The sequence below is a fragment of the Gopherus evgoodei genome, chromosome 17 (assembly GCF_007399415.2).
Source record: "Gopherus evgoodei ecotype Sinaloan lineage chromosome 17, rGopEvg1_v1.p, whole genome shotgun sequence".
Taxonomy (NCBI): Eukaryota; Metazoa; Chordata; order Testudines; family Testudinidae; genus Gopherus; species Gopherus evgoodei.
In genome coordinates, this window is record NC_044338.1 from 19,776,200 (window position 1) to 20,348,514 (window position 572,315).

General features: G+C 46.4%; 13 protein-coding genes and 1 non-coding gene across 37 annotated transcripts; 7 read left to right on the top strand and 7 right to left on the bottom strand.

Moving 5' to 3' along the window:
* Window positions 1-7,363: 7,363 nt before the first annotated feature.
* Window positions 7,364-13,982, bottom strand: RHBDD2 (rhomboid domain containing 2). The gene is made up of 4 exons (XM_030536633.1): window positions 13,787-13,982; window positions 11,884-12,285; window positions 11,080-11,230; window positions 7,364-8,873 (listed from the first exon to the last, which is right to left on the bottom strand). The coding sequence occupies exons 1-4, from the start codon at window positions 13,971-13,973 to the stop codon at window positions 8,507-8,509; spliced, it is 1,107 nt and encodes a 368-aa protein (XP_030392493.1). The 5' UTR covers window positions 13,974-13,982; the 3' UTR covers window positions 7,364-8,506.
* A 158-nt stretch (window positions 13,983-14,140) lies between these two features.
* Window positions 14,141-48,627, top strand: TAF15 (TATA-box binding protein associated factor 15). 4 transcript variants are annotated; one of them, XM_030536335.1, is made up of 16 exons: window positions 14,141-14,474; window positions 24,431-24,470; window positions 26,419-26,461; window positions 26,680-26,770; window positions 26,851-26,971; window positions 29,827-30,023; window positions 31,734-31,848; window positions 40,881-40,915; window positions 41,480-41,512; window positions 43,288-43,397; window positions 43,993-44,122; window positions 45,940-46,035; window positions 47,402-47,486; window positions 47,578-47,666; window positions 47,779-47,881; window positions 48,248-48,627. In XM_030536335.1, the coding sequence occupies exons 1-16, from the start codon at window positions 14,468-14,470 to the stop codon at window positions 48,285-48,287; spliced, it is 1,335 nt and encodes a 444-aa protein (XP_030392195.1). In that variant the 5' UTR covers window positions 14,141-14,467; the 3' UTR covers window positions 48,288-48,627. The 4 variants fall into 4 exon arrangements, with proteins under 4 accessions (XP_030392195.1, XP_030392193.1, XP_030392191.1 ...); XM_030536331.1 differs by lacking the exon at window positions 14,141-14,474 and adding an exon at window positions 19,312-19,436; XM_030536332.1 differs by lacking the exon at window positions 14,141-14,474 and adding an exon at window positions 19,312-19,436 and having other exon boundaries at window positions 45,940-46,032.
* A 5,758-nt stretch (window positions 48,628-54,385) lies between these two features.
* On the top strand, window positions 54,386-114,554 carry MMP28 (matrix metallopeptidase 28). Its single transcript, XM_030537026.1, has 9 exons — window positions 54,386-54,408; window positions 60,072-60,414; window positions 73,197-73,276; window positions 75,881-76,068; window positions 99,916-100,137; window positions 104,072-104,317; window positions 105,834-105,983; window positions 107,225-107,392; window positions 110,882-114,554. Exons 1-9 carry the CDS (start codon window positions 54,386-54,388, stop codon window positions 111,274-111,276), a joined length of 1,815 nt encoding a protein of 604 aa, XP_030392886.1. The 3' UTR covers window positions 111,277-114,554.
* A 1,824-nt stretch (window positions 114,555-116,378) lies between these two features.
* Window positions 116,379-143,803, top strand: GAS2L2 (growth arrest specific 2 like 2). Of its 4 annotated transcripts, none has more exons than XM_030536979.1 (8): window positions 116,379-116,413; window positions 131,066-131,182; window positions 131,266-131,642; window positions 134,384-134,622; window positions 135,452-135,559; window positions 137,834-137,930; window positions 138,891-139,191; window positions 140,135-143,803. In XM_030536979.1, the coding sequence occupies exons 3-8, from the start codon at window positions 131,285-131,287 to the stop codon at window positions 142,152-142,154; spliced, it is 3,123 nt and encodes a 1,040-aa protein (XP_030392839.1). In that variant the 5' UTR covers window positions 116,379-116,413; window positions 131,066-131,182; window positions 131,266-131,284; the 3' UTR covers window positions 142,155-143,803. The 4 variants fall into 4 exon arrangements, with proteins under 4 accessions (XP_030392839.1, XP_030392838.1, XP_030392837.1 ...); XM_030536978.1 differs by lacking the exon at window positions 116,379-116,413 and adding an exon at window positions 124,116-124,351; XM_030536977.1 differs by lacking the exon at window positions 116,379-116,413 and adding an exon at window positions 130,570-130,753.
* C17H17orf50 (chromosome 17 C17orf50 homolog) lies at window positions 123,800-127,487 on the bottom strand. The gene is made up of 3 exons (XM_030536980.1): window positions 127,245-127,487; window positions 124,655-124,817; window positions 123,800-123,868 (listed from the first exon to the last, which is right to left on the bottom strand). Exons 1-3 carry the CDS (start codon window positions 127,485-127,487, stop codon window positions 123,807-123,809), a joined length of 468 nt encoding a protein of 155 aa, XP_030392840.1. The 3' UTR covers window positions 123,800-123,806.
* A 7,454-nt stretch (window positions 143,804-151,257) lies between the features above and the next one.
* Window positions 151,258-178,471, bottom strand: RASL10B (RAS like family 10 member B). Of its 5 annotated transcripts, none has more exons than XM_030536967.1 (5): window positions 178,294-178,471; window positions 172,634-172,698; window positions 169,492-169,857; window positions 156,634-156,758; window positions 151,258-155,834 (listed from the first exon to the last, which is right to left on the bottom strand). In XM_030536967.1, the coding sequence occupies exons 3-5, from the start codon at window positions 169,705-169,707 to the stop codon at window positions 155,564-155,566; spliced, it is 612 nt and encodes a 203-aa protein (XP_030392827.1). In that variant the 5' UTR covers window positions 169,708-169,857; window positions 172,634-172,698; window positions 178,294-178,471; the 3' UTR covers window positions 151,258-155,563. The 5 variants fall into 5 exon arrangements, with proteins under 5 accessions (XP_030392827.1, XP_030392823.1, XP_030392824.1 ...); XM_030536963.1 differs by having other exon boundaries at window positions 169,492-169,863; XM_030536964.1 differs by lacking the exon at window positions 178,294-178,471 and adding an exon at window positions 175,830-175,848 and having other exon boundaries at window positions 169,492-169,863.
* A 10,522-nt stretch (window positions 178,472-188,993) lies between these two features.
* Window positions 188,994-288,400, bottom strand: AP2B1 (adaptor related protein complex 2 subunit beta 1). Of its 4 annotated transcripts, XM_030537088.1 has the most exons (24): window positions 288,311-288,356; window positions 284,982-285,048; window positions 284,031-284,088; window positions 280,013-280,118; window positions 278,189-278,324; window positions 275,822-276,067; window positions 258,175-258,365; window positions 256,558-256,779; window positions 255,617-255,737; window positions 253,313-253,408; window positions 248,789-248,904; window positions 247,569-247,734; window positions 245,652-245,750; window positions 243,122-243,381; window positions 239,020-239,212; window positions 232,703-232,723; window positions 228,343-228,384; window positions 227,278-227,424; window positions 225,300-225,445; window positions 221,144-221,273; window positions 206,081-206,165; window positions 205,206-205,292; window positions 193,621-193,775; window positions 188,994-192,019 (listed from the first exon to the last, which is right to left on the bottom strand). In XM_030537088.1, exons 3-24 carry the CDS (start codon window positions 284,065-284,067, stop codon window positions 191,945-191,947), a joined length of 2,877 nt encoding a protein of 958 aa, XP_030392948.1. In that variant the 5' UTR covers window positions 284,068-284,088; window positions 284,982-285,048; window positions 288,311-288,356; the 3' UTR covers window positions 188,994-191,944. The 4 variants fall into 4 exon arrangements, with proteins under 4 accessions (XP_030392948.1, XP_030392947.1, XP_030392949.1 ...); XM_030537087.1 differs by lacking the exon at window positions 284,982-285,048 and having other exon boundaries at window positions 288,311-288,400; XM_030537089.1 differs by lacking the exons at window positions 232,703-232,723; window positions 284,982-285,048 and having other exon boundaries at window positions 288,311-288,400.
* A 72-nt stretch (window positions 288,401-288,472) lies between these two features.
* PEX12 (peroxisomal biogenesis factor 12) lies at window positions 288,473-292,713 on the top strand. 2 transcript variants are annotated; one of them, XM_030536845.1, is made up of 4 exons: window positions 288,473-288,544; window positions 288,863-289,029; window positions 290,617-291,170; window positions 291,968-292,713. In XM_030536845.1, exons 2-4 carry the CDS (start codon window positions 288,904-288,906, stop codon window positions 292,365-292,367), a joined length of 1,080 nt encoding a protein of 359 aa, XP_030392705.1. In that variant the 5' UTR covers window positions 288,473-288,544; window positions 288,863-288,903; the 3' UTR covers window positions 292,368-292,713. The 2 variants fall into 2 exon arrangements, with proteins under 2 accessions (XP_030392705.1, XP_030392706.1); XM_030536846.1 differs by having other exon boundaries at window positions 290,617-290,720.
* Window positions 292,714-295,766: 3,053 nt separating this feature from the next.
* LOC115636732 lies at window positions 295,767-295,861 on the bottom strand. Its single transcript, XR_003997028.1, has one exon. It is a non-coding gene; the product is annotated as a Z30 small nucleolar RNA (small nucleolar RNA).
* A 1,097-nt stretch (window positions 295,862-296,958) lies between these two features.
* Window positions 296,959-315,897, top strand: LOC115636581 (schlafen family member 13-like). Of its 2 annotated transcripts, none has more exons than XM_030536878.1 (5): window positions 296,959-297,390; window positions 303,050-304,131; window positions 305,012-305,140; window positions 308,294-309,014; window positions 313,375-315,897. In XM_030536878.1, exons 1-5 carry the CDS (start codon window positions 297,320-297,322, stop codon window positions 314,177-314,179), a joined length of 2,808 nt encoding a protein of 935 aa, XP_030392738.1. In that variant the 5' UTR covers window positions 296,959-297,319; the 3' UTR covers window positions 314,180-315,897. The 2 variants fall into 2 exon arrangements, with proteins under 2 accessions (XP_030392738.1, XP_030392739.1); XM_030536879.1 differs by lacking the exon at window positions 296,959-297,390 and adding an exon at window positions 301,588-301,667.
* A 4,411-nt stretch (window positions 315,898-320,308) lies between these two features.
* UNC45B (unc-45 myosin chaperone B) lies at window positions 320,309-353,302 on the bottom strand. The gene is made up of 20 exons (XM_030537001.1): window positions 353,178-353,302; window positions 349,238-349,399; window positions 347,759-347,795; window positions 343,998-344,173; window positions 343,485-343,574; window positions 341,786-341,953; window positions 338,127-338,295; window positions 337,566-337,736; window positions 336,714-336,885; window positions 334,050-334,350; window positions 333,378-333,472; window positions 332,647-332,788; window positions 332,054-332,194; window positions 331,092-331,219; window positions 330,125-330,191; window positions 327,568-327,681; window positions 327,349-327,464; window positions 323,930-324,047; window positions 322,854-323,009; window positions 320,309-321,130 (listed from the first exon to the last, which is right to left on the bottom strand). Exons 2-20 carry the CDS (start codon window positions 349,397-349,399, stop codon window positions 320,864-320,866), a joined length of 2,790 nt encoding a protein of 929 aa, XP_030392861.1. The 5' UTR covers window positions 353,178-353,302; the 3' UTR covers window positions 320,309-320,863.
* A 16,739-nt stretch (window positions 353,303-370,041) lies between these two features.
* On the top strand, window positions 370,042-382,672 carry RAD51D (RAD51 paralog D). Of its 2 annotated transcripts, XM_030536859.1 has the most exons (11): window positions 370,042-370,145; window positions 371,454-371,611; window positions 372,826-372,887; window positions 373,488-373,606; window positions 374,469-374,550; window positions 375,210-375,344; window positions 375,878-375,973; window positions 376,252-376,342; window positions 377,614-377,684; window positions 379,146-379,313; window positions 380,374-382,671. In XM_030536859.1, the coding sequence occupies exons 2-11, from the start codon at window positions 371,530-371,532 to the stop codon at window positions 380,455-380,457; spliced, it is 990 nt and encodes a 329-aa protein (XP_030392719.1). In that variant the 5' UTR covers window positions 370,042-370,145; window positions 371,454-371,529; the 3' UTR covers window positions 380,458-382,671. The 2 variants fall into 2 exon arrangements, with proteins under 2 accessions (XP_030392719.1, XP_030392720.1); XM_030536860.1 differs by lacking the exon at window positions 375,210-375,344 and having other exon boundaries at window positions 380,374-382,672.
* Window positions 382,673-385,022: 2,350 nt separating this feature from the next.
* RFFL (ring finger and FYVE like domain containing E3 ubiquitin protein ligase) lies at window positions 385,023-431,164 on the top strand. 3 transcript variants are annotated; one of them, XM_030536336.1, is made up of 7 exons: window positions 385,023-385,128; window positions 411,904-412,094; window positions 420,504-420,908; window positions 423,267-423,350; window positions 423,811-424,018; window positions 427,583-427,606; window positions 427,961-431,164. In XM_030536336.1, exons 2-7 carry the CDS (start codon window positions 411,909-411,911, stop codon window positions 428,149-428,151), a joined length of 1,098 nt encoding a protein of 365 aa, XP_030392196.1. In that variant the 5' UTR covers window positions 385,023-385,128; window positions 411,904-411,908; the 3' UTR covers window positions 428,152-431,164. The 3 variants fall into 3 exon arrangements, with proteins under 3 accessions (XP_030392196.1, XP_030392197.1, XP_030392198.1); XM_030536337.1 differs by lacking the exon at window positions 385,023-385,128 and adding an exon at window positions 385,499-385,616; XM_030536338.1 differs by lacking the exon at window positions 385,023-385,128 and adding an exon at window positions 388,694-388,783.
* A 1,186-nt stretch (window positions 431,165-432,350) lies between these two features.
* On the bottom strand, window positions 432,351-462,557 carry LIG3 (DNA ligase 3). Of its 6 annotated transcripts, none has more exons than XR_003996946.1 (21): window positions 462,425-462,556; window positions 461,444-462,025; window positions 459,272-459,415; window positions 456,402-456,599; window positions 455,755-455,906; window positions 454,798-454,964; window positions 452,017-452,094; window positions 451,727-451,895; window positions 450,901-451,056; window positions 448,601-448,732; window positions 447,638-447,717; window positions 446,796-446,883; window positions 444,835-444,912; window positions 443,834-443,957; window positions 443,277-443,419; window positions 440,940-441,014; window positions 439,372-439,518; window positions 438,257-438,431; window positions 437,783-437,877; window positions 433,496-434,393; window positions 432,351-433,178 (listed from the first exon to the last, which is right to left on the bottom strand). XR_003996946.1 is itself a non-coding variant. In XM_030536580.1 (20 exons), exons 2-20 carry the CDS (start codon window positions 462,003-462,005, stop codon window positions 434,160-434,162), a joined length of 2,997 nt encoding a protein of 998 aa, XP_030392440.1. In that variant the 5' UTR covers window positions 462,006-462,025; window positions 462,425-462,556; the 3' UTR covers window positions 432,351-434,159. The 6 variants fall into 6 exon arrangements, 4 of the variants coding, with proteins under 4 accessions (XP_030392440.1, XP_030392442.1, XP_030392443.1 ...); XR_003996947.1 differs by having other exon boundaries at window positions 432,351-432,507; window positions 432,973-434,393; XM_030536580.1 differs by having other exon boundaries at window positions 432,351-434,393.
* Window positions 462,558-572,315: the final 109,758 nt, after the last annotated feature.

Below are 572,315 nucleotides of genomic sequence, written 5' to 3' on the forward strand. Positions count from 1 at the left end.
GTCTGGAACATCTCAACCAAGTTCTGAGAACGGAACATCTGGAACCTTCCAGCTCGATTTCCCCTGACGTTTGGAATGCAGCGTGCCGGGGTCGCACAGACTGGTCTGGCAGGTACCACAGCGATCTTCCTGCCTCTGATGCATTCCGGGTGGATTATAGCCCTGTCCCTCTGCCATCATGAGGCCTGTGTTGTTTAACCTGGCCTGGAATGCAGCATGCAAGTGGGATAGGAAACAGAGACCAAGCCCTTGGTTCAACAGCAGGCACCAGAGTTCAGTGTTTTTTCCGGGTTACTGTGAACCTTTAACACACTAAGCATCAGTGTGAAAAGCAGGGCTTGGCCCATGACTAGCTGCTGTGGAATGTGCCTCTGGCTGAGGAATGCACCAGGACCTGATCCTGATCCTATTAAAGTCAGTGTGCAAATGCCCTTTGCTTGCGGTGGTACAGGATCAGGCGGCTGCAGAAGAGAGAACTGCTCCCCCTCACCCAGGAGAGAGAGCCCCTGTCTGGCTATGAAGCTCAGGAGAGCACACATCACCAACAAGCCCTGGCAATGTGAGGTGCGGGATCCCTAGGAGGGTAAATAAGAACTAGCTGAGGAGATGCTTGCTTCCTGAGTGACAAGTATCTGTCTCAGATTCTCGGATGGCCCATCACCAGCCTCACTGTCTTTCATGGATTTCTCCTCACAGCCCCCTGTGAGGCAGGGCTCGGCTGGTATCCCATTGTCCAGAAGTGGAACTGAGGCCCAGAAATGCTGACCTGCTCACAGTCACACAGGAAGTTTGTGGTAAAGAAGGGACTTGAACCAGGCTCTCCCAAGTGCCAGACTAGTGCTTCACCCACTGGCTCATGCTTTTCTCCCAAACAGTGTCCCCCCTCCCTAAAATCACCCATCCATGCACCACACCCAGCAGCTACAGCTAATCCCATGGCTTTAGATGAAAGCCACCCCCTTTCCTCCATGGCAAATTCTCCATATTAATCTCCCTGCCATCACCCAAACACATTCTTCCAGCCGCCAGCGTGGCTGGCCCCAGGCCAGTTCCTAGCACATTCCAGAGTCTAAAACCACTTTTACCATCTTGATAAACAAAAGGACCCTATTTCCCATCAACTCCACAGAGCGCATGAGAAAGCTTTGGCCTCCTCTGACGAGATGACCCCCATACTCCTTTCAGTCCTGCCTAGCGTAGAAGAATCAGACGGTTTCTTGTTTATGTTCATTTCCTCTCTCTCCCCCTTTGTCTGGAAGCTCATTGGGGTAGGAATGGTCTCTCAGGCCTGGTCTGCCCACAAACTAGCACCAATTTGAGGCCTTGCAGTGTTCTACCTGTTTTAACTTCAGGTGTGATTTGAAACCACTTTTATTACATTAGGGCAAAAGATTACATAGACACTTGTATTTTGATTTAAACCAGGCTTGTGGTGAGTTAGTTTACCCTTGGTCTACTCTACAAAGTTTTGCCAACATAGCTATGTTGGCTACAAGTGTGGGGGAAAATCACCCTCCCTAGCCTACATAGCTGTGTTATCAAAACCCCTGTGTAGACACAACACTATTAAGATAAGTGTGTTTTGGGAGTATAGCTAATGTTCAGGGAGGTGGTGTGGCAATGCCGGCAGAACTACTTTTGTGGGCCTATCCTGCATTTCCACTAGGGAGCCTTGCCAGCAAAGCAAAGGCTCTGTCGTGCAGACATGCCCCAAAATCGAGGTAAGAACAGATTTGAGCTGAACTGAAATAAGCCACTCTTAAACTGAAACAGGAGTGTCGACACAAGGGGTTGCTCTAATTTGATCTAAATTAGTATGTAGAGAAGGCCTGCATTTCAGCTTGAGTGGCTCATTCTGATTTGACTTCATCCAGTCAAAAAAAATTGCATGAAGTTAAACCAAAATGTGTCCACACGGGGCTATGAGCCACTTTAACTAAACCAGTTTAACAACTTGATAAACCAGTGCCACTTGGGGGTGTAGACAAAGGCTCATTGTGTGTGTATACAGCACCTGGCGCAATGGGGGTCTTATCTCAATTCGTATATGTATATAATACAAGTGCTACTGTAATATATAGGACCATTGACACTGGTTTCCACCTGATTCCCAGTAGATTATGGCACTTGCTCATTGACACATGGGGGTGACACCGATGCACTGTGGCCATGGCAAGCTGCAGAGCGGAAGAATGGAGACCCAGCATGTGCAGGACGCCTGATCTTAGAGGGCTGGGCGTTGAGCATGGCAAGTTGTGTCACAACCAAGTGCATGTTGGTGAGATCCAGCAGCCTGGCTCATTTTAATCAGGGGAAGGAAGTTCTATGGATGCCGCTTGCGCAACAGAAGGGCAAGGGAGTGAGAGAACACGGGTACCCTCAGTCTGAAAACCGATACATGGACCCAGCTGTGGAGATGAGACAGGGAGAGCTCATGTGATAAATGTGCAAATAAGCCACATCGTTGTTCTAGGCCAGGCAGATGATAGATAATATTGTACCTTGATGTAGCGCCATTTATCTTGAAGGCTCTCAGATAATTTACATACTGTACATAGACAGGAAGCATGTTGCACGCCACTGCCAGTTTTATAATGGAAGGCGGCAGCTGTTTATCTGCACGTAGGCCAGGAAGCAAAGCAAAGAATGCCATTTCTTACTGATACTGCAAGGCATTACAGGGAGGGAAGGTGCTAATTACCCAGACAGAACTGTAACCAGGGCACTGCATGTACCACCCCATCCTGTTTCAATGAGCACACATGGTCATCAGCTTTGTCTCGTCCACCAGTCTTAGGTCTTTGCCCTGTATTTCCTGCTGGATTAGGTCAGGCCCTAGTTACGTGGATGTGCTTTTTGTGCACAAAGATCCTTGCAGTTTGTTTGGGACCTAGAGGTTTGAGCAGAGATGCGGGCTCATTCCGCTGGGCATAGTACATACAGTGATTGCAGTCTCTTCCCTGAGGTGTTTACAGTCGAAATAGACAAAAGGCAGATCCTGAAAAAGATATTTAGGCTCCTATGGCCCTTTCATTTCAGTGGCAATTAGGAGTCTTTGAGGATCTGGGCCAGAGAGTCTTAAAGGCCAGATTTTCCAAGGTGTTGAAATGTCTAAAGATGCATCTAGGTGCCTACTGGTGTTTCAAAAGTGCCCAGCTCCCATTAATAGGCACCTAAATATCTTTGGAAATCTGGCCCTAAGTGACTTGCCCAGGATGACAAAGAGTGTCTGTGGCAGAACCAGGAATCCAACCCAGATCTCTTGGGTCTCAGTCCAGCATCTTCTCCGCAAGCCATCCCATCTTGTCTTGTCAGGTCTGGTCTGTCTTTGGCCCATGGAAGTTGTGCTACCTGGCTAAACCTAGAAGTCAGCAGTCCTCTAGCAATGATGCTTCGGGTTGCTGCCCTGCATACCCCCCAACCTTTTCTTTTGTCAGCAAATCCTTGGCGGATGCCGTGAAGCTGGGCACACAAGCAGGGGGTGGGACCAGCTCCCCAGAGGGGCAGTGCTTGGTGGTAAGGATCATGCATCATCCTATGCTCGCTCCCCCAGCACCCATGGTATTGCCTTGATCCAGCTGGCAGAATCAGTGCTGTTCACCTCTGCCATTCAACCCGTCTCCTTCACCTTGTGCCATCCGGGACCAGGTGCTGGACAATGGGGTCCAAAACCAGTGGCTGTAAGGGAGGAGCATCCTGACCCTAGGGCTTTGAATAAGTGTCGGGACAGGTTTCAGGCTGGATGTGAAGAAGGCGGAAAAATCCTATTTGGAGTTCACTCCTCCAGCAGGGGAAGGGGGAGAGAGTGCAGGGGGAGTGGTAGTGGGGACACTGCTGTGGTTACTTCTATTACTTGGGAAGCACTAAAGGCCTAGAAGAGCTGGTCCTCAGATACTAGAGAGACAAGGGCCATGCAAGTACCTGAACAGGTGGCCTGTGGGGTTCAGTGCACTGGTGATACAATGAATCACCCACCTCCAGGACCCCACAATTGCAAACCTGATCTCCCTGGCTACCTGGGACACCTGTAAATGTGATCAGTGCCCACAGCGCTATCAAGTGAGAAACTTGGGCTGGGTTCCCAGCTCCACCCCCACCCCCGAATGGCTCCCCTAACGCTCAGGCCCTAGGGGAGGAAGCGAGAGACACTGAGGTCAGCTGTCCTCAGCCAGCCCAGGTCACTCTGACAAAGCAGACTCTGTCATGCGTCTGAGGAAGTGGGTATTCACCCACAAAAGCTCGTGCTCCAATAGGTCTGTTAGTCTATAAGGTGCCACAGGACTCTCTGTTGCTTTTTACTCTGACAAAGGGGGCTCGGAAAGTCGCAGGCGCAATAGAGCTGTTCAAAGCTGCGTTTGCTGTCCAGGAGTGTGTGCTGGAAGGTGTCCCCTTTGGAAGAGTGGAAAATCCACCAGGATCGCCTCGGAGGGACAAAACTCCCTTTAGGGAGAGCAGAAACTGAGGCGATTACCCTGCCGCAGTCCAACACTTACGCACAGACAGGGACAAGCACTGAGCTACCACAGATCTCAGGAATAGATTATTTTTTAAAGTAATTAGTGTCTTTTTTTTAAAATTCTCTGGCTCCCCCAGGGGGAAAAACAGTGCAGTGCAGCTTTCAATCAGCAATGCTGCTGGGGGGGTGGCAAGGCAGAAATATACCACGGCCCATGATTTTTTTTTTTACCCTCTTTTCCTTGTGGTTGCAGTGCAGCAGATTCCTTTCACTCCTCCCTTGAGCCTTACACTCTTCCCTTCATGTGACCCTATTCTCTGTCCCTCCCCCCCCTTTGCTGTAAGGAATTTGGAAAGAAGCACTGAACCCAGTCCTGGGGAATTTAGATTTAGTGACTTTCCCTTTATAGTGACAGCGGAAGAAACAACCAGGAGTCCAGTGGCACCTTAAAGACTAACAGATTTATTTGGGCATAAGCTTTCGTGGGTGAAAAACCCACTTCAGATGCATGGAGTGAAAATGACAGATGCAGGCAGTATATAGCAACACATGAAGAGAGGGGAGTTACCTCACAAGAAAGGCCAGAACTGCAAAGGTATGTAGGCTCCTAACTTCCATGTCTTTGAGGATCTGGATTAAAGTCCCCCGTTGAGCCAATGCATCAAAATGGCTAGACGAATTCTAATGTTAGTGAATGGCTGCTTAGAGGAAAGGTGCTCTGTAGAAATGATGGCTTGGCTAGATGTGGTTTACACGTTTTATATAGCTGAATATGTCCTAGTGACTGGAATGGTGGGGCGGGGGGCGCAGGATCTGTCCAAATTATGGAGAAATGAGAGACACTGGTTGCCAGGATAAGAAATATGGTTTTTTAAAAGTAGATGTTAGCGATGTTGCAGATAAGAACTATAAGAGTAAAACTTCCAATTGTCTCACATGGAGTTTTGGGTACTTCATGGGCATAAACTAACCCCCAACAGTGACTAGACCCCTATGTGAATTCTTCTGCTAGATCCCTGAGAAGAATGCACTCCCGTAAGGATTTGCTTGGGAGTGAATGACCTTAGTGTACGCTTTTCCATCAGGAGCAGCAATGTAGTGCTCCCTCAGAGAGAACTGGTTGGATTAGTATAAGTGAAAACGCTCAGGCAGAGACTGCAGAGACCACATGATTAAGTCTGAAAAACCATTCGAAGCCTTAAGAATGCAGGTTCTGCTCTGGGGCTAAAATGGTCAGACATCACTTCAGAGCTTTGTGGTTTTCTTCTCAGCAGCTGCACCCCCAGTCCTTGACTGGAGTGTAGCATCCGCTGCTAGCTGTCCTCATCTGACCAGGGACCTAGCAACATGTGCCTCCAATTCTTCATCTGCAAAGCCGGTGCACGAGGTACTTGTCCTTCTGCCTCCGACATTACCATCCATCACTGCCAATAGAAGCAAGTCTTCCTCAACCCCCATCCTCTGCCCTCTGCTGGGACTGTGCTGCTGTTACATTCGCGAGTGGATGGGACCAGCCATTGCTGCCGATAGGTTAGGCTGGTGATTAGCACCCTGAACACCATCACTACGATTGGCAGCGTCATGGCCCACTTGGCTGCTGTTGATCCCAACAGCAACTGCACTGGAGTAGGGGAAGCACTACAAGAACTCCCTCTCCCCTACTCAGTTTCTGTGGATGGTAGCTTATCTTTCTGTCCGTCTCCACAGATGGCAGCTGGAGGAGCCTTTGTGTGCCCAGGAAGGAATGAGCTGCTTTTCATTGAAAGAATCATTCCATCCACGATAAAAACCCAAACCCGGCAGCCTTATGCTGCATTCACTAAGGTTGCTCCTTTTGTTCCATGGATGCATCCCTACCTTCTCATCTGACCACGTGCACGGGTGCTTGTTGGATTGAAGTTTGTAGTCCCTCGTGCTCTGCTCCTCAGTCTAACTGATGGAGCTACATTGGGTGCATGTTCCTACAGGCATGGGAGAATACATTTTCCAGAGGCACTCACTCGCCCTGCATGCTCCTTTGAATACGCAGTGTGTACCAAAGACGCTACAGGCTTATTCATAAGACGTCATTTCCTAGTTCCTGGCAGAAAGGGTCTAGTTATGCAAAGATGCAGCTTATATGTGTGTTATTACTCCCATGAATGGACTGACTTGGATGCCATCGCTCTTAAGATTGATCCTCCATGGCTTGCACCTCCGTACATGAGAACCTCTAAGGCAGATAAATCAGATGGTTTTAGCACAGTAGGGCCAAATTCATTGCTGCTGTAACTCCTCTGAAGCCAGTGGAGTTACACCAGTAACGAGCAAGGCTCATGATGTACCAAAAGTCAAGATTCCAGCTGGCCATGGACAGCGTTGTTTCTGTCACTACTTCTGCCTTTCAGATACTGACAGGATGAAAATTTAGGAGTAGGTGATCTATAAATATTGATGTTAGCTAATCCAGCCCTTCTCGCCTGACCCAAGAATCCTGATGTGGAACAGAATAGAAACCATCATATTGTCCCTGATTTGCAGTTTTCTTTTACTTTGGTGCCTATAACAATGTTAGGCACTGTGAATTACGATGATAGAAAAGATGATGAATTAAGTGAAAACTAAGTACTTCAACACACATTAAAATAAGAAGCAAATTTCACCTCCCTCTAGGAGCCAGAAGTTATCCCCATTTTAGAGATGAGGAAACAAACAGATTAATAAACTTTCCATCCAGGATAATACAGTGAGAAGTGACAGAGCTGGGACTAGAACACAGATCTTTTGAGTCCCAGCACGCTGATCTAACTAGCTGACACCTCCCACAACCCCCTGCTTATGTTAGTTGTCTCCAATACTAACTTTGGCACCAAAGACCATTTTAAAAGCTCATCAAATGCTGTACAGAAGAGTCACAGCTAAATTCCATTTGATTCATCCCTGTTCATTTTAATAGCCCTTCTCAAGCCTTGGAATTTATTAATTTATATACATTAGTTTAAGTCTACCCTCATACTCCCTGTGAATATCCTGAATCCCTTAAATAAGATTCACCCACCCTTTTGCAAGTATCTAGGACAGCCTCATGAATCAAAGCTGGCATTGTGGGCAGCTTGCAGAATTACTGTAGGTGCCTGCCATGGAGACTATGTGACAGCAACATAATTGGGGAAGGCAGCCCACATGGCTGATGCTAATTAGAGACTCTAGCAGATGGAACAGCAGCTATTCTGCATGGCAGAAAATGCCACCATATAGTTCACTCCACCGTCCCCACAGTCTCAGCTTAGATTCCAAGGTCAGAAAGGACCATTGGATCATCTTATCTGTCCTCCTATGTAACACAATGCACAGAACTTCCCCGTGGATGCACATGGAAACACAACCCCGTTCAGACACACCGCCTGCAACAATGCCAGCATCAACCCTTTCCAAGCCATAACTATAAACCAGATCTCGCTCTCTTCCCCATCTCCATTTGAACACTGCTGTTAAATTAAACCCATGTCAGTTATACAGCAGGTAGGCGACCGGAAACCCAGCATATGGGTCCTGGCTAAACTGCAACTGTAAATGAGACAGGGTCCTACCTTAGTCCCTGTAGTCAGGTTAAAACCCAACTAGTCCAGTGTTTTGACCGTTAGCACCCATCTACACTACAGCATAATTGAATCAAGGGACAAGTATGTTGTAACCAGGACCCTAGCTGTAGTAGAGAGAGATGAGGCCATAGCCACAATGTGTAGTGAGGACTCCACATGAGAATGAGAGACAGGTAGGTAATGGTCACAGCCTTCAGCCAAGATAAAAAAATGTATCAAAATTAAAAAGGAAAATAAATAAAATAAAGAACCAGAACCCTGGAAAAAAGGTCTATGAGCAGTCTGCAGTGGGACAGAAAACTCAGGGGCTATGGTCGAATGCCTGATTTGACCCCAGTCATCCCAGGCACCATCAGTTAAAATCAGAAGAATCCTTCTGAAGCAGTCTCCTTCCTCAGCAGCACTCCACTGCAAGCTGGTCACACAATGGCCGGCGAGAGGAGAAGGGCCCTGGCTCATCTTTGAACGATCAGTGTATTTGAACTCCTGAAAGCTCAGCTGGCACTTTCTCTGCAGGGGAACCTGATGCGTACTGCAACTTGGCCTCCAAGTTCTCCGTCCCCGTGGGTATCCGAGAATCAGGCAGACATGCACCTTGGGGGGAGTGGGGATCAGCTGGTTGGCAGCAGTGTCTAGGTGAGGCACCGAAGTGACTCTGCACATAGAATTTCCCAAAGGCAGGGTTAGTTTGGTATGGGGGGGAACCATGGATGTGCGCTGGTGTGCAGTTGTGCCAGGATCCGAGGCTCTGGGCACTAGGGTGCTGCAGCTGAACCACAGGAAGGGCTGGAGGTGAAGATCTCTGGGTGGGGTATGAACCGGGCACTGGATTAATCCTGAAGAGAAAAGGGGAAAGAAAAATTACAGTGTGTTCACATCTGGCATTTCCAAATATCTACAAGCGCCTGTCGGGCAGGCCTCTCTCGGACTCCACTACTCAGAACGGTCATTACAGTCAATCCCCATCATGACAGGCTGAGCTCAGCTGCCATCTTAGCAGTTAAATAAAAGTAGACTGGTTAGCCACCACTAGAGACATTTCCACATCCCTCAATGATGAGGGCCAGAGTCTTGTGGAACAAGCATGCATGGAACCCTGTGCAAGGTAAGAATTCTGTATGCATCTCCTGTTCCTCCATTTAAGGTGTGTGTCCTTTAACTATTCACCTGCTGAGCCTCAAAGGCCTTTGGAGAAGAGAAGAATAGGCAGTTCTGAGCTACAGGGTCAGTTATTAGTATAATGAATAATTCAGGAGTGAGGGGATCCAGAAACAGCAGCTGCCAACAGAAGGTGTAACTCAGCAGGATGAATCAAACCAGGAGATGCTCTGCCCAACAGGTAATCAAGGAACAATCCTGCTGGGTATTTGGCAGTTGTGGTCTTCGCGACCCCCTATTCTCCAAGGCGAGTACTGTTCAAATCGGAAGAATGCGGAATCACAAAGACCACAACTGCCAAATACCCAGAAGGATTGTTCCTTTATTACTTCAATGTTGGTTCTTGCATTTATGGACCACAAAGCACTATGCAAAAGCATACAACTCTGTAGAAATCTGTTCTGTCTGGTCTTGAACTATATATTCTAACCTGAATCCCAGCAGACAAGTGGAACAACATATAGCAAAAAATCTTACAATTGCTTTGGTTCTTTACGCTGGGATAAACTTAAGCTACAGAAATAAGAACAGGATTTGTGTTTGGTAAATAGTTACATGCAAGCGTAGCTCAGTTAATCTGGGAAGTCCTAGAAACACCTTCCCACATAGACATTTATTGATAGCTAACGTTTATAACCTTTCACCCAAAAGAGTCTGTATCTCATCTCACTCAAGACACAGAGCCTTCAGAAGCACAGCAAAGGCTTTCACCAGAGACATTATTAGTAATTGTACAGTAGCTTCATGGCTCCAGCAGAAGTCCTGGCCCCACTGAGCTAGGCACAGTACGTATGCACAGCACAAGACAGTCCCTGCCCCAAAGAGCTTAAAGGCACTGGGTCAGTATAACCCCCTGAGGTACAAACTTCCTCCTGCTTCCCTGCTTTCCTTGGGCTCATCTCTGTGGAGAGGGAGTGCATGATACGCTGGGGTGCAACTCTACATTGCTGTAACCTGCCATGCGCTATCTATCCACGTGGACCTGGCTACCAGGCACTAGAAGTCCCATGCTGCTGTAGATCAAAGCCCACTACGGAACTTTTAGCACATGGCAGATGCACAGCAGGCTACAGCACTGTAGATCCACACCCTAGCTCGCCACCTATCAACTTTTCACATACACAAACCCTTTGTCTCCCTTGCAAGCATTGTCAGGGCATGTTCCAGATTAGCCTAGGAGATCCAGTCACACCACCTGAGGTCGTATTGTTACAGGCATGTGTTTATACCTCAGATTTCCCCCTTTGGTCATAAGGGAACAGGTGTAACCATAAGGAAATACTTGTGTTAGAGAACTCACTACAGTTCTTCAGCTACAAGGCAGTTTAACCCTCCTCTGTCCATTGAGATTGGAATGTTGATAGTAAAAGTGCTTTAGAATTGGATAAAATTCCACCTAATTTCTAAATCTATCAGAAGACAAGTGAGCATTCATGGCTACAGGACATAAAGGGATTGGAAGGCCCTGAACTCTATTTCTGCAGAGAAATTGTTCCTCCGCACTGGAAATGTGCTCTGGAATGAAGGCAATGACAACTTAATAACTGATACCATGTTCTTATATCAAGCCCTTCATCAGAGGACTCTCAAAGTGCTGTGTAAGCCCAATATCCCAACATTCCTGCGAGGCTAAGTGATTTGCCAAAGGTCACCAGTCAAGTAGCACAGCCAGGAATGAAAGCCACACGTCCTGGTTCCCTGTGTAATGCTTTAATCATTAGATTCCACTCTCTCCTCTAACAGGGGAGACAATACAGTGGAGATCATGATATAGCTTTGCAAGGTCATTTCACACCAGCACTTGTCAGAGCACACTCCCTACACATCCCAGCTGCTGCCTCCCTTTGGGATTATAAGGAGTGTTATTGGAGTTCATGTACTTACTTCCTAGTCTGGGAGGCTCTTCTCTCTGCAACAGACCCTGGAATATACTTCAGCCCTGGTATTCTCTTCAGCAGGCTGAAAGGGAACTTCTGATCCAGCTTAGATACCACCGACTCTGGGAGATCCAAACAGAAGCAATAGCCAAGACCATCTGAGTTTAGCAGCATGTTAAGGAAGACTGTGGAAGGTTCCAAATGGAGGGGCAGAACAGAATTAACTTTCTATATGCAACCACTCTAAATACACCTCCTTTGTACCACCAAACCAAGGTTTCTCTCAAGGCAGAATGGCTGGAAAAAGCTTCTTCTACCCCCCCTGAGTTTTCAGACCCACTGAGCACCATGACTCTCCAGAGCGCATTCCTTGTGTACACAAAAGCCTCATGGACGGCAATGGAAGTGAGGGGTGCAGGATCAGGCCCATCTGAGCAACAATAAACCTAAGAGCCACTAAGCAGGAGGGAGAGCTCACTGGTTTGAGCATTGGCCTGCTAAACTCTGGGTTGTGAGCTCAATCCTTGAGGGGGCCACTTAGGAATCTGGGGCAAAATCAGTACTTGGTCCTGCTAGTGAAGGCAGGGGGCTGGACTTGATGACCTTTCAGGGTCCCTTCCAGCTCTATGAGCTAGGTATATCTCCATATATATTAGCAGCTGACAGAAAGCCATGAACCAGCACAACAATAAGTCAGTGAGCCTAAGCAATCAGAATTCAGCATTTTTTCCTACTCCTTCCCCATCACAAATCAAGCTCCCCACATGCTTTTTTCACTGGTTAAACAAGTCATCGCACTTGGAAAGGATACAGGCTTTCCCAACTATGAGGCCACATATGTTACTCAGGAGAGAGGAGTGAGGAATAAACCAGACCACACAGAGCATTAACCAGGGCACCAGCACCATGGGAATGTTAACCCCAAAGAGTGGTGCCCTTCTCATCCGTGAACGCGTGGTGGACACTGCCAACATCGCAAAAGCAACTGGTGTAAATCCTTTGGCATCTTCCACCTCCGACACCCCAGAGACGACAGCCTCAAATAAGAGATACAACAGGGCCGAAGAAATGGCAAAGGCAAAGGTGAGGAAGCATTGCTTCACCGTGCCTACGTTCTTCTCAAAGCTGCCAGCAAAGTACCAGATGATAACACCACTGCATACCAGGGATATCAGATCTTCATAGACAAAGATATAGGTCACCAGTCTGTGAACTGAGCAGACAGTTCTTTTAGAGAGGTACAGATAGCAGTGAGTTTGCTTTAGGCCATTTACTATGTTAAGTTTGATCAGAAGAAGAGAAAATAAAATAGAATTAAAACAATAAAATAAAAAGTCCTGTGGTTTCCTATCAGGCTGGAGAAGAATCTTCCACAGAAAGGGATGGAAGACAGACAGCTTGGGGCATTTAAATCTAACCTGGACAAAGCACCAACTACAGTCAGGATTAGTGCTGTGCTAGCCCCAGGGACATTTTCTTTCTGCTCCTTGGCCCAGCACCAGCGTTTGGGAAAGTGTAATGGTCTGGAAATACCTGAACTGGTCTTGCCAAAAAGTGTTTAGCCCCATCAGGATAAGAGGTGCACCAGACCTTAAAATCACATCAATCTAATCATGGTCTTATTGCTTTTGCTTCAACTGTAGCACATTAGTAGCTGATACTTCTTCTCTGGCCCAGCAGAAGGATATTGACAGGTTTGTAAGATATCATACCTTAGAAGTGCCACCGGGCCCTCAGACTATAAATTCTTTCTTCAGCACTGGGCTGCGACTGAACATAGTAAGTCACAGACGTCAAACCAACACAACTTTCAATCTGTGGGTAGGATTTGGTGCCCCAACAAGTCCTCCTCCCACTCTAACTTCTGAGATTCTTATAATATGTAAAATGAAAGAGAATATTGTCTAATATAACTAGTTAGGACCAAAGAGAAGGTAAGAAGAGTACATGACAGATTCAGTTAACCAGAACAGAAACACAAAAGTCATTCACTACTGGGGGGTGGAGAACATGGGGACTGGGGCATGAAAAAAAGGGTCTGGGGGAAAAGAATGAAGAATGGAAGGGCAGATCCTTTAAGCTCCTGAGATCTTAACCTCATCCTCCTACCAGAACATTGTGGAACTCAGGAACTCTCCCTTCACCCGACAATTACCAGCATCTATGGTGTTAACACTGCAGTCTAGAAGGACAGTCCCCACATGAGGAGAGTTCTCCATTGAGGCTACAGGGTTCCAGCATGAGAAAGGACCTTGGGGAGAGGTGTGTGACAGAAAAGGTGTAGGACAGAAAATACCAATAGTATTATGCAACTGTTCAGCAGCTTTGGGTGGAGAGAGACAGCTCCTGGCGATGAGGAGGCCTCTGGATAAGACGGGGGTGCACAGGGGCATGCCCGGAAGGCACCCCAGGGCTGGTGGATTTCTACAGCTGGTGAACAGGGAGGTGGACCCAGGAAGGGGAAGGAGGTTTCCAGCAGATAGGACCAGGAGGGAGGGGTGCCCCCGGCGGCTGGTGTGCCGGAGGTTGGCTCTCCTGGGGGAGGAGCCCTAGGGGGTGGGGTCCCAAGAGAAGCGAGGGGCGCAGCAGCCGAGGAGGGCCCAGGATGGGGGGATACACGCGAGGTGGGGAGTCTTTGGGGAGCAGCTCCCGGGGGGCCCGGAGAGGTGGGTCCCGGGCGCACCCCATGGAGCCGGGGGGTCTCCTCTCCTCACCTTCCCCGGCCCGCACCGGCCCGGGCCGCAGCGAGCCAGCGGAGCGGGGAGGCGGCTCGGCGGCCCCAGCCCTGTGCAGCAGGCCGGGCCCGGACACCAGCAGGGACAGCAGCGCGGTGAGGAAGGCGGCGGTGGGGAGACACGGCCAGGCCCGCGCCCAGCGGCTCTGCCCCGGCACGGCCCGCATCCTCCTCCCTCCGCCGCCCGGCTTCTTCCGGGTTCAGGCCCCCTTCCGCTTCCGGGTGAGGCGGGCTGGGTCATGCGGTTACCATAGCAACGGGGCACCGCCCACAGTGCCCCTTAGGCCCCGCCCTCTCCCGCAATGCCCTGCGCGGGGCGCTCTCTCCTTGCCTGGATCAGCCCAGCGCCCTGGCCCGCCCCCTAGTGGGTGGGAGCATGTGGCACAGGCCTCTTCCCCTGGCCTGGGCTGCAAGTGATTGTCTGACCCCCACCCTGTGCCCTGCGCCCACCCACAACACAAACCTCACTTTAATGAAATATTCCAGTCACTGCTTGTTCTGCAGAAATGCTTTCACTTTCTTCTCATAGGATCTGCCTCCTGCTATTATGCCTCAAGGAAAGAAACAACCCAACTTGTTTACCAGTCTCCTCAATCAGATCTGCTCAGTCAGAAAACTCTCCTCTTTCTCCGTTTAAAGAACAGACAGAAACTCAAGTTACATGCAAGGTATGTTGTTCTTCTCCAGCTGCTGATGGTTATCTGAAATAACAAACCCCTTAGGATTTAGAAGAAAATTGTACAAATGGCTTATGTTTCCTCCAACTTGTTATTTTTGAACTTGCTTTGATTTTGCTCTGGTCTTACATAGTCTTAAACTTAATTTTTGAAACATTTTGAAGAGATCTAACCCTTAGGTTAATATATTCATAGTGATTTAAAAGAAAATCAGGAACCCTTTTTCCCAGTGGAGTGGGGTTTGCACTCTGAATAAATATTGTCCTAACCTTTAATTTATTAAAACACCTTGGGTACAGATTAAACTTCTTTGCTCAGTTTTTCTTTTCAGGTTCTCTTACCAGCTTTGAAATGGGACTTGAAATGGATTGACAGGCTTTTGTCTGTAGCGTCACTCAAGCTTCTGCATCCTCTGCTGAAATGCTGTTTTGCAAAGTGAGTCAGTTAATTGGCACAGATATTCCTGCGTCCTCTGCTACAGAAGCATACTTAAAGGACTATATTTTCTCTTTCTCCAGCAGTGGAAGAACGCTACTGTTCCAAAGCTTTCCTGAATCAGATCCTCAGTCTTTTTTATAGTTCACTCACAGTCAACAGGATCTGAATTTAAAGTGCAGACTTTGGGAGGGAGGAAGAGGGAATATAAAGTTAAATCTGCTGTTAGAGGTATTTCCCTCAACCCTCCCATTTCCCTGGGTCTTGTCACACAGACAACAAGCAGCAAAAGACTAGAAGTCCAAAGTGCAGACAATACGATGTTTATTGGGGTTAGTTTGCAAGCAACCATATTCCGAAGCCCTTCACACCAGTCGGGCTTATCTCTATACACCCATGGAGTCTGTTCCCCAGTGTCCCCCTTCCCAGCTCTGACGCCCACAGAACGTTTACCCCGTGTCCCCCTTCCCAGCTCTGACACCGCAGAGTGTTTACCCCATGTCCCTGTTCCCCATTCCCCTCCCTTAGCAAACATCATTCCAATTTCGCTTTCCTCCCACTTCCTGCTTGACCCGTTTACACAGTAATATTCTCAGCTATCCCTTAACCGATCATTTTACTGAAATCTATCTAACCAATCCTAACATATTGTAACATAATTCTCTAACCAGTTATATCCCACTACCCTAATTAACTTACACCCAGCAAAATTAATTATACAGCCGACAAAAACAATTAGAGAACCAGACAGATTGACAATAGAAAAGTGGGGGCCATAAAGCTAAAACATACAGAAATGAGGGTTTCACAACCACAACCACTTTGATAAGTGATTTCTTGCCAGACAGGATGCTGTCAAACTAAGTTTTCTTTAACCATCTTTATCTGGTGATGAGGGGCACTATCAGCACAGGATCGTTTTCCTAACAGCCCAATAGCACCTTATTTCAATGTGACTGGTTTGGGAGGTGAGGATGAGACCTACGCTTCCCAGCTTATGGCTGCACCTGGTGCTTAGCCAAAAGTAGGCTGACCAGATAGCAACTGTGAAAAATCGGGATGGAGGTGGGGGGTAATAGAAGCCCATATATAAAAAAACCCAAATATCAGGACTGTCCTTATAAAATCGGGATATCTGGTCACCCTAGCCAAAGGCCTTAACCTAAGAACAAGGCCTCAGACTGCCACAGGGAGAGAAGGCCCAGACACAGGCAGACTTGTGATTTTGATTCTTTGTTTTATACCCCTGGTAACTAGCTAAGTGATAAAAATACACCGAAGTTGTTAAAGTCTAGGCCTGTACAGGCAGGCCTGAATATCTCTATTCTAAAATCTACAAAGATCAATCTAGGACCAAGAATTCAGATCCAATTTATAATATACAAATAGAGCAATGGCCACATTTTGACCCAGCCTTAACTGGGCTTTCATTTCTTCGCCCACAAGTTTACAAGTGCAAACTACTCAAAGAGATGTTATCAATGGTTTGCTGTCAGACTGGGGGGATGTACCTAACAGAGTCATGCAGGGATCTGTCCTGTGGCTGTTACTATTCAATATTTTCATGGATGACTTGGATAATGGAGTGGAGGGCATGCTTATAAAATTTGCAGGTGACATCAAGCTGAGAGGGGTTGCAAGGACAGTATTAGAATTCAAACCAATCTTGACAAATTGGAAAATTGGTCTAAAATAAAGAAGATGAAATTCAATAAAGACAAGTACAAAATACTACACACTGGGGAAACAAAGCAAATGCACAACTACAAAATGGGGACTAACTGGCTAGATGTGGTAGTGCTGAAAAGGACCTGGGGGTGATAATGGATCACAAATTGAACTTGAGTCAACAGTGTGATGCAGTTATGAAAAAGGCAACTATAATTCCAGGCTGTATTAGCAGGAGTGTCATTTAAGACATGGGAAGTAACTGTCCCGCTCCACTCAACACTGATGTGGCCTCAGCTGTTTGTCTCCCTTCAACCCCAACTCGGTGCTGCTTTTGTAACAATCAAACTATTTGCGGGGCTTTGCCTGTCCTCAAGCACCATCCCGGTTGCTATGGGAAAGAGGGCTGTGCTGAGGTTGGAACCGCTGATCCCAAGGATGTCTGAATAAAAGCTGCAGCACAAGATTTCCTGCCCCTGGCTCGTAGTCTTACTCACCATGGCTGCAGCAGCAAATCGACTCTTGCAGTAGCCAGGGGTTCTGCTTACGTTGTGGCTTGCAGGGAAGTGCATTGAGCATGGGCAGTGGGTATAGGCAAGGGGACAGCCTATTGTGGCCCCTCCCGCAGGCCAGCATGCCTCCTGCAGGGACTCAGGGCCGCTGGAGCAGCTGGTGCTGGGTCGCGCTGCCTGCACAGCACTCCGGGGCTGGCCACCCAAGTGCCAGGACTGGGGGCCACCTGGAGCCCTGGGGCTGGGGGTGCGGTGACCGTGCTGATCGGCCACCTGACCACTGGGGTGGGGGGGTGCGACAACTGTGTCACCCAGCTGCCCGAGAACCAGGACTAGGTGCGCCCTGGGGCAGGGGCGCAGCGACCGCGCTGCCCAGATACCTGGAGCCCCAGGGCTGAGGGTGCACCAGCCATGCTGCCCAGACACCTGGAGCTCTGGAACTGGGGGTGCTGTCGCTGCGCTCTCCAGGGGCTCTGGGCCTGAGGCTGCGGTGGACCAGGGCTGGGGCCTTGCCCCTCTGCCCCCGGTCATCCAGCGGTGGGGCTGGGGGTCTGCGGTGGGGATGCTTTGGGCTCCTGAAGGGGAAGACCAGAAGGTACCCATTCTCACACCTTTGATTGCTATTGCAGTGTAATTGTAAGCAAGTTGTCCTTGTCTCTCTCTCCCCTTCCCAGTGTTATCAGTCCCTTAGCCCCAGGTTATCTTACTTTTCTTTGCTGTCTCTCAGTGTTCGTGAGGATAATAAAAATTAATAGATTGAGGAGAAAAGGCTCTTTATTCATTCAGCACACTGGGGTTAGCAGGGCTGTAGTTTACAGGGGAGTACATGGGGGACAGCTTGGTAAGGAACAACACACATAAGGGTCACATCACTGTAGGACATTGATAAAACTAGTTTTCAAAGCCTCATGGAGACGCAGTATGCCTCGATGTGCTCTTCTTATTGCCCTGGTGTCTGGCTGCTCAATGCTGGCTGCCAGGCTATCTTCCTCAACACCCCTAACCCGCCGGAAACTTTTCTCCGTTTGTTTCACAGATATTAATGGAGCACACAGCCTACAGCAACAACGATGGGGATATTGCTCTCGTTAGGTCTAACCTAGTAAGCAAACTACGCCAGCGGGCTTTTAAACATCCAAAGGCACATTCCACTTGCTCAGTCTATGGCTGAACCACTCCTTACTGATGTCCAGGCTGTCTGTGTATGGCTTCATGAGCTGTGGGAGGAAGAGGTAGGCTGGGTCTCCCAGCATCACTACCGGCATTTCAACCTCACCATTGGTTATTTTGGAGTCTGGAAAGGCAGTCCCTGCCTGCAGCTTTCTGAATAGATCTGTGTTCCTAAAGATGGGTGCGTTCCTAAAGATGCACCTTTCCCGACCATCCCGTGATCCACCAGTGCTTGCAACACCATTGAGAAGTACCCCTTTTGCTTTATGTACTCTTTGGCAAGGTGGTTTGGTGCCAAGATAGGGATATGCGTTCCGCCTACTGCCCCACCGGAACTGCATCACAGCAAAACCATCCACTATGTCCTGCATGTTGCCCAGGGTCACTACCCTGCTTAGCAGAAGTCTATTTATTGCCTTGCTAGGCCATGGCGTCGCCGTGGGTAAGCCAGGCTTAGGTAGGGCTGCCAACTTTCTACTCGCACAAAACCGAACAGCCTTACCCTGCCCCTGCTTTGAGTCCCCCCGCTCACTCCACTCCCCCCTCCCTCTGTTGCTTGCTCTCACCCACTGGCTCATTTTCACCAGGCTGAGTCAGAGGCTCGGGGTGCAGGAGGGGATGAGGGCTCCCGAGTGGGGCCAGCAATGCGTTCAGGGTGCAGGAGTGGGCTGGGAGCTGGAGACCCGACGCTTGGGGTGGGGGCACCGTGCGGAGCCCCCTGGCTGCCCCTCAGCCTAGGAGCTGGAGCAACATGCTGCAGGTTCCTGTGGAGCCACAGGGCAGCGCTCTGGGAGGGGACGCAAGCCCTGCTGGTGGGGATGCACTCCAACGTCCCATGCACAGGGTGGGGCCCTGCCAAATGGCCTTGCTTCAATCGGAGGCTGAGTGTTGCCTTAAGTAAAATCAAGCTAGATATGGTAGACTCCGCGCCCCCTCCTTTGCACATTGGTACAGCTCCACTCCCCCCGAATGGCAACTAATTGGTACGCTCCACCCCTTCCTCCCCTTTGCAGCCGGGTGGTAGGCGCCGCGCTCGCGGATTGGCGGCGCGGGCCCGCAGTCGGCGCGAGCGCTGTTCGGGGCGCGTGGGGCCGGCGCGGCGTGGGGCCTCGGCTTCGGCCTCCTTCCCTCTCGCGCCAGCGGCGGGCGGCGGCCAGGATGGCTTCCGGTGAGTGCCTCGCTCCGGGGGGGCGGCGTGTGACGCAGCCAGGGGAAACGGGCCTGGCCGCCGCCATGTTGGACTCCCTGTTTCTCCCACTTCGCTCCCTGGCCTCGTCTTCCCCTCGGGGGCGTTGGGGTAGCCCCGCCCCCTCGTGTCGGGGAGGGGTGTCTCTTCCCTCGGGGGGGGGCGTTGGGGCAGCCCCGCCCCCCTGTGTCGGGGAGGGGTGTCTCTTCCCTCGGGGGGGGGCGTTGGGGCAGCCCCGCCCCCCCTGTGTCGGGGAGGGGTGTCTCTTCCCTGGGGGGGGAGCGTTGGGGCAGCCCCCCCGTGTGGGGGAGGGTTGTCTCTTCCCTCGGGGGGGGGCGTTGGGGAAGCCCCGCCCCCCGTGTCGGGGAGGGGTGTCTCTTCCCTCGGGGGGGGCGTTGGGGAAGCGCCGCCCCCCCTGTGTCGGGGAGGGGTGCCTCTCCCCTTGGGGGGGGCGTTGGGGCAGCCCCGCCCCCCGTGTCGGGGAGGGGTGCCTCTCCCCTGGGGGGGGGCGTTGGGGCAGCCCCGCCCTCCCTGTGTCGGGGGGGTGCCTTTCTTCTCTCCTAGGAGCATGGACGTGGGGTGGCTCCCTCATCTCATGGGGGCTCCTGTGGGCTGAGCAGGGGCCCTCTTATGTGTCCTCGTTGGGCTAGGCTCTGGGCGCCCTTTGGGGAGTGACAACGCAGCACTTGAAGGCGTGTGTCCCCTGTCAGTGGCTGTGAGGGTGACCCTGGGGGTTGTGTGGTTCCTGGCACCCACCGGATCAGCTCCCGCTTCTAGCTGTGATTGCGCCGGGTGACCCTGGCATCTTGCTTTCCATAGGCCTGCGGGCCTGCAAGCACATCCACATAGCCCAAGGGGCTGTCGCCTTTTCCTCATCCCTAGCAGAAAGCTGAGAGAGGGGCCTTTACATCCTCTACCCCCTGATTTAAAAAGAGCACCTGCTTCAATGGATTGAGGCTCTTCATAGATGGGGTGGGGAGTAGAGGCTGCGCTGTCACAGCATTAACTGCTCCATAATCTCCATGGGGCTTCCTTGAGAACGCACCAGTCCCTTTGCATCCATCAACATGCAAAAATGTGTCTGGCATCTGGTACTGATACCTTGGGAAAGTGTCCTGTATTCACAGGATCCATGGTACCTAGATTGGATTGTAGATGGAGGGCTGTGGGGGTGGGGAGACAATATAAAAATAAAACATTGCTGTTTCTGCTTGATTATAAAAACAAAATCTATTTTAAGCTCTGCAGCAATGGCAGTTGAGGGTGAAGATAGAAGTCCTGTTGTTGCAGGTGCTTCCGAGGGTCAGCCTTTTTTTGTCAGGGTTGGGTTATTACAGTGCTGTCTCAGACTGATTTGGATGATAGAGAATGGATAAGGAAGGCATGAGATGTTAAGTGTCTTGTGGAAATGCACAGAGGACGGTCTTTCACCATAAAGAAAAGATTTCAAAAGTGGCTTAAAAATTAATTGAGAATGAGATTGGTCTCTTTCCCACTGAGTGAGACTTGGCAGCAAAATTGTAGACATTTTCTCCCCACATCCCAGAGTTTAACAGTTTGCAATTTGAGAATAGGTTTTTCCATTTTTTCCTCACTGTGTTGCTCAAACTCACAATAATCTTCATAAAAGATAAAAATTTAGAGGCAGAGCTGTCTCAGATGCTAATAAATCAAGGAACTTGAAGTCAAGGAAAACTGCCGAGGAGGCTGATTTACTGATAGGCGCTGTCCCAGCCAAGGCCCCTGGGGACTTCTTTCAGGTTTTTAAAAAACAGCATATACAATAACTCCCAAAATAACCATCTAAACTTTGTTTCAATTTAAGAACCTGTAAAATCTCTCTGTTGATCTCAGGTTTTAGTAAATTATTGTTTTTACAAAGCCTGAAATGTGATACTGCCATCTTAAAATAGTTATTGCCTTTGTGTGGTGTTTTTTAGAAGTTCCGGCCCTGAGTAGCTTACAGGGTAAGGCCCTGATCTTGCTAAGACTTACATGTGGCCTTCCATTTAAGCACTTATGTAAATGTAGGCAGGATTGAGTCCTTAATTAGACAAGGTGAAGGGAGGGGCTAGGTTTATAACAAATGTAGATATATTTTTCATGGAAAACTTAATAATTTAAGTGCTAATGTTTAACTTTTTTGAAATTGAGAATAAGGGAGGGCAAAAGAGAAGGAATAGACATCACTGAGAGGTCAGCAGTGGAGAGCTAGTTAAAAAAAATGGATTTGGAAAAATAGTGTAGGCAGCAGTATGAATAATGACAGGAAGGTGGGAGTGAAGTAGAGAAGGAGTGACAAAAGAGAAAAGAGTGTGCATGGTGTGTGTCACATGAGGAGAGCCAGGAGAAGTGAGCTGAGATGTATGCTGCTGGGAGGGATTGTGTTGCATGTTGAAAGTGAGGACAGTGGAAAGTGCAGGGAAGGCTTTTGTTGGATGGAAGGGGGAAACATGGTTAGAGCAGCAGGAATGGATATAATTTTTTCTCCAATGTGTTGGCGAGATTGAAGTGGTGAGAGTGAGGGAGGCTGGAAAAGAAGAGGCCACAGTACTCCAGGTGAAAGAATCATGGAATGAACCCACAGATTCACTAATGGTGACAGATAAGAGACAGATTTTAGCAACTTTTTAGAGTGAGAAACAACAATATTTGTCAAGATCCGATGAGAGTCAAGGAAAACAAAGTCAAAAATTAAAAACAAGCTTGTGATCTTGAGAGTCAAGGATAGCTGAGATGGTTAGAGTGGTCAGATGAATTCAGTTTTTGACATGTTTGCAGAGACAAGCCATGTAAGAGAAGAGAGAGAGGTGTGAGCCTGGGTAGATGAAGGAGAGAGATGGAGTGAAATCACCAAAAGTTAATAGTGGACTGTGAAAGTAGGCTTGGCTGTGTAGGGAGATATAAATAGAAACCATAGTTATGTTCAAATTTTTCGTCTCTGGAGACTTAAATTTGGATTGGATTGCAGGTGAATTGAGGAAGTACTTGTAAAAAGTAATTACACAAATTGTTAAAATTTTGGTTGTGACTGGTAGTGTAGGTTCTAAAGGGACCAAAGCTGGCATGGGAATGGGTAAGTGACATATGTAGATGACTTGTAAAGTTCAGTCTCTAACACAGTGATGGGCAGCCTGCGGGCCGCATGTGACCTGTCAGGGTAATCTGATTGCAGGCCGTGAGATATTGTGCTGATGTTGACCATGCACAGGCTCGACCCCCCACAGCTCCCAGTGGCTGCGTTTTGCTGTTCCCAGCCAAAGGGACCTGCGGGAAGTGGCGGCCATCATGTCCCTGCTGTGCGCTGCTGCCCGTAGCTCCCATTGGCCAGAAGTGATGAACCACGGCCACTGGGAGCTGCGGAGGACCATGCCTACGCACGGTCAACATCAGCAAAATGTCTCTCAGTTCACAATCAGATTACCCCGGTGGGCTGCAGGTTACCCACCACTGCTCTAACCAATACCATTTCACCAGCTCTATCAAGAGTTTTTGACATTACCCATTGTAAATGGTATCAGCCATTAAAATGTAAAAAGCCGAGGAAATCTGCCTTTATTCATAACTGTTGTAGAGGGAGGGATATGGTAGGCCTAATCTATAAGGGAAAGGCAATTCACGGTTCCAAAATATTAAATCTCTGATACCAGGCAATGGGCATGCTCAGCCTAATGTTGCTCTGATAGCTTTTAAAGTCTAGGTTCGTAGACCTGATGTGGTAATAGTATATTCACGGGGAGCTTCAGGTGCAGAGTTTGCTGCTTAGGGCCCTTATTAAGATGTTTTACAAAGTACAGGTTTAACTTGAGCTTAATTGCTGTAGTTCTGAGATTTATCTCTCAAAATCCATGTTCTTTTAATGTACTCGCACTTTTTGAATCTGTTTGCCTGCTATTAGAAAGATTCCATCATTTGGAAGTAGAGTAGTAAAGTCTTGACCTTTGTTCGGAAAACTTGCATCCTTTGTAAATGAACAACCAAAACTGGGGTTTCTGTCTGTCTTGTGCTGGTGATTATAATGTTCCTGCCACTGCCAAAAGGCAGAGGAATGTCATGGAGTGGAGAAAGGCCTTTCTTTCCATTAATACTCCCCCAAATTCCACCGTACCCTCAGCTCCTTTGCCAAGAAGAGCTCTCTAATATAACCCATTGTCTTAAAATGGACATCAGATAAAACTGACAGATTTGGCTTTGCCTGATTTCTTTATTTTAAGATATTTATGGTGTACTCTTAATCTATAATGGTATTGCATTCTCTAGCCATCAGAGGGTGCCCATTCATCAGTCATGCAATTCTTGAGACTTGAAGTGGTGTCATCAAAGTAAAATCTGTATTTCAAAAAGCATGGTGAAAGTAGTTACAAGTACTGCACTTGCCTGAGTTCCACTAATAGTTTTATTGTTTTACAAACAGATTTAAAAAAATGATTTTCTCTTGCAAATGAAAGGGGAAACTGTTTGACTATACAAGGAAAATAGCTAAACTGATAAATGCTGTCAAATGCACAAAGTAACCTGAGAAAATAATTTTTTTCTCTGTTTCATTTACAATAATTTTAGGAGCTACTTCTGAAAGTAATAGATAAGACTTTCAAAGAAATGTTTTTTGTTTTTTTTTTAAGTTGATGTCCTTTAGTGACTTTTTGACACAGTGCTGTTTTGGTAACTGTCCCTTTTGACTACTCTAAAAACTGTGTAATAAACATACAGTGCGTGCATGCATAGGTTGACTTTTTTTTATGCAGAACTCATTTCTTTGAATTCATTGAAAATCTATAAACGACTTAGAAGAAATTCTGGATTAACCGTTTACTTCTGCCTTTGGTTCTTACTGTCTTCACTCTATTTATGAGACTTTTTCTTGTTAGTCCTTACCTAGGTGCTCTAGAATTGAGGTCTCATTTGGGTGAATTGGAAGTGTTCAGTGCTGCTTACTAAAAATATATATATATATATATATTTTTTTTTTTTAATAGATTCTGGAAGTTACAGACAATCTGAGGGCCAGCAGCAGAGGTATGTGTGCCTTTTTTAATGCTGTCAGTTGTTGTGTGGATCTGCAAAAAATAGTGGGTGAATTCAAGATTCCCCTCATGAGATTTGATACCTTGTACCACCATATCAGGCCCACATTCTCAGGGAGTGTTAGGTACAGAGTTTGACCCACAAGCTCCCTTATTAAGATATCCTACAAGAATTTACATTTGGTTACAAATATTCATGAGGGAAAGAAAGTAAATAGGTTTAGGTCAAAGTGAGAGTGGCTAACATATTAAGTACTTTTGAATGTGTGTGTGGATGATTCCATAAATATACACAAGTATTTTTTTCTTTTTGTTACTTTCTTAAGGTGCAGTCAGAGATATGGTAAGTAGTAAGACGTTGGGCAAAATAGGTAGTCAGAAGTAGCAAGTAAGGTAAATTTTCTTCCCAAAACTAGTTGAAAGAACTTAACTTAACCTACCTTTGTGCTTTCTGAAATTAATAAATTCATAGATAAGAAATTTAAAAACTGATTCATAAAATAGCCACTGGTGTTTTCCATGTGCCAATCTTTCCCATGCTTTTAAAATTACAGGGCTGCTTCACAATCACTTGTATGTGTGTGTTATTGGACAAGTGGCTCTCTTAAGCTCTTTCATTCCCAGAATGCCTCTTATAACCAATTGTAGGGAGTTGGCTCTCAGCTGCACATAAAATGTAAATACAATAGCTGGCTTGTGTTATAACACTAAAACTCCAGTTTTACAATTGGATCTACACGGGCAGACCTTTATGCCCATATACACAGTTTCAGTGAATTTGCTGGGGCTCTCCCCAGGTAGATCCAATAGCAGGATATCGACCTAAATCTGGGTTTCACCATGTGAAGTTGATATTTAAAAGTGTTGTATTGAAATTGGAAAAATGGACTACAACTAAGTTTGTGCACGTTTGCAGAATTTAACTTGATTCTGGAATTTGTGCAGTATTATAATAATCTGAATTGTGAAAAAGATATTCTAGATAATAGTATCCCTTTACAAAAGTATTAAAATCCTGGATACACCTGAGTGTTTTAGTGAAAGTGTCTACAATATGTCTGTGTACATTAACATATGGTTAAATAGGTCATAGTGATGTATGTTTTACACAGCTGAACATACCTTATTTTAGTTCATAACTTTTCTGTGACGTTCATGATGGATTCAGGAAAATGGGACAATATCACGTAACTGTAGTCGGAAGCTGGTGCAGTTTTTCATGAGGATGAGCTACAATATTGTTGAACTCCTCAGCAGATTATCATAGGCACAGTACTTGAGTAAAAGCAGGGCCGGCTCCAGGCACCAGCGAAGGAAGCAGGTGCTTGGGGCAGCCAATGGAAAGGGGCAGCACATCTGGGTCTTTGGTGGCAAGTCCCTCTTAGAGCGAAGGACCTGCCACTAAATTACTGCCGAAGAATGAAGCAGCACAGTAGAGCTTTTCTCGCTTCACTGCTTGGGGCGGCACAAAAGCTGGAGCCGGCCCTGATTAAAAGGCAACTGACTTAATCTGTTAGTATGCTTTGTGTGTTTTGGCATTTGACCTTTTTAAGTGTTCTTTTATAAGAATCCAAATTATTCAAAATTAGATTCATTTTCATTATAGGGTATTCTGGAAAATTATAACAAGGCTCAGTGCTTATACCCTAAAATCTATACTTGAAACAGAATCTGAGTTTAAATTCTCCAGCTTTTGTTTACCTAATCTTTCATCTTAGTCAACTATTTTATCTCTGCATTTCTAATCTGCTTATCACAGTAGGCACATAGGTTAAATACAGAGATGACAAAATTTAAATTAGAAATAGTCCCAAATCACAGTAAGTACAAGAAACTTGCAGTTTACATAGCATAGTTTACTATATACTTTTTCTTATACCGTGTGTTTTTTTAATCTAATACTTGATACAAGTTTATTTGACAGTGTCTGTATTTTACAGCTATTCATCATATGGCAATCAAAATTATGGACAAGCACCACAGGTAGGTTGAAATACAGTTTGTGCTTCTCAAAAAAAATTTTTTTTTTCTGAGTAAGAGATGATGATTGTTGGGTTGACTTGTCTGCATTAAGATATAGCCCAATATCGGTCATCAGTGGAATAAAGCTGCACTGATGCAAACCCTTAGTCTAGACAAGGAGAGACATTGTTTCCTTTTGTGGATTTTACCTCTGCTTGAAATCTTTCTCTAAATTACAGGGTTATTCTGGCTATGGGCAGGGTGGAGAGAGTTCCTCTTATAGACAGAACTATGGAAGTTATCAAGGAAACTATGGACAAAGTCAAACAGGTTGGCTAGCTTGCCAAATTTACTGTCTAGTAAATATTCATGGTTTGATTACATAAAAAATTCCCCTGTTCAATTTTCAGGTTATGGACAAACTTCACAACAAGGATATAGTGGAGGATCTGGTTATGAAAATAAGAATCAGAGCTCATATGGCCAACCGTCTTACGGCAATCAGGAACAACAAAAAGAATCATCTGGAGGGTAAGGAAAGAAAGTTAACCACATACATTTCAAGCACTGTCTGCCAGAGACACCTTGTTAGGTAGCTGTATTAGGAAACTTATTAGAGCAGCCTTTAAGAACATCCTCCAGCTCTGGAAACTTTAAATGGAAATGTAATTTTCTGATAAATGGATTAAACAGTCATACTAGCAATTGTCTGTACTAACAATTCTTAGTCCTGATTTCTGTGGCTTCCTTGTTGCTTATATTGTTGACACCATGGATAGTGTTTAATTTAAAAGTTATTTACTAATACAATATGATCTAAATAGAACATCAATAGATATTTGAGGTATTTGACTTTCTTAAAGGCCACCTGCTTTCACTGTAAGATACTTTGCATGACTCCTCTAGAAGTGGAAGGAGTCACTAGTCTTATAGTCACAGATACAAATGCTTGACTACAGAATTGTGTGTAAACCAATTTGGTGCCAGGACACCGTTGGACAGTCTAGATATTTGACAACTAAAGACTTTAAATGCCAATTGCCTGCTGTTTTTTCTTGTTCAGCCATTCTTGATTTAGGAAATAAGATGGGGAAAGCAAACTACAGTAGGGGTCTGATGTTTGTCTCGACAGCAGGAAGCTTTAGGAATCATGCAGTGGATTAAGACTCTTTTTGTTGTTTAACTGCTGTTTGTTTATTTAGGAAGTTTTAACAGGTTTACAAATCTTTCATATGTAAATATCAGAAACAAAACTATTAAAGCTGACCTTTTGTTTAAGGAGGCACTATACAAATAATATACTCCTCAGAGCTCTCTGGTTACCAGGATGTTCCCATATTTGTGAGCATCATAACACGGCCATTCAAGCCTGTTTGAACATGTTGTTTCTAGTGATTTTTCTTTAATTAAAGCAATTGAAATCTCTGATTACACATATCTAGTCTTTTAACTATGTCTGTCAAATATTAATTTTCCCCCCAAAATTGGACAAGTATGCTGTGTTCTGTATTGAATAGCTGGTCAACTGTACATATTTCAATGGCTCTCCCAGTCTTTATCATTCTCTGGTTCATAATGTGGGTTAAGAGCTGGATTATTTGTAATGGGTGTAGTTGGCAAGGGAAAAGAACTTCTCTCTAGTTCTATTCCAAACTCATAGAGTAGCCTTTGCTAAAGGATGTGTGTACATTTCTGGAGGGTGTGAATTTTTTATTAATCCATGGTAGCCTAGCGGTATTTACACTGCCACAATTTTCTTCTTCAGTAAAGACTCACTGCTGTCTGGGTTAGAGCACCTCTAATCTGCTACTGCTTTGAGCTGGCTGCTTAATGGATCTGTACACAGTATCTGCACTCACTCTTGGTCTTTTCTTATTCCGTATAAATTTCTATCGTCATCCATGGTGTTTCTGCTACAGTTTTATCTGGCATGACTACACGAAGATGTTGAAAGAAGAAAGCTATCCTTTGCAAAATACTTATTTGACTGTGGCTCTTCTTCCTAATGAAGAAATTGCCAGATCTTCTTTAATTTGCTGAAATAGTGGTTTCACATCTAAATCATAGAGCTCTTCTAGGGTGTTTTTAGATTTGAATTCCCAGGTATCATATACAATTGCCCATTTGTACCCAGATGTTTTCTGGAAGAATGGCTTTTCAGAGTTTGAGAAATATATAGCTAGAACTTCATATTTGATATAATTTACTTTGAATCCAGATGGTTTCCCAAAGAGGGACAATTTTCTTATCCTGAAGAGCATGGAGGACCAAATTCATCCTTAGTGTAACTCTTAGAATCATAGAAGATCAGGGTTGGAAGGGACCTCAGGAGCTCATCTAGTCCAACCCCCTGCTCAAAGCAGGACCAGTCTCCAATTAAATCATCCCAGCCAGGGCTTTGTCAAGCCGGGCCTTAAAAACCTCTAAGGAAGGAGATTTCACCACCTCCCTAGGGAACCCATTCCAGTGCTTCACCGCCCTCCTAGTGAAAAAGTTTTTCCTAATATCCAACCTAAACCTCCCCCACTGCAACTTGAGACCATTGCTCCTTGTTGTGTCATCTGCCACCACTGAGAACAGTCTAGATCCATCCTCTTTGGAACCCCCTTTCAAGTAGTTGAAAACAGCTATCAAATCCCCCCTCATTCTTCTGTTCTGCATACTAAATAATCCCAGTTCCTTCAGCCTCTCCTCGTAAGTCATGTGCTCTAGCCCCCTAATAATTTTTGTTGTCGTCCTCCACTGAACTCTTCCCAATTTTTCCAAATCCTCCTTGTAGTGTGGGGCCCAAAACTGGACACAGTACTCCAGATGAGGCCTCACTAATGCCAAATAGAGGGGAATGATCACGTTCCTCGATCTGCTGGCAATGCTCCTACTTATACAGCCCAAAATGCTGTTAGCCTTCTTAGCAACAAGGGCACACTGTTGACTCAATTACTCTGTGGCTGAATTTGGTCCAGGATATTTGTGCAAGTAGGTATAAACCAGGAGGAACAGTCCTTGCACTAGCTGTCTAGATTTTCACTATGATTGCTAAAATTATCAATAGAAAACAATAAAATAAAACCCATGTTTCCTATCGTGTTAGCATTTTCTGTTGATTTTGTTTCTGATGTTGATGCTGATAGTGATGATGATACACACGTTTCTGCTCCCTTGTATTTGAAGCCACACTTAGCCAGGTCAAATAGTATAGTATTTCTGTATAAATAAAGGTGATTATTTTTTTTTTCTTTTTGTTTTGTTTTTTGAGTCCTGAAGGAAATCACGACTAGGAAGTCTGACCAGAATCATTGCATTTGTAGCCATTATTCTACTCTCTCCATCCTGGGAATATAAACTCTGTTTACTGTCTAATAATTATTATTCCTCTTTATTTTCAGTGGAAGAGCCTCTTTATATGAACCCAAGTCAAGCTATGGTCAGCAGCAAGGATCATATGACCAACAGTCAGACTACGGCCAGCAGCAGGGCTCATATGACCAGCAGTCAAGCTATGACCAGCAACAAGGTTCATATGGTCAGCATCAGAAATCCTATCAGTCACAGCAAAAGGAAAGCTTCAGTCACAACACGCAAGGTAGAGCATGCAGAATGAGTGTAGCATCTTTAGCCAAGTTAAATTGAATAATTTTGTTCTGTTTTATGATATGAAACATTCTGGGTTGCTGCATACAGATTATTATTTGGGTGGAGGTGAAAAGCAGTGAAAGCCTTTTTCTCCAAAGTGGTGAGTGTTTCTTGGAGCACGATGGAGAACTCTTACTAACTACACATGACTTGGTGGGGTCAAAAATTGTATCCACAAGTGTGTGTGATTTTTCTGCACCTTTTGATAATTATTTTCTGATTCCTGAAACTTTTTTTCACCTTGTTCTTCCTTATGTGGGGGAAGAAAGGTTTTCACTTTGGGTTGGAGGGTGGATGCCCTGATCAACACTAATGTTATAAGAATCTTCATCCCAAGCCGGCAGCTGCCTTTGTTAGTTACATTAAACAATAACAGGCGATTGGCATGCCCTTTTCAGCTCCCTTGTTGTTTCTTTCACTGGGAGTGTTTATATTTTTAAGAGGAGGGAGGGAAGTGAATGTCTTATAAGGATGAGTCCCACCAGAAAGGCTTTCCATCCTTTCCAGTGTCTAGGAGCACAGTCGCCTTTTGAGGAAAAAAATGAAGATATTTAAGAGATTATGAATTTGCTGCCTGTGTCACTTCCTTATGGAGGTCTGGCTGTGTGCATAGGAGATCAAAACTGTCTACAGGGAGTTGACAGGCAGATGAAATGACTTTCCCTGCATGTAAGGAATCTTTCTTGTCCCTCCCATCCTTAAAGTATGTTTGAAAAGAAGAGAGGGGCTCTGAAAGGGAGCTGAGTCCTGTGGGCAGAATCCAGGAGAAGGAAGGTGCGCTTGTTCAAGTTCTGCCACTTTGTCAAAGCTGCTAAGGAAAAGGAGCCTGTAGTTTCTTGAGGTTTTTGCTCCCTCTGTTTATGCTCTACCATCAGCTTGCAGCAGTTTAGTTACATCTTTCTGCCCTGGTGGCTGTTACGGCAGGGTCTCTTCTTTGTTTCACTCTTTTCCAGACTAGACACAAGTGGGGAGTGAAGCAAGATGGTGAGTCTGAAGCAGCATGGGGGGAGGAAGAGAATAAGAAACTTTGCAGGTGGAGTAAAGGCAGAGTGGGAGACTTGGGGGGGGGGGGAAAAGGCTTTCTCGTTCGTTCACTGGTATCGTGAAAGCTGCAGGGCCAGAGCTGACTATCACTGGTTCCATATTCCAGTACTTTGTACTCTTATTTGCCTGCCTGTATTGGAGGGTTACTGGGAAGTGGAGGGTAGAAATATCTCCTTATGCACAGCATGCTAGGCACCTTGGAGTCTGTCTTTACTTCTCTGGACAGTGGTGTGATCTGCTTTACTTATCACAGCACCAATGTCTCGGCTTCTGTCTTGACAAACAAGTGATGTGAAGGTTAAAACATAGCCTTTAACCAAACTGCGTCTGTCTTTTTCAGGGTAGGAGAAACTCAGCTGAGATTGTAGGCACTATGGATTTATTTTTTGCAAAATGTGATGTACCAGAATATGGTGGTATCCACATTCTAAGGAATATCCCGTCCCATAGTAATCTAGGGAGATAAACCAGGACTTGGTTTAGGCCTTGTGATTGTGTGGAACAGATGCAAGAAGAGTTTAAAACATGGAAGTTTTTTATTTTTAACTAGCAAATTTAAGCAATGGGTTTAGTATAATCTTGCAGTGCAATTTACACATACTTTGTGGTTCTCTAGATGGTCGACGTGAAAAGAGTAGGTATGGAGAAGATAATAGAGGATACGGCGGTTCACAGGGAGGAGGTAGAGGGGGATATGAAATGGATGGAAGAGGTCATATGTCTGGATTAACGTAAGTGATTTAATCCCAGTACGTGCAAATGTATTTGTAATATCTTGCTATTTAACTGCTTTGGTTTCCGTGTTTAAGCTAACACAATTCAGATTTTTGAGCACAGAAAGCTGAAGGTAGTTGCTTTCTAAAATTACACTGAGCAGCCTGCACTGAAATACCAAAGATTTAGCCCAGGGAACATTACTTATATTGGAATAGGACAAGACTTAGAATGATGATCATAAAGACACTTGGTACATTTTATATCTGATAGATGTGATACAAGGCTTCTCAAAGAGACAACTCTTTGAAGTCAAGTATTACATGTTATAAACCAAGATTCTTTCTAGATGCCTTTTAAAAAAAAAAAAAAAAAAAAAAAAAAGAGAGAGGCTCAGAAATAGAATTTAGAGCCAAAGTTCTGTAGCCTAGTGGCCGAAAACCCTCTGGCAGGAAAGTATGTTCCGTATATGGTGACTTATTATAGTAATATCACCTAGGTCTTGTATAGTGCTTTATATCAATAGATTTCAGTGTGCTTTACAAAGAAGACAGGTATTATTATAGATGCTATGCAAGGTTTGGCTCATAGTCTTTCTGCTTTATTAAAGAAGGTTAACTAGACAAGATTACTTGATCTTGACTACTTCCCCCTCCCCGCCCCAATATTTCCTTTTGAAGTAGTGACTGAATAAACAAACATGAACCTGATGGAATTCAACAGCTTAGCTACATTTTTTTTAATGACTGTTCTTGCTATAAAACTAAAACAATGGTGGCCTCCTAATTCAGTTTATTTGCCTTTTACTAGATGTCAGGTTTTTATACCTAGGCCCTGATCCTACAAAGACAGACTTATGAACATGCATAACTATATATATGTATAGCGTTCATGCTTGTACATAAATTTGCAAGATTGGGGGAGTCTTTGTTTTAAATTTCATTTAAACTGCCCAGACTACATATAAAGTTAGCAAAGATACAAAGAAACTATTAATTTATACCTGCTATCTACAGTTCTGGGTTGCAATTCTGTGGCTGTAGGGCAGGACAGTGTGAACTAGAAATTAAAGCTACCAGTAACCTATGAACTGGTCCTTATTAACATCATCATTCCACTGCCCCACTGGGCTGCTTTAGGTTAGTGCTAGATCTGCTGAGGTGTAATGAGAAGTAGATATCATATTGTTTGGGGGGAGCAGTCGAGGTTTAAGTAAAATAATCATGTCTCATAATGTTGTAGGACTGCCTTTCACATGTAAATATGGTATTTCTCTGAATGGACATGTTGTTGAATGCTTTCCATAGGTTATCTTGTAATATTAGACTGTTTAGGGCTCACTTGTACTATGAAAATAATTCAGTGTTTCTCATAATTGAAATAAAAGTGAGATCATGTCATTTAACCGGGTTATAACTTGGTTTACTCTGATCCCATTCATATAGGAATGTCCAAATCATGTTATAACTAGGTTGGTCCTACATTATTCTTCATTGTAACCAATTTGATAGTGTATATGGATCCTGAATATTTTGACTTGGTATATGGTATCAAAATTACTAGAGGCTCATTTTAGATGGATCTTAAAAGTGAGCGAACTCTGTCCCTTTATAATTGGCAGCTTTTGTACAGTGTAAGCTTCACAGGCAGCAAAACCTCTTCAGATGTTCAATTTCACTTAGAATTGAGGTTTTTAAGACTATTGTAGCTGCTTCATTGCGGGTAAGGGTTTCTTATAATTCCCATGATAAAAATAGTGCTTTGGGGTTTTTTTTTGCTTTGAACTTGGGCCTCTCTTAATGAAGAAATTTTAAAGTAAGCTTCAAAAGACATACAACTGCTAGACAGTGTCCATTCAAAACAAACTTGTGTTTTGCAAGGTGGTGGAACAGAAGCTAGAAAAATAACCACTCCTCCATTACGGTTGTTTCAACAGATGTATAAATAATCATGTTGGCGCGTAAATAATCATGTTGATATGTAAGTATAGTTGATCCCATTGCTTGACATGCACTTTCAGGAAAGGAAGTGTGGATGGAGGTTGATAAACGTGAAGGCGTGTATTAGTGGGAGGGGGAATGGAGCCATTTTTAATGACCGTCTTCCTCTGTTCAGCACAGCACACTGATGGTGTTTAAACTTAATGACAAACTAAAATTTGTCCTAGAATTTTTCAGCCTAGATGCAGTTGTCTTCTATTTTGATTAAGGTTTCTACTCCTAAAAAGTTAGTTTTTACTCCACATTCAAACACTTCTTGACCAAGTTCTAGCAAAAGCTCGAGTTGTTTGCAATCATAAAATAATGTGGTGGAAGAACAACTTTAATAATGTAACAGATCCCCACTTTTAGTGCTGAGAACAATATTTGCCAAAAAAAAAAAAAAAAAAAAGGCAGCCCAAACCTAAAACCAACTTTGAAAAGCAACTTGTGCACATATGCTGAGGCTACTTCTGATAATTATTTGTTACACAGTGTTTGACTGCGATAGTGTTTTCCATGGTAACACTAAAATGTGATATTTCCAGTAATATCAGGAAGTATTTAACTCCTAAAGTCTTGTCTAAACACAGTTTTTGTACTGCTATAACTATATAGGCTTGAACATTTGCAGTTAGTGGTTTTAAAAAAAGTTACACCAGTCCTTAGGTTGCACTAAACATTTCCAACTTAAAGAAACGTATTTAAATTATTTTTAACGATGCTGGAACATTTGTCTGAAGTACCTTCTTTGCACTTTTCCTGGATGGTGCATGAAATCATTAGCTAATCTGAGACTACAATGGATTAATGTCCTTTGCATATCAGCTGTTCATAAAAATGTTCTAGCTCCCCTGATGGTAACAGTGACAGGAGGGTGGTCCAGCCACAGGTGTTCTTACCACTTAGGCCAGGTCCCCAGGTCCAAATTTCTTGGTCAGTGTGTAGTCAAGGTCCAGACTTCAGAGATAATAATAATGATAAACAAACAAAAATTTGGGGATCTGTTCAAAAGCGTCTTATGGTCCAGATTTGGCCCATGGTCCACCTGTTGACTCCCCTGACTTAGTCTAACCCTACTGTGAGCCATGATGAGCAACAGCATCGTTAAAATGTCAGCAGCAGTTAGTGCCTATGCTGGCACTGCCCTGATTTCCTTTGCTAGCACTTTTTCTTAACAAGGGAGGATTGCTAGGTGTGGAGTCATATCTGTATTTGTGCAATTCCAGGCTTTTGTGTGGGACAAAACCAAATTATTGTTCTCAAACAATAAGCTCTCAAAAACTGTTTCCATAAGCATTTTGGACAAAAGTAGCTGAAAATAGATGCTTCTTAAAATGTTCGTTATTGTCCTGACACTAAATGAATGAATTAATTACTTTCAAGATAATGTGCAGGGATTCCCAAAAATGTACCTACTTTAGTGCCTATAGCATTCAGTTCACTTCCTGTACATGTGCAGAGTCATGCAGCTTTGGGGGAAAGAGCTAATATATATGAGAAAATTGCTGCTCAAATCCAGTAACCCATAATCAAATTCAGTAGTTTTTAACTTTCTTCTGCCCCAAATGCTCACATCATGGTAAGTACCAGTGGTCTCAGAATTGCCTTTTTTTTTTTTTTTTAATGATTTTATGCTGGATCTCTTGGAACTTTAGATGCCAAATAACAATCCATCCAAACTTCCATTTTTTTTATTTTTTTTTAAACGGACTGCTGAGACTCTGTGTGCCACACTTTGTAGCTAAGAACAAATGTTAAATCTGTACTATAAACCCATTTTTAAAAAAAGTTTACAACTGAAATCAAACAAAACCATCAGATATAGCTTGAGATGCACTGACTTTAGGGCAGGGTCATACTGGCACTTAACCAGTAACTATTCTATATGGCCCCCCCCCCCCCCATTCTGTACTCTTATGGTTAGAACACTAGGAGTAAGGACTCCTGAGTTCTGTTCTTAGCTCTGCCTCCAGCTTTTTCTGCCTTTGAGCAAATTGCTTTTTCTCTCTGGAGAACAGAACGTGTCTCAATGGGTATTGTGGTGCTTAATCCTTTTCTGCAAAGTGTCTTGAGCGCATTAGATGAAAGGTGCTATGGAAGTGTGTGTGGAGGGGGAGAAAGGGGGCTACCTAAAATCCCGAAAAAGTCACTCAAATCAGTGCAGTGTCAATGGAACAACCTTAATTGTTCTGTCCCCTTGTATCAGAATCTGGACTCAGTGGGTGAAGTTCTGCCTTCAGATTATACTGAAATTTGGGCTACACCCACACAGCTTCTTGTTCAGTGTAAAACAGAATTTGTTCCACTCCATCATTTGAGTTGTCACACAGCTAAACGTAGGGTTTTCTTGGTTGTGTGTGATTAAATCTAAACTTGTTTTTAAGTTCGTTGTATTACAAGTGAAAAATAAGCAGCAATGCATAAGTGTTGTATTTGGTTCCTTTGTGTGGGGACTTGGCCTAATCTAGTACCAAGAAATTGTAGTATAGCCAAAGTGTCTTATGCTATCATGCCATTAGTGTTTAGAGTTATTGTCACATTATTCGCTTTCTGTACATTCTTGTTCTGGCTTTAGAGTTTGGAAGAAGATAAACAGGGACACAGCTTTATGGAATTCGGTGAATAAATGATAAACTAGCTTTTTAACTCTTTGTGTGGAACTTCATTAGATAACAGTAGTGATTTCTCATCTCTTTGTGTCCACGTTACATTTTCAAGTAGATCACCTCCTGAAGCGGTTCCTTTATAGTAGCACAAATTTAAAATACCTTGATAGAAGTAGAATCTATGGCTTTATTGCTGTGCTAAATAGTCCGTTCTCATTTCAGTTCTATTTAGAAAGATACGTCCTTGCACATGACTCCCATTGTGCTCACTGAGAAGTCTAGGTGCATATCAGAGGGCAGAATTTGGCCTTTGGCTTTTAATGCCACTTGTTCCAATATCTGCAGCTTTTTTCTCTTTGAAAGGAACATTTATGGCTTGAAGCCCTCTAAAGTCATTACAAGCGTGCAACATTGATAAAAAGGGAGTAGTAAAGTATTTGAACAACTTTAGCTGAAAGATGCTGCTTACTTCAGCCATGATTAATGCTCAGTTGATGCATCTTTCCTTTGTAACTTTTGTGATCTTGGGAACACTGGTGATACCTGTACTCCTAAGATTCTAGCAGTTTTTATCCCAGATGTGACAGGTTTGGTCATAGAGATCCCCTTGGGACTGTTACCTGATATGCTGAAATTACTTCTGAGCCTGGTTTCCCTGCCAGCCTGGGACTTCCAGAACTCTGCCTTGTTGAGCCAGACACACCAGCCTGCTGCAACATAGACCCAGGATCTGGACCATGCCCCCAAAACTGCTGACTTAACTGAAAACAGCTCAGCAGGCTACCTGTCTCCAGCACCCAGTTCCCAATGGGAACCAAACCCCAAATAAATCTGTTTGACTCTATAGAAAGGTTATACAGGGTAAATTTGTAAATTGTTCACCCTCTATATCATTGATAGAGAGAGATGCACAGCTGTTTGCTCCCCCATCAGTAATCACTTACTGTGGGTTTATTAATAAACAAGTGATTTTATTAAGTGTAAAAAGTAGGATTTAAGTGGTTTCAAGTAATAACAGACAACAAAGTAAGTCACAGAGAAAAATAAAACATGCAAGTTTAAGCCTAATACATTAAGAAACTGATTACAGGTAATAGCTCACCCTCAGAGATGTTCCAATAAGCTTTTTTCACAGAATAGACTCCTTTCTAGTCTGGGGCCAGTCCTTTCCCCCTGGTACAGTCCTTGTTCATTCCAACACATATCTCAGGTGATATGGGGTTTTCTCATGACTGGCAGCCCCATTGTCCGGCACCACCCCCTTTTATAGCTTTGGCACACGGTGGGAATCTTTTGTGTCTCTGGGTCCCCACCCCTCCTTCTAAATGGAAAAGTACCAGATTTAAGATGGATTTCATCATCAGGTGACATGCTCACATGTCACTGCAAGACCCTAGTCTTCATTCTTCTTGGGTTGGGTCACACTTACACAGGAAGGCTTGCAGATAGATAAACCATTTACAACCAATTGTCCTTAGTCAATGGGAGCCATCAAGGTTCTAAACCACCATTAATGGCTCACCCTTTGCATAATTACAATAGGACTTCAGAGTTATACTTCATATTTCTAGCTTCAGGTACAAGAATGGTACATGCATACAAATAGGAGTATATTTAGTAGTTTATAACTTTCGTTATACCTTACAAGAGACCTTTTGCATAAAGCATATTCCAGTTGCATCATATTCACACTCATAAGCATATTTCCATAAAACATATGGAGTGCAACGTCCACACCAGACTATGCCAATAGGTTTGAAAATAAATGAAGATGGGTGGATACCAGCTTACAGTGACAGCATGTTTGTGGCCTTAGGGTTAATTATTGTGAATGGTGATTAGGATTCACTTTGGCTGCCTGAATTTCAATTTTTGTATTGGTGATATGGCTGAATTTTTCCTAATTTTCTGACTGATTAAAGGATGTTTTACAAACCAGAACTCTAGCTGATTATGTCATATTCGGTCTATATATAAAGCTTATAAACGGCAGTATACAGTGTGATACTAGTTATATGTTACACACACCCCTGTCCTCATGTGTCTGTATTCTATTGCATCCATGTATTGCCAAACAACCCAGTTGCTGAGACTGTCTTCTTAGGTCTTCATGGTAAATCTGAGGCTGCACAGCATCAGCTATTTAGAGCAAACATGTCTGTGACTTTTCCCCCTCGTAGTGCAGATTTTGGGTCTATATTCAGGCACCTCTTCTGTTTCTTAAGAAACCAAAACCTAAATTCCTGTTGAGAAGGTGAGAAATAAGATGTTTGTCCCTGGGTCCCCAGCAGCTATTCGCAACAGTCTCAGGAGTGGAAAAATATAACACTAAAGTACATGTGAAAGAGGAAAATTTGTCACTTACATTCATCCAAGAGGTCTGCCATCTGACTAACACAGAAACAGTTGTCAGTTGGTCACATGAGACATAACGGCGAATAATCAACACTGAAGCATATTAAGACAACAGTGCACTTTTACAGAATATAGTAAAAATGTAAACAGTTTATAAGTTGCAAAAAGTGATCTCTGTTAGGTAGTAATGCCTTCAGCCTGTGGCTTCAGGCATTATGTATCCAGCTCGGTCAGTATTCGTTTTCCATAACATCCTGATTGTTTACTGTAAATAAGTGTCTTTTATTTCTCTATCTACATCTTTCATGTTGTATATTTACGAAACAGAAAAAATGCACGTTCTGAATTGTGCAGTCCTGATGAACCGGGGAAGGAATCCAGAGTTTGAAATCTTGAAGACAAAATTTGTGTGACTGATTCATTCATTATAAATCAGTGTACTTAGTTCTGAGCTAATATACCAGTGGGGCGAAGTTTTTAATTGACATTTAATGAGAAGGGTACAAAGAAACCTGTTGGTCTGTTCTTAGGGGATTGATTAGAGTAAATTGTAGGTGGTAGAAATGTGTTTGCAATATAATTTTTGTGATCGCCATTCTTCTTTTTATCATCAGTCTTTAACATTATCTATCCTTTAGTAGAGGCTACTGTAAATAGTATTTGGAACTCATACATTTTTATCTTTCATGCAGCTGAATATAATTGCACATGAATAAGTCTGCCATTTAGTGTTTCAAATAACTGTGTATACATAACATTTGAAAATCAACAGCAAGTTTATTAAAGTAGATCCTAGCTGAAAGTAATATTCCATGAATGTAAATATAACAGCAGTTGCTGCAAGGTTGTGTCATGATATAACAGCTGTTTGTTTTCCTTGTATGGTAATAGGTTTAAAGACTTTGCTTACATAATCATTAATGAAATCCTGCCCCTTGTTTTAAGACAGACTTGTCATTCATAGAAAACTTATTTGACTTTTTAAAACTGTAAATTACATCTTGCGTTCATGACTTCACATTTGTTATAACAGAAAATGTATATTCGGTATCCTAAAGGAATTAATCCCATATTGAAGCTTCATAGCCTATTTTACTAATGTCCCTTATTTTAAGCTCTTGTTCCACACTTGGACCTTGACAAATTGAGAGATTAGAATCCCTCCAGATTTTAAGCAAACTGCTGCAGTGGCTGCTGCATTAGCTGTAGGGCAGAACCTCCAAGGGTTAGGCAAGGAGTGCTAGTTGAGGATGTTTATTTGTACTCTCTTTTATCTTAGTTACTCTGCATAAAAGTTCCCAAAATGAATTTGCCAGTTTAGTCCTGGTAACTGCTGTGGAGACCCTGCACTCCCACACACGCTTCTAGTGTGGGAAATAATCAGTACCATGAACCACACATTAAATAGAATAAGTGTGGGCGATAGCAAGCTTTTACTTCCATTAAATTTGGAATGGGATGTCACAACAGCTAAACTCCCCTCATTCGCTGGCAAGCTGTGTGTGTAATATATTAACTTGGTCTACATTTTGTGCCACGGGTTTCAGAATGAATTAATTAAAAGTTCACGACCTCTGCTATTGAAGCTCATTCTCAGACACACACTTTATCATTAATGTCAAGTGCTAGTAGTACACTGTAGCACAGATTCCCAGATCCTAACACACCCTACTTCAGTGTGTGCTTAGTAATACTAATTTATCCAAATTAACTTGAATGCATAAGAAGAGAGGTTAATTTCGGTTCACAAGTGGTAATTAACTATCCATGCAGCTGCTAGATTGGAGTAAAGCCCACTAATTTTTATCAAAAGTATGCCTCTGTTTTAAATCCCTGTTTTAAATTGCATTCATTTGGTACGTAGGCTGGAAAAGGGTTTTTAAATTAGTGTACACCCACCTTTTGGTTCAGCAGTTCTTTTGGAGGTTAGTTTCTGGGATTAGCTATCTGAAAGAAGAATCTTTGAACACAAATAGTGTGCAAAACATAAAGGTGATGACTGAGCCACTAGACAGTAATTTTTGATCAGATAAGTGTAGATTGAGCCTTAGGCTCAGCACATAGAGACTTGAGGAAGAAATCATTTCTTCAATTTTTCCTCTGCAGTGGTGGTGACCGTGGTGGCTTCAAAAATTTTGGTGGTAAGTGCCGAGTATCCAAAATGTTTCAGTGGAAATCCTGTATAAATCTAAACGCCACCAATATCTTATTACTATCCAGTAGAAGCATTCTAGCATTTCTGTTTTGCTGGGGCTCGTGTGTTTGTGTGCTTTAAAAGTCAATCTTTTAACAATAAACTGGATTTCTACTTTGTCAAATTGCATGAAAGAAATTGTGGAGATTTACGACCTTCACCGGATTTTGGGGTTTTTTGTTACAAATACTGCTTGGAAAGGTACTAGTGACAAAATAATTGTGGTAAACTGCTTGGTCATCTGACAACAGCATTTGCGAGATAAACACCAGCATAATGCTAATGTGGCAGATGCCACATACTGCAAGTTAAAAAAACATGTTAACATTCTACAGATGCCTGCTATTGAACATTTTAATCTAAATATTCTCCAGATCTTTGGTTAATGACTTAGATTTTTAGATACATTGCATATGTAGCTTGAGTATTTTCTTGTCTTATTTAACAAGATTTTTAAGAAGGCTTTCCTTGCTAAAGTAGCCTTTCTTTCATCTTTTTACCCATTCTACAGGTCAAAGGGATTATGGACAGAAATCAGATCCTGGTAAGAAAACAAGCAGTGTTTGGATTGCAGCTGTTGATTCTTCATAGCATTTGTAACGTGTGCAAGCACTTTGGAGGATCTTGGCCAATTAGAGAACTGGTCTGAAATCAAGATGACATTCAATAAAGACAAGTGCAAAGTACTACACTTAGGAAGGAAAAATCAAATGCTCGAGTACAAAATGGGGAATAACTGGCTATGTGGTGGTATTGCTAAAAAGGAACTGGGTGTGATCATGGATCACAAATTGAACATGAGTTATCAATATGATGCCATTGTGAAAAAGCCTAAAGGTCATTCTTGAGTATATTAACAGGAGTGCCGAATGTAAGACATGAGAGGTAATTGTCCCGCTTGATTTGGCACTCGTGAGGCTTCAGCTGGAGAACTGTGTCCAGTTCTGGGTGACGCATTTTAGGAAAGATATGGACAAATTGGAAATAATGCAGAGGAGAGCAACAAAAACAATAAAAAGTTTGGGAAATCTGACCTATGAAGAAAGGTTAAAAAAACGAAACGGGGGGAACTGCTAAGTCTTCAAATATGTTAAGGGATGTTATAAAGAGGATAGTAATCAATTGTTGCTCATGTTCACTGAATGTAGGACAAGAAGTAACAGGCTTAATTTGCAGCAAGGGAGATTTTGGTTAGATATTAGAAAAAAACTTTTAACTGTCAGGGTAGTTAGGCTCTAGAATGGGCTTCCAAGGGAGGTTGCGGAATCCTCCTCATTGGAGATTTTTAAGAACAGGTTGGACAAACACCTGTCAGGATGTTCTAGGCTTACTTGGTCCTTCCTCAGCACATGGGGGCTGGACCCGATGAGCTTTCTAGGTCCCTTGCAACCCTGCATTTCTATGATTTTATGTACTTTAAAATGCATGCCTGGAAAGAGGTGGGATGGCTGGGATTTTTGTGTGATTCAAATGTAGTTTAACAAGGTGGGCTCTCTTCTGGGATCGATCAGCTCCGTTAAATAACGGTGCATGTGACTACAAGAACATTCTTTTAATGTTTAAATAACACATTGCTCAGCAAGTAGAAATCAGGTTTTGTCTAGTGAATTCTGTGTTGATTTGAGTCAAGTAGCTGATGATCTTGTTTTCCTTGAAGATAGTTTTTCTGACTTAGATCATTTTGGGCAATGTTCTTTTAATTTTTATACTTGTTTCACCATAGATTCTAAAACCTGAAGGACTTTTCGAAAGATGAATTACTCTTTAAGATTGCTGTTTACTTCTTGCACTCTGTCTTGGATATGAAAGTAGACTAATCTGTTTCACTCCTATTTTTTGTGTCATTTTTCTGATTCTTTTATGCTGATACAGTGCTTTTGTGTCTTCTGTGGTATTTCAGTTAAATTTTATAGGCCCCTTTTTTTATTTAAAATCTGTGCGTTTTGGGCCTACTCTACTTGAATGTCCTAGCTGCAGAGAAAAGTTGTGAATGGCTGCCATGCAGTCAGATATTCAGTGTAACCATTCTGTGGCATACTGCAGCATCCCTACGGCTATCTTCCTGTACTGTACTTCTGAAGCTGTTGCTGTTAGAGCTAACAGCATGACCTCAGACTTTTTCTCAGTTTATTAATATGAGAGCTTCCAATCTGCCAGGTATCCAAGGAGATGTTGCACAACCATAGATGAGTCTAAAATGATGGAGGTTTTCTCTGACCTCAGATGAAGTAGCATTTTCAACTACTGCAGTATGCAACATCTGCTTCTGGCTAATCCATATAAAAACATTTGGTAAAAATAACTTGCTTTCTTTAATAGATACAGAATCTGACAACTCTGATAACAACACCATCTTTGTGCAAGGACTTGGAGAAGGTGTTTCGACAGATCAAGTGGCTGACTATTTCAAGCAAATAGGTATTATAAAGGTGTGTGTGGTGACAGATCATTAGGTTGTGTTGGCTTAGGAAACCTGTAGATCAAATATGTTGGAAGTGTCTTGAATAGCAGCACATTTCCTCCCTTTTATTTCCCAGCAATTGTAGATCTTTTTTTTTATCCTACTGGGTCACAGAAAAAGAAATTGGTGGTACTACCAACTTATTAGCACAGATTTCAGCTGCTGTTTCTCTTTTCTACTCCTAATTCTCTAGTCATTTTCCCTTACCACATGTCCCTATCAGCAGTAAATCTCTAATGCTTCAGTCAGTAATTATGCCTCCATGACCCACTCACTCAGGGCTTTTCTTCCTATCCCCAGAATCCAAATCAGGGCTCTCATTCACTGTACTTGACTTCAGCTAATGTCCAGACAAGGCCTGGGGCCACTTCCTATTAAGGTTCATGCTGTGAGCTGGAGGGCAGTCAGTATTTGTTTCTGTAAGCTAGCCCCAGGAATCTCCTCTGCGAACACTAATTAATTATAACTGCTCTCATTGTTAACTGGCTCAAGCAGTTTTCTCCATTAACTGAATGTTGAGGAAATAACACTTTTTTTTTTCTTCTCTCCCTCCCGCCCCCCAGACTAACAAAAAGACTGGCAAACTTATGATAAATCTATATACAGATAAGGATACAGGCAAACCGAAGGGAGAAGCAACAGTATCTTTTGATGACCCTCCTTCTGCTAAAGCAGCTATTGACTGGTTTGATGGTAAGATTGCCTGTTCTTTTTTTTGTGCATGAAACTTTGTAATCAGTAGACACTGCATATTAATGTCCACATGTGGACCGCATGCTACTTTTTTATTTCAAACAGACTCCTGTTTGTTTTTCTCTGATGTGCTAGTTGACACGAAAACCGTTATTTATGCTGCTGCATGTCAGTTGTCCCTGTATCCAGTTTAGTCAGTGTGAGGATGGGTTTTTCTGATATGATTCAAGACTTCGTATGCAGCCCATTAAAACGAGAATATTGCAGTAAGCAGGAGAATGCAAACTGTTGTGTGGTCTGGGCAGTACCATAGTGTTGGTGGTGGTGCCTAGAAACCCCAGCAAAGGTTAAGAGCTCATTATGGTAGGCACTCTACAAACACAGTGAAAGAAGTCCTGTGCCCTAAAGAACTGACAATCTAGATGGACAAAGAGCAGGCGGGAAAACAGAGGCACAGAACCGTGATCTGCCCAGGGCAACACAACCTGTCAGTGGCAGAACTGGAAATGGAACCCAGGTCTCACGGCTTCCAGTTTTGTTGCCCTGTCCACTAGACCATGCTGCCTCCAAAGGTACTTCAAACCAAATTAAATTAAGCCCTATCGTGATTCCTCTTGTAACATCTTCCTTTCATTTATGTGCCTGTCTTTCCCTCGTGGATATTTTCTTTAACATCTATCTTTGTGAACATAAACTTGGGCACTGCAGTAACCAATGTACATAAATAGTTTGAGCATACAGTGTATGGTGCTAGCTTATTATTCCTTAAATGCTTTATAATAGTGTTAATTGCATCTTACAATTAAAACCACATATTAGCAAAACAAGTCCTTCAAAAGAAGACTTTTTAAAACAGTATTTTGCTCCATAGCTAGAAATTATTTCATGGCCAGTTGAAAGCTTGATCAGAAGCTTTGTACTGTGACCTGAAGCTCTGAAAACTGTCTGTAATGGAGAAGGGGAGCAGATTCTGAAAACATGCTGTTGTCAGTCTTGAAGAGTTCCACTGCAGAAAAAAGGACAGTTATACTGCTTTATGGTAACAGAAGGTTAAACGATGTTAATGCCCATTCTAATGGCTTTGTGTTTCCACTGACACTTGGCATTCATAGACCTAAGCATCAAAGAGGGAGGGATCTGCTCAGGTTTGGCGTTCATATAATGGTAAGCAAAAAGAAATTGACTAGCAAATTGTTTTTATGCCTTATTTTTTGCTCATATATTTCAAATTGATCTTAAGGACATTACTATGGTCACTGTATGAGGCACCTTAACAGCGATAGGCCCCAAAGTGTGCTGTGATAAAACTTTAATTTTCTAATACATGCTGATTGCAACTTGATGATGAACACGTGCATATCTTTTACCCACATGGGGATATATTGGTTCCATACTAATGTTGGTATGGAAACTTGCTGTCTGGTTGGCAGGATCAAGATTCTTACGTATTTAAACTGCCCTACAATAAACTGAACTGATGACAAGCATAGCAGAGAAATGTTACATGCTTGCATCATGTGCCCTTAATTTAAATTAAAACTTGTAGATCATACTTTGATTTAAATAAGCATCTTTGTGATGTGATATATTATATCAAGAATAGACATAAATACAAATATGTACCTCCTTACTGTTTGCCATCTGTGCATTGATGCTATGACTCATATTTTCAAAAGCATTTTGATTTACCAGGATGTGTTTTCTAGTACTACTGGTGTTGAATTTAACAATGCAAGTTACAGTCACTTTGGATCTTGCTGTTAATTATTGAGCTCCTGTTCAATAATTGTTGTTCCTCTTTCTCTGTCCCCCTCTAGGAAAGGAATTCCATGGCAGTGTTATCAAAGTTTCTTTTGCAACCAGGAGGCCTGAATTTCTGAGAGGAGGTGGCGGTGGCGGCGGACGTCGAGGTGGTAGTAAAACTTAGAGGGTCTTTCCTTTTGCATGTTAACTGCTTTAGCTTTTGATTTTTTTGGAGGGGTACCCTCATGGCAGTAATTTGTTAAATAATTAAGTGTGGGCTTTGGGAAGGCATAGTGGAAGAGATTTCTGGCACTTAAGGGGTTAGTAGGGATTGCACCAGCATATGGGAGTTAAGGAAAACTGAATTCTGTAGTCCGTTCTTCTGGACTGGACTATATCTAGTTCTGTACGTTCCCGATGTGGAGATGCTCTCTAGTTCAATGCTCATCCAGGCTTTATAAAGAAATGGTGAAGTAACAACTTTAAGGCTGGGCGTGCATAAGTACACAACACTGCGTTCTCAGCGATTGTCTTAGGATGCATTGTCTGGAGCTTGCAATTTGGGTGCAGGGAGCTGGGCACCCATCTTCCATTCACTTTGACCAGGGATTGGGTGCTCAGCTCCCATAGCCGTCTTTGAAAATCCCAGACTCTTTGCATAGTACAGCCTTATCAAATGACTCTGCAGGATATTGGTCTTACTACATTTACACATTGTGACTGTTGTGAGCAAACACTAGTTTTTAGGCCAAGAAATTTTAGGTGACTGATAAACGGATCATTTTTAAGAACTCCATTTTGTGTACAAGGTCAGGACTCTGATGCCAAAAATAAGATGCCTGTATTGGAAGAATCTTGGTGTATATGGTCTCGGAGAGCATATATTTAGCTTATTCTGTGATTTGATCAGTTCATGTGTGATTGGAGTTGGATGTGTATTAAAATTTCAATGAAACTTCAGTAATGTGTGTGACAGAGTTCAAGCTGATTAACAGCTAATAGATTTATAGTTAAAGTACTGGTAGTGCTGAAAAGGGAATAAATAGAAAATACATGGAGTGGACTTCTCTGGCCACCAGGTGCTGCTCCTGCACAATATTTCCCCTTCTGCATGAGCTGAAATAAGCACATTCATACAGCTGCCCAAATACATCCCCAGGGGGACTAGAGTCCTGTAGTTCAGAGGTTTGACAGATGTTTAAACTCCTATAGGGCATTTGCTATGCCTTTTAAATATTACGTGTTTTCTCTTTTGGCTAATTTAAATTTTAGCATTTCAGAAGAAATTCTGAAATGATCAGTTTGTACATTATACTTTGTTGTCAGGCTGTGATCCTTTTTCCAGAGTTCCTAATTCACTGAAACTATAATCTTAGAAGATGGCTGATTTAAATCAACTAGCTGCTTATTGCTGTACCAAGAAACTGAGTCTGTCACTTGGGGTTTGAAGCCAGTGATAGTCTGCAAATAAATGTCTCATATGTAAATTACAGGAGAACTTACCCTGCTTTTTTCTGGTTATAATTCTATTCACAGGTTCACGAGGTGGATTTGGAAGAGGTGGGGGCTTCCAGGGTAGAAGTGGGGATCCCAAAAATGGTGACTGGATTTGTCCTAACTCGTAAGTGTTGTTTTAGTTGGGTAGCAGTGTTTCAAGAATGTTCAATCAGTTATTGAGAAATCTCAGTCTGAAGCATCTTTCTCTCTTTCAGGAGCTGTGGTAATATGAACTTTGCTCGTAGGAGTTCCTGCAATCAGTGTAATGAACCCAGACCAGAAGATTCACGTCCATCGGGAGGAGGTGTGTAAGAGATCAGCACAAGTGTAATGAATTCCTTCTGACTGTTTTATTTACATTTGTGGTCTTTTAACAACACGTTCTTGAGTTTTTGATTTTGCATTTCTCTCTTTAGACTTTCGTGGGAGAGGCGGTTTTGGAGGTGAAAGAGGATACAGAGGGCGCGGTAGCAGAGGGGGTGACCGAGGTGGTGGCTATGGTGGTAAAATGGGAGGAAGGTGAGCATTATCTTTGCTGCTTTGTCAGTATGTGTGGGATGTAGATTTTAGGAATGTGAGCTTTTCTTTGACTAATAGAACAGGTGGCTGGCTGGAATAGTCCAGGGGAATCATGAATCATGGAGTAACAGTATTAAGCGTGTGTATTTTTCATAGTGTAAGTGTAGATTCCTTTTGCTAAAGGACATGACAACACAGGTCACTAATAATAATTTCTGCTAGCCAGACATCTAGTTATCAGCAGTTGGCACTGCTCAGAGTAGAAGGGGAGCATACAGAAGGGACTTGCACAGGTTGGTGTGGGGGAGGATGGACTTGCACTGTGACTCGCTAGACACTCTTTTTTTTTTTGTTTGTTTGTTTCAGAAATGACTTCAGAAATGACCAGCGCAACAGGCCATACTAGAGACCCTTGTCAATGTTCCATTTGTCTCTTTGACACAGTCAGTAGTGAAATTGCCGGAGTTTTGCCTGCTGCTTTACCCATGGCCGCTTTTGGATGGCGAATACACGAAATTGGGTTTTTATTTTGCTGGGAGGGACTGGGGCAGTTTTTTCTTTTTCTTCGGGTTTTTTTAGCAAGTCCATTGAAATTTCATCTTTAATTTCCAACATTCTTCTGTTTTCACCCCTAAGCTCTTCAACCGGCTATAAGAAGGAACAGAATGAACTGTAAAATATTGCCAAAATCAAAAGTGTTTTGTAATACAACAATAAAAGCTGATTGTTTTATTTGTGAAATCTTACACTACTTTTCCAGTTACTTCATAACTTTTAGCCCCAGCCTTTCCCTCCACATTCCCTATCTTTCTATGGTGCAATCTGTATAACAAATAAGGGTCTTGCTAACAAATGGCATTACACTTTGTCTCTAGCTCCATGAAGTGCCCCGAGAACCGCTTTGGTTTAGTCCCCAGAGAAGCTACTTGCAATCCATATCTTTGGTCCCAGAGAGAGCAGTATAGCTCATTGGTAGCTCCACAACTCCCCTCCTACTTTGCACTTTCCTTCCCTCCTTGCTGAGCAGAAACTCAAGTCAGCCCTCACCTGGGGGTGTCAGCTACTCTTTCTGGAATTCACTGTTGTCATTCTGGGAAACCCAAAGGTGCCAATGTGTTCCCATGCCGTTGGGACTGGATCAAACCAAGGGAATGTTAAGTCAGAAGATGGGACAGGATGGCTCAAAGGAGAAGTAACTAGCTACGTATCACTTCACCTCTGAGTCACTGCTGTTGAAACTCATGCAGTGGTGAACAAAAGTGTAGAGTCAGATATTCCATATCATCTTCCAGGATGAGTTAGGCTCTCAACCCACCTAGTAGTGGGGTAACTCGCATAGTACAAGCCACAGCGGGCACTCCGCAGGGAAGCCAACGTTTGAAGGAGCAAGGAAGACAAAGCCTCCTAAAGGTGATCGCTCCAAATCAAGGCTGAGGTGGATTGGTGGGGTGCTGTGATAGTCTTGCACTACTGCTTTGTGGATAACATCCCCGGTCTTTAGTGCTGTCAATCTTACACCAGCATTGCATTTACTTTCCTAAAATAAAGGTAGGACAGCTGATAGTCTAAGGCCTCCTGCAGGGCAAAATATTATCACTTTGGCTTTGAGGGCTTTGATCCTGATAACTGGATGGGTGGCCTATCTGTAATCGGTTTGCCTTGTTCAATTCTGCATGGACTTGGGAAAAACAACCAAAGGCTTTTAGTTTAGCAAATGCTGACAAATGGCTTGGTGTACATTCTGTGTTTGTAATGTCTAAGAACCTCCCAGTAACAGAGTAGAATATTGACAGGATCAGCTGCCTCATCTTGTAGATCAATTTGGGTATGATGCAGTTCGCTGTGTGAGGATTTTTGAGGCATCAAAAACAGAACTCTTGTCAATTCTGCATGCGCACTAAAGCTACCACAGCTCTTAGATCAAGCATTTGCCTCAAGGTATTTGGCCAAAATTTTGTCACACTTCCCTGTTTAGTGCAGGCTGCTGGCACCTGACGTCCAAAAAGTGGCTGCGTTTCAATGCTGCTGGTTATAGAGTGTTATAAATAGCTTTGAGATTAAAGGAGCCATGTAACGGTAAGGAGCAGAAAAAATTAAAACATCACGTATAGTATCTAGGACTTAATCTTAAACTCAAGATCTAGGACCTGATTCTCCCATGCCTTGTACCATGTGTGTTCACTTCCATCTGTGCAAAGTGGCTGTAACAACTCAAAGCTACCATTCTGACTTGGTGCTTTAACTCCTCTTTGTCACATGTAAATGACCACATGTGGTGGAAGAACATGGAGTTTTGCCAGTGTAGCTGTGTCAGAGGTCACACCCCAACGGACATAACTATGCTGTCAAAAGTTTGTAGACCTGGCCATGGTGTGTCTTGCTATCAAATGAAAATTCAGCATAATACTGGGGCAGTGCTGATGGACTTTAGTCTCCACAGCTTTACTAGAGAAAATAGCTTAACGTGAGCAAAACAAGCATCTTGTAGAATTTGAACCAACCTTAAGTAAAATTCTTTCTGACCTATTCTCAATGGGGTAGGGGGTGGGGGGATGCTATCTATATACTGGAGTCTTTGCAACCACCTAGAAACTTAAAGTAACGTAAGGCCAACAACCATGAGTGCTAAGGGAAGTGAAATCAAGGCATGGTCTAACCGATGCCTTTCAGTGTCCATTTTTAGAGCAGAATGGTTGCTGGGCATTTTCTGTGTCCACAAGGGGTGGTGTCCCTAGCCTCTGTTGCCAAAAGCTGGGAATAGATGACAGGATGGATCACTTGATGTTTAGCTGTTCTGTTCATTCCCTCGGGGGCACCTAGCATTGGCCACTGTTGGCAGACAGGATACTGGGCTAGATGGACCTTTGGTCTGACCCAGTGTGGCTATTATGTTCTACTGTATCTTAACTGCCTCATATAAAATCCTGCATATTCTAAGAAATGACTGCCCAAAAATGTGTGACGTGGAGGAGAAGGTAAAGTAAAACTACTAAATGGGCACTTCCCATTTTCACACCTTTAGGTGTTGTGTATTTCCCCTGAAATACATCAAGACTGGAGCCTGTTAGCACCAATCTGCTTTGGTGTTCCTGTACAGGCTGTTGCCCTGTTAGTCAAAGAGAAGTTTGCTGTATGGCTCGTCGATTTCCTTTTTTGGTTTAGGCCTTAAGTATGCAACACCATTGAGCTAGGCAGTCGCTGTTGTAAATTCCTATGCTAATATGATTGCAGTCTTGCTCCAGCATATGTGCTAACCTAATCCACCCCCTTCAAAAAAATACCCTGAACCAACTGAGGTTTCCTAGTTTGTAAATTTCCTTGGGTTTGACTGGCTAGAGCCAGTCCAAAATAACCAGGCAGAGTTGTGTATTACCTACAGAGCTCCATAGCTGTGCATTGTGCTTTTGCCTTCCTAAGAGCTGTAATCCTGGTCCCAGAGAGCTTACCATCTCAAGCCCCTGGGCTCTGCGTGGATCCACCTGCACGATTCTCCATGCAGGACTGGGGCCTAAAATGAGCAAGTGCTGATGAGCGGCTGGGTTAGTGAGAGGATAACATAATTATAAAGTCATGTGGAAGGTGAATTCACATACCTAGAGATTGGGCAGAAGCTTGTCATGTCAAATGAAAACCTCTTTGGTATAGAATGGCTTGAATCAAGTCAAATACACCACCAGCAAGTATAAAACTTAAATCTTCCTCTCCTTCACACTGAGCGATGGCTCACCTGGCTAGGCAGTGCTGTTTGCCCCTTGGGCTAGTTGAGGGGCAAGCAGCACATCTGGCCAAAGGGGAGCAATGGGAAGGAAGATGGAAAATCAGGGCTGACCAAGATGATGGAGGAAGATTGATCTCTGCACCAGCACCTCCCTGCTCAGGTAAAGTGCTGCCTTGAAAGAACCAAAGGAAGGACAGGGAGGTGGCACAAAGGGCCTTGGTCACTTAAGAGGGGAAACTGAACAGGGTTAGTTCTTTGGGCATAAAAACAATTCCAAATTGCGTCAGTGTATCTTAATAGCTCCCCTTCCCCGCCCCACCTTTGGAGATTTAAAACCACTTCTACCTGCCTGTTTCATTTCAAATCAGGTGCAGTCCCAATAGCTCCCACTGAGACCTAAGCAGCTTCCAACCCATGGGCTTTGCCTTAGTTAAGAACATAGGTGCTGCCAAATGCCCTGATGCTTTGTATGCAGGATGATAAATCTTAATGCTGCCTTGGGTGCCTGAAGTCCATCTGACTTACTAAGCAGGTAAATGACCAATTAAACTGGCCTAGCCAACCACTGGAGCTGAGCCCCTCTTGATTCTTCCCACTCTTGCAATGAAAACATCATGTCACTTGGGTTTAGTGTTGTCGGCTGCACCACTAATTTTGTTACCAATGTTTTGCACCTTTCTCAGGAAATGAAGTACGCTTTTTGCCAAAGGCTTTGTCTGGTGAGAAACTTGCCTGCCAGCCAGCTAGGGAAGGGTAGCATTATCCCTAATGACAGATCCACTCTCTTAACTGGTTCTTGCTTAGATACAGCATTAAATAGAAGGGCATGCTCATTTTTTGTTGTGGTGGGTTTTGGGAACTTGTAACCAGTGGAAGCCCAGATAAAAAGTTTAAGTATGTCGGCACCTTACTCTGCTCCTACCAGGTCTGTCAGCGGATACTGGATGAAGATCAGTGGAACAAGATTTAATGAGGCAGGAATTGGCATCTGGTTGTCAAGCTAAAAGGAAAATGAAAAGCTGGTAGTTACCAAGGAGCTGTGTCCAGACTTGTGCTTTGCAGACAAGGTAATGACTGCTGCTGACTCTTTGTATTCCAATTAAGCGGGTTACTGCTCTTTTAAACTATAGTGTCTTGCACCTAGGCTAGAAAACTGCCTGCATTTACTCCCAGAATTACAGAGCAGTTACAAGTCTAAGTCAGTGCAACTTCTAAAGGGTTCAGCGTAGGGTTTGTGGTTTTGTATGGACTTATGTAAAGCAAAATCAGATGCTTTTATAATACTCTGTCCTCCTATAGCCATTTTCATCAGTAGACCTCAAAGCAACTTTACAAAGGAGATTAGTGTATTATCCCCATTTTACAGCTGAGAAAACGGACTTACCGAGACAAGAGGAGAAGTGACTTGGCCAAAGTTACCCAGCAAGTCAATGGCTGAGCCAGGAACAGAGCACAGGTCTCCCCAGTTCTAGTTGGATGTGCTGTCCATTAGGCCACCCTGCTGTAAGATGGAAAGCACTCTGTCCTGACAAGTTTATAATTAATGCAGCCAAATGGAGAAACAGGCCAACAGCTGGGAAAGATTGACCAAATAAATGGGTTTGAGGGCTGCGGGGCAAGGATTACTATTCTCCTGCCCCCCAATCCTTACATATACAGCACCTAACACAATAGATATAAACCCTTTGCCATTCTTTAAAAAGCTAGTGGGGGTGTGGTTTCAGAATGCCTTGTTATGAAACAGTGACAGTTTATTTATAAAAATGCATCTGGCGCTTGCCAGGAGGAATAACAAGTTTATAAAATAACTACATACCGCAGAGAAATGCCAGCACAGAAAGCGGGAGTGCAGTCATTGCAGAACTTGTAATGCCACAAAAATAGCTAAGAATTCAGCATAAGGCCAAACCATTTCAGTGCTGTCTATATAAGGGGCCAGTCGCACACCATCCCAGCACCTCTTGTACTGTTATGATTTCACTGGGTGAAATCCTGGACTCACTGAAGTTAATGACAAAACTCTTTTGACTCCAGTGTAGCTAGGACTGCATCCATTAAAACAGGGGTTCTCAAACTGGGGGTTGGGACCCCTCAGGAGGTTGTGAGGTTATTACATAGGGAATCACCAGCTGTCAGCCTCCATCCCAAACCCCGCTTTGTCTCCAGCATCTATAATGGGTTAAATTATATTAAAAAGTGTGTTTAATTTATGGGGGGGGGGTCGCACTCACAGGCTTGCTATGTGAAAGGGGTCACCAGTACAAAAGTTTGAGAATCCTTGCATTAGAAACACCTAGATTAGACAAGACACAGGTATCTATTAAGTTTCCACCAGCAGATGGCATCTGCTCCTGCTCTAATTCTAGTTCCCTCAGTTTCCTTATACAAGCTTGGCAGTAACACAACTGTCCAAATTCACTCTAGGATGTGAGGGGCTTTTTTGTTTTTTCTTCACAAAACAACTCATCGGTTTTTAGTTCTGATGGTCAGTAATTCAAATGGGGCCCTGACCCTGCAAAGAGGTTGTGTGCCTGCTTAACTGTAGGCCCGCTGACAAGTCCCTTTGGCTCCAATGAAGAATCACGGCGCATAAAGTGAAGCCTGTGTATAAACCCTTTCAGGATTGGGGGCCTAAGCTTGCGATGTGTTCTACTTGTCTTTACGCACACAGAACTCAAATAGCTTTAATTTAAAAATAGTCTTCTGGAAACTGGGTGGTTCAGGAAGATACACAGCCTTTCCCACTCCGCTTGATGGTTCAAATCGAGCTGTGTCAGTAATACCCAATGGCGACAACACTGAGTTATGGGTAAGGCCCCTCGTTTTTGTGTTACCAATTTTTACCTCGAGTTTACAAACCTGCTATTCGGTCGTACTGGTTGCCCCCTGAATGTTGGCCACTCACGTACATGAAAATATTGCTCACGTTAAGGAAATCCAATCCATGACATTAGGTAGGTGTGTGTCTGTTAGTAAATTAGTCGAAGGGCAAATGTGAGGTGGTCTGTTTCAAGTAAGGCACGGTAGTGGAAGATACGCACGTATGCAGGTGAGTACTTGAGTGTTAAAAACAGACACGCGGTCACTCCCCAGAGCCGGCTCCCCGCTGTGGAGGGAGAGATGGCGGCTCAGTAACGGAAGAGGCGGAGGAGGTAGCCTGTGGAGATGACGCCTTCGCCTCCTCCGGCTTTTCTGCCTCTGGGCCCACTTTTCTCTATTTATTGTTGTTTTTCTTCTGTCTTCCAAGCCCCCAGTGTTAATCCTGATATTTATCCTGAGAATTGTGTAGTTAATTTTGGCCTTTTAAAAATTTTTATTATCATAAACACTGATAAATTCCTGGGAAATTTTAAGCAAAAAACCCACCTGAAAATTGAAGGGCCTTGCCTCTGGGAAATGAGCTGGGGGTTCTCAGTCCAGTTCCTAATAGGGAGGCAGAGTTGTCTAGTGGATAAAGCATTGGACTGGGACTCAGGAGTCTTGGCTTATATTCTACTCCTGGCTCTGCCACTGACCTGCTGGGTGGCCTTGGGCAAGTTACTTCCCTGCTCTCTGCCTCAGTTTCTCCATCTGCAAAATGGAGATAATGAGGCTGACCTCTTCTGCAAACGGCTTCAAAATCGACTGATGAAAAGCTCTAGCTCAGAGCTAGGTGGGGGTGATCTGATAAAACCCAACCCCCATCACCTCCCATCCTAATTTGATAGCTCAGCTCAGTGATCAAGGACCAAATACTATTCTATATACCTCCATCACCACCAGGGCACCTTCCAGGCAGGCATTAAGTGACGTGACAAACCTCTCTCATGCGTGGTTTGTTCTCTCGCATGTCTTCCCCCCCACCATGGGAGGACTTGTGCACATAGTGGAGGGGTTTCGGTTTTGGGTTGGTTTTAAAAGGGCACGTGCGGCTCTGTATATGTGTCAGTGAAAGCAGCTCAGAGGAGCGTGCCTGGCGCTTGGGATGGATGGTCCTTATTTCCAGTCTAGGACAGACCCCTGAGAAAGCTCTGTCTTCTGCACAGACCAGATTTCCCCACTCTTCTTATGCCTTATGCCTACTACTTATCCCTCCAGTTCAGGAGTGAGGCGTATTTATGGGGCGGCATGGGAGAAATTAAGACTTCCACTGCCTGTGGAGCTTTGCACAGTAGATTTCAGTCTGTCAAAACAACACCTTCCACTTGATATTTTCTTACACTGCATTAAATTTGGCATACATTTAACCCTTCCTATTGCTAAACTGCTGTTAGCCGTTCTATTGGTGGATGGGAGAAAGGCCAACTTTGAAAAGCTTGGAGGAGCTACTTTTCATATAATTTTTCTTAGGTGCCTGAGACCGATGGAAAAAACGTTATTGCAATGCAATGGGAAGTTATGTATCTAATCCCTGTGCATCAATTCCGGCAGCCAGAAGGCACGGCAAAGAGTAATTCTTGTTGTTTTGTTATCGAGATAACAAACAGAGGCCATTCAGGGAGACTGGAATGTTTGGCCAACAGTGATTCATAATGTTGGTTTATAAACTTTTCCTGAACTCACCTCCACCGGAAACAGACAACGATTTATTTGCTGCTCAGCATCGCTAAACTGCTGCTCCATCACACACCCTATAGTTTCATAAACCTTCATGGCTGCAGAGCTGCTGCAGCAACGTATTTTACCCTCCATTATATTTTTAGGCTACAATTACAATGCTAGAGGCCGTGGTTCAGACTAAGCATTGGGATGTGAGTCACCTTAGAATCAGAGCTTCAAATCCTGGAAGTCCCATCACTTGTTGGGGGGAGAAGAAGAGAATTTGAATTCCCTGCAGTTAAGATCTTACAGAAACAAGGCCCTGTATGGATGTTCAAGAAGCCGTGGTGCTGTTGTACCGCTGTCTGTAGCCAAACTTCCCCTCCCAGTGCTGCTGTATAGTGTGTTGTTTGCCTAGCTGCTGTTCCAAGAGGTGGCTGCATTTCCATTCTAGGTTAAATGATTCCTGGGTGTAAGTAATTTGCAATATTCTTTGGGATCGTGTATGATGAAAACTGTTTGAAGCTTTGAACCCGAGTCTCTAAGTTTAGGGGAGAAGTTCAAATTCCTGGATGTAAACTCCCACCCTGCATTGCAGTTCTGAGTTTGATCCTTTAGGGCAGGTTCAGCTTTGTCCAAATTCTTGAAAGAACAATCGCTCTCCCAGGAGCAGCTGAACTCACATTTCTGTTTTTAGGGGCCAAAATCTCTTGAGCAGCAGCTTTTCAGACCTGGGCTTTCTAGAGTCCAGACTAGAACGTGGGCCCCTGACTCAGCCTTGAGCTCAAGGCTGGCTCCTTGACCCAGCTCCGGCATGGGTCAGACACCAGCTTCCTCAAAATCACAAAAAGGAAACCCAGGAAATTCAGTTAGAAGGTTCAAACATTTATTGAGTCATTAGGGGGCCCTGGTGCAGGTGCTTTTCCAGACACCTCTGTGCAGTGGGGTAATGTGAGGATGGAGTTTCCTGCTTTGTTTGGATCTAAGCCAGTCACTTTCCCGTAGTTTTATTCTCAAGCAAAACAGCAGATGGACAGTTACTTCCTTGAGCTGTCTCAAACATGCACGTGCAGGCAGACTTTCTTCTTGCTGCTCCAGCCCCCTGCCTTCACTAGCAGGACCAAGTACTGATTTTGCCCCAGATTCCTAAGTGGCCCCCTCGAGGATTGAACTCACAACCCTGGGTTTAGGAGGCCGATGCTCAAACCACTGAGCTATCCCTCCCCCAGGGCTTGTGCCTTAGACCTGCTCTGAGGAACATTCGGATCTTGTATCTGCTTGGCTGTACTTGGGGAGAGGGGTTGCTCAGTGGTTTGAGCATTGGCCTGCTAAACCCAAGGTTGTGAGTTCAATCCTTAAGGGGGGCATTTAGGGATCTGGGGCAAAAATCTGTCTGGGGATTAGCTCTGCTTTGAGCAGGGGGTTGGACTAGATACCTCCCTGAGGTCCCTTCCAAACCTGATGTTCTGTGATTCTAAACTAGCACCAAATATTCCCATTGTACACCCACATCTCAGCCCTTGTGTCTGATGATATCACCCCTCTAGGCTCATTGCCACAGTATCTGTGCATCTACCCGAATTCCAGCCTCAACACTCCCTTCATTTCCTGTCTTTGGGCCAGATATCACTCAGCCTCTTCTGGCTGGAAAAACATCCCTATGTCCCACAGCACGTGGGTCTCCCCTTTCTCTTCCTTTAAATCACTTCTGTGGCCTGCAAGTCTGCAGTCTGTATGACAGATAAACATCAGATGAGGCGCACTGGGAGAATCAGAGGCTGGCTATTGTTTACAACTGGGATAGGCATTGATGTGGCCATTATCAACCGGTGCTACTGTGGCATCAGCCCTCGGTGGCCCAACACTCTGAATCCTCCTGAGGCAGACTGATTAAACTGAGCTAGATGTCTGTGTATTCTCCATCCACCTGAGATTTCTAGGAGCTGCAGCTGGGCAGAATGCTTGGGAAGAGAGCCCACCAGCTGCAGGGAGGGACGGGTAGATGGGAGCAGGACAGGTTCAGAGGGAGTCATCGAGGAGAGGTCTAGAGAAGGGGGAAAAGGAAGAAATTCAAGTGAGTCAGTACATCCACACTGCAGCTGGGCACAGGGGGCCGAATGAGTAAACCGCTCCCAGGACAGACCTGGGGTTTCAACCCCGGGGTGGTTAGCCCCTCTGTGGTTAGCTGTTGCTACACTGTGATTTTTAGCACGCTGGCTCAATCAGACCTAATGCTGGTATGTCTCCCCAAGGGGGAAGTGACACCCTCAGCTGCAGTGTAGACATACCCTGAATTGCAAAAGACACACAGAGTCAGACTTTTGATCAAGGCTTCTTAACCCCTGTCGCTGTTGTTCCCGGGTTACTAGCCCAGGGTGGATAAAAGCTGGGTGAAGTCGTGAAGGCAGGTTCGGAATTCCTTGAGATGAAGGATGGTCTCATGGGTAAGGAACTCAATGGACTACACTCAATTCTCAGCTCTGACCTCCTTGGACTGGCCATTTAAAAAAAAAAAAAATCTCCCGGTGCCTCAGTTTCCCCACCTGTAAAAGGGGCTGATAAAACTTCCTCTTCCTCTTCATACTGTAAACTCATCAGGATTGTCTCCTACTATATGTGTGTGCAGCAAAGGGGGCTCAAATTCAGAGATTCTAGCTGCTGTAGTAATAAAAACACATAAACAATAATGTAAGGCTGGAGTGTGGTGCGAATTCTGGTGGCTTGCTGCTAACTCTCTGCAGTGCCCCCAGGTGTGGAGGGGCCAGGATTGGGCTGGTCTTATGTAACGTCTTCATTAATAAGATGGAAGGGGTTGGAGCCAAGCCTGGCTTAAATGAACACATTTGCAGCCGAGATACTAAAGCCCACGGCTGTCTGCTGTGCCGTGGCAGGGCTCTGTGTCACCAGAGTAGAGTGAGGCCGCATTTTTAGCCAAAGCTTTTTGCAGATTCACCTGTCCCACAGTGTGTTGTGAATTTGTGTCCACGGTGCCCGATTGTTTTGGGAGCCGCCTCCCCTGAATCTTTAAAATAAATAAATGAGGAACAGAAAAGAAAACTCCTTAAGGGGGTGATTTTTGCCATTCAAAATGACCTGCTGTTTCAAAATTTCCTTTAATTTTGTGAAAGGATCACGATCAAAAGTCACCAGAAACAGCCCAGTTGATCTCAAACAAAATGTTTCAACTTTTTGATTCAAAAATATCCCCGCTTGGGTTTGACTCCAAACCATTGTTCTCAGCCCATCACATCTCCATTGCTCCCCCAGAGACCAGGCGGGTGAGGTAATATCTTTGATTGGACTTGGGGCGAGACAGGGACAAACTTGCCAGCGTACACTGTAGGGTGACCAGATGTCCTGATTTTACAGAGACAGTCCTGATTTTGGGGTCTTTTCCTTATATAGGCTCCTATTCCCCCCCACACCCCATCCCGATTTTTCACACTTGCTGTCTGGTCATCCTAGTATACTGAGCTCTTCTTCGGGTCTAGAAAAGACTGGGAATCTGGGTTGGCCGAACTAACCGGCTGCTTGAGGGCAAGTCCTTTACAGAGGAGCTGGGTGCATTGGCCAGTGGGGGCCATGTGGGGCCCTGCCACTTTCCAAAGGGTGCATCTCATCCCCTTCAGTCCATCCGAGCTCAGCAGGGCCGCGCCTGCCCGGAGCTAACTACTGTGGTAGCCCTGAGGAGCCCCCGGGGCACAGGGCTGCCAGGACAGGTCCTTAGTGAGGTGGCATCTTGGGGCACCCACAGCACAGTGACGGGTTTATGGGGCGCGGCGGCTGAAGCCAGAGGGGAACTTGGCCAAAGTTTGTTTGTGGGGTCACCGATGAGGGTGACCAGATGTCCCAGTTTTACAGAGACAGTCCAGCTAGTCGGGGCTTTGTCTTATACAGGCGCCTCTCGCCCCCCACTCCCTGTCCTGATTTTTCACACTTGCTGTCTGGTCGCAGACCCAGCACCATCGTGGCCAGCGGAGGTTCCCAGCTGTTCCCCGCACGCTGCTGCTGCTGCTGCTGCTGCTGGAGCTGCCGGAGCCCCGGCGGGCGCTGGGCGCCGGGCCGGGACCAGCCCCAGCCCCAGGGGGCGGCGAACCGAGCCCCGCCCCGCCCGGGCAGCGAGCCTCCGCCCGGCGTGCCGAGCCCTGCCCCAGCCGGCGAGCCGGGCGAGGCGCCAGAGCGGCCGGCGCAGCGCACGGGGATGGAGGCGGCTGCGGCTCTGGCAGCCCTGGCCCTGGGGGTCCTGCTGCTGGCGCGGCCCGGCCCGGGGGCCAGCGTGGGGCGGGGGGCCGCCAAGGTGAGGGGCGCGGGGGGGCTCTGGGGTGCGTGGGGCTGGGGGCATCCCGGGGGGCAAGGGGATCCCGGGGGGCTGTGGGGAGAGGGGCCAGAGGACTGGGGGCATCCCAGTGGGATGGGGGCGTACCGGGGGGCTCGGGAGGGGCCAGAGGGCTGTGGGGATCCCGGGGGGCTGTGAGGAGGGGCTAGAGAGCTGGGGGCATCCCGGGGGGCTGTGGGGATCCCGGGGGGCTGGGGAGGGGCCAAAGGGATCTGGGGGGCTGTGGGCATCCTGGGGGGAAAGGGGTGGGACCAGAGGGCTCTGGGGGGCATGGGGAGGGGCCAGAGGCATCTGGGGGGCTGTGGGGATCCTGCGGAGCCATGGGGAGGGGCCAGAGGCATCTGGGGGGCTGTGGGGATCCTGGGGAGCCATGGGGAGGGGGCAGAGGGATCTGGGGGGCTGTGGGGATCCTGGGGAGCCATGGGGAGTCATGGGGATATCCTGCTGTCAAAATTGGGCTACTTGAGAGACAAACTGAAACTGGCTCGAAGCAAATCGGGGAATTCCTTTATCTGGGTCCATTTGCAATTGTGTTTGGGTTTAAGTTTATTTTTTGTCTTTATGTCACTGAGTGTGTCCTTGCCTGGTCATTGTGGAGAATTTAGGTGTCAGATTTTGGCACAAAACAGAGAGAGCCTTCAGGGATTTGAGGTTCTTCACGTTTGGGCTCTGATTCAGCGAAGATTGACACAGATGCTTAATTTTTAAAACCGTGGGTAGCCCTATTGGATTAACTGGGGTTGCTCATGGGTTTAAAATTAAGCATCTTCTTAAAGTTAGGCACGTGCATACAATCATGCAGGATCCTGGTTTTAATGTATAACCTACAAGATCAGGGAAAAGCTCCTGCCCCCGGGGGTGATTATCAGCATTGCCAACCCCCAACTGCTCCAGAACCATGAGTCCAGCTCCTAGAACTTTGAGACTGGCATAAAAGCATGAGATTTTTTTTTAAAGGAATTATTTTTATTCCCATCTGGGTTTTGAGCTTGTGTGTGTGTGTCACATTTTTAAGCACCTCTCCTCAGTCCTGAAGGTTAGAAAACAGAAAGGATGGGCCAGTGTTTAGGGCCTGGGACTTGGGAATCCTATGTTCAAATCCCTGCTCTGCTACTGACTTCCTATGTGGCCTTGGGCACGTAGTCTGTCTCAGTTCTGCATCTGTAAAATGAGGACAATAGCACTGCGTCACAGCGGGTTGGAAGGATGAATACATTAGAGTGTGACATGCTCAGATACCACAGTCCTGCAGGCCACGTAAGTACCTCCAACATTTATTTTTGTTTCTACATGAAAGCGGAGAGGAGTGCTCTGAGATCTGCTGATGAATGTGTTATCTAAGAGCGTGGTGGTGGTGGTGGTGTTAATAATAATAATCCTCAGTTAATCACATGACTCCAGAAGCTGAGGCTTTAAGAAAAAACATCTAATCTGGCCAGATTTGCCATTAAAACCACAGGAGTTGGTAACACTGGACTATATAAACTAGGCGCGCAAGTTTGTGTGCAAATTGTTAATCGCTTTATTTCCTGGCTTGGCCTTTGTTTTAATTTGTGTCAGTAGTGACTGCAATGACAATAAAAAATAAAGTTGAAAAGCTACATCTGAAATATCTGAATGTTGAACCATTATTATCCCCTGTATGCACATGGAGAAAAGGAGGGTGTGGATTCAGATCGGATTCGAATTTGGGAGAGTTCGGTCCCCGTCCCATGCCAATATTTAGCTGATTCAGGAACGCTCTTTGCCAATTCTCCTTGCAGTCAGCGGGACTTTCTTAAAACCGTGGTATGTGTGCTTTGGTCCTATTGGCATCAATTAAAGTTAATCACATGCTTAAAGTTAAGCACATGTGGAAGTGTTTTTCGTAATCTGGCTCTCTATGAACAATGCAATAAAGGACAAAATCCCTGAAGCTTGAGGAAGGAAACACCATTGGAAATAGACAGAAAGATGGTTTAGAAAAGAAAGACAGAGAAAAGGTTGGCGGAGAAGTGAGAGGGAATGTAAGGCACAGCTGAAACCTTCTCACTGAGGAATTTTTTATACCTCCTCCCCCAATATCGCTGTGGTGTCTGGCTCCCATTTCTTTCCCCCTTCATGTGCGCAGACTTGAGCACAAATTGAATGTACTTCCCGAGGTGTGTTTATATGGGCTGAGAAATCCTCCAAAATATTCCTAAATCTGCCTCACTTGGTATAGTAGCTTCTGCAACATAGCCGCTTTGTCCATGTGTGTAAAACTGATCGTGCCAGCACGGGCAGGAGTGGATTTCATGTTTTTGTTCATTATAGAGTGTTGGGATTAGCCTGTTGTGCTGCGGTGTGCATTCCCCTCCCTTGTTGTATCCTGCGGCTTCAGTGCAACTGGTGCTGCTTTTAAAGAAACTAAATGCTGGGGCTGTCGATTAATCGCAGTTAACGCCAGTGATTAACGCAAAACAAATTAACTAGATTAAAAAAAAGTCACGATTAATCACAGTTTTAATCGCACTGTTAAAAGAGTAATAGCATACCAATTTATGTGTATTATAAATGTTTGGATGTTTTTCTACCTTTTCAAATATATTGATTTCAGTTACAACACAGAATAAAAGTGTACAGTGTTCACTTTATATAAGGTGACCAGACAGCAACTGTGAAAAAACGGGTAATAGACGCTTATATAAGAAAAAGTCCCAAAACCCTGGACTGTCTCTTTAAAAACGGGACATCTGGTCACCCTAACTATATATTATTATTTTTTATTACAAATATTTTCACTGTGAACCAACACGCCTTCATTTTCATCATCTGACTCAGATGCCAGCAACATAAATTAACTCATTATTTTTTAACCAGAGTCATCAGCATTGAAGCATGTCCTCTGAAATGGTGGTTGAAGCATGAAGGGGCATGTGAATGTTTAGCATATCACCTTGCAGTGCTGGCTACCACAGTACCATGTGAATGCCTGTTCTCTTTATCAGATGACATTGTATATAAGAAGCAGGCTGTATCTCCCGTAAATGTAAACAAACTTGTTTGTCTGAGCGATTGGCTGAACAAGAAGTAGGACTGAGTGGACTGGTAGGCTCTAAAGTTTTACATTGTTTTGTTTTTGAGTGCAGTTATGTAAAACAATACATTGGTAAGTTGCACTTTCATGGTAAAGAGATTGTACTACAGTGCTTATATGAGGTGAATTGAAAAATATTTCTTTAGTTTCTTTTTTTACAGTGCAAATATTTGTAATCAATAATAATAATATAAAGTGAACACTGCACACTTTGCATTCTGCGTTGTAATCAATTTATTTGAAAATGTAGAAAAGCATCCAATAAATTGAAATTGGTATTCTGTTGTTGTTTAAAACTGCAATTAATCATGTCTATTTTTTTAAACTCAGCATTAATTGTGCTTATTTTTTTTAATCATTTGGCAACCCTACCAAAAACCTCACTCTTGTGGGGGTAACCTCGTACTCCTACCACCATAGGAAACAGAGGATGCTAGAGTGGCAGAAACAAAATATGTTTCACTTTACTGAACCGTGTATCTATCACATTGGCCACATCACAGGCTTTTCGTCAGAGCAAGCCTTGGAAGGATTAGGTTTTATCAGCACACGCCGATAAATGTCAATTTCAGCATATATACACAAAGGGAGGAAAAAGTGTTTGGATAATAATTAAAATTTACAGATAGGCAAAGAGAGAAAAATGCTGCTTGAAAACTTAATTCCAGGTTGATTTAAGGCTGTTTGCTTTCTCTTTTTGATGGGTGATGGTGACAATTTGTGTGGGAATGGCTGTAAAGCTTTGACTTTTTGAATTTCAAAGTCTACTGTCATTAAATAATTATTGGCTGACCTCTCCACTGTGAGACCTGCTCATAATTTCATGCAACTGTGAATATTTAAATTGGGGGAAAAGTGCTTAAAGTGCATACTTTTGCACAACTGTGATAACTTAACTTGAGAAAAATGCTTAAAAATAAATATCCCTATTATCTGTTGAAGTTTTTAAAAAAATCAAATTCCGCCAATGTTGTGAATGACGGTGACTCAGAGATGGTGACGGGTGTGATATAAGAACCTATATTGCAGGGGTCAGCAACCTTTTAGACGTGGTGTGCCGAGTCTTCATTGATTCACTCTAATTTAAGGTTTCGTGTGCCAGTGATACATTTTAACCTTTTTAGAAGGTCTCTTTCTATAAGTCTATAATATATAACTAAACTATTGTTGGATGTAAAGTAAATAAGGTTTTTAAAATGTTTAAGAAGCGTCATTTAAAATTAAATTAAAATGCAGAGCTCCCTGGACCCGGGCAGCGTGAGTGCCGCTGAAAATCAGCTCGTGTGCCGTCTTTGGCACCCCGTGCCATAGGTTGCCCACCCCTGCTATATAGAACAGACCTTATGAGCAAAGCACTGGACTTGGATCGATTAGTTTACACGCCCAGCTTGGCCACAGACAGTCCATGTGCAGATCACTTAGGCCTGCTCTCCATTTAAAAATTAGATCCATTTAGCTGCATGGCTCAGGTCTGTGAGAAATTCCACACCCTGAGTCCTAACCCACAGGGAAGACACAACTAGGTCAGTGGAAGAATTCTTCCGTAAACCTAGCTGCTGCTTTGTAGTGGTGGATTAACTACCTCGACGGAAAACCCCCTTCTGTCACTGTAGGAGGCATCTACGCCATGGCAGGCCAGCTGCAGCGCCGTAACTGTCCTGCTATGGCAGCTGTAGCGTAGACATGCCCATAGACGTAGCCTGAACTCTCTGGGACAGGGACTATCTCTTGCCAAGCGTCTATGCAGTGTCTCGCCCAATGGGAGGCTGGTCTGTAGGTGCTATTGTATTTCTACTAAGAGTGACACCCCCACAAACTTTCTTCGTGAAAGATTTAAATTCAAATGTTTTAAAAAATTCTGCTGCTGGAATAATTCTTTCAATTTGGCAGCAGTATATTTCCTACCTTAACAGTAGGAAAAGTAGCCTGGGTGTGGAGGGAGCAGTAATTAGTCAATTTCCTGTGAGGAATAACAGTCATCATTTAATTGATCCAGTAATCTAAGGAGGAATAAAAGGCTCATTAGATCATAGCTGCTAACAATGGCTAGTGACAGCACCAAGCTGTCAAACAGTTCAAAAATTTCAACGTGAACCTCCACACAAATAATTGTGGCATAATTATGTGAGTCACAGATGTGACTGTGCAGTGCGAACAATCAAACTTTCTTTACAGCTGGTTCATAAAACAATCATTGCTTGTTCCTGAAAATAACACCCTGGAGTAAAATGTTTGAAAGCTTCTGGGACCAGTCAGATTTCCGCTTTATATTTACTTTTACTTTTATATTGATCAATGGTGACAGATTCTATTTTCCCCTCTCTTGATATGCCTTTAAAAACAAAAACAACCCCCTCCCGGCAAAGATTAATTTTTTTTAAAAAAGAGCAACCTGTGCAAACTGGTTTGGCAGATATTTGGGTGTTTGTAGGATCAGGGCCTTATTCTGCACTCTGGCAAAACTCCCCCAAGCGTCTTAAAGCATCATCTGATGTCACTTGCACCACAATAACTTCTGCCTCTCCTGCGTTTGAGATGACCATTGGGCCCCCGAGTGGGGAATGCAGGCTCTGTCCCAAGTAGTTGCAGTCACTTGGTGCAAAGCTGAGAAGGCTGCTTTCACTGACAATGGCCGTTATGTTCCCAGGGTCCGTGCTGAGTGAGGGGAGTGCACAGTAGCCAGAGCGCAGAGGCCGGAAGATGAAAGGAGGGGGGAGGCATATAGTTCACGAGCAAAGGGGAAGTTCTTGTTCACGCTGATGTGAAATTTATTTATTTAATGTTAAAACAACTGAGAAGAATCTTTGATTGCTCAGCGGAAAATAACACGTCACAGATGACCCAAAGGCCTGAAACTGTGCACATTTCAACCTCCTCGTGGTGGCTATATTTAAAAAAAAAAATGTATAGGGTTATACTATTATTACTGTTCCAGTACCATCTGTGCTCTGCTTGATGTTTTCCAAACAGGCCGGAAGCCAGTGGGCCAGGTTGGTATAGAGCCGTTGCAGGTCCGGTCCATTGAAATTGATGAAGATACTCGATTTACACCAGCTGAAGATCCAGTCCAAAGTCCCTGCCCCAGAAAAGGCAGGTCAAGAAGTCAAAGTATGAAGAGCTTGGGAAAGGCTTAAAATATACAGTCAAAACATACACAGCTTACGTGTTCTGTCTTCATTCCAACCGTTCTCTGCCTGTTGGTTAATTTCATGTTGGAGCGGGTCTTGAGGAACATGCAGGAGAGAGCGGAGGAATTTCACGTGCAGGGGTGGAAGAGTAAAGCAGGGTGTTGGTTTAACCAGTCTCAGTCCTCGTTTTCTGCTGAACTTGGTTTGTGTACCTGTTCGACGGTGGAGGACACTGGAGCTGTACTTGAAGTATCAAATGTATGTTTAAAAAAAGATCCCTGAGGACTCACTCCAAGCCGTCAGGAATGCAGCTTTGGAGTGTGGGAAGTAAACAAACAAGAAGTCTTCTCAGCCATCTAAACCACATGTTTACAAAGCAGTGAACAAATTAGGGTGATGCGGTTAGCATGGATCCTACCACCGTAGCGCTTATCCTCCTGTAGCACTTTTCACCCAAGCCTCTCACCATGCTTTGTCAATGCTAATTCAATCCTTATCAGTCCTCTGAAGTAGGTAAGTACCGTTGTCCCTGTTGGAGGGAAACTGAGGCACAGGAGTTAAGGGCCTTCTTTTCAGAGGTGCTGAGCACCTGCAGCTCCCGTTGACTTTCAGTGAAGCTATTGGCCCTCTGCATGTCTTAGCTGCCCCTAAGCATAGGTGCTGGAAGTCGGGGTGCTTGTATTGTGCTGACCATTGGTAATGCTGATCTTGCAGTAAGGAACTCATTGGTTTAACTGCCAAATTGGAAGGCACATGGTTTCACTTGCATGGCAATCATTTTATCCATATAACAACAGCTGGCTTTTAGACAGCGCTTTGCATTAGTAGATCTCAGAGCACTTTGCAAAGGAGCTCAGGGGCATTATCCCCATTTTAAATCTGGGGAAACTGAGGCACTTCCTGTTCCAAAATGTATAACCCCCAACACAACTACTTATCAGGGGCTCATAGAATTGACTTGATTCCAATGCTGAGACCTGAATTTGGAAAAAAGTGAAATACAAAAAAGGGTTCCTTGGAGATTTCTGGGACCGATAGCCAAGGAGAGGCTCAGGGCCAAAGGAGGTGGCAGCCATTCAAACGAGGGAGAAGGGCTTTCAGAGAGTTTCTGATCTAAGACATTTACAATCTGCCTGAAATCCCGCTGTCTTGGGGTTAAGGATTCAACCTGCAACTAAAATCTGCTGCTTCTAATTGTGATTTCCAAGGGGAGGAAATGCGAATTGTATTTGCTTCTTGCTTATGGACACTTTAAAGTGAGGAAACACCTTGCCCTCGTCCTGAAGTGTCCATTGGGATGTTTTCTCCGGCGGTAACTCTTGCTCCCGTGGAGTGTTATCGGAGGCGAGGCCAGGATGTTGCAGCTTTGTGTTCCCTTCCAGCTACAGGCAACCAGGGCCAAGCTTCATGCAAGTCATTCATGGGAACAGCGGTGGCTGGGCTGTATGCTTCAGGGCTGAACCCTAATTGGGTTCAGTGGGCTGTGGGTCAGGCCCTGACCAGGAAAGCAGGATCTGTATCATAGGTACTTACAAGGCCTCCATTGTCTTAGTACCTGAGTCCCCAGATCCTCAAAGGCATGAAGGTGCCGACTGCTGAGCTCCCGTTGAAATCAGTGGATGTTAGGTGCCTATATACCTTTGAGGATCCAGGCTCTTTGCTGTATTTATCTTCACAGCACCCCTGTAGAGCAGGGCAGAGTTGTTCTTGTCATACAGATAAGAAACTGAGGCACAGAGAGGCTACACCATGTCACTTCCCTGCCTCAGTTTCCCTGTCTGCAAAATGGGTCAATACATGCCACCTTTTAGGGGTGTGCTCCTTTGTCAGTGAGCATCCACGTCAGGGCCCGAAAGGGTTCAAATACCTTCGCCACTTTCACCCCATAAATCCCCTCCCCTGCAGCATCCTCAACCCTGTGCATAGCAAGTCCCTCTTGACCTGGCCTGACCTGCTCCCTGGGGCGCCTGCTGGCTTCCAACCACCCAGAAGAATTTCCCTCTTGTTTTGCTCCGTTCTCCAGTGCGGAGGGAGTGCTGGGCATATTTTCCTTTAATGCTCAGCTATTCATTTCCTGCTGCTTTTTATATTGCATGGAAAATAGATTTTCCCCTTCTGCGGTGGCGGTGAAGGGAAGGCAAGGGGAGGGAGCTAAAACTTCCCTAGCATCTTCTAGCTCTGCATAGTAACTTTAAACTATAGTTCAAATGATATTTAATCGTCTTGTTTTGATCGAGTTACATAAAATCCCCTTATTTGTATTTTCCAGGGTGGGGGTTCAGACTGCTGCAATTCTAGAGGCTGTGTTGTCTATTGATTAGAGCAGAGTTGGCTCAGAGTCAGGACTCCTGGGTTCCACTGTTATGGTCAAAGGTCTCTGGTGGAGGGACCTAGGCTCTGATCCTCAAAGGTATTTAGGTACCTGCCTTCCATTGATGTCAGTAGGAATTAGGTGCCTAAATACCTTTGAGGACCTGGACCCTTGTCGAGATCAGTGTCTGATAATTGCCATTATCAGAGAACCAGAGAACTGCACACACACAGAGCAGGACTCACCCCTTTGTTCATAGGCCAGCATGAAACCTGTGCATCCACTTCACTACTAGAAGTTTGTATCTGCATCCAATCCGTGAGCAGCAAAAAAAGGTCCGTGGATATTTGTGGATTCGCAGGGCTCTATTCACTACCTCTCAGTGCAGGAGTTAATGTGACCCACAAGCAAGGCTGGTGCAAGGAAGTTTCGCGCCCCTGGCAAAACTTCCACCTTGCGCCCCCCCCCAGCCCTGCGGCAGCTCCCTGCCCCCCCTCCACCCTGAAGCGCCCCCCGTGGCAGCTCCCCCCCTGCCCTGAGGTGCCCCCCTGCGGCAGTTCCCGCCCCACCTCCGGGGAGCAGTGTGGCACTTCCTCATCCCAGCTCACCTCTGCTCCGCCTCCTCCCTGAGCACGCCGCCTCCACTCTAATTCTCCTCCCAGGCTTGCGACGCCGAACAGCTGATTGGTGCTGCAAGCCTAGGAGGTGGGAGAAGTGGAGTAGCGACCACGCACTTGGGGAGGAACGCTGTAAAAAAATTGGGGGCACCCCCAAATCTTGGCGCCCTAGGCAACCGCCTAGTTCACCTTAATGGTAGCACCAGCCCTGCCCACAAGGAATAATCATTTTGTATCATTCAAAGCTGAGTGAAATCCAGGAAGTTTTAAGGGCTTGTATATGCTGGGAAGTTAATTTAGAGTAGGCCTGGTGTGAATTTGAAGCAGCATAGCCATTCCTGATTCACTCAATGTGTGGATTAAACTGATTTGGAATATGGCACTCTGGAATAAAAGCCTCCAAATGGAGAGTTAATCAGAAATAGCTATTCCGGAGTAACCCTCCATGTAGACAAGAGCCTCACAAACAGCATGAGACCTTGTTGACACACAAAAATTACTCCAGAATCGCTACTGTGCTTTAAATTCACACCCTACTTAAATCATAGTTAACTTTCAATTATAGACATGCAGACAGCTTTCTCTGTAGAGAGAAATAAATTAGATTTGCCCGTGTTTTAAGAATTTGAGGTATTATTAAAACACACGTGTGGAAATGTTTGGTTTTTTTAAAAGTCATGTTTTAAGCACAAGTATCCCTTTTAATGTTTATAAAGGGCTTTTAGACTCTCTGATTAAAAATATGCTGTGGCAAAACAGGATTGTAATAAGACCATACGCTTTTTGTATCAGGGACATTAGTTTTCCATTTGTGCTGCATAGCGCCTTTTTATGCAATGAAACAATTTTGCAATGAATCTGCAGAATAACAAACACAAAGGTATAGGTTGGCTTTTCTGATTAAAGACCAGTCTCTGGCAGGGCTATATGATGAAATCTGTGGTCTGCCTGCTTCCCCCACCCCAGAATGCTGATAAGGAAAGGGGAGTACTGGAGAGAACAGAGATGGAACAGCGCAGTGCCTGTGGGGGTCTGCTGGTCTCTGCTGAGTCTTGGCTAGAAGCTGGATTAATGAGAAATGTGCTGTCTTTGTAGCATGCTAGGATAGCGTGTAATGGAAATGGCTTGGCTTTCCCTGAGACCGATTGCTCACAAAGACCGAGCCAAACCGCAAAGTCACCCAACGGGTCAGAAACGTGAGGGCTGCATGCAGTGAGATGAGCTTCAGAGCTAACGAATTTAAAATCAAGCACCTAGGAACAATCATTGGAAACCTTAGGACCTGTGCGCCTCGCTACCATTGATAGATTCATCCTCACCACCTCCCTGGGAGGCAGGGCAGGATCCCCATTGCACAGATGGGGAATTGAGGCACAGAGACATCATAGTCTTGGCTCCACTGAAAAAAAGGTTGCTGTTTTGACTATGTTGGTATAGTTAAAGGGGCAAAACCCCCCAGTGTAGATGCAGTTGTGGTATAAAAGCATTTGTATCAGTATAGCTTTTTCTGATTCAGCGGAGCAAAATGAGCAATACTGGTATAACTGGGTCTGTGCAAAGGCTTTTAGGAACGTAGCTCTGTCTGCAAAAATCACCCCCGCAATCAACATGGCTGTGCTGCTAAAGCTTTGAGTGTCAACTGGGCCTAAGTGACTTGTCCAAGGCCACCCTGGAAGTCAGTGGTGGAGCTGGAAATTGGACCCAGATCTTGTGGCGAAGGCTTTAGCCTGTCTTAGACAAGCTGTAGCGAAGGACAGTGTTGGAGAAGAAGGCCTCAGAAGAGAGAGTCTGAGGGAGCTGAGATTATAGCCTGGGAAGGAGAAGATTGAAGGAAGGCAGCTATAAACACTTCCAAGGAGTGACGGAAGGGAACCGTTCGTCTCACAGAATAGTAGGAGCAGCAGGCTAAATGTGATGGAGGGAGAAATCTGAGATGATAGCAAGGCTAATGCTCGTAGCCATAGCAACTGGAGGTTGGGATGGACTTGCCAAAGGGAGTTGAGACAACTGGGCCCTGATCCTGCTCACGCTGAATTCAGTGACAAAGCTCCCATTGTCCCCCGTGGGTGCAGGGTTATGGCCTGTCATGGCAGACACCAAAGAGGATGGGATGTTAATGTGACAGAGTGTAACTTACGTGTCCAGGAACTGGGGAGGTGTAAGGTAAATAGTATTTAGAAGGCCCTTGTTATGTCTTACAGCACACACACAAAGAAGTTAGATAAAAATGTAAATACTCTTGCTGGAAGGTTGCAACGTAACAGAACTTTATTTCTCAGAATTCAGAAAAAATGACACAAGAACCCCAAAACAGGAGAGACAAAACAGGCTGCTCCCTAGGGGCAGGGAGGCATAATTTTCCAGCCTGACTCTCATCACAAGCTTCACTCCAGAGCCCTCTAGCCTGCCAGCAAGACCAGGAGCCCCTTCTCCCCTTAAAATGATAGCTTGCAAATCCAACATGGTCCTCAGGACACCACAAATATATAGTTTAAATGAAAATATCCACATCCACCCTGATTCACCCACCCACACAAATGTATTGCTGACACCAGGGCTGATTATAGCTGAAGGGGTTTTAAAGACCAAGGGCCTCTCAGTAAGCATAGTCGTAGCGCCACTGAAGTCAAAGGAGCTGCACTGATTTACACCAGGTGATGATTTGGCCTCAAATGTTCTCCTCGTCATTGGTGCAGTTTACACTTTTTTGACATTTCTCTTGCCTCAGATCATGAAAACAGCCAGTCAGTCTCACTTTGGTTTCCCATCAGTTATGCTCTCTGGTTCTCACCTGCTAGCAGGGAAGGTTGGTTGTCTAATGAAACTGTTTCCACTCGGATGGGAGACAATTTCCTAGGAACTTTTCTATGCATATTATATGTTGGACCAAGTCTGAACTGACGAGATCCCTTTATTTAAAATAATGAATAATTAAAGAACAACCGTGAAAACAGAACTCCCTGGTTGCAGGGCAGAGAATGCCATGAGAGCATGTTCCCTCTCCAGGGATACATCTGGTTTCTTTGCAGCAGAAGACAGTGCACACAGCTTTACTGTGGCCACAGATCTCACCTGGGCTCAATCCTTTCCCGCACTGAAGTCCATGGGAGTCTTGTCATTGACTTTGTAGGGAGCAGGATGGAGCTGATCAACATCCGGCACCTTCCTTGTCCCTCAACGGTTTAGAACCGTTTCGGTACGCATGATGAACTTTGGCTACGGGCTGTGTGGTCGGCAGGTTGTGCCCAGAGCTCTCTGTTTGAGAGGCATGTTTCAGTATTTCCAAACTACCTCCCTCTGCTGGCTGGAATCAGAATGGCCCAATAATGTCATACGCCCTATACTGCCAGCAGAGAAAGAAGAGTCCCTTTTAGCTCAAGTAGTGGGGCTGGTGCTTTTGGGACAGGAAGATCAGTTCTGTGACTTCTGTCCCCACAGTAAGCAACATCCACACAGCTGTGTGCTTCTAGGTGGGCCTGGTTTTGCTGCACTATTTCCAGACGTGAACATTGTATCCCAAGCAATCAAGTGCAGATGAATGACTGTTAATATTCTCAGGCTTTTTTTCCCCCAGTTGTGCTTCAGCTACAACTTACTTTTCTGTATTCCTATTTTTCCTTTGATGGCAGATGTTCCTGGAGAAGTATGGCTACTTTGATGAGCCAGCTCCTAATGGACCCACTTCTGAGCAGTTCGCAGAAGCAGTGAGGTAAGAATCTTCCTTTCTGTAGAAATTTCAAATGCAACAAACCAAAATCCCCATCCAGTCCCTGGCTTCTGGGTTGTGTGAGCTGTACCCTAACTTTAGGTAGGGTTGTTAACTTTCTACTCACAGAAAACTGAACACCCTTGCCCCGCCCCTTTGCCGAGGCCCCACCCCGCCCACTCCACACCCCTGCCCTCCTGTCGCTCACTCTCCCCACCCTCCCTCACTTGCTCATTTTCACTGGGCTGGCTCAGGGGGCTGGGGTGTGGGAGGGAGTGCAGGCTCCGGCTGGGGTGCAGGCTCCGGGGTGGGGCCAGAAATGAGTTCAGAGTGAGGGAGGGGGCTCCAGGCTGAGGCAGGGGCTTGGGACATGGGCAGGGGGTGTGAGGGCTCCAGCTGGGGGTGCAGACTCTGGGGTGGGGCTGCGGACGAGGGGTTTGGGGTGCAGGGAGGGGTTGAGGGCTCCGGCTGGGGGTTCAGGCTCCGGGCTGCGGCTGAGAGGTTCAGAGGGTGGGAGGGGACTCTGGGCTGGAGCAGGGGGCTGGGGTTTGTGTGGGGGATGTGGTCTCCAGCTGGGGGTGCAGACTCTGGGATGGGGCTGGGGATGAAGAGTTTGGAGTGCAGGGAGGAGCTCTGAAATGGAGCTGGGAGGTTCAGAGGGCTGGAGGGGGAAGAGGGCTGGGGCAGAGGATTGGGGCACGGGGATGCGTGTGTCAGGCATGCAGGCTCCAGGCGCCGCTTAGGTCAAGCAGCCACCACGTCCTCCCACTCCCGGCTCCTACTCGTCTGCAGGTGCCACCCCTGCAGCTCCCATTCGGGAGACGACATGGCAGCTGCTTCCCAGGAGCCGCGCGGCGTAGAGGCTAGCAGGGAGCCTGCCAGCCCCGCTGCGCAGGGCCGCCAACCGGACAGTCAGTGGCGCTGACCGGAGCTGCCGGGATCCCTTTTCGACCGGGCATTCTGGTTGAAAACCGGACACCTGGGCACCCTAACCTTAAAGTCTCTTCCCAGCAAAGGTCTTTTCCTGTGCCCTGTCTATCTTCTAAGCAGGCAAAAGCAAGCTGGTTGTTGTAAAATACACAGCCGCATGCCCAGCTCCCAGCAGCGATGCGCTGACCTGCACCATTCAGCCCAGTATCTTACTGCACAGATTTGTTTGCCTTTTATGGCCTGGTTAGAATAATATCTGCAGCAATGCTGCAGTTCGTGGGTGGCTGGAAGATTTCATGACTGTCTGGGATGACAGCTGCACTTATAATAACACCACCACCTGGTCTGTTAATGGTGCTTTTCAGCAATAGATCTCAAAGCACATTACAAAGGAGGCCAGTATCATCTCCCCCATTTTGCAGATGGATAAACTGAGGCACAAGACATGAGTTTCCCAAGGTCACCCAGCGGGCCAGGAGTAGAACCCATGTCTCCTGAGCTCTAGTCAGGTGCTGTGTTCGCTAGGACGCACTTTCTCTGTTCTCTCATACGCTGGCGTAGAGGGGCCATAGATTCCGAGGCCAGAAGGGTCCATTGTGATTGCAGGACAGGTTGTCTCCCGGGAGCTGTGCTCTTCCTGGGGCTTTCGTTAGCTGATTAATGCCAGGAGCGGGCCTCCCACCTCAGCACATCATTGTGGATTGTGTTAGGTGCCATGGAGGAGATTGCCCTTTCCTAGAGAGCCTGGCTCCAGAGAGTTTTCCCTCCCTTCCCCAGGTGCCAAGCATATGAACGTGAGCGAGAGGGGAGTTTCACGCTTGTAAAATGGCACCAGCTGCCAATGCAAAAGCTGTACCGAACTCTGGCTGTATTGCGTTAACAGCCCCAGGAGCCTGTAGTGCAGCAGATGCAGCAAGAAACGTGTGGCACCCAGGAGTGCTGGGAGCTGGCTGATTTTATTTGCCTGGGCTCAATCCCCTGACAGGCCGGGGACAGGGTTACCAAAGGTTAATATGCTGTCACGTGGCAAGCATCAGTGTGTGCTGACTCCTCTTCCAGCTCTCCTGGGCCATGCTCTGATCTCAGAGATGCCTGTGTGCCCTCGGGTTACTGCATTGACTTCAGTGCATATGCCCCAGTCTGATTAAAATCCATTCAATCCTGGGCCTCCCCTGCTAAGTCTGCCAGCCGGAGCCAACTGTGCTTCTCACCTGTCTGCTAGGAGCTGAATTTGGATATCTGCCTGTGAGAAATGGAACTGGGATGCGTCGACTCATTTTAGCATGGCAGGCAGTGTGGTGCAGTGGTTAGAGCAAAGGCCTGAGCATCAGGAGGCCTGGGTTTTAGCCCAGGCTCTGCTGTCGTAGTCCCTGCTCTGTGCCTCAGTTTCCCCTCTGTGCAGTGTGGGTAACCACATGTATAAACAGCTTTCAGATATGTGGATGACAAGTGCTGCATCCTGCTCCCAGCACAATGAAAGCTTTGCCATAGGACTCAGTGGGCCTGGGATCTGGTCCTATAGGTGTCGAGCACTATCATTTCCCATCATGCACCAATGCCAGCGGCTCTCCTGTGTGAACCAGTGATTGAGGGCTGGGCGGCTCCAGGTCTTGCTATCATTCTGTGTGGCCCTTCAGTTCCCTGCTGTCTCTGACATGTCTTCCCCTTCTTTCTCAGGGAGTTCCAGTGGGTGACCCACCTGCCGCTCAGCGGGGTCCTGGATACTTCCACGCTCCACCAGATGAACCTGCCACGATGTGGTGTGAGTGATGCAGAAAGCCACGCTGCCTGGGCCGAGCGGGTGCGCGCTCTGCTTTCTGGCAGACGGGCCAAGACGAGACGCGGGAAGCGCTATGCGCAGCAGGGTAGGTGCTTTCGCTGTTCACTGAGATTGTCATGGGCCAAGTGCAATAATGCAGGCTGCTGGCCAAAAAAACCTGGGTGCTTGCCCAGGCTACATGTGATTGAACTTTTACATACTGTGACTTGATTCCCAGAGCACCTGTAACTTGGCTGAGCTGCTGGTAGCCTCTCCTAGCAAAACAAGAGCAGGAGAAGACCTAGTAAGTTACCTCGTCCTACTGCTGCCTAGTATGGGTTGTTCCTAGAAGCTGCCTGAAGATGGGCCTCTCTGCTGAATTTTACCCATTCTTTTGCACATCTGACCTCAGCAACAATTAGAGCTGATTGGAAACTGAAATTTCTGTTCCATGGGAAATGCTGAAATTTAGATTCTTTTTAGGGCTGTCAAGCAATTAAAAAAAGTAATCGTGATTAATCGCGCTGTTAAACAATAACAGAATAGCATTTGTTTAAATATTTTTGAATGTTTTCTACATTTTCAAATATATTGATTTCAATTACAACACAGAATAGAAAGTGTACAGAGCTGACTATATTTATTTTTTATTACAAATATTTGCATCGTAAAAAACAAAAGAAATAGTGTTTTTCAGTTCATCTCATACAAGTACTGTCGTGTACAAGTACTGTAATCTCTTTATTATGAAAGTTGAACTTACAAATGTAGAATTATGTACAAAAAAAACTGCATTCAAAAATAAAACAACGTAAAACTTTAGAGCCTACAAGTCCATTCAGTCCTACTTCAGACAGTCGCTCAGACAAACAAGGTTGGTTACAATTTGCAGAAGATAATGCTTCCCACTTCTTGTTTACAATGTCACCTGAAAGTGAGAACAGGTGTTCACACGGCACTGTTGTAGCTGGCATCGCAAGATATTTACAGGCCAGACATGCTAAAGATTCATATGTCTCTTCATGCTTCAATCACCATTCCAGAGGACATGCATCCATGCTGATGGTAGGTTCTTCTCGATAACGATCCAAAGCAGTGCCGACCGACACATGTTCATTTTTATCATCTGAGTCAGATGCCACCAGCAGAAGGTTAATTTTCTTTTTTGGTGATTTGGGTTCTGCAGTTTCCGCATCTGAGTGTTGCTCTTTTAAGACTTCTGGAAGCATGGTCCACATCTCGTCCCTCTCAGATTTTGGACCGCACTTCAGATTCTTAAACCTTAGATTGAGAGCTGTAGCTGTTTTTAGAAATCTCACAGTGGTACCTTCTTTGCATTTTGTCAAATCTGCTGTGAAAGTATTCTTAAAACGAACATGGGCTGGGTCATCATCTGAGACTGCTCTAACGTGAAATATATGGCAGAATGCAGATAAAACAGAGCAGGGAACATACAAGTCTCCCCCAAGGAGTTCAGTCACAAATTTAATTAACACATTTTTTTTTAATGAGCATCATCAGCATGGAAGCATGTCCTCTGGAATGGTCCTGAAGCATGGAGGGGCATATGAATGTTTAGCAGATCTGGCACGTAAATACCTTGCAACGCCAGCTACAAAAGTGCTGTGCGAATGCCTGTTCTCACTTTCAGGTGACAATGTAAATAAGAAGCAGGCAGCAGTATCTCCTGTAAATGTAAACTAACTTGTTTGTCTTAGTGATTAGCTGAACAGGAAGGAGACCTGAGTGGACTTTGTTTTGTTTTTGAGTTTAAAGATAAAGAGATTGCACTGTGGTACTTGTATGAGGTGAATTGAAAAATACTATTTCTTTTGTTCATCATTTTTACAGTTCAAATATTTATAATAAAAATAATGTAAAGTGAACACTGTACACTTTGTATTCTGTGTTGTAATAGAAATCAATATATTTGAAAATGTAGAAAAACATCCAAAATATTTACTAAATTTTAATTGGTATTCTATTGTTTAACAGTGTGATTAATCACAATTAATTTTGTAATCACGATTAGCTTTTTTGAGTTAATCATGTGCCTTAACTGCGATTAATCAACAGCCCTAATTCTTTTTTTTCCTTGTCCTGAATCATAAGGAAAAGCCAAACTTCCCCGTGGAACAAAAATTCCAAAAAAACTCTGTTTGGGAGCATCAAATTGTTCCGTTTCACTGATGTTGAAACACTTCATTTTGGTAATGTCAAAACATTAGAATGTAATTAAAAGTATTATAATAAATATAATATATATTATAATACTGAAAGAATATTTAATGCAATATAAATGTCTAAACAAATTGAAATGATAAATCTGAAATGAAACATTTGCATCTTATCAAAATGCAACATTTTGACTTTCTCGAAATGAGAGCCCATGACGATTTGTTTCAACATATTCTTTATTGAAATTGACGTGGTCCCATGAAATATTTTGATTTTGACAAAGTTGCATTTTCCAATAGAAAATTCTCCTATCGGAAAATTTTTGACCAGGTCTAGCAAACCCTGAGATCTTGTTATTTATCATCTCCGCATGTCCTGCGATGTCTGTTTTAAATTACTCTGGCAGCCTCTACAAGCGTCCAGCTCTAGGCTTGGCTGGTGTAGTTGGATGTATCTTTTATTTGATTCTTATCCTGGCTGTACTGCAGTAATTTTACACTTGGAGAAGAGGGGGCAAGAAGATAGAATGATCTTTTCTCCCTTTCAAGGACATTTGAACACATCTGTCTGCTAAGTATAATTACACCTATTGGACCATAAAATCCCTGATCAACATCAAGGAAATAACTGCCCAAAATTAAAATTGTGTGACTGAGATCCAGGTTTGTTAGTGAGAAGAACTTTTGGAAAACATGTATCTGCCTGTTCCAGCCTTTTGGAGGTTAATGACTGAGCCAGTGCTGAGTTGATCCCGTCACTAGGATTGTTTGGAAGGAATCGCACTGAACATTCATTCTGAAAATTGTCCCAAGTTTCTCTCCATAGACAATAGCTTACAAAGACACTGCTGTAAATGACTCTTGTTTGGCATTGTTCTCCATATTGCAAGTTCATGTCGGGCAGGTTCTGTTCGATCTCTTTTACTGTCGTATCTGAGCATCTTCCAGCTGTGCATTAAGTAACATGGATAACCTCTGGCATGCGTAGTTCATTCCTGCCTGGGGGGAGCGGTGTGTGTGCTGTGGAGTGGCTTGTTTGGATAGAGTTTGGTTTTGCTTTAAATGTCCAAGCAAATGTGTTTGTATCTGAGAAGGCAGGACAGAGAAATGCCCCCGGCACTTGGAGTGGAAGCGGGTAAAGTTTGTGAGGGTCTGGTGGGAGTTAAGATTTAAAATTTTTATTAAAGCTAATGTTAAAAAAATGATATAGTACATAGGTTGGGAAAAGAGTGTCTGTACATCTGGGTGTAGTGCTTAGATTATCCACGAATTCAAGGTCAGTTTTTTAAATGTCATATGCTACATAGAGTACATAATCAACAGTAACCCAAATTTAGCTGACTAGATTTAACAATATAGTTTGGATATTAGAATCCGAATACTCGGGTGCATGACTCATGAAAAGTTTTATAGAGATTTGGTTGTGCAAAGCAAAATATATCAATGAGTGGAGATTGTCCCTCAGTAATATGAGAATTAGATTGGTTGTCCATTTAGAAAATACAATCCACGAGGAAAGGATATGTTACTTTCCTGACTGCCCTCATCCCTCCTGGTATTGCCGATGTCCGGTGATGTGTTCTATGTAGATCTCCCTCAACCACCTGATGGCACACAACACCACGAGTTGCTGCGTCAGCTGAGCGTAGCGTTGAACGATTCCGCATTCTCTCAGCACGTGCTTGTTACTGGGGTTCCATGCGCCTTAGGCTCCAACAATCAGTCCGTGTGTCTGGACCTGGTAACCCTTAGCCAGGGCCGGCTCTAGGCCACAGCGTGACAAGCGCGTGTTTGGGGCGGCACGCCATAGGGGGTGCTCTGCCGGTTGTCGGGAGGGCAGCAGGCGGCTCCGATGGACCTCCCGCAGGCGTGCCTGCGGAGGGTCCGCTGGTCCAGCATCTCAAGTGAACCTCCCGCAGGCTTCGCTGCGGAGGGTCCGCTGGTCCCGTGGCTCTGATGGAGGGAAGCCTGTGGGAGGTCCACCGGAGCCTTGGGACCGCCGAGCGACAGAGCTCCCCCTGTGGCGTGCCGCCGTGCTTGGGGTGGCGAAATTGCTAGAGCCGGCCCTGGCCTTAGCTCTCAAGGTGTCGACCGGGGGGGGTATATTTCTCTACCTTTTGAGCTCGGGCCTGGTGGAAGGCCAGGGTCCTGTTCTCGAAGGGCACTCTGACATCCACCATGATGATCTTCTTCCGGTCCGCGTTGGTGACGATGATGTCCGGTCGCAGTTGGCTATCAGTTCTGGGGATATAGTCTCAGACTGGCCCCTGAGGATGCTCTGTCTCCTGCACAGATGAGTTTGACCCTTATAACAGAAAGTTCCTCAGTGCCTGAGGCATGGGGTCAACTCTGGACCCCATTCTGAAGTTTGATGATTCTTTTTTTCTTTTAAGCAAGATAACTAATGCACTGATGCCATCTCATTGTGAAATCCAAGTGGAGATAAGGCACAGGTAGATTTTCCTACAGTGTAGCTGTTTGAGATCAACACGGTTCTCCCACCCAGAGGTGACCTTGCTGGGCTACATCACAATGGCCTTATCTGCATTAGGATTATGGCAGTCTATTTATCTCACTATAAAATAAACATCTTTTCTGTCAGGGAAGACACCGCTCCTGGATCCAGGCCATTGAGTGCCTTGAAGATAAGGACCAAGACCTCTCATTGTTTCTAGCTCGCTCAGAGAAGACTGCTTGGAGGAGGGGAAATTAAGGCAGGCTCGGCACATCTCTGGGACTGATGGCTACTTAGGCCAGGTTTGGAGGCTCTCTTTTAGGGCGGCTTCCAACAAAACCACGGTCCTTAAAACTGGACCTGTGCCCCTACCAGTAATAATAATGGGCACAATTTGCAAAGGGGGATGCTTAAGGGTACCTAAATCAAAGTGCCTCGATTTTCAAAGTCCCTGAGCAACTGCAGCTCCCATTGAAATCAGCGGGTGTTCCAGATTTGCATTGCCTCTGAAAATCAGGATGCTTTGCCCGAGGTGCCTGTGTTTGAACACAGGGTTTTGTGCTTCCCATCGGAGACTCTCAAAGTGCCTTGTGAGGAGGAAAGCACTGTTAGCAGTCTGGGTGTATGTCTGTCTGCTGAGTTAATGGCATCAGGCCGTCTGGTCATAAATTCGTGGCTACAGGGCCGGATTTGCCTCTGAGCTGGGCACGCCTAGCGCCAGACGAGTCAGCACCGTCACACCCATTTACCCGGCCCCTCATCTCCCGTCAGCTGCCTTCCAGATACGCCCGTCAGTAACGTGCTTTGTGGAGAGAGCAGGCTGGGCGCAGCTGTGCCTGGGACATGGGAAAAGTTAATGAGAGATTAGATAAGTGCCAGTGACATGTCTGCATCTGTTTTAGTGGCTGAGGTTGATGGTGAGGTGGGGAATGTTCCCCAGAGGCAGCACTTTCCCTCCCAGCCGGGCAGGATTGTTACACGCAGCTGCTTTCCCTACAATAAATCGTGACTCTTCTTCTCATCTTTCCTACAAACTATCTTGGCAGGGCTCCATGGAGATAGGACGGAGCATTTGTAGGCAGAGGGTGGGGAAGCGAACAGGATTTAGGCAAGGCAGGTTTGCAGAGTAGACCAAGGCAGGCAGGGACACGGAGAGGGAGTGGGCTGCAGAGGCGAAGGTGCTCGGAGGAGAACGCTAAAGAAGAGAGACCAGGAGATGGACAGAAGCAGGTCCATGCAGTCAAGGGGGGTGATTTGGAACAGGATCCTGGAATGACTCGAGAGCCACGGGCAGGGGTGAAAATAACTTAAAGGACTTGCTGATACACAGGGCTGGGGTCCTGAGAAGGGGCGGGGCCTCAATTGGAAGGGGCGGGGCCTTGACTGGAACAGGTGGGGACTTTAAATCCCCGGGCCCTTTAAATCGAGTCTTGGGACACTTTACAGATCATGTATAACGATCTTTCCATTCTTCGCTGAAATGCAGCCGCCTCTGGGGTGGAGGGCAGCAGCCATCATGGTGTGGAGGGAGAGGAAGGATTGGCAGGGAACCCTTGCACGTATGAGATCTTCAGTGTACATGGAGACTAGAGAGGCCCTTATCTGACAGACCCATGCACAGGGAGCTGCAGGGAATCCCAGTGTGTCTGCCTTGCAGGGCTCTAGGCATTTCATATTTGGCGCTAAGCCCCGAGGTGGATCGGGAATTGGAATGCTGTGGAATCCATGGCGCCTTGAGAGGAAAACCTGGCACAGAGAGGCGTGTTCTTCCCTTGCCAAAGAGTGTGTGAACCCGGTTAGCCTGGCAGTGGCAATGTAAATGAAGAGGCTTTTTGGTCGCTGGGAGCTGTGTCTCTTGGTGTCTGGGGACAGCTGGGCGATGCCAGCAGGCCGGGGGGTGAATTGTGCAAACACCACGTATCCTGCTGGGTTCCCTGAGTGCCCCCAGAAACTTGGGGCCTGATCCTGCCTGATGCTGGCCACCCCAGGGACTTTGCAGTGGTGAAAGCAGAAGGAAAGAGGAGGGGGTCACTGCTAACCCCAAGCCGGGGAGAGGCCACTGCTGTTAGCTGGGCCTCCCCCTGCTCCCACTTAATCTAACCCCTGCTTTAGTGGTGGCCCCGAGGATCAAATTCTGCCCTTGGTGATGCACATGGAATCAATGGTTGTGTGCATCTGAGACCAGAGTCTGACTGCTGGGTCCAATCCGTCCACTGAAGCCAGTGGCATCACTCGGGGATGGACTTGGCCCAGGGACGTCTAAGGGCACAACTGAGACTAAACCCACAAGAGAAGACAAATGCAGCGCGGGAGAAATCATCTCTCTAGAGCCATAAACAGTCTTCCCTTCCCACCCCCGTATGAGTCATTCCAAGGGGAGGGAGTTGGGGAGGAAGAGTCCCTAAGCAGGGAAACCCAAGTGAGGGGGCGAAGCTTCCAGCATGGCTAGAGTGGAGAAAGTGGGCGAGGGGAGACACGGATTCCTCAGCTGGCTCTTCACGTCCTATCAGACCAGCTTCCTCGCGGGTGGAATGGACCAAAGCCAGGGAGGATGCTAAGGGATCAGAGTAGAAAACAGAACCATCAAGGAAGCCCTGCCAGATGTTCCCTGTCTGATCCCTGGTGATCCTTCCTTTTCCTCTTCCTTTGTTATTGTCATTATTTATTTCTGTTGTGATTGTGCCTTGGGCCCCATTGTGTTTGGTGCTGTACAGACACAGCAAAGAGAGGGTCCCTGCCCCATAGATCTTACAGTCTAATCCCATTATAACTGCAAGCCTCTGCTGAGCCTTCCCAGCCTGTTAGGGGATGTTGTGAAGGCAAAGACTATAACAGGGTTCAAAAAAGAACTAGATAAGTTCATGGAGGACAGGTCCATCAATGGCTATTAGCTAGGATGGGCAGGGATGGTGTCCCTGGCCTCTGTTTGCCAGAACTGGGAATGGGCGACAGGCGATGGATCACTTGATGATTCCCTGTTCTGTTCATTCCCTCTGGGGCACCTGGCATTGGCCACTGTCAGAAGACAGGACACTGGGCTAGATGGACCTTTAGTCTGATCCAGTGTGGCTGCTCTTAAGTGGGTTGGGGTTATTGCTTTCTGAACCTAGGAGGGTTCTCATTTGGGTACCAATGTATCGAGTGGACAGGGGGTCTGCGTTCAGTGAGGCTGGACAGAGCGTCCCAGGAAGGATGTGGGGCGACGGGCAGGAGGAAATAGAGGCAGAAATGGCAAACTTTGTCCCCTGCCAAGGAACGTGGCAGGGTTGTTGGAGACTGGTGTGTACTGCAGGCTGGTGACAGAGGTGAACTGATGCACCAGGGTGGCACTCAGGGCAAAGTTCACAGCACATGCACAAGCAGAAACACTTGTGCTGGAAGCTTGCAACCTGACACCACTTTATTTCTCAGATTTCAGAACCATGACACACAAGATCCCCAGAACCTAGAGAGAGAGAGCAGGCTGGGCCCAGAAACAGTGGCACTGCTCATGCTACCTTGCTTTCTGCTGGCTCTGACCAGACTATCTGGTTGCATGCATCTCTCCCAAGCACCCTAACCTGAAGCAGGGTCAGGAACAACCTCTCCAAGCACTCCTAGGGCAGAGTTCCCAGTCTGTGGAGTGTGCTCCGCTAAGGGGGCACAGAGAACCATTCAGGGGGGCACAGCTGGGGCCAGAGACAGCCCCCATGGTGGGGTGGGCAGGGAGTGCCACCCAGCTCTGCTCCTGGCCCCAGCTGCTGGCTCTGTGCCCAGGGCTCTGCTGCTGGCCCTGTGCCCGGGGCTCCGCACCCATCCCCAGCTGTGGCCCCAGCTTCACCCTCCTTACCCCTGTCCACATCCCCCCTCCCAAAGCCGTGGCCCCACTCCCCGGCCCCAGCTCTGGGGTTGGGGAGGGTGCGGACAGGGGTAAGGAGGGGCACGAAGTAAAAAGTGTGGTGACCCCTGTCCTAAGGGATTGCTGGGAGCATGTTTGCCAGTTGTGAGTAGACAGAGATGTGCTCGATTTGTTTGAGCTAGTGCATTAAAAATAGCCGCGTAGCCGGGGTAGCAGCAGTGGCAGCTCTGGCTAGCCGCCCACGTACATACCAAAGTGGACCGGGTGGATTTGCACTCAGGCAGCAAGCCCGAGCTGCTGTCTGCGCTACCCCAGCTACGCTGCTATTTCTAGCTTGAGCAGAGCTAGCGCGGCTGTCTACATGTGCTGCATAGACGTGTCCTTAAAGGGATAGCTTGCAATTCCATCACAGTCCTCGCTACACCGCTGGAACGAAAAACCAGAATGGTTCCATTCAGACAATGTCCCTTTTGGACATTCTTAAAACATTTTCCCCATGTTTCCCCTCCCACCTCCCACTGAATGTCCTCACAACTGAGAGGAAATGACGTTTCCCTAAGGAAAACTCTAGACATAAAAATTTTGACTGACTCTCCTGGCCAGTCCAGCTGCATTTTCCAAGCCTGTTGAAACCATAAGTAGTTTTATTGCTAGCTGCATTGGTACTTGGCAGCACATAAACTGGTGTTTCTCCCCACTCCTCCCCTCACAACCAGTGCTTCTGCGTGCGTGGACAGCTGATTGCTCGGTTCATTCTCCATCACTGGCAATTTTTAAATCGAGATCAGCTGTCTTTCGAAAAGATCTGCTCTAGTTCCAACAGGAATTAGTTTGGGGCAATTCTCCTGGCCTGTGTTATACTGGAGGTCAGACCCGATGGTCAAATGGTCCCTTCTGGCATTAGAATCTATGAATTGTGCTGACGTGTGGGCGGGGAAGGGGAAGAGAAGCCCGCACAGCCCTGCCATGTGATCCTCCCGGGGGAACTGCAGAGAGTGGCTGTGGCAGGACAAAGAGTGATTAGGCCCGGTGGCTGGGAAGCCAGACCCTCCAGAAGCGTGTTCTGCGGAGCTCATTGTTTATCCTGCTTTCAACAGGAAGCAGTCTGTCTGAGCCGAGGGCGAGCTTTGTTGGAGAAAGGGGAACAGTCGGGATGGGAATCTTCTATTAGGCGACGGTCTCACTCGTGTGCTCTGCAATGCCAGCTCCCGATTACAACATGCTGTGGATAAAACGCTGTTGCATCATGTAGTGTAGACTGGACCTAACCATATTTTTAACCCCATTCCAAACTGTGGTCAGACCGGGGCTGGTTCTATGCAGCAAGATAGAGCCATGTTTGGCCTGGCAGGGGACAAGTCTGTGGCCATGCTAATTTAGGCACCGGACACCCATAGAGGAGAGCACACCGCAGACTGCACTCGCTCCCTGAATCCTTCCCTGCCTTTGTCTGCCCTCCCTCCAGCCCTATAGAATCCTACCCTACCGAGTGGGGGAAACGTGTAACTGAGCCACTGTTCACTTCACACAGCATCATCTGGAGGTCTTGGCTTGGCTGCTGGAGTGAGAACAGGGCCCCATCTTCTGGGCACTTCCCCATAGTGTTCCCTGATGTTTTAAGCCTCAGCCCTGGCTCGCCTTTGCAATAGGGGACTGGGCTTGTTAGAAAGGCGCATCCTGTCACCCGCTTTAATTGCCTCGGTGCCAGCCCCAGACGTTTATTTGGCTGTGCCCGTGACAGGAGAAGAGTGTGTCTGGAGGTATCTGCAACGAAGCTCTGAAACTGCCTAGGCAGGCTTTGGAAGTGCTGGCCTGTCAAAGGGGATTAGCTGCGAAAAAGCCCTGCACAAGCCCAGCTGAGATAAACAGGAGGAAATGGGCATCCCACCAGTGGAAAACCCATCTGTCCAGGCTGCAATTGCCTTTTCCTAGACCCCATTGCTCGCTCTGCTTTAGTTGCGGGCTGCTCTGGCCTGGCTTTCCCGGAAAGGACAGATGCAGGGCCTGGTCCAGGTTTTATTCCACTGGAACCCACTGGCTTCACTGGAGATACTCCAGATTCGCACCAGCACACGTGAGATCCAAATCCTGCCGGCAGCCTTTAGGGGCAAGCGATGTGCCTGGTGTCTGCTCAGTTGGAAGGGGCTGATGCTAAGGGATGAGGGGACGTATTCCCCCACCGCAGCCTGAACCAGCTGCCTCCACCCTGCAGGGCTGGGGAGTGAACAGTTGGACTCGGAATCTTAAAGAGACAGACTCTGGTTAAATGCCAGGGCCCTGATCAGGCATTGTCCTGCACCCGTGCACGGTCACTAAAATGCTACCTTTCCGATCTGGTATGTTGCATGCACTTCACACTCGCTTTGAACTGGCACAGATGAAGGCACAAAGTGCAGCCCCCCTGGAGAATGGAGCCCTATGTTTTCCATAGGCCCTTCCCTACATCACAGACTATGCCTGGGTAAGTCAAGTGAACAATGGTTTAAACGCTTTGTCCCATTCATTCCCTTTGTGCATTTAACTCTCCTGGGGCAATGAAATCCGGCCCAGCTGGTTTAATTTTCCTCACATACCAGCGTCTTGTTCCAAGGATGAGTTACAAACGCTGCAGGGCAAGGTTTAAATCTGGATTTAACATCTTCAAGGATCAAGGCCCAGATCCTCAAAGGTAGTTAGGTGCCTACCTCCCATGGGAGTTAGGTGCCTAAAATACCTCTGAGGATCTGGGCCCCAGTCCCCTTTGTTGTACCAAAGTGAATAATGACCGGGCCACTGAGGGAATTTCTCTGGCTGTGACCGAGGCAGATTCAGCCCAATGTTGCAAATGTCTCTAACTTGGAGTTTTGTAACTGTCCTTTCCCTGTCTTGCCCCACCCCAGAGCATTTAGCTTAAACTCGCTGCTGATGTCTCTTTAAAGTAGCATCTCCTTAGGGTTGTGCAATTTTGCATTTTGGGCTCCCGTGCCGTCGGGGTAATGCATTATGTTTGTTCTCAGCCTGAGTGATGCTGGCAGCAGAAGGCTCAGGAAAGTCCACTTCGGTGTTTAAAAATCCCTTGCTCTCAATTGCATCTGACAGTTTATACCAGGTGTAGAATGCTTCTCGCCTGTGGCCGCTTTCCAACCAGTAGAGGTGCAGACATTCTCCCGGGCGATGTCCCATAAGGCAGAGTTATGTGAAGCATTTCCAAATGCGCAGTTCCCACGTCCTGCATCCAGCTGGTTATTAATGCTGGCACATGTCATAGCCTAGGCCACTCAGCCCTTATGTAAATCACATGTGGAACCAGGAATTCCCTCCCTCCCACCATAACTGACAGTAAGTGCTTCTCGTCCTTTGGCTTTTGCATGTGTCTGTATAGATTTCCTCGGTTGCTTGGGAGTAATGAGGCAGCCCCACAGCTGGTGCAGAACAGATTCAGTCCATTGATGTTCATAGATCCATTTACTCAATGGCGCTACACTGTGCTTCTGAGAGGAAGGATGGCTTAGTGGTTAGGGAACTACCTAGAATTTGGGAGACATAGGTTCAGTTCCCTACCCTGCTACAGACTTCCTATGTGGCCTTGGGTTGATCTTTTAGCCTCTCTGTGTCAGTTCCCCATGGATAAAATGGAGATTCTAGCACTGCTTTCCCTCTTGAGAGGTTGTGAACATAAATGTATTGTGAGATGCTCAGCTACCACAGTAAGGGGTGGCTGGCTAGATGGACACTAGCTGAGGATGTAGCTAAATATGTGACTAAAACGCTATGAAACTACGTTGCAATGGACAACGCAAAGTGTCTTGTAATAGAACCGAAAGAACTCATGATGCCAAATTTAGAACATGCTCATAGATTCCCAGGCCAGAAAGGATCATTGTGATCATCTAGTCTGACTTTCTGTCTAGCTCAAGCCAGAAAACGGCCCCAGAATTATTCCTAGAGCAGATCTCCTAGAAAAACGTCCAATCTTGATATAAAAATGGCCATGATGGAGAATCCACCACAACCTTGGGTAAATTGTGGTTAATTCCCCTCACTGTTAAAAATGTACGCCTTATTTCCAGTCCAAATTTGTCTATCTTCAACTTCCGGCCGTTGGATAGTTTTGTACCTTTCTCTGCTCGGTTGGCAAGCTCAAGAAGTGTAGTTCTAAGTATAATGAGAACGTGAAACCTCTGAGGCTCCAGGTCCACTTGGTGCTGGCAAAATGCAAGTTTGATACTACTGAATGTTTTAGCCAGTTCTTATCCCCTGCCATCCTAGTATTGTAATAGGGCAAGGAAAATGCATTCACCTAGGCCTCTGTGGGGCAGATCCTCTGTTGCTGTAAATCAGTGCAGCTCCTCTATAATTTAGTTTACTTAGCACAGTTTCACTATGTTAGAAATGTAATTAAAAAAAATCCTTTAGAAAAACAAAGGTTGAAACTCAGAGTGGGGGGGCTGAGGAATGTTCATGAGACTGCACAAAACATCAGGAAGTCTGAACCCCGGTAGGCCTCCCCCTCTCCAATGCAAATTTCCCCCCCAGATATTCTGGTCTCTACAGCTGGTGGTTCAGATTTAAACATTTTATTAAGATGATGTTTTTTTTTTAAAAAGTGAACGGTACAGAACTTGAGCATAGAAGTTTCTGGTTATCAGGGAATAACGTACAGATTATTGAGGGGCGCGAAGTTCGGTTTAAGATTGGGTGGCGTAAGGAATACATAATCTGCAGTATCCCCGATTGGGGGTAAAGGGTTGATGGGGTGAAGTACAGACATTGAGATATGAGGGTATGATGTTCATATAATAGCTATGTTCGGGTGTGTAGTATAATGAGTGGATATGATGATGAGGATGGATTGACCCTCATTTGGTGAGATTTAATGTTCAGGGAGTTCATGGTTCCAGTTCATATGATCCAATGGAGAAAGTCTCTTGGAAACAGCTCTGCTTTCCCCACAATTGAGTGGAAGCACGGAAGTGGCCGAGTGCTTTATGTTGGACACCTAGAAACCAAAGCCCGTTGACTTTTGAAAGAATAGCAATCCTTAGCTCTTATTGAGTGCTTTGCACCAGTAGATCTCAAAGGGCTTCACCAAGGAGGTGAGTCTCATTGTTCCCACAGTACAGATACCAGCTGTAACTTATCATTTGTACGAGGGCAGCTCGGGGACGTCTTGGTCAGGGATCAGGGCCCAAGCGTGCTGCATAGGCATATAATGAAAAGATAGTCTCTGCACCAAGGAGTTTACAATCTGAGCATGTATCAAGGGACAAAAGGTAAAGCCAGAAGAGATGAGGAAGGCCAGGGGACAGTGAAAGGATCCTGTTTGATATAACAGGGCTGTGGTCATGTTAGGTAATAAAGCAAGTCCTCACTCACCTCTCCAACACCCGAGGTTGCTGCGGAGTTGGAATATGGGCCCACAATTCTGTCAGAGACCAGACACAAATGCGTTGATCAACGGGCACACACTACCCCAAAAGCTTTAGAATAAGTGTGGCCCCTTTATTAGGGGTGGGCATCAATATTTATACACAGAAGTAAACAAAGTGATTAACAAAAGATAATGGTCATGCATAATCAATCAAGATTTTACAGGAAGAGCAAGTTTAAGAAGTAAATGCATAGAGATAAAAGGCTAATGGCTACTTGAGGAAGGGGGTGTCATGAGTAGTTTGCAGGTCAGTGCTTTGTTCAAAAAAGGTTCAGAAAGGATTATGCAGAGACGGCCAGTCTGGGTGTTTTTTGGCTCCAAAGTTCACCAAAAGTTTAGACCCAACATTCCTCCATTTGTAGCTTTGAGATAACTATTAATCAAAAAGCTACACCCTATTTCAAGATCTCAAGGGCCGCTTGGCAATTTCAGCCTGGGCCAATTCGAAGAGAGTAAGGCTTTTAGCTGAAGTGGGAAAAGAATAAACTGACTTACATGAGTTTATGAGGGAGGGGACACACTGAATACAGCAACACAGTATTATAAGGACTACCATGGCCCCAACAACACCCACCAAGAGGTTTTTAACCCACCCAAATCCGGGCAGCCAATTCCATAAGGCTCCCCACCAATCATAAGGTGGCTGGCCAGAGGAGTAGTTTTTAGCCATTTCCCTTAGGTGTTTGGTACGTTGAAAAGTGTCAGAGTAGGTGTCATTTACAAAAACACAGCATTCTTCATTTATGAGGGCGCAAGTTCCTCCCTGGGCTGCTAACATCATATCTAAAGCCATTCTGTTTTGCAAAGCCAACTGGCGCAGCTGGGACATTTCCCCGGCCTGGTTCTCAAATAGGGTTGCAGTTTCATTGGTCAAAGATTCTAATAGTCCCTGTAGACGGATGATAGCACCCTTCAAGCTAGTGTGACCAGCCCACCGCTGCCAGGACAAACCATCACGGAGATTAATATCTCTGTCAGTTTCACGGATGTTACGAACGTGGGGAAAATGAGGGGGGGTGAGGGAGATCCGAGAAGGCGGTGCTAGCCATGCCAAATAACATGACCCTGCCCAATCAGGGGAGAGGAAATAATAAGCCTTGGGCCCGCACACCCAGTATGTTCCATATAATGCGTTTTGGGTATTCCATTTCTCAAAGTAGGAGGTAACCCACCGCCCGTTGTACCACTGTTCCCCTGGTAACGCAGAGGGGTCGTTGTGTGAACTGCAGAGGCACAATTTGGTAGTGTTGTCCTCAAAGGGCAGTGTAGTACTGCTTGAGCAGTTGTAGAAGGCAATTGTGTATCCTTTAACAATTAGTTGGACACCCTCGAGCTCTGAGCAGGGCTTTTTAAAAACTGACTCTGAAAACCTGCCCCTCCATGAAAAAGTTGAAAAGGTTGGATCGGGGTGAGGGATCCACATATGGGATAAGTGGGATGCGCAAGGCTTGAAGCCAAGATTTTTACTAAAGGCGGTGCCATTAAAATATATGTTGCATTTACTTGTTCCCACAAAAGTTGACCCTTTTTCTTTAACAAAACACAGTGATCCTGTTTGATTGGTTACCCTGAGATATTTGTTAATTGGCACTTCTGTTTTGTCCCATGTAAGATTGGGTTGGACTGGATCTTTTATTCTAGTCGGTGGCATCCAAGTCATATTAGCAGTGGTTAGGGGAATGGGTGTGAAGGGGAGTCCTTGTGCTGCATTTACTGGAAATTGAGTACATACCCAGCAATCACTTCTATTTCCTAAAATACGAGTTTTAACCTCATGGGAATATCTAATAAAAGCATTATCTTCATAAGCAGAAAATAAACTGAAAAAGCATAAAAAACATACAGTTGTCAGAATAAAGGGTCCTCTCATTTTTTTCGAGTTAATTTAAGTCTAATGTCTGAGAGAGGTAAGCTGGTCCACTGGTCGAAGGCAGTGTCCTCAGTGGTGACAAGAGCTGCTGGTCCGTCACTGTGGTCCACTACGGCTGGCTTGACGTGGGAGTGGTGGATCCAAGATTTGCGTCCTTCCAGGAACACTGCAGTCTGGGTTGTCAAAAGAACCTGGTGGGGTCCAGTAAACCTTGGCTGGAGGGTGTCGTCACGAACGAACTTTTTGGCCCAGACGAAGTCCCCTGGTTGGAACGGATGGATTTGTTCCTCCAGCGGCACGGTCTGGGAAAACTGCGAGGCTTTCCAAAGGGTACGGAGGCGAGCCTGTAGGGAGAGAAACTGACACGCAGTCATATGATCCCCTCCCAATAGTGAAACATCAGCACGTGGTAGCGCCCCGCCTTTGAAAGGGGGGTGTCCATAGAGCAGTTCAAAGGGGGATAATCCCAATGCGCGGGTTGGGCGAGTACGAAGGTGAAACAGGACCAAGGGAAGTACCTGAGGCCACTTTAATCCTGTTTCCTGACAGTATTTAGCCAATGTAAACTTAAGTTCCCTATTCATACGCTCAACTTTCCCGCTAGACTGGGGGTGGTAGGGTGTATGAAAGGAGTGTGAAATGCCCAGTCCTTGTTCTAAACGGCCAAGGACATGACCAGTAAAGTGAGGTCCGCGATCTGAGTCGAGCACAAGAGGGATGCCAAAACGGGGTACAATATCTCTAAGGAGAATCTTCGCCACTGTGGCAGCAGTACAATTAGCAGTAGGAAAAGCTTCGACCCAGGAAGTCAGAGGGCAAACCAAAACAAGGAGGTGCTTTTTTCCAAAAGCCTTTGGCATATCTGCAAAATCAATTTGAAGATGTTGAAATGGAGCAGCAGGCGGAGGTCTTCCACCCTTAATTTTGTTAAGAGGTGGAGCAGGTCCATTACGCTGACATGTGCTGCATGCTTTCACTATTGATAGGCAATAGGGTTGAATGCCTGGAGCATACCAAAAGCGAGCGATAGTGTCCACGAGGGCGTGCGTGCCGTAGTGACCCCCTTTATCATGGTGCCAGCGAACTGCCACAGGGTATGTGGAGCGAGGGAGGCAGGCTCGGCCATCTGGCATAAGCCAGGTCCCTTTGACCAGAGTGGCCCCGAGGCTTTCCCATGATTTTAGTTCAGCAGCGGGTACTGGTACGGGGTGCGGTGGAGTAAAGGAGGAGGTTGCAATAGCCAATGTGGGCATGGCTAAAGGTAAGGTGGCAGCCTTCTTGGCGGAGGCGTCAGCCAGGGCATTCCCACGGGTAACGGGGCTGCTATCTTTAGTATGGGCCCGGCAGTGAACTACAGCCAGGACGGAGGGTTTTTGGAGGGCGTCCAAAAGCTTGTGGATGAGGGGGAGGTGCTGAATGGGTTTACCGGCAGCTGTCTGGAAACCTCGAAACTTCCAGAGGTGGATATGACAATGCACAACTCCAAAAGCATATTTGCTATCAGTAAAAATGGTAACGGTCTTACCAGCGGCCAACTGGCAAGCTCGGGCCAGGGCATAGAGTTCAGCGGCTTGGGCTCCCCAGTTGCCTGGCAGTGAGGCGGCCTCTTGAATGTCCCATTCAGAGGTGACAGCATAACCAGTGAAACGCTTGCCATCAACATAGAAGGAGCTTCCGTCCGAGAAGAGGATGCAATCGGGGTTGTCTAGTGGCACGTCAAACAGGTTGTCTCTTATCTGTAAGATGCTGGAAACTACTTCCACACAGTCGTGCTGGTCCTGGGGGACTGGCAGGTCAGGAAGCAAGGTAGCTGGATTAAGGGGTCCACACCTTTCAAAAATTAGGTTAGTGTCTTCTAAGAGTTCGGCCTCTAGCTGTTGCTGACGATGGGCCGAAAAGACTTGGGTTGTGCCCCTACGCAGAAGGGCTGACAAGGCATGAGAGGTCCAAACCGTGGTAAAATGACCCAGGGTTAGGCTCTTTGCCTTTGTGATCAGCAGGGCAGCTGCTGCCAGAGTCCGGGTGCAGGATGGGGTTCCCTGAGCGACAGGGTCGATTTGCTGAGAGTAAAAAGCAAGCGGGAAATGGTGGGGCCCGCTCAGCTGGGTAAGGACACCACTAGCAATTCCGCCCCTCTCGTGGACAAAAAGGTGAAAGGGTTTGCTGTAATTGGGGGGGCGGAGAGACATGGAGGAGGCCACACTGTCCTTGAGTAACTGAAAGGCTTGAATAGTGTCCGGGGACCACTGCAAAGGGTCAGGAGCAAGGTTAGCAGTGAGTCGGTGGAGCGGTTTGCTTAACTCCCCGCAGGACGGCAACCAGGGGCGACAGAAGCCAATTAATCCTAAGAAACCTCGAAGTTGTTTCTTGGTGTTCGGTAGAGGGCAGTTTTGAATAGTCTTTATGCGGGCTGGGTCCATCTGTCTTCCTTCTGGGGTTAACAGGAAGCCCAGATATCGGACCTTCTGTGAGACCCACTGAATCTTTTTAGGGTCTACCTTGTGGCCTCTGGTGTGTAGGTATAATAAAAGTGCCTTACCATCGATGCGGAGGGCAGCTTCTTCGCGATTACCTAATAGGATGTCATCTACGTATAGGACCAATGTGGATCCCTGCGGACTGGTGAAACCTTCCAAGTCGTGGCGGAGGCACTGGCTGAAAATCGTGGGGCTGTCTCTGTAGCCTTGAGGAAGTCGTTGCCAGACATAACTTTGTCCCTCCCAGGTGAAACCAAAGAGATACTGAGAGTCTGGGTGCACAGGAATGCTGAAAAAAGCTGATTTTAAGTCAATAACAGTGAACCACTCAGCATCCCAGGGGATTTGGCTGATGATAGTAGCTGGGTCAGGAACTACTGCATGAAGAGGGACCACATACTGATTAACAACTCGTAGATCCTGTACAAAGCGCCAACGAACAGGGTCTCCGTCCTTTTTAGGAGGCTTTTTGACAGGCAGTATAGGGGTGTTACAGGGAGTGCGCTGAGGGCGGACTAGCTTTTGTGCAATGAATCCCTCAATAATGGGGCGGATGCCCTCCCGGGCTTCCAGCGACAGGGGGTATTGAGGGACTGACGGGGGGGTTAAGGAAGGCTTTACCTGAATCCTTACGGGCTCTGCCGAAAGGAGCAGGCCAACATCAGTGTCAGAAATTCCCCAGAGGGTTGAAGGCAAGTCAGTGAGGTCAGGGGAGAGAGAGGGGGGTGTTTCCCAATTACCCTGAGTAGGGGCCGAATCTCCTAACACTGTCATCAATAATCCTACCCCTTCAGGAGTGCAGGTTAAAGTAGCCTCAAGCTTACAGAGTAAATCCCGGCCCATCAAAGGGATCGGACAAGCTGGGGAAAAAAGAAAACGGTGAGAAAAACATTTATCAGCATAAATAACATTCAAAGGCAAAGTGAGTCCCAGAGACTGTGGGTTGCCCTCCACCCCAGTCGCAGTTTTAACCTCAGAGGATAGCCAGGGAGAGGGGGCATGATTTAAAAGAGAGAAAGTAGCCCCAGTATCAATGAGGAAAGAGACAGGCAGTCCCTGGACTGAAAGGGTTAAACGAGGCTCTTCGCTGGGAGGAGAGAAAGTGAGAAAGGAGCCGGCTAAAGACATTAAGGAAATAAGACCATCACATTGTTTGCCTTCGCCCCCGGGGTACCGTCATTGAGGAGGCTGAGTTTGCTGCGGCTGCTGCTGTTTTCCATAGTTGATCCAGGCCTGGGGGATGGGCTGAGCTGGTGGTGCAGGGGTGTATTCCTCACTTGTGTAAGCATCTGCGGATGCAGCCAGACCTTCTGGGCGTCCCCAGGGGCATTCACGTTTAAAGTGACCAGGCTGTCCGCACTGAAAACAATTTCCTGATGGCTGGGGTCGCCAGGACCCTCTTCCCCGGGCACCCTGGAATCCCCTGCCACGGCCACGGCCTTTGCCTCGAACACCACCGTGAAAAGCTAAAGCCATCAGCTTATATTCTTCCTTTTTCTCTTTCTTTTTACTACTTTCCCTTTCTTTCTCCCAGGCAAAATCAGCTACTTCCAACACTGAAGTGACTGACTCACCTCCCCAACCAGGGCGAAACTTTAAGAAGTAATCCCTTACAGGGGGCACCGACTGATTCACAAAAAATGAAATAAGAGTAGGGTGGTCTGCTTCTCTCTCAGGATCCATCTGAGTGAACATTCGGGCCCCCTCCAATAGCCTCGACCAGAACTTTCTGGGCGGCTCATCAGATTCCTGCCGAATCTGCATGAACTTAGCCTGATTAGGCGAGCGGCGAGCCATTTCCTTGAGTCTCTCTAACAATCGCTCTCTATCTGTTCGCAGCTGAGTCAGCCTTAGCTGAGTCCAGTCTAGGGGATTCCAGCCAGCGGCCAGATCCCGCCTATCCATCCAAGTAACATTAGCTGCATTGCTATCTCCCCATGTCCTTTCTGCCATCCACAATCTACTACGTTCTTCTCCAGTCAAAACTCTACTTAACAACTGATCCACATCCGTATAAGTAGGATTATAACTTAAAAACAATCTTTCTAGAAGTTCTATGATCTTTCGGGGATTTTCCCCAAAAGACCCTGACAACTGTCCCCACTCTTTCAAATCCCATTCTAGCCATCCTTTATATTCCACAATACTAGCATGTTGCAATTGTCCATCATTGCTCATATAAGGTTGATCGTGCACCTGTAAAGGCATCTCTATAACCATACTTTTATTATTCGCAAGAGATTTGACAGAGACATCCTCTAGGCTATCCTCAGGGGGGGGGCATGCACCCTGCTGTACCTGCTTGGACCTAAGCCTAGTAACTACTCCTCCCGAGGTTGGCCCCTCCAATTCCTCCTCATCCTTCTGCACAAATTCCAATCTGGGATCCTGCAGATTCCCCTCTGCTACAAGGAGAGAGTTCCCCTGCGGAGGAGGAATAGGGGCAGGTGCAGAGGGGACCAGCTGACGAGTCAAAACACGCCGTGGTCTACACCCTTCATCGAAATAACCTGGAGGGGGTTCACTCTCGGGAGAGTACCTGACTGCCATAATTTTTAAAGATTTCCACAGCTCTGCTGCTGTGTCCCAACAAAACCAGTAACATAACTGTCCCGGATGGTCTTTTTCGATCTGGCTCTTTACTCCTCTTAAGGCAGCCTGCTCGAAAGAGCCATACGAAGGCCACCTCATCTCCGAGTCGGCCAATACCGCGGTATACCCAGTCCAATTCCTTACACATAGTGTGTACAACTTCTTCCTAGACATTCCTGTCTGTACTGGGAGTTTCCCTTCATTCCATAACTTATTTACAATCCCCAACGGACTCTCAAGAGGCACGCTAGTCCCTTGACCCATGGTGTCTGACAGGAGCCCTCCAACTGGCGTTTACCCTGCTGTCCAATACACGACCCCTCAATATTGAATTGGCTAGGAGAAATCTCCTGTGGCGCCTTGCCAATTCATATATGAGTGGTCTGACCACTGGACAGAGGTACCGCACCAGAAGGAATCCCGGACGAGCCCCCAAATTGTTAGGTAATAAAGCAAGTCCTCACTCACCTCTCCAACACCCGAGGTTGCTGCGGAGTTGGAATATGGGCCCACAATTCTGTCAGAGACCAGACACAAATGCGTTGATCAACGGGCACACACTACCCCAAAAGCTTTAGAATAAGTGTGGCCCCTTTATTAGGGGTGGGCATCAATATTTATACACAGAAGTAAACAAAGTGATTAACAAAAGATAATGGTCATGCATAATCAATCAAGATTTTACAGGAAGAGCAAGTTTAAGAAGTAAATGCATAGAGATAAAAGGCTAATGGCTACTTGAGGAAGGGGGTGTCATGAGTAGTTTGCAGGTCAGTGCTTTGTTCAAAAAAGGTTCAGAAAGGATTATGCAGAGACGGCCAGTCTGGGTGTTTTTTGGCTCCAAAGTTCACCAAAAGTTTAGACCCAACAGTCAGACCACTCTCTGCCTGGTTTCCCCATTTGAAAAGGGGCCGGGCAGTGATTCTTACCTGTCTTGGAAAGCGCTGTTGGATCCGTGGATTAAAAACATGTTACACAAGTGCTAGTGCACTGGTGGTGGATGAGTGTAAACGCTCCGGTGTTGCTTCTCAGCCTCAGCCAGCTTGCTGGGTTTGAAAAGCAGCATTGTTGCCTAATGACACCGTGGCTGATTTTAGCCCCTTGGCCAAGCAGGGTGTGCAAGGAGAAACCTGCTCTGCAGAATTGGGTTTCACCTCTACTGGCCAATACCAAGAGCTGCCACTCCCACACCTGGTGCTGCTGCCTTCGTGACCTTAGCTCAGTGGCCTCTGTTACATATTTTAATCCCGTTCCTTCCTGGGAACACATTTCAGACCCACCCATATGTTGTCCAGGAGTCGGAGCTTTGTGACCGAAACCTAACTTTCCACGTGTACAGGTAAGTGACATGTGCCTGAAATCTTGCATTCCTTTTGGGCTGCCTTACCGGCCACACCCCCAGCCTCTCCCATGTGTTTGAGGTCATTCCCCTTCCCACATCGTAGCTATTTCGTTCCGCCTGCAGGGCAGCTGTTTTCAACAGCAGCCTTGTTTTCATTCACTGAAACCCACAGGTGGTAAAGCTAATTATTGGGTGAGATCGGCAGCTCGTGTGAACCGGTATAGATCCATTGACTTCAATAGAGCTGCACCCGTCCACACCAGCTGAGGATCTGGCCCTCTACGTGCACTTACTATGCTTGGCTTTGGGGGGCAAATGCTCTCGTTCTGGCTGGGTGTCCCACTTCCTTTCCTAACTCGATCAAAACACTCCTTGGCTTCAAAATGCTCAGCTATGCAGGAGCGCAGCTCCCTGGTGGGGGAGCCCGGGATCTGAGTCGGGGGTGGTGTAAATGGAGGTGAGCGTTACACATTGGGATGCGCATGTGCCAGTGGTGATGTGACTTGCTCCAATTCTTGGGCTCTCAGAAGAAGGGCGACCAGCCGGCTAGAAAAGCAAGAAGAGGGCGTGTGACAGAGCCAGATTCTGATCTTGGTGTAAATCTGGAGTCACTCTGTTAAAGCCAGTGGAGTTCTTCTGGATGTGCCTCAATGCAACGGGGTTCAGCATATGGCCCAGACTGAACTGGTGGCTTTATCTCATGCCCTTCTGTCAGCTGTTTTGACCAGACTGCCTCCCTACGCTGTGGTATTTGCCCGCCTTGCACGTAAAATCAGTAGCAACTGCGAAGCCCCTAGTGGACTCCACGGGCTCTACATACTCTTGGGCTTTATCCTTCTCTTTATTGTTGTTTGTATTACGGTAGCACCTGGGAGGCTCATGGTGCTAGACTCTCTGCCAACACATCACCAGGAGAAGGTCCCTGCCCCACAGAGCTTGCAGTCAAAGTATCAGACTCCTCCTCTTACTGGTGGAGCTGCTCCTGACTGGTGAGAGGAAAATCACGCCCACTAACACTCATGTCACAGGCATCATCCCTTACTTGGGCTCCTTTATTCTTTGGTTGGAGTCCCATTGCAGGGATGATCTGCTCCATTATGTTTACAATACACTGGCTAAGGGACAGACTAGGTATGAGATTGAAGTGCATGGTCCTTTTCATCTCCTCGCTGCCCTGGGGTGCTCCATTGCATTTCCCAGGATTGTTCTCTTGTCTGGCAAACCTTTAGGGATTATAGGCAATGGAGATCCTTGCTGCTGAGAAGAGATTCAGTGGGGCCAAATCCTGCTGTCAGTTTTACTGGCGTAAATTCAGAGTAACCTCATTCAAGGCAGTGGAATTATTCCAGATGTATCCTCTCGTCCCTGAGATCTGAATTTTGCCTGGTGTGTGAACTGGAGGAGGTGTGTTGAGCTGAAAGAAACTTCAGATCAACAGAGCTGGCTTCTGATCTCATTTACACAAATGCAAAACCAGAGTCACTCCATTAAAGGAAGCTACTCCAGATTAACTCTGTTGTACCTGAGATCAGGATCTGTAGGATTCTTGAATGCACTGTTCAGGGGAGGTCAAGTATAGGGTGGGTTAGGGTGGACAGGGTGCAGGGTCAGGAGACAGGACACTTGCTTCTATTCCTAGCTCTAACATGGGCAGATCACTTTTCTTCTCAGTGCCTCAATTTCCCCATGTGTAAAATGGGTATAATGATCCCACTCTTCCTTTGGAAGGTGCAGTGAGATCTGTGGATGGGAAGCACGATGGAGACATAAAAGAAAACTCTCCCTCTTGCAGGTGGAAAGTGGTACAAACGGCACCTAACCTACCGGATTGTGAACTGGCCTTGGTATCTGCCCCAGCACCAGGTGCGGCTGGCGGTGAAAGCGGCTTTCGATCTCTGGAGCAACGTCTCATCCTTGGCGTTCTGGGAGGTGCTGGACAGCCCTGCTGACATCCGCCTGGCTTTCTTCCACGGCGACCACAACGATGGACTCAGCAACGCCTTCGATGGGCCAGGTGCTAATCGCTCCCTCATCGTAAGCTTCTCTTTTACACCGGGGGCTCTTACGAGGCAGCAAGTGAGGGAGGGAGGGGTGGGAAGGGGAAGAGGCTTGTGATCCTCCAGTGCCTCCCCTATGAGCAGATCGGCTTAGTGTCGCTGGCCAGGACTAACGTGCAATGGCTGAAGGAGAAGGATGGGCCTGACACATGTCATTCTGGGCTGTCCTATGTACGATATGGGGGTGTGTGTCATTGTTCTTCTCTGCTTGGCACTGGTGAGGCCTCAGCTGGAGCACTGGGTCCAATTCTGGGTGCCGCACTTCACGATAGATGGGGACAAATTGGAAAGAGTCCAGATGAGAGCGGCAAACATGATCAAAGGTTTAGAAAACCTGACCTGTGGGCAAAGACTAAAAGAACGGGGCATGTTTAGTCTTGAGAAAAGACTGACCCGATAACAGTCTTCAGATATGTTAAGAGCTGTTATAAACAGAGCCGTAATCAATAGTTCTTCATAGCACAATGGAACAAACGGCCTAGGGAAGTCATGGCAGTTTCTACACCGAGGGAGGCTGGAGCCATCTGTCTTGGATGGTTTAGTCACAACAAATCCTGCATCTTGGCAGAAGGTTAGACTAGCTGACCCTTGCGGTTCCTCCTAACCCTCTGGCTCTATGATTCAATGTCTGCTGGAGGCAGGACATGAAGTTATGGGCTTGATCTGCAGCAAGGGAGACTTGGGTTAGCTATTAGGGGAAATCTTCTAACTAAGAGGAGTTTAGCTCTGGAACAGGCTTCCATGGAAGGTTGTGGAATCCCTGTCACTGGAGGTTGCCCAGTCACCTGTCAGAGATTGTCTAGCTTTACTTGGTCCTGCCTCAGCACAGGGACCTGGACTTGGTCGCTCGTTGAGGTCCCTTCCAGCCCTGCATTTATGATTCTGTGTCTCTGATCTCACTCTGGTGCATGCTCCACTGTCTTGGATGGAGTTCCTCCTGGTTTACATAGGAGTGAGAGCAGAGTTGGGGTCATGTTGTCCAGTGGAAACGGAGACAGGGATTTAGTGCGGGAGAATGTTATCTTTATTTAGCTAGAGTTTGGCTAAGACACTAGGACTAACTACGCAAGTGCTTTTGTCTCACTCCTGTCTAAGTACTGAACAACACTTGTCCTGCAAAGCATGCCATGAGATCTTTCATGGACGCAGGCTCTCAAGGACTTGGGACAGATCCTCAAATGGTGTAAATCAACGTAGCTCCCTTGACTTTGACGGATCTAGGTTAATATACACCAGGCATGGACCTGTGCCCTACTTTTTATTTCTTCTCCAAAGCTAGTTAATGGTAAGGTGTGGGCCTCTCATTTCCGGGGTGATGGCTACAAATTCCAAGCCTTCGAAACCTGAGGTTAGCTGCAGGTAATTATTCCTAATGTCCTGGCTTTAAGGAATTAGTGATTCCTTAGAATTTGTTATTAATAGGCAGCAGGTTTAAAACAAAGACAAGGAAGTACTTCTTCACGCAACGCACTGTCAACCTGTGGAACTCCTTGCCAGGGTATGTTGTGAAGGCCAAAAGTATAACAGGATTCAAAAAAGGATTAGCTAAATTGCTGGAGGATAGGTCCATGAATGGCTATTAGCCAAGATGGTTAGGGATGCAACCCCATGCTCTGGGTGTCCCTAAACCTCCAACTGCTTTAAGCATCTGACACCGGCCTCTCTCAGAGCCAGAATACTGGGCTAGGTGGGCCATTGGTCTGACCTACTATGACTGTTCTTATGTTCTTGTGTGATGAATTTGCGATGTCAGTTATTAAACTGTACTGTGGACTTTCATTCAAATCCGGGACCACAGACTTTTCACAGCTTGGGCTATTTCCTCCCAAGTCCATCACATCCCTTGCTAAGCCATTCTGCTCTGCTATATCAGGGGCATTTCAACCCCCGTAGCCTTCAGCCAATGCAGCAGAATAGCTCGTTCAGAGTGACTGGAGCATGCCTGCTCCCACGCCCAAGTGATTAACCCATGTGATAAAGATCTTCATGCCGATTTCGATGGAACTACACATTCTACAGATAAAATGGCCTGTATTTAGAAGTGAATAACAGAAATAATTTTTATCTCACTATTGCTAAAGAGATTAGTCCACAATATCCAACCATCAGCCTTTTTTTAAAGGCCTGGTTTTAATTCGCATTTTAAAATGTATTTTGGGGACAATTAATTCAAACTATCCAAATGACCAGTGAATTTGGTCTTAAAAGAACAGCTGCTTTCGGGCTGAGCCCTTTCTTTTGTTATGCCTGCAAATAAGGGATTCGATTTAAATGCTGTCAGACCCGTAATGACCCTGATACAGACATCACTTCTTGGCGCCTTAGATTCCACCTTTCAGACTAACAGCCGTGCAGGGCCGGCTTTAAGCCGATTCACCCGATTCCCCGGAATTGGGCCCTGTGCCGAAGAGGGCCCTGCGCCGGCGCCTAAGGGGGCCCTGCTCTGGGCTTCTTCGGTGGCATTTCAGTGGTGGGGGTCTTTGGCGGCTGGGGGTCTTCTCCAGGGGTCTTTGGCGGCATTTCAACAGTGGAGGTCCTTCAGTGCCACGGGAAACCTGGAGTGGACGCCCCACTGCCGAGTATTCTAATTGGGCCCCGCGGGTCACAAAGCCGGCCCTGCAGCCGTGTTAGTCTGTATCTGCAAAACCAGCGAGGAGGCCTTGTGGCACCCTAGAGACTAACGATTGTATTTGGGCATAAGCTTTCATGGACTAAAACCCACTTCCTCAGGTGCGTGGAGTGGAAAAAACAGGAGCAGGTATAAATACACAGCACAGGAAAAGATGGGAGTTGCCTCACCAAGCGGGGGGTCAGTGCTAACGAGCCATTTCAGTGGAAGTGGGCTATTCTCAACAGTTGACAAGAAGGGGTGGAAATCACGTTCGTAGTGCTAATGAGGCCAGTGTAATCAAGGCAGCAAAGAATCCTGTGGCACCTTATAGACTAACAGACGTTTTGGAGCATGAGCTTTCGTGGGTGAATACCCACTTCCTCAGATGCATGTAATGGAAATATCCAGGGGCAGGTATATATATGTGTGCTAGCAAGCAAGCTAGAGATAACGAGGTCAATTCAATCAGGGAGGATGAGGCCCTGTTCTAGCAGTTGAGGTGTGTAATCAAGGTGGCCCATTTCAAAGAGCTGGCGTGAAGGTGTGAGGATCAGCAGGGGGAAATTTAGTTTTGTAGTGATTCCCCCGGGAATGCTTGCGGCACATGAAAGGAAATGACTAGCTAGTGAAAGGGAGACAGCGAGGATTTACCCAAAGGTGAATGGTTCAAATCCAGCTGTAACCAAAATGTCACGTTAGCTGGGATTGGATGCCAGTTCCTCTTGGGCTGATTTCCATTTCCCAAACCCACAATTGACTCTTGCTGGCAGACCCAGTGGAGAGGTCAAGGACAGAACAGGAGGTTTGGCGTGAATTGCTTCTATAGGTAGCTTCTCCCCATCACCCAGAATGCAAATTTTCCCTGCCTCATACACTCCCTGATCTGGGAATAGCTACAGGACTTCTACCTTTGGGGCTGTCTGTCTCCCACCAGTGTTCTCTCACTAGCTGCCACTGTATCCAGAGGTGGTGTTAGCCCACTGGAGGGCCCCAAACAGGAATGTTTTTGTCCCCCTTATACCTCGCTCATCCCCTAAAAATACTAATTGCGATATTTCCACAACCCAGAAAGTTTACCAGCAGAGCCTGTACTAATATACATGTTAAAAAGCCCATGTTAAATAGGATGATTGATATTGTCTACATATTCCTAGTGCCACCACGGACTGCATCCTTTGCTCTTTTGTGCCCAGACATCCCTCGCCAATTGTAGAACAGGCTCAGCACATGCATGTGACCTGTGCATCAGTTGTAACCGCCTCCGCTCCTCTTTCCACCAGGGGGCGCCCTGGCGCACGCGTTCTTCCCTCGCCGTGGGGAGGCGCACTTCGACAGCGACGAGCGGTGGTCCCTGCACAGCGGCAAGGGTCGCAACCTGTTTGTGGTGGTAGCGCACGAGATCGGGCACACGCTGGGGCTGGAGCACTCGCCCGTCAGGAGCGCCCTGATGTCTCCCTATTATAAGAAGCTGGGCAAGGACTTTGTGCTGAGCTGGGATGACATCCTTGCTGTCCAGAACCTGTACGGTGAGCCTGGATCTCCTGGATCCCCTCTGTCATCTTTTGGCTTGCGTGTGTGTCCTCTCCATGTGCCGCCCAAGCTCTGCACGGGTAGCTGACCCCTCAGGCATCGATAGTGCTACCCAGAAAGACCACAGATGCGATTTGGTGGCGAAGGCGCTCAGCCAGGTTTATTTTCAACAAAGTACGGTACTAGTGCCCTCTAGATTCTGCAGGTACACTGACACATGTATGCCCATTTCAATCGACCGGCTCAGTCAACAGCAGGACTTTGTCCAGCCTAGGGGGCAGTAGAAAGGGTTAAGACAAGGTACCCTGACGTCAGTAGACTGAGATTAACAATTTACATACCACCTGACATGTTTCATTACATCTATTTGTTACTGCCTCTTGTTCCTTATATCTTGGACAAAACATCCCTATTCATTGTTTTGTCAAAGCAACTTCTCTTGTACTAGACTGGGGTGTGTCTGTACCAGCTGGAATATCTTTATGTAAATATCTATTGCCTAGTAAACTAACAACAACTTTGCCAAGTGCACATGCTGCACAATGAACTTGTGGGCATCTGGTTTAATACATGGCCTGACTTTGGTTCACAGTCTCTGGTTCAGGCCTCAGATCTTGCACCAGACTCGCTCTCTGTTACACCCTCTTGTTTCAGCTAGAACCAGGTGAATGATGGATCTTCTGGTTCTCTGGCAATTCTGAAAAGTCAGGGATGGATGGGAGCTGGGAATTGTCGTCTGATCAAAAACAAAAACTGTCAGAATTTCAGGTGAATTGAAAAGTAACAAAAAAAATTGTTTCAGCAACATTGAAAAGTTTCATTTAGATTTTGACCACTTGAAAACATTTGTGATCATTTAAAAAAAAGAAAAGAAAGTTAAAGGAAATTTTGGAACAAAAAGTTGCTTCAGACTGGAAAATCAAAATGTTTCAGGATTTGTGGATTTTGTTTTTAAACAATTAAATGAAATTGACGTGAATTTCCAAACTGTTTCAGGATAGTCATATTTGCATCTTTAGCCAAAAAAAATGTTTCAGCTGAAAAGGTTTACCCAGCTCTAGCTCCTTGGTCTAGTTCCTTATTCGTAACCTCACATCCAGATAAAAGGCTTGTGTGATGTCTAAGTGCATCTGAAGACCACCCCTTTTTCTGGGTTTGCCGAAGCCCTGGGGGAACTCTTTGCCAGAGGATGTTGTGAAGGCCAAAACCATAACAGGGTTCAAAAAGAACTGGATAAGTTCATGGAGGACAGGTCCGTCAATGGCTATTAGCCATGATGGGCAGGGATGCTGTCCCTAGCCTCTGTTTGCCAGAAGCTGGGAATGGGCGACAGGGGATGGATCACTTGATGATAATCTGTTCATTCCCTCTGGGGCACCTGGCATTTGCCACTGTCGGTAGACAGGATACAGGACTAGATGGACCTTTGGTCTGACCCAGTGTGGCCACTTTTATGGAAGCGTCCCCTGTGCAGCCACTCTACACATCTCAAGGTTTCTCTTTCCATTGCAGGAAAGCCTTCCAAGGGCTCAGCTGTGCGGCTTCCTGGGAAGTTATTTGCTCATTTCCAGGACTGGAGCCCTGATTTTCCAGGCAATGATCAGCTGCAGGGGAGCCTCGGCTCTTATTACTGCCAGTCCTTCTTCGATGCTATCACCATCGGTGAGTCTCTCGGACACCGACACGCAGCTGGAGCCCTCTCCCTGCTGCTCCGTCCAGCCCGCCCTCCCTTGTTGTAGGTGTTTGAGATGGAACAGACAAACTTATTAGACCCACTGGCCTGTTTCCCCTCCAGCTGGTGCTGGAGGAGGCAGTGTTAGTAACCCCCTGGGGGGATCAAGTCTAGGGTCCCACTGAAAGGGTTGAGGACGTAGCACATGTGTGTCCTGAGGAGAGGTGCGCAGGGAAAGAGAGAGATGTGCCAAGTGGGAGAGCTGCTGTGTTAGCCAACACACCAAGGGTCGAACCGGGGACCTCCAGAACTAAAAGCAGGAGCCAAGGCTGGGACTGTGACAGACTCCGATCCTCTGCAGATCAGGCACAGAGGGGTAGCCCTGCAGCATGCTCCCCAGTGGGGTACCTAAGTACACGTGGTAGCAAGGAAGAAGGTGCGAGGAGGCATGAGGGAGGAGTACAGAGGGACGGCAGAGCGGATGTAGTAGGAAATTATCTCAGTGATGCATAGCCTTGATGGTGAGGGCCAGAAGAATGAACTTTATGCAGGAGGAGAGAGACGAGGTGGGAGAGGTGGTATCTTTTATTGGGCTGACTTCTGTTGGTGAAAGGCAGGCGAGGAAGGGGAGTAGCCTAGACGGAGCGACAGGAGGGGAGGACACCTTCCCCAGTAGCAGTGTCTGTGGATTGAGAGCAGAAGCTGGGGGCCATGGAGGGGCGGGTGGCTGCAGGGATCAGGGGGAGAGAAGACCGAAGGGTCGGTGCTGTTGGGTAGGGATGGGGGTTAGAATGACGTAGCAGAGGAGCCAGCAGGCCTTGCTCAGAGCCTGAATGCAGGGAGAGGAGAGGTGAGGAGATGGGCAGGTGACCGGGGAGCAGAGGGCTTGGGAGGAAGTGGTGGGTTTGCCATAGCATGTTCAAGGTGCCTGCAGGGCACCCAGGTGGAGACGTCAGAGCAGAGAGGTGGAGCTGGCACATATGGGGATGGGCTGGCCCTGGAGAAGATGAGCTTCCCCAGGGTGAATGAGGAGCCTGAGTGTGGATCTCTGGGAGAAGAGGCAGATACGTTGGAAAGGCAGGAGAGAGGCCTTTGCTGTAGTGGCTTTGCACATGCTGCTTTCTGTTCTGGGTGGGGCACAAAGCAGGGCCCGTTGGCTTGCAGAGATAGGACTCTCCGCTCAGGTTCGCAAGGCCACACTCCCTCTAAATTGGTTCCCTCTTGTGCACAGATGCAGATCACAACCTTTACATCTTCAAAGGCCACCACTACTGGGTTGTGTCGAAGGGAGGCAATGCCACCGAACCACAGCTGCTCCGGACCCGGTGGGCAGAGCTTCCAGCTGGCATTGACGCGGCTGCTGTGTCGGAGGCAGACGGGAAATTCTACTTCTTCAAAGGTAGCCAGACCCAGAGGAGGAGGAGCAAAAATCTCCCCTTTGTGGCTGTGTCCTTGATCTGTCTGTCCGTCCAGAGCATGGCCTGGTGCACGGGGCTCTAGACTGGAAGTCGGCACTCTGGGCTCTGTTCTTGCCTTCGCCGCTGACCTTGGGCAAGTCCCCTTTGCTTTGTTGCACCTCAGTTTCCCCATCTGTAAAATGGGGAGAATGACACTCTCATTTGTGAAACTCTTTGAGATGTAGGGGTGGAAAGCACTTTGCCAGCGCTAGGCATTGTTGATTAGGAAGAGGTCAGTGCAGAGCTCTGAGCCCCGAGTGTTACAGGGGCTCTGGCCATGGTGTTAGGGACCCAAGTGGCTAAGACAATGTAGTCCCCCATCTGACTGTAAACTGCTGCAGCAAGCTGACTTACTGGACATTTAAAGGGGCAGCTCAGGGTCATTAGTGCTGGCCCAGGCACTCGGCTGCAAAGGAGAATGGATGCCAGTGTGACATTGGCTTGTAATTGTAATAGCTTGGAGGCTTTTCAGAATGGGGGCTTTGTTCCTACTGCAGGGTGGGGCCCAGCAGTCCCTCTTCCTTCCCTCCGTTCCTTGCAGGGCTAGGATCAGAAAGAGCCTGGGAGCAGGGCAGTCTCTTTGAAAAGAGTTTTTGTTTTTCTTCCCTTGCCATAACCCATAGTCCAATAACCGAGTGCCCAGCCAGCCGGCCGGCGCTGAGGCTGATGGGATGGGACAGTGGGAAATCAGCCTGCGGTTGCAGTTGCTGCGGTTCTTACTGTTTATTTGCATTACCGTAACCACCATGGAGGGATCAAGACCCCACCTCTGTCTGCCGATGTAGCTGTACCATGCTGAGCACAAGGGGCCCCAACCATAATACAAATTAATAACGATAACCCACCAGCCGCTGGCAGCTGATAGCGCTTTGCAGGCAGGCCCTGGCTACAAGGATTGTGCGGGAGGTTCTCCCTGTGCATGAGCACCCTGGCAAGGAAGGATGGTCTAGCGGTTAGAGTGGGTGGTGGAAGAGCTGCGTTCAATTCCTGCTCTGCCACAGATTTCTTTCATGACCCAGGACAAATCACTTAACCTCTCTGTGCCTAGATCCTTATCTGTACCATGAGGCTAACAGCCCGTCCCAGCCTGACCTCAGAGAGGTGTGGGGAGGGGAAATGCATTGGAGATTGTGGGGCGCTTGGACGCTCTGGTAACGGGTCCATAGTAAACAGTCAGAGTCCAGTGCCTTTAGCCAACAGGTGCAGAGATCTCAGTTTACAGCCAAAACGCCGACGGGGGCCATTTCTCTTGATCTCCAGAGTCCCCGGGATTTCAGTGCACGGCACCGCTCGGGGCTCGTTAGCCAGAGGTGCACTTAAGTGGCATGGAGGGTTCACTCTGGATGGAGGATCCCAGGAAGGGCTGGTCAGTGCACTCACCGCTGGTTGCATCAGTCCGACCATCCCTGAGATCCTTGGTTTTGCTCTGGAGTGATTGGTTTGGCATTGAGCTGCTGTGCACCAGCGGCCCCTACGGGAAGCAGTGGGAATAGCAAATGCCCGGCTGGTTGTGTATTGTGTTGGTTTTTGCACAACATGGCAGGCCTGGGGCCTCTGGCAGCAGGAACAGGAAGAGCAGGGTGATCTTGCCTCACCCCTGCCCTGGAGGGATCTCCTCACAGTGGCTGAGAGAGGAGATTAGCCAGCAGCCCATTCAGTCCATCTCTAAGGAGGCCAGTTTCGCTGCATTCGTCCATTAGTGCCTGCCTCATTTAGGCGGCATGCCCTTTGGGAGAGGGACTTTGCACTCCTCTGTCTGCTGGGTAGCACAAACTGCAGGCTCTTCTCACATGGGTTTTGGGCTGTGCCCTGGAAGAGGTGAATGACCCTGTATCCCATTACCAGCCTCTTCAGCCAGCCTCTCTGCCCCCTTCTGTTCAGGAGTAGGGCCATGGGAGTGGAAGACCTAGAGTTTATTGAGCTGGTTGGCCTGTCAGGATGGCTGCCCTATCTGCTGTGTGTCTGGCAAGTGACACGCATACTTTGGCACCAAGTGAATATAATGGGGATAAGACAGGTGTTTGTAGCCTCAGACTTGAGAGACCTGGATTCAATTCTCTGCTCTGCTACAGACTTCCTGAGAGACCTTGGGCAAGTCACTTAGCCTCTCTGCACCTCAGTTCCCCAGCTGTACCATGGAGATAACAGCCCTACTCTGCCCTGCCTCACCAGGGTGTTGGGAGGAGAAACACATGAAATAAATTGTGAGGCGCTCAGGTATTATGGTGCTGGTCACTTTGGGTAGGATATCCTGAGCAGGTGCATTCTTCCTTGTGAGCCCAGAGCTGGATTTGATCACAGGTTTTGTGAGCGCAGGGAATCGCTCAGGGATTCTGATGAAGGACTGAGCAACCTGTCATAAATTGGACAGCACTGACACCTGCTGGTTGTTTGTCATTAAGAAATCTACACCCACCTCCTTCCTCCCTTTGCGTCAGCCTCTTGTAGCCATGCCCTTGATTCCTCCTGCCCCTCGTTTGTTTTCATTTGATTGACAGCCATCAACGGTGCAGCCGGCATGTGTGCACTGCGGGGCATGTATAGATTGATGGTCCCAGGACACAGGGACTCTGCAGCAGCTGGCTACGGGAACTAATAATATTCCCGTGGAAAGCATCTTCCCCAGCTCTGCCCATGATCTCAGAGCGGCTGGGTTTGTCCTTGGAACTAGTCCACTACCAAATGCAGGCGTTAGGATTCAGGGTCCATGCCCACGGAGGTGAATGAGGGCAGGCAGGTCTGACCTCTCGTAGCTATTGTTTGCAAGAGAAGGTGGGCAGTGCTGGATGTGGGCACCACCCACAAGGTGTTCATCCTTTCGAGGCAGATTATCTGGGTTCTGTGCAGTTCACCACGGGGGAGCCGGCCCCAGATGTGAATCCCAGCCCAAGGTGTGGGACCCCCCACATCGTGGTGCTGGGCCAGAGATGAGCCTGCTTCATGGAGCCTTGGGTCATTTAGCTTGACAGGAAAGGCTCCTGCTTTTAGATCCAGAGGCCCCTCCTGCCAGAAGCCCACTTGGGGTGCAGTGTTACATTTGAACTACAACATCATCTGTCCTCCTCCAAATGCCTGTTTGACCTGCCCATGTGGCCTAGTGCCTGGAGCACTGGACTTGGGCTTCAGAAATCTGGGTTCTAGACCCAGCTCTGCTACTGGCATGCTAGGTGACTGTGAGCAAATCACATTGCCTTTCTGTGCCTCAGTTTCCCCATCAGGAATGGTGCTACGCTCCTTTGTAAAGCGCTTTGAGATCTACTGATGAAACGGGCTCTCTATTATTTATTAACTACACACCTTTGAGAAACAGGCTCCCATTGTCAAAATGCTGTTGATAGATCATGGCCTGACTTCCATGCCGTGTGTCCTGGCCCCTACACAGCCTCCCCCCTCAGCGATCCTAACCAGCTTTGTCTCTGGCTTCTCCCCAGGCGGCCGATGCTGGCGATACAAAGGGTCTGCCTTGGAGGCGGGATTCCCCCAGAAGTGCAGCACCAGCAACCTTCCTCGCCACCCCGACGCGGCCCTCTATTTCCAGCAGCTCCGCCACCTGGTGCTCTTCAAGGGCCCCAAGTACTACGTGGTGAGCGAGGAGTCCCTGCAGGTGGAGCCCTACTACCCCCGGAGCCTGAGGGACTGGAACGGAGTCCCGGCCGGGGTGGATGGGGCCCTGACACAGCAGGATGGCTTCGTGTACTTCTTCAGGGAGGACCAGTACTGGAAGTTCGACCAGGCCAAGCTACAGGTGGTGGCGACGGGGAAGTGGGCTGCCCAGCTGCCGTGGATTGGCTGCTGGGGCAGGAATTCCAGTCAGACTCTCTTCTGATCTCCCACACACTTGGACGTAACCAGGGGCCATGCTGTGCCTTCCACCCCCCTCCACGCATTGATGACAAGGGCACAATCCAGCCCTGAACTTGGCATCGAAAAGATGGCGGCTGATCCCCATCTCCTGCCCTGCTCTTTACCAGGAGGGCTTTTATTCAGATAAACCTTTCGCTTCCCACGTCGGTCCTTCACCCAGGTACCTCTTGTCAATGATCTACTTGAACTCCCATCTCAGGAGCCATCCCAATGACTGCCACAGGCGAGCAGGGATAGTCCCGACCTTGAGGTAAACAGTGGACAGATCTCTCCGGCCAGAGTGTTCTTCAGTGGTTTAGTCAATGTCCCCCCTAAACAGAAGAGCTAAAATGGGTATTTTACAGAGCTCTTGAGAAGACGAGACCAGCTTCTCAGTTCAAAGACATCTCCGCTTGCGAACAGGAGGAGACTGGCCCTTTAGCCTGGCGAGGGAGAGGGAGACCCTACAAAATAAAACCCTGTTGACTTTTTCCATATCTTTTTGGTTTTTTTCATGTTGTTTTTCACAATATTTTTAATGGGAATTTTAATCAAAACCACTATTGACATTTTTCGTTTACCCCAAACTGGGTTTTTCACTAGACCGTTGATCGGATAAATGGGCCCATGTTGAACCTGCGAAACAGAACAGAATTTCCGAATGATTGGTGATTTTTTTTTCTTCCGTTTTTCCAGCGGCTCCAATCTTGCCATGTTCATTGGGTGACACATGAGAACAACTCTGATAATTCTCTGGGCCAAATTCAGGGGTTAACGTAAGCTAGTGTAACTCTCTGCGCGATCCGGAAGAAGTTGTAAATTACAGCAGTTTAGACTGGCATCCATTTGCTTAGTGGAGAAGGTCGTCTGCATAGCTGTGAGAGTATCCTATGTAAACACAAAGCACTGTACATGCCTATTGAAACCCTTTGAAATGGCATCAGCTTGTGCTTCTGAATTAGCTGGGAGCATCCAAAGAGAAGAATCGTCTCCTGAGGGCACCGGTGAAAGTTACGCTCCTGGAAACCAAAATCTAGACTGGGAAAATAGACATAATGGCGGGGGTTGAGGGAGGTTTGGATTACATGGAACATAATAGGTCTGCTCCATCTCTGGCTCCTGGCTGATTCAGCGATTGGGTATTGATTTCCCAAGTAACGCTGGGATGTGGTGCTCAGTGGTGGGGCCACATTACACAGATGACTCAGCTAGGGAATTTCTCTGCCTGGTCTCTAGGGGTTGTATTGATGACATTCTCTCCATCTTCTTGGAGATGTGTCACTTCTGGATGCCTAAGTGGGACCTGGCCCGGGTAGCCCAGGAAATCAAGAAACAGAATGGTAACCCTAGGCTTGCATCCTGCCCACGCTGCAGAAGTTGCACAGCAGGGTTTGTTCCTCTGCTGGGAAAGGGGCCTGCCGAGATGTTGCCCTGTTTTCTTTCAAGAACACTTTGGACTCTCAACTCCTAAGTCCCCGGGAGGGGGAGTGAATGTCTCAGAGGAGGCAGAGGGGGACACATGTTTTGCTGGAGTCTGCCATCAAAAGCATTTCAATTCTTGTCTAAAGCTGCCTCCTCACCAGTGGCTGTCCTGGCTCACACCCTCTTTGGAGGTGACCTGGCTTCCAGCCTCTCCAGTTTTCACTTGCAGTTTGTGGCTCTCCAGTTTTGTTGATTTAAGCCTCTCTGGGTTTGCCTGGCATCCTGGTTTGATCCAGCAGAGAGCACTCCTGGGCAGGAATTAAGGGATTTTATAACAATGTAGGGTAAGGCAGCCTTTCCCATATAAAAACCAAATCCCAGTTCCTTGGCCCTCTCTCCAAAGCTTATCAAACCACAGCATGCCCAAAAGATCACCAAATTGGGCTGGTTTGACTCTGGTAGAAGAGCAATTTCCAGAGTCCTCTAGCCTTTGCAGAGAATGCTGTACCCAGGGCCGGCTTTATGACCCGCGGGGCCCGACTGGAATCCTCGGCAGCGGTTCGGGGCTTCGGTGGCACCACTAGGGTCGGAGACCTCCTGGACTACGACTGGAGGACTGGGTAGATCCCCACATGCTCGGTCGGCGCGTGGGGCTCTCCATCCTTTTGACACCCCTGCGTGTACTCCAGGAGGCGGAGGCTGCCTTGTCACCTGTTTCTCTCGTCTTCCTGCAGCGGGCCCTGCGAGAGGCGCTCCCCACCCACCCCTCACCCCAGGCCCTCCAGACATTTTTATTCAGCCCCTGTTGTGTGATCGCCCCTGGCCTCCCCATTCCAACACCCCGAGCCAGCTGCACACCTTGGAGCCGGTCCAGTTCCAAACCGCGCCTAGGTACCAACTGTACACGCTCGTGCTCCACACACTGCATTTCCTCACCCTCGCATCCCGCCCCGACACCAAATGGCAGGACTGTCTTCCACCTAAAGAGGGTGAGGAGCCCCGGTGGGGCAGCCTTTATTCCACCTGGTCCCACAGCCCGCCGGGGACATTGGTTGGCGGCTCCTTCACGGAGCCGTGAGCACAGGCGTGTACCTCACGCGGTTCACACCTGTACCCGAGACCTGCCCCTTTTGAGGCGTGAGGGAGAACCTGGCACATGCCTATCTTGAGTGCGCCAGGTTGCAGCCCCTATTCCGGCTTCTCCAGAACCTCTTGTTGAGGTTCTGGCTGCACTTTTCCCCTCACCTGTTCCTATTTGCACACCCCATCTTGGCCCCACGAAGTCGTGAGACCTCGTCGACCTTCTCCTGGCCCTGGCCAAACTCTCCGTCTACACTGCCAGGAGGAGTATGCTGGACGAGTGGGTGCTCTGCACTGTGGGGCCTATTCCCGTTCCTCCCTAGTTTCACGCATCTGGGCAGAGTTCCACTGGGCAGCGTCCGCTGGCTCCCTCGACACCTTTGAGGAGCAGCGGGCACTGTCCGGGGTTCTCTGCTCAGTGTCCCCATCCGGAACCCTCGTTTTGAACCTATGACCTTCGCCTCAGTCCCTGTTTTCCTCATTTGTTGTTCCCTGCATTCCTTTGGTCCCTAGATCCAGTGGTCCTTCCCGCTAGGCTGGGGGAGGGGCCTCTAGAAGTGGGCGGGCTTCTGCCCGCCCGCCCCCCCAGGTTTCCAATAAGACTTCAGCGGCAGGGTTGTCTGCTCCGGGTCTTCCGCGGCACTGAAGGACCCCACCACCACCGAAATGCCGCCAGAGACCCCCGAAGCGGTCTCCCTGCCGCCAAAATGCTGCCAAAGACCCCAGAGCAGGGCCCCCTTAGGCGCAGGGCCCTCTTTGGCGTGGGGCCCAATTCCGGGGAATCTGCATAAAGCCAGCCCTGGCTGTACCAGCTGCTCCTTCACGTTTATCATACCAGCTTGAGCCCTCTGCTGAAGCGTAGGGAACAAGATGATACCTCAGGTAGATCCTCTGTTGCAAACCCTGCTAACTGATAATGACTGTACTCCCTCAATCAGAGGGACTATTGCAATGAATGGGATCTGGGTATCCAACCCCTTAAGCAGCTCTGGGCATCTCACCCTTAGCTCACAATATTGCCAGCTCTCACAACAGCTGCTGTTTTTTCTTAAAACCCCCTGCTCCTGGAGGCATGTGATTTTTGTGAGAAATTCAGCTTTCGTTTAAAACAACTGCAAGTTTTTAGCCTTCCTTGCTGCAGAGAAAAGCTTGGGCATATGACCACAGTCAACTCTAAAAGGCTTAAAACCCAGAATGCAAATAAAAGGAATCTCATGATTTTTAAGCCATTTTCGAGATTTTTTGGGGGAGGCGTCTGGGTTGTTGGTTTCTTTTGAATGTTTGTGGTTGGCATTGCTGAGTTTATTTTAGCAGTTTAGCTGCCAGCAAGGGAGTGGAGTGGTCTGGCTTTGTTAGTGGAATCCTGGAGACATACTGTTTTGGACCAAAATAGTGAAATTCAGTGTTCACAATAAAGGCACTAAGTGGGTTATTTTCTAGGGCCAGGGAAAAGTTTCCTTCTGATCTGATTGTCGCAGGCACCTGTCAGATGCTTTTCATCTGTACCTGTCCAAAACAGCTTTGATTGTTCAAATTGCAACTGGCACAACAACAGCACATGCAGATTCCCCAAGGGCTCTTTTTTGCCCTGGCCACTGCCTGCTCAGCTGCCTCTTCCCTGTATTCAACCCCAGTTCCTGCAGTGAAGAACTGGTTTAACTCTGCAAAGCATTTAGGGCTGCAGTGTGTATGAAGGGCATTATACTACATAAGGGCCTGGTCCTGCCTTGGGATGCGATCCATCAGTGGGGATTAAAGGGCCTCACCTCACAGGAGCAGGCCCCTGATTAGCGAGGATTTTTTCTGGCATTGTGATTTGTTAATTTCATTTTCCTCCAGAGCTGAAATGAGGAGCATGGAGGATTAACTCATGGCCGTCCCTAGCAGCAGAACACGGGTGATGCTGGTTCTGTTTGGGGACGAGCCGGTAAGACACGATATTGACCACTTCCTAGCCCACACCAGCTCTGGCTATAGAGTCACTCCTCCCCCCTTTCTGAAGAGACAAAGGGGCATTTGCCCTGTTTGTTTTTCTTCATGTTGTAACAGGCCAGGGGTGTTTTTTGTTTGCTGCCTATTGACACCCAGGTATGTTAGCCATATAAAGCGCAGAACAATGCAGAAGGTGTCGGAAGGTGTCGCAATATGTGCGGAGGGCAGGACGGGCCGAGTTCATCCCTGCTCCAACTTCACAGCCCTCAAACAACTTACCCCACTTAGGGATCTGGCCCCCTAGCCCAACCTCCACCAGCTCCCAGTGTTCAGTGGCAGTGGCGGAGATAGGTAGGGGGAAGGGACAGAAACACAGGTCTATGAAAGGGCTGTGAAGGAATTTCTTCTTCAGATAAGGGGCTGGGAAGAGAGGCCAAGCATGTTAATCAGAAAGGATGGCAGCTCCCTGGACTTCAGGGAAATCAGACGTGGAATTGCTAATGAACGGGCATGTTCCTGGAGGCGGCACAGAAGCGCCTCATTTGATGAAGGACAAAGAGGATCTCACGCAGTGTTGGAATTAGGCCAAAGCTTGAACTATAGTTTGCTAATAGTTACATTCCCCGTCGCAGAGCACCCTCTACATCTAAGTGACTGAACTCGCCAACGCACCCTAATTCCATAAGGTAGGTGGGTATCACTTGACGCATTCTACAAACGGGGAAACAAGAGCACCCAAAGGTAAGGGGGCCTGACCAAGGCCACGCAGCAAGTCCGTGGCAGAACCGGGAGTAGAACCAAAACCCAAGCCCTGCGCTAACGACTGAACAATGCGGCCTCTTCTCCGGTCATGGGAGGTGCTTCGCGTGGCCGGAGACAAGATGTTGATGGTAAAGGGTGCTGACTGCAGCCCCAGTCAGAGGTGAGCCTGCCCCTTGCTGTATGTTTCAGGAGTTCTGATGATTTATTTGTATTATCTTAGCACCTGGGAGCCACCATCATGGACCACAACCCCTTTGTGCAAGGCGCTGTACAAACGCAAGGCACTGCCAGGCTCTTAACCGCTTCTATAAGGGCTGACACTTGGAGGAGGGGGGGGGTCGTTTGTGAAGGGGTTTTTCCTAGAACTAGATCTGTGACTGTATCTATGACCCTGTGCTCAGGCTCTGCCATTCACCTCCATGCAGGTCCCATTGTCTAGTGAGAAACGTGCTTATCCTTTTCCATAGATGGGCTCCAATTGAGTTAATGCAGGAGGTCCAATGAGTAGAACTCGCTGTTCCTCACCTGTCACTTGCTTTTACAGCCTGGACCAATTCCTTTGCCAGGGAGCGCTTCAGGGTGCTGGAATTCGAGCAAGATGGTGCTAGATAAACATCCAGGCTCAAGGCTGAATCGGATCTCACTAGCTGCTGAGCTATATAAGATCTTCTCTACATGGGGAAAATGTTTCAGAGCATGTTCTTCCACTATAACTAAAGCAGAATAACCACAGCCACATGCTTTGGTGATGCTGGTTTAAGGCACTTCCCTGTGAATCAGGCATCCACAAAGCACTGTGCTTTTCCAGATAACCATAAGAGTGGCCACACTGGGTCAGAACAAAGGTCCATCTAGCCCAGTGTCCTGTCTTCCGACAGTGGCCAATGCCAGGTGCCCCAGAGGGAATGAACAGAGCAGGGAATCATCAAGTGATCCATTCCATTGCCCTTTCCCAGCTTCTGGCAAACAGAGGCAAGGGACATCATCCCTGCCCATCCTGGCTAATAGCTATTGATGGACCTATTCTCCATGAATTTATCTAGTTCTTTTTTGAACCCTGTTATAGTCTTGGCCTTCACAACATCCTGTGGCAAGGAGTTCCACAGGCTGACTGGGTGTTGTGTGAAAAAATACTTCCTCTCGTTGGTTTTAAACCTGCTGCCTATTAATTTCATTTGGTGACCCCTAGTTCTTGTGTTATGAGACGGAGTAAATAACACTTCCTTATTTACTTTCTCCACACCAGTCATGATTTTCTAGACCTCTGTCATATCCCCCCTGTAGTCGTCTCTTTTCCAAGCTGAAAAGTCTCGGTCTTATTAATCTCTCCTCATACAGAAGCTGTTCCATACCCCTAATCATTTTTGTTGCCCTTTTCTGAACCTTTTCCAATTCCAATATAATTTTTTTGAGCTGGGGCAACCACATCTGCACGCAATATTCAAGATGTGGGTGTATCATGGATTTATACAGAGGCAACATGATATTTTCTGTTTTATTATCTATCCCTTTCTTAATGATTCCCAACATTGTTAACTTTTTTGACAGCTGCTGCACATTGAGTGGATGTTTTCAGAGAACTATCCACAATGACTCCCAGACCTCTTTCTTGCGTGGTAACAGCTAATTTAGACCCCATCATTTTATATGTATAGTTGGGATTATGTTTTCCAATGTGCATTACTTTGCACTTATCGACATTGAATTTCATCTACCATTTTGTTGCCCAGTCCCCCAGTTTTGTGAGAGCCTTTTGTAGCTCTTCGCAGTCTTCTTGGGACTTAACTATCTTGAGTAGTTTTGTATCATCTGCAAATTTTGCCACCTCACTGTTTACCCTTTTTCCAGATTATTTATGAATATGTTGAATAGGACTGGGCCCGGTTACAGACCAGACCGCTTTCTGGGAAGGCATCCCATGGTGCAATGGTCAGTCGTCAGGTTTAGTGCATTCTGGGATTGTTCTCATGGCAGCACGTTGTTTGCAGCTATACACATCCTTATTTGTAAAATCATCTCAAGAACAAGCATTGTGAAATGCCCCGAACAGTTGCTGAGGAATTAAGAGATTGCTGGGGGATGTGGTGGGGCTCTAATTCAGAGTATGTGACTCTGATGAAAGCAGGGTTTCCGGCAGTGCAGGATGAGCCACAAAAGACACAGCTGAGCTGTTTGGTCAGAATATGTTAAATCCCATTTTTCTACTCAGTGTCACAATAACTTCCTGGAGCTTAAAATGGAAATCTCTTCCCAAGCTGAAATATTTTTTCTCCATTGCATGTAATGATTTGTTGTTGTATGGTTATGCAAGAGTGCTGGGTTACACACCCTGCTTTGTTATCGTAGGGTTGCTCAGAAGCGCTGGGCTGCATGCTGACTGGTTTGTTATTGTTGGAGTGCAGGGCAGCACATGTTGATTTGTTATTGTAGGGCTACGCAAAAGCAGCAGGCTGGTTTGTTATTGTAGGGTTGCTCAGAAGCGCTGGGCTGCATGCTGACTGGTTTGTTATTGTTGGAGTGCAGGGCAGCACACGTTGATTTGTTATTGTAGGGCTACGCAAAAGCAGCAGGCTGGTTTGTTATTGTAGGGTTGATCCTGAGCAGTAAGTGGATCACATGAGCTGGGGAAGCAGACATGGAACGAGGAGGATTCTCCAACGCAGTCCAAGAAGTAGTAGGGAAAATAGAAGGAGCTGCTTCTCCTGACCTCCCTTGTGGGACAGGCCAGAAGAAATAGACCTAGGGCACCGGCTAATTAGCACTGCCCCAGCTGTCTATGCTGAGATCCTCCCATCTTAGCTTCTTGGGCTGGGTGTGATGGAGTTCCTACTTCATGTAATACGGCAAGGTCCAAGCCACGAGGCAGCCCTGTCTCGAATCCCGTTTTACAATGGGTCTTTTCTCCTCTGCGACCTTGCTTCTCAGAGTATGCCAGGCATGCAGCATTCCTAAGCCTGCGGGAATATTTGAGATTCTTGGGCCACTTGGACCTCCTTCCCCAATGTGGTGTTGGCCGGCAGAGTTCAATTCTGTGTCAAGTCACAAACTCCTCGTGCACTTGCTCTTGGGGGTGGGGTTACACTGATGCAGCCAAAATATGCGAGGCTAAATCTATGGCCCATAAAATGTCCATTCTCTCTCTCTCTCTCTCTCTCTCTCTCTCTCTGGAGGTTTTGAACAAATGATCCAAACTAGATGCTGTAATCCTGCAAGCCTTTGTTACGGGGAAGGAAAGCAAGTGTCTGGGGAACTATTCATGTTCTGGTGTTGCCAACTTTCACAGTTAATGGTGTTCTCCTGGAGCCATGTCTTTTATAGAAAAAGGTCAGAAGAAATTAAAAGAAATTAAGTGTCTTGTCCTTGTGATGGCAGAGAAAAGCTTAAAGAGATGAAGCAAGTGCATCCTAGAGGCTCAAACACCAGAAGGCAAACAAAGAGACAAAGGCCAGAAAGGAGGGGCTGGAGGGGGTTTCAGTTTGAAGCTGGCTGGGGACGAGGGGTGAGTGCAGATGGGGTTGTCTGGCTCGCTGGGCCCCAGAATGGACCTGGCTGACGGGTCCAGTTCTCTGTACCTACAAGCTCCGTGTTCCTGTCATAGACTCTAGGACTCTAGGACTGGAAGGGACCTTGAGAGGTCATCAAGTCCAGTCCCCTGCCCTCATGGCAGGACCAAATACTGTCTAGACCATCCCTGATAGACATTTATTTAACCTACTCTTAAATATCTCCAGAGATGGAGATTCCACAATCTCCCTAGGCAATTTCTTCCAGTGTTTAACCACCCTGACAGTTAGGAACTTTTTCCTAATGTCCAACCTAAATCTCCCTTGCTGCAGTTTAAGCCCATTGCTTCTTGTTCTATCCTTAGAGGCTAAGGTGAACAAGTTTTCTCCCTCCTCCTGATGACACCCTTTTAGATACCTGAAAACTGCTATCATGTCCCCTCTCAGTCTTCTCTTTTCCAAACTAAATAAACCCAATTCTTTTAGCCTTCCTTCATAGGTCATGTTCTCAAGACCTTTAATCATTCTTGTTGCTCTTCTCTGGACCCTCTCCAATTTCTCCACATCTTTCTTGAAATGCAGTGCCCAGAACTGGACTAGCTGGACAATACTCCAGCTGAGGCCTAACCAGCGCAGAGTAGAGCAGAAGAATGACTTGTGTCTTTTTACAACACACCTGTTAATGTATCCCAGAATCACATTTGCTTTTTTTGCAACAGTATCACACTGTTGACTCATATTTAGCTTGTGGTCCACTATGACCCCTATATCTCTTTCTGCCATACTCCTTCCTAGACAGTCTCTTCCCATTCTGTGTGTGTGAAACTGATTGTTCCTTCCTAAGTGGAGCACTTTGCATTTGTCTTTATTGAACTTCATCCAGTTTACCTCAGACCATTTCTCCAATTTGTCCAGATCATTTTAAATTTTGACCCTGTCCTCTAAAGCAGTTGCAATCCCTCCCAGTTTGGTATCGTCTGCAAACTTAATAAGCGTCCTTTCTATGCCAACATCTAAGTCGTTGATGAAGATATTGAACAGAGCCGGTCCCAAAACAGACCCCTGCGCAACCCCACTTGTTATACCTTTCCAGCAGGATTGGGAACCATTAATAACTACTCTCTGAGTACGGTTATCCAGCCAGTTATGCACCCACCTTATGGTAGCCCCATCTAAATTGTATTTGCCTAGTTTATTGATAAGGATATAATGCGAGACCATATCAAATGCCTTACTAAAGTCTAGGTATACCACATCCACCGCTTCTCTCTTATCCACAAGACTCGTTATCCTATCAAAGAAAGCTATCAGATTGGTTTGACACGATTTTTTCTTTACAAATCCATGCTGGCTATTCCCTATCACCTTACCACCTTCCGAGTGTTTGCAGATGATTTCTTTAATTACTTGCTCCATTATCTTCCCTGGCACAGAAGTTAAACGAACTGGTCTGTAGTTTCCTGGGTTGTTTTTATTTCCCTTTTTATAGATGGGCACTATATTTGCCCTTTTCCAGTCTTCTGGAATCTCTCCCGTCTCCCATGACTTTCCAAAGATAATAGCTAGAGGCTCAGATACCTCCTCTGTTAACTCCTTGAGTATTCTAGGATGCATTTCATCAGGCCCTGGTGACTTGCAGGCATCTAACTTTTCTAAGTGATTTTTAACTTGCTCTTTTTTTATTTTATCTTCTAAACCTACCCTCTTCCCATAAGCATTCACTTTGTTAGACATTCCTTCAGACTTCTCAGTGAAGACCGAAACAAAGAAGTCATTAAGCATCTCTGCCATTTCCAAGTTTCCTGTTACTGTTTCTCCCTCCTCACTGAGCAGTGGGCCTAACCTGTTCTTGGTCTTTGTCTTGCTTCTAATGTATTGATAAAAAGTCTTCTTGTTTCCCTTTATTCCCATAGCTAGTTTGAGCTCATTTTGTGCCTTTGCCTTTCTAATCTTGCCCCTGCATTCCTGTGTTGTTTGTGTTGTTTGTCATCTAATAAGCCTCTGTTTTACTGGCTGGCTCAGAGTCACCACTGGCTGTTAAATGGGGGTGCAGGACCTTGTGGCTTCCCCAGGACCCCGCCTGGGCAGACTCGCTGTGGGAAACGCATGGAGGGGCACATGCTTAATGCTCCAAGGAGAGACCCAGGAGGTGAAGCTGTGTGAGCATCTTGCCCTGAAGACAGTCTACTCCGAGGGAGAGGAGGCTCCCCAAAGTCCTGACTGGCTTTGTGGGGAGCAGTTCCAGAGCATCGCCTGGGGACTGCGTGACAATTGTTTCAATCCCTGAACACTGACAAAATAGCATCTTTCACAACAAGCACAAGGCCTATGCACTGCCCTATTTTGAGGGCTTAGCTGTGATTTAAGGGGTGTGTAGGCCTTCTCCACGGGCGAATTTCAGCCTCCCTGACCCGCTGATGAGTGGCTCTAATGAAGCTCCCCTCTCCAAGTTAGGGTGCTTCTATGCAAAGAATGTTCTGAAATCTTCCGCCAATGATCTGTCAGCAGTGCAGTGCTACCTGTGTTAGCAACGGTGGCCGAGCTATTGCCTGCCAGCACTGGTGTCAGCACTGTCTGGAACACCAACAGGCAACAAAGGCTATGCTCCCCTCCCTGCTAGCCCTGGGAGAGCTTGCATCAGCACTAGACTCATGGTGGGAGAATTTCAGCAGCTTCCCCGTATAGACATGACCCATGCTGGTGGCCGGTCAGTAGAAACGGGACTGATGAGGGGGAATTATCAGCGAGTGGCAGTTGAGGAGGTAACAATCACAGAAGACAGGCATGATTAAGCCCTGGAGCGAGATCCAAAGTCCACTGCAGCCAATGGAAAGACGCTTGTTCGGCTCCAAAGCTCTTTTCCATTCCCAGCGCTGACTGTGCAGGATGTCTGTATCTCCGGCCACTGTCAAATGCCTTCCTCTGCCAACAGACTCTGCCATAGCCTCTTGCAGCCCATTACTCTTAGGTGTAGCCCTTTTTATCACCTTAACTAATCCTTCTGCATCCTTGGGATTTTTTTAACATGCTTCCCGTCCAGGGACTGTCTCTGTCTCCGGTTGGAAAGTGCCTGTCACTTTTTTGGGTTGCTAATGCAATCTGTATAACACCCTTATTCTTATGTGTAGCACTCAGATGCCAGCATGGAAGAGGAGACGGTGGAAATATTGGTCTGAGGTGTGTAAGAAACCTTCTGTATTGTTTTTCTCTTCCATTGGTGGGGGGTGGGGGCGGGCAAGGGGAGAGCTGGTTGGGAAATGTTTGGGTTTGTTGGGAGGGTTTTTGGGTGGAAATTTTTGCCCTTTTATTTTATTTAAATTTTGACAAAAAGCCCCACACTGAAAAAATTCTCAATTTTTGGCAACCAAACCCCATAAACTTTTGGCTGAAAATGCTGCAAACCATTTTTTTTTTTACCATAGCCTGTAGAAATTAAAAATAAATAAATTGTTGGTTGGCCCCAAGTGTTCAGATTTTCATGTTTGCAGTGACACACTGAATTGTTTTGAGTAAAAACAGATGCTTTCTTGAGAAATTTTTGTTTAATTGAAAACCCCCCATTTTCCATGAAGGAAAAAGTCCCAATGGCTAATTTTCAACCAGTCCTATTGGAAAGTCTCTTATGTGCTGTGGAAGATCAGGGAGATGGTTCAGAGAAGAACCATGAGCACACAGGCCAGGTAGAGAAGTCGTCATGCAGGCAGCCCCTCACCTTCTTTTAGGAGCAAGAATACTGATGCCAATGCAGTCTCTGCCTGTCTGTGGTATCAGGCGATTTATGGGGGAATAAAGGAGAACGATTACAGTTGCCACTTCATTTTCTCTTTATTTCTTCATCTTCTTTTCCCCCTGGAGCGACAGCCAGGTTGATGGAATCTGGAATAAGGGACGATCACACGTTATGATTGCAGAGGGGCGGGGTTGGAAGGGTTTGACAGCCTGAATGATGAATGCTCTGACTTTCAATCACCTCTCGGTGTTTAATTGTCAGTGGTCTAGTGGCCTCTCACTTTCTCATAATATCCCATCTCCTTTTGCCTCTGCTCTAGATGCTGCTCCCTGCCACAGGGCAGGTGCCAACCCCCAGCCAGCTGCACCAGCTTGGGAATCTACTGTGGCCCTAACCCTGTGCAATGCTGGCATCAGCTGTGTGTCCTCGGTGCTGATGTTACGCCCCATGCAGGCTGAGCTTCCAACCAGCACTGGAGCTGGAGAGGTGGCTAGCGAGGGCTTTACCGTTTGAGGGATGCCATGATTCTGGGAAGAGCTCTACTGCAGGAGGAAGCCAACCGGCTGGAAGAGTGCAGGGCTCTGGGAGCAGGAAGAGACAGGCTGGTTTGGAGGCAGCCCCAGAGAAGGGTATGCAATTCATACTGAGTTTCTCGGATTCTGCACATGGAGGCTGGCATGGGTTCCACTCCTTAGCAAGAGGAAGGGGAGAATGGGGGCAAAGGGACGGGAAGTGGGGAGTGCAGGAGAGGGGGATCTGCTTTGAGATGGGGGTGAAGGGGAAGCACAAGGATCCTCTGCACAAGGCTCTGACATACCTAAGGCTGGCCCCGCCCGGTGCCATGCCTGCGGCACAAGAGACAGGTTGGAGCCCATGCACCTGGTGGTTCACAACTGTCAAATCCCAGCCTCTCGGCTGTTTGTTGAACCCACCTGCGCTCAGAATGGGGCTGATGAGGCCCGAGCCCCTGCCCACTGGCTCCTCCTTGCCATGGCCCAGGATGCAGTGCTCTATGAAACCCGGGTTGTAGTGCAGCCCCTCACACTTCCTGCAGAACAGGATCTCGCACTCGGAGCATGTGTTGCCTGGGGGCCTCTTCTTGTCCAGCAGGCAACAGATGGGCTCCTGCGGAGAGCTCTTCCTAGGAAGGAAAAGGGAGATGAGAGGAAGTCATCATGGCTTCTGCTCTGTGGCAAGTCTCTTTCCCCAGCCCTGTGGGATGACACTGATTATAGCAGCAGACAATGTGTTTCTTGTGTGGCAAGTTTAGGAGATGTCAATTTCAAGGTGATGAAATGACAGGTGTTTAAATGGCTGGCTAGTTTTCGGATGACTAATCACATTCATTATGCAAGCTAAGAAAATAAAACATCAAATCTCCTACTTCAGGGGTGACAGCTGCTGACCTACAAGACTAAGGAAGAAATGTCTCCTTTGGACAGCATGGTCCAGATGATCACCTTCCTTTGAAGCAGCCGGTAGTGGACACTTGGGGACAGGGACTAGATTAGGTGGAGATAGATCAATCCAGCAGAAAAGCAGAGCTATCTGGGACAGGGATCTGGCAATTCTCATGTTCCTAGGTTAGGTTTCTGAACCCACATTTTGACCTGCTTGCTAAATTCTTACCCTCTGAACCAAGCTCCTGCTCTGATGTTAAGAAACAGATGCCTTCAGAACAAGCCTCGCCAGCCCAACAGCTAACCCTGTCTGCTGATGAAGGAATGCCATTGATAAGCTGGGAAGGAGGTCCTACCCATCCTTTCTCCTCAGGAAGAATTGTGTCTGGAGGGGCATAGGAGTAACTGGGGGACAAACTAGGGGACTGGCTTTGGTACATAGATTCAAAGGCCAAAAGGGGCCATTGTGATCACCTAGTCTGACCTCCTGTATGACACAGGCCAGAGAGCTGCCCAAAATAATTCCTAGAGCAGAGCTTTCAGAAAACCATCCCCTCTCGATTTAAAAATTGTCAGTGATGGAGAATCCACCAGGAGGACCCTTGTTAAATTGTTCCAGTGATAAATTACCCTCACTGTATAGCTTCAACTTCCAGCCATGTCAGACCTTTCTCTGCTACACTGAAGAGCCCACTATTAAATATCAGCTCCCCAAGTAGCTACTAATAGACCGGAATCAAGTCTTTCCTTAACTTTCTCTTTGCTATGCTAAATAGATTGAGCTCTTTGAGCCTATCACTGTAGGGCATGTTTGCTCATCCTTTCATCATTCTCGTGGCTCTTCTCTGAACCATCTCCAACTTATCAACATCCTTCCTGAATTGTGGCCACCAGAACTGGACACGGTATTCCAGCAGCCGTCGCGCCAGTGCCAGTTTGGAATCCAGCTCGGACTTGGTTTTCTGTGCACTGATTCTTTCTGCTGACATTTTGGGAGGCAGAAATGAAGCAGCAGATTCCAGAGGAGATCCACAGAGGGAGACTTTTCTTTTGTTCTTTCTTGATTTGTTGTTTCCTTTAAGATAACTAATTCAGGCTGAAAGTATAGTGTTGCTCTTTATATACGTTAGTACACACATAACACTGGAAGGCTTTAGGGATCAGTATTGAGGTAACTAGAGGTTGCCTGTTTCATCTCTAGGTCACCATTTTCAATCCAGTCCACGCTAGCAGTGATTGAAAGTCATTACCCATGTAATAGTCATGATATTGTCTAAATGAAATGAGTTATTGCCAGTCTCAGGCCCACTTGTAGTGGATAATTGTCCATTACATGAAAACTATCACCCCGGTATTCCAAAGTAACAACAGTTCAACACCATTTTTCTGCCCAAAATTTCTTTGTCAAAAAATGCAGATTTGGGACAGTCAAACCATTTTATGAATTTGGGTTACATTTGTCAAATTGTTTCAATTAAAAAAAGAAAAGAAAAAAAGGGAGAAAAATTCCCCCCAAATCAAAACATTTTATTTTGACATTTTTGAGCTAGAACAGTTAGATTTTTTTAATGCAAAATGCCTTTTAAAAAACATTTTACTGCAATTTTATTTTTAACAAGTTCTTTTTAAAAAGCCCCAACATGAAATGAAACTACTTTTTTGGGTTGCCCTGAAACAAACTGGTTTCCAGTGTTTTGGTTCAGCCACTGAACTGAAAAATCAGTTCTTTGCAGAGCTCTAGTTCATCCACACAGAGCTCCCTATTGTTTCAGAGAACAGGCATTGATAATGCTCTGTGCCAGTGGAGAGGCCAAGGATGGAGTAGGTCATGCAAACAATTCCTCTAGACCAGCCTGGCCACAACTGATGGCCCAGTGGGTGAGACGCTTCCACTGGTAACTGCACATGAGCTGGAGACAAGAGGGCTTCAGCCTCCAAGGAATTTAGAAATTAGGAAGAAAATGGTGGCAGATTGGAGTGACCTTCGGGTTCACTAGAGGACTTGGAGGACACCTCCCACGCTGTCATGCCATTGTAGTAACATCCCCCATACCATAGGTGTGAGGCCTTCACACCTATGGTATGGAGGATGTTGCCGCCAGATAGTCACCCTCTGCAGAGCGTACCTGTCTGCCAGCGTGGTCAACCCGGAGAAGAGGGAGAAAGGCGAGAGCCAGCCCCAGAACCAGTTCTGCTCTGCATTGTTCAGCTCTTGGACCTGCTCTGTGCTTGACGTCTGAGGAGAAAGGGGGGAGTAGGAGACTATGCTCTCTTTCTCTGTGTCCTCTTCTACCACTTTCAGCTCTTCAGCCTCCTCCTCTGCCATCTCCTTCTCCTCCTCCTCTTCTTTTCTCCACCAAGACATGGTATGCTATCAAAATGTTGGGGGAGGGGAAAACAGCAGCATAAAATGAAGTTGGGGCCAAGGCTCCTGGTATGTTTATATCCTTTACCTGCTGCTATGACCAGGGACCCTGCTGACAGCCAAGGCCCTCTCTTGCCTGACTCATGTGATGGTCATTCTCTGGGTTGACCATGTAGCCAAAGGTCTCTGGGCACTTATGTGAAACCACAGAACAAAATTGCCTTTTGCCTCCATAGCACGCGGGGTGCTTTGGCTGGTGGTTGCTGGATCCAGATGCCTTGGGACTGGGCATTACCAGTGAGAAGCCCCCAGCTCTGGACTCAGTTATCTGGTCCCACAGCCTGTTGCCTTCCAAAGCATGATGTGGGGCTCATCTCCTCTCTCAAGCTGTAACCAGCTGTGCTAGGCCATAGTTAATGGTGGATGTGGTTTGGGGAGGGGACCTGTTGTGTCTATAAGCTTTGAAGTAAAATCCTTGCAATGCTTTCTAAGCCATCAAACAAACCACTGTGGGGGAGTTTGTCATTGGCTGATTGGTCTTTGCATAATGTTACGTGGTATTGCCCAGCACCAGGGACAATGCAACAAATCACATTAACACATATGTGTGTGCCACCAAAATCCAGCCACGCTCCACCTCTGCTGCTCAAGCCGTGTGGGTCTGGACTTGGTGGGTCTTATCAGGGCTCCACCCACCTTGCTCTAGTCTGAGTGAGCGGCATGCCAATCTCAGAATACTGCCTGGAGATGGCCAGTCAACGCAGGGAGCAATGAGTGATCAAACCGTTGCCTGGAGCCGCCCCCTTCCTTCCAGCAGTGAGGAATTGGCCCTCCTCTGCAAGCACGAGGCAATGCCACACTCCCAGAGGGAGCACTGAACTTCGGAATGGTGCGAAATCATTTCTTGCAGCATTTGCCTTGTGTCAATGCAGCTAGAGTGCCGGTAACTATGAGACGCCCCAGATAAAGCCCGATACAGTTCAGTCTTTGAAACCAAACTCATGCGGGAACCATTGCTGAGCCCGGGGGCAGTGTGACAGCGTCCTGCATACTAAGATCACTGCCAGTGCACAGATCCAAGAGGAATGGAGCATGGGATTGTATGAGGCATTAAGGGGACCAGCCACAGTGATCCAAGAAACGGCTTTCAACCCTGTGCTCCTATGAAATCCATGATGGCTGGAGCCAAGGCAGCCCATGCGTCTGCTGGGTCTCTCCATCTGATCTCCCTGCCATCAAGCAGCCCAGGGAGTCCAAGTTAAGGTAATACACTCCCAGGGGAATATAAAATATTTTTTCCCAATATTGGGCAGGGTTAGGGAATTAGACAGAGTCTGTTGCTGGGTTTTAAATAAGATCACAAAAGACCTGCCCTCCTTGTCTGGGCCCTTGTCATATTACACCAGGATGATGGAGGGGTGGAAGGGACCTCGAGAAGTCACCTAATCTAGCCCCCTATGCTGAGGCAGGATTAAGTATCACAAGCCCCCAGCTGTCCTCCTGCTCACTCAGCTTTAACATTTTTAATTCCTCCTGTAGATTAACTTTCAAGGGATTTCAGGAGAAAGCCTCTTAGCCGAGTCTCACCTGCCAAGGCCTCCCTGCCACTCGCTGCGAAGCCACTGTCAGCTCCCTAGCTGCCAGCCACTGGGTCGTGGCTCATTGTGACACCTGTGGGTTCTCCAGGCAGGTTCTACACATGGGCCAGTGGAAGGGAGTGCCCTGGTGGGTCATCCCATGCTGTGTCATTGGGCATGAGGGCCCAGCTTTGCAGAAGGTCTAACCTTAAGGGCCTGGCCTTGCTTCTTTTGAAACCAGCGAGAGTGGATTTCAGTGGGAGCAGCAGGCCAAGAATATCTGTCCACCCACCTGTGCATACTCCCAGCTCTCTTTGTCCCTGCTGGGATCCGTTCTACCTCCCATAGCTCCCACTGAAGAACCTCTCGTTGATATAATCTCTAACCACACCCTATAGCAGCGTTCCCTCCTCTCCTCTGGTTCTGTGACCCCTCTCCCCCTCCCTCCCTCCCTATGGTGTGACCACATATTTCTTCGGGCCCCAGTCAGGGAAATGTAGTTCATTTACTTGGACGGGCCTCATCAATATATCTGCATCCTCTCCTCAGCTCTTCTCTTTGAATGTCCACTGACACACGCGCTCCACAGGAGGGTGGGGTAGCGCTGGCCCCATGTGTTTTGCTGCTGCCCAGGAATCATTCATGTAAACCTCTAGAGAGGTGCCCGGTTTCATCCGGGCACTTAGGAGCTCATTGGTACAGGGACCAGACTGGTGCAGGGAATGACGTGGGCTACCACATTTGCAGCATTTCTGTTCAGAGAGGCATAAGGTGTGGCAAGACGTGGCTGCACTTGGGGTCTGATGGTGACATGGCTACTCTGCCAGCGCAGCCTCACTCTGGGCACATATCCTCAGCTGGTGTGAATGAACCATGGCTCTAGTGGACATGTTTTGATTTACACCCCAGCTGATGCTCTGGCACTCTGGTTTTCATTTTAACCTCAGTTATGGCTATCCGCTTGGACTAACTTCAGCAGGGCTGCATGGGTGGAATGGGATTTGTCCTGGTGTGTTTAGCATTTCGAGCAGGAGACTGGGACTCCTGGGGATCTCTCACTGACTCGCTGTATGACCCTGACCAAACTGCTTCCCTCTCACAGTGCCTCAGTTTGCCAATCTGTAAAATGGGGAAGATGGGACTGACCTACAGTACTGCACAGAGGGTGTTGGGCAGGGAGGAGGAGGAACTGAGGATCGGTTCATTAATGGTTGTAAAGTGCTTTAAGATCCTTGGAGGAAACATGGCCCAGTGTCCTATGCTATTGCTGAACAGCTGGCCCAAACCAATGCTCCAGACTCAAATACTCCCAAAGTTTGGGGGAGTTCAGATTTGTATTAAAATCTCCTGGCTTGGGATGATTGTTGCTTAAAAAAAAAAAAAAAAAGAGGAACTAGGCACATTGGTTGGGAAAGCAGGAGCCTACGGGGTTAACAGGGAGTGTTTGTAGCAAGTCTCTGTCACCAAGGAGAAGAGAACAGCACTTGGGGAAAGGAAACAAAACACTGGGCTGTCCAGGAGGGGTGATTTCTCGTTTAAATCGACTCCCGCTCCAAGGAACCCCTGGGGGACGGAGAGAGGCTTCTGACATTCCTAGGGGGGGTAAGGGGCATGCAGCAGGAGCTCTGGGTGAAGGCAAAACGCCCCAGCTCCTTGTTGAAGAAAGAGGGAGAGCGTTCAGTAGGAAAGGTCAGTTCCCAGCATAGGAATGTGTGTCCACTTGCAATGGGGCGAGACTGCAGGCAGGTTCCCCCAGAGGGCTGGGGGAGCAAGGGCTCCGTGGGTGCAGGAATGAGGTGTGAGGACAGCACCTTCCGGTGGAGGGCTAGGAGGAGCCGAGCGTCTGCATGTGGGATGGATGGAGGAACTTGCTCTCCCTGAAGGAATGCAATTGCGATGGCTGGGGGATCTTACCCACGACTAGGGGACCAATGGAGCTTTGCCACCGGTGAACTTGCCGCTGCTCAGGAGGGGAGAAATATTGTGACTTTTTCCGCCTAGATCAGGAGTGTCCTTTGCACACTGCAATTTGGCAAGAGTCGTGGTGATGGGGGGCCCAGGGACAGGCCCATGAGAACCTGCTTTGGTGACGGAGACGTGGAAACTCACCATATCTGGGTAAGTCTGGAACCAAACCAAGGGGTTGATGGTTCAGTGTCCTGCATGGAAGTCTTCAATGCCCCTTTTCTGTCTCCCTTTAGCCCCGCGTCTCATGGCAAGATGGCTGGGATTCAGGGGGCCACGGTGCAGAGCATCCGGCCCTACAAGTCCAGCGAGCAGTATCTCTACGCCATGAAGGAGGACCTGGCCGAGTGGCTCAAGGAGCTCTATGACTTGGACATCAACATTGGGTCCCTCCTGGAGGTGCTGGAGACGGGCTCCTTGCTGTGCTACCATGCCAACAACATCACCCACGTGGCCAGAGAGTTCTCCCGGGACTATCCGGGCCTGGCCCACAAGCTCCAGCTGCCCAGATATGGGGTGACTTGTAATGACTCTGCCCAGCCAGGGACCTTCCAGGCCAGGGATAACGTGTCTAACTTCATCCAGTGGTGCAGGAAGGAGATGGATATTAAAGGTAAACAGGATTCTGATCTTTCCCTCCAGTTTCTTTCATTTCTCTTTATTTCCTGCTCCCTCACCCCATGGCAATGATTTTTTTTTCATATTATTTATTTGTCTTGCTTTGGTGCCTAGGACCAGGCACCAGGACCCCCTTGTGCTGGGCGTTGTGCGTTATTTATTAGGTGTATTAAGGTAGCCTGCAGGAGCCCCAGCCATAGACCAGACCCTGCTATGCCTGATGTGTACAAACACAGAACAAAAAGATGGCTCTTGCCCCCCCCAAAAGCTGACAGTCTAATATACTTTGCACTTTCCTAAAGCCTTCTCACTGAGGATCTCAAAGCACTGGGCAAACATTCACTTAGCCCTGCCACCCCCATCTTTATCCTTGATTTATAGACAGGAAAAACTGGAGGGAAGTCGCTTGCTCAAGGTCACAAAGTGGTCCAGTTAGGGAGGCCCCAGGTGTCCTGACCCATCCTGAGCCTTGATCACAAGAGCTTTCTTCCTCCCTTCTCATTAAACTTTGCCCAAACTGAGTAGCTGTCTGAGGATTCAGCTCTGAGATGAATCACAGAATCACAGAATCTCAGGGTTGGAAGGGAGCTCAGGAGGCATCTAGGCCAACCCCCTGCTCAAAGCAGGACCAACCCCAACTAAATCATCCCAGCCAGGGCTTTGTCAAGCTGGGCCTTAAAAACCTCTAAGGAAGGAGATTCCACCACCTCCCTAGGGAACCCATTCCAGTGCTTCACCACCCTCCTAGTGAAAGCATCTTAAGGGAGGGCATGTTGTCTAGTATTGTCCTAAGGCACTGGCCTGGATTCTGTTCCTGACTCTGCCACTGAGCAGCCACATGAGCTCGAGCAATTCAGTTCATCTCTTTGGGTTTCACTTCCCCATCTGCAAAGGGGGCTGATATCCTTTGTTTTGCCCACCTTCTTGTGTGTCTTGTCTATTTCGTTTGTCAGTGCCTTGGGGCAGGGCTGGTCTCTCGCTGTGTGTATGTGCAGCACCCAGTGCAAAGGGGCTCCACTCTCAACTGGGGCCTCCAGGTGCTACCACAATACAAATAATGAATAACAATAACAACAACGCCTTGGGAGTCGGGGCGCTTTTCCCACCCCCTAAAAAGAGAATTGCAAATCTGATTTAAAGTTAGCACTGGCAACCCTACAATAACAACAAACTGCAGTAGGGATGGGAGTTGGCAAAGGGACGTAAGAGCGCTGTGTGTCAGAGGCGACCAGTAGGTTGGATTTATTTGCATTGCTCCTTGAACATCATCTTTGGCAGCCTGCGCTAGAGCCCAGTGCAGCAGTGGCCGTGAATGTCTTTAACACAGCACTGCCTTTCTGTAGTTCCTTATTTCCCCTCAGATCGCACTGGCAGCTAGGGTCAGGGAGGGAGGGTGCTCTAGCAGCGTGTGAATCTCTGCCTCATTGACTGGCTGAGGTTGTGCCCACGTGGTGGTTTTAGTTTCTTGGTCAAACTGGCAGCATTTCTGCTGGCTACGGCTGGGGTAATCCAGGCCTTGGTTCTCTTACACAGAACCCGGCCTCTGGTCCTCCGGTCCTTGAACAGCTGAAGTCAGGGGGAGCCCAGATTCTGTTTAACCTTTCCCCAGCCAAAGCAGTGTCTGGGCTCAAGACCTCAATTTATCACATTAGTGTCCATTTCCAGAAAGGAGCTGAGCATGCTAGTGATTCATAGATCAGGAGGCCAGTAGGGACCATTAGATCATTCTAGTCTGACCTCCTGTATAACCCAGGCCAGAGACCTTCTCCCAGTTACTCCTGAGTTGAGCCCAGTGGTTGGTGTTTGGTCCAAGCACCTCTTCCAGAAAGGCCTTATTTGGAGATGTCAAGAGATTGAGAATCCACCCCTTCTCTTGGGAATTAGCGCCTATGGTTAATCACCCTCCCTATTCAAAATTGTGCTTTATTTCTAGCTTGAATTTGTCTGACTACCAGCCAATTGCATCTGAAGAAGTGGGTTTTTTACCCACAAAAGCTTATGCCCAAATAAATCTGTTGGTCTTTAAGGTGCCACCAGACTCCTTGTTGTTTTTACCAGCCATTGGCTTTTATTCTACTTTTCTCCCTTAGATGAAATTAAAGAGTCAGCATTGTCTCCCCACAGAGATACTTATAACCATGCTTGAGTCACCTCTAGGTCTTCCTTTTGCTACACTAAGCAGAGTGAGGTCCTTCACTCTCCCACTGTAAGGTGGGGCTGAATGCCCACTTGCCTGGCATCTCATAGCAGGATATTTATACCTAAAGAACCCCTGGTGTATGTTCATGCAAGGATACTGACACCTCATATGTACCTACACATTTGCTTGGCATATCAAGAATGTTCCATGCAAGCATCCCTTCACTTGGCCTTTCAGGGCAGGGCATATCCAATATGTGTCCCACCACTTACTGTACCCCCTTAGGCCTGAAGAGGTTAAACACCGAGGGTAAATCTGCACCCATGTCTGCACAGTCAGCTCCCTGGCTCTCACTCATACTGTCTCACCACACCAGGCCTTGCTTAGCTCTTCCTGCGTCAGACAGTCCCTGTTGCAGAGATCTGTGGCCATGTGATTGAACACACATCATTACATACATGCTGCATCAGTGGGACAATTCACTATCCCTGCCAGAGCAGCGCTGCTGCTCTCACTAGCTCTGCCCTTGTCTCTCATTCCTTCTCTCCATCCTTCCCTTCCTTCTTCCCATGTTTTGCTCGTTCGCTGTGCCCCAGAGGTGCTTATGTTTGAGACAGAGGACCTGGTACTGAGGAAGAACGAAAAGAACTTTGTGCTGTGCCTGCTGGAGGTGGCCCGCCGGGCCTCTCGCTTCGGGATGAGTGCTCCCACCCTGATCCAAATGGAGGAGGAGATTGAGGAGGAGATCCGAGAGGAGATGGACCTCCCCCCTGAGGATACCCCACTTCCCAAGCCCCAGAGGAAGCCTTGTGACTTCAAGAATCTGGACCAGATGGTAAGGGAGAGGGGACACTGTAAGGCACCAGCAGGCACTGGAGGTCTGAGTTCTCTGATACTCATTGTTCTGTCCAGATATGAACTTCAGGAAGACATGACTGGGGGCCTATCTCAATGTTGCGGGAGGTCCTCTGTATATGCAGTCTACTTTGGGACCTTTCAGGGAGGAAGATGCTACCTGAATGTGAGAGATTTTTCTTCTCCATTCAGTGCACTTGGTATTTAAAATCCGACAGAGTTAGCAGGAGTTCTGCGCCTCTGTTTCCAGCCGGTCAGACTCCCTGGTGGTTAGTGGCACTAACTGGGGTTAGAAGATAATAAGGGTGAAATTACTGAATGGAATAGGGCAAAGGGCACTGGTTTCTTCAGTCATCAGCTGGCCCCAGTTAGAACTCCAAAGGCCCAGATTAGCATGGCTTCAACTTCCTGGATCTCGACATCGAGCGCTAGGTGATCCTGACCTTGTTAGAGGTTCAAGAATGTTCAGTTAATTTCCTCCCTGACCTCTGTTGATTTTTTTTTTTATTTTGTGGTGGCTTCTGTGCTTCCAGTTTCCAAATACAGCCAGGGCCAGAAGCCTGTTTTTCAGGGCCCAATCACAAGAAGACAGCAGCAGAAATCTTTTCATGTGGGATTTCCAGGCTGTTTTTACAGGATCGAGTGGCATTGATGAGATTAGGATAAGCCCTGGCACCCAGTCTCTCTGACGGAGAATAGGCCCAAGGAGCCTAGCACGCCCCTCCCCAAGGCTACAATGGTATCCAGGATGCACAGGGAGTAGCACTTTCCTCATGTTGACCATGAATGGTTTGCCTTGGACTCTGCAGGTCCAGCACCTGGTGAGCCGGTGCACGTGCCCAGTCCAGTTCTCCATGATCAAGGTGTCTGAAGGAAAATACCGTGTGGGCGATTCCAACACACTTATTTTTGTCAGAGTAAGTCCAGGAGGGTGTGCTTTCCACGCGCTGTTATGTTGGTCTATATAATAATACCAGGAATCTAATCTACTCTGGGGGTAGGAGGGGCACCTGCACTGCTGCTACCACCTGGGGCTGGGATGGTGGATCTTTGGGGTGGGACTCACCAAACACAAGCTCTTCACCTCTGGTTCTGTCTGGTCCCATCCCAAAAGATGGCATGTGTCAATATGGCGAGCGAGGCTGCCAGAGTCACAGTAACAGCATCGTGACCGTTAGCAAGGCAGAGATTTCATAACATGGTGCGTTAGCACACCGCAAAACGCATTCAGGGAAAGTGGCTGAATGGCAGCGAGGATTAGTAACGGGATCTGCATGTCTTCACCTTAAGAAGGATGGGAGAGCTCACTGGGGACCTAACACTGAAGCCCTCTGATGTCACTCCGTTCCCTAGTGGGACGGGGGACGACGTCTCAAAACTCCACTGCTCCAGCCAGCCTGTTGGTTGGACTGGCTGGGCCATGGAAAGTGAGTTCCCCTTTCTCCGTAGAAGTGCTCTTTCTGGGTCTGAGCTGAATGGGGCTGCATGAGGGAAGCTCCCCTTGATGCTGTCAGTGCCATACCAGCTGTCCAGTGGATGAGTACAGGGCTCCAGTCTCCAGAGCTGTCAGTCTGGTGCCTTTCACCAGCACTGCATTCACTGTAGGGGGAAACATGGGCTGCACGTAGGGTTGTCCCTCCCATCTCCATCCCCCTCTGTATTCTGTTCAGTGGGTATCTTTCAGGTCTCTAAGCCCCTTCATTAACTTTCCTGGCTGATAGCCTTGGTTTGGAAAAGAGAAGACTGAGAGGGGACATGATAGCAGTTTTCAGGTATCTAAAAGGGTGTCATAAGGAGGAGGGAGAAAACTTGTTCACCTTAGCCTCGAAGGATAGAACAAGAAGCAATGGGCTTAAACTGCAGCAAGGGAGGTTTAGGTTGGACATTAGGAAAAAGTTCCTAACTGTCAGGGTAGTTAAACACTGGAATAAACTGCCTAGGGAGGTTGTGGAATCTCCATCTCTGGGGATATTTAAGAGTAGGTTACAGAAATGTCTATCAGGGATGGTCTAGACAGTATTTGGTCCTGCCATGAGAGCAGAGGACTGGATTCGATGACCTCTTGAGGACCCTTCCAGTCCTAGAATCTACGAATCTATAAATCAGTGATTTCAGTGAAAGTCATGTGCCCTGCAGGTTATGATTGACTGGAGAGGACCCTTGAATTTTCTTCTCTTTGTGGGGGTGGCCACCCATATTAACCCTGAAACCCCTCTCCTGCCGTCAGAGATGCCATCATGGTCTGACCTGCATGTACATCTCTCAATTATCTGAATAATCACTGGGTCCCTGAGGCATCCTGCTGTAGTAAGACATGGTAGTAGCAAGCTCTGTATTGTGTTGTGTGTGAGAACCTGCATCTTTTCCATGGCAGGAGGCATATGCTACTATACTCCAGGCTGCAGGTCCTCCACCCCTTCCGGTTCATCTGAGTGTATTCAAATCCCCTTTGGACTACATGATTTTTTTACACATTGTTCACATGTAGCCGGGTAAGAGCGGACATGCAGGTGTGTGCATGCACATGTATGCAACCATATGCGTGGCTAAGTATGCATGCATGGGCAGGCATGTAAACCAAATGTGCGCATGTGTTTGCATGCATATATTGTAGTGTACGAGGTAAACGCTGCTCCTGAGATGGGCTGAGCAATGAAGTCAGTGGAAGACTAGGATATTCTGCACCAATCAGGGTCAGTCCATAGCGTTGGGATTTCCAGAAGAACGAGCACTGGCTGTGCTGTATTAACACAACAGGTGCTGAGCTCTTTGGAAAATCTGGGGCACCAAGACCTGCAAAATCTGGCCCTGATCTCTTTGGAAAACCTGGCCACACATCTGTTTGAGGATGTTATCTCTTAGCTGGCCCACAGAGAATATGAGGTTCTCCATTCATTCAAGGGGTAGAGGCTGTTTTGGAAGACGAAGGTCCTGGGTTCTCTCCCCACCTATGACCATGAAAACCACTGTATACTGTGGCATCTGGAAGTATTATTATACGCATCACATATATGTGTGCATGTAACCCTGTGTGCACCCACAGTCATGTGCATGTGAAATACTGTATATACCTCACTGGAATAAAACCAACAGGATGGTGTCATCCATCTGTTGAGCTTTCACTCATTTGTAGCCCAGGACGCTGCAGACCCAGGTGAGCCCCTCGCTCATGGGTGCTCTGTTTGTTCCAGATCCTCCGGAATCATGTGATGGTGCGGGTTGGAGGTGGCTGGGACACGCTGGAACATTATCTGGATAAGCATGATCCCTGCCGGTGCACCTCGCTGTGTAAGTCTCCTTGTTCTGCTTCAGTCAGCAGGTTCCATGTGTGCAGCCTTGGAGAGGGCCCTATGGGGGGTGACCCTTCGCCTTGGATGAGGTTCAAATCTGGTGGGTGGGTGTTCCATGCCGTCATTAGGCTACAGGTCCTCGGTAGTAAAAGACTCTGTGGGTCACAGCGAAGAACAGCAAAGAAGCATAGACAGACAGAAGAAGTACATCCAATCTGAACAATTCCCTAGGCTCGCCCGTGGTTGCTGTGCTGGGTGGAAAGCAGTTCAGCCTTTATCTATTCTGACAGGGTCACATGAACTTTTTGGTAGGAGTCATTTCTTTCTGGGTTCTTGTAGCAGGAGGTAGATGACTCCTTACAGCATGGAGAAGGCTCCTGGGAAGCCATTTGTCTCACATAGCGCCACTAGAGGTCAGGCTAGCACTTCAGACGGGAGAGGGACCTACAACACCTCAGTCCTGCCTAGGGGTGTGTGTAGGAATTGCCCTTTGGGACTATTGTATTTAGGGTTGGGTTTTTTTTGTATATTTCACAAGGTTTTAAATGCCTCAGGAAACCAATTATGGTGACAGAATAATGTGAGATCGGATCTCACTGCATTTCAGCACCTGGATGGTAGAAATGTCATAAGACAATGAGATCTTGCTCTGTTCCGGCTAAATAAATTATTTCTGGAGGTTAAAGACCCATGTGAAATTCCTAGGTGTGCCACAGTGCCAACTTTCCATCCATTGTGAGTATTCACAAGGGATTTTCACCATGTGGCTTGGAGAGGACTGGCATCAATTCTGGTCTACCCCAGTCTCCATGGTGAGTTAGAACATGCACAGTTGAAGTAGAAGTGGTTGGTAATATCTGGCACTGCTTAGGTCTGGCACACCGGTACAGCTACCCCAAAAGGTTAATCCACCGGCGTGCGGTGACCAGAGATCCTGAATCCCTGAATCTCTTCACAGCTCACAAACAGGCTGTCAAGCTGACAAGCCCTCAAAGGCTGCAGGCAGTACAGGTGCAGCATGAGATCAAGGTCTGCCCGACACCCTGGACGGACAACCCAAAGAAGCCCCAGCCCACCCTGATCGTGAGCAGGTCCCAAAGCCCACTGCCCCCAGTGGAGTGGAGGACCTACACCCCACAGAGCTTCAGCGCCAGCCGGAAGCTTCGTTCATCTGCATCACCAGAGAGCACCACCAAAAAGGATTCCCGGCTCAGGCCCCCGCGGGAGCAGTCAGAACCCAGGAGGGTCCCTTCTGCCAGGTAATGAAAAGAAGTTTGTGAAAGGCCTTGGGCTTGGTTTCCCGGATGACTCCCACGGATGCTGTGCTGAGCAGTCGGTATAGTCCCTGACACAGTCACTCAAGAGCAGCTGGCATTGGACAAAGCTGGAGAATTACACAGTGAATGGTGCATTTTAGTGCTAGCCAGGCCTCTTTTGTGGTGCCTTCCAGGATTCCCAGTCCCCCCGTTGTTCCTGTTTGGTTCCCACCTCAAAGGAGCTGTTTCAAGCTTGAGCATAATTGGCCATGGCTCCCTTCAGTGCTCATCAGGGTCATCTCAGGATCAGCTGGAGGCAGTCACTTAACTGCTATAGGGTTTCTGCTCAAGTGAGGCCCCAGGACTGGCTTGAGGGTCATTGGCAGTGCTTGTGCGTGCTAGGAACAGCAAAGGGTACTGTAGGTCAGGATTGAGAGGCACTGGCAGAGCTGGAGGACAAGGCCCGGAACTGGAAGAGGTAGAGGGAAGGCTGTTTCCAGATGCGGGTGGATTATTGGCTGTCTGGGTGATGTCTCCGTGTTGATAGGGTGGGTGGTAGGTCAGGCTAAGGATGTGCTGGCAGAGCTGCCTGTACTAACTCTGACTTCAGGCAGCACACTCAACCCCTTGCTCTCAGCAGCACCAAAATGTAACTAGCTAAACCCCAATGCCTGTGTTTTTTAGTGGAGTTGATGACATTACGGGGCCCTGTTTTGCTGCCTTTGAGCTTGTCAGCACCTCCCGGGGTGGTGGCTTGCACTGGCCTTTGTGCCAGCTTGTGAGTGCCTCACAAGGCAAATGGTTATAGCTGCTAATGTGGGATGTATACGCCTTCCCCCTGCTCGTCAGCACAGAACCAGTTTCATGCCCAAAGCAATGCAGGTACCCGCCTCCCTCGGGCTAGAGGCGACTGACACACCGATCTGATGCTTTGTCTCTGTTATAGGGCAACAGAGCGGTCTGCTACTCCTTCACGGAGGCAGCTGTTTGCTGAAAAAAGATCTGCTACCCACCAGAACTCCTCCACCGAGAGCGGGAGGGATAAGCTGTGCGTTTCTATGTCCTCCCTGACATCGCAGCTGACTGGAAGCGAGGAGGATGGTTCTGTCGCCTCGGAAGCTCTCCCAGAGCCCCAGAGAGGGCGACAGACTAGTAGAATCCTTGGGATGAATCAGAAGGACCCAGCTAGGTTTGTGCAAGCCAGGTGTACAGAGTCCAGGCCACAGATGACAGTGCTAAAGGACAGGACTGCTCAGCCATCAAGGAGCGCCCAATATGGAGTAAAACCCTTTCCACAGGCTCACAAGCCTCAGGAATCAGGGGTCAAGACCTTTCCTGGGATGGTCCGTTCCTCCAGCCCAATGAAACCCCTTCACCTCTCCCCACAACGGGATTCCAAGGGAGCTGCACAGAGCCACAACGCTGCATGTGGCTGGGGGGATGCTGGGGTTGGGTGGCCATCCTCCCCAGTCAAACACATGGGCCAGACTCCAAAACAGGAAAGTAGCACTAAGATCCCAGTCAAAGCCAGCCCCACATTCAGCAGGCCCCCAACCCCTGTTCACAGCTACCAGGGGGAGCCTCACCTCCGAAATGGGTGGAAAGTCCCTGCCGGTGAAATGGCAAAAGCCCCAGCTCTCTCAAAGAGCAAAGTCGTGTCCAGGGCCGAGGCTGGCTCTCAGGAGCACAGACAATGCGATGGGGCAGTCAAGCCAGAGACATTGACGACCAACCTTCCCACTAGCCCAAAAGACAGACTTGGCCAGTCAGCTCCAGCAGAGAAGGACAAGGGTCCAAACACCAGACTGTTGCAGGAGGTAGAGCCAGGAAACACCAAAGACAGCAGCAGGAGTGGTGGAGATCCAATAGGCTGCACAGAGGAGAGGGAACGGGTGTATACACCTTTGCCCATCAACCCAGCCCAGGAGCAGGCACTGTACAGGAGCCTAGAAGATGAGATCTTATCCAACATAAAGGTTCTAGAGGCTGATTCTGACGAAAACCACTGCCCTGAGGGGAACCAGCTGGACGACTTCACTTTGGACTGCAGCACAGAGAGCGTCACCACCGCCAGTGATATAAGTGGGCTCAGGTCCTCCACTCCCTCCCTGTCTTCCTTTACAAGTGCCAGGCAGACCTTGCCATGTGGTGAGGGTGTGCCTCGGAGTGGAGTCTATGTGCCCAGTGGAAAGGCAAAATGGCACCCGGCTGGATTCCGCTATGGTGATGTGATCGACGAACTCTCCCAGGGGCACAAGACGCTCCTCCCAGTGGACATGGAGAACTGGATCACCAAGATCCCACCCAAGGGAGCTGTGAGGGTTTCCTCTCAGCCAAGTTCGCCTCTGGTGAATGGAAACCAGGTGAAAAAGAAGCTTCTGGAGCCAGAAGGGGCTTTGCTCCAGGTGAACGTGTCCAATGAAACCAAAGGCAACTGGTCAAGGAGGCAGCCATCTCACACAAGCCATGCAGGGTCTACTGCAGTCAGTAGAAATAGCAAAGCTCCTCAGGCAGCCTCTGATGCTTCCAAGGCATCTATCAATTCTCCAGCCTCTGCGGATCGCCTTGAAAAGTCCAAACTGCCTCAAGGTAAGCCCAAAAGGTCCCTGAAGAAGCCCGAAAGGGTGCCATCCATCTACAAGTTAAAGCTACGCCCCAAAATCCGCCCACGCAGGGACAACAGACCTGAGAAACGGCCATCCAAAATCCCTACTCCAGTGACCTATCGACAGGCACAGAAAGCGGCCAGCATCAAAGCCCAGGAGAAGGCCCACAGCTCAAAGCATCAGACCCAGCCAACTCAGGACAGCCTTGATAGCACAAGGCAGAACAGCACAGGAAATGCTGGGTCTGAGGAGGAAGCTTGGCTTTCAGAACACAGTGACTCCTCACAAGCTGGGAAGAAGACAGTCCTAGCAGATACCAAAGTGTGGCTCACAGAAGAAGATGAGGAATCCTGGGTCTGACGTCTTGCCTGCTGGCGTCAATTTTGCCTCCCAGTTGTCAGGGTTTGTAGCTATACAGGGAGTCACGTTCTCCTCCAACACCATTGGGGAAACGGAGTTAGAGAGGAGACTCTGGCCCAACAGATGCGAAGCCAGTGAACTGATGAAGTTGAAGTTCTCCCAAGTTCTCAGCTGAGTGGCTCAAAAAAGTGACCTGATCATTTGGGCCAAAGAAATTTGACATTTATTTTGAAGGATGAGAAGGCAGATTTTCAGAGAGGCCTTGACATGACCCTCAAAAACTGCAGGTACAATTTTGTGCTCTCTCCTGGGTTTGAACATGCACTAACACTTCAAAGTGGAAAATTGAGCCTGCAATTTGGCATGAGGCATCTTTTGAAAACTTGGTCCCAAGTCTGGAACTAAGAACAGAATTTAGAACAAAGGGCAGAAACTGCTAAACCAAGAAAAGCTCTATTAGTGTGGTACAATGAAAGCTAATTTTTTTTTTTACCAGCAGATGAAAATGTAAATACTTTTACTGTGAAAGTACTATCAGCAGGGGGAGATGCCAGTGATATGTGCGATCATTTTCTCCTTGCCCCTGAGACCCACCCCAAATCCATTGTAATATTTTTCTTTGACAGATGTACTTCCAAATTCCCCTCTCAGTTAATCTGGTGGAATTCCAGGGATGGTGTATTTGTGCAAATGAGAGGAGAATTTGGCCCATAAATTGCAAATACAGAGGCCAATTTAGGCCATGCAAAGAGGAGAAAGAGCATGGTCTCATTGTTTGAGTAGGACTATTGGGTTCAAATAATTAAAAACTCTCTGTGCCTCAGTTTCCCCATCTGTAAAATGGGGCCAATAATGCTTACCTCTTAAGGTGCCAAGAATTTTAGTGAATATTTGTAAAGCACTTTGAGATCCTCAGGTGAAAGGCACAAGAGGAAGGCAAAATATTATTATTACTGTCCTAGATCCGTGGGTGAATCTTGTATTGATCCCAGTGGGAATCCCAAGTGCACTTGTAAGGAAGTATAGAGCCCTGCTTTTGGAAATATTCCCCCAAGATTGCTCTGCCTTTTATATGCAATGGGCAACATGCCACCCTCATTCTGTTAACAAAATTCTTGTTGAATTCAAAGGGAGTTTTCTAAAACATTCGAAGTGGCATAGATCATGAATTGTGTCAAAGTCCCTAATCAGACCATTTCCCCCTTTTTCATGAAGTTACCGAGGCCAAACACTCAGCTGATGTAAATTTGATTTATGTCAGCTCAGGATCTGGACCATAGTTGCCTGCACGTATTTTAAGCTTGTCATTATTATTGTTAAACCAACAGCCATCAATGCATTTGAAATAGGAAATTACTTGAAATGACAAGAGTTGAAAGAAATATAATAATAGATTCAGATGTTGGGCTTGTTTTTAACCAACATGCCGGCGCTAGAGATGCCCTGTGATATCAGGACAGAGACCTATAGAGACCACCCATAGTGTCTTGATACCCATGAATGTTCTGTGTAATTTATGTGTGAATTGTCTTTTATTGTTATAACTCTTGGAAATAGTATTTGAGGTGATTATTAGTAATGCTGCTTGTTCCAGTTAGCCATTGTATTCCTAAACCTTTGATCACTGTATAACTCTGTGTTTGTGCGATAGAGACTCTGTTTCAACGGGGATATGCAAAGATTGATCCATTGATAGCAATGATGCCTATAACCCAGGTATGATATAGCTTACTAGGTGAACCCTTTGTTGCGCTTTACGTGGGATAAATTGTTTCCAAACAATCTATTTTTCCTTTGGGTCATTAGAAATCCCTAACTTTGGACCTATGGCTAGGTCTTCCAAGAGAGGATTAAATAAGAAACATGAGTTCATAAAGACAAGCGTTTGCATGGGCTCTGTTAATTAGAGCAGGTGGGAATTTTTCGCATTTTTAGAATGCTGATTTACAAAAATTTGGAATTTTTTTGCAAAAAAAATGTTCTGGATTTTTAAATTTCTGTTCATTAATGGAGGCAGCAGGAAATAGGACAGTCAGGTCCAGGCAGTAGGACAAGTCAGGTTCAGATGTGGCCAGCTCCATATTTAAGATTGTGGATGTGGAGGGTGAGGGGGGTTGGGGGAGGAATGGCAAATGAGGCCAGGGACGCTGTTCAACCATGTGCTGAGTGATTTGATTGGACAGCTCACCCATGTTGTTTTTTCAGGTGGCCTCAGCAAGATCTAGATCTGAACTGTATTCAGTGAGGGTGAAAGGAACATACCCTTTGTGCAGGTAATACTAGGTGGAGCAATGCTTCCATGTCAACTAGGGTGATCAGATGTCCGGATTTTATAGGGACAGTCCTGATTTTTGGGTCTTTTTCTTATATAGGCTCCTATTACCCCTACCCCCATCTCAATTTTTCACACTTGCTGTCTGGTCGCCCTAATCTATATGGACTAGCGATTCAGTGAGAATTTCAATACACCCTCTACAAGAGTCTTAAGGCTGCAGGGCTGATACTGACTTGAGACATGTGTCGGGGACACCGTCTTCCACCCTAAGTGCAATGGGTCGGCATTGGGATATTTTACACTTTCCATTTCCCACACAGTTGCCACGAGTTCCGTTTTCATTATGTTCTGTTGCTGTCATTAGAAACACATTAACAACCCCATTGTGGGTATGAGATGTGGTACGAGATCGCCGATTCTGAGAATTACAGCCCTAGGTTATGTTGCTTGATTGCCCAACTCATCGGTTCCCCGCTAGATGGTGGGTCTCAGAACAAGGGGAAGGAATATGGGTGGCAGCCTAGTGAAAACAAAGAATATGGAAGAGAGGAAGAGGCATCACAAAGGTGATCTCTCTGAACATGAAAAATGCTACCAGGCCCATGAAAATGTTCTTTCCCCAACAGTCAGGAAATAGGATGAATTTGCAGGATCAGTGTTTTCACTGCATATCTCATCAAGCGTATGTCACCCCTTAGCAACCTACAGCTAAAACCAAGCCCCCCTCCCCCTTTAAAGTGTAATAATGGAGACAAGAACCAGATTAAGTCCTGGTGTGAGCAGATACAATGGGAAGGCACTGAGAATTGTATCAGCTTAATGCCAGGGCTGTATTTGTCCCTGGGATAGGAACTGAGTAATTTTCACTCCACGCATCTGAAGAAGTGGGGATTTTTTACCCACAAAAGCTTATGCCCAAATAAATCAGTTAGTCTTTAAGGTGCCACTGGGCTACTCATTGTTTTCATGGAACAAGACTACTTGGCAAGAAGAATCTTTTAAGAATGAAATGAAATTATTTATCTGATCAGCTAAACATTCACTTGGAGTGGTTCTGTTAGTTTATGACCAGGCCTCACCAGATAGGTCAGTTGAATACCTTCACAAACATAACCATGTTGGATGAGTGTCGTAAATATACAGAACCAACAAAAATGGAGAAGAGCCATCACAGACTTGTATTTAATTTAAATGTATTGGATACAGCTTAATTTCTTTTGTTCAGAACTGCAAGCTCCTTGATAAAGGGTCTGAAAGTAGAGCTGGGTGGAAAAGTCAGAGTTGTTTTAACAGAAAATGTTGAGGCTTTGGTAAAATATTTCTGTTGAGACCCAAGACATTTTGATTGCGAAATGCATCTCCCATGAGACACAACAGTCTCCCTTCTTGGAGAGGGTAGTTGGCACATCCTGGAAGTCACATGTTGGAGATGCATCATGGGACATGAGTCTGACTAGGGAGCCTGGCCTCTAGAGAATAGGCATTTTAGACACCTGAATTACAACTCCCGCAGGCACCATGACATGGCATATTTCGGCTTTTAGATTAAATATTCCAGTTTTGGGGCATTTGGGCAAATCAAAATTTTCTGTGGAAAGCCAATACTCTTTGCAAACAATTTCATTTAGTTGAAAAGCCAATTTTCTGTTGAAAAACAGTTTGTGGAAATTTTTCACGCAACCCTCTCTGAAAGGGCTTTTTCCTAGTGCTGCTGTAGCTTCTGTAATGTCTTTAGAAACATGGGTTTGAAACTTTTAACAGTAATTCTCCTCCATGACTCATCACCAGTCACGTCCCTCCTCCTCTTTCAGGAAGGGTAAAACAGTTCTCTCTGCAGGGTTCATTATCAGGAGGCAATTTAGTGATTGTTTCAAGTGGCATGAGAATGAGGCAGTCGGAGATTAGGAACCGAGTTGGAAGCAGATGTCTGGAGAAAGGGTTGGAGATTTATGTCTTATACCTGTTGGAAACTCATTTTTCTGGATTTAAAGCTTGAAGACAAGCTTCCCATGATATGAGGAGGGTCCTTCTTCAGGGCTCTGTATCTGACAGGCTAGCTGGAGGGGGCATGGATCCGGGAAGGTGGGTTAATGTGGCAGTTATCAGGAAATACACAGCATCATTGTCAGGTCCCACTTGTTCCCAGCTGAAGAGAGCCTTAAAGGGCTCAGACCTGCTCTGTGTTCATAAGCCTCCATGCATTCAGTGGCGGCTGTGTGCAGCTAAAGAGACCCTTATGAACAGAGATATAGCCCTCGATACAGCAGGAAGGCCATCTGTGAATAGGGAGGGCCGGGTAAGTGCAAAACCTGAAAGGACGAATAGACAAACATGAGATGACAATTCTTTGCCATGTTCTCTCATCTGCTCAGGTGCTGCTAGAAAAAGATGGTGAGCTGCCTGCAGGAATGTTCTTGCCCTGATGGTCCCGTGGCCGTTGAGGGGGAGGTAACCGAGCTATCAGGTGGAACCTGATGGCCCTGAAGTTTCCATTGCAGTTGGTGGTAGTGATGAGGGGAGGGCAGAGGATAAGTTGTCAGGTGGAACCTGATGGCTCTGACGTTTCCATGGCAGTTGGTGGTAGTGATGATGGAGGGAGGAGAGGGAGAGATAGGATTGCCAACTTTGTAATTGCTGAAAACTATACAACTCTGCCCCGCCCCTTCCCCCAAGGTCCCGTCCCCTGCTCGCTCCTCTTCGCTCTCCACTCCCCCCATCCCGCTCACTCCCCTTTCTCCCGGGACTCACCTGCTACCTGCAGAGCCAGGCTGGGTGGAGCTGACACGGAACCTTCCCACCTGCCAATTAGGGTACAGCGGGGATCAGTCCCCGGAGCAAGGGGCCAGGGCAGGGAGGGATTGTCCCCCTAGCAAGGAGCTAGGACTGGGGCAATCGGGGCATAGTAGGGGTTGGTCCCCAGAAGCAGGGGCCAGGGAGGGGTCGGTCCCCATAGTGAGGGGCCATGGTAATCAGGGCAGAAGGGGGGGCAGGCAGGATTCCCCCCCGGGTGGTGGCACCTGCCTCTCAGAGCCTGGTCTGGAAGCCAGCCACTGCTCTCTGTCAGGCATCAGCAGCTGAGCAGAAAGCAGCTCCTCCACGTGGCTCCAACCACAGCTGCTGCTCTTCCCAACCCCTGGACGCAGAGGTCATGAGTGTTAACAAGGACAGAATGGCGGCCCCCCCCCAACATCATGCTGGGTATTTTTCCTGCTTGCAGGCATAGCCATGGTGCATGCAGCACTGCGCTGGGCAATGACATGAATGGAAGCAGAGATGGATAAAGGTTTCATGGGGCCCTGGGCCAGAGCAAGTGGGGCGCCTCCCTCCCCACACCTTCCGCCTGCGGTCCCACTTCCCATTCCACCCCTTCTACCTACAGCCCCATCCATGGCCCCACACTGTTCTGCCCCTTTCCCCTGTGGCCCTGCCCCATTCTCCCCCCCCCCACTGTGGCCCAGAACCTCTCTCCTCCCCTCACTCCAGTGGCAGTGCCACCCAAGTTAAGCAGAACAAGACGCTGGGTGCTTGGCATTGCTCCAGGATCCCCAGCCATCCCTGTGCCATGGGGAATCCCCACCCCAGGGTACCTCCCGCCGCAGGGGATACATGATTATTCCTCCTGCCCTGCCAAGGAGGGGTACCCTGGCCCTGGTGCAATCCCCTGCCAAAGGGTGGGCACTGCTGCCTGCTGTGGCCAACTGGACTTTCTGACTGAAGACTGCCAGGTTCCCTTCTAGACCAGATGTTCTGGTTGAAACCAGACATCTGGCAATGGTAGCGGGGGAGAAGTTGTCAGCTGGAATGTGGGGCCCCTGAAGGTTCTGTGGCAGTTGGTGGTAGTGATGCTGGGGAGGTGGGGGAGAAATTGTCAGCTGGAATGTGGAGCCCCTGAAGGTTCCATGGCAGTTGGTGGTAGTGACAATGGGGAGGTGGGGGAGAAGTTGTCAGGTGGAATGTGGGGCCTCTGAAGGTTCCATGACAGTTGGTGGCAGTGACGCTGTGGAGGTGGGGGAGATGTTGTCAGGTGGAATGTGGGGCCCCTGAAGGTTCCATGGCAGTTGGTGGTAGTGACAATGGGGAGGTGAAGAAGTTGTCAGGTGGAATGTGGGGCCCCTGAAGGTTCCATGACAATTGGTGGCAGTGACGCTGTGGAGGTGGGGGAGATGTTGTCAGGTGGAATGTGGGGCCCCTGAAGGTTCCATGGCAGTTGGTGGTAGTGACAATGGGGAGGTGAAGGAGAAGTTGTCAGGTGGAATGTGGGGCCTCTGAAGGTTCCATGACAGTTGGTGGCAGTGACGCTGTGGAGGTGGGGGAGATGTTGTCAGGTGGAATGTGGGGCCCCTGAAGGTTCCATGGCAGTTAGGAATGACAGTTGAGCAGTTCAATTAAGTGAGGTGATTAGAGTGAGTAGGAAAGGGATTGGGCATCACTGTGTTCTGAGCTCCAGCATCTACAGCTTGAGCCAAAACCCAATAAAGTGGATGGAAGTCTTTCCATTGCCTTTGGAGCAGAGCCATAGTGGCCTCTCCTAAATTGGCCTTTCCTAAATTGGCAACTAGGCCTTACATCACCCAGAAAATTAAGAAGATCCTTCAGAAAGTACTCTAAAAAAAAATCTAAAACCAAATGCAATTTTTTTCTGAACACTGGAGGATAGAATTCTCTATTAAATTCTATGGGATGGTTCATTAAAAACCTACAGAAAGACACTCATTCTCTTTTACATTCTAGAGGACTCGTCCCTAACTAGCAACACGGGAGGGATTACAGAGACATCACTGATGTGCCGTCACCCTATGCTAGTGTTCCAAGCTTGTAAGGGCCTCACAATGGGGTCTTCAATACAACAGGGTCTTCAGTCAGCTCAGATGGTGAGTGCGTGTTTCATGTAGGTGAAAGGCTGGGCTGGCAATGGCCCAGGGAACCTCTGCCTCAATTAGCGCTAGTTATACCCAATTTGTAATGCATCTAACAACTGCTACTATTAACCAGGCTGTCGGTCACAGGCTCCAGGCTCCTGGTTGGGTTAAGGAGATCAGCCAGACTGCTGCCTGAACCTGGGAAATTTTGTCCCCTGAGGGTTCCCTAGCCTCATTTTAAAATTCTCTTCAGGAACCATCTGCTCTCAATTCTCCAGAGCTGAGCTGTGTGCTCACTAGGCCTATGGGATCATTGACATCAGGCTGGGGGTTGTTACATAGCTAGTGTTTTCAAATTCTCGCAAGGTCACGCCCTGTGGTGTGGAGGGGCCATCACATGACAAAGGTCCCTTCACAGCCAGATGGAAATCAGTTCAAGACAAAAACCAGTGGGTCTGATTTCTCCCCGTCTCATCCCATTTGCAGCTCTTCACAGTTGCTGTAAAACACCAGCATCTCCTTATCTGGCTGCAAATGACCATCCAAGCTGGCTGCAGGGCTGCCTGGTTGGGGTGGGGTGGGGGGAGCAAGTGGGGCAATTTGCCCCAGGATATAGTATTCTCTAGTATTGCAATTTTTTTTTTAACGGAAGGGGCCCCCTGAAATTGCTTTGCCCCAGGCCCAGCTGAATCCTTTGGGTGGTCCTGGCTGGCTGTAGCAATGGAGAATCAGGCTCAGACAGTGCTTCTGCCTTTACATACAAGGTGTGATTTTAGTGCTGCACATCTCAACATAACCCTCACAGCCTATACCGCCGCCTTATTTGATTTTAGGTTTGTCTTTTGGGGCAGCTCGTAAAGTGTTCTTAAGGCCCAATTATCATTCACATTTTTCTGATTGAATTCGTCCTCCCAGCTGATCTGGCTCATAATTGTTTTCAGCTTTGTAAAACTGACCTTTTTAAGAGAGCGAGCGAGCGTGAGATAAATGTCAGGGTGTCAAGCCAGCTGTGCTTTACCAGGCAAACCCCCACTAGCCTTCCTCTTGGGTATGACTGAAACCAGACAGAAATAATTTCTGCTGAGTAAAAAAAGGTACAGTCTTCATTCAATGTAAAACTATTCTTTAAAATCAGTTCCTCCTCCACACAGGGTATGTCTACAGTGCAAAAAAAAAAAAAAAAGAACTGTTCTTAACTTGGGTTAGCTAGTTCATGTTAAAGTAGCAGTGATGACATGGCAGCGTGGCTTCAAACTCAGGTTAACAGTTCAAGTTTAAAGGCTGTAGGCGCGTCTGTGGTTGAATCGGAGCTGCCAACCTGAGTTAAAAGCCCGCGTGTTAGCTGTAAATTGCAATGCCTTTTGGTTGGATTTCAAACCACTGCAGTTTCAATGTAACCAACTGAAAGATCTGTGCTTTAAATGTAACCTGGTGAATTCAACACTAGATTGATTTCTGGTCAAAGGGGGGAAAAAAAACAATATATTTAATTTGCCTTAGTAAGAAATTTGCTGAGATCGAGGAGCTGGAATGAGATTCTTTAAAAGAAAAACAAAACTGTAGGAAGTTGCTGGGTTTTGGAAAGCTCATGAGAATTTGATTGGGTATCAAACTAGCAGAATTAACGTAATTAATGACACAAAAAATGTGGAGAGGGATATTAAACCTCATGTATTAGGGCTTAAGCCAACCTCAACCAGTAGAGACCAGGAGCAGATCTAATGCAAGGTGGGAGGAGAGGCAGATTCTCCCACATCTGCTATTGCGGGGGTTTTGCCTCTTCTTCTGAAACAACTGGTGCTGGCCATGCAAGAGACAGGATACTAGAAAAGCTGGAGTTTGTTCTTATATCCACACTCCTCACCATCACCAAGTGACCAGCATGAACAGCTCTGCTTCTAGAAAGATAGGAATTGCCAGACTCGATCAGAACCAATCAGACATTGCAGGAAGAAGACAGAGACATAGGTACAGAAGAAGGGGAAATGCACCTGATTTTAATCTGATTTCCCATAACGGGTGTAGTGTGTTGCAGGCTTTACAGACACATTGGGAATCTCCAACAAGAAACCCAAAGGGAAGTGGAAAACCAAATCCAAGAAACCTTCAACCTAACAGGTCAGATGAAGAACATCTGGGGGCAGGGATGGGAGGGAATAGAGAGAGAGAGAGACACTCCTAATTAGAGGCTTTCACATCACATCACATCATCTGTACATTTCCTCCAATGTAGACCAAATAATAGATGCACAGTGCAGAGAGAAATGTGGCTCTCGCCTGAGCCCTCCCAGGGAAGACACTCACCAGGAAAATTTGGGAACAATTTTCCTGCCAAGGAAGCACAGTTGTGTGTGTAAAAATGTATATGGTGAAATGTTCCTTCTTTAAACCTTGTTTAAAGAGAGGGAACGGTAACACTTTGTATTAAGGGTATTTTTAGAAATAGGTTAATTCATAAATAATTATGTGATTAGTTATTACAATATTTATTAAGAGCATTGTTAAAAATGCTATTGCGCTTGTCATCTTCTCCCTCCTGTTTTGTGGCTTCACAGCCCAACACTGACACCAATCAATATTACCTGGGGGTCTGAGCATGGGCTTGGAAGCCTGGAATTCCTCAATTCATGTTCCAGCTCTGACACTAGCTCCTTCTGTTGCTTTAGGCAAATCACTTGAGCTTACTACCTCATTTCCCCACCTGTAAAATAACTACACCCCACCAGACTATTGTGAGGATTCAGTGTTTGTAACTCCAGTTCACTCTGAAGCTGAAAAATGCTATATAAATGCTAAGTAGTATTATTACTAATATAATTTTCTCTGAGTCATTGTAGAATATAATAATTACATTTGTAACATTTTTCAAAATACTTAATCAGTGCTATAAAACCTATAACTAAGTGTGTTATAAACTGTTTGCAGTCTTGTTGTAGCTGTGTTGGTCTCAGGCTATTAGAAAAATGAGGAGGATGGGGTAATATCTTTTATTAGCCTAATTTCTGTTATAAACTGCAGGATACAGGGTTATAGTAATCTATGTATTGGCTTAATACGTGATATTTTTACATGATAGCATATTTATAAATGCTTTATTATTAGCACTTACAAATGAGTCTTCTTAAAAAAGTTTAAGGGATAAAGCTGGCTAAAGAACAAGAATAGGGACATAATGTGTTAATAAGTACGATGTACCAAACAGATGACATTAGAACCACCTGTAGCAAAGCATGTTATTACATTGTAGTACATGCAGCGTACAGGATATATAACAAGCAACAGTTAATTCTAGAATTACAATTCCAGCAGAAGGTTCTGCTGATGTCACAAACCATGACAAAGTCCGACAAAGTTTCAGTAGAATCATAAGCCTAGAATTTACAACTGACTATTCATAGAGTAATGTACTGATTGCTGTGAATATGTACTACTGCTCTTTAGTGGCTGGACTCAGCTGTGTGTCCTAGACTCCATATTGATACTAGAGATTTGCCTTTAGTTCTGATGGAGGCCTGTGTTTTTGGAGCAGGAGGATCTATTACCCATTGTTACTGTGAAGTTCCAAGTGGCTATGGTGCAAGTACCTAGGTAGCTGTAGATTTGTTTCCATTCTCTCTCTACATGTTATATGGCATTCCATTTTGCAAACCTAACTGTACATGGCATACAATTTCAGCACAGCGGATAATGACTTAGCAATGCTCCTCTCTTTAGTGGTAATGGTAATTAGACAGCTAAATCACAGCCTATCACATTGCAAAAGTGCTCTCAATATACTTTGTATTCCAGCAAGTGACTTTGGTGATCATGACAGCAAGATTCCAGGGATTTGGTCATAAAAATTAAACTTTAGTTAGAGTTCATTTTTTTTAGAAATGTTGTCTTAATAAAAAGTGTTACCAAGATAGTAATAGCATCATTGTGAAATGGGACCTACCACTGGGAAAATATTGGGCTTTTTGTTTTATTATAGAAAAGGAAGGCTTAAACTTTTATCTTAGAAACTGCAGGTCTGATTTTACTGGAGAACTTGTTTGTCTCAGGTATGGAGTGGGAGTTTCCTCCTCCTCCCTTAAACTTTAACCAAGAAATCTTTTCTCCCAAGTGTTTCTCGTGTGTTTGAGCAAGTTAAAGAGGGGAAAAATAGGGTAGACAAGACCTATATTTCTAAAATATAAAATACAAGCAGAAATTTTTTTTTAAAAAAGGCAGACCTCTTTTTGACTAATTTATGATTGATAAATGTGCGTAAGGAGAGGCACAAATCCAATTTTTCATTTCTTTGTAGGTCATCTTTAAACAATTTGACTGCCTTGCTATAATGTAATTCAGGAGTCTGACATTGGATGGCACCAGGGCTTCTGGCAAGGGTCATGTTTAGGGAAAAGATTGTCTAGGACAAAAATAATAGACGAATCCAGAAAGTGTAACAGCGTATAAAGTATCATAGCATCTCCTTCTAGTAAAGCCTGAACACAGAAATTTCCCTCTCAGGTTTCATTTATTCTATTACAACAGCCCCTGGCTATCCTGGGGGAGACGTCTGTATGTGTGTCTGTGTGTGTGAGAATGAAGCTGAGATCCACTGCAGCTACTGATCAGCCCTTTTAAACAGTTTAAGGAGATAGTCTTGCCTATTAGGAAACTGTACATACTTGCATATAAACTGAGATGTTGACATCTGAAATGTCAGTCAATCTTTGCAAAGTAGCCTTAAGTTGGGGTGAATTTAGCAGGTCAATTATGGTAAAACAACTGTGGGAAAACAGGCGTTTCTAACTGAAGTTCAGTTTTCATTGATCTCTCCTGCCATGACAGTAAGATGTAAGTGGGTTTGAGTCCGCTCAGTTTAAAAACAATCAGTCCTGATACTTATTTATGCTTATGCCCCTTTACACAGAGGAGCACAAAAGATCCTTGATGTAAATGAGCATTAAAACCATCGTGTTTATATTAGCTGTAGGATGTTTCTCAAACACTAGCTATATGTCTACAGAGCACTATTATCATCCTTCAAGGAGATCATTGTCTAGTTTGGTTTCATTATGATGATGATTTTTAAATCTGTACAAAACTGACAGTGGTCAGCTCCAGCAACAAGAGGTAGAACTCCAGTACCCATCCAGCACATCTGGTACAGTCAGATAGGAGTCTGGCAGGGACAGTAGAACTAACGCTAGAATTTCAGGATCATTTTGCTTTAAACCTAGTGCCAAAATGCCAGCTGGGGGGAAAAAATTCATGTAAAAGGAAGAACAAAAATGATGCAGCTAACTGCCAAACCTGGGTGTCTTGTCAGTGGGAAGGGGCTATTCATGCACTCACGTGAGAATGAACACCCCAACATGCACATGCCAAGAAAGGCAAGCCTCAGACATCCGCTCACGCTGTTGAGATATTTAAAAAAAGGTTTGGCGCCTGTAGAAACACAACACGGGAAGGAAACAGGACGGACCAGTTTTGGAGGGAGATTTGTGTGTGTGTAGGGGGGTAGGTGGGGGGTGTTGAACCATCTGAAAATTCTGTCCCGAAATAAAAAAATAAAAAAATCCATTTCAGCCATGCCTCTCACTGTCAGGCTGCTCTGTCCCTGGAGAGAAGAAGCTCCAGATCCAATGGGCAAAAGAAGGGAGGATTCAGCTTCCCTGATGCCATGCTACTCTCTTGGCACAAGGGTGAAGGACCTGTTGACTTAAGGCTGACTGGGTCTTTGTATCCCTGTTTGCAGTGAAAACATCTCTGGTTACCAGGGGATGCCACGCTATGCCTCGTGGTAGGCCGCTGGCATTACAGATGTGTAGCCATACAAATCTGCCACTTGTCAAGACAAGGTCATCGTCAGGTAATAACCAAGCGGCAGCTTTATAGCAGCCTTGCCTTGCTCTGGGACAGCAGGAGACCGGCCCCGCCCCTAACTACGCGGTAACCAGTGATACTTCACCCATCCCTGCTCTCTCCAAGGTGCCCCTCTCCCTTCTTCGCTGGACACCGCATCATCCAGTCCATGATCCAATGCAGAGGCGGGAGGAGAGGAAGGCGCCTAACAGCCTTTTGCACTTTGGAGCATGACGCCGCCTCCTTGAATTGACAGGCCGTGCCATCTATGTGCTGGGGATGGGAAGGGCTGAGGGTGGCTCACTCCAAGGCTTCATCCAGGAGACCTGTGCACCCTCCCTGACACTGCTTCCTTTGTCACGTCCTCCTGCGCCCACCCCTCTGTTTTACAAAAGTGTCTCTGGGGACGGTCATGGGAGCAGGGGGTGGTGAGCAGGGCTTCACATGATGGTGCATCGGTTCCTGCGCAGGGCCCCCTGGAAGCGGATGGTGGTGTGGACGTGCTTGCAGCGGGCGCAGCCCACGCTCTTGAGCAGCTCGCTGAAGAGCAGCAGGATGTGCCAGTTGTACTTGGCCGAGCACTCGATGTAGCCGCACTTCCAGGTCTTCTTCACCAGGTTGGAGACGTTCCAGCGGGGAATCACCCGCCCCCTCTGCAGATCCCGCTTGTTGCCCACAATGATGATGGGGGTCTCAGTGGTGCCGATGACCCTGCAGAGAGGCAGGGCAGACACAGAGTGGAATAGTGGGGGGAATTGGTAACAGAAGAGAAGAAACACGTCAATTTTTTTTTATTGGGATGAAGGCCACAGTCCCTTAACCTCCAACCCGTTACCCCCTTCCAATTTCCTACGATAGCGCTTCTGCTGCTCGCTATTTTATCTTCCTACTAACATTTCTGTCCCCTGGGGATCCCTTCCTATCCCCAGGTCTTGGCTGGGCCTGTCCCAGTGGCAGAGGATGGCAATCCGGAGCCTCCCTGGTGTAATGTGGGGGGAAGGGAGGGACAGACTGGGGGCTGCTGTCGGCAGGGAACTTTGTTCTGCATGGAGGGGTATGGCAGATCCTGCTGTAGCAAACTGCCAAATCACTCACCTCCCTTGTCACAGCAAGCGCAGCTTACAAATACTGGTAAGAAACTCAAAGCTGCTTTGCCAATGACTAGACTTGGCCCCGCTGTGGCTCTTAATATCTCCTTGGCAGCTTGGAGAGCTCCCTTCTGAGCTGTTTGTTGCTCTTTGCTTTTCTATGATGCTTGAGTGAATTTAGTGCAGGTGGAAGGTGTCTGGATCTAGCCTGCACCTGTTAGAAGATTTCAGTCCCTAGGGCTATCAGCAGTGAAGGGAACCAGGAGACTCCTGGAGAGTGCTGGGCTCAGCCAGGGAGCTCCTGCTTACCCTCCATCCTTCTCCCTGCCCCCAGTATAGTCCTGGAGAGGATGCACAGTTGAGAGGTGACTTCAGCTTTGTGAACTGGGCCCTTTCCAGGAGTAAGGCAAGCAGGCACTTACCTCGTTTCTAGGATCTGTTGTCGAATAGTTTTGACGTACTCAAAGCTGTCAAAGCAACAGATGTCATAGACTAGGATGTAGGCGTGGACGCTCCGGAGCCCCCTGCAGCACGTGTCCGCCCACTCCTGCAACAGGCACACAGGAATCGGTCAAAGCTCAGGCACAGACGTCCGCCTTGGCACGGCCCTAGGGGTATCTCTCCAGCCTTTGTGCCAGCTCATGTGCAAGGGCACTACTGGGACCATGCCAGGCCTTCTGCTACTGGGGTCTATGCCCATGCTTTGCTGGACTTGGGCACTGCTCCTAAAGCAATACCACGCCTGCTTCTGCAAACGCGACTGGTGGCACAAAACCCAAGCACCATCGTAGTCTTCTATTTCAAGCCTCCCTAGGGCCAGCTGTACAAGTTAACGCGAGTCCAAAGCTGCGGTTACCATTGCTTTGGGATGGGTGATATTACAGGCATAATGGAGGTTTTCCCAGCAGCAGCCTCACTGCACCCTGGTGGAATAAGTAGCAGATAATTATAGCAGGCACATGCTCTAGCGTTAATGCCCAGGACTGGGACTCAAGCGATCTGGGATTTATTCCTGGTTCTGCTGCTGACTCAGTGTGACAAGGGGTAGTCATCTCCCTGCTCTGTGACAGTGTTTCTCCTCCACCTGCCCCCTCAAGCTCATCCCATCCTGGTTACTAACCTTCCTCAACGCCCCCCACCACAGCCCTCCTCTCCTCTCCTTCTTTACCTCTTGGTCTTCTCTGGCTTGCTCCCTGGCAAATAAACAGGAATTAATTCCAGGAAGTTTTATGGCCTGTTCTTATGCACGAGGTCAGACTAATCACATCAACAAAGCTCCTCTCACCAGCATCTCCAGCTACCTCACCCTGGGTAAAGTTCAGGATCAGGAACCAGCGCGGGGTTAAGTTCTCTTTCCCCCTTAGAGGATGGGTTCAAAGCTGACTCGGGGAAAAGCACTCAACATTACTTATGTTCGTGGGCTGTTTGATGGGCTATATGATTGGCGACTGATGTTGGAGGGGAGAAGCCTAGTTCCTAAAAGTTTGTTCCCCTTTATATCGACATTGGCAGGGCAATGTAGGGAAAGCCTGCACGTGAAGGACCCCGGTCTCCAGGTCTGTTAATTAGGTACTTTCCAACAGCACTAATTTCATGTTCATTGCTAGATACTTAATGGCACTATTAGCGCATGATCTGTCCATGGTTCTGAATTAGGTTGTTGCTAGATTTAGAGAGCTTGCCTCAGCCTAATGAACTCACTGAATGTTATTGTCAGTGAACATATTAAGTGTTCACCTCTGGCAATCTAGACTGTACACATTTTGTTAGAGAGATCAACTACATTTCCTTTTCTGGTCTAGAGTGGCCATTCATCCACATCACAGAATGGCTGGGCCAGGACAGCTCTTTGCTCAGGAAAGGCAAAGACTAGGATACTAGGTTTTGCTAACTAGAAGGCCTGAGGTCAGAAGAGCCCAGAACTGGAAGATCCAGTGGTATTTCACGTTAGAACTGAGAGTCATTGGCCGAGCTGAGTTTGTGCAGGGTGCGGAGGTTAGGACTGGAATGGCAGAAGGAGCTGGTGGTGGTTGTTGTGGGGTGCTCCCAAGCCTAGAGTAGCAGGGCATGCCATAGATCAGCATTGGATGTATTGGCAGAGTTGGGGGTGGCCCAGGATGCTAACAGAAGGGGATGCTGCAAGTTAGGATTGAGATGCCCTGGCACAGCCATGCTGGCAAACCTAGCACAACGGCAGCCCCCACAAAGTCAGGCCCTCATTCCATGGCTTTGTGTTCCTCCCTGCATTGCCTAGGGCTGCAGGGGACTAGTTCGGGGAGGGTGAGGCATGCTACATATACAGTTTAGGGCTAGAAAATGTTAATAAAAAAAGACATTTGTTGAACAGCTGGGGCTTTTCAAGAGCTTCCCATACAGAACAGTCAGTGTTTTGTGCATGATGCACGAGTGAAAATATGCCCTGCTTTTACCTCCTTAAATGCCACCATTCAGAAGCCACTAACACTGCATTTGTTCAAGAAAAAAATAGAAAGAAATACTAATTCCCAGTGCCCAATCCAACCCCATGTAAAGGTTGCATCGGGGCTTCCAGACTGCTGTTATACTGTACACAAGCGCAGCTCAAAAGGTGACTCTAGAAATACAATTGCTGTCAAAGGATCAGAAAGACGCAAGTCCCAGGAAACAAACATAGGAAACATTCCATCTGTGCCTGCTGACCTTGTGCAGTACACAAGAATCCAATCCATGGCAGAACCACAAAGCTATAGCGCTCTGATCGCTGGCAGCCTGGGCTCCTCTTGTGAGCCATACAAACTGGCACCATCAGGCACCTCTCTCACTGCACACGGCTTCAACCCACAATTCTTAACAAAACAGGGATCACCCATCTTTACATGGCAGCTGCTCTAATGGACTGAGGAGTCCCGGACACTATGGAAATGGGTAGAGATTTAGGATTCCATACAATATGGACTCTTATGACTGATAGATTGGGACAGCACTCTATGCAGGAGAAATTGCAAAATCTTGACTGTAGAGTATAAAAATACAGTTAGAAGAAACTATTGTAATTCTTCCTGTAGTGAGACATTTTCGAACAATGAATCATCCCCTCTCACGGTGATGATATTTGGGAATAAAGCAAACAAAAGGAGCTAGGAATGGAAGAAATGGCAAAGGACACTTTTTTGGATCGCTGCTTGCAGGCCACAAAGGTTTGAATGAATCACTGGAATTAGTGATGAAAGAAACCTGTTCATTCATGGTGCCACCCCCATGCCCTCTGGTCAGTGCATGAAAATGACAGGGTGACTTTTCAGTGACTGTTATCAAAGCGATAAAGACTATTATAGTGGCAGCTTATTATCTGTGGGTTAATATCTTTATGGAAGAGTTCCAATATGTCTGGGAGATCAGTATATTACAGCTTATTACATTGAGACTGGAATGCAATTTGCTTGAATGCCATCACTCGAGTCATTTTCAGCATTGTCCATCATGATTTCACTAGGGTGTTATTATCTTATCTAGATTTCACTTAAAGTTGCTTTGCCTCATGACACTAGAAAAGGAAATGCTGGCAGGGAAGTTAAAAGCTCCAACTCTCAGAGACAAAGAACTAGAGAAAACACTCAGGACACAGGAGCAGTTGGGCTGATGTGGATTATGCAAAGTTGATGCCAGTTTCTAAAGGTTAAACTGGTTTCTCTGACAGGGGAGTCAAATATATAAATGGTGTAACTTCACTCCTGTCAGTTAGGTCCTACTAAGGATAAACTTGAATCTTTGAGCTTGATTCTCCACTACCGTAGAGTAAACCTGCCTGCTAAGGGTTCCTCTGAAACATCTGGTACTGACCATTACTGGAGATAGGACACTGGAGTGGATGGACTTGGGTCTGAGCCAGCAGGACAATTTCTATAAGTAACGCCACTGAAGACAATGGATTTACTCTGGTGTAAGTGACAGGAGGACTAGGCCATTACATATTCTTAGTATCTTGACCATTGGAAGGGTCCTTGTTTCTGAAAGGGAGCTGAGTGAACTCGGAGCAAGGGTCTGTCAGTGCAGGTGCCAGGCTGGCCAGTTCTTTCTCCCCAAGAGGATATTCCAGAAAGTAGGTTCTCACCAATTGTCAGAGCATTAGTGTCCAGATTGTGCTCCCCTTATGACGCACGTGTGAAACTGAGCCTGGACACCTCGATGGGTCAGGCTGCTGCTCTCCTGTTGTTTTCCCTTGTGGCATGAGTGTAAGAAAGTTTGCTATGAATTAGCTCCACGCTGCTCTTTCTGTTCAAAAGCACCTCCCAAAAAGTGTGCGACTGTCAGGACTGGCTGCCTGTCAGTCCCTTCACGAAACGCCTGTGAAAGAGGAGCATGCACGCCATCCCTTCCTCGCTACCTCCAAGTGAAGTGTCACCCAAGGCTATAAAGCCTAGTGGATGGATGGAATCATCCTGATAGGCTGCTCAGCATTCCAAAGAGGTGGGAATCCATCAGCGAGCATTCCAAAGGGGCGGGGATTGATCACAGCCAGAAGGCAGCGCAGAGCTGTGTGCTCTCAGCTGCTGAATCCATGTTCCTCCAACACGGGGGAGGGGGGTACATTCTTCTCACAATTGTGCCTTGTTCATGCAACAATAAGGCCGTTCTGGGAGAAGCCGTTGCCATCCCCTGCCTAGGGCATTAGTGGATAAGAGGCTGTTCCTTTTGTCGGAGGATGCCCAGTGAGAGGTGCTTATCTCCTGCTTGCTTGCTCCCCATGCAGCCTCAGCCCTGCTGAATTATGCATTGCCAGAAGCCCTATATTTTGTGTGATTATAAACACGGCATATTTATAGACTGCTGAGCATCGCTTTCCGCTTGGTGATGTAGCAGCCTTGGCCCTGGTGCTCCCAAGTTCTGCTTCAGAGAGGCAAGTGAAGCTATTTAAAGCAACCAGGAGAGGGTGACAGGATCCATGCCTGGTGTACAGTGGCTTGGAGCTAATTCTATTTGCAGTGCTGGCCCCCATGTGAGGTACTGTGTGTGGAGCCCATCCACTGTCCTCCTTTCTTGGGATTGAGGTTTGCCCAGGATTCATTTGGGGCATAAAGGGGGCAATCTCCTGCCTATGTGCTTCCTACAGCTGGGGTGACCCCCTCCTTCACCTGTATATAAACATCTGTAATGTCTAGCTAACCCCAGCGCAGACTGAGAAGCTAGGAGGTGAAGCTGAAGTGCAGTGTTCCAAGCAAGGAGCCAGGAAGGCCACATGGGACCATAGGCAGGGATGCTGGTCTCACCAGCAGATAGGAGAGCATGACATGGGACTGATGGAAAAGCAAGCCCTTATGTGGCTGCCTATGGTGCTGTGATCTAAGGGTACCTCTCTTAGAAAGGCCTGGCCTCCAGAGAAGGTTCAGATTCACTTGCCAATCCATTGGCTCCGCACTACACAAATAACCTTTTGCACTAGCGGCAACCACACAGGCCCTGGTGGCACGATGGGAATGTGGTGGTGGGTTGTGATAATGAACAAGCGGCCACCATGGGAGATAAGGAGTCTGCCTAGCTGGGCTAGGAATCCCTGAAGGACAGCCTCTCTCATGGCCTCTCCAGGACTTGGTCTTTTCAGTCAGAGGAATACAGGGCAGAGCGCCTCGCTCCACATTTTGGCATTTCAGCCTCTGACCAGAGATGAACCCAAGCCGTGACATTTGTCTCCAGGTCTAAACTTTCCCACAGTTCCTGGAGGGCTGGAGCAGTCCATTTCAGAAGCACACATAATCAGAGCTCTCTGGGGCGATGGACACGGCCTGCTGAAAAGCACGTATTCTTTATTCCCAGAACCCACACCAAGCTATTCATGCCCCTCAACCCTGCCCTGGAGGGACCCCACCTCACTTAGTCCTCTGCCTCTCTTCTGAGACTACCAGGAAAGGTGCCAGTTCTGATGGGGGCATCTGTTCCTCTGGAACGGTTCTAACCCACACCACATTCTATTGATAGTCCCCAAGCAAGTCAGTACCGAACTGGACCAACAGGGTGATCTAGAAGGAAAAGCCTTTGTAACCAATGACCAATCTTCTGAGCCATCCATTCCCCTTCCAACAGCCAGGCCTCCTCTTTCCCATTCAGGTGATGCACTCCTACCCCTCTCTACATTGATCCCTCCTCCGCAGCATCGGCTGTAGTGCAGCTAGGGTGAGCCAAGCCCCTGTGTTTCCCACCTCCCTTCACTCCTTTGAGATCACTCCAAGGCCCATTCTTCCTTCCCCGGAAATCTCCATCCGTTTGCACCGTCCGCCCTCTGTGGTGCACACCAAGACAGGGAGTATGTTAGGCATCATCCGTCATGTCAATAAATTACCCATTGCTTTTTCTATCTGTCTCTTGCACTGACCTTTTGTTCCCTTATGCAGCTCTGGGGAAATCCTTCCATTTTTATTCCTTTACTCTATTGACCTCCTTGCATCACAGCAATGCTCCTCTCTGAACCTGTCCAGCTGAGGGGGGCTGAATGCAACTCCCCCAGAACCGCCCAGCTGAACCCCCTTTATATCTGGCTGGGTGCAGGGCACCGAGGGTTGATTTAGGGCTCAAAGGGGATTGAACTGAGGCACTGGCATTGTGCTTGGCTCTTGGCATACACCTGAAGTGCACAGAGTCTAAGGTCAGCGGGGACCACAGTAATCATCTACTCTGACCTCCAGTATAACACAGGCCAGAGAACTGCCTTCAATTAATTCCTGCTCGAACTAGAACCCCTCTTTTAGTAAAACATCCACTCCCAATTTCTCCTCAGAGCTGCCCCAAATTTTTCAGCAAAATGGTTTTACAACCCAATTAAAGCAGAAGTTTTTCCATGTTGGTCAACATTTTCCAGTTTTTTCCAACTGAAACTAAAAACCAAACAATTTTTGGTTAACACTTTTGTTAGTCTCTACAAAATTGGGGGGGGGGGGTGCGCGGGAAGAGGCCACTAGGTTTCTGCAAATAGAAACCTTTTTGTGAGAACTGATTTTTTTTAAACCAAAACCAGAATTTGAAAACCAGAACTGTTTTGTGGGAAATTTGGGGAGAAACAAAAAACAAAACACCCCCTCCCATTTTTTTCCTAAATGCCCCTTAAAAAAATAACTGGCATTTTTTCCAACCAGCTGTTTCACTCTCAGTGCAGTGAAAGGCACCTTTTAGGACCTCTTCCCTCTTCCATCCTTTAGGCCAATGTTTCTCAACGCTTTTGAACCAGGGACCAGCTTGCTACTGTGTCAGGGACTGGCATTGCTCCACAGACCAGTCATGGAGAAACACCGAGTTAGATCGCTCTCTGTTTTCCTCTCCCCCTGGCTAGGCGTAGGACTGTTCATGGTGTATTAGCTCCTTAGCCTCATCTATACACATTTATACCTCTTTAAATATGCTGGTGTAGTCAAAGTGGAACAACTCCCTAGTGTGAACATAATTCTATCGGTATAATGGTGTTCATGCAGACACAGCTTATTCTCATGTACGAAGGGACATAAGCTATCCTGGTATAAAGCAATAATGCCTTCACTCCAGGGATTGTACCAGCATCACTACAGGTAGACATACCAGCCCAGATTTTTAGAGCTATTTAGGAGCTGCTGCGCTCAGCATTGCAACACCTAACTGATTTAGGAGCCAAAGTCTAATTTTCAAAAGGGAATTAGGCTCTTGGGTGGAAATGAGACGAGCTCCTAAATCAGTTAGGCATTGCAATAAAGACCTTTAAAAATCTGGGCCTGTTCTACACTGAAATCAGAGGTGTAGCTGCAGCATGGGTAGACATACCCGAGCTAGCTCTACCCAGGCAGGTCTACACCACCCACCATTTCGGCGGGTAATGATCGATCTATCAGGGTCAATTTATTGCATCTAGACTAGATGCAATAAATCGATCCCCGAGCACTCTCCTGTCGACTCCACTGCCGCGAGAGGTGCAAGCGGAGTTGACGGGGGAGCGGCAGCAGTAAGTAAGTAAGTGAAGACGCCGCAGTAAGTAGACCTAAATAGGTCAACTTCAGCTACGCTATTCTTGTGGCTGAAGTTGCGTATCTTAGATCGATCCCCCCCCAGCTCAGTGTAGACCAGGGCTAAAAATAGCAAGGAAGCTGCAGAAGCATAGGCTGTAAAAGCCCAAGCCAGGACCCTGGATACTTACTCAGGTGACTAGCCCTGCTGAAGTCCATGCTATTGTGTCATTCTGGTGCTCAAGCTAGCTAGATTAAAGCTAACTTGGGTATGACTATATGACCTGGAATCATGGGCAGCAGGTTTAAAACAAATAAAAGGAAGTTCTTCTTCACACAGCGCATAGTCAACCCGTGGAACTCCTTACCTGAGGAGGTTGTGAAGGCTAGGACTATAATAGCATTTAAAAGAGAACTGGATAAATTCATGGAGGTTAAATCCATTAATGGCTATTAGCCAGGATGGGTAAGGAATGGTGTCCCTAGCCTGTGTTTGTCAGAGGGTGGAGATGGATGGCAGGAGAAAGATCACTTGATCATTACTGTTAGGTTCACTCCCTCTGGAGCACATGGCATTGACCACTGCCAGTAGACAGATACTGGGCTAGATGGACCTTTGCTCTGACCCAATGCAGCCGTTCTTATGGTCTTATACCCCGTGATTGCAATGTAGACATGATGTTTCTGCTTGAAACAATTATTCTGGTCCAAAACTATATCAGGCCTTAAATTTGGAAATTGTTTTTGCTCTAATCTACATCATGATCAGATATTATGGGGATGAGCTCTAGATAAATGCTTGGAATAAATAAAGAGCCAGCGCTTCCTATCCTGGGACTAACTGGAGCTGGAGCCAGTGGGAAATAAAGAAAAGGGTCACATGATGTTTTTTCACAACTCAGAACAGATTCAGTTCAAGTTTGGGGAGGGGAGTGTCTGGATTCTACCCTGGCTGTTTCCCCATGAAAAATTACTATCTTGTATCTTAACAGCAGAGAACCTCATGTGTAATCCTTAGGCATATGTTCCTTTCATACCCACCCCTCCATTAGATTCTGCACAGCATGGCCCACATCCTCAAACAGCAGCTCATCTGAAACTGAGCAGCCTTTAATTATCTCTATTTTGATCCCATTTTGTGGCTTTCACAACCTGAATGAGATTCTGGTCACTCATGCTGAGATGCTTCCTCCCCACAGCCAGAGATCTCCACCAACTCTGAGGTGTTACTCAAAACTAAGTCAAGAACGGCTCCTCCTCCTACACAGGGCCCTTGCTATCCACTCCCTTGGGCAAGTATCCCTCAGGACAAGACGCAGAGTTAAAATTTCTAGACACCATAAATGGATGCTTCTTGGAGAAGCTTGTCCTGTAACCTAGAAGGAGTAAGGCAATTCTTGATTTAGTCCTAAGCGGGGCATAAGATCTGGTCCTAGAGGTGAATATAGCTTGTTCTGCTCAGTAATAGCAACCATAATGTAATTCAATTTAACATCCTCTGGGGGGCAGAGGGGAAAAGGAATGGCAAAAAAACCACCACGGTAGCATTTAACTTCAAGAAAGGGAATTACACTAAAATGAGGAAGCTAGTTCAACAGAAATTAACAGGAACAGTCATAAGGGTGAAATGCCTGCAAACTGCATGGAGACTATTTAAAAATACCATAGAGTCTCAAACTAAATGTATACTCCAAATTAAAAAAAAACAGTAAAGAGGACCAAAAAAAATGCCTCCATGGCTAAAAAACAGACTAGGAGAGGTAGTTAGAGACAAAAAGGCATAGTTTAAAAACTAGAAGTCAAATCCTACTGAGGAAAATAGAAAGGCACACAAACTCTGGCAAGTCAAATGTCAAAGTATGATAAGGCAGGCCAAGAATGAATTTGAAGAGCAACTAAGTAAGATCACAAAAACTAACAGCAAAACTTTTAAAATACATCAGAAATAGGAAGTCTGCCAAATAGTCAGCAGAACCACTGGATCGTCAAGATGCTAAACAAGCACTCAAGAAAGACAAGGCGATTGTGGAGAGGCTAAATGAATTCTTTGCATCAGTCTTCACTTCACAGGATGTGGGGGAGATTCCCCACACCTGAACCATTCTTTTTAGGTGACAAATCTGAGGAATTGTCTCAAACTGAGGTGTCAGTAGAGGAAGTGTTGAAACAAATTGATAAATTAAACAGTAATAAGTCACCAGGACCAGATTGGATTCTCCCAACATTTGTGAGGGAACTCAGAGATGAAATTGCATAACTGTGGTATGTAATCTATTGTGTAAATCAGCCTCTGTACCAGATGACAGGAGGATAGCTAATGTAATGCCATTTTTTTAAAAAGGCTCTTGAGGTGATCCTGGCAATTAGAGACCAGTAAACCTAACTTCAGTACCAGGGAAATTGGTGGAAACTATAGTAAAGAACAAAATTATCAGACACAGATGAACATGATAGGTTGGGAAGAGTCAATACAGGACTGGAAAATGGGATGGATCTTTCAAAATTGCCCTGTTCTGTTCATTCCCTGTGAAGTATCTAGCACTGGCCTCTGTCAGAGAGAGGATATTGGGCTAGACGGACCATTGGTCTGACCCAGTATTGCCGTTCTGTTTTTATGTTATTACACTTCTCTGGGACTATGCTTTCCCAATCTGCAAGAAGGGACATTGTGAGGATTCAGCTTTGGGCTGAAATTAAGCACATGAAATATCAGCCTCAAAGGGCATTTTTGGGCCAGTTCTACCCTTGGGTAATCGATACACACTTAGCCGATTATAAAGCGTCCATCCCCATAGTATCTACATTGGAGATGAGAATCAGAGCATGGATTCTGTTCTGCCACCTTAACTATGGAGCCACTACCCTGACTAACTCCATAACCATCACCGGTCCCCTACAGATTCTGAAATCACCCTCGCACCCTGATTGATCGCCCAAGAAAATGTACTGACTTCCCCAGACAGAAGGCATAAAAGTTAATGTCTCAACAAACAAGTCAGAAATTAGCGGCGACTTTACATTCTGCATCTGCTGGGAGATCAATGAAATTGTACTGCACTGTTTCAGGACGATGCCCTGGTACACTACGAATTCTATTGCTCCCTCAGACTATGGGTTGGGATGTCGTCCGTTACAGCCTTTGATTTCGCCGGCTGATGTTGGAGGGCAGAATATCCCACTTTGGATTAATTTTCAACAGAACTGCCTGTTTCTGTTACAGCAGCCAAGCATCCTCAAAAGATGCCAGGTTTGTTTTATGTGAAGAACGGCAAGAGAAACGCACCATACCCGGCAGATCATTAGGGAAGGTAGGAAGGGACAGCAAGGGACTGAGCCGCAGGTCCAGATTCACACAGGGAGTTAGGCGCCTGGGAAAATCAAACCTATTTGTTCAGGAGCCTGACCTCAGAGATCCAAGCCTGGCCAAACGTCACATGTTATTGAGCTGTTTTTATTCCACTCGAGGAGGAATCTGAACTAGGGCAGGAGCCATCCTGCAGCAAAAAAAATTTCAGGACCAGACTTCAAAGAGAAACTGCTGAGCTTCAGTTCATCTACAAATTTGACACCATCAGCTCAGGTTTAAACAAAGACGGTGACTGGCTAGCCAACTACAAAGCAGTTTTTCCTTCATTGGTGTTCATACCTCAGCTGCTAGAAGAGGGCCTCATCCTCCCTGATTGAACTAACCTCATTATCTCCAGACTGATTCTGGCCTGCATATTTATACCTGCCTCTGGAAATTTCCACTACATGCATCTGACAAAGTGGGTATTCACCCACGAAAGCTCATGCTCCAATATGCCTGCTAGTCTGTAAGGTGTCACAGGACTCTTTGTCACTTAGTGCAGGGGCGTCATTCTCCTAGGCCCCGTGTCGGCAAAGCATTTCAGCTCATGCTTAACGCCCATTTAAGTCAGTGGCGTCATGTACGCTGCAGCTGGAGGTGGAATTTCCAGCTCTAGTGGATATCCAAGACCTCTGATCGAGCTAGCACAGTAAAACCAACTGCACAGCCCGGGGGGCGGCAGGAGGAGCTAGTCACAGGAGTACGTACCTAGGCTCATAGACAGGATTGTACTAGCCCATGCCACTGCAGCTACACTGCTACTTTTAGTGTGCTAGCTCGATCCAAGCCAGTGCGTGTTCCTCTGCCCATGCTGGAAATTACACCTCCATGCTGCAGGGTGGACATATCCAGGTGTCGAACGGAAAGCACATGCTGCAGTGATTCGCTGAACAGGGCCACAATTCCTACGGTCACTCAAATGCCTAGGCTGAGCTAAGAAGACACCATCCTTTTAATGATAAATAATAATAATAATACTTAGCTCTTATGTAGATCTCGAAGTGCTTTGCTGAAGGAGGTCAGTATCATTATATCAATGTACAGATGGGGAAACTGAGGCATGGAGAGGGGAAGTGACTTGCTCAAGGTCACCCAGTAGGCCAGTGGCGAAACCGGGAATAGAAGCCAGGCCTCTTGAATGCCAGTCCAGTGCTCTATCTTCCTACTTTCTCCTCTGGAACTATGTACAGTATCCAAAATGTTCCTGGGCCATCAAAAACGTTCAGCTCTAAATGGGGGTTCAGGGCTGTGGGAGAGGGGCACATATTCTGACAGGAGAAGGGGCTAAGCATGGAGCCGCAGATGGGCAGGTTGGTTATTTGGGGTTTGGATAATGCAGGGGTCACAATGCATTTTCTGCATGTTTTTGTGATTCCTAAAGTTCATTGCAATTCTCACTGAGACCTAATCTCTCCAGCGCTGAAAGACGTCAGTTCCCATGACACTGCAGATTGTGCCCTGCCGTATATTGTAACTACCATGAGAATCAGCCAGATTGCAATATGTTAACATTCAAAGGGACAACAACTTCCCTGGTTTAGCGCCTTCCAGTCAAGAGTCTCAAAGCAATTCATGAAACTGAGGGACCAAGAGTGGAGGCGACTCACCAAGGCCATGATGCAATTCAGGGATTAGAACCCAGGTGTCCTGATTCCCAATCCTAGGCTCAGAACACTAGAACAAACCTTCCCTGAGCAGCTCTCTTCTAACACATTTGTTTATCAGGCAAATCTTGCCCCTGACATGTAAGACACAACCTGATCCTAAGAGGAAAACTACTGCAAAAATATCCCTGGGCTGCATCTTTGCAGGGCTGTGGATTAGCGTCCTTAACGGAAACCCATCATATGCCGAGTCAAATGGCATAGGGTCTCTTCTGTTGATGAGTCAGAGCACATGTGACCTCAGGGGAGACTCAGAACCGACTCCCTTTGTTACCAACAGGCCCATCTGCTTTTGGCTCGTGTTACCGGATCAGCGCCTGGCACACATACCTGCAGCGTGTTAACTGGGAAAGATGTGATGGGTGGGAAGTCCATGATCTGTAGGTCGTGCACGTGGCCGTTCATGACCACGGCTGGCAGGTAGACACGCCGCGTCTTGGTGGGTGCGCACGCCTCGCTGAACTCGTTGTAGAGGAACTGGCGGACGATGGCGCTCTTCCCGACCCCTTGAGCTCCAAGCACGGCGACCTTGAAAGTTGTCACCATGCCTCCCGGCCGTGGCCCTCCCACGCGACGTGGCGATCGGCTCCTTGGCGCAGGCCACTGCGTTTGCACTGCCAGGAAGGCCCCCGGGCTGCATATTCCAGCGGCTGCAGTTTCAGCCCCATTCAGGAAGCATTTCCTCCTCCGCCCAGCCTGTCACTGCAAGACCAAGAGCGACCCAGTCAAACAAGACACCTCCTCCCAAAGTATCCCAGGCAGCCTCACACCAAACAAAACAAACAAACAAACAGAGCCCTGCCTAGCTAGCTACAGCTCGTACCTGGCCCCACAGTATCTGAGCACCTCACAGCCTTTTAATGTATTCATCATCCCAGCCCCAGTGGGCTGTTATGCCCATTTTACAGGTGGGAAATTGAGCCACAGACTCAGTGACTGGTCCAGAACAGGGAATGGAACCCAGGTCTCCCAAATGCTAGATAAGTGCTCCGACCACTGGGCCATCTTTCCTCCTACCTCTGCCCCTTTCCATCACCTGTGCTGACAAAGCCCGGCTCTCCCCCATCACTGCCACCTCTGTAGCAGATTCTTAACAGCCCCATTGGGGGCTGTTTTAAATGACACCAGCTGGCCCTGGTCCCCTAGGGATCACGTTTCCATCACTCTCCTTGCCCCGGTGCAGGGGGCTGCAGGGAGCGAGGTTGAGGAAAGGGCTCCAGGCTTGGCTGTACCCCCAGCAGAGGACTTAGTGACATTTCTGCAGCCCTAGTAGCTCAAAAGGGAGCAGAATGAGCCAGAGAGTTAGTAACTGGCTCCACTGAAGGGAAATGAGACAGGAAATTAAGTCACAAACCCCCTTTTTTAAACAAAAAGGAGACAGTAATGACCAGTTACAGCACCTTGCAACGCATCCAACTGGACAAACTCACTACATTCAGCAGCATGGAAATGCAGCCAGGCACATAATGCATTGCACAACAGGTTGGGGGTGGTGGGGCTGAGAATGGAACACTTTCATCAAAGGGCAACAGTGCAACTCTTGTGCCAGGCTGCAACTCCTCAGCAGATATGTAGCAACCACCCTAGTACTGCACATAGAAGACACGCCGATTGTAACAGACCCAAACAATACTGGACTGATCCAGAGACCAGTATCCTATCTCTCTCCCATACAAGATCACTCTGTAGGTCCATGAGGTCTGCCATCCTGCCCCCTCCTCTGCTGGATCAGTCCAGAGGCCCATCTAATCCAGACTCCTGCCCTCCTTTTTCCCATACTGGATGATATCATAGGTCTACCCAGTCCAATATTTGGCTTCTGGCTGCAGGCACATTATCCCACTAGGTCCTCCACTATTCCCATGGCCAATTGCGCAATGCTACACATGGTGGGGGCCTCATTCCTTCCTGACCCCTGCAGGCAACCAGCTTCTGCCATGAAGCATGAGACTTGATTAGCCTGACTTCATAAAGGCTGCACTGGAAGTCATGGCCAGGGCGGGCAAAACGGTGCTAAGTACACATGTTCTGACAGCGCCTTTCCAACACTAAGTTAGCAGCATCTTGACTTGCCCAACAGAATAGCTCATGCACAGCTCCTGATAAAGGAAGGGAGGCAGATCTAGCCTCAAATGACCCCCAAAAAACCAGGCAGAAAACAGGAACAAAGAGGAGCAGCAGGTCTCAGGATCACGCCTCTCACCGGGCCTTCCTCCCCTGTCCAGAGGGAACCTCACCTCAGCTTTCCCCCTCCACCTATCCCTTCCCCAGCTACAGGCGATAAGTCAGAAGAGGCTGCCACACATCAATTCCAGCCAAAGGGAAGGAACAGAGTTTGTATTACTGTAGCATCTAGACTCTCCAACCTAGATCAGGGCCCCATTGCGCTAGGTGCTGTGCATAGATACATAGGATCAGTGAAATGGAGGCCTGGGAGGGACCTCAAGAAGTCATGAAGTCCCGCCCACTCTTCTGAGGCAGGACCAAGGAAACCTAGACCAGGCCTGACAGGGGTTTGTCCAACCTGTTCTTAAAACCCTCCAGCGAGGGGAATTCCAGAGCTGTTGCAGAGCTTCACCACCCTAATAGTTAGAAAGCTTTTCCGACAATCAAACCCAAATCTCCCTTGCTGTAGAATAAGCCCATTACTTCTTGTCCTGCCTTCAATGGACTTGGAGAACTGATCACCATCCTGCTTAAGGCAGCCTTGAAGATATCTGAAGACTTATCAGGGCCTCCCTCAGTCTTCTCTTCTCTAGACTAAACATGCACAGTTTTTAACCTTCCCTCATAAGTCAGGCTTTCTAAACCTTTCATCGTGTTTGTCGCTCTCCTCTGGAGTCTCCCCAATTTGTTCACCTCTTTCCTGGTGTGGTGCCCAGAACTGGACATAGTACTCCAGCTGAGGGCTCTCCCATGCTGAGCAGAGCAGGACAGTTACCCCTTGTATATGGCACTCCTGTTAATACACCTCAGAATGATATTAGGCGTTTTTGCAACTGCATCGCGTTCGTTATCTCTCATTCAATTTGTGCTCCACTCTCACCCCTGGATCCCTTTTCAGAAATACAACTTCCTAGACAGTTATTCCCCACTTTGTAGCTGTGCCTTTGATTTTTTCGTCCTAAGTGGAGTATTTCGAATCTATCTTTAGTGCAACCCCACCCAGCCTGGTGCCAGACACAAATTTGATAAGCATCCTCCCAACCCCATTATCCAAGTCATTATCCAAGTCTAGTAGTACTAGAGCCAACCCTGATCGGCGTAGGACTCCACTAGACACACCCTCCCTGTCTGACAGAGAACCACTGATAACGACTCTCTGAGTAGACTCTTTCAACCAGTTTTGCACCCACCTTATAGTAGGCTCACCTAGGCCACATTTCCCTAGTTTGCTTATGAGAACGTCACGTGGGAGTGCGTCAAAAGCCTCACTAAAATCAAAACAGACCAATCTACTGCTTACACCTACCTGCTAAGCCAGTAACCCTGTCCAAAAATAGGGAGAGATGGTCGCTGCCCCAAATAGCTTACAATCTAAACAGTCAAAATAAAGGAAAGAGAGGGGACATGATTAGCCCAACACCACCCAACAGCAGAGCTAGGAACAGAACCCAGGTGTCCTGAGTCCTAAACCAATGTCTGAGTCATTGGATCAATTGCTTGCAAGTTAATTCAAGGCCTTCCTATTAAACTGTGTACGGGCATGTCCACATGAGGCTAGGTATTACTCAGCAATATTAATCTGAATTAGCTAAGGGTGTGAAGTTAAAGTAGACTAGTTAGCCATATTAAACCCCTGTTTGCATGCTCTTATTCTGAATGCAGTTTAGCTTAATTCACATTTACTTTCTGCACATTTTAACTAATCCACTTTAAAAACATTCATTCTGATTAACTTTCTGAGTGTTCCCATGTAGACAAGCGCTGAACCTGGGCCTTGTGCTGGGGGCAAGCAGACCAAAATGGGGCAGCCCAAAGGTGAGAGTGTTTGATAGCTGCATATCCAGAGGGATCTGTCTCTGTTTCTCCATCAGGGCCCAAGTGACCTGGTAGCAGTCCCCCCTGAGAATCAAGTGTAGACCAGGAATGAGAGAATTTTAGAGCATTTTGACATTTCATTTGGAAATTTAGCAAACTAAATAAAGGTGAAAAACACCCAACAACAACCCAGAAGGAAAACAAAAAAAATTGGTTTGCGCCTAACAAAGTGTTTTTTTAGGTTTGTTTCAGCAAGGGGGGGAAAAAAACCCACCAAAATACTTTGTTTTGGTTTGAACTGAAATGATTCTCTCCTCTTGCCTCTGGCCCCACCCCAAAGTTTTCAGTTTGGCACCCAAACCAAACAAAATCAGTTATCATCTCAGCTCTAGATAAGTGACTAGGATAAATTAGTACAGGCTACTGGGGATGATGAAGAGGTGGAATTCACCAGCCACAGCTTAGGGCATTTCTAAATTGACACCTCCCAGAGCTGGGAAATCCATCTTGTGTTCGCTTGGACAAGTGGAATTGTATTTAGCTGGGGCCATCACTCTGCTGCATGAACAGCTTAATGTTTCATTTCAGGGTTTGATTAGTTATGTGATTAACTTGACGGAGGCTAATTTCTGAGCAGGCAGATCCGCCGAGTACTACAGACGTGGATACACATGGAGAGACACATGCTCGTGTCTGGAGACAAATGTGGATGCGCTCTCAGGGATGTGCACGTGAACACACAGGCACACTCTGGGACTCATGGAGACGTGGCTACACATTCACAACACATTCACGCACACAGAACGTGGCACACATAGATGTTTATCCACACACACCAGCCCAAACACATGCATCAACAACACTGCCTACAGACAAACGCACCTGGCCACATTCACATGGATAGGCAAACAACAATGCACACACAACCAGACAGATGCATATGGAGATATGTTCATGTGGCTGCATCATGGCTGAAATCCTGGCTGCTCTGAAGTCAATGATCAAACTTCCATTGACTTCAATGGGGCCATTGTCTGCAGAGGCCTGGTTTTAGCCCAAGGTTTCCCATCAGGCACAGGCAGCTAAGAAAGAAAAGGGGTTTCTTTAAGTCTAGGGCAAGCAGAGGATTCAGAATAGAAATAAACAGGGACCTCAGGGTGAGCCCAGTTCTGCCTGCTGGCAAGCCCTGACTCAGTCCCCGTGACAGTGCAGTGTTGACCAGCTGTGGCTAACAGCACTGTCCTCAATTATGTGGTAATAACTGTGTCACGAATATAGGGGAAGGCTAGCAACCTTTATGTATGCAGTAGCATAAAATCCCACTGCTGACACCATGTCAGCTCCCCCCGCCCCACACTCTGAGGTACAGATCTGGGGACCTGCATGGGTCTATGACTTTGCCCTGATTGTGAGCGCCACTGGGAAAAGTGGAGCAAAGTTGATGAAGTGTCACAATAGCCTACAACAATAAATGTTGATGGGAAAAAGAATGCAAAAAGGGAGACAGATTGTATTAGTCCAAACCCAAAGGCCTCCTCAAAGAGTGTTAAAAATCACACCTGGTAAGCAAGAAAAGTGAGGGACTGGAAATCAACGAACCAAAATTGGTGTGTCAGAAATTCGGTCTAACTGGTGAACAAAGCAATGAGGGGGATGGGTTGTTCTGTCCAGCTCATAAAAAAGCCTTAGAGGAGAAAATAAACAGATGGACAGACATGAATGCTGGCTGCCTGAAACACAAGAGAGGGGGAAGGAGAGAACTTCACCAGTGTCACAGCTGCCACCCACACTGTCCCCTGGCACCCTGAGATATACTACGATAGTGCTGTGCTTTCGTTGCTCTGATCCTGAGAGACGTCCTGACCAGACCAGGCCAGACACAGGGAGCCCAATGACACTGCCATCTGCAGCAGCTCCACCAGATAAATCCCTACCACTGCTTGGGATGTGAAACTGTCACATCACCTTTCCAAGTGTGTGTCCTTGTCCCTCCCCACCTTACATCTTCTCTTTCCTCTCTCTAAGCCAAGACTGTATCTTTTACAACACTGCTGTAAGCCTGTGACCAGGGAGGCAGCTTAGCAATAGCCAGAACAACAGAGGCTAGCCCGGACTCGGGCTGGATGGAAGACAGGGCGCTGAACCCCTGGGAAGGTTGAGTCTCACTTGGCCCAACAGCAACCCTATCAACAGGCTCTCTCTCTTCCTTTGCTGCGAAGGTGTGGTTGAGATGCAGGACTAATGGAGGGGAAGCAGAGAAAATAGGGGGCTTTATGTTAACAGGAGAATCAGGGGGGCTTGGAATGGGGAGCTGGCTGGGACTCCAGAGTCCAAGCAACTGGAGCTATGCTGGTATACGGTGTGTAGATGCAGAGAGAAGGGGGGTTTCCCTCACTGTAGGAACGCCATTTCCCCAGGTCAATGGAAAGGTTCTTCTGCTGCCCTGGCTGTGTCTACACTAGGTCAGACTTTTCACTCCCCTGAGCGATGAAGGTACGTCAGCCTCAGTTTTATGTGTAGACCAGGCCTCAGCATTGGTAGCACACCTGCTCCGCTGGATTTCTCCCCCACTCAAAACCACAGGCCTGTGGCTGTTAATGCTGCAGGAGAATCTCCCTTAGCTAGCAGCAGTATTAAAGCTTTTATCCTTTTTGTAGGTCTCTCCCACAAGAGGACAACATAATCACCAGTTCATGAGCAAGCAGCTCATGAGCCACCAAGCCAATTCCATACGAGAGGCAGGGAGATCCTCTTCTAGGGAGCTGGGCTGGAGGGCCATGGTTCTGGCCAGCACTGGTAACCGCGTTCCATTGTGTGGTTTCTCCTCAGACAATGTCCCACGCGCTTCTGAGAGGGGCCTTTGATGTGTTTGCGGGTGGGGAGAATGGCAGAGGATGTGTGGCAATGCCAGGCCCAGCCTCCTTTGCTCCTCCTTCCCAGATATGTAGCCCCCTGGCCAGAGTTTGGGATGGGTCCCCAGGCTGTTGGAAGAAGGAGTGGGGGATGGAGGACTATGCCAAGAATTGCCTTCCCTTGAGGTCCTGCTTTCGGAGATGGCAAGGGAGCTTGGCAGTGGGGTGATTCCTTCCCCAGTTGGTCCCTGTCTCAAGAGGGAGACTGGGCCCTGAGTTGCCGACAAGGACAAGGCCAGCAGTTTCTGAGCTCTGGGAATCTGAAAGGCCCAAAGCATACCTCTCCTTCTCCCTTCACAGCGGCAACAAGGCGCAATCAGCTCTCACTCTCATTACTAGGCCAATCTCCTGCTCTCCCAGCAAAGGAAACAGCCAGGTTATTGCTGTGAAACGAGCATTTCTACAGGCAGAGCGAAACTGGAATTGTAATGAAATAACCTGAACTCTCCTAGCCCCCTACATTTCCATGGGGCCTTCCATTCCTCCAGTGCTTCGTAACCAGTCATGGCTCACCAATCTCCTTTTGGCTGTTAGCCCTGCCCAACAGAGGAGGAAACTGAGGCATGGAGGGGAAGTGTCTTGTCCAAGGTCACCCAGCAGGCCAATGGCAGAGCTGAGAACAGAATGTAGGTCTCCTGACTACCCTGTGCTTTAACCACTAGGCAAAGCTCCCTCCTCTTCACAGGACTGGTGTCCCTAACAGTGCACTCTAAGGTGAGACCTCAAAGACTGCCGTGCCCTGAGCTAAAGTAGCGACTAGCTCAATCCAGCCGAGACTTTTATATCAGCCAAATTCCCACCATAGTTGGATACCCTCTTACTGCCCCTTGCAGCCAAAGGTTTTGGCTACAGGTTCACACTCCGAGTGAAAGTACCACATGCACGGGGGAGTTTGGCAGTTAGAACTTGCACATAAATAGTGCATGTATGCAGTGAACTTGTGCACATCGGCCCATGGGCGCATCCGCAGAGGGTCAGCCTTTGCAGCGAGCACGTGCATATCAGGCACATGCAAGCGAGCGCCTGGGCCTGTGCAGAGAGCGCGTGCACTTCAGCGTGTGCCCAGTGCCCATGGAGCGAGCGCACGCACACACGCGCAGGTGAGCACAGGCAGACCGCGTGTCCCCTTCAGCACGTAGCCCGGGAGCATGTGTCAGGGTGTCGGCGTGGGAATATGCATGAGAGTTTGTATGGCGGTGTTGGAAGAAAAATAAGCTGCTACGCCCACCTGCACACACCACAATATGCTGTAGGGAAAGTCAGTGCCACCCAGATGAAACCTTAGCAACTAGCTCAGTGTAATATGGAGGCCAGGGAGAGCCTGGATGGACCCTGGGTCTGGGGGAGGAAGGGGGGGGGGTCTCCTGTGAAACTGACCAGCCCTGAAGCCTGGAGGGAGGGTTCCCCAGTGTGTCAGGGACAGGGTCTGGGAGAAGCTCCCGGTTCAGATTTCAGCATCTCCCCAGTTCCAAGCTGACAAGCTCTCTCTTGAATTACAGACCAACCAGCAGCAGGAGGGAGAGGGTGCACTGCTGGGGGTGCGGGGCTCAGCAGGAGGGAGTGGGTGCTGGGGGGCTCAGCAGTCCAGTGTCTGGGGAGCCGGATGGGGCCCAGGGACTCAGACCGAGGTTAAACTTCTTCCTCTGCACAGAGGCAGCATCCCTTCCCTTCTCCCCAGCGTGGGAATCTCACCTGCTCTTTCCAGGACCTTCCCAATCCATCCTGTCTCCCCCTTTCCTGCCAGCAACCCTGGACCCCCTGAAACGGTTCGCCAGGCTCCAGCAAGCTTTTTCCTGGACCCAGCCCTTTGCTGCCAGGCCGATCCCTCTCCCCCCGGCTGTCTGCCCCACTTCTGGCTGCAGCGGCCCAACCCCACCACTTGGGGGGAGCGCTGCACTGACAGTGGTTTGCTCTGTATCCCTCCCAGAGTAGAGCTGTGCCGGGCGGGGGGGGGGGGGGGGGACGTGCTGAATTCTTCCCCTGCCCCTGTCCTGGTGGGATCCTGGACTCAGCCGGCCCGGCTGCTTCTGCCCCCCAGGTGCCTAGGCTGCCCAATTTCAACTTTGGTTCCTGATTTGTTCCTTACCTGGAAAAACACAACCTCCCCCCCCCCCCGCGCAAGCCACCTGGAACTTTATTGCATCGGGCTGGGCGCAGCAGCCCCGGAGCCCCCCCGGCTTTCTGCCTTGCCCCAAGGTGTCTATGGAGCCGGAGCTCCCTCCGTCCCCGGGGTCCTTACCTCGCCGCGGTGCGAATCCCAAGGGCGCGCTGCCCCCCAGCCCAGGCACCTGCTCTGCCCCGATCCCCTGGAAGCGGGGCTGCGGCGGGGGAGGGTCGCTTTTCCATCCAGCAGCCCCAGCTCCCGGGGACTCCGCTCCGGCCAGGCAGCTGGGGCTGCCGGGGGGCCGGCGGGGGGAGCTCGCTGGCTCGCTCCTCCGGGCTCCCTGCGTGCAGGGCCCCCGCCTCGGCTTGCAGCTGTTCCGCTGGGTCACAGCGCCTGCCATGTTCCCGCAGTCACGGGGGGATTTTTAGCAGCAGCTGCAGCTGCTCCAGGCCGGGCACGCGCGTCAGCAGCACCAGGAGCCTACAGCCGGGGAGAGGGGCCTGCTCAGCTCTTCGCTGGGCTCTGGGGACGGATGGCCACGAGGAGCCCCCACAAGCAGTCAGCGGGGCCCCACCAGGCCCAGCTGCATGGCCCACCCTGCTGCCTTTGGCTCCCCGAGCACCAGCAACAGGGATGGAGCTGCTGGAGCCTGGCCCCTCTTGGGCCTGGGGGGCACTGAGTGCCAGTCTGTGTGACCACAGGCAAATCACTTAATGTCTCAGGGCCAGATCCTCCAAGGGACTTAGCGTCCTTACGTCCATTGAATTCAATACCTTTGGAGAAGTTGTGCCTCGGTTCTCCCCCCGTACAATCCCGGCCGTGCCATGGATCATGGTTTCTCCCTGATGCGGAATTGGGCATGGTTCTGGGGAAAGAACCGGGACCCTTCATTTATTTCTTAGTGGCATGAGATGGTTTGGGCCTGATTTTCAGGGAAGGGCTCACGCCGGGCTCTGCTGGTGCGTGCTGTGCACGGCACGCGCTGTGGCGCATGCAATGCTGCAGGCGTTTGCATCTGTGCACAAATACATTGGCGCTGACAAGCGGTAGGACGAGCGGGTGAGGGGGTTAATGCCCCAAAGGCGTGCATATCCAATGAAGGGCACAGGTGCAAAGTTGTGGGTGCACATATGGAGTCGTGAGGAGGGAGGGCTCGAAATCAGGCCTTGAAAGCCACATTTTCAAAGGAGTGTGGAGCCAACACACCAGGTGAAATACACAATTTCACAACTACATTTGTACATCCAAACCTCCGGTAACTGCTATCCCAGCCTGTCTTCTGCATAGGGGTGTAGCCAGGGAAAGGGGGTGGGGTTGGGACCTCCCTGTGCCCAGCTGCCCACAGCCCTTGTGGAACATAGAGCAGATTCATGTTGCTTAACATTACGGCTGGGACCAGGCAGCACTCATCCTGGGATCGGAGCTGCGAAAGGTGATGGAAAAGGCACCTTTGTCCCACATCATATCTAGACTGTCAGAGACTCTGAGTTAACATTTGGCTAATTCCCAAAGCTGTTATGAAGCTTAATTAATCAGGGCAAGTTCCTCAGCTGACAGCTCTGGAGAGGTCTGATCCAGTGCTGGCTGACATGTGTAGGGGCTGGCCTGGCCCTAGCCGCGTACAGTAGCCGTTCTCCTGCATCTCGTATACTCTGTTATTCTTATATATTGCCTAAGCACAGCTTCCACAGTAAATCAAACACCGTCCCCGGTGTCAGTGCCCTGCAGTATGAGTGGGACGCGGCCAGTCAGTGACCATCTTTGCATGCTAGCTCGTATAAACCTTTCTGATGCTTTCCAGGAAAATTCAGGCTCCATTCCTGTCTGCACTGGGAATCCGTGTCTATTTCTGGAGGCTTTAATAATACCCACAGAGAGGTTGGCCACTTGCAGCAGTTTTCGTTATAAAAGAAATTTTAACACAGGGGGAAAAAGACTTGGATTGCCCTTATTTCCAGTTGCTTGGGAATCCTCTTCCTAACTCCACTAAAACAAGACACTTACAAACAAGGATCTCAGGAACTCCTGGCACCAGGTCTTCTCCAGAAAGAAAAGGGATGGCCCTGGCCTTGGACTCAGCTTTTGGCTTTGCCACAGACTCCTTGGGCAAGTCATTTAATCTCTCTCTGCATCAGACCCGACCATTTCAGCAGGGGGCTGGTACTCTGCCCAGATTCCTGTGTCCATTGTGGGCACAGGGCAAAATTTCAAGGGAGGTTATAAAAGCTTGGCTAGAAAAGTTAGATTCCATGAGAAGGAGGGAACAAGAGGGAGAGATAGGGCAGAGCTAGAAGTTTCTGCCTGAGCACAAGGGATGGAAAGGAAGGGAGAGTGCTGACTTTAACAGCTGCAAGGGCGTCTCACACCCACTGCCAGGTGCCAGACAGACTCCTCTAAGCTCATTTCCTGCCTACATGAAATAGCTTCGCAGAAGCACAGCAGGAAAGCAGTTGCATTAAGGGCCCTATCGTGGGCCTGGCACTTTCATTTCAGTGTGTTGCTGTAGCTCCAGGAGGCTCCGAAGCAAAATGAGGGCTCAGTGTGCTTGGTGCTGTACACACACGTAGCAAGAGATGGGCCCTGCCCTGAAGAACACACCCTCTGAATAAAGGGTGAGAGGAGGAACAGAGGTACAGGGAAGGGAGGTGTCTTGTCCCAGGTCACCAGCAGAGCTGCTTAGACCCCCAGGTCTCCTGACCTCCCGCCCCATGCCCCACCCACAGGCCCATGCTGCCTGCACCTGCCACGAGTGTGTCACCCCCCCCCCCGCCGCCCACCATGGCCAGCAGAGCCCTTCACCAGCTGTGTCATGCTTGCCATGTGGGTGACAGCTCTTCATGGCTCCCTGAGGACAGAGGCACTGGACCTTAGTATTATCACAGCACCTCAGAGCCTCAGATGTGGGCCAGGACCCTACTGTGTTAGGTGCTGTACAAACAGAACTAACAGCTGGGCCTTGCTCCACAGAGCTGGCATGTGCCCACCTCTCAGAGCATGCTCTGTCAGGGCTGCCAGCTGGAAAGGGGGAGGCCTGGTCATAGGCCACCCAGCTGCAATGGACCTACATGGCCTCACCTTGCCCCTTCCTCGCCCCAAGGCTCCTCTTCCTTCCAGACACAGAGGAGTGAGAGTTGCGGTGCTCAGCACCTCTGGAAACCAGCTGTTTCCTCAGCAATGGGATGATCTGCCCCAGCCCCATGGCAAGGAGACCCTTGTCTTGCCAAGCATGGGGCCAGTTTACCCCTGAACTTGCTAGTCAGTCATCGCGCTGGCCCTGCCCCAAGCCCCGTAACTTTGGGGCGGAGGAAGACGGAGGCGGGAAGAATTGGCCTTCCGAGCGGATGAGCCAGTGTGTTAGTCAAAAGGGAACAGGTCCACGAGGGAAGCAGCAGCTAGGTGGGAATTACTGTGAAGCTGCCTGTCCCATGCAGAAGGTCTCTTCCTCCCCACAGGGGCAAGCTTGCGATAGGCCTATGGAGAGTCATAGCTGCCTTTGGGTCCACCCTCTGCAAACCAAGTGAGAGCGGCCCAGCTAGCCAGGATAGAAAAGCCTTTCCTAGAGCCAGGGTTGGCACATCACACTTGCCTTAGGGCTCAGACTCTCCCCTTGCGAGTGCCCTGATTAGCACCTGGAGCTTTGTCTCATCAGCATCCATTGCCAATTTCCTCCCCGCAGTGCTTCACCACGGTGAATCCCGTCCCGCACAGCCACGTTCGCTTTGTTGTGGCGTGTGAGCGAAGCAGGGATGCAAGCTCCAGACACCAGCCTTCTGATTTTCCATCGTGCTTCCCTGAGGGCTTCTGCACAAGGAAACAGTTTGTCTTTCTCCCGCGATCATCCGGCATACTCAGGCTCTGCTTTCCTACCACGCGCTGGCTGTGGCCGCTGGAATTCTAAGCAGGGGCAGCACGGGGACTCCCCATCCCATTGCCAGCTCCCTTCTCCGAGCCTGTCTGGAAACCCAGCCTGTGAGAAGGAAGAAGAGAGGTCTGCAACAATCAGTGCTAGACCTGCACTGAACACTGCTCTAAAATCTCTTCTAAGGGCAGTTCAGTCCCAGTGGTGCCTAAAAACGCAGCCCCCAGAGTCCTGAGCTTCCTCCAGGCCTGCCGGTGTCTTTTTGCAAGTGTGCTGCGTATTTTCCATCATTTGAGAGCATCCCAAAAACAATTAGCCTGTGTACAGCGTGCGTGTGGCCCTTGGCACTGCAAGTAAAGATACAGTCCCTGCCCCCGGGAGCTTACAATCTGCTCTGACACACTGGGGAGGTCAGGCCAGGCAGCTAGAGGAAGGAAGTCACAGAATCGAGTCACCAGGCTGGGACAGGCTAACTCACTGTTTGGATCAAACTGGGATCTGAGGGAGAGGGAGCTTGCATGGTGCATGGCCTCAGAGAGGGAATGGCACACAGGTACTACCAGACCGGCTCATCTAGTCCACCCTCCCCTCTCAGACACTAGGCAGTGCCAGTGGCTTCAGGGAACAGTGCCAGAAACCCTTTGGACAGTTATGGGGTCACCTGGCCAGTCTCTCCCTAACCCTAGGCAGTTAGAGGTTGAAGTGTGAGGATTTACATCTCTTATACACCTTTTCGTTTGTCTCGTCACCGTGGGCCTTTGTGTTCTCCAGAGAAATGTCCAACCTTTTTTTTTACAATCCTGCTATGCTCTTGCTTCCAGGACATCTTGGAGCAGTGAGTTCCACCGGCTAAACACATGCTGTGTATAAAAGTCTTTCCTTTTATCCATCTAGGCAGGTATGTGACCCCTAGTGCGCATCACACGCCCAGCGTCCCTGTAAGGTAGGGGATAGAGAAGGAGCTGAGGCATAGAGACTTGCATAAGTGCTAAAACTTTATGGGGGGATCATCTCTATCAGTGTCTAGCAGCCGCAGCCCCAATTGACTTCAGTGGGACTGACCACCACTCGGCCCCTCTAAGAACTGGGCTGCTTGTTTTTGTTCAGCTAAAATGCTCCCTTGCCTGGGAATCAGCCTCTCTGGCCCCTCCCACTTCCTGCGTCTGTGTCTGAAAAACCCAGAGGCACCATCTCACAGCAGAGCTCAAAATAGAAGCACTGTCCCTCAGCTCCCAGCCGTGCGGGGCAGCCACACACACCTGCTTCCCCCCTGCTTGCAGCAAAAGCCAGCCTTCGGTGCCAGGCGGTGGGGAAGGAGCCAACAGATGGGCTGGCTTGGATTTCTGCTTCTCTTTCGTTTCCCCTTCAGCTTGTACATCTGGGTGCAACTGGCAGCCAGTGTAGAAGGGTGGAATTATAGAATCATAGAAATGTAGGACTGGAAGGGACCTTGAGAGGTCATCTAGACCAGCCCCCTGCACTGAGGCAAGATGAAGCATTATCTTCTAGACCACCCTGACAGGTGTTTGTCTAACCTGCTCTTAAAAACCTCCAGTGATGAAGAATCCACAGCCTCCCTTGGTTAATTTGCTTAACTACCCTAATGTCTAACTTAAATGTCCTTTGCTGCAATTTAAACTCTCTGCTTCTTGTCCTGTCCTCAGTGGAGAACAATTTGTCACCCTCCTCTTTATAACAACCTTTTACGTACCTGAAGATTTATGTCCCCTCTCAGTCTTCTCTTCCCGAGGCTAAACGAACCCAGTTTTTCCAATCTTTCCTCATGTTTTCTAGACCTTTAATCATTTTTGTTGCTCTCCTCTGGACTGGCTCCAATTTGTCCACATCTTTCCTGAAATGTGGTGCCCAGAACTAGATACAATACTCCAGTTGAGGCCTAATTAGTGCTGAGTAGAAGAATGACTTCTCGTGTCTTGCTTACAACACTCCTGCTAATACAGCCCAGAATGATGTTTGCTTTTTTTGGCAAGCGTTACACTGTTGACTCATATTTAGCTTGTGGTCCACTATGACCCCCAACTCCATTTCTGCCATACTCCTTCCTAGGCAGTCAGTTCCCATTTTGTATGTGTGCAACTGATTGTTCCTGCCTAAGTGAAGTACTTTGTATTTGTCCTTATTGAATTTCATCCTAGTTACTTCAGACCATTTCTCCAGTTTGTCCAGATCATTTTGAATTTTAATCCTATCCTCCAAAGCACTTGCAAACCCTCCCAGCTTGGTATCGTCTGCAAACTTTGTAAGTGCACTTTCTATGCCGTTAGCTAAATCACTGATGAAGATATTGGACAGCACTAGACCCAGAACTGATCCCTGTGGGACCCCACTCGTTATGCCCTTCCAGCATGATTGTGACCCACTGATAACTACTCTCTGGGAACAGTTTTCCTATCAGTTATACACGCACCTGATAGTAGCTCCATCTAGGTTGTAATTCCCTAGTTTGCGTATGAGAAGATCATGTGAGACCGTATCAAAAGTCTTACTAAAGTCAAGATATAGCACGCCTACTGCTTCCTCCTTCTCCACTAGGCTTATTACCCTGTCAAAGGAAGCTGTTAGGTTGGTCTGACAGGATTTGATCTTGAGGGGATAGTGGTTTGATCAGTCAACGGTGAGGAAATGAGTCTTGCAGCAGCTGGCCAGCCCCTGCGCTGTCCCAGACCCATGCACCCGGATCAGAACCTGCTGCCCCTTCCCCGTGTCATCGAGAGGGAAAATGTGGAAGCAGCAGGCGAGCCAGCTGCTCTTTCCCTCGGAGGGATTTGGAGCAGAGGAGCGTTGCTAGCTCAGTAGATGAGGGAAATCTTTGATCATGTTATGCTGACTCCCTTTAGAGCCCCTTTGCAGCTGAGCTGCCCCACTGAGATGTGCTAAATATGCCTCGCTGTTAACATCTGCATGGCTGGATTGAGGGTGGAAGGAATGCACAGGGCAGCTCTGCTTGAGAGCAGGGGCTATATGGATTAACTGGTAGGCTGGCTCCTGTCCCGTAACGGCCAAGCCTAGGGTGCTGGAATATGGACACGGAAGTGGCAGGAGTCCAGCAGAGCCATGGATGGGGAAGGACTGGGGTTTGTGAGCTCTGAGGCAAAGTGGCTCATCCTGACTGGTTTCCAGGTAACGCATTTCAGCTCACCTCCCTGCTCTCTTCCATTGTCATGGGTGCGAAATACAAGCAGCTGCCCTCCTTGCCTGATGACTCTCTCCCAGGGGTAGGGCTCCAGGAACAGTCTGTCAGGAGAACACAGGGGGCTCCCACCTCACCACCCTGGCCAACAAAGAGCAGGCGAGACCCAGAAAGGCAGACAGCTTGCACCTGCTGACACAGCAGGGCAGCAGCAAGGTTGCAGGGACTGTTAGCTCTAGGTACTGCTGCCATGATCTCCCTACTGCGTGGAGCAATGGGACTAGGGTTGGTCCCATAGTGTTGAGTTCTTTCGGCCAAAGACCTCCCAATACTCCCAACTAACTCTTGCTACCCCAAACCTTGTCTTATATCCATTAGAGAGCCTTGCCGAATGGTTAGAGTAGGGGGTGGAGCCAGAAGCCCTGTGCAACTGAACCTACGACCTCAGCAAAGTCACTTAATCTCTCTAACTCCATTTCCATCTCTGTAAAATGGGACCAGTACCACAATCACGGAGGCTGGGGCTACTGAAGTCGTGTCAATTATATCCTGGACAAATACACAGACAGAATCCCATTTAATTTTATAATTGCAACAAACATCTAATAACAAGAATGGGTCAAATGTTTTCATTTCAAGTGCTTTTGACACAAAAATGCCTTTTTATTGAAAATGAAAATTTTCATGGAAAATTTATTTTCCCCCAAGTTATTCCATTTTTTTTTTAAAACAACTGATTTTTTCCCAGTCCTTCCCCAGAGATGTTAGTTTGGGGGGCATGAAGCTGAGAATGGGCGACAGGGGATGGATCGTTTGATGGTCACCTGTTCTTTTCATTCCCTCTGGGGCACCTGGTATTGGCCACTGTCGGAAGACAGGGCACTGGGCTAGATGGACCCTTGGTCTGTCCCAATAGGGCCAGTCTTATGTTGTTACGAGAAAAAGGCAAAGCATTAGTATTTAGAGATGGAGCATGCTGAGGGACAGATGCTAAGTGAGATTAGGCTGGATGGCAAGTCAATGGCCTACCCAGGAATGACTCACCACTAGACAACATGCCTGGGCCCAGATTCTCAGTGGGAGTTAGAGGCCAAAATACCTTTGAGGATCTGGGCCCCTGTGCTTATGAAAGAGAGAGCTTGAAAGTGACACCTGAAAGCAGCTTCTCCCACATCATTTATGACTCTTAACTGCCACCGCTATCCCTTGGCCTCTCAGAGCAGCAGCTTAGCAACGGGAAGAGAAGTTCAAAGGTAGGAATCAAGGTGAAAGCACCCCAAATTAGCCATTGGGTCTCTGAATAAATAGAATCTCAGGAGATATCTAGTCCAACCCCCTGACAGATTTTTGCCCCAGATCCCTAAAGGGCCTCAGCAAGGATTGAACTCAAAACCCTGGGTTTAGCAGGCCAATGCTCAAACCACTGAGCTATCCCCAATGGTACATATGTGGGCTAATGGCTCCTGCCTACTATGCCACTTCTTCCCCTCTCCCCAGTGCACGGTAAAGGGAGGCAACCAGCAAGGATTAGCTAGAGTGGAGGAAGTCTACCTCCTCTGGGATCCCAGAAGGGTTGGCTCAGCTAAGAATGATTTGGCCTAAGTTACACACAAATAAAGCTAACCACAGGCCTGACCAATCAGTGCCCAATCACACCATGAGGTGCACCTAGTAATAAAACACTGATTGAGCAGCCCAGAACGTCAGGAAGAGACTCTCTTGAGGCACAATTTTCTGATGGGGGAAGAGTCATTCCCAGCCTTCATGTATTTCATCAGCCGTGCGACACGGAGAAATTGGGCCATTAAGCTTCATTTGGACATGTAGTTACTGTAAGAAACTTAGCCAAATGTCTGCACGGTTTATTTTGATAAACTGCTTGGTGCCACGGAGTGAGGAAGAGCTGATGACAGGGGAACTCATGAGCCCATGCGTCAGCTGTGTGTAATGAGGAACATGGTAAGGAGACAGCAGGATTCAGGAGAGGTTGGTTCACTTCCCAGCTCTGCTACAGACTCCCTTGTGTAACCCTGGGCAAATCACTTAATCTCTTTGGGGCTTGGTTCTCTCTTACTATGGCTACGGAGTGAGGCCCTCCCACTCAGAAAGCATCGGTAACACCAACTCACTAGCGGAAGGTGATAAAGTGCTTGAATACGCTTTGACATGGTGGAAAGCAAGACTGAAGGCAGATTTCAATGGAGCAGCTGCTACAGAAGGGAGTGAATGGAAGGGGGTTCATTAGGCATGGCTCTGGTCAGTTGACACAGGCTCACGCTACAGGGTTAAAAATAACCATGTTGATGCAGGGGTGCGGGCTCAGAAACTCTCCCCCGTCCCAGATTTCAGAGCCCGGGCTCCACCCCGAGCTCCAACATCTACATAGCTATATTTAGCCCCGTAGCACGAACGTGAATCATCTGCCTGGCTCTAAGGCTCGCTGCCACAGGTTTTCTCTTGCAGGTAGACGTACCCTTACTCGGCAGGGTTTCATATTACAGGGCTCAGGCTGCTGTGGCTAATCTCGGGTACCTAGGTCTCCCCACCTCCCATGGCACTGGTCTGGTATTGGGCCCACGTCTTCCTTTTACAGCCACCTTCCACCCACAACACGCTGGCTGCTTCGCTTTTGAGTTCTGTCCTCCTCTCCCAGGCCGGGGCTGACTCAGCATTGGGGCATGATACAGGGGCCGCTCGCTGACAAACCCCAGGCTTCAAAGATTCAGAGTCAGGCCTGCAAAAAGCCAAGGCTTAGGGGCTCCTTCAGGGGACATCCTGTTCAAGAGGCTTTTTCCCATGTGGGCGAGGAACTTGCTCTTACGTTCAATGAAAGCTGAGATTCTCACATGACTCCAGAAACTGGGGCTTTTAAGAAAACCACTAACCAGCACCAAAGCTGGCAATGCTGGGATGCTGTGGGCTCAGCGCAGTAACTTGCCAAGTACAGGATTGGATCCATTCATGGTCAGCGCCTCCTTCTGAACTGATGCTTTGATCTGCTGAGACTCCCAAAGGACGAGGGGAAAGTCCACTCATCTCCTCCTGCTTGATCCAGCCACGTGCCTGATGTTCTTTATTTTAACCTCGCCACCCTGCCCAGGTTCTGAGTCAGTGATTTAAGTGCAGAGCACCTGAAGCTGAAGGTGAGTGGGAGCCTCAAAGCTGCACAGCAAAATCAATAGCGCATTGTAATTTAACTAGCAAATGATAAAGTTGAGGATAACATCACCATCTAGTAGCTCCAGGACAATGGAGTGGGAGTCAGTTCTGTTCTTAGCTCTCCCACTGATCTCAGACATCACCTCCCCACTCTGTGCCTCAGTTTCCCTCCTGCCCTTCATCTGCCCAGTATATTTAGACTGAAAGCTCTTGAGGGTAAAGACATTCTCATCGTGTGTGTGAAGACTTGGCATAAGGGGGCCCTGATGGTGGCAGCAGCCTCCGGGTACTATTGTAATGCACACAATAAATAATGCCAAGCATAGAAGTGAAGGAGGAGGGAAATGTATGTTTGCTGGTACGGGTGTTACGGAACATTAGCAGCCAGGGAACAGAGCAGGGTTTTATTTTGGGTGACAGGAGAAATTATCATAAATAAATCTCTAGTCACACGGCACCTGCTCTGCTTCTGACCAGCGTGGGGCATCTGAGCACGTTCAAGGTCAGAGATGGACAGAAACGGGGGTCTCTGGTCCATAGGTCACCTGGCAAGGATGCCAGTGCTTCTCAGGAGAGTTAGCAGCTGCTCCTGCTGCATCCTCCAGCCCCCAACCAGCTGTGCCCTGCCAGCCCCCTTCCCAAACAGAGGCACACCACAGCTGGGCGTTCGTGTAAATGACAAGTTTATTGACAAGGACAGAAGATAAAGCGTTACCAAAAAGTGAACACATCAGAGTGGATATGCGATACAATGGAATGGCATCAACATTGAGCAATGCTCCTTGCCTGCCCTCCGGCTCCCCTTCCCACAGCCCACGCTTCACGGCATGCAGACACACACACACAGCACAGGCCCAGAAGAGACGCACAGACACCGCGGGGGAAAGGAGTTCCGGGCAGGCAAGGGATTTGCTCAGGGTTTTGTTTAATGCTTTCCCGTGTTCAGGCTTTACAGAGGGTTTAACTGAGCAAGACTCGTGCCACTATTCCCAGGGATCCTCCACCACTTCTCCCAGGTCAGTGACCTAATCTGGTGCAGGCTCACTGAGCAGCAATCTCTATTAGCCAGCACCACAGCCAGGGGAATATGGGGCGCTGGGCAGAATCTGCTGTCCCTTGGCAGAGAGAACAGGGATTTCCCTTGCTGACCCCTCACATCTCGGCAGGACTCGGGCTTGCTCTGCCCATCCCCTCCCATGCACACAGCTGAACTCCAAGGTGGAAACTTACGAGAGGCCAGGTGCTGCTTCCTAGCTTGGCTTCGAGGGGCGGCTAAAGAGAGGCACCCGCCTCCGCGCACCTGGCACTTTATCAATTACTGCTCGCAGCCCAGCTATCCTCAGGGCTTTAGACAACTAACCAAACAGCCAAGCTGGTGCATGCTCACGTGCCCGGTTTCTATAACTCTGTCCCGCCTTCTGCCCAGCCAGGATTCATGCTGCCGAACAATCTCTGCACCGAGGACGCAGCCCAGCTCATACAGCAAAGGATGCAGTTGCTCCTAATCTTCACTCGCTTCCCTGGGTGAGAACTGGCTTCAAGCCGAGTCTCCCTGCCACGGAACCACATTTCATCCTGCCCGCGACCTGGCCTACCCTCGCTAGCCCCTTCCCTTTCCCCTTATTCTCCAGGTCCACCATTACAGTCCAGTTCTCTATCCCCAGATTCACATGCATCACACAGGTGATCCCCGCCCCGTCTTGGGGTTCAAGAGCACAGGCGGAGGGTTGTATGTGGTCCCATTAAGGGGGTCGCTTCACTCCTGGGGGAAGTGCTGTGCCAAGCATCAGCTGAGAGCAGTGGGGACTGCAGAAGCTGTTCTGGGGCTGGGTTGACACATCCAGCTATGTAGATGGACTGAGGGATAGAGCCAAGCCAGCTGCTATCCCTGCTTTTGTTTCACCGTTCATGGTGTCTGTTCCAGTACCATGCCTGTGACAGAGAAACTCCCTGGCTGTCAGGAAGCCCAAACAGCCGCCCTCCACCCTGGGAGCCTGCTGCTTGAGCAGGAGCTGCAGCAGAGAGGAGTAAGGGAGCCTGTGTCCCCAAGCCAGTGAGTTTCAGACACTAGGAACCCAAATGACCCTCTGTCTATTGCCTTTCGCACAGAAAGTCCAGCTCTGGTGACTGGAGATGGAGGGAACGAGCCTGTGAGATCACCTCATGTACAGCAACCACTGGCCCCTGCAGCCACAGGGTCATCTGGAGCTGAGGGTTTACGGGGCAGGAGATTGCACTCAAGACTCTCCCCCATCACTAAATATTTTGGGTGTCACAAGTGGGGGGGAGGTGAGCTGCGACTCCTAGTTAACTTCTCTGCAACTCTCTTTTGCACCCCTGTATAAAAGGTGCTTCCTCCTCAGCAACTTTTGATGGCAAGCTTTCCAGGACTCCGGACGAAAAGGCTTTCCAAAGCCAGGGGCAACTTGCCCAGCAGTGCCAGTGACCGCAGGTGTAAGGGGGTCGAGGAGGGGCTTGGACTCCTCCAGCGAATTTAACCCAAAGCGCATAACCAGATGCTGCAGTGTCCTCCAGCTTTTGCACTCACACCTCAGCAGGCAAGTGCTCGAGGATGCTCCCAGAGAACTGTAGGCAGATTCAGATTTACCGCACAGGCCCTTCAGCCTGGACAGCAGTCAGAGCCAGGCAGAACCCAACTCAGCTAGCTGAAGCTGATCCAGCGGGAGGAAGGCAGACAAGCTGCTGCAGGAAGACACGGAATGAGCAGGAAAGAGATAAAAAAGGTAATGCCTGCACCCCATGCTCTGCCAAGAGCCTTGTATCCCAGGAGTCAGACCTGCTGTTTCCTTCCTCGTTTTGCCATCTGCTGCCCCATTATCAAACCAGACCCTGCCAAGCTCCTGCTTCCCCATGCAATGAAGACCCACTTCCAAACCCCAGGACATCAACCAGGCAAGATAGCTGAGGCACGGATTTTTGGGATGCGCATCGAGGCCCACAGCACAAGTACGACCCAAAACCCCATCCAACCCAAGCAGATGCATCTTGGGTCCGATCTGGTTCTCTCCACATATCACTGGCTCCTCAAGTCTATGCTAGTCCTAGCTCACCTGCATTCCCTTGGATGTTTTCACTACTCCAGAACTGGTTTTTTTCCCCTTTTTTTCATCTGGTTACAATACAAAAAAAAGCCCCCAAACATATAAAAAATATAAAATAATAAAGTGCAGTTTGTGTTTCCATGATGCCTTTGCCTTGTTTTAATGAACAAGAGACTTGTCTTTTTCGGGTTTTAAACGAGCCATATATTACAAAATATCAACTACGCCTAACGCGGTTTAGAAAACGCTAAACATTGGCACGAGATGGAAAAGCCCACAAGAAAGAACAACAGAACAGTGGCACTGGGGGGACATGGGAGTGGTTGAAGCAGTGGTTACAAAGTTTCCATGGACGCTAAAAATATCAAACAGTTGTTCCCTATATTATTATTAGCATGTGGATACTAATCGCTACCTTGGTTTTTTGGTGCATCTGTCTGAAATCCTACACATGAATACAGCTGCTTCCAGTTAGAGTTCTTTGCCTGCACCGATAACGGGACTATCCGGAGTCTCCCTTCCTCCCTCTGCGGAGTGAGACATGGACCCATGCTGTTAGTTTTTCAAAATGCTGTCGTAGACCTGGTAGATGTACTGAGACACTTCAGGAGCCCGGCACTTCAGGGACAGCTAGGAGAGACATGAAGCCGAGGTTAGTGTAAGAAAGCAGCAGATAACACACAGCCCATCTCTACTAGCTCATTTGTTAATCCCTCAGGATCCATTTCACTGCACTGGATCCAGACTCCACCCAGTCTAATACACAGCGAGGCTGCCATGATGCATCACCTGCCCTGCAAGGTGCCACACGCACTAGTGGTGCTGCACATAGATGTCTAATAGAGAGTCAGTCTGGCCTAACATAGGTAGGCAAGGACAGGTAACATTTTTCCACCCCCACCGTTCAAGTTCTTCTGCCCTAACGATTGTGCGCCTTGAGCTGGGTTGACTGAAGACCGAACCCAGGGCCCTGTGGATCTCAATGCATGAGCCTCTATTTAGTTAAAGCTAAAAGACCATGTGCCTTAACTCTGCTGCAGCAACAGACTCAAACCTCAAGGGGGTGACAAAGAGCCATACCGTGTTAGCACAGGTTACCATTGTGTTTTCCAGGATACCAGGTTTTGTTTTTTTAAAATTTACGAACAACTTCAAATATTTAGTCCCAGTTGCTGTCCCCCAAAGCTATTTACCACCAAGGCACTGAGTTCTGCGAAGGCACACTCCCACTCATGTAGGAAAAGCTAGAAGATTTTGTGACAGAATTGTGGAAATGAGCAACAGAAGATAAATGGGACCCCACCCTTATGAATGCTTACTTCTTAGCAGTCTGATTAATAGACTTGCACCAATGTTTAATGCGGGACCTGTACACTCCTGACAGTCCTATCCCTCAGGATCGGAATTCATACCACACTAAACCAAGATAATGCCAGTGGTATTTGGCGGGCGTACGTCAATAACCTTGAGAGGTGCTTTCCCTTAAGGGCAATGCCAACCACCAAGCCGTCAATTCGCAACAGCAGACCAGCTCGCAAATCAGAGCCTACTGTAGAAAGAGGGAGCTTAACACAAAGCCAAGCTCCCTTCTCGGTAGTACATTTTCAAATATTTTAATTTTCTTTCCACACAGAGGGCCCCCCGGGGTGTGCCTTAAGATTCTCAAACCAGGAGAGAGACTCCATCAGCAGCGAGGAGAATCTAAAACAATAAGCAGTAGGGAGGCAGGACAGTTAAAGGAAGTAGCTACATGCGGCGTGTGGGACAAGCAGTGTTCTTGCCTCTGAGTGGCTGCCACAGACGACAGGCCAAGGAAATCTCCGAAATCTGGACAGCTGGTCTCTGCTTCAACAGCTCAGCATGGCATAAATCTGGTCTGTTTACTAGAGGGGGAGGCGGAAAGGTGGGGGTTGGGGACAATTCTGGCAATGCTTTTGTGTTGATTTCTCTTGGCTAATTCGAGTGGTAACGATCTCGGCCAATAAATGCCTGCTGCTCTGTCAGCATTAAGCTAGCTCAGCAGGTCACTAATATAGCTATGTCAGTGGTTTCCCAACTCCCCCCAGCTCAGCAGGGATTTCCTTTGGCATTGAAATTAACAGGCCCTGCCCCAAATGAGCATGCTGGGAAGAAGCAGGCTCAGATCTGAGATAGCTTAGGAAAGGATGTGTGGCCTCTCCTTTTCCCCCCCGCCCCCCGCACCAGCCCCGCCGAAAGCCGAAGGGTCTTACTGTGTAATTCGGGTTCCCAGGCTGGATACGTAGCTCAGCCAAGATCCAGATGCCGTTGGTCAGCTTCAGAGACTGGTAGAGCATGTCCTGGCCTTCCACATTCCTCTTGGCAATGGTGTAAACATTGTTGTTCTGCAGCTTACTGGAAACAGTGTCTTCAAATAGAAAAACACCTCTATTAAATCAAGTGTGCACACCAGACACACAGAACTACACCCCCAAATGTCATCTGTGTTATCCTAGAACCTAGGAGCCCTAGTCACAGACCACGGGCCCATCGTGCTAAGCAGTGTACGAAGAGCACGAGTGCACAGACGAAGAACTGGCAGCTGCACGAGACAGTGAGTCTACGGGGGAAAGTGCACATTGGAGAATGAGGCAAGAGCAGATTTGGTCATAAGTGCTCCATCTCCCTGGAGACCTCCCTGTGGATTTGGGTCTCCCTCAGGGGTCACACTCCCACCTCCACGATCACATTACTCTAGGCAAGGCCCGGGTCCTTTCCGTGTGCTGCAGATTCCTAAAAAAAGGCCCAGAACTTGGACAGGCTGATTTTGGACATTGTGCCCTGCACTTCCGAGCCAGAGGATGCCGCTAGGTAAGAACAACTGAGATCACTGCGTAAATCTCAACTTAACACAATTCTCTGCACCCTGAATCCAAACCCTTTTCAGTGACTTAGCGGGCGAGAGAAAACGCCTTTCCTGTCTGCCCCCCCAGCAGTGCGGCCGGGATGAGGTTTTTATACAATTTGTGACTGTAGCACTCGGGAGAGAAGTATGATTTTACCTGCACATAAATATACGGCTGTAACCATGACACCTATTTCTCAGGCATCTTACAGAGAAACAGCAGCAGCAGCAGGGATCCATAATATACAGCATCCAAATCAATGGCCCACACTGATGGCCTGTGGAAGCCAAAACCCAATTTAAGGGAGGGGCTGGCTATGGTCTTTCTGAGGCCAGAGGGAAGAAACTCTGGGCCACATAGGCCAAGATATGAGCAGTGCCCCTGTAAGTCTCATTCCTAAAGCCACACAGCCTGCTGACCTAGGAAAGCAAGTTCAGTACACAATAATGGAAGAGTGGCCATACTGGGTCAAGACCATGCTCCATTCCTGCCCAGCATCCTCTCTCCAACAGTGGCTAGTACGGGAGCTTCGGGGGCAATGTCCAGAACAGGGTAATTTTGGAGTGATCCACCCATCTTGTCCGCTCCTAGCTTTTGATAGTCAGGGGATTCTTGAGATAACCGCAAACATCCCTTGAGGTCCCAGCCACTCCTGACTGTGGGCTCCTGGGGTAATTTCCTGGCTTACGGTGGTAAGTTCAGCTGATGTTCTATCTATCAGTTCACCAGGTGGTTCTTGTGTTCTAACCAACTCACAGTTGGCTTGAAGATGTTGGCACAAAGTGGGACTGGAACTCAAGCTGCGCTAGGCTGCCAGTCCTTTTGCTCCAATCACTAGACCACATGGTCCCTCTGCTGCATATTAGCTGAGGGCGCAATTATTCACAGGCTCAGGAAATTCAGGAAAGGGATGAACAAGGATGTGGCCTGAATTGCCACAGAATTACCTTCCTGAGCAAAAGGGAGATAGACACTCCTCAAGCAATACATGCTGGGGGAGTCTTCTGATGCCCATTTTGAAAACCCTGCTCCCTCCTTTGCTCCAAAACTCTTACAAGTGTTTACCACACAGGTGAGCTGAAGGCACTCGGCTGATGAGAGCATGGCATTTTCAACTCGCCCACTAGAGAGAGCAGAAGGGAAACTCAACAGTGTCTTTTTCCAACCTCATAATTCAACAGCTCCCTTGTGCCAGTTCCTCCTACAGGTGAGGATGGGTGCATGTGTGGGGAACGAACGGGCTGGGCTGTGTCGAACCCTGGCCAGTAGCTTATACTTTCCACAGCAACCAGGAAGATGGAGAGGAAAACACAAACTTGGCTGCAAGCAGCTGGGAAGACCCAGCGTGCCCTTTGGAACCAGTGGCAAATAAACCTGAAGGCAGGTAGGCAGGCAGTGGGCACTGGCCCAGAAGGCTCACGACATGACAAGGGATGGCGTGGTGGCAGGACAGTACACCATCCATGTAGGGAGTGTTACCTGACCAGCCAGCGCCTTCCGTCACCCACATTCATGAACACTAAACTCCAGAGTGCCACACAAAGGTTTTGTTTAAAGAATGGAAGCGATTAAGTCAGTGCTGGAGCAGGGGGGTCAAAAAAGGAGCATCTGAGCTTCAATCCATACAGCAGAGAGCAGGGATGGGGTCTGACTTCTCATGCTGCGATCTCGCCCTGGAGCAGCTGCCTTTCGTCTTCCACTTAGCCAGCAGGTGGGGGCCGCAGCTGAGTTGCTGCAGAATTGATTACCCCTGAAGAGCGGAGTGGCTCTCCCCACAGCATGGGAACATTGAGTTCAGGCTTTACTCCGTGAAGACCAGCACCTGGACTAACCCCTGAAGGCTCTGGAACAGTGATTTGCAGAGGATGGGCCGGGTTCATGCAACTAACTACCCAGCCAGTCAGGTTTGGGTTCTCCTCTCTTCCTTGGTTACTATGGAAACTAGGAGAGGCAAGTAACTAATGAATTCCTGAGTTAAAACCCCTCACTCCCTATTTCTCCTCCTCCCCCATACGAAGGGCCCCCGGGATTAGGAAAAAATGCAGTGCAAAAGAGTCTGCTCCTAAGCGCAAATGGAGCCAGAACAGGCACAGAGGGGCTCTGTTACAAGCCATATCAGCTGACGATTGCGCTGGGCACAGACAGGCCCCTCCCAGAGATCAGGATTCAACCAGCACACTTGTTTCTTGCACAGCCTAAGCAGATTGCCACACAGAAAAACCTGCAGAGGACCCAAAAGGCAAATATCTACTAACGGTGGGGATGCCACATTGGGCAGTTGGTCCTGTCTGAAAGGAACATCAACTACATATTAGTTGCAACTTTGGGGTAGATTCGCTTCCCATGTGGAATGGAATGGGTCACGTTTAAATCCTTACATCTGGGAGTGTGCAGGTTCAAAGCACACACAGTGGCAGAGTACCGGCACTATAGCTTCCCATACCTTCGCTCCAGTGACATTAATGATGGTTGCTACACAAAGGGCGAGGCGCATCCTTGCACGAGATTGGCACCTTGACAGCCTGGATTCTGTCAGTGCAAACTAAAGGCTCTGACCCCCAGCAGGGGCACTGAATCTGATCGCAATCGGGCCCTTGAGTCTAAAGTGTGGACCTGCTGAGAAGCATTTATTGGTCTCTTACTAGCAGCAAGCCTTGAAGATGCGAGAGAATTGCTAATTCGGCCAAGCGTGTTGTTTCCAGACAGGAAAACTGGAGCTGAGTGGTCCAAGGTGATGCCTGTCCAAGATCACACAGAAAGACAGAGCTGGGGTTAGAACTCCCAGTCTCCTGCTTTTGCTGTCTTGGGAAGCTCGTCATAAGATCACTGAACACAGAAGCCATCAGGTGACTCAACCACTTATAACAATCCAAAGCAGTAACAACAGAAGCCAAGCGTGCTGGGGCTTGGACTGTCATTTGAATCTTTCTGCCTCTGTTTCTATTAACACAGACTTCAGGATACACACACACACTGGAGAGCAAGTGTCATTTCCAATTCCCTTCCATCCCCAGGTAGCAGCTCCAGCCACTTCTCTGTGAGCAAGTCTAAACCAATGTCAGTTTCTCCAAGATCGGGCAGCGTCGCTAGGCAACAGTGCCAGGCAGTGCCTTGCTCAAGCAGGACAGTTAATGCCATGCGACAGCGCTGTCTTTATAAACAGACATTTGCTGGGAGATCATCCTTGTGCTGTATGTTTATCAGCGAGAGGAACAGCAAAGCCTCGGTTAATCACCACATGGTACAAGCAGGAGCTTGTAAAAAGGCTATGCTGACTGTGGGCAGAGTCCCTTCTCTGCACCTACAGGGCCCGATGACAGTGCAAACCAACCTGAAGAATTTATGGTTCCTTTAGCAGCGCAGGATAAGCTGCATCTGTTCTCAATATGCAACTTCAAATAGGATTTTGAGAGGAGTTGTTTTTTTATAAAAACACGTTTGCCTTTTATACAGACAGGGTTCTTGTTAACTGAATTTTTAGATTAAAAAGGTATGACGGAAGGCGTTTTCCTTCCGGGGGAACCTCTCAAATACATAACAGACACAGCGATCCACCTCTCTCATTCCCTGCATACTTCTGCCTATACTTTTTAATGAAAAATTACCACTGTCCGATTTTGGGGAGGGAGGGGGGAACGGGGGAGGAAGGGATGAGATGCCAGTTGCTAATTAAGGCCTCCATCCTGCAAAGACTTGCTTTACATTGTAAGCAGTTGAAATAGCTTCTCTTGACCTCTTGCTTGTGTAAAGTTAAGTATATGCATAAGTCTTCACAGAACATTGCCTAATTTTATAAAGGGAAAACAAGATTAATATACCATGCTCAAAAATATGTGAACTGTGCATTTTGTAACAAGGGAATTCACACACACTGAACCAGATTGCTAATCACATCTAACTAGGTCCTGGATACAGGATCACATATATGAAGCTTTGCCATCTACTTATTGAGATGGGTCTTTTTCTAAGTTCAGAGCCCATTCAGCAGTGAACAGTGGAAAATCAGCAAACAAAACCTAGTTATTTCGTCTGCAGTCGTGCGACTCTCAAATGCCTCCCTGTGCTTCTAGCGACGTCTGACAGAGTCTGTGTAGCCAGTGAAAAGATGGGTTCAAGCAGAAGGTTCATCTGCAAACCTTGCCTGACCCCATCGTGAAGAATCACAGTCATTTCCAACTGATGGCAGAAGCACAGGGCTTTGACTTCAGCTGCATGATCCAGGAGAAGCTGGGCCATGAAGGAGACAATGCTTAAAACACACAAGCAACCTCCTAGTGGGAATGCAGGGAAATGCCAGCCAAGGGCACGCATGCTCGTTTCTGAGTTTGCTCCAGCATGAAAGTCTCTTTCTAATTTAGAAAGCCAGGAAGGGTTAAGATATTAACAATAATCCTGGAATCTTTTAGCTGATCATGGTCTCTACTTGTGCATCTTTACAAAGACAGAAGATTCTGCATCATTTCAGTTGAGACATTCTGGATCAGCCAAGAGATTGCAAATGTAGCAGCTGCCTGGCTTCAGCCCTCTTTATAGATGTGTCTGAATTCTGTGCTGCTGGAGGTGCCGGACTGGTGAGCAGCCTTGGCGGCTGAAATCCTTTTTGGCCATGGAACAAGGCAGCAGTGTCAGCTTCCCACTGCTCACAGGGTTTAATTCTGACATGGAGGAGCTCACCTTTAAGGTTGGGGGAGGGAGGAGTCCATACCCATTCAATAACTGGCCTCTCTGCTCTAAGTGCCAGCAAAAGAACCAGTTGGAGATTTGGTGGTGGTGGTGGGGAGTTCCTTTATAATGTGGACATCTGTCCTCCGGGAAATGGACTGAGACCCACCAATCCATTAGAGAGACCACTGAGCAGGCAGATGGTAGCTACCTTCCATACCAATCTGGGCTGCCACTGAAATCAAAGCTTGAGGCAAAAAGTGCCCTGAGTCAGATTGTCAAGGGTATTTAGGTACCTAACGATCAGATGGGAGCCTAGCAAGGTATACAAAATATCTATGTGAGTTAGACACCTAACCTGCTTCTGTAGATTCTACTAGTGCTCATCTACATTTTTAGGTGCTTAGCCACCTTGGAAAATCTGGCCCCATGTCCCACACACTGTCCAATCCCCACTTGTCCCTCATTTGTATGGTGGGAGGTCAGGAGTCTGTGGAAGGAGAATAAAATGTATGAGGCATTGAGTTGACCTGTACTCTTTTCTTATTGGATAAGGACTTGCTCTGGGACAGCTCAGCACCTCCTCTTTGCTATTGATAATCCCGGGGAGGACCCCACTCTGTTGGCAAGGAACCATGTGACTCCACAAATTTAGACTGCATAGCATCAAGGAATCCGGGCTGGGGAAGAGCAATTCCTCAGCCAACGTGTAAAAGCATCGCCCACAACCAGTAAAAGGAGCTAAGACCAGTTACGAAACATGGACCTATTTGTGCAGTAAAGATCCTGCCCGTGAGGAAGGTTCCCTCCTTTAGAAGGGCGGCTGTATTTCACCCCACATACGGAGGACTAGGGCCATATTTTCAAAATTGCTGAGTGCCCAGCTCCTTCCCTTGGAGAGCAATGGAAATCTGGTTGTTTCATTTAGGTGCGCCAGTGGAAGCACTGGGGTGCTGAAATCTTTTGAAAATCTGTCTTGTTCTTTGAACAGATTTATCACACCAACTTTGGTGCCAGAAGTAGCTTCACTGTATTCAAACCTCTCTCGGCAGTAGCGGGGCTGGAGAGGACTAGGAAAGCCACTTTAGACAAAGGAACAATCTTATTTTCTTCCCAATACATTACATACAAAGCACAGAACTGTGGTGACTAAGAGCTCAAAAGCATTCTTTAGATTAAGCCCAAGAATTAAAGTGCAAACCAGCGAACGATTTCATTTGTATGTCAAGGGTTGGGTGAAGAGCAGCAAACAAAAGCCATGGATTGTATGGGAAAATAATAGAAATATACTCAGATATTAATAAAAACACACTCGACTGAGAATAATGGGGCTGTCATTCCATCCCAGGGTTCTGGTGACACGGATAAAGCAGCAGGGCAAATGTTATCAAAACTGCTCAAGAGAATGACAGTGCGATGACGTACAGCCAGACTGGCATTATTCTTTAATTGTATTTGTGCACGTGCACACACACACAGGGGGAATTCCCATCGTGGAAGGGTTTTAAGAAACACCTGCCAGGGATGGCCTAGTTTTCCTTGGTCCTGCCTCAGCCCTGGGGAATGGACTAAACCTCTTGAGGTCCCTTCCACCCCTACATTTTTATGATTCTATGACACACCTACAGACAATACAACTCTTGTTTTATTTGAAGGGCTTGTCTGGACTAGGGTGTAAGGTGCGTTTTTAAAATGTATTAACTAAAAGATGCCGGCAGTCAGACTAGATGATAATATATAGTCCCTTTTGGCCTTAAAATGTATTAACATCTTTTAACTAACATGTTTTAAGAAATTCTAGTGTGAAAAAGGAAATTTGTATTTTAATATGCATTAGCTAGTGGAGGAGAATGTGCATTTTGCAAAAAATTACCTAAGCTAAATACACCTCTACCTTGATATAACAGTCCTCGGGAGACAAAAAAATCTCACCGCGTTATAGGTGAGACCGCGTTATATCAAACTTACTTTGCCTCCCCCCACCCCCTCCCCAGTCCTTGTTCCCCGACTGCCCCCTGCAGAGATCCCCCTCCTTAATCACCCCAGGACCTTACCTCCTACCCCATCGCCCTGTCCTCTGACTGCTCCGACTCCTATCCACCCCCCCCCCGCCAAACGTTTACTGGCAGTGCGGGAAGCGGAGCAGCCTGGCCCCAGTCCACTCCACCTGGCCAGTTCCCAGCCACGGCGCTCTGCTTCCTGCTGCCAGTGAGTGCAGGGAGGTTGGGGAAAGGACTTCCCCTGCACTCACCTGTGGCTGGAAGTGAAGCACTGCGGCTGGGAGCTGGTGGAGTGGATGGAGCAGGCTGGGGCCAGGTTGCTTCTCTTCTGCCGCTGCTGGTGAGTGTGTGTGTGTGGGGGATTCCTTCCCCCAAGCCCCCTCCCTCAAGCAACATGGCTGGGGTCGGGGTGAGGGAAGCAGAGCGGGCTGCTCTCGGCCCCCCACTAATCTCCCAGGCCACTTTGGGACTGCGGTGTCCCCCAAAGTGCCCTCCCACAGCTCCTGCCCCCCAGACCCTGGGGGGAGGAGAGCCCCTGACTTCCCCCGAGACCCTCTGACTCGTATCGAACCCCTTGGCCTCAGCCTGGTCCAGCACCCTTAACATGCTGCTTAGAGCAGAGTGTCAGAGCTTTACCGTGTTATATGCGAACCCACGTTACATCGCGGTAGAGGTGTACATTGATGAATTTGGTAAATCACTAGAGTTATTAGGCTAAAGGTGCTTTGAAATCTGACTGCTGCCCAGGGACAGACACACAATCCTGGATGTACAGTAGAGCACAGAGCCAGACAAGAAATTAGCAAACTGCATCCCTGACTCAGTAAAAAAGAGATTTATTTCTAATTTAAATGTCCCATTACAGAAATCAGCATTCCTCACTCAGCTGGATGGCAGGGCTTCTGGTATCATCTGTCTCTCTCCTCTAGGTGCTGTACTGGTGTTTGTAAGATCTAAACATTCATGAAGATGGAAGTGAAGGGTCTGCACGATGAGGAGAAAGAATGCCAGGCAGCGCGCATTGATAGAGGGAAGACTGTTTTGATTAGCCCTTGCCTCAGCTCCTCAGGAGCCAATGCACAATTGCCAGTGTGTTTGCTCCATCTGTCAAATGCCTGCTATAGCTCTGCCACTATATTTAAATAACCGGTTCCGCTGTGATTATGGCAGATCAGCTGGGAAATGGAGGTATTTTTAGTTCATAGCTCAATTCATGTTGTTGAACCGGAAATCAGCTAGACTGGAGAATGAATGTTGTCGTTAACAGGGTTCCTAGACCTGGAAGAGATCACACCACACTGTGGATTCAGGAATTAGCATGGGATTCATATCGATTTACATTGAAAAAGATGGCCTGGACACCTATTGAAAACTAGCAGCTGCTGGAAGCAGGGATCTGGGCTGAAGAGCGGCATCGCAGCAAATTTTGAATCATAGTCAACAGCCACTGAAATTCACAAGCTTGGTTCATGGCAACTGCTGCTCTGGCACAGCTGAAAGCTAGGACCAGGTCCCTAGAGCATGCCTGTCCCTGTCTATGCCAAGGGTATGAAAGTTACACAGCTGCACTGTTCAGATTCCTCATAACAAACATGGGAGAGCTGAAATTTACCATGCAAGCTTTAATCAGCTGCTGGGGTCTCTTTGAGAAAAAGGCCACGATAACGGAGGTAGATTGTTTAATCCACACACCCAGGGCAAGTACACACAGACTTCACCATTGCAAGCCACTATCCTTAGAGGGAAGATTGGATGACGGTTAGAGGTAGCCTATAGTAAGGCATTGTCTACACTAGGTTTTTAGCCAGAACCACTGGTGCAAAACCTTAATGTACACAAGATTTACACCAGTGCTGTGCAGCTTCCTCCAGTTTGAAATCGCAAGGGTACAAATCGTGCTGCACCGTGCATCAAGTCTGCACCAGTGTAGCCACAGCCTAACACCTGTTATTCCATGCCTAGCGCTCAGCCTTCCGCACCCACTAGCTCTCAGCCTGCTCGGCTCTGCGATCCAGGTGGTCAGTGCAGAAAATGGCTCCTGTAATTGCAGCAGGGACGAGGCATCAGCTCCGAAGACAAGAACAGAGGCGTCAGCTGATAAAAGCATTTGAAGGCTGTTTATCAGACATGACCCATTTTCCTCCTTAAACAAGCAGAGGAAGCTGGCAGATTCTGCACACACTGTAGCCTCCCTAGCGATGGATCACACTCAGACAGGCACTGCTTCCAAAGCTCTCACTAAAAGACTGACAGGAGCTTCCTCTCTCTGAGCCCTGCTGATACTGCAGATAACACTGCAATAGAGCAATGTTATTACTCACATGGTATGCAACCGCTCAGAAATCTACCGGGACTGGAGCGCTCCTGCCTGCCCCTCTGCTGAGAGCTGGGCTTCATTACAATTCTAAGCAAGCCCAGGCACAAGGTGTGGCACATGGCTGGTAAAGCAGCCCAACAGGGAATGCTGCCAATTACTCTGCATCCTTTAATGACTCCCAGTCAAGGGGAACAGGTGGGTAAAGTGGAGAACACACTGCAGTGCATAGGCTAATCACAACCAAGGGTCAGGTAGAAACCTGGACAGTAGAGTATCCTACAATTAGAGACAGTGTAGTGGCCGCAAAATGGACTAGATGGCCCGTCGATGTACGTCGAGCAACCAGGAATTAAACTACCTATTCCTCCCAGACAGCCAGATCCACAGTGTTATCAGCTATGGTTTACAGAGAGGAAAAGAACTAGTTTCTGGAAGTCTCGTCAGAAATAAAGCCACCTGCTGAGACTGAACATTTAGAACGTAGGTCCAAGGGGAGGGGGGCAGGATTTTAAAAAGTGACAAATTGTCCATCACAAGAACGAAACCTTCCCTCTGTGCCGCAGAGCACAACAGACAGAGTGGCTAATGGATGAGAGTAGAAGGGGAAGGGTGTGATGGATTACAGGGCAGGACTTCCAATCAGGTGGAAATGTCAGTGTGCCATTTGAGAGGCTGGAACAAAAGGTGCGCTGGGAGCGGCTGAGAGGCTGCCCTCGCCAGAATCCCAGGAACAGAATCAAGTCATAAGGTCCAACGGCTGCTATTTGCGTCACATCTTTTGCGGTCCAAAATAGAAAAAAAATCATGGCTACAAAGGCAGGCGGTGGTGTCTGCTTGTGACTGAAGTGAGGAGTGTTATCCCTGCGTGATGGCAGGCAGGAGAGAAAGTACCAGGAGTTTGTGATCAGGAGGGACACACCTCTCTGTAAAACATACTAGCTTTAGTTACAAGCACTTGGATCCCATCCAGGCCTCTCAAACGGGAACAGTGCAGTTCTACCAGCCATGCACTCCCTCATCCTTCAGTGGCAAAAAGGTCTTCCGTACACGCGAGATGTTCATTGCCTAATAGAGGCAAATAGCTGACAAAGCACTTGGCTGAAGTAGACAGGGTACAATCGAAAGCCAGCAAAGTAACACTAAACAATAGCAATATATGACTGTGGCCTTATATCAGCAGACACCACCTCCTAGCTCTCCTGTAGAGCTTTTCATCAGGAGAGCTCGAAGCACTTTACAAAGCTCAGTATCCTTATTCATTTGTACAGACGGGGAAACTGAAGTAATCTGTCCGAAGTCATGTAGCAGGGAACAAAACTCAGGTTTCCTGAGTCCCAGTCCAGTGCTCTAACCACTAGGCCACTTACTTTCAGATGGGGAAACAGGCACAGGAGGGACAGCTGACTTATCCAAGGTGGCACAGCAAGTTAGTGGCAGATCTACGTCCCACATTCCCTCACTCCTAGTCTTCTTCTCAAGCCACTCAGCCACAGCTGCGCCTATAGCTAACAAGCCTCAGGGATCCCAGCCTGACAGTGAAAGACAACAACTTGGAACCAGTAGGAAATTTCTGTGATGTGGGTTAGGGTACAAACCACAGTAACTAGCAAGAAGGGTTTGAAGTCACGCCCAGAGCTCTCTGCTCAGAGACACCATGACAAGGAAGGCAAATAAACAGGAAAGGGAGAACGTAAGAACTGTAACGGAAGGAAAAAGGGAACGGGTGAAATCCTAGGGAGGGGACTGTTTTCAGAGACATTCACGGTGGAACCTCCTTTTATGGAATTCAGCTGAAAGTTTATGTTAAACAAATCCTTGGAGCTAGAATTTTTAACTGCTCAGCCTGTACCTGCAATCCTGATTTGTCAGCATTGTCAACAGACAATGCTAATAACCGGAAACACTCTACTGAGTACCTGTCACTCCTGTGCACTACATGAAGGCTCTCTGCGGTCCAGAACCCAGTTACTCACCAGCATTCAAGTGACACTCTTTAATCTGGAACTGGAGCTCATTTTCATTTGGAATATCCTTCCACGTGGCAAGGAAGACTTGGCGTTCTACATACAGGAAAGACAACGGTCAGTGTCCCGCCCTCCTGGTTCTCTGAACTACCCACACTGCCGGTCCCAAGAGTCACTGCAGAAGGACATGCTGCAGAGACAGAAGAGACCTGCCTGGTCGCATCTAGTCCATCCCTTGGGGTCTAGTTCAAGAGTTTTCCCTGCAACACATTGGCTAGCAATTTGTCTAGCCTAGTTTGACTGAAGGCAGCAAAGCCTTGAAGACCATGTGGATCTGTCCCCAATGCCTTCGCTGCAGCAGACTTTCACGAGTCAGGAGCAGGTGGGGTTTGTTAGGAAGAGACTCCAAAGCTCAGAATGCAAGAACCACATCATGCAGGATTTCCCTTTCCCATCAGCAAAAAGGCCAAACATACAAGCCAGCTATGATTCTGTTTACCAGGCACCTTCTCTGCCTCTGATGTAAAAGCAGACTATCGAACCGGAGAGAACGTGAAGAAGGGGTTACAGTGTAAGATTTATGGGCTAAATCCTGGTCCCACTGAAGTCAATGGACAACTTCCACGAGAGCAGGATTTGGGCAGCGTACCTACGTTTGGCAGGTAGAATCAGACCAAAGGAGGGATGTTCTGGAAATGTAACTGCTTTGAATAGCGACTGCAGGAGAGCAGGGACTGGCTACTACACTGCCCTGGGATCCCAGTACCGATGGGTCTCTGCTATGGACGGACTTGCATCAAAGCTGTGCTCTGTCAGGACGCTGTACTCTGCCTGCCCGTGTGGCTCTCCAAAGAGCAGAGGGACGCTGACTAAACAGTACTCACCCATTTTGCCATCCTCCACAAAAAGTACATTGAGAGGAATAAGGCAGCTGAAGTAGAAGACATCGATGCTGTTTTTCACAGCCACCTGGCAGGAAAACAAAAGGAGAATTAGGGCATTTTCTGCAGCCTGCTGGGCATGGACGGGACAGGAGTCTCCTAGCCATCCGCCTCGGGGGCTCGTGCCTTTCTAGGGGTGGTGATCTTTAACGGCCCTGCCTGGAGGCGAAGGCCAGCTGTGCACACTGGGGTACGTGGAGAGATGCTGCTGGGCCTGGAAGAACGTCTCTCAGCAGTTACAGACAAGGGGCGCACCCAGCCTGCTCCTTCATCAGGTCTCACTCCCCTCCCGTGGGCACTTCACTGTGCCAGCAGCTGTGGGTTCACAGCTAGCGGCCTCAAGCTCATTTCTTATTCCGCCCTCATTTCCCATCACTCCCCCCCAATGCTAATCTATTCTGGCTGCATGCAGGCGCTCTGTCATTTCACGCCCCAGTCCACAGATGGGCTTTTTAACCTTCCATTCATGTCCCCTCCCTCCTATTTGCAACCTGGCCCATTCCCCACCCAACCTGTGTGTTCAACAATTTCAGCCAGCCTCCCCCTAGCTAGGCTCACACTCCCCTTTCCATGTCCCTGTCCTCCCCTCCACACAGATTCCTTGGTTTCTTTTCTCAGTCTAGCCATGCTCTGAATACTCCATAGCCTGAAGCCGATCTTCTGTCTTCAACGTCCCCTCTCCTGCACTGAATGTAATTTCTTTGTTGCAGCATGTAGGTGGGGTTTGGACACTGGATCCATTTGCCAGTTCATACTCAGTCGGCCACTAACTTTGGACACTCCCTTTTACACTGCACTCGGACGTGTCTCGGCAACACCTTGCTAACAATGCATAGCACGTATATTGCCACGTTCATCAGATTACCTCAGCGTGTCTCACAAGGCTGCCTTTTGCAAACAGGGACACTGAAGCCCAATGGCTAAGTGACTTGCCTGAGGTCTCACAGCACGTCAGTGCCAGAATTGGGAATACAACCCAGATCCTCCACTCTTACCTCACTACCCGCATCTACCGCACTTCCAGCTGCGTTGCCTTTTAACCCTTGACACCTCCTGTGCTACACACACACACACACACACACACAAGACCAACAGTGCACATTACTCCAGTGTAAGGGGGCCATTTAACACACTTTCGCAGCAGTGCCGGAATTCCTTGGTGTTTAGCAGCTTTATCCTGAGGAAAGCTGTGTAAATATCACCATGGCGGTGGCTGACTGAATCAACAGCTCAGCACTGGGCTGGAGGGAACAGGGTCTGCTTTATAGCAACTGGGGGAGGGCAATCAATGGGTGAAAAGTTTAATTGCCCACAGCGGAAGAGCTGCAAACGATTGCCTCTTAGCACCACCAAGAAGCCATTCTGCGTAGGACTGCCTGCTCTTTGCTCACCAGGAGAGTGACTGCACTTGAATTTTCTCCTTGATGAGGCTTATGGCAATAGTAGGGGCAAACCAAAGGTCCAAGAAAATGTATTGTTGTAACTGAGGTCACTCTGCCTACACCACACAATGTCGCTGGAACAGAGTCTGGCAGATATCCACAATTCCTTGGAATAGATGAATCCTAACGCAGGCATTGGATAGACAGTATTGACCGGAAAACGCATAACATCTCGTTATGGGTTGTGGCTGGGATACGTAAATACCCTTCAATGTCAATAGGAATTGAGCACCTCACTCCCTGAAGATCCCGAGGAAACCAGATTAATCTGTGGATTAATCTGGTTCACCCACTGTGTTTGTATTTCAGTTAGGTCACCAGTCAGATGAGTTGTAGCCAGTGGTGAACCAGATTAATCCACAGAGGCAAAATTAAAGACCTCTATGTTTTGTCTGCAGAATAAAATGTCCCTGTGTTCTGTAGGGCCTATTTTGAAATAAAACAAATCCCAGTAGAAATAGCTGTTGATAAAGGAGAGGAGGGGGTGATGGGAAATCTGAATACACCAATCAGCAAGTTTGGAATATATGCAAACTAGAGCATTAAGGAAATGAGGTCAGCGTTTGGAACAACTGAAAATTATTTTGGAGCAGTTGGAAGGGTCCCTGAAGAGCAGAGAAAAGCATGAGATTTGCATGTGACATAACTTGTTTTTTCCACGTCTTTTATGTTGTTGTTGTTGTTGTTTAAAAAGGGTGTATATTTAATTCACACAGTGAGAAAAGCTCTTTTAAAAGCAGGGATTAGTTAAAACCATTACACCTTGTCAATGACCCATAAATATAAATAGCTTTACATTACGGTCTGTTGTCATACACTGACTGCCAACATCACATGCTGGCAGGTTTGAAGGTTGAGAGGCAGATGGAATATTACCTTCAGTTCCTGCCATCACTTTAGAGCGATTTAAACAAACTAGGTGGCTTTCAGAGAGGTGCAAATTAACTGGGAGACTGGAAAGAACGATTTATCCAAGCAAAACGTGTGAGGTTTGGCTAAATTATGTGGAGGGAGGGGGGAGAGAGGTGTCTATAAATTCAGGAAGAGGGCAGCCAGCCAGGAGGGAGATGGAACTATTCAGGGGTATAACACGGGGTATAACTAGGGAGTAATGGCATTGAACTGAAGCTGGAAAAATTTCAGCTAAATGTCTGGGGAAACGACAGTGAAATCTATTAAGCAGCATGTTAATCTCCTGAGGAAAGAGGCCGCTCCAATGCTCGGGGCATTTTAAATTGGACTTGACTGTGCACTAGTAAGACATACTGTAGTGAGCAATGCTGCACAGCAGGGAGGCAGACTTCGCCACTGAAGAGATCTTTCCTAGCTCTGATTTCTATGATTAACGGTCGTGTTTATTCTACAGCAACAGAGGTTCGTTAGTTTTTGTAGCTAATTGTTGTTGCTATACAACAGCAGCAGCTTACAACAGGGGCCGAGGAAAGAGCTTCCTCTCCCTCCAGGCACAGATCTAGAGGCACACACCAAATTAAGATGTTGATCTTGCTTCTGCAGTTACGAGAGTGCTATAAAAAGGAATCTGTTGACCTCCCTCTCAACTCTGCTGAAGACTACTGAGCCAGCCGATTCTGATGCAGCGCAGCGCATTGAAGCACCATTTCCTCCTGACACCACAGCAAGCAGCCCTGCGTCCTCCCTAGCAAATTGCATCACAGGGTTCACGGTTGACATCACTTGCAATCAGCCTTCACAAGCAGCCTTTGCAAACCAGGAGCAGTGCTGATGTGAGCGAGGGGTAATCCTGCTAGGGCTCACACTCCCACTGGTGCCACAATAAGTCCTGGTTTATTTATTAAGGTTTATTCTACATATTATCAGGCACTTCCTTCCGTATGGCAGGGCTTCAAGAGAAAATTTGTTTGAGCCTGGACCTGTGACAGCCAATAAAAATCTCTCTCTCTCTCTCTCACCCCCTTTCCCCTAGCTGAGGCTGTGGGTAGCTGACGAGACTGGAGCAGTGATGTGGAGTCTCATGAGTGCTAGGTCACTTTGTCTGAGCCTCAGCCACCTGGTTTGGAGCCTTCTGATGGCAATTTGCGAGAGACAAGGCTGACAGTCTCAGTACAGGGCCCAGCGGGCAGCATCCACTGCACAGAATCTGGAGGGAGGCCCAGGAACAGACTGCTCTCTTCTCTGATCCCCGAGAGACGAGCCCTAAGAGGAACACTGGGAGCTGGGAAGGGTTTCTGCTTCCATGGGGCAAGAACTTTACATTTCTGGAGATGTTATCCCAGCATCTTTCCCAGGCAGGACATTTACTCACAAACGGAACAGCTTCCCAATGCGGCTGTGCACCAGTCTTCAACAACACTGCAAACCTTTCGTCTGGGAGCAGGTCTCAAGAGTCCCTGGGGGTTTCTGATCTCTGGACACGTCTGATGCACTCCTGTGTTAGTTGCACAAACCACGCAAAGCGTGCCCTGCTACAGGGGTTAGCCACAGCTTGCTACATACAGCAGGGCTATCTACAAAGGAGGGAGGTTATTAAAAACAAGGCTCTCTGGGCCAGAGACCACAGCCCAGTTACCTGTCATTGCTCCTCATGCTCAGCTCTGCAGTGTCTGACACATACCATCACAGACACTATTACAAGCGCTTCCAAGAAAACTTGGAGGCAATTCTGGGCCAGGAACCTTATTTCTTCTGTTCCAAAAGGTTCTCTTAACTCCTCTGTTATCTAAGTTTTCCCCTGACAGAATCATAGAATCATAGACTACAAGGTCAGAAGGGACCATTATGATCATCTAGTCTCCCTGCACAATGCAGGCCATAGAATCTCACTCACCCACTCCTGTATCAAGCCTATGTCTGATCTATTGAAGTCCTCAAATCAAGGTGCAGAGAATCCTCGCAAGTGACCCGTGCCCCATGCTGCAGAGGAAGGCAAAAAACCCCCAGGGTATCTGCCAATCTGCCCTGAAGGAAAATTCCTTCCCGACCCCAAATATGGAGATCAGCTAAACCCTGAGCACGTGGGCAATACTCACCAGCCAGACACCCAGGAAAGAATTCTCTGTAGCAACTCAGATCCCCACCCCATCTAACATCCCATCACAGGCCATTGGGCATATTTACCGCTAATAGTCAAAGATCAATTAATTGCCAAAATTATGCTATCCCATCATACCATCCCCTCCATAAACTCATTAAGCTTAGTTTTGAAGCCAGATGTGTCTTTTGCTCCCACTGTTCCCCTTGGAAGGCTGTTCCAGAACTTTACTTCTCTGATGGTTAGAAACCTTAGTCTAATTTCAAGTCTAAACTTCCTGATGGCCAGTTTATATCCATTTGTTTGTGTGCCCACATTGGTACTGAGCTTAAATAATTCTTTTCCCTCTCTGGTATTTATCTCTCTGATATATTTAGAGAGAGCAATCATATCTCCCCTCAGCCTTCTTTTGGTTATGCTAAACAAGCCAAGCTCTTTGAGTCTCCTTTCATAAGACACGTTTTCCATTCCTTGGATCATCCTAGGAGCCCTTCTCTGTACCTGTTCCAGTTTGAATTCATCCTTCTTAAACATGGGAGACCAGAACTGCACACAGTATTCCAGATGAGGTGTCACCAGTGCCTTGTATAACGGTACTAAACACCTCCTATCTCTACTGGAAATACTGATGCATCCCAAGACCACATTAGCTTTTTTAATGGCCATATCACATTGGCGGCTCATAGTCATCCTGTGATCAACCAATACTCCGAGGTCCTTCTCCTCTTCTCTTACTTCCAAGTGATGCGTCCCCAGCTTATAACACTAATTCTTGTTATTAATCCCTAAATGCATGACCTTGCACTTTTCACTATTAAATTTCATCCTATTACTATTACTCCAGTTTACAAGGTCATCCAGATCTTCCTGTGGGATATCCCGGTCCTTCTCTGCGTTAGCAATACCTCCCAACTTTGTGTCATCCGCAAACTTTATTAGCACATTCCCACTTTTTCTGACAAGGTCAGTAATAAAGAGATTAAATAAGATTGGTCCCAAACCTGTTCCCTGAGGAACTCCACTAGTAACCTCCCTCCAGCCTGACAGTTTACCTTTCAGTACAACCAGATATGGTGTTTTTACAAGCAAGGATGACTGTGGGCCAGTCACCACTGAAAGAAAGTTCCCCAAACGACTTTAAGAAATTCTTCACAACCTGCTCCGTTCAGCTGCCTCCCTGTAGCCTTATATAACAGCACTTTCCTTGACACACACACAAGGAATTTCCATTCATCTTCAATAACCCCTCTCATTCAGACAAACTTTCCACAAGAGCTTGCTGATCCAAACAGGGCTCACCCTTCAGAGAAGTTTGCCTGTGTGTAGTGTGTAATTAAGAATGTACTAGCACCTTCAGCCTTACCCTCTTCCGAGAGAGAGACTGCCTGGTATGCCCTGGTTGAAGCTGGCTTTCCATCTGCAACCTGGTTTGAAGGGGGGCGGGGGAACCCTCTCTTCTCTTTGAATTCTGCCACACAAGAGAGGATAAAGCCTTTTGCAAAAACAAAGGGGACAGGTTTTATTTGTTCAGACAGGCTTTCCTGTGATGTTCTAACACTGAAAAGGTCTCGCCTGGGCAAAACCTGCCCCAGGCACCCAACCGCTCAGAGCTTGTTCAATTGCGCCCCTTTGGCACCTTGAGCCGTCGCTGAGAGAGCATCTCCTGTCGAACCAAACTGTCGGGATTCACGTTCGCTTGCTTTGCTGTGTCTGAACTCTTTCACTGCAGGAAGATATCAGAACGCTGATGGCTGGCAGCTGCTGTTCTAAGGTGCGTAACATTCATTTCTTAGACATTGTGAGTGTGCAATGCTTAAAAAAAGAAATCAAACCCAAACCACGTTAGTATTAAAACAAAGCTTTAAAGATGGGTGTGGACGCACTCGCCATGCCCTGGAATGCCATGTACTCAGTAAAGAACACACCCTGGGAGTACCAAGGCTGAATTAAGGACCGTGCACTCAGTTGTAGGATACATCTTCCCTGCAGCTGGGACTGTGCTTCTTAGCCTGAGTAGACAGATGGGTAGACCGACACGGGCTAACACCTATGCTGAAAAGCACGCTCCCCCTTGCAGTGTAGATATACCCAGAGTTTGCATCAGAGTGCCTTACAGCCATGATATTATCAAAGTGAGAACTTTCTTTTCCAGGACCTACATCACCTCTGCCAGCACAAGGCCAGGGTTTATTTCCATGACCATGTCTGCAGCCAGAAACCTCACATGAATGCTCTCTGCTTCCCCTCATGTTGTTTGATGGGTACGGTTCGCAGGATCCTACAGGATTTGACAGCCGCTGATTGCTGCGTGCTCTCCCTAGAAGCACAAATCCTGAGCTCAGGCAGCAGACTGGAGTGCCCGGAGCACCCTGGCTGGATGACATGTCCTTGGCTGCAGCTGTCACCTCCTGAAATGAGGTTTGCGTCAATGGTCAGGGAACAGTAAATTAGTGGAAGGAAGGTTAGGCTCTCATGTGTGTCTGGCTCTATTGTAACTTCCAAAGCACATTTTATTGTATCAAATGTGCTGCATCTCATGCCAATGAGGACAGGTCTGGCAAACTGAGGGAACTGCTGCAGACTCCACTCCGTCGTGGGTTGTGAACACCCAGAGCACAGACGCGTTCACAGGTGATTTCTTCCCCTCTTCACTGGGATATGGCTCTCTCGCCTTAAGCACCTCTCTCTTCAAGGCATGAAATTAAGCTCAGCTTTTTACCTGGGTCTGAAGGCAGTGCAGGAGGAAGCTCTTTTTACTTGCTTGACTCACCACTGCTGGAGATTATACGGGATTGTGGTTAAAACAATACATGGATCTGTGGTAGATATTGGGAGAATTACAGTTCTATTCCCAACTACCATTGGCTCCCCACTGTGACCATGGGCAAATCCCCCACCTCCGTGCCTCAGTTTCCCATCTATCAAACTGTGGGGAACAGTACCCACCTAAACAAAGGGCTTCAAGGAAGGATCCACATAATTAGCATTATTCCCGGTGCTGCTAAAGAACCGGAAGACTGTCCCCGAGCAGGCTCACAGTGAAAGCAGCACATCGTTACTGATGGGTCCTGCCAGTTTTCTCCCGCAAGGTCCTTCCTTTTCAGATATATAGACACACAGGGACGGTTTAATCTACCACCGAAATATAGCCAGCTCGGGGGTGGAACGTGACAGCTGTTTAATGGCACACAACATCAGACAACTGTTTAGGGCAGGAAGAGCAGAATACAGTACCCAGATGAAACCACTGGGGTCATCTGCAATTTGGCCAAGACAAGAGCTAACACAAAACTCTTGCAAAAAGTGCCACAAACAGTCAATATTCTTGATACAAGACTAAGGCTGATGCAGAAAACACTCCCCTCCAACAGCACAATGACTTCCAATGTACTGGGGAACTGGGTCAGGACCAGCATAGAGAAGAGCCCCTACTGGATCGTCATCACCCCTTTCTGTAGTGTCTGGGTTCCCCTAGATTTCTCAGCCAAGCTCCAACCAGGTCCAGCCCTGCTTGGCTTGTGAGATTTGACAAGATCTCAGAGCCCTGGCTGGAACGTCCACCATGTCCTTGTCAGGCCCTCTACCTTCACATGTCTTTCCAAGAGGTGTGTCTTAGTGTCTCCCCACGCCCTCTGAGAAGGGTTAACAACTCCCCAAACCTGCCATCCCGTCCCGCCATGGAACTAATCCAATGCATGCTCAACACTCAGTCAGTTTGTCGCTTGGAAGAGAGATATTTGTTTTTTCCGTCTCTCCTTCCAAAACGGAATCTGTTTGCTGAAGCTAAAGTGGTTTCCTTGCTTACGTAAACACTCAATGCCTCTCCACATCACCTTCTCTCTTCATGCACTTGTATGATCCCCTTCATCACAGCACTGGATCCACTCACATGATAATGAAATGATCTTCAACATCCCCAGGAGGCGGAGAAGTATCCCTAAGGTGACTAGTCCATGGTTGTAGAGGAAGTGCTGGGAACTAAACCCAGGTCTTCTGATCTCCAGTGGCTTACTTAGGTTAGCCTTCTTCAGAGGAGAGAATTGCATCTTCGCTTGACCCTTGAACGGGAAAAGGTTTCACCACACTTTTCAAACGCAGTTTGGAGGAAACAGCAGAAGCTTGTTCTACATTTCACAGTGTTTTGCAGTGAGTCAAAGTTCTGTTTCCAGTATCGCTATCCATGAAGAAATGCAGCAATTGGCAACACAATCACTACAAGTGTGTGCCAGCCAATTGAGAAGAATTTTAAGGGCATTTTGAAATAATTGAAGTCATGCGCTGGGCTGCTCGCTCACCAGCTGTGCTGAACAAGTCCTGGTGATTGATAGAAGGTAATGCCAAGGAATGGAACACGTTGTCGATGTAGAATGTTAAAAAATCCCAAGAGAACCCCAATGCTCCAGGCACAAGTAGGTACATTAAGGCTCTTTGTGATTTGTTCTAGCTTGTTTTTTTATTAAATCATCCAGGGCAGGGCAGGCAGTTACATCCAGGGCAATCTGGAGTTTTGTTGCTCTCTGTTGGGACAGAGAGCAACAAAACTCCAGATTGGCAGCTGGGAGCCCATAGCCTTTAGCACACAGCTGAGCTGGGTTGGACGAGATGACCTCCCGAGGTCTCTTCCAACTCTAACCTGCTATGATTCTAGATCGATGTAGTAGCAAGGCAGACCTGGCAATTTTCTGAAATTCTCTTCCCTATTGCAGCATTATGGGATTGCCAGGCTAGACTAGACACCATCACTACTGCCTCTGCAGAGTCTAGACCAATGCTTCTCAACTTATGAAACAAAGTGTTAGCTGGGCCGCAGGTTGAGAACCAGTGTCCCCCACCTAACTGCCTCCCAAAACCCTATTCTCAGCACCCTCTGCCCAGAGACCCCTCCAGAGTGGGGCCAGGAGTGGAGAGCTGGGCGTGGGGAAGCGACCCCGACCCCCAGATCCTGCTGTGGGGGGCCAGGCAGCACCTGGCTGCCCAGACCCGGTGCAGGGGGCAGCCAGGACCCTACCTCCAGACTCCACCAGGACCTTGCCGTGTGGGGCTGGCCAGCAGCTGGCTGCCTGGACTCCGAGCCCCACCACATGGGGTCGAGTAGCAGCCGGGAGTCCACTGTGTGGCAGGGCAGCTGAGAGTCCGTAGCCTTTAGCACATGGCTGAGCTGGGCCGCAGGTGTGCGCTAATTGGGCCACATGCAGGCCGTGGGCTGAGAACCACTGATCTAGACCTTCTCAGAGCAAGAACAGACAAGACTGAATTGAATGCCAAGGCTGTTTTGCAATAGCATTTTCTCCTTAGGAAATTTTTGGGGAAATTGCTAGTACAGATGCAGCCTTAAAGCCCTGTCTATACAGGAGCAAACTGTGCCAGCCACAACCATGATTGCAAGTTTTACGGTGTTGTGCAGAAATATGTGGAATAACTGGCAAACACAGCTGTATTCAGCATGGAAATCCAGAATGGACAGCAATGTATTAGCTAAAGCTGTACTTCAGGTTACCCTTCCAGCAGAGATCAAATGCTTCTTCTGAACATTAAATCCAGGCCAAATATAGATGAAAAGCTCAGTAAAATGAGATTTGGTGTAACTCTGATGGGAAACTATTTTAAACATTCACAAGCACTACTACACAGCCAATGGTAAATATGTTCTTCGCTGTTAAACACCCTCAGTGGACTAAACAGTGTTATAACATGGTTTACTCTTGCCCGTGTGGAAACGCACAGTCTAGATTTCGACCAGGGTTAAGACTTGGTTCCCCAACACGGTTATAACATTTTATTCTGCCCACACAAGTAAAAAGACAACCCAGGTTTTAACACAGTTGGGCCATAAAACGGTGGATTTTGTAGTGCAGATGGGCTCTGGACTGAACCTGGTTTTAACTAGCCCCGAATTCTGGGTAAGATGGTTAGTCAGAGACAGCCCACACACAGCTCATCATTTTCAAGTGACAGAAGGCACAGAATTTTAGAAGCCTTTACTCATTTCATGGCTCAGCATCTGCAGTTGTCTTGAACATAAAAAAACCTAACAAAATATCCCGTATATCGGGGCAGGACACTGCAATGCTTGCAATTTCTCCCAGGGCTGCTCGGCATAATGCAGAAGTTACAACATTGAGGGGATTTCTGAACTACCCTTGAACGGGGGTGTATTAGGACTGGGGCTTCACTTTGGTACAGGACAGTTCCCAGCAGACATTCCTGCATGGCTTTTTTTATTCTAAACCTGGCTCTGGTCTGGATAGGATTAATGGACTTTTTTTTAAACCACCACATGCTCTCATTGCAGAACCACTACTTTATCCCATGTGCGCTGAGGCAGAGACTCGAAAAAGCAACTGCCCCAGCGATCTCCAGGGGAGATGCAACTGCCGCTCGGGTTCCACATCTTGCTCCAAGGTGACAAAAGAAAAACAGAAGCCGAACAAGTCTGCATTTCCTTAGCCTGCAGTCAACCCAGGGCCTCTGAAGGCCAGCTCAGCCCTGGCACCGTTGCGGACTGAAAATCTAGAGGTCCCTTCAGTCCCAGGCTTTGTTGTTTTTGTGGGGAAGGACTAGCTCAGCGATTGGAGGACTGGCCTGCTAAACCTATGGTTGTGACTTCAATCCTTGAGGGGGCCATTTAGAGTTCTGGGGCAAAATAATCTGTTCGGGACAGTACTTAGCCCTGTTGTGAAGGCAGGGGACTGGACTCGACGACCTTTCAAAGTCCTTCCAGTTCTACATTTCTATGACTCTAGAAGAGCCTAGCAGCTACCACTGGATTTAGCCAGCACTGTGCAGTGGTGAGATCAAGCCAAATGCCAGGTGGCCAATGAAAGGCTGAGTAAGTAATTTGAAAATGTTCCTAAGCAATCAGCACTGATGGAAATTAACAAAACAAGAACTAAGTCATGAAGATCTCATTTAGCAACAGACACTCTTAAAAAGGCTCATTCCAACAGCAGCTCTCTTTTAGGGAATGCAATAGGGATAGAAATACAATGAACCAGTCTGGAGTCTGCTTAACTTTACAGGGCTGAGATGCTTCTGTATTTACATCTGACTTCATCCTTTAGGGGTCAATCAAACTTTGCTACAAAGCTGATCAACCATTTTCAATATTAGGTTGGGGGTGAGAAGGGAGGGAGTGTTCTATCCTTTATCATACATGGCAGGACAGGTAAACACAGTCTAGAAGCTGTTAATGCCGGGTGTGGACCCCGACTGCATCTTGCATAAGTAGCTCTCTTAACATTTAGTTTTCCCTTCTCTAATGTGTTGGTTTTTGTTAACATGTCAAGTGTTTTGATCGCTTTCGCTGATTAGGAAAGAGGTAAAAATTAAACTGCACATAGTGGAGAATAAGACATTCTAATAAAATTACAGCACGAACAGGACAAACGCATTACTTCTGAAATTGCTGCCTGCAGAACAAACTACTAGCCTTTGAAGTCTTTAGTTCACATGCCATAGGAATTTAGAGATGAGTTTGGTTGCCTGAGGACTTATTTTTCTGTTACTGCAACAAAAACGCAGAATAAAAAAAATGAAATTAAGGGCCTTAAAGTTCAAACAAATCCTGTACACCGGCTCCTAACAATTCCATGCACAGAAAATCACATGCAATATCGCACTCAACTTACTGAGAGATTTCTTTCTTAAATGAAAATTAGTGTAGAGAAACATATAAGTCCCTATATTTTGCTATAAATTGCTCTCAGTACGGCACCTATCAGAGTGAATTCTGTAGGATGTTTTAAAAGTAATTATTTCTGTGGAAAACCACAAAGAATGCCACTCCAGAGGTGGGTGCTGACAGCGCAATGACACATCTCCATCAAATCCACTGCGGTCTGGAGAGTAACAACCGTACTTTTTAACTTGGCGTTCGTTACCAGCGTGACTCAACTCTCAGCTGAGAGAGATACTATTACTCCATATGGCAGCTTCCCTGATTGTAAAAGGGCAGCCAACTTGTGTGGCAATGAGGTAGCTAGTCAACGAATGAGCAGATCCGGCACTAATGAATGCTCTGCTTATTTCCAAATAAGGCAGCTGGAGGTTTCCACATACGTTTTCGCTCTGATTTATTCTTGTAGCATTTTCTGCTAGAAACAAACTGGCTTCATAGTAACCCAGTATTTCATCTCCTTTCTGAGCAAAGGAAGCAGTGGCTTCCGTGTGTGTTTTTGGTTTATGGGACACTCCTTCATGTCCAAAGCCAGATCTAGAAGGTCTGGGACTCGCCCATTCTGTCCCCATGAGTTAGGTTCATAACAGCTGAACCAAACTGATATAATCACCACCTTGACATGCCTAGCTATTCCTGGCCCTGGGAAATCGGTGATCCTTATGGGTCTTCTACACTGTGGTGCAAAATGCTGAAATTCCTACCTCTGTGGAATGGATTCCAATGGCATTATCAATCCCCCTGCCCTGCCTCCTTCTCTCTAAGCAGAAAAGGCCCCCGCATGGGAGGTATCACGTGCAGCTCATCCATGTACTCCCCTAACCTCGTGACTTTGCCGAGGGTCTGTGGGGTAGGGGACCTGCTCCACTCATGCAGAAGCAGCTATTGCACCACTCTTGTGATGTGATGTCAATTTGGATCCTTAGGAACTAAACAGTGGAGCTATTTCTAGCTGTTTGCCCGGAGACTCATTAATAAGTCATAAGCCACGGAGCGGAACAGTCAAGAGAAGGAAACTGTTGTTCAGGCAGATGAAAGTTACAATTTAATCATTGCTTTTTTTTCTTAAAACCCTGGAGGGAGTAAGAACTCTCTGTACATGGGAAGTGCTCTACTCCGTCTGGGCCCCTAATGCAACTGGAGACCATACCAATGGGATTATATATATATTCAGACCCGCTTCATCCCAACCTCCCCCAGCCCCAGATCAAGGCACAGAGCTCTATGTGCTCTGAAACTGATTATTTGCATCTGCTGGATACGAGAAGTCTCTACCCAGGAGATGCACAGATATAACAGGCTATAGACAGGGGACCCACTAACCAGCCAGTTTCCAGGAAATAGGGAGCTACCGCAGACTCTGCCAATGGGGCAAAACTCCATTCTGTTTGAGAGCTGCATCTGCCTGACCGGTGAGGTGAATGCAACCTAGATAACCCTAGCAGTGCCAAGACCCCAGCATCGCCACTGAAATATCTGACCCCAAGCTGCACTAAGGGAAGCGGTGAGGCCCCCTGGAGGGAGAACTGCTTTACCAACCCCTGCATTAAAGTGAGAAGTAAGGGCCTGAGAACTGAAATATACAAAACAGCTTCATTAATGTAACATTAACAACCCCTTGCCCGCTGTTTCCTGGACCTTAGCTCTTTGGGGCAGAGAAAGTGCCAATGATCTCAGGAAAGCACCACTTAAAACTAGCAGGGCTAAATAAATATTTAATCACTTCAGCAGCAGCCATCTTTCCCGCAGGTTCCTTACATCTCAAGCCATCATCTGAGCTCAACTAACACCCAGCGTGGGGATCCGCTCCAGATGTTCGCGGCTCTTTCTCTCCTTTCCAGCCTGCCTCTTGGCAAGCCTAGTAAACCCCGACCCTGCCCTCTCAACTAGCTCCGTATGTACGTTGTCTGGAGCACATCCGAATCTGCTGTATTCACGCAGCTCCAAGAGGGCTGGCTTATTTACTGCCAAAACAAACAGGTACAACACAAGGAAGTCATTCCTTGCGGGAGATTAAACAAGATGGGTATTTCCCTTTCGGAGGAGGAAAGGAGGCAAACCCAGCCTCCCTCATTTATCAGATAATCTGCATAGCTCTGCAAGACCGCCTAGTGCACATGGCTTTTTGGTTATGTACATTAACACCACGTGGCATCTGGGCTCTGCAGAACTTCCAAGCTTCACTGGCCAACTTCCCCAGTTTTGTTCAAGAGCGCCTGTGTATGTCATTAGCCACAAGCTCCCACTTTGCGGAGGGCAGATGTTCTGACGCAGTGTGGCTTGAATCTGAGGTTAAAAGGGTTACGTTTTCCTGCTATAAAGATGCTGGGAAGGAGGGGTATTAAAATATCAAAGAGGAGTTTGTTTGAACACCACATAATCAGAAGAGCGTACAGTCTTTGGAGAAGGTGCTAAATACAAGCCTTGAGAGTGACAGCCCAGCACCCAGTGCAAAGCCCAGCTCTGGTAACTACATTCTGTCTCCCTGCTACAGTTCCAGTTAACCAAGGAATCATCTTTGCCTCCTGTCCTACATTGTGCAGCCTTGCTGCACACTCTTGGCCATGTCCCACCCAAGAGGTGGCTGCACTGCAGCAGCATCAAGTGAGACCTGCATGTCAGTTTAGGTTTGCGAACTTTCAGGATGAGAGAGGACGTAGATCACCTCTAAGTGCTACAAAACCCCCCTCCCTACCATTTCCAACAGATTGCTGGCCAGAAGTCCACCCTGCCCGCCCCTGAGAAGCCACTGCTCAGCATTTCACGTGAACTTCTGGATTCCTATGTGGAGGAGCCCCCAAACAGAGGCGACCTCTAGAAGAAGCGGGAGGAAGACAACTGAGCTGTGAGTCCCCAATGTAGCATCAGACGCTGCTTACCTGGAGGTTGTTGAGAGGCTCCATTTTCATGACAGGTCCCAAGGTGTTGAGGGGAAGGGAGATGTCAATACTTTGGTTTGGCATCAGCGGAGTATGAATGGCCAGAGGAGTGCTGGGGATGACGCCGAAGCTGGGCGAGAGAAAGCCAGAGGGTGTTCACACAGTACTGTATTTCTGAGAGCCCTACAGGTGACGTTGTCACTTATTTTAATGGGAAGGGGATCAGGGACTGCTGTCCTAAAGGTTCTCTCTGCTCTCCATTTTAGTGTGGGCTGGCCTCGCTTACTGTCTTTCCTGAGATATGCCCCACTGTGATTTAGGGGACAGGGAAATAGGTGACAATTGGCATCAAGGTGGACACTTGAAATAGGACAATGCACAAGAACTTGAGTCTCATTGGTCTCCCTGAAAAAGGGCCCACCCTGGCCAAGAGAGATTATCTGCTGGCAACACATTTCCATTCTCTCCTCCATGGGGCCAGTCTAATTGCTGAGCAGTGGTCTGCCCTGCAAGGAGCAGCTTACTAACATGTGAATTCAGAAGGGCTGGAAGGAAGGCTCAAGCCCTAGGACAAACACTCTTCACTTTCACCAGAGAAGTAGGCAGACAGGCAGCTGCGGACCTAGAGTCAAAGTTAGGAGCAAAGGACAGAGCTGCAAGAACTAGTACAGGGCAGGGAGAGGACATCCATGAAACATCTAATCAAAGAGGAATCCGCAGGTTGCACCAGCACTGCTACAAAGCAAGGCAGTCCTCAGCAGTGCCAGATGACTGGCTTCGGATGGGTGCTGGTTCTCTGCTTTACTTTATACTCTAACTGGGAAAGCACACGCCAAAGCAGATGGGATTTACACTGACTCATCCCACTCCACCTCAGACACATTTTAATCCTGCATGTCCTACTTAGTGGCAGGGTTTATATGGTGCACGTTTCACCTTGATACTCTGCAATGGCTTGTCTGCAAGTGCAATTCAAGATGTTAGCTTGGACTGAGACCGGTTATCTTAGTGACCAAGTCTCTCCTTATGCACTTGTATCAGCAGCTCAGATCAGCTCGGGCATCTAGCGAAATGCTCCTTGAATTTGAACTCCAGGAAGCTGGAGGCAGGATATTCTCAGGGGAAGGTGGGCTGCATTGCCCTGCTAGGTGGGGAAAAGGCCATGGTGATGTGTGCACTAGAAATGCTCGGAGTTCTCTTTGCGTTGGCTGATACATGCTTGTTGAAGGGATGACAAGCACCCAGAGCTCTGACGGATGCATTGTAAATTAAAAAATTAATACTGTAGTTCTGGGGGACGGGGAAGGGAATCTTCCTGCTCACAGAAGTTGAATCACTGCTACGGCTGAACGACAGGGGAACATGTAACACTATGTCTATTGAAACGGAAATGGCAATCAAGATAGCTGGGAACAAGGAGGAAACGGGAAGAAAGAAAAACAGCAGCAAGACCAGAGAAGGGGGAAAGATCATTCCCCTACCTGGCACGCACCGCAGTCTTCCTGATCAGATGCTTCTTGCACGGAACCTATTAACCTGGTTGCCCCCTGTGGCCATGCTGTCCTGAAGAATTGTCCTCAAATCCCCTCCCATACAGTCCATCCTACTAGTCTGGCTCTCTCTCTGCTGGCCATCTTCATCCCTTCAAATTACACGAAGCTCCGGAGTCCAGATGGACATACGCGCACCACGCAAAATCTGAAGGTCAGTGACTTGGGGAGCAGGGCACTTTAGGAGGGCTGGCCTGGGCTGAGAGGGCGCATGCTAAGTGTGGCACTTCCTATCTCAGCTGACTCCCTCTGCCTTTGGAAGGGAGACCTCTTGGGATTCTGATGGGAATCCACCACCAAAACTGATTCCCAGCTGCAGTGGACCAATAAGGAAGCGAAGTTGTTTGGATAGGCCAGAGAATCCACATCTAATTTAAGGAAAACAAGCTGATCTGCTGCAAAAGCAGATCATGCTGGTCTAGTGTCCCTTGAGAATTACACACCACCCGGGTCTGAATATCCTCCAGGGGAGTGTAATACCAAAGTGCATTTAAACAGGGCTTTACACAGCGGGAGACTCTGGCAGCAGGGAAAGTTTCCGGTGGGGGGAGACAGTGGTTGGGAGGGAGGGAATGGCTCTGGCAGCTCCCCACAGCCGGAGCCTCAAAGGTAGTTACACACTGCAGTGGAGATGCAGCCTACTTTTCACTGCAGCGTGTAGCTACGTATACCCTACATCCCACCCCCAGCGTAGACAAGGCCATGACTGCTGAAAGGGAGAGAGGATTCCAGTCTCTTGGAAGATAATTTTCCCTTCCTCTACCAGGCCGCTCTTAAGAAATAAGGAATCTGCATGCTAGAATGAGAGCACTTTAATCAGAATGGGCCCTTTACACTCCTGACAGTGACTAGTGTACGCAATGGCAGACACGCCATGCACCCTCTCTCTGACTGAGGCAGGTACAAATGTGAACGAGCAGAGAGCAGGGATTCCGCTGACAAGGCGCTTCTCTTTGTGACAGCAGGTTTCTGAACAGCGATCTGTACTCTCTAGACATTCTCCTGGACTGCAAGTGGCAGCTCTCGCCAGCAAAGTGATTTCGCTACCCACTGTATTTGCTATCAGCTATTTCACCTGGCGATTTGTTCACTGACAATATTTATTCACTTAAATACCTACTTCAAAAGGCCTGCTTTTCCAGACAGTTTAAGTCTTGTGTGGATGCTGCGCTCCTTCCCAACTCAATTTGGGAACGCAGTCATTTGTCGACTCGCTAGGGACTGTTACATCTGCTGACTCAGCAGCGGTAGCTGTAATTGGCTAGGGCTTTACCAGCTATAAAAACAGGCTTCAGCCTTACAAATCCAGGGGCTGGGTCAAAACATCACTGAAATGTAAAAAGGCGCAGCTGCAACTTCGGTGCTAGAAGAAAGAGGGGACCATATGCTCGCCAGCTCACCAGGGCAGGGCAGGCTGTCGAAGAGCAGATTGTATTAAAAACAACACAGATGCATCAATCTATGATGTTTTCAGTTGTATTTCATACAACCCGTAGCCAGAACTCGTCAGCACATCATATTAAGCATTCGCTCTCAGGACCGAAATATACATGTACATCGGGGCTTGTTTGTCTCTTTAAAATAGTTCCTTACAGATCTACCCCAGAGCAGGTAGAAGTAACAAATGACTTCAGGTGGTCACAGCCCGACTGCGTCCTACTAACTAAGAGGTAACATTTCCCCGTCTCTATACACTCAACTAAGCCAGTTAGAGCCTCAGCTGGGTCACTACGGGCTGTTCTGTGGCTTTGCCTGGAGATGAACTCATTTTCGGGTGGATGAGTGCGTCAGACGCACATGCTATGGTTACTAGACACACAGGGTGCAGTTTTCAACGCCTAACTTAACTCTGCTTCTTCTGAAACCAACAGAAGTTTTACTATTGACCGCATGGGGAGAACTGCTGGGCCAACACAGAACACTCTTGAAAATCCACACAGCAGCTATGAGCTTCTCAAAAAAGTTTGCCACCTCCAGCATTTAACCTAACAAAGCAGCCTTGGACTCTAGATAGAATATATACACAGTGCTTGCCCTGACTGCATGTAGACGAGGTGATGCAGAGAAATCACGCCAAGATGCGGGCTACACTTTGACTCTCACTGAGATGGTGGCCTGCACCCATGGGTAAAAAGTACAGGTAATGAACGATACCATAAACTGAAGAGGTTTGAATGACAAATCATTAATTTTTTCACTGTATTACCGTCGATCTAGGAATGTTTTCAGTGGAAGTTTTAGAACAGTTGTTTGCCTTTCTTATCTTTTAACCCTTCATATGCTGTTCAGCCGGTAAATGGAAGATGATTTAGTTAGCAAGGGGCCAACGGTAGCCCGCAGATGACTAATTGTATAGATCAAGAAGGTGAGTTTAATCCTATTTAGTGGTTTGGGACTTACAGTATGCAGCCAATGAAAGAGCCCATGCGTGTGTCTGGATTTGTTTTAAATCCCACAATGCCAATGAAAATTGTGCCCTAGAAGTTAATGAGCAGCAGGCGGGGAACCACAGGTCACTCATGCCCATGTCTAGAACTGGGAAACTGAGCAAGAAGCCCTTTCTAGGACCTTGCCACCTATCTACCAAGGACATGTGGGTTTCTTACCTGTTCTTATTAAACTGAATTGCAAAGTCAGTCATGTGCTGCAAAGCCTTATTGGTGAAGTTCATCTCCATGTAGATGTGTCCCTGCCTGTGAGTGAATGTCCCAGAGATCTCCAGGCCTTTAGCCTTCACTGCCGGCAGCCAAACCTGAAATACAACACAAGATCTGCTCAGCACCAGCCCAGCCCAGCTTGGAGAAACCCTATGGAGTTTTTAAACATTTGAAAGAAAGGCCCTGAGTCACGCAATCCATTCATTCAGCAACTGTTACAGTGTCCATAAGCACATAGACGCTGACAGAGTACACTGCATATGGAGCAAAGGAATCTAAAACCATCAGGCTGACCAACTAGCAATACCACACCTAATGCTCCTTTTCCATTGATAAAACTCTATTAGTTAACAAAGCTCCTGTCGGAGCGCTGAAACATTCGATAACACCAATGTGCACAGAAATGGAAGGGGGCTGGCGTCCAGGACTGACTTGTCTCTTGAAAAGGAACATTCCTTCAGGGAATGTGTTGGGATAATCCTGAAGACTGAACTAAGTACAATCACGGGGCTGGTGCTCTTATCTGTTCCTGACGAACCTTTGTGGGGGAATCATGATCATCAGCGCAAACAGACTAATGAAGACTGTGGCACCAGACAGAGTAACCATGGTTGATGGTGTCACACCAGGCCTCACGTAGTGAAATTCCCAGATCTGGCTCAATCTGTAAATCTATGAATATCTGGAATGGCCTAGCAGCCAGTGCCAGGTAGCGTCAGGGCATGCAACACTTCACACACTGATGGAGACTTTGAGAGTGTGGCATACCTGGGTGTTTTTGTTCATCCTGGTGATACGGCCGAAGAGCAATGCTGTTTTGAACACAACGAGCTTTTGAAGGAAGGCCAGCTCGCTGTGCGATTATAATGTTTCGCACAAAGTTAAACCACTTCATTATGCTCAGGATTTGGTTTGACAGCACATCTAGGCAGACGTGCTTTGTGGAGAATGCTGAATGGAAATGTGATTGGTTGAGCAGCGGAGAGTTGTTTTTAACTTGATACTTGGTGGGACCTCTGTAGAGGATCTTTCATTTGGCATAGTACCAGCAAGCAGCCAAATGCTCGAAGCTTGGCATAAGGGACAGAGCAGTTTATGCACATGGGTTTTATATTATTGTAAACAATAATTAGTGGTTATTCACTGAGATTAACAAAGGTTTTAATAAGTGGCAGCTCCAAACAGGAAAAGGTGAACACACTGGTACCACAAGGAAGAACTCCATCCTTCAGTGACCCCCAGGGCATGGAAAAACTAAATGCCACATTCAAACAGCTGCTCTGAAATGGCATGCGTTCCCCATAGACCTAGCTTCACATTGGCTATTCTAGCTTGGCCAAAGCCCTGTTAGCAGGACCAAGTTCTGCTGATATTGAAGGATCACCAATAAAAATAACAGTTCAGTCAGTGCTTTCACCATCTTTCTCTTCTACAATCAGGTGCAAACCCAGGGCACACACTAACACGGTGCTCACTCCAACCACCCATTTATTTTAATCCCTCGTAAACAGGACTCCCCTCATACAAGTGGATTTTCTGTTTATTGATCAGCACGAATGGTTGGCCCAGTGGGGTGAAATCTTGAAATCCTGCTACAGGGCATCTAGTTAGTAGCTGCCCAATGGGGAAAGTGGCAAAGTCCAAATTTTTGCAGCTCCCACAAACCCTTCCTTACAGTAACATTACCTTTCTGGCAATAGTAGGGAAATGCTGAAAACGGAAGTCTAGAGCTGGTTAGATTTGTCCTTCAACAATCGCTGTCGCTCTGGGGGAAACGTAAGATATACCTAATGGAACACAGCTCATGGAGTCCATCTCATATCTCCAAAGAGCATGAAGGGGACAACTGAACAGCTTTGTTATCTCTATGTTGCCTAAGCTGTATCATTGGTGAACAACGTACTGAACCGACGTTTCTCTTACGTACAGATTTCGGAGCCACGTATCCCCCGGGCACCATGCCGATACCAGTAGAGAGGTCGAACAGGTCGTTGAGTCCACTGCTAACCACAGCGGGGGTGGGTGAAGGGGCAAAAGTCGCAGGCACAGAGGATGGGATGAAGGTCTGACCCACCTGCAAGAGTTAGGAATAAAGGGTAGTGGTGAACAATGCACATGTAGAATGCTGCTTATTAAATAAGGCATGAATTTGGGCAATATCCTGAATATTTTAAAGCACTTTACAGCTTCCCTGCTGAATTATCAAGAGTGCTAAATAATGCATTTGTATTCCAATGCTCTTGGAGACTAATCCCTGCAATCTTTGCTGTCACCTTAACCACATGATATCCTTGAAACCCCAGTAGCCTTCCCGCCCCCCACCCCTTAGTCTATATGCAGGAAAAAAAAAAAAAAATAAGACCTCTAGGCTCAAGAGGACACACTTTAGGGAACAAGACTGCATATGACTGGCGAAAGGACAAGATAATCTAAATCCTTTTCCTTTCTCCTGCTAATTGCCATGATTGCACTGAATTCATACCAAAGGATTTTGCATATCCAAAAATTGTGGCGGAGCCATGATACAGGTGGGTGCAGAGGGTCATGCTATCCCAGCAGAGCAGGAGCGCTCTCTATTCTTAGTCCCACGATCAAAAATGGTTCACTCTTCTGCAGATTGGGGATCTAGTCCCATTTGCTTGCCAGGAACGGAAAGCCTCTGCTATAGAAGTTGGGTTATTTCCCTGAAGGACTTAGTTATTAACAGCAGGAGACCAGGGCCATTCTAATGAAGACAATAGCTCTGCCTCCTTTCGCTCTTCAGAGTCAGGAGAGGGGGACTCTCTCTCCAGAGATGGCAGCTCCAGCTCCGAAGAACTCACCTGGGGACCCAAACAATTTGAAGGATCCGCTACCATTCACTGTGGTGAAAGCCATCTGTTTTCACAAACACAGTGGTTTAGTAAAGCAGCAGTGTGTGGGGGAAAGATTATATCAGATTTATTATATTAGGGGGAGCTTTTTTTACTGGAAAAAAATTGATGGCACTTACTGCCGGACTTCCTCCAATGCCCCCGCCAAGGTCACTGCCAAGCTGAAAGAGAGAAAGGAAAGAGAGAAGAGAAAGGCAGAGTTCATTTGAACTAGGTATTGGATGCCAAGAATAGAGTTTGCAGTTCACTCAATTGAACCGCTGCAAACACATCGCATGCACTCACCATGCACAGGACAGATGAACACTGTGTTGTGAAAGCACATATGGTGGGAGTTTCTCATGCTAATAAAGCCGCTTAGAGAAGCAGCTGGTGGATAAACTAACCCCTTGTAATGTTTCAGATAAACACGTTTCAATCCATCGTCCCACTGGGACTGAGTCCACATCTTAAAAAAAAAAAGGAGCACTTTGAAGGCTGATCAATTCAAAAGCCAATCCAATCTCTGACCTATCATTTATTTTGCAAAGTCTGTGCAATTCTTCAAGTGTTTCACGCACCAGTGCTTTTCCATGAAACCCATGTCAGCTACCAGCAGTCTCGAGCAGCTCTGCAAAACCCAGTAGGGGTAACCATGATGGAAGATAAAACTGACAAGCTTTAAGGTTCTAGGGAGTAGTTTCTAGAGTGCAGAAAAAGCAAAAGACTTCACAATTATTTAAACACATCTCAGCTGTATCCTTTTAATATGCGACTAATTTTAATATCCAGGGAGGAGGAAGGGAGAGGGATGTGGACTTCCAGTGTGACCACTGCTCGTGCAAGATCAGAAATACATGCTTTCCCTCAGAGCTCAGTTACCCCATATTGAAAACGGAAGAGCTCCCAGTGGTCTGTTAGGGCCTGCTCTACAGCGATAAGAGACCTGACTTTAGAGAACAAAGTAATCCAGTATTTTAATAATGATCTTCTTGAAGCTACCACGCTGCCCTTTGGGGTAGCTAAAATTGTTCAACGCGCTCCTCTTAGAACCACCTAATTCCAAATTATTTCATTTCTGCTGTCCTTCCCCGCTGGATCACCATGCCTTTCCAGTTTACCTTTAAGTCTTCCTGTGCTCTTTAAGCTTACCATGAACTTCCCGTGAAAAAGGTTAAGATTGTTTGTCTGAAAGGGGTAAAGCCCATGATACAATTTCTGGATTTTCAAGAGAAAATTCAGTGCTGGGGTCACCAGAGGTGACCAAAACTTGTGATCCCAGGGGGAATCTACCTGAACACAGGTAACAAGTAATACTATTGGTATTGCAGTGCTCCTGCATTGCGCATTTCTCAATTCCATCAATATTTATAAATAATGAGGCAATGTTGATCCATACTGAATATCTATCGTAGAGCCTCATTTTGCAGGCTTATCTTAGATCACAAGCTTTTGCTAACAGGGCAGTGCTAAATATCTCACCATACAGTTTTCCAATCACACATAAGACACAAGACACACGCGCTGACGACAAAGACAGACCACCACCGAAAAGAACAAGAGTGTACGTGGAAAAATGAAGTGACAATCACAGGGGGAAGGGTTGGCTTGCTGGGACAACACAGAATGTCATATGGAAGGCTCTGCTGCTAAGTTTGGCCCAGAGGTATGTGGGGCTATTTGACAAACAAGATAATCAAAGATCCATGTGTGCTTGCTCCCGTGCTCATGGAGGAGGAGAATGAAGTGCAACAACATGGCCCAGAGCAGGTCCTGGAGCTGTGCAAGCTCAGAATCTGCAGGTCTCATGTACATCCCGTTCCCACCACATGGCACTTGTTCTTGGCCATCACGGCCCCACTTTCTGGCAGCTCTCATGGCGAGTGTGTGTTTGTATTTTAAATTGGCCAACAGATGGCATATTAACCAATTGTTTTTTTCCACAGCGGATACAAATACGTTGGCTTGGGAACAAGCTTGGAGGCCTTTTTCAAGTCAAAGGCAAGGCCCTATTGGATGACAGCACGGCCGCCTGAAATCATCTGGCTTTTACCCACCCCTTCGTTGCTCTGGGTTTCCCCTCTTTTCATAGGTACTGGAACTAGGGGAGCTGCCCCACTCTCTGGCTTGAAGTGGATTCCATCATATACACGGTTTAGTTTGGTTCAACGGCTCTCAGCACCCCCACTGTACAAACTGTTCCAGCCCCCCTACCTCTCTTGGGTATATCCTTCCATTCCCCACAGTAGCCACCTAGCTCTAAATACACAATGCTCCCTACTGCTAAAGGGGCCTTAAAGAACACTGCAAAATTGCACTAGCCTCACTCCCGGCCAGAAAATCTAAGCACGCCTTGTCTCATGAAGCTTCCACCAAAATCACTCCAAAACCCAGGTCTGCGACACTGCAGCACAATCCTCCAGGCCCTCTTTCCCTTGAGCTCTAATGCCCCCACATTGCAGCAACTGCTTTCCAGACACAGACCTCGATGCTTCGCGTAAGGAGAGAGAACTGCTGGCATTCACAGGAAGCAGCATGGAGCTCCATTCTTTTTCAGCCTACAAGTGTGCAGGGCTCAAGTGATCACTTCTCCCGGTTTATGTCAGAGACAACAGACGAGGTGAATGATTCTAGTCTGAAATGAGAGGAGCAGTGAAAGACCCAGAACGCCAGCACTGTGGTGTAACCGTGTGCGCCGATTAATACTGAGCTTGTAAATGGGGTTTATTAATCTTCTGGCTGCCGAGTTCTTTACCATTCGAATACGCCCGTCTGACACAGCAGGGGACTGCTATTCAAACAGCTCTCTCAGTCGGAGCCATATCATAGAAGAAAAGACCTGATCACTTCTGCATTAGGACTGGCTTGCCACTTAATGACATGTAACTATTACACCTTCTCTCACTTTATATTCTTGCTTGTAGGTGTCAGCCAGCTCTGCACTCTATATCAAAAAGCAGCAAAGTCCAGGGGAAAAAAACAAACAGAACAAATGGAAGGAAAAACTTCAAGACCTGGTCATAACAGACTCATTTCTAAGTGTTATTGCAGGAGAGTGAGGTTGCTGGAGCCCTTGTCTGATGAAAGAAAAATAAAAAAAACCCCAAACACTCTCACCATGCAGCAAAGATCTTATATAAAGTACTATGCAAATGATTGGGAATAATTCTGCATAACTGAAAGATGTTTATCAGCTTTTTATCAATTTCTTAGTCAGCTCATCTTGGAAAGCCACAGGCTCGAAATTCAAGCTTGAAAGACAGCAATCAATTCTTTGTAACGTTGGCAATTGCGCTATGCGCCGACAGTCTGCGAGTGCAGTGGGAAATCTCAGAGAGAGATCGTACAAAGCACAGAGCTTAAATATCAGGAGCCCCCAGCTGCAGTCTCCTCTTTGAAGGAACTCCAGATTTACGGTTTTTTATTAGAGCAGGCACAGACGCCTTTCCAAAACATCCCGGTGCAGTCCCTGACCCCGAGAACTATGTCGTGGGAACATAATTCTTGGTAGGGGTCATCCATGCCAGACTGGTTGAAGGGAAGGAGCTGGATTAAAGGCAGTCTTCCTTCCAGTGGTGGTGAAGAGATATGTCCTGCATGGACTACGGAGGCCTGAGAGAGAGGGGAGCAGGAACACCTATTTCTCATTGCTGAGGGCCAAGAAAATGTGAGGACAGGCTTCTGGCCTAGAGAATTTCCCTTACCGCTCCTTAAACATTTGCTTTCATTCCCCTTGAGTTGCTGCCTCCTGGCCATGTCCTTCCAGACAGAAGTAGCTTTGACCTAGCCTCTGAGTCTCTCTCAACCCACTTTAAAGGTTCTCTGCACAGCAATGCAAAGGCCTCTGTCTCCATTGGTTCATATGCATGGGACAAAACTCAGCTGATGCATAATATGCCAACTGCTGTGCCAGCCCAGAGACCCGGAGGCCCTAGAACAGACAAAGGTGATGCCCTACTCTGACCCAGAGCTGTAATTCCCCGGCTCACGTACACATACTTGCGCCTGACACCGGCATCCATAGCATGGCTGAGAGATGCCTCTGCTGCTGCTACCACAGTTACGCTGCGATGTGTACACAAGCAGAGGGATCACACCCCCTACCTCGTTGTGCAGACATAGCCCGAGTTCTCTTCGGCAGAGGCACCGCTGCCTATACAGTGTGCTGGAGAGGGAAACTGTGACACTCCTGCTTTAAATTATGATTGATGCAGCATAAATGCAACAGGTTCCCAACTGAGCCCAGGACACCCTATGCACACGAAGATCAGTCTCAACTAGACCACTTGTTGGCTTGATACTGCTTCCTCTTCCTCCATCTTTGCAAGGTATCTACAAACGTCTCCAGTTTAGAGACCACCATTCCAGCCTGTCTGCTCCCTCCGCTGGGTGGGAGGAGGGTATTTTAATATGAACTCAAAAGATGGAGAAGGTGATAACAGTGATGTGTATGAGTAACGAAGAGAAAGGAGGCAGACAGCTAGAACAGGAATCAATTACCCATTGAGTGTCCTCTCCCATCTGCAGCGACAAGCAGAATGCAGAAGGAAAGAAGCAGATATTAGTCAAGTGTAAAGCAATGCTGAACAAATTCCCTGGAGAGCTGGCAGCATCTGTTAACCATTTCCATTCATTTTAAGAGCAGGTGTCTAACTGGTCAGCCATCCTTAGCAGGAATCACAATGCACCCCATGCTACACAGGTGCAGACAGTTAAAGACAGACCCACCAGCAGAATGCTCAGATTAGAAAAGAACTGGATTACAGAACACCCTGCCCTGCCCAGTCTGACAAATTCTTACTATTTCGGTAGGATGGTAAACAACCACCGCCCTTAGGATCATGGGTGACCATCTCTGGGGACCGGAGACTTGATCACAAGCAGCTGCAAATAGCTTGGACAACTTTCAGGATTGGCAGCCTAGCATTGTCCTGAAGGTCACATTGCCAGAAACAGGAGCTCCTTTGCCATGACTGAAGTACTTCCCCCAGAGCAGCCATTTAGGAGAAGGAGAGCGGCAAGCAGGAAGCCAGAGATAACTGGATATAGCAAGGATTGCCTTCAATTATATCTGCCTAGTCATACAGATGGTCCCACCACTGTAATATCCTAGAAGCCAGTGCAAACTAGAGGAAAATGCCAGACCTGCAGACAGCAGCAATAATAGCCCTGAACCTCGAACAACTGCAACGTCTCTGCTTTATGTTAACTGGCTCGGATGACGCTGCTGATGCTCTGCAGTTAAAGAGCAACTGGCCCTGCAATTTTATTCCACTGCAAGCAGTTACACTGACTTGCACGGCAATGCCGGCACTGCCACGTGACACTCCAGCCCTTATTTGTGTTTTAACAGTGCTCTGTAAGGACAGAAAGCGAAGATGTCTGTGCAATATACATGGATTACAGGCTCCCACAGTCACATCTGCAATGTGACATGAGGTATACCGAGAATCCAGTCCAGGTGCAGAGTGAGAAGGGACAGAGTTATTGTCAGGAGCTGCAACCACCGGGGCCCAAAAACTGAATCGTCCTTGGCCATAGGATTGCTAGATCTGTCAATGCGGCTATGTAGTACGTGGATCCTTATTTAATTTGCAGGCTAACAGGAGACACGTGATTTTATTCATCTAAATACGCTGTCATGGTTCAGGGAGTTAGATGAAAATGTTATGGTACTAAGAACTTGCACAATTTGAATCTATCTAACAGCAAGGAAAACAAAGCATTTTCCGAATAGCATCAATTGGATTTGGTTGTCTAAACAGCTGAGATGCAAACTGTTGCCAGTATGAGGATTGATTTGGGCTAATTTCATTTCAGGCATGGTCTTAGTTGCAAAGGGATTTGTGTGTGTGCTGCATCCATAGACCTCCTTGAAACTGTTAGACACACTTCAATTTGCAACCTCTTTTCTTTGGTTCACACGTGGGCATTTTCAATACGCAAGCTAATGGACTCTCTTCTGTGTGCACTTTTCTGACCAACAAGATCTGGGGGCCGGCAGAAAGACAGAGCTCTCCTCTTGTGTGAACGGTTATGTCAGTGCACAACCAGGACAGTACACTGCTAATGGAGCTGTCACACGAACACCACAAAGGAAGGACCATTGATTTCAGTAGCACTTATTGCCATATTACTTCGTCCCTTAGGAGCGTCTCCATCAGAGGATCTCAAAACTATTTATTAGCTATTTATTTTGATTTAAATAGTAAACGGAGGTGCCCATAAAAAGCTCAAGGTACCACAACGCTCAATTTAACATAACCCCAGCAGCATTAAACAATCATACAGGAACTCAGCCAGGCACCAGAGCTCCTTTCCATCCCAGCACTGATCCACAAACATGCTCTTAACTCTCCTAAAACCCCATCAAGTATGTGCCCTTTGTGGTGTGCCCAGTTCATCACCAAATTTGGGCCATTTTTTTAACCTCTGAGGAGAGGACAAGAAGCAATGGGAGGTTTAGGTTGGACATCAGTAAAAACTTCCTGTCAGGGTGGTTAAGCACTGGAATAAATTGCCCCGGGAGGTTGTGGAATCTCCATCGTTGGAGGTTTTTAAGAGCAGGTTAGACAAATACCTCTTAGGGATGGTAGATAATACTTAGTCCTGCCATGAGTGCAGGGGACTGGATTAGATGACCTCTCGAGGTTCCTTTCAGTCCTATGATTCTATGAACTATGCCTTACAAGAGCCCTGGGAAATTGGCAATTATCACCCCCCTTTTGTAGAACTGAGGCACGGGTAAGTTTAAATTACTTTCTCACGGTCACCAAGCAAGTCAGTTGCAGAGCCAGGAACAGAACCGAGCACCCAAGGACTGACTCCTATTCCAGGGTTTTAACCGTTAGATGAGGTCCCTGCTCTAACAGAGCCAAAATACAGACAAAGCTAGAAGCATTAAACCAATTAGAGCAGATGTGTGTAAAATAATAAAATGGTTTAACTCTTTAAAACTAAATTACTGACAAGGCGATTTTTTTTTTTTTTTTTTTTTTTTTTTTTTTAAGGAACACAGTCATCTGAAACTAGCCAGCTGGGTATGCACATAATGCCAGGCGCCCTGAATTTCCCAGCTGCCAAGCACAGATGGGACATGGATGGGCAGATGACTGTTGATGCTGAAGGACTGGAAACATTCAGTGGCTGCTGCTAACCAGCATTTGTGATCTGCCAGCGCAAAGGATCGTGCTCAACAATCACACAGCAGAACATGATGCTGCTTCCAAGGCAAACTGGAGGCACCGCAGGCATTAGTCACACAAAACTAAGTCCAACGGTGTTAACATCACCTTGCAGAAAACCATGGGGTGCCAGGAGGCTGAGTCATTCATTTAGAGATCACCTCTGCCATCAAGTGAGACTGAGTGGCATTGAGTCTAATCACATCATAAAGCTGAGCGGATGCACCTGAAACGGACTCTCACCCAAGTCTGCCAAGACATGGCGCTTCAGGAAGGGATTGCAGGAAGTCTGTACATTCAGTGCTTATTACGCAGCTCCAGAATTCTGGGCATCAATCAGTATGACTGGCTGCCAGGCTTGTGCCAATAACTTTGTGGTAGATGGGTGATTAGAAAATTCTTTACCGAATAGACAAACTGTCCATTCTGACAGGTTTACTGCCCTGGTGGTGAAAAGTGACTTGTCATACAACAGCTTCTGTTCAATGAAGAGGATCACATTACCTATCATGTCTTGTTGCTTGTTTGTTCAACAAGAATATCTGACATTAGGCAGCTTTTCAAAGCAAAACCATAACACAGGAACAATTTGTAAGGAATAACGACTGTCATTACAGCTGCAGTATCCAAGCTCCATCTTACCAAGGGCCTCGTTAGCAAACAGCCAGGAACTGGAAGACTGCATGTGATTTGTACAGAGTGCAGGCAGCAGAACCTAAGTTTCCTGCCTCCCAGCGCTGGCTCTAATCACTAAATAGCTCACATCGGGTTCATGGGATAAACTCTGGCTGCTCCTCTTACAGACTTGGTATTTTTTAATTTATGTTTTTCATTTATAACATGCCCTGAGCACACTCCCTCTACGTATGGGCAACACTATATCTACATATTGATCTGTTACACTGTAACTCGCTATTTAGATAAAATACAAGTTACTTGTGAAAGAAATTAACCTATCAAATGGCTGGAAGTCTCACATGCCATAAGAGACAAGGCCTAGCAAAGCTGAGGGAGGAATTCAGTGAAGTGCACAGTATTAATTTGCTGCATATCAAGTTTTGCACAATCTTGTCACCATTCAAATGCCTGGAAAAGAAATCAATCTGTTAAAAAAAATGAAAATATAAATGGCAATTTGCAGTGAAACTCGCTCATCGGGTTGTTTCTTCTCTGCATCAGTCTTGCTGGGTCTTTCGTGTCTTGTTTTTCTGCGTACTGAGCATATCCCTCTGAAGTGGAACACCCTCTCCATAGAAAGCTTGCATTTGGTGAAGGCACTACTTCTGCAATGGGCAATGTTGAGAGCAACATCTTAACCTAATCAGATTAATGCCCGGCCCTTTAGCTAAAGAACAGCCTTAGTTAGCTGAGGGATTCGGCCAGCAGTCTAAAATAAAAAATGTCCCATTCTAGTCATTCACTTACCAGTGCATTCTCATTAGTCACAGCCACGGATATGGGTTTCACCATATACGAGTTTGGACATTTGCTGGGCCATTTCTCTCCACAATGATCAAGAGGGGTTTGTAATATGGACAGATCAGTTAACTTACAGACACAGATCTGCTTGGGGCATTTAACCTCTGTCAGGCCACTATCTACCCACTCTGCACTTCGGGCTGCAGGGCCTTGCTAAAGACACGTGGCCTGAGAGAGGTTAAATGCACGTACCTGTACCTATGCACACACAGAACGTGCTCTGTCTCTCACATCCAAAACAACACACAGACAGAAACAGGTTAGTTTAAAGAAAGGAGAGCAGAGAGGGAAGCCTGGGATAGACCAGGAGGAGAGTCACTTGTACGTATCCCAGAGAGGGAGAAAACACAACAGGGACATCAGCTGCAGCGGCACATCACTAGTAAGTGTTTGGGAGAAGCTCCATGCGGAAGGTCGCTCTAGCACTGTGCCTGTAACTCACACAGGTGACCATTTTATTTCTCTTGAAGTCTGAAGCAGAGGTGACCACTTTGCCGAGATACAGCATTTTGTTAGAGGACACTGCATGGCTCCATGGATTTACTTCAGCAGAAGCAGAACATTAAACAAGTGACAAGACGCTAGGCTTCCTGCTCCAACGTTTGTATTTCCAAATGGGTCCCTACGTTAACATCTCCAACACCAACACTTACAGGAACCTTTTCCCAAAATCTGTTCTAATTAGGTCATTATACTGCACCCATCAATATGGTATCTGAGCCAAAACAATAACAAAGAAGCTGGGTGCACTGCACACACAGTACCAGAACTCTAGCTCTTATACAGTGCTTTCCATCAGTGGATCATTATTCCCATTTTACAGATAGGGAAACTAAGGCAGAGACAGAAGGAAAGTGACTTGCCCAAAGTCACCCAGCAGGCCAGTGGCAGGAATAGAACCCAGGTCTCCTGAGTCCCAGTCTAGTACTCTGCCCACGAGGTCATACTGCAATATAGAGGTACCCACAGAGGGATTTATGTTGCTCTTTGGAGCTGCCACGGATGGCACTGTTTCGTGGAAGGTTTGGATGCAATTCAAGAAACTGAGATCCTTAGTTCCTGGTCATTCTTGCAATAAGTGGCAGTGGTTCCTCAGAATTCCAGCCTGCCTTCTCCACTGGTGTGAAGTGCAGATACACAAACCTCTGCTCCGCCCGCATGGAGACAAAGAGTTCAGGCTGACACATCTGACCTCTGCCAGTTTCCAGTTCATTAGCCAGTGAAGTGCTAGGACTGGATGTGTGTGTTTAATGACTGTTTTACTAAGATCACTAGAGCGAATGCAGAATTTGGCAAATAAAGATTTGTTGCATCAGGGTCCATTCAAGTGCATGACAAGCCTCCCACTTCTAACCCTTCTCATGTTAGAAGGCTGATTACACAGTGCTAAAGGCTAAGTGTGTTGCTGTTTGTTACTGCATGGCCGTCATAGGTTGAGGACCACTCCATCCAGCCTTCTCTCCATAATCAATCTCCCTCTTTTCATGATATTCTCATTACAGCTTCTGTCTAGTTTCCCTCCCTGGAACGGAGGCATCATGTATTTATTCTTGCTCTGGAGCTTGACCGTTTTAGTATTTGAATAATCACCTTGTGAGCTGCTCCGGTGAAGGGGAGAACTAGGCAGAGCAGTGGAGTGCTCCTCCTGGCCTAGCTGCAATTAACATGTCACCGATACTAAACCAAGACATTCTCTGGAGAATACACAAACAGAATGATCTAAGGCTGGTATAGCTGCATACAGCAGGCCATAAAGATGGACCTTTTAACAGGATTCACTGAAACTGGAGGGCAACACAAAGATCCTTTTGAAGAGGAGCCAGGGTGTTTTACAAAGCACTGGCTCTTGTAAAATAAGCAAGGTCCTTGTAAAATAAAAGCAACTCTTTAGTCCCCCTTCCCAGTCAGAGAGCACGTGAAACACACCTACCAACGTACAGCGGGATTCTACCAAGGGAAGAATCTGGCAGAAAACCAGCCTGGAAGTAAAAATGGCCAAGTGCTCTGGGCCTTTCTGATTTGCCTCTGGGCTCAGGGCAGTAAGCACCAAGGAGAGTGAATAACCAAAATCTTGCCAACAGCACAGACCATGAATGGTTCCTCCAGTGGTTCGTTATTTCCTACCAGCTGAAAGTGAGTAGAGAGAGTGCTTACCAAGCTGTCCAGCCCGCCTCCTAGGAGATCCACAGCACCCATCTGCATGGAAGATACTTGGGGTACATTCACTGGGGGGCCCAGGTCAAGGTTCAGAAGGTCACCCAGAAGGTCACCCTGCGATGGAATAACCTGAGGCTGCTCCAAGTTTGTAGTGGTAGTAGTTCCCACCGGGCTGTCTCCTGCATCAGTGCTACGGGGGGAGAGAAGCAAAATGAATGAAGGAGAATGGTTAGTCACCTTTGTTACTGGCTTTGGAGCACCAGGGAGAAAACAAGGCAGAAACAGGTGACCCATGAACAGTTCACAGTAATGGTGTTCCATATGGACAACTGACAAACCAATTCTACTACAACCCCAATCGAGGGTGACAAAACTGGAGCTTTGGTACATGCTCTGAGATCTGAGGACCTTCCACTAGTCAGACAAGTCCCACAACTCAAGAAGAGGGAAATTGCAGAGGTAAAATAAGACAGGAACCTCAGCTTCAGCACAGCTGTTATTAGGAGAAACGGCCACAAACTTCTCCAAAACAAGAGCCACGAACAGAACACAAACTAAAACATAATAAAGATTTCCCCTACTGAGAGGGATTCTATGGGAGATGAATATGATCCTGTCTACTGGGCCTATGAAGGAACGTACAACCTTGGGAAAAAATACAAAGGTTTTACTAATGAGGAAGCTGCTTATTCTAGTGGAGACTACCAAGTAAGTTTCCTTAAAAGGTCTTTCCCTCTAGCTGCCCCAGGACCCAATGAGAAATTTACAAGAAAGATAATGCCGATTGATTCAGCTGATGTTAAAACACAATAAAATATCACTCTCAGAACACCTCCCCACACTGGACTTTCTCCTTAAAAGCTTTTTGTCCATAACTTGGGATTTTCCTAGAAGACTCAAAGGAGTAAAGAATGAGATGTTTATTAAAGACATAGGGGCATGCTATAATGCTGTTCTTGTATTGCCCTGGGACTACAGCAAGAGGGTTACATTTTCCAAAACTGCCACCTGAATTAACATATTTGGGCTTTCCCAGGACACCAGCATAGCTCCAGGGTCCTGTGTCCTAGTCTGACCAGTCCCTTCTCTAGCCTCCTCTGCTTTTGCCACCCCCAGAGCAGAACAGCAGCAAGCGCTTGTTGGCGCACAGGTGACTGTCTACCTTTGCAGACAGAAACCTCCCATCCAAGTCTCCCACCTGCAGTGGCGTAAAGAGGTGGGTGCAACAATGTGGACAAATCACTGGAATCTAGAGAGCGCGTGAAGCTCCTCCTGAATTGTGCACAACTCCCTCTTCTGAGTTGCTCCTCTGGCCCTCAGTTTTTCCTCCATGAGGCCCTACAGGTAACTTCTTTGGTACATATGTGGGTTGGTGGAGCATGCCCAGAAACAGCGGAGCAGCTCACAGCTGGTCAGCTAACGTGGCTGGGTGCTGCCCATCAGCTGAGAGTTGGAACACAGATAAATGACAGCACAGTGCTTTGTTTAAGTGACAGTATACTAAGGGGGGAGGGATAGCTCAGTGGTTTGAGCATTGGCCTGCTAAACCCAGGACTGTGAGTTCAATCCTTGAGGGGGGCCATTTTGGGATTGGTCCTGCTTTGAGCAGTGGGTTGGACTATAGATGATCTCCTGAGGTCCCTTCCAACCCTAATAATCTATGATTCTATACTCCCTAATACATGCAATACCCTTCCCGCTGCTGACATCAACTATTACTAATTTCTCATAGGACTATGCCCACAGATCTCATAGGACTTAACCGGCTATTTCTGCCCACCAATCAACACAATCAGGGCATGATAACCCTCATAATATGACACTCAACACAGATCTCTGCACCGCTCATTCCATTCCTCCTCAATTTCACTATGCTGTTTGAGAGGAAAAACACCTCGAACTTAAGCTGGTGGCAAACAGCATTGATGAGGGGTTTTGCTTCCAAAAGGCATTATTCATAGCATAGAAGAAACCAAGATCCTACCTAAGCTACTGGGTGAAAAGCTAAGCCACTATCTTCCACTAGGCAACCTTAGCTTCCCGTATGCAAATAAACAGACTTTCCAGTGTTTTCAGCACTAGGAAAACACGAGTCAGTTTTCTAGCATTCAGTAAGAGGACACCCTGTGCGCATGAATTCACTCTCCCCACAGCAGTGCCCCCGACGGGCTGCTTATTATGAAGGCATGATTGAAGGTGGTAATTTGGCTCACAGCAGCAATGCTGCACAGGAGGCCTTTTCACGAGCTTGATCAATATGCCCTTCGTCTGGGAGTAAGGAAGATCATTAGAGCAATGGACTCTCCGTTAGGCTGACCTCAAGCAGAGGAAACATGGTTTGCCACGGAACGCCAGCACTCACTTTTAATTTATGAAGGATGCCGGAGCCTGGCATCTGCATTTAAGGGACTTCTTAAAATGTTCATTCCCCCTCTTTTTTCCTACTGCTGCTGCTGAAGCCAGAGCTGTTTTCGGCCCAGACAACAGATAATTGAGTAGCAAACAATACCAGAGCAATGCAGAGATATAAAACATAGCAAACCTTGAAAGAGCAGAGTGGGTGGGCTGGCTGAGTAGCAGCTGTCAGTGTCAGGTCAGATAAGCAGTGTGCATTGGGTGCTGATAATGATAGAGCTCTCGGTGACAAGTTGAATTGGTTAGACAAGTAAGAAATGCAGCTTCTGCAATGAGGTGAAGAGCACTGCACAAGGGAGCTGGTCACACTGTGGATCTGAGCTGCTTATAGGACCAACACCTCTACGATTCTGCAGAGCTCGTGGGTGGGAACAGTACGTGAGCAGTGCAGCCATAACTTCCCCAGCCTCGTTGCACACTAGGACTGTACTATACATCAAAACATAGGTCTCCTAAATGGGCTTGTTACCGCAGACCCTGGGGCAGTTCTGCCAGGCGACGTTTCATAACCAGGAAAAAGGCAATTCAACATCCCCAAGTCAGTCAAGTTACAGAAACTCTTTTAGCTGTTAAGAGTAGCAGTATGTATGGAAGGATGGTGTTAGAAAACAGCAAAGAAACAATTGCCTATATGGACTTATCAGTAAGATGGCAAAAGAGTACAGTGCTCCAGAAGTCACTTCTCAGGTTTTCTGGTACACAATGCCTTGAAAGGTGAGCTTAGATCCCATACCGCCTGTTGCAAGCAGATCTGAACTGTAATTAATACAGTTCGCAAGCCGGAGTGCTCACCTGAGAGGGCAGCCATGGTAACAAAGTGAGCAGCAATACAGCAAGAAGCCCTGCGGATTGGTAACACTCACTGCTGGATTCCAGAGCATCAGACAATTTCTCAGGCTGCGATCCCAGGGTGGGCTTTTTTTGGTTTGTTCTTTAACTGTAGAGAAATGGTGCGATATCCAGGGAACAACCCAACCCATTTTGATTGTCACAGGGTATTTCGGGCTTTCCACCATAGTTCAGACATCAATCTGACCTCATTTTAGCCCAGGCCAAACTTCAGCGATTGCAACCAGTGGTTTTCTCCATGTTTTAAAAGATACCAAGATTCAGAGAGAGATCTTGGCTTTTTCTTCCCCACTTTGCATTCCCCACAGCAGGAGAGGCCAATAGCATAATTGGCAGTGCAAGAAGGGAGACACTTTCCACATAACAAAGGCCTCTAAGTCCTGCTTTCCCCCAAAACCTTTTGTACCATCACAGAAATGTACCCCTCCCACTGGCTGTGTGCACAACTACCGGGTCTGGCTGGTGTGTTTCTCCTCCTGCCAGACCTGAACTACTTGTTGAAAGCTGCTATTTGTCCAGCTCCCATATCAGACCCTCCTCCCCGTGTGCTCTCAAAGAACTGTGTGAACTTCTCTATCCCCCTGTCCAATATCTAACAGACTCATCTCTAGGATGCTTCCTATCTCCTTTGGTCTAGAAGCTCAGAGGCTACAACCAGGGTCAGATCCTATCATGGGACAGGCTCTGAAATGGCTCGATGAATGCTTTGCAGACATCTCTGCAACTGGAAAAAAATCTAGCTTTTGTAGTAGGCCCTCGCATCTTTTAAGTGGGCTTGTTAGGAGGAAAGAAAACAGCAGCCCTTTGACACCCTCCGTGGTTGCTCCCGGCTTACCTTCCATGGTGAATTGGCAAGTGCTTGCGGTGGATCCCATGGCTGCCCTCGACAAAAGCGTTGGGGGGTTTGTGGTACACGGAAGCCAGTGACCCGATGTGGCAGATCAGCTCATCCAGCAGAGTTGGCTCGATCAGGTCAGTTTCCTCAGAAATCAGAGGTTTTTCCGATAAGACCACTTCTTTGGCAGTCACGGGATCCGTGGAGAGAAGGCGCCAGTAGATATAGCCACGATCCCGCAGGTCTGGGTTGTCCGAATCCTGAGACAAAGCACTGCGTTACTCAAGGGGCTGAACAGGCTTGACCACTGCAACTATATCCTGCTTCTGCAGTAACCCTGCTTTCTTTCACTGAAACTACCCACTGGAAAAGCAGCCAGGACCGGGCTATAGATGCTATCGACAGACTGCTATTCTGTGGCAATCCCATCATCTTTAGTAGTAAAAATTGTAGGGTTTGACCCCTTGCACTCATTCCCAAATACAGCTAATCTATGTGGTCAGAGAGGAAAACCTTAGAACTTATATCTAATGGAATTTAAAAGGGATCAAGTCCTCAAGGTTACTGAGCACAGAAGTCGACGTCATGCTTTAGAACTGACTTCCTGTAAAGTATCACAATTTCATTTTAAATGTGATCTTCAAAACATCCCTAAGGACACATAGTCAAGACAGAAGGACGGGGAAGGGGATCAAATGGACTCCTTCAGCCACATACTAATAGAATATGCATGATACTGTGTATTATGAAAGACACTGATCAAGGATTCCTGGAAATATGTCTCGCCCAGGACACTGATGGAGCAAGACACAACGCTGCAGGATGGGGCTGACTCGTATTAAATCATCTACTTTTATATCTAGAGTGTTTTTATGCCAGAAAGGTCTCATTTATTCCTCCATTTAGTTAATAAAATATATATGAGAAGACACAAACTGAACTGATTGTTAGGGCTTTCTTCCATTTTCCAGGCCTTCAGCTGTCAACGTCTGTGTTTTAGTGGAGATAATTCTTTCCTAGCATGAAATCGACATTTTTTTTCTTTAAATAAAAGCGCTGCTTAAAAAAAGAAAGCAAACAAATGGTGTCCACTGGTCACCCAGGCTGGAGTTTAGCAGCACAACGTCGATAAGCGCCTGTGAGTTTTCACCATAGAGCTTTGGCAATATGACTAACTCTCTACGTGTCCTTATTCACCCATGCAATCAGCCTCCCCCTTTTCCAGTTCTGTGATCCCAGACGTCTGACTTGCAATAATCCCCCTCCTCCGCCGACTCAGAACTTTCTCCAGCATGCAGTAGGCAAGTGTCCATTTGTAATGAGATTGAGCTGGCTAAACACATTCCACTTGCAATGATCTAGAAGTAATCTCAGGTCTTCAGAGGTCAATTGCTAATGAATCTCCAACTTTGGCACCCATCTCGCCTGGTGAGCTGCTCAGCTTGATGGACTTTTTTTTTTTTTAAACCCTCTTGATCTCAACAAGAGATATTGATTTATCCTATATACGTAGTCACCTGCTTAAAGCCTTTATGAGGGTAGATGAAGGAGGGAGTTTGAGGGGAAGAACACTTGCTCCAGACTCCCTTTAAATACATTCAGACTCAAGTCAGAATGCTTCTTCCAAAGCAGCTTTCCCACTGCAAACAGAACTGTAGGGTTTGAACCGGAATGGGGGGAGACTCAGATTTTCCTCTCCACTTTCCTTTCCTACCCTGCCCATAAGAGACATGAAAAGACCAATGATATCTTCTAACCCAAGAAGAGAAATGTGCCCATTCTTTAGTGAAAACCAGGGATCTCTACCTAGGAATCAGAGCTTAGAACACCATCACACCTAGCAATGCCTTGTTATTCATATGAAAATACAATAAAACCAGACTGACTCCAGGTTTGTGAAAAACAAGTAGCCTATTATGACCCTATGGTGCCTTTTATGTGTTTTGTGACTCAGCAGAGTAGGTTTTGGGATCTGGGATATTAGCCCATCATTCAAACCGTCACCACAATTAGCACATTTGTGAACAGTCTGGGACAAAAAGAAATCTTCATTCTTGTGGGTTCAGAACTTGGCTTAGTTTCTGCTGTAGCATCCATTAGTGAGGAAGGGTTTGCCCCTGTCCCATCTCTCCCTGCTCTTCCACCCAGTGTATGATTTTAGCCACAAACCATTTTCCTGGAGGAGGAAATTCTTTGGATTCTTACAGAACTCTCCCATCCTGTGCCTTACTTGCTAGTGAAGAAAAAACATCAAGGCAGAAGTGAGGGCTGAGAAAGAATTAGGTAGCAGCTGAATAAGCATAACAGAACTGATGCAGAGTGCTTTGCAAACTGGGTTACTGTAGATCAAAGCCCTCTTCCCTGAACGGGGAGAAATTAGGTGTGCACAATGACATCCTTGTCTCGTGCCTCCTGGTGCATAAGATTGCCCCGGCACTGCCAAACTGGCACAGCATCAAACTGCCTGCAACCACGATGCACACACCGCATGGCTTACCAGCACCTCGTCTCACTCAATAGCTTGGCTTACCTGCGTGGCCAGGCTCAGGACCTGCTGAACCAGCTCCTGCGTTTCTGAGGGCTTCTTTAAGAACAACTTCACTATAGCAGTCAGCAGGGTGAGTTGCACCTAAGATAAAGCAGGGACACAGCAAAGAGATTCAATGAACTACGCTGGCATCAGTGCTGCCTCAGGTACACAACATTAGCTGCAGCATGGGGGTTAGTGCATAGCTACTGGAGTCCCTTGTTGCATACCAAGATTGTGGATGCTCATTATAGTGTTTTAATGCCATGGCCAGCAACAAGCAACTGCTAATAATAAAACAAATAACATGCAAATATGGGTGTAGCCTTCCCATGAAGCATGTTAGGGTCTTACCCAATGGGTTAGCAGCTTGTCCTTTGCAAGTCCATGTCACAAACCATGTATTCATTTCACCAGCCACATGAAACATGCTGTCAGGGCAGCAGTGATCCCAGTGCAGACTACCCTATAGTTTACACCAGCACAATCTCTTAGTACCATGTGTGACAGGGTCAGGCCAGAGGGCAGAGTGATAGAAGGTAGATATATTAGCCCCAGATTAAGCAGTAAGATAACGGGCTGTTCCAGAACAATCAGGAAGTTGCTAGAACCAATTAGGACAGGCAGGCTAATCAGGGCACCTGGTTTAAAAAGGACCTCACTTCAGTTAATGAGGTGCATGCGAGGAGCTGGGAGCGAGTAGGCATACTGCTGGAGGACTGAGGAATACAAATGTTATCTGGCATCAGGAGGAAGGTCCTGTGATGAGGATAAAGAAGGTGTTGGGAGGAGGCCATGGGGAAGCAGTCCAGGGAGTTGTAGCTGTCAGGTAGCTGTTACAGGAGGCACTCTAGACAGCTGCAGTCCACAGGGCCCTGGGCTGGAACCCGGAGTAGAGGGCGGACCTGGGTTACCCCCATCCCCCCAACTCCCTATTGGATACAAGAGGCGTTGACCTGGACTGTGGGTCCCACCAGAGGGGAAGGTCTCTGGCCTGTCCCCCAACCCACTAGGTGGATCAGCAGAGACTGCGGGGATTGTTCTCCTCCCTTTCCCCATGCTGGCCAGCGATGAGGTTTGCTGAGTGAACGGCAGGTTTGAGCCACTGGCAAAAGCGGCCAAACTGAGGGCTGCCGTGAATCTCTGAGGTGAGCAAATCCATCAATAGGCGCAGGACCCACCAAGGCAGAGGAAGAACTTTGTCACATATGGCAAACAGGGCAGTTATTTTAAGACCTATCGGGCATCAGGCTTCTCCTCTGCCCAGAGCAAAATCCACCTATCTGATGCACTGATCAATATTCCAGGAAGAAGCAAAACAAACCTTTTAAATCATCCTCCAGAAAGCCAAGAAGCCTCAGAATTAGGGTACCCCAGGCTGTTTAAACGTAACATATAGGGCTGGTTGAAAATTTTCCACCAAAATCGTATGATGGAAAATTGGGTTTTTGGCTGACAAAGTGTCCCTTCAAAAAGTGTCTGCTTTCCACAGAAAGGTTTGATTTTTGTCACAAAACCAACTTTAAAAAAGTGAAATAGGCTGATTTGAAGATGCTGCTGTAGTGTCTCATGGGAGTTGTAGTTTGGTTGCCTAATGTCCCCATTCTCCTCTATAGGCTGCACTCAGTGGCCAGACTATATCTCCCATTGTGCACCAGAGGAGGGGACATGGGGACATGATGGTAGATGCAGTCAGACAAGAGATGAGAATGGGAGCATGGGACACCCAAACTACACTTCCCGTGAGGCACAGCATCAGCATTCCCGAATCAAAGTGTTTTGGTTTTTGAATTTTAGCCAAAAATATCAGTTTTCTGTGCGGGGGAAAACATTTTCCAACCAGCTCTACCAACCCAACTGTCTGCCACTCGTAAACACTGCACAAGAACCTGAGAGATGGGGCAGTGAGCACAGTTTTACCTGGGTGCTTTCATCATGGAAGCCCTCCAAAAAGCTCTCCAGCAGCTCATCCGCATTGTCAATTCTCTCTGCATATTCACCCACTATCCAGATCATGGCGGCTCTGGCATCTGGCTCATCCAGGGAGTCGAGGTTCTCGCATAATGTGGCAATGATGCTCTCATACCTGATTTACCAGAGCACAGTCATTATCAAGGTCAAATCAAAGCACTGTGTAACTGTATTCAACTCACATCGACCTGTTAACGGCGAAGCACCCTGACCCAAACCAAAATGACTTACATTTTTACGATCCACAAGAGACGCATAACAAGGAGATTAATTACCTCCTGAGAGTATTCCTACACACTCCCCTTCCAGAGAGTGTGTCAAAGGAAGTCGATTTCAAGGGCTCCACAAGATCTTTGTAATTTTTTCCCCTCTTTGTAGCAAAACTGTGCAAGGGAGAAACTCCAGGCACAGAGTTGCCTTCATTTCCCCCTTAAAAAAAGGGATCTTTGATTCAACAGTTCAAATCAGCTGAATCACTTCCCTTGAGTCCTTATCAGATCCTGCATTTTCACTGGCAGCTCTTCCTGGCTGGAAATTCTCATCTGTGTATGATGCACCCCCAGCCCCTAATGAGTTAGCTGGGGCATAGGCCATTGGCATGTGATCCTAGGTTTAATATTCTGTAAGTGCTTTCCCACACTCTGCTGATCATCCTGATGGCGCGGAGGGCATCTACCCTGGCACTGACAACTGCACCTGGCATAGAAACTTGAGGAGGTTAATCATTAGTACCAACTTATCCTGAGGACTCAGCTGAAAGTCACTGATGCATTATGCCCTAGCTGAATGGATAAGAGCCCCTCACACACAAGAGCTAGAAGGGGGTACTGTCCCACCCTGTGATAACGCTAAGTGGTAGGAAAGCTGATAAGCATTTCATTCAGTACCTCTGCCTGGAATCTCTTAAAGTGAAATGTGTTTATGAGCCTCTTACCAGTGCCAGTCATCCTGCCCATACACCAATAGTGAAATCAGACAGCAATCTGTTTACAATCCAACATTAGAGTCCTTTTGTACCAGAGTCCGAATGGGTGCTGCTGTTCAGAGGGATGGGGACCACACGCATGAAAATCAGTTATACTAACAATATGAGCTGCTAGCTAGGCTGCGCCAAGCAAAACGTAGGTTGTTTTCCGTTACGACATTACACCTGCAGTACTTGCACATACTTGTTGGGATACTTGCGGAAGATGTCCCTGATGACAACAATGGCCTCTTGGACAACGTAGTTGACCTTGGTTTGGATGAGGTCCAGCAGGGTGCTCACGCAGCGCTCTGCGGATTGCTGAGGAGAGGAGAGACGCGGCACAGTCAGACGACAGCTGCAGTTCAGACAAGCCAAAGAAACTGGACAGCCTGTGGGTGCACTTCCGCCCAGCACACTGCATGTAACTGGCGTGCAATGCACCAGGAACAGGGGCAAGACAATGGGGCTGTACTTTAGCTACTCTCACAAACAAAGGATGGTAACCAGTTCAGAATATGTGTATGGACTTCCAGAGCATGCTTTATACGCTGATCCATGCCTATATATCACAGGGAATTCAGCGCTTTACTCAATAGAAATATCAATTCTTTGACCCAAGCTCTTGCCAAAGGACAAAGTCATGGCTGAAATGATTCTGTACCAGCAGGTGGTAGATGCTGCATACAGGCAGAAGTTATATTAATAGATACTATCTGCAGAGATACTTATGCCAACCCCTTGCTGGCTAATATATAGAACAGGCTACTACGTATGCACTGCAGGAGTTGCTTGTCACTATTCAGACATGAGTGGGGTGCTTGGACAGGGGCTGGCAGAAGGTGAGGGTGTGGTGTGCATGTGTTGGCGGGGAGGGGAGAGAGGAAATAAAAAGCCATTGCTAGGGCTGGGTTAGTAGCACAAAGCAAACCCTTCAAGGGCAGTGACAGACCCAGGACTGGAACGAGTTTGCTGGACCCTCCTGAAGATTAGCTATTGCCAGTGCATCTTACTCAATAACTAGCTTCAAACCCCAGACTCAGACTCCATAAAAGGGGCAAGAACTGGCCCCTAGAATGCTCTCTGTGCCATACAGAGACCCTGGAAACTAGAGCTGTATTCATTATGAGACAGGAGATAATGGAATACCATGAAGTAGGATGCCACAAAAGAGCTAAGTGGCTCAGACACCAGAGGGCCTGAAATGAGGATAGCCAACTGGGCGCTAGTGGAGTGCATGTGATGCCTCATTACACAGCAGGTGATTAATGTGAGGAACAGATTGCTCAAGGCAGTACATAAGCAGCCCCCATAAATATACTCATAAAGCATTCAGTATAGGGTACAAGCAGTACTTACGCAAGTGGATTTGCGATTTGAGTGAGCTACACAATGTCAGAGCATTGGGGGAGGGTGGAAGAGGAACAATAGGGGATAAACTGGAAGAGCAGTTTGACAATGGGCATAAATCTCTAAAACAGACCTCAGCCTGACCTAAAGCCCTGACTTGGGCAAAGCAGGGAATGAGTCTCACCCATGCCATTTGCCTCATTCCATCTCTGCAGGCTTGCCCTGAAAGCAGAAGACCTAGAAATTCCCAGTGACAGATACATGCTGAATACAAATCTCCTCTGTTCACCACATTAGGCCTCCTCATTATTGCTTGATATGTACCACACTATTAAGATGGCAGGGGAAAAGCAATCTGAATTCTTGTAATTTAAAGGTGTCTGCCTTGATTACAGGCTGCTCCAACTTCTCTCACTTGACAAAACATCATTTGAGGCCTGTCAACCAGAAGAGTCTCAGTGCAACCAATTTACAAATCTCATGCAGGCAGACCTGTGGGCTGTCTCTTCAGCACAAGGCAGTGCTTGGAGATCTCAGGAAGGTCCCAGGCTAAATACCATCTCTGCCAGCCAAGTTGCTGTGCAGGATTGGGCTATTCCCCCTCGCCTGCATTGCCTGCTGGTGGATGTGAGGCGGTTCCAAAGCTTCACTCTCTGGGAACAAAGACTTCTTCTATTTTTTACTATATGATCTTAAAGAGATATGGGTCAGATTTGGGAAGTTCTTCATTGTCCAAGGGCTGAGAAATGCAAACAGTTAACAGGAAAAGCATGTTAATGTTTGTAATTCTTTCCCGTTGAACGCTGAAGTGCAATCTGATACACAGGGGACAACATTCATTGTTTAAATATGTGCAACTGATTTTTAGCATGAGTCTCCCTTGAAAGGGAGCGGTCAGAAGGGGATTTGTTCACTGAAGCGTCCTCAAATCCCCATGGCAAGATGTCCCGCCCCTCCTGTGGCTGGTTAGCTATTTTTAAGGTGGGCATTTCAGAGGCTCCTACAGGTGGACACGTTATTAAAGGATGTTTTTTTTTTTTGTTTTTTTTTTTTTTTTAATAAACTGGCCAGTTATAGGAGCCAGCATTAAAGCAGGCAGGGTTTTCATCTGGGGGGATACAAGTGAATAAAAAAACCTGTGCTATATAGAAACCAAATGATACCCAGTACAATTCTGCAGAGCCCTACAAACTGCACAACAGAGGCCCTATGACTGCAAGGTTTGTTAAGATGCTGCTGGTTCCTTAGATTGGACCAAAGTCCACTAACAACATGACCCTGTTCTCCCTGCCTCCCGCCAGTCCCTAGTGCCTGTTATGTTAGCGGCAGCTCTGCTACTTTCACGCTGTCTCTTCTTAGCCCTCTCTCGAGTTTACGCCTAGCGAAGCCTTTGGAGCCATGTTAAGGCTTCATTTGCACTTCTCCAATCACAACTGCGGATGGCATGCTTCCCTTTCGCCCTGCAGCTGAGACGCAAGCCTCCAGACCCTCGCCAGATGCAGCAACTGCTCTAAGTCTCGAGTCACAGCAGATACAAATTTATTCACAAACCAACTCTTCTAGAGGAGACACAATTACATGAAAGGCAGGATTCTTGAAGGCAGAGATGTGGTTCCCTGTGAACGCTCATTCATCATGAGCTCCCGCTGGCTGTGCCCTCTGTCAAAGGCAGATTTCTAAGTCATCAGAGACGCAAGCACTTGGATGGCTGAGGGAGTGCAGCGAGCCTTCCATTAGTCCCCATACACAGTGAAAACAGCCTGGAGTAAACTCTGGGGCACTGAGAACAGGTACTGATTAACCCAGAGATGAAAGCGTCATTTTACACTGTAGCAGGCTGCATTGTACTTGCTACCTTTTACATTTGGTTCTTGTCAGACGTAAACAGAATTATTCAGTAAAAGCAACGTCATCAAAGGAAGGCTGCTAAAGCTAAAAGCAAGGTTTAACTCAGCCGACTAGGATACACGAGGCTATGGTTACATGGTAAAGGACTGCCACTGCAAATTAGCTGGCACGTCATTAGCTGTTGCTCATTATGGCAGTACCCAATGGGGGAGAGAGACTCCTACGGCATCCAGATACCTTGAGAATGTGCTGACGTCCATTCAGTATCAAGGAGGGACCCGTGGCCCAAATTCTAACCTGGAGGGATTCTAAAGAGCCTGAAGTGGACTAGTCAAGGATTTGGCTGAGAAGCCTACCCCCAAAACGTACCACCTCTAATTTGTCCAAACTGCCTAACAGCCTCAGCTCTTTCAATCTCAGATCTTCTTCTCTTACTATTGCAGTTTTGAGAGATGGAGGAGGAAACTCCATCGCAGGGACATGTATTTTTCTATCAGCACTGATCTGAGCCAGAAGAACCAGGGAACAGCAAGGCGGTGGGGATAAGAGGGCTGATCAAAGGCCATATATCCTGAACATGGATGAAGCAGTCTGAGGCCTTGTCTACATAAAAACTTGCAACGGTTAGTCAAAGTGGTGCAAACCTGTGTGGATACTCTGGTTTCCATTTAAATCAGCCTTGTTTGGGAAATGAGACTGTTCACACAGCTTTTCCCACTGGCTTATCTAAATCACTAACTACAAACCTAATCTTACACGATAAGCCTTCACAGTGATAGCTGTCTAGCACCTTTCAGAAGAACTAGATTTGCTTTAAAAGTTAAATCAATACACCACCTTAATACTGTCATTTGTAGGTGGCTGTTGAACTGACAAGCGATCTTTTACACTGTTGTTCTGGATAACTGCAAATGTTCATGGAAAGCCATTCACATGAGTCAGACTAACAGACACCCGAATAAAGTTCCACGTTTTACAGATCTTTAAAACTAGACAACTCGACAGTCATTTTGAGCGTGTGTGTTCCATTTTGCAACTGACTTCAACTCCAATGCTGAAAAAAATAAAAACAATCCCCAATACTTTTTGCAGGTCCTATTCAAGCCACTCCTTGATTGCACTGAATCCTCTGAATTCCTTATGCAACAAATAGGAGCTCTACTTTAAAGATCCAGCTCACAGCGACTATGGCCTTCTTAGCTGGTGTAAACTGTCATCACTCCACTGAAGCCAATGGCACTTTACATCGGACAAGGATCTGCCCACTACCCTTCCAGCAGGCTGGGATCTGAGAGAAAGAGGACAATCTTGTGGTTAAGGCATTGAGCTGGGACTCAGGAGATCAGAGTTCCTCTCCAGACTCTGTCTCACACACACAAAACGTATGACATGGGGCAAGTGAATCTCAAAAATAGGGATAAGAAACCTTTCCTACCACACAAGGCTGAAGGGGAGAAATCCATTCAGATTTCTGAAGCGCTCAGACATTGCGGTGATGAATAAAGCCAATAAACCAATGTCGGGTACTTGCCTCGACCTTGATAGCACATCGTCCAATAGCTCGCACAGCCTTGCGGACGAAGTCGACATCCACCTCGGTAGCGTACTCCTTGAGTTCTGCCAGGACCTGTTGTGAAAAGCATGGAACAAAACACGAGTCATTTGAGTAACATTTCCATTTGCCCCTCCTCCATTTCTACCTAGCCACGCTGCTCAGGTACTGGAAAATTAAATGAAGCTACTGATCCCCAGAGAGCTTTAAATATTCTGGGCTCAGAGTACTTAGTTGGATTAATTTAAAATGTGCCCATCCATAGTTCTAGGCACACGTACTATGTTAACGCTGTCCTTAAACACAAAAGCAGCCGCTACATCAACCAACATTTAGCGAAGAACCAGCTTGGAGGAGACAATCAGGCCAGCAGGGCCCAATGGGTACAACAGGAAAGAAAGTTAAGGGTTATTCTCAAACTGCCCATACCAAACTCTTGGCAACCCAACCAGCCATTTTGGACATTGGAGTCACTGCTTCTGCGGGGTCTATAAGGAGGTACAGGAAGGAATGGGAGGTAAATAGTAAGGTCCTGGCTTATTCCCCGGTACATAGAGTATTTTTTTTCTCCAGTGCTGCCAATCCCTTTATCTATTGGCTCTGAGAGCTCTGGGGGACACCAGCAATCCTGTATGGAGATTGCAGTACAGCTTGTTATGCAGACAAGATTGTTTCTTGAGACACAAAAGGTTGTATGTAAAATAAAGTCAACTTTACCCCTTGCCTTGACTGCTATGTAACATAGGGAAACCCTGCAAGAGTTCTCCCCAGGAATTGCCAGGATCTTACAAGACTCAGAAGGATCATTTGGTTTAGAAACAGTTCTGCCAAAATCAAACCTTCTGGTTATTTATTTTACTAGCCCTAGGGACATAGAAAGCTTTTTGTTCCCACAGCTCAGCCACTCCTGCTTAAGTCTCACATCGTTTTCCATGCGTGACATCAGGGACCTGCCGTGGATTTTATTGTGATGTCACAAATGTAATTAGTGTTGCAAGTGAGAAACAAACAGCACGAAATGGGAGACTTGTTTGAAGAACCTGGGCTCACTGCTCTGACAGCGGAAGAGGGCCCTGAAGTGGGTGAGCAACAAGCGAATAAACACAGCAGAGGCAATGTGTGGGAAGAGCAGCTAAGCTTTGCACCTTTATGAATGCAGTTTTTGTATTTTAGTGTATGATATTTTATATAAGCCCGCACACAATAACAAACAGTGGCGTCAATAGCTTCATAAGCAGTAGCTTACGTAGAGCTGTACTTCTGCAAAGCGCTGTACCAACACCAGCTACGTCTCAAAACACCTCAGAGGCAAGTATCCCCATTTCACAAATGGGGAAACTAAGGAACAGATTAAGTATCTTGTCCCAGGTGGAAACAGAGTGGATCTGAGGGGGAGCAACGGGTTTACTCTCAGTAGCTTCCACTTTAAGCCATTACTGAGCTCTGTGATTGAGCTTTGCCTGCTTTATAAACGTGGCTTTCGAACCGGGAAGGGGACTTGAGTGTTCCAGATTCTCAGCTTCTCCAGACTACTCTGCCTCTCTTGAAAATCAGCTGCATTATCTAGTAGAAGGCACTTCAAAATTCTGTGAGGAATCTGCAGACCAAAATCCAAGAGGAGAGCTACACATATCTATTCCTGGCAATTGGTTTTCCAAGGATTTTCCATGTGCCCCGCAAATCAGACATGGGGCTGCCTTGCTCCATCACTTCCCATAAAGTGCAATACAAACAGCTATTTTAAGATGCCACATTAAACAAGAATATTTAGTTATAAATGGAACAGGATGGCACAGCAGCAGCAACTGAAATCACTCTGTGTTAACAAAGAGGGGCTAGTGCTTGAAACACACCCTAGGAGAGAAAGGACAGACCACGGTGGAATTTCAGATACTGGGATGACAGGACAGAAGCAGCATAGAATGAGAAGTCACAAGTTCTAACCTCGACCCTGCCAACAACTCACATGCAAGTTACTTCAGCTCTGTTTGTTTCTGCAACTCCGGTCTGTAAAATGTATCCCCTACCTAACAAGTGTGTTGTGAGGTTTGTACAATGCTATTAACGTGTAAAGCACTAAGGAATTTCCAACCCCTCCGTTAAGTAACAGCAGATCGTACACTGTGCCAGAGATAACACTGATTTGCTGCTGTTTATTGTACAACAGTTCAGAGAACACTTTTAGAGGTATTAATTTGTGCATAAATCTTCCCTAACGGCATTGCACTCTGGAGCTGGTATATACCATCTGTCAGGGATATGATCACAGCTGGAGTAACTGACCTGCGCAATGTTTGCCTGGGATGCCAGACGGATCATGATGTCCAGCTTCTCCAGTTTGACATAGATGGGGTCGTTGTACTTCACGAAGAATACCTTGATTTCTTGCTTCAAGATTTCAGGCCTGGGGAACACACACATACACACAACAGAATTGCACAGACTGGTAACTCAATGACTTTCCATTCAACAACAATGACCTGATTTTTAGAACAACCTTAGCTTTTGCTAAGAACACAGTGGTATCGGCGCCTATCAGCGATTTGCACACAAGTATATTAGAACTGCATTTCAAATTAAAACACATCTTTCACCTCCAAGCCTTCTGATTTTTTATGCTGCTGGGTTCAAGCCGCTTTAACTCTGCCTACTTCCCCACCTACCCTCCACCCATGCATAACACCCTCCCAACACATAATGCCACCTACTCAACCAGATTCTCTCCTTCAGTGGCTAGACACCTGTATCAACATACAGCCACTCTCCTTAAGTGTACCAGCTCCTGTGCCACACCCATCCCATGTTCTCAATATCATCAAGAGATCACAGTATTTAAACCTGCTGAGAAAATAAATGTTGGTCCCCTTCTCCCGGTTTAGATTCTTTGATGGACAGTTGAGGGAAGGCTCTTTTGTATCTCTATGGCAGGGAAAGGAAAGAAAAGGAATGCATGTCCCAAATCGTCTTCCCCAAGAAATCTTGGCTGGCTGAAGAAACACAACAGTGATGCTGGTAGAACCAATCAGCTGTAAAAACAGTCAATGACTCCAGCAGACAACTGTGTGTTCAAGGATACAGGAAACAAGACTAGTCAACAAACTCCTCAGAGCTAGAGGTTTGGTCCTCACAATTAGCACACCTGGACACACAGAAATTTCTGAATGGATTAACTCAGCCAGATCCCCTTTCACCACACCCAGCGAGACTGGCACTCTGGCCTGTACCTTTTCTGCACAATTAAGTTGATGTTTCTCAGGGCAACATACTGAACTTCAGGCTCTCCAGACAGCAGCGTGACCAGCGGAGGGGCCAGTTTCTTCAGCAGCATGTTGTAATAGTCGGACTCCTTGGGTAGGAGCTCCAGGAACTTCATCAAGACTTTCACGGCAGAAAGCACCACGGCCGAGTTGGCATGAGACAGCCGGGGAGTCACCCGCTCACAGATGCTAGAGACAGAAAAGACTATATGGATTTTCAGATTATTTCTGAGTTTCTCCCATAAACCCTCAGCTGAACAAGGGGCCTCTCGTGAACACAACAGGACCCAGGAACCCATGGTTGGCACATAACCCCTTGCAATCAGATGTCAGCAATGCCAACCGCCATATAAGGCAGTAACTGCATTTATATTCCATCCAGTTCCAAGCCCTGACTTTTAGAGAATTCAAATATGAAGAGTGAGCAAGGCATGTTCAGAGCTGTTCAATAGGCAGCCCTATTCGGGATAAGCTAGGACAACACAGGCCTGGTGCTTGGAGATCTCTGCAGGTTCCTAGAGCTGATTAAGAGCCTGTTTTCTGAAACAAGACAAGGAAATCTTAAAACATCAAGGATGAGGGGAAAACTCATCCTCCAGATTTTTTTTTTAGGGGATTATCTGTTCTGCCTCAAAAATGCAGCACTGAAAACCCCCCAGCAAATTAAAGCAGGCTTGCGTAAATACATTAAGCTTGTGCCCTTTTAGCTTCTATATGAAGGATACAGAAAGCAGAAGGCGATTTTTTTTTTTAAACAGTGCTTCTTCCTTCTTGTTTTTCCCCTACTATGCAGGATGTAGAGACTGGTCTTTCCTGGCTTTGGTGGAGGACCAGGGAAGGTCTAACACATGTTTGCTAGGACTTCTTTAACATCTTAACTGAAGGGCTTGGGTGGGGGTAATGAATCTAACACAAGCTTTTCTTCCCAATGGAAGTCACTGAAGTTAAAGAGGGATCCCAAAAACAGTGAGTTTTAAACAGTGACAGAAATCCTTTCCCCATTTTACCCCTCAGCTTTATCGTTAGTCCTATGATGCCATAACTTAGACTAGTTTTCTTGGAATCATCGAATTTTCCAGCCTAGACAGAACCTGAAATAATGTGAGAAACAAGCTGTTTTATACAAAGAAAACAAAAAAATTTCAGGACCCTCTTTACATACAAAGAGCAAAAAAAAAAGGGCACAGAGTCCAATTTTTTCTCTACGTCTCCTTTAAGAGGCGTAGTCCTACCAGCTTCTGAGTTGTGCAAAGTGCACGCGCCAATTGCAATACCACCATTGGTTTGCTATGAAGAGTCTAGCCCTTTTAAAGGAACCATGGTGAGCTGAGAGGTGGGATCTGTGCAGCTTAGTAGCAGATCTCAATGGATTCTTATGTGTGCAATACCTGGAATATCAAACTCTCACGGCTTTTCAAGCTGTTCTGTTTGAAGTCTATTTCTGCTATTCGAGGCCTGTATCAGAGCCCATTACAGCAAGCTTCCACCCTCAGACAGGTGATGGGACACTGTAGTGAATCCATCAGAACTTCTACTTCGGAAAGGCCACTAGCCACACATGAAGGTGTGAGTCAGCGCACGTACCTCTGAGCCTCACGGTCATCCTTGGGGTTGTAGTTAGACAGACAGTCCAGAATGAAGATCTGGCCCCATTCGGTGCATTCGTTCAGGGCTGTCAGCAGCTTGTTAATGTTCTGCGGGTTTAGATCCAGCAAGTTACTGTTGGGATGCGACTCGCTGATCTCTGACAAGGCTGCCACCGCGTTAGCCACCACCTAGGAGAGGAAGGGAAGAGGAGAGGCATTCATGGTTAGCGTGTCACTCAGGACGCGAGGGATTAACTTGGCTGAGCACATGTTATGCAGCTGGGCCATGTCTGAGACTTTGCCTCGATATCATGGCCTATGGTCAGTAGCTGTCACCAAACCCTTCAGAGACCCATGTTAAGCCGACAGTGCAGTGGTAGCTCATGGGAGACCCGAAGTTTCAATGCAATCTTGCAAGTTGCTCTTCCTGGGCTGCCCAAAGTTAGAGTCCCTCCTAAAACACTCAGGGTATCTGAGGGAGGAAGGAGAGGGGGGAAAACTGCATTGCTGTTAGGAGACCACTGCAGATAAAGCATGAGACCAATAGGGGGCCACAACAGAGCAGATGGCGCAGAGAGCATCATGTCTACGGAGGACTTGTAAAAGATGGGTGAGGTAGAGAGAGGTTAAAGGTGTGGCCTATCAGTGCTGTCCAAAGGAATGTGGCCTTTCTACAAGCACTGCCTTTTGCAATACTAAGGCCATGTCTACATCTAAAATTTTGCAGCGCTGGTTGTTACAGCTGTATTAGTACAGCTGTATAGGGCCAGCGCTGCAGAGTGGCCACACTTACAGCAACCAACGCTGCAAGTGGTGTTAGATGTGGCCACACTGCAGCGCTGTTGGGCGGCTTCAAGGGGGGTTCCGGGACGAGAGAGCAAACCGGGAAAGGAAACCAGCTTCCCCGCGGTTTGCTCTCTCGGTCCCGGAGCCAGCCAGCAAACCGCAGGGAAGGAGACCTGCTTGCTCGGGGTTCCGGGACCGAGAGAGCAAACCGGGAACGCCGCGGTTTGCTCTCTCGGTCCCGGAGCCAGCCAGCAAACCGCAGGGAAGGAGACCTGCTTGCTCGGGGTTCCGGGACCGAGAGAGCAAACCGGGAACGCCGCGGTTTGCTCTCTCGGTCCCGGAGCCAGCCAGCAAACCGCAGGGAAGGAGACCTGCTTGCTCGGGGTTCCGGGACCGAGAGAGCAAACCGCGGCGAAGCTGGTTTCCTTTCCCGGTTTGCTCTCTCGGTCCCGGAACCCCGAGCAAGCAGGTCTCCTTCCCTGCGGTTTGCTGGGTGGCTCCGGGACCGAGAGAGCAAACCGGGAAAGGAAACCAGCTTGATTACCAGAGGCTTCCTCCTTCCACGGAGGTCAAGAAAAGCGCTGGTAACTGTCTACATTGGATTACCAGCGCTGGATCACCAGCGCTGGATCCTCTACACCCGAGACAAAACGGGAGTACGGCCAGCGCTGCAAACAGGGAGTTGCAGTGCTGGTGATGCCCTGCAGATGTGGACACTCTCAAAGTTGCAGCGCTGTAACTCCCTCACCAGCGCTGCAACTTTCTGATGTAGACAAGCCCTAATTCTGGGTATGCAGCCAAGAAAGATGTCAGCACACAGAGCACCAGTGGCGTGGGTCAGGTGGGCAAAATACCCCAGCTAGCTACAGGCTTCAAACATCTATTCAGATCGACAGGATCTTCCTGACCTTAACTTCGCTTCCAACGAGGAGAGATGTTTAACTTTGTTCTTTGTTGATCAGAGTTTGCCGCGTCCTTGTAATCCTCAGTCTGAGCTGTTTGGCTGGCACTAGAATGTCTACAAAACCTTCTTCCTATGTGAAAAGCACTTACTAAGAAATGAAAATGATCACATGGCAAGGATCTACCGAGGAATGCCGTTTGAAAGGAGGCAACATGCAGATTTTGAAGCAGGTGATTCTCCCAACTGGCTGTCTAACAGACAAGAACCGTCCTTGATTACAAGTCCTTCCCACTACAATCATTTGTCTACCAAGTGCTGTACAGGATCTAGTTACTGAAAATATTGCAGCACATTACACGTGATGGTAGCCAAAACACATGCATAGACTTTTAGTAGCAGTGTTCATGTGGGACATTATTGCCTGGTGATTCACAGCCTGTCTTGCTGGGCAGTAACAAGCCCTTAGTTCCATGCTCAAATCACAAGATCTTCCCTCTCACATGTAATCTGGGAGTTCAGGAGCTGTATATCCTAACCTGGCGTCATATGAAGAGTTAATACAGAACAGCTACCCAATATATCAATAAAAAAGCTTCTGTCGCTGAAAATGCACATTGGGTGCTATGGAGCTGTAAGTCTGAGTTCAACACATAGAACTATCCAATAGCAAACTATATAAAACTCTGTAAACTGGAGATGATGCTTACCTTTCCCATCAGGTGCTTTTGTAACACTGACGGGCCCGGTCATCAGTGGGCGGGATCAAACCTGGGACCTCTGGAGCTAAATGCATGAGCCTCACTGCATGAGCTAAAAGCCATATGGCTGTTAGCTATGGCTGTAGGGCAGATTCAATCTCTCTCTCGGTCTTGGTGTCACTAGATGGGACAGAACACCATACCCAGGAGATGTGTGGGTTACACTTTGGGAACTACTGATGAAAAGTGCCATATAAGAGCTAAATATTTTCATTAGAGATATAAAAATGGAATACAATAATGCACATCATACACAGGGAAACCTACATCTAATGTTCATCTGCTGATGTGTCCCCCAGGTTTCTAGTACTAAATTGTTTGACCTTTGGTTACAGAACCACCTCTATAAAAGTCTGCTGCTCCTCTGGATGGTTTCTTTAGGTCTCCCTGTACACTGCTTTGAAAAGGACATGAATATTGCAAATATTTTACAACACTGCAAAAGTTTTACAAAGCATCAGTCACCAGTTGATACAGAACCAGTGTTCCAGAACAATGACATACACATGCGTGTACATTTGCTATTTTGTATTTCAGCTCTAGACGCCATAATGCTGAGTGCTTTAAAAAAAAACAAAACCCTACAGATTGATTTCCTTAGCTGAGTGATTCTTCCATCGCTAACCGAGAGGCTCCTCCATGCTGACTGACAGCTGCCAATGCCACTCTGATCTAACCAACAGCCTCCTAGGATTCAATCATGACACTAGCTCATTTATTTATACATCCCAAACCATGCACCCCCCAATGGCATGAAGTAAGACTCCTGTCCTGTTTCAGGACTTACCCTTCCATGATAAATCACACGGCACAACAAGGACTAATGCTGGGCCTGGGTTAGATTTGATACCTACCCCCAAAGTATCTTGGGGGCTTCAGTCTCTGCTTTACTAATCCCAGACAAACCCCCTGGCATGAATCACTATCACAAACTGGCTGATTTCACCTCTCACCTGGCTTTTGGTAAATGTCACATTTAAACACCATTCAAAGGCAGTTGTAGCAAGTGTAGTTTATAACACAGTCTGGCTGAACAGTGATAATTTTGCATTTAGGCTAGGATTCTCCCACGGAGTTGGGCACTCAAATGAAGTTTCAATGGGATCTGGACACTTAAATCACTGAGATGCCTTCAAAAATCCCATGCTGGAGGCTATTACAATGTATTTAACACTATAAACATACATGATGCATTACAGTGCTAGTGAGAAACATTCTCTGTAGCTAAACTAACAGGCTCCACCAGGCCCTGGAGAAATCTGCATTAAGCAGCTTTGCTGCGTTTGTGAATGATCCCTTCTGGCAGCTCAGCCACACAGCTCAATGCAAATGGCAGAGTGAAATATATTAACAAGGGAGCAGGAGGTGGCTGGGTGGGAAGAGAGTGGGTCTTTCTCTACTGACCTCCATGGAAAGGGGCAGGAGTGGAGGTAAACCAGGAGGGGAGACAGGACGCTCACCAGAATGAGCAATCAGATTACTTTGTTATTATCTAAGGCTAATTGGAAATTAAACCAAGTGTGTAATGCAGCTAATGAAGTGTAATGTTCTGCTGCTTAAAACAGGAATCTTCCACTTACTAGCCCATTAAAACGAGGAAGAAAACTGAGAAAAGCAGGTGAACAGATTAAGGAGCCCCAGAGAGATGTGGCTTGTGGGTTTATATGCAGAGTGAAGCAACTAATGCTCGCTAAGGAGGCTGTCCTCAAAGCCCGGCTCCCCCACCCCACTCCAATCTTGGATGTACAGCAGCCTCTCCCCACATGGTACTTCCCGGGATGGAGGGAGCTGTTGGCATTTTCAAGCTGCGTATGGGGCATATACAGTGCATTTGTTTCATTACAGAGACACCCAGCTGGGAGGCTATGGGCATTTGCACGGATACGTATCTGAAAGATCATTCCTACAGCCTCAGATGCAATTTGACTTTTCGGTTGGGAGATGGGCGAAGCAGCCTTTCAGTATCAGAGCAAGCGTACAGATCCTTGGAGAATAAGATCCACGCTATTTACACTAGAGTGGCTTTAGCACCAACACCACACTCACAGGTGCTTTAGGATCTTCTGCTCACACTCAGTCGAGCAACAACTCACCTCAACATTGCAATTTGCCTCCTGCAGAACAGTTTAAGATATGTTCAAGTTAAATGACGCAAGTGGCCGAACCGGATAGCTCAGATTAGGGCCAGAGGGCCCTTTATCCAGTTTATTTATGTGATGGGCGTAGGTGACCTCTAGCTAAATGCCACGTACTGTCCCTGCTGGGTGATTGGAACAGGAACTGCCCGGTCTGCGCACAGGATTGAAAACTAGTAAGTCCCAAGCTCCAACCTTAACAATGACACAGATTCCCTCTGGAGCATCGGGGAAGTCATGGTCCTCCACTTCCTTTTTCCCTTCAGAGGTATGGGTGCATGAAAGCCTGACCTGCTCAGGGGTTAAGTGCTATATAAGTGATCAGTATTTAATCCAGTCCCGAAAATGGCTTTCCACTTTTTCTTTCTAAACCATTAAACATCCTCTAACTTGCTCTTTATGGCAATAGAATTGGTTTTTTGGGTGGAGCATTGGGGGGAGAAAGAAAAATGATGCTGGATTTCAGCAGGCATGCCGGAGCACACGTCTTTTGTGCGGTGGGATGGGTTTTAGGGGAGAGAAGGAAGAGGTCCCTAGATTTCAGCAGGCATACTGGAGCACACTTATTTTTTAAAGTCTTTCCCCTTTCCTCCAGGCAGTGCTAGCCTGCTGCTTTTTGTCAAACTAAAAGATCCTGCTCCTTCTCATCTCCCTCTGGGGAATGAGGGGGCTTTGGCAGCGTAATGAGAAGCAAGATTCGCTCTAGCTTTAAACTCTGCTTGATGAACTGCTCTTTGCAGGCAGCAGAGAAACTAGCTGGGGACGCATACGCCGACCCCAACACTGTGAACTGTTTGCTTCTCTGGCGTGGCTGTGAGCACATTGTGCAGGGAACACAGAGCTCTGCTAGACTGCTGGGGTAGCCTGCGCTGCTGTGAGACTCCCTGTTTAGTGCTGTTTCATCCCCCCACCTCCACCCCAAAAAGAATGTCCACTCCTACTCACTCAAGTATTCATCTCCTCCTACCAGGAGATGTCTCACCACTTTCCCAAAGAGGCTCTTTGAAATCTCCTTTGCAGCTGCTCTCTCTGGTGCCATCCAGTAGCAAAACGATTATCACTGTCCTCGCACAGGCACGTTACCACTTAACACAGAAGCATCGGACACTGTCCAAACTCTCATAATCCAACCAAGCTAGGTCGGGGCAGCCATGTAGAAATTACTGCTGGGGGAAGGAGCCCAGAAGGTGAGGGAAAGGTCACATTTTCTGACCAGTGCACACTTCAGGTATAGCCAGCAAACAGCAGCTGAAAAAATGCTGTTCTGTAAAGCTGCCTCAGAGTCAGAGCACTGATTGATATTCAAGATCTTGGAATGATCCATTCAGTTAAACAGTCCAACACCTGGGAAATTAGAAGCATCTTGTAGCAGGTGTTACATTATTGCTCAGTAATAGGAAGGAGACTGTGCTACGACGGCTGCACAGTTGAATTTTGGCACTTAACCTTTATAAATATACAGCGTCTGCTACGATCCATGCTCCCCCCCCACTGCACACATCCCTGTTTAAAACCAATGCGGTGTCCGATTTGCATTTTTAAGTAAAATGCAACACAACTAAGCAGCTAGTTTCTCAGCTTCTTGGGCCTTCTAAATTAAATACATCCTAACTTAAACACTCCTGCTCAGTAGTAACGATACTCCCCCAATCACTCGTCTATGCTTTGGCTCTCTGAATGATACACAATGCAGTAACGGTTACACTGCTTGCCAAAGGTATATGATTTGTGTACGGTGCTTTGAGGCTACGTGGCAATGGGTGCTATAGGAAAAATGTAAGATAGCGATGGGATATAAAGCCCACAGCTGCTGGCCATTTTCCCAGTAAGGAATTGTTTCTTTAAGTTTGGGCATGACCAGTCCCATCTGAGGGGAAATCACAAAAAGAAAAACCTAAGAGAGATTCATCTGCAGGCCTATTTGTCTTGCTCACTTATCATGAACGGGGTCAGGAGCTTGGTAGATAGAAAACAGCAAATAAGTGAATTCTACTATATCAGCAAAGGCCTCTATATTCTCCATGCCTCAGGGAGTTTCCCTTAGTTTTCCCACACCAAGAGTTCTTTCAGTTCCATCTCGATCTGGCAGTCCCTTAGTCCTCAGCTGCTTAGAACACGATTGGACAACTCTCCTTTGGCCCAAACGGGACAGATGATGCACAGCATGCAGAGGTGAACTGCACTGCTAGTCTCATTGCAAAGACGTGATCAAACATGAATGTGGGGTCAGTAGCCACGGAGTCAGTGACTGTGCATATTTGCGTAGGGTCAGTGGTCATGCATATTTTCTTAATGAGCATTCCACCGCTCAGCTTTAGTACATGAAAATGACTAGTGAAAGGAATAACCCCCCACGCCCAAGAATAAATAATGGGGGTGGGGGGTGGGAGGAGGGGAGATAAGAGCATATCAGCCAGTTCTAACTAGTCTCTCTTTCCAAATGAATAGGATCAGTTTTCATGTCTCAAGATAGAGTCTCTTAAGAGGATGTACAGCTACCCCAACCCAATAGGAGAAGGCTGGGTCAAGGACCCTCTCGCACTCCCTCCGGGAGATCATTCAACAAAACCAAATGCATCAGCTTTAGGTCTGACCTCAGCAGAGAGAATAATCAAGGGGGCAATGAGGGCAGCAAGAGAGACTGGGGAAAGCAAGGAGACCTAGTCCATCTTAAGCAGGTTTGTACCTAACTGACGGGTGGTGGGAACCCTGGGCTGCCCGAGGGTTTCCAATCAATCCATATGATGGGCTTCTCAGCCCAAACCAGCTCTGGTCGTCAGAGCTGGATATAACAGCGTCCCCAGGGCGCACGCTGTTAATGCTGCAGGAAAGTCACAGGCACAAGGAAGTGTCTAATCACGTGGCCTGGGGTTTGGTGAGTTTACTGATTAGTGGGGGTAATCTCGACTCAACCCAGATTGATTCACTGGGCAGTTTGTGGGTGGTGGTAACACGATAAATCGCCCAGAGCGGAAACAGTTCTCTCATCCTCCTTTCTAACTGAAGCTCATTTGTTCCTGTTCTTCGGAAGGACAGTCCCACTCAAACATGAACCCATTTCACCTGGCTGGAGAAATAAGAGTCTGCCACTGCAAACAGACTTGGGTACAGAGCAGCTTCCTATATCAGCGGCAAAATTCTTTTCCCACAAAAATTGGACAAATCAGCCTCCCCAACAAAGATGGGCAATGTAGATTTAGCTTTACCACCACTATTTATACTCCTCAGAACACAGGAGTTTCTGAAGGACTAGTACAACTCCTGGATTACTTGATCTCTAAAGAACCTGCATTCATAGGCAGTGAAATGGAGATGAGATTAGCAACCAAAATCAGTGTCTGGGAGGTAGGAAATTGTCTATTTGGTACCACCCACCCGACAGCTTCCTCCCATCAGCCAAACTGTGATATACCAACCCCATATCCAGACTTCTCTTCCTCACCACACATATATTTGGATTTTACAATCTTGCCGTTGGTCAGAGCCATTCAGCCTTTGTACTGCATTAGCACTGGCCAGTTTGGTATTCTACTAACAAAAATAATTTGTTATTCACCCATGTACAGAGACTAGCAAAAAGAATCTAGGCATTCGCACAGATTGCTCTCGCTTCTACTCTCAGATTTTCTGACTTCAGGGACTCAAAATTGTTACTGCCTCTTATTTCTCTTAACCATGCAGAGAACCAATACAACTCAGAACACGAGCTGAACTCTCTTCCTTTGCGGGTATCAACACCGAAATTCTCCTGAAGACAATGGGGTGACGTGGGTGGAAACAAAGTGAACTTGGGGTGAAGATAACGGGCTCTCAGAGATGTCACTAAGGCCACAGATTGAAGATGGCTGGGTTTCACAGGTATTGCTGGCAGCCTGACTTGGCCCGGGGATGGTGCATTAGGGAAGAACTCAGTTTGAGCCTCAGAACCCAGGTTGAGATTGTAGGACCCACAGGAAAACACCTTTTCCCTTGTAAATTGACCCAATAGGGTATGAAAATGGAACTCTGCTCTGCTATTTTTAGTCACTCTACAGAGCAGAACTGCATTTTAATTGGAGATGCTCATTAAGGCTTACTAAAGACTAAAGAGAAGAGATGTTGCAATACTGAACTAGTGTTCAATACTAAAAACCTGGGGGCATGAAGTAATGGGAGGAGATGCTAACTCGGCACAAATCGAATTTTGGGAAGATCTCCGCAGAGAACAGTGATTCCACAGATTAAGAGTCATCAAAGGGAGCCATAGAATCAAGGAAAGAACAATAGTGTTGGACCCAAATAATGAAAGGATGGGTGTGGACATCCTCTTTCCCTTAACGTTTATATTGCTGAAAAGAGTCGACCAGCTCAGCGTTATGAACCCCAAGAGAACTAGCAACAGAGCAGATGGAGTTCACGTTCCTTTAGTACAGTGCTGCCACCTTGTGGTTTAGTTATTAACTGCCAAACCAGAGACAAAAGCCAAAAGCCAAGCTATTGTGCAGATGGAAATACTGAAAAGACTGGTAATCAGTCTCTCTCTTTACGCATAATTTGAAACCTAAGAAGAAAATTCAGTACCAACATCCTGCGCATACAAGAAGGCGTTCACTAGAAGCACATCATCCTGGGCTGTCGTTAACATGAACAGGTAAACCACGGTGACCAGACAGCAAGTGTGAAAAATCGGGACAGGTCATTTGGGGGGGCGGGGGGGAGGGGTGTAATAGGAGCCTATATAAGAAAAAGACCCAAAAATCAGGACTGTCCCTATAAAATCAGGACATCTGGTCACCCTAAGGTAAACTTTTAAAAATATACGTTGCTTGAAATCTAAACCAGTAGCTATTACGAGTGTTCAAAGAACCTCATAATCAGGGCCAGGCCGGATCAGCTACCTACTGCTGTGGCTTTGTTAAAAATGTCGGCATGTCTTGTTAAGAGTAGCTATCAACCCCAGTGATTTGCCATGTCAGAAAATAGCACAACTCCACCTAAGTCAGTAAATGTGTTATTCTAAACAAAAATCCTGCTTCAGTAAAATGAGGTGACTAGAAGAGATGACACGCCTTTCCTGAACTGAGCTGGCTCAAAGCCATCAGTGTAGGAACAGGATCCAGAAGGCTGAGCAAGGCTAGGTGTAAGCATAACTAAACAGGGAGCCCCTGGAGTGTTATATTTATTCTAATCATGGTTGTGCTAAGCATCACAAAAGGAAATTCATGGCAAACAGGGAGCAAGGCCTGTCTTGTGTTGAGGGTCAGGGCTGGGAGACAACCTGGGGTCTGTTCAGAGCCCTGTGACACAATGAGCAAACCTCAATGTCTCTCTGTGCCTACCTGTGGAAGGAGCAGAAGCACATCCTGGCTGAGGAGCGGAGAAGCTAGCGATGACTGCCACAGAAAAGCTCATGAATAAACTGACAGGATGCAGTTTTAAACCTTTTCAAAAGCGCGTTGGACTAGTACCTTGTAATGAACGCACAAAATCTTAAAATGTTTAGATGCCCAGACTACGGCATCCGAGGGGTATCTACGTGTGTGTGCATAAAATGATATGCACATCTACGTACAAGCCCACACTCCCCTCTGACGGATTGCTGTGATAATGTCATGGCCTCTGAAAACTTACAATCTCTGACTGCCCCATGATTTTTCCATAACGAGATGTTATTCTAAGAGAAAAATATCTGCTTCCAGCAGGATCGCCCTGTAATTTCCAGTCAAACATCATCCTAATGAGGGGGATCTCAACTGTTAGAAACACACATCCCAAGCCTATATCAATTACCAGGCAATCAGCAGGCCCGAGATCGAGTTATTACCCTATGCAGCATCCTGTTGGAATGATTAATATTTGCCTGTGCAGCTAGGAGGAAGCTGATTACAGATCCACAATAAAAAGCCATCTCAATGGCTGTTTGTGTCATTCGGGAGGAGGACTTTTTTTTACACACACACACACACTCCTGGGGGGATGGGAACACATTGGAAATGAGGATTTCCTATTGGAAACTAAACATTCCATCCGCAGAAAATGGCATCTGCTCTATATTCTTGTGTCTCATCAAAAGAAGAGGAAAACTCTTTTGTCCTAATGAAAACATGAATGAGTTAAGATAAAGGTTTGCAGCCAGCTGGCTGCACCACTGCGCACAAGAGATAACATGCTGCAGGGAGAGATGCCTTTTTTAGCTTGCTGCTGCTCTTTTGTTTAATTACAAATATATACTCGTTTAAATGAGAGCTTCCAGTCAGCGTTCCTTTTCAACCCGTTAAAGCACCAGATCTAAGAGTAAGAGCTTGTTAGCAAATGTTGGTTTGTACCCAAAACCAGAAACAATGTAACAAACACAATTCCTGGCTAGCAACTTCGCTGCAACGCACCCACTCAATTTCACATTGCAGGAAGCAGGGATAAACTGGACTTTTTGAATAGGAAACGATGACTCTTCTAATCTGTATTTGACGGTCTGTGAGTACCTACGTGGGGAACAAAAAATTAAAAATGGGCTCATCAATCAAGGAGACAAAAGCATGACATCTAATGGCTGAAATCTGAAGCTAAACAAATTTAGGTTGGAAAGAAAATGAAATTTTTTAATAGTGAGGGTACTTAACCGTTGGTTCAATTTACCCAGGGCTGTGAAGGATTCTCCAACACTAGCCATTTTAAAATCAAGATTGGATATTTGTCTAAGAGATCCGCTTGAGTTCAAACAGGAATTATTTCGGGGAAGTCCTATGGTGTGCTATACAGGAAGTCAGACGAGATGATCACAATGATCCTTTCCGGCTTTAGAATCTATTAATGCAGATTGGACACAACTCCTGAGTTTTGGAGTAAAAAGATGGCCATGAAGAGGCATGAATCTCCAACACTCCCATGCCTAGTCAAAGGAGGTTGGTGAATCAGTGTAACTGCAGTATTAATAAAAGGGTGTAACCAAGGTTAAGTTCTCAATAGCTGCAAAAGTGCCCCCTAAAGATCACCCTGCCCACTCTTAGAAGACAAGCATGTACGAAGCCCGCCTAAGTACACGCAACCTGATGAAAACAACAGATAAACACAATCCCAAAAACCTCCCTGCCAACCCTGTAAGTTACACATGTTGTTCTAAGTCAATTGAATGCATTCTTATGAATAAATCTCTCCCCTCCACTGCTGTCACTCCTTACGCCCACATTCTCTCTGCTGGCGAAGCCTGAGTTGAGTCTAGCCAACAGTATTGCATGCGTCAGGCAGCTCAGTCATTGTTGTGATGCTACCTTGGAGTGTGTCTGGTGACCACAGGGGCTGCAGGGCTTATCTCACACCCCAGGGCTTTCCCATCCCAATGCACCCTCCTTGCAATCAGCTGGGTTATTCTGGGTACTGAGGGATGGCAGGGAAGCTGTTTTCATTAGTAGTCTGTGGGCTGGTTCAAGCCATTTATTCAAATGCCCCATTTGCTGCTGTCCTCTAGTGTTTTTCCTGTTTTCATTTGATTTTGTGCAGCACTCAGGTTAAAATGTTTTAGAAATAGTTCTGAGTAACCACCGTTTCAAGTCACGCGCAATAGCAGAAGGTTTGTTTACCAAAATGGTTTCTTCATGCCAAGGTGGTGGATGGAGCAGGCTTGTTAACTTCTGGTGAAAGATCAGATCCTGTAAGTGGAACTAAACAGCAGAATCTAATATCGTCACAGCCTTCTCAACATCAGCTAACAGAAGGTAAGAGCTCTCCTTATGCCTTGTAAAGGACAGAGCCATTCACACAGCAGGGACACAGTGTCTCCAAGTAAACATCAACATTCAGGTGAAACTCGGGACAGAACAAAAACCAAAACGTATCTCGAAAAGAGATCATCTAATATCAGAGCTGGCACATCCCCATATCTCTTGCCACAGGGAAAGACAGACACTTTAGCTCCACTATCTCTAAAAAGCTGCGAGATCAATAAGAACCTTTTATTTTCTAGCTAAAGCCTAGCAAGGGTCTGGCATTTTACCACCTGCCCTTGATTTTTCCACAGCTCTCAGGAAGGCCTGAACAACAAGTTGGCAATACTCTACATGATTCGATTTATGCATAAAAGACTGATAGAGCTGCCAGACATACACAAGCAGTGTGAAATGACAGGCTTGAATGAAGTCGATCAGACCTGTGTTCCAAAGTAGCCGAGAGCAGGGACACGCTCATGCCATTCTACTTTCACATACATAAACCAGCAGAAACGTCTCTTCTTGCTTCCTGCGAGAATTGCATTAAGAGATTATCCACCCTGCTGGACGCCTGTAGTCCCTAGAAACAGCACTGAAGAAACGGATTGCGGACACTGTGGGGTTTCTCCAGCTGTCGCCCACCCTATCTTTATTCATAAATACTGACCCTGGTTCCAGGTATATGAACAGACTCCCTCTCAGCACCCCTGCTGATGTACAGATTTACTGCATAATTTACCCCTCTGGAGCTGTCTTGTATGAGATGGATGGATTAATCTATACCTCAGCTCTCCTGATAATTCACTTAACCGTATTAAAACAAGAGCATTGACTTTTTACAGCCACTAATCTAGATACATTTCCTGGCACATTGATCCACCTATCCTAGGAACAGCTGGGGATTCTGTGAAAGGCAGTAGCAAGGGGCTGTCTCTTGCACACTGCTCTCATGATATGACAGGCCTGGACGCCTCCTCAGAACAGGGAGAGCTCCTGTGGTCAGATTTTCCACCAGAAAAATAACAGCCCTCAGGGGAATTGGGAAGCCTAGAACTTCAAAACACTGCAGTTAGAAATGCCTTCCCATTCTTGAAGCCGCTTAGAGAGCAGTCCCTGCCTGTTAGTTTCAAGACACAGCTTTAAAGGAAAACAATAACGTAAGCCGGAGGTGGTGGCTTAAGTGGACTAACCATCAGATCTGAAATGCCAAGAAAGCCTGCATCTCCAGGGCCAAGTCTCCAGCCATTCTTCCTTCAGATACAGGCATAGTGGAGGAAGATTCTCTTCCACGCAGTTCATTGTTTATGAAGCTTTTAGAGGAGACCCTAAGAAATGAGTTCTGAGATTTTCAAAGGAACCTAATGGAATTAAACACTGAACTTCCCACTGAAATTCAACAGTATTGCAGTGGGTAGCTAACTCCCTTAGACAGCACTGGAAATCTCAGTGGCATACGATGTACCATGCCAAACATACCAATAGCACTCAATTTTCATGTAAGTGTAGTATCCATAGTAAAAATTCCCCTTGCTGTTACTGTTGGGCCATGTATGATCTGATGGAAGTCGTCAGCAAAGCACCAGGACTCGCGGAGCACTAACGCCGTACGTCCATCCAAGTTACGCTAGTTGTTACGTAAGTTATGTAACTTAAGTCAACACAACTTATATCGACTTAAAGCGGTGTCTACACCGAGCTACATCGACGGGAGAGCGTCTGCTGTTGACATAATCTACCTCTCGTTGAGGTGGATTAATTAAATTGATGGTTCAGGTCTCTCCCATCGACTTACTGCATCTTCACCTGACCCGCTAAAATCGACGCTGCTGCATCAATTGCAGTAGTGCTGATTTAGCTGCATAGGGAAGACAAGCCCTGACAAAGACACAAGCAGAGTTAGAGAGATACCATAACAACTATTTCCAAAGCCTGTTCTGAAATGTCTTAGTATGTACGTTCTCTTTCTATGTGGTGGTAGAACAAAGGGCTGTGGTTTCCAGATAAAATACAAATTAAAACAATAAAGCAAATCTGTGATACGGAGGAACTCTGAGCACACCCAACCCTGCCTAGTTTACATGAAGTTATAAGGCTACACGGCCAGCGTCACAAGTCACGCTCATCCACAAGGGGTAGCAATGTTTTGGCCTTTTTTGCGATGACAATATAACTGGAAGACCCACACAAACAAGGGAAAAAAACTAACTAAAAAGGGGGAGTTGTGAAACTGATACTCTGGCATGGACTGTCAAATACACAAAGCAAACAATAGGGCCTGGTCTACACTACGCTGTTAAACCGATTTTAACAGCGTTAAATCGATTTAACGCTGCACCCGTCCACACTACACTGCTCTTTATATCGATTTAAAGGGCTCTTTAAATCGATTTCTGTACTCCTACAAAACGAGAGGAGTAACGCTAAAATCGATATTACTATATCGGATTAGGGTTAGTGTGGACGCAAATCGACATTATTGGCCTCATTATTTTACAGTAGCTACCCACAGTGCACCGCTCCAGAAATCGAAGCTAGCCTCGGACCATGGACGCACACCACCGAATTAATGTGCCTAGTGTGGACGCGCACAATCGACTTTATAATATGTTTTATAAAATCGGTTTAAGCTAATTCGAATTTATCCTGCAGTGTAGACATAGCCTAGGAAACAAAAGAGAATGGTTTTTCCTCTCACTTTTTTCCAGTTACAGCAATCTTAGGGGTTACTGGTAGCTATAGTAGGCAAACCCAAAGGAGGAGGAGCTGTAATTTTTAAGCTGATGTTCCCCTTTAATTGCAACAGGCAGGAACGACGGAGGGAAAAGGGATATTTAGCAAGTTCCAGTTCTGACTAGACACAGAGCTTACTAGGAATTTCAGTTGTCATTCACTGGGTGAGAAAACCATTTCCCTTTAGCTATGCCTTCATACCTTTATTGACCTTGGAAAAGCTGTCTTGCCACCTACCCACGGGGTGGGGCAGAGGGAAGCCAGACTCATTGGTCTACCCTTGCAGCAATGAATTTCATAAGAGGCTCTTCTCTTTATGCTATATTCAAGACCTCCTCCTTGAACCTTTTCCTGACGGACATCTGCACTATGACACCAGTGGCCTATAGCTGAACTCCTAGACAGAGATCATACCCTGACTCCGCTGCGGTAGCCCCTCGAGTTTAGGAACTCCCTCTCCCTAAATATCCAGCTAGCCTGTCCCTTTGCACTTCTAAATGAAGACTGAAGAGGGTTTACGGGCTTAACCACTGTTGGCTTCTGGATATGACGCCACTTCCTCTAAATGCCCCTCATTCAGCTTTTTTGTTTATTATCTGCTGTGGGCTTTTTTAATGTAATGCCCATGTTTTAACCGTTAAAGACAATACTTATTTACATTCAAAAGCAAGTGCTGAAACTTGTAGCTCCTCCTAAGATTACAGAGAATTCTTCACTCTGCTTAAAGCAACTGCGGTAAATGGTTTGGACAGGCCTAGAGACAAGAGTTCAGTGCCGCACAAACAAGATCTCTCTCCTGACTGGTAGATATCGGCACCTGCACAGCAAAGGTACAGGCCCTGTATCTGAAATCACTGAAGCTCAAGAATCCCAAGGTCTCTTCTTGCCGTTGCATCAGACAGAGCAATTAGGGATGTGGTATCGTATAAACTTTATGGTACATTTTTAACTCTGATTGAGGAATATGCAAGATACGAACACTGAGCCTTTTGCACCCGTTAGAGGGCAACAGAATGGTGCTGATGAACTCCGACCCAGGAGAGCAATAAAAGAGTGCAGGGCGCTCAATTGATGTCAGTCTGCTCTCTGTCTGTGTACCGTATACAAGTACAAAGAGAAGCAAGACTTCCATGACAGCAACACCCACGAGGGCAAGAATTTTATTTGTCCTGGGAAAAGGGAGCAATCTCATGGCATCTCACTTGTACCTGTAACTGCACCGGCTCCGAATTTCCTTAGAAAGCCTGAGTTTGTTTTCATTTAGTACAAACATCCCCACAACGGTGCTCAACGCCTGGCTTGAAGAGCCACTGTCTAGCTGGGAAATCTCCTCCCCTTCTGCCCCATCTTTAGATATTAAAATTACTAAAAATGAGGAATAACTCAGTGATGGTGCTGGGAGTGCTCCAGGACCGCCTGCGGCCCTGCATCAGGCAGTGCCGTTCTCAAGGCCGGGAGAGCTGGACATGACTCCTATAGGAGTCAATGAGTATAGCTCCGGGCCTGGCTTGAAGAGGCCCTGACACTACCATGCTCCTCTCTTCGCAGGAGCTGAGCAGCACAGCATTCCCAGCTCAGAGCCCAAGCTGCGATTCCTTCTGGAGGGAGGCTGGGGATAACTGTGTAACAGGTAAATGACCTCTGGTGCCAATGAAGAGTTCTTAGTGGTTCACCAAGAGAGACAGCGCGCGCCCGGGAACATCTAGCTCTTGGCAGAGCTCAGACGGTAACATCCAACATATCATTCTCAGGGAGCAACCCTGAATTAAAACAAGCTAGTATCGGAAATGAAGGGAAGACAAAAACAAGGTATCAGCACAGCTTAACACCATTGTTATTGCCAACAGAACCCACAGTCTCAGAAAGAAAAAGGAGATGCCTTTTGAGAGGACAGTGGCAGCATTTCACCATCTGCCTAGTAGGCTTCGGCAATTACAGAACGAGATTGAATTTCACAGTTATCCAATTTATCTGTGTTCATTATCTGAGAAAGAAGAACTGGGCAGGGGAGTAATTCTTGAGTCTCAGCCAGGGAGAAAGATTCCAGAGATAGCTGACTCACTGGCTGATTTCAATGCCAGCCCCACTGAGGCACCAGACACTGTTTCATAACCACCGCAGCGCAAAGGGTGACTGGGTAAGCCAGAAAGCTGATCAATATGTCTTTTCAAATCAGTAAATCTATTAAAGAAAAATATTGCAATATGCTTCCAATCCTGCCTCTTGACTCCTGTCATGCACAAGTTCTGATTCACAGCAAAATTGTATTTTCATTCTCCTCTACCCTTCAAAAATTCAAACAAACAAATTGACATTCCTTTTACTCCAGTGTGGCTCTTTAATGCAGTATTTTGCTAAACTGGTTTGGAAATGGAGACAGAGGTACACACCAAGAAAAGGTCTGGCGTAAACTGAAGTTTTACTTCTATAAAGGTTTTCAGTGGAAGACTCACGTGGTGGAGAAATCTACAAAGACACTGAGAATGTGAGTGTGTTGGAGAAACAAGCCACTCTCCGCTCTTTATGGGGGCTGAATGTTCCCCAGTAGACACATCCATAAGGAAGTGGGACATTGAGAGCATTTAGGAACTCTCAGGATTCCTGATTACCTGCCCCGTTACAAATATGAAGTGCATTTGAGATACGTTACCATTGGATTGGAGTCTGCAATCAGGTCACGTAGGGAATCCAGGAATCCCTGATCCTCCACCATTTGGGCATTGATGTCATGCAGCTTCGCCACACAGACGGCTGCCGTTTTCCGCACATAAGGGTCTTCATCCTTCAGACACTTCCGGAGTGGCTCGCACAAATACTCAGTGATCTTATCCACACGGATGCATCCCATAGTACGAACTGCCAAGGCACGGATCAGCGGATTTGGATCCTCACAGTCCTGCAGAGGGAAGCAACAGCAACAAGTGAGTTTGTAAAGCAAGCCACTGATGTTTTCACCGTAGCTGCTGAAAGCTGGGATCAGGATATTCTGATTTTATCCTGCCTAGACAATGGGTCCTCCCACTAGAGAAAGGCAATTTTCTGGTCCCGGACAAAAGGCTGGGAATGCTTACTGGTTCTGAAAACTTTCTTTATCGGTTCTCAGTGGTTTCTAGCCCGGGCAGCTTGCAGATAGTGACGTCATATTCTCAATGCCGTTTGTTTTTCCTCACCCAAAGCTTCAGCTGACTTGATCACCCAATCTCAAGGACAGTAAGGTAGAGAGGAATGCTTTTGCCATGTGAAAGCCGGGAATTCTTAGAACACAGTGATTTCTAACCCTGGTGGTTTGAGGTAGTGACCGCTAAAATCGTGTGAGAATTCAAGTGGATGGAAGATGGCAATTAACATAATGGGACTTTCTTCCAAGCCAATTTCTCATAGACCTCCAGAACTAGAAATAAACGTCCTACATAGTGTCACCATGGAACTGGGGTTCACAGCCATGGTAGTTTGCAATGCATCAGACCTTAGCTATCATAGATCTCTCAGCCTAGCACTGCTTTTGTGGGTGGGTGGGGAGGGCGGGGTGCATAACTGGACATAGTTGATCTTGCACCTCAAGACCAACGTAATTTTAATCCAGTTTTAAAAATTCAGCCTCTGTTTCTGCTGATTACCAGTAGGATTAATCTATATTGTTAAAGTGTTTCAAAATTCAGTAGACAAAAGACCGAAGCATGAAAGCCCCCAACAACATGAGGCACGCTTACCTTGCACTATTTAATCTCTTATGATGGAAAAACACCTGAAAGGGACTGATTTTCAGATGTATACACGGAAGTGATTCTCTGACAGATGCATTCAACTCCTGGAGGTCAGGAACTGTAACTAAGATGGTGATTTAGTTCACCCCCTCCATAACACATTAGAGGAGAAATTTTAAAGCAGGAAAAGAAGGAGGTCAGAAAGTGCTACATCACTCACTAATAAGATATAATGGATAACTACATTCTGCCCCATGAGTTTGCTCATGTAGGGAGCTGCACCTTCACAGCTGACCTTGGAAAGCAGATGTCCCTTCTGAATGTGCCCCCACCTTCCCTCACTCCGCAGCAGCAGGCTCACACCCTCCTGCCACACCAAAAGCTTAGAAACATGCTCTGACTTATTTACTGATACTTTCTGGATGTTGGCAGGTCAATTCAATTCTATTTAGAGCATTAAGCAACAGTATACTGAGGAAACAGGTTCTTTTAGTCAAGTGTGTTAGACGATGTAGATATAAATGACATGGTAAAAGTATGTGAAATAACGAACAGTACAAAAAATGTGGATCAGACTCATTTACTCTGATGACACAAGGGAACAATCAATGAAACTGAAAGGCAGGTAATTTAAAACTGATAAAAGGAAATACTGTTCTAAATAAATGGGGGGGATAGCTCAGTGGTTTGAGCATTGGCCTGCTAAACCCAGGGTTGGGAGTTCAACCCTTGAGGGGGCCGTTTGGAGATTGGTCCTGCTTTGAGCAGGGGGTTGGACTAGATGACCTCCTGAGATCCCTTCCAATTCTGACAGTCTATAATGTACAGTTATCCTGGGGAACTCATTGCCACAAGGTATTGAGGAAAAGACGTTAGCGGGATTCAAAGGAGGACTAGACATTTCTATGGATAACCAGAAAGTCCGGAGTTATAATAAAGGTTAAGACATGAACAAGGAACATAAACCCTCCTGCCTCAGGACATAAGCAACCCTCTAACTGATGGGGGTCAGTAAAACTTACTCTGGGTGGTCCTCTCAGAACCACCTACTGCCAGGCTTATGCGGCTTCTTCTGAAGCACCAGACACTTGCCACTGTCAGATATGGGATACTGGACTGGAGGGACCTCAGGTCTGAGACAGCAAAGCAATTCTCAATTTCCTGCACCCCCACAGGAGTCCCACACGAGCCCAAAGACTGGGGAGTACAAAAGTACATAGATTACCTGCAGCCTAGAAGACGCACCTGACAAACAAAGCACATTGACATGAACTGTATGAGGCTGTTTTCTGATGAGCCCTGGGCCAAATTACCTTCACAAAGCTGTTGACAGCCATAATGGCCATATCCGGCTGACTCTTGGCATAGTTCATTAGGTACAGGTACACCAGCTTCTTCAGCTCCAGGTTGTCGGTCTGCATGCAGTTCACCACATCTGGAAAGAGCGAGCTAGATAAAAGGAGAGTGGAGGGAGGGGAAAGCAAAGAAGTCAGATGAACTGTCGCACAAAGGGTAAATGACCTGTTTGACAGCATGACAGTGGAATCAACGGAGGCTAGGGTAAGTCTGAAGTTCTGTTCAAATCAGAGGGCACTTTCCGCCCCAAACAAAGTTTGGAGACGATTTTATAATAGTTTAATCATTTAATCTCCTCCTGTGTTTTCATATAAACTAGTGCCTAGAGCAGGTAAAATAAAATGCTCTTATAGCAGACGTATCTGATTATGAAGTTGACTGAACAATGTTAACATCACGTCTAGTTCTGGGGTTCATCTGAAACAACAGGGAACGGAGCAACACTTCACAATGTTTAGTAGGGGACAGGAGAACTAACTTAGACTGAAACTGTAAACCAAATTTTAACCCAGTATAATCTAAAACAGTTAAGAGATTTAACCACAGCTCATATAAATGCCATGTAGCAATCTGTAAGCAGCACTTGGGTGGAAGGTTTTACTGGATTACTGCATCTCTCAGGTGAGTTATGCAGATCTCAAAGCAAATGGGTCATGGGCCTTGGGGTACTTGAAAGGCACTGTCTCTTCAGTTCATCATCTCCGCTGTCCTGCAGTGAAGTCATAATGCTAATTTGGAACCTTACATTCATTTCCCTGGCAACAGATCATGAACCCAGAATTATAATGACTTTACTGCAGGATACAGGAGAATCTGGAAGCCTTGACTGAAGCAAGTTGCTGCAAAGACAATACAAGAATACTTATAGCTATTTGCCTTTGGTATAAGCATTCCTCTTTAAGAGTTTGATGCCGTGTCAAAGGCCTAGTTTGAGGACTGTTAGTTCAAATCATAACTTTGTCTGATAGCAACTGGCACACAATCATCTGGAAACAATACCTCTGAGTTACCTTTTTAAATTAAAAACAAAACCCCCATCTAGGCTAACAAGTGGGTTAAAAAAATGTCAGCCCAGATAAGACACCTAACATAGCTAAACTATGAACAGGTTTTGTTTAACAAGACTTTGGCCAAACCGACACTGGAGAATACTTTTAATTCTGTGCATTAATTTATTGCCCATGTAAGTGAAGAGCTAGGACTGATTTGAACCAAGCAAAGTGCTAGCAAGTTTCTTCCCAACCACCGCCACCACCACCACCTTCCAGCAATCAAATAAAGCACTTGATCCTGGCCAATGATGCCTCTACTCTTCCAGCCCTGGAGTTTCCCAAAGAAGAGACTGCCCATTCATTCCCAGTTTAGGACAGTATGATGGACAAATATCCATAGAAATTAAGAGGAGATCAGCAGGATAGAGTATTGGACTGGGACTCAGAAGACCAGGGTTCTATTCCTAGCTCTGCCTGCTGAGTAACCTTGGGCAAGACACTGCCCCAGTCTGTGCCTCAGTTTCCCCATCTGCAACACGGGCATGATCCTGCCCTCTTTCATAAAGTGCTTTGAGACCAACTGGTGCAGAGTGCTATATAAGAGCTAAATGCATTTCACTTGTAACTGGGTCAGAATTAGTAACAAGGTTTCCAGATGTTCAGAATCCATCAAACCTCCCAAATGATTGTGTGAATTCAAATGCTATCACAGTGTTTCAGGACAGAAAGGCTCCCAACACAGGAGATAATGAAGTTGGAGACCATATGGGAGAGGAAAAAAGCCTTTACCTGACATCCTTCCCCACAGTCATGGCAGCAATAACCTTCTTCACCGCTTCTTTCCTCTTCTCTTTCTTCTCATTGTTGAGTTCGGCCTTCAGTTCAAAGATCTCTCCTGCAAGGAGACAGAACAGTCAGAATTCCATGAAACCAGTGGATTTAGCTTTAGAGTTACCTGGGAAAGTGACTTGTGCTCCCATCAACGCTGAAATGCCGCTTCCATCATCTTTGGGCTAGTGGATGATTCATGAGGTTATAGAAGGCCCCAGAAGAACTGCAGCACGAGCTGCACTGGGGAAAATAGAAAACCACCCAATGGGAGGCCCAAATTTGACAGCCTGGGGCAGACGAGACCAGCAACGAGTCAGAGTGATTAGCCTTCGGAGCAGAGCTCCAACATTGCTCAGCCCTATTCACCAGTTAAACAGCAGTGCTGATGAGCTCCTAAGCCTGGCAAGCGATCTTAAGGATGTCTGGGGGTTGCTGTTCAGCCAAGAGAAATAAGGTGATCTTCTGTGCTCTAGCAATGGTGTGGAGGACACGGCCACAAAGAAAAATGCTCATAAAAGCCACAATGTATGTCAGAATCTCACCGCTTTCCAGGGCACTAAACCACATTGCTAAATTAGCCCCTGAGAAAGTGCACAAAGAAACTATCATATAACAAGGACCAAAAAGATCGAGGGTGCAGAGAGGGGGGCACTGGACCAGAACATGTACGAAATTGTGGCTCAGCTTAGCAGAGAATTCTGCCCAGACTTTCCTAGCTTCATTGTTGTCACCGTTTGCTTCCTGCAAGCACAAGTGAGGGAACGGGGGGATGACACAGATCACAGTGCAATACAAAAACGGCAGGACCAGCAGCATCAAAAATAGGGAAGGGCAATTTTAGTCAAACAAAAAAAACCCAAAAAACAGGTGAGGCAAAAAGAAAGACCAGGCAAAAAGATAGAACAAGCAAAAGACACTCAAGGAAGAATCATGCCTGGATTCAGAAAACACCTATAAAATAACTGAAGAGACCCTTCCTGAGATTAATTCTTCCAGCTTTACCCTTGTGCAAAATCAGCTGAGGCCTTAACTCTGCTCAGACAGCAGCTGTAGGACAAGCCTGGCTTAGAAAGGAAGCAAACCCTTCTCTGCCTGGCAGCTGATTTCCCAGAGTAGGCATCACTATCATCAGAAACCACAAGCCACCTAACAAGGACACACAGCACAGCAGGAGTCAAGGGTAACATCAGGGGTGAGCTTTCGTGGAGGATCAAAGCGCCCCTGGCAATGCTACACTCTAGCCTAAACCTTTGCTCCACGTAGACCAATGCAGACAAACTACTGTAGGATTGTCCTGGAGAGCCCATGATTGCAATATAGAAGAGCTGAATGGTATGAGAGGTGCCTGTTTCCCAGATGTTTGTGTGAGTCTAAAAATATCTGGAAGAACCAAAAATGTTTTTAGGGGGTTGAGCGTGGCCTTTGGAGTAGGAACAGGATTTCCAATCTGAAAGCATGATAGCAAACAGCTATGAGAACAAAGCTGCATTTTCTGTCCCTACAGATTTTCTGGTTTCTCTTGATCGCTGCTCACACAGGAAAAGGAACGGTCAAGCCAGGAATCTATATGTGACAACAGTCTCTTTGGGACGGAAAGTTGTGCTGTTGATTCCACCATGCCAGACTGCAGGTGGAGGAAATGAAGGTAATTACCTAAACCGCAAACAAAATATGGCAAGGGATTTGAAAACTATAAAGAACACACTGAGGAAACGGATTCGTTAGCATCAGGCACTATTGTTGATCTTGTTTAAAAGCCAGTAATGTGATATGGGCCAGTGAAACCTGCCTGGCATTTCATACCAACTCATTTAAAAGAAGACTGTAATCAATATCCGTAAAGATGTTTTATTCCAAATGATATTCTTAGGACAGCCTAGCAGGCCGGCATGTCTGGGAAAAAGGCAAAGCAGCCTAGCATGCTGAGAGGTACATAAATCCTACGTTCCTCCCTAAACATGAGCTCAGTTTGTGAAGCCTAGCAAGTGCCGTTTGATTCATGAATACACTGAGTGCCAAGAGCTTTGATCAGGCACGACCACGAAGTCAAAAAGGAATGAACTGCAAAGATGATAGTCATAAACTATATGCCTCTCACTTCCTCCAACGATGGGCCATTATGTTAGCAAGCCACAGTTTCCATAGGAAACAGCAGCAGCAGCAGAAGAATTGGCTTGTAGAACGATGCATTGAAGGTGCTAAGTCGTTATAAATGACTTTTATAATGCTGTAAATTCACATTGTGTTTAACAGAGTAAAGTAAGTTCCCTGCCCTAGTGCCAATGACTCAAGCAGGCCATTGGGAAGGAGCAGAAGTTACTGTTCTGAAGAACAATATTGTGGCTGCTTCCATTGCTAGCCATTTGAGAAAGATATGCAGCTCATAACTCTTATTGAGAGCAAGTCTGAGAGTCCAGCTGATCCAGTATGCAGCACCAGTGTTTTCCTTGTGTCTGCATCAGTTTCTGTAGAATGTACACACTTCTGTTTTTTAAAAAAGATTATGGCAATCTTATAACCATCCCAGTGAGATCCAATTTCCTGCTACCTGGCTGAATTTGAAGCTAGGGCTGTCATTTCTCTCCAAGGGCTCATCTACATGGGGACACTCAGGAAAGTTGCTCCAAATTAACTTCTAAAGTGTAATCATATTAAATCATATTAAATCCCCATGTGGACACACTTATTCAAAATTAAAGTGGCCTTAATTCAGTTTAGATGAATTTACTGTGAATTAAGCTAACACCAAATTAAGACCTCTTTAATTCTGAGTAATAACATCCACACAGAGATTTACTGCAGTTTAACTAAACCATTTTAAATTCACACCTTTCATTAATCTGAATTCAATTTCCTGAGTCTCCTTGCGCAGAAAAGCTCCTAAAAAGACATCAATTCATTTTGTTTCAATAAGGTGTTCACTCTGAAGCATAATGGCAACACAAATGGCAATACGGATCATTCAACAGAAACATTTAAACATTCTGACACAGTTGAAGGAGCTAGAGACAAAAATCAACATCTTCCCCCAACCCAGACTCCAATCTGCAGCCATAACAAAATGCAGGATCAGCAGCACTAACGTCCATAGAAAAGGCAGAGTTTGGAGGGCTTGGAGTTAATGGTCTGTATTTACTGCTAGTCTCTTAGGCCAGAGTTTAAGAGTAAGACAAATGACTCCACAGTGGTGGAGTAAGGGAATGCCTCCCTGAAGTGTGCATCATGGCTACTTTATACCCATGATCCACAATATTTCAGAAACACCATCTCTTTCAACAAGGTGTTACGGATGATCACTAGGGCTAAGTGACACCAATGGTTACAGTAAAGTCATGTGGAGCACAGGGGTAAGGAGTTTGGTTGTGGGATGGATGAATTGGATATCTGGCTCTTCTGGTAGATTTCTCCATGGACTTTGAGAAGGCAGCAAGAGAGGACCCACAACTTTTTAGAAAAGAGTCTGTTGTGAGCTCATAACAAGCCTTCCAAATGGCTAAAAATGTGCACGTATAAACACCCAGACCCTTCAAGCCTATTCTTTCCCGCCACCCAACCCAAGCACACGTCTAGTTGTCTGACTGGACAACTGTCCATGGTCCTGAACCCTCAATCCAACCCTAAACCTCCAAACAAGTCATACATTTCAAATCTCCAAGTTTTGCTTCCCTGATGCTCCGGAAAATCAGGAAGTCAGGAAAGATAATCTGAGTCCCTGAGTTTGCGCATTGCAAAACTATTCAGCACTTCAGTCCTGCCTTTTGATGCTACCAGAGGAAAAGGGGGAAGGAGGGGCTCAGTGACTCTTTCATGGCCTACTTTTGAAGAACTTCTCCCTGGATGATTGAGAGGAGAAATGGGGACAAAGCTAACAGGAGAGCACAAATTCTTCCAAGTGGAGTTCCAAAAGCCACTTTAAAATGACAGCCAGCCAGCATCTCCAGGAAGCTGCAATATTTGGTAAGAGTTTAAAGCTAACCTTTTTTATTGGTTGTAAAATACTTGGAGTCCGTCATGGTTCCGATTCCTTAGCACACCTGCAAGAACAATGAACATGTGAATAGAAGTTGCAATTGCTGTCGACCACTATGCAAACTACACCACGCAGAGAAACAAGGCTTGGCAGGAATATCGTAAGGAAAAAAGGGTTCTGTACATATAACCTTTGTGCCGCACCAACTAGTGAGGTAACTTAGGAAATACTTCTTTTAAATCGAGGAAGTTTCAACTGAAGTTTGCTGGCAAAACACAGCAGTTTGTTTTTGATAGGGCAGAAAAGGGGTTCAACAATCTCCCACCCTGCTCTTTCAATCCTCCCTGGTGTGGATGTTTTTAATTATACTGAGGGAGAAGACCTTTATGTGTTCTCCAGATATTTCTTTCACCTCCTCCCCTCATAAGTGAGGTTATATTTAAGAAGTGTTCATTTATGGAAACAGATTCACCTTTCAGAACAACCCATTTCAGACAATGGAGGGACATAAGTAAGGAAAGGGTAGTCTCCCCCTACTGGTGCATTTTGGGGTTGCATCACAGAAGTAACCGCAAAACAGACCATTCCCCACATGCATCAAGAAAACGTTTTTCCTCATTCCTCATACACAAAGCATCACTTATAAAAAAAGTGTTTTACAAGAAACTTGTGGAAACTTGAAGCTGAAATCTTTTCCATCTCACTACCACGCTATCTGGACGCTGGCCTGTTACTGTAGGGCTGCACTGCAAATGCCGGTTTGCTGTTATAGGTACGTTGGTCATGAGGACCCGGTTGCATGGGGACACGTTGGTCTGTTACTATAGGACTCCAGTCAGAATGGCTTCCCGACTACTTGCACTTCTTTGTTTCACAAAACGGAGTGGATTACCAACAACATGTACAAATTATAGGGACGTCACAAACATATCAGGAAGAATGTAGAATCCATTTCACCTTTTTTTTTTAAATGTGATTGGTGACAGCCAGGGAGGAAAGAGACTCTCCCACAAACTATTAGTACCTGGGGAAAAGACAAGCATGGGAGAGAGAAGTCTTATTTCTTTTGATTATTAAATTAGTATCAGAGCCAAAAACCTGAAATATAACTTGCCCCTATAATTATCCAATCAACTCCTTTCCTAATTTTTCTCTCTCTCCTTTCCTGTTTTTGTTCGATCTCCTTTCTTGTCTTATGTGCATTTCTGTCTTCTCCATTTCTCTCGCTCTCCCTGTCTCCTCTCATTGCTGCTTCTCTCTCTCCAGCCCCTATTTCACTCTTACTCTTCCTTTTTTCCTGGGATAGGGACACCTCTGTTCTTCCTAATGACTCTTCCTCAGCTGAAAAACTGATGTGGATCCCCATGTAACAGACTGAGCCTGTGCCCTCCTCCTGTCAGCCTGAAGTGCTGGCTACAAAACAAACAAGACAGCTTTTCCCCATGGACTGATTCTCCTGCCTCCACAGAGCTCCCAGGCCCTGCTGGCCCAAGGGAACAAATCTGGTTTTGAACTCTTTCTGTCCCAAAAGAATAGCAGACCAGCACCACTTCCTGTCTGTGCTGTTCATCCCCCACCATACTAAACACATCCTTTTGGAGCTTCTGGTCCTATCATACCATACCTCCTTCCCTCATATTATGCTTATCTATTCTCCTTTGCCTCCAGATGATGCTTAAGGCTGTTGTTTCTCTTGCTTCAGCAGTAAAGTTACTATGAGTAGTAACAGCAGAAGTAATGAGATAATTCTGGTCGCTGTCTGTTTTCTCCGTGTGGGAGACTCTAGGCACAGCTGTAATCCTGTCCAGCTGCCAAGGAGTGGGAAACAGCAATCCTCATTAGATCTTGTCTAGGGTGCTCTTGCAGTTGTACCTACCCTCAGCCCAGCAGCTGCAGCAGGGTGACCTTGATCAGGATTATTCGTTCTGGTTCTGCTACTGCTTTACCACTAGGCTAACTTTGTGTTTGGGAACAGCAACACAAGAGGTAATTTTGAAAACAAAGACAGAGAAGGATACTCAAAAAAAACCACAAGTGTGTGGGGGGGAGATATAGCATCATTTTGAATTTAATCTCCTGAAGCTCACCAGTCTTGGCAGCAATCCCCATAGCTTTCCAAGAGAGGAAGTTGCTACAAGTCTCATTTCATAATTAAAAATGCAGCCTACCTGCAGCTGCAATGTTATTGCTGACACACTGCTTAGGATTTTAGCCTAGTTTGAAAGAGAACTTAAATGTCTTTCATTTACTAAAGTAATGGGCACATTACCAGTGTTATGAGAATTAATGTAGTTCTCACTATGCTTTAGTTTTCTTACACACAGGGTCTATCACCCCGGCCAGACCCTGCACTGATTTAGTCTGGTATTCTAATAATGGCCAATACCTGGTTATTTAAGGAAAGGCCAGAAACTCAACAATACACATTTCACTAACTGTGCAATGCAACACAGAGGAAGAAAATTCCTTGCTAAACTTCACAGGTGACCTTTATGCCCTGAAGCCTGAGATTTCACTACCCTTATTATTTTAGCTTGCTCAGCTACAATGTCATTAGCAGTCATAAAATTACTCCACTCTTATTTAAATCTAGTCACTGTACATGTCTTAATGACCTCCTGATTTGGCAGATACAACTAACATTTAACACTATTATTTTAATAAGTACCACAGCTACAATATTCCAAATACAACGCAAGGCTGCCTTTCCCCAGGATGCAGAGTATTTTGCTTCATTCTGTGTTTGAGCTAGCTTCACACATGCTGTCAAAGGCAATTTCCCAGTGGTACTCAGTATAATCTGGTTTACTAAGCAAACACATTACAGGGCACAGCTAGTCTCAGGTGAAACCCAAGAAACAAAGAGAGACCCGAGAGCAGTGATTCACAAATGACAATGGTTTCAAATAACTGTCAAGGAAATGCCAGCTTTTTCTGCACAATTCAAAACAGGAGGAAAGCTGAAACATTTTTAAAGATGGAAAACAGCCATTTTTATTATCAAGAACTGAGAGGGATGTTTAAAGATGACCGAGCTTGTAAAGTAACGATAGCTCATCTTTGCCATCCTGGAGCCCAGTGTCTAACCAGCACCTGCTAAACTCGGAACAAGTAAATTGGGAATGGTTTTGAGGTTTGCAACAAGAGGTTTACAGTTCACTCCCAGATAAGAACAAGAACATGACAAGAAAATACCCAGTAGGCTCCAGTCTCATCTAGCACCAACATGTTGTTCCTTTAAGTGTCTGAAATTCAAATTTAGATTGAACCAGATGTGTCTAATTCAGTGACTACAGCAGGAATAAAGGAATCACTACATCCAGAGACAAACAGTCTTGCACAATAGCCTCAAAGAAAGATGGGTCTTGTAACTGACGAACACTAACCCTGTCCACCCAAAACTCTGTAACAGCAATCTACAGCCCTATCTAGTTTTGTGCCCAGGGTAATCTCAGGGGTGACGACGCTCACCTTCTTAAAGTCTAAAAGGGAAAAGTCTCAGACTGAGACAATCTGAGTGAATGATTAATCTGGGAACTCTGGAATGGGAACTGTCCCAGTTGGTACACAGAAGCTAGACATGCTCTGGATCAATGGGTGGGTCCCCAGTCTCCCTAGGAAACAGCCCCGGTTTAACCCGATTGAGCGCTGGGCCAGCCCACCCAGCTGTGTGCGCTTCACCCACCCAGGAACAGCTCCTGGGTGGCGAGGGATGGTCCGAGTGGGGCTGGGCATTGGCGACGAGTTATATGGGCCTGCGGTGCCCGTGCTCCATCAAAATGTAGGACCGCGGGTCCGGCTCCACCAATGTTTGGGCTTAATGCGCTTCGGGGGGCCCCAAGCTTCAGGGGGACGTGGGGTCCAAGGCGGCCTGGGGTGTTAGCGGGGGGCCTGGCGCTGGCAGCAGTGAGTGACCCAGCCCCAGCCCGCTCCCTCCCCCCGACCCACCTCTTCCCAGCTTCCGCCCCCTCCCACGGCGACGCCGGCAGCCGGCGCCAGGCCCCCCGCGACCCCCCAGGCCGCCACGGACCCCGCGTCCCCCTGAAGCCCACGGCCGCTCTGGGGGCAGCCCAGATGCCCGGCGAAGGGCCGCAGGCTCCAATCGCTCCGCCCGGCACTGGCGGGGCTGGGAACAAAGGGCGGCGGGACCCGCCCGGGGCAGCTCCCGTTCCTGCGCCCCAGGGCCCTGCTCAGCCTCGCCCCCGGGCGCCTGGTCCCCTCCGGGGCCCCCCGACGCCCCCCGCCGGGCCTGTCCCGTGGAGCGGGCGGGGCCGGCCCACACTCACCGGGGCGGGGACACACACACACTCCGCTGCGGAGGCGGCGGCTGGGGACGGGAACCGGAAGCGGGGCGGCTCGGAAGACTCAGGGCGATAGAGTTTTCCCCCTCGCGCCGCCTAGAGTGTCCGTGCCGCCGAGGCCATAGAGACGCGGCGGGGGGGGCAGAGCGTCGCCTCTTGCTCCCGCTTCCGGGGCCCGCTCTGAAGTGGGGAGCGGAACGCGCCGGGAGAGGCGCTGGGGTAAGTGTGGGGCCGGGCCGGTGAGACCCAGCCCGCCCCCTCCCCCTCCCCCGGAGCCTGGTCCAAGAGCGAGACCCCCCCGATCTCAGACCCCCCCCCCCGGGCCGCTCGCCAAGGCTGTTTCCATGGCGCTTTTCACCCATTTTCTGGAGGCTCCTTCGCCCCTCCGCTGAGCCAGCCCAGCCCCCCCGGTCCCTCGTGGGGGGCACAGACGCCAGCGTCACAGCAGCTGCTCAGCCCGCAGCCCTTTCCCTTGGGCTGGGAAGGACTTTGAGCATGAAAACACCCCCCCCCCACCTCCTGTTTCCTTTGTCCCAGCTACCGCGGGGAGGGCAGGATCCTGCTGCACGGAGCCAGCCATGGCGGAGCACGGGGCCCATCTCACCGCTGCTTCAGCCAGCGATGACAGGCCTTCCATCTTTGAAGTGGTGGCCCAGGACAGCTTGATGTCAGCAGTGAGACCTGCACTTCAGCATGTGGTCAAGGTAAAGATGCCCCCCACCCCCCGACTTTAGGGAGGAGGTGGCATCCACAGAGCACGAGAAATGTGAACATATAAAATATAGCATCACGTGAATCTGGTGTTCCATTAGGCCAAGTTAAAAGGTATGTGTATTTCATAGGGGGAATAGTACCTTCTAATGTCTCCACCTAGCATCTTCTGCTTATAGCATTGAAGTCTCAGTGACTGCATTACTCGATTGCATTTACAAAATTTACTGCAGCAGTGTTATTTCAAGGAAGGGCATATGCCAGTCTTTTCACTGGAAACACCTAGTGGCAGGGGCTTACTACGCCATCATAAACATGTGCTATGGATTGAACCTTAGAAGACAAAGTGTTTTGTGTCATGATTCTGAAAATAAGTGACAGTGTTCAAGATGAATCACAATTTGAATGTGCCAGGCATGTGCTTGGTGTCAGTTAGCCTATCCATGAGAAGCAGTACAGGCTAATGATTAAAGCAGAATCAGTACCCTATTCCTGGCTCTGACACTGACTCTCCATAGACCCTAGGCAAGTCACTTAATTTCTGTCTGTAAAATGAGGGATAATACATACCTCACACAGAGGTTGGGAGAGCTAATTAATTAACGTTGGGAAAGGAGTTTGGTGATCATTAAATGGAAGGTGCTATAAAAGGGCAAAGTGCTATATAGAACTCCTGTGCCTGAGCAGGTGCAGTGGCTCAGTATAGCACACAGATTGTAACCTCTCTCCACTGCTGTTGCTATAATGGCACAGGAGCTGAGAACGCTGGACTCCCAGAAATAAAATTTAAAGGGCTCCTCTGTGTGGAAAGCAAGTTGCCCTGTGGTAGGTACAGGACATTTCTTTTGTGCTGTTGAAGAATGGGAGAAATTGCATATAATTAGTGCACCGGATTACCATTCCCCATCTTCAGATCACTATGCAAACATTAACTAATCCTCTCAGCAAGCCTGTGAGGGAGGGAAATGTTTTATCCAGCTGGGGACACTCAAGCAGTGAAGTAAAGTGGCTTGTCCAAAAAAACAGATGAGCTCAAAAGCAGAAGTAGGGCTGACTGGCACTCATGAGGTCTTGGCTCTGTGCTTAGATCACCTTTTTCTCTAGCACACAAAGGGATGAGTGCCCAGATCTAAGTCCTTCTGCCTGGACTGCTGCTGACAATGCTACTTTAGTTCCAGACATGGAGTACTAAGGCATTTATATCGAACAAATGTTCATGGAGGGAAAACACAAATATATACAGTGCATCTGAGTCTCCAGCTCAGCAAGGATACATACGCAGACAGTGTTTGAGGGAGATCACTACCATGTCCCCTGTGAACTGCCCTTTACTCACCTTTCACCCCTGGAATTCACATCTGGCTAAAGTCACACAGATACAGTATTGCCAGTCGTATGCTGGTAGCAAACTGAAGGATTTAATTTTCCCCATGGGGCCAAAGTTCTATTAGCTAGTGTCTTATTCTGATCACTGCTCAAGTCTCTGTTTCTGAACCATTTCTTATACTGGATACATAGGCCATAATTGCTTTAACTGAGTGGCTCTTTGACACCATTTCCTTCCCTGTATCTTATGTTAGGTGCTTGCTGAATCCAACCCTGGCCGCTATGGCTTCCTCTGGCATTGGTTTGATGAGATCTACACCCTCCTGGATCTGTTGCTCCAGCAGCATTTTCTGTCCAGGTGTAGTGCCTCTTTTTCAGAAAACTTCTATGGCCTAAAGAGGATAGCGGTGGGAGACAACAAGGGGCTGCATCAGCTGGCCAGTGCTGGGCTGCCAAAGAAGCAACACTGGAAGTCTCTGCTCTTGTTGGTTCTCATTCCTTATCTGAAAACAAAGTTGGAGAAACTGGTTTCTAGTCTGAGGGAAGAGGACGAATATTCCATCCATCCTCCATCATCCTCCTGGAAGCGCTTTTACAGGGCCTTTTTAGCAGCCTATCCCTTTGTAAACATGGCCTGGGAGGGTTGGTTTCTCAGCCAGCAGCTGTGCTATATCCTTGGTAAGGCTCAGAATCATTCCCCACTGCTGGGCCTGGCTGGTGTACGCCTGGTTAGACTGACAGCAGAGGACATCCAGGCGTTGGAGCAGAAACTAGCAGTAGGTACTGCAAGCCAGCAGCCAGCTCACAGGTGAGTTAGAAAGGAGCTAGACAAATACAGCTTAGAATTATTGCAGTCTCATGTGGGAATCTTTGGGGCTTTCTATTCCCAGATGGTGCTTTAGCATAAAACTGTCTCAGTGTTAAGAGGTACCGTATGGGCCTCAAACAGGGCTCCTAATATTGTCAAATGTTTCCTTTTATATTTAAAACCTCAATGTGAACTTCTTTGAAGTGGGGAGCAGAGTCTAGTAGCCTGCCTGTCAGAGTTAACTTCAGAGGTCCCTGGTTCCAAAACGGCCTTAACTTGCAGGAATTCAGTCTCTGTGACCTGTTCAATCCTTGGGTAGTCTTCTGAAACTTCCACCAAAGTGGGTGAGTGGGACCAACTGTCTGCCAGTGGAAGGGGACTAGTATTTCTGTTTCTACAGAAATCCTGACCAGAAGGCAATGAGTTCTGGACACTCCCAACCCGAGCCTGCTTTGAAACTAAACCATAGGTTAATTCCTTTGTACCCCAATCCTTCTCAGCCCCACTCCTTCCACCTAAGAACTTCAGTGGGTCTGGATCTACCTTCCAAGTTTTAAAAAAGTTCCATGCACCAACTTACACCTCCCTAAAATACCTGTTGTTCCTTTCCTCAGTTGATTCTAAAGAATGTAAACATCACATTTGTAACAAGGTATCTTTTTAAAAAGCAGTACTGACTAGCCCTGAAGTCTCTCTCTGGTATGCAGTTGGGTACTGCCTCTGCACTATTGTCCATCAGCACTATTAGTTAGCACCCTGTGTAAATTTTCTGTCTCTACCTTTTCTCCCTGCTGCAGCATTAAGGAGCAAGTGCAATCAGCAGTGAAAAAAGCATTGGGAGGAGTTGCCTTATCCCTCTCCACCGGCCTCTCCGTGGGCGTGTTCTTCCTGCAGTTTCTGGACTGGTGGTACTCATCTGAGAACCAGGAGACCATCAAATCATTGACTGCGTTGCCTACTCCTCCGCCACCCGTACACCTGGACTACAGCACGGGCTCACCTCTCTTACCAAAACTGAAGACAGTGTGCCCCTTGTGCCGCAAAATCCGAGCCAACGACACAGTCCTCTCTACATCTGGCTTTGTGTTTTGTTATCGCTGTGTCTACACTTACGTAAAGAGTCACCAAAGGTGCCCCATCACCGGCTATGCTACAGAGCTGCAGCACCTTGTTAAGCTGTACTCCCCTGAAAGTTGAAGGGAGTGCATGGCACTGACTCTTACAAAGCAGATCCATAATTGGTTCAGGCACTGTATACTCTAGGTTTTTGTACTGGAACACAACTTTTGTGCCAGCCGGACTGTGTATAACACATTACTAGGGCAGCAAAAGGTACAATGACCATTTATTAGCAGAGTAATCAGGCTCTAAGGCACATTTGGACACTAGGTTCAGCAGTAGCACTAGGGTTTTTGCTGCCTTAAATGCTGCTCTATCCAATTCTGAGATGCTAGGGCTAGGCTGAGACTCTCAACCAGAAGGCTCTGGTGCTGAACACTTTCAAAGGCAGATACAGCCCTAAATAAACCACTACTCAGTTCCAGCCTGGCATCTTCTAGGTTCCTAAGATTCATCATGTTCTCCCCAGCTCTGCTTCCAGATTATTCAACCTTGGCATTCACAAGGGAGCATTACAGAACAGGGCTAGACCCACAATTCATGACAATTTGCCATAAATTTAACCCCCCACCTTCCCCAAATCTCCCCTTGGACAACTCGGGGTGATGTTAGCAAGCCAGGCACCACTAGCCCAAGCCTGGGAAAGGATGCCCTCTGTCTGAATTGGGTTTATTGAGCATATGTGACTGAAGCCAGATAGAACTGGAACCGTGCCGATTCAGACTTGCTTTATTTAATATATCCTCAAATCTGTTAGTGATTACTGACATTGCAAAGCTGCTTCTCTCTTCCTTCCTATCTATCATGATACTGGGAATTAGGACCCAACTAGACTTATTCCACTTCTGTTATCTAATGGTTTAAACCACTCAAACTGCTGATCTGAAAGTTCCTATTTGCATGAACTGAATCAGACTGTAGCTGCTTTCATCATAATATATGGACAGTTGGTGGAGACCCAAAGGTCATAGTAAAATCACACATGGTGGAAGTTGTAATCAGGGAGCAGTGTCCTCATACTCAAGAGGAGCCAAGACTTAGGCTGCAGTTTGCCAGTTTTAATTAGGACTGGTGTAGTATAGCTTCATTTAGCACCTTATGTCCATTTGGTCATACTGAAATGTCTCCTTCGATAATCAGCCTGCTTAGAGATCAAAATTGTCTAATGGTGATTTTAAGCTGATTCCTGCTTCCACAGAACTTTGGTTGATCTAGTTAAGCACAGGTCATTTTAGCCAGTTGGAAGGAGTAGCTTTTCATGAAGTGTGAACCTTGTTTTCTATTGAAACAACAGAGGGCAGCAGTAGACTGTCCTAGCTGGTATGGTATTACAATACATTACAGAAACAGCAATTTAGCCTTCTAACAACGTGCTGCAAAGAACTTGTACAATCTTTTCACATTAAGAGCCAAGTTTTTTTTTTTAATCCTTTGAGGCCCAAGAAGGGTCCCTAACTCCTGTACACTGTTAAAATGAAAAGCCATCAGTTTAGATACCAGACCAGTGCTAATGGCTACCTCTACCTTTGGAGGCATACTAATAGGAAGGCAGGCTCATTTTGCTGCCTCCACAAATACTATGGGATCTACAAATACAGACACTTCACCAGCTTAAGTGAGCTCATGCAAACATACCTTATTTGGAAAAAAAAAAAAGTCACATTCAGTGAAAGATTATTCAAGATTAAGTAGATTTTACAAGCCTTTTTAATATAGCTCAGATTTGGAATTAATTCATATCATCCATTACATCTTGCTTCAGCAAATATTTCCCAACAGTTGTTATATTTTTTCTGAAAAATTGATAACCATGGTGCTCCAGGAGAATAATACAACCTTACAACATGGCCAGTCCCAGAAGGCTTGATTACACAAATCTACAAACATAGTCCCACTGATTCCAGTACAACTGCTCATGTAAATAAAGGCTACCAGACTGGGGCTAGAGTGTTTATTGAAAAGGTGGTTTTAGGATTAATTTTTTTCCAGGATCTTTTGGTGTCCAATAGCGCTGCTCACTCTCAGCTAGCAGAAGTGAAGAAAAGAGTTTGTCTCCTTATTGCAGCCCATGACTGATCACTGACATTTCTGTTGAATTATGTTTAGTCCTATGGACTTCGAAACTTTTAAGTTAATTTTAAGTCAGTGATTCATTAGTGTCATGACTTGAGATTTATATAATTTTAAAGTCAGTACAGTAACTCCTCACTTAGTCGTCCCAGTGAACGTTGTTTTGTTGCTGATCAATTAGAGAACATGCTCATTTAAAGTTGTGCAATGCTCCCTTATAATGTTATTCAGCCGCTGCCTGCTTTGTCCACTGCTTGCAGAAAGAGCAGCCTGTTGGAGCTAGCTGGTGGTGCTTGGAACCAGGGTGGACCAGCAGCCCCCCCACGTAAGTTCCCCACAGAGCAGGGGGCCATGACAGGGCTCAGGATGAAGGCAGCTTGCCTTTTTAAGTAGATCAGCAAGTTGAGACAGCAGCTGCTGCCAACAATGTACTTAAGAGTGGGGTCAGCATACCTAAAGGGGCAATGCGCAGCTCTCTCTCTTACACATGGTGGGTGTGTCTGTCTCTCTCTGCCATGCGGTCGTCATTGCTGTGTACAGTATTAAAACGTATACTGTGTGTGTAATATAAAAATTACTCACACACAGTATATGAATATGATGTCTTGTCTGGTGAAAAAAATTTCCCTGGAATCTAATCCCCCACAATTTACATTAATTCTTATGGGGAAATTGGATTTGCTTACCATCATTTCACTTAAAGTAGCATTTTTCAGGAACATAACTACAATATTAAGTGAGGAGTTACTGTAAATGACACTGGACCTTCAGTCTGTATTTGCACTTCAATAATTGTTTTAAGTAGGAAAAAAATAAATCTTTTTCTACCCTGGCATCTCTTTCTAATGAAGCAGACTTTACTTAACTGGTTACATCCTTTAAGCATTCAGTATTGCTCTACAATCCCCACCCAAGTCTTACAAAGATAATGTGTTGGATTTGATGCTCCAATTAGTCCATTGTGCTCCATGTGAACAGACATCTGAACATGAAACTAATACCCAGTGCTAAAAAAAAAGAAAGAAAGCTGAATTAGAACATAGTTTTAAAAGGCCTCCTTAATAGCTATTGCATAATTTACAATTTAACCAAGTTTGCATATTTTATAAAAAGGTAAATAAAATGGAAGAACATCCAAGATTCAAAAAGAGAGAACTTAGGAATGTAACCTGCTTTCACTATATCCTCAGAAATAAGTCAGGATGCAGTGGTCCCAACATAACTGATTGCACTAACTCATTTTTTGAGCTTTATATAAGAAGTGAACACTGGATTCCTCATTTTCCCTCACTAATAGCTCCTGTCAGGATAGCTGCTTAGAAACATAATTCAATCAGTTTAAAGGATGTATAAAAATATTTGGTGTCCAAAGAAGAATAGTTAATTCTAGATTAATGTAACCAGAATCAGCTCAGAGAGAAGATTACATTATCACACCCTGGTCAGAACCAAGACAAAACCTTGGCAATACCAGGTCAGACTATACTTCACTCATCATTGCTGTAGGCACATCTCACTCTTCCAATACATAACCTACTTTCTGTGGCAAAAAGCATCACTAATTCTAATTCTGAAACTGAAATGCTATTTTCAGACCAGTGATACTAAGACCTCAGTGGTTCAGGAGCCAAACTGACAATCAACATTACCCAGAAGAGCCACAGTAGTATGAATTCATTATTTCCATTTCCTATTTTTAAATATTTTATATATTTTCACAGCAAAATGACTGACCCTGTGTTGTTTTATCAACCACAACTGGTTAATAACATAGTAAAAGCATCCTGATTGATTAATAATTAGGTTACACAATGTTTTAATAGCGTGTGCTACAAAGCCACAAGAGACACATTCAGAGAGACTCCTGTGGCTCTCGAAGCTCAATCTGAGTATCCCTGTTTCAGACAGTGCTCTCTCTACTTGAGAAGACCCTTCCCAGACCTTCTCTCCTCCCCAGCCTAACTCCAAGATCTTATACATTCGGGCCCTGTGTACCTGCAGCCGGGAGCTGGGCGGCTGTAGTGCAGCAGTGGCCGCAGGCTGAGTGAGCAGCAGGGAGCTGGAGCGACCTTGTGCCCCACGCACCCCGCCGGCCCGAAGCAGAGACACCCCCCAGAGCAGGAGCTGGACCTCGGAGCCCGTTTAAACCAGCCACTTCCCTTAGCTCTTCACTAGTGCGGCTGGGGCTGGGGCTGGGGCTGGGGCTGGGGCCGGGCCGGGCCGGTCAGCCCGCTCCCGCCCGGCTCGGCTCGGCTCGGCCCGCCTGCCCCGCCCCCGCCCGGCGGCTCAGCCAGCTCCGCCCGCTCCCCCCAGGCTCCACGCGGCGCTCCGCCATACTGGTCTCCGACCCCGCTGACCCTTCCTGGCAGCCAATCACAGCGCCCCGTCTGGGTCACGGGTCAGCTGACTCCGGCAGTGGCGAGGCTCTGGGACCTGAAAGCTGTGCTGGGGGGCGGGGCTCTGGAACGTCAGAGCAGCGCTGAGGGGGCGGGTCTAAGCAGGGAGGGGCGGGGTCTAAGCTGCCGGAAGTTTCTGTCAGCGCCTGGGAGGCGGGAAGTTTCAATCGGTCCCTACAGGCCCCTCGTCCTCCGCGGAGAACAGACGCGAGGCGAGACTCGCGCGCGTGGGGGAGGGGAGCGCGGGCAGCACCCCCGGGGCCCGGCCTGTGCCTGCGGCCGGTATAACTGTTCTCTCCATGGTGACCTCGCCTGGGTCCGAAATCCGAGTGCAGCTCCGGGGCGGGTCCCCTGCGCAGCAACACGGGGTAACGGCCGTGAAACCGCCTTGCCATTCGTCTGGAGCGTGTGTGACCGAGAGCAGCGATGGTCTCTTGGGGGCCACTCGTCAGAGGGGTCCCGGGTTAGTCCGGATCTGGAAAAGCAGCAGAGTCCTGTGGCACCTGACAGACTAACAGACCTATTGGAGCATGAGCGTTGGTGGGTGAATATCCACTTCGTCGGATGCTTGGGGGCCACTTGACAAGTTCTGCCACTGACCTCACCGGGGCCAGGAGTCCAGCCGGGAGCGTAAAGTGAGTGTAAATCTCCCTACAGCCACTGTAAGGCCTTGCACGCTGGCACTGCCATAGCGGCGTTAGTGTGAACCAGGCCCGGCTGACCGGAGCTGTGCTGAAAGGCTGGGCTCAAGCAGCTCAATTTGGAAGTCATAAGAGCAGCCAGGCTGGGTCAGACCAAAGGTCCATCCAGCCCAGTGTCCTGTCTGCCGACAGTGGCCCATGCCAGGTGCCCCAGAGGGAGTGAACAGAACCGGTGACCATCCAGTCAGGAGTCAGCCCCTTTCCTTTTCCGGGTGGCATTTCTCCCTCCCCCACCGCCAACCAACCTTTGGCTCTTTGTCTTTGAGAACAAGCTGCTAACCTTAGAAACTGACCTGGTTACAAGGAAACAAGTGGGCAGTGCAGTATTGGGCTCGGGGTTCATATTGTGATGTGATCACAGTCCTGAGCATGAGCACTCTGCTAACTCAGTTTCCTGTTATTTCTAAGGCTTCTTCCACACACAAAAGGCCAAGCTCCTTGAAAACAAACAATGTAGCCCCCCCCTCCCCCCGAATTTCATACAGGAGCTCTGCTTGCAGCGCATGTCCCAGCCCCAGGTAGAGCTCTTAACTGCCCTGCAGCCTGTGTGTGGAATATAAATTCATCAGAGGAGCAGGCTGGTCTCTGCTTGTGCCCCTGGGGCAGGGAGTCAGCATTTTGTTTAAAAACAGAGGCAGAGTGATTAAGATTAGAAAGAGCTAGTAATTAAATTAAGGATCTGGACTTGAATACAGAATGCAAGGAACTCAGAAGAAATACAGCCAAGTCCTCTGAGCCAAGGTTACATTCGGAAAAGAGGGAGATGTGAGAGGGATAGGTGAAAAAAAGGGGCCTAAACCAAGGGAAGGGTGAGCAATGGTATAGCAAGGTTCCCACTCGACCTGTGGTAGTTATGTGGCCCCATCACTCTAGTATTTGAGCACCTCACAAAGTCTATCCGATATTTCCTCACAGCCCCTCCCTTGGTGAGGTAGAGCTGATGGGCACTGAGGCACACACACACTAACAGCCACATTTTCAAAGGTATTTAGGCACCTACTGGGATTTTCAAAAGTGCCTAGAAAGTTAGGTGCTTTGTAAACCCCACTAGATGCCTAGCTGCATTTTGGGGTGCCTAAAAACCTTTGAAACACTGGCCTGAGATCATTCAGCAAGGCCATGGGGAAATAGAATCCAGGTCTCTGTGGTCTAGCTTTCTCTCCACTGGACCAGCCTTTCTCTCTGCTCCATGCTGCAAAAAAAGAGAACTCTGATACATGGGAGCAAAAGCAAGAAGGCCAGTTCTCTGAGACTCTCAGGCTATTGGGAAGAAGGGTGTCATGGTTGACAGCATGAAAAGCAGCACAAAGGTCAGGAAGGATGAAGAAAGCAATAGAGAGAGAATGAGAGTCAGATGAGAAGAGATCATTTTAACCCCCAAGGGGTGGCAGGTTCTGCCCCATGCTGGGCTGTAGAGCAATGGCTGCTGTGAAATTTTATATTTTAACCAAAAACCATTTTGTTTTGTTATTTTTTGTTCTGAGTTTGGGAAAAGGAAGGAATGAGAATGTGTGGTATGAGTATCAGATGTGTTTATGCCTCAAATTCTTAGGGTTTCAGCTGTATTCAGGCCAATTCCAGAACAAAGAACAAATTGCATCCATAGTATCCATAAAGTCGACTATTATTGTCATAATTTGTATTATTCGTGATACTGTATCATTGTGTCCCTAGCCTCTGTTTGCCAGAAGCAGGGAATGGGTGACAGGGGATGGATCGCTTCATGGTCACCTGTTCTGTTCATTCCCTCTGAAGCACCTGGTATTGGCCACTGTTGGAAGACAGGAGACAGGGCTAGACAGACCATTGGTCTGACCCAGGATGGCCGTTCTTATGTTCTTATTCACTGACACCATCTGTGAGCTCAACATTGTTCAGAATACGCCAGAAAATATAGTCCCTGAGCCAATGCATATAAAATATGTAGCCCTGGATAAGATGGCTCAAGATAGTTAAGTATGAAGTGTATAATTATTGAACACATGTTAATATCCATGAGTGGAGGCGCTGATGGCAATAGAAGTTTTACCTGATTAAGGACTGGAAGGTTTTGTCAGGAGTCTCATGATAATTATTGTTTTCCTTAAAGCCCCAGCTCCTACAGTCAAATGGATCTGTGATGATTTCAGTATTCATTCTCAAAGAAAAAGTGAGTTTCTGGCCCTCATGGCTGTGGAGAAAGATTCAAAATGTGACCCCAGTGCACCCTCAAGGCTCAAAAAGCAGAAAGCAAACAAAAAGAACACCAAATCTGTTATTTTTAAATGATCTCATTATTTTTAAGACAATCTCATGATTTTTGGTGAGCCTGGCTCATAATTTTTGAACATTTGGGGTTGGCAATACTGTGAAAGTGACTTGAAAGTGTCAGTTTCACACCTGTTTGACGTCAGTTTCTTGTCTAGTATTTGTACTGACCTATCACCCCTAGAGCCCTAGGCAGGTTCAGTATAAAGTTACGGGGCCTTTTCCTAGTAGGATGTTTCCAAACGTTAAATGATTTGTTCTAAGCTTGGTGAACTGCAAAAAGTAAATAGGCTAAGTGATAGAAAGTAATCTAGATTTTTGTACAGTTGTTTCCATTGTTGTAGTCAAGAGTAAGAGTATGCTTTAAAATTTTAAGCCTTATCAGTGTCCCTTAAGTCAGTGCTTCTCTAAGTCAGGCTGCTGCTTGTTTAGGGAGAGCCCCTGGCCTAAGTAGCTCATGTAATCACAGTTAAAGTTGTTCCCCTCCCCCCATCTGAAATGATGTCCCTGCATGAATTTCTTTAATTCTTTTTTGAATCCCATTATAGTTTTGGGCTTCACAACATCCCTTGGCAATAAGTTCCACAGTTCTCATCTGCTTGTTTGAGTGGACATCAGGAGGTATCTAGTCCAACCCCCTGCTCAAAGCAGAGCTAATTCCTGGACAGATTTTTCCCCCCCAGATCCCACAACCCTGGGTTCAGCAGGCCAATGCGCAAACCACTGAGTTATCCTTTCCCTCATATGGGTGTGGGTCTCACACAATCACCTCTGTGTCTTTTCCCATGCAGCCACCTTGGCATGTTACAAGCCTCCTGAGCTCTTCTGTAAGGGTCCCTGCCCTGTCCACGTTCAAGTCCCTCCTAAAGACCTACCTCAGCCATGCTGTCTAAAGTGACTCTTGTTGATTTTTAAATAAAAAGTGTGTAAGTTGCCTGTTATTTCCCTTCGTCAGACCTCTGTTCAGAGGTAGGGAACATCTCTTATCAGGGACTGTCCTCATTAAGTGTTTGGAAAGTGCCTAATATATAGTGAGCACCACTGCAAATAAATTATGAAGAATAAATCATCCTTGGGTCTGGCTCACTGCTTGTCTCAGAGTGGGTTGAGCACGGGACGTGTGGCTGTACTCTGAAAAGTGACTATGTCAACGTATCAGTCACTCCACTCAGCCGGTCAGCGCAGTATTCAGAGTCACAGCTGCTGACTTTAGTGTTTAACTTCTAATGGGAACGGTGTGCCCAAATCTTTCCAGGAGTTTTGAAAATCCCACCCTTCATCTTCAAATACTGTACAAAACTAATGAATTCTCATATCCTCCCGGTGAGGTAGGTGGTATTATCCTCATTGTAGAAATGTGAGAGTGGAGGCAAAGAGAGATTAAGGCCTTGTCTACATGCAGACGGGGACCAAAATAACTAGATGGGTTTTAATTCACACCTTTAGGTATTTCAGTGCATGGCTCTGGGTGTGGACACTATTATAGCAGAATCACAGTGTCCTGTACTATTTTTATAATTTTGTTGGTAAAAAAAAATCAGATGAAGGTTTACAGCATCCTATTTCTGGCTTCGATTGGGTAGACCTCAGCAGTTCCTGGCTCCCTAGCCTATGGGCCTACTGCTAGGTGGGCCTCTCTGTGCAGCACTCAGAAAGTTAATGAAACATACCTCTTCAGGGTTAACCTCACATCTCCCTCAGTGCTGAGGATCTAACTCTGCCTGTTTTGTCTTTGTATTGCAAACTCCCCCCCCCCCCCCGTCTGATCAAAACAGTAGCTCTAGGACCCAGGGGCCGAGCAGCCGCGGGGGGGGGTGGTGGTAGAGGGGGGAGGTAGTGAAATAAACTGAGGACAAGAAGGAAGTTTCTTTCAGCGCTTGAGAAGTAGGACCTTTAGATTAGTTCATAGAGGCTCCTTGTTCTGCGTCTGCAGAGCAAACTCAGAAGAGAAAATCAGAAGCAAGGTAAGACCGCGCTCCTCCCCATACAGCCCAGGAGAAATGAGACAGCACCTCCTGGACACAGATATGTGCCTGAGGTGTAGATTTAAATTCTTATTAATCACGTGAATGATTTCTAACTGCTGTCTCGTAGATCAGAAATCTGCGTTAAACTCCTGGGCAAATCCCCTGCTCAGGAATACTGGGGTAACGTCAGTTAAAAAGTCATTGCAGTTCGTCTAGAATTTGTGCTACCGAGAGCAGCATGTGCGTCTTGGTCTTTATTGGGGCCGATTCTCATTCAGACCAAAACCACTTTACCAGGCTGGAGTTTTGCCATTTGATTTCAGTGGGGCCAAGAATTCAGCTAGGAGTGTAAAGTGAGTGTGAATGTCACTTACAGCCACTTTAAGGCGGTGTGAAGTGGGCTCAAGTAGCTCCGTTTGAAAATCAGCCCCTTTCCCCTGGCATTTCCCCCTCCCCCACCAACCAAAGCTGACATTGTGTAAAACTTTTGGCTCCTTGTCTTTGAGAACAAGTTGCTAACATTAGAAACTGACCTGGTTACAAAGAAACAGATGAGCAGCCTGGTACTAGGCTAGGGTTTCCTATCCTGGTGTGATCACAGTCCTGAGCACCAGCACTCTGCTTACATCAGTTTCTTGGTATTTCTGAGAGATTTCTTCCTGCACAGAAAAAGCCAAGTGTCAGGAGTAGCCATGTTAGTCTGTATCCACAAAAACAACTAGGAGTCGGGTGGCACCTTAAAGACTAACAGATTTATCTGGGTGTAAGCTTTCGTGGGTAAAAATCCCTCACTTCTTCAGATGGGTTTTTTTACCCATGAAAGCTTATGCCCAAATAAATCTGTTAGAAAAAGCCAAGATCCTTGAAAGCAAACAATGTAGATAGCCCTGTAAGTGGAGAACATTCCGCACATGCATTGGGAAGCAGGGGGATTTGCAAACGGAGGGGTTTGTAGGACCGGGCCCTTAAATGTTTAAGTAGGTTTTGGAAAAGGTGGTGAGGAAAAAGTCAGAGCTTTGCTACAGGAGCTGTTTTGCTGGAGATGGTTGCTTACACACATGGGTTAGCAGCTTTTAGAGACAGTTGCACAGTTTCATTGTCCTTACAATGGAAATTGAGAGCACTTTGTTACATGGAAATAAATCTCCACTGGAAAATTTAGCCCATGCTCATATAGGGAAGAGTTAAACAGACTGATTCCTTTCTGTGTGTTTCAGTTTCTTCTGAAAGTGAAAGGGCAAATCCTTACTCCCCGGGAATGATTCCCAAGGAAAGCAGCAGTATGTCCCCAAACTGGGAAGAGGGGACATCGCCTTCAGATCCACTCACCTTGTTGTATGTAATGTTTTCTGAGAGACTTGTCACTTTCATTGTTTCAGGAACTTGGTGACCATGAAGGAGAGCCCTCTCTACGTTGATTGGTTCACAGACTATCCAGATGCGGTTGTAAAAGTGGGAAAAGTGACTTTTGGTGAGAAATCCAGGAACAACATGACAGATTGCAATTTGAGAAGGAAACAAGTTGGTAACATTTCCCGAGCAGCATGTGCATTGCTGAATTCAGGAGGAGGAGTGATAAAGGCAGAGGTTGATAATAAGGACTACAATTATGCAGAACATGGGATTGGACAGGATATAGAAAAAGCCCTTACAGAACTCACTCCATCTAAAATGTCTCAAAAATATTTTGATTTTGAATATATGCGGGAAAACAACTGTGTGTTAATTTTTGTGAAATCATGGAGCAGTGACAGTTCATCTTTACCCCGTATTTGCAGCCTGAGGACAGGCTTGTACCAAAGATGTCTGACTCGAAAAGACAGCATGAGTCCTACCGAAGCAGCACAATTTCTCAAAGAGAAGGAACTTTCTGCCAGGAGAAAACGTGATGAGATGGGACCAAGAGCTAAGAAAGCTCTACTAAGTGATGTTCACCAGGAACAAAACATGTATACGTCTGCTGAAAGATTTTATAAAAGAGACTTTCTCTGCTTTGGGGAAAAATTAAATTTCACGGAGTCAACGCATATTGAATTTAAGAAGTTTGCAACAAAGAACATTTTGAAATACATTAAAGAGATCCTGCCAAATTACATTTCTGCTTTTGCAAACACACAAGGAGGATTTTTATTTATTGGAGTGGATGATAATGGGACAGTTGTTGGATGTACAAAGGACAAAGTAAATATCAATGAATTAAAAGAAGCAATAGAACATGTTAAGGGGAAATTACCCATTTCACATTTCTGCAGTTCTCTGCCTGGAGTGAACTTGGAATGCAAAATGCTGGACGTGTATGATAAAGATGAAAACTTGTATGGTTATGTCTGTGCTGTGAAAATCCAGCCGTTTTGTTGTGTTGTGTTTTCGGAGACTCCAGACTCATGGACTGTGAAGGACAATGAGATTATGAGGATGGCAGCCAACGAATGGACAGGCTTGATGATGGCAACTGACCCAGGTCAACATGGGGAAAAAAAAAATCAAAATGTTTAGTTTATTTTTCCATATTAGCGCTAACGTCAGTATTTCTAGCATGGCGGTGCCATTGGTAACGTGATAAGTGGTCTTAAGTCACTGGGTGCTACCTCAGACTCTTACAAGGTTATAGAGACTTCTGTCTGAGATTGTATTACTGTACCTGCTATTATAAGTTACACTTAAGTAGAGTAGCCTTCTGCTCTTTTGGTCAGATGCAAACAGCACTTGCCCTATAATCTTTAGTTTATGCTGCACCCAATAACCAGTCTGCACCAACTGTGCCAGCCCAAATCCTGCAAAATTATCTACATGAGCTTTGACAATATAAACCAAGCATGTGGGTCATCAATTTTTAGTCTAATCATAAATCGTGGAAACCTTATTTGACCTCAAGCTTTTCATTCATTAGCAGGAACCAAAAACTGGGGATACTTATCCCGGGATAATACAGGAGATAATTACACATGATAATAACAGGACCAAGATCCAATATCATGATCCTGATTTATGCCTTTTCCTTAACCCTCTCCTCCCTTGATGATTGCCACAGGAATGGAGAGATAACAATTCTTTGCAACCAAAATCCCACTGCATACGCCCAGCTTGTGGCAATAAGGTTTTACCCTCTCAGCCATCTGAAGCGGGACACACTGCAGCTGTGGATGGGTTCCCAGATAAGCACCTCCAGTTAAATTAATTAACCTCATCTCATTTGAAGTTTCCGCAGGGTGCATATACTGCACCAGTTCATTCACAATGGAAAAACTAAATCAATTCTGTGCATACAGAGAAGAATTCTTTATGGTGGTGAAGAGGTGCAGTAATAGTGTATTAACATAAGCTTTAATTTCTGTTTCTAGAGATTTCAAATTTGTGTGAAGCTTTCAGAACTGAGTTGAGTGTGTCATGTGCACCCCCACTCACCAAAACAGTGTTTTCCAACAAAGGCCTTGCTTGTCTGCGTGATCTGCAAGAATCTCTATTTCCAGGTATGCTTTTGTAGTTTAATTCTGGTTTACATATTTGGACATGATGACTGAAGATTTCAATTTAGAATGAATATTAAAAGATAATAGTAAATTACTTATTCCCCTTTTCCCTCACATAATTTTCAAATAATTATGAGGCCAGCATGCACTAAAAACATTGTATGAACTAGTTAAAACAGACCAACTGGTAGGTCTTCATACTGACCTCTCTGAATCCTCCTTGTTCCCTGGACAGTGCACTCCCCCACTTGCTACATGTATACAAATGATTATAGAAGTGTAGGACTGAAGGGACCGTGAAAGGTCCAGTCCTCTGCACTCAAGGCAAGGACAAGTGATTTTCAAGTGATCCTATTGATGTGATCTTTAATTCTTATTTCAGTGTTTTTCACCTAAGAAAGCTGTGGGTACCATAGCATTATTGTATGTTAAATGAGTGTCCTGATGTATGTTTATGTTCTTCAATATTAAAATGTGAATTTGCTGGAACTTTATGGAGGGATTTTCAGAAGTGCAGAGGATTGACCTAACTTTACTCTCATAGAAGTCAGTGGTAAATACTCTCATTGAATTTAATGGGAAGAGTTAAACTAAGGCTGAGTGCTTTTGAAAATCTCATAATATTTACATTTTGGCTGGGTTTGCTGGATTTCCTTAAAATATAATTTGCTTGAAATTCTGCTTAAACTGGCCAAAGTGGAGTTTTCTTACAAATATATTCAGTATTACAATGTAGGCCCTTTTTTGGAAATGAATCAGTCCTGAATCTTTCCTGATTTCTATGAATAGTCATGAAACTGAATCTGTTCTCCAAGTAAGTAAGACGGGGTTGTTTGTTAACAGTTCCTGTTAACTATTCATTATTCATTCTCTGTTGTTCCTGATCTATAATATGTCTCATGTGATTGTTTTTGCTCCAAGACTGGAGGATCAATGCATTTTAACCAAGAGACTAGGGAATAATTAGCAAGCTTCTGTTACAAATTGATAGATCAACTATTTGTCTCAATATTTGCGAGGAATTCAGGATTGTCAAGTATTTTTCTGAATAATCACATGGCTGTCAGACTGTCTGCGAACGCAGACAGAGACTTTGATGAATAGCAATGAACTGAACTTGGCCTGTTTGTTTAGGAATACACCTGTGACTATTTTTCTATTATTATTCCAGATGGGTTCAATTCATGTGGCTGAGGGGTGAAAACATTATCTAAGTTGAATGGCATTTTATATTTTAAACATAATAATGTCTGATAAAATAAGGCTAATTTAAAAAAAAAAAAGCCAAAATTCATCAAATTTTTGGTTTGTTTGGGAATCATTTTCAAACCAGTCCTGTTAGATATGAGAGGTTTCAGTGTTCATAATTGTTAAATGAACCATATACTGTCTGCAGTTTGTGGGTTCTTCACAATGTCACTGATGTTAGTATTTAATATTTGGGCTGTGATATTGGTCACCTAAATAATATGGCTTGATCTAATGAAAAGAATGAGGAGGAATTCAGACAATTCACTGGGACTTTGTAGGGGAAGATGTGTTGTACTTAAAGTACTGCACAGAATCTTTTCAGGGGGAATAAGGCAAAACACCACATTTATTAGTAATACATGTATTAATTAACACTGTGTCATGTGCATATGATATATATTACACTCATGCACTCACACACACAAGCACGCTCCGTTTTGTTGTTGTTACCAATTAGTTGCTTCCCCTAACTGCACTGGCCAGGTGAGTTAGATGGGAGGGGGTGGAGCCAAGAGGGTGTTTCCAAAAGAAGGTGCTTGCATCTAATCCCCGAGGCCATCAATATGTCTGCTCTTCTTTAACGAGCCCACTTGACAGGTTTTATTGTCCTTGGGTCTGGCTTCCATCCCCTCTCCAAGGATTGCAACTGTCTAGAGGTGCTGCCTTCCACACCTTGCTTATTCACACCTCGTTCATTCAACAGGGCAATTGATTAAGGGAGTGGCGGAGAGGGGGGGAGATCTTATTCTACTCCTAGCAAAAATACATTTTTCCTTCTACTCTAACTATCCTTAGGGGCTATAACATTATACCAAGGCTTAACACAAAGTTTTCTGTAAGTTTTTCTACATAGGGATCTGATACAAAGTTCCTATATCAAAGGACTGGATACAAAGATGTATGAAAATAGCTTAATACAGGGTTATACAAAGAGGCATAATACAAAATCCTATGTAAGTTATGTGAAGATGCTTAATACAGAGATTTATCTACAGGTGGACCTGCTGAGGAAGGAGCATTGGCTAGAGATAATCAGGTCTAGATGTTTACCAGTTGTAGAACACTTAAATCTCCATCTGCGCATCTGTGCAAAACCAAAATGTACAGGAAAGGCAGTTATATAAAACACATTCTCTCTGCTTCCCCAGATATACCACACAGAACTCACCAAGTCAAAGTCCTTTACCTCACTATCACAAATACAATACTACTTTGTAATGCGGACAAACTCCAAAGGTTGAGTACTCATACGGCTATACTTTTTGGACAAATTCCATAAGGGAATGTTGCAGATTAAAAAAATCTCAAAACAAAAAACTAAAATGTGGAATGCCTGTAATTCTTAATTAAGATTCCCTTTAAATATTTGGAAAATAAGCAAAATACACAACTTAGTCACCCAAATTCTCACTTATCTTCCTTTGTGATCCTTTACTTCTGCCAACATTTCATTTTCATCGTAAAATTTTCTTGAATGAGTTTGTTTTCATTTTTTCTAAAATGGAATTGCAACTGTTTTGTAGAATGTGCCCGTGAAACATAGTATTGACTGCAGAGCATTAGTAACAGAGACAAGGTCTCCAACAGTAAATTAATAAGGAAAAGATGTTTGTATTCAGGTCTGGCTGCTTTCATCTACTTAAAAAGCAATAACCTAATTCCCTCAAATCTAAGAAATACACAGTTAAGAAAATGTGAAATAATTCCTTTCAATGTCAGAAATATTTCCCAGCACTTTTACTTTTCATAATACTCCTTTCAACTGTGCTAACTAATGAATTGCAATATATTTTCAACCATAAATTCAGATGGAATAACTTTTTAAATGGCCTTGTAGTGCTTTTGAAAAAAGGGAATAATCATAAAAATTATTTTTTTTCCCCTAATTCTCTCAATTTCTAGCAAATGGTAATGGGATAACATACAAACCAGACAACCTCAGCAAAGAGCTGTTCTCAGAGTATCCAGGGCTGGAGGATTTAATGAACGAGCAAATGCAAGAGCTGCAATATTCTCAGGGACTCCTGATATTTGCAAGAAGCTGGGCTGTTGCTGTTGGATTGCCAGAGAATCAGCATGTTGTCTGTGATGCTCTCTTAATAGCCTCAGGCAAATACCCAACGCTGTACACGGTCACGGAGGATTGTTCCGTGGTTGGGTATGGATATTCACAACGTATTGCTCATACATTAAAGCAAAAACTGGTAAACGATGGGGGATACACTCAGAAAGTGTGTGTGATTCCTCATCTCTTACAGCTTGGAACCAACAGAACGCGAAATAATGACTCACGTGTACAAGTCAGGTATCCTCTTTCCTATGTCCTCTTGCCCAATGACATGCCAGACTTACTTCATTCACTTGTGATAATCCTGTTGAGTTTTAGATCCTTCTTAAGTGACGGGCTTGGCCGTGAATTTTTCAACCTTCTCACCATTAAACAGTACGAAATACTAACAAAGAATCTTCACAAATTCAAGAAGCTGTTTATCTACGGCCTGCCAGGAACAGGGAAGACAGTTGTGGCCCTGAATATCATAGAGAGGATAAAGAACGTGTTCCACTGCAAATCTGATGAGATTCTGTACATTTGTGAGAACCAGCCTCTGAAAATAATTGTGGAGTAAGTATTTTGTAGTTAGTTCAAAAAAACTGTGCTGTTAAATAATATCAAAGGGACGATGGGGCATGTTTGTTTATTGATTGGCAAAAATTTTTTCTCAGGGTACGGCTCCACTTGCAGCTGTACAGCGCTGGGAGTTACAGCTGTCTTCGTACAGCAGAGTAGGGAAAGCGCTGCAGTCTGGCCACACTGACAGCTGCCAGTGCACTGTCGTGGCCACATTTGCAGCATCTGCAGCGGCATTGGGAGCGATGCATTATGGGCAGCTATCCCGGCATTCAAGTGGCTGCAACGTGCTTTTCAAAAGGGGGTGTGTGTGGAGTGTGACAAGGAGCGCAGAGGAGAGAGAGAGTGGATTTTTGGAGCCGACACTCTGTCAGCAGCTGCCTTGCAAGTTCCAACCCCTTCCCCCACCCCTCTCTCATTCACTGAAAGCAAATAGCCATCTTTTGTTTTTTCCCTCACAGACCAGATAAACAGCCACTCTGAAACAGACCCGCCCCCCCGCCCCACGCTGCTTCTCTCCTCAAGCCACTTCCTTCCCCAAGCAAACACTAGCTGTGGGCGTTCCAAAGGGAGATTCCCTGCCTCTGCTTGAGCAAACAGGAGCTGTCTTTGTTTTTTTGATAAGCAGCTTTGGGAGCCCCGAATTCACAACAAAACAAAGACAGTAATCTTTACTTAAAAGCATTATGGGAAGCTTCCGGAGGTCAGTTACAGCGTACTAAGATTATTCCCTGTTTACACTGGCACCCCAGCGCTGCAGCAGCAGCAGCACTATTCTCTTTATTCCTCTTGTCGAGGTGGAGTACATGCAGCGGTGTAGCCAGGGAGATACAGCGCTGTATGTGCCTTGCCAGTGTGGACAGGGAGTGAGTTACAGCGCTGTAAAGCCACCACCAGCGCTGTAACTCTCAAGTGTAGCCAAGGCCTCAGTCTTTGAAAATAACTTTCTTCTGCATTAAAGAAATGGATCACTGTTTTCTAAGGCCTTGTCTACAAACAAGCCATCAACTCATAATTTTTCCACCAGTGTGGCTCTGCTAAGTAGGATCAGACAAATCAGAGGTAAAGTGGAGTTTTATCAATGGGAAGTTTTCCAGTATGTTATTGGACAGCATGGGCAGGTATTAATGGCATTTGGAAGACCTTTTTTGACACACTATCTGTAGACGAGAGGACTCAATCCTGCAGCACCTCCTGCTGGTGACTTCTGAGAATTAGCTCAAGTTCAGGTCTGGAGTGCCCTCTGCAGGCCAGTGATCCACCTGTCCTCTGGTCCTATGTCCTTCCCTGGACCTGGTGCCCTTTTACCTGGGGTGCTGCCCCCTGGCAGTAACTCCTCAGTTTTAGGGTCTCCCCTGCCTGGGGAATCCCCACCCACTATGCCCACCTCGCCTCAGTATCAGGCTACTGCTAGTCATTGTCTAGCCCCACGCCCTGGGGCAGACTGCAGGATCAGCCACTCATCTCTGGCAAGGAGGGTTTGGACCTGCTGCCTTGGCCTACCGCTGGGCTGCCTTCTGCAACCCCTAGTACCTATTAGCCCAATGCTAAGCCACAGCCTGGGGCTTTCCAGTCTGGAGCTCCCCAGCTCCTCTGCCTTTCCCCAGCCCTGCTCCACTCCAGTACTCTGCTCAGGTCCCTGCAGCCAGGTCCTTCTCCCTCTACAAGCGGAGGGAGACAGCTGCTTCTGGCTTACTTGGCCTTTTATAGGGACCAGCTGGGCCTGACTGGGGCATGGCCCCAGCTGAGCCTGCTTTCTGTAATCAGCTCAGGCTTCTTACCCCAGCCACAGCCCTCTCCTGGGCTATTTTAAGCCCTTCTGGGCTGGAGCGGGTGGTCACCCCGCTACAACATCTTAAAACAATTTGTGTGAGATTCACCCCTCAACTGGGATGGGAAAATTGCACTTCTGTGGGCTTCCTGCACCCAGAGGGGATTCACCCCTAGGGGACATCAGACAGGGTTTCTGTTCCTCTCCTCCCTTGAGGGTGACTGTGGGGAAGCTCAGCTTTGGTTTCTGCCAGATGCTCTGTGGAGCCTTCCTCACATTTTACCTTCAGCATTTCCACTCCATCATTTCCCTCCCTTGGTCCTAATGTCTGTCTGTTTTCTCTATCAGTCTCTCTTTACCCAGAGCTATTCCATTCTTCCCCCCATGTTACCATTGCTTCTAGTCCTTCTCCCCAACCAGCAGCCCCATCCTCCTCAATTCTTGTCGCCTCTGCTCCTATCAGCCCTCTGTTCCCATCTCCTCTCTCCAGCACTGAGGTCTTGTCCCACCCCTCAACACTATGTTGCCCCCATCTCCACCCTCCCTTCAAGTCCCGTCTCTGCTGTCCAAACACCCCCATGTGCTGCTGCTGCTGCTGCTCAGGGTAAGAAGGTGGCTGGTGAATCAGCTGGTAACAGCTTTCTGCTCCTCACTGTCTGCCAGGAGGGGAAGGGCCGCCAGTGATGCAGAAGGCGGCAGAGCTGCCTTCATCGGGGACTCATTCACCCCAGGAGTCAAGATTGATTTCCCCAGTCCTGCCCCCTAGTGGCCAGCCAGGTGGTGTTTCACTCTTCAGACCCTGGGAGGTCCAGCTGAGCCATTTCCCAGCCAACATGTGCTCTCTGACCCATGTCAAATACTGAAATCACGTTTATACCGAAAGAGATCCTCATTATAATGGCCCTATTCACATTTATACTCGGGACAGAACAGTAGAAAGGGGCCTTAATTTAAATGAGAATAAGGCTCATATTGAATGAGATCCTAAGTACATGTCTGTAATCTATGTGAGCAATTTTTACATATCGATATTGACATTATCTGAGTGTATGAACTGTAAAAGTAATAGAACAATTATACAAATTGCCTTAATTGGCTGTTGCAGCACCTTATAATGCTTGCTTGTCTTCTGTAATATCTTACTGTGTAATGTCTATAGTGATTTTAAGCACTGGAGTAACAAACTGTAAATCAACACAAAAACTTTGTGTGGGACTACATAACCTGGCATCCTTCAGATAATCTGCATGAGATGTCTCCCAATAATTATAATACAGGAACGCCTCACTTAACGTTGTAGTTATGTTCCTGAAAACTGCGACTAAGCAAAACAATGTTAAGCAAATCCAATTTCCCCATAAGAATTAATGTAAATGAGGAGGTTACGTTCCAGGGAAATTTTTTTCACCAGACAAAAGACTAATATATATTTATACACACTCGCAGTATGAGTTTTAAAAAAACAATTTAATACTAGTACACAGTGATGATGATGATTGTGAAGCTTGGTTGAGGTGGAGGAGTCAGAGGGTGGGATATTTCCCAGGGAATGCCTTCCTGCTAAATGAACTAGCAATTGACTGAGCCCTCAAGGGTTAACTCTCACAACAATCTACAAGGCAGCAGGAAAGGAGGGAGGGCAGATAGACACACACCCCCTGTGTGTGTGAGGGAAAAAAAAGTGCATTTCCCCTTGAGTAGCTGACCCCAGGCTTAAGTATACTGCCTTGTTAATTAAATCAGCTTTCTGAGACCTGAGAGGGCAGCCACTGCCTAGAAGCTCCCTCCCCCCGTTGTGTCTCCCTGCTCTATGGAAGATGGGGTAAGTGGGATGCAGGAGCAAGGGGGACACCCTAACACTAGCCTCCCACTTCCTCCTTCCCCCTCATACAGCAAGCAGGAATCTCTGGGAGCAGCTCCAAGGCAGAGGGCAGGAGCAGTGCGTGGCAGTGGGGGAAGGGACAGCTGCTGCACAGGGAACTTATAGGAGTGGGGAGCTGATGGGGGGGCTGCTGGTCCACCCTGGTTCCAACCATCCACCAGGTAGCTGCAACGGGCTGCTCTTCCTGCAAGCAGCAGACAAAACAGGCGGCTGCCAAAACGTTAGAAGGGAGCATTTCACAACTTTAAACGAGCATGTTCCTTAACTGATCAGCAACTTAACCTCGAAACAACGGTTACCGGGACAACTTTAAGTGAGGAGTTCCTGTACATTTTGGGGTATTCTTCTACTAAGTGTTTTATAAAATATTTTAGAAGTATCTTAACATACTTCTATTGTTGTTATATCAGATGCATGCACTTTTTGGGTGAGTAAAAGCTCTCCCATTGGAGGTATGCTGTTTTTGATGTAACAACACCGAAATCATGTAGGTAATTGATGAATGTATGTTGCCCTTTGGAAATTTTTTTTTTTTTTTTAAATAATCAGAAGCCAAATCTTAAAAGCAAAAAGTTTGCAAGCTTGTTCATACCCAGAAGGAGGTGATTTGATACACTTGTCACTCCTCTAAATTGGATTGGCTGCACAAACCAACAGAAAATTCGCACTAAGCATGCCAAATGTCTTCTTTTATTTTGTAGAAGTAGAAACATTTGCCAGTCTGTGACCCGGGCTGGTTTCTTAAACGAGAATTACAATCCATCAGTGAAGCATATAGTAATTGATGAGGCCCAGAATTTCCGGTTAGAGGATGGCGATTGGTACGACCAAGCTCAGCGCATCACCCAAGGAGATGGACATAGTGAACCTGGTGTTCTCTGGATCTTCTTGGACTATTTACAAACAAGTCACCCATTTCGATGCGGTCTTCCAAAGCTATCAGAACACTATCCTCAGGAGTGGCTAACTGTAGGGGTCCGGAATGCCACCCAGATATACAATACCATGGTACAAGAGATGCAAAATATTGTAGAAAAACGTCCACAAATTGATATTCCTTTTGAGCGGTTAAGAATGCTGCTAAATGAAGCCAAATGTGGCCATCCCCTGCCAGGTGTTTGTAGGGTAGAAGAAAACTTGGACAAGAATGAAATAGTGACATATGTGGTTGACACCTGTCGCCAATATTTCCGAAGTGGTTACTCTGGGAAAGACATTGCTATCCTGTGCAACACAACGAGAGAGATGGATATATATAGTGACATACTGCAACCCAAAATGAGAGAGATGATGAGACATTTCAGACTGGGTGCATATTTCACAACGGCAGCTAACGTGCTGGGACATGAGATTGTTCTCGATAGCATACGCCGCTTTTCTGGCCTGGAAAGAAACATTGTGTTTGGAATCAACCCTGTCCCTACACAGGAGGAGATTTCCGACAATCTTAAACTCTGTGTGGTATCCAGAGCTAATTTACACCTACATTTGCTGTATGAAAGATAATGCTTGAAAATATCATGGTCATTCACTCAGGATCTGTTTAATAACCCGTGTAGGATTTCCATTGGGTTGCAGCTGTGCACAGAGGTTGATAGTCACGTCGCTTTTCACCACAGTGAAATTTTATCTTAGAGGGCTCCCATCTCCCAGGCTAATAAACTGCATGAGACCTGGTGAGGCCTGGGGGTCTTAAAAAGCCAGTTCCTAATATAAACTGAAGGAGCTACATGGGATATAGTGAGAATGGTCCACTTGCAGCTAATCAGTCCTCCCTGTTCCCTACTGCAGCATCCTTTTTGACTGTCTGGGAGTGAATTGACAGGGAGGAGGCGGTGTGCTCTTGTAGCCAGAGCAGGGAAGTAAAAGATGTTCCAGCTCAGCCCTGATTCCCTGTGCAACACGTGGGCTAATGTTTCAAAAGCGGCCTCTGATTTTGGGTTCCCCCCTCTTCAGGTTCCCAAAACACAACACTGTGAGCCACAAAACTCCAGCTTGGCTGCAACCTAACCCTGTAGGGGCCTAAATTCACTTGGTGCCTAACTTTCTGCTGTGCAAATTCCCCAGCTGTTTAAGTTTCAGATGCTGGGGCATGTGTACTGCTCCCTCCCTCTAGGAGCCTGGGCACTTGGCTCACCTAAGCTCAGAGCTGTTCACCAACCAGGGGGAGACTAAGTTTTGTGCAGGAGGTGGTTTGGTAGGCATGCTCAGAGGCTGCTTACTGCATTGGGTCCCATTCAAAACTAACCAGAGAAGGAGGTGGTGGTGATGCCCACCTCAGAACTTTGTCCAGGGGTTAGATGGGGCAGGCCTAGGTCCAGTTCCCTCCTCTCTGCCAGAGGGGTGTCTCACCTCTCTGGAGGGCGCTGTAACCCCTGAGCTAAGGGGCATTCTGATGTGTTGTTCCCTCAGTCTCTCCTGAGGAATCTATGGATAAATAATACAGTGACTTGAGCAGGCAGATAGACCTAGGGTCTCCCATGTCCTAGGTGAGTGCTCTAACCACTGGGCCAGAAGTTATAAAGTGGGCACCACCACCTCCTCCTGCGGCTTTTTTTGTGGTGTGAGACAAGCACCAAACTCGCTCCTGCAAGAGCTGCCTTCAGTGCCTCAGCCCCTTGTCTCCGGGAAAGCGGTTGCCATTTGTGAAAGGCCAACAGAGACAGGGGCCTCACTCTGAGAAAAGGGCGGGCTTAGCAGACACCTGTCTTGTTGGCATCTCCCATTAGCTAGCTAGGCTGCTTCTTGCCTAGCGTGCTGCCTTTTGTGGAGCGCAGTCTAAGGGGCTGGTCTCTTCCCATTCGTTGTACAGGGAACCTAGGCACCTCTTTGTGGATCACAGTGTTGTTCCTATGACTTTCTAGGTGTCTAACAGTTAGATGTTGCCACGGTGGGCATCACAGTCCTTAAGTCCCTGTGTAGATCCCAGCTATAGTGACTAAATCACTGACGTTATGGATGCTCAGCACCTTTGGAAATCAGGTCCAGAATGTCTGAAGTTAGCTACCAGGGTAGATGGGCCTAAACTAAAAGAATTGGAAGCACCGCTATTAATTATTACTTAAATCAGCAAATAGGAAACCTTGATTTAAATCACTGATTTTAATCTTCTCATGTTTATATTTATGTAGCCAAAATAGCCTTCACACTTTGATTTTTTTTTGCTAATACTATAGCTTTAAATGCTTATTTAAACAATCATATCTTTTAAAAAGTAAAAATTAAGAATGGTAATTTTTTATTGTGATTGTTGCAATCTGTATTTCAATAGGAATTGGAATTCTATTAAAAATGTATAAAAACAGCACTTTAAATTGTTTGTTAAATAAAACTACCTTAAATGGGTTGGATACACAAGAAAAAAAAGTTTATCAAAACATGTTTTGCATTTTAAAACTAATAATGTATTGAACAAAAGTATTAGCCGTAGATAGTGAATTGATGGATTGTTTCTGGTCACTCCAGAGCAGATTTTCAATGGTATTTAGGTGCTGAAGATCTAGAGAGGTGCCCGATGGGAGTAAAATACATTTTTCTTTTTAAAAAATAAACCCTCTTTAAAGTTCATTTCAATTTTTAAAAGTTCAATTTAAATAAAGTTTGAATTTTTAAAAATTATCTATTTCTATACACCCTCTAAGGCACCCAACATTTTTGGAAGTTGGAACATACTGTTAAACAAAATTTGGAACTTCAGGTCTCTCAGTGGTGCCAGCTCTTGCAATTTTATGGCAGATCTCATGATGTTTGCCAAAGTGATCATTATTAGAGTTAGCATTTAGGGGAGGCCACCTAACTGCGACATGAGCACTGGTGTGAAAAACATTTGCTCATGATAAAAATCGTACATGAAAGATCGAAGGTATGCACTAACAGTACTTCCTTAGTATAATACTGAACATTTAGAGACTAAAATCTAAAACCCCCAAGCAAGCATGGCCCATCAATCATTTATATCACCATCATCAGTTTCACCCAAAATGTTACTGGTGCACCAGATCAACCAAAATGTATTCAGGAGGGATGGCTAGTTCAGTGGTTTGAGTAGTGGCCTGCTAAACCCAGGGTTGTGAGTTCAATCCTTGAGGGGGCCACTTAGGGATCTTGGCCAAAAATCTGTCTGGGGATTGGTCCTGCTTTGAGCAGCGGTTGGACTAGATACCTCCTGAGGTCCCTTCTAACCTTGGGATTCTATGATATTAGTCAGCCCACAGTCTGGTTGCAAGTAGTATACAGAAGACCCAAGTACATCATACTGCTCTGACTACACCAGTTTTTCTTTGGGGGAATTTTAGAATAGACAATTTTGTCCTGATCCAATCAAATAATTGGCATGGGGGGAAAATCAAGCCCATTCTGTATTCTGGGAGGTAGATAGTCAAAGTGCTGAAAAGCTGATGCAAAAAAAGTTTTAAAAAAAATCAAATAGAATTACCAGTGTTAAAAACAACAGACAAACCAGCACTATCTGGGACAGAATAAGGGACACTGTTCAGACATCTTGGAGGTAAATTACAGAAATCTCTGCCATGTACATTGGCCAAACCAGAGAGTCTCTACGTAAAAGAATAAATGGACTCAAATCAGACATCAAGAATTATAACATTCAAAATCCAGTTGGAGAACACTTCAATCTCCCTGGCCATTAGATTACAGACCTAAAAGTCGCAATATTACAACAACAAAAACTTCAGAAACAGACTCCAACAAGAGACTACTGAATTGGAATTAATTTGCAAATTGGACACCATCAAACTAGCCTTGAATAAAGACTGGGAGTGGATGGGCCTATTACACAAAGTAAAACGATTTCCCCATGCTTATTCCCCCCCCCCCCCAGCATTTCCTTACATCTCCTTGTCAATTGCTAGAAATGGGCCATTTTCTTTACCACTACAAACAGTTCCTTTTCTCTCCTGCTGCTAATAGCTCACCTTAACTGATCACTCCTTATAGTGTGTATGGTAACACCCATTGTTTCATGGTGTGTGTGTGTGTGTTCTTCCTACTGTATTTTCCACTACATGCATCCGATGAACTGGGCTGTAGCCCACGAAAGCTTATGCTCAAATAAATTTGTTAGTCTCTAAGGTGCCACAAGTACTCCTGTTCTTTTTGCAGAAATTTACCGCAATGCCATGCAAAACCTGCCACTGCAAATCATTTGAGTGTTTAGAGAGAGGGAACTTGCACAGCCTTCTCCGGGCTGGGAACATTGAATCACCCAGGGACCCAGGAAATATCAGGGAAGGAAAATGCTGCATCTTAACACAAACATCATAGAGCTACTTTCTTTTCAGACCATACGAATGGCTACTAAACCTTCCAGGACAAGCAACCCACCTGGTTGCAGAGCTTGCCCACAGAAGAACAAAACTGAAAAAGGAAAATGCAGAACAGGACAAGTTCTGTAAAAGTCCTCTGCTGATACTGCGTGGCTGAGCAGACTCAATCAGGTGGAACAGCTTGGTCAAAATAGAAGACAAGATCCTATAGGAGAGGCCACTGGAGAGGAAAAGGGGCTAAGAACAGCTCTAGACGCCATGGACTGGAATACTGGTCCACCAAAGCACGTGCCAGGCATTAAAAAGGCGACGGTAAAACATAGGCCAACCCATGCTCTCCAACTGACCCTCACCAGCAAAAACAAGTGAAAGTCAAACCCCATAACACAGGAGAGAAAACAAACAAGCTCCAGGCTGCAGCGAATTTAGGGTACAGCAGCCATTGAGAATAGGCTGGAGGTGAAAGGTTGCCAACCTACCGATCAGGTTCATCAGCCCCCTGCCTCCCAATCTAATTACAAATAACAGAGGTAAGAAGCAACCACTCACCCAGACGTCTTTGTCAGCAAGTCCTACCACTGATCCTAGGATCTACCCTCTAGCGTCCTTTGGAAAGATACAAACCGAACAGGAAGGTGCTGGCAAGCATAACAGATCTTGCTCAAAATACAGTTAAAGTTCCAAATTCCAGTACACGTAGTTCCCTACAAGGGTGTGACTCTAGATACAGCCATGTAATGGGTTCCTTTTATTTTATCCTTTCACCCGTTTTCTTTTGCAGGAGTAAGTCCTAGTGATTTATGCATTTGCAATACCATAAGGCAAGCAACAGCTACTGGAAACTGATGTATTGTAGCAGAGCTTGTGTCAACTGGACCTTGCATTTGTTTATAGTTTGAAATTTAATATGAATTGTGTCCAAAGTCCTCTTCCATTGTGCAGTACACGAAGAGCATCACGTTTCCTGCTGCAGCTACCCTGGCACCATTCACAGCTGCTATTTTTCACTGGCGTAGCTCCACCCAGATTGCTATAGAGGAAACAGGAGTTGGGTTTATTTACCACTGGCTCATTCTAAATCCTCCTTCTTCATTCTCAGCATCTCCTAGATCAGGGGTCAGCAACCTTTCAGAAGTGCTGTGCCGAGTCTTCGTTTATTCACTCTGATTTAAGGTTTCGTGTGCCAGTAATACATTTTAACGTTTTTTAGAAGGTCTCTTTCCATAAGTCTATAATATATAACTAAACTATTGTTGTATGTAAAGTAAATAAGGTTTTTAAAATGTTTAAGAAGCTTCATTTAAAATTAAATTAAAATGTAGAGCCCCCGGATCGGTGGCCAGGACCCGGGCAGTGAGTGCTACTGAAAATCAGCTTGCATGCTGCCTTCAGCACGCGTGCCATAGGTTGTCTCCCCCTATCCTAGATCCATCCTTTGTTATATTGTCTCGATTACCGCTGTGCACTCTTTGCTCTCCTGACTGCACACGTTGCTCCCCTTCAGTCTATACAAAATGCCTGGCAACTCAGGGACCCTGCCCTCGGTGTCAGTGACCTAGTAGCCCCTTGGGAGGAGCATTTATAGACCAATCTCACTCTGCGAGAGAGGCAAGCCTGTCACACTCCATGGGACGCTTGGCAGATCTGCCAACGGGGCATCTGCTGCTGCACTAGCAGTACATACTCTGTGCACATGGAGTCTTCAGAGATTTTCGCTACCGTCCGAACAAGCCCCACTGAACATATGCAATGACTTTCGGCAGGGGCTTACCTTAGCCACCTCGCCTGTTTATGGGAGCAACCAAAGGCACCTCCCTGATGCTCACCCCATGCTCCTGCCATAGTAAAGAGCTCTAGTGACTCCAAGATTTGGAGCAGACACTTGCAAACAACGGCTAAGCAGTTGTAGTTTTTCCATAAGCAGCTCATATTCTCTGTTGCTTATAAATGCCCTTGTTAAATACAGATGTCAGGGTCAGCTCCTCAGAGTTTTCTCTTACCACCATTTCACATCCAGTATATTATCCTCCATGCTTGGATTACTTTGGATAGAGAAAAGCGAGAACATATTTCTGCAAACCATGATTGCACACAGTAGCATCCGTGCTTCAGGCCCAGCTGGGTTGTGTCAGAGCAACCTCACTACCTTCGCACGGTTGTGTGATGTCCCTGCACAGTCATCTGAACAGAACGGGGCCATTTTTGAAACATTTTACTGCAAGGTCAGAGGTGGTTTTTGTGCCATGTTTCTGAGATTCACTGCTTTGTAGATACAGTGGTAGGTTGATGGGCACTTAATAGAAAGCATCTCAGGAATTACTCACTACTCACAAATGGAGATAATGCAACATTGAAGAAACCCACACAGAACAAAGTACATAATTTATTAATGGAGAATCCACCCAATGTTCACACACTAAGTATTTGCATTCCAGTCATACAAACATCAAATATTTTCAAAAAAACCAAACTCCTTTATAAATGTGATGTGAGACAATTCAACTTTTCACCTCTGTTCTTCTAACATCACTAGGAACTGCTGAAATATAAAACGTTGTGATTTTTTCCCATCAGAAAAAGTCTACTTGGAACCTCTATCTTGCCCTAAACTTTTGAGACATCCTGAACCAGCAGCAGCGGAATACGTTGCATGGATTGATTCTTTTACGGTGGAACTTTGATGTGTTCATGGCTAGCAATGCAATCCTGGCACTAAAGGTTGCAGTGTCTAGGAATTACTAAGATTTATTTTTCCCAGGCATAAAAACAAAATATAGCCTGTGCTCAACAAAGCCTTAGCAATTAAACTGAATTTCCTTCTGTGAATCCTGTAGATCTGCAGCCCTTCCATGTGCCTTACCCTTCTGTTTGGTTTCTCTTGACAGGCTGCCATTGCCTTGGGGTCTCATGCCTGGGAGAAGGGTTTGATCAGCCCATAGTCCATGCACTTCACAAGACACTCGCGAGCCACATTGATAACATGCTGTTTCTTGGAGTCATCTGCCTGTTTACCAACCAGTGTCAGGATCTCTAGCATCTCACTCTCCACCAGTTTCTTGGCCAGCTCCTGGTCTGCATTGATCAGGTTGTGAGCAACCACCAGCCCACGGTGCTGCACCTCCAGCTTTTCATGCAGGCAGAGCCTCTGCAAGATTTCCAGCCATTGGGTTGTCTGCAAGGAAGGAAAAGCTGTGAGTTTAAAAAAAATAGTAGTTTTTTTACAGCAGGAGAAATCATTGAAGTGCAAGGTTAGCTTGCCCCTAAGTAAGGCACTTTTCAAGGGAGTGAAAGTAGCAATCTGATTCCAGTGCATGAAAACTGGTCTTTTAATTCCTAGACAAGTTGTCACCTGTGAGTGAGAACAGCCACCAGCTTGCGTAACAAGCACTAAATTCCCTTCCTCGGTTTGTTTCTGAATACTTAGCCCTTGCATGGTAAGGTGAATACTTAGCCCTTGCATGGTAAGGTCAGACGCAGTGCTGGCGGAGTGAAGGGCTTCCACAAACTGCTCTGGGGCTACCTGCATTCGGCAGCACCTGCCCTCGCAGTCTGGCTGGGCTGTATCCACCTTTGTAAATGGACCCCGAATCCAAGGTTTGGAGCCTGTTTTTTATTGTGTGGCAACCATGCGAAGGTCAGAGTTTTGCATGGGTCCATCACAATGTAAAGCTAGCTGAAATGGGGTGTGCGTGGGGAGGAGGGTTTGATTTTTTTTTAAAATAGGCTTTACTGTGGTACTCCTTACTGTTGCAACTGAGCATCTCATCTGTACCAATGAATTTAGACTCACTTTCAGACTTCAGAGGGGTTGAGTTATCCCAGTTTTACAAAAGTCAGGCAGAGTTTAAAACCCAGGGTTTGGGGCATAGCCTTGAAGAAGAGAAATTAAAGCCTCCAGGAAACGAAGAGGCACTTAAGAGATGTGCGCGCGCGCATCAAGGATGCCCCAACCATGAAAGGAGGAGGGGCAGCCGCAGCAGAATACATACAAATTGTATGCAGGGAAGTAACAAATGAAAATAAAATACATTCACTACAAAAACAACAACTTGGTTGAGAAGGAACTGTCGGTACAGTGGGTCCACCCTGCATAATATACATCATAGGTCGGCTTGGAAGGATTAGATTGCTATCAGTAAACACCGGGAAATGTTGATTTCACGGCATGCACATAGATTTTTAAAAAAATATTCCCATTGCTAGTAATCAAACTGCACAGCTGGGCAAAGATAAACATTGCTTGAAAACTGAAGCGTTTGTCAACATCACGTCAGAATACACAAACCAAATAGCCGGACATCAATGTGTGTTTTAACTGTAACAAAGCTTTAAACTTTTTGAATCTCAGCATCTACTGGCATGAATGGTCTGACCTCCCCACAATTTCCTACAGCAGCCAACATTTGAACCAATAAAAATGGGGAAAAAATTAGAAACCACCATCAAAATTACCCACTGAAATGATCCTGCCAAGCCTAAATGTAATGATGCTTGGGTCACACCAGCCATAGGTTTTGGACATGAGAGTGTACAGGGTGAAGGGACAGACCCTGCTATCTCAAGTCTCCAGCTAGAGTTTTTTGGGCACACATGAGGTAAAAAAGGCTGTTTTAATCCTAGGAAACATTAATGTGGGAAGAATTTGGGGCAGGGAGCTTCGAATCAGCTTTAGTAGCTCACTCCCTGTTGGAAGTCACTAAATTAGACAGTTAGCTTAAACATACATAGCTTTGTGCTCCAATTTATTTCCTTTTCCTAGGATTTCGCACAGATACTTAAGTTTGTCGCTGTAGAAGTTGTTTAAAATCCCTCCATCAGAATTTTACAACATAACCAGGCTGCCTTTGAGCATTTGAGACTATTTAGTGTTTAGGGCATTCAATTTTTCCTCTTACCACTTGGGTCATTTTATGGCAGAGCTTCTTGTGTGCTGCTGTGAGCATGGCCAGGGCTCCTGCCGCTGCATTCTGGACCTTCACGTCATCCTCGCCACACAGTAACACGATCAGCTTGAGTCGGTCGTTTCCATCGGCCACAAATCTCTCTTGAACCTCAACAGAACGAAATGCAAAAATGGGGAGTGAGTTGCAAGGCTTATGGGATTCATACTGGAGTGGCAGTTTCACAAACTGTCGGATATCAATACGTACTAGAAAACATGTATTAAAGTATCTAGTACAGGGGTCGGCACCCTTTCAGAAATGGTGTGCCGAGTCTTCATTCATTCACTCTAATTTAAGGTTTTGCATGCCAGAAATATATTTTAACGTTTTTAGAAGGTCTCTAAGTCTATAATATATAACTAAATAATTGTTGTATGTAAAGTAAACAAGGTTTTAAAAATGTTTAAGAAGCATCTTTTCAAATTAAATTAAAATGCAGAGCCCCCGGACCGGTGGCCAGGACCCGGGCAGTGTGAGTGCCACTGAAAATCAGCTTGCATGCTGAACCATAGGTTGCCTACCCCTGATCTAGGAACTGCCATATTACACCAGACGAGTGGTCCATTGAAGTCTGGTATCCTGTCTCAAACAGTGGCCAGCTCCAGATGTTTCAGAGGAAGGTGGCAGGAGCCCCACGGTGGGAAAATGTGGGATAACCTGTTCCCCAGTAAGTGTCAGCTTAATCCCTAAGAGAGTCTTGTTTAAGCCTCGATGCAAGATGGTTTAGATTCTTTCCAAAACATTTCCCAGCATTAACTACTTTAGCTCTAGATATTCTTGTTACCCATCTAAAGAGCCAATCCCTCTTTGACTCTTTCCAAGTTCCTGGCCTCCCCCATTCTGTGGCAATGAGTTCCACAATCTAATTACATGCTAAGCAAAAAAGTTTGAGATTTGAATTCGACACCTGTCAGTTTCACTGAATGTCCTTGTTCTTATATTAGGAGACCAGAAGTTCCTAATCGACCTTCTCAATGCCATTCAAAAAGCAGTGCATCAAGCCGTGCTGCACGCGGCCCAATGGTTACCTCTTTGTTGACAACCAGGTTGCACATGCACTCTGTAGCTGCCTGGCGGAGTTGGTCGTGGTTCTCAAACATGTAGTTCTCGATGTCTGGTAGGGCTTTCTCTTTGATGATCTTCAGCCTGAATTAAGGGCAGCAAAAAGATATGGTCACAGCATGTGCTACAATGTGCTTGCCATGAAATATTAGCCAGCAGGCAAAGTAGGCAGGGAAAGCCTTTAAAAACAAGCCGTCTCCATCTAAGCCCTGAAACTTTTTATCACTAATTTAAAAAGTAATTCCTTCAGCCACCCCTTCATAAGAACAGTTATACAGGGTCAGACCAAAGGTCCAGCTAGGTCGGTATCCTGTCTTCTGACAGTGGCCAATGCCAGGTGCCCCAGAGGGAATGGACAGAACAGGTGATCCATCCCCTATGGTCCATTTCGAGCTTCTGGCAAACAGAGGCTAGGGACACCATCCCTGCCCAGCCTGGATAAGAAACATTGATGGACCTATCCTCCATTAATTTAATTTATCTACCCCTTCCTTCTTCTAACAGGAATCATTGTCAGGTCACTTCAGTGCCAATCATGCAGGAAGATTTATCTTGATTACATATTGTTCTAGTAGTGTAACATCTTCTGATCTTTAGCTGTGGGTAAACAGTCAGAACCCTATTTTCTTTCTATTACTTTCCACCTTGTTAATGCCCTGTGTTTAGAGATGTAATGTGTCTTCGTGAAAAATGCTCCATGCTGCGTAGGATTGGAGTTCAAAGTCCGCTTTGCAGAGCTGGAGAGGAAACTACTGTAGCTGTTCATCAGAGACTATCCTGAAGTTCTGTGTGAGTTCATATTAAACAAATAAAATTAAAACTGTAGATCTCAGCAATTGCTCATCTTCCCAATAAAATTAACAAGCTAATGCAAAGACAAGCCAATATTGGGGCAAATGATTGACTGATCAGGCACTGGGATAGGACATCCTCTTCAGGATGGGAGAGAAGTGTAGGGTATTCCTTATAATCAGGGCTTCTGTTTTTCAGGGTTTATTTTTAGTAATTTGAGTTTTATGTAGATGTCCAAATATCAGTGGTTTTCAGGGCTCTCTTGGATAATGAGAAGATTTTTTTCAGTGCTTCCCAAAATTCTTGTGTAACTAGGACTTACTTTAATTTTTATTATATGTATAAAAATGACTTACATGTTAGTTTAAGCTTTGTATCTGTGTTATTGAACCCCAGTATAGCATTGATTGCGTGTGTTCACTAGTTCACTTTAACATAGTACCGTTTCAAATGTTAAAGCACACTAAGGAACCTTTAGCGTGAACCAGCAGGGTCTGCATGGATCAATTAATGCACAACACCTTCGTGCGCTTTAGAAATCAGACCCCCATAGTCCTCATTACTGCTCTGTGTAGATGAGCCCTTCGATACAAACCAGGGAGCAGGAACATAGCCTATATAAATAGACTGCACTGGGAAAGAAGTAACGTCAACATGAATTGACTCATCTTTTCCGGTGTTTATTAGATAGACTCCACTTGGGGTTTATTGGCTAAAACCTAAAATCGGAAGCCCTACTTCTAATTGATTTTTTTTTTCCCTGAACTTTGCCAGTTGACCATGAAAGCGCATTCAGAAGGGAGCAGGTGCTTGCCACATCAGTTTGCCCTGACAGAAGCCTGATCTGCAGATCCCTTAGTTTATTTTAAGGATTTTTGGTTTTCAACCTGTTCTATTCCATGCAGCTACACATCATGCAAACACACCCTTAAGTGAAGAAGTATGGATACACTTGTGTTCCGTTGTCCTGGCCTTTCCTTCAGATACACAAGTATGTCTCCATGTTCTTGCTGCTCCACTTACACCTCCCCTAATCTTAAAGGAACAGTACTTCAGACTTCTCCTTTCCTTCTCGAAATAAATTCAACCACAAAAACAAAAGGTTGGGGTAGCAGGAGGATGGTGAGACCTGTTGTGATCATTGGGCCTACACATTTACCTTAATTTTGAGCTCAACTGTGAGAAAGTTCATAAAGTGTGACAATAACCTGTAACAATAAATGTTGACAGAAAAAAGTGCGAAACGCAGACAAAAACGAGATTAGGGCAAACCCAAAGGCCCCCTGCTAGAACATGGGAGCATGTTAAGATCATTCCTGGTAAGTGAGAAAAGTGGGAGATCAGAAATCAATAAACCAAAATTGATGTGTCGAAAGTTAGGCCTAATTGGTGAACAGAATAACGAGAGGGAGGCTATTCTGCCAGCCACTCCCTTTTGGGATTCTTTAAAAAAAAAAAAAGAAAAGATTTTGGAGGAGAAGTTAGCCGAGATGGATGGACGGAAAAGGAAAAGAGAACAAGGGATGGTGTTAAAATTAATCCCTTATTTAATACTTCCCATTTCAAATGCTTTAACTGCTTTTCTTTCTTTTCTGTATCTTTAACAACAGGTTAAAAGAACATTTACTGATGTGTTTGTCATGGTACTAAGCAAGCTGACTTCTCGGTATACCAAACAGTTTAAAACTGTTTAATGTTGGACAGTGACAGGGTCACATCTTTGTCTCTTTGGGTCAACACATTCCATCTATGTTAATACAACAGACCACTGATTGTTTACTGATGTGTTTGTCATGGTACTAAGCAAGATGACGTCTTGGTATACCAAACAGTTTAAAACTGTTTAATGTTGGACAGCAACACGGTCACATCTTTGACTCTTTGGGTCAACACATTCCATCTATGTTAATACAACAGACCACTAATTGTTTTAACGTAGGCCGTAGAGTGTCAGAGGGCTAGAAATTTTGGCCACTGGTGACCAACAGCTGCAAGGATCTACATCTATTTAAAAAGTTCCCTGGAGATTGGATGGCTCATGGGATTATTAAACTGCAAAGGATTATTTGAAGTGGTGGATAACCCAGGTATATTGACCGAACATGCCATGAGAATTAGAGTGAGACATTAAACAGAATTCACCTTCTGCTGGTCTCATGTTGCTACTTAATGAAGGCATTGTGCCACAGTAGGAATCCAGCTCCTGGGATGGAACTGACTAGAGCTGGGTGAAAAAATTTCACCAAGATTTTCACATGAAAAGTGGCTTTGAGTAATTTAACTTTTTTTAAAAAATTATATTCATATTTTTCAGTTTTCAAAGAAAAACAATTTTTTAGCTTTTCAACAAAAACTCAAATTTCCATAAAAAAAATTTTTTTTGATGAAGGTTAAACATTTTAATGGGGGGAAAAAAAATCTTTGAACATTTCACTAACCGACCACCAAGTCATTGGTCTGAGAGAGCCATTTTCTGAGCGATACCGATGTAACCTGAAAGGAGAGTCTGCTTTATCAGGACTTTCTTAAACCATTTCACAATCTGATTAAGTGGCAGTATGGGGGAAAAGGTGACAAAACCATTGTAACTTACCTGAGTTTGTCACTTCTTCCTGACAAGTTAGTGAGACCTAATAGAGCCTCATAATTCTGCAGCCCATCTCTCTCTGTATTCAACAAGCTGACCAGCGGCCGGACCACCTCATACACCTAAGAGTAGGGAATATAGGATTGTCACTTTGGTTTCTGGATCTCTGTCCGTTTCCATTGGTTTATCACAAAAATACCTCAAAGGAAAATTACATTTACTTACCCTCTCTCCTGGGAATGCTATGTCTGGATTGGAAATGGCAGCAATTTTGGCTAGAGCATGAGAAGCCTTCACTTTGCCGACATCTGTGCCTTCTAGTGCCAGAGGTATCAGGGCCTATTATACACAGCAAAGAACGGAGGCTTATGAAAAGATTTACAGTATTGTCTTTATTTTACTCGAGTTTATTACAGAACAGCCTCTGGAAGAGTCAAGTTTTGTCCAAATAAACTCTGAATTACAGAGCACATCGGGTCTCATGTTTCTGTGTTGTCAAATACCCACACACGAGCCCACAGACTACTTCAGTTGCTATCAACTACTATCATTGCTTCACTGGTGGCCTGCATGGGGCATGACTGAAGGGTCAGTGTTGCAGGAGCCCACTTCAAAGGACAACTTCTCTTGCGCAGTAGAACAGGATTCCTGGCTGATGCAGGAGCCAGCCGATATTAGAGGAAATCGTTCCTGAAGTGCCTGGTAGAGGCACCACCTTCTGGAGTTTATAGCACAGCACAGCATCAGCGAATGCCAACGTGCTCAACCTGTGATTGGACCCCATCAAGCATTGCTTTAGGAAATGTCATCTCTTAAGAGGACACAAGAAAACAAAAACCCCATCTCATCCAGCAAATCTGCTAGTGGTGCACTAAACGAGGCAGCAGATATTTGAATCCTGGATCACTTCTGTTTGTTTGGGGAGGGTATGTATGTATATATTTAAAATATCGGGGAAAGTGGCCTTCCTTTGAAGAAAGGCTGGTCTTGCAAAAAACAACAGTTACTAACCTTTCCATAACTTTGTTCATCAAGTTTGTTGCACATGTGCATTCCATTGTAGGTGCACTCCAGTGGTACCTGTCAGGGTGGCCCAAGTGCCCTCTGCTGCCTTGGACACAGGCATAAAGGGCTGAGCTGCCCCGAAGCCCCTCAGTTCCTTCCTACTGGAAAGTCTCAGAGAAGGGAAGGAGGGCAGGTTGTGAAATGGACATGTGCAACACATCCTGAACAGCAGTTACAGTTTTTCCAGTGACTGCACGTGTCCCATTCCACTGTAGGTGACTCACAGGCAGTTCCATCTGGAGGTGGGTTTGGAGTCTGTTTGAACAGGGACCGGAAGACCACTCATCCAAATTTAACATGGTCTCGAGATTGTTGAGAGATTGCCTCTTGCTACGCTGGTGCATGACATGATGACCAGTTGCCGCTTTGCAAACGTTCAATATGGACGTGCTAGCCAGAAAAGCCGCAGAGGTCACTGGGACCTAATTGAACGACTCAACACTATTTGGTGGCTTCATGGTAGCCAACTGGTTACACAGTTGAATACAACTGTGTATCCATGACGAAATCCTTGGCATGGAAACAGGACTGCCCTTCATTCTGTCCACAAATGCAATGAACGGTTGAGAGGAAGACCTGAAAGGTTTAGTCCATTCCAGATAAAACACTGAAGATCTAACATACAAAGCATGTCATCTCTCCTTCCCTTTATTACCATGAGGTTTTGGGAAGACAGTCGGTAAGAAAATTGCATACTTAATAGGAAAAATGGAGACCACTTTTGTAAGAAAACTTGGATGAGGACAAAGGTAGGCTTTGTCTGCATAAAAATCCATATATGGAGGATCAGATATTAGAGCCCTCAACTCCCCCACTCTCCTGGCTGATGTAATGGCTACTAAAAACGTTACCTTCATTAAAAGGTGCAACAGAGCAAGTCACTAGGACTCAAGGCGGTGCAGGGGACTCATCAGCTTTGTTCAGACTAGACTGAGGTTCCATGGTGGAATAGGGCTCTGTACCTGCAGGAACAGTCTGTCCAATCCCTTTAAAAATCTTATGGCCATCGGGTTGGAACAGACAGAACGGTTCTCTGCATGTGGGTGCAATGCTGATATAGCCCTCAGGTATATTCTGATAGGCTAATCGCCAGTCCTTGTTGTTTCAAGGACAGAAGAGAGAGTCCAGCATGTGCTGAATAGAAGCAAGAACAGGGAAAATCCCTTTCAGTTTGGACCAGATGGAAAATCTCTTCTATTTAGCCAGGCAAATACTTCCAGTTGGTTGTTTCCTATTATTCAGCAGCACATCCTGAACTTCTCTGGAGCAAGTCTCCTTTGCTGAAGTTTACTACAAAGCCTCCAGGCCACAATATTGGGGTGGAGGAGGCAGCCGTGATTCTGTGTGTGAAGTGGAAGTGATGTCGGGGGGGCTCATTAAGAGGTCCAAGGGCACCACTGGCATAAGGGAAACACTCTCCAACAGTTGTGTGCTGGAGCACAAGACACCTACAGTGGAACAGACACTTGCAATCACTCCAAGAAGAATTTAGTTTTCCTGCATGCTCAAGTTAAAAACCATAACCAGGAGGTCCACTTTCCCTTTTATCAAGGGGTTAAGGTTTCAGATCATTAGCAATGTGTATAATTAGTTTGGGCACCCCATGGCTTGTGTTATATGATGACAGTTCCCCACATATGCAAATCCAGATGGCTTGGATTGCTAATTGTGAGCATCTGTTTCAGAATATTCTAAAGGTGTAATGATAATCAGTTACCTTTCCACCACCTTGAGCTACAATGGTACCACGGTCCTTGGGATCCTCACACAAGGCAAGGAATACCCTGCAAAAAAACAACAACAACAACAGCATTGCTCAGTTAAACCGATCTGCAAAGAGACTCCATCCCACCTGCTCACCCTGGTATGATGTGAGTGGCTGATATTCAGTGAATAGTACTAAATTCAGCAGGTATATTCACCAGTAATACCTAAGTTTTAATATAGTGCAATAACACTTAGGTTTGATATGAGGAAAACCTTTTTCACTAGGAGGATGGTGAAGCACTGGAATAGTTTACCTAGGGAGGTGGTGGACTCCTTCGTTAGAGGTTTTTAAAATCAGGTTTGACAAAGCCTTGGCTGGGATGATTTAGCTGGTGTTGCTCCTGCTTTGAGCAGAGGGTTGGACTAGATACCTCCTGTGGTCCCTTCCAACCCTGATATTCTACGATTCTATCACCTCAGTCAGAGAACTGTAACAGCTTCGATCCTCTTCAATTCCTCCCTGTTCCATTAGATTTGTATAAAGTTTTGTAAGATTAGCAATTCAAACTGCAGCCTAGTGGTAGATCGGCAATTAGTTTTAGGACCAACATTTAGATGTTTGTAAAAAACTCATTTTCCTCTGCTGCCACCTTTAGCTTTTATTAGCCGACCTCACTGGTGGGAATCCACAGCACGCAGTTTTCTTTTGACAGAATGTAAATTGCGCTTTGCGCCAAGAGCTTTAATGTGGCTCAATGGTTAATACATTTGCAACCAAACCAGTTTATTCTGTGACTTGGAAGTTTAAGCCACTTGGGCTTTAAACAGAGCTGTAAAATGCAGTGGAGCCCCCACATTAGCTTTTCAGTGAAGGTTTTCTCATGTAAGACCATCTACAGTAATTACCCAAAGAGCTGCCTCAGTGCTAGATATGCTGCTTCTGCACCTCAGTGTGTGTTTGAGTGAGGCAGGTATACCTGGCTAGCAGCTCCTTGGTCTGGTCCGTTAAGATGGCACTATCAGCCTTCACCATACAGGCCAGGGCTGAAATGACACCAGCTTTCAGCAGCCGTTTCACTCGCTTCAAAACAAAGTCCTTCTTGTCCTGAAAGGGGCATTAAAAAAGAATGAGCAGGGCTCCCATCAGCATCTGTACAGCTACCACCCCACATACTTAGGGCTTGTCTGCCCAAGCCGTTACTGCAGAGAAAGCTGGACTGTGCAGTTTGGCCCCGCAGTACTGTCCTGTAGGGACGCTGGCGCTGGGCACTAAGAGTTCTGCAGTATGCAGTAACTACTCTCGGTTTCCAACGGAGGTATAGCGCTGCTCTCGCTAGAGCTTTGACTGACCGGCACCCATGTCCACACGGGATGTTACTGTGGGGACAAGCTGCTGTAGTGGACATTCGTGCCCCGGCTTGCTGCCTGGTAAGATCCCGTCTCCTCAGGTAGGCAGGCAGCAGGACTCTAATGGACTGGGACTCAGGAGACCTTGTTGCAGGTCCCATCTCTCCCACTGACCTGCCTCATGACCTGGGGCGAATCGCTTTCCTGTTCCTCAGTTTCCCCTGCCCTTTGTTTTATGTGTTTAGTTTGTAAATTCTTCAGGATAAGAACTGACTTTATGGATGTACAGCCTCTAGCACAATGGGGGTCCAGTCTCATTTGAGGCCTTGAGGCATCTCTATAATGAAAAAAGCACTGCTTAAACTTTAAATATTCTGTATCTTCCTTTAGTCCCCGGGACCTACAGCTCAACGTGTAAAAACCTGAACTGCAGGAGATGTGCAACGTCAGTATGTGGAGTCCATAGCTAAGCCGTCCCTTGAAGCAGCTGGGGATACAGCACTTCTCAGGAGGGCTGTTTTGGGGTTCTGGAATCCCCACCATCTGAGGAAAAGTAATAGGGGGTCGGTGGTCCTGGCAATAACCAACCTACCTTGGGGTGCTCCTCTGGCACATGCTGTTTGGAAAACTGCGCCAGCTGCACAAGCTCTGGGACCAGTTCTTTGACATCATAACTGTTGGTACAGTTCACCAGCGTGGAAGCCACAGAGTACAGGATAGTCTTGTCACTTGTCTACACAATAAATGGAAACATTGAACTGGACTGGGATGTTGAGGGGACCACTGGTAGTGTGGCGTAGCGGGTGGAGAAGAGTGTGGGGTTTAGGACTCTGTTTAGGATTCTGTTCTGGGTTTTATAGTGCAGCTTTGGGCAAGTTACTTGACATCTTTGCACTTCATTATCACCATGTTAAGGATGTATAGATATAAGCTATGCTGCAAGAGGTAAGTGACACACGGAGCACTCCAAAGGAAGATACTGTTCAGCTGGTGGATGACTTATCAGCCTGGTGAGACATTAAGAGGCATCATATCAATTTGTGAATGATGGTAATAAACACCCCCTCACTTTGTCACCTTCAAGGTTGCCCATCATGATTATCAACCCAAGCAATATTTGCAAGGCTGGAGGCAGAAGATGGCATTATTTTAGCTTGGCAAGGGGCTGTGGAGAGGAGACACTACCTTCGCTAATTCAAACATGGCTTCCAGGGCTGGCTTATCTTCCACAAAGTCATCTTTCACATCTGCATCCAGGGTTAGGTATGCCAGACCTTCCACAGCCCACTTCCTGGTGCGGATGTCAATGCTGGTATTGCACAGCCACCTGAACGAGACAAAATCTCCATGAGAACAGATTTACAAGAGAGGAAGAGGCAAAACCCCTAAGAGTGCTGGAGAACTGTGCTTTATTTTTAATGGCGTCTTCAGACCCCATGCAGCAGACTCTGGAAACCATAGATCCTAATGGTGAAAGTTATCTTTGGATACCAAGTTCCTCTAGGGAAGCTGGGTGGTGGTGGTGTACTTATGCATTTTATAAGAGAGACCTATAATATATTATACCTTTTAGACAATAGGATTATTTTCTTAGGTTTCTTAGCTGGTGAGTGAGTAACCAGATGGATTTTGATGCTAGCAAAAGTGAACTAGGGACGGGCAAAAAGAAAATGAGGTATAAGAGTTCTAGGCATGGATACCTAAATGTTTCCAGAAATGCTAGAAACCTCTGTTCAATATCATCTAGATGTTATCAGTGACTCAGTGTTAGACAACTCTTTAGTCAACTGAGGGAAAGTACTATGTATCTGAGGACCTCTCCAGTAGAGAGGGTACTGAAAAATATTTTGGAAAGAAAGGAGTGGAACACAAGTAACAGGTGAAGAATTCCAAGAGCACCTTTCAGTTCTGCTTACTTTCGACACTGTTTTGCCAGCTTTTCTGTGGATCCCTCAGCAAATTGTCGCAGGCCATAGTCAGTGCCTCCGGCTGATCCCAGCTTGCAAAGACCCTGAGAAAGAGATTGAAAGGACACTATGTAGCTAGATACAGGAATAGGTAACATTCTCAGAAGTCCAGCTGAAATTTAAGAGAAAGGTAATAATTGTCTTCCACGTTAAGTGATACAGATTACAGTAAAGTTCTGTATTGCTTTAAGCAGGTTTTCCATTTATATTTTTGAAGCCCTGACTCCATTCACTCTCTATTATATGAATGAAAATACTTTAGTCCCCATGCACAAGCCCTAAAATAAATTTGACACAGTGGTTCTACTTTATATAGCAGTCACTGCTATTCCTCATGGAGAGGAATCCAAGATGGCAGACACAAGGAGAATGAGAATCTTGTTGCATTACAAAGCTTGTTCTCCGCTGATACCTGCAAGCTGCCATGCCCTCCTCCTTCCCCAAACTCTTTAGAGGAGGAACGCGAGTGCAAGCTCTTATGGATAGTACCCTGGCTGAGCAGCGGATGCTACTACTTTGCAGTATTGCAAACCTAGATTGAATCCAGAGGCAGAGTTCTTCCTAGGACAGGATGATAAAGTGTTGGCAGGTAGCAGAGCAGGCTGAGGGCTGAAAGCTTACCACTAGAGCTCGAATTTTGATCTTCTCATTCTGTGTCTTCTTGTAGACTTCCTTCAGCAGCGTCACTCCATTGGTGATGATGAAGGTGGCCCGGCTCAGCTTGGTGGAAGCATGGATGAGGGCCTCCACAGCCACCAGTTGGTCGATCTCTCTTTCAGAGCCACACAAAGCCACCATCATCTCCATGACACCTGTCATGCCCAGCAACTTGTTGCCCAAGTCAAAAGGCCCTTGCATGATCCCAGACACTGTCTGGACGGCATGGAGAGTCTTATCCATGTCCTGAGGGTCAACCTTGCTCCTGTAGGGGGCAGAAAAAAAAAATCAGCAGGGGGCAGGATTAGAGGGGGAGACTGAAGTGTTATTGTCAGAACCTCTGGTGCGTTACCAGTCTCTTTCCTTGAGGGCCACACATTGTGGCCACCATCCTCTATCAAACAGTGCTCCATTTCCAAACTGGAGTTTAGTCCAGCACCTTTTATCATGGCGACCAACTCTGAACATCCCCTTCTTTTTATCCACAAGATAGGAACAGTGCAGGAAAAAGCAACATGGGTTTTCCACAATACCCTACTTATGAGTAGAGCAACTTCCTCTCAACTATGGAGATGGAACTACCTTCTAACGCCCTTACCCGAAAAGATAAAGGGAGTCCTTTTCTTTGAAGTAACTGCCAGACTGTTATCTGGATGACATGGACACAGGTTCACTCAGAACAGAAATTAAACTTACATTGCGGCCCAGTGGAGGAAAGCACCAGACCGGGAGTCAGCCCCGGTTTCTATTTCCAGCTCTACCCTTGACTTGTGTGACCCTTAGTGAGGCACTTCATCTCCCTGTATCTCCATTTATCCATCTGTGGATTAAAAACGCTAAGCCACCATGCAAGTGCTTGCAGAAGTATGGGTGAAAAGCACTTTATAAGTACAAGATGCAGATTCCGTCACTCGGAAGAGGGCCTGCGTTCAGTCACTGACAACTGTTCCGTGGCTTGTAGGCTAGATTTCAATGGCAGCCTGAAGAGGAGAGGCTCAGTGTTTCCATTATCAATCTGTTGAACCATTCAGTGCGTAATGACGCAGTATGACCTCACTTTGAAAGCCAGAGAGGGAGGGACCACTTTCTCCACCCAGCTGGGCTGAGTCTGGCCAGCTGTCATAAAGAGACAGTAAAGGGTTCAGAAGTTCACCTAGCCTAACTGACACCTGACCAGAGGAACCAATGTAGGGACGAGATTTTTCAAGAGGAAGGAGGGAAGTCTTTCCTTTGTTCTATTCATTAAGTTCTGTGCTAGAGTAAAAAGATCCAGGAATCAACCAAGGTAGTGAGTATTAGAGAAGAACTCAATTAGCTTATGTTTATTTCCTTTTGTGACTTCGTTTTGTATAAGAGGGGGAATTAAATTGGGGTTTTCTTTTGTTTAACTAAGATTTTTGCCCAGAGGAAAATTCTCTGGTGTTTTTGAATCTGTTGTCTGTGAGCATAGCTGGCATACTAATCTCACAGAGGTATTCCCTTTCATTCTTTTTCTTTAATTAAAAGTCTTATTTAAAACCGGATTGATTTTTCCTTGTTTTAAGATCCATGGAGTTTGGATCGGTGTTCACCAGGAAATTGGTAGAAAAGTCTCTCAAGGCTACCCAGGGAAGGGTTATAGAGTACTTGGGAAGGAGATATTTTGGGGGGAAGACAGAGTTCCCAAATGACTCAAACGGTTGTTTAAATGATATGGTGGTGGCAGCATACTGATCTAAGCTGGTAATTAAGCTTATGGGTTCTCATGCAGGTCCCCACATCTGTACTCTAAAGTTCAGAGTGGGGGGTGAAACCTATGACACCAGCTCCAGCCCTCCCACTGGAAGTTGAGAGACGGGGCAGAAAGTACAAAAGGCAGAACCCCTAGCCCAGTAGAGGTTGAGCCAGGGAAGGAGACTGACACGTCCTGCTTGCTGCCGTCCACCGAGCCTGCTGCCGAGCCAGGCGGCGGCCTTGACCTGGGGAGGCCTGAGGCCAAGGAGGAGCTGAAGCTGGTAGGACTGCTGGTGGCTGAATACCCTGCCAAACCAGAGACCATTGAGCCAGATCTGGAACTTGGATAGGAAGTAGCCCAGAGGTTTAGTTGATGGTGTCGTGGCTTAACAGCCGGTCAGCGTGTTGGTGGAGGATCCCTGCTGACCCGGCAGTGGGACATCTCGTTACTGTTAGGGCCCTGGCCTGGAACATAGGGGAGTTGGGCAGGCCTGCATTCCCCTTCCCCTGCCACCCCATGGCTGCCTCCCTGCCTAAGGATTAGCGCTATAGAGTGTACTGGCTCTACCCTGCCCAGGGCCTCTTGACCGTTGGGAATTAACCCTGTTACAAAGGCCAGGATGCTGCACTTGGTGACGTAGTGTGGCCTCCTTGCAAGCCACAGGAGGAGGCACGACTGTGCCCTCACTACCTAGTGCTTTTCTGGTTGCTTCCTCCCTTGACAAGCTCTAGCCTGCAAAGAGCTTTTTAACTACGGTGGAAGACACAGGGCCCATTTTATTTTGGCCCAGTCCCCACTGCTAAGAATCTGAAAGCATTACACAGCATCTGATCCAATCCCAGGTCCTTGAGAACTCTACTCTGCATTTCTGGGTGTCCGTCCCCATAAAGTGCTTCATCCCCACCCTGACTCACTTGATGTACTCTTCACAGATCTCTCTGAAGTTATCTCGCTCGGGATCACATCGCAGGTCATCATACAGCTTGTTCAGGAGAATGGAAGCAATCATCCGGGTGTTCTCCGTTAAGGGCAGGCAGTTGGGCAGCTCAGGAACCTGGCCTACGACTTTCAATATTTTTTTTAGACCTGGGACACAGAATTAATAGGGCTTTTAGAGAGGACAGGCATGTACCACATTTATGGACTGTGCAGCGGACGTTCTCCTACAGCAAACTGTACAGATTGCAATATTTTCAGACATCTGGCCTATAAACTAACTTAAAACAATCTTGTTAACCCTTAGACAAACATGTAAGCAATTGATTTATTGATGCAAGTAAGGACTCTACTCATGACAACAAAGTTTGCAGAATTGAGCTGTTAAACAGCAGTCATAAAATTATGGGCAAAATACTATCTTCTTCACAGTACTTGTTCATCAACTGGATCTGTCCTTTATTTAAAGAGACACACAAAACCTGCTGATTTTAGTGGCATGAAGGCCTTGCAATGAGGAAGAGGGGCTTTGAAATGCTAGAGGAGATTCTGGATTAAATTTTCATAAAGAAATCTTTGTTAAAAGAAGGTGTTAGGGTTGAGGTGTTCCAGTGGAGCTCAGCTCAACCTCCCAAACACAGGATTTAAAAAAATAAAAACACCACAAGAAGTTCTTCCTTTTTGAATAATATCCAGAGTTTGGAGTCTCACCACATCAGATTACTTTTCTAGATGGGGATTGTTTTAAGTGTCCCTAAGAGAGGATGGCTTGGGAAGTTTTGCTGCACGTGACATGCATTCAAGTCTAAGTGTAGGGAAAGGGCATTCACCACTGTCAATGACAAAGATGGTTTTAGAGTTGTCGTGGATTCTCAGATCCTTTCTTGGTATGTTCTTGCTGAGCAGGTTGAGAGCCTGGTCCCGACCTTGCCCAGACACCTTCTTACTGACCAGCATGTCCAGCAGGTGCATTGTGATCATCTTCAAATCCTTCTTCGTGTCTGCACAAAAGACAAGGCAGCAGCAGGTTAAAAGAAGCAGCACTTTGAAGGCAGATTACCCTACTGAATACCACTTATGAATGGTTATTTTACTAGAATGTACATGGGGCTGTGGCCTGGTCAACGTGTCAATTTCATACAAGTACAGAAAAGCATTATGATTGCTCATTCTAATTATGGTTCAGGGGTCTGAAGGTCTTCTGAATAAAGCTGTTTTTAACCGTGCTTATTGCTGGATATTATGTAGCCTAGACCCCTGGGCTTGGTGTTTGCACATCCACCCGCAGGTAACTAAAAACAGAATTTGCAGGATCTACTGTTCAGCGCAATGGGAATCTGAGATCTCTTCACATCTCTGTCATCATTCAGTGGTTACATAGAATTAATTACCCAGCACCAGAGCTGCTTCTTTCCCATGTTGCTCTTTCTCTCCCTCCCCTGATAAGGAGTCTGTAATGACTTGTAGGAGATTGCAAACAGCCATAGAGATTTCTTCGTTGTCCACAGCCATCCACATACAAATTTTGTCAATTCCCAGGAGGTGAAGGATTGCTGTGGCCTGCCCAGATGAAAGATAGGATTCAGTGTTATAGTTCATATTATCTACATAAAGCAATTTACATTTCACTCATTAAAATGTAACATTTGGCATAGGCAATGAAATAACAGGACAATATTGAATTTGTCCAGTACAGCACAGGGAGTGGTTTTGTATTTCATGAGAACGGCCATGAGTCAGACCAAAGGTCCATCTAGCCCAATAGCCTGTCTTTCAACAGTGGCCAATGCCAGGTGCCCCAGAGGGAATGAACAGAACAGGTCATCAAGTGATTCATCCCCTGTCACCCATTCCCAGCTTCTGGCAAATAGAGGTTAGGGACACCATCCTTGCCCATCCTGGCTAATAACCATTGATGGACCTGTCCTCCATGAATTTATCTAGTTCCTTTTTGAACTCTGTTATAGTCTTGGCCTTCACAACATCCTCTGGCAAGAAGTTCCACAAACTGACTTGTGCAGTGTATTAAGAAATACTTGCTTTTGTTTGTTTTAAACCTGCTGCCTATTAATTTCATTTGATGACCCCTAGTTCTTGTGTTATGAGAAGGAGTAAATACCACTTCCTTATTCACTTTCTCCACACCAGTCATGATTTTAGACCTCTATATCATATCCCCCCACCCCGTAGTCATCTCTCTTCCGAGATGAAAAGTCCCAATCTCATTAATCTCTCCTCATACAGAAGCCGTTATATAATCCTAATAATTTTTGTTGCCCTTTTCCTGAACCTTTTCCAATTCCAGTATATCTTTTTTGAGATGTGGGGGGACCACATCTGAACGCAGTATTCAAGATGGGGGCATACCATGGATTTATATAGAGTCAATATGATATTTTCTGTCTTCTCTCTCCCTGTCTTAATGATTCCCAACATTCTGTTCACTTTTTTGACTGCCGCTGAACATTGAGAGGATGTTTACAGAGAACTATATACAATGACTCCAAGATCTCTCGAGTGGTAACAGCTAATTTAGACCCCATTACTTTGTATTATATATTTTATTATGTATTATTTTTATATTTTTACTTCCTGCCTCACATTTGCATTTATAGGAGCATTTTCTGTCCTACTAAGATCCTGATGGGGAGACTAGAGAGCAGTTTCCAGCCATTGGCTAGAAGGGAGGACTTAATCATCTGTATTTTATAATTGCAATTTTCCCAGGGAGACTTTCACACGCCCAGCACAATGGGGTCCTGCTCGGTGATGACGAAGCATCCTCAGTGCTACAAGAATACAAATAAATAATAATGTTACTACAGTGGTGGCTCGGTAATCGGTCAGGTATTGTTTAGGGCAGTAAACATTACAGCCTGCACATAGATCTAGATGGTGGATGGACTCGGTGAAACAGTGTACAGTGACTAGGGTGACCAGAGGGTAAGTGTGAAAAATTGGGACAAGGAGTCTGGGGGGTAATAGGTGCCTATATAAGGAAAAGCCCCCAAAATCAGTACTGTCCCTATAAAGTCAGGATATCTGGTCACCCTAACAGTGACCTGTGTGACAGATGAAAGCCCTCGGAAGCACAGCTGCTTCAAAAGATGTGCCTGTGACTTCTGGCACAGGGAACATTCATAACATTTTCTATCGGTAACTGATCTGTATCTTTGTGGGATAGGGACTGTATTCTGGCTCCATGGGGTACCATTACAGAGCTTCCTACAGGAATTAAAAATCAGTGGGCGGTGATTATTGCGAATCCTAGGGTAGATAACTCCAAAGAAGCACCATGCCTTGGGATGAATGGCATATATGGTTCAGAGCGGGTCAAGAGGCCCAGTGGGCAAAGAAAGGGCTTTTGATAGAACGGGTGAGCCTGAACTGACTGAGTGACCTGCCTTTGAGCCTCAGTTTGACCTGAGACAAAGAGTGGGCCAAAGCCTGCTAAGAGGATTTGAAAGATTGGAACCTGCCTCTATGTAGGACCATCTGTTTTTATGGAATGTTTTCTTTGTCATGCTTTAGTCCTAAATAAAATGTCCTGAGCTTAGCGAAAGCTGACTGGCCACTGGTAGGTAGTGCTGTCATAGAATATCAGGGTTGGAAGGGACCTCAGGAGGTATCTAGTCCAACCCCCTGCTCAAAGCAGGACCAATACCTACCAAATCATCCCAGCCAGGGCTTTGTCAGGCCTGCACCTGTCTCCGGTGATGTGTGTATCCCCACGTGCAGCCACATAAATATGGTCTCAATCTCTCAGCTGCTTATTCCTTCTATGATGGAGTATGGAGTATAAACCTGGTAATGTTGCATGGGAGTTTTACTAGTTTACTGTCTTCTGCTAACACGGGGTGTTGCCTCCATTTCCCTGGGGTGCTGCACCAGTATTAGATAGGGATGGGAAATAAGGTGTGACTTCACTGAGGGATGATACTTGATGGCTAGCAGTAAGTGATGGTGGCTGCCCTTCGTAACCTGAGCCCAGGAGGGGGTTGGGGGCCAGGTGACATCTTTTGTCCGGGAAACTGGACAAAGGCTGGGGGAGGAGCCGGGAAGGGGGTTCAGTTTGGAGCTGGCTGGGGAAGATGGATGGAGACCCAGAACCTGAGTCTGGGCTCCCCACCCCCCCAAGAGGGACCTGACTGAGGGGGTTCTGTTTTCTGTACCTACAAGCCCTGCTTGGGACTGTGTTCCTGTCGTCTAATAAACTTTGTTTTATTGGCTGGCTGAGAGTCAGTGAATTTCAGGAAGAGGGGGGATGCCGGGCCCTCACTCCCCCACACTCTATGACACCTTCCAAAATTCAAGTATTACTGCTTTCCAGTACAGAGTCTGGACTGTCATGAGTCTAAGAGGGCTACTTTATGAGTCATTTGAGGACCACAATACTCACCAGGGTGGGTTAACTTAAAAGGTGGCTCATGGCCCATCAAAACTTTAGGGCTTTTCTAGATACCTTGATCTTCCTCCTCCAGCCTCTGACTTCACCTAATGAAAGTCTTAGCTAATCACCTCCCACTTGGCTAATCACCTCCCATCATTCTCATAGAGACCATGTATCTCACTGCTCTATCAAATCACCTCACACCCCTTGCTTGGCATGGAGTCCAGAATACTGGCTTAACCCACCATTGGTCACTGCCGCCTCCTACAGGATTGTGGCTGTACATACACTTCATTTCCCAAGGGCCGGTGTTAAACCAGCCTCCTTTACGTGCTGAAGGATATCTTTGAACCTCAAGTCCAAGAACAGCATCACAGGTTCAGCCTGTCAAGTTTGCACCCTATAAAGGCTAACTTTCATCTTCTGGCTTCTCTGTATTTCATTCACAGCAAGGTTTGCTTTTATTTGTCTTTTAGAAACAGACTTGGTTCCATGAACGGCCAGATCATAGGAGTTCAAAATTTATTTTTCTTGTCCTTTTAGTAAGAGGAGATTGATATGGATGTAAGAATGGCCATTCTGAAATAGCGAGAAGCAGGTTCCTTTGAGTCCCCCGGTTATAGAGAGAGACTGAGAAAGGATTTGAGCCACATGACTTACCCTTGCCTTGTGTCCAGTGCACATGCCTGAAAGGGTCCTTATGGCCGCTAGGATCATCTCTGGATTTTTGGTTTCTATCAGCTGCAGCAGCAGCTTTACCCCATTGTTCTGGAATATCCTCTCGGCTCCTGCTTCCTCCCGCCCCAGAACAATGAGATTGTTCGCAGCCTGGGTAAAAAGAGGTGTAAGAAGTCAGAGGGTCAGTAATCAAGGAGTGATATCAATGGCTGTTCATTGGCCTCTATGAAATGATTGTCTCAATCCACATCCTAGCAAATTAGTTGCGTTCAGAAGGAGACTTTGATGCATGAAGGAAGGGAGTGATTTAGGGTATGTCTACGCTGCACTTCTTTCAGTGGCTGCAATGTACACATCCATGTAGACCTCCTGCCACAGAGATACACAGCTATGTAGATGGAGAGGCACAGCTTTGACCAGCAAAGATGCCTGAAGGACACAAGGTGCCTACTCAGATATATACCCCACACAGCTCTCTTCTCACCCAAGCCACGCCTGCTGTTTTTAGCAGTGTAGCATGTCCCACTGCCTCCTTGCTCCTGGAGCCCTTCCCCGTGCTTCTCGCTGTAGCGTGTAGCTACACGTACACTAAACGCCACTACCAGCGGCGTGTAGTGTAGATGTAGCCATAGAGGGATAAAGAGAAAACGGGTAAGGCAATATAGGTTGGCTAAGTGAGGTTTCGGAAACTTTAACAGTTTGCAAATATTTGAAGGCTTAGCACCAAGACTGAAAAGGAATCATGTGGGGTGGTGTAAGGGGGGACAGCTAGGCATAATGAAGGGAAAGACGTTTCCTGACAGCAAGATCTGTTAAGCCAGTGGTTCTAAACCAGGGGTACGTGTACCGCTGGGGGCATGCAGAGGAATTCCAGGGGGTACTTCAACTCATCTAGAGATTTGCCTAGTTTTACAACAGGCTACATAAAAAGCACCAGCGGCGTCAGTACAAACTAAAATTTCATATAACGACTTGTTTATACTGCTCAATAGACTATACACTGAAATGTAAGGACAACATTTATATTCCAGTTGATTTATTTTATAATTGCATGGTAAAAAGGAGAGAGTCAGCAGTTTGTCAGTAAGAGTGCCCTGGATTTTTATGTCTGAGTTTGTAAACAAGTAGTTTTTAAGGGAGGTGAAACTTGGGGGAACACAAGGCAAATTAGACTCCTGAAAGGGGTACAGTCATCTGGAAAGGTTGAGAGCCACGGTCTTAGGCTGTGGAATAATGTCCCCCGGGAAGTGGAGGGAGTGCTCTCTTTGGGTGACATACAACTCAGCTGAGCAAAGAGCAGTCCTGCAGGTGGAGCTGGGGTCCTTCCCTTTGAACATTGGCAAACGTTTCGGGGAGGAGGGAGTGGCAGCAAGAGGGGGAATAAGGGATGAGCAGTGAGATATGGGCCTAAGCTGCAGACACCAGATCTGGTTTTGACTTGAGTTTGTGATCTGGGAGCTTTGCTGACATTCCAGCGGCTTTGTGGGGCTCCCCCCCGAGCATGTCAGTTCTCTGCTGTCTCACCGAGTTCAGTTCCTCCCTTTCCCCCTTCTATTTGTTCATGTATCTGGAGTCCTATGAATGGCTGGGGAGGGCAAGACGACTTTTGCTCCTGACTGTGGGCTTTGAAGTCTGACAAAGTTAGTATCAGTAATCTCCCCGGCTGCCTTTTAAGTCTCACCTTCTCTCGCTTCTCTTTCTCACTGTTCCCGTCCAGGAGGATTTCAAACATGTTCTGCACTCTGGCATCGGTGGAGAACTGAATGCGCAGCTGTAGAGGAATGAAAGAACATCACATGTTAGGCACAAGGGGAGAACCCCGAGCTGGAGTTCTCTCCTTTGTGTTTAGGCTGCACACATCTCTCTCAAACGGCAATCATTTTAAACGGCCTGTTAAATCAGCATCAACTGCACACTGGCTTTGGTTTTTGACTTTTGCAATGTGTCTCTTTCCACCTCTGCAGCTCAAGGATAGAGCCAGAGATTCAGCCCATAAGCTGTTCTCTCTGTGTGGAGTACAGGCCGGTGAACACACTGCATGTCATCTTCCAGCCCTCCAAGCGACATTTACCAGCTACTCTCAGCGGATACGCTTGCTCTGGAGTATAGTGGCACATCTTCAGAGTCAGTACACCTGGATGCAAAGCTCTGTGTGCACCACCCAAGCATTTGGTGCTGTTGCAAAGGCATTTACCTTTTCCTGAATTTTGGCTCCCAGACGCCTCAGGGTCTCCTGGAAATTTTTGTTGCGGGGCTCAATGGTAGCACATCTCTGGACGTCTTTGAAGGCTTGGTCCAACTTCCCCAGGCTCTCCAGAGCCTGGCTGCGCCGGTACAGGGCCTTAATATCTGAAGCATTGATGTCAATCGCTAGGAAAGTGATAAAGTACAAAAAGGCATCAACATTTGCTTCAAAGTCCAGCCCCATACAGAAGATTCACAGAGACAGTAACAATGAAGATACATGGCATTTTCCCAGGGCTCAGTTACCCTGTTTCTTCAATAAACCTCTATCTTATCTGATAGCTGACACAGTCAAATGCAATCTGTATATCTGTTTCTGAAAAAGCAGTGACTTAAAGTCATTGGTTCCTTAAGATGCCTGGTGGGTTTTTGCCCACATGCTCAGGGTCTAACTGATTGCCAGATTTGGGGTCAGGAAGGAATTTCCACCCCCGGTCAGATTGGCAGAGACTCTGGGTTTTTTTTGCCTTCCTCTGCAGCCTGGGGCACAGCTCACTTGCTGATTTAAACTAGTGTAAATGGTCGATTTTCTGTAACTCAAAGTCTTTAAAACATGATCTGAGAACTTCAGTACCCAGCCAGAGGTTCAGGGTCTATTTCAGGAGGGGGTGGGAGGCTTTGTGGCTGCAACATGCAAGAGGATCATGATGGTCTCTTCTGACTTTAAAGCCTATGAATCTATGTTGTCAGTGTGGAACTCACTTTAGGTGACTGACAACCTGCGTCCCACCTGGAAGGTGGGGTTGAGTCATCCTGACTGATCTAATCTACCAGGAATGGTAATACTGCTCTCTTGAACGTGGCATCTGACCTTGTAGCCCGTTCCAGGGCACAGTGCTTAACGAACATCAGGGAGTCACTTCCCAGAACTCCCTTACAAATTTCCATTTTGGCATGTTCCTGAAGCTGTCAGAAGAGGTAGTTTGTGCTCTGGTGGAGTGAGCGGTCTGTTGGCCATTTGGTAGCTGATTGATAGGCACTGCCTGATCCATTTTGATATCCTCTGGGAGTAGAGGGCCATGAAGAGATGAGAAGACAGTCTGAAGGGCTTTAACATACCAATATATAACACTGTAATAAGGTCCCTGAATGTCCTGAGTGTGAAGTTTCTTCCCACCAAGCACAGAATGGGTTTTTGGGAGACTACAGATAAGGTAGGAGACTGTGCAAATGGAAAACCGAGACCACGTTAGGCTTAAGCCTCAGAGGAGGTCTCAAAACTCTGTTGCACAAGGCGGTTCAACCATGAGAGCTCAGCTTCACTGACCCTTCTAGCCAATGTGATTGCAGCTAAGAGGAGTCTTGAGGGAAAGATGGTATAAAGACCATCCCAAAAGCACCTCTTGCAAGAACGACATTGAGATCTCAGGCAGGAGGGGGTTCTCGGACGGATGAGTCAGTATGCAACAACTCCTTCAAGGATCTTTATACCATGGGAAGAGGCAGCACCAGGTTCCATACTGACATTGCTGGTACTGGAGTGGTCGTCAGTGCCAAGTCTTTATTTGAGTAGGGGCACTCGTAGGGGATGACTTTACAGGGACCTGATCAGAGGTCGATCTTCTCTCATCTGGGTCTGAGGTAGCCTGCATGCATTTGTCCATCAGATGAAACTCAAGGCAGGTGTCCCAATAATTCCATGTCCATGGAGAGACTGTTCAGCGAATGACTGTCCAGTCTGGAATATGGCCCAGTGGTTACAAGATTAGCCTAGGATTTGAGACCTGGATTCCATTCCCTGCTGTGTGACCTTAGGCAAGTTACTTAGTCTCTTTGTGCCTCAGTTCCCCATCTGTGAAATGGGCATGACAGTTTAGCCCAGCCTCACAAGGCAGTTGTGAGGATAAATACCTGAAGATAGTGAGCTGCTCAAGTATTATGGTGATGGGCACTTTGTAAGTACCCTAGTTAGCTAGACTCACAATAAAAGCAAGAAAAACAACGGTTGTGGCCGTCAATGAAAGAGATAAAGCCATTGCAAGATAGGCAAGGCTTAGAGCCTGCAGGCTTGGAGTCTGCCGTTAGGCACCAAGCGAAACAAAAGGTTTAGTGATTCTGAATTAAAAGGGGAAAAATAATAAGGGTGGAGAAAACTGATTCCAGTCTGACTCAGAATCAGGGGAAAAAGGGTTAAGAGATAGTGGGTCAAACATCACTAATTCTGTCTCACTGTCACGGGTGGAAAGAGGGAACAGAGGGACAGTAGCGGTCACCATGCCCTTGGATTTGGGGGGTGGGGAGCCAGAAGGACATACATGGCACAGATGTAGCCCAACGGACACTGCTAGTCAAAAGATTCAGCTCTTGCGTGCGTGAGGCTCACATGTACCTAGAGTGGGATCCACACTGACACCTGAACATGGATTTTTGTCTAGGGAAAAGATTTTTTTCCCTATTTCACTGAATGGATTTGCCAAAGTAAAAAAATAGTATCCATTTTGAGTCACACCAATGGTCCATCAAGCCCAGTATCCTGTCTTCTGACAGTGGGCAATGCCAGATGCTTCAGAGAGAATGAACAGAACAGACAATCATTGAGTGATCCATCCCCTGTCATCCAGTCCCAGCTTCTGGTGGTCAGAGATTAGGGATACCCAGATCATGAGGTTTCACCCCTTACCATCTTGGCTAATACCCATTGATGGATCTATCCTCCATGAACTTATCTAGTTCTTTTTGAACCCCAATATAGTTTTGGCCTTCACAACATCCCCTGGCAATGAGTTCCACAGGTTGGCTGAACGTTGCATGAAGTAGTAGTTCCTTTTCCGACTCCTTGTTGCTTTTTACAGATCCAGACTAACAAGGCTACCCCTCTGATATTAGTTCCTTTTGTTTGTTTTAAACTTGCTGCCTATTAATTTCATCAGGTGACCCCTGGTTCCAGTTTATTTGAGGGAGTAAACACCACTTCTCTATTCACTTTCTCTAACACCATTCATGATTTTATAAGACCTCTATCAGAACCTCTCCTTAGTAGTCCAAGCTGAAAAGCCCCATTCTTTTCAATCTCTCCTCATATGGAACCGTTCCGGACCCCTAATAATTTCTATTGCCCTTCCCTGTACCTTGTCCAATTCTAATATATCTTTTTTCAAATGGGGTGACCAGAACTGCATACAGTATTCAAGATAGGGGCGTACAATGGATTCATATAGTGGCATTATGATATTTACTGTCTTATTATCGATCCATTTCCTAATGAGAGTGCCTTCATTGACGTTTTTAATCTTCAATTTTTAAGGACACGCTTACCCGGGTAGAACACTTTCATCCCCCTTTAAGCACAATGGACATGTAGAGAGGATACCTGTAGTCCTGTTCCCCAGCACACCCCATTCTATGAGCACATGAAACAGTGATGCTCTCATTTCATTGTAAACTTAAGAGGATGAACTTTATATGAACTAGTATAGAATCCTGGTATTTAACATTCTAAGCAACACAATTTTATAGCTGATTTCTTGAACTACACAAAACAGTAACGCTACACGAGTACAATAGATAGTAGTTAGTTATGGGATACCTTTTTTGTATTTACCTGTTCATTCACGCAAAACCTAACACCAAGCAAATAATTAAATCAGTTAAACTCACACTTAAAAATAAAAGTTTAAAGAGGACACAAAACCAGATCTGAGAACAGACTAGATGGAGGAGCAAGTGCATGTAGTAAACCTCAGATCCCACATTTTAGATCTTTCTGCTTACCTCTAGAAGCGTCCGATGCTGCTTGGGCATAGCTCTCCTGTCGATTCAGAGGGAAGAGAGATTTATTAGCTATAGAGATGGGCAATGTACACTCTTTCCTTACTGGTCTAGAATCATAGAAACGTAGGGCTGAGAAAGGTTGTCACATAAGACACATTGTACAGCTTCCAGTACAACCACTGAGCAATGGAGGAGCTCCAAAGAGCTTGTTCTGCATCATTTCAGGTTTTTCTCCTGGCCATGTCAGTAGCAAAGATGATCAGGCAATCGGCAGGCTTGTGTATGATGGCCTTTTGTAGAAATCATCATAGCAAGTCACCGTAAACCAGCCTAGTGTGAGTTGGACTCCTTTGATGTGTGTGTTAACAACATGTTGTGGATAAGCAGGCTCCCAAGTTCATATACTGCAGAGACATGTCTATATAAAACTTACACAGAGGGATGAGGGTTAAGAATTCAGGTTCCTCTGCTACCAAAAACATCTATTGTTTGGGCTAAAGATCTCCCTTAACTGGTAAGCAGCACGGGGCCCTTCTCTAGAGGCTGGGCCCAGAGGCTAACATTCCTCAGCTAGTACATTATGCCCCAGAGGCATAGTGGGATGTAGCATCTGGTATTTCTGCTTCATCCTCAAACAGTGTCACCTGGAACTTTGTTGGAATTAACTTCCCCTTGGTAGTGAGTGCTGGCAGAGTTAATACTGCAGGGCTATGGCTCTTTGGCAGGTTGAGAATAATTGAAGGCCTCTGTTTGTATGGTCCCTGCTTTTTAAGAACTTGTTTCCACGTGGTTTGTGCTAGGCAGTGTGTTCCAGTCAGATCCTGTTTGTTTAATAGGCAGGAAGGCTCCAATACAAGGACAAGCAACTGAGGACAGTGGCTCAGCTCCATTCCCTCCCAGTAAACAAACCTCTCTGAGGGGCAAGGAAAACTCAGTGGTTTGAGCATTGGCCTGCTAAACCCAGGGTTGAGAGTTCAATCTTTGAGGGGGCCATTTAGGGAACTGGGGCAAAAATCTGTCAGGGGATTTTTCCTGCTTTGAGCAGGGGGTTGGATTAGATACCGCCTGACATCCCTTCCAACCCTGAGATTCTATTATTTTTAGCCCTTCACACTAGACCTCTACAAATACTTGTCCCCAATTTGACATTACGGCCCAACCAGAAACACTCCATGGAAAGAAAAATGCACTTTAGTGTATCTAGATCAAAGTAACATCTTCAAAATTAGTTGTGACGCAGGTGGCTCAAAGCTATTGCAGAACACCAGTACCCGGCATGTCCCCGGGCTCACAACTTGATATGCTGAAAAGAGCAAAACATTTTGGAACTGGTAGTGTGAGCAGCACTGTTTTCTATATTAAAAATAAAGTGAGCAGATAAGCCCCCCAATGTCCCAACCCACCTGTCGCCCATCACTAGTTGCTATAATCCTTCACTTCCCCCCGAATCCAGCCCCAGTTCAGAGGTTCTCATCTCACCTTTTTCAGGAAGCAGGCTGCCCTATTCCTGTACAGCACAGCCTGCAGTGACTTGTCCATGGTAAGTTTCATGGCTTTGGTGTAGCTGTTAATAGCACTCTCATAGTCGTTGGCCTGAAAATACTTATTGCCTTCCTCCTTCAGCTGAGCCGGGTCCTCCATCTGGGGAAGAAAGCCACAGTTCAGCCTCTCAAATATTTGGTGCGGTATCAATTTAAGTTTATGCTTTGGTTAATATTTGTAAAATGCAACAGCACTTTTTATGCTTAAGTACCTGCCTCATAGGGTGCAGGCAAAATTAAACATCTCCCTTGTACTGATGGAACAGTGATGCATAATGCTGGATAACTAGCACAGGACAGTGAAGGATGTCAGCATCAGGGTAGCAATACTGGGATGGGGACTTGCCCTAATTTGTCTCCAAAATCTTTTCACAGCCCTTTCCTGATAATTTTGCTGCCCTGTAGTAGGGAACTAAGCATTATGGAATCAGGGAAGTTGGACTGAATGCGCCCGAGATGGAAGGAACTATTCCTCCATCCATGCGGGATTCTTTCCTAATGTATATTTATTTTAAACAGTAAAAATCTGGAATTCCAGATCCCAGGGCCTGGGTAGTGTGACAATGTCAGGCTGGATGGCTGCAGGAGGGGCTAGGAAAACAGGTATGTTCACCCTAAAATGCTAAAGACCCTTTTCATCACAAGCTGGGAAGGGGTTACTTCAGTTCCGTTAGGGAACCTGAGTCCAATTAAGGGCTGCCTGAATCCCGTTAAAACCTCTCTCCTGTGGGGGAAGATAGACAACTGCAGGGCTGGTGGCAGTAGGGAGAACAGCTTCTCCAATGTGAGAGACTGCACTCCTCCTCATAGGGGAGACACCCTAACCCAATGCCTGTTTAGGGGAAGGACTGACACCCCAGAGCCAGCGACAGGACAACACCTGCCCCAGTGAGGGGGCCAGGAAAAGGTATTCCCTTTTTTTCGGTGCATTATAGACTTGTTTCCCTTGGTTTGGCAGAGGAGCACTCCTCAGGCCTGCCCTGGGGCCTACCGGGAAGGCTCTGAGAAACAAACCCCAAAGAGAGAAGACAGACACACTCCAGAGCGGGGCTGATTTACCCCTGGCCCTGTCAGAGGAGGAAGCGTTAGTTCTGGTGAAGCAAAAGGGCTGCCTTACCACAGTAGTCAAACCTCAAACCAATTTGATCTCATGATCTCCATCCCACGCATGCTGCTCAGCGAGAGGTCATGCATTGCAGATTTTAACACAAGCTCTTATAGCCACTTCACTGAAGGTTAAGGAACCAGGGGAGAGAAATTGAAAGCTCATATTGCCATCACTTGGGAGAACCAGCACTTTATTGCTGGAAGCGTAGCTGCTCTTAAAACTGGCCCTGGAGAATGTTGGCAGCCTATTTACATATATTGATGTATGTGATGCAACTCCAACCAGGAAAGAAGTGGGACTGCTAAAATGGAGATTAAAGATAATCTAGGCATTGCCAAACACCTAAATAAATACTTTGGCTCAGTTTTTAGTGAGGCTAATGAAGAGCTTAGAGGTAGTGGCAGGGTGGCAAATGGGAATTAGGATATGGAGGTAGAAATTACCACATCCGAGGTGGAAGTCAAACTCAGACATCTTAATGGTACTAAATCAAGGGCCTTGAATATTCTCCAGCCAAGAAATTAAAGGAACTGGCACATGAAATTGCAAGCCCAGTAGCATGGATTTTTAATGAATCTGTAAACTTGGAGACAGTATCCTATGACTGAAGAATTGCTAATATAGTTCCTATTTTTAAGAAGGGGGGGGGGAGGAGTTACCTGGGAAACTACAGGCTTGTTATAGTTTGACTTCAATTGTATGCAAGATCTTGGAACAAATTTTGAATGAGAAAATAGCTTAAGGACAGAGGTAATTGGGATAAAATACAACATGGTTTTGCAAAAGATAGATCGTGCCAGACCAGCCCGAGCTCTTTCTTTGAGAAGATAACTAATTTTTTTTAGACAAAGGAAATGCAGTAGATCTAATCTACCTGGATGCCAGTAAGGCATTTGACACAGTTCCACGTGGGAAATTATTAGTTAAATTGGAGAAGATGGGGTTAATATGAGAACTGGAAGGTGGATAAGGAACTGGTTATAGAGGGACTATAATGAGTCATTCCAAAAGGTGAACGGTCAGGCTGGAGGGAATCCCGCTGCCAGTATGGGGTTCTGTCTGCCACCCCCACTGCCAGTCTGGGGTTCTGTCCACCAGACCCTTCCAGCCAGGGTCCCGGCCGATGGCTCCACTCGGCCCGCTGCCAGTCTGGGGTTTCATCCACCAGCCCCTGTAAATGTATTACTGGCACACGAAACCTTAAATTACAGTAAATAAATGAAGACTTGGCACACCACTTCTCAAAGGTTGCCGACCCCTGGTTTATAGTATTACACTGCTTTTCTGTGGTAAGTGTAGCGGAGTGATTACCCGCTCCTGCCCTGCGGGGCTAGAAACAGCCCAGGAGAGGACTGTGGCTGGGGCAAGAAGCCTCGGCTGGTTTGGGCAAAGTAGGCTCAGCTGGGGCCATGCCCCAATCAGGCCCAGCTGGCCCCTATAAAAGGCTGTGAGCCAGAGGCCCAGGCAGTCTCCCTCCTTCTGTAGAGGGAGAAGGGCCTGGCTGCAAGGTGCCAAGAGGGGAACCTAGATTGGAGCAGGGCTGGGGAAAGGTCTAGGGGGCCAGGGAGCTCTGGCCTAGGAAAGCCCCAGGCTGGTAAGGCGCATTAGATATTCAGTTGCAGGGGGCAGGCCATGGGTAGGCAGAGGCAGCACGTCTGAACCCCTTTTGCCTATGATGAGTGGCTTACACTGCAGTCCACCCCAGTGAGCAGGGGGGCTAGATGGGGACTGGCAGTAGCCGAACACTGAGGTGAAGTGGGGATAGGGGGTGGGGGTTCCCCTGGGAGGGGGAGACCCTGAGGCTGTGAGGGTTACTGCTGGGGGGGCAGTACTCAAGACAAGGGCACTGGGGTCCTGGGAGGTCCAGAGGGCCAGTGGTAAGGCGGATCACCGGCCTGCAGAGGGTGCTCCGGATGCTGGGAGAACTAATTCCCTAAGGACAACCAATGGGAGGCGCGGCAGCGGTGAGTCAAGACCCTTACATAAACATGAAAAAAGGGGCAAAACTGAAGTTAATTTTGCAAAACAATGAATATGCAATGTTTTGTATTTCGGCATTATAAGAAAACATTTTCAGAAACAAAAACCGCATGCGAGTTTCTCATCAAAATTCAAACGTTGACACGGCCATTTAAAATTTTTCTTATAAAATGTCAACCAACTCTAATTGTTAACAAAATCCCAAAGCAGCCTTTTAAAAATCCAGCCAACAAGGCAAGAAAGAAAGGCTCACAAAGGACTTCCTCAGATTAAGGACTCATGTTGTCCCTACTCCTAGGAAAGAATTTCTAGAACCTGCTCAAGCCCTTTCCACTGCCAGAACTGGTGTACGATCAGTACACCAATTGGAGTGGTTTGCTAGGCCGAAGCATTTAAAACAAAACCCAGACTGCTCCTCAGCATGAAAGGGGCTGACCTGGCTTTTTAAAAGCAGTGTTTAAAGCCCAGAAGATCTTTTTATCAGCAGCCAATTTGTGTGTGCACGCGGGGGGGGGAAGGAGGGGTGTTCCAGTTTTAAAACTCAGCACAGTAAGCGGTGGGGTCAGTGTGCATGCATCACGTGGTGAGAAGACTATCTCGCATTTCGGTTCCTAGCCATATTTGGGCAGCATTAGCTGCCCCTGCAGCCTGTCAGTGTCACCTGTCACTGAACTCGAGTTCCCCACCCCCGCAATGGAAATGCATTCCAAATAAAAACTAGTCAATTCCTTAATGTCCGAAGGCAGTGCATTGCATCCCGGTGGTTCCTGCCCATCCCTGCCCTCCATACCTGGGGTGGAGAATTCAAAATGCTGCAACGGTCACCAGCTTGGGACACTCTCACTCTGCTTTGCTGAGCCCATCCACTGGCTTCCTCCCCTTGTACTACAGGGACAGGCTGGCCTCCCGTGCTTTACATAGCTCAGTGACACGGTCAGAAAGCCCAGGACAGTGAGCAAGTGGTTGGGGGTGAGGTCAGGTTTCAAAAGGAAAAGAGTTTCTTGAATTGGAGGATTCTGATGCCTCCTGCTAAAGAGCCAAAATGGATTTCAAACACCTGCATTGCCGTCACCGAAAGCTGGACTCTGGACTTTTTAAATAGGAAAAGCCGACAGCTGGGCAGATGGAACACCCCTGCCCAAAATGCGCAGATCTCCTTCTCTGTCTATCTAAGGAAGCATGAGACATTTGAGCCGCAGGAGCAAATGGTTTGACTTCTGTAACTGGGGAAAGACCTGGCACCAGCTGCAACAACTAGAGCCTCCCAGTGCCTTCGAGAAGTTGCTTCAGAGGAATCCCATTCAGCTCTTCCTTCTCTGGTCTGTTTTGGAATCCTCGGAGAGTTGTCGAAGCCCAGAGACAGCTCTGCTCACAGCCAGCCCGGCAAAGGTCTCAGAGGTAGAACCACGCTCACTTTCAGTCCCATATTTCCCACGGCAACTGCTGAATCCTACCAAGGGGCTATGCCTTCTCACAGGATAGTCTCATATCCAGGTGATGAGAGAGTCTCAATTAGTGGCACGCTAATCTGGACAACAGTTAAAGATTGTGCAATGCTTTCCCAATGAAATAAGGTGCTTGCAACATTAGAGGAACTTTATTTTTTCAGAATTACAAAAACTGCATTTTTAGGGGAGTTAAGATTTAAGGGTGAAAATAACAGCCACACTGGTCAGACCAAAAGGTCCATCTAGCCCAGTATCCTGTCTTCTGACAGTAGAAAATGCCAGGTGTCCTAGAAGGAATGAACAGAACAGGTGATCATCAAGTGATCCATCCCCTGTATTTCTCATATATATATATATTTTTTTTATTACCCAACATAGACTCAGACTTTAAGGTCAGAAGGGACCATTATGATCTTCTAGTCTGACCACCTGCACAATGCAGGCCACAGAATCTCACCCATCCACTCCTGTAACAAACCCCTAACCTATTCCAGCTGTGCTGGAAATACAACATTAAAAGAGAAGTGGAAATAACTCGGACACCAGAAAACTCAGCTCTGGTTCCTGGCTTCTGACTCAGTCTCCATCCACTAGGCCTGGCTGCCTACACCTCAGCCATGAGAGCTTGCACAGATGCCCCTGGTCCCTTCACAACCAATGCCCAAGCAGGGATATGGAGGGACCATGCACTCCATTCCCTAGCAAACCCTACGGGGTCTCTGATCTGTGGAGAGCCATGCTCTGGGGTGACAGCTTCTGGCAGAGAACCAAGCCCTCCATGAACAGGTAGCCCAGGCTTGGGCCATTGCCTCACCACCTGAGCAGGGCCTGAACAGTTGGACAGGAACAGTCAAATTGAAGGGATTATTTCATCAGTGCTGCCTACTCTCTGTGCTCTGTCTCCAGGGTCTATCCCACTGATCAAGCCAAAATGGGACTGGTGATCAGCCTGTTAATTGGAGAAGCCTTGGACTGGGGCTCTGCTTTGCAGGGGCATGACAGTGGGACACTGGAATGCTTTCCTCTGGGCGGTGGCCACAATTTTTGATCACCCCATGATATGGGGGGTTCACCCCACGCTTGCCCTGAAAGGGTTAGTGTGCACTGAGAAGGGAGCTAATTAACCCAACAGGCCACAGCATCAGCAATCCCCTGACTGAGGGAGGGAGGGAACCACCAGAGCTGGGACTATAAAGGCAGGAAACTGGCACCAGAAGGGGGCTGCTGGGAAAGTCTGTGGTTACTCTCTGGGAGGGGGGAGGTATGTTTGGGCTGGCAAACCCGGGGTAGAGGGGGGCAAGCGCAGGGCTTGGCTCAGGGAAAGGCAGTAAGGTCTAAGGGGGACCAGACCTTGACTGCTGGCAAGAGGGTCCCTGAGCTGGAACCCAGAGAAGAGAGCAGGCCCAGTTTCCCCTGCCAGCCACCAAGCAAGTGGCACTACGAGGCAGTGAATAGGAAGACTGCCTGAGCCTGTTTGTAGGGGGGAAAAGTACACTAGATGGACACTGAGCCTGAGGACGCCAGCTTTAAGTGTTTAGTCGAGTTACTTCGTAGGTTGACTCATGGCGAACATACAACCAGGAGCACTACAATGAACAAAGGGTCCTGTAGTGAGTCGGTGTGGCTCCCTGCCGCCCCGGAGGGTGCCGAGCCCATCCGGAGGCTAGAGTGAGCGGAGTTAGGGGGCTCTGAGCCCGCCCCTCAGCAGGTCAGGTGGTGACCTGAAAGTATAAAGGCTTGGCCCTCAGAGCTCAATAAGGCCCCAGCCGCCAGAGAGACCAGATGTCTCCAGTTTAGCCCGCGACAGAAAACCCCACAACCCAAGCTGCAGGCCAGGACTGGCCTGACTTGTCCTGCGCTCACTACCTGCAGGAGTTGCAAGGCCTGCCGCTCGCCCCCTACCCCGAGGAACTTATGGTGCTGGACTCCCCAGAGGACACCACCCTGACCCAGGTACAACCTGAGGGGGAGTCTGGAAGTAGCCCCGGAGGCAGCTGACCCTAGTCTGGCTGCAGCACTGCCAAAGCCCATGTCAGTGTGTTGCAGCCAGAATCCCCACTTGTGCCGCTGCTAGGGCCCCGGGCTGGGACGCAATGGAGTGGGAGGGCCTGTGTTGGTGGCCATCTCCCCCTCTTCCCGGCCCTTTGGAGGCTTGGGCCTACTATTGTTGCTCAACCCGGCCAGAGGGCCTGAATTCTGACTCTGCACTGCCCCTGGGCCTGGGCTTATGGTGTTTGTTCCTGTACCGCAAGGGCTGCCGAGGAAGACCCTGTGAACAGACTAATTCCCCAAGCGTCAGCTACGGCTAGTGAGCCAGTGTGGATCCTGACCACCTCAGATGGGGTCGAGCCCTGGCAAACCCTTGTACAGGTCCGAAGTCATAACGCGCATCACAGGTGTCCATATGGGAAGAGGCTCGGAGGAGGCAGCAGTTGGAGCAGGGAGCAGCAAGGCTACAGGTGAGACAGATGCACAGACTGATGGACGAATTAGCAGGTCACGCCATGGATGAGCTATTGGAGAGTCTGGACCAGAAGCAGTAGAGGCAGCTCAGACCGCAGCGGATGATCCAAGTTATGAGATGGGCCTAACAGAGGCAAAGACCTCAGACCTGTTACAAAAGATATAAAACTGTTTAGCAAATCTTCTAGCTAAGGATAATAGCTCACTTGAGAGAACCAAAGGATCTCCAAAACGATATGATGGCGATCAAAGCCATGATGGACAATCTTAATGAGCAATTAAGAGTTGTTAGCACTACAACCTTTGAGCTAATAGGATTTTTAAACAGAATGCCATCCATTGCAACAAACACACAGATTCCTCCAGTGCCTGCACCAACAATCCTATCAGCACCCATGATTCAACCTACACCTTGGCAATCATTCATACCTCAACCTCTCATATCCTTTCCAGACATCCCTGTAGTCATCGGTCCTGCAATGGGGTCTTTCCCAACTGGACAAAATCCCTGTTTGTGGGAGGAGACTTTCCAACCCAGGAAGGGGAAACGCAAATAGTGACCTGGCTGGAAGGCCAAGTCACGAAGAGGCAGCAGCAGCAGCTGCTCATGGAGCTAGAGAGGGGCTGCAGACTTAGATGGAGAACTGGAGAGATGGCTTGCCACCGCAGAAAGTGTGTTGACCTTGTGATCTGTTCTCCAGAACGACCAAGAGGCAGCATCATCTTGGGCGGTGAGTGGAGGACCCTGTCACACCCGTTTGGCTGAAGCCCCCCCACAGACGCGTCAACAGGCAGGGGTTGGTTGCAACGTTTACCACATATTTGTTGTCTGACAGCAGATGTGGAGCGGAATGAGGTTGTCCAACTGCACCAGTTCCAAGTAGGATTGAGTGAGGAGGTCTGAGAGCACCTGGGACTTACATAAGGAAGCAAATTGAGGATGCCAGGTGGCAGGGAAAAGGCCAGAAGGTCCTGAGGCAGGATGGAACCAGGGAGGCCTGAGAAAACCAAGCCAAAGAGGCCCCTGCTATGGAAAATGGATGGGCAGTGAGGTAAAACCCATGGCAAGGTGATTCCAGGCCTCTACTTCCAGTCGCAAGAGACACTTTCAACAGACGGAATGGCAAGTCTGATCTCCTTCCTGGGACACCATGACTGGAGCCTTCATTAGTATAACACACTGGCAACTCACAAACATCAGCCCTCACCACCATGTAGTGAGTTTAGAGAGTGCCTTCATAAAACCCAAAAAACCTTTATAATGGACTCATGGGGGAGTTCAGTTTAAACAGTTAATCTCTAATCTAAAACAAATCTGTAAAGGCCAAATAACTGAAGATATTGGTTTATGAGCAGTTTGGCTGACTAATGTCAGTGGGGAAAGAGGGTGGTTTAGGACAAAAGGAATACAGAGTGACACTTTTCGTTATGGTTATACTGAGTTTGCAGACTAAATGTATGTTAAAGTCGAAGGTGCAGAGAGAACACAACAGTGTAACAGTGGACTATATTCAGGAGGACTAGAGATGTGAAAGGGAATTTCAAGAAGATTTTAAAGCACAAGGTAACTGTCTTTCAGAGAAGAAGAACTGGTAACTCCAGGAGTCAACCCCACCGCAAGTTCTGTCCATGTCTGTAGCATCCCAGCTTCAAAGTGGAGCCAGAGGCATCCAGGTGCCTAAGCAAAACACAGCACCCAAGAGAAAAGTTATGCTACTTTTAAGAGAGAAATCCCGGCCATTGTGAGCGGTCTTAATTTTCTTTTAAATCTGGCTGTAGGGCAGGAAGTTTATAGGTGTACAGACACTCACCTGATTGCATTAAATGAAGGGATCCAATGGAAAACACTAGAGTCTGGCTGTTCCAGCTTCGTATGGGAGAATCCATCACACAAAGGGGATGAACAAAACAGCAGGTGCTCTATCAAGTAAGGATGTGAGCACTTCCAAAACCTGCCTGCAAGCATCCACTTCTTCAGTTTAATGTTAAAAGTAGAGCTGGGACATATAAATCTCTGTCCTCCCCCAAACAATAAATTATACAATAAAGAGGCAAGAGAGAGTGTTTGAGAGAAGCTGCAGTCCAACCGAACCAAGTACATGAGTTAACACCTTGATAGTTGAGGGCTATCCAGAAACAGGTGTGACACCCATTTCAAGTCAATATTCTACCCACTGTAAGTGGCAGAAAAAGCAAAGACGTTTACAGAGATGCCTTCCTCCAGGTACAAGCAATGGAATGAAGAGCAAAAAGAGAAACAAGCTGAATATGGGGGACAACTTCCTAACTCCAGGATCTATCACAGACTAGGGAAAGGGAAGCAACGGAGGCCCATGACTTGAAGCTGAGAGCTGCACCGAGGAAAGATGCCTGCCATTTCAGATGGCAGGAGACCAGATGGCAAGGCGATTAATATGTTCAATGGGGATGAAGTTTATCAGTTTAGTCTGCATCTTTCCATGGGGCTGGGGAAGTGTTTGGAGATGAGAGGAACAGAAAGTTACTGTGCTCAAACTTTTAACATTCATTTTGCCTCTTGTACCCAGGTGCTGCAATCCAATCCCACACTGGCTTGGATGGGGCCTAGATAACCTAATAGGTCTCTTCCATCTCTAACTTCTAAGACTCCATGACAGAGCAGGTGTCTGCTGGGTCTCCAAGTTACGGTGACCGGCCAATTTTGCCTGGAATACCCTATAAACCTGCCATGCAAAATGCACCTCTTCAGGGGAGCAATAGTAGAAATAAGCAGGAGATCAAGGATCCTGACTCCCCCAGCCAATTGGCACGTGCTTTGAAGTGTGACTGAAGGTTATTGCTCAGGCATCTTCTGCCTGACAGCTAATGGGCTGCAATGTTTTTAAAAAGTGGTCTGAGGCATGACTGGCCAACTTGTTCATTGTAAAAACCCCCAAACGTTAATATCACTGATTAAATAGCCACGCTGAAACAGAGCAAGATTTCTTTGGATTCGGCAAGGTTTTGGAATGGACCAGTACAAGGTTAGGTTGTGGATGGTGTTTCACTTTCCTTCCTGCAGCTACGTTGCTACTATTCCTTCTTGTACATCATTGAAAATCCTTCCTGTTAGCCATCGGCTCAGGTAAGCGAGAGAGTGCCCTTACACATAGGTGGTGGTGGTTGGAGGAACACTTCTTGCCCAGCACCATGGCATCAAGGTAGATAGTTTCATTTTTCTTTGGGAGTCAGTGCTGCTAAACAAACCTCATCCCCTCTCCCCGCCCTTGGGCAGAGGGGGTGTTGGTGGTTGGCTGGGCATAGGGGCTGTGTGCAGACTGGTGAATAGCAGAGGGCACAAGCAGTCTTCTCACTACCACAGCAGTCAACCGGAACTTTGCTTGATGTTAAAAATACGTATTTCCCAGGGTGGCCCTTTCACATTTACTGTTTAACTTAAACATATTTAGTGTTAGAGAATGGCACAGAAATTGACTAATGCTTGTGCCAAATGGTGTCAGCATTCCATGGTCAGAGTTGGTTGGCACTAGAATTTGTCCTAGCAAAAGACGATACACAGAGGTGACACGGGGGGTGTGTGTGACATGTGGGGCCTAGTAGAGGGGCTCTGTCCTCCTGCTGTGCCTGCCCCATGACATGCTTGGCCCCTGTCCTTGGCAGCCAGGCCTGGGCTAGGAGCAGAGGGGACAGGAGCAGCCACTTCTCATGCCAGCTGCTCCGGGATGTTGCTCCGTGCGGTGCAGTGGCTGCCCAAGAGAGCCTGGCTAACGTGGTGGTGGTGGTGGTGGGTGGGAGTCCCTCTGCCCAGCATGTTTCTAGGGTGGGGGGGTGCAGCAGGAGAAGGGCAGTGTCCCTACCCACCCAAGTAACATGGGACAGGGAGAGTGCGGCAGACCTGGGCTGGGTGCAGGGTGGGGGGGTGAGGGGTCGCTGGGCAGAGGAGACGTGGGGTGGTCACGTGTTCTCCCCTTTAGATTGTGGGCCCCCCCCAGTATGGAAAGGCACAAGTGGTGGTGGGGTGTGTTACTGTCTTAGAACCCAAGATTTGCAGATTGTTTGTTTTTTTGCTGCTACCTTGGGTAAAAGAACAGCTTCTGTTTCCAGATCCTCAAGCAAACAGACCAAGACCAGACAAAGCTACTGCAAGCAGTGGCAGGAAGAAAAGGACCTGAAAATGGAATATGCCCGTTGTAAGAGATGTTGGTCTGACTCGCTGCCAATCCTACAAATGGACACTTTGTGCCTGCTATAACGTGGCTCTTGTGAAGTATGTGAAGGTGGAACAGCACAAGAGAAATGCTGGTCCTTCTTCCTCAGTGCACTGGACTGACTTTGGGGTTAAGAGTTTCTCAGAAGGTCTGCTTCATTGCATCAGAAGGGCCCAAGAGTGGCTTGTTTTTCAGCGTGCCATGCAGCTGTACAGAACAGTGGGTGGTTTGGGGGACATCATGAGCTCATTATTCGATAAGGATAGAATTGCACCGGCATCATGATCCCGGCTAAAATTATTAAGGGTGATTTGAGAGAACTGGATGGTTGCGACTATGGTTAACTTACTGCTTGACAAAGTACAGAGGACAAGCATGTCCTACAGTTCCGGGTAGAGGTGTGCAAAACCACTGATGCAAGCACGGAGAAGCACTTTGGGGAACCTGCGGAGTTTCGCTGTCTGTTGTCAATGGAGCTAAGCTATATGGACATGGAGAGGATGCTCTCAAATGAACATAGTCCGGCACTGAGTGTGTGGGGCACACCTCCTCTGCTACGCTCAAGGGCTCTGATAGAACCAGCAGCTCCATCTCCATCTGAATAGTCTCCCTTGAGACCTCTGAGCGGTGGCTAGTTTTTTACCAGGACTTCCCCGGGAACTGTGGGCAGGTCTAGTCTGGCTGCCGAGGCGGACAATCTCCTTGCTGAATCCCCTGCTACACAACCAGCACCTTGTTGGGAAGATGCTGGGACCCCCCTTGGTGCACCACAGCTGGTGACAGTGACATGAGGGATGTCCTGCACTACAGTTGGAGGATCTGGGTGGACCCTGTAGCGCTAGGCGGGCACATAGGGCTGCACACCCCTCGTGGCCCCTGCTGCGTGCTCCAAGAGGCCAGAGCAGCTTCGCCAGCTGGTTCTCTCAAGTGGGTCTTAGGAGCAGGTGCATTTCAGAGTTTCACACTTGTGCATTCTGTGGCGAGATGGAAACCCTGGTGCAGGTCTCCCTAGAGCATGCTAGCTTGCAACTTCTGTTCTGGCTACTTCAGTGCTTCCTGGAGGATTATATTAATAGGGCTGCACCTGGGAGCGGGAACCCCTGTTACTTATTCAATTGTTCCATGCTCTACTGGGCTGTATGTTGGCCTTTGCTGGATAAACCCCATAGTCTTGTTGTTGTTGCTCCTCCCTCCCCTCCCTTTTGTGTGTGTGCGCATGTGTGCGTGTGCGCGCATCATGTCTTAAAATTAGTGTGTAAGCTCCTTGGGGAAGAGGTCACCTCTCACACCGTGGGGTACTGTTAAACAGCAACTAAGCTGGCTGAGGGTCATTGCTCTCTGCCATATAACAGTACTCCGAGATAGAGGGAACCAGTAGGATCAAGGACAGGATATGAATTGAGGCTTCCCAGCACTGCAGGGCTGTTTGGAATTCCCCTAGGACTGTTTTGAGAAGCCAGTAATCGTTTGGAGCTGGGGATGTGGGCCAGACGTTCCCCCTGGGCCCTAGGTCTGTCTCCTCCAATAGCAGGGAGGAATAAGCCAGAATGTGGTGCAGAGAGAAGACTTCTAGGCCAGGCTCAGAGGTCCCTGTTCCAGACCCAGACGGTCTTGCCCATTGCCTGATCTGCTCTACTCTCCCCTCTAGCAGCATCTGCATGTGGTGCTGTGATTTATTCCCTCTATAGCAGTTTGGGAAGCCCAAGTTGCCTTTAAAAGCATCTGCATGTCTGAGTGCCTGTAGATGGAGCCCATGCTCCCCAGAGCCATGGGAGGGCATTGGGGCATGCAGGTACCTATTGTCCAAGACTGGCTCATTTTCCTGTCCTCATGGTGGAGGTCTGGAAAGATCCCTCAAGTTCTGCTGGCCCTAGGAAGGGGGTGGGCTTGGGGCAATCTGGTGATCCAGGACTAGATTTGCCAGGGAGACTCCGGTGTTTTGTTAATACTTGAAATGGACTGGAGTGACCCACACCAAGACACTGTCATTGAAACTGAAGTAGGAGGAAAAGAACCCTGCATGGACAGGGGAAGCTGCCAGAAGGTAGTTTAACCCTCTCGTGCCAACCATCCCCTTACTGATGGCATTTCACCCTGATGCCAGCTGTGCCTAGTTTAATGCTGCTCTGCTCATTTTAAATTTTCCCCTGCAAAATACAGCTTCCAGCTGCAATTGCCTGTCTTTCCTCTCCCTGGCACCATGGCAGAGGTACCCTGCGTAGCAGGATGGACCACTCTGGAACAGAGTGAATCCCCATCTGCTCAAGAAAGAACAGGTGTGTGTGTGTGTGTGGGGGGGCGCTACTGAGACAGGGTAATTGGTGACTCTGAGCCTCCTAGATGGGGTTTCGTGTCTCTACTCCAGGAATATAGATTTAGGGAGGGAGATGGGATCGTCCTGCCCTTGAAAGAGGCAGTTTCTGACAAAGGGGACAGCAAGTTCTGGAGGCCAAAGAGCCAGTGACACACATTTATTGATGAGGGGAGGGTAAAAAGAAGGGTTCTCTGCTCCAGATCACCCTTGGCAGTTCTGGGTCTGAAGAACAAAGAACGGCCCGAGCAGATGAGACCAGTGGGTCCATCCAGTCCACTATCCTGGCTAGAACACTGGCACCTACCTGATGCTTCAGAGGAAGGTGCAAGACCCCTCAAGTGGACAACCATGGAATAACCTGCCTTACATCAAATTTACACAAGTAAGCGTTTCCAAGTGAGAGAGAAGTGGCTCACTGTGGTTTGGGGGTCTTGCCTAGACTCTGCAGTGTGGTTTACACACAAACAAACTCCATTGTTTTCTAAGCACTGCTTTGTTTATAAGATCATCCTTTGCCTTCACCTTAGCTCTATAGCCTCCATGCCCAAGTGGTGCCAGGAGAAACTTTTGCACCTAGCGGAGAGCTAACAATGGAGGGCTGTTAAACCCTGACGATCAGTTCAATAGAAGCACCCGTGGACTAAGAGCTGGCTATTGCCTGGCTAGATTTCCAAGTCTTACTGCAGAGGGGTGGTGACCGAGCAACAGATCACCTGATGGGGGGGGGGGGCGGCTGACGCTGATTCAGGGTGGTAGGGTGGCACTTGGCAAAGCAGACTGGAAGTCTAGCAAAGGATGTAAAAGAGGTAAAAAAAAAAACAACAACCAACCAATTGTGATGTCATGGTAGGGGTCTACTACCCACCTCCTAACCAGGAAGAAGAGGTGGATGAAGCTTTTTTTTTTTTTTTAAACTACTAACAATCATCCAAAGCCCAGGACTTGGTGGTAGTGAGGGACTTCAGCTACTCATACATCTGTTGGGAAAACAACTCAGCAGGGCACAGATTATCCAACAAGTTCTTGGAATATTTTTTTTATTTCAGAAGATGGAGAAAGCTACTAGGAGAAGAGGCTGTTCTAGATTTGATTTTGACAAATGAGGAGGAACAGGTTGAGATTTGAAACTGGAAGGCAGCTTGGGTGAAAGTGATCATGAAATGGTAGAGTTTATGATTCTAAGGAATGGTAGGAAGGAAAACAGCACAATAAAAGACAATGGATTTCAAGAAGGCAGACTTTAAGCAAACTTAGGGAGTTGGGGGTAGATAAGATCCAATGGGAAGCAAGTCTAAGAGGAAAAACGAAGACAGTTGGCAGTTTTTCAAAGAGACATTATTAAGGGCACAAGAGCCAACTATCCCACTTCACAGGAAACATGGCAATAGACCACGCTGGCTTAACCAGGAGATCTTCAATGATCTAAAAATAAGAGTCCTACAAAAAGTGGAAACAAGGTCAAATTACAAAGGGATGAATCTAAACAAACAAGTGTGTAGCGACAAAAATAGAAAGGCCAAGGCACAAAACGTGACCAACCTAGCTAGAGACATAAATGGGAACAAGAAAAAACAAACAAACATTCTACAAATACATTAGAAGCAAGACCAAGGACAGGGTAGGATTGTTACTTAATGAAGGAAAAAACAAACAAACACAAAAAGTGGAAGTGGCAGAAGTGCTTAATTACTTTGTTTCAGTTTTCACCAAGAAGGTTGGTGGTGATTGGACATCTAACATAGTGAATATTGGTGAAAATGAGGTAGGATCAGGAGAGGCTAAAATAGGGAAAGAACAAGTCAAAAATTACTTGGACAAATTAGATGTCTTCAAGTCACCAGGGCCTGATGAAATGCATCCTAGAATACTCAGGGAACTGACTGAGGAGATGAGCCATTAGCAATTTTTTTTTTTAAAGTCATGGAAGATAGGAGAGATTCCAGATGACAGGAAAAGGGCAAATCTAGGGCCAATCTATAAAAAGGGAAATAAGGACAACCCAGGGAATTACAGACCTTAACTTCTGTACTCAGAAAGATAATGAAGCAAAATAATTAAGCAATTTGCAAACATCTACACCCGTAAGGGATGGTCTAGATCAGGGATTCTCAGACTCTTGTATTGGTGGCCCCTTTCGCATACCAAGCCTCTTAGTGACCCCTCCCCCGTGACATTATTGATATAATCTGGGACCATATAGAACATGGTTGCAACCAAGATCCTGTAGTGGCACCAAAACTTATGTAAAGGGGGTCATATGGAGGTGTCTAAGACCAGATTATGGGTTGCTGGTTATGATTATGCTGTCTGTATGCATGTGTCATTTTTAGTTGAAGTTACTTATATTGGCTCTATACTGTCTGTACTTCAAACTTATGCTATGCTTCTGGGCGACATCAGACAAGTTGGTGTTAGCGCTGCCTAGCCTGCTTGATGGCCCATTAAGGACCATCAGCTACACAATTGATCCATTGAGAGAAGGCAGATACGCCTTGTAACTCAGCAAAGTATGCAGGGACTTGCCCATGTGACTCTAGACTCCATTTTGCTGTAATTTTCCACAGTAAGAAGAAGTGTACTTACACCTGGAAAAGACTATAAAAGGCTGATGCCTCATCTCCATCTGGTCTTCAATCCTGCTTCCTACCTCTGGAGGGACTTTGCTACAAACTGAAGCTCTGCACAAAGGACTGATGACCCACCCCAGCGGGGGATGTTCCAGAAACTTGATTTAAACCTGCAGTTTACTCCATCACTGCCACAAGCCTGAACCAAGAACTTTGCCATCACTGTATGTACTTGATTCCATTTAACCAATTCTAGCTCTCATCTCTATCTTTTTCCTTTTATGAATAAACATTTAGATTTTAGATTCTAAAGGATTGTCAACAGCGTGATTTGTGGGTAAGATCTGATTTGTATGTTGACCTGGGTCTGGGGCTTGATTCTCTGGGATCGAGAGAACCTCTCTTTTATTGGGCTGTTAGTTTTCATCACCATTCATCCCCAGGACGAGTGGGACTGGTGGTGATACTGGGAAACTAGAGTGTCTAAGGGAATTGCTTGTGTGACTTGTGGCTAGCCAGTGGGGTGAGACCAAAGTCCTCTTTGTCTGGCTGGTTTGGTTTGCCTTAGAGGTGGAAAAACCCCAGCCTTGGGCTGTAACTGCCCTGTTTTAAGCAATTTGTCCTGAATTGGCATTCGCAGTTGGGTCCCACCAGAACCTCATTGTCACCTCCCCCCCTTAAATACATACATGTTTTTAATGTATAACTCCATTATAAAGGCTGGAGGCAAAGCAAGGTTTGGGGTAGAGGCTCACAGCTCACGATCCCCCACCCATAACCACCTCACGACCCCCAGTTTGAGAACCCCTGGTCTAGATAATACTTAGTCCTGCCATGAGTGCAGGGGACTGGACTAGACGACCTCTCAAGGTCCCTTCCAGTTCTATGATTCTCAGAACTTCTCACTGCTCATTTCAGAGGGGAAGAAGAGACCAAGGAGGAAAAGGCAAGGTGATCCTGGTCTCCCAGAACCAGCACTGATCAAGTCCCAAAGGACTTGAGTGGCGAAGAAACTGAGGCAGGGACTCAGGTGTTTGCTTTTGCATAGATCTGCATCTCTTGTACTCTCTGCAAAGCAGTGTGATTGTTCTAGAAATCCTTTGCAAAGTCTGTTTACTTCAGCAGTCACGCATCGCACAGAGAGGATGACTATCTACTAGAATGCCCACAAGGAGTGCCAAGAAGGGTGTGCTTAGGCTCGTGAGGTGTTCACCACTGGTCTACGGGTTAAGGTTTGGAAGTGGGGACCCCACAGCCCACGAGGGATACCAGAAAGTTTGGAGTGTGCCAGAAGCAGAGACCGTGCACAGTAACCTGGTGAGCATCCAGGAGGGAGAGCCAGACCAGTTTAAACTCTACTTTTTCTGGCATGCATCAGAAGATGCCCATGTTTAGTCTCAGTGAGGTAGGCCTCAGATTTGTCATTTCTTCAGTTCAAGGCTACCAGTTTAGAGGATCCGACTGAGTAGGGTGACCAGATGTCCCAATTTTATAGGGCCAGTCCTGATTTTTGGGTCTTTTTCTTATAAAGGCTCCCATTACTCCCCACCCCCATCTCAATTTTTCACACTTGCTGTCTGGTCAACATACGACGGAGACAGTCTGCTCTTCGTCAGCACTCTCTGTAGGGAGCTGGGATTCCAGTGTCTCACCTCGTCGTGACAAGACAGACTGCTAAAGGGACTATGCTTATTTCTAGTCCTAGCTACACAGTTTACAGCGCAGTTCTGCAGTATTCCCAGGTTTGAGTACCTTCGAAGAACAAGTTTGAATAGGGCTGTGAGTCATAAGCAGGATCTGGGGGGAGCAGCGTTTAGCAAGGTAACTTACTAGCCCTTTAAGCGCAACACAATCTGAAAGTTGACTTCTTACTGTACAGCCATCACATTAAACAGAGTAGCAGAGCTAACCGCCAGCTATTTCCAAAGCCTCACTAAGGAAATAACCCTGCTTTGTTATAGTCCATGTAGGATTCTATACCAGGCACATTACCACGGTATCTGAGCATCTTCCAGTCATGCATTAAGCAGAGGGACTAACATTTCAGGTGTTTGCTCTCCTCCCCACCAGGGGAGAAGTGGGTGCAGGGGAGCGCTTTGTTTTGTGTTCGCACTAGTGTACACAGTGCTGTGCTTGCTATTGGTAGAGAAAGCCAGGTCAAAAACTCCTTAGCCTTAGGGTGGAAGATGAGGAAAATTTGTGTTAGACCTTGGATCCTGTGGCAGTTCGTTCCACAGGTTGGAATCTGTTTCCAAGAAAGCAGTCAGTTCTTTAAGACTACTTGTCCCCATAGAACTAGAAAGGGAGATTCATTCAGAAGCTAACTCAGACTGTAGTTAAGACAGCAATTAAACAGGTCTGAAATTGACACTTTCATTTCATTCCCATAGCCCAGAAGCCTGCCTGCTTTTCAGAGAATCAGTCCTGGGTTAGTATGTCAGAGCCAGTTTGGCACAGGAAAAGTATTCCTTCCTTGCTTTGTGGATTATACACTCCATCCTTAGTGGACTCAAGGATGGGAATATTAGATCAAAAATTTGTACCAAAGTACTTCAGCAGCAAGCTTTACTCATTCTGACGCTGTGATGGTATTTAAAGACTCTAGAGAACCTGCAATATTAGCTAGTGATTGCTGCATGTTTGTAGAGAACTATTAATTGGACTGAGCCCAGAAGTCAAACATTGCTTCAATATACCCCAAAGAACATTTTGGTTACTTCTACCCCAGGATCCTTATCAAGGACTTTAGCTACTTTGCTTTCAGGTGGCTATTAAGGTGCAGCGCTCAGAGCCAAAACTCTGCAGATCCAGCCTTTTAGATTTGCTACCTCAAGCTGCTGGAGTAATTTTAACATGAACACTAAGAAGACCACAGACTTGTTTAAAGCTACAAGTCCTTATCTGAAGGAGCAACATCAGTAAAAGTAACTTGCATTCTGATCACATTTGAGTTGCCTGCTCCCTTGCAGTGGCTATTTAAGAGGTTTCCTTTCTGCTGCCTTTGTATGCAGCTTGTATCTACTGTTTCCTAGAGACCCTCACAGAAGCGTTGCATTTCAAGAACCCCTCCTAGCTAGCAGTTTATGCAAGAGAAAAAAAAAAAAGCAAGAGCTCCAACTTGCAATCCTTGTTCACTTGATACAAGCCTCTAGAAAAATGAATCTTTGCTCCTAACAGGGATCAGTCCAGAAAGAGAGAGACAGAGCCTAGTAACACTTATCCAGAAAAAGCAGCAGCCTAGTATATCTTGCTTTTCAGTTCTAAGCCTGGCTCTATTTTCTAGCTAATCTCAATATTACTCTACTTCAATAATATTTGCTGCTGCTGCTGCTGCTGCTCCTCCTCCTCCTCTTCAAAATTTCCCACTCTCAGCGTTAACCCTCTTCCCCAACTATCCCTTCCCCCAAACATTAGCAGCATCTGCTATTTTAACAATCAATCCACTCCACAACTTCCCGCTTCCCACTATTTATAGATGGGGGGAGGCACTGAATGGCAATCACCTGTGCTAAATCTGGCCAGCAAGAGAGCCACATCCTTCCACAAAGCAGCTGATTAGAAATGCATCCCAGCTGGGAGTAGGCTTGGATTTTCCCCCCACCCCGCCTTCTGCAGTTGTCTTGCTGAGCCATAGTAAAGTTGTGGTGCTTTTAAGTCATATATAAGATTCAGAGCAGTTCTGGGTCATTGACAAGGGATTTCTACAGCAAGCTGGTTAGTGAACTGTGATCTGAAGATACCTATGTGTTGTATGCATGCCCAGGGGTATTATTGTTAACCAGTGTTTGCTTCTAACAGGGGCCCTGGTGTCTTTTTAATTTTTTACAAATTGCTATTAAAAACAGTGAGGAAAGGTTTTTCTTTCTGCTTTCTCAGTGAGGGGCATTTCAGAAAGGAAGAAAGACCCAGCCTTTCAAAGATATTCAGGCTCCCAACTTCAGTTGAAATCAATGGGCATTTAGGGGTCTACATTTCAATGGGAGTTAGGAGTTAGGAGCCTAAATATCTCTGAGGGTCTGGGCTGCTCACAGGAGGCTGCCCCTGTGAATGAAGTTCAACACCTGCAGGATGGGGGGGGCAACTCAGGTAGCCAACCTGCCTGTGTGCACAGAAGCTCGTTGCAGGTGTGGGGTCCAACTGACTATCCAGAGAAGCAATGACAAGGGCTGTATGAAGTGCTGCCAAAGTAAACAACTGACAAAAGAGAAAGGGGGTGGGGGATCTGTTGCTAACTTATTTCAGTTATGATAGGCCTCGATCCTACTGAGAGATCCCTCCTGTGTGGATCTGACTGTAGGGTGAAAGCCACTGTCACCTTAGGGGTTATCAGTTGCTCATAGGATGACCAGATGTCCCAATTTTATAGGGACAGTTCTGATTTTTGGGTCTTTTTCTTATAAAAGCTCCTATTACCCTCCTGCCCCCATCCTGATTTTTCACACTTGCTGTCTGGTCACCCTACTGATTCTAATATGATTGCTTTGAGATCTGGGAAGGCAGAGGCTACAGAAGTGCAAAACGTTTGTTATTCTATAATGATTTCAAAGTTGCCGCAAAGGGAGGGACCAGGGCCCGGGTTCAGGGAAGCACACGTGGGTGGTGTTTTCCTGCTTCTGCTGCCATTTCCCTCCTCCTCCTCCCCAGGCAGCCAGCAGGTGGGGATAGACAGCTCGGCTGAGCCTGGCATTGCTGTTTGCTCTCTGAACCCGGCAGAGGCGCAGGAAGTGGAGGCAGAGGCAGCCCTGGGGAGCTGAGCTGGGTGGGGCATGGTGTTTGCAGGTGAGCGGTGCCTGCCTGGGGAGCACGGGGGGCGGGTGGGTCAGACGGGGTCTGTTCTCCGCAGGGCTTCGCTAGTAATGCAAGCGCTGCAGGGGCCCAAGCAAGGTTTTTCCATTCGTAACTGAGGCAGCAAGCCCAGGGGTGCCGGGACTCAGCCCTGGCAGAGATTAAGCTCTGGTTCCCGGGGATGCGCAGAGAGCAAGTGGGACCAATTGGGACGGGGTGGAGGAGGGGCAATAGGTGCCTGTATAAGACAAAGGCCGACAACCGGGACCGGCCCTCTGAAATCGGGACCTCTGGTCGCTCTCTGCTCAGGGCTGAGCTTGCTAGTGGCCGGTTGCTCTGCAGCTGTTCTGGGGCTGAGCTCGTTCCCATCTCCTTTCGCTGTGGGGCTGCCCTGTCCTCGGGGTGCGGGGTGCCAGGTTTGCTAGCCCTGCCGTACATCTGTTCCTTATTCCGGGTCCTGCCCTGGAAGCGAGGTGGGACAGGCTGCCCCATGTGTGTGTCAGGAGAGCGGCTGGACAGGAATGGAGCGATGCCCCTGTTCAGGGTCGTGTTCTTCTGCCTGCTCCGCTGGGTGCTCCGGGAAGGGGTCTCGGCACACCGGGCTTTCCTGGGTTTCTCCATTATTTGCATGCTGGTTAGTGCTACACAGTAGGAATAAGGTTCCCCAGGACTGCTTGTTTCCCTGCAGCCAGGCCTGAGATCCCCCTGCAGTCACAACAATCCTGCCATGGCCTGGCAAACGGCTTGGGGGTGTCATGCATGCATGTTCCTTGCTAGCAATGTCAGAGCTGAGCGCACGCTCTCTGATTTCTACCCTGCCAAACTCCCGGCCACGGCTGTGTTAAAGAAAAGATGCCGGGACCAGCGCAAAGGGCTTGGAGACCTCGCTCCTCTGGAAAAGATGGAGCAAGGACTGGTTTTTCATTGTGTGCGTCCAGCGCCTAGCACACTGGATCCCTCATGACCGCCTCCAGGTGCTGGCACAAGATGAGCAGTAAACAATAATTGTGCATGACCCTGGTAGTGACCTGCAGCTGCAGGAACCGCTGTGAGCTAGCAGAGGGCTACACAAACTTGTCGTTCAGATTCCGTCCATCCCGGATCCCAAGAGACGCTCTCTGGTGCGCAGGGCAGCAGGGCGAGCCCTGCAATGGTCCTCGCTCACAGAGCTGGCCGCGGGACTTGGCCGTGGCATTGTTCACGGAGCTGCAACCAAGACACAGGTGGTGGTGCAGAGAGTGAAGGGCAGTGGTGTTTCCGTGTCCCCGGAATAACGGACCCGCCCTCTTCTCTCTTGCGCAGGGAGCAGGACTGCGTGGCACTCAGCCTTCCCACATACAGATCCTGGCCCCTTCCCTGCAGGGGCTGTCACAGGGACATGGTGATACTCCGAGCAGGCCTCTGCCCTGGCCTCACAGCAGAGATGATCCAGCTTCTGAAAGCCAACAGCATCGCGACAGGTAAAGGGGCATCCCGGGGTCTCAGCACTAGGATCTGGGCGAACCCCGGGAAGTTGTCAGGGGAGGGCACAGAGCTCTCTTGCCCGCTGGGCTGTGCTGTGGGGCCGTGCTCCTGCACCGACGGGCAGGACTGGCTGGGAGCTCAGTATTGCTCTCAAGGAGCGTTCCCAGATCCTCCTACTGGACTCTGCTCTCTCACTGGAGCAGGGTAGGGTAGGAGATGGGGTTCATGCCTTCCTCAGCAGTGGGAGGGGGACGTACCTGAAGCCCTGGCCTGTTAAGAGCCAGACACGGCTCCGTGGTGGGGTCTGGCTGCCATCTCTGTATCTAAGGCTATGTCTGCACTGCAAGTGGGAATGCAGCACACAGAGACATAGCTTTGACCTAGCCAGCTTGAGTAACGCTAGCAGTGACGCCGTGGCCACTCGAGAACATCCGCGGGGTCCCAAGCGGGTGTGTAAGGCCTGGGCAGTGTGTCCAGCGTGCCGTGGCTTCATTGCTCCAGTTAGCGGCGCTTGCGAGCTCTGCGCTAGCTCAGGTGTGTCCACGCGTGCTGCAGTCACACATTACATTGCTGTGGAGTTGTGCCCTAAGGCTGTGGCGTTGCGTCCAGCACCACAGCATTTTGGAACTTGGCACAACTTGTATATTTTATGCCATGCGTTGTCCGCTGGGCCTCTCCACTCTCTGCAGGGACACTGAAATGCTGCACTTAGGCGCGATCTGCTAGTCCCATCTTGGGCTTCCATGCCACTCTGCTAATGCACTGGGATCCTGCCGTGTCGCGCTCCCTGCTGTTGCAGTCCCGCGCCGCTCCTGAACAGCTGACGACGATGGTGCTGTGGGTTTGCCAGTGCGTGATTGATAAGCCCCAAAGGCCATTCACTTTACACTCTGTGCTCCTTTGCACACCCAGGAGTGAACGGGTCTCAGACTAGCCCTGTGACACCTTCAATGGGCGTTCCTTTGATTCACCGCTGCTCAGGGAGTCCTGCTAGCCATGGGGCTGAGCTCCGATAACACAGCTCGGTGTCTGTGTGTGTACAGCTGCATGTTAGATCTCACTGCCCAAAGCTGGATTTGGCTCTTGTCTTCTGGCTCTGGGAGGATATGGCAGAGTAGTGTCACCATGTGTTATATCTGAGGAGTTCTCTGGCATTCCAGGGCTGTTACATTTTGGCCTCCAGCTGCTTATCTCTGAACGTTACTTGCAGTGGTGGACCTTGTCTCCTCGGACCTGGAGGAAGTCGCCCGGAAGTGCTCCCTGTCCTACAAGGTGAGAAGAGATTTCCTTGGTGTTGATGTTTAATCTGGGAGCTAAAGCTGTAGCCTGCCAGAGGGAGCCAGGTTTAGCCAAATGCTTTGATGTGGGTCGTCTGTCTGCAGAGACCTCACCCTAATGCACAACTGGACTGACGACGCATCAGTCTGTCTGCTGGGTGTTGTAGATCTGACCCGATGTTCCTTAGGGCCTTCTGTCTGTCTGCAAAGGCTCCTTCTCTGGGGAAGTTGTCATGCTTTGTACTGAGGTAGTCTCATAGACTTTAAGGTCAGAAGGGACTATTATGATCATCTAGTCTGACCTCCTGCACAACGCAGGCCACAGAATCTCACCCACTCACTCCTGTAACAAACCCCTAACCTATGTCTGAGCTATTGAAGTCCTCAAATTGTGGTTTGAAGACCTCAAGTTGCAGAGAATCCTCCAGCAAGTGACCCGTGCCCCATGCTGCAGAGGAAGGCGAAAAACCTCCCTAGCAGCCCCAGTCATGGCCCACAACGCGCAGGACAAACCCAGAACAAAGATGGTCCATGCCTCAAAGCTCTCTCCGAATTCTTCAGTGTCCCATTTGGGGATGGCCGTCTGTCCACACAGGCCCTGGTCGCCGTGAGACGTGTGTTGCTGGCACAGTTTTCAGCCTTTCCTGTCAATGGGGCGGATCTCTACGAGGAACTCAAGAGCTCCACGGCCATCCTGTCCACAGGGAGCCGGAGGTGAGGACGTCACACGCGAAGGGAAGAGGGGCAAGGGTTAAATCTGAATAGTTCTTCCCTTCTCCACCCTCTGTCGCCAGAAGCCAAGTTGGATTTTAAGCTTCAACCTGGAGACAGCTTCAGCCACTCGGCTGAGATCTGAGCGGACACGGTATCTGTCAGGATTTCCTTCCTGCAGGGGCTGAGCTGGCAGCAGGGCTGCCTCTTGAGTGGATAGAGATTCTGCTTTGCCAGTTCACAGCATTAGCATGTTAGCACTAGTCACCTATTTCAAGCCACCAGCCTACACTCCTGCAGTTGACCCTTGCTCTGACACCCCATTGTATTCATCTCCCTGTGCACGTGCACAGCTGCTGCATCCTTGCCAGAGATTTTTATCCCATTCGCTTGCATAATGTTATAAGCATTTGCACAGGTGGCAATTTGAGCCATTAAGGATGGTTACTGCTGCCAGAACAGCACTGAGTCATGATGGCCCTGAGCGTGAGGACCAGGGATAGAAATTAACAGTTCGATACTTGATATCAACCACTCTCCCTTTCCCCTTCCCCACTGGTTATAATAATCAAGTGCGACCTCTCAGAGAAGCCCACCTGTCGCCTTCGTGCTGCGTTCAAACCTCCAGAGCTGCCAACAAGGCAAAGGCATTCCCCGTTCAGGACTCCGTTCCTATACCTGCCCTGCTGTCATTTTAGCTCCCTTGCCAGAAACAGAAAGAGGAGTGAGAGGAAGGGGGGGAGAGTCTGTGGGGATGTGGATGTGCTGGGTGAATATATCTGAGACACAGGTACCCAGAGGCTGCTGATTTCCAGCCTTCATTAGCTCAGGATTGATTCTCGTTGTTGTGTGTTTCTCCTTTTAGCTTGGATAGGCTGCTGGACTCTGGCCTGTACACTGGGGAAGTGACCGAGCTCACAGGAGCACCCGGCAGTGGCAAGACACAGGTAGGCTGTTCTGGGGCCTAACAGAGCAGATGTTATAATTCCTCCTCCTCCCCTAGTTATTTAAGGTGACAGCATCCTACACCCCATCCGCTGTGGCACATTCTGCATCCACAGGGAAGAGGGAGCTCGGGCCTCATGTGTTACTCCATCTTTCATTGTTTGATGGTTGATACTGTGCTCATTGGGGTGCTAACCGGGGGGGGATATTTACAACAATTGAAGACCAATAAACAGCTGTTGCCGGACATCTGGCAAGAATCCAGACTCATCCTACCCCCAGTGGCCGCTGATCTTCTTCAGCTACTAGCCCAAAGAAGGAGATGCGTTAAACTGACTCATCTTGCACCATGTGTGAAACGTGGGGCTGTGAGCTGTGAACCAGGCTTTATCTAGAGCACATGGCAGCTGCCCTGGTGGAGTCAAAGGCCTGGATCTGTCTGCTGAGGCCTGTGTCAATCTCCCTGCTAGCAGAGGTGAAGGGCCCTGGTGGCTCCGCTATCCCATCACTGTGTGACTGCGTGACAGTGGTTTGCAGACAGTGAGCCTGCTCCCTAGCTTGATTCTGGTGTAACGTGCTGGATTCAGTGTGAAAACAAGCCGCTCCGCTAGGAAGGACGGCTGCAATGGGGTGAGATCCAGCCATGCGCTCTCCCTCCTAGGTGTGCCTCAGCATAGCCATGAGCACGTCCCATGACCTCAAGCAGAATGTCCTCTACGTCGACTCCACAGGCGGGTTCACGGCCTCTCGCCTTCTCCAGCTGGCTCAGACCAGGACAGGGGATGAAGAGGAGCAGGTCAGTGTGGCTGCATCACTGACCCCGACTGCTTCCAGCGTCAAGAGCGGAGGAGCTAGTGACTCCTTGGCTGCTGTCGCTGACAGTGGCCTGCCCCTGAACCAGCAGGGCTGATACCCAGGAATCCGTGCTCCAGCCTTCGGTCGTCTTGGGCTTCCCCTGGCTCCCTCTATGAGCACCAAGCCTTCCTTTCTCTGGGTGCCCAGCACCTCCTGAGAATCAGGCCACCTATTCAGGTCCCTTGTTATAGATTTAAGCTGCCAAACATTGGCCTTAATTATTCTGTGCCTCAGTTTTCTCACCTGTAAAATGGGGATAATGGCACAGTGGGCAGGGTTGAGGACCCTGGGATGAAATATGCTTGTAGACGTGTTGGCTGGGAATGCTGGGCAGCAGGCTCGAACATATTGTAGCCACCCGGACTTTTGAAAGGTCTTGTTTGGGTTTGGATGATGGTGCGGTTCTTGGAGAGGGTGAGGCTGGGTCTGAACGAGCTGTCTCTGCGTGATGCTTTTGCTCTCCTCTCCCTGCAGGTGGAGGCTCTGCAGAGGATTCAGGTGGCCCGGGTGTTCGATGTCTATAAAATGCTGGATGTGTTACAGGAGCTCCGGTGCAGCGTGTCCCAGCAGGTGGGGCTCTGGGTCTCTCGCTGTGATTGTGTAAAGATCCACCCAGTCAGAGCGGTGGCCCGATCCTGGGAAGCCGTGGGGCTGCTCACTTGAGTCCAAATGTGCAGGATTGAGCGGACTGTTCTGTTGACATTAAGATTTCCAGGCTTTTTCAGCACTCTGATCTCTTCGTCCTGGTGGCCACGCATCTTGTGCTGGCATTAGCTGTACTGGTGCCACTCTGCATGGCACTTGGTGCCCTGTGTGTTGCCCTCACGCACTCTGTGCTTCGCTCCCAGGTCCTGAGCTCCTTAGGACCGGTGAAGGTGCTGGTGGTTGACTCCGTCTCAGCTGTGATTTGCCCGCTCCTCGGAGGCAGGCAGGCGGAGGGTGAGTGAGGGGCGCTGCAGAGCGAGCACGGTTCGAGGATTCGAAACTGGGTCTCTGCAGCAAAGAAACACTGAGCTACCCATGGTGGGGACAGACAATTCCAGTATTTCTTCTGGATCTCGCTAATTACCTGCAACATTTCCAGCTGGTTTTCTGTGCTGTCGATGATCCCCAGTATAGTCTGATCCCTCAGCCCCCATGACCCGTGGAATGGGGAGAGGAAAATGTTGTTGTTGTTTTTTATTCCAGGGCGGTGTGGGGTTATATAACAGTGCTGGAGACCACCTAAAAATGTACCATTCAGCTACCCCCTTGTTTGCGCCCTCCCAGATAAGCTTGAACACCTAGCTGATTTCTTACTCGTCAGAATTTTGTGGGGCTGTTGGAACCTCCACAGATTTTTGTCACTGATTTCTAGTAAGCTGGGGTTGGGGGGCTGGATTAATCCTGGAACTGGACAGCCACCGGTAAAACGCTTCACATAGGCCAGAGTGTAACTTCTAGTCACTACTGACTTGGGCTGCATTTAATTGTGCCTGAAAGTGAGGTATTCCATTGCCAGTCCTCTGAGCCATCTGGCCTGTAGTTATTGGAAGTCAGTGGGGAAAATGTCATGGCCTGAAACAAGCAGGAGACTCGCAGTCCAGTTTCTAGAGGACAAGTGTGCACGCTGGTCACCATCACAATTAGGGCCGGGTGGCAGTCTCAGCAGAGAGGCAAAGGGTTGAATGGGTCATGGGAAGACATTGTGGCCTAGTGGATAAAGCACTTGACTGGGACTCAGGGGAGTTCTATTCCTGGCTCTCCATCTGGCTTATGGGATGACCTTGCACAAGTTGTTTTCCTCCTTAGTTTCCCCGTCTGTAAAATGGGGATATTACTACTGCCCTCCTTTGTAATGCACTTTGAGATGTGTTGATGAGAAGCACCGTTGAAGAGCTAGGCGGTGATATTATTCTAGCTCTGGTCCTCCTGGTTCAGGGGTGGTGCCCGTTAATGGGGTGTGTGGTGGGGGTGGAGGAGGGAAAGATGGAGCTGCTGCTGCCTATGCTAGGTTTGTTCCCTGGATACGAGAACTATCCAGGGACAGTGCAGTTAACACATGCTTATTTGTCAAAGTTCACATAATATGTCAGGGTCATCAGCCTGGGTGGGAGTGCGAAGGACTGAGGGAACTGCGCCAGATTCATTCTCTCAGGAGAGGGTCCTAGGTCTCGGAGAAACTGTCAGTGGAAGCAAGCCCTGAAATGCTGTTGTATCGTCATCTACAGGCTTGGCCCTCATGATGCAGCTGGCCAGGGAACTGAAGACACTCGCCAGAGAACTTAGCATGGCTGTGGTGGTGAGTTTGTTGGTCTTTGCCTTGCTCCTCCTGGGCTGGGAGCAGGGGACCCGGAGTTGAAAAGAATTTGGGGGCAGAGAATTATGACAGAGGTGAACCTGTTCAAAGCTGCACAGGAGCAGGCAACGGGACTCCTGCAACTCTGCAAGCATCAGTGGCCTGGGACAGTTCTCTGAACTGCAGCTAAACTTCCACAAACTGCCTGGCGAGAACAGAGCTGAGCAAGCTGCGGCTTTTATTAACTCTGCCAGCGGGCTGTTTCTGCTCACGGATCCCGAAGGAGTTCAGGACAGGTAGATGACAGGGCTGTTTGCATTGCTCTCTGATGCAACAACTGATGTAGATTCCTATATAATCTAGGTGCCTGACTAGTTACCAGAGTGGCCCTTGAGCCAGTTGTCTTTGGGTAGGTACGGGGCATTACAGCATTTATAAACGGATGGTGACTGGAAAGGCCTCCGTGCTCTGTCCTCCTTCGGTTCTGGGGCTGGGCGTTTGCACTGAGGATTTGACTCCTAGGAGGAATGCCGTGACCCTGATCAATGTGCCGAATGGGGAGGTCCTGGTGGAGAAGCATCATGAATAGTCAATATACTGGAGCAGGCATTAAAATGTATTGGGAGAATCCGGCTTCGCTGTTGCTCTGATCACTCGTAAAGCAGCAAGCAAAGAAGCAGAGGGGAAGAACCATCACAGATTCAAGGTTAAACTCACCACCTGGGAGGCACTGCAGTCCCCAGGAACGAGGGAGTCAGCTGTATATTGGCCTCTCCTAGCTTCATTGCCAGTCTGGGGCCAGCAGTCATTTTAAGCCAATGCACAGGTCTTACCGAAGCAGTTTGTGTTACCCATGTGAACACACTGTGGTGCTTTGTCTCCCTCTAATGGCTAGAGCATGGATAGTCAATTGAGCCCATTTGAGCTAACAGACCTGGTAGAGGTTCTTGTTTCTAAAATATAAAGTGGTGGCCAGGCAGGGATTTGGACTGTGGTGGACTGGAGAACTGCCTGCTTGGGGAAGCTTGTCCAACATTGCTTGAGCTAAAAGATAAGCTTGGAAGCAGTAATGTATTTGTAAACCTGTATACATGGCATAGCCACTGGAGAGGCACAAATTGCACACCGCGGGTGATATTTCGAAGGGCACAGGGCTTAATTTGTGCCAGGCCTGAGCCCTGGCATCTTTAGGCTTGGCAGTTCATAGTCCCGGCACCTCCAGGCCTCCCGCGTCAGTTATTAAGGTAAAAAAAACTTGCTTGAGCCCCAGTACCTCTTTCATTAGCACTGGAAGGGCAGCATGGGCAGTCATGACAAGGGGCAAAGGAAGGAAAGGAACTAAAATCAGTGGAAGCAGCTGATTGCATCCGTTAGCTCCCGAAGTGTCCCAGTGTTTCATGGCAAGAAGGAGCAGTTATTGCTGCTAACTGGTTGGAACTGATCAGCTGGTTTCTTGTATTCTAGGTGACTAACCACGTGACCAGAGACGGCAGCAGCGGTCACCTGAAACCAGCTCTAGGTCGCTCCTGGAGTTTTGTGCCCAGCACCCGGGTGCTGTTGGAGAGCAGAGAAGGCACTTGGGGGAAAGCTAGCACCCGCCGCATTGCTTCCTTAACAAAATCCTCCCGGCAGGTGAGACGTTCCTGGAGAGCCCATCTGGGGATGGTGAGGATGGCCGTGGAGAAGGTGGTTTGAGGTTAAGTCAGAGAGAGGTTGCCAGGCAAGGACCTAGTCCTTAGGGAAGTAATGGAAGAACTCTGGCTTCATTCAGGAGTCACCGGCAGGACACTGTGGTGAGCTTTGGGGACTTGAAGAAAGTACAACCAAGCTATAAACTGTGGAAGTGCATGCATTTTTTCTCCGCTTCTAAATGGCCCATTTTATAATTCCGGACATAATTAATCAGTTGCTCCATTTCTGATTTGGGTCACACTGACTCAGTTGTTCCATCAAAACACTCCTGACTACGCATGGTCATTAAAGATCCCATATAACTACTTGCAAGAGGAAGAACATTGACTCAGATGTCCTGGTCAGTTACTAACATGCGTGACTATGTTGTATTGTTCTCACTGCAGCTTCAAATTAGATACTACGGGCCAAGCCCTCAGATGGTGTAAACCCATCTAACTCCATTGAAATCACTGGATCTATGGTGATTTATACCACCTGAAGATCTGGCCCTATATTCTATTTCCCTTCCTGAGCCAAATTGCTGTCTAGTGTATTTGTATTGCAGTAGCGTCGAGAAGCTCAAATCAAAATCAGAGCCATATTGTACTGGACACTAAATAAAATAGTTAGAGACAGTCCCTGTCCCCAAAGAGCTTACAGTGTGATGCTGATAGTAGGTACAGATGTGACCTTAATTATGGACTCTTAGGGCTTGTCTACATGGGGACATAGAGAAAAGTTAATCTGAATTAACTAAATGTGTGAATTTGAAATAGATCAGTGAAACCACATTAAATCCCTGTGTGTATTTACTTATTTCACTTTGGAAGTGAATTAAAATAAACTGCATTAAAGCCACTTTAATTCTGAATGAGGGTGTTCACACTGGGATTTAATAGTTTCACTAATCCAGTTCAAATTCATGCCTTCAGTTAGTTTGGATTAACTTCCCTGGATGCCTCGGTATAGACAAGCCCTTAGATATGCGAGCTTAATTTCCTCTTGGCTTCCCTTACAGCCAACTGGGATTGAGGTGGAGTTGGACATTGGAAGCTGTGGGGTACTGGAAGAGAGCCCAGCTGCATCCGGAGAGGGATGCTGATGGAGAGTGAAAAGTGAACAGCAGATTGCAAGGGCCTTTACTATGGGCATCTTTGCAGCTTATATTACTGAAGACTGCAGAACCAGACCACGTTAACCAAGCCATCTTGGGGGCCAAGAGAGGTGCTTGGAGTCCCAGAAGAAAGGACTATAGAAACAGGGCTGTTTCCTATTGTCTTCGCCAATTAAGAAACTCCCTCATCCTGGACAAAGGAGGTTTGGGGTTCCAAGAAGATCTCAGAGGAATGCGTTTGAATCAGACAAGCGCTGTGTGTGGCTGGAGCACTTTTCTGGAGTGCATTAAAACCACAGGCCCTGTCCTGGGGGTTCTGTGGATTATCAGGGGAATCCTTGTCTCAGGGTGTCATGGGATCAGCGGGAATTTTGCTGAATTCTTTGATGGGTAAACACCAGACTGTTGGTAACGTGGCCAACTGATGCCTGATCCCAGAACCTCCGGCTCTCTAGTGAGGGTCCCTGGGAGGCCTCAAAGAATACCATCAAGACCTTCAGAAGCTGGAATTCCATCTACGGTGGCTGCCATTAGTTTTAGTCCTGTTATACCTCTATAGGATCATCACTACAGCAGCCTTCAGGCCTGGGTCCCTCTCTGCTTATTCTGTAGCAGGCTGCTAAAGGGAAACCACGTGATAAGTTCCCAGAGCTTTTTATGGTCACATCTTTTCTACCCAGAGTAATCATGGGTAGTTTGTAGGTGGGGGCGGTTGGATTTTAGTGTATATTGCATACAGAGTTGCTGCTACCTCCGGGAAAAAGGTATGTGTCTTGGGCCAGAGCCTTAGCTGGTGCAAATTGGGTGTTGCTCCTGATTGACAGCACTGGAGGATCTGGTCCTGTGTTTATGCACTTTTTGGCTGATGTATTTGATATTACTTCCTGTATTTTTCTTCCTTTGACTTTTTAAAAAAATATTATTATAAGGACTATTTTGCTTGGAAAACAGGAACTTTGTTTTAATGAGGTTATTCTACACCTGCTGCTGCGCTTGCAAACGTTCCCGATTTCGAGTGAGGACAGACAGACTCTAAAGCCTTGCCTGAACTTGGGGAATTGTACAGAAACCCCGCCCACCTGATTTAGCTGAATCAGTGTTCGCACCAGTGAGAACATTAGTGTAGACAAGGCTCTGGTCTCCGGATCCGTTTCTGCCATCACATTGATTAGACTTGCTTTTCACTAACGCTGCAATGTAAACAGGTCCAGCTTCAGTCTATTCCCTGGTTTCCATTCAGGCTGGCACTGCTGCAGTCAAGCTGGTGTTTGATTCAGTAAGGAGTTTTTGTAAATTTCCCCAGAGTACACATGGGCTTAAGGTCTTCTATTTTTATCTGTAGGCAAATGTCCCTGGTAATGAAAAGGGCAAAGAAACACACAGAATGGATCTGAGAGCTCGATCTAATCGCCCTAAATTGCATGTTTTTCAGAATTTCCCAGGAGGCAGCAGCAGGTCTGGGTTTTGCTACCATTCGATTTTGTTTCACTCACCCGTGTGTTGCTACAGTGCTTGTGAGAACCCCAGATCTCTATTCTCTCAGGGATATAATTTAACAAGAAGGTCTACACCACGTCCCATTAACTTAGCCAACCAACAATTTAATGCATATGCATTGCTGTGTAAGATAACAATAAGCACAGTTGCTAAGTCAACCCTGTAGCAAAGAACCATGTGATCAGATATAAATAAAATAGGTTTATCATCATTGGGAGCCATTTGTAATTATTATTTGTATTGATCAGGCACCAGGACCCACATTATATGAACACAAAAAGACAAGCCCTGTCCCAAACAGCTTGCAAACCGACTTTTGTCTAACAATATTTTCTGTGCAAATAGTCGTCATGCATGTCTGGTGGAGATACAATGGGCCAAATTCTCTGCTGCTGTCAATTGCTACAGCTTCCTTGAAGTCAGGGGAACTGTTCCAATTTACACCACTACTAATCTGACCTGTTATGTTTTTGGTACTAGCTGTGTTTACACACCGATTTATAAAGATTTCAGGTAAACTCCTATCTGGCACGATTGCTTTATCCAGTTAGATAAAGTCCTAGGTGGAGTACAAATTGGGAGATGTGGAGTAGGAAAGGAAACAAATCTAAAAATTTCCAGACGCTATCATAGATCCATCGAGGTTAAGACTAGAAGGGACTATTAGATCATCTAGTCTGACCTCAATCTTATGTAACCTGCATTTAGCCAGAGATATTTAAAGCTACCTAAGCTTTGGATGGGCATTGGGCATCTGGAGCCCTAACGTGGCTTTGAAAACCTCAACCTTATACCATGGGCACGTGCCTGCAACTTTAACCTCATTATAATGACGTTTTGTGTGTGTTCTCTTCTGCGTACTTTGTGAGTCTTCTCAGATTCAGTTCTCTCTCGCATTTTCCTGGGAGGTCCAAGTCATTAGGGCAGAGATGGAAACGTCTCCGGGGTGAAGACCAATTTGTTTCTTGGCAGTTACTGTGCTCTTTCTAGCCACCACCAGTGCCAGTCAGAGGAAAGCTTCAGAGGTGAAGTGACTTGGTGGGAGGGAAGGAGGAGGGATGGGAACTCCATCTAGCGGGAGCAAGGCCAGTGGAAGAAGGTTCCACAACTGGAGAGGGTGGACTGTGGGGAACAAGTGGGTTGGGAAGTAGGGGATGTATAGCTGGAGGTGGGTGGAGAATGGAGGGTGGACACGAGGAACTATATGAAAAACCACCTCCAAATGTCAGGGTGGCTATTTTGAGTGGGTGAGTGAGAAGTAGGCAGAAAGGTAAGGGGAGATTGGAAGAGTTCTCTCCTTCCTTTCCTGTCTCCTCCTAAACACCCCAAGCCTGTTGTGATATTTTGACTTCACAGCTTCCCCACACCATGGATAACAGTAAGTGACTCATCTCATGCACCCAACTGGGGTAGAACATATGGAAATATTTGAAAGCAAGGAAATGAAGAAGAAACTTGACGCAACTGCTATTTCTCAGAGTATGTTTCACAATCATGGAGCGATGATGCAAAAGGTTTGGAGGAAATTGCTAAAGAGAGAAGGCTTAAACTCCGTAAAGCCAAGCTATACTGTTACAAGCTATCAGTCCTTATACTTCAGGGAATAAGCTGCTCACCAGAAGGGGTCAGGCAGAAATGTCCTTCCTGGATCAGTGTACCGAGCCTATTTGGTGTTGTATGTCTTCCTCTGAAGCAACAGACACAGGCTGCTGCTGACAGCAGAATACTGGACTAGATGTTATGATTACAGGGTCTTGCCTTCAGCTGAAAGGTAGGGGCCAGTGCAAGAGGCAGGGTATTGGATTCAGCAGCCAGAGCTGTATGGCAAAGCATGACTTCCTACCAAAGTTGACTTTCCCAATATTTATAATGAAATCATGGTTGAACATGGCTTGTGTCCTAAATATTATGAGAATCTGGCTAATCGTCATCTCCGTGCTCAAACCCAGCCCTGCTCTAATGCACACTATGGACTGTGTTCCTTGTACAGAGTGAGATGAGGCACCTTCGCTAGTTTTCCAAATGCAGGAGATTAAATTGAAAACCGAGGGAAAAATACCTTCTGAGACATCTCTGTCAAGCGAAACAAATCTGATGGGTGCTGCTACTGCAAACAAGATGGTCAAATATCTCCAAGTGAGCTTATTTTGCCTGTAGTTAACAGTACCTTTCTGCAGGGAGGACTCAGAAGCACGTCACCACTGTGATATGTGCATCCAGCTGCAAGTTAGGGGAAAACCGCAAAGTGGTCAGGGATATTTAATATGCACTCAGAGTAGGCATGATCTCACTCATTGCTCCCCAAAAGCCAAAAACCGTAATCTCAATGGACCTCATTGCATCAAAGGGAAGGAAGCGCAGCTGTGCCTCTGGTCAGACTCTGAACCACGCCACAGGGCTGGGCTTGGGTTCAGATTTATTCCCCTGGTGGAGTCCCATGCAGGGGTTCAGACCCTAAGCCAGCTCTTGCTTGGGGTAAAGGGTTGAACCCAGATCCATGACCTACTGGTCAGGGGAGTTGGATCTTAGAGCCAGGTCCTGCTCTGGGGGGGGGTGACCTTGGAGCCTGGGGGCATTCAGCATTGATCCTGAAACAGGGTCCTGCCCAGGGCTACGAAGCTCCAGCTAGGGCCTGCCTGGGGCCTCTTGGAGCCCAAGGGTGGGATTTGCAGGCTGAGGGGACCCTGGCACCAGGCTCTGCAGTGGGGTGAGGATAGGGTGACCAGATGTCCCAATATTAGGGGCTTTATTATATATAAGCAACTCTACACCCCCCCCTTGACTTTTCACACTGGCTATCTGGTTGCCCTAGGTGACGGGACCCGCCCCTGCCTGGGGCGGGATTCGAACCGGGTACCCAGGGGCTAGTTATTTCCGCCCCGATGGTCTCAGCACGCCTTCCAGCGTGAGTTGCGCTGCTCCCGTCTCCCCACCAGAGGTCGCTGTGGCGGCGCCGGCTGGCAGGGCCTAGAGGCCGCTCTAGCCCTCCTCTCTGTGGCTTCCGCCGCTCTGGCCCCCGTCTCGTTGGCTGGCTCCAGCCTGGGTGGGTAGTTGTCATAGCGCCGCCGCCGCGCGGGGCGGAGGGGGAGGTTCGGTGCAGCCGCCCGCCCCGGCCCCGGCCATACGGGAGACACCCCCTCCCGGGAGCGAGGGGCAAAGCAGGTGAGGGGCGGGATGCCCGGGGCGGCGGCGGCGGCAGGAGAGAGGTGGGGGGACGGGGCTGGGGGGGGCGGCAGGAGAGAGGCGGAGTGTCCGGGGTTTGGGGGGGGCGGGGTGTCCGGGGCGGCGGGGGGCGGCAGGAGGGGGGCGGGGTGTCCGGGGTTTGGGGGGGCGGCAGGAGAGGGGCGGGGTGTCCGGGGTTTGGGGGGGGCGGGGTGTCCGGGGCGGCGGGGGGCGGCAGGAGGGGGGCGGGGTGTCCGGGGTTTGGGGGGGCTGCGGGGGGTCGGCAGGAGAGAGGCTTGGGGGTTGTGTGTGTGTAGGGGGGGTCATTGGGCTTTGTTCTCTCTAGGGCGGGGGTCAGGAGAAGGGGGCTGGCTTGCTGCAGAGGGGTTGGGCAGCCCCTTAACAAAGGCTGGTGGGCAGAGCCTGAGCTTGTGGGACTGGGAGTTAGGAGCTGCTGTGTTTCTAACCCCTGGCTTCAGTGCTGGCAGGTAAGTCCCATTCCTCTCTGTGTGCCTGGCTTTCCCCGTGTTCAGTGGCCACAGTGACACTGACCCGCCTGGGAGAGGGTTGTGCGGCTCAGCTGGTTACTATGGAAATGCTATAAGACAGTGGAGTGGTGTGTAAGTGTCAAGCGTTGTTATTTTGCCTAAGCTGTTTGCTCTCACGTGCATTTTATCACATCCAAAGGGTGTTCATTTGGTACAATGCCAGTGGCACCAGGATGCTGTTTTCTTGATGTAATGCAGCCAAAACTAATTTCTTAATGAATAACTTTACCCTTATAGTTGAAACACCCTCCCTGTTTTTATGCCATAAACAAAATCAGGCAAAAATTAAATATTTATCTTAACAAAGTGTAAATGATGGAAATGTAGCAGGAAGATATTATCTGTGAGCCCGGTTAAAAGTAAAGGTAGTTTAACGGTTCTTCAGAGGCTTTTTCCTGTAAGCTAGACAAAGTGTTGCCTATGTTGTTGGGGAAGTAATGACATGCCTTGTCAAGGTAGGCTTCTAACAAACATTAATTATTATGTTTAATTGTAAATAAGTTTGAAAACTCACTTACTCGCAGTCCAGTCTGAATTTGTATAGATTAGGCACTTATGGGGAAAGGGAGCACGTGGAATCACTTTACATGTTTTGAATGTTAATGGAAGGACTCTTGCACTTCGTAACAGTTCATCTATCTTAATCTAATGTATCTTTATGATAGCGGAAGGCATTCCAAGACTGTAGAGGTAAGCATGATATAAGAACTTAGCTAGCCAGAAGAATTTAGCTTTACAGTTCACAGATTCTAGTAGTGTGCAAGGTGATGTTATGGAAGTGTCATTTATGTATTGTTTACTAAGACTCTGCATTGCCACTGACTTTTTTCACACAATATGTATACGGTATGTCCTAGAGCATGTTGTGCAATTCTTAATTAGATTTTCTCTTTGGAGAACTATTATGCTACAGTGTATTAAGTTGTTACACTCACTTGGTTTTTCTCGCTTGACTGGATCAATAAGGATCTGGACTAAGGGAAATACGTCTCTAGTTTCAGCACTCCCTTTCATTATGCTGGTGATTGGAAAGTACAGTAATTGTTTATTTAGGATTATCTTTCTGCAGGTTTGAAGGCAGTGGGGTTTCTTTTTCTTACAATAACTGTACTAACTGCAAATTGATATGGCATAGATGGCTACATTAATCCTTTTTGGTTTTGTTTAAAATTTACTCACTATCATAATTTTCACGAGTACCATTTTATTTTGCCAGATCTAAATAAATTGAACCCATATAAGTATTAACAGAAGAGTAGTGGGGGTGAACTATTTGTGTTTAAACAATATTTTAATATTATTTCCTGCATGTTCTAGATCAGTGGTTCTCAGCCTATTTACCACTGTGGGTCACACGTGCAGCTCTCTGTGTTAGGTGGGCCTCATCCACTTATAACACAATATACCAGGAGTGGCCAAACTAACTGACCCTCTGAGCTGCATATGATGATCTTGAGAAGTTCGAGAGCCACAGGACACACACAACCTGCCCTGTGGGGCAGCACCTGCTGGGCTGTGGGGCTTCTGTCCCGATGCTCCCGCCCAGGGCTAAAGTCCTTAAACACCCTCTCCACCCCCGGGCCAAAGCCTTTGGTCTCACCACACCACCGCAGGGCTTCTGCCCTGCGCTCCCCCTTGCCCAGTCTTGAAGGTGAAGAATGGCTGGGGTGCTTGGGGGGATCCAGGAGCTGCACTTTAACTGTAAAAGAGCCGCATGTGACTCATCAGCCACAGTCTTGCCACACCTGTAATATATGCTACCTGTATGGCCCTGAAAATGTCACATGGGCCACAGCTCTGTGCTGATTGGGCCGTGGGTTGAGAACCACTGTTTTAGACCCTCACTTCTCTCATATTCAAAATACTATGTCCCCATAACAACTTCTGTGTTCACAGTGTTGGTGGTGAGAAGGATTTGTGGTTATAGCAGCAAGCTGCCCTATGGATAATCGTAACTGGCTTTAATGGAACAACTGGGTCCAATGAAACAAATTGATCCAGCTAAATCCATTATCTTTTCTAGCACACTGGCCAATGCTGGCTGCTTCAGGACTCATCCTGTGAGTGATTGGGGAACTGCCTAACTATAGAGTAGCGTGGTTTGGACATTTCTTCTGTCAGTATTAATCAGACTTTAATGAAAGCAAATTTGTCTTCCACTGTCATTTATGTCTGTAGATAAATGTTTGTTTATTCATGCCTTTACTGAGGTGAAATAGAATAACACAGGTTTCAACAAGAGTTACGCCCTTTGAATGGAGTGTCCCTGTACCCTCTCCTCCTATGCTTGCAGGATTAAAAATAAATTTAAGGTAGAAAGCCGTGCAATAATATCTTTAAACTATCTGGGGCTTGTTAACATGCTAGATGCATTTATTTTGTCAATCTAATTCCTTCCTGCCTTCCCCATCTCAAACCTGTATTCCCTGTCTTCGTTGTTGGCTTTGGAAGTATATGCTTTTAATTTTTGTAGCTAAAGATGTACTGATTACTTGTAATACAGTAGCCTTGTAATTCAGCCCACCAAGTTTGTTGGTTTCATTTACATATAATGACCAAGGGTGCGCAAACTACATCTCGGAGGACACATCCGGCCCTTCAAACATTTTAATTTGGCCCTGGAGCTCCTGAGGGGGAGTGGGGTCTGAGGCTTGCCCTGCTTCCCACATGGTGTGGCTCTGTGCGGCTCCCGGAAGCAGCGGCATGTCTTCCCTCCGGTTCCTACGCTTAGGGATAGCCAGGGGATTCCACACTCTGCCCTGCCCCATGCACCAGCCCCACAGCTCCCATTGTCTGGTAACTGTGAGCATTCATGACTGACCATACAATTTTCATACCCAGATGTGGCCCTCAGGCCAAAAAGTTTGCCCACCCCTGACCTAGACTGTAAATTCCTTGGGGACTGGGACTGATTGAAATTTATGTTCAGTGCCTAAATATTTTGAAAGGAATATTAAATCTAATGTTTCAGGCCTTAAGCTTGCCTCTGTAGAGATCGTGGTGAAACCTCACGTTGAGGCAGGCTATGCTACAGCTGTCTACTGTGGGGATCATACACCTTCCTCCGAAGCACCTGGTTAGACTTACTCAGTTTCTGTAAACTGGAGGTGAGGCTCATTGATCTGTAATTCCTGGAAATTTCTCATGCCTTTTTTTCTAGAAGATACATTTCCGCATTAGTGACTTTCAAGTCTTTAGAAACAATTGTTGCTTTTAGAGAAGGATGCATCCTTGTCAGTATCTCCCAATATGTATTGAGTACCTAGTAATTTACTGCATTTGAGTTTCTCAGTTTGCTCTGAAATACTAATTAGATTTCCTTTTTTTGGTAAAACCACACTGACTTCCTATGTCAGGTAACGTTCAAATAGGAATTGGTATGCCTACATTTGTTTAGCTTGCCCCAAGAGCTAAACTATGTAAGCCAGGTTTTAACTTATCTAAGAGTGCTCTCACACAAAAATGCATTGATTTAACTACATTAGTGCAACATCACACTATTAGGTACACTAGTGCAACTTGTATGTGTAGATCAAGTCTACGTTGATATTGTCATCCTCCCTTCTCAGTCTCAAAACAATCTGCTCTAAAAACAGTCATTTTATGGCATCAGTAAATCGCTTCTTAATACCATACTATACCATTCAGTCAGTTTTGTGGTTGTTAAAATCACCCACTGTAAACATTTGCTAATGAGAGGTTATTTGTAGTGCTTTCTGTTGATGTGCAATGATGACATGTTTTGTAGGCTTGCATCATGCATTCATAGTTTTCTTACACATTCACGTGAATGTTCCTTGGGAACTTTTTTCTCTGTAGATAGTGGTGGCTCAGGCTAGCCGCTGAGCAATGGAATTCTTTGGATGGGAGGGGTGGTCGGTAGCAAGTTAAAGCTGCATTGTACTAGGCAAGTAGTGCATTCTGATACAACACAACTGGTAACTCTGCTGTGGTCTCAGGGAGGAGTCCCTCCTGTAAAGAGTTGGATTGGTGGACCCTTTGTCCTTTAACTATTTGCAATGAGCTACTTTTATTCATCACATCTCTAATGGGGTCTTCACAGGTACCTGGTTTTGTAATTTTGAACACAAATGGATCCTGGAGTCCCAAAATAATTTTTTAAAAAAAATGATCCGTATTTCTATAATTGTAGGAAGATAAATGGCTTCTGTGTTTAGATAATTAGCATTTTTCTCATGTGAATCCGGGGAACTCTTCCCATATGTGCCTGACATTCTAGGCTAATTGCAGAGATGGGTGAAATGTGACTCTTAATAGATTGTTGGAGGTTTTTTGGGGGGTGGGCTGGTTAAACAATAATCAAACTGTTAGATGCCTGCAGGGAAACACTGCTGCCTGTGTGTGGACTTTGCACTGGAGAAAGTTTCAATTGTTCCCAAGCAGGGCTAGCTCTAAAATGTCGCTTTTGTGGCTGCTAGTAGCACAGTAGTCTAAATGACTGACTCTCTTGAGGCCATTATACAAGCATTGCAAAATATTTTTGGAAACAGTTTATTTTTCTGATTCAAATAAAGCTTTGTCTTAAATGGCTCTTCCCACTTTATACTCAAAAGCCTAGAAACTGACGGAGATAATTCTTATGTTTTTTAACTCACAGTATGCTGCAATTAAAAATTCAAGTTCTTCAAACTGGAGACTGATACTTGCATAGTTCATGCCTTGTAGTTTTTAAAGACATTGAAAAACTTGTCAGTTGTTGCATGTGCTCACTTGTTTCCTTATAAGATCAGTCAGCTTCTGGTCTGTGTTGCTGTTTCATATCTTTTTCGTGCACAGGGGCATCTGTTACCATAAGTAAGTGCAAGTTTACACTACAAAATTAAGTCGACCTAAGTTATGTCAATGTACAGCCGCCCCAGTATTTAAATCACGTTTACATATCCACAGTCTGCTCCTTGTGTCGGTGGTGCATGTCCTCATTAGCAGTGCTTCCACTGATGCAGAGAGCAGCGCACTATTTGTGGTTACCCCATTGTGCAACTTGCCACCATCTAGCGCAGAGTGTTTTGGGAAGGGTTTGCACTGCCTCTTGGGGGCAAATGAGACACACAGGGCTGACTGGGAACATGGTGCAGTTTTCTCTAACCCATAATTTTATCTCTATCCCATAATGTTTTGTGCCTCTTTTCAAAAGCCCCACAAACCCATGCATCCTCCATCTGTGTGAGAAGCATGTATCACGCACAGCTTTTTGTTGTGATGAGCCTTGTGAACATGGCACGCCTGATTCTGCAGTATTTGCAGAGCTGTCAGCGGACCTACAGGGAACATGGCAATGTGTAGGACATAGTGGATGATTTTGTACCAGTGGTGTTCCTGAACTGTGGTGGGGCAATAGATGGCACATGTCTCCCTATTTTGGCACCAGACCACCTTTCCACAGAGTACACAACAGAAAGGGTTACTTTTCTATGGTATTGCAAGCATTGGTGGATCAACAGGTATGTTTTACTGACATCAATGCAGGATGGTAATGGAAGGTGCATACACATGCATCTTGAAGAACATAGGTTTGTTCAGAAAGCTGCAAGTAGGGACTTCCTTTCCAGACCAGAGGATTACCATTGGGTACGTTGAAATGCCAGTAGTGATCCTGGGAGACCTCCCCTACCCCTCACTCCCATAGTTCATCAAGTCGTACATCAGCCACCTCAACAGCAGCAAGAAGCACTTCAATTACAGGCTCAGCAGGTGCAGAATGACAGCTGAATGTGCCTTTGGCTGTTTGAAAAGCTGCTGGTGCTGTCTGCTCATGAGATTTGATCTCAGTGGGAAAAAAAAAATCCCAATGGTTATAGCTGCCTGCTGTGTGCTTCATAATATCTGTGAAGCCAAGGGGGAAAAGTTTCTTCCAGGGTGAAGAGCGGAGGTGGAATGGCTGTCTGCTGATCTTGAGCAGCCAGATACCAGGGGTATAAGAAGAGCTCATCAGGGAGTCTTTGAAAGACCATTTTAATAGTGAGCCACAGTGAAGTATGTTGCTGTAGTGTGCTGTGCCTGGCCTGGGTTTTTTTTTTTTTTTTTTGCACTCCGGTATGAACCCTGTAATGAGTGCTCAGTGTGTAGTAATATAACATTGCAAATGAATGTATCTATTGCTGTTATCTGTGAATGATGTCAGACCCAGCCAGCATATGTTGTAAACTAATAAAGATGAATTAAGTTTCCATAAATAGACTTTTATTCCAAACCCATGCAAACAGATTTATAATGGAATGGAACATTATAAATACACGGAAAGAACCTTTGAAGGGGAAAGAAGAATCATTTTCATTTCACAAACACATACACCAACTGTCTGTCTCTCCGGTCAGTGTATGTGTGGCTGTGATTTCCTGTACCCTTCCCCAAGGTGGAGTGATGGGGTAATGCATCAGCCCTGGAAGTCTTGGGAAAGTGTGGTATGTTTGTAGGGAGGTCCCGGAGTGCAGCTACCTATGGACTGCAGAGGAAGGCAAGCACAGATCTATTGAACCTGAAGATCAACAGGAGTCTCCAGCATCTCGGTTTGCTGCTTGAGAAGTGCTAGCATCTCCTGCTGCATGCCTCTCTCCTTTTCCTTTGCTTTTCTCCTCTCCACTCTATCCCTGTCCATTCTGTCCACGAGGGTGATCCTCCAAGCCTTGTGCTCAGTATCTGAAGCACCAGAGGCTTGCAGGATCTCTTGAAACACGTCACTACATGTCCTCCTCCTCCTTCTTATCTGACTGAGCCGCTCCACTGGTGTGGATGGAGAGACCCTCAAGGTCACATTTCCAGCTGCAAAAGATACAGTGCACAGAGGTACTATTGAGAGTGTATTCACAAGATAAACGGAAACTTGGTATGCTGAACTCACTCCCCTCGATCCACGCAAGTTACATTCTCACTTCTCCTTGGGGTTCATAGAGCACAGTGGCTGTCCCAGCCATGGTGAATACGGCCCAAAGGCAGGGGGTGAGTTGGGACAATGGGAGTGTGGTAGCTCATGGGCATGACTATATGTGGCTAGGGGAGTTGAACTGAATACTGGCACTGTTTTCCACAGGCAGTGGTGATTCTAGCTGAGATCTCACTCCTGCGGGTAACGGAAGCTGAAAGGGAACAGCTCCTGCATGTGTCTGTCTGCGGACTGGGACCCTATGGTGCTAGCCTGTGTGCTGCAATGGTGCCTGCCAGAGTAATTGCTGAGTGGCATGGGAAAGTGTCCTACTGTGGCAGAAGAAAGAAGGCAGCCCTGCCCAGAAACCTTCGGTAGAGGATTGCAGACTACCTCCAGGAAAGTTTCCTTGAGATCTCTATGGAGGATTCTGGGACATCCCCGTGCACATAAACTGTTGTGCAGGGTCCCCTCGGCCTAATTGTACAAGGGAGTGAGAAGCAGATAACCAATAGAGGCAAAGTTTCTATTTCACTACCTGTTCAAGCATGATTTAAAAAAGCATAAATGAACAGATGTCCCTGCAGTTTTAAAGCAAACTGCCCACTTATGAGAGGTTCCTTCCCCTGTATTAGGCTCACCTGTGCTGGAGTGTAGGGACTGGTTCGACTGTTCTGGAATAAACAGGTCGTGGCTCGCTGTACTACTGGATCCCCCGGTCACCTGTCCCCCATACAACTACTCCCTCATCCAACACCACCATCTCACTATTCACTCCAGGGGCCTGTGACTGTGACTCCTGTGAAGTACCACGGGGCTCTTGGGGGTGGTCTCTGCTGAGGATGGCATGCAGCTCTTTGTAAAAGTAGCGTATCTGTGGCTCTGCACCAGAGCAGCTGTTAGCGTCCCCTGCCTTCTGGTATCCCTGCCTCAGCTCTTTGGCTTTCACATGGCACTGCTATGGGACCCTCTTTTAGCCCTTCTCCCTCATGCTGGTCTGCGTGTAGATATGGATGTTTCTACAGCTGGATCGTAGCTGTGCCTGCACTGCCTCTTCTTCCCACAGACACGGGAGATCCATCACCTCCTCTGTACTCCAGGCAGGAGCATGTCTGCGGCATGTAACCAGCATGGTCAGCAGTTGCTAGGTGAGCTGTCCATGCTGAGCAAACAGAAAATGGAATTTCAAAAATTTGTGAGCATTTAGAGTGGAGGGGTGTATACCTGTGTGCCTGGCTGCTGGGCAACAAAGTTCAAAATGGTGACCATGGTGGTTATAGTAGTACATGACACCTCCCAGAGGCCACTGAAATCGGCACTGATGCTGCGTCGACCCAAGTATGTCAACCTAAGCACTATGCCTATTGGGGAGGTGGAGTTAAGTTGGCGTAGCGGGCGAGTTACATCAGCAGGAGTGGCATTTTAGTGCAGAGGCTTACAGAGTTAGGTGAACATAAGCTGCCTTATGCCAGCCTAACTCTGTAATGTAGATCAGGCCTAACCCTATTTATTCTAGAGACTTCTTTTACACAGAGGAGAATGGCAAGACTCTGGACGCAGGCACTTTTACAAAAAGCAGCTTACTCTTCTAACTTGCTTTACTATTTTTGTGTTTATGCCAAGACTTTCCCCCTCCTCATCATCTTTTTTTCTTCTGTTTAATCATTGAAAGCTCACAGTCCTCTGTGTATGACATCACTATACTGCCATGAAAATTACACAAGTCATTAAATCAGTATTGTGACCTCCTTCTGGGATGAAGTGAGAAATGGCAAAAATGTGTTCTTACATTTACTTGCCACTGATGCTATTAAATAGACTGGAGCTCTAGAAGTGAATTGAATATTTTAAAAATGTAAGTAATTATATATATATTGAAATATTACAATTAATGCATTTTGGAGCAAAATACTTGGAAATTACTCTTTTTTTGGGTGCTCCCACCCCGGCTTTCGGATGTCCTTGTCTAGTGCTACAGTGGATGCTGGTAACACCTTAGAGCTGTGTAAAGAATGGCTTTTACCTGATTGTTGTAGAGGTACTGATGTCATCTCTGAACACATGTTTTAGTGAGTGAAAATCTCTTTGTAATGTAAGTCTGTGTGTTTTTAAAAATTTGAGATCTCAAAAATAGCATGTTGGATATTATTTATGCATTTCCAGTCTCCTGACTCTCGTCCATTGCTTTACATGTAAGATCGTCCTTCCCACGAGTGACAACATTTTAAGTGATTTATATGTCCTGTGACATTTCCAGAATGCCAAGCCCTTAGAGATGTGTGTATTCTTATCCTGATGGCTGCATGTTACTTCTATGTTTAATTCCATAATACATGTATGTTTTCAAAGTGAAGATCCATCTTCGTGTAAATGGGCAATTCTTAATGAGCCATCAAGTTCAGAAACTAGAAGTCAAACTGGATATAAATTAATTTGATGTTAAAATGCTGTTTGGCGAAAAAGACAACATAATATAGCGCTTTTTAATGTTAGAACTGTCATCTGTTTTTTGTGTTAGGATGCCAGATAACAGCTGCCATTTCTGACCCACCACAGAATGCTGCCTGTGCACAGGAAGAGATTAAATTGACATCTTTAGTTATTTTAGAATCGAATGAGTAAGCACAGTGGGTCAGTCAAAAGTTATGTTTACAAGAGCGAGAGAGATTTTCCCAAGAGTGAGAGAGAACTCCTGCCAACTTTCATGATATTTGGTTTTTTTCTTCAAGCCTCAGTTCCAGGAATCATTATTATTTGACAATCTCAGCCATTCCTCTCCCCCCTCCCCCCCCAAAAAAAAAAATCAGCTTTCAGGGTTGCGAGGAAGAAATTGAAAATGTGACTTGAGTACCCTAAAGTTTAAGAACCAGAAGACAAATAAAACTCCACAGTTTTTTTCTTTTTTTTTTAAATCTCATTATTTTTAAGCCACTCATGATTTTGAGAGTGTGGGGGTGGTGTTTATGATTTTTGAATGTCTGGTGTTGGCAGTACTATATCAGGTTGGAACTAAAATATGAACCTGTTCTGCCTAATGATTTGGACCATATATGAGGGATTTACTCTCCATGATATAGGTCTGAATCTCATTGATGTTGGTTATTGTGGGGCACTTGAAGTGATCAATAGTTACTATCCTCTCTATCTTTTCTAGAATTGTTGGTGTGGCTTTTGAATAACTTGGCATGGTGACTTAACCCGGTTTGTCAAATTCATGTTATTTACTGGGCATGCCTCTATGCATGCATCTTGTATAACCAACCACTGTAATAATGAAATACAATTTTGTGTGGATATGCATTCCAGTACCTTTGGTGAATCATAATTCAGAACTGCAGTATGATTTCCTTGTGCTCCTCTTGACATTCTACATTGATTTTTATAAAGTATGTACCAGATCACTGTAGTGTTCCACCATAGTACAGGTGCAGTTGTTACACCATGCAGGAAATCAAAAACTTAGGAATCAATTTTTATTTCTTGCCAAGGTTGTGGGTACCAGTGTGTTGAAACTGTTACTGTTCTTCAGAGTGTTTGTATTGATCTGCCAGCTAAGCACCTCTGGGTAGGTCTGTACTGCAGCTGGAGGCAAGCTTCCCAGCCAAGGTAGAAAGACTGGAGCTAGTGTGCTAAAAATAACTGACACCCTAGGCTTGAAAACCTGAGCCTCGGAGTTCATGCTATTTTTAGTGCCCTAGCTAAAGCCCTCCTAGCACAAGTCTGTCTGCCTGGACTGGGAAGGGCGCTCCCATTTGCACTGTATTCATACGTGAAGTGCAGTGTTTCCACAAGATTGTAGAGGTGATATCTTTCAAACTGGTAGGTACGTATTATTGCTTTATACTCTTTGACAGTTGGGTTTGCAAGTTTCCAGATGGTATAAAGCACTGGTTTTTAGCTCTAGTAGTTCACAGGTTACCAACCATTAATATCCTGCTGGAACTGAGATTGGAGGAAGACAGAGAAGCAAGATGGCAGTTGAAAATATGCTGTTTTAAGGTCATCGGATGCATTTTTTCTAGGTCTGGAAAATTCTGAGTTATATTACTTGAAAGCTGAGAGATTCAGCTCTGTAATGGATAGTGGTGTAAATGTCATACATCTATTAGCCCTAGTGACTTATATCAGACATCATATTCATTCCTCTTGGAGGTTTTCTAGCAGTTGTCCGAAACTGAACAGAGCAAATCTTGGACTTCAAACAGTTCAGTGCTAAATGGATATTGTTTTCTATTTAAAAAGAGTACACACAGAGCACAGCTTCAGAGTGCCTGCACTCTTTTAGCCATACAGCACTCCTGTATGGAGGCAAGTATTTTCATTCCAACTTTATAGATGAGAAAACTGAGGGTAAGTTATAATACAGGGACTATACCAAGATACCTATGGTGCTGTAGCTATGTTGACATAGCTCTATAGTGTAGACACTGCCTACACCACAGACAGAAGGGTTTTTTCTGTCACTGTAGGAATATCACCTCCCTAGGCAACTATTGCAAGGTTGATGGAAGCATTCTTCCATTGACCTAGTTATGCCTACACTGGAGGTTAGGCTGGCGTAACTGTAGTGCACAGGAGTATGGATTTTTGACACCCATGAGTGATGTAGCTATGTCAACCTAATTTGTAAGTGTAGACCAGGCCTGGTCTACAAAGGTTAATTCATTTGCCAAGACCACACAGGGTACTGGAGTTAAAATCAGAACTAGCATGCAGGATTTCTTGTCTTCTAGTACTATGGTCTGTCTACTATACCCCAGGTCTCTTACCAGTTGTACACTTTTTAAAAAAAGGCATATTATCCATTATCTGAAAACTCAATTTTTCCAACCATTTTAGATGCTGTGAAGTAGACTCTGTTCTCTTTATGGGCTTGACTACACTACCCGCTGGATCGGTGGGCAGGGATTGATCCAGCAGGGGGTCGATTTATCGCGTCTATACTAGATGCGATAAATCAACTGCTGAGCTCTCTCCCATCGACTCTGGTACTCCACCAGAATGAGGAGCACAAGTGGAATCGACAGGGGAGTGTCAGACACCACAGTAAGTAGATCTAAGTACATCGACTACAGCTATGCTATGCATGTAGCTGAAGTTGCGTATCTTAGATCAACCCTGCATGGCAGTGTAGACTAGCTCTGTCAGTCATGCTGAATGAGTAGAGTTTAGTTTGCATTTTCATTTCCCTTTGCATTTCAGAGTCAGTTTGGGTATGATTTTCAAGTTTATCTTGAATAAAACTAGTTAAGCAACAGGTTTGCTGTATTTGTAAATAATTAGTATTGTCTCTACAATACTGCATCCCTCTAATTAAAACTGTGTGCATATATTTCAGGTCTCATTCAATCCAGCCAATTAGAGTAAGAGCTCACAAACATTAGAACAAGCTGACATCAGATTTATATCAGAATACAGATGAACAGCAGGGCTTTAGGGTATGCTTAAAAATCTACTTGAGTTTTATGCTTTGATGCACAATTCTACTGCAGTATCATGGATTTTGACTTTTCTCTGTTCCAGCATCACACTTCCCTCAAATTTGTATGGTATCATTTTTCCTCTTCCAGTGTACAAGTGTGAAAAGAAGCACATTTCATGGATAACTAGCACCATTGCTCTTTATTTTTAACTTAAAAAATTATTTTAGAAGTTGAAGTTTAACCAAAAAAACACCTCCCCTCACCCCCAAACCTGACTTGGAGAATGTTTTGAAGATTTTTTTTTCAGCTAGATTTATAACCAACAGTGCAGGTTATTCAGTGATATCTCTCTTGACTCCTGGTGTGGAAGAGGAAGTGAGCACACCAAAAAGAGTCTTTAGAGAATATGTAGTCTCATTATTATTTATTATTCATATTACTGTGTTGCCTAGGAGTCCTAATCATGGAGCAGGACCCCCTTGTGCTAGGCAGTGTCTCCTTGGAACTCTTGTACACGTCTGTATCATAGCATATACGTACGTCTTCCTGCCTCTGCTTGATCAAGGGCTTGGTTTAGTAAGCTCGGGCGATATGGATGGCACGTTTCCATTACTTTAATAACCCAGATACCTGCATTCAAGAAGGGCAGCCTTGTACTTTTCTCTCCATTCTACTGAAAATCTGTCCAAAGATTAACTGTAGGTGAACATGTAACTTATCCACCTGGATAAAAACCACCTATCATGATGAAACAATATGCACAACTGTCAGAGATCTTCCAGGCCAGGAACATCAATGGAAGTAATTCAGTCTCTTGGCATCTGTAGTGAAAACCATACTAATATGGAGAAAATTCAACTTAAATGGCATATTTTACTCAAGTGAGGGGGAACCTCCCCTATTTCTCCAGTAATTTAGGATGACAAAGAGACAGAATATCAATGAGGTTAGCCAATGATGCTGAACTTCTGTTATACTGAAGTCTTTGGCATTTCAAAGCTATCTGTCTAGGCCCTTCCTTCACTCTCTAGTATCCAGAGAGGAACTGCATATTTCTTCCCCTCCCTCCCTGCAGCTCCTTTCTGATCTGGGCTTCCTCCCTTTATGCTCACCACCCAGCTTCTTTCCTAGCTGGACTTCATCATCATTTGGGCCTGGCCCACCTGCCAGATGTAACTACATGCCTTAATTGAGTTCAGTAGCTCCAGTTAAACTTCTTAGTCCTAGTATAGGGTATATATCCCATCACAGGTGCATGGTCTAGGAATCCTCCTGAACTTCTATTTGATACTAAACTCTCAAACTGAAACATTTTCCATCTCTGATTTGCTAGGAAATTACATCTATGGTGGTCTGAATGGACTTTGAGATTGGACTGTTGCAACATGTTGTACTCGGATAGGAATCCACAGACACTAAAGAAACTCCAGCTAGTGTAGAATGTAGCAACAGGCCTTCTGACAGGCAAGTCGAGCGTAGTTTGTTGCTCCACTGTTGTGTTTGTGGCGTTGTCTACCAATCAAGTTTAAACACCTGATGCTGATCTTCCAGGCCCTCAGTGGGCTAGGTGTGATCTATTTCACAGATCTTCTCTTCCTCTTTTCAGGATGTTTGTAATAGTTTCATTGTCCCTAAATATCAGCTGATAGAGGCTAGTTGGAACTGGAGATGGAGACTTCTTGGCAACTGGTCAAGGTCTGTGAAACACCCTTCCCAAGGAACTGAGGATGACCACAAAACTGACTGTTCAGAACTAAATGCAAGCCTCACTCCTTTAACATAGGCTTCCCATATGTATGTTTTACGTAAATAGATGCAGAAAGGGAGGACACACACAACTACTTGCATTGTTGTTATACCTTGATTAGGATTGGGGGAGAGGAGAATAGTTGTAAAGTGAAGTTTCCAGCCATCCTGCCTGCTCCAGGGTTTTCTCTTCTCTCCATGCTGTTCTATATGTATGTTTTCATATACATAATTTTTTGTGTGGAATAAATACCTAGATAATATGAGCAGCAAAGAGTCCTGTGGCACCTTATAGACTAACAGACGTATTGGAGCATGAGCTTTCGTGGGTGAAGACCCACTTCATCGGATGCATGTAGTGGAAATTTCCAGAGGCAGGTATAAATATGCAAGCAAGAATCAGGCTGGACATAACGAGGTTAGTTCAATCAGGGAGGATGAGGCCCTCTTCTAGCAGCTGAGGTGTGAACACCAAGGAAGGAGAAACTGCTTTTGTAGTTGGCTAGCCATTCACAGTCTTTGTTTAATCCTGAGCTGATGGTGTCAAATTTGCAGATGAACTGAAGTTCATCAGTTTTTCTTTGAAGTCTGGTCCCAAAGCTTTTTTGCTGCTGGATGGCTACCTTTAAATCTGCTGTTGTGCGTCCAGGGAGGTTGAAGTGTTCTCCTACAGGTTTTTGTATATTGCCATTCCTAATATCTGATTTGTGTCCATTTATCCTTTTACGTAGGGACTGTCCAGTTTGGCCGATGTACATAGCAGAGGGGCATTGCTGGCATATGATGGCGTATATTACATTGGTGGACATGCAGGTGAATGAACTGGTGATGGTGTGGCTGATCTGGTTAGGTCCTGTGATGGTGTCGCTGGTGCAGATATGTGGGCAGAGTTGGCCCTGAGGTTTGTTGCATGGATTGGTTCCTGAGTTAGAGTTACTATGGTGCGGTATGTAGTTACTGGTGAGAATATGCTTCAGGTTGGCTGGTTGTCTGTGAGCGAGGACTGGCCTGCCATCTAAGGTCTGTGAAAGTGAGGGATCATTGTCCAGAATGGGTTGTAGATCTCTGATGATGCGTTGGAGGGGTTTTAGCTGGGGACTATATGCGATGGCCAGTGGAGTTCTGTTGGTTTCTTTCCTGGGCTTGTCTTGCAGCAGGAGCTTCTGGGTACACGTTTGGCTCTGTTGATCTGTTTCCTTATCTCCTCGTGCAGGTATCATAGTTTTGAGAATGCTTGGTGAAGATTTTGTAGGTGTTGGTCCCTGTCTGAGGGGTTGGAGCAGATGCGGTTGTACCTCAGTGCTTGGCTGTAGACAACGTATCGTGTGGTGTGTCCGGAATGGAAGCTGGAGTCATGAAGGTAGGCATAGCAGTCGGTGGGTTTTCAGTATAGGGTGGTGGTAACGTGACCATCACTTATTTGCACCGTGGTGTCTAGGAAGTGGACCTCCTGTGTCGATTGGTCCAGGCTGAGGTTGATGGTGGGATGGAAGCTGTTGAAATCGTGGTGGAATTTTTCCAGATGGGTCCAGATGATGAAGATGTAATCAATGTAGCATAGGAAGAGAAGGGGCGTGAGTGGACGAGAGCTAAGGAAGCATTGTTCCAGGTCAGCCATAAAAATGTTGGCATATTGTGGGGCTATGCGGGTGCTCATAGTAGTTCCACTGAGCTGGAGGTATATATTGTCATCAAATTTGAAATAGTTGTGTGTAAGGATAAAGGCACAGAGCTCAGCAATCAGTTGTGCTGTGGCATCATGAGGGATACTGTTCCTGACAGCTTGTATTCCATCTGTGTGTGGAATGTTTGTGTAGAGAACCTCTACATCCATGGTGGCTAGGATGGTGTTTTCTGGAAGGTCACCAATGCCTTGTAGTTTTCTCAGGAAATCAGTGGTGTCATGGAGATAGCTGGGAGTGCTGGTAGCATAGGGTCTGAGTAGAGAGTCCACATATCCAGACAGCCCTTCGGTGAGTGTGCCAGTGCCCAAGATGATGGGGTGTCCAGGATTTTCAGGTTTGTGGATCTTGGGCAGTAGATAGAATAACCCTGGTCGGCGCTCTAAGGGTATGTTGATTTGTTCCGGTGTTAGTGTCGGGAGTGTCCTGAGTAGATGGTACAGTTTCTTACTGTATTCCTCAGTGGGATCTGAGGGAAGTGGCCTGTAGATAGTATGGTTATATTAATGTGAAAGGATATTCCACAGGAACAACTTGCATATCCTTAAAATATAAATAATTGAATAGTCTCTTTAATATGATACCTATTTGTTCCTCAGCATAGTCTAGGGGAGAGGCGAAGGCAGACAATCATTGGTAGGGCTCTTCCAAATTCCTGGCCATGAAAAACATGTCATGGACTGTGAAATCTGATCTTTTGAGTGCTTTTATCCTATACTATACAGATTTCATGGGGCAGACCAGTATTTCCCGAACTGGGGGTCCTGACCCAAAAGGGAGTTGAAGGGGATTGCAAGGTTATTTTAGGGAGGAGGTCACGGTATTGCCACTCTTACTTCTGTGCTGCTTTCAGAGCTGGGCAGCTGGAAAGCAGATGGTGTTGGCCGGGCACCTGGTTCTCCAGGCAGCGATAGCAGCAGTGCAGAAGTAAGCCTAGCCGTACCACAACCCTCCCGCCCCCAATAACCTTACAACCTCCTTACAACTCCTTTTTTGGGTCAGGACCCCGACAGTTATGACACCTGCCATTTCAGATTTAAATAGCTGAAATCATGACATCTGCCATTTTCAAATTCCTGTGACTGTGAAATTGACCAAAATGCACTGTGAATTTGTAGGGCCCTAGGCATTGGAGGTGAGTGGGAGATCTTTTGGGGGGTGGTGGTGGAATGAAAGAGCTCAGAGGAGGTCAGGGGAAAAAGCAAGACTGGGTGAAATAAGCCAGTTTTATTGAAAACTGCTCAGATACCGATAACAGTGTTCCTCTCTAGTATTTTTGTATGTTTTGAGTTAACTTGCTCAAAAGAATCTCACTGACTTAGAAAAAATTGTCAGATTTTCCAGTTTCCAATATTTGCAGATTTCCAGGGACCCTGATCATGATTAATAGCCAGATGAGTGCTTTACGTAAACATTTATCAATAAACAAAACACAGCTTCAGGTCAGTAAAAAGTTGTTTGATTCAGATTTAAAAAAAACAAAACCCTTAGTTTTCCTTTCTGCTTTTATTCATCTTTTCTTCTGTCTTCAATTAGACAAGGCTACAATTTGGGTATTGTCCAATTACTACTTTATCTTGTCAAAAGAAAAAAGATTATTGTACAATAGGCAGTTCTTGCAGCTTCTCAGTTTTTCACTCCTTATTACAGAAGTTTCAAAGGATGCCGACTGCAGATATTTTTGGGAATGTGTGCCAGACAAACATTTCAGAGATGTGATTTAAATATTAATGCCTACCTCGTTCTCTACAGAATCTAACATCATCTTAAGTCTTCTGTTGTGCTTGGTTCTCCAATAACTTAAAATTCTACTCCCTCCTAAGTGGAAAGATTTAAAATATGTCCATTGAGGCAGCATCCTGTAATGCTTCTAGCTTTTGCTAATGCCTCGTCTAAGCATAGAATTATGCTGGTTTAACTAAAGATGCAATTTTAAATCAGATTAGTTTAAGTGGATGTAACTGTGTGTGTGGATACTCAGTAAAACAAAGCCCATATAACTAATTTTAAACTGATATAAGTATGTCCACACAGTTGTTTGCACCAGTTTAAATGGGTTTTAAATTTACATTAAACCAATGCAACTTCTGTATGTAGATAAGCCCCACAATTTCAGTGCTTGCAGTAATATCTCATTTTTGAGAAATGAAATCAGTAAGGACATGTTAAAAATCACACATGCATTGAAAAAAAAATCTTACTACAAATGCGTTATTAATTAAAAATGAAAAATTTTAAAGACACAGCTTTCTTTTCACAATGTTCTTTGCCTGCTACACCGCTACCTTGATATAATGCCACCTGATATAACATGAATTTGGGTATGAAGCGGTATAGCAGTGCTCTGGGGGAGGGGAGGGGGTGAGGGGTGGGACTGCGCACTCTGGTGGATCAAAGCAGATTCATTATAACACGGTTTCACCTACAAAGCGGTAAGATTTTTTGGCTCCCAAAGACAGTGTTATATCGAGGTAGAGGTGTATTTGCATTTCATTCAGTTTAGACAGTTTACAATATTTCTCATAGATTTTGTATGACAAAGGTGTGACCTTTTGTAACACCAATTGATGTCATGTAACAGGTGCAAGGAAGTAATTAGTATTTTATCAACTCTCCTGTGCTTCCCACTTTGTAAAACTGGTGAAACTTGTTTTAAGACATACTATAAGAATAACAAGCCATGGAAGCCAAACTGCAAATGTAAGCATACAAACCTTAGGCTAAATAGGATCAGAACCAAATAAAGTTAACTGGTTTACATAGGCCTTGTCTACACTACGTGGGGAAATTGATCTAAGTTACACAACTTCAGCTACTTGAATAATGTAGCTGAAGTCGATGTACTTAGATCTACTGACTGCGGTGTCCACATTGCACTATGTCAACTGGAGATGCTCTCCTGTCGACTCCCCATGCTGGTGCTTCAGTGATGGCACAGCATCGAGTGTATGTCAGTCATTTGAACTGTGGTTCACAGAAGTTCAAATTCCTAGGAAAGAGTTTTGGTAGTAAGGCAAACTTGGGTTCCCCCCTCCCCCACCCTGATATTTTTAATTTTGACATTTCTGAAGAATTATGAGTGAATTTACGTGCAGCAGGTGAACAACATAAATCCAGTCAAGCCATCATCTGATAAACTAGATGTGAAAATGTATTGATAAAACAAAGCTTCATCTGACGGTTGAAAACTTAACAGTATTTTAAGTAATCACAGCTGAAACGTAACTGTTAGCAATCTGTTAGCAAAAGCGTCATCCCCCGTCCCCTCCCCATGGCCACACAACATCACAGTGAGGGAATAAGGCTAACCAAGCTAGTGTTACAGTCCAATGCTGCAATACTAAAACTGGGGTGAAAATTAACGTACAGTATACATGAAGGGCTCTTTGCTGTATCATGCAATATAAAGTGGAGAGCACTGAGTAGACTTTGCACTCTGATTTTATCATCAGCTCTGAGTCATTGTACTGTGTAAACTTTAGTCCATTGCTGAAGTAATATTTGCCAAAGATAAGTCACCAAGTTTTGCCAGTCACTCAGCTGGAAAGTTGCTGACTGTTTCTCATGTGGTGCAGCTTTCTGAAAGCGATCTCAGTATTCTTCTTTGTATGGAGAACTTAACAGGAGCTAACTCACAGCTTGGACATGTTTTGAAATTTTAAAATAAAGAAATTTAAAAATATTATATTTCTTATGCCAACTCCATGTACTCTTCTTTCTTCAACTGATGCTTTTCCCTTACTTTTGTACTGCTGCTCAGGAGTATATCTGTATCAGCAAAACTTGTAAGTTTAGACAAGCTAGAGAGAAGATACCTGATACTATGGGGCTTTTGAAAGTGATAGACAAATGGGGTTACAAGATCAAGCGGTTGGAAGTAAAAATCAGCAAAGTTTTAAACTGGAAGTAAGATGCATATTTTGAACAGAGAGGGCAATTAACAACTGAACAGATTACCAATGGATCTAGTAAATTCTCCATCGCTTGGAGTCAAAATTGGATGTCTCTGTAAAAAGTGTGTTAGTTCAACCAGAAGTTGGCTGAGCTTCATGCAGGAATCATTGAATGAAGTTCTGTTTGTGTTATGCAGGAGGTCAGGCAGGAGGTCACAGTGGTGTCATCTGGCCTGGAAATCTATGAAAAAGCATAAGTAACTGAATTCTAAGTTTAGTTACCATATACACAGAATAATTAAGATGAAACCTGCACCTTATCTTTGAACTATTCTGCTACCAGCTGCTCTGTTTGTCAATGTCCCAGCAAGGGCAAATGTTCTTCACTTCCATTCTTCTCTTCTTTTCTAGTTCACCGTGGTTTGGTGAGGCTAGGTGGTGGTGTCTTCATTAGCAAGTTATGGATCACTTTAACCCTTAGTACACACACCAGTACAAGTAGATTTACATTTCAAGGTGGCAGCATGTTTGATTAGCTTCCTTTATTCCTTTTTGTCACGTAAACAATCTTTCATTTACTTCTAATTTTTTATCTGTATTTCAAACATTTTTCACCTTTTTCATAAGAACGCTTTGAATTTTTTAAGTTGAGTGGTTTAAATTGGACATACACAAATATTGGCCATAAAACTAATTTGCCCAGGAGATTAAGTTTAACACCTTGGAATCTTTACCTATCTCTGTGTGTGTCTTAGAGCATACTTTCTTTGGTGCAGTTTTTGTTAGTGTGTTAATGAAAACTTCACGCTATAGGTTTACTCTGTTCCATGCCAGAGTACGGTCTAGAATATTAAAGTTTATAGAAAAATCCATCATTCTGCCCATTGGAAAAACAGATTGATTTCATATTCAGTGGCAAGATATTGTACCAACTGCCCTAGCCAAATCATTCCTTTTCTCTAGAACTTCCTGCTCAGAGCTGCTATTGTCGTTTCAGTTTATAAGCTTCATTCTTTTTTCTTTGCAAAAAATATTCATCATCACGGTAATGTTTAAAGCTAAGTGACTTGAGATGTCTTGGCAGGCAAAGGTACGATAAAAGCGTTTCTTGGCCAGCTACCAAGAGGTTACATACTACTGACCCTATATTCTAAAACTGCTGCTAAAACATCCACTTCTGCTAGCTAAAGTTAGCTGAGTGTAACCTTACGAGTTTTTTGCACGCTGTAAGGATATTAGTCTGAATTCTGAACGACATAATCTACTAAGATGGAAACCTTAATGTGAAGCAGATCTACTTTGAACAATGTCTATGGGAGCATCATAGAATCATAGAAATGTCTGGCTGGAAGGGACCTCAAGAAGTCATCAAGGCCAGCCTCCTACTCTGAGGCAAGACCAAGTAAATCTAGACCATCCCTGACAAGTGTTTGTCCAACCCATTCTTAAAAATCTCCAGTGATGAGGATTCCTTAGAAGCTTATTCCCGAGCGTAACTACCTTAGAGTTAGAAAATGTTTCCTACTGTCTAAACTAAATGTCCCTTGCTGCAGATTGTCCATTATTTCTTGTCCTGCTTTCAGTGGACATTGAGAACCGTTGATCACTGTCCTCCTTATAACAGCCCTTAATATATTTGGAGACTGTTCTCAGCCATCACCCTTCAGTCTTCTTCTCTCAAGACTCAACATGCCCAGTTTTTAAAAAAAATTTTCTCATAGGTCAGGTTTTTTAAACCTTTTTTCATTTTTGTTGCTCTCCTCTGGGCTTTCTCCAATTTATCATCATCTTTCCTAAGAATCAGCTAAGAGTATCTGTGCTCTGGCAGTAACGTACTGTTTGCTGGGGTTTATATCTGGCCTGCTGAAGGTTCAGAAGCTGTTTTTAAATAGTCTCATCTCTTCTCCCCTTGGAGTTTGACAGGCAGGTTCCTGAAGGTGATTTTCAAATACCACATTTTTGCTAATAGTTTTCTCCTCTGATGTCCTTTACAGGAAAGCAGCAAGAAGTCCGGTGGCACCTTAAAGACTAATAGATTTATTTGTGCATAAGCTTTTGTGGGTAAAAACACTTCTTCAGATGCATGGAGTGAAAATTACAGATATAAGCATAGATATACTGGCACATGAAGACAAGGGAGTTACCTTTCAAGTGGAGAACCAGTGCTGACAGGGCCGGTTCAGTCAGGGTGGATGTGGTCCACTCCCAATAATTGATGAGGAGGTGTCAATACCAAGAGAGAGAAAATTGCTTTTATAGTGAGCCAGTCACTCCCAGTCCCTATTCAAGCCCACATTAATGGTGTTAAGTTTGCAAATGAACTGTAGCTCTGCAGTTTCTCTTTGAAGTCTGTTTTTTGAAGTTTTTTTTGTTGAAGGATGGCTACTTTTAAATCTGTTGAATATCCAGGGAGATTGAAGTGTTCTCCTACTGGCTTTTGTATATTACCAATCCTGTTGTCTGATTTGTGTCCATTTATTCTTTTACGTAGAGACTGTCTGGTTTGGCCAATGTACATGGCAGAGGGGCATTGCTGGCACATGATGGCATATATCACATTAGTAGATGTGCAGATAAATGATGGTGTGGCAGCATGGTTGGGTCCTCTGATGTTGTCGCTAGAGTAGATATGGGGACAGAGTAGGCAACGGGGTTTGTTACAGGGATTGGTTCCTGGGTTAGTGTTTCTGGGGTGTGGTGTGTAGTTGCTGGTGAGTATTTGCTTCAGGTTGTGGGGGCTGTCTGTAAGCGAGGACTGGCCTGCCTCCCAAGGTCCATGCAGCTGAAGTGTTTTTTTACCCACGAAAGCTTATGCCCAAATAAATCTGTTAGTCTTTAAGGTGACACCGGACTCCTCGTTGTTTTTGTTGATACAGACTAACCCGGCTACTCCTCTGATACTTTATAGGAAAGAAATCTCTTCCCTCCCCAACATGCCTTCCTTGAGGGCAGCCTGTTTGTTTCTTTAAAATGCGAGAATTTTTCTTGCTGCTTATAATAATCTTGGCTTGCTACTACTAAGGTATTTGTGCATCTCCCTAATTGCAGCAAATTATATTTCTTGTAGTAAATTTGCAGTAAAATTAAACTTTTGTTGTGCTTTCTTATAATCTTACCGTTGAAATCCATAACCAATGATCACTATTTGTGTTGTTATATTAATGGCTGTCATTTGTTCTGCTTACTCATTTCTCTCAGACCTGGGAAGCAGCTTCTTAAGAACCTTACAATTCAATGAACAAGAGTAACTGTTAACTTTTTCATATATAGAAGCTATTCTTTCAGACTTTATCAGCTAAGCCGGTTTAAGGATCTTCTGAAACTATATCTGAGTCTTATTGTCAACCTTCTGCTAACTCTAAAACAAAACGTAGGCTTAATAACACCGAGCTCAGTCTTTGTTTCTTCTGGTTTGCTCATTCCTTCTTTGCCATATCTGAACTGGTGCAAAGTTTGAGTGAATTGGCCTATCTTTTTAAGAAAAATAATCAGGACAAACCATAGACATTTGTATATGCTGCTAATGTGGGTGGCCTCTAGTTCACAGGAGTCCTTATGGGCTTAATGTGGCTGTAGTTTTAATCTCTTGTGGAGGTTATGAATGCTTCTTTCAGTGTTCACAAGGTTCAGATCTTGGGTCTGTAACCTGAGGATCAAATTAAGACTTTCAAAACGGTTTAGTCATGCCTTAAAATAGCAAAATTGCAAAAATGTTGCATTTCCAAAATATATAACTTTTAGCAGAAATTTAATGCTCTGAAATTAGAGTTCAGAAAAAAGCATAGGTAAGTTCTGATGATTTGCATTTTATTTACAGTCTGTGCATTTATAGCCATTTCCACTGTGGTTGCAGTTTAAGGCTAATACACATGATGAAGCTAAATACATTCTGTATTATGACTTTGTACCATGGAATGCTTGTGTTATTCTGTATTCCTTGAACGTGTGTTTTCTTTCTTTGGAATGAGTACCATGAACACATAATATAGAATGCTGGACTAACTACGCTCCTCCACTAACATACTGGGACCTCAGACCTTACACCGCGTTGATAACAATTTGTCCTGCTTTTTGTTGGTCATTAAACTTGTTTATAATTTGCCATAAAAACCATTTAAGGTTAAAACCTTTTGGTTCCAGGTTTTACACATTGAGCTGTAAACCAGTCTATATTCTTTATTAGCCTAAATGACCAGGTTATTTTTCAGTATGGTAGTTATCCCCAAATATTTGCTATACGGGATATACTGCCCCCACCCTCTGTTTCCCATTGTACTTTCCTGTTTAAAAATATCTGGTCAGAAATAAAGCAGACTAGCCCCCTCAGCATATTTCAGAACAGCTTCAAATGGTGTAGTCTGGGCACCTACACAAATAGATTATTTCTGTGGAAGTTAGAGAGAACAGGCCTTTAGCATGAGGTGATGTGTGTAGACATAAGCATAATAGACTAATTCAGTTAACCTGTAAAATGTAAAAATAGCATACATTTGCTTTTCCATCAAAGGTGAGACATCTAATTGCTGTTCTAAGTATAATTCACAGCATGACACACTGTATTAACTGTTTCTGCGGTGTCATCAAGACTTTTGTTTTCTATTTGAACATTAAAATGTGCTGAACTTGCAAGCTTACCATTGTCATGCTCAGGCATGTGTCCACTCTAGCGACAGTGCTAACTTTGATAGCCCAAATTCACCTAGGCTTTGAAAGGATTAAAGAATCCAAGGAAATCTGCAGATTATAGGAACTGCACCAAACTGCAAAAGCCTCCTTGTTTAAGCACATCGGCCCCAAAGGGTTGATTGTGTGAAATGTTCAAATATTGCATGTTAGCACTTCATGCCAAACACTCCTCAGAGCTTGTATTGATTCACAGATTTTCAAAGTATGGTTTAATCATGTCATAAAATGTTATGTAGTGAACATGCACTAACAGCCTAGCTAAAAACAAAGGTTGTCTCCAGAGGTTTGGAAAATGGAGAAACACGGAGTGAGCTGGTGCATATCGACACTGGGAAATCTGAGGGGTGGAAGCTCGCTGTGAATTGGGGGTGTGGAGGGGCAGTGAGGGGAGCTACTGAGAGTTGGTGGGGGGCAGCTGGGAAGGGGGGGTCTTGGCAGTTCCTACTGCTATTCCTCAGTGCCCAATGCTGTGGGTTCCCTCTTTCCATTGGCAGCTGGCACAGCGATGCCTCCTTGTTCCCAATCCCAGTGGCTGGCGCACGTGCTCCTGTCCCTCCCCCAGGCCAGGTGCCTATGCCAGGACCTGTGGTGGCTGGAAGGCAGGGAAAAGAGAGCAATCCTACGTGCTCCCTGGCGGTTGGCCTAGTCTGCTCTGATCTCTCCTCTAGCTTCTGCTCTTGCCTCTACCAGATATTGGGGCAGAAGTATACCTCAGCCCCCAATATTTCCACGGTGGGGGTGCTAGGCCCCTGCTCTGCCCCCTGCTTTCCCAGTTCTGCCGCTTCTGGACAGAATAGACTGAAAGATTTAAAAGAAGCTTAAAAGTATCTGTTAACTATAACATGAATGCAACAAATACAGGTGGGAAGCAGTGTGTATTCCTTATGCTAGTCACTGATGACACAGTAGCACATGCTCTGAGTTCCCAGAGGAATGTGTCCAGGCCTATGTGCTTAGTAGATTACAAACAAGTATGTTATAAAGCACCACCACATTTTGGGAATATTATTGCAGAAGTGGTTTTGCTCCACAAATACTGAGGAAGCATCCTCCTCTCTTTGCTCTCCCTCTCTCTCCCAACACAGACACTGTTTCCTCAAGGAGTTTAGGTAGGGGTACCTCTCTTACCACCTGGGGCCCAAGCAAATAGATATGTAGAGACATCCATCATTTCTTACCATTTAGCTCTTCTGTATTCAACTGTTTTTTCTAAATAAGTTACCAGAGGTTAACACTGATTCATTGTCTGGAAGCTTACAGAGTGCAGGAGGCAAATTATGACTGTTAACATTTCAGCTGAGTCCAAGGAGCACTGGCACTGCTTGTTCTTGTCTATTTACAGGCCTGCAGCAGTAGCTTTATATGTGGAGCCAGGTTGTAGAGGAAAACCAGCTGGGGTCTCGCTGTTGATCTTACATAAGCACTGTGTGAGAGAGAACAAGAGTCTCTAATATCTTTCTGAGGAAGAAATTCACCAGTGCCTCTAAACTTTCCCTTACTCCCTGCTGCAAAGTAACTGAAAACTACATCACTCTTTTGTAGCCTACATAATGTCGTACAAATGACTGTGCTGTGATCATAGAGCTCTCAGAGATGCTCAGGTACAAGAGTGGAACTTAAACGTCGTCTTCCTCCTACCCTAACAAGGGTCTCCGATAAATGTCAGTAAAGTCCATTCTGAAACTGCCCATGCATTTTCATTAAGGGTTTAGAACATGTTGTGTGTTGCAGATATGTACGTTTTTGGCATATGCTTGCACTTGGTAAGAGAAAAGATCCAATCTCCCTGCTACTTGCTGTCAAGTAGCTTAGTGAAGAAGCATAAACATTCAGTTCATGCCTGGCCCTCACTTTGGTAGCAAATATGTGGTTTCCAGGATGTTATTTAACTTGTGTTTTTTTTCCTCACCCTTTTAGTTATTATGTGGGCAACCTGTTGTAACTGGTTTTGTCTGGATGGACAACCTGAGGAGATGCAGCAGCAGCCACAGCAGGGTGCCAGACCCCAGGCATATTCCAACCCAGGTTACAGCTCCTACCCTTCTCCTACAGGTTCTGAACAGACCTGCAAGGCATGTGGGGTGCACTTTGAACATTCCTCCAGGAAGGTAAGGGATGAATTTAGCCACTGATTTGGGCACCCATTTGGTTTGACTTACATAAATGATCTGGGAGTCAGATTGTGTATTTATAGAATCAGTTTCAAGAGCCTGCAAAACACACAACCAAAGAAGGCCCTTGATTTAGGGACATAATGTAGAGCAGAAGACAACTTGCCCTGTTCCTTTATTTCTTAGTCACTTTCACAATTAGCTGGCACAAATGAAAACAACCAAGTTATTGTTGTTAGCACACAGTAGACTTGGCTGTACTAGATGCTTTAACTGATTTAAGTAGCTTGCTGTCCTTTATTAAAGGGATCCCAGCTTAAAAATGTGTGGCCTACTGTTTTTGCAATTACCACCTAGGATTACTGAGTTCAACTGTAGATTTACTTTGTGTATTTGACAGCAATTCATGTTATAGTCTGTTTTTCCTGGTCTTCTTGTGGGTCTTTACACAGTAATAAGGGAGAAGAAAACATTTTAAAAGCAGGAAACTGTCATTGCAAAACCACAACAATTAGGGGTACCTGAAATCATCATAACTCATTATTTTCAAATTAACTAGGTTTGAAGGAGTGTTTCCCTTTAAGAAGCAGATATGGCAATAAACAAAATCCATCATGCTTACATTGAAAAAAGAGCCAACTCTTTAAAACATTAGTCTTCAGCTAAAAAGCCATCACTGTTTGTAGGGAGTGACTTGCCAGTTTAACATTCATCCCTGAATTTCTGCGCTGCTTTTTGTGACAATCTTTTGGTTTTACTTATTGTCCCATTTTGTATACTGGATCCTTGTGCACTGTAGCTGCCAAAACTATTAGTGTCACAAGATTCAAAATTAATCAGCAGCCTCTGGCCAGGGAAATGATTTAAATGGGGAAGTTCCCAGAGTGCTTCCTGAAAGTCTTTTGGAGCTGGTTAGAATCCATACTCCATGACTCAGCCAGATCTGATCTGTACCATGTTCTTAGACTTGGGGTGATGAATAAAGAATGGAGGCATTTGACCTGGATAAATTAAACTTTTAAAAAGCTCTATTTTAAGGTACTGCTTCATGACACAGTTTTCAAAAAGAGCTATAAAACCTGCAATCAACTCACCAACTGCTAAGAAGTAATGTTTGTTTTGGTTCTGCCCCTTCTCAGGCATTGGAAATTTTGGACTGGGAAATTCATGGAATTGGACTTTGCATTTCTAGCTACGTTTGGATGCTCACATGCGTCTGGGAGAAGATAACTCTTGATAAAGTTGTTTTACCTGTCTGCCTGTAGACATGGATATATCTGGTTTTTGTTTTGTGTTATATTGTGAGAATCTTGCCTAGCTTAAGAAACTAGTCTAAGGATTAAAATTTCAGAAATGTTTTTTTTCGTAAGCAGGGTTCAGGCACGTGTGTACTCAGAACTCTGTTCTGAAAGTAGGCAGTTTATCTGTGTATTGTAGTATATACCACTGCACTAGGCATGCTCTAAATCAGGGGTTCTCAAACTGGGGGTCGGGACCCCTCAGGGGTTTGCAAGGTTATTACATGGGGGCTTGCGAGCTGTCAGCCTCCACCCCAAACCCCACTATGCCTCCAACATTTATAATGGTGTTAAATTAAAAACAGTTTAAAATATATTTATAAGAAGGTTGCACTCAGAGGCTTGCTGTGTGAAAGGGGTCACCAGTACAAAAGTCTGAGAACCACTGCTCTAAATCGGGTTGGCAGCTTTCAGAAGTGGGGTGCTGAGTCTTCATTTATTCACTCTAATTTAAGGTTTCACGTGCCAGTAATACATTTTAACGTTTTTAGATGGTCTCGTTCTATGTCTATAATATATAACTAAACTATTGTTGTATGTAAAGTAAATAAGGTTTTTAAAATGTTTAAGAAGCTTCATTTAAAATGCAGAGCCCCCCTGGACCAGTGGCCAGGACCCAGGCAGTGTGAGTGCCACTGAAAATCAGCTTGCATGCTGCCTTCGACACACATGCCATAGGTTGCCTGCCCTGCTCTGAATATTGTCCCCAGTAAGAGAGCCTCTCTCTCTACAGAATACATGGCAAAAGAATTATTCAGAATCAAACTTTGACCCTTTTCCACAACAGGGAATAAAAAGTGAGGAATAGGTTATTTTTGTCAGTACGGTGAAAGATATGAATGAGATAGAGGCAGCCATAGTCCCAAGGGTGGTACATCATTGGTAATAACAAACACTGTATCTCCTTTGCAAAAATCTAATACCCAAAGAATGGAACCCTGATTTTTTAAATGTGTATTTTAATAGAATCCACCCTCAGAGTGATGGCCTATTAAGTCATCAATAGCATCCCATAGAGTCGGTGTCAAGTTCACTGAAGGTAGAATTGTTAATTGATTCACACTACTTGCATCCGACGAAGTGGGTATTCACCCGTGAAAGTTCATGCTCCAATACGTCTGTTAGTCTATAAGGTGCCACAGGATTCTTTGCTGCTTTTGCAGATACAGACTAACACGGCTCCCCCTCTGATACTTGACACTACTTGAGTTACTTATTCTCTACAGCAGGACTTCGGACTACTCACTTGCTCCATAATTTACTCAGATTTGTGCTTCTAAATAAAACCAACAGGTGTATGTAGTGTTGTGAAGATTATATTTTACTTGTTTGTTTACCAACATGTCTTTAATGTTATACAGGCTAAGGTGGTACCACTTTAAGCCACTATCAGGGAAATATGGAGATATACCTATCTCATAGAACTGGGACCTTGAAAGATCGAGTCCAGTCCCCTGCCTTCACTAGCAGGACCAAGTACTGTCCCTGACTGATTTATTTATTTTTGCCCCAGATCCCTAAATGGCTCCCTCAAGGTTTGAACTCACAACCCTGGGTTTAGCAGGCCAATGCTCAAACCAATTAGAGGACATGTTAGAATCTGTTTCCACTGCAACGGGATCACAGAAAACTCTGTATCCTATCCTAGGATGGCTGAAGCAGTTACTTTGAACTGGGATACCCAGTTAATATTTAAATCAAACCACTTGTATAAAAAACATAATGAATATGAAAGCGAAGTCCTTTCAAACTGGAGGCCATACAAATAAATGAGTTTGTTAAAAGTGTCAGGGCAGAGGACATTTGCAATAAGGTAAGTATGGAAATTTCTTTGTATCTAATAAGATGTCTTTATATAATCACTGAAGCATCTTTAAAGGACATTAAATAGTTCTTGGTAGTGAAAACAATCTTGTTTTCCCTATTCTCCAAGCTAACTTTTGATCCTGGCTTCCTGTTTTCACAGGATAATCATTAATTTAAGTCAGGCTTTGCTGATTTTTTTTCCTGCTGTTAGCAAGGTATGCCAGGCATATTTTGGGACAAGGTCAAGTTCTCCTTGCCTTCTCCTCTTCAGCCCCCTAACAAAGATTTAAAGTGTCTCAGACATTGGCTGACATTTTCAGGAAGACCATTTTCTCTGAAGCATACTTACTGAAAAAGCTCCTGGCAAGCTCAGGTGTAAGATATAAAACCATAGCTCTACTTAAAGCTTGAATGTTGGCATTGACTCACTTTTATCGCAAACAAAATGAGCCAAGTGAGTTGAAGAGAAATTCTATCATCTCTGGAACCCTAGTTGTTAATGCAAACTGAACCTTTCACAATTGCCAGATATGGCAATACCTTGCAATAGCCTTGAAAAAAACGCATTGAATTACATTTAAGTATGTTGGGAGACCATTGTATTAAATGCAAATGTTATGTATTATTCTGGGCTGGGACTATGTCATTTCTCTAGGGAGATGGGATGGAAGGCCTGGATGATTAAAGGAGTATATTAAACAATATATGTCAGACAAGAGTGGACTTTTGGGGCAATAAATGTGAAATGAATTTCCTGGGAAGTATCTACAGAGAGGTAAATGCAGATTCTCCACATCTAGTTATGCAAAACCACAGCCTTTTGAAGCTACGCCCTGAGGAGCGGGCTTTTATCTGCTGATCATGAGGCCGAGATCCAAGGCGCAAGCTGTATAAAGGAAAGACCGGTTGTTCTGGTTCTGAACTGGCTGTTATGACCTTGTAACCACTGGAATAAACCCTTTGTAGGGTTTGAAGGACTGACTCCTACCAGAGACCTTGTTGGAGTTGAGGGCTGATCTCTGCTAAGCTTTTAGGATGCGTATAGGTTATTTTATTGTTTTCAATATATTTTCTCTAATGCTTTCACCTTAAAAATAAACACAGTTGCTTAGAAAGAGCTGTGTGGTAACTTGTAACTGTTGGCAAATACAGCTGCTCATAGCCTTCAGAGAGAAAGCAAAGCACACTGGCCTGCTGTAGGCAGTCTGATTTGCTGGAGAACTCAGTGTACGTAGGTAACTGTGTGGTTCTGAAAAACCCTGGTTGGGAGGGAGGGTGGGACTCTCATGTCTCTCTCGAGAGGTGATGACTGAGGAACTGGGGCCCTAGAGCAGGTGTGCTTGAGGAACCATGGGGGGGGAATACAGGTTCAGTTGCTCTGAACTGGGACAGTGTTATTGCTGCTGGTCCCTTGCAGAGATCAATTAGATGATGCCTCTCCTGTACTATGTCACTGTGGTATCTGAACACCTCTGCGCGCTGGAGTGTTAAATGCAGGGACATTCTAGGCAAAGGGCCCTCAGCTGTGGAATGAGGTCTCGCTAATGTTTCTTCAGAGCCAGTCTGCCAGGTTTTAGAGTACGGTGAAAAACTCATCTTTTCAGATATGACTACCAGATGCTTCTAAACTAAAGCATTATCTCCTCTCTCATCTCTGATGGCTAACTGGAAGAGGGAAAGTATTGGCCAGAATAGACGTTCTCCATTAATATTTTTGTAATGTATCCAGATGCCCCTGTGATGAGCACACTCACTGTAGGTTGTTAAAATAGGATAGGGATTGTTTGCTCCATTAGTCTAGACAGTGCACAGAACAGCACTCCCCATCTTTGCACTGAACAACGTTACATTGACTAGATCCCTTCAGGAATCCAGTGTCCAACAAATCAGACAAGCAGTAATATTTTATATTAACAAGTGGGGGGAGGGAACTCCTGAAGCTGGACAGTATGCAGAGACAGACTTTCCTGCCAGTAACTCATCTTGTAGTTAATGGACTTGAATTACTTTTGTCCTGCTTAGGAGTGATAGTCTCCTGAGACAGATTGTGTGCTTTGGTGAATAGGATGTTTGAGACACGATTTACAATCTGTACTGATTATGTGATAACCTCAGGATAGGTATAAAGGAGTGGAGATGATTCTGATCTAGAAATATTTTTGGGAGGAGGTTGTGCATCTTTCCATCGAGCCCCATTAACAGGGCTTTTTATGAAGTTCTAGAACATCAGCAGAAGTCCCACTGATGTCACTGGCCAGGGATTCAGCTGGGTATTTACCCTTCAGTATGGTAAAATGGGGGAGCAGTGATCTAGCTTGAGAGGGAGCTTATGTCAGTGAGTGTAGTAGTCATACCTCTCAAGACATTATCCACAAGAGGAAAACATCTGAACAAATCAAGCTCAAAACTCACACCCTGAATTCAAGTTCTAGAACAGCTGACTCAGCAGTGTGAATTTGTAAATCTGCTTTCTTTGAACTTTACGCCCAGTGGAATTGAAGATCTTCTCATTCACCATAAGTAATTCATAAAACAAAAAAGAGTTTTGTCTTTGGTTCAAGAGTTTCTATCTCTTGCTTTCAAGTCCAAGTTTCGATTCCTTATTGCTAAGGCTACAATTTAGTCATGCAGGGCGTGGAAGCCCCAGAATCCGTGACTTCCAGTGACCTCCATGATTTCAGCCTGCGGCACTTGGGAGCTGCAGGGTCCTGCATTGCCCGTGAGGGGCAGGGAGCTGCGGGGTAAGTGGCAGGGTCCCTGGAGCTCCAAGCCACCACAAGTGGTAAGGGAACCCCACAGCTCCCGACCCTGGCAGGCAGCAGGGAGCCCTGCAGCTCCTGGCCCCCATGGGCAGCGAGGAACCCTGCAGCTCCTGGCCACCGCAGGCAGGAGTGGAAGCCTCAAGCCCCTGGCCATAGCGGGCATCCCTGGAGCTGTGGGCTGCGGGGGCAATCCGCAGCTCGCAGCCACTGTAGGACCCCGGAGCTGTGGGTGGCAGGGGCAGCTTGCGGCTGCCACACGCAGTGGGGGAACCCAGCAGCTCCTGACCGCCATGGGGCCTTGGAGCTGTTGGTAGTTGGGAGACCCTGGAGTGCCTAGCCACACGTGCAGCTTCCCCACTGCAGGCTGTATGGGAACCTGCAGATCCCCATTTTGTCACAGATAGTTTTAGTAAAAGTCACGGACAGGTAACGGCTTCCATGAATTTTTCTTTATTGCCCGTGACCTGTCTGTGATGTGACAAAATCTTAGCCTTACTTATCACGTAATTCTAAAGAGCCTGGATGGGAGTGCAAATTTATGGTGAATTCTAAAGGAAAAAAGCCAGTGACTAAACGGATGTGGGAATCAGGGAGATTAGTAATAGAATACAAATCCAGTTCAGGTTCGTTGTGATAGAAAATGATCTAATGGCTGATCTGTGGTGGCCTATGCAACAGTTTGGTCTCAGTCCAACCGCCAATGGATAATTGATCCTGACACAAAAAATCTCCTTCATAACTGGCAGTCTCCAGAGAAGGGCAAAGCACTGAATCAGCTTGCTGAGTCACACCCCAGAGGTGATCACTCTAGAGGCTGAGGCAAACCGCCAGACTTAGGAGGGAACCACAAGTTTGTACATTACTGTGTGTGCTGTACCTACTTTGTAGAGAGGGGAAGTGTCCCAAGTTTGGTTGACCTGGCACCTTTTACTAGCACTGAATCCATTCACACATTTAAAAAAAAAAAAAAAAAAAAGGCAGGAGAGAGGAAGGACTCAGGTGACTGTCCTAATGATGATCCTATTGTAAATGCTCTCACCTGACTTTCAGAAATGCTGAACAACAGAGTTCCAGCTGTCAGCAAGTGCTGCGAGTATACAGAACCTCTGAAAATCAAGCTTCTGTGCCCAGGGTGATGAGGGTAGTAGAAAAACTTAGATATGAACCAATAGAACTTAAACATAAATTGGTTTGGATGCTCGAAGCCATCGGGCTCTCAGAAGAGCTCAGATTTTCCAAAATGCTGAGCACCCAGCCGCTGTCATTGTGACATTAAAGGCCAGGTTCTCAAGCACTTACCTTGTTGCCAGCGTGCTGGGCTCCTTTGAAAACCTGGCTACTTATTTTGATGCCTAAATAGAAGCTGAATTGCAGTATTTTGAATTTGGCCATTGTTGTAAAACTTTTGTTTTCTTCGTGGCAGAGGCCTCCTCCAGCAGATAATTTGTACATGCTACCCGTTTAAAATTTGAAACCAGCACACAGATCTGATTTAATTTGGAAGGTCTGTTACCTTATAGGATAGATAGATCTGTTGCATTCCATCTGTTATTTACCTGGGCAGATGGGTTCAGAATAAACCATTGAAAACCGTTGCGATGTTGGTGGAATTCATTATTGTTTAAAAACATTTTTGTGATTTGTGTAACAGAATTTATCTAATTTATTTTATAAGAACTGTGTATTGAATGCAGCCACGTCAGAAATGCTTCTGTTTGTTAATTTTCTTTCAGTCAACAGCACACATTGTGTGCTTGACATATCTTTCATAAATAAGGTTTGATTTATCTAGAAAAGTGGTTTTCAGTTTTTTTTTCTGGTGACCCAATTGAAGAAAACTGATGCCTGTGACCCAACAGAGCTGGGGATGAAGGGTTTGGGGTGTGGGAGGGGCTCTGGGCTGGGGCAGGGGTGCAGAAGGGAGTCTGGGCTGGGGATGAGGGGTTTGGGGTGCAGGAGGAGGCTCCAGGCTTGGGGAGGCTCAGGGTTGGGGCAGGGAATTGGGACGCGGGTCCCACTCAGGCTGCTCCCACTCAGCGGCGCAGTGGGGGTGCTGAGGCAGACTTCCTGCCTGTCCTGCCACCACGGACCATGCTGCGCCCTGGAACCGGCCAGCAGCAGATCCGGCTCCTAGGCAGAGGCACGCAAGCAGCTCTGTGCAGCTGTTGCCTGCAGGCACTGCCCTCCCCCTGCTCAGGGCCCCCCACCTAGGAGCCAGACCTGTTGCTGGCCGCTTCCGAGGCATAGTGCACAGTCAGAACAGGTAGGGACTAGCCTGCCTTAGCTGGGCAGCATCACCGAGGGGCCTTTTAACGGCCTGCTTGGCGGTACTGTCCAGAGCTGCCGGGACGTAGTGCCGTACATTCCGCAACCCGGTACAGGGTCACGACTCGCAGTTTGAAAACCACTGATCTAGGACATTGGCTTCAATTTATATTCTCTCCAGCTTGCATATTGTGTTAACCCCAATACTGTTCTTCTGTAATCACTCTAAACCTTTGTGGCTTGGTGTCTTTTCTCTCTCTCTTCTGTTTGAGCAGCACATCTGCTTTGACTGTAAAAAGAATTTTTGCACTTCCTGTTCAAGCCAGCCTGAAAGCAGTCCCCTTCTCTGCCATCTCTGTCAGCGGTTCCGAGCCACAGCCTTTCAGCGGGAAGAGTTGATAAAGATGAAGGTGAAGGATCTACGCGACTATCTGGCACTCCATGAGGTTTCCACAGAGTTGTGCCGTGAAAAAGAAGACCTGGTGATTCTGATCCTTGGGCAGCAGCCTGTAATCACCCAGGAGAATAGAATACGAATCCCGCCATTAAACTCTGGCACATCTGGACAGCAGAGCTTCGTTGTTCTGCCACAGACTAGCACAGCATCTTCTACCTCACATGATGCCTCTCCAATGTCTGCAGACTCCATCTTGAGTCCAATAACTCAGGAACATCAACAGGTACACCAGTGTCCAGTTAGAAGCACCTTTCGTGTACTTATTCCCTCTCGTTGTCAGATTAATTATTCAGGGGCTCCTTGTGTTTTTTCAAAATTCAGCACATATCTTCCTTTATTGAAGGTCAGTGCCACGAGCATGCAGGGCTTCTATTTACCACAAATGACAGTGCTTCAGTTGCATATTACGCACGGCTGTCCCCATGTTCATAACAAAGCTAAGTTCAGGGGGTCCTTGCTTAGGCAAACACACTGACTGCAGTGTTTGAGTAAGGACCTCAGGCATTTTGCTGTAGAACCATTCAGAAATTAAAATAATTCATTCTAACTTGTGGGTTTCATTGTTGCCGTTTGTCAGTTGTGGCATTTGTCCTTCCTGCATTAATGGAATTTAATATTAATCTTTGGACGTTCAGCCTTATTTTTGGGTCTGGTTTGGATATATTGGATACTTCAGTCGCTGTTTTAAGGCAGTCTGATCATTGCTTTGTGTTCCACCTTTACACCAGCACTGGATACTCTTGTGACTAATAAGTCATATGGATATTTAATATCTATACTGATGCTAAAGCATATTTTACTTCATTTTCTAGCCAGGATGTTGATGATATACTGACAACTACAAGCAGCTGTTAGAATGTTATACCCTCATTCTGTATTTCCTTATTTCTTGTGCCAGAAGGCATCCAGAATTTCAAAGTGATATTGGAGTTGAAACAGTGGAGGAGGAGGATGGCTGAGGGGGCTCCTGGAGCCTGATCATCTACTGATTTGGGTCTGCAGAAATGCTTTGACTGAGGCCAAAAGTTATTAGCCCTGGCACAGACACTGCCAAAAATTGTCCAGCTGAATTCTTTCAGAGGAAATCAGTCATCTGATTATTTATATTGCCTTGCTTTGTTGTTAGGCTTTGTACTGACTGCTGTGGAATGTTTCCTTAGGACTTGTCTATACAAACACTAAGATCACAGCAAGCTGGGGTGTAAATCTACCTCACATTAGCCTGCCACACACTAGAAGTTCCCTACTGTGCTTTAATCTGCTCCCATTTCAAAGTGTGCACTGTGGAACTTTGAATGGCAGCAGGCTCCATGCAGATACTTAGCGCACTAGTGCGAGGTGGATTTACACCCCAGCTTCCTGTGAACTAAGTGTTTGTTTAGACAAATCTTTAATGTTTAACATCTACTCTGGGCCTTCCTGGTGGGCTTAATTCTCCCTGGGCCAGCTCAGAAAGTGCGCCTCTTAGTTTCTCTATAGGTGTATCACGAGGCGTGGTATCTTGTTTAAAAATGCAGTGATTCTCGAGGACATCTTTCACGCATGGAGGTAGAAGGGCTTTTTACTGTGGTCACGTTAGCTCAAATACCTGTGTTCGCCTATGAGTTCTAAGTTTTTGACAGCAAATTTCGGCTCCTGACTTCATCTGCTCACCTTGTGGGAATTCTCAGTAATATCAGCTCTTAAAATGCTTTTCATTTTACAGATACTAACTAATCACAGCTCCCCTAAGTAGTAGGGGAACGTTCTCCCCATTTTTACTAAAAGGCAAACTGAGGTGCAGAGGATAAATATCATGCCTAAAGCCACAGATGGGGAATCGATATCAGCTGGGATTACAGCCCTGTTCTGTCCCCATTGCAGCTTCTCTGGCTGCCGAACTCTACGGAAGCCGTAAACTCCAGAGCAGCTTGAGGTGTGGGAACTGCAGGAGAGAGGCAACTAATTCCTCACTTAACATCTCCAACACAATACCCCAAATGCAGCAACACAATACCCCAAACGAGCACTGTGCCCTTATGGTCATTGAGTAACTGATCTGAGCAGTCTTGAAGGGCACCATCAACTGGGCTCTCAATAAGCAACACAGCACAAATTCTTGACATATTCTAGTGATTGTGCTGTCATGACATCACACATGGATGCCACCTCACAATGCAGGATTGTAGAGCTGTGTTAAGGCTTCACATCATGATAATCAGGTGGCTTTGTGCAATGCCATTTTGAGTCTCTAGACTCAAATCGGTCTCCTCCCAGTCCAGACTCGTAAGCCCCGTAAGAACAACATGTGGGGGTATATTGTACATCATCAAGTTTTCTGACGGGGCTCAACATGTAATAAGGTGGGACCTGAAAGGGCCAAATATAATAACACTAAAGTTTCAAATTTAATTTTACTTGTTTAAGCGTCAGGAATGTGGTATAGAAAACCTACTTTCTGCTAACATGGCTCTGTTTTGTCTTGTAATGACTTCCCTAATTCCACAGTGTGCAGTGCATACTCTGTGCTCAAGCCCATTCATTTCCCCTCTGGATATGCAGGGAGAGTCACTGCTGGTGAAAGATTTACTTCCTCTTCTAGGCAAATGGCCACGTGCCTCCGAGCCAAGACGATATGACAGAAATTGAGAATGCAGCAGAAGCACCAACAGAGGAGGAGACACAGGTCTGTGTGTATCCCCTAAAATCAGACAATAGAAATGGGAAGGGTTCTTATAAGGATTATTTCGTCCATCACCCAGCTAGTGCAGAATTGCCCCTACTGAGGACACTACACAGAGTAGCAGAATAACAGTGTGGAATACAGCCACCAGAAGACACTTTTGTGTACATGGAAAATGGCAGGAAGACCATATATGCAGAGAACCTGGTGTCACTTTAACACAAGTGTCCTCTATAATGGAGGACATTATAATGTAACTTTATAATAGGAGGAGGTGCTTTTATCTCCCTCCTAGATGGCCCTTGTGTTCCTCGTAACTGGAAGGATTCATATTGCACTATGGAGGGATGAAGATCATTCACCTTCATGGCTGAGTTCCTGCTAGTCAACCTAAGAAAAGCTGCTTTGAACTCTGTCATCACATTGTGAGGTCAAATGTTAGTCTGTTTTTGTTCCATTTCAGTCTGTTGACTCAGAGGATAACCTGGTACAGGGACGGAGGGCCTCTCTTTCTGACCTAACGAGTGTTGGAGACATTGATGCACTCTCTGTGCGGCAGCTGAAGGAAATCCTAGCTCGCAACTTTGTCAACTATAAAGGCTGCTGTGAGAAGTGGGAGCTGATGGAGAGGGTGACCCGTCTTTATAAAGAGAAAGATCTTCAGCATCTGGGTAAGGTGGAAGAACTAGATCGGTTTGCCAGGTTAACTGTCTGTCTTTCTCATCTCTCCGCTTTGGCATCAACAGTAGCAAGCAACAAATCAAAGGGAGAAGGGGCTGTGGCAGGGTTGGCCACTTATGGCACGCGTGTCGAAGGCAGCACATGAGCTGATTTTCAGTGGCACTCTCACTGCCCAGGTCCTGGCCACTGGTCCGGGGGGCTCTGCATTTTAATTTAATTTTAAATGAAGCTGCTTAAACATTTAAAAAACCTTATTTACTTTACATACAACAATAGTAGTTATATATTATAGACTTATAGAAAGAGACCTTCTAAAAATGTTACAATGTATGACCGGCATGCAAAACCTTAAATCAGAGTGAATAACTGAAGACTCGGCACCCCGCTTCTGAAAGGGTGCCGACCCCTAGGCTATGGTCTCCTTTCTCTTCTTCTTCTTCCTTCCTTCACTCGTCTTGAATGGGTCCTCCAAAAGTTTCTGCCTCTGCCCTTTGCAAGTGAGAGTTGGAACAGAGAGGAGGCATCGAGGACTAAATAAACAAGGCAGGAGCGTGTCAGAGCGAACGCTGGTAAACTATGGTCAGGCTTAGAGAGACAAGGTGGGTGAGGTAACACACAAGAGATACAAAGTAAATATCCTTATATCAAACTCTTCAGTTCTAAAGCAGCACTATCTTACTTTGCTTATGTGTACATTTTGCTTATTGATGAAAATATTTTTTCATCAGTTTGTACATATTGTGAAACCTGTTTACCCATATTTACCGATAATCTAAGTATGCCTGCCAAGCCCGTGGTTTACCACTGCATGTATTTACCCACATACGAGCTTTGTTAGTGTGGTTCAACTCAGGAAAGCAACTGCTTCGTTGTGTATTGAGAGTGAGAGTGGTTGACTCGAGTGACAAAATGCGTTCTTCCTGCTTGTTAGCCCTGCCAGAGCCAACATAGCTGTGGACGGTTGAGCTACTGCCTACTTCTTGTGCATCCTCACCAGAACTGTTATGTTCCAACAAGATGCATCCATGCATACCTGTGGCCAGCCGTCTGCACAGGTTATTACTGAGGGGCAATTGGAAGATAGTTGAGTTATACAGGTGTCACTGAGGGCTTTGTTAGCTCTGCAGATCATTTGTTCCTGGTGGTGACTTGCAACAAGGAAAGAACCCATTTTAATTCTCAGAACTCAGGTTGTTTCAGGGCTACTAGTCAGAAAAAACATGTATTTACTTGTAAATTGAGGCTATCTGTTATGGAATCTGACAGGAGGTAAACATGGAAGCCCACTATGCCAATTGTTGAGAATCATTCTAAGAACAGTATCAGAGGGTAGCCGTGTTAGTCTGGATCTGTAAAAGCAGCAAAGAATCCTGTGGCACCTTATAGACTAACAGACGTTTTGGAGCATGAGCTTTCGTGGGTGAATACCCACTTCCTCAGATGCATGTAATGGAAATATCCAGGGGCAGGTAAATATATGTGTGCTAGCAAGCAAGCTAGAGATAATGAGGTCAGTTCAATCAGGGAGGATGAGGCCCTGTTCTAGCAGTTGAGGTGTGAAAACCAAGAGAGGAGAAACTGGTTCTGTAATTGGCAAGCCATTCACAGTCTTTGTTCAATCCTGAGCTGATGGTGTCAAATTTGCAGATGAACTGAAGCTCAGCAGTTTCTCTTTGAAGTCTGGTCCTGAAGTTTTTTTGCTGCAGGATGGCCACCTTAAGGTCTGCTATAGTGTGGCCAGGGAGGTTGAAGTGCTCTCCTACAGGTTTTTGTATATTGCCATTCCTAATGTCTGATTTGTGTCCATTTATCCTTTTCCGTAGAGACTGTCCAGTTTGGCCGATGTACATAGCAGAGGGGCATTGCTGGCATATGATGGCGTATATTACATTGGTGGATGTGCAGGTGAATGAACCAGTGATGGTGTGGCTGATCTGGTTAGGTCCTGTGATGGTGTCGCTGGTGTAGATATGTGGGCAGAGTTGGCATCGAGGTTTGTTGCATGGATTGGTTCCTGAGCAAGAGTTATTATGGTGTGGTGTGCAGTTACTGGTGAGAATATGTTTCAGGTTGGCAGGTTGTCTGTGGGCAAGGATTGGCCTGCCACCCAAGGCCTGTGAAAGTGTGGGATCATTGTCCAGGATGGGTTGTAGATCCTTGATGATGCGTTGGAGGGGTTTTAGCTGGGGACTGTATGTGATGGCCAGTGGAGTCCTGTTGGACTCCCAAGAGAGAAACCAACAGGACTCCACTGGCCATCACATACAGTCCCCAGCTAAAACCCCTCCAACGCATCATCAAGGATCTACAACCCATCCTGGACAATGATCCCACACTTTCACAGGCCTTGGGTGGCAGGCCAATCCTTGCCCACAGACAACCTGCCAACCTGAAACATATTCTCACCAGTAACTGCACACCACACCATAATAACTCTTGCTCAGGAACCAATCCATGCAACAAACCTCGATGCCAACTCTGCCCACATATCTACACCAGCGACACCATCACAGGACCTAACCAGATCAGCCACACCATCACTGGTTCATTCACCTGCACATCCACCAATGTAATATACGCCATCATATGCCAGCAATGCCCCTCTGCTATGTACATCGGCCAAACTGGACAGTCTCTACGGAAAAGGATAAATGGACACAAATCAGACATTAGGAATGGCAATATACAAAAACCTGTAGGAGAGCACTTCAACCTCCCTGGCCACACTATAGCAGACCTTAAGGTGGCCATCCTGCAGCAAAAAAACTTCAGGACCAGACTTCAAAGAGAAACTGCTGAGCTTCAGTTCATCTGCAAATTTGACACCATCAGCTCAGGATTGAACAAAGACTGTGAATGGCTTGCCAATTACAGAACCAGTTTCTCCTCTCTTGGTTTTCACACCTCAACTGCTAGAACAGGGCCTCATCCTCCCTGATTGAACTGACCTCATTATCTCTAGCTTGCTTGCTAGCACACATATATTTACCTGCCCCTGGATATTTCCATTACATGCATCTGAGGAAGTGGGTATTCACCCACGAAAGCTCATGCTCCAAAACGTCTGTTAGTCTATAAGGTGCCACAGGATTCTTTGCTGCTTATTCTAAGAACAGAATCTTTAATTTTCAGGTTTAGAGCTGTATTTATTTTTGATCATCACTTACAGGGGAATATCAAGTTAAGTCAAACCTCTCTCTCAATTTTTCCAGCTACTATTGTTAAAGTAAGATTATAACTAAAGGACCAGAAGATTCCCCCCCCCCATTTTGTTTACTTTGTGCTTTAGACAAGCACTTTGCATATAGTCACTCGGTTTGCCTCCTGTGGGGATCTTTCGTACCAGAATATAGTGAGAAAAACATTTAGAGAAATTGTGTAAAATCACAAAATTGGAGTTCAATTGATGTCTTTCTATAAAATACAGAAATAATTTAAGAGTGTCATTTTGCTTTGTAAGGTCTTAAATTAACTGTACTCGAAGTAGACATCTATTAGCCTACCTATTGTCCTCTTGCATAATGCAGCTTTTCTCCTCTCTTTTTATATTGCAGTTTCTGACACAGATGATCAAAATGGTAAGTAATTTGTTTGTTCAACGATCTCACCACAAAGATTTGTCAGGACTAGTTGTTGCTGTTGTGTACCCAGATAGGGGAGTATTTGTTCTAGGTACAAATTTTCAGCTCCTCCTCCCCAGATGATCAGGCAAATAGTACCACATTGTTATCAATGCAGGAGCAGGACCGTTTACAAGTCTCCAGTTGTGAAAAGATGGAGCCTCTCAACTTTAGTCTCACATAATTATATATAATTTGATATTTGACACTGAAGCCACTATTAATATATGTGTATTGGATAACACTGAACATCCTGTCCTAATGCTATGATGTTTCCTTAAATCTAATATGTAAACCCTTTTCTGTCTTCAGTTTCCTCAGGCAGTGCTGGGCTCCCTAGCACTGAAGAGAATCTTTGCAAAATCTGCATGGACTCACCAATCGACTGTGTCCTGTTAGAATGTGGCCACATGGTCACCTGCACCAAGTGTGGAAAGCGTATGAGTGAGTGTCCCATATGCAGGCAGTATGTGATCAGAGCTGTCCATGTATTTAAGTCCTGAGTGAGCAGGAGGAAAGACCAGTGTTGCCTTAAAGCCTCATCTGCTGTTAGAGATGGTCCAAATCTCTACAGGTAGATCAGAGACTGGCACGTAAGACCTCACAAGCAACCTGGAGTTCATAGGCGAGATGAGAAAAGGAGAAATCTTGGGGAATGGTTCTGATTGAAGCCATTGACTGGCTGTGCCCTTCACACCACAGTGCTTTTACCCTGCAGTGCCTGGACTCTGGGAGCCCACTGTCCGCAGCAGACAGACATAATGAACACCTTGCATTCTGGGCTAGCTTGATCAACTGCTGATGGGGGACAAATCATCACTTGGCTTTCCAAGACTAACACCAGATTCTGAGGCTTATTTCCTCCACAGTAATAAATAAGGTGGACTGTGGTTTTGGCACATGACGTTTTCTTTTGTTTTGCTGCTACTGAATTCTCCCATTCTGATTTCCTCTTCAGTTTGCTCTGTTCCAGGTCACACCTCAACTGATACTTTTTTATTTTCAGGGAACAAGATTTTATTGGGCTGGGTCCCTTTCTCTATGCTTTTTTTTTTTGTTTTTGGAATGTGTAACTTTATTTTTTCTCTCTAGTTCCTTATGCTTGCAGGCCAGGCTCAACTTTTCTCCTCGCTGTTGCCTTTAGCTTTTTCATATCCAGAATTATTTTCTAAGCCTAGCCCTGTAAGAGCATGGGGAAACATTCACTATTGTGCCACATTCATATGAAAAGGAAGCAGGACTTCATACTGTTAAAGATACATTCTTTCCCTTTGAAAGGTAAGAGGCAGTGAAGTCGCTTAGGGCATAGAGCCTCCGCTTGAAGCTCACCCAGCATAGACAGTGTTTGTCTCTCTCTCTTGGGTTATTCTTTGTTATAACACCACAGGATGGTGTGTCACCTGCAATCCCTGTATAACTGAACTGGCTGTAGAGTCACCCTCCAGTGACTAACGCATGGGGGCCCTGAGGCACTAGTCCCCGACAATGCATTGCTTTGCTTGAATGCTAGTGGAAAAACACCATGGCTGCAGTAGTGTGACTTTGGTCTAGGGCTGCTTACGTTCCTAAAAAGGCGTGGGAAGACATTGCAATTGTGAAGCCCTCAGTGATGTTGTCTTATAATGACCTCCTGAGGCCTAGAGATGAAGCTGTCAAAGAGAGAGAGACTGTGAAGTTTGGAGGAAAGTGTAGGATGACTTTTCCCACTGTGAATCTCCACAGCTGAGTTGTGTATTTTCAGTCTCATTTCCTGCTGTCTGCTGATTTGTTTTATGATTTGAGGACGATAGTGATGATCAGGCCCCAGCCTTCCTTTTTCTGCCTGTTCCACAGTCCTGATGCGTTGCCAAATATGCAAAGACTGGTTGCGGAAGAGCACAAGATAACATCTCCATTTTCCTTTTATGGGGATGAGGCTATAGATTCACCTGGCCAAAGAATTCTACAGGGTAGATAGGGGATATCAAGCACAAGCTGTTCACGACACCTGGGGGTTAGAAAGGCTCAGGGGAGCTAGTGCATTGGTTTTCCTCTATGGCATATTAAAAAAGTGATCTTACAAGGTATCCTGGAAATACTCCATTCTGAACTGCCAGAAGAATCATCACTTTCAAAATCATCCTAGTATGCCTTAAATTTGACTTTTTTTTCCAGCTCAATCATGGTTACACTAGTGTTATTTTATCCCATCCTAAAAGGCTACTAGAGCCATTTAAGGCTTAGCCTTTGCTTCAGATTGTTTTTCACACATAGCTGTAGGCCTTACTATAATAATGTTAGAACTACTCATGTAAGCACATGGGTATTCAAAAGGAATGTGTGTGTGTGCGCAAACATGATATGGTATTGGGCCAGGTGCAGCAGCTATACACAAACATTTGTTTGCCCACTCTAGTAAGAGTGGGACATTCCTAGGCTCTGCAACTCTAAATATGTATGTAAAGAAGCAGCCTCTATTGATGTATCTATGCACAGTTGTAACAACTGGTGATCTTAAGTAACTGCAAATTTATGTAATCTTTGCAACTGTAACAGTGCTTGCTGTACAACAGTAGTAATGCCTCTGCTGCAAGAAATGCATGGCCTGGGTGAGGAGTGTCTTTCTTAGGGAGTATCATTCACGTATAGATATTTAAAGGAAGCTTTACCTCTGCACTGTGATCTGCAGCACCTGTACAGTAGAGAGGGCCTTTACTTTTATTGGTGGTGATTCCTGTAGAGAAAGGACAGGAATCTACGGCCTTGCCCCTTCTTTCTGTGTTTCTCTTCATTTCATGTTGAGAAATGCTAGTTTTGGACATTCTGACAGGTGTTTTATAATCTCTGGCTCAAGGTCTAGCATAGACTTTCTTAACCAGAGAGGTACTGACACACATTATGCCAGCAGCTAAATTGTATTAACTTAATATTTTTCCCCTGTAAGTAATTGCTGTAGTTATTAGTGAGCTGTTGAATCATGAATGGGAAGAGGTTGTTTATATCAATCTCTACCCATGGGCTAAACTTATAAACCCCCCTATCACATTCACTGTGAAAAATAATGGTCAGCAATAACTGTAAGATAGGGGGAAGACACTTTCCCTATTCAATGAGCAAATTTACTTTACTTCTGCCTCTGTTCTACAGCAGAAAGGCTCCAGTGCAGATCAGTCTCTGCAGGGATGACTTTAAGAATGAGATGTGCACACACCCCTTAAGCTTGCAATTTGCCTTCCTTTTCCCATTGCAAAAAATGATGCTTTGCTGGAGGGGGTGACTGAGAATTTATTTTAAAGTGAAACTTTAAAAAAGTCCAAGGAAACTGGTTCATAATCCAAAGGAATATACTGATCTCAACTAAACTGTATCCAAGTGCTTTATGTACATTGTACACTTGTTCAAATGTTTTGAAAGTTAATGTTCTACTTGAAATGGCTTCTGTTAAATTCCTTTAAATCCTAGTTTAAACAACTAGTTTTGGTACAGAGTTCTGCTTTATAATTTTATAATAAAGTGAAAATTTGATTTATCCAACTAGTTCAGTTTTCTGAGTTTTATTCTTTTTGGGAGCAGTAGAGGGAGGGGTAGAGATGTTTGATTTACTGATGCTTTTGAAGTTTAAAAGAAGGATAAGCATAAAACAAATACCGCTATGCTGTGTAGTATAAGAACTTGGTGATGAATTTACATTATATTCAAGCGCCAGTTCCCCTGACCCAACCTGAAGCTATTCTTCCTCAAAAGTCTGAGGAGGAGAAGAGAAACAACTCTCAACTGTATTCTTAACCTTTGTAGCAAAGTAGCCACTATCAACTGCCATTGAAGTCAATAGGACGTGACAGTGATCAGCCTTTTGCCATTTTCGTTATACAGATTTGATGCAGGTCTGTGTAAATATTGACAAGAGCCACCACAACAGCAGCAAAGCAATTTGTAACCAACATGCAAAGTCAAACTACATCCTAAAATGAGCAAGGAAATTCAGATAAAAACATATGTCAATTGGCCTCACCAGGAAATGGCTGAAGTAATTTTGAGTGGCTGAGTTGATTCCAAGAAGCCTGCTGGAATAGGAAGAAACCAGTGTGTTTCCTTACAATTCCTGAGCAAGGTTAACACGTCTTGGCCTAAGTTTATCAAATTGCTCTATCTACCCTAGAGCTGAGTGGCAGTGGGAAATGCACATGACCATTAGACCAGGGGTTCTTAAATTGGGGGTCAGGACCCCTGAGGGTCACAAGGTTATTATATGAGGGGGTCATGAGCTGTCAGCCTCTACCCCAAACCCCACTTTGCCTCCAGCATTTATAATGGTGTTAAATCTAAGTTTTAAATTAATAACAGGGGCACACTCAGAGGCTTGCTGTGAAAGGGGGCCCTAGTGCAAAAGTTTGAGAACCACTGCATTAGACCATCTCTCAGGTGACCTTTTGAGAGGCAGTCTGGTTAGTCCACATACAATAGAACTACACTTCAGACAAAACTCTGAACACTTGAGGTAGAAACAACAAATCCATCAGTGGATTAGAATAATGTTCCTAGACCCCAGCAAACCAGAGATCGCTGGTTTATGCTAGAATGGAAAAGTCCTTAAGTTAGAGACAATGCCTGGAGAAGCAAGTTATTACAAAGTGAGTGAGGTAGAGTGAGCATCCCACCACATCTACATGCTTCCACCATTTTCTTTATAATAGACCTAGGAAAATCTTCAGTGAAACACATACAATTTTCCTTATAGTGCTTTATTTAAATGCTGCCATGAGTGTGAAACAGCCCAGTCCAAACCTTGGGTCTGAGTGTCCTTCCCTGGGCTAAAGACCTCATTACCCTGCTACGATAGAGAACCCCCATGGTGCCTTCACTGCTCTGCATTACAGGAGCTAGAAGTTGAGGGGAGAGCATGGAGGCTTCATGTTACACAAGGTGGGGCAGGAGAGAAACAGCATCTGCTACTTCACACCCCATGGCACTAGGAGCATAAACATCATGCTATTGCTTTAACCTGACCCAGCAGCTGCAGGTTTGGCTGTTTCGAGCCAGCCTTGCTTGTAACACACTAGGACTATCACAACAGTACTGTGGCAAACTTTGCAATAAAGCACTAGGACTCCAAAATTCATGATTTTTTACTTTCAAAGTTATCAAACCCCCATTAAATATCCATCTATTTCTCTGCAACCCTATTTTCTATCCAAGTCCCAGCCCCAGGCCATACATGAGTTGTCTATTCATAAAGTTTAATGTCATGGAATAGACTGCAGTATATTTAGATGGCAAAACCTGCAAATAACTCCTCCCAGGTTTCACGCTTTGAAATCTGGACAGCAGCCAAGAGATCAGATTACCTCTACATAGCACTGATGTGACCAACTCCTACGGGAACAGTCTAGTGTCCACAATTCAAGGAGGTTGAAAAACGGGAGGGGGTTCAGAGAAGAGCCATGAGAATGGGAAAAGATTGGAAAATATTCTGGATAGTGATGGGGATCCTGGTGTCTGCTTAGCAGAATCTTCTCTTTTAAGAGATGACTTGATCACAATCTGTAAGTACCTACATGAGAAAAAAAACTAGAGATGGGGCTCTTCAGTCTAGCAGACCCAAGTACAGCAAGATTCCAGACACATTCAGACTGGAAATGAGGCACAAATGTTTACAGTGAGGGTAACTAACCCTTGGAACAACTTGCCCAAGGCTGTGGTGGACTCCACTGCCAGCCCCTTTAAGACTAAATATTTTTTTCTAAAACCCATTCAGACACATTAATTCAGGGAAATCCTATGCTCTGTTATATGGTCACAGTGGTCCCTTCTGGCTTTATAATCGATGAATTCCAGGAGACACTGCGCAGAAATTAGCTCTTGACTCACCTTTGACTTCAGCAGCCTGGTTGTGACAAAAGAATATCCTGGTGACACAAACCCTTAACGGAAGTTTATTTGGCCCAGTTTTAAAATGAAACAGTGTCTAAGCTGTTTCTGGATGCTGACCTATAGCTTTGATTGTTAAAACAGATTAGCCAGCAACAGTCTTAAAATAAACCCGAGGAGAAAAGACCAAGCAGTATAAATGGCAGAGTTTAGACTAGCTTTCCTTTCTTTGAAGTATAGTGGTGCGGCAAGTTCATACTGGTAATAGGAAGTTACACACTGCCAGGGTTTGTCTTCTGTTCAGATACAGAACAGCCTGAGAAGAATCTCTGTCCTTACCGGAAAGGAGAAGACACTGTATAGTTTTTATTTATAAAAATACCCAAACTTTAGAACAAAACAGATGAAGGCAGCACCTAGATGGAATGGATGGCTTCAAACGACGGACAGAAAGAACGGATTCTAGTGGTGCCATCTTTTAGTGAGAGCTCTGAATTCATTCCAGCTGGCACTGATAAAAATCTAAGTGATTGCTATGGATCCTTAGAACCCAGCTGTGAGGCTCCAGCCATTTGACAGATCTCAGCCTTTCTTCCACCTGCCTAGTCTCTGCTGTTCCTTCCTAGAACACAGTAGTGTTGGGCCAGGCAGCTGCCTTTAGTTTTTAACAGGGGGCCACTAGCCTCCGTTTCCGGATACACTCCCAGATCCAGTCAGGAGAGACGCGTTTGGCTCCAGGGTTCTCATCAACGTCCCCTATTACATGTGTTGCTGAGGCAGCGTCGAACTCTTGCACCAGGTCGCCATCATATGCCACAAAGTATCGGCGGATTTTGCTGAAGTCCTCCACGGAGGGCGGTAGGTACAGCTTCACCCCTGTAAATATGTCCAGCAGCGTCTGCAAATTGTGGGGAAATAGAAAAAAGCTGGTGAGGCGAAATAAGAGTGGGAAAGAAACTAGAGTGGGCTGGGTGCTTTTAAGCGCTCTTCGGGCACAGACTACGTACAGCTCCCGATGCAAGGGGACTGACAGAGGTCTTTGGGTGCTACTGCAACATAAATAAGGATGAAGCTTATTTAATAAAAGCTTTGGGAACAGAGACTTTCTTTCCTCAATGCTGAAAATGTTCAGTTGTTTCAAATGGGACCTCCAAATCAAAGGGGCTCGCCCGGCAGGAGGTGAACAGGGAGCATGCTGAGGCAGCAAGATGCCCCCAAACCCAGATGGGTAGGAAGCACAGGGCCTTATCTTCTATGCTGCCGCTGTGCAGTGTGAACGCTGCAGCAGGACAAGACAAGTGACAACTCTTCTGAGACACGTAGTGTTGGATTTGCAGGCGGTGCTGTAGGTAGGGGTTTATAGGGCCAACCCCTTACCCCCACTCTGCAGCAATGCCTGCTACGAACCCATCAGGACTCCAAGATGACACTGTCAGACTGAACAAACACCCTCCCGTGCCCCAATCTCAGTTCTTTGAAAGTATTCAGCAGGTTCCAAGCACGAGCCCCTCAAGTACAGAGTCCTGTGAGCTCAGAAGAGGGGGCTGCAAACCAAGAGGATCTTGTTCTAATCCCAGTTCAGAGGCTGTCTTACCTTTGTAAATCCCTCACTCTTTGAGCTTCAGTTAATCCATCTGCACTGGGATCTCTCACACAGACACACTCCTGGGAAAGTCAGATGCTGCAACTGAACTGTACATCCATAGCTAAGTACCTTACTAAGAGCTATAGGGCCACTGTATTAGCCCTCTAGCCAGCTGCTCTCGGGGCCCAGTGACCAAAACAAGCCTGCAGCTGAGATGGCCAGTGGCTTTGGCAGCTGGTGTTTTTCAGTTTATCTAGTGCAGCACGGTAGCCCTCAGTTAGCACTTGCTATTCACATCAGGAGTGTTCCAGCCGACCCAAACCCAGGGACTGTTTTTACTGTACCCGGTTCCTACCCCACCCACAGTTCGTACAGAGCAAAGCAGGGGCTTTGCCACTTCTCTCCATGCAGAGGCCACAAAGCTCAAACCTTCCTCAAAGAGCTTAGCATGGACAGCAGAGTCTGCGACAGGAGACAGCACACTTGCTTGTTGAAGGGTTTATTGCAGATTGGCACAGCAAAGCCCAGTTTTTCCAGCCCCTGTTCCTCATCTAGTGTGTCATGTGACAGCTCCTTGTCCTCATCTGCACGTTCCTGATCAGCTCTGCCTGCGTCTCCTGTCGTACTAGCCCCTCTGCCAGCCTCCACGGCCAGGCAGCTCACGGGTGGCTACGCTTTCTTCCGCGCCATGCTCTCCGCATGGAACGCCTCCCCAGACTGATCCATGACGCCATCACTCTCCTTCCGCAGACCCACCTGGCAGTCACCCAACTAGTGGCTAGGGCTGAAGATCAGTCGATTTATTTAAAACCCCCAGACTCTACAAGCCCCTCAAGTGCCTAGGCCATGTAACTTTATCCTCCCAATGATGAGTCACTTACAAAGCTGCACAGGTCACTAGTTAATGCAGAAACTGGAATGGCCCAGAAGCTTCATACTGCAGGACATAATGTGATCCCCAGCTGGGATCAGGACAGACACTTCCTCCCCTCTGCACCCCAACCGCTTCCACACACAGCACTGCACCAATGACCAGGTGCAGTAAGAGTAGCCGTGCCTCTGTCACGGCATCTAGTCCAGCTCACTGCTGGAGTGAGGACGATGGGCCTCGAGCTGCTCCGGGAGGACAACCCCTGTTTTCTCAGCTACTCTGTCCTCAGTGTGAAAGGAGGGGGAGGAGACAGAGGCTCAGTCAGAGGAGCTTGCTGCTACCATTTCTGCTTTTCCATTTCACTGAACTCCGATTCTCAGACTGGCTTACAACTGATCTGGGGGGCAAATACTGTGTCATTACTGCTTTGCTCAGGATGGAGGGCAGAGGCAGACTGCGAATGTGCACTGCGTAACGGACACCACCTGGAAGAGAGCCAGGCTCCTGAATGAGTCAACGTGCCTGCTCCCCACATCTACCAGAAGCCTCAGTCATTTCCTGCAAACCCAGCTGCAGTGCAACACATCAGCAGAAAAATCCAGTCAGTTCGCTTCAGTCTTTAATGACTAGCTAACGGGCTGCTCTCTGAGGGTGGCTGGAAAAAGCTCTAGCTCTTCTACCATGCTGATCTGCTAGCACCTTCCTGGGTGCCCAGCTCGCCTGCTGGTTCTCTCTCCACATCTGCTCTGCAACAACAAACAACAGCCCCTTTGAGCAGCAGTTCTGCTTGCCCGGAGTCTCCTTCCTAGCCCAGGTTTGGCCCTGCGTGTGCTGGCGGTATGAGGCCCCAGCTCCCCTGGAGTAACTCACAGGGCATTCCCATTCACCCTTCCTCATTGCTCCTCCCCTGCCCCTTACTGGCTTCTCCAGAAGACTGAATGTACCTCCTCCTAGCCTGAAGGGTCTGTTGGCTTGGCCCAGAGATTGGATACGGTTCTGACAGATCATCCTCTACTGCGTGCAGTGGCCAAGAGCAGCCTGATGCTCAGATTGAGGTAGGGAGGCTTGAAGCACCCACCTCCACATGCCAGGCCTCACGTACCGCAGCTTGGCAACCCTTGTTTTCCAGATAGCCGGCTGCAGCCATGCTGGGGAACATGTCCCCAAGCAACGGACTCCACTCCGCTGCTCATAGACTTTAAGGTCAGAAGGGACCATTATGATCATCTAGTCTGACCTCCTGCACAATGCAGGGCACAGAATCTCACCCACACACTTCTGTAACAAACCCCTAACCTATGTCCCTGGAGCCCACTGTACTCTGCGGAGAGCAAGCAGATCCCGCAATGCTGAGTTAGAGGAAACGCCTCGCCTCCCCCCTCCCTTCCAATCGCTGGATCAACTGCCCAGGAGGCAGCTCTGGAGCCTAATCTCCGTGGGGTGGGGGGTCTGAGTCTCCACAGTTCCTCAGCTGGATGGAAGGTGGAAAAGCTGGAAGTGAACCAATAATGATGATGCATCCACTTGGCAGTGGCAAGCTCCAGGCCAACCCTTAGCCCTTCTCCCCAGGGCATGGCTGGCTATTGCTTGCTGCTGAGAACAGCTGCTTTACTGGCCACCTGAGAATACTACTGCTACGCAAGGTTCAGAGGAAGGTTACAACAGGCCCACCAGTACGGCAGACACCGTAGCAGCCTAGCTGCCCCCTGCACAGCACATGGCCTCTGCTTCAGATTTGTTCTGGAACATTAATGCCTTAGTTTTCCTTGTCTCTTAACTGCCCCACAGCTCCCCCAGTGGTCTGAAGCCATCCCCACCCAGCCGTCAGTACCTTCTTTCTGTTGTCATCCAGCTCCACTGCTTTCCGTTTCTCCCCTCGCTTCTCCTCTGCCTTCTTCTGGGGGGATCGACCAACTGCTTTGCTGCCTGTCAACAGGAATGGCCTGGATTAGTGCATTTTGCAGAGACGGGTGTGTTTTAAAGCAGGTTCGGATGCACAGATGGAAAGAGGAGAATAAGTTCCCTGCTCTAATCACTGTATCTTGGAGTGTTTTTATTATTTACCAGTTTGTCTCAATACTGAGCTGTAGCACCACATCAGCCTGGCTTCCATCTCCTCTCAGCCTCCGTGAGCCTCAGAGCCACAGTCATTCACTTGATGTGAATAGCAATGCCAAAACCACAGGTGCTGCCACCTTTGAACAGTGCGACTGACACTAACGTTAGGTACAAGGCGCTGCAACACATACACCTGAAGATGAACAAAAGCCCAGCCACCGAACCCAAATCCCCAGAGGCCTCTTACCTTCTGGCTTCTTGGCTTTTGGAGGTGACTTGCTTGGGGGGGTCTTAGCAATTTTGTGGGGTGTGGAAGACCTAGAATTTCCCTCATTCTCGCCACTGCTGCTGGCTGTGGACCCCTCCTCCTCTGCTACAACAATATTGAAGTCGGACTTCTCCTTGGAGAGCTGGTACAGCTCCTGTCCCGCAAGGAAACAGATACTACCTGTTAGCCACAGTGAAATTCCCTGACATCAGATGTGAAATGCCCAGAGACACAAGCGATAAACCAGGCACCCCCTAGGGCTCCTCTTTCCAGCACCTGCCCTCTGAAGCCCCTTCCTCACACTCCCCACATCCTCCACCCTCTCCTGAATTCCTATCAGCTGCTCCACACAAGACACTAGGCTAACAAAGGGTCATGATTAAACACCAAATGACAACCGTGAGGCCGAGAACAGCTGACCAACAGCTGACTGGTGAAGGCAATCAAGAACCCACTTCAATCAGTCAAGGACGTGACAGGTACAAGGACGCAGTCAGGTTGTGCCCAGCGAGTGTGGTTCAGACTCTTGGCAGACTGCCATTCCGACCTTGCTGTCACACTATGATCCCCCCTCCCTTACAGTCAATTCCCAGATGTCTCCCCATCCTTCACTGGGCATTGGTAGAATGTGGTAAGACTGGCAGAACTCAGGGGTGGAGGTTACCACTTTCCAGAAAAAAGTCTCTCCATCATCCTGGCTGTTACAAGAGCTAGTGCAATGCGTTGCCAAATATTTCCCAACCGTGCACAAATGCTTTAGTAACTCGTATCTGTAAGCCTCAGTAAAGCCTACTGCTGTCCAGTATTATTAATCACATTTATTATGCTACTGCTTAAGAACCAACCAAGAATGGGGCCCCACGGTGCTAGGTGCTGTACAAACAGAAGCACATGGTCTCTGCCCCTTACAATCTAAATAACCAAACTGATCTCAGAAGCAGAGCAAAAATGCAGCCTGCCACCACAAACACCACTTCCAGCAGATGTCTTTGTGCACACGCTGCAATCAGACTTTGCCTGTAACTTTATGAAAGGGTTTCCTTCGGCTTGATGCCCTTACTGTGCTCTACCTGTGAACAGATTACAAGTCTCACCTTGAGCTGAGGAAGGTTGGTGGCAGTCTTCCAGTCTTTGTCATCTCGGATCCGGGTGCAACGAGGGAAGCGGATGGAGATGCCATCTGCAGTGTGGGCTTCTGCTTTAGAGAACTCAGCCCCTGTGATCTCCCACACTGGGGCTTTCTAGACAGAGAATATTGGAGATCCATCAGGTTTCCTTTGTAACCCTCTCTCTCATCAACTAACTGAATGCGTGTCTGAGCCCCCCATCCCTTTCACTGCAAGAGATCAGGCCAAACTGAGCGAAATACACACAAATTAATCCTTTGAGTGTTGCCGTTAGATCTTTTACCAAACACCTACAGGCAGCCATAAAGAGTAACTGTTGTGTTTTCAATTACATGACCAGAAGTATCACAGATTGTGTGCACGTGTGTGCCAACTTTGAGATAATAAATAACATATGCGTGGCACCGAAGCTGTCTGCAAAATTATGGAGTGACAGTAGATATTTAAAGTTGCAATTCAATTTTCACAAGCCATTTAACTTAGTAAAGTTCCTTTCTGCCTGACATTTCACGTGAGGTCCCTCACCAGGATGGATTTGTTGGGAAAAGTGAGTTTTCCTAGGATCAGGTGTTTCAGAGAAACAGGATTTTTCCAGAAGTAAATGAGTCCCCTAAAGTAGCGGTTTTCAAGTTTTTCTGGTGACCCAGTTGAAGAAAATTGTTGATGCCCACGACCCAAAGGAGCTGGGGATGAGGGGTTTGGGGTTGTGGGAGGGGGCTCTGGATTGGGGATGCCAGCTCTGGGTGGGGCTGGGGATGAGGGGTTTCGGGTGCAGGAGGGGGCTCTAGGTTTGGGGGGACTCAGGACTAGGGCACAGGAGTGGGGCACAGGCTTACCTCGGGCAGTTCCTGGTCAGCAGTGCAGCAGGGGTGCTGAGGCAGGCTTCCTGCTGTCCTAGCACTGCCGACTGTGCTGCGCCCTGGAAGCGGCCAGCAGCAGGTCTGGCGCGGAGGTTCACAAGTGACCCCGTGGGGCTTTTGCCTGCAGGCACTGCACCCCACCCAGCTCCCACTGGCCGCGTGCGGAGCCGGCGCTCAGGGTGGGGGCAGCGCGGAGCCCTGTGGTCCCCCTGCCTACGAGCCAGACCTGCTGCTGGCCACTTCTGGGCACAGTGCGGTGTCAGAACAGGTAGGGACTAGCCTGCCTTAGCTGGGCAACACTGCCGATGGGTCTTTTACTGACCCGGTTGACGGTACTGACTAGAGTCGCCATGACCCAGTGCCTTCCATTCCACGACCCAGTACTGACTTGCAACCCGCAGTTTGAAAACCACTGCTCTAAAGGTTTCCTCTCTTAATAGCAGCTTGGGCTGGAAACCTCAATTGTAAAAAATTTAAATCTTAGATGTGGTTTGATGCACCGGAATATTTTTCCCAAGAAAGGCTGCAAATGCGACATTGAGAACTTGTGCTGCTTCTCAGAGCCCCACCGTAGTAACTGCTCTGTAACACAGAAAACCTCTGCCTTTGCTAAGAGATTAGTGCATTGCCTCATGCCAGCCCTGGAGAGCAGGATCTGTCCGAGAAAGCGCTTGCCTTTGGGTCTGGAACAATGAAGTCTGGATAATAGTTCTTGTTGATTTTCAGCCAGCTTGGAATTTTACTGGGATCCTAGAAGGCCAAGAGGACAGGATCAAACATAGGAAGGGTGATTATTACAACAATATGCCTGATAAAACACAAACCTGCACATACATGTTGAAGGGGACATTAGCCCTTACCCTGGTTCTTGACACGCAGACAGAAAGCAGAAGTCTGAAGTGCAGGCCATGCAATATGTAGTGGGGTTAAGCAGGCAAGCATATCCATAGCTCTGCATGCTGGCAGAGCCTTTCCCCCCAGGGTCTACAATTTATGGTCATGTTTCATTTTGAAGGGTCTTGGGGCTTTGGCACCACCTCTTTTGTATCCCACGAGAGGGGTAAGGAGTGAGGTTGTGCTTTGGTCAGAGACAAGCATTTCTTTGGCCTTTTAGTGTCTCTTATACCTCCCCCCCGATCCTCCTTGCCCCTCCCGACTGATTGCTTGACCTTATCTCAGGAGAGGCATTTGAGGCAGGACTGTCCTTCAAGTGTGCATTCATATATTACACTCCCATTCTGCCCAGCAACACTAGCTCTCTCTCTTACCTCCCCCGGCACTCCCAATCTGCTTGTGGGCAGATGTAACAGTGTCTTTGTTCACACATTAGTAAGAATATAAAAATATCAAAAATCAAATGGGTATGCAAGACCCAAAATTCTCTCAGGCAAATATACAGCCCTGAATACGACATCATCGTTGTCACTAACACCTGGTAGATTTCACGGGGGGAGGGATAGTTCAGTGGTTTGAGCATTGGCCTGCTAAACCCAGGACTGTGAGCTCAATCTTTGAGGGGGCCATTTAGGGATATAGGGCAAAAATCTGTTGGATAATTTAATTGGGTATTGGTCCTGCTTTGAGCAGGGGGTTGGACTAGATACCTCCTGAGGTCCCTTCCAACCCTGATGTTCTATGATTTTATGATTAGCAACAGTTCACTGTATCTCCGCACACGGGATCTCTACCATTAAGAGGCCAAGGTACTCCCTCATGCCCCAGGAAAGCAGGGATTGGGAGGCAGTGTATCCCTTAGATCAGCAGCAACCCCTCTGCTGATTTGGGAGACTTGGCTTCCATCTATATGCTCATCCCATGTGAAAATTAAGTGTTTCCCCAAACACTTCATAAATGGATTTTAGTCTACGCAGATGTGCCAGGCAAAATGAATTCTCAACCTTCTAAAATGCCAGGTAAATGCTCTAAGCCCAATATTTGCAAACTTGGTCTTTAAAATTCTGCACCTAGATGACACTTAAAGTGACCTGAGAGATTGGATTTAGGCAGAGGTGGGCAAACTATGGCCCGTGGGCCGGATCCAGCCCCTCAGGGCTTTGGATCTGGCCTGCGGCGCTGCCAGCACCACATCCCTGCAGCCCCCTGGGTTTGAGAGGGGAGGGGAGTAGAGGACTCCAGGCGTTGCCCTTGCCTCCAGGCACCACCCCCCACAGCTCCCATTGGCCAGGAAAGCTGGAGATGTGGCAACAGCCCTCCACGCACTCCCCCCACCAGGGGTCACAGCAATTCTGGGAGCAGTGGGGGGACCAGGGATGGGGCCAGGGATAGGGCAGGCATGCAGGGAGCCTGCCCCGGCGCACACCGCTGCCACCCCTCCTGTACCCCACCCTCCAACTCCCTGCCCTAAGCCCGTTGCTTGCACCCTGCACCCATTCACCCCAACCCCCTGCCCTGGGCCCCCTCCCGCAGTCCACACCCCTGCCCTGAGCCCCTCCTGCACCCCAACCCCCCTTGAGCCCGCTCATGCACCCCACACTTCTCCTCAGCCCCAATCCCTTGCCCTGAGCCCCTTCCTGCACACCACACTCCCTCCCACACTCCACCCTCCCTCCTGCACCCCAACCCGCTTCCGAGCCCCCTCATGCACCCCACACCCCTCCTCTGCCCCAATCCCTTGCCCTGCCCCAATCCCAATCCCTTCCTGCACACCACACCCCTCCCACACGCCATACTCCCTCCTGCACCCCAACCCCCTGCCCTGCATACAATTTCCCCACCCCGATGTGGCCCTCAGCCCAAAAAGTTTGCCCACCCCTGGATTTAGGTGTCAAAGGCACTTGCATTTGAAAGTTGTGGTCTCAGCGTTTGTGAAGCATTGCTCCCATCTAGTGGCTAGTGAGGTTAAGTACAGCAAATCACAAACTGCCATTTCCGGCTTCTCATCGGAATGTGCAGTAGCCTAAATGGGAACTGAACAGCGAGTAGCCTCACACACTGACCTTGGATCCAAATATAAGATGTGTCCTCCCAGGCACATGCCAGAGCCCCCCTCACCTTGCTGATCTTCACCATGTCCAGCTCCTTCTGCAGCCGAGCCAGGGTGGCATCATCGTGCCCGCCAGCGCACTTTGTCACCGTGCACCATTTCTGGCTCTTGGGGTCATAGCAGCCCATGAGGAAAATGGACATCATCCCACCTGGAACAGGGAGCAGGGGGTCTCAGCATCGGAGTGCCAGGAGGAGCCCACCACTTCACGGCACACAAAGAGTCATCAAGCTGAACAGTGGTTCCCAGTCTCTGTGATCCTTGGGAATTTAGGCTTGTGATGGGATTTCAGCCAGGCAATCGCCCACCCACAAAGCTTTACAATGAGCATCTGTCCATGGGCCACAGTGCAGCAGCTGCCAACTCATTCAGCTGTGCACACTCTAGCCCACAATGGAGTTGGCTGCTAGCTGCGGGTTACTTACACACACACACACAAAGTGGCAGACAATAGCTAGTACAGCCAAGTAAGAGCACAGCTGCCTGGAAACCAATGAACCAGAGATGTTTCTCCTCCCTGAAGCACAGGCAAGTTATCGACTCATGTTAGTTCGAGGAGACACACCTTTACTGCCTTGTCCATAGAAAGCTCCCAGAACCACCAGGTCTGCCGTGTCAGCAATGGCACCTTCATTCAGATAGTCCTTTTTCACTTTTAGCCAGTGACGTTTACCGGGCTCATACGTACTCTGCAAATAAGCAAGAACGCTGAATCAGAAAGGAGCCCATTCAGATTTCTGTGCGGAACCATTTAAAAAAGTGGCCCACGACTTTTATCTGTACTTGATCAGTGTTTCCACGACTGGTCCGTGGACTAGGCTGCTCCCAGAGAGCTCCTTGACACAATTTAGGAACGCAGCAAGTCAGTCCCTGGTATCAGAAAGGTTGAGGAAACACCGTACTAGAGTACTTCAGTACTCCAGTTCACAAGGAAAGGTTTAGACTAAGGCTTCCCTTGTTCATGAAAACAGCACCTACCAAAATCCAAGATGACATGACACTTCAAAAAACAGGCTAATAATAAATAAGAGCCACATAATGTTTTCATCCATAGCTCTCAAATCACTTTCAAAGGGGATTAAAGTATCATTAGCCACATTTTACAAAGGGGGAAACTGAGGTATGGGGAAATATAGTGACATGTCTATTGTCACACACAGCCATGACTAGAACCCATGTTCCCTGACTCCCAGTTCGGTGCCCAGCCACTGGACTACAATGCTATAGGCACAAAAGCACAATACAGCCCTGCTTCAGGGCATCACACGCATTTAGATCACCAGGAGACCAGATGGCAGGAAAACAATACGTGAGTGGGGAAGGAAGTGAGAACAACACTGGTTTAGATAAGAAGCAGCGAGTAATCTAGAGCTCAGATGAAATCCACTGGATGGCATTCTCGGCATAGTTCAAAGGCTTTTATTTACTTAAGAGCAGAGTTCAAGGAAAGATCAGATGAAAGCAATTTTACATTACACATAGTGCCATCTTATTCTGAGAAATTGTTACTCCAAGATTCCAGAGAAAGTCTAAGCAAGGAAAGATCATGACCATAAGGAGACTTGCCTTTATATCTTTCAGCACAAGTCCTTCCAGCCCCTCACGGATGACTCGATTGATCATATCTGCCAGATCTGAAGCTTTCTGGAAGGAAAAGGAAACTGTTGTGATAAGATTACCCCACTAGATGGGGCTGTGTTCATGGACATTCCCTTGCCTACCATTATAGCTCTCAGGCAGGAGCAGAAATGCATAAAGAAAATGAAGTGACTGCAAGGGAAATGAACAAGAAGCCGGTTTCAGCAGGAGACTTTCAAAGAGACAAGTCCCACTACCTGCTTTTCTCTATTGTCAGTCTGGGCATGTAATGAGTACGGCCACCAATCTCTCCAAACACGAAGAATGGTCGTTGACCTTACAGTAAATGTGGTTATTCTAGATGTGTCATACAAATGGATTCCAATTCTGGTGCACGTGACTCCACACAAGTGAGAGTAGAGTCTTTTGGCTGGCAGTGTTTTTTCGGGCTGTACTTAAGTCTTTGACATCCTCGTGCTCCTCACCCTACAGGTATAAGATGATGGAGCAGACCCAACTGTCCTTAAGTTCCTTCGCCATATAGCATCCAGATGATATAAGACTCTGCTGTAGCAGAAGAGGAGGAGGGCTGGTCATGGAATCCACATGGACTACACACTCACTAAGGTAAGTAACTGTTCAAGTGATTGTCCATATGGATTCCACTTATGGTGACTAGAAGGCAGTAATCTCATTGAGGAGGTTGATATTAGGAGTCTTATTTAAATGACAGCAGGACAGCTCTACCAAAGCAGGCATCAGACCTTGACGCCTCAGCTAAGGTATAGTGCTGCGTGAAACCATGGACTGACATCCACCTGTTGAAATGTCTCAAATCTAGAATCAGGTGCTAGCTTCCCTTGCTATCTAATCCCCAAGAAGATCAGTAAAACCTCTTCCCTCTGATTTCCAAATGCACCTCCTTCCACTGCTCCAAGATTTAGAAGGAAATCCACTTGTTTCAACAGTAGTGACAGGGAATGAGGTGGGAAGGAAGCAGCTGAAATTGGATGGAATACCCCTTGTTTAATTTCTAAGAACCATTAATCTGAGTCCAGGCCTCCCAAAAATAAAAAAGGTGTGGCAAAGAGGGGGCGGGGGAAAGGGGCATAAATCTTGGAATGGTTCTAATTGGCTCTCAACGATGGTGACAAACTTGCTGTGAGGTAGACACAAGGTGTGCAGTAGGGGAGAAAGAGGCAGAGGGTCTCCTGTGCTGGAACCCGTTTCTCCCTCTGTGGCTCCGATGTCCTTCGTGCATTGTAGTAATAAGCAGAAAGTCATTGCTTCCTCCTAGGAGCTGGTGTGCAAACTCCCAATGAGTGGAGAGTGGCTCTTGAATTTTTCAAAGCATGCAGGGATTCATCAGTAAATGCACTGAACAGATCACAGCCTTCAAATGGAAGGTCCCCAATAGTCATTTGGACCTCTCTCTCTCAGCACTTCCAAAGACTAGAGCCATGAAGCCCTGCTCATGTTGATGGAAGGGGAAACTGACCAAGCTACTCTATCTGAAGCATCTACTGCAGCCAGTAGCAATGTTTGGGCTACTAACTACCCCTCACTCACAATGGATTTCAGTTTCTCCCCATGTTCTTGCAGGAGCTTCTTTAACTATACTATTAACTAGTCTATGAAAAATTGCACGGTGCATAGAGTAAGCAGACGAACATCACAAAGGTTCCATATTGCTGCCACAGATAGCAAGAAATGATGAGCCCACTCCACCCTTTATGCCCTCAAGCAGGAGAGCAGGTGCAGCCCCAAACACTGAAGGCCAAAAGAATCTGAGCACACCAGAAGTGGAATCCAGGAGGACAATCACTCGGCTAACAATCACCACTAACTATACTGCTGCTCCATTAATCATGGGGCTGCAAAGTGCCCAGTTCATAGGCCAGAGAGATTACGATTTAAGATGCCTTTTTACTGCTTGAAACTGAACTCACTGTGACATGCTTCATCTCAGAGAAGAGTATCCGGTTGGGGATTTCCACCATGTTATCATGGAGAAACTTCCGACGCTCACGCAGGGGCCTAAGGAACACAGTACAGACACATCAACCAATGAGAAGCAAAAGATCTCCATCGACACAAAGTACTAGTCACGCCAACATTTAAACAGCACTTAGCAAATGCCTTCCTACATTTATTTCCACACAGAGAAGTGGAAAGTTCTGTTTTTAACAACAACTTGCATTTATAGCACTGACAACACAAGGATCTCAAAGTGCTTTGTCAATACCGAGCAAGCCTCTCAACCCCTCTGCGAATTAGGTGGTCCTCATTACACATATTACATATACGTTATACAAATGAACTGAGGCAACAGGAGTGACCTGCCAAAGTTCACAACAGGAGTAGTTAGTGGCAGAGTTCTGAACAGAACCAAGAAGTCTTAGCTTCTGCTCTGTTGCTCTTAAATGTTGACCACATTATAAGTAGCACTAAAAATGTAGGATGTTTTATTTCCTTCCCAGAATTCTGGCTGGAAATCTGTGTCCTATATTCCATTTGCCAGTATGCCAGCCAGAATTTTGAGGAGGAAAATATGCAGAGCTATCTTCAGACTAGGGTTGATATTTTCAAAAGTGCCTCACTTAAAACTCAAAATCCCATTTTCAAAAGGGACTTGGGTACTTAAGAGCCTAAATCCCACTGTCTTTCAGTGTGACTTAGGCTCTCAAATGCTTAAGTCAGTTTTGAACACGGAACTTAGGTGCTTTAGAAAATTTTGCCCTACACCTATTTCTCCATCCGGAACATCAGTGAGGCTGTCTGCCAAACACACCTGTCCATCAGGCTGTTCTCATTGAAATAGATGCAGTCAAACACGAACAAGCAGACATTGGCATCCTGGAAAGCAGCTTTCTGCAAAACAATTAAGATCAAAGAAATCAATCTGTTTTTACCATCAAAAGCTATTATGCAAGCAGGAACACAGTAGAAATGTGACTATATGCAAAGTGCTCTCAAGCATACAGAACACTAAACAGAAAAATATTTTCCCCCCTCTTTAATCTTTCATGCTAAAATTGTATTTTGCAACAGCCATAAACATTCTTACAAAGCCTGATTTAAATTTACAGTGTCTCTTTACGCACAAAATAGGAAAATAAAACACGTTAATTTCCAAGTGACCCGGTAATAAAAGCTACATGATATTAATGGCTTAAAGCAACCCAAGTAAAAGGAGTTCCTGCTAGGAGGAAAACCCAAACATACCTTCCATTGATTTCGGATAAGCGGCTGCTTAGAAATCAACAAAACAAACAGTTCCAATTTAATTTTCAGTTTATGGCCCTGATCCTCACCTCAGTCTGAGCTTTAAAGTCATACTGATGTAGACCTAAAGCTCAGGTCAGTATTATTCTGTTCTTTTTCACCTGCTAAAGAATGTTACAAGCAATGGCAGAGAAGCCTGTAAGTGACTGATTTTTCCTGGCAATCGTTTTTTGATATCCATCCTGGGCTGAAGTTTCCCAAACATCTGGACCACCATTTGATCAGACAATCTTCTGATAATCTGGTGCAATGTGCCTTAGCTGTACCTTCTAATTTACACTATCCCATCCTTGGGCCAGGGACCAGATCTTCCTCTAGTGTTTTATTCAGCACTGGATATGTGAATGGCCCTAAGTGATAACGAACTCAATGACAAAAATATTTAAGTTGACAGACTAAAGCTGGTTGTTTAGACATGATTAACCTTCAGACTGCGGCAGCAACACATGGCAAGTGCCCACTTTGGTACCTTATGCACTCCAAGGGTCCCGAAGGGTAGCGGTTTGCCAGCTTTGTTGTCAATCAGAAGAACTTCTGCATCCAGGATCATACTATGTCCACCAGGGAAAGCCTGGGGGATGAAGTCCTTAAAATGGGCTACCTGAAAAAGCACACAGCAGTGACTTACTTTCCTTACACTCTCTAAGTCTGCCTAGGGGTCTGTCTCATTCTTTTAGCAAAGATAGGGGCCCCCCACCCTTCATGCAGTCCTGGGAGGAAAGCAAACAGCAACACACACAATGTTTTCTACTCAGAATGCCATGTGCTTGGCTGGACAGCTTCTCACTATCCCAGCAGCAAGCGATTGTACACTGGAGAGAGAATTGAATCAGAGCTATAAACACATGGGAACACACCAGCAGTATCCTGCAGGAGGAGCAATTTCCCCTTTTCAACTTTGTTTAACAGATAAGGCTGTAGTATTAAACACACTGCAACCATCCATAACACAATGCCATTCACAAACCCCACCCCATCCTACTGAAACTAACTCATGCCATGATGGCAGCCAAAGCATCCCTGACAAAGAGGTGTAGGAACAAAGAAGAGGCAGAATCATAACCCCTCAGACTTTCCTGGGGCGGGAGAGGGAGTTATGGAGAAACATGGAAAGGAGAGACAGGAGGGAGGAAGCAAGTTTGTATACAGGACACGAGTTCTAGAAGATGGAGAGTGAGTTCAAACTTAGGCTTTCAGAACAAAGTCTGAGCCTCTCCCTGTGCCTCACAGTACGAAACAGTTCTCTCACACACCATATAATGTAAATCTTACCAAATGGGACAAGTGTCCAGCATCATTCACCTGCTTTCACACACGGTGTCTCTGAATCAAAGCAACCACTAAACATGTGGTGTCAAAATGACACTCAAACCTCAGTTCCCAGCAGGTCCTGGGCATTTCCCACAAATTACAGGATTAGAAAACACACTTTATAGCGACAGACTCAAAGAGCTCAATCTATTTATCACAACAAGGGTTAAGGGGTGACTTGATTACAGGCTACAAGTAACTACATAGGGAACAAATATTTAATAATGGGTTCTTCAATCTAGCAGAGAAAGCTCTAACATGATCCAATGGCTGGAAGTTGAAGCTAGACAAATTCAGACTGGAAATACAGCAAGAATTTAGAATGAGGAGAGTAATCATTGGAACAATTTACTGAGGATACTGGTGGATTCTCCATCAGACAATTTTTAAATCTACATGGGATATTTTTCTGAAAGATCTGCTGTAGGAATTATTTTGGGGAAGTTCTCTGGCTTGTGTTGTACAGGAGGACAGACTAGATGATCACAACGGTCCTTTCTGGCCTGGGCCAAGATCTCACATATCCATACTGCACTATGCAGACCTTTTGACTCTGGTGTGCAGCTTGAGCTGTATCCACACTGCAAAATGACAAGGCTTGCACCCAAGGACTCAAGCTGTGACTCAACCCCCCTAGAAGGGTCCTACGGACCCAAGTCCTGAGTGCTTGCTGACTCAAGTCTGACTGCTTTGGGTGTGGAAGAAAGCAGGGCTTAGGCTCAAACCTGAGTCAGAGCCCAGGCTTACTGTGCAGCATAGAAAGATGTGGAGAAATTGGAGAGGGTCCAGAGAAGAGCAACAAGAATGATTAAAGGTCTTGAGAACATGACCTATGAAGGAAGGCTGAAGGAATTGGGTTTGTTTAGTTTGGAAAAGAGAAGACTGAGAGGGGACCTGATAGCAGTTTTCGGGTATCTAAAAGGGTGTCATCAGGAGGAGGGAGAAAACTTGTTCACCTTAGCCTCCAATGATAGAACAAGAAGCAATGGGCTTAAACTGCAGCAAGGGAGATTTAGGTTGGACATTAGGAAAAAGTTCCTAACTGTCAGGGTAGTTAAACACTGGAATAGATTGCCTAGGGAAGTTGTGGAATCTCCATCGCTGGAGATATTTAAGAGTAGGTTAGATAAATGTCTATCAGGGATGGTCTAGACAGTATTTGGTCCTGCCATGAGGGCAGGGGACTGGACACGATGACCTCTCGAGGTCCCTTCCAGTCCTAGAGTCTATGAGTCTATAGACATGCCCCAAGAGGTTAACAATGAATTCTGCCCACAGTGTTGAATGCAGCTTTCAAAATTCATAGAACATTTGATATGGTACACAATGGTCTGCAACAGACACTGGGCTTCTTGGCTCCAGGAACTGCTGGGGAATTCACAGTTTATCACATGAGCCCTGAGAGGAGAAAAGCAAACAGAAGGCAAATTACAAAAGGGAGCTTAGGACTCTGCTTACTTTGTGAGGGAGGACGGGTTTGAGGCTTCGGCTGAAGTAGCTGAAGTGATCTCCGTTCTTGTGGACCTGAACTCGCTCCCCATCGTATTTGATCTCTGCATACATCCCATTGGGGCACTTCTTCATTGCGTATTCAATTGACTTGCAGGCTTCAGCCTTACAGAAGACAGGAAAGAAGAATCCCATGAATACTTCACTTGTGAAGTTAGTGACTGGAATTAATTTAAACTAGTTTCTTGGAATGACAGATTTCCTGCTGACGAGTTCCCCTTTAAACAGATCGTGTTATCAGGGAATATCTCCTGACCTTCAGACCAAGTTCTCTGTTTCTTTATTTAACTCAGTCAATCTTATTTAGAACTCCGTCTCACTCCATGTAACTTCACCTCTTCCAAATATTTAGAGGCTGTAAGTACCTTCTTCACCTCTACGGATCACTTAGCCAAGATAGAAATATTTAGTTCTCTTTTGTTCCAACAAAAGAAAAACAAACTATCTGAAGCATTGTGCCCCAAAAGAGCAGAAATGATTTTCTACAAAAAACTTTCCAAAGAAAAGCCGGAAGAAACCGAAGAAACTTGAGTTTCAGAGAGAGATTTTTGCTTATGTCACACATCACTACAGTAACACTTATACAACACTCTTTGTGCAGGCCTCTCCATGGGAGAGAAGTTTAAAGCTAGGTACTATATATCTGTGCCTCACACTCCATCTTGCATAACCATTTATGCATCTATTGATCCTTAAAGGTCAGAATCTCAAGACAGTTTGTATGAGGATCCTCATCTCTCCCTCCTATGTAAGGTACTGGGGAAATCCACATTACCAGCATGGGCTGAACAGGGGTCATCAGTGAGGCCTGCACGCTGAGGGTTCGCTTCAGACCTGGCAACTTCTCAGTCTCCTGCTGGTTCCTCAGCACTCGTTCCACCACATTCTGGAGATTGCGTGAGGCTTTGAATGCCTCATAAGCATTAGGATCTAAAGCATCCAACCTTTAAACAATTAAGGGGGAAAAAGAAAGTCACTCTCTCAAGCCAAGCCTCTCTGCAGACAGCTAAGAAGGCTGCTGCCTGCTTCCGTTTTTACATCTCAGACTGTAAATGTGGAACTCACACATGCTTTGCACCAGCATTCATTTTCAGATCATGCTTTATTAGCCGGATGATGCATTTCAGGTCATTCCCTGTGCACCTAAAATGAAAAGAGGATTCAATCAGAAGCTGTTCATCTGAACTACTCCTTCCCTTAATAATAGGGAAAGCAATCTGCTCCAAACCTCAGCACCAGAGGATAAACAATGCAGCAGAATGAGAGTATGACTACACAGAAGCAGAAGTTAAAGATGAGGACCCTCTTCAAATTTGAGTCCCATAGAGTTTTTAGCTTATATAGTGTCACTACAATAGCAGTTACATAACACAGTGTGGGCCTCTCTGCAGAAGAGCAGTTTAAAGCCATGCCACCAGCCCCCCAGTCACTGCAACGTACTTTCTACAGCTCTGAATGACTGAGAAAATGAGGCTCCCATCACCTTCCTTGGAAAGCAGGGTGTGTAACTGATCTCACTGTTACGTGTGTGTTATGCAAATCACGAGGCAGATGGCATAGCTGCATTTCAGCAATACCATCACTGTCCATGTTGGAGGTATGCCCACTGTCTGCTGAAGTTAGAGCAGATACAAGCCACGCGCTCAGCAGGTCACAGTACTGAAATCAGGGTGTCTGGTATTGATTGAAACACTTGCTCAACTCCCAACAATCTATGCAAATATAATCAAAAGAAATGCATTAAGAGGATGGCTCAGCCAGTGACCTAAACTTTAGAGTAAGGCTCCCAAACTCTCCAGAAGCATAGGTTCAAATCCCAGCGGGGTCAAAGCCTTTCATCCTTCAGCGGGAAACTGAGTTCCACGCAATTTACTGCATCTGGTGGTGAGTGGGCTTTTAGAAGAGATGGTGTGTGAAAGGTCTAGATATTAAAGATGCCACAGGATTTAACACAGGGTTTTGCCCTTTTCTCACTGTTGCACAATGGGTTATTTAGCTGATACAGTCATCTCTGGGAGGAGGGCTATCCAGTGCTGTTCTATGCATATAGTTTGCAATGCTATGTAAGAGGTCAGAGGATAGACTTCTTTGTATCAACCTTTAGACCAGCCTTTCCCAAACTGGGGTCTGCAAGGGTATTCCGGGGGTCCGCCAGCCCGCCCCTCCCTCCCTCAACTCCTCTCCGTCCTTCCCACCACCTCCTGCATGCTGGGGAACAGCTGTTCAGTGGCGTGCAGGAGACACTGGGAGGGAGGGGGAGGAGGTGATCAGCATGGCTGGTGGACCCTGCAGAGTACCTACCCTCAGTTCCCCAGCATGCAGGAGGTGCTGGGATGGAGGGGGAGGAGTGGGGACGGGACATGCTCGGAGGAGGGGGTGGGAAGAGGGGCAGGGGTGGAGCCTTGAGGGAAGAGGTGAAGTGGGGTTGAGGATGATTCTCTCAAGTCAATATTTTCCAGTAAGGGACAAAAGTGACCAACTCCAATACAAATTAAAGGAGAGTTTAAAAAGATTGAGAACATGTAGAATCTGGGAAACAACGGAAAAACTCAAGAAGGTCTCGCTGCAAACTCCAAGGAATTCATTCTTTTGGCAATAACTAGCAATAGAATAAGAGCCTATTTGCAGAAACCAAGAAACAAGTACTTGACATAGCCATTAGGAAAAGCAAACAGGAAGCTGGCCGAAGTGGAGCTCTTATCACACATCAGTTGAGAAAAAACTGATGGTGGTAATAGTTCAGTCTCACTAACAAAGAGGGTAAACACTGACTTCTGCACTATGTAGCATTCCCATCCACGTCAGCTGAATCATGAACTAAATATAGATGGAACGAAGCATCAAATACTTGATTTTAGACAGATGAGTGACAAGTCTGTGTGGCATGGTAAATATCAGGGTCCAGATTTTTAAAAGTAATTTTGGGTGTCCGACATGAGATGCTTTCACGGATCCGATTTTCAGAAAGTGCTGGGCACTGCAAATCAGGCCCCTTTAAGGTATCAAAAGTTAAGCACCCAAAAATTGAGGCACTAAAAATAATTTGCTACACTGTAACATCTTGTCCCAAGTGTTTATCATTATTCAGGTCTGGAAGGATCATTTCTTACTATGGTCAAAGAACAAAAATGTATGACATTTTACACTCTTACAGGCCCAAAAATATATGGCTTGAAGGACTTCAAATTTAATCCCTACAGTAATTCTATTTCTTCATATACAGAAATTGTAGAAAGATAGTTAAGTTCATTTTGAAATGTAACAAATGAATGCAAGTTAAAAATACGGTAACTGGTCCATAGCCAGAAACCTATATGGTGACTGAGCCGGACACATGCCCAGCTTCTTTAGGGTTTCTTCCCTCACAGTGGCTGAGAACAGCTGCTTTACATACAGATTAGACCAGAAGTTTCTCTGTTGACCTTCTGCTCAGTGCTGGTGCTAGATACTGACTTGATAGCCAAGATTGAAATTCTTTACACACAGCATGAGCAAAAGCAACACGCTCTCCACGCTGATCAGTACTCAAATGAGATTCAACTCTGCTATTGAAGGACCCTTTATAGAGGCGAGGATTAAGTTCAGTCTTAATGGCCTTTTCAGTCAGTAACAATTGTGGTTATAGTTTTTAATGTGCACACTTATCCACTAGGAACTGCACTGAGGCCAACACATTTCACACAGACTGTCAAAAAGCCAGAGTGCAAATACTACCAACGTGGGCTGGATTCAAGCCAGTTATCTAAATGCAAAAGACAGATCCTTATCCCCTTAAAAAATAACTAGAACGACTCACTGGTTTGTGTTTACGGCCTCAGAGTCAGATTTACCAGTGTCTCACCCTACCTGCTAGTGATATCCTGCAGCACACTTTGCTGGTCGTCCTCCTTGGAAAGCTTTGAAAGTTGAGTGAGGAACTCATCCACTTCCTGGATGGTAAGGAGACTTTTGGCAGCAGGAGAGCAGGACTTGCTCTCTTCAAAAAAGATGCGCACAGTTTCGGAAACATCTCCCTGTCTCCAACACAAACAAAACCAGGGTGTTTATCAAACCTTTGGCAGGAGACTAAGGCAAAAAGGATGGAGACGAAGTATGGGTCAATAATTAGATCTTTAGTAGGAGGGGAAAAAGGGAGTCTGATGCCTGACCTCTGTGACTGGGTCACAAACAAAGAGCAAGGAAAGGCAACAGACAGCACTGGGATGGTCTTCTCAGCCATTTCTTTTTTAAGTGGTATATGCAAGACACAGACATTGTGTCCTGCTGTCATTATATTTTCCACCACTGCAACATTTGGGGCCTTTAATTTCCTCACCATGAATCCAATCTTGTAGCATTTTTGTGCCGTGAATTCTTGCTGCGTTCACTGGAAGCTAGTACACTCTAAGCCTACAGAAGTGGACCCATCATCGTTGTTTGGGTTATATTTTTGCTTTTATTTTAAATTAAGTCCTTGCAAAACAATCAGTTAAATGGGACAAAACAAGAACCCCTGGGGTAGCAGCAGCAAACATTTCAGTGTGTCAGGTGGGACCAGTGTATTGTTCATAACTTTTGCATTAGCATAGCTTTAGTCCTGGATGCTAAGGATTAACTGATGCGCATCGTAACGCTAGCCTGCATTCTGTTGGAATACCATTATACATTCCCAGTTTGTGGGAAGCTTCATTATGAAAGAACCACCAACTCCAGCTCTGAAATCTTACAATCCTTTCAAGTGAAGGAAAGTGTGCATGGTTTCAGTATCAAGGGGCTGAATAGTGAGAGATGAAATGAACATGCAGTCTCCATCCCTTTACTGACCTGCTCTAGGTCTCGGACCATCTCCTCCTGGCTGCAATTGAAAATCCTGCTAAACAGCTTGACAATCTGCTTGTCGTTCAAGTTGTAAACACTTTTAATGACACCTGGTAAGAGCAGCTTAATAGTCAGGTAGAGGTCACCATGGAAGCCATCTGGAAAAGTGTGTGTGCATCATTAGAAACTGTCAGACATTGGTCTCAGTGACAGGCCATACATTCATGTACGCAGGGGCTCAGCAGGTAAATACTAACTCTAAAAGACAGCAACACAACCATGGCCCACCATGTGTTGCCTTATGGGGTACTACTCTACATTCAGGCACCTCCCACTTGGTCCCCCACAGCTAATTCTGTTACTGCAAATTTAGCACCAGCTTCAAACTTTTCTCCTGGTCCCACCACAGGACCCAGTCTTATTGAACTTATTATCTAGATAACAGACGAGAGCAAGGCAGTCCACACTGTAGGCCCTGCCCACATCACAACAGAGACAAAAGTGGTGCAGCGCACAACTCTGTGAATCACATCTTACTCATGGACTTGACGGTCCTTTGTCCCCATCCCTGACAAAGTTGGGTGGCCTCTGCAGTTCATTATTTTCAGATGCCCTCCCAACACCAAAAAATGCCAAGCAGGAGTCACACACACCTCCTGCAGTTCCTTTTTGCAAGAAGTCCTGAATGATCTGCGTTTTCACATTATAGCTGGGCTTCTCGGCAACCATGGCGCACAACTTTCTGAACTCCCGCAGCAAGCAATCTTTGTGCTTTGGGTCACACTTCTTTGCAGAGAGGCTAGACTTGTGGGGAGAGCTTTCAGAGGCTTCATCAGAATTGCCTGGTTTAGCTGTACAAAAGGAGACACAGCATGTATTTAACTTTTAATAAGTAGCTTGGGATGATATGGTATAAACTTTGAAGATGAGGGTCACTACTGTCCAGGCAAACGAAAAGCAAGAACAATCCCAACAAGCTGGCAAAGCTTCAAACCTGAGTAGTGAAGTGCACAGCAATGAGATTTGTAAAAGCATGATTAAAAATCTGAATGTGCATTTTTAACAAAAAAATCAACTACTTTAGTATGTACTTTGCACTCAGAGCACGAGAATTTTCTGGAATTTATGAAATAAAGTTAAAATCTCAATGAAAAATTGTCATGCTGACTGATCCTTTCATTTTATTCTCACTTTATAGGCAATTCTCCACTCTAGCATCAGGTTTCCCCAATATTCTCACAGCAAAAGGCAACCTTCAGTGGAAGGAAAAGGCTTGACAGAGCTACAGGCTCCCTTATGATCCCTCCCTAACCTTTTTTCATTTCTTTCCACTCAACTTCCAGAGGCAGATGCCAAGATGGAGCCCATCCCACGAGCCACAAACTGGGTCTGGACTCCTGAAGTACACTACAACCAATTCATCCAAATAAAACAAATTCCAAGTCCCTGGATTTAACTAATTTGAAATTTGTTTTACTATGCAACAGGTGAACTTAAGGGGACAAAATCCAATTTCCAGTTGCCTATGGATAACCTAGGTTCTACTGTAATAATGTAAGCACTCTGTGTACCCAGTGAGCATCTGTTTGTCTTGATGTTACAGAGACAAGAGGATCAATACCCTAGCAATAACTTGATTAACTAAACCCAGGCCTCTTTACTGTTCACAAGGTGATCATTCCCCTCTATTCGACATTGGTGAGGCCTCATCTGGAGTACTGTGTCCAGTTTTGGGCCCCACACTACAGGAAGGATGCAGAAAAATTGAAAAGTCCAACAGAGGGCAACAAAAATGATTAGGGGGCTGGAGCACATGACTTATGAGGAGAGGCTGAGGGAACTGGGATTGTTTAGTCTGTAGAAGAGAAGAGTTGAGGGGGATTTGATAGCTGCTTTCAACTACCTGAAAAGGGGTTCCAGAGAGGATGGAGCTCGGCTGTTCTCAGTGGTGGCACGTAACAGAACAAGGAGCAATGGTCTCAAGTTGCAGTTGGGGAGGGTTAGGTTGGATATTAGGAAAAACTTTTTCACTAGGAGGATGGTGAAGCACTGGACTGGGTTCTCTAGGGAGGTGGTGAAATCTCCTTCCTTAGAGGTTTTTAAGGTCAGGCTTGACAAAGCCCTGGCTGGGATGATTTAGTTGGGGACTGGTCCTGCTTTGAGCAGGGGGTTGGACAAGATGACCTCCTGAGGTCCCTTCCAATCCTGATATTCTATGATTCTAAGTTCAGGAACTAACCAGCAAATACTCAACTTATTACAGAAGCTTTCAGTTAACAGGATACTACTCCACTTGGGAGGGATGAAGCGATCTGCACAGCTTCTGGACAGTTATATTCTGAAAACCATGAGAAATTTATTTCGATACTTGCCAACTCTGTGGTTTACCTTCCATCACCCACAAGAAAGATGGATGCTCAATTTCTTAGAGCTACACTGGACAAAATTAGAAAATAGCATACGAGAATCCTATATGGGCAAGAAAGACTAGGTGAAATAATGGAGTCTTTCCATCTCTAGCTTCTGTTATACAATTCAGAGCACGATGAAATAACCTACAAAACCAGAGTTTGTCAAATACAATAAAACATGTTTACTGAATTTTCATTTAGAAATGAAGTTTTTTCCAGTGGTACCAAGGCAAAGAAGGGCTGTGCCCACATTTATGCAATTTTGAGGGACAGTGATTTTACTTTAACAAGTGAAAGTATCTGAAGAAGTGGGTACTCACCCACGAAAGCTCATGCTCCATAACGTCTGTTAGTCTATAAGGTGCCACAGGATTCTTTGCTGCTTTTACTTTAACAAGTGTCACTAAATATTAAAAAAAATCCCAGATTGTGCTACCTGGTTTATTTCAGCCTCTCTTTCCGTACAAAAGGGTGCAGTTTCCAAATCTAAAAGGCTCTTCAAAGAACCAACCAGGTAGTCAGTGTAAGTCACAAAATAAAAACACTCTCCACTTCAGTTATAGGTTTCAAATATCATTGTTCATGCATATAACTGAGTCCAGATCCTGCTCCCCCTAATCTCAATCAGAGCTTTTCCACTGACAGGTGCAGCTCCTTCTGATTACAGATAACGGGAGGCAACATTTGATCTAGATCCGTGGTTTCAACCTGTAGTCCATGAGCTCCTGAGGGTCTGCAGACTGTGTCTAAGATTTCCAATGGAGGCTGCATTTTTTAGGGGCTCACAAATGAAAAAGACTGGAAACCACTGATCTAGACTTATAAATACAGTTCTCCAGTTTCCTTACTCTTTCTGGGAAGAAGATTTGGTAGGTTTTATCCCTTTTGTACACATCACCAAAATAATGCAAACACCAGTTTTTATGACTGACAGCTTACAAAACACTTAACATTGTCTACACAAAGTAAATAAAATATGAAGTTTTGTTAACACTCAATCATTTCTTACACTAGATATAAACTACTGAGGTTTGACTCAAATTGAAGCTCCAATGCTAATGCTAATATCATAAGAGGAATGAAGGTTCCCTCAGCACCAGCATAATTCCCACCTTTGAAGCCAGAGAATTTCTTTGGAGATGGATTGGGGGTAGCTAGTAGCTCCTTCTTGGGACTGGTTATCTGTCCACTGGGGGAGAGCTTCGCCTGGATAGTTGCCTTTTTCTTAGGTGTGTTCGCCACCTTGGAAGTGGCCTCTGTAGAATACAGTAAGAGGTAAAACATCGGGTTCAAAGCAACCCGTAATCCCCTAAAACAAAATCAGGTTAGTAATTTACAACCCTTTGCAATGAACAATTTCTGTCAGACTTACAAACAATTAACCCACATAACACCTGAAGGGAGGAGATAGGTAAACATTTTACAAATAAGAAAACAGAGTGGTTAAGTGATATTCCAAAACTCACAGCAAACAGAGCTAGCTGTGAATGTTAGCCAAGATTTGAGGCTCCTAGTGTCTGCTCTCACCATTAGACAACAGTGCTTCCCCTCTTCGACGCTTCTAGTGCTTGAATTCTGTGCTTCCCCTCTTCGACGCTTCTAGTGCTTGAATTCTGAGAATACATCTTCACTGCAGAGTTAACTCAGGCACTCGTTTAGATGTTGCCTCTAACCCCACCAATCCACATGTAAAACACTCTCACGTGAGTTTACGGATGCTTTAAACTTGGGTTAACTGGCCCATCTGTGGGGACAGGCTAGAGCCTGGGTGGCACTTTCATTCAGGCTGGTAATCCTCCCCAAGGACAGACAAGTTCTCTCAACTCACTGGGAAATCAGAGCACCTCAGCTCATGGCAGTTCAAAGAACCATAGGATATGTTCCCAGAAGTTCTAGTGATACACAAGTGAGGGTGCAGCACCAGTGAGGACACAATAACTCAGGCATGCTTTGTGGTATGGCTGCTCACACTTAAACTTAGGCTAACCCAGGCAATCACCCAAGTTAACTCTGCCATGAAGACATACCCTGAGGATCATGGAGCAATGAGGAAGGATCCACTCCAAAGCCTTAGCTGCCACAACCTCTTTGGAAAAATATTAAGTTTTGATTCTTAGATGGTTTCTAAGGTAGCCAAGGTCTGTAACAACTGCAGAAGCAATGCACTCATCCCCAGTGGAATGATACAAGGCTCCTCCTCTTTCAATCGTGGCCACCGTCAACTGATTAAACAGCTACATTACATGACTGACTCCAAAAGGTGAAAAGCTTTTCAAGGAAAGGACTTAAAGATGAGAAATTTGTGAAGGGAAGCCCTCAGTTCAGAATGGGAACAGAAAAAAAAAAAAATCACAACTCAGCGGAATAACCGGTGTTGTAGAAAACAAAAGTATAGAAGCAACAGTGATGTTTGAAAAAAGCAAAAACTACCAATTTCAGTGCACGCAGGCCATTTTTAGGAAAAATTAGATGGTAAAGGCAGTGGCAACTAGGTGACAGCAACTGAAAATGGTGTGTGGAATTACAGCATACAACACTAGCTTCCAAACCTTCTTGAGCAAGGTAGACTAATTTAACCAAAGAATACTTGCTAACACCTGACACCTCCCATTTGCTTGTACATGAGGGAACTTGGGCTTCTCCAAATACATGTCCCCACACCTCTCAATCTCCAGGATGGATTACAGCACCACTGAATGGAAAGCAGCCCATCCTAGAGACTCATTATAATGCAGAGGAAGAGACAACCGACCTGGGCTACGTCTACACTACAGCATAAAATCAAAATTACTAAAACCGGTTTTATAAAACCGATATTATAAAATCGATTTTATGCGTCCACACTAGGGCACATTAATTCGGTGGTGTGCGTCCATGGTCCTAGGCTACCATCGATTTCCGGAGCGGTGCACTCTGGGTAGCTACATTAAAGGAATGAGACCAATAACTTCGATTTCTGTCCACACTAACCCTAAAACGATATAGTAATATCGATTTTAGGGTTACTCCTCTCGTTGGGGAGGAGTACAGAAATCGATTTTAAGAGCCCTTAAAATCGATTTAAAGTGCCTTGTAGTGTGGACGGGTACAGAGTTAAATCGATTTAACGCTGTTTAAATCGATTTAACTGTGTAGTGTGGACCAAGCCCTAGTCACAAAGAACTGCAATTCCATTTACTGGCCCATATACTGTTGGGTAGGAATCATTGACATACAGCATTGCCTAATAATAGATTATTAAGGCCCAAGACAATGGCACAGAGCTTCTCCCTCAAGCATCTCACCTGAGATATGCTGGTTTATCATATCTTTCTCCGGATCCTGGAGCTCTTCCCAACCCTCCAAGTCTGTGATGTCCTCAATCTTCTTTGTTGTGGCCCGAGCCCTCTCTAGCTTCTCAAAAATGCACTTCACATGGTACCACTCTTTCATCTCCCCGCCTGACTCTGTGAAGGGGTTGGGGACCACCTTCCCAATGCGCACCATCCCCTTCAAGATCTTCTCCTTACATTTCTTGCAGCCGGCTGTGCCGCGCTTGGCATAGTCCACGCAGTACCTCTGCTCCGCCATCTCATCAGGGACTGTGCAGCGCCTACGACGCCAAACACGCAAAGCTGAAGCAACAGCAAACTCTTCAGCCCAAGCTCCCCGGCTTCTGCTGGCAGAAAGGAGAGACTTATTTCTTACTAGCAACTGGTACCAAGTAAATGGGTTGGCCACAGGGAGACCCAGCAGGCAACTTTCAAATCTCAGTAGATAAGTCTGTCTCTGGGGCCAGCGAAGTCCTTCCCTTCTGCTGAGTGGCCTGGCAATCTGTGAGAAGAGGATCTTGAAAACTGCAGGCATACAGCCCCCTCGATGTACCACTAAGTCAGAGAAAGAGGGGAGCGAAATAAGGCACCTTAAGTTGCCCCCAGGTACTGTCCCAAGCCTCCCCCTGGCTGAACGCAGACACGTGAGCGAGCCATGTGCATGCAACCGGGGAAGGGCCGTTTCCACACCCAGGCCCCGCCTGGGGAGCAGCCGCTCGCCCGGGCCCAGCGCGGGGGGCGGGGGCCGGGCTTTGCAGCAGCGCCGGGCACTGGCGGGAGCCGGGGGAGGGCCCCGCGCAGTCTCACAGCAGAGGCCGGGACCAGCCCCGCGGCTCTGGACGGAGCCCGGGAGAAGAGCCGGGCCGCGGGGCCGCCTGAGAGCGCGGGGGACGCGCAGCCCCAGCCCCCTCCGCCACTTTTCCCTGCCGCCCCGGACCCCCGCGCGCCAGGCACCTGGTCCGGCAGCCGCGGGCAGGAGAGTCCGGGGACTGACAGGCCCAGCCCCCTAGGCCGGCAGCGCCGCCCCCGCGTCCTCTTTAAATCCGGGACTCGCGGCCACGCAGGCTGGCATCGCGCATGCGCACGGGCCCATGAGACACGGCGGTTGGGCCGGGACAGGAGTAGGGCCCGTGGCTAGCCCCGCCCTCGGGAACTGGCCACGCCCCTTGGGAGTGACTCCGCCCCCAGTGTTAGAGGCGCTTCTCTCTCGGGCGTGTCACCCCTCCAGGAGAGACCGCCCCCTCGATAGGGCGCCAACCCTCCAGGATTGCCCGGGAGTCTCCAGGATTTCAAGATTCATCTGTAATTAAAGATTATGGCATGTGATGAAACCTACAGGAATTCCACCAATCAAGTTGGCAACCCTATCTGTCAACAACTCCAGTCTCATATTAGACCCCACCCCCTCAGCACAGATCCCTCCCCTTCAACACAGACCCCGCCCCTCATAACAAACCCCTCCCCCTCAGTACAGGCCCTCCCCCTCAGCACAGATCCCGCCCCTTCAACACAGACCCCGCCCCTCATAACAAACCCCTCCCCCTCAGCACAGGCCCTCCCCCTCAGCACAGATCCCGCCCCTTCAACACAGACCCCGCCCCTCATAACAAACCCCTCCCCCTCAGCACAGACCCACCCCCTCAGCACAGATCCCGCCCCTTCAACACAGACCCCGCCCCTCATAACAAACCCCTCCCCCTCAGCACAGGCCCTCCCCCTCAACACAGACTCCACTCCCTTAACACAAACCCAACCCTGTCAACACAGATCCTGCCCGCTCAAGGCAAACCCCTCCCCCTCAGCAGAGACCCACCCCCTCAACACAGACTCCGCCCCTCATAACAAACCCCTCCCCCAGCACGGACCCACCCCCTAAGCACAGATCCTGCTCCCTCAACACAGACTCCACCCCCTCAACACAAACCCAACTCTGTCAACACAGACCCCGCCCCTCATAACAAATGCTTGTCAGATGCTTGTGGCATCTGACTCAGATGATGAAAATGAACATCCGCATTGCTTTGGATGGTTTTTGAGCAGAACCCGTCATCAGCCTGGATGCATGTGCCCTGGAATGGTGGTTGAAGCATGAAGGGACATGTGCATCTCTAGCGCATCTGGCACGTAAATATCTTGCGACGCCAGCTATAACAGTGCTATGAGAACGCCTGTTCTCACTTTCAGGTGACATTGTAAACAAGAAGTGGGAAGCATTATCTCCTGCAAATGTAAACAAACTTGTTTGTCTGAGCGATTGGCTGAACAAGAAGTAGGACTGAGTGGACTTGCAAGCTCTAAAATGTTACATTGTTGTGTCTTTGAATGCAGTTTTTTGTACATATTTCTATATTTGTAAGTTCAACTTTCATGATAAAGATATTGCACTACAGTACTTATAATAGGGAATTGAAAAATACTCTTTCTTTTGTCTTTTTACAGTGCAAACACTTGTAATAAAAATAAATATAAAGTGAGCACTGTACACTTTGTATTCTGTGTTATAATTAAAATCAATATATTTGAAAATGTAGATCCAAAAATATTTAAATAAATGGTATTCTATTATTGTTTAACAGTGCCAATTAATCATGCAATTAATCATGATTTTTTTTAATCACTTCACAGCCCTAGTCATTATTAATCAAGTCGTGTATGAACTGCTCCATTATCTTGCCTGGAATTGATGTCAGGCTGAGAGACCTATAATTATGCATGTCATCACATTTACCCTTTTTAAAAATTGGCACAACATTAACTTTCTCCCAGTCTTCTGGAATGTCAGCTATGAACTAAGATTTATTGAAAATCAACTTTAATGATCTAGCGAGTGGCTCAGCCAGCTCTTTAAAAACTCTTAGATTCAAGTTATCTGGACCTGCTGATTTACAAATGTATAACTTTAGTAGAAGCTCTGTTTAACATCCTCCAGAGATATTAGTGGAATGGAAAACCCCTCCCCTTCAACACAGATCCTACCCTATCATGGCAAACCCCTTCCCCTCGGAACATACCCTGCCTCCTCCTGGCAAATCCCACCTCCTCAGCACAGACCCCACCTCCTCATGGCAAACATCTCCCCTTATGGTAAATCCCATCCCCTCAGGCCTGCCCATATACCTCATGGTCCTAACTGCTTGAAAATCCATGGCCTGGAAATGATGACTGCAGTTACTAACCAGGAAAATATAGAAATGTAAAGAAAAAATAAAATAACTTCTTACATGTTGGAAAGTTAGACACCTAGACTGGCTGTTGCCATGGATATAAATAGGTTCACCTTCTGTGACTAGCAATCTAAGACCAGTACAGGAGCCAATAGGAAAGCAGGACTTCATTATCAACATTCCTTTAGCTTTATAATGGAAAATACTGACCAGGACCCAAATCCTTAAATCTCAGGTTTTGGCCCAAATTTTTTTCACACACGTATAACACAGAACAAATTTAGTTGCTGCATTTATGGTACAGTGCTGGAGAGATTATCAAAGCAAAAGGTCACCCTCTCCAAATCTTCTGGGAATCCTTAAATTGATATTTTTTTTGGGTCTGAAATTAAAGTATTGATGCAAGACTTATTTCAATTACATTCCAATGAATCCAGTCTTCTCAGTATTGAGAAAATGTCCAGAATCACACTGTATCAAATAAAGGGAAGATGTTTGGAATTTTAATAACTGCTGTGAACAAATGTCTCTCCTCTATGGCCGCAAAAGTAGGTACTGAATCGGTGTGTTAACAGGGAAGAGACATGAGAAACAGACGGGATTACCGAAAACAAGCATGTACATGGAATTATTATTTGAAGAAAGGTGGAGTAATGCTGGTGAAATAAGGGATCAAGCTGCTCTATAATGAGCCTATTCAGCTCAGTTTTATCAATTTATTTGCATATTATTTGTTAATAGGGTTTATTTTAATAGGGCTTAGAAAGGAAAGCCTATTGCAGATGGCAGAGTCACAACTAGAATGGTGTGTACACATTCACATTCACAATTTGTGTGTGTGAGAAGTAGTTTCCAAGACTTTCCCAGGTTCTGAAGTTAGAAAAGGTATATGTTTGAATGACCCCTCAATTTATTTTCATGGTCATCTCTGTTTGGGTGAAATTGATCTCTGAGTAGAAGGCTGTGCACCACTTAAGTTCCACTAGAAACCTGTCTTAAATGGGATTAGTGAGATCTAGGGCTTTTGCTATTCCTCTGCAGAGGGGTGAATATCATCTGTTGAGAACTCGTAGACAAGGTGCACTTTCATTCAGGTCATGTACATTCACACAGGTAGACAATGGGTTCTCTGGAACCAAAAGTGGGAGCAGGCTGTGATTAACATGCAAACAAAAGAGCTCTGATCTCAGGAGAACAAATTTGCTCTGCTATTGCACAGTTATTATGGTCCCAATCCAATGACGCCAATGAAAAGATTCCTGTTGACTGCAATGGGCTTTTGATCAGGCGAGTTACAAAACTGAATAAAAGTTGGGAATTTAACTCCCTTAGACTCCAGCGCTCGCTAACAGGCAACTACTGGAAAGGGCAGACCTCTTTCAGCAACACACAGTCTCTGGATCTTCTGATGCGGGAACGGAATTCAAACCGCAGGGACATTCTCTCTTCTAATACTAGTGTTGTGGTATCATTAAAAGCAACTAAATATCAAGGCTTTAAATTAAGACACGGGAATGCAGCACAGGAAAATTTCTAATGACGTTTTTTGTTTTTGTAATGATTCACAGACAAAACTGGACCCTGAATGAAAAAGGCCTTTGAAAACCCATGTTTAAAGAAAATAAGTAATTTTGACAGAAAAGGGGCATTGCGTTTTCCATAACTCCCCCACCCCAAATAGATTAAATGGGTAGGACGATCTACACATACTGAATATGATACTGAAATATCAGAATGAAGAATTGCTAAGTGGTAGGATTAAAAGCTTTGATAGCTGTATTTTAATGATTTGTAATTATGGATAGTGAATGAGTTTAGATGAGGTAACACTTAGGCCAAGGCCTTGCTGGCATAAGTGGTTTTGCCAATTTTTATTTTACATAGAATTGCTGATTTGCTTAAAATGATGTTATTGCTGACTGCACAAAGGTAGTATGTGCTGGCAGTTTTGACATAAAAATACACAAGCTTGTAAAAAGAAGCCTTTTTTCTGCGAAGACCCAGGAACACAGTGACGAATAACAACATGACTTAAACCTGCATAAACAGCAACAAATGCAGAAATTGTGTAAACTTAGGGTGACCAGCTGTCCTGATTTTGGGGTCTTTTTCTTATATAGGCTCCTACTACCCCCCACTCCCATCCTGATTTTTCACACTTGCTATCTGGTCACCCTATGTAAACTAAAGCTTGCACATACATAATGAATAGGTTGCATAAAACCCAAAGCTAATTGGAGAAAAGTTAAGGAATAAAGATTCTGGACATTCATAATAATCCAAGTGAACAAGGCCTAAATCAGAGAAACAGCTGACCAGAAACTGAAGGATGGGTCTGAAGGACAAGACCAAGGAATCAGGGCAGGTGATGACTATCCTCAAGTACAGGAGAACTTCCCAGCGTCCTGGCATGTGGTAACTTGGGCCCTCTACATATTCCATCTTGTCTGGTATTATTTCCTTGCATAAATGTGTGTTCAGATACCATAGTGACAATAATTGTGTTTGAAATTGTATAAATAAAGGCAAAAATTAATTAAGCCTAAATTGAGTGGACTTGTGACTCAGTTTCCCAATTTAAATCCCGACATTGGTATATTATTGTGTGACCCAAATGATGAAATGACAATTCAGCAGTAAAGTTAAGGCTGAAATGTCCAGAATGGTAATTTCTTAAAATGTCATATTCCATTCACGGATTAAAACAAAAACAATATTTCAAAAGACAGGCAATCGCCAGCTGAGGTCAGCCAACCAACTTCCACTCTGTGCCTGTGTAGCTGCAAATTTGCATTGCTGCTCAAGCATCACCAATTGCTCGAAAGACCGATGCTGTCATACATGACTTTTCACGAGGAGGATTTGCACGATAACTTTAAGGAATCTTCCATCTAGTGAATCTACTTTGTTTACCAAAATGTGGTTCCTCTCCTTCCCCTGCAGTAACCACAGTCCCTACTGCATCCCTCTCTTCCAGGGCTTTAACATCGGCTACCTCCGATTCTCCTACACCTGCATGTGCCAGACCTTCAGCCCCTCTGGGACTCTCCTACCACACACGTTGCACTCTCTTCTTTCCAAAAACACCAGGTGACTCAAACCAGGGACCTACATTCCACTCCAGGATACCATCGTGGACATGAGGAGGGGGACACACCACTGTTGCTAGTGTTGTTGCTGCTATGGAGACCCTGACACCTGGCTCCACTCCCCAAATTTAACATTAATGCCAGGCTGATGTATAGACCTGCAGAGAGGGACCCTCTGTTCCTGCTACCAAGACTCTGAGCCTTGGCTCCATTCCCCAGAGTAGTATGAATGCCAGGCTGCTCTCTAGCCCTTCAGGGAGGGATCCATTCCATAAATATAATCCTTGCCTACGCAGTCCCAGTCTCCACTTTTCAGGCTTCTCATCCCAGTCTCAGCCTCCTTACCTAGCCAGTCCTAGTTTCTCGTCCGATCTATTAGCACCTCCCCGCCGGCTCCCACTCCCAGCGTTCCTTCCCAGGCGCCTCATCCTATCTCAGGCTGTCTCCCTACCCCCACCCTGGCTCCTTGTCCCAGTCTCTTTACCCAGCCAGTCCCAGTTCTCCCCCCACATCCCTGTTCCTTGTCATAGCTGGCTCTCTTTCCCCCTACCCTTTCCCCCAACTGGTTGCCAGTCCCAGCCTTGTTGTCCAGCTAGTTCCAGTTTCCTCCCTCTCCCCAGCTCCTCATCTGATCTCAGCACCCGCCCCCCCAGCCAACTGCCCCCTAGCTTCCACTTCCCACTTTGGCTCCCAATCTCCCCCATCGAGCTCCCAGCCACAATCTCTTTGCCTAACCATTCCCAGCCTGCCTTTTGTCCCCTTTGCATTCAAACAAGATGACTTTCCCCTTCTTGGTGCCAGATGGGGGATCACTGAAAGCACAGGAGAGATGGGCTCCCCATTCTCAGTTCCAGTGCTTGGCCTAGCCCTGGTCCTGAGCAGCTGGGAGAAGCCATTGCAGGGTTAGTGTTAGGGATAGTTTCCATTGCAGGGAAAGTCCTCCTGAGCCAGGCTCAATTGTGGCCTCAAGAATTTTTTAACACAGGTGAAACAATGTACTTTTCCTTAGCTTCATTCTTGGAAACAGTTAAACCATTCTGGCTGAAATTTCCCAAAACTAATTAGCCAGAGGTTACGCTCAGCATCAAAAATTTCAGCCCAAAGGGTTAAAATCTGGCAAAAGTGATAAGCAACTGAAAACAGGGTCTTATAATGGAAAATGTTGGGCAACCTAACTAATAGGTGCTACTGCCAGCTCTACCTATAATAACATCATCCTATCCATCATCCTTTCTGCATTGCTAGTCAGCCTTCTCTACAATTATGTGTTTCCCCATAGCTCCTGGTTTCTTGAAGGATGTCTTTTATAGTGGCAGAGTTGTGAGTCTGGTAAGCTGAAGATGGCTAATTTATGATCGTACATTGTCAAAGTTATTTTTTAAACAGCAGAGAGTAATTATAATCAGCTATAAAATAACTAGAGAAGTGCCTGAAATAAATACAATAGAGACAGCTACGTGCTGAAATAACTTTATTTAAAACGAAATTAAAAAGAGTCTCCATCCTGATCAGGAACATAAATCCAGACTCTTTCCCTCCCTCCCACCCTCGACTGCCTGAGCTGCATCTTTAAGAAAAGAATGCTGTGGCTGCCTGAAAACAGGTGTTTCCTAGGTCTGGGAGCCTCTCAGCTGCTGCTGATTAAACCCAATTTATCAGCCTCCTCTTCCTATAAAACTCCCAGAGAGCAAGCCTGCTGTTTCATTGCTCTATGGGGAAAAAGAATGGTTGGGAATTTTTGCAGAGGGCTAGATGTTAGATTCAAATACTTCAGCTTTTTTATCTCTGGATAGGGGAGAGACTATAGGAGCCATTAGTTGAAATGGAGTGTGGAAAAGCTGAGAACCTCTGAACAGGGACCTCTCTAAATTAGGTTTAACTAGTTTATATAAATCAGAATATCCTTCTCTCTAGTGTCCTTAGAGGGACTACTAAAGTAGCCAGGTAATCTAAATATGGATGTTTCCACTACAAACCTCTACAGGCTGGGTTTTAGACTCTAGTATCAGAAAAGGGACTGACTTTTCTTGTGTAGGGATTTGAGAACTCTTCTTTCATTAAGACCTCAGAGCCTTTAGCTCTAATTGATAGCTGTATAGGACTTCAGCTCAGCAAGAGGAACTTCTCCTGACTTCTGTCTCCCTTCCTAAACCTATTATGTTAGTAGCTATTGCTGCATGGTAACTTAGCTCCTGTCTTCTCAACCTTACCTTTGTTCCTCAGCTGAATTAATTGAATGAAGGGTTTTTAGAAAGCTTTTTTAAACCTACCTATTCTTAATCTCCCTGTTCTAAGCTATCTGAGGCAAGATGAATGTCAGCACCTGAAGCTGATAGCAACATGCATTCCATCTCAAAACTTATCTGGTTAATATCCTGGAATGTGTGTTATGGTGGGGGACAACTTCTGGGAACATAGAAGAAACTCTAGTGTGCAATACTGTGAAGAAAATCAGGATTTATGAATGGGCAGTCTGACCTCTAGTGGCTAAAACTGTCTACAGCCCTACCTACTGCAGGAACCTAGGTTAATTAGTGTATGTCTCAGCTGTGAAGCTGGTATGGTGTAAGTCTCTTAGCTCAGGTGTTGAACAAAATCTAATTCCTATCTTTACACTGGCACGAGTAATTAGCTGGAATGTGTGCTGCCTCACAACCATGGGCTCTTTTCTGTGGGGGAATAAAGCTTCTCTGCAGCAGCTTTTAGGTTCTTCAATTGTCTATAGAACATTCTGAGTAAAAAACATTCCCTTATTCTGAACAGGGGAAGCTACAAATGAGAGCTAATTGCTTTATATAAATCAAGTTTTTTTCCATCTCCCTTCTAGAAGAAAACACTTTAAAGGAAGACTAGCAGCTATTTGCTAGCAATAGGCAATACATTCTTGCTCTAATGTAGGGGTTCTCAAACTCTTGTGCTGGTGACCCCTGTCACATAGGAAGCCTCTGAGTGCAACCCCTGTTACCAATTAAAACACTTTATAATGTATTTAACACCATTATAAATACTGGAGGCAAAGCAGGGTGTGGGGTGGAGGCTGACAGCTTGTGGACCCCTCCATGAAATAGCCTTATGAACCCCTGCTCTAATGAAATGCCTTGGGGAGGGTCATGGACATGGTCTGGACGGATGCACTGCAGCAACTAAAAAGCAGATCTAAGTAAATAGCAAGTGAGTGGATTTCTGGTCCCTAGTTTCTCTAGAATCTCAGGTGTGCTTCCCCTCCTGTGATTAAAAATACAATGCACTTAAAACACAAGAGTTGAAATGACTTACTGCTTCGTGAGGAGGGCATTAAAAAATCCTATGGATAGACATATACTTAAACTGCTTTTTTCCCCCTCCTCCTGATCAGTTTCCAAACATACTTTTCTGTATCTGAATCTGAGTCGCTCATTCTTTACACTCTGCTTTTGATTCTGCTTAACAGAAACATTCTTTCCACAAACAAGTGTCTGTGAATACATGATTATACAGAATAACCAGAATCCATTGTCCATTTACACAGAAACCCCTTTGTTGATTTAAACTATTAAAGGTTTAAGTGGTGCTTGAAAAAGGCAGACAGAAGGGGCTTCTCCTAGCTATATTACCACTGAAGTCAACTTCTGCATTGCTGGCTCAGCATAGGTGGGGAAGAGGCTACACAAAGGCACTGCTTGGCCATATTCACCAATCCTCTTTTCCTGCTGCAACCTCAGATGTATCTCTCTAAAATCAATAAAGCTATTCACCATTATAAGCCTGCCTGAAACTTTTGGGTGTACCTTCAGAATTTTGAACTAAAATCAGGTGAAATGCAGAGGCAGCAATCTCCTTGGGTTCCTTTATTAAAATGAACTTACTGGGGTTTCTAGATGAAACGCCTCTCTAGGTAGGAGTCATTTTAAGAAGCAACACGAGAAACCAACTCCAAGAAGCTGGTAGACATCAGTTGCATACTCAGTGTAGGCATTGTGAAGGATTGACACCACATAGCCTGATGGCAGGCTGAATCGTTGGCATAGTGGGAGTGCAATCTGACCATTTACTAATAAATCAGTATCAAACCTCTGAGGGCACCCAAACTGTGTGAGGAGCTAAATTACCATTTTGAGCTTTTCACACTAACTGGAAATCTGGATTGGGGTGGCCTTTAATACCCAGCTGTATAGCTCTGCTCCATCCTTCAGTAAAGTTGCCACTTTATCATTTGATATGACATAGCAATTTCACTTGAGGAATCTTTCATCTTGCCTACATATTTCACTTGGGACGAGGTACCATTCTTTGCTTTCAGTGACAGGCAAGTCATTGTCTCAACTACAAATCTGAGAAGTGTGGGTGATACAAACTGTTCAGAAGCCTTAATATTAAAGGCCCAGTAAGCACCAAATGAGATCCTTTCCTAGTTCACATAGAGCAGAGTTAGTCACAGTGCATCTTTCCCATCACAAGATGTTAAACTTGTACTGCCAAGCCAGGCAACTTTATAATTAGCTATTGGGAGACTAAGTGCTAGATGTGAGTCAAAACAGTAATTCTGAATCTGCTTAACTCAGTCGAGTCTCAAAGTAGAAGAACGGCATAACTAAGAGCCTGGTGAATGACATCTTTGTCTATTTTGGCTTGGTGATACAAGTCAGAGATTCTTTGGTACTACTGTTTACAAAATATACATACAAGCCTGTTTTGCCAGAAGGCAGTAGAAGAAGCAGGTAGCTTCCTTGCTTGGAAATTCCCAAGTCTGCCTTTCCAAGCTCTGTGCCCAAGAAGCATTCTATTTCAGCAGAGCATCATGCTCACCACGGCTTCTCACTTTCTGCCCTTCACACCAACCCAAAACTTAGCTCCTGCCTTTAATTTTACCTGGTTTAGGTTTGCTCAGGTCTTTGCATCTGACAGATTGCCTCGGGCAGTAGTTTTTTTTGTTTCTACCTATCTCTCTGCGTGCAGCAGGTTAATTGCTGCTTCCATTTAGCCTAAAAAAGTGTTTAAAGCCAATAGGTGTGCTAATCAGGTCATTGAGTCCTTGGATCACAGACCCTCCATGGCAATTATTAACAATTTCCAGCATAGTGCTCAAACTGTAGCTATAGTTCCCTGTCTCTCCTTGACATTAAACAGTGCGGGGGGGAATTCTGCTTTCATCTCTCTGTAGCTACATTAGCACTGACCGAAAAAGCTAATTGTTTTGAGCCAATCCCCAGGAATGAGTCCCAGATTGGGATTCTCTAGAAGTGTCCATAGAATAGTTAATGGAGTTTTTGTGAAACCAGACATGCCAAATTAAGTCCCTGCACAAAAGGATATTAAGAAATGGACAACATGAGGGCAGATGGAGTTAATGTTGACATGAAACATCTGGAATGGATGTCAACTATTCATACACCCTTTTTACGGGGTTCTAAACAGCTGTGTGGGAAACCAGGTATTGTTGTAGGCAGTTCACTGAGCACTTCTGCTCAATGTTCAGCAGTGGCTTTTTAAAAAAAGCAAACCACTGATTTTTAGGATGCATAATAAAAGGACATTAAACGTTAGTGTTGCTGTATAATTGTACTGCATCACTTGGAATCCTATTTTAGCTCTAGTCCCTCTATATCAAAAGATGAAAAAGGGGACTCAGATGTGGCTGAGTGATTAGAAGCACAGAATCCATTAAATACCCAAGATTGGGACTAATCTTGGAGAGGAGATGAATAGAGGAAACCTGGTAAAGGTATGCAGAATGAATGGCTAGAAGTTTCTAAAGAATAAGGAAGGTAGATTAGAGAGGGTAAAGAGAACATCTGTTTAAACTTGACACTCTTCAGTTTCAAGCCGGAAAGGAAATTTTCCACACAGGGCACAGCTGGCCTGTGGAACTCCTTGCCACAAGATGTCACTGTGGCCAAGAGCTTAGCGGGATTTAGGAAAAGTGGACATTGCTTTTATCAATCCAAAAATATCGAAAGGTAAAGACTAAAAGCCCTTTCAGCACTCAAGGTTTATCTCAACTGCCTCCTGCAGGGCTTCTTGAACCTTCCTCTGAAGCATCTGGTACTGGCTGCCACCTGATAGCTGGCAGTGCACCTTATGAAAAGCATTGCAGTTCTGAGCTACAGACCTTTCCTTTAGGCCTGAAACAATGATTTCTAGTGGTTTCTCTGTGGTTTTGAAGCTTATTTTCCTCCATGAAAACTCTTCATTCCAGTCATAACACAAAATCTAACAGATTATTTGTTCAGGTGAGATCTTAATATTTTAGTTTGTCCTTTTTTCCTGTAATATTGAATTAAGACCCCCGATGCTCAAAATAGTGAACAGCAAGTTTACTTCAGTTTCTAGTTGGAGCTGGTTAGGATTCTAAAAGCACTGCCCTGTCTGGCATCTTAACTTTTTTTTTAACTGAAAGTTGAACTGGTGGCTTGAATAGAGCCACCTAGTTCGTATCTTAACCAAAATTGCCTAGTTTTAGGGCTTTTCTTTCATGTCGAACCATCAGATATTTATAGAGAGCCTGCATTCGGTTCCAAACAGGTTGATTTCCTTCCAGGAACATAAAATGAGCACACACTCCTAGCAAACAGCACCTTTTGGAAAAGGAACCTGATCTTAGGATTCATGAAACAATATTCTGTATTGGGGGTTTCTTTGCCCCACTAAGAGTCCGAGTTGAACATCAACTTGCTTTCCTGAATGTGCATATTGTTCAATTTAATCTTTGTAAAAAATCAAACTGGATAGATTTAAGACCACTCCATGCATTAAATGAAACCGGCTGGGGTGTAGCCACTGTCTTGAATGATACAACGATAGGTTAACAGCATAATCAATGTCTTGTTCAGCTGAATTGTGTATGAATGTCAGTGTAATTTCTTGCTCCTTAGAACTGGCAAGGTGTTCTGATGACATTTTTACTAATCTCAGAAAATGAGACTATACTGGGAGTCCTATTTCCATTTAATATTCTGCCCTTGATTTAATTGCCAAAGCTTGATATATTTTTTCAAATCATGTTAATGGTGCCTTTAATTCTTTTCCCCCCCCAATGTCTTGATGCAGAAGTTACCATACACCTTTACACTAGCCTTCTCAGCATCCCCTCCATTGCTGCATGTTTAAATCATTGGGTTATTCTTGCAGACATAGTTCTCCCATTTCATTTTAATATCTGAGAGATACAGGGTCTCATAACTTTGATCGATTCAGTTCCCATATCTTTATTGCTGCCTATATAACTTCTGATCCTTAAATCTGACAATTATGTCCCCAAGATGACTGTTTCTAATGTTTAAAATATTGCTACCTTCCATCAAAGATCTAGCAGAACAGAATTGTATGGTAGCAATGAAATGGTGTGCTTAATGCATCAACTTCAAAATATTCTTTAACTTGAATTGTAGCTAAATCTGTCCCAAGTCCTCTAGAAACGAACAAAATCCCATCTCAGGAGCAACTTCTCCTAATTCAAGAGGGGGAACATGAATTCCACCCAAATGTGCAGACCAATGGCTGTAGGAAGGCATCTAAAAGGAAGCATTCCAGATAACACTAGAGCTACATGAAATAAAGCATCACTAACATCTGTGCCCCATGATCAAGCCACCTTAAACTTTTTTTAAAAGGCCAGTGAGCTCCCCAAAAACTAGGTCTGGTACTGCACATAAGTAATCAGAGGAAATCACCAGTTTGGAGCTGATGAGTTCTGACTTGCTTCAGATCAGAAACTGAGACAGTCAGAGACCAGTTAGCATTTGCAATGTATTAAAGAAGCACCGTACTGCTAGAGGTGAAACAAAGGCTTGTAAAATAGAAACCACTTGGGAGCCAGACCTGGGTAGCATGGCCTTGGGGCACGCTGCTCCTATGAAAGGATACCAGCCAACTCCAGGTGTTGCATGGATCAGTGTTTGTAAAGAGCTCTGAACGCGAGATGCCACACTGGTCAAGCATTCACAGATTTCTCTGCTTCAAAAGGAAGGATGCAAAACTATTTTAAATGCCAGTGCAGACTACCCCATCTTCAGAGGAAAGGTAGTTCACTGCTGGCTCTAGAAATACACAGCTATCAAAAAGAAGGCTTACTCTCATCCAGACTGCATAGCCTCTTAGAGCTTCTGAAGAGGCAAGGGGTTGCCATAGAGGCTGCTACACCAGCCTTTCCTTGCCATGTTGAGGCTAACCTGTGATGTTAAGGCTGGGGCTTGTGAAGAGAACAAGCATCCCTTGCTCCTGGACTTTGACTGTTATCTGACCAGATGTTGCCACTTAGTTCCTCACTTACATGCTAAACAAGTAGTCAGGTCTCCAGACAGTCAAACTGAGCCATAAAGCTCTCGCTTTCATTGATTATCAATCGAAGAGACTTCTTAACTACTCATTCTATTGAACAGATGTGAATTCAGACTCCTTTTATATGTAGCCTTAACCAAATGCATAACCAGGGAACTTGCATTCTTAACAGGAATGAGCAAATAGCGGCTGGACATGTGTTCTGCCAGGGAGGTGCATATGATGATAGTAACAAATTATTACATTGCTCAGATCTGAGAAATGAACATAGAAATCATCCACTGTTATTAGAAGGTGGCAGTCCTTGCACTCAGCCCAGCACATTCCTGAGCTTGCGTCCTTCCTTTTTTTAAAAAAGGAGCAGGGTTAACCCATGTGTCCCATTTAGACAGTTGCAGGGCAAGTTTAAATTAACTCTTTTTTCCAGAGTTGAGGAAAAATGGACAGTTTGCTGAATTTTTCTTCTTAGGAGCAGTCACATTCCTGGAGTAAGTCCTGTTCTGGACACCTTCATTCCCAGACAGATGGTGAGACTCTAAAGGAAAGATATTAAGAGCTTAATGTGCTTAAAGTAGCCACAAATCAGTGGTAAAGGATTTATTTAAGGAGCTACAAGGAGGCCTGACTTGGGGCAATGGGATTAGGCAAGCCATTAGTTAAACAATTGCATTAGAATATTTCCATCAATTTAGCTACATCAAACTACATTGCTTAGAATCTCATGAGGTAGCTGCTCACTACAAAAATGGCCCGTGAATGGCACCCAAGTGTCTGCCGGTGCTATTGGAACAGGTAAATGATTATTGACTTCAAACACCTCTACAGTAGCATAGAAAAGGTAAACCGACCACGCGCGTCTCCATTGGAGAACTACTTGCCCTGGTTTAGTTTAATTGGAAATAAGATACCTACACTGTTACTGAACCTATTTAACCTCACACTGTTTCAAGCAATTCAGTTAACTGTAACTGGAGGAAGTCCAGAAAACCACTTATGGAGAAGAAATGTGTGGACTCAACAGTTCATGTAGACAAACTCTACTGGTGCAACCTTCTGATAGAAACAAGGCCTAAGAGGAAAAATTTTAGCTGAACATATGGAGATGTGTCCTGACTCAAGGCTTCTTGCCTTGCCGCATGACAGATGCCACAAACTGCAGCAAAACTTTGCTCTTCTCACTGCACAGCTAAACAAGAGGCCTCCATTGTAGCAACATTCATCCTCTTTGCACAGTTGAAAGTGCAGTTGCATTCCTTCCCATGAGGGCAGGAATGTAAAACAGCTACCTGGTTTCAGAAGCCTGTATAAATTTCAGAGGCTGCATTCTGCAATAGATCAGCATAGTTCCGCGTACTTTATGTTGCCAATAGTGCTGTGGAGAAACTAGTTGTAGGACTCAAACCAAGGTCTCCAAGTTTCTGGGCCACCTATCAGTGGCCTTGTTTACTGTATGGAGTGGCCAACCCTCCAACAAGACGTTTGCTCTTCTCTTGAAATCGTTTCTTCCCTGTGTCACGGAGTGTGGGGGAGTCCGGTCCGGTGCCCCTCTTCCTTGGATTCTCAGACTCTCAGCCAGCCAGTAAAACAAAAGGTTTATTGGACAACAGGAACCCAGATTACAGCAGATCTTGCAGGCACAGTCAGGACCCCTCAATTGAGTCCTCCTGGGGTTTCAGGGTGCTTGGATCCCAGCTTAGGATACCCTGAATTCCACCCACACAGCCCCAAAACGAAACTGAAACTAACCCCCTCCTGCCGGCCCCTTCCTTTGTCTAGCTTCCTGGGCAAAAGTGTTTGACATCCCACCCCCCCTTGCCTAGCTCAGGTTACAGGCTCAGGTATGGTCCATCCCCTAAAGTCCTCCCCTGCTCTCCCATCCCCCATGCAGACAGCCCCTACTCCATCACACCCTGAGATGGATTCTAACAAAACCCTCAGTTCAGAGTCTAATCTACTTTCCAAAAGTCCTTAAAGCAAGGTAAGCCTTCAAAAATGGCTTCCGGTGTCCCCACCTCCAAAGTAGATCAACCTTTCTGGGTTTGAACACTCTTTTCTGTAATGGCTTGCTGAACTAGATTAGTTTCAAGAACTCCCTTTATTTGTATCCAGGGTACTTGTATTTTGGCTTCTGAACACCAAAGGCAAGTGCTCTGGGAAGTGTAAACTACCCTCTGGCTACTTATCCCTGCTCAGAACACACAGCTAAATTGGCTCTTGTATGGTTCTGAGGCAACGGATTAGACACCTGGGTGCTTGCCTGGTTGTTAATGAATCGTGACTTTTAGTTGGCTTGGAAGATAAGACAGGACTGGCCAAGTAAGAAGAAGAGGAACAAGCTGGCACATCTGCCACCAGATGGTGAGTGACTCTGACCTACAGCCCTTGGGAGGACAGGTTGCATGTTTGATTATACTTAAAACATTGGTTATAATTGCAGTGAAACTGGGCCAGTCTGAAATGTTCAGATCCTTTAGGACTGCAATCCTGATTGCAGGCTTGGGAATAGCAAAACCAAGAGGATGAAAGCCCCTTCTAGGCAGGTGAATAGATCAAAGGAAACATTAAAGGGAGAAAATAGACGTGTGTCTGGGGAAACTCAACATTCGTATGTAGACAAGGTGCCAGAGGTAAAAATGGAACACTGAAACCCGGGAAGCTACAACAAATGAATCAGCAGGAAGCACATCAGTGTTTAAGTCAAACACTGAATTCTGGCAAAATAATTAATGGACACCTCCAGCACAAGCACGCTTTTCAGTTTCAAAGCTGAGGATTTCACACTAGAGCAGATGGCTCAGGCTAAAGCAACTGTAGCTGAAACGTATTTGTAGAATGTTTGTACAAAGACAAAAGTGAAAACATAGACACCATGTCTACTGTGCAGGAAATCTTGTTTTCTCGATCTTTCCCGCCATCTCCAGATCCATTTCTCAGCATATCTGTATACATGACAGTGGGTCTGTCTTATCCCAGCTCCAGCAGCTACGGTTGCAGACTCCTGCTACATGACAGGGCCAGGAAATAAAGATCAGTGCCTTACTGCCATGCTTATGTCCTATCTGATAAATCTGTACAGGAAGCTGGGAAACTGACATGTTCCTAGAGCTCAAGAAGCTATTACGTACAGAGCGTATTTTGAACAGTGACAACACTCCAGTGTTAACCTCTGCCCTTTCTAGGGAATGATGGCTGGGATAACCCAGGGTACAATCCAGACTAGTGAGAAGCTGTTGCCCCTGCCCTCTAACTAGGGAGTGGGGGGTGCTGTGGCCTCCAGTTGGGACTGCTCACAAACAGCCTCCCGCAAGGAAGTCTTCCATCTATGTCTGTGGCATTTGCAGCCTGTCAGTCACATCTAAACTCCTACCAGCCTGAATTACTTCACAGGGTGACCCCAGCACACTCCCAGGCCCAGAGTTTTCCTCCACAAATGTGTGTTGTGTACTGTCCAGCCCTCTCCTCGACAATACAAGCTCCATATAAAGCCTACTATTTTATTTAAGGGAGTGATATGCCAATGTCCTGTTATCCCAGTCCTTTCATTTAAAAAAAAAAATTCAGGCTCAGCTGACTAGGTCTCCCCCTAACCCTCTTCATATCTTCTAACCTGCCCTGAGAGCAAACTTAGCTCTTTCTCCCTGCACTGGGTAGCCATGCAAAATATAGGGGAAACTGAGGCGTGCACACAGGCCCCCATAACAATACTGCAGAAAATTCCCACTTTGTCACATCTTGGTAAGAAACAACTGGCCATAATTAAATGTTGGGCAACCCTACTACAAAATTGATAAGAGTATTTACAAGCCTTTCTTTATACAGGGGTTGCCAGCAACTGTAACACCACACGATTTTCTCAGGTATAACACACACAACTCTCTCAGCATTACCCAGTATGTTTTTTATATAAAGCAACTTTTCTCATGGGTGCTAGGCCCTGCAAAAATTACAGAAAAGGGGCAGTTGCACCCTGTATCCATGCCCCAAAGCCACAGGGCAGCTTCAAACCCTTCTGTGATGTTTTTCTTCTTGTAAAGACTGTTTTCTCTTAAGGGTCTTTGTCTCTTTTATGATAGAGGGCTGCTGCATCCTTGTGGCCTTAGGGGTGTTTTCCCTAGATCTACACTATAGGCCTAGATGTTTCACACTCTGAGTTAGTCTCTCTTCATGACTTGCTACAGTCATGGTAATCCCTTTGACTCCATACAGATCTTTCTTCCTGCCACTAACTCCATGATGTGTTGGTCTGATGGGATCTCACTTGTTCCATAAATAATCCACCCCCCATTCTCCAATCTCCCTCTTATTTGACAAATATCAGAGTCTGGCATGGCACAGACAACACTTTTGGGACTTGTCTAGCAGGTCACACAGTTCTAAGCCAGGAAAAGCAGTGGTGAAACAAGCTATGAAGATGTCCATATGGCCAAAGATTAAGTAGTGTTCTTTTGCATGCTTCCAAGATGCTCACTGTTTCATCAATAAACTCCTAGGATGAACTCTTGTAACTTGGGACAGTAATGGGGGCCTGTCATAAACAGATAGCTAAGGATTAATGTCTCTTTCACCTGAAGCACCTGACCAGAGGACCAATCAGGAAACCGGATTTTTTCAACTCTGGGTGGAGGGAAGTTTGTATCTAAGTCTTTGTCTGCCTGCCTGCTTTCTCTGAGCTTTGGAGAAGTAGTTCTGTTTTCTAATCTTCTGTTTCTAAGTGTAAGGACAAAGATCAGATAGTAAGTTATATGGTTTCTTTTCTTTGGTATTTGCATGAATATAAGTGCTGGAGTGCTTTGATTTGTATTCTTTTTGAATAAGGCTGTTTATTCAATATTCTTTTAAGCAATTGACCCTGTATTTCGTCACCTTAATACAGAGAGACCATTTGTATGTATTTTTCTTTCTTTCTTTTTATATAAAGCTTTCTTTTAAGACCTGTTGGAGTTTTTCTTTACTTCAGGGAAATTGAGTCTGTACTCACCAGGGAATTGGTGGGAGGAAGAAATCAGGGGAGATCTGTGTGTGTTGGATTTGTTAGCCTGATTTTACATTCCCTCTGGGTGAAGAGGAAAGTACTTTTGTTTCCAGGACTGGGAACAGAGAGGGGGAGTCACTCTGTGTAGTTTCACAGAGCTTGTGTCTGGGTATCTCTCCAGGAGCACCTGGAGGGGGGAAGAGAAAAAGGATTATTTCCCTTTGTTGTGAGACTCAAGGGATTTGGGTCTTGGGGTCCCCAGGGAAGGTTTTTCAGGGGGACCAGAGTGCCCCAAAACACTCTAATTTTTTGGGTGGTGGCAGCAAGTACCAGGTCCAAGCTGGTAACTAAGCTTGGAGGTTTTCATGCTAACCCCCATATTTTGGATGCTAAGGTCCAAATCTGGGACTAAGGTTATGATAGGGCCAGATACTGAAAGGGTTTGTCAGGGTCTTTCGTGATACTGGTATTATGGAGGTTTGCTCTCCGGCTGAATTTACCCCACAGAACTAAATACAGTTTAGCAATCTGGCACTTTTCAGAGTTCATCATAATCTCAAGTTGTAGAAATAATTAATGTACTTATTTTGGTCATTGTCTGTCTGGGCATCAGCTTGGCTATCCTGGCACCTCAGGTTTCTGACAGAGGTGTAATTTTATGTACTCAGAAAAGTATTTTCCTTCAAAATGCCAGACTTCATAGACTTTCACCCCCACATCTCTTTGCTGTGGCCACGTTCAATACCACAGTTCACCAAGTCCCTAGGATGGCCCTCTCCTCAGCAGCATGGGCACATGTCTCCTGCTGCTCAGTTTATGCACAGGTGTGGCATAGTGGGAATATAAACTTGTCTCTGTCTCTGATAGATAACTTGGGGGGAGAGGCTTCGGGGTGGTGCACTTCAACTTTTGCAATTCCAGTCACTTGTGAGGGACCCAGATTTGTCAGGAATACTTTTGGGGTGTTGCTACAGTATTCTTTTCTTTAGGAAAGAGACAAACTGGTGAAATTGTAATAGTGGATTTTTCCCCCTGGGCTTAAGTTTGTAATACAGGCAAACAGAGTTTGTCCTCTGCCCAAAAAGAGCATCTGTTCGCACCAGAGATTGAAGAATCCGGTCTTTGTTCAAGAAATTTGCAAGCTCCCTCTGTCGTCACCACTGCCGCCTCCTCCTCCTCCCAGAAGGTCCTGACCACATACCTTATCTTTTCAGAGAATCAGTCTGGTGCTGTCTTGTAATAAAGAAACTGGAAAATTGTCCTTGTCACAGGATTCTGCACTTTTCATAAAAGGTGATTTAGCTGTGGAAATGCTGGTTGAGTTTCAACAGCTGTTTTCTGTCAATGATGGTGTAACTATCTAGAAAAAAGGATCCTACCTGTAGTTCCCCACCTTGTAATGCATAGCCTATCTGATTTTTCTTTGTGTACAGTCTACAACAGCCACATAATAGCTGTGGTCAAATCTTTTGTCTATTTTTTTTTAGTTGTCTGGAGGGAGATGTACTATGGTGTTGGACTGTAAAAACATAAACCTGCAAGTCTATGCAAACAGACGCCACCATTATGCATTGGAAAGAAGCTATAGACAACTTCACTTTGATGAATTTCTCTGCACCTCTCTCACCAATGTTTCCCAAGTCTGTCATTTTCGTGATCGTTTCTCTGTACAGGGACAGGCCCCCCTCAAAATTTTGACATCTGCTGACATTAAAGTGCAAGCTCTTTCTGCAAGATGAATGTCTTGCATTGGTTGTCCCAATATCAGTCAAGAAATTGCTTCCTCCCTAAGCATCATGCTGTCAATGCCACAGTGCTCCGCCCCAGCAGCTGTCCCACATAATTTTGGTTTTTGAAAGTGTTTAAAAAATGTAGAGGGTATTTTCCAACCTTCAAACCCCTTTGCCTGGAGGACTTTCTGAGCTTTAGATTCAAGTGTCTATAAAACATATGACCATATCTGTGAAAGTTAAGGCCATTAGTTTACTATCCAGAGTTATCAGTTCGCTGTTTATTAGTTAGTAACAGAAAATATATGCAAATTACACATCAGTTTTTGAAACTGTGCACCATGAATGTGGAGTCCTGGAACTTTTTGCCAATAAGTCTGAAAGGCAGAGATGCTCCCTGTCCTTAAATTCTCAGAATTTTTCTGGCTTTAGGCACATCACACAAAAAAGTAATTAATTGGGTGCATGCAACCCTGTGTACATTCAAAATAGTAAAATACATATTTTTCTGATTCTTTCTGATGTCCATCAAACACAAGTGACTGTTTAGATCACAGGAGATCAATTCCTGATGCTGCTTACAGCACCTCACTTTGCATTTGTGTTCCTTTTCTCATTGTGCCCACTTATGCGCTTTCTGTCTGCAGTAATTACATCTCACCTCTGAGGTCCCTTGGAGATTCACTCCCCTTGGCCATTCCCCGAACTCTGGATTTACCTGAGTCCTACTTCTAGGATGCCTCCATGGGTTCCTTGCCCCGGATACATGCTTAGGGCCAGTCCCTTTTTGGGTCTTTTGTCATACATGTCTGCAAACTCATCGGCCAATGTTAGGCTTCCTGTCCACTAACCATAATTTTAGTCCTGAGTACAGATCTGTAGTATAAGGGGCCTACCATCAATCAAATGTTGGCCCTGTTCCCTGACCTGTCAGGCCCCACCCACCTATCACCTTAAGACCTGCCCCTAGGGTATTACTTCTGGGGTCAGGATGGACACATGAGCAGAAGCAAGGGGTATTGTGTCCAGGGCCAGCTCCAGGGTTTTTGCCACCCCAAGCGGTGGAGGGGAAAAGAAAGCCCTGATTGGCGGCACTTCGGCAGCAGGTCCTTTCCTCCAAGATGGATTGAGGGAGCTGTCGCCGCCGAAGAGTCAGATGTGCTGCCACTGCCCCAAGCATCTGCTTGCTGGGCTGGTGCCTGGAGGTGGCCCTGCATGTGACCCCCTAAGAACTCCTCCCATCGACTTCTATCAATTGGGGTGGGTTTTGCCCCTGTAGGACTGCCCCAAGAGCATTAGGTTAATGATGTGATTTTTTTCTCTGACAACAAAATACATTCTGAACTATATATAATACAATACTCAGGTTCCTGTGATGCATATACTTGGCAACGGCTTTCTCAGATTCATCACTTTCGCAAGCAGAATTCATCATACTCTATGATCATATTTACTTTGTTGGTAAGAAACAATTGGTCACTGTCAAAAGCATTGGCCAACCTCTCCACAGAATTGATAAGTGATATTTACCGAGTAGCTCTTCATACAGAGCTTGCCAGAAACTGTAACACGACAATGTTTTCAGGCATAACAGACACTGTTCGGCATTATCCAACTCATCTTTTTATAAAGTAACTCTTCCTGCAGTTGCTAGGCCTGTGAGAATTACGGAAAAGGTGTATTTCCCCCTCGTATCCATTTTCAAAAGCCATAGGGGAGGGTTTAAAACCCTTCTCTGAGGATCCTCTTGTTGTAAACTACTTTGTGCATTTTCTTAAGGATCTGTCTCTATTTGCCATTGACTTTTATTCTGTACGATAGAGGGTTGCTACACCTCAATCTTTTTTGGGTGTTCTCGCCCAGGTCTGCGCTATAGTCCAGGACTCTATCTTTCAAACTGTCGGAGTTGATCTTTTCACAGTTGCCTACATTCAGGGTAATACTTTTTGACTTTCATACAGGCCTTTCCTCCCGACAGCTTTTCCCCATACGTTTTCAGGCCTCCCAACACAAACTTGGTGATGTGTTGATCTGGTGGGATCTCGCTTGTGAGGTCCCCTAAATAAACCCCCAGAGGAGGGTTCCAGTCATTCTCCCTTTTCACAAATATCACAGAGTCAGTGTTGTCGTACAAGCACCGCTCTTGCAGCCTGTCTAGCAGGTTGTATAGTTCTACATGAGCATAAGCCGTGGTGAAACAGGCTATGAAGATGTTGTTGGTATTGCCAGAGTCAGAGTACTGGTCTATTGCATGCTTTCAAGACCCGCATGCTGTTTCATTGTTGATAAACTCCCAGGATGAAACCTCATAATGGTGTGTGTGTGTGTGTGGGGGGGGGGGGGGGGAAGGACGACGACAGGTATTGAAAGAGTTCGTCAGGGTCTCTCTTGATCCTGGTATTGGGTAGGTTTGTTCTTTGGCCAAATTTACCCCACAGAGAACTTAAATGATTTGGTGCTTAGTGGGGTTCAGTGTGATCTTGTGTTGGCATAAACACATGCCTTCTTTCCACTAGAAATCATTTAATGGCCTTTTTTTGTTTTTCTTTTTCTGTGCACCACCTGGGATACTATGAAGCCTCTTGTTGTCAATCAAAAAGTTGTCCCATCATAGGGTTCTGTCTTTCCACAATAGGTGACACAGCCGTTAAACACAAAGGCTGTGCGTAGCCTGTCAATGATGGCATAACAGCCCCCTACTTTTGAGACCATTTGTAATTCCCTACCCGCAAAGCATGCCGTATCATCTGTATATTTTCTTTGAGGTATTCAACAGCCACTGAATAGATGGGGGTCAAATCTTTGTTTTTTCCGCCCCTTACTTGTGATAGTTGGCTGGAGGAAGAAGAGCTACTGTGATAGGCTGCAAAAACATAAACCTGTACATAACCTTGGCATCTGTCTTCATGGCTATGTACCAGAAAGTATCTGCATGCAATTTTACTTCTGAATTTATCAGGGCCCCTCTCTACAATATTTTCCATCTGTCCTTTTCACCTCTTCTCTGTATAAGATACCAGCCCATCTCAAAACTTTGGCACCCTGCTTACAATAATACATGTGCTTTTTTTGTAAGTCAAATGACTCACATCTGTTGTCCCGAGACCAGTCAAATTCTGCTGTCTCCCTGGGTGTCATGCTGTTGATGCCATAGTGCTCCACATAACTTTGGTTTTTCTAAAGTGTTAAAAAAATGTGGGAAATACCCTTTGCAACCTTCAAATCCCATCACCTGCTAAGCTTTATGGGCAAGAAGTTTCAGGTGCCTATAAAATGAAGGCCTAGGGCCTTAACTTCCACACACATTAGTTTACTACCCTGAGTTATCAGTTCTATGCCTGTCTTTTCCTTCAGTAACCGTCTAACAACAAAGTACGCATCATAACCTTTGGAACTGTGTGCTATAAATGTGTAGTCCTGGAACCTTTTGCCAATAAAGGCCTTAACAAAGGTAGACACTCACTGCCCTTAAATTCCTAGGATTTTTCTGGCTTTAGGGACCTAGCAAAAATGTAATTGGGCACATGCAACCCAGTCTCCTGCATGCATTCAAAATCATAAATAAATAAATGCTTTCTGATTCATGCTTTCTCATGCTGTCCATAAAACACCTCACCTGGTTGTCTACCTCACCGATGATCAAACCCGGACACTGTTTACAACACCTCCCTTTACACCTGTGCCACTTGTCAACGTAAGACTGAGATTTATCATAAAGTTTTAGACAGTCATTCAACTGACTTTTTGATGCACAGTCTACAGTTAGGATACCTCAACTGCACGCCCACACAATCTGAGCATGTCACACTCAAGCAGAGAGCACGACCCCTGCAAGAGTGGTGGTGACTGTACACTGCATGGCAAAACTCAATTTTTTTCACCTCCAGAACCCCATAATGTTCATTGTGTGACAGGATGAAAAAAGACTTGAAGTACACTGGCCCCCCTGGTTTAAAATAACCCCACCCGCCTTTCATCACATAAAGCACCAGCTGCATGTTGACTTGTAAATGCTATTCAAACGCCACTACGCTTCAGCATACTCTTTTTTTTGGTCTGACCACCCTAGTTTCTCCTGCAACTTTCTCACCCTGAGTAACAATTCTGCATCTGTAGGTTTACAGTCAGATGTCATGGCCAAGAGCCTGTCTGCAAAACATAGATTGGCACCAGTGTAAGTCAGGTCCCCTAAACAGTGTCTCTTTTTATGGATGATTTGACTACTGAGGATAGAATTTAAAACTTTATGGCCACCCCCACCCATGTTTTTACAGCCGTTACAATGAGGCGCAACGTCCCATCAACACGCATCTCTCTATTACTCTGTAGCAGTTTTGAGGTCTGATTTTAAGAAATCTTCAGCGGACAGCTCATCCCTGGTTCTTATAAAAAACAGAGTTGGTTAAATTATGAATCCCTCTAAACATAACTGAACACAATCATCAGGTGCTACTGTGAATGTCCTTGAGAACTAACTGTATTCCCCCTTGTATGGCTTCAACGACCTGCTGAGCTGGATTTGTTCGCTCAAGATTGACAAAACAAAATTCCTCACAAAACGCTGAACCCCCAAATCTAGGTCATTCCCGTTGCCAACTCCTCACTCGCTCATATATATGTCCATTTTGAGGTCTGCAGCTGCGTTTTCAGGGTTACTTTGGAGTTCCTCTAGGGGACCATCAGATGCTATTTGAGAGTTAGACTCTGAGGGCCCACCGTGAGGATCATCAGGAGTAGACTGGGACCCATCTAAGGAACCTTCTGGGGAATTTTAAAAATCATTGAATCACCACCACCCCACAAGTCAGATTCCACCTCTCCATTCTCACACACCAGCTTGAAAGCCTCCAAATGGGGCTTTTTGTTTTTTATTCATCATCACCTCTTGAGCCTCTTAAAATCTTTTTTACAGTGACCTTTGCCTGTAACTTTTTGGCAGCCATCTGTTTATCCCCCCAATGCTGTCCTCCCTTTCGTTTATGCCTTAGCTGATGGGTACCTTTTGAGGATGCCCCTTTTACTCAGGCCCCTTTCCATGACTAGTCAGGCCTGCTCAGAATCCCTCTCTGAAAAAACTGAAGTATTTTTCAAAAAGTCACCTGCAAGAGCTTTTGTTTTTGAAACAGTCATTCATTCTTTTAGAACCCCTGAGTATACAGCACCCATCAGCTTTCTGAACGAAGAGTCATATTTTCCCCAAATCTTTTTAGCATACCAAAGAGCTGTGTCTAGCCTGTGGAAGTAGAATAGTTCATAACAATTGTCAGATACTTCATAAGGTGATATCCCTGCATTATAGAAGCTTTCAGTTCTTTTAATTCACAACCCCTAAAGCACATGCTCTGGGTTCGCGAATGTGTTTCTGCTCAGTTTTTTCAGGGCTTGTTGTGGTGTTGACCGCTGAGGAACTGGAGGAGTTTGCATTGTTGCTTTTTACCAGTGTCTTTTGTTTTGTCCTTAGACTTGATGTAGTAGAGCTTTGGACTGTCTTGATGCTGCTTCTGCTGTTTTGCATTGGCGTGGTGGTGGGGGTGGTGAAAGGTCTGAGTGTGGATTCTTGGTTCTTTGGCGTTTCTGATGGAGGTGTCCCTGTCGCTCTGACTACTGCATCATCAGGAGAGCTGCCCATATCTGATTAGGGAAATCTTTTACAAAAGTCACCAAAATAACAAAATCTGAGTTTACCATCTTTCTCGCCTACACCTATGTATTTGCTTAAAATACAAACTCGCAGAGAACGTGCAAACTAATAAGCAAAATATATTTACTGGGCTTCATCCAACTGTCAGATGTTGATACTAGTGAATTTTCCTTTTCAGCTGTCTCTTTCCTTTCTCCTTTGAGCTTCTTTACCCTTTGGTCTAAGGGTTTCTCATGTTTTGACCGTATTATGGAGCAGACATGGTTACAAAACTGTTTTATAGTAAACGTACTTAAAATACTCATTGAGGTAGTCTTCTATTTTAAAGTAATAGTTTTAAACATAATCCATTTCAGTCTGCACAACACACAGGTTTTGACTTTTTCTACCACTAGCGTTTCTTCAAAACCCAGAGGTTTTTTAATACAAGCACGTTTCCACCATGCACCCAAAAACAAAGTGTGCAATAAAATACTTTTAAAATCCTCCACCATAACTGTCCTGTATAGGCCCCCTAAATCACCAACCATTTAAACACTAAAGAAATTTTTTAAAAACCACTTAAACACATTTTGCACAGAATAAAAAAACAACCCAGTAGTTTGAAACACACCAAGACAACAGTTTTCTATAAAAATACTTTAAAGAAACCTCACTCTTATCTCCAGCAGAGGCCTCAAGCTCTCAATTTAAACATTTAAAACTGTTTTAAAAGACAATCTAGTTATAAAAACACACCACATTTTGCAGAATTAAAAACCCTGTTAGTTTGAAACATTGAAAACCAAGTTTGCAACAAAATATTCTTAAACCCACACTTCTCTCTAGCAGAGGCCCCTGAATCACCAACAATTTAAACATTAAAACAACTTAATTTTTTTACACTCAGACTCAGACTATCAATTGCATACATTTACCTTCCACTACAAGGTAAAGGGATGCTGGCACGTGGCTATCCTGTTTTTCCCTATGTGTATTTGGACCTTTGGGTGAAAGAACAAGCAAAATATTTTAATTAGTAGTATTTCTAAAGTGCATCAAATCCCTGTACAACCTGTATAATACCTGGTGTGGTTTCCTTTTTTTCTTTTTTAAACTTTAACAGTATTAAGCACAACTATAATTAAAAATGGAGTTTTACTTGTCCCTGGTGAAATGCAGCTTGAAATTGCTGTTTCTATGCTAAACTGCAAAAGATAAAGACCGAATGTTGCATGAATGCGACCAAAACCCAGGACCATTCGCTGCCATGCTTTGTGCTGCAATGATTCCAGAGTACTTGCTACAGGCTTGGCATGGCGGAGAAAATAAGGCAACCTTCTGCAAAGGCTTTCAGAGTACCTCTAGAGAACTTCATGGAGATGTCCCTGGAGGATTCCTGCTGCATCCCCAGACACCTTAACAGACTTTTCCAGTAGCTGTACTGGCTGTGAATGACAGAAAGGGGATGTTTCCACCTCCGTATCCATTTTCAAAATCCATCAGGGAGGGTTTTAAATCTTTCTCCAAGAACCTTTTTATTGTAAATGTCTTTCTGTGTTTTCTTAAGGGTCTCTCTATTTGCCACTGATTTTTATTCCTTGAGAGAGAGAGTTGCTACATCTCAATCTTTTTTTTTGAGGTGGGTTTTTCTCTCCCCAGGTCCCTGCTATAGTCCAGGACTAGATCTTTCAAACTGTCAAAGCTGATCTTCTCACAGGTGGCTACATTCAGGATAATCCCTTTGATTTTCATATAGGCCTTTCCTCCCTACAGCTTGTACCTGTATGTTTTCAAGCCGGCTGACACAAACTCTGTGTTGATCGGGTGGGAATCTCGCTTGAGATCCCCTAAATAATCCCCCAGAGGAGGGTTCCAGTCATCTTCCCTCTTCACAAATATCACAGAGTCAGTGTCGTAGTACAAGCACCGCTCTTGCACCCTGTCTAGCAGGTTGTATAGTTCTACGTGGGCGTAAGCGGTAGTGAAACAGGCTATGAAGACATTGGTATTGCCAGAGTCAGAGTACTGGTCTATTGCATGCTTTCAAGACTCACATGCTGTTTCATTGTTGATAAACTCCCAGGATGAAAGCTCCTAATTGGGGGAGGGGAGGACTACGACGACAGGTACTGAAAGAGTTCGTCAGGGTCTCTCTTGATCCTGGTATTGGGTAGGTTTGTTCTTTGGCCAAATTTACCCCACAGAGAACTTAAATCATTTAGTGATTTGGTGCTTAGTGGGGTTCAGTGTGATCTCGTGTTGGCATAAACACATGCCTTCTTTCCACTAGAAATCATTAACCACCTTCTGTTTTTCGTTGTCTGTGCACCACCTGGGATACTATGAAGCCTCTTGTCAACCAAAAACTTGTACCCGTCATAGGGTTCTGTTTTTTTCCACAATAGGTGACACAGCTGGAAAAAATAGCCATTAAACGCAAAGGCTGTGCGTACCCTGTCAACCATGGCATAACTGTCTCAAAAGTAGGGGGCTATTTGTAATTCCCTACTCCACAAAGCATGCCATATCTGTATATTGTCTTTGAGAGGTATTCAACAGCTGCTGAACAGATGGAGTCGAATCTTTTTTTCACCTGCGATAGTTCTCTGGAGGAAGAAGAGCTACTGTGATAGGCTGCAAAAACATAAACCTATACATAGCCATGAAGACAGAGGCCAGGGTTATGTACCGGAAAGTATCTGTACACAATTTTACCTCTGAATTTACCAGGTCCTCTTTCTACAATACTTCCCATCTGTCCTTTTAATCTCTTCTCTGTTCAGGATATAGGCCCATCTCAAAACTTTGGCACCCTGCTGACATACGTGTGCTTTTTCTGCAAGTCAAACATCTCCCATCTGTTGTCCCGATACCAGTCGAGAAATTCTGCTTTCTCCCAGGGCATCATGCTGTTGATACCATAGTGCTCCACCCGAGGCATAGACCCCACATAACTTTAGAAAACCCAAGTGTTTAAAAAAAAATGTGGGAAATACCCTTTGCAAACTTCAAACCCCATCACCTGCTAAGCTTTATGGGCAAGAAGTTTTAAGTGTCTATAAAACGAAAGCCTAGGGCCTTAACTTCCACACACACTAATTTACTACCCTGAGTTATCAGTTCTATGCCCATCTTTTCCTTCAGTAACTGTCTAACGACAAAGTACATATCGTAACCTTTGGAATTGTGTGCTATAAATGTGTAGTCCTGGAACCTTTTGCCAGGAAAGGGCTTAACAAAGGTAGAAAGACACTCACTGCCCTTAAATTCTTAGGATTTTTCTGGCTTTAGGGACCTAGCAAAAATGTAATTGGGCACATGCAAGCCAGTCTCCTGCGTTCTTTCAAAATTGTAAAAAATTTATACTTTCTGATTCACGCTTTCTCATGCTGTCCATAAAACACCTCATCTGGCTGTCTACCTCACCGGTGATCAAACCCTGACACTGCTTACTCCTCCCTTTATACCTGTACCGCTTGCCCATGTAAGACTGAGATTTATCACACAATTTTAGACAGTCACTTGACTGACTTTTTGATGCACAGTCTACACGTCTAAACACTCTTTGGACCGACAATACAGCCTACAGTTAGGATACCTCAGCTGCACGCCCACTCAGTCTGAGCATGTCACACTCAAGCAGGTGTCGTTGCTCTCTCTGCAAGAGTTGTGGTGACTGTACACTGTGTGGCAAAACTCAATTTTTCACACTGAACAATTTTTTCACTCCAGAACCCCATAATAATGCTCATCTTGTGACAGGATGAAAAAAGTTTTGGGGTACACTGGTCCCCCTGGTTTAAAATAACCGCACCCACCTTTCACCATGTAAAGCACCAGCTGCATGTTGACTTGTAAATGCTGTTCAAATGCAACTACATTTCAGCATCTTTTTTTGGTCTGACTACCCCAGTTTCTCATGCAACTTTCTCACCCCGACTAACAATTCCATGTCTGTAGATTTACAGTCGGACATAGCAGCCAAGAGCCTGCCCGCAAAACACAGAGTGGCACCGGTGTAAGTCAGGTCCCCTAAACACGGTCTCTTTTTATGGATGATTTGACTACTAAGCACAGAATTTAAATCTCTACGCGCCCTCCCCCATGTTTTTTTACAACTGTCACAATGAGGCGCAACGTCCCATCGACATGCATCTCTCTTACTCTGTAGCAGTTTTGAGGTCTGATTTAAGACATCTTTAGCAGACAGCTCATCCCTAGTTATTAAAAACAGGGTTGGTTAAATTATAACTCTCTAAACATAACTGAACACAATCGTCCAGGGCTAGCCTACTGTGAACATGATTGAGAACTAACGGTATCCCCCTGTGTACAGCTTCAACGACCTGCTGAGCTGGATTTGTTAGCTCAAGATTGACAAAACAAAATTCCTCACAAAACACTGAGCCCCCAAATCTAGGTCATTCCCGTTGCTAACTTCTCCCTTGCTCATATACATGTCCATTTTGAGGTCTGCAGCTGTATTTTCAGGGTTACTTTTCAGTTCCTCTAGGGTACCATCAGATGCTATTTGAGAGTTAGACTCTGAGGACCCACCGTGAGGATCATCAGGAGTAGACTGGGACCCATCTAAGGAACCTTCTGGGGAATTGAAAAAATCATTGTATCAGAGGGGTAGCTGTGTTTCTCTGGATCTGTAAAAGCAGCAAAGAATCCTGTGGCACCTTATAGACTAACAGATGTTTTGGAGCATGAGCTTTCGTGGGTGAATACCCACTTCGTCAGACGCATGTAGTGGAAATTTCCAGGGGTATATATATAATATATATATATGCAAGCAAGCTAGAGATAATGAGGTTAGTTCAATCAGGGAGGATGAGGCCCTGTTCCAGCAGTTGAGGTGTGAAAACCAAGGGAGGAGAAACTGGTTTTGTAGTTGGCAAGCCATTCTCAGTCTTCGTTTGATCCTGAGCTGATGGTGTCAAATTTGCAGATGAACTGAAGCTCAGCAGTTTCTCTTTGAAGTCTGGTCCTGAAGTGTTTTTGCTGCAGGATGGCCACCTTAAGGTCTGCTATAGTGTGGCCAGGAAGATTGAAGTGTTCTCCTACAGGCTTTTGTATGTTGCCATACCTAATATCTGATTTGTGTCCATTTATCCTTTTCCTGGCCACACTATAGCAGACCTCAAGGTGGCCATCCTGTAGCAAAAAAACTTCAGGACCAGACTTCAAAGAGAAACTGCTGATCTTCAGTTCATCTGCAAATTTGACACCATCAGCTCAGGATCAAACGAAGACTGAGAATGGCTTGCCAACTACAAAACCAGTTTCTCCTCCCTTGGTTTTCACACCTCAACTGCTGGAACAGGGCCTCATCCTCCCTGATTGAACTAACCTCATTATCTCTAGCTTGCTTGCATATATATATATGCCCCTGGAAATTTCCACTACATGCGTCTGACGAAGTGGGTATTCACCCACGAAAGCTCATGCTCCAAAACATCTGTTAGTCTATAAGGTGCCACAGGATTCTTTGCTGCTTTTAAAAATCATTGAGTCACCACCACCCCACAGGTCAGATTCCACCTCTCCATTCTCACGCACCAGCTTGAGAGCCTCCAAATGGGCCATGTCTTTTTTTGTTTTTTTATTCCTCATCACCTCTTGAGCTTCTTAAACTTTTTTATAGTGACCTTTGCTTGTAACTTTCTGGCAGCCATCTGTTTATCTCCTCAACACTGTCCTCCCTTTCGTTTATGCCTTAGCTGATGGGTACCTTTTTGAGGATGCCCCTTTTACCCAGGCCCCTTTCCATGACTAGTCAGGCCTGCTCAGAGTCCCTCTCTGAAAAAACTGAAGTATTTTCAAAAAGTCACCTGCAAGAGCTTTTTGTTTTTGAAACAGTCATTCATTCTTTTAGAACCCCTGAGTATACAGCACCCATCAGCTTTCTGAATGAAGAATCATATTTTCCTCAAATCCTTTTAGAATACCAAAGAGCTGTGTCTAGCCTATGGAAGTGGAATAGTTCATAACAATTGTCAGATACTTCATAAGGAGATATCCCTGCATTGTACGAGCTTTCAGTTTGCTTTTTTATTCACAACTGCTAAAGTGCATGCTCCAGGTTTGTAAATGTGTGTTTCTTCAGTTTTCTAGGGACTTGTTGTGGTGTTAACCGCTGAGGAACTGGAGTTGTTTGCATTGTTGCTTTTTACCAGTGTCTTTTTTTGTTTTGTCCTTGGATTTGATGTAGTAGAGCTTTGGACTCTTGATGCTGCTTCTGCTGTTTTGCATTGGCGTGGTGGTTGTTAAAGGTCTGAGAGTGGATTCCTGGTTCTTGAGCTTTTTCTGGTGGAGAAGTCCCTGTCGCTCTGACTACTGCATCATCAGGAGAGCTGCCCTTGCCTGATTAGGGAAACCTTTTACAAAAGTCACCAAAACCACAAAATCTGAGTTTACCATCTTTCTCACCCACACCTATGTATTTGCTTAAAATACAAACCCGCAGAGAACAACCAAACTAATAAGCAAAATATATTTACTAGGCTTCATCCATCTGTCAGATGTTGATACTAGTGAATTTTCCTTTCTCCTTTGAGCTTGTTTACCCTTTGGTCTAAAGGTCTCATGTTTTAACTGTACTGTGGAGCAGACATTGTTATAAGACTGTTTTATAGTAAAATTACATAAAATACTCATTTGGGGTAGTTTTCTATTTAAAGTCATAGCTTTAAACCAAATAATCCATTTCCGGCTGCACAATGCACACAGGTTTTGAATTTATTTCTAGCACTAGTGTTTGTCAAAAACCTATTCATTTTTTAATACAAGCACGTTTCCACCATGCACCCAAAAACAGTGTGCAATAAAATACTTTTAAAATCCTCCACCATAACTGTCCTGTATAGGCCTCCTAAATCACCAACCATTTAAACACTAAAAACCAACCTTTAAAAAACCACTTAAACACATTTTGCACAGAATAAAAAAACAACCCAGTAGTTTGAAACACACCAGGCCAACAGTTTTCTATAAAATACTTTAAAGAAACCTCACTCTTATCTCCAGCAGAGGCCCCAAACTCTCAATTTAAATATTTAAAACTATTTTAAAAAAGACAACCTATTTATAAAAATCCCTGTTAGTTTGAAAACCAAGTTTGCATCAAAATATTTTTAAAAACCTACACTTCTCTCTAGCAGAGGCCCCTGACACACACACACACACACACACACACTCCAATTGCATAAATTTACCTTCCACTACAAGGTAAAGGGATACTGGCATGTGGCTATTCTGTTTTTCCTCATGTGTATTTGGACCTTTGGGTGAAAGAACAAACAAAAATTTTAATTAGTTAGTATACCCAAAGTGCAACAAATCCCTATACAACCTATGTAATACCTGTGGTGTGTTTCAGTTTTGTTTTTTAATTTAACAGTATTAAGCACAACTACAGTTAAAAATAGGGTTTTACTGGTCCCTGGTGAAATGCAGCTTGAAGTTGCTGTTACTATGATAAACAGATCTGTATATAAATGTATTCTTATTAATAAGGATATCTTGGACAAAGAGTAACATTATATATTATATTTTTCAGGGTTAACCAGCAACGTACCCCATCTTGTAATCCAGCAACTATTCTGTTCAAGATAGTTTGTTATAAGACAACAGTCTGCAGAAACCTGAGGTTTTTAATACCATCCTAGCTCTTTGTTTCAAACAAACTTCAAAGTCTGTAGTTAGCAGGCTGATTTGATCACTACAACTCTGGATTAATAGATACGTAAGGAATTTAGGTAACCCTTCCCAAACAAGTCAATCTTTAGAAACACGATGGACTGTATAAAAATCGCTATGTCCCTACTAAGCGCGGTAGGTCGGTGGAGTGCGTCCTCAATACTGTGGCTAGCATTGACTCACGGAGCGGTGCCCTGTGGGTAGCTATCCTATAGTCCCTGCTGCCCACTGGAATTCTGGGTTAAGCTCCCAATGCCTAATGGGGCAAAAAGCAACGACGGACAATTGTTTTGCACCTTTTTTCCTGGATTACCTGTGCAGACACCATAGCATGACAAGCATGGAGCCCGCTCAGCTCAATGCTGCTGTTGTGAGCATTGTAAACACTTTGCGCATTATCCTGCAGTATGTGCAGAGCCTGGCTAGAAGCCGCCAGCACAAAGATGATTGCGAGGAGAACAAGAACAGACACTTCTGAAAGCACGGGATGTGGCAACTGGGACATCATGGCGGCAGTAGAGCTGGTTGATGCAGTGGAACGCTGATTCTGGACCTGGCAAACAAGCACAGACTGGTGGGACGGCATAGTGTTGCAGGTATGGGATGATTCCCAGTGGTTGCGAAACTTTTGCATGCATAAGGACACTTTCATGGAACTTTGAGTTGCTTTCCCCTACTCTGAAGCATGGGAATACCAAGCTGAGACCTGCCCTGACAGTTGAGAAACGAGTGGCAATTGACTGGTAGCAGTCGGGCATTGCAAGCTTCCACAGGGCTGTCAGGAATCAATTCAGAGTGGGCAAATCTACCATGGGGGCTGCTGTGTTCTAAGTAGTCAAGGCAATCAAACTTCTGCTAGCAAGGATAGTGACTCTGGCAACCCCATCGCAGCAAAGCCATCCCCTAGGACCTGCACATTTCCCAAACTGTGATGGGGTGAGAGATGGAACGCATATCCCTATCTTGGCATCAATTTTGAACAGCCAGACCTGAGGGTGATTAGAAGAGCACAGCTAGGCACTCTGTGCATCAGAGAGGCTTTGAAAAACAGTTTCATGACTGACCAGGCTATGATGTGACAGCTGTTTGTTCTTGAAGCAAAACCGCCTCCTTTGTTGAATGGACTTCCCTGTAAGCCAATCCCCCTCCCCACTTCGACCACAACTCTTTTGAATCCATTCATTCTTCATTTAAAAAAAAAATCACCAACAAGGTAGCCCGGGTGGGGTGGGGTGGGCAAGGACAGGGCCACATTGCTTATTGTAACTACACTAGAAATCAAAGCTGTTTTAATGACAGCCTTCTGTTGCTTGGGACATCCTCTGGGGTTGAGTGACAAGGTGCCTGGAGCCTCCCTCTCTGCATTCTTGGGTGTCTGGGTGAGGCTATGGAACTTGGGAAGGAGGGCAGGTGGTTACACAATAGATGTAGCGGTGGTCTGTGCTCTAGTTGCCTTTCCTGCAACTCCACCAGACATCTGGTCATGTCCTTGTGCTCCCCTGTTAGCCTCAGCATCTCCTGCATGTTACAATCACGCTCACTGTATGCTTTCCTGGCCTCTGCCACCGAATGCCTCCATGCATTCAGCTGTGCACTATCAGTGCAGGATGACTTCATGAGCTCGGTTAACATGTCATTGAGTGCATTTTTTTTCCTGCCTTCTAATCTGTGGTAACCTCAGGGATGGAGTTGATACGGGGAGCACACAAACATTTGCACCTGCAGGGGGGATAAAAAGGGAGAGTACAATTTAAGATATGTTTCTGAGAACAAAAGGGAGACTTTCACAGTGAATGAAGCAATGCACAGCAGACAGCACATGTGCTTTAGGTACAAGGTTGCATTTTGCCTTTTATATTAGGGGCCTGCTGATATGGTGACACATCACACACGGCTGGGCAACAGAACTTGCTTTCCAGGCCGTCATGGTAAGCCAAGGGGTGTGCAGGGTTGGTTTCTTCTGCCTTCAGAACATGTGGGAATGGTTTCAAACTGCAGCGCCCTCCTTTCCCAATGCCGGTTGGGTTTGCTGTTTAAAAGGAGGGCCTGCAGTTTTGGGGTGGATGTGCAGCACGCCCCTGCCCTCACTGGGTGGCTATTCTCTGGGATGATCCCTTTTAGCCAAGCGCAAACAGCCCAGCATGAATGGGGTCCTTTTTACTGTTCCCTTTCAAAAAATACCCTATTTCAACCAGGTGACCATGAATGATATCACTCTTCTGAGGCTGACACAGAAAGATAGACCGAATGTTGCATGAATGCAACCAAAACCCAGGACCGTTCACTGCCGTGCTTTGTGCTGCAATGATTGCAGACTACTTGCTACAGGCTTGGCATGGAGGACGAAATAAGGCAACCTTCCCCAGAAACCTTCTGCAAAGGCTTTGAGTACCTCTAGAGAGCTTCATCGAGATGTTCCTGAAGGATTCCCACTTCATCCCCAGACATGTTAACGGACTTTTCCAGTAGTGGTACTGGCCATGAATGCATCCCAATTCTTCTAGGAAAATCAAACATTAAACACTATTGCTTTTAACCCATGTAGTGCCATTACAATTGTGCACTCACCAGAGGTGTCTTCTCTGCTTTCAGGGTCCGGGAAAATGCTTTGTGAGGGTATTGGCTCCAGGGAGTTTAAAAGGTCCTGGATGCTGGGGACAACTGATTCTCTGCTTGTCTGCTGTGAATTGTCGTCATCCTCCTCTTCCTCATCCACAAAATCCTCCTCTGTGTTGCATGAGATTCTCCCTTTGCAGGTGTTCATGGACAGTGGTGGGTGGGGTAGTGGTTGGGTCCCCGCTAGAATGGCATGCAGTTGATCGTAGAAGCGGCACGTCTGGGGCTCTGACCCGGAGCGACTGTTTGCCTCCTTTGTCTTTTGGTGGGCTTGCCTGAGCTCCTTAACTTTCACGTGGTACTGCTGTGTCCCTGGTGTAGCCTCTCTTCACCATGCCCTGGGCGACTTTGGCATATGCATTTATTCTGCTGGTTCGGAGTTCTACCTGCACAGATTTTTCTCCATGCTGGAGCTCGCTTGCAATTCTGAGACTGCATGGTCACCTGTGCTGCTGAGCTCGCCACACTGACCAGACAGGATATGAAATTCAAAAATTCCCAGGGCTTTTCCCGTGTACCTGTCTAGTGCATTGGAGTTGAAAGCGCAGTGCAGAGCAGTCATTTTGGAGCACTCTGGGTTAGCTCCCTGAGACAATACCATCGAATTGGACAGCGCTGCATCTACACTACCCCAAAGTCGACCCAGGAAGATCAATTTTTAGCGCTACTCCCCTCATGGGTGAGAAGTATAGCAGTTGATTTTACGAGCCCTTTAAGTTGCAGAATGGGGTTGGTTGGGTAGCCACATTGCTTATAAAATCAATCTAATGCGGCTAAATTCGACCTAACCTTGTAGTGTAGACCAGACCTAAGTTGTCTACACAACTGGGCTGCTTTGGGCTAATTATTTTAAGTTTAAAATACATTTCTGTTTCAATGAAAAAACAGAGCACTGTAGGGCCTTCTTACAGTATTAAACAGTAAATTCCCATACACAACCACCCTTAATGTTACTGTACCCTCTCCTGACTGCAGGACCTTGCAGATATAAGTGAATGTCTTAGGGTGTTAGTTTAAAAAAAAATTCTTTCATGCTTAAAGTTCTGGTTTGCTCTGAAATAAAATGCATGTAGCACAATCATAGGAAACACCCTAAGCTTTTAAATGTTCTTACAGCAAATGCTTATTTTATAAAAGTATGGTGAAGGTTTGTGACCCTTGAAACATTTCCATTTTGGGTTAGACCTTTGTTTTTGTAAATACATTATTTTAAACTTTGAGTTGCTAGAAAGACTGACCCATAGCATTCAATGAACTCCTGGGGTTATATTTAAACTGTCCAACAGTGTTCTACAAACTCCTGAGGCTTTATTTCATTTAATATTAATCAGAGCTTGCCATCCCCCACCCCCCCAACTGTGGGTGTACACTCATCAAACTTCATTACTGATCACCAATATGTTTAAATCTGATGGAAACAAGGGTGGATAATCACATCTATACCAACAGCCTAGTTGAAGGCAATAGTCAGTAGGGGTCTGGTTAAACCATCTGTTCAACAGGGTGAGTCAGCTCCATCGTACTCACGTCTCAAACATCCCTGATTTATAGAGAATATAAAACCTTTTAATTTTAAACACATTTCTCCCCCCTCAACAAGATTCTACTATACACATTTCAGCTTTTTGCTGTAAATGGGTCTCTTACACAAAGACACAAGAGCTAGGTTCTCTCAAAATATTTTTTATTTAAAAGACATCCAGCCCGTTGAAAACAAACCAAGGTGCTCCATCAAAACTCGTATCTGATTTTAGGGCCACACTGACCTTCTAACACACACATAGATCATCACAAGGCCCTTCTCAATAGAGATTTATTTTCAACTACCAAGTTTTATATCGCATGTTTGTCCTCTCACCATTCTCTAACTTAACACTTTTAGATTTCTTGCAGTCTTTTTCCTAAGCACGTTCTGTAACTTTGTGCGGACTAGACGGTCGATATAATGCGCTAAGCAGACATCTTCCGATTTGGTTATTTTCTTTAAAACACTATCAGGGTCCCGAGCGAATTGCAAGGTATTTACCAAGGTCACCCCTTGCACTAAATGTTCTTGAGTTAAGCACCGACACTGCATAGCATGACCTATGGCAATAACAGCGTGTAATAAGCTTTCCAAACAGGTCAGTGCACAGGTCCCGTAGCTTGCAGTTTATATCCCCTGAAGTCCAAGCTACATAGTCATGGTGCCACTATGACATGGCCCCTCACAATCTTCAGAACGCTTTCCCATTAGAGAGTGATTAAGGCCAGCATAACTGCAACATGTACAATAGTCCGCATGACTCTTTTACGCTCACGACGTGGCACTGGCTCAGTTAGTTCCATGCCAAGCCGCCTCCTTAAATCAAAATTATCATCCTTGATGTCCTCTTCAATGATTTCTGTTGGCATTGAGCAAAACCAAGATGGGCCTGGTTCGTCTTTGCTGTCTGATGCAACACTGTCCAGGGCTTCCGGGTCCTCTAGAAAGGCATCATTGAGTTGTCGAGAGATTTTTCAGAAAAGAAACAACTGTAAGCTCCCACTGCTTGTTTTTAGACTAACGCAATCCTGGCTCAGTTCCTGCCCCCATTACACCCCATCCTTGACCGTCACTTATTAATCGTTCGTTTACCTGAGCAACATCTTTTCCATTCACCTTGTCTGCTGGTGACTCCCACGAACTGTGGTCACCTTCTTCCTCTAGGAGGGTGGACGACAAGAGGTTGTCATGTTCATTGGTCTTCCTCATGAACAGTTGGATTTTGGGGTCAGGATCCTGCATATCCATCAATGGCTGGGCCAAAGGGCTCCCCACAGCTGCTCCCGCCTCCTCCTTGGAACTGTCACTGATGTAGCACTTTCTCCACAGGCGGTCGATGGCCCTTGGAGCTAAAACAAATTCTGAAGTTCTCACGGGAGTGGTGGAGTCCATGCTTCCTCTGCGTTTCCACGATTTCTAAAACACACATTCTTGGCATGAGATGGTTTCTTCTGCACGGTGCTGGGACTGCAGGGGCTCTCTCGAAAAGGGCGATGAGGGAGCTCTTAGAGGTGTCACATGAACCTCTTCTGGGCAGGTCACGCCACTCCAGAACCTTCCCCATTTGGTCAAATCCCACTCTCGGGGAGGGCCTCCGCAGCTGAAATCCACCCTGATTGGTAGAGGTGGGAGGAGCTCCTAAAGGGGTCACATGACACCCCTTGTTTCCGGTCATGTATCAGTCTTGACCCTGGAAGTAATACCCCAATGGGCAGCTTTTAGGGTGACAAGTGGGCAGGGCCTGACAGGTCAGGCGGCAGGGCCAACATATTTTATTGATGGTAGGCCTGTTACACTACTCAAATCTCATAGAGCTGCTCCAACCCAAGCAGGTTATACAAATCCTCAGGGTAGTGACCCCTGTGCCCTTATCTCATTTGTAGAGCGATTTTCTCAGCATGGTGGTGATTTCCATGTAGGTCACACCAGGGGTCCTTTGTACACCCCAAAACCTCTTCCCATATGCTTCAGGGGTCAATTCAAACTTCAGCAGCAAGCCTTTTTTGAACAGTTCCTAGTCGCCAGTACCCCCTCCATCCTTCTGGCTGTACACTTCTATCTTTCCTCCTACCACCAACTCCATGATGTGTTGGCCTGGTGGGATCTCACTTGTCCCATAAATAATCCCCCTGTTTCCCAGGTACTGAAAGGATTCATCAGAGTCTCTCATGATGCTGGTATTAGGTAGGTTTGTTTTTTGGCTGAAGTTACCCCAAGGAGAATTAAAAACAGTTGAGCAATTTTGGCACTTTGCATGGTTCACCATGATCTCAAGTTGATGTAGACGCACTGCCTTCTGGCAGAAATCATTAACGTACTTTTATTATTAATAAGTAAGGGGATTATATGATTGAGGTCTATAAAATCATGATTGGCTTGGAGAAAGTACATAAGGAAGTGTTATGAGAAGGAGTAAATAACACCAGAACTAGGGGTCAGCAAACGAAATTAGTAGGCAGCGGGTTTAAAACAAACAGAATTCCACAGATTGTGCCTTGTGTGAAAAAATACTTCCTTTTATGCCAGAGGATGTTGTGAAGGCCAGACTCTCTAACAAGATTCAAAAGAGAAACAGGGTTGTGAGTTCAATGCTTGAGGGGGCCATTTAGGGAAGTGGGGTTTGGTCCTGCTTTGAGCAGGGCGTTGGACTAGATGATCTCCTGAGGTCCCTTCTAACCCTAATAATCTGTGATTCTGTGAAGTTCATAGAGGATAGGTCCATCATTGGATATTAGCCAGGATGGGCAGGGAGGTTGTCCCTAGCCTCTGTTTGCCAGAAGCTGGTGAATGGGGATGTATCGCTTGCTTGTTCTATTCATTCCCCGTGAGGCACCTGGCATTGGCCAGTGTTGGAAGACAGGACACTGGGCTAGATGGATCTTTGGTCTGATCCAGTATAGATTCTCTTATGTACTTATTTTGGTCTTTATGCATCAGTTGGGATATCCTGTCACCTCAGGTTTCTGACAGAGGTGTAATTGTATGTACTCAGAAAAAAGTCTGTCAGATTTTTCTTCAAAATGCCAGATTTCATAGACTTTCACCACCTCATACCCCTTTCCTATGGCCACGTTCAATACCACAGTGCATCAAGTCCCCAAGATGGCCCTCTTCTCAGCAGTATGAATGCCTGTCTCCTGCTTCTCAGTTTCCGCACAGGTGTGACATAGTAGGAATATGATTGTCACTCACTCTGATAGATAACTGGGGGAGAGAGGCTTCAGGGGGTGCACTTCAAGTTTTGCAATTCCAGAGTCAGTTGTGAGGGAGCCAAATTTGTCAGGAATGTTTCTGGGGTGTTGGTATGGGGTTTGGCCTTATTTAGAAAAGTGAACAGAGTGGTAAAATCATAATAGTGGATTTCTTCCCTGGGGTTAGTTTTGTAATACAGGCAAATAGTGTTTGTTCTCTGCCCAAAAAGAGCGTCTGCAGGCACCAGAGATTGAAGCATCTGGTCTTTGTTCGAGAAACCTGCAAGCTCCCTACCTGTTGGTCACCTTCCACAGAGACCACAATAACAGTCTCTTTTCAGAGAATGTCTGGCGCTGTCTTGGGGAAAAGAAACCAAAACAAAAGAGAACCCCAAAACCCTGAAAGTTGTCTCCATCACAGGATTCTGTGTTTTTCACAATAAAAGGTGACGTAGCTGTGGAAAAGCTGGTTGAATTTCAAAGGCTGTTTCCTGCAATGGTGGTGTAATTTTCTAGATAGCAGAGTCCCATCTGTAATTCGCTACCGTGTGTAAATGTCCTATCACATTATTTTCTTTGTAGCCATATCAAACAGCCACATAATAGCTGGGATCAAAATTTGTGTCTTTGCTAGTTGTTGCGAGGGAAATGTACTATGGTGTTGGACTGAACCCGTACACAGCTATGCAGAGAGGCCAGCATTATGTATTGGGAAGGAGCTAGACACAACTTTACTTCTATGCATTTATCTGGACCTTTCTCTAAAATATTCCCCCTCTGTCACTTTCAGGATCTCTTCCCTGTACGGGGACAAGTTGCTCTCAAAATTTTGAGATCTGCTGACAATAACATGAAAGCTCTTTCTGTAAGAGAAATGTCTTGCATTGATTGTCCTTATACCAGTCCAGAAATATCTCATGATTCAGTCTTTCTAATGTCTATAAAACACACGTGACTGTCTAGATCACTGGAAATCAAGGTGCCGATACTGCATACAGCACCTTGCTTTGCATTTGTGTCCATTGTCCAATGAGACTGACACTATCACATGAAATTTGATAGACATGCAAGCAGGTGGTTTTGATGCCAATTCTGTCTAAACACTTTTGGGACCTGTAATACAGTCTACAGCTAGGGTATCTCAGCTGCATGCCTGTACTGTCTCCTCATTGCTCAAGCAGACGTGGCACTGAGACCAGCAAGCATGCCTGTGACAGGACATTAGCAAAATTTGCAATTTCTCATCCCAAAGAATTTTTTCCCCATATCCAGAACCTCATAATAGTGCTCATTGTGTAGCAGGCTGAGCAGTCTTAGGATGTTCTGGGTTCCCTGTTTTTAAAAACAACCCCCCCTTTCTCTTCATAAAACACCACCTGTTGCCTTCTAAACAGTACATGGCTGAGCATGAGCTTGCTGTGAACCCTAAAAAGCAACAAAGAGTCCTGTGGCACCTTAAAGACTAACAGACGCATTGGAGCATAAGCATGTCATGCATCTGACGAAGTGGGCTTTCACCCACGAAAGCTTATGCTCCAATACATGTGGCACCTTAAAAAGACTAACAGATGTATTGGAGCATAAGCTTTCATGGGTGAAAGCCCACTTCGTCAGATGCATGACATGCTTATGCTCCAATGCGTCTGTTAGTCTTTAAGGTGCCACAGGACTCTTAGTCTGGATTTGTAAAAAGCAACAAACACGGCTACCCCTCTGATACTGTGAACCCTAGTTTCTCATGCAGTTTTCTCATCCACTTTAACAATTCTGTATCTGTGGGTTTCCCATCCCAAGAAGCTGTCAGGTCTAAATCATCTTTCAATGGATGATTAGACTATTAAGGATAGAACTTAAAACTCCTCTGTGGTCACCCCCAAGCATGTTGTGATTATTGTGGGAAAACAAGGCCTAATGTCCTATCAACCTGTGTATCTCTCTCTCTCTCTTTCTTTGTAGCAATTTAGTGGCCTGATTTAAGAAATCTTAAGCAGACAGGTCATCCCTAGTTCTTACTAACAGAGGGTTGTTTAAATTACAGCTCTCCAAACATAACTGAACAAAATCATCCCGGGATAGCCTACCTTTAACATCAAGAACTAGCTGTGTCCCTGTGTATGGCTTCCAGAACCCGCTAGTTTGAATTTATATGCTCCAGATTGACAAAATGAATTTCTTCCTCCATGCCGCTCCCCTAAATCTAGGTAATTCCCGACGCCAGTGTCTCACATGTTCCCTGTACACATCTGTCTGGGGTCTGCCCATCCCAAGGGTTGTTTGGTGGTTCTTGTGCAGAACCACTAGATGTCTTCTACACCAACATCAGGCACTCTGTGTGACTGCCTCCAAGGAGCTTAAAACATGGTTCATTAGGAGTGGCTGGGAGTCTCTCTACAGACCCTTCTGGGGCATATTCTAAATCACTCTGAGTCACCACTGCCCCCTCCAAGCCTAGGGATAGACCCACTTTTCATTCTCTGGCACGTCAGATTGAGCATCCACTAGGGGGCAACGTTTTGGAGTTTTTTCTCATCATTTTAGCCTCTTAAATTTTTTTGTAGTGATTCTGCTGTCAATCAGTTATGGACCACGCTGTTTATTCCCCAAACGCTGACCTCCCCCACACAATCTTTCCCCAGCAACTCTTGTGCAACCCTGTTCTTACCCCTAAGATCCTCCAAACCCTAATCATTCAAACCCCTTTTACAGCCCCTTGTCTGCGCAACCTTGATACCAATTATTACAGAGTCCCCGGGCGATGCTCTGGAACTGCTCCCCACCAAGCCAGGCAGGACTTTGGGGAGCCTCCTCTCCCTTGGAGCAGACTTGTTCAGGGCAAGAAGCTCACTCGTCTTCATCTCCTGGGTCTCTCCTTGGAGCATTCAGCATCCTCTGCCCCTCTGTGCGCTTCCCACAGCGAGCCCGCCCCAGTGGGGTCCTGTGCCCCCACTTCGCAGTCAGATGTGACTCTCAGGCAGCCAGTATCACAGAGGTTTATTCGATAACAGGAACAGGGTCTAAAACAGAGATTGTAGGTACTGCTAGCTGGACCCCTCGGCTGGGTCCATTCTGGGGGGCAGTGAGCCAGACCCCCATGTCTGCACTTCACTCCTCGACCCCAGCCTGCTCCAGACTCCAACCCCCCTCCAGCCCCTCCTCTCTGCTCAGCCCCTTTCCTGGGCCAGGAGGTCACCTGATCCCTTTGTCTCCAACACCTTCAATTGGCACCTTTTGCAGAGGAGGGGCCCAGGCCATCAGTTGCTAGGTGACCGAGTGTCAGGCATTTAGGTGCACTGGCCCTTTGCTCTGTAGCAATCACATACCCTTATTCCACCACCTAGATACTTAAGAACTGCATAGGGGACACCGAGGCACCAACACCGTATTCAGAGAAAACATTAAGAACATTCCCAGTTCGCCACACCAATGCTACTAGTTAACCTTTGCAAAACTTTCAGTTTTATGCATATCTTGTGCCCTCTGGACATCCGGCTTTCCAATGACCAAGACAAAACCATCTATCACCTTTCTCCTGGAAGAATCATAATCTTCCAAAGAGCGTTAACAAATTTGTCACCATCTCTGAAGAGATCATATTTCATCAACAGTATCAAACATTCCATAAGACTTCTGTGGTGTATGAACTTTCACATCTTTTTGTTTGCAGCCCCTGAAGTACATGCTCCGGGTTTCAGAATCTGTGTTTTCTTGTTTTTTCTCAGGGCTTGGAGTGGTGTTCACCACAGAAGGCCTTAAAGTCAAAGGTCTCTTTCAATAGATATTTTTATTTACAGATCGAATGTTTTATTACATTATCTCACGTTTGTCCCCTCACCATTCTCCGACTTCATCCTTTTAGATTTCTTACAAATAGTCTCTCCTGAGCAGGGTTCTGTAACTTTGAGGACCAGGTGTCAATATAATGCATTAAATAGGTATCATTTGGTTTGCTAATTTTGTTTAACACACTTAAGATCTCAAGTGCTTTGTACAGCATTTATCGAAGTCACACCTTTGTGCTAAATTTGCTTCATTTAAGCCCTGACATTGCATTGCATAACCTACAGCCACACCAGCGTTTAAGCTTTCCAGACGCAGGTCAGCACACAGGGCCTGGATGTTGCAATTTATCTCCTCTGAAGTCCAGTTCACACAGGTGCTGGCCCTGTGCATCTATAGCACAGCCCTCGGTCTTCAGACACAGACAATGACAAAAAAGACAATGATTAAGAACAGCTCAAGCAAATGCGAACAATAGGCCGCATAACTCTTTTACGCTCACAATGTGGCACAGGCACCATTAGCTTCATTAAATTCACAGCGCCATCGTCCTCTTGTTTCCTCTGATTTTTCAGAAATCGTGCGAACATTCTTGAAGCAAGGTCTCTGCCACACGGTGATGGAATTAAGCTCCAGTGGTTGGGGTTTGCAGCCTAAACCCCTGTGCTATATCTATTCCGACCTGCACACGTTTCCCTTCTGGGATGGTCCACGGTCTGGGCACGCCTAACTGGGCAGGACAGTCCTGAAATGTACATTTCAAGTCCCAGTCCTGCACAGAATGACTCTGACACAGCCTTTCTCCTGGATTCCCTGCAGTGCTACTCCATGCCTGCCAGAGGCTCGGGGCAGCACCACCTTCATCCCACTGGAGGGGAGCTGAGATGGGTCTTTGGTTTCTGGCCAGGGTGGGGGGGGGGTGAGTCAAGCAGTAGTAAGAGCTATCCAGGGAGCCTGGGCTGCTGTGTAGATCCCCAGAATCCTGGACCCTCCACTTGCCCTGGGCAGCACACGCTGGGGGTAGGGACATGGGCCAGAGGCTGTTCTCGGGCCCCCTGGCTCCATGCCTGGGGTAGCTGGGGGCAGGATCCTGGGCTCCCCGAGAGGTTTATAGCATGGCCCACTGCTCTCCCTGGACACATCCTTTCCCTGTCCTAAGTCGGGAGAAAACAAGACAGGCCACATTGGCACTACACCTGGATCCGTCTCCACCCACCCGTGAGAGTGGAGCACCTCTGCCAAAATCACCTTCCTATCTTGTTCAGCTGTTTGTAAGAAACACCCACGAAAGCTCATGCTCCAAAACATCTGTTAGTCTATAAGGTGCCACAGGATTCTTTGCTGCCTGAACATCTAGAAATTCATCTACTGACCTACCACTGATCTCAAGATAACACACGCAGTGACTTGAATGCAGCGATACAAATGGGTGTCAAGTATTATCACCCCTGTATGCACATTTTCTGAATGTGGTGAGAGTTTTCACTTTTTCAGCTGCTGAGTCTCACTGTTGCTCTGCTTGCTTCTAAGCTGTCAGTTGAGTTTCTTGCAGGAAGACAGCGAGCATTTGCCTGTCTTGATTGGAACAGTGTACAACTTCAAGATAAAAAATGACAACGCACTTAACATTGGCCTCCAGTTTGTAGTGTGTGGTATCTCTTGCTTAAAGAGACAGTATGATTCGACAGCCATGTTTGTTCGCATAAACTATATGCTGTGTCTCCAGCATATTCTTAACAGCCTCATTAAGTACTTCTAAAACTGGTTTTGACAGTGACTGGTTTATAAGGCTTTCTGCATGTCGATGCAGTCCAGAGGATTGGTGATTTGCAGCCTTTTCACATAGTTTCAGTATTGGCCTAGCTGATCAGTCTGGCAAACCAAGCTCCTCCACTTTTACGATATAAATCCATGGTATGCTCACATCTTGAATACTGCATGCAGTCCTAGTCACCCTATCTCAAAAAAGATATATTGGAGCTGGAAAAGATACAGAGAAGGGCAAGTAAAATGATTAGGCGTATGGAACAGCTTAAGAAGACCAGGGGACTTTCCAGCTTGGAAAAGAGACTACGCAGGGGGGCTATAAAATCTTGACTGATGTGGAGAAAGTGAAAAGCTCCCTCACATAACACAAGAACTAGGGGTCACCCAGTGACATTAATAGGCAGCAGGTTTAAAACAAGCACAAAGAGGTGCTACGCCACACAACATACAGTCAACCTGTGGAACTTTTTGCCAGGGGATGTTGTGAAGGCCAAAACTAGAACAGGATTCAAAAAAGAAATAGCCATTGATGGGGCGGCTCCAGGCACCAGCGCACCAAGCGTGTGCCTGGGGCGGCAAGCCTTGGGGAGTGGCCTGCCGGTCGCTGTGAGGGAGGCAAGCAGGTGGATTTTGGTGGCGTTTCTGTGGGAGGTCCACCGGTCCCGCGGCTTTGGCGGAAATTTGGTGGCGGGGACGCCGATGGCGCAGCACCAGCGGACCTCCCATAGGCACGCTGCCAAATCCAAGTTGCTAGTGGACCTCCTGCAGGTGCGCCGCCGAAAGCTGCCTGCCAGCTATGCTTGGGGTGGCAAAAACATAGAGCCGCCCCTGGCCATTGACAGACACATCCTCCATGAAATTACCTATTAGCCAGGATGGGCAGGGATGCAACACCATGCTCTGAGAGCCTCTGTTTGCCCAAAGCTGGGACTGGACAACAGGGGATGGATCACTCAATTGCCCTGTTCTGTTAATTCCCTTTGAAGCACCTGTCATTTTGGCCTCTATCAGAAGACAGGATACTGGGCTAGATGGACCATTGGTCTGACCCAATATGGCTGGTCTTATGTAAAAATTAATTATAATATAATTGTTTAGTACAGAAACTCTCAACACCAGTCAAAACACTTCACTTGGGCAACACAGCTCTGTCTGCTGGATACCTAGGCAGAGTAGGTGAGTTCATATAAATACAGTCTGGGTCTGAAGCCTTTCCACCCACTCCTGGCTTGTCATTATGTGTCAGGGGAGAGCTCAGTCAGACCTTGCTTACAAATCATAATTTGAAATTATAAGGTTGGCCAACATTGTCGAAACAAATGTGACAACTTTGTCAGCAAGAACAGCAGCTATGTGAGGAAGCTTTCCGACGAATGACTAAATTGGCAGCACTGCATGTAACTAGTTGACAACTGTGGGGTGTTGGGGAAATTCGGGGTGGGGTGAAGGGAAGGCCCACTTTCACTGAATTAAGTCTCCTGCTGCAGCACCTCAGCAGGTTACATCAAACAAAGAGGAACTGCGGTGACTAGGCATTGGGATGCTTGTGCCTTTAAGAACCCAGCCCTGGGAAGCCCATGCTGAGAGGTGCTATCAGTGAGAGGGGAAATAAAGCCCCTATGCTCCCCTCACCCTATTTTTGCAAATACTGGTGTCTCAGCCCACTGGGGTAACTGTTAGCCCTCTGCCCCTGGCACCGGCAGAGTTTTGCTTATCTGTATTGTATCCAGTTGCTTCTCACGTTACACAGCTGCAACTAGTGTAGAAGAATTTGTCCCAGCCGTATTCTTCATAAAATTACATGGGGAGAAATAGGAAATTCAAACATACACAGTCAAATAGCTGTACTTAGGTAAACCATCAAATAGCTGTACTTACAGAAATTGTGTTTGGAAATGCTCTATAATGAGGCACTTACGGCTTCCTTGCCAAATTTCTCTAAACCTGCATAAAACTTTAGCGGGAGCTTCGGTGCCTGAATACAAAACAATCTACTCATCTGTTCAGAAACCTCTAGCTTCAGTTAGTAAAATACTGTTGGAAACTTTCTCCAGATTTGTCAGACTCTGAGATGAGAACTGCTGGCTGAATGCTCGAAGTATGTGGAATGATCTGTCAGAGGTCACCTTCCTGCTGCATGCATTCTGGGCCACTGACAATCTAACTATATTCTCTTGTGCTAACATTGTCTGTAGCAAACTCCTTCCATCCCCCAAATTCCTAAAACCACTTAACTATAATAATGACTTCATCCACTATTGGAATGCAGCCACCTCTGAAGAGAAATATGGTAACTGTTTGCAGAACAGCTTCTTATGTAATGAAGTAATTGACAAAAGCACATGGGCATTACTGGTTAGACGCTCCATGGGTTTTCAAACAAATCTGGGTCATGATTTCAGAGCCACAGCTCACACTATGTGAAGGTTCAAACTTTGACTGCAAAATTCTTTACCTGGCAAGCTAATGAGCCTTCAAACTTTGCGGCACAATAAAGTTGCGAAGTGTGAATACCCATAGATAGGGTCCTACCAATTTCACAGCCGTGAAAAACGAGTGATGGACCATGAAATAAACCCTTCTCTGTGAAATCACAGAATACAAGAGTTGGAAGGGACCTCAGGAGGTCATCTAGTCCAACCCCCTGCTCAAAGCAGGACCAATTCCCAACTAAATCATCCCAGCCAGGGCTTTGTCAAGCCTGACCTTAAAAACATCTAAGGAAGGAGATTCCACTACCTCCCTAGGTAACCCATTCTAGTGCTTTACCACCTTCCTAGTGAAAGTTTTTTACCCTAATATCCAACCTAGACCTCCCCCACTGCAACTTGAGACCATTACTCCCTGTTCTGTCATCTACCACCACTGAGAACAGCCGAGCTTCATCCTCTTTGGAACCCCACTTCAGGTAGTTGAAGGCTGCTATCAAATCCACCCTCACTCTTCTCTTCTGCAGACTAAACAATCCCAGTTCCCTCAGCCTCTCCTCATAAGTCATGTGCTCCAGCCCCCTAATCATTTTTTGGTTGCCCTCCGCTGGACTCTTTCCAATTTTTCCACATCCTTCTTGTAGTGTGGGGCCCAAAACTGGACACAGTACTCCAGAAAAGGCCTCACCAATGCCGAATAGAGAGGAATGATCACATCCCTCAATCTGCTGGCAATGCTCGTATTTATACTGGTCAAAATGATGTTTGCCTTCTTGGCAACAAGGGCACACTGTCGACTCATATCCAGCTTCTCATCCACTGTAACCCCTATGTCCTTTACCTGCAGAACTGCTGCCTAGCCACTCGGTCCCTAGTCTGTAACAGTGAACAGGATTCTTCCATCCTAAGTTCAGGATTCTGCACTTGTCCTTGTTGAACCTCATCAGGTTTCTTTTGACCCAATCCTCTAATTTGTCTAAGTCCCTCTGTGTCCTATTCCTACCCTCCAGCATATCTACCACTCCTCCAAATTTAGTGTCATCTGCAAACTTGTGGAGGGTGCAATCCACGCCATCCTCCAGATCGTTAATGAAGATATTGAACAAAACTGGCCCCAGGACCGACTCTTGGGGCACTCTGCTTGATACCAGCTGCCAACTAGACATGGAGCTATTGATCGCTACCCGTTGAGCCCGACGATCTAGCCAGCTTTCTATCCACCTTTATAGTCCAATCATCCAGCCCATACTTCTTTAACTTGCTGGCAAGAATACTGTGGGAGACCGTATCAAAAATTTTGCTAAAGTCAAGGAATAATATATCCACTGCTTTATCTACTGCTTTCCCCTCATCCACAAAGCCAGTTATCTCATCATAGAAGACAATTAGGTTAGTCAGGCATGACTTGCCCTTGGTGAATCCATGCTGACTGTTCCTGATCACTTTTCTCTCCTTTAAGTGCTTCAGAATTGATTCCTTGAGGACCTGCTCTATGATTTTTCCAGGGACTGAGGTGAGGCTGACTGGCCTGTAGTTCCCCAGATCCTCTTTCTTCCCTTTTTAAAGATGAGCACTACAGTAGCCTTTTTCCAGTCATCCGGGACCTTCCCCATTCGCCATGAGTTTTCAGATAATGGCCAATGGCTCTGCAATCACATCCGCCAACTCCTTTAGCACCCTCGGATGCAGTACATCTGGCCCCATGGACTTGTGCTTGTCTAGCTTTTCTAAATAGTCCCAAACCACTTCTTTCTCCACAGAGGGCTGGTCACCTTCTCCCCATACCGTGCTGCCCAGTGCAGCAGTCTGGGAGCTGACCTTGTTCGTGATGAGAGGCAAAAAAAAGCATTGAGTACATTAGCTTTTTCCATATCCTCTGTTGCTAGGTTGCCTCCTCCACTCAGTAAGGAGCCCACACTTTCCCTGGACACCACCTTGTTGCTAACATACCTGTAGAAACCCTTCTTGTTACTCTTAACATCCCTTGCTAGTTGCAACTCCAAGTGTGATTTGGCCTTCCTGATTTCACTCCTGCATGCCTGAGCAGTATTTTTATACTCCTTCCTGGTCATTTGTCCAAGCTTCCACTTCTTGTAAGCTTCTTTTTTGTGTTTAAGATCAGCAAGGATTTCACTGTTAAGGCAAGCTGGTCACCTGCCATATTTACTATTCTTTCTACGCATCAGGGTGGTTTCTTCCTGCAACCTCAATAAAATACAGCCAGCTCTCCTGGACTCCTTTCCCCCTCACTTTATTCTCCCAGGGGATCCTTCCCCTCAGTTCTCTGAGGGAGTCAGTCTCCTTTTCTGAAGTCTAGGGTCCTTATTCTGCTGCTCTCCTTTCTTCCTTGTGTCAGGATCCTGAACTCCACCATCTCATGGTCACTGCCTCCCAGGTTCCCATCCACTTTTGCTTCCCCTATTAATTCTTCCCTTTTTGTGAGCAGAGCTCTTCTTGACCTGCTGCTCCTAGTTGGTTCCTCCAGCACTCGCACCAGGAAACTATCCCTTACACATTCCAAAAACTTCCTGAATTGTTTGTGCACTGCTGTATTGCTCTCCCAGCAGATACTGGGGTGATTGAAGTCCCCCATGAAAACCAGGGCCTGTGATCTAGTAACTTCTGTTAAAGCAGCAAAGAATCCTGTGGCACCTTATAGACTAACAGACGTTTTGGAGCATGAGCTTTCGTGGGTGAATACCCACTTCGTCGGATGCATGTAGTGGAAATTTCCAGGGGCAGGTATATATATGCAAGCAAGCTAGAGATAACAAGGTTAGCTCAATCAGGGAGGATGAGGCCCTGTTCTAGCAGCTGAGGTGTGAAAACGAAGGGAGGAGAAACTGGTTTTGTAGTTGGCTAGCCATTCATAGTCTTTGTTTAATCCTGAGCTGATGTATCATCTAGTCCACTCTCCGCAATAGTACCCTTTGAGAGAACACGAAAATGGCTGCTCACCTCTATCTGTATTGCTGGTACATGGACGCTCCTTTTTCTTCTTCTGGAGGTCACATTCTGCCAATTTTCTTCACCTTCCTTCTGTCCCCGCTGTGCAGCGTGCTCTGATTCTTCAGAATGTTATGCCTGCAGAAGCATATCCTGATGTCTGTCCAGGAAATCTTCATTTTCTCTTATGCAACGCAGGGTTGATACTTGTTTCTCCGGGCCTTGAACCCTCTGTTCCAATACAGAGATGAGCTTGCACTTTGTACAGACAGTCGCTTCTGTCCTGTAGAATAAAGACAAACATGGCACATCCCGTGCAGGTCACAACAGCTGATCGCTCACCATCCATATTACCCTCCTTCTAAGAGCTTCCTCAGCTGTTGCAGTTACTAGTCAGAGAAGCCTGTAAGATAAAAGCCTCAGTGGACTCTGCCCGGGTGAACTCCCTCTGTTAGCCGCTCCATTGGTTCATAACTGGCTGCCTTTTTATAACCATCAGGCTCACTCAAGGCCCACCTGGAACAAAGCACTCCCAATTTGTACTTTTCAAATCTGATGTCCCCCTTGCTGCTCAGAGCCCTGCAGCCAGGGGGCTCCTATCTGTGAGTCCCTGCTGGGCTGGGGAGGGACAGGAGATCAGACCCACTTCCATATACTATTTGGGTTGGGATCCCCATGGTTACAACACCATGACATTTCAGATTAAAACAGCTGAAAACTTGAAACTGGCCACTTTAAAAAACCCTCTGGCAGTGAATTCATCAAAATGGACTGTGGATTTGGTAGGGCCCTATCTATAGAAAAGGAATGAACTCCATGCCATATTCTTCAAAAGCAAACAAATCCAGGTGTTTCTGGGGCTAATAGTCACCTCACATAGGAAAAGGCTGAAGAAGAGAGTTCTTGGACCATTCCCAGAAGGTAGCAAAAACCAGGCTCTGCTTTCATTGGTACTGGGGAAAAAAAATCAAGCTGTGTTCATGCAGCATATCACGACAGATTGTTCAATGTGATTTGGCAGGAGGTTCCACTTCCGGAAAATGGAATATTTGATGCCCCCTTTCGCTGAATGGAAATGTTCCATCCATTTATGGAAACAAACACCCTGATCATCCTTTTTCCCCTGTCACAAGCCTACCAACTATGTTTGAGCTGGCATAGGTGGTCACAAGCACTAGTGTCCACACCAGAGTTGGGCTGGTACTAGTGAAAACACTAGGAGCTAAAGAATTTCAAACATTTAGAGACCCAGGCTAGGGATCACTCCATTTCGGAGAAGCATTTCTAGCACTGATGACATTAACTGAACCAAAAGAGAAAATTGTGCTAAAAGACAAAGGCTTTTCTTAATTATACCTCTGATGGGAGACATGAAAGACGTCTCAAAAAGGAAGCCCCATTGCTCCTCTTGCTTGGCTCTTTAAAGCCAGGCTGAGCGAGAAACAGCTTGTCTTTGTACACCGCTGTGTTTGCTGAATTTAAAATCAATTGACCATGAAGCACTTTTATAATCTAAAGATCAATTTGCAAACTTTCATGTATACTATCAAGGAATCTGCAAGCTGTTTAAATCTTCCTCCCCCTTTTTGTTTTGAAGGGCTGTTAATACACAGAATAATAGATATACAGGGAAGACTGATAATAACTTAATCATGATTAAGGCGGCCTTGAGACAATTCAACAAATCTACTTGTCTGTGTGGCTATTGGAATTTCATCAGTCTAATGTCAGCTGCCTCCTTGCAATTGGTGACTAAAGCTGAACTGCAAAGCAAAGGAGATGCTCTGATTCTGGGCCCACACCTGCAGTGTTCTCAACTATCTCTGGGCTCAGTTGGGCTAAGCCATGTTGTTAGCCTCTGCTGGTGCTAAAAGCCATCTAAAACCCCTTTAAAAGGCAACTTTTAGGCTCCCTTTATGCCCTGTAACCTACAAGGTGGCCTCTCTATGCTTCAGATGTATGGTGATGAGTGTAGAGTCTGGAAAAAGGGCACGTTGTGTGGTGATCCTGGAGTGGTCATGCTTTTAGGGTATTATGGTGTAATATGCTCAGTATGTTAGTATAACGACAGCAAAAGTAGGATGCCTGGCTTGGAGCACCGTGGATGGAAGCCCCATCACCAAAGCATGTTAAATCCCTTGATATCACATTGCTGCTTAAGCTTCCTGCTTTATTTGCTGCATTCGTGTTTAGTTGTGTGCCCCAGACTTGCTCTTTGGAGCACATTCTGTGGTATCTGAGGGCCTGGCTGTAGATAACAGATTTCTTGGTGTGTCTGGGGTGGTTGCTGGGTTCCTGGAGGTAAATGTGGTGATCTGTAGGTTTCTTGTGTATAGTCCCCTATATAGAGTTCCATTGCTGAAGCTGATCATGGTGTCAAGGAAGTTAATTCTGGTGTAGGTGTGTTTGTTGAAGTTGTGGTGAGTGGAACTCCTTAGGGAGCTCAGGGTATCTATCCAGAGGATGAAAATATCAATGTATCTCAAGTATATTGTTGGTTTTGTGGTGCATTTTTTCCAGAAATTCTTCCTCGAGGTGGCACAAAGTATATTGGGGAGCCATGCTGGTACACCTGACTGCTCGAATGGGCAAAGTTTGTTCTTAAATATGACGTTGTTGTGGGTGAGGATGAACTGGATGAGTTTGTCGACGTAGTTGGGGTGGACTTCTGAGCAATGTTCATTATTTTGTAGGCAGACAGCAATGCCATCGTTGTGAGGAGCATTGGAATATAGGGAGGTGACAAATTCAGACATGAGTTATGCATTTTAAAAACTCTGTGCAATTCCATAAAACAAGCGTGTACCACTCACAGGTATTCTGGAACACTCAACCAAGAATTTCCTCCAAGAACTGCAGTGTAACATCTTCTATCTCATGGCCTCTTTCACCCAGTTCTTTAGGAACTGTGCTGTATTGTTTGGCATTTTGAAGTACTCTTGCTTCAGGACCTAATGTGCCTTCCCTTTGATCTGCGTATTACCACTGAGATCCAGGGCCAAGATAAAAACCAAAGAATACAGAGTGTAATTTTCAGGAACGTGTATGTGTTAATGGATCAACACTCCTCTTCTGGTTTCTTACAGCATGCTCATCACCGTGCTGAGCACCTTCTGAAGTGCCTTTTAAGATATGGCTAGAGTCTGTTGTAATGGGGTTCTTTCTCTCTCTTCTCAAGGAAAAAAATGAATTTGTGCTATTATCCTTTGCTGTATGATGCCTGTTGTCTGAAGACCAGATTGAAGAGTAGCTTCACCTGGGGACTAAACGAGGTGAGGTTCTATATTCCAGCAGGACTTCATTTTGCAGTCTTGAACTGGTCTCTGAATGCTCTACATTCTATGAAATGTGAGATTCTCCAGTGCTGCTGATTGCTGGGGGAAGAACCCCCAGTGCTCCTTTCTTTCATAGCTAGTAACTCCCCTAGAACTAGTCCCATAAGAACCTGTCCCCACTAACTAGCATCCCTGACTTCATAGATGGCTGGATGCAGCCCTGTTCTGCATGTTACCCTGCAATGCGTATCTGCATATTGAAACCACCACAACCCTCCTCTGAGCTTCCTTGTCTAGGGATTATCAGAAGATTGGCATGTTCCCACTTCTCTCTTGTAATTCAAATGCTAAAAGGCCTTTTATTTCCTTTCCCCCATCCCCTATTGTAGATGGCTAGTTTTATAGTCTGTGTTAATATCTCATCTTGCAAAGCTCTCAGGGAACATTTGGCTTGATAAAACAGCGTATAAATCAAAGTGGCTGTTGCTCTTTGAGCCTATCTTGCGAGACAACAGTGTGGCCAATTAGGGATTTCCTCTCCTAAAAACACAGCACGTTTTGCTTTGCTAGATGGCTTAAAATTACTGCCTTGTGCTGAAGATCTCCCCATTAGACTTTCTTTTCCCCTCATGCCTCATCCTGTAGGGCTCACTGAAGCATTAGATACGCTTAGCAGGCTAGAAATTGCCCTATCACAGGCTAATAGACAAGACTGGTGTTTTTTGCCCTAAAGATCTTCCAGTCCATGGCAGAGAATGAACTCTGGGCTGCTGGGAGCTCAGTATTAAACCACCAATCTGTTAGAGAGGCACAGTAACCAGGACTCTCCCAGATTTCCCAGAAGGCCTGGCAGGTGCCTGCCTCCGATAAAGTACATCAGATACAAATGAGTCTGCCTTCCATTTGCTCAGGTTCTGCTTAACTCAGGCAAGGAACGTGGTGCTTGGTAAATCAAGTAAGGCAATATTTCCCAAAGCTCTCCACGGAGCAAGTGTGACTGCCATCCTTCTCCATAGCTGAAACCCCAGTCTAAATTAGCTTCACTTCTCTTCCTCCCACCCGTTCCATAGGAGAGTATATTAGTGTCTTCTATAGAGCTCGGGAAACAATTGCACTGTTTTTTTTGTATAAATTGCTTTTTTCTGTTCATAAGCTGTATCATCTTTTCTCAAACTTCTTAGCTATTCAAAATTCATACCCTGGACAGAGCGAGTTATGGGGAGGAAGGAACTCTGCAGAAAGGGAGTCTGAAATTAAAGCATATTAAAAGGAAGGATTAATCGTATACAGTACATATGTTTGCTTTGTGGCCCCTAGTGTTGAAGGTGCCTAAGCTAAAAAGGCCTCAGAAGTTGATGCAAAACAAGCCCTCCTGATTCCTGTAGTTCACCCGCACTGCTATATATGCATGGCTTACCTAGAAGATGAGCTGAATAGGGAATAAACTCCCTCATGCTGCGTGTGTAACATACTCCAGCGCATTTATCATCAGCAGTCTGCCCTAAAAGCACATCAATATAAGTGCTGACATTGCATTAATACTGAAGAAGATCATGTAGCATGGAAAAAATATCTAGCCAAAATCTAAAATGGTAGTTAAATCTATTCCCATTACTTTGTCTTAAAATACATGGCTCACTGCCTCTCTAATTTTTATTGCTGCAAGATGGTACAGATTGCAGATTTAGAAAGAGGTTCATTAGAAAATACAATACACAAAGGATTTATCTTCACGAACAGAAATAAAATGCAAGGGTTTTCTTTTGCAAACAAGCAGACACAAGTCAATAAGACTGTGCCCATGTGGTGGTTCTTAATATGAAATTTGATTGGATCCATAGGTTACATCACCTAAGCTTTAATCACATTTTGAGTGTTTTTTGTAAGGGGACCGCTCAGTTTAACAAAAAACTTTTATTCACAGGACTGCAGGTTGGGAACTTGCTACTTTATTCAACTGCCTCACAACAGCGTGGATGTGTGAAAGCTCCCGTTTGTACAGTAGGAAATAAGGGAGGAGTGGACCTGAGCCTGGCTCTATCCCATAATGCTCTGATTAGTCCTATCATGAGCACTTTATTACATCAGGCAAATACCCATTTTTATAAAGCCGAAACTTGCTTTCCAGGATTATTCCTTATTTCCAGGCATTAACTTTAACTTTAAAGGAACCATTTCCTGCTGATAATCCCATGGACTAGACCACTCGTAGAAAGTAAACAGGCTCAGTGAATGGGCTTGCAAATGTGAATGAAGATCACAAATAATTGCAGCATTTGCCCAGCTCTACACTTGACCTGGATTGGATATAAAATGTGATCTGTGGCTGCCTGCACGTTAATGAAGGTCTGAATAGCTGAATCACCTGTAATGTCAATGGGCTGCATTGTCCTGTTAAAGGGGAGGATAATCTTACTCTGCAGATTAGGGTTGGCTCTCAGCTTCAGAAATAAGGCCATCTCCGAACTTTGTCCAGCTTAAAGGATCAGTCCTAGCACTTAGGCAGGAGTTCATTAGAACACATCTGGAGAAAGAGGCCAGTTATCCAAAAGTGGCTTCAGAATCCATAGGTTTCTGATGTTTTTCATGCAACCCACAGTCAGTGTGTAGCACTGTTCCTTTTCCTCTGCATCGTAATAAGAGAATGTGTGGTTTCTTCCAGGCTGTTTAAATGCCCTTCTCATAAGTGGCAGAGTGCTTACAGAGCCAGAATCCATGAAGGAATTGCTTGATTCCTAAGTTAAAGACAAATGACCAATTATTCAGTTTCCCTTTTTCCTAAAACAAATCTCTTTCCTGGATGTACCTAATGGTTTAAGAGCAACATGGCCACTCTTGAAATACTTGCTAATTTTAATCAAAATCCTCAAGCAAACAGGGAGAGAAATAAAAAGCCAATAATGTGCTTGGTTGCATGCAAATGAAATGAAATATACAAAGCTGGTAATAGCTCTAACATCGCATTTTAGAAACGGCTGCTTTGACTTGCAGAGTGTCAATTCCGCTTCCCCTGCCACTTGATAGATGGCACAATGGATAGTGCTGCCGGCTTTTAAAATCAATTTGCTTCATTGCTTCCCCCCAGAGATGTGCAGATATTTATTCTGTGCTGTCAAGTAACAATATCTACTGGGGAGATCTCACGCAGACTTAAAATAACCATGCTGTCAAGCACAGTGTTCAGGGGTTTGGTCCTGCTTTGAGCAGGGGGTTGGACTAGGTGACCTCCTGAGGTCTCTTCCAACCCTGCTATTCTATGACCGGTACCATCCTTCCACCTTTTTGTATAGTGACTATTACACCACATCCCTGGGTGAGTCAGCACCTCCAGGGACTGAACCTGCAACCTCAGTCTCTGCTCCTTGAGTGAACAAACCCAACTGTCCTAGGCCAAGGCTTTAGCAAGCTTACAACTTCTGGCCTACTCACCAGGATGAAGTAGGGCGAGAGCTTGGCACCAATGGAGACTTGCGCCTACAACTATGGATGCTCAAAAAGGGTGACGGTGGTGTGCTGCTTTTGGGGAAGCCCAGATGTTCAGTTAACCTCCAGCTGCACCCCCCGCCCCCAATCAACATCCTTTCAGCCTTCGGGCAGGGGCGTGTGCACCATTCCCTTGATGGTAACAGATGCCTGGCGCAGCACCACCCACACCACGTTGTCCGTCTAGTCCCCTGACAAAGGGGCGAGGGCTGTAGGGAACGCAGCAGCCCCCCTTGAGCATGGAAGGGAACCACAAATACCATCTCCTCCCTTCCTGCGGGTGGCAGCGACCCTTAGAAAGGCAGCCCCCCAGACGGCAGTAGCATGGGAGGCGGTCTTTGAGCAGGAGCATAGACAGGGGTCTTCTCCGTTCCAGCCATGCAGAGATGGATAGCAACTATCTATGCTCAGCCTGGATTAGCTACTATCTTTGCACCTCATCTTCTTCCTCTGGGACTGTTCCCTAAGTCAGCCAGCTGGGACTGACCCAAAAAATCTAACGGAAGATAAAATGAAATGACCGGGGCTATAAATGGAAATACCTGGTGCCGTTTACATTAGGACTGTTTGGCAAGAAAAGTAGGGGTTGTAAAGTCTTGACACTGCCTTGGCTTCTGTTCTCTCTGGAGAGATTTGATGAAGTGGCTTCGAGTGTTCCTCTAAATATGGCACATCCGGAGGGGGACAGGGATACAGGAACTGCTGGGAGCCCAGCTACCTCTGCTGCTTTTCTTGGAGAGGAAATTAGAAACTATGAAACCTCCAGTGAGGTTCTGTCACTCGATTTACACTGCCCCAGAGCCCCCAGACTCCTTAGAAATGTGCTTTTTGAGGAGTGCTCAGTGCATTCAAGGTTGCGCTGCAATGGAGCTAAAAGCAATTAAGGCTTGTGTTGCGGCTGGGGATATTGGGTAAGAGGAGACGAGCTGCCTCAGGTGGCTGGTTTAATGGGCTTTTTGGCATCTGGGAGTGGAGTTTGGTAGACTTTAGGGGGAAAGTCAGACTGTGCTGTTGAGCTTGGGGAAGGGGCATTGGAGGTGATCCTTGACTTGGGGATGGTCATAGGCCTGCAGAAGGGTTAGATGCTGAAATACGAAGTGTGTGTAGGTGTTTGGGGGAGGAGAGGATAAAGCCTAGAGCCTCAAACTCCCATTTGCCCTGCAGGGGGCTTTGCCAACCATTCAGACTGAATCCCATCAATCCTCTCCAGAGCTCTGCCTCCTTTTTTACACTTCGGGCGGCATGATCAGTCTCCAGGACTTGGGAGGTGCCAGGTTCATTTGAACACTGCCTGACTGCTCAGTCCTGGCCACGGGATCAAATGGTGGGCTGCCCATTAGAATTAGTTAGACCTTTGCATAACCGGCTGGGGCTAAGGCTGCCCCCAATGTGACTTGGACGATCACTGAACTTGCGTCCACCTTCTGTAATATGTCCCTGCTAGTTTCTAGAGCCCTCAGAGTGTGTGTGTGTGTGTAAAAATTCAGCGCCCTGAAAGGTGATTGCAAAGGCTGGGTTGTGTTCCTAAAGCTGCCCTTTACCTTTCCCGCTACGAGCTGCTTAGTTGTTTGAAAGGTTAATCCATAGATAGCTGCTTCTGGCCCCTCTTACTAAACCTGAGAGGAACACCGTCCTTTGAATCACCAGGCATGGAAAGCCACCCCTTCCTAACTGCAAACCAACCTTGCACGCATCACCTACTCCTAAACCGCGAGGCAGGGCGGCACCTTCACCACACACCTAATGGCCAGCAGCACTTTCACAAGGAAGTGCTATATTGTGTGTGTGTGTATGACTGCACATTGTATTCCAGTGCTTTTCCTGTGTTTCTCTCTAATGGTCATCCTTCAGTGAATGCATTTATCATGTATATATCGACGGTCTGTTTTTCTTGGCAGCACATACAAATGTTTTTCACCAGCTCTTGGCTTTCTGAAAGGCATAAGCTGGCATTTCAGATTGTTCCAGATCAGCTCAGTGGTCCTGAGACCTTTTACAGGAGGGGACTATCACAGGGCTGAGAGTTGGGGGATCTGGCTTTGATTCCCAACTCTGCCACTGAGTTACTGTGTAACCTTGGCCAAGTTCCTTCTTCCAGCTGTAAAATGGGGCAGCTGCTGCTGCTTATGGCCTCTTTTAGAGCACTTTGAGCCCTATGAAAAGTGCTGTATGTAAGAGTAAAATTAAATATATTGCAAGACAGCCTGTGTGTTCATACCTGAAAAATATTAGAGAAACATGGCAGACATCTCTCTCCAGTTGACTCCTTTTCCCTTGATAAATGCTCTACACTTTGATTCATTCTCTGAAGTACTAACAGCCAATATTCTCCTGAAGTGCAGTAAAGTGAGTGCACTTCAAGGGAAGAATCAGGACAATACAGAAAGTGCTGGCCTGTTTTCTCTCTTGTGCTTTCTCAGGGTCTCTTTATAAAAGGCAGAGCCGTTCCTATGACTTCCTGCTGGAAGAACTGTCACTTCTTTATCCCTGTGTAAATGGAAAACATAAGTGAGTAAGAAACTCTTCTGGTGCTTCGCTGTGTTATTGATGGCAGAATGGCTCAGATGCTTCCCCTGGAATACAAACATTGCCTTTCTGCAGTGCAGGATGTCCTAACCCTGGCGTGTATGTCAGTTTCTGCTCCATCCCAGGAGTGGCGTAAGTGCCCTAAAAGTGTGTGTGCACGCACGTGGGGAGCCACGGGTGCTTGAAAGGTGGCCCCACCCCCTTCTCCCTGAGGCCCTGCCCTTGTGCCTCCCATTCTCCCCAACCCCCACCCCCTGCTTGCCCTTACAGCCGGTAAAAAGTGGGAGGGCTACACACTTTTAAAAGTGTGGGGGGGCATGGCTCCTTGGTCCCCCTGTTCTGGCACCCCTGCTCCATCCATTTTAATACAAACTTTATGTTATTATCTCTCTCATTCGTTATTTACCTTGTGGTATCATTTTAGTACTAGGCCCTTTCCAAAGAGGGGGAGATGCTCCCTGCCCCAAAGAAGGTACAGTCTAAAAAGACAAATGTTTAGTCTCTTCATCTGTGCCGTTGTCTCTGAAGTGATGAGAACATCTGAAGATATTTCACTGGTGTCATTGCAGCTCTGCCTGCTACACGCCTTTCCCCTTAGTGGCCTGTTATATCTGCCGGCAACACCTGCATGGATGGTGTACATTTGTATGCTAATAATGGGATTATGATCTGATCAAGCTCTGCTCTCAGCTACACAAGTGTAAATCAGCAGGAACTCCAGCGATTTCCGGGGTATTGCTCCTCATTCAGAGGAGTGACTGAAAGCTGAATTTGACACTCCACCAACTTAACCCTGCAGAACACGTTTATTTCAGCCTGGCTTTGAGTAATCTTAGAGACTTCAATCTTTTTTTAAACGGCCTCTGCTCCTGCCCTGGTGTGCACTCATGCTATGGTAGTGAGCAGTGCTATAAAAGCCTAGGACAGCATTTCCTTCGCAATAGGGTCTGCACCTGGTCACTTGTAATGGCTGGGTCTCTAGCACCAGGGTGGCCATTCTGATGGCTTCTTCCTAGGGTCGTTAATGTTGTAGCTAGGCCAGAGGCACCCTGATGGGAGAGGTATATCCCTGTTTCCTGAGTCTGGGCAGTGCTTCTCCCATTCTACAGCCAGTCTCATAGTCTCTGAGCATTTCAGACATTGACAAATGTCCTTGTCGGTTATTTTACGTTAGTTTATCCTCTCAGTTCTCACAGAGGGGGAACCGAGGCCTAGAGAGGTGAACAGATTTGCTCTAGGTCGCACATAGTCAGAACTGGTAACTTAACCTACATCTCCTGAGTCCCAGTCCAGTGCTTTAACTACAGCACCAGCTGAGACGCACAAGCTATAAAGGCAACAGCATCCATGCACCCCCAAACCAGGCAATAACCCAGCCAGAAGTAAAATCAAGCCCTAACAATCTCTGCCTCACTGTAGTGGACTCTCACTCATCCCGGAGGAGGAAGGCCACTCGGTTCAGTCCTGTTTGGCCAGAATCAGAGTCCGCAGGACAGTCTAGAGCCTCCATTGGGGCTGGGCGACACACAGTCCCCGTCAGGGGTTAGCCTGATCTGGGTGAATATAATTGTCATTGCTTAAACTGAGGCTACAAGTGGGCTGGGGCCTGGGCGTGAGGCGGCTCAGGCAGTCTGGAACCCAACAGTCTCAGGGCTGGCTTTAGCCTGGATGGGGCTCAGGCAGCCAGCAAACAATATAGTCTTAGGTGGATGCCTGGGGAGGGAGGTACCTTCTCCACAGCAGGAGCTTCCTAGTGCCAAGCAGGAGTTGGCCCCTCCACCGGGATGGGTCAGGGGGACATGGGCCCACCCGACTCCACCGTGTCCCAGCCCAGGGCCCTAGCACGGGTAGGGTTGGCTGCCCCTGTGTCGGTGGGGATATAGCTGCAACACGCTGACTCAGCCGCACCTGGCTTTGAAGATATTGAACTTGGGCTACTTCCTGCCTCCCCAGGGGATGGTACCTCTGGCCTCTAGGCCTCATCGCAGGGCACACGGTGGTGGGCACTCCAGGCCAGTCCTTGTTAGTGTCCGGGGCTTGGGCACAGCCAGGTGTAGGGTCCCGTCTGGACTGCTGCAGAACAGGCAGCATGTCCTTCTCCTCTACAGGTTCTGCCCCCACTGGGCTGCAGGGCCAGGCTTTTATAGTTCCGGCCACACCCCTCTACTTCTGGCAAGGGGGGCGGGGCAACCCAGGCTCCGCCCTCCAAGGGGAAGATAGTGGACCCTTGCTCACCCTGGAGGAGGAAGGCCACTCTGCCTAACTATACTCACCCAGAACTACCTGATGTAGTTTTCCCTGCTGGATAACAAGAAGGGCCTGGCAGCTTACCTTGAAGGTCAAGAAATGTGGGCTATTTCAGACTGAAGAGAAAGGTGTGAGTTTCAAACCCATGCTAGCTGTGTTCCTTTTTTTAAAAACTGACAGCGGACGTGGTCTTCCCATGCCATATTGCTGCTGCTGCTACCGTCTCCTGTAGGCAGGTCTCACGTCATCTAGGGATTTAGAGCTCAAAGACCAATAGACAGTCAGTGTCGATCCCATAGTGCTGACATAATGTGCTCCCAATATGATATGCTGCTGCTTTGGGAGCTTTGCATTCTGTGCCAGCATCAGTTTCCAGGCTGATGTGAAGGGGTAGCCCCACAGTGTGTTTTTAATGATGTGATCTTGAGGTGACCAAAGTATGGATCATGATAGCCAGATTGCTCCAGAAGTAATGGATGGATCTATTAACTCCAAGATGGTCAGGAATCTGTAACAGTTGGAAGCAGATGTTGAAAATTCCTGCTATAATCTTAGGTTGTTAGAATCTTAAATTGTTATAAGCTGTAGATAAAAATCCCCCAAAGATAATTAACTTTCACCACATCTAGGCAAGGAGTGCTACTTTTGTCGACTGCTTCTAGGGCTTCCCTAGCTACATCAACTGATTACAGCTCTTATTAATGAGGCATTTATCAGTGTAGCCCACTGCTGGGGGTCAACCTGCTATTGTACCATAACCTGGAGAATCTAAGAGGTCTAAATATTTTTCCAGTTCTTTTATAGATACAGAAAATTTGGAATGATCTGGCTCTTCCACTGAGAGTCTCCCAAAGATTTTATTCTTAAATTGTTGCAAGAAGTTGAAGACTGTCTGGGAAAGTTCAGACAGCTGCTCTTGGCTGGGGATTGTTGGAAGAGATCTGCCAGCATGTTCTTTTTCCCAGATGAGCCCATTGAATTCACAAATATGCAATAATAGAAATCTGCCAATTACACGAGATTTCAGTGCTTTTATATTCACTCGAGGAGGAGGTGCTTCCCAAATATTTCCAGAAGTAGGAATACAAGCTACGGTCACCTGGTTAGACGCCATCCCTCAGTCCCTTGTTCTGGTTAATTCTCTACAAGGGTTGGGCCCCTTTCTCAATACATACCCAAGGCAGAGCATCCTGCCCTTCACAAAGAAAAAAGAACTTCTCTGGGACCAATTGCCACACTAGATGCCTTGTGGCATCCGCCTCTGCCACTCTGGATTCAGGGATCCGTTCGCAGCTCATCCTCCTTCACATGTGCCCTAATGGTAACCAAGCCCCAAGTAGGGCATTTGACAACTCTTGCTAGGTCAGATGAGATGGGGACGTTGGGTTGGATGTCATTAGCATGCTGAAGGTACCATGGCTCATACCTCCTCCCTAGCCCTTCTGACAGCCCCATAAATGCCGAACCAGAAGAGAGACTACATGGACCCTTGCATGACACCCAACCCCACCTCTGGGAATGCGTAGTAATGAAGGAAATGAGTCACTGAAGAGCAGTCCTGAGTCTTGCTAAGCCAGGAGCACCTCATGAACTTCTATGTCACGGGCGGCTGAGAGATTTAACGCTAGCATTACATCATTAGTGAAATAGCAGCTTTGCATTAAGTTCAATGTCTTTTCGTTAGGGAGGAGGAAATAGAAACTGAATTAACATTAGCCTCTGGATCAAATTATGCTTGGTAGTAAAAATGTTCTAAATTCCTCTCCTAGTGCACCATAAATTTTGGGTTTATTAGAGACACTCAAAATTTAATCTTGCTCATTCCACCTCCTCCTCCCAACAGAAGCCTTGTAGGCAAGATTTTCAAAGCTTTGTTCCTCACAATGAGGGATATGCTCTTCAAAGAGTTCCTCACCCCTGAAAATCTGCCCACTCCTTATGGTGCTTAACCTGGCCCTGTCTGCGGTTGCTGAGCTGTCCTGGAAATTCAGCTTTTCACTTTCATTTGGCTTTTAAACCCCTTTGTTCAAATCCCTTCTCTTTGAAGGGGCTAATGCTAAGATGCAGCCTCTTATGGGCTGTTTCTCGGCCTGCCGAGGCTCGAGCTCCGCCAGAATTCTTTAAGATACTTTGTGGCACTCTACAAGCCCAGACCTTGGTCACTTGGTCTCTTTTCTTGGAAATAAGCTATTTCTATGGGGCCTGGATTATAGCAGCCTATAAAATCAAAAAGCCTCAATAACTAGAATTTTTAATAGCCAACTGCTCTTCAGACATTGTCCCCAACCTGCCTATTGAATGTGGTGTGCACTCAAAATGATTCACACAGGTGAAGTGGTGCTCGAAGACATTTTATTCATCTGAAATGCAAATAATGTGTTTTAGTACTGAGTGCCCTACAGCTAACTTGTCCTGCCAGGATTATGCACTGCTCTGAGAGCTGCTCCAGCCTCCAGGTATTCTTCCTCCTGCCCTACCTTTGGGAGCAGTATGTCTCCAGACCCAGTCCAGAGATTACATTCTTCACAGGATAATGCTCATCCCACAACCAGCAGGAAGTAGGTTTGGGGGGAGAAATTTTCCTAGGCACAAAAGGACAGTTAAGAGAGACTTTTCTGAGGTGTCATGCAATGAAAATCCCAGTCTTTCCTAAAATTCTACATAACCCACCCCCCACATTACAGGAACAGGACACTGTCAGTCATATTATTTAAGGCCAGAAGAGATCACCAGAGGATCTAGTCTTCGCCCCATGTATATCACCGGCCACCATCCCCACCAGCACCCGCACGTGAAACCCAATAGCTGAAATGAGACCAAAATATTACAGCCCACAGGAAACTAGACTATTACGTGCTACAGGCAGAGAACAGGACAGAACAAGTTGCCCTGGTGCCCGAGGACTCGTGCAGTAGCAGGAAAATAAGTGAGGGTGACCTGTACCCCTTCACTGCAAGGAAGGCAACAACCCCACCAAGGTCACTGCAAATCTGACCTGGAGGAAAATACTTTCCTGACCCCATATACAGCAATCATTTAGACCCTGAGCATGTGAGCAAGGACCAGACAGCCAAGCAGCAGCAGAGAGAGAATGCTTGGTGCCACCTCAGAGCCTTGGCCTGCCATGTCCCATCTCCGGCATTGGCCACCCCGATGCTTCAGAGGAAGGAGACTGAGGAGGAAAAAAAATGGCTCCCAGAATCATGAAAGTGGGGGAAAATCCCTTCCTGAACCCTGCTGGTGGCCAGCTGAAACCCGGAAGCATGATCTTTTAGGAACATAAACCATAACCTGGAAATGAGCCCCATGGCTGCTAAGCCCTGCCCCCGACCATCACCAGCAACAATGTCCTACCATCACACTCCTACATTTGTCCAGCTCTCTTCAAACTAAATATGTTGTTTGCCCCCACAACTCCAGAACCTCACCCCTCTGATGGTTAGCAGCCTTCTTTTAATTTCCAGCCTGAACTAGTTCATGGCCAGTTTGTATCCACTTGTTCTTGTGCCATCATAGTCCTTTATCTTAAATAGATTTTCACCTTGCTCAATATTTGCTCTCTATAAATACATTAGGGAATAATCGTATCCTCTCTCAGCCTTCCTTTTGCTAGGCTAACCAAGCCAAACGTTTCCAATCTCGTCTCATAAGACAGGCCCTCCACCCCCCTGATCATCCTAGTAGCTCTTCTCTGCACCTGTTCCAGTTTAAATCCATCTTTCTTGAACATGTGTGACCAGAATTGTACACACTATTCCAAAAGAGGTCTCATCAGTGCTTGTACAAAGGCATTGATACTTCTCTATTTCTGCTTGTAATGCCTCTCCTGATACGTCCTCGGATCACATTTACCTTTTTCTAGGCCACATCACGTTGGTGGCTCATAGCCATCCTGCGATCAATCCGCACCCCCAGGTCGCTTTTTTCTGTTACTTCTATCTGATGAGCCCCTAGCTTGCAGTAGAAATTCTTATTATTAGACCGTAAGTACTGATCGTGCATTTCATACTATTGAATTTCATCCCATTTCTGTCACTCCAGTCTTCATCCAGATCTCCCTGTATAATAATCAGATGCTCCTCTGTATTGATGATGCCTCTCAACTTTGTATCACCAGCAAACTTAATTAGCACACTCCCTACTTTGGGGTGCCACAGTCATTAATAAAAATATTGAATAAAAGCGGACACAAGACCAATCTGTGAGGAACTCCGTTGTAACCTCCCTCCAGTCTGATAGTTCACCTTTCAGCACAATCTGTTGCCTTCTTCCCTTTAGTCAGTTCATTATCCACCTTACAATGCTTGTACTGAACCGCCCTATTCCCTATGCAGTACTGAGACAAATACTGAAGTCCAAGTATATTAGATCTACTGCACTTCCCTTATCTAAAAAATATCAGTTCTTTTCTCAAAGGAGGACAACAGGTTAGTTTGGCATAATCTACCTTTGGTAAACCCCCGTTACATTATATCCCCTTTGACACCTCTGATTGTTCTTTGACCTCAGTCGTACGCAAGGCTTGAGAACAAATTGTGACAAACTAAGAGGTGTGTAATTGGATCACTGGATCACTTCCCCCTTTCTTAAATATAGGTACAAAGTTAGCTATTCTCCAGTCATAGGGTACTTACACCTGAATAGATTTATTAAAAATCCATGCTACCGGACTAGCAGTCTCACATGCCAGCTCTTTAAGTATTCTGGGATGGAAATTATCCAGTCCCTCCGATTTGAGTGTATTAACTTCTTTATGTTTTAATTCCACCTTCAAGGCAGTCATTTCCACTTCTAGATACTCATTTTCCATCAGTTGCACGGCCTTCATGCTCATGTTCCTTGTCACCACACTTCTTTATTGAAAACTGAGGCAAAGTATCCATTTAGTTTTTGGGCCATACCTAGATTATCTTTAATCTCCTTCCCATCCACATGGCATAGCAGCCCAGTCTCATCCCTCCTTTTCTCTTTTGATTTATATCACTATGAAAACTTCTTATTTTATTTCCTTGTCAAGAGCTAATTCAGGTTGATTTCTAGCAATTCTCTTCCTGGTATTGGTATGAATCTGTTGTATATTCTCTTTTGCAGTCCCCTCTACATCCCCCACATTTTTCTGTAGACTCGTCTCTGGCTATCTCCATCAGCTTCTCCTCTTCTGCAGGGCCTGACTTTCCTTCTTATTGCACCCAGTCTTCTGCCTGTTTCTCCTCCCTACTCCCCAGTGTCGCAAACCTGTTACTCAACTTGATTTCACCACCATTAGCTCATGGTCACATTCTTCCATGCCTCACCCTTCACCACTGGGAGTCTGCCCTCCCTTTTATTTAGCACAGGGGTAGGCAACCTTTGGCACGTGTGCCAAAGACGGCAAGCGAGCTGATTTTCAGTGGCACTCACACTGACTGGGTCCTGGCCAGCAATCTGGAGGGATCTGCATTTTAATTTAATTTTAAATGAAGCTTCTTAAACATTAAAAAAAATCTTATTTACTTTACATAAGACAATAGTTTAGTCATATATTATAGACTTATAGAAAGAGACCTTCTAAAAACATTAAAATGTATTTCTGGCACGTGAAACCTTAAATGAGAGTGAATAAATGAAGACTCGGCACCCCACTTCTGAAAGGTTGCTGACCCCTTGTTTAGCAGATGTCTGCAAATCTTGAGTTGCTTATATCATCTCCTCTCCTTCAACATACCTTCAGATCCCCATCTGAATTCCATCATTGTCTCCATCTGCATCTCTTTCTTGAGTCTTCTGTGCCAGGAGCACTATCAGGTGGCAATTCATGCATAAGTAGCATCCATCAGATGCGCACTCAAGGATGATAGTTGGATGCAGAAGCTGTAGGATGTACAATTTCTTTCTCTCCTCTCCTCTCCTCCTTGAGTGACTTCTAATGTTGCCTCTGTAGCCATCATGGTCTTCTCTTCTTAGACCCCATACCTAGGAAAAGGAAGGGAAACCCCACCCAAAACACCTCTTCTCTCTCAACTCCTGCTTACAGACTCCCACAGCAGCCCTGCTGTTAGCTGCATTCCATTCCTTCCAGTGTTTCAGAGGAGTGGGACCAAAAATATTGTGCAGAAGCGAATATATGAAAGAGCGTGATAAGCTTGATGCCCCTTTGGGATTTGCTCTTGATTCCTTCACCTTCCTTTGACATGCATGCTCTGTTTGGAGAATTCCATGAAGCCCCAGGGTTTTGGGGGCGAGTACATATGAAGTTCAGGATGTTGCTCTGGAAGAGAATTTGTCTATCAAACTCTCTCCCTGAGGTGCCTGGCAGCCCGTCCCTTTATACTGCTATGTCCAAGCCAGATCCTCTGAAGAAGGGTGTAATAACAACCAGCGGAGAGGCATTAAATGCAAAAATGCACGAACTCTTACTGAGGAACATGCAAATATTTCACCGACAGTCGCTGCCTTTCTGCAGCACCATCCCAGTGGATAGGCTGGAGAACATCTCTAATCTCATCACCCAGCTGCTTGCTCTAGCACCCAGATAAAATGAGCCTTGTCCTCCCATCCACTGGAGAAATGGGGTAAGAGCCAACCCTCCTCTGTTTGCTTAGTTCTACCCCATTGTAGAGGAATCCTGCATCTTGGCGAGGGTTAGACTAGACCCTTGTGGTCCCTTCTAACCCTCTGGTTCTATAAGTCAGAAGGTAGAGGAAAAATGGCCTTGAGGTTAGGGAAACCCGAGTGTTGGTCTGGTGCTATTCTCAGCCCTGCCGCAAGCTTCCTATGGGGCTTTGGGGGAGTCAGTCTCTCAGCTCTCCATTGGGCATAATCCTTCCTTATCTCATGGTGGTAGGGGGGGAATACATGCCCTGCGTGTGAGGTGCTCAGATGCCATGGTGATGGCTGGTGTGTGTGGGGAGGGGGGGCCCTCAGAAGTGCCTACACTAAAATGTACAGTATAACACTGGACAAGGTTTATTTTCCCGTTTCCATATGAAGCACTCCTGAAATGGCAGTGAATGTAGCAAAAAGTCTACTCCCCCTGTGATATGTGCCCTCAGCGCGGGGTGTGTGGAGGGGAGAGGAGGGGCAGCAGCAGGGACCTTGCATGGACTGGCATCTGCCTACCTCTTTCTTTCCTTCCCTGTTACTCCCAATAATGGCTCACACAGGTCCAGAAAGACCTGTATCGTGCCTGTTGCTGGATTGGGTCAGACTATTGATCCACCAGCAGGGCCGGCTTTATGAACTGCAGGGCCTGATTTGAATACCTGGTGGCGGTCCAGGGCTTCGCCGGCACTTTGGCAGCAGGGGGAGTCTGCTCCTGGTCTTTCATGGCACTAAAGGACCCTCCGCTGACGAAATGCTGCTGAAGACCCCCCCGCATCACTGGGTGAGTGTAAAAAAATTTAAAAAGGTGCCTAAGGCGTGGGGCCCTCTTAGGCATGGGGCCCAATTCCAGGGAATCGGCCTAAAGCCGGCCCTGTCCACCAGTTCCAGGATCCTGCCTGTTCCTCTTCTGTGTCCATCTCATCTGCCTTCCTGCTTGTGACTTGATGCTCTGGAGAAAAATGGAGCCCTGCCCTTATCCATAATGCACCTGATCAGTTATTCAATGTTGTACAAGGGGCAGTGGATTTAATTCCTGATCCGTGCAGGTGCATAGTTCAAGCCCCGAAGTGTTGAGTTGCTATTACTCGTGTTTATAGCTGTAGATAAGTTGTTGCTCGGATATACCTGTAGATGGGGCATAAATAGCAAAATCATTGGACAAACGGATCTGCGTCATTCGCTCCCGAGTTAGAATAGTAACTGTGTGGAGGGAGTGTTCCTTGGGCCTGCACTGAAACAGGCATTCTGGCACAAGCATCTCCATTCCCTTGACCTTCACCAGCCAAATAATTTACTGTCATTCCCCACTCCCCTCTCTCCCTCTGCCAATAACTGTGTGAGCCCATAAAAGCGCAGAGAATTCTAATCAGGATAAATGTAATGGCATTTCTAGCCCTGTGAACACATGCTTTGACTATTGTGTGTGTGCATTTTTTTTTAAAAGTCCCACAGGGTTTCTGTTAACATAATTGTGTTGAGCAAACTTGAAATATTTGAAAGCTTTTAAGTGCCTGTTATATACATCCAAGGTTTGTGTTGGAACATGCTAGGCTGCAATAGACGTTTTCCAATTAAGTGAAATAGCAGTGAGGATAATGGGTTTATGGAAATGGAGGAGCCATGCTGCAGGGAGATGGAAAGCCAAAAAGCATTAATCTTAATAAACTTTTTATTTCTCCAGGCTTGTGCCTGGTTCTGCGATGGACGGCTCCTATCTAAGAAATCTGCCCCCTTTCCTTGCCTAGTTTTCCCAAGAGTTCCTCCATGCTTCCCTTTGCAATGATGCATACTCATGTACGTACGCAGGCGTCTGTCACTGCAACCTCCTATGTGGCCTAGTGAATGGAATATCCAACTGCTACACTTCCAGGAACGAACGTCATTCATTCAGCCTGGGGCCGAGGAACTCTAGAGTTAACTGAACAGCTCGGATCTAATCCTGCACAGGGTTGCCACGTGTCTGGTTTTCAACCGGAATGTCCAGTTGAAAAGGGACCCTGTGGGCTCCCATGAGCACTGCTGATTGGGCTGCTAAACATCTGGTCGGTGGTGCAGTGGGGCTAAGGCAGGCTCCTGGAAGTGGCGAAGTGTCCCTGCAGCCCCTAGGCACAGGGGCAGCCAGGGAAGCTCCACAAGCTGCCCCTGCCCTGATCTGTGCGGGTGGCACCTGCGGGCATGGGCAGAGCCCCCTGGCCTCTCTGTTAGGAGCCAGAGGGACACGCTGGCCTCTTCTGGGAGCCGCCTGAGGTAAACACCCCCTGGACGGAGCCCACACCCTAACTCCCTCCCAGAGTTTGCACCCCCTCCTGCACCCCACAACCCAACTCCCTCCTGGAGCCCGTACCCCAACCCTGAGATGAGCCCCTCCCACTCTGAATCCTTCATCCTTGGCCCTGCTCCAGCATGGAACCCCCTCCTGCACCCAAACATCCTCCCAGAGCCTGTAACCCCTCCCACACCCCAACCCCCTGCCCCAGCGAGGTGAAAATGGGGGTGGAGCCTTGGAGAAAGGATGGCTTGGGGGCAGGGCCTTGGGGTAGAGGGTGGGGAAAGAGTGTTCGGTTTTCTGCAATCAGGAAGTTGGCAACCCTAATCTCGCAGCCAAATGGCCTTGGGCCAGACTCTGCTATGCTTACTCTGGCGAGTAGTAACTTGCTCCTTGTGTCTTCCTTAGACGAGAATAAGAGAGTAACCTGAATCTGGCCCTTTGATCTGCAGGCCAGCAATGTGGGGCCTGGTTCATACTTTGATGGGAAATAGTCAACGCATCACCAGGTGCTTCAGAAAGAGGTATTAGCAAGGCACTCGGTGGTCTTTCCTTTTTGTTTCAGTGCTGAAGCAACGTTCCCTCTAGGTGCTGGGAGCTGGAGATGTCCCCTCTTAGACAAGACTGGAAACAGAGAGTAAAGGTCTTCTTGTATGGTCTAGAAGAGAGCAGGGATGTTAACTTTGGTATCGTGGCCCAATGACTGTGGTAGTAACTAGAGCTAGGAGGATCTTGGTAGGGAGAAGATAGTTAGTTATTTCCCATCCTAAAATAATGTGTATTGTTCTTGGTAATGTCTGTGGTGTCCCTAGTTACCAGGGTAGATGCCCTATAATAATTCTAGTCTGCTGCTGTGCCCTGCTCAGTGCCTGCCATGCTATTCCGGGGCCTGCCTGCAAAACATCCTCCTTCTCAATCAGAATCACTTTCTGGTTTACCCTGATGGTGTGACTCTGCCCTAGGGTTTTTAGGACAAGTCAATGGGGAGGCTCCTCGATCTAAGCGGCTCATCTCACTTAAAGGTGGGTGTCCCCTGGGAGATCTCGAGGTTTCCTTACCTGCCTGCAGCCGCAGAAGTGGATCCCAGCTCCTTGTTCCTTCAAGCCTTCACCATTGCTTTACCGAGGTGTCATGGAGTCCCCAGGTGATGCTCTGGAACTGCTCCCCACCAAGCCAGTCAGGACTTTGGGGAGCCTCCTCTCCCTTGGAGCAGACTTTTTTCAGGGCAAGAAGCTCACACGTCTTCACCTCCTGGGTCTCTCCTTGGAGCATTCAGCATCCTCTGCCCCTCCGTGCACTTCCCACAGCGAGTCTGCCCCAGAGGGGTCCTGGGGAAGCCACAGAGTCCTGTGCCCCCACTTTGCAGTCAGACGTGACTCTCAGCCAGCCAGTAACACAGAGGTTTATTCGATGACAGGAACAGGGTCTAAAACAGAGCTTGTAGATTCAGCGAACCGGGCCCCTCGGCTGGGTCCATTCTGGGGGGCAGTGAGCCAGACCCCCCACATCTGCCCTCCACTCCTCGACCTCAGCCAGCTCCAGACTAACAAACCCTCCCAGCCCCTCCTCTCTGCTCAGTCCCTTTCCCGGGCCAGGAGGTCACCTGATCTCTTTGTCTCCAACACCTTCAGCTGGCACCTTTGCAGAGAAGGGGCCCAGGCCCTCAGTTGCTAGGAGACAGTGTCAGGCATTTAGGTGCACTGGCCCTTTGCTCTGTAGCAATCACACACCCTGATCCCACCACCTAGATACTTAAGAACTGCACAGGGGACACTGAGGCACCAACACAGTATTCAGAGAAAACATTAAGACATTCCCAGTTCGTCACACGAGGGGTTTCCCTTTCCAAGGATATCGTCGCAGGGAAAAGAGCTAGAGACTGAAATATAACAGAGAATCTTGGCTCTCTTGTGACTTTTAAATTATCTGCCCCCAAATGAGAGGGGTTAGAGATCTCCAAAGCCACTGATTTCTCCCCAGAGGTGGCTGCATTTCAGTAGTGGATGGCGGACTATAAATAATCAGCCCCACTGAAATAGAATGGTCCCCAGGGCCCTACCTAATTCTGCTCTATTGAGGTTCTGATACTGCACCTGTCACTGTAGTGTCTGTGCGATATTGGAACGGGTCACTAGAGAGATACAATCGATCTCACCTGTGTACAGTAGGCAGCATCCTTTATGTTCAGCACGCCAGCTCCTGCTGACTTTTTCCGAGTAGCAGAGTATTCTCATCCACAAGCAAAGATGAAACAGTCAGACTAGTCTTATCTTCAGTATTTCCTCAGTTTGAAGATTTTCCTTTAGGTGTTTGAATGACGTGCAGTGGCGGTTATTTTTGCTGGATGGCATCTCACACGCTCAGGTGTTTTTCTTCTTACCCTTGAGTCATATTCTCCACTTAGGTTCTCTTGTAACCATTTTTCTCAACCTTAGAAGCTGGAGACCCGAGGTCCCGTTCAAGACCTAAAACTTGTCATGAATACAGGTTGACTTCAAATGAACCCAGGAAGAGAAGGCTGTGGTTGGAAGCCATGTGAAACAATGAGTTTAGATGTGTTTGCAGGGCAATTCATATCCCAGACTCAGGATTACTTACGTGCCCTAGCTGAAACTTGGAAAGAGCTATGCACAAGCGACTACAGATTGAGAGGTAGGGACCAGTGCGGTTGTAGACTTATCAAGATTCTTCCATAGGTCACAAGGGGACGGTCTTTATTTATTTTTGCAGTGCTTGTTCTGGTCTCCATGTCGTGTGACCAGTTCCATGGCCATTTGTGATGTCTAGGTGGCTGTTGCCACAGCTTCGTTGGGTGAGCTGTGGGTAGTTTTCCCAGGCTTCCTTCCATATACTCCACGCCAAACAAAGTTGAACTCAATGGGGCCACTCAGCTACTGCCACCCGCCTCCCCAAGAAGCCAGAACATTTTGGAGAGTGGTAACTGCTCGTCCTCCTGACTGACACCCTTCCCTCTCTCCAGCCAGTGAGCTCTGGAGCTCTGTTGCTGTTGTGGGGTTTCTTGGCTGATCTTTCTTTCTTCAGCCTGGTGCTCCCCGCAAAGCACACAGAAGGAACCAGATAAGCTGGAGATGTAGCTAATGAGTTTATATTCCTGCTGCAGGAATATAAGCATCTCTCTTAGTCCCTCCTGCCCCAAACTCATCCCAGATTCACTTCTAATAAAGGATCACGTGAACCCTACAAATGAAACGGCTGGGAAATAACAGGTGTAGAACCTAATTATCACCCAACCGCTTGTCTCCTTTTCTCTTTCTTCTTCTTTAGCTCGAGACCCAGTCTCCTTGTGCTGCATGTGTGCTCTTGCCTAAAGGATTTTCTGAAGGCTAACATGCCTGCATGTATTAACAAAAGGAGGTATTTTTAAAGCCACCAGAGGGTGCTCCTGCCACATCAAAATACAATGGTCAACAGGCATTCAGCACTGTTCATAGTTCACAGTGCGTTACTTGGCGCATTCTGAGCTGTATGTGCATTCCCAGTCGAGCTGAATTTTAAAGTGGGGGCTTTCCTGCTTCCACCACTGTGGGAGAGGTCCTCATTGCAAACATCCTCCTGCTCTAGCTATTCTGCTAGCACTGTTCAAGCTCTGATACTAGGTACACTAATGTATGCATTGTATTCCCAATACACTCTATCGATCTCTTACCTTCACCTCAAAACACTCCCTCATCTGCCAGAATTCCCCTGTGTATTTCATCTGCTCTGGAAAGCACCTGGGAATTTCACCATATCGTTCTAAGTGAACCGTGTTCCTATTTTTCTCTCTTTCACTAGATATTTATTAAATTAAAATGCAAAGAAATAACCGAATTACATTCAGAGTAACACTACACGCCCCTCGCCTCTCCTCAAGCCATCTCGTACCACTTTTCTCAGGCCAGCTGCCACTTCCTAGCAGTGCAATACTTTGCCATTCAGCACAGTCAATGACAGTGAAAACTGTCTGAACAAGTGCTGCGGCTGGCTCTTTCTGCATCGGAAAGCCGGCCGAACGGCGACTCCGCCACTGATCGTGCAGAATCACAGCATTGGCTACTTACGGCAAATGTCTCAGGTGGGTTGTACATCCACTTCTGCAAGACTATAGCTTTAGATTTTTCTGGTTGTGGGAGACTCCGAAACCACCTATGTGTAGCCAGTTGTCTTGCCAACAAATCCCAAACATTGAGATTAAAAGGGCAGGTGAGTAAAAGGGGTTCCACTGTCTCCCCAGGTCCAGAGCAGCCTACCTTGGGGCAGTCCTATGATGTGTTTATCCTGCAAACTCATCTTCATGTAGTGTGTGTTCACTCTCATTCTTTCAAGGACAAAGAAGGAATACACAGCCAGTACTATTATGAGTCACCGAGATGGTGCCTTTACAGAAGGTTCACAAGTTGGTTTTAACTGACTGCATAGGCAGTTAGCTCATAAAGGAAATACTGTATTACTAGCAGTGGTGCAGTTCTTTCTTGGAAGCACCAGTAAAGTTTAACGATCTGAGTCCCTCTAAAAGTTTTAGTGTAGAGTTGCTGGAAGATGCGCCTTGGCAGGCAAGGCAATCTACAAGAATTTAGGAGGAGTTCAAGGGTTACATAGCCTAGACACACACGCTCCAACACACCTATGCTTTGAAGCTGGAGGAGAAGAATACTGCCACAAGCCGAAACAAAATCTGGCTCCCTCTGTGCAGTTTTAAACCTATTTTCCTATTATTGCTTCACGGGCATGGAGGTGGTCATGGAAAAGCTAATGCGGCATGCCAAGTTTGCTTCAGCCTCCCCAACGCACTTACATTGATGATGTCCATCTCTAACCCAAAGTGTACGTGAGGCTGTCCCTCAGAGAAGTAGGGGAACACCCCTTTTCATGGCCATCCTGCCGTATCTGTTGACTGTTAATCTAGAGAAGCCTGAAGGGACCCAGTCGATAGTTTGGAATTAAAGCAAATTAATGGCTGGGCTCTGAGTTGCTGAGAACCCTCCACCTCTGTGGATTGCTTCCAGCCAAGGAGATAGCTGGTGGCTGACCCTTATTTACTAACAAGCCCCCTGGGAGCTTGATTCTGCTCTTGCTCACACTGGTGGGAATTGGGAGTAAGATCACAGAAGCAACTGGAGTCACCTCAATGTGAGAAGAGAATCAGGGCTGCTGTGTACATTACATTGTGGTTACCCCAGTTTAAATCCAGAGTAACTCCCTGGGTGCCAATGGTTCTATTCTGGATTTGCACCAGTGTAACAGAAAACCCGTTTTCTCTATGTGGCATGAGACCATTGCTTGTTATCTGATATCCTGCCTGGGGCAGTGGTAAATTCTGGCAGCTTTGTTGGAAGTGGAACCTCCCCCCATCCTCATACCTGAGCACAGCTGGCTTATTTTGCGCCTCTGTGTGTGTGAGATTCCTTCCTAATTTGCATTCAGTTGGTGCCGTACAGTGCTGGATCTTATTATCTCTCTTAGTACGCAGGACTACAAATGTTGTTGTTGGGGTGTCGTGCGAGTTAATTAGGTAACGTTTGGACAGCACTTAGCAATTATGGTAGGTAGCACTTTGCATTTACCAGGTAGTGACTTTGGGGTGCGTGTGTTGCTAGTAAGGAGAGAGGATCAGTCAATGAACACCAGCCCGGGGACCCCAGTCAGCTCCTTCTGTTTGACCCCATCAGTTTGGCACCAGCGACAGGTCTGTGGCATGCCTCTGCAGCTCCAACAAGAGGGGAGTCTGTTGAACCAGAGCCCCCTAAGAAGGAGGTTGGAGCAGAGAGAATTAGACTTGCTAATCAGGAGGTGTCTGGTATTGTGTTAGGGGAGAACAGAGTCTACAGCAATGAATTATGCGTTTTGGGTCAGTGGAGTATCTGGGGACTATTAGTGAGGAGCAAACTAGTGCAGACGGAGTGAGAACTTTGCAAACATCAGTCCTGCCCCTAGCAGGCAGTGGGTCCCAGAATGTGAGATGCTCCCATCCTGCAGCTCTGCTTTGTGCCTCAATCCTCTCTCTGTCTCCTGGCTGATGTTGATCCTGTCTCACTCTCTTTCACCCTTCCCTTTCCCCCTCTGCTTCTCTCACTTTCCCATGTGGCTCCAGTTTTTCTGTCATTCAGAAGCGGTTGAGCCTTTTTGGTGGGTGTGATGCTTCCACATAGGCAGGGATCTTGGGCAGGCTAGGGAAGGGCATGATTTTCATTTCAAAAGTGGCTTGGCCCAGCTCCCATTGAAATCCACGGTGAAACTCTCACTGTGGGAAGCTGCCACCGGATGCTTTAGAAAAACCTACCCTGCATTCTTCAGCTCTCCTGGGGGCGTGGATTGCAGTGCATTCTGGCTGACCCTCTCCCAGGAATTCATGAAAGGGCTGAAGACCAGCAGCAGTTGGCCACGGTCTCTCTGAGACCTGACGACGTACTTGGAATAGCTGCACATGGTGAGGGGTTCCTGGGCCTAAGGAATGGAGGCAGAAGCAGAGGAGCGGAGCGGGGAAAGAAAAGACCCGTAGTTTGTGTGACAGGGAGCAGACGGCGGAAAGACACAAAGTCCAGCCTGGCTGGTGAGGTGGAGGAGAAGCTCTGTGAGAGGAACGAATCCGGGAGTTCCAACATTAACCTAGGACTCAGGCAACCTGGCTCCAAGTACCTTGCTCTGCTACAGACTTCTTGTGGGACTTTGGGCAAGTTGCTTGCACCTAGATCCTCAACGTTGATTTCAATGGAATTTATGAGCCTAAATACATTTGAAAATCTGGGTCTTAGCCCTGTGTTCCTTCTCCTTACCATGCTGATAATAGGAAGCACTACCTCACAGGGATGCTGAGGATAAATGCACTAGAGAATGCGAGGTGCCTAGGCACTGTGGTAACGGAGGCCAGCAAGGTATCTTAGAGATCGGTATTGTACCCAGGGAGTTGATTGTGTGTCTGCTTTTCTTTCTCCAATGACCGACTTAGAAGAAGAATGCTGCAATGGCCCTGAAAACCTTCTCAGAACCAGCTCTTTAGCAGCTCACCCCTTGCTGGCTGGCACAAATAAAACCGCTCTCTTTACGCGATGCAACAGTGCCTCCAATTAAATCAAAATGGCCTTCTCTTTACACGACACCTTTATAATCAAGCTTAAGCCAGCGCCTTGTGCGCTGCATGCTTCTCGAGGCAACACCGTGGCATCTGCAGAGCTGTTTATTCCTTCCCTCCCCTTTGTCAGATAGATAAAGTTCATATTAAATCATAACACAAAGCGGGTTTGCAAAGGTTGGCTCTCCCTGTGTTTCCCCCGAGGGCTCCTCTAGGGGGCAGTCTTGCCATGCAAAGTGCTGGGAAAAGGGCAAACACAAGGCTCTAGCAACTCTTAACAGAAGTAAGAGAAATGAACCTGCTGGAAAATGAAGTTCTTTTCTATAGCGTTTCATTTTTCTTCCCTCTCCCTTCTTTGCTCGTTTACTGATTTTATTTTTACCTACTCAGCAAGGCTTATTAATGAGGCAGGGGGACGGAGGGCTGGATGGCCCAAGGTAGAGGCTTCAGTGAAGAGCAGGGAAAAAATAGGATATTGTTTTGTGATGCCCAAATGGATTGGAAAATGTATGGTTTCTAAACACTATAGTTAATGCTTAATCTGACAAATTGCCTCTGAGCACCGGGCTGCGTGATTCTCCGTTACTTGATAATAGAATTCTACATGGAAGCCGCAGAAGTCCACTGCCATTACATTAATATCCAAAACTGCAGACCTCCAAAATGTTTTTCTCTCTCTCTCCCCCACCCATTTCCCTCCCCCCCTTTTTTTTCCTAGCCAGAGTAAATGAGAGACTGGAAATTTCTATTTGTTTTGCACAGGATTAGCACCGTCTAATAGGATGAATATCCTGAATTATGAGGCAAATGGGACATTGTTAAGTGGGTGATTATTAGAAAATTATACGTAGGGGCGAAAAAATTAAAGCAGCTGAGAGAGAAACCTGCTGGTGTTGGAGATGCCACCGGGGTACTGAAATATCCCAGCCCACTGGCTTCTCTGCTCTGACTCCTCGCCCAGGCAGGGTTACCCTGGGCTTTTTAATACCCCCTGCAGAAGTCCCAGGTGGTCAACTCGACCTCCTGGGATAGGAAGTGATTCCAAAGGCTATAGGAGACTCTTAAACTCTGGGGCAGGTATGTTTTAGTAGCCTGCTGTCTCTGTGTCCATTGTAACAGTAATTGCTGTGGCCCAGATCCTCAAAGGTATTTAGGCACCTAATTCCCATGGGCTCCAATGGGAGTTAGGTACCTACATCTCCTTTGAGGCTCTGGGCCCAGGAGACTTGGTGTCATAAATATATAGGACTTACTTGTGACAGCCTCACTACACCTGTATTCCTGTTCATTTCTAGCCACTGATAACCACGTTTGTCTGCACATCCCATCTGGTGTCAACCAAAGATGAAGCATCCCCCCCAACCCCTGCCCTATCTATCATCAGCCATCTCATCTCCCTCACTAGCTGGTTGTCCGCGCGGCTTTCCATTCCGTTGCCAATCCCTCCGGATGTCCTCTAGCCATTGGCCTCCTCTTCTCTCTAGCGTGGGACCCGACACTGTCACTTTTCCTCATGTCGCATAGTTGTTTCCTTTGTGAGTCATTCCAATGGAATTGTGTGGGGTACAGGACTACACAGCAGAAGCGAGGGCAGCAGAATCTGGCCCTTGATAAAATCCAGGTTGCCACCTCAGTGCTGATCTCCTGTGCATACCACCTACCTCTATTCAACAGTGTGTGCTCTCGGGCCCGATGGAGGACAGATCCCCGTGCGCATCCATCTGCGGGAGTCTGCACCACCAGCCAAACACTCTGGCAAAAGCATGCAACACTAATGCGGAATGAATGCAAAGCCAAGGGTGCAACTTTTGGCAGCTTGTGACTGTGTGCTGAGGTGGGTGCGTTTCCACTCCTCTCCCAAGAAACCCGAGAAGATGGGCTTTTCTGCACCACAGGATGGTCAACCAACGTGGTCTGTGCTGCAAGGAGTGATGATGGATCAGCTGCCGGACCCAGGCTGTGTGTCAAAGCCTCTAGATCTAGAAAGCTCTAAACTAGCATTTTAAAGAAATCTTTTTACTCGGCCCTCCCCCACATCTGAGTTGCTGCTGTTTGTGGTTGCTGATATATCCCACTGGTGGCTATTTCTGGCTACCTCCTTCGTACTCTGCTGGAATTCAGTGCTGGTTTTTTTATTGCGCTGACAATTAAAAATGTGTTCCAGGGGCTCTTTTTGTCTTTGATTCTTCTGTCGGCAGAGATCAATATGTCTAAGTTGGCTCCCCTGGCCTGTCACTGGTCCTACTTCTGGAGTTGGGATATCACCATTGTTCTTCAAGCATAAAAAAGTCACACCTGCTAAAGGAGACCAATTCGTCCGAGAGGGTGGGAATGATTTCTGCATTGGGGATGGAGATTGCCTTGTAGCAGGAGAAATGTACATGTCGGTGGAATTGTGACCTAAGACGGTCTCTTTGCCATCTCTACAGGTGCCTATTTGATCCCCATCACCATAGTGATGGGATGTTAGATGGGGTGGGGATCTGAGTTACTACAGAGAATTCTTTCCTGGGTGTCTGGCTGGTGAGTCTTGCCCAAATGCTCAGGGTTTAGCTGATTGTCATATTTGGGGTTGGGAAGGAATTTTCCTCCAGGGCAGATTGGCAGAGGCCCTGGAGGTTTTTCGCCTTCCTCTGCAGTGTAGGGCATGGGTCACTTGCTGGAGGATTCTCTGCACCTGGAAGTCTTTAAACCACGATTTGAGGACTTCAGTAGCTCAGACATAGGTTAGGGGTTTGTTACGGGAGTGGGTGGGTGAGATTCTGTGGCCTGCGTTGTGCAGGAGGTCAGACTAGATGATCATAATGGTCCCTTCTGACCTTAAAATCTATGAGTTTATGAGCACACTAAACTACGATGAATTTATACAGGGGAGAGAAGAATCATTATTCTCATTTTACAGCTGGGAACTAGGGCACAGGCAGATGTAAGTGATTTGGTCACAGGGCATCAGTGACAGACCTGGGCATCAAATCCAGATCTCCCGAGGCCTGATCTTAGCCACAAGACCATCTTCCCTCCTTTGTTCTCATCCTTCCTTCCCTTTGCTGTCCTATGCGGCTAGTGACCCTTCTTTGGAGGCCCGTGACTCCCTGCCCCACCTGCTTCTCTCTCAGCCACAGCATTAAGCAGTTGGTGAAACGAAAACTAATCTTAATTGGATCAAAAACCAGAACTCGAAGATTGGGAGCTTCTTCCCCTGCCTCTAACCAAGATGAGACCCCTGCGTAGCTCAGAGACTGAATGACTCATCCTACAGGACAGCAGGTGCCCAGGCTGACAAAAGTGTGTCTTAGCGAAGGAGGGGAGTGTGTGCCCAGGTGAACTGGGCACATTAGGGGCATATGAATGTATTTGGACAGAGGGGGATATCTTACCTGGTTATTGAGACTTACTTCCTGTATCTGCTACAGCTGACGGGCACCAGTTTGGGGCTACTTGCAAATAGGTCAAGCACTTGGCATGGGGCAGGTAGCCTGCGGTGAAGGTGAATTGGACCCCGGCTCCATTCTAAGCTGCCTGTGTGTCTCCCGGAAAATGCTGTTATAAGCCGACCTGCATGTGAGTGCTGGCTAGATGAGGACAGCCATTCCCTCAGCTAGCATTAGTGGGTTCCCCCTTCACCATCATCTCTGAGCACCCACCTGCATGCAGCTGGCCCCTGGGGTTTTCCTCACGCTGAGAGAAGCCTGTGCAAGCAAGCTCACTGCCTAGCCGCTCCAGTAGCAAGGACTCGTGGGAATAGAGTGGGGCGGGGAAGGTACAAATCCATTTAGTTTAAAGATCAGTTCTCTTGCGCTGAGCTAAGAGAGAGACTTCAGAACATCCCCAAGCTTCCCATGTAGCTACCAATTGCGGCTGATTTCACAGAGCAATTTCTGAGCCTCCAGCAAGGCCTTGCGGCAGCGTTTTCATCTCTCACAGCCTTATTGGGGAAATCTGTATTAAATGTCTTCACTCCTGCCTTGGCCGCGCTACCTTGTGATCACTACTGACTTTATACGTAGGCGCATGCCTGCCCTGGAACTCTTTAAACCACATTGGCTGGGCAGGATGTGGCTCCTGTCTGGCTGAAAGGATCCTGTGAACGAGATATAAATACCAAGCTAGCGAACGGCCAGCCAGCCGGCGATACTATAGAACTCCTCTAGAAGTTCTGTAGTGAATGGATAAGCTGTTGAACAGTGCACCATGCTGACTTTTCCCATGCTTTGACTGCCATCCAGTTTGGGGGATTCTCTCCCTCCCCCAATAATGGCAGGTTTTGGAAGGGTCGCTACCTGGGAGGAGAGAAGTTTGCCTGATCTATGCTTGAGGAGTTGTTCTGCTTGTTGTTTGAATAAGGCCTCAGGGTCCCAACCAAAATCAGAGTCCCAGTGCGCTAGGCGCTGTACCTACAGAGCCAGTGCCTGGCCTGAAGTGCTCGCAGTCTAAGTGGGCAGAGAGAGGGGAAATGATTTGCCTAAGGTCTCAGAACAGATCAGTGGGAGAGCCAGGAACAGCAGAACCCAGGTCTCCTGACTTCTGCTTCTATGCCCTAGCCACTAGACTGTGCCTCCTGCTGCTCCTCTGAGACCCTGGCCCTGTTTGGAAAGCCAGGAGGATTATTATAATTAATTATTTGTATTAGGGTAGCCCAAGAGGCTCCAGCAGGGCTGTTTCAGAGCAGCTCAAAGACCTTCTCTCCCAAAGGCCAGCAGAATCTTTCCCCGCAAGCGTTTTCACATGGAAGGATCCCAGAATGCATCAAACTCTTTACAGGGGGGAGAAAAATCACTTTCTCTACCATGGAAATGCAGCTGGTTTTGGGGTGGAACAACAGTGCCCAGGAATGCTACATAGTGTTAATTCTAAAGTGCCCTGAGGATCCACGTGGGAGTCTCTGTACTGATTCCTGCTGTACACAGCACTGAGGGCGGCAGATTTCCAAAACAGCTTGAATTTGCAGCTTCCACCGTTGGGTGCGTAAACAGGGGCACCGCACGTGCAGATCGCCCTGTATGCACGCGGCTCCTTGTACTCGCCAGTCCCCAGACTGAGCGCTTGACTATGGTAAGCGGCATTGAGGATGTTAGATCTGCCTTTTAGAAAAAGCAGGCCTTTTAAACAAAGAGAACAGCAGCCACCCAGAAAGGAGCATAAAGTCAGGGATGAGAGCTTTGAGTTCTAAGCCGCCAGGCTGAAATAACTAGGCACAGTAGGAAAGGCAGGTTCAAGTCCCCGAAGGGTCAGCTGGGCCCTTTGTTCTGCAGAGATAAATAAACTGAGTAGTCTGCGGCTTTACGTGGGGGTCATGCAAGCGAGACCTTATAAATGGAGCCCCTGTCTGTGCTGCATGGACATTGGATTCCCAAGAGACTGTTTTGTGAGCACAGTAGTTGGCTACAGATCTTGCTCCTGCCTCTTTTCGTGAAGTGTTGGTGGCTGCCGCTCCCCCCTTTCCACCATTGTGAAGCTGATGGTGCTGCGTGGGGACAGGGCCCCTCAGGAGGAGAGTTGCTGGAAAAGTGGCTTGGACAGGTGGACGAGAGAGCCACTGTCTGAAAAACTCACCCTGAGACACAGAGCTTCCTTGGCCGAGCTGCTGCATCCACAGTTCAAAAACTCAGGTCCTTAGAGAGCCAGGCTATAGTCTCATCCCCACTCTGGCCCCTGAATGCAGAGGTGCCAACTCCATGGGTGCTCCCTGTCTGCAGCACCCATGGAAAAAAATATAGTGGGGGATCAACAACCACTGGCAGACTCCACCCATCAGCTCCTCCCCCTCCCCCCAGTGCTTCCTGCCCACCGAGGATCAGCTGTTTAGGGAAAAGGTGGGGCAGGGGTGGGAAGAGGTGGAATAGGGTGGGGTCTGGGGGGGTGTCACAGCGTCCCTGGGCGATGCTCTGGAACTGCTCCCCAGCAAGCCAGTCAGGACTTTGGGGAGCCTCCTCTCCCTTGGAGCAGACTTGTTCAGGGCAAGAAGCTCACTCGTCTACACCTCCTGGGTCTCTCCTTCGAGCATTCAGCATCCTCTGCCCCTCTGTGTGCTTCCCACAGCGAGCCTGCCCCAGGGCCCTGCACTCCCACTTCGCAATCAGATGTGACTCTCAGCCAGCCAGTAACACAGAGGTTTATTAGATGGCAGGATCATGGTCTAAAACAGGGGGCGTGTTTCTCCACTGACCCCTGGGCAGCCCCCTATGTCTCTCTACTCACCGTTGCCAGTCCATGCTGCTGCTGTTTCTCCTGCAGCTTTTCCTTGGGCTCTTGCTCCCTCTCACGGTCCTCTCGCTCTCTCGGGCTCTGCTCCAATCCCATCCGTCTCCGATCTCCTGATGGGGACCCAGATCGTGAAGACCCTCGTCTGGTTGAGGACCAGACTCTCAGGGATGCCTGGCTGCTGTTCCAGCTGCTCCCAGATCCTCTTGTAGCCCCATCTGGGTCAGGAATCTGTTCCTCACAGCGGTCCTTCTCCAGCTGCATAATTAACTGTGCCTTGGTGAACTTCCCCATGTGTAACCCTCTCTTTGTGCACAGGATCATAATGTCCTTCTTAAGGGGATGGTGATAGGCCATTACTTCACCATTCCCAAGTGGCTCTGGACTCACAGGCCTGTGTGGTCTAGGCTCCCCTGTGGTTTCCAGGAAGAACCCCTGGTGTGCCAGCCCTTCTCGTGATCACCACCTCTTTGCCAGGGTCAAGCTGCAGACTCCTCCACCGCTTGGACTGCTCGCTGCAGTGCTCAGGGGGACCCCGTTACTCAAACCGTCCTTCTCGCTGGTCACACACTCCCAGAGGTTAACCGCCCTCTGAAACCGTTCCTCTCTGAGCCTTCAGCACGCCTGGTCCTCATTATCCCCCCTTTGTTTTACTGCTCCCCAGTCACTTACTGCAAGCAGCGCCATTCACGGGGTGCAGTACATCCCACCTCTGACACCAGTTGTCACGGGCGATGCTCTGGAACTGCTCCCTACAAAGCCAGTCAGGACTTTGGAGAGCCTCCTCTCCCTTGGAGCAGACTTGTTCAGGGCAAGAAGCTCACACGGCTTCACATCCTGGGTCTCTCCTTGGAGCATTCAGCATCCTCTGCCCCTCCGTGCACTTCCCACAGCGAGCCCCCCCCAGCAGGGTCCTGGGGAAGCCCCAGGGTCCTGCACTCCCACTTCGCAGTCAGATGTGACTCTCAGCCAGCCAGTAACACAGAGGTTTATTCGATGGCAGGATCATGGTCTAAAACAGAGTTTGTAGGTACCGCGTGCTGGACCCCTCGGCCGGGTCCATTCTGGGGGGCAGTGAGCCAGACCTCCCACATCTGCACTTCACTCCTTGTCCCCAGCCAGCTCCAGACTAACAACCCCCTCCAGCCCCTCCTCTCTGCTCAGCCACTTTCCTGGGCCAGGAGGCCACCTGATCTCTTTGTCTCCAACACCTTCAGTTGGCACCTTTGCAGGGGAGGGGCCCACGCCATCAGTTGCCAGGAGACAGAGTGCCAGGCATTTAGGTGCACTGGCCCTTTGCTCTGCAGCAACCACACACCCTTATTCTACCACCTAGAGACCCAAGAACTGCATGGGGGACACTGAGGCAACAGCACTGAGAGCAAACATTAAGAACATTCCCAGTTCATCATGGGGGGAACAGGGGTCAGCGCCTCTGCCTGTATGCCAGGGAAAGGGGTTGGGGCAGCATATGCAGGGACTTTAAATCCCTTGGACGAAGCCAAGGACCCCCTCACAAGGCCTGGCGTAGAGAACTTGGTGGGCAAGGAGTCAGGGTGGAACTGCAGCTCCCGTGGGCAGGGATTCCAGCCAGTGCTGCTGCCCATAAGCAGATAGTGGCCGCTTGTCATAATTCAGCTGGCCTGCCAAGACTGGAAGGCTGCACGTTAACTTCCCCACATCCTGGGGTCAGTGCAGAATCTGACCCTTAAGGTGTGTCCAGCCTGCAATCCGAGAGGTGATTGCAGCATGGGTAGGCATCCCCGTGCTAGTTTTTATCTAGCTAGCATGGCTAAAACTAGCAGAGATGTTAGTGACATGCGCCAGCAATGAGAACCAGCACCCAGTGGCCTCCCTGCTGAAGCCTAGGTGGCTACCTTTTCACTGCTATTAAAGCTCGCATGGCTACGCCAGATCACGCCGCAATCATATCTCCAACTGATGTGCCAACATATCTTAAGTGTGCGTGGGTGGGGCATGCTCACGCTAGCCCAGAAAGCAGGTGCAGCAGATGCAAGGTAGAGTATTTTGCCAATAGATCTAACTTTGACCTGAGAAGCTTAAACGAATGCTGCAGCAGATCGCACAGACGTGCAATCAATGTGCAGAGTGTGGTTGTTCGAGTGCTTTGCAAAAGTTTGGTTAGGATCCTTGTGCACATTTTATAGATGGAGAAACTGAGGCAGAGAGAGCGCAAGTGACTTGTCTAAACTTAGAGTCAGTGGCAGAGGAAGGAACAGGCTGCCTGAGTCCTGACTCCCTGAGCCCTGCCCTAACCATCTACCGATTTGTTTTGAAACTTGAGGCAAGGTAGAAATAGGAAGCCTTTGGCTCGGGTGTGTACGTGCCCTGCTACCTTTGAATGAGACTCTTTTCCTGAGTCCCTCTGTGGAATCCCAGGACCATGAATTGTTTGCTGTACAGCATGGACTACATGCCATTCTCAAGGCCACCTGTCTAGGCCATCACATTGGGGATTGAACTGGTGACCTCCAGCGCTAAAAGCAAGTGCTACGGCCCCAAGCTGGTGTAGCTGGGGCTCTAACAGCTTGTATTCTCTAGAGATCAACACCGGGGGTAGAGGGGAATAGATCACACTCCCCAACAGGTCACGCTAGGCTAGCGCCTGGAAAACTTTTTGGCCTGAGGGCCACATTGGGTTTTGTAAATTGTATGGAGGGCTGGTTAGGGGAGGGGGTCATGGCCCAGCCCCCACCTCCTATCTGCCCCCCCCCCCCGGGACTCCTGCCCCATCCAACTCTTCCTGTTCCCTGATGGCCCCCGGAGACTCCTGCCCCATCTACACCCCCCCGCTCCCTGTCCCCTGACTGTCCCTGGACCCCTACTGCTCCATCCAACCCCTCCTCTCATTCCTGCTGGCCCCCCGGAACCCCTGCCCCATCCAACCACCCCTTCTCCCTGTCCTCTGATTGCCCTGGAAACCCCTGCCCCGACTGCCCCATCCAATCCCCACTCCTTCCTGACTACCCCCTGGGATCCCTGCCCCCATTCAACCCCCTGTTCCTCCCCTGACTGCTCTGACTCCTATTCGTACCCCCGCCCCCTGATCGTACCCCAAACTCCCCTGCTCCCTGTCCCCTTACCACGCTGCCTGGAGCACCGGTGGCTGGCGGCACTACAGCTGCACCACCCAGCTGGAGCTGGGCCATGTGTTGCCACCACCATGCAGCACAGAGCACCAGTCAGGCTGGGCTGCCCCAGAAGCTCACAGCTTGGCCACCCAGAGCATTGCGCCAGTGTCGGAGACAGCAAGCTGAGGCTGTGGGGGAGGGGGAACAGCAGGGGAGGGGCTGGGGTGAGCCTCCCGGGCCAGGAGCTCGGGATCCCGGCAGGACCGTCCCATGGGTCGTAGTTGGCCCACCTCTGCGCTATGCTATCGAGCTATTGTTGTGCCTGATCACCAAGCAGATGACTGACCTGAATGAGTTGAAATGCTGTTTGCAGCCTGCCTAAACAAGGGCGCAGCCCACCAAGCATTGCTGCAGCCGTGGGAAAAGTACAGGGCCACTGTGCAGCACTTATTCTGTTTGACTGACCATGGGGCCAAATCCCGGCCACTCGCCTCTCCTGCTGCTGTCTACTGCGGTGACCAGTGCTAAACCGCACTGGGGATGCGGCCCGACAACAGTGAAAAAAACCCTTTCGCAAAGGAGGTGTGCCCCTCTAATGAAGGGACTGTAGCAGTGCAAAGCACTGTCATTAACCCAAACGCCTCCTGCCTGCCCCCTCCGCAGGCTGTGTCTTGGTCAGGAAACCTCATTCTTTGGTTCTACGGTACCATGCAAACTTCAACTTCCCGGAGGTCTTTGTGCCTTGAACGTTGTTGATACGAATGCTGTGGTGTGGCTTGACCGGATTGTATATGCTAAATAAATAATGCCGGGTTATTGGCTTTCTGGGAAACCGGGCAGTACATATGGCCTGGGTCACCATGCCTGCCTGTAGGGGTGTCAGACCCGTGCAGAGGGGAGCAGGTGGAATGCAAGGGTGAGGGGCAGTGGGGGTGGGGAAAGCTGTGAGACCATGGATCTATGTGGGATCCCCACCAGACCTGGGCAGGAAACAGCTTTTGCATCCTGAGAACATTTTAGAGATTTCACTTTGTTTTTTCCTCTTTCAAAAAGTTCAACAGCTCAAAAGAAAATAAATTAAAAGTCACAAACTGAAAATCTAAAATAAAAGGACATACTCCTGGTTCAGTCAAAAAGTTTTGTTTCCGTTTTAAACGTTTTGTTTAGATGCACCTTACATGGCTCAGGGAGCAGCTCATCACCCCAAGCTCGGTGTCTGTGTTCTCCCCCATCCGCAGCTGAGCCGTGCGAGTCTGCATCCCAGACCCAGACGGTACGTCTACATTGGAGCTCGGAGCGAGGCCCCCAGCCCGGGATAAACAGACTTGCACGAGCAGCGCTTGACCTAGCATGCTAAAAATAGTAGCCCACTTGACCCCCTCTCGGCTTGAGACCCTGCACCACAATGTCCACACTGCTATTTTTAGCACACTACCTTGAGCCCTGCTCCCTGGGCTGAGGAGATTCACTGCCCCGCAATGGACTCCCCTTGCAGCATGAGTCCTCCAGGCAAGTGAGAAGATGTAAAAATGGATAAAAACAGAGCAAAAGAGGGAATAAAAATGAGAGGAGAGGTGGTGAGGAGAGAGATGCTGGGGGAGGGAGGGGTTGGTACTAAGGGATACGACTACACCTGTGTACCTTGCTATCAGCAGGGGGCGCTCTACTAATAAAGGTGAGGAACCGTAGGCTTAAGCTAGCAGGGAGGCATGTTAGTAAGCCAGAGAGGAGGCGGGCACTGTAATTGGAATGAAAAGGGAATTTGAACAAAGCAAACCAAGTCCAGAAGTCTTGGCTGGAGGATCCAGCACTGGAAGGTCTGCCCGACCAGGGGGCCAACCATAGCTTAGGGTGATGCATTTGTAGGATTTTAGCTGGCTGGGGGCGCATTAAGACCATAATTGCACTATGTGCATCTTTACCCAGGCCCTGCTAGAGTTGGTCCAATTTATTTTGACGGAACATTTTTTGTTTTTGGATGCTGGTGAAACCTTTCCGTTTGACTTTCATTTAATTTCTGATTGTCTTGACTTTGCTATTCATATTTTTAGTGCATACTTTGACCTTACCCAAAGGAAATGTTTTTTCAATGTTTGCAAATGAAAACTTTTGGGGGAGAGTTTGAAATGACAGCTTTTTGTTCCGCTGCCAAAGGAAAACAAATGTTTTGAAAAGTTGGAAAATCCAGTGAGAGAGAAATTCTGTTTTCTGACTACCTCTAATGCCTGCCAATATGACCTCTCCCCCCAGAAGCAAGAAAGAACACAGGACTTGTCTATATGGTCATTTAGTGGGCCACGTGCTGGGGGTAAATTTCCAGCGATCTGGCCTGCGTGCACTACCTCAGTGGTTCTTAAACTAGGGCTGCCACTTGTTCAGGGAAAGCCCCTGGCAGGCCAGGCTGGTTTGTTTACCTGCAGCTTTGGCCGATTGTGGCTCCCACTGGCCGCGGTTTGCCGCTTCAGGCCAATGGGGGCGTCTGGAAGTGGCGGCAAGCATGTCCATCTGCCTGCGCTGCTTCCTGTGACCTCAGTTTGAGAACCACTGCATTAGCTGACTGTGTGGACATGTCCTTAGTCTTTGCTCGCAAGCTGAGCAGCCTTGTGGTCGGTCAATGGCCCAGAGGGGATGGGGTGGAGCAGCAGGAGCAGAATGTGTCATTTCTTTGTAGCGGGGCAAAGCGGCCCGAGGAGGCAGTGGGACAAGGGCTTGGTGGGGGCAGAGGGTGGAAAGAGACGATCACAGGAGGACTCCTGCTGAGGTGATTTTTTTATCCTCACTGTCTTTGTGGGAGGACATACTTTACTAGGTTTGTCTCTGCAGCGCCAGCGGGCAATGCCAGCCTGCAGGGAAGCAGGAGAGGAAAGTCAGGTTTTTATGGGGAGGAGGGGAGAGCTTGGAAAGAAAGTGGCCTCTGCTCTGAAGCATGGCTAGATCCCCGCTCTCTTCCTCCCCCTGACAAGCCTTAACCCCCTCTGCAGTCTATGCCGACATCTTGGCGTGGCAGATTTATCCACTGCCAGTTTGTTGCCTTCCTCAAGTCAGGAGCAGGGTTTATCTGTCAGCCAGCCCAGCCCCGCGGAAGCTCAAGCTGGTAGGCTGCAGCCAAGTGACGTGCGATCTGCTTTGTGTAGCACCACTGACCGTGAAGACAGTCGTCTCAGGAGTCTTCCATCCCGGAAGCTGGACTTCCATACAGATCCCAATGGGCTGAGCTCCAAGACAGCATGGTCCAGTGGACTCAGGAGAGCTGGGTTCTGTTGCTGGCTCTGTCACTCGCTTGCCGGGTGACCGTGGGCAAGTCACTTCCCTGCTCCGTGCCTCAATTTCTCCTCCCACCTTTGTTGGGTTGGTCTATTTCGGCTGTGAGCTCTTCAGGGCAGGGATGGTCTCATGCTGTGCCTGTGTACATAGCTAACTTCTGGTCCCCTTGGTGCAGGGAAAAGTCCCCAAAGCTCTTTTTATCCTTCCAAGAGGCCCTATGACGGAGGCCTCAGGAGCTCTGGTGCCTTTCAGCTAGTTCTTCTCTGACCTTGGTCAGCAAAGGAGCTTCCTTCCCAGTGATCATGGTCAACACAGCTCCTGATCTGACAGCCCATTGCCCGCGTTCATGTGTTTCATTTCCCAGAACTTCCTGTCTGTGTAGATAACGAGCAGTCTTGCCATCTAAGCTCCCGTTTGCATGCTCCTGGGCTCTGCACCAAGCTGGCGGTTATCCTAACGTGTGAGGCAGAATGGAATCCAGTTTGCACTCCCGAGCGCCACTGGGGATTACAGCACAAACTTGTTGGAGCTAGTGAATTGGGCAGATCTGTCCTGGAGGGGATACCACAAGCAAACAGGCACCCTCCCACCAAGCATCAGCATCAGCTTTCTCCTGACCATAACCACCTTACAACAGCGATTGTTGCTTCTGAAATTGCAGCAGCAGTCACAATTAGGAGCCGCTATTTCCTCGTCTCATCTGGCTTTTGGTGATCACTGGCTAAGAACAGATTGGGGTCCCCCCTTCCCCCGCAACAGGATAACACAGCGATTTCTCTCTCTTTAGCTTGCTACTTGGCAATTGTGCCGTAAACCATGCGTAGTTCTAGACATGCCCCCAGTGTCTAGTAAATTGCACAATGCTCTAATCGCTTTTCCAAGTGCCTTTTTAATTAAACATGAACAGAGCATTTTCCATTTGCAAAGTGTTCTCTTCACAAGCGCATCCCCTCTGGCGGGCCTGAAAAGTTTGTTCCGTTCTATAGTGACATGTTGCACAGTCTCAGAGGTTGGCCTGAAACATCCTGTCATATGATCGACTAGTGGCTGACCTGCAGGGACACCAGGTTTGTGTGTTGGTTGAGGATTTAACTCAGTTTTTGATTGGTAAGTTGAATACAAGGAACTCAGCACACCTGCCTGCAGGATTTTGGGTTTCCATCCCCAGATCCAGGAGAGAACTTCTGAGGACTCCCAAACTCAACTGTGACTCAGAGCCTCATTTGTGGTTCACTCTTTCTGTGTCCACAACTCTTGTCAGGCCTGACATACTCACTACATCTAATACTCTGTTGTCATGATATATACCCAAAAGGTAGCATGTAAGATATTATTTTAAGACGGATACCTCACTGATCACTACTGGGGGGAGGGATAGCTCAGTGATTTGAGCATTGGCCTTCTGAATCCAGAGGTGTGAGTTCAATCCTTAAGGGGGCCATTTAGGGGTCTGGGGCAAAAATCTGTCTGGGGATTGGTCCTGCTTTGGGCAGGGGGTTGGACTAGATGACCTCCTGAGGTCCCTTCCAACCCTGGTATTCTGCAATTATTACATGATGTATTATAGGTGTATACAAAGAGTTATGAACATGTGATAGAATGAGTTTTTACAAATGTGTTTGGCAAGCAATGCATAAGCCTAGTCCGCATTGGACAAAGGAATGTGTATTTGTTTGTTTGACCAGCCTGGTTGTCAGGCAGAGACAATGAAGTACATCTACATAAAAGGTAAACAGAGCCATTAGCCTAGCAAGTGGAGATCACCTCTTGCATGGGTCTGAACCTCAAATAATATGCCATTGAAGTAACTGATTGTATGCAATATCACTGTATTATAAAAGTGTATCTGGTAAGCCTTTTATGACAGCTAATGACACACTGGTGAGTAATAGCGTTGTAAAATGCCTGCAGTAAGATTATATGAGGAAATATGGATACTCATTGATACGATGCTTTAAAGTCTGTGACCAGATACAGGAAGAAACTGGTTTTCCCCCAGACAGGAGAGAAGGTAGCAGTCTACCTGTCTCTAATGTAGACTCAGCAAAGTGTGACCAAAAGCAACGGAAGACCCATTTACATATGAATCAAAAGGGCTAAGGGGAGAACAGCATGAGGTCATCCTGAGTCTGGGGACAAAAGGGTAAGTTTAGGAAGATAGAGGGAGAGAGGAGAAACCTGGTTCTACGGTGGAGGGCTCATGTCTAAGAAACCTGCTCCTCTTCTTGTCTAGTTTTTCCAAGAGCTCATCCATGCTTCCCTTTGTAATGGTGCATACTCATGTATGTACACAGGCAGTCACAAGGGGCTGGAGCTTTTGCAAGCTGAGAAGGATGGATCCTTCAGCCAAGGGGGTTGAAGTCTCTGGGAACTGAATAAATACATGAAAAATGTGCTTAGGGAAAGATTGTTCACCTAGGAAGACAAGGGAAACCAACACCTTGTACTTCTGTGGAAGGTCCTGACTGAGAGACAGTTAGCCATGGCTGGAAAAGAAAAGATTAGTAAGAAATCTACCTTGAACCAAGATGGTAGCTTGGAACAGTCCTTCAAGAGCGTGAACTTGGGACTGTTCTGATCATTCCAGCCACTACCCTAGTCCTGGTGGCCACATACTATCTGCATGGGAAATAGGACCTTACAAGAGAGCACAATTGGCTCAACAAGGCCTTGTCAGTGGCATCCTGGGCTTTTCTCATCTTCCTTTTTGTTGTTGTGAGATTCCCTGGCAGATTGAACATCTGGCGCCAACACACACAACTGCCGCATAGCTCAAAAATACCACCTGAGAGATTAAGGTCAGAAAAATGACTATGTAAAAATGACCCCCTCTTCCTCTGAATGCAAACAGCAAGCAGCTGAGTTATATCCACTTTATTATAAAAAGTAGGGCTGAGCTAGTTTTTATTGGTGCCATCCCTGCAGACCCAAGCCAGCTCTGGGAGAGCACAGTGGATTCTCTTCTGCCTTGTGAATCACAGACAGAATAGTATCAGAGGGGTAGCCGTGTTAGTCTGGAGCTGTAAAAGCAGCAAAGAGTCCTGTGCCACCTGATAGACTAACAGACGTTTTGGAGCATGAGCTTTCGTGGCTGAATACTTATGACATACATCTGATGAAGTGGATATTCACCCGCGTAAGCTCATGCTCCAAAACATCTGTTAGTCTATAAGGTGCCACAGGACTCTTTGCTGCTTTTACCGACAGAATAGTTCACCATGTTCCATCAGTAGGGTCGGCTGCTTAACCCCAATGACTTCATACTTATGCCCTAAACAACAGCTGCATCATCCCTCGGAAGGCAATGTTTGCAGAGGTGTCAATGCAGGAAGATTTGGGCTGGGGAATCTTTATTGCTGGTGATTGTTTGAGCCTGGAGGAAAATACTGTGATATCCCAGAGTGAGTTTGTGGCATGGCACTTAGGGGGGAAAACATCTTTTTACGTGTAAACTGAGCAAATCTGATGGAAACAATTCTTGCAGAGCCCCACAACAGGGGTCTTATAACATTTCAGCCACGTTTGCAATAGGATTTCTTTCAATCTGGCTCTGAATTTTCCTCTGAGTGCTTTAGATTCTATCGAGGCAACACAGCCGTTATCCTGGCTGACCACCCCAGGCCCACTTTGAAGTGCTTATGAGGCTAGTGAAAGTCTCTGTTGAAGATCCATGCTGAAAGCTGGTGTGCAGTGTGGGGCCTGAAAAAGCACAAATAAATTATACTGGAATCCATAGGAGGAGCAGCAGTATTGAGTTGTGCCTGGTGTTTAAAGCCACCTTAGACCTGAGGGTCAGCAAGCTGCTTGGAGGATGAGGATAGGATGTTATCCATATTGCTCGCTCCCACATTTTAAGGACAGAACTGAAATGTAGAGCCCTGGCTGGATACAAAAATTTGGATATGCATCCGTGATAATTAACTTGTATCCAACCCGTGATCTGCACTCCCCACCGCTTTTTTTATGTATCTGTACCTGTACCAGCACCCTATCTCATCGTTAGAGCCCTGCGTGGATACAAACATTTGGATCTGCAGCCGATCCGCAAAGGTGGTAAAGAATCGAACCGATTCTGCGTCCGCGGCTGCAGATCTCCGCAGATTTGCAGGGCTCTACGTGATGCTCTCATGCCAGGTGGATGCATATCTCAGGAAGTAAAATACTGTAGTTCATGTCACAGTGCCCACAGCCAGCTCATTTTGGGGGAGGGATAGCTCAGTGGTTTGAGCATTGGCCTGCTAAACCCAGGTTTGTGAGTTCAGTCCTTGAGGGGGCCATTTAGGGAATTGGCATAAAAATCTGTCTGGGGATTGGTCCTGCTTTGAGGAGGGGGTTGGATTAGATGACCTCCTGAGGTCCCTTCCAACCTTGAATTCTATGATTTGAAGTCTTGCCTCTTGACATTAAACATGCCCCCGTTTCTGTTCTGTTACTCCAACATAAAAAGAAGTGGTGAGCCTGTACCACTCCACAGGACTATTAGGATCAACCAAATTGCCTCTTGACAATATTTCAGATCTGACCCAAATGAGGACAGACTAGAAATCTTCTGAGATACTGTTGTAAGATTTCTCAGATTAAAGAGAGCTGATCTCCAAAATGTCATCAAAGCAGTGTTCCATCAGAAAATGCTGTTTTGAATAAACCGAATATTTTGTCAAAATCAATATGATTTTGCTAATTTCATTTTGGGAAAAAAAATTGGGCAAAAATAATTTTGAGAATGTTGAAATGTCCCATGCTCAGATTTTCGAACTGGGAAAGGTTTTGAGTTTTTGTTTTGAAATGACTTTGACTTTTCGCACGTAGAAAAAAAAGCAAAAATGGTCCAAATTGAAAAGCCGCATTTTGAATTTATTAGAATGTACTGCTTTGATTGAACCAAAATTATTATTATTCTTTGATTCATTTTGTAGTGGAACAATCTTGAAATTTTGGCTTTCCCGCCCAATTCGGGATGATTTTTTTTCCCCCCTGAAATCTAAATTTTCCCCACTTTCCAACAAACTCCAGTCTGGATACATTCAGATATGCTTATAGATTGAACCTGTGAATATTTGCACTGTGCTACGTTTATGTTGGTGAGTCAGCTGGTTTCCTGGCAGCGGTAATCTGTCCGATGGGCAAACCTTAATCCATTAACCATGTCGAGCGAGTGAGGGAAGTATTCCAAATCTCCTGATTCTCAGAACAAGCAGGTGTAGGACCTGTCACTGCATGAATTATTCAGGAGCAATGGTGGAAACAGAGTACCCATTGCATTTACAAATGTTCCTCAAAGAGTTCAAGGCTGAACAGAAATAGATCAGACAGCATTTAATGCAAAACTGAGCTGAGTCTCATTGTAGATGCAATTTACTATAGTAATTAACCCAGGATCTGAAATACAACTTTGAAAAGGAGATGGAACTTTCCCCCACAAATGTAAGAATTGGCTGCCTCATTACATGGTGTAGGTGGCTTGGAGCATGGAACCTTTGGCTAAAATTAGTGCTCAGTGTGCTGGATGATTAAAGAAGGATTGTTCCTTGAGGCTAGTTGGGACTGATGTTTTCCATTAAAAAATGCATTGGCAGGGTTTTGTGGAATAGAGAGAGCTCCTTTGGTTGTGCATAGCTTATTATGCAGATGTACTTAAGCTATCAGATAAATGATAGATGATTTCCATAAACTGGATGGGTAGCATGACCCGAGGGTAGGTTTTTTTCCCCTTCGAAGAATCAGAGATACCAATTTATCAAGTCCACCAAGTGAGATGCCCAGAGATCGTATGTCAGAAAGAATTTTCTGTCTGGAGTGGGCATGATGGTGGAAATGAATAATGCTGACTTTCTTCAGACTCTCTCATTCCTATTAAATTTTCCCTCTTTCCCTGTTTTACTGCAGTTTCTTCCGACTTCTGATCATACTGCTCCTTGAAAGCAATGCCCACTGGGAAGCCCACAAGTGCCCGGTGAAAATGTGTAAATGCACGCTTCAGTTCATCCCATGACCTTAACTCTGCCTTGCTAACGCCACCTTGAAAACAGCCAGGAAGTAGGAGACAACCTCATCCATTCATCTCACAGTAGCTGCAAAAATGGCAATATAGATGGGCAGACTCCAGCCTTCTTTACAGCTGTACACAGTCTACAGAATTAGAGTGAGGAATGATTGCTCTCTGGGTGCTTTCGTTCAAGAACTATCAATTTATTTCTATGTATGTACTGGCTTTTGCACCGCTAGGCAACACAGCTAGCATATTGACACATGCAAACCTCCTAAATTGGCTGTGAAACTAATGATTCACATGTTCAATTCTTCATGCACAAAGGGTATGATCACAGTGTCTTGGCATGTTGGAAAAGGAAGTGGGAGGCGGACAGTGCTACGGGGGCAGAGTTAAGGTTGTTTGTGTTATGTTAATTGTGCATTTGCTTGTTTTCAAATGTTTAGTTTTTTTGTAAAGTGGGTCTTTAACTTGGTATTTCCAAGCTTTCTAAAATCTGAGACTTCTGTTTTTAGAAAACACTCTCATTGATTTTGTTTTCATTGAAGGAAGTCATAAACTAATACAGGATAAAAACAATTATTACTAATTATTTCCATTATGGCAACACCTTGAGACCCCATTTTGCTAGGAGCTGTATAAATATGTAGTAGGAGACAGGCCTTGCTCTGAAGATCTTATTGCCTAAATAGACCAGACAAAGGGTGGAAGAAAGAATTAATAGAGTTGGTTCCGATTCTGAAAATGGTGAGATTTTTATGAAAAATCTCAACGGAAAAAACTGAATCTTTTGGCAGGGGAAATATTGTCCATGTTTTACAACCAGCTTTAATAATGATCCTCATTTTACAGATGGGGAACTGGGACACAGAAGGATTGAGTGACTTTCTGTGTGACCTTGGGTTTGATAATGGGGATAACGAGGAGTCTGGTGGCACCTTAAAGACTAACAGATTTATTTGGGCATAAGCTTTTGTATGTAAAATACCCACTTCTTCACCACCGGACTCCTTGTTGTTTTTATGGGTACTGACTAACACAGCTACTCCCTGATACCTGACATAATGGGGATAGTAATACTTCTTTTCCTCCTACCCTGTGTCTATCTCGTATGGTCTGGAGTTTTCCCTCAGAGCATGATTCTGACAGAAATGCAGTTTCCACAAAATTGACATTTTTTTATGGGAAAATTTTGATTTTCTTTTGAAAACTTTCCATTTCCCATTGGGAGAATTGAAATGAAATATTTCGTTTCAGATCAGTTGGACCAGAAATGGGCTAGTTGGATTTTTGAACTGCCCCAAAATAGTCTGTTGCAAATCAGTTCAACAAAACATTACACTGCATTAAGCTAGCACTGCATCGCCTTATGGGAGTTGTCGTTCCAGCCCCCTTTCTTTCGGATGGGCCAGGCTGCCTGAAGGACTACATTTCCCATAAGGCAATGTGCTGGATAGAGCTGTGTGGTGCATGAAGGGAGCATTTGCAGATTGGCAATTCTGACTTTTGGTCAGCTCTGCTATTTAGATTGTAAACTCTTTAGTGGAGTGCCTGCCTCTCTCTGTGTTTGTAAAGGCCCTAGCACAATGAGGCTCTGATCTCAGATGCTGCTCTGAAATCCTTCATTTGTATTATTACCGGGGATTTAGAGTTAAAATAGTTTTTGCTTTGCCTGAGAATATTTTTTTCTCTAGCCCCAAAATGCAAATAGTTCAGAATGCAAAAAGAAGAGAGCTGGGGATTTGAGCAAATTATGCTGAGTTCAGGCAGTAGGAGATAATAATCCCTTCTATGTACAAAGCCACTTTTCATCCTGACACATTACTTCTACAGACAGGGAATAACTTCACTCAGGCTGAATTGAACGCGGCAGTGTCGCTGTGTATTGTTACCTACTCCAGTGCAAAGTGCCATGGGATTTTTAATTACTGTAATCCTCTGTATGCAATATCAGTATGATATAGAGATGGCTGATTCTGAAGGATTATAACTTCAGGTGAGGAATAAGCAACAGGTGCAGATAAATTCAGAAGCCGTTAAGCTCTTTTCCTCTCTCAAATGCTAGTATATTTAGAACCAATTCTGATCTGCTCTCTCAGGCACTTGCCTCCATATTAAGTTTTACAAGGGCATCAGTTGTTTCAGAATCTCGCTCGCTAACGCTGAAGGACAAGGAAGGCGAGGCTGTCATGCATGATATCAATATATAATCATTTATTTTTAATCAGTATTAACAGTGGTGAGATTACAAAGTCAAATCCAGTCATATCACAGCACAGGGAGAACAAGAAATGATCAATGAAGGGTTAGCTGAGTTCTTTCCTTTTTTTTTTTTCCATCTAAGCCTATAGATAATGTAATATAGATCACAAAGATAAGATCAGAGAGAGAGATCTTTGAGAAACTTCTATTCAAAGAGCCTTGCTGGAATGTTGACCTATTTGCAGGCACAGTCTTGGAAGGCACGGACGAGGTTGCCAAGCCTTCCGTCTGTTTGGAAGGGAGAGCGTGTCTTTGTGTGTGCTTTTAAATTTGCTTTCATAAAAACATAATATACAGGATGTGTTAACTCTGCAGGTGCGTATCTGCATTACAGTGATGGAGCTCATGCTTCTGACGGTTCCTAGACGTCCTTGTGGAGCCAGAAACCTCGAGTTGGAGGCAAATTTGATTTGGAATCCAAAGGAAGATACATTTCTTGCCTTTCATGCTCCCTTGCTGTGGCAGGCTCAGTGACAAGGGAAGGACACTGCATTTATCTATCTCGGGTTTGTGCTGATGTCCGGTCCTAGCTTCTAAACACCAGTTTCCTACTCGATATCAAGGAATGAATATTCATATGGTGCAGGTGTCCTACCAGTGATTGGTGCATGCCACATATTTGTATTGTCAGCAGTTTCCCGTTTTCTGGCCATAATCTACTTATTGTCTATTAATCAAAAATGTAGGTTACATGGTAATATTTTTGGGACTCATCAGATATGTTTACACTGCAACGTAAAACCACGATTTGAACTCAGGCTCAAGCCTGACCCCCCCTTCTATCTAGACACAAATGGCTCTAACCCAGGGCTTGGTCCCAGGACCCCATAGGGATAGAGGATCCAAGCCTGGGTCAAGCCCTATTGCTTTGCCATTGTAGATGCAGCTCCACTGGACTTGTGCTCTGGGAGTTCCCCAAAAGTATCCCACAATCCCCTGGAATGACTTTCTTTGTCCTCTAGACATTCAAACTTTGTGGACAATCAAATTTTCCCACACTGCACCATGGACAAAGGGCTAGAGTGGCTAGATTTCAGGCGGGCACTAGTCTGGGGTATGAATGGTTGGACTTGTCCCCGCATAATGCAGTGTAGGCACTGGAGCCCCAGGCCGGGACCCAGAGGTTGACAATCTCTAATCGGGGGCACAAATGAGTGTAGACCAGGGGTCAGCAACCTTTCAGAAGTGCTGTGCCGAGTCTTCATTTATTCACTCTAATTTAAGGTTTCACGTGCCAGTAATAATTTTAATGTTTTTAGAAGGTCTCTTTCTATGTCTATAATATATAACTAAACTATTGTTATACGTAAAGTAAATAAGGTTTTTAAAATGTTTTAAGAAGCTTCATTTAAAATTAAATTAAAATGCAGAGCTCCCCCAAACTGGTGGTCAGGACTCAGGCCGGTGCCGGCTCCAGGGGTTTTGCTGCCTCAAGCAGCCAAAAAAAAAAAGCCACGATTGCTATCAGCTCTACTGCTGCTGCTTCAGTCTTAGGTGGCAATTTGGTGGCAGGTCCTTCGCTCCGAGCGGGAGTGAGGGACCATCCGCCAAATTGCCACTGAATAGCTGGACGTACCACTCCTCTCTGGCGTGGCTGCCCCAAGCACCTGCTTGCGAAGCTGGTGCCTGGAGCTGGCCCTAACCTGGGCAGTGTGAGTGCCACTGAAAATCAGCTCGCGTGCTGCCTTCGGCACTCGTGCCATTTTGCCTACCCCTGGTGTAGACGCTCAAGCCCTGGGTTAACAGACCTAGGGCCTGCTAACTTGAGTTCTACTAACCCTGTGCTTACACTGCAGTGCAGACAGCCCCACCGAGGGTCATTAACAACTCTTTGGTGGGAACAGGACATAAGTAGTATCTTTTTCATTTGACGTGAAGGGGTATCTCCTGTCCCAGTACATCCTCTAAGCCATAGCGCCTTGATTCTGCGTAGACAAAAATGCACATATTGGGTTCTCCAGATCATCTGTCCCCTCCTGTGGAATTCTGATGAGAGTTAGAACTTAACCCCAGCCCTGACTACCTCATGTCATTTATTACAGAACAGATCTGTACTTATGTGCACGGGTCCAACTGGGAGAGTGGAGAGAAGTAACCATATTCAAACTCTGACCTATGTCCCAAAGGGGCTGGATGTTCCTGCTGCAATAGTCAGCGGTGAAATAATTAGCCATTTTGATATTTAGATAGTTATTAGTCTTCAGAGTTAACACCTGCGTGTGATTGTTGGGGGCAGGTCAAACCTCCCTATTGTTCGTCTGTTTGCCCACTGCACTGGGATGCATCTCAAGACTTTGTGACACACCCCAAAGGGCCAGTAACGTTCAGTGAAAGCTAAAATTCCACAGTACTTGTCGCTGGCAGGGCTACATGCCACTGGTATTGTGTACGGTCCCAACTCTGCCAAGTGTTTGCTTAGTGTTTGCACTAAATCACTGGATGCATCTCCAGGAAAACACAACACCGGGGCAGCATGTGAAGATTTATTGAGAAATAGCTGAGGCAGTGACCCCGGGAAAATGAGGAACTGAAAGCTGGTGGGAATGGGGAGAGTATTCCCGAGCTGGGGCTATTTCTACACGTGTGTGTTTTCGGTGGCTACAGCTCCAGGTGAAATGGAAATAAATGAATGATAAATCATTGCTTATTGTAACCTGGTGCGTGGTTTGCCAACTGGGGAAGGGAAATGAAGCTCCTTTGTTCTTCTGTCCACAAGACGAAAGCAAATCAACTGAAAACCACTGGGCAATATTCCCCACTTTACTCAGCCAGCCAGAAGGGAGGACACAGCTTTCCTCTTAGTTCTCCTTCGGCTCAACTTCTCCTTCCTTTAATACTCTGCTCACCTGATGCCATGTGCCCAGCAGGGATTCATTAACTCCTTACATGCTGCAGCACCGTTATCCCGTCCAATGTTTTTGCTGTAGAATCTCTGTTCTTATGTTTAAAAAAAAGTTTCTAGCCTTTGACGAGGTTGCTGGCCCAGCAGGTAGGTGGAAGCAGTAGACTCGACAGATCTTGATTTTTAGCAAGGCCTTTGACATAGTCCCACATGAGATTCTCATAGGCAAACATGGGAAATGCTATCTAGATGAAATTACTATAAAGGGCGTGCAAAGCTAGTTGGGGGAGGGATAGCTCAGTGATGTGAGCAGTGGCCTACTAAACCCAGGGTTGTGGGTTCAATCCTTGAGGGAGCCATTTAGGGATCTGGGGCAAAAATCTGCCTGGGAATTGGTCCTGCTTTGAGCAGGGGGTTGGACTAGATACCTCCTGAGGTTCCTTCCAACTCTGATATTCTATGAAAGGCTGTACTCAGAGTAGCTGTTGATGGTCTGCCGTCAAACTGGGAAGGTACATCTAATGAGGTCCCACAGAGGTGAGTCCTGGGCCTGGAACTATTCATTAATGACTCAGATAATGAAGTGGAGAGTATGCTTATAAAGCTTGCAGGTGACACCAAGCTAGGAGCGGTGGCACAAACCCTTCGGAGGCTAGGCTTTTGGAGTTAAAAACAACCTGATAAATTGGGGAATTGGTCTGAATTGAACAAGATGAAATTCAGTAAAGACAAATGGAAAATACTGCTCTTAAGACAGAAAAATCGAATGCACAAATATGAAATGGGAGAATAACTGGCTATGGGGTAGCATTTCTTTGAAGAATCTGACGGTGATAGCGGCTCACAAACTGAACATGTATCAACAATGTGATGCCGTTGCAGAAAAGGCTAACATCATTCCGGGGTGTATTAACAGGCATGCCATATGTAAGGCACGGGAGGTAACCGTCCTACTCTACTCAATACTGGTGAGGCCTCAGCTGGAGCACGGTGTCCAATGCTGAGTACTGCACTTCAGGAAAGATGCGGACAAATTGGAGACAGTCCAGAGGAGAGCAACAAAAATGATAAAAGATTGAGGTCAAGTTTTCTATGAGGAGAGGTTAAACAATTGGGCATGTTTAGTCTTGAGAAAAGAAGATTGAGAGGGGATCTGATAACAGTCTTCAAATATTTGAAGGGCTGTTATAAAAAGGATGGTGATCAATCATTCCCCATATCCACTGAACTTAAGATAAGATGTAATGGGCTTAAATGCAGGAAGGGAGATTGAGGTTTGATCGCAGGAAAATGTTTCTAACTTGAGGGTAGTTAAGCTCTGGAATAGGCTTCCAAGGGGGGATGTGGGATCCCTGTCACTGGTGGGGTTTGAAGAACAGGTTGTACAAACAGCTGTCAGGGCTGGGCTGGGTTTACTCGGCCCTGCCTCAGTGTGAGGAGATGGACCTCTTGGTTGCCCTATGTTTCTGTGAGTTTATGGTTGTGGAGAAGAGAGTGAAAACGGCACCTGAGTGCACCCTAAAGGCTCAGAAATCAGAAGGAAAATATTGCATCCCACAAATTTATTAATTAAAAGAAACCCTCATGATTTTTAAGCCAATCTCCTGATTTGGGGTGTGTGTATGTGTGTGTGCGCAGACTCCTGCCTACTGGACATTTGGGGTTGGGGCACTGCTTGTCACACTTACATAGAGGATCATGGAGGTTGGGCCTCATTCCCTGCTGCCCAGATGTCCACACTGTTACCACCCTCTGTTAGAGTGTGCCGCCTTCTTGGCCAGGACATTAGGATTTGGATGCAGCCTCCCTGTCACCCAAGTGGTGATCCCTGCCAGTCAGCATGGAGTGAGGGTCGGGATGATTGGTCATCATGGATGGTGGCCATTCCTCCTTCTCTGAGTACCTGCTAGAGACACATCCCTGCTAGACACACATTCCCTGGGGCTCATTAAAGCATCTCATTTTAATTTTTTTTGCTTTAAAAGGCACCAAATCTCAGGTATTTCCAAGGGTTTCTCCGGAGGACAGAAACCATTCTGTGACCCCACAAACCACACGCAGCCCTTTTCAAATGAAGCAAGCTGACCACTATAAATGCCTGCTCTCTCTCCAATGACTGTTGCCTATTTCTAGCATGTGGGCCTAATATCATCTCACTTGCCAAGTAGTCTGTCTGTTTTAGCGGCTGTGGCGATGGGGGCCCTGTAAGCGACTCACACTCATTCTTGTGTTAATTCTCACAACACCCTTGTGAGGTAGAGCAGGGCTATTGTCCTCAATTTACAGTGGGGGAAACTGAGGCACAGAAAGGCTCAGTTAAATCCATTTATTTAAATGGAAGTTAGGAGCCTCGATACCTTTGAGGATTCGGCCTAAGTGGCTAAGCGTAAATCTAGCTGTTTTGTCTGGATTCGCCCTAAAGGGCATATCGAGCCTGCTTATTGCAGAAGTTTCTATTATGTTTTGGAATCTAAGACTGTAACTCGTGTGTGTGTGTGTTTACCTGCTTTAACCTGTAAATAACACTTATTTCCTTTTCCTAGTTCATCAACCTTTAGTTAGTTTATTACAGGATTGGCTTCAAGTGCTGTTTTTGGTGGGGGATTTAGCTCAATATACCTGGGGTAATGACTGGTACTTGGAGACTGTGAGTAAGCTGAATATTGTGATTTTTGGTATAAGGGACGGTCTATCACAGAGGCAGTTGCCTGGGGTGGTAAGATAGACTGGAGTGCCCCAGAGGGCTGTCTGTGACTCCATGGGGAGGCTATCCTAGTGCTTCAGGTGTTCAAACTTGTTACTTGGCTGATGAAATTATTTATAAAACAACCAGTTTGAGGTTTGTGCCCTATTCCCAGACAGTCTGCTGTGAAGTTGGTTTAGCTCTGTCACGCTGTCTGGGGTGGCTCACAAGAGTGAATGCCGAAGGGGATGGTTGTACTTGGGCACTCGGAGACAAGAGCTATCAAAAATCCAAGGAAAGGAGAAAAATGCTTCACATTTGGGGGCTGTCATGTGGTTGAAGGTGTGATTGCTTTAAATCTCTGTCCAGGAAGAGACTGTCATAAGAGGACCACCTGTTACGGCTGTGGGAAAGAGACTAGGGTGTCAGAATATGTTAGCAGTGCTTTGAACATATTGGCTCTTCCTTCATTCCCCCCCTCCCCCACCGCCGTGATACCAAAAAGACATCCATCTGCACAAAGGGACTCGGGAATGGCAAACAATTGTTTTTCTTTTGAAATAAAGCTGTATTTTGTTTTGTTTTGTTTTTAAGCTGGTAGCATGTGTTGGGGGGAGGACCTGTATCTGAAACGGGAAAGAAAATACTTTTTTTGGATGTCTGAAATGAATCTTCTAAAATATAAGCGATATTTCCTCTCCCTCCCCCACCCCCAAAAGCCAAAAACATCTGAAGCTTCATCTTATCTTGCAAGTTTCAACAGCTGCTACATGTAACCTGGCAAGATACCAAGTATGGAAGGTGATGGCGCTCATGTGCAGATTAAACAAACCAGCCAACCACTTATGGTTTAAATGCAATTCCAGGACCAAATTTAGCCCTGGGGTAAACATGAAATGTACAGTGGTCCAGATTCTGATATAGGTTTCACTAGAAGAGTTACTCCAAATTTACAGCAGCGTTACCCTGGATTTACACCAATGGAGTCAGAATGTTGCTTATTGATTTGACAGTGGGTTATCCCCACCTACTCCAAGGTAGGATGTCTCTCTTGTAGCTTGATCTTTACTATGGTCTGATCTACACTGGGGGAAAGGGCGGGGGAATCGATCTAAGTTCCGCAACTTCGACTACGTGAAAAACGTGGCTGAAGTCGACATACACCTCCACCTTGATATAACGCTTGTCCTTGGGAGCCAAAAAATCTTACCGCGTTATAGGTGAAACCGCGTTATATTGAACTTGCTTTGATCCACTGGAGTGCGCAGCCCCGCCCCACCCCCGGAGCGCTGCTTTACCGCATTATACCCAAATTCATGTTAGATCGGGTGGCGTTATATCGAGGTAGCAGTGTACTTAGATCGACTTACCGTGGTGTCTTCACCTTGGCAAGTGGACTGCTGCCGCTCCCCCGTCGACTCCGCCTGTGCATCTCACTGAGCTGGAGTACAGGAGTTGACGGGAGAGCACTCGGGGATTGATTTATCGTGTCTAGACTTGATGTGATAGATTAATCGCTGCCCGCTGATGCGGCCGGTAGTGAAGACATACCCTATGTGCTTTAACTGAGGTCTAGGTCAGTGCCTTCAGTATGTTCTGTGTGTGAATTCCAGTTCAGCCAGAGCATTATTGTATAGCTGTGCCCACCATGGCCTGCTATAATGAAGCTCCTTCGTTTTCAGTTTAAACCGATTTTTGGCAAATAATTCCCAGTTTTTCCAACAAGTAGGATTCAGTTTTTTCTGATGTTCACCCTACTTTTGTATCATTCAAATATATAAAAAATAACGTATTTTCCTAATAAAACAAAATACATTGCATGATATATATATTACAATAATACATTAGTCTGTGTGTATACTGCCTGTTGAAGGGAGTATGTATTACTCTAGAACAGGGATTGGCAACCTTTAGCATGCGGCCCATCAGGGAAATTCGCTGGCAGGCTGGGACGGTTTGTTTATCTGCAGTGTCCGCAGGTTTGGCCAATCGCAGCTCCCACTGGCTGTGATTCGCCGTTACAGGCCAATGGGGCCTGCGGGAAGAGGTGTGGGCCCAGGGATGTTCTGGCCACCGCTTCCCACAGCCTCCATTGGCATGGAATGGTGAACCATGGCCATTGGGAGCTGCGATTGTCAAAACCTGTGGATGCTGCAGGTAAATAAACCCTTCAGCGGATTTCCCTGATGGGCTGTGTGCCAAAGGTTGCCGATCCCTGCTCTAGAAGATACACCCAATAAACAAACAGGCACGCACGCAAATTCTGCAGTGCCTATGCATCTGAACATACTGATGAATCTCACACCCACCACATACTCATTTCAAGGTGTTAACAGGTAATGATTTAAAGATCTGACATGCTACAATGGGAAGAAAATGAAAATCTGTATCAGAATATGGTCCAGAACATAAGGAAGTGTTCAAAAGTTTATAAAAACAAAAACAGGAGAAGAGGATGAAGTTGAGTGTATGCGCTGCAAGTGGTGTGGCCCAGTTACTAAACGTAAATATTTATAGGCTAATAGTTCTAGGTCTACAGCAGTAAACTGTTTATTCAAATTAAAAGTTTTATTTGGGGATTAGAGATTCATTGTTTTCTTAAACTCAGAGGTGGTCTTGTATTTTGACTTCTATTTTAGTTTTGCAGCAAACCATATTGATGAATGGAATTAAAAGCATTACTCTACAGAATATCCCCCTCCCTCGCATCTTTTCATCCACCAAAATAAACCTTGCTATTTATCCAGAAAATTTATTATTAGTTTTTTGCACTGAATTTCACCTATTTCTGTTGTTGTGATAATAAACACTGATACATTCCTGGGAAAAATTTAATAAAATAAAAACTGAAAACTGTATCACTCTATCCTGGGGTGTCCAATGATGGATGAAAGTGGTATGATTGCCTGGATGGATTAGACAGATGTCCTGGTATTTGTGAAGATCCTATGTCAGAAGAGCCACCTGGATTTCTTCTGTGGATGGTAAATAGTATTTCATTGTATTTTTTTTCATTGCAAGTCAATTATTTTGAAATCCAAGAATGAAAGGAATGTGTCCTGCACAAAAAGGAAAATGGGTTTTGCAGATGTCTGCAAGTGCTGTGCTGTTATATTGGATTTCTGCTTATTTCAGGGAAATTGGAAAGCCTCCATGTGCTCACAAGAACTCAGCAGTGTGGCTAGCTAATATAACTCTACTTCTTGAAATTTGCTCTTGCTTCTTGTCAATCATTTCTGTACCAGCTGGCGAGCGAATGTTTGGCAGACGAATTGTCCCAAGTGGATATAAGCACACGCACCATGCAATCATTCTGACAAGCCTGTTGGACTTTAACTTGCATTTCTATAACATAATCCCAAATCACTTCACCTACAACAGTGTATTCACATTATACAACTGAAATGCAGCTGTCTCTGGGGTAGAGGATGGCAGCCCACTAGCACACATCCCGTTGTATATGGCCAATGTGAGTCTTGGTCCAAAATGCTCACTGTACACACAGGCAAGCATTTGTGATAAATGCCACAAACTCCTTAATGTCAATGCACATGAAACAGGACTTTTCCATTCTGTAAGGTTCCCCTGAAATGTGCATACCAAAGTTAGCACTATTCATCCGTCTTGGAAGGCTGAAGGGCTGAGTTGACTATATTGGGATTTGAACCTGTGCCTCTACAATGAGGCTAGATCTTTCTAAAATATGTGCTTTTTTACTCCTGACAGAATTCTGCATCCCTGTGGCGAGGTGCAGAATTCATATGGTCCACATATTTCTGTGCCCCCAGTGCAGAAAAATGCAAAAGAAATATGCAGGGTGCAACATGCCTCTTGCCCAGCAGCCCATGCAATGTGTCTGTTCCAGTGTGCCCGGCGCAGCCTCAGAGATGCAAATCACTGTAGAGGGCTTAGGACTGGGTGTCTGTGCCTGCAGGGGAGACGTCAATCACCATCAGGGGGTGGGGCTGGCCAACAAGTGAGAGAGACTCTGTCCCTCTCGCTTGTGACTCTGGTTCACCAGCTGTAGAGGGGTAGGGCTTTTTATTAGGCACAAGGCAGGCTCTGTCACCGAGGCAGAAATGTAGCAGCCTGCCTGCCTAGTAACATTGATAATGTTCCTATTGTCAGTCAGTTCCCCCAGGAGCATAAAACCTGTAAAAGTTTTAAGGCCCCTACATTGCCAGAGTGATGTAAAGCCTTATAAATGGCAGTAAGGGAATTAACTAGGACGATCTATGCACTTTCTCACTTTTTTCCTGTGCCAAGGTGGCACAA

What these genes read in the sequence shown, in the direction of transcription:
- LIG3 (XM_030536580.1), bottom strand. Translation starts at nt 462,005, where the DNA reads ATGCCTGCAGTTTTCAAGATCCTCTTCTCACAGATTGCCAGGCCACTC. An exon ending in GAAATTCTCTGGCTTCAAAG is followed by an intron (nt 456,600 to 459,271) that starts GTGGGAATTATG and finishes CCTTTTGTACAG; the next exon opens with CTAAACCAGGCAATTCTGAT. An exon ending in CTATGGACAAGGCAGTAAAG is followed by an intron (nt 443,420 to 443,833) that starts GTGTGTCTCCTC and finishes TCCCTGTTCCAG; the next exon opens with GTGGGATGATGTCCATTTTC.
- UNC45B (XM_030537001.1), bottom strand. Translation starts at nt 349,399, where the DNA reads ATGGAGGACCCGGCTCAGCTGAAGGAGGAAGGCAATAAGTATTTTCAG. An exon ending in GAGCCAAAATTCAGGAAAAG is followed by an intron (nt 343,575 to 343,997) that starts GTAAATGCCTTT and finishes ATTCCTCTACAG; the next exon opens with CTGCGCATTCAGTTCTCCAC. An exon ending in GCACTGGACACAAGGCAAGG is followed by an intron (nt 338,296 to 341,785) that starts GTAAGTCATGTG and finishes TCATCTGGGCAG; the next exon opens with GCCACAGCAATCCTTCACCT.
- RASL10B (XM_030536966.1), bottom strand. Translation starts at nt 169,707, where the DNA reads ATGGTGACAACTTTCAAGGTCGCCGTGCTTGGAGCTCAAGGGGTCGGG. An exon ending in TCCCAGTTAACACGCTGCAG is followed by an intron (nt 156,759 to 169,491) that starts GTATGTGTGCCA and finishes TGCCTGTTGCAG; the next exon opens with GAGTGGGCGGACACGTGCTG. An exon ending in CAACAGATCCTAGAAACGAG is followed by an intron (nt 155,835 to 156,633) that starts GTAAGTGCCTGC and finishes GCCTCTCTGCAG; the next exon opens with GGTCATCGGCACCACTGAGA.
- RAD51D (XM_030536859.1), top strand. Translation starts at nt 371,530, where the DNA reads ATGGTGATACTCCGAGCAGGCCTCTGCCCTGGCCTCACAGCAGAGATG. An exon ending in CTGTCCACAGGGAGCCGGAG is followed by an intron (nt 373,607 to 374,468) that starts GTGAGGACGTCA and finishes TTCTCCTTTTAG; the next exon opens with CTTGGATAGGCTGCTGGACT. An exon ending in TAACAAAATCCTCCCGGCAG is followed by an intron (nt 379,314 to 380,373) that starts GTGAGACGTTCC and finishes CTTCCCTTACAG; the next exon opens with CCAACTGGGATTGAGGTGGA.
- RHBDD2 (XM_030536633.1), bottom strand. Translation starts at nt 13,973, where the DNA reads ATGCGGGCCGTGCCGGGGCAGAGCCGCTGGGCGCGGGCCTGGCCGTGT. An exon ending in GCCGGTGCGGGCCGGGGAAG is followed by an intron (nt 12,286 to 13,786) that starts GTGAGGAGAGGA and finishes CTGTCTGCTCAG; the next exon opens with TTCACAGACTGGTGACCTAT. An exon ending in CCTCATAGTTGGGAAAGCCT is followed by an intron (nt 11,231 to 11,883) that starts GTATCCTTTCCA and finishes TGCTAAACTCAG; the next exon opens with ATGGTCTTGGCTATTGCTTC.
- TAF15 (XM_030536331.1), top strand. An exon ending in GGTCATATGTCTGGATTAAC is followed by an intron (nt 31,849 to 40,880) that starts GTAAGTGATTTA and finishes TTTCCTCTGCAG; the next exon opens with TGGTGGTGACCGTGGTGGCT. An exon ending in TGGCTTCAAAAATTTTGGTG is followed by an intron (nt 40,916 to 41,479) that starts GTAAGTGCCGAG and finishes CCCATTCTACAG; the next exon opens with GTCAAAGGGATTATGGACAG.
- RFFL (XM_030536336.1), top strand. Translation starts at nt 411,909, where the DNA reads ATGTGGGCAACCTGTTGTAACTGGTTTTGTCTGGATGGACAACCTGAG. An exon ending in GAAAGATCTTCAGCATCTGG is followed by an intron (nt 424,019 to 427,582) that starts GTAAGGTGGAAG and finishes TTTATATTGCAG; the next exon opens with TTTCTGACACAGATGATCAA. An exon ending in TGACACAGATGATCAAAATG is followed by an intron (nt 427,607 to 427,960) that starts GTAAGTAATTTG and finishes TTCTGTCTTCAG; the next exon opens with TTTCCTCAGGCAGTGCTGGG.
- C17H17orf50 (XM_030536980.1), bottom strand. Translation starts at nt 127,487, where the DNA reads ATGTCTTGGTGGAGAAAAGAAGAGGAGGAGGAGAAGGAGATGGCAGAG. An exon ending in CCACGCTGGCAGACAGGTAC is followed by an intron (nt 124,818 to 127,244) that starts GCTCTGCAGAGG and finishes CTGGACAAGAAG; the next exon opens with AGGCCCCCAGGCAACACATG. An exon ending in CAGCCCCATTCTGAGCGCAG is followed by an intron (nt 123,869 to 124,654) that starts GTGGGTTCAACA and finishes CCCTTATTCCAG; the next exon opens with ATTCCATCAACCTGGCTGTC.
- PEX12 (XM_030536845.1), top strand. Translation starts at nt 288,904, where the DNA reads ATGGCGGAGCACGGGGCCCATCTCACCGCTGCTTCAGCCAGCGATGAC. An exon ending in CACTTCAGCATGTGGTCAAG is followed by an intron (nt 289,030 to 290,616) that starts GTAAAGATGCCC and finishes ATCTTATGTTAG; the next exon opens with GTGCTTGCTGAATCCAACCC. An exon ending in AGCCAGCAGCCAGCTCACAG is followed by an intron (nt 291,171 to 291,967) that starts GTGAGTTAGAAA and finishes TCCCTGCTGCAG; the next exon opens with CATTAAGGAGCAAGTGCAAT.
- AP2B1 (XM_030537087.1), bottom strand. Translation starts at nt 284,067, where the DNA reads ATGACGGACTCCAAGTATTTTACAACCAATAAAAAAG. An exon ending in TGGGAGAGGACACTCAATGG is followed by an intron (nt 228,385 to 232,702) that starts GTAATTGATTCC and finishes TCTCTCTTTCAG; the next exon opens with CTTGGCAGTGACCTTGGCGG. An exon ending in AGAGTGTCACTTGAATGCTG is followed by an intron (nt 193,776 to 205,205) that starts GTGAGTAACTGG and finishes TTCTATTTGAAG; the next exon opens with ACACTGTTTCCAGTAAGCTG.
- GAS2L2 (XM_030536976.1), top strand. Translation starts at nt 131,228, where the DNA reads ATGGAAGTCTTCAATGCCCCTTTTCTGTCTCCCTTTAGCCCCGCGTCT. An exon ending in CTGCCGGTGCACCTCGCTGT is followed by an intron (nt 137,931 to 138,890) that starts GTAAGTCTCCTT and finishes ATCTCTTCACAG; the next exon opens with CTCACAAACAGGCTGTCAAG. An exon ending in AGGAGGGTCCCTTCTGCCAG is followed by an intron (nt 139,192 to 140,134) that starts GTAATGAAAAGA and finishes TCTCTGTTATAG; the next exon opens with GGCAACAGAGCGGTCTGCTA.
- MMP28 (XM_030537026.1), top strand. Translation starts at nt 54,386, where the DNA reads ATGGCGACAACACTGAGTTATGG. An exon ending in CAGTTCGCAGAAGCAGTGAG is followed by an intron (nt 73,277 to 75,880) that starts GTAAGAATCTTC and finishes CTTCTTTCTCAG; the next exon opens with GGAGTTCCAGTGGGTGACCC. An exon ending in TGCTGTCCAGAACCTGTACG is followed by an intron (nt 104,318 to 105,833) that starts GTGAGCCTGGAT and finishes TTTCCATTGCAG; the next exon opens with GAAAGCCTTCCAAGGGCTCA.
- LOC115636581 (XM_030536878.1), top strand. Translation starts at nt 297,320, where the DNA reads ATGCTTGGGGGCCACTTGACAAGTTCTGCCACTGACCTCACCGGGGCC. An exon ending in GATGATGGCAACTGACCCAG is followed by an intron (nt 304,132 to 305,011) that starts GTCAACATGGGG and finishes TTCTGTTTCTAG; the next exon opens with AGATTTCAAATTTGTGTGAA. An exon ending in GCAAGAATCTCTATTTCCAG is followed by an intron (nt 305,141 to 308,293) that starts GTATGCTTTTGT and finishes CTCAATTTCTAG; the next exon opens with CAAATGGTAATGGGATAACA.